This window comes from Lactuca sativa, chromosome 3 (assembly GCF_002870075.4).
Source record: "Lactuca sativa cultivar Salinas chromosome 3, Lsat_Salinas_v11, whole genome shotgun sequence".
NCBI classification, from domain to species: Eukaryota; Viridiplantae; Streptophyta; class Magnoliopsida; order Asterales; family Asteraceae; genus Lactuca; species Lactuca sativa.
In genome coordinates this window covers 124,335,527-124,912,242 of record NC_056625.2, presented here as the reverse complement: position 1 = coordinate 124,912,242, position 576,716 = coordinate 124,335,527, and the positions used below count along the sequence as shown (strand labels likewise).

Here is a 576,716-nt window from a genome sequence, read left to right as displayed (position 1 = left end):
GGAAGGAGAAGATGTGACTCTACACACTTATACTCTGATTTTCAAACAATTCTATTTTGGAACAAGTGAGTTTTCTTAACATGGATTTTATGAAAAAAGTATATTACCTTAACTAAAAATAAAAAAAATATTTTTGAAAATGGGACATTACAAAAAAGGAACCTAGGCCCGATGACTTTTCATTCAAACGCATCCAAACCAAATGGGAGCTAATGAAAAAGGGACATATTTAGTTTTGTCTAACACTTTGAAAGATCCGGTTCTATCACTGATGGATACAATTCTTCCTTCACCCATTAGTCTCAAAAGTCCCTTATTCACCCAACTTAGGTGATTATCGACCCATCAGCCTCACTAGTTGTATGTACAAAATTAATGCAAAATTCACTCTCTCCATTACACTTCATCATTGTAATGGAAGGATTGAATCTTGCAATAAAAAGTGCATTTGAAAAATGTCTAGTCTATGGAATGAAGTTGCCAATGAATGGACCATGATTGTCTCATTTATTCTATGCTAACGATGCGACCATCGTTGGTGAATGGGATCTGACTAGTATTAGGAACTTTTTAACAATATTGAAGTTTTTTCATATCGCCTCAGGTTTAAAAGTAAATTTGATGAAATATATGTTATTTGGTGTTGGCATCGCAACACTCGATTAATAGGATATTGCCATAATTCTAGGCCGTACAGTAGGAGCTTTCCCATTCACATATCTGTGTGTCCTGGTCGGTGCAAAAAAGGGTTTGAAAAAGATTGGAAACCAATATGAGAAAAATTTAGATCCAAATTATTGGTTTGGTAAGAGCCGTCACTCTCGTTTGTAGTTCGAATTACCTTAATCAAATCCTTCCTAAATAGCCTTCTACGTAATATATGTCACTTTTTAATGCTCCTTACGTAGTACTCAACTGTCTGGAAAATATCAAGCGTAATTTCCTTTAGGGAAGTTGTGAGTTGAAAAAGTGGATACATTGGAAATTGGTTAAAGATCACTACCTTAATTGATGACAGAGCTTTGGGAGTTTCGACCCTAAAGGAACAAAACATGGCGTTATTAATTAACTGGTAGTGGCGATTGATGAATAAAAAGGACAACCTTTGGAGAAATGTCATCACTTGCATACATAATCAAAATAAAAAACTCGTAACATACATTGTAAGAAAGAACTAAAACCTCATTGTAACATCCCAAAAATATTATGTAATTTTATTAAACCAACCAAATCATATAAACATTGTTCACAAATCCAAATAGAGTAAAGTGTATCTCTCAAACATCAAAGTAAATAAAAATGGATAACGTGGAAATAAACCCCAGGGGATTCAGTGCGATGAAGCGGGCCCTTCCATTTAGAACTAGAAGTACCTGAAAACTTTTAAAACATAAACCATAAGAACATAGTTTAGTGACTTCCCAAAAATACCACATATTATACATACATTTTCCATGGGCTACCTCCATGGCCTTTCCTTACAAAGTCGAAGGCCAAATCCTGGTCTTACATACAAGTGCCAAGGGATATCCCCATGGTATTTCGTATAATTGCCATGGGATACCCCCATGGTCTTTCATGCAATTGTCATGGGCTATCCATATGGGATTTCATGCAAGTAACATAAACACAGCTAACATCCTACAAAATATAGTGAGAAGACTCATTTCACAACATAGTTAACAAAAATGAGCTCCACACCCAAGGAGTGGATATTACACATCACATATCAAATCACATAAGGTAAACCCTTAGCCTACCTTCTAAAACTAGCATTTTACTAAAAGTCAACCCTGATCGAAAGTCAACATTAGTTGACCTCCACGTCATGTCCATCTCTTAGTTATGTTGTGGGAACTTCTCGAGAAAACAGTCGTATTTTCCAATTTAGCTAGATCGTGACATCCAAGTTGTCACGTTGTGGGAACGAGATGAAAACTGCTTATATACTTAAGCTCTTAATCATTTATATCCTTAACCGATACTTTCTATAAGGCTTATAAGGCTCAAAGGGTACATAAAAATCCAAACTTTATGTACATGCATGCCGCATGCATGTCCTTCCCCAAACTAGGTCAAAATATGAGAAAGGTGACCTAAAGTTCATATATGATTTCCAAAATTACAAAAAAAATCCTAGACCCAAAAGATATAATGTCCAAAGGACTATGGAGAGCCATAAAGTTGCAAACTTTATCTCTTTAACCATTCAAACTCCACTTATGATGCAAATAATGACACCAAACCTAGATCTTAGAAGAGAACCTCAAAAAGGTGAATGCTTGAGGACTTACAATGAGTCTACAAGATGCACACAACGATAGAGATGGATTGTTTTATGGATCAATGCACCAAACTCTTTTCTTATTCATTCAAGAACACCAAGACTTTCAAAATGATCTCCAAAAGCTTGAACGAGGCTAGGGTTTTGTCAAGAGTATATTTAGGAGATGATGTAGGATGAGGGTGGAGGAAACCCGATCCACCACTTCCTTTAAATAGGGCCTAAGGCCCATGCCCAGATGCCATATCGTGACAAATATACTGTCGCGTTGTGACCTCTAAATGAGATACATGTATCATGCGGTTGATTCCACGTCGTGCTGATACATTCACAATGTCATGGCCATCCAAAAATCAAAGACTACTTTAAAAATTCATACTTCAAATATCTGAATGTTACACTCATCTTCGTATGGTTTTTTTTACTGCGACATCAAGTAAGGAATGTATGGTAAATTGCATGAGGCGCCTTATTGATTCCAAAACAATTACATATAAAGGTCCGGGTGTTTGTTGGTCAAAGATGATCCATATGAAGGTTAGATGTTTTGTTTCGCATACTTCAATGGGCTGTATTCCAATGGTAGTTTCATTGGCTAGAAGAGGTGCTTGCAGTCCAAATCAATTCTGCTCACATTGTAATAAAACTTTGGAAATATCCAAACATCTCCTACTACAATGTGAGTTTTTCTGATCCATCGATAATTGGATTATCAATTGGTGTGGACTATCAGTCAGAAGATTCACGAATATCGTAGACTTTATTGACTTGGTGGATTTAGGGATTTATTGTAATAGAAAAAAGTTGATCACGAGCACTATTCTTTTTTGTCTTATTTGGAAAACTTGGTTGTCAAGATGCACACAACGATAGAGATGGATTGTTTTATGGATCAATGCACGAAACTCTTTTCTTATTCCTTCAAGAACACCAACACTTTCAAAATGATCTCCAAAAGCTTGAACGAGGCTAGGGTTTTGTCAAGAGTATATTTAGGAGATGATGTAGGATGAGGGTGGAGGAAACCCGATCCACCACTTCCTTTAAATAGGGCCTAAGGCCCATGCCCAGATGCCATATCGTGACAAATATACTGTCGCGTTGTGACCTCTAAATGAGATACATGTATCATGCGGTTGATTCCACGTCGTGCTGATACATTCACAATGTCATGGCCATCCAAAAATCAAAGACTACTTTAAAAATTCATACTTCAAATATCTGAATGTTACACTCATCTTCGTATGGTTTTTTTTACTGCGACATCAAGTAAGGAATGTATGGTAAATTGCATGAGGCGCCTTATTGATTCCAAAACAGTTACATATAAAGGTCCGGGTGTTTGTTGGTCAAAGATGATCCATATGAAGGTTAGATGTTTTGTTTCGCATACTTCAATGGGCTGTATTCCAATGGTAGTTTCATTGGCTAGAAGAGGTGCTTGCAGTCCAAATCAATTCTGCTCACATTGTAATAAAACTTTGGAAACATCCAAACATCTCCTACTACAATGTGAGTTTTTCTGATCCATCGATAATTGGATTATCAATTGGTGTGGACTATCAGTCAGAAGATTCACGAATATCGTAGACTTTATTGACTTGGCGGATTTAGGGATTTATTGTAATAGAAAAAAGTTGATCACGAGCACTATTCTTTTTTGTCTTATTTGGAAAACTTGGTTGTCAAGGAATGACAAATTCTTCAAGAGCATTCGCGTGAATCGAACAAAGTTAGGTGGATTTATCATTTCCATTTCTAACACTTAGTGAAACCATAGGATCCTTTAGCGTACGATAGTTGGACTCAGTGGAGTTCCTCTTCTTTCACACACATTTTTAGTTAATTTTTTCTTGTTCTTTCGTTTTATCATTTCCATATAATGTACTTTAGCCATGCTTTAGTTACTTTATAATGGTGGCCATTCTTTTTAATGATCTTTTCTGTTCTCAAAAAAAGGAATTTTCATCTTACTTTGGATCGAGCAATTAATATCTCAAGTATATTTAATGTGTAAGATGGTTTTTTTAATTATGTTACTTCCACAACAATAAAAAGTGGAATTAGCAGTGACAAAAGTCACTAGTAAAGGCTAGCAAAGTCATCGGCAAAGGCAATAGCGGCCACAAGTCGTTGGTAAAAAGTCGTCAGTATTGCTCTGTCGTTATTGCTCAAAATGCCGCCGATAAAGATGTTTGTCGCCGCTAATGCTCTTGTCACTAGTGAAATCCCATGTCGCCATTAATAAGGTTGTCGTCGGTAATTCCTTGTGTCGTAGGTAGTAGTTTCGTCGGTAATAATATTTTTCTTTTTGATGTTTTTTTCTTAAATCAACGATTTTAGGTGAAAAAACCGATACATAACGACATTAAATGCAGAAAAAAAATACATAATAACATCTGATTAGGTACCAAATAGTATTATAATTAATTTCATAGCAAAATAAACAACCAAAGTTTTATAATTCCAATAAGTACCAAAGTGTGACAACAAGTCTAACATACAAAACAACAAAGTAATTATTTTAGGGACCATCATCTTCATTCCCGTCATTATGTCCTTGATCTTTCCCTGATTGAAAAAAGGATACAGTTCCTCCCTACATGTTAGGTCATTGAGCATTACCAAAATATTTTCCAACTACATAATAAATAGCAACATAAATTAAATTATCAAATATAAATAAAAAATACCAAAGTCCATTGCTATTTCTTACACTTAAATAACCAAAAGTACATTGCTATTTCTTAGACTTAAATACAAGAAATACAAAAAGTACATTGCTATTTCTTGTACTTGCAACAAAAACAAAATTACCAAATTAACATGCATTTATTGATTCAAAAGTATATTTATATTTTTAAACTAGGGACAAAAAACCAAAGTGCATTGCAATTTCCTGTATTTAAAATACTTACAAAATTACAAACACAATTACAAAATCAACAAGCATTTATTGATCATTATATATGTTTTGCATCAGCACTACCGGTGGATCTAAAACCAATTGGTGTTAGAAAGGGCGCAACCTTACCTATATAGCATATTCAACACACTAGGACCAGTCATCCGATTGCGGCACTCTAGGGCATCGTGCGAGGACTTGTTCGATGTCATTTCTGACCCCGAATAACCCCCTCCCCCCCTTTCAGAAATTGCTCCCTGATAGAATCGAACCCTTGCCACTGGCTCTGATACCACTTGTTGAGCATCAGCGCTACCGGTGGATCTAAAACCATTTGGTGTGAGTAAGGGTGCAACCTTACCCATATAACGCATTTAGCCCTCCAGGACCAGGCATTCGATTGCGGCCGTCATGCGAGGACTTGGTCGATGCCATTTCTGACCCCCAACAATATATATACATGAGACTTTGAAATTAAATACCAACGTATATTGCTATTTCTTGCACTTAAATACAAGAAATACCAAAAGTATATTGGTATTTCTTGCACTTGGGACAAAAAAACAACTACCAAATCAACATGAATTTATCGATGCTAAATACATTTCTATTTTTACGCTATGGACAGAAAACTAAAGTACATTGCTATATATTGCACTTGGGACAAAAAACCAGTTACCGAACCTTTTTAGCAAATAATCACCACAAACCAAAATTACCAAATCAACACATTTTATTAAATTAAATAATTGTTTTAAATATGATGGTTATGATGAATGTAGTGTTGGTTGCGATGGTTGTGCAATAGGAGGGATTGCATAAGGTTTCTGGTTGATGCCACTGATATAGCCACACCGTTCACATAATACTTTCTCGAAAGTTGGTCTTTCTTCAACGGGTGTTAACCCTCTTCCACTTTATGTCCCTTGTGTTTGTTCTAAGAGCTCTTGCACTAATCGATTCTATGTTTTCCAAAAGTGATTATTAATTAAGTATAAATAAACACTTAATGATATGATAAAATTATAATGAAATACTTACGTAATGCTGCTCTACCTCGACACTAAGAAATACACCATTCCTATCGATATCTATATGAGCCTTGCGAAAAGTTTCCACTATCATCAAATTTTGTTTAACGTTAAAACTTAGATTATATTTTTAATAAATAATCACACAGACACACACACACACACACACACACATATATATATATATATCATACATTATCTTTTTATAGTAAGTACTGGTATACAAAATCAACCCCCCACGTTTCACAAACGTTTGCAATTCACATACCTTTTTGTTTCTTGTTGAAGCATCTCGATGTTCATCTGTTTGGAAATACTCAATTACTTTTCTCCAATTATCAACCTCCATATCATCTGAGGGTGGCTAATGCTCTTGGGATATCCTAATACCTTCGACTTTCAAAAAATATTCTTTTGGATCAGCTTTACACTCTCGATAACCTTTTAACAAAGCCACTTCAAAACCCTCTAACAACATAGCAACGTCTGGATCCCGGGACATCGGACCCAAATCAAACTTTGAGTTCAAAAACAAAAAAAAAATTAGTCAAGTAAAAGAATTATTATATAAACAATTTACCCCTAAATGATGTTTTACTATATCCTTCATTGTAAGGGAAACTTTTTCCCAACTTCTTTTATCAAAAGGTACCATCTGCCACATTATTTTTTCAATTTCTGTTGCAAACATGTAATTTCGCTCTCCTACGGGATCGTATGTAATATCCCTACCATAGTTCATGTTAATCGATTTGACCTTGTTTCTTAAGTACAAATATAATGTTTTTTGCTTTCCTCAGACTCTCTTATATTGCATAACTACAAATATAATGAAAAATTATTAGAAAAAATATTTTATAATAACTAAATAAAAATAGTAAATAAAAATTCATAATAAGACTAACCATTCTGCTCATGCTAACTAGCACCTCCACCGCCTGGGAGAGGTGGGTCCTCGGCTCCATCGTCCACATGTGCACGACCCATAACAGCAGTCATGGTGTACATAAACACGATCCATATCGATGCCAAAACCTGAAAAATTATAAGATATACATATACAATTTCTTCTACGAATACACATTACATAAAAGCCTACTTTATGTATTTTTTTACAATCCACATTGTTTCATATACAAATAATAGCATTCTCAATAATAGCATCCTACTTTATTTGTTTTTTTTTTTTCAATAATAACCTCTTACAATAATATGATTCTTAATAATAACATCCTACAAACACATACACATTACACAAACATAAAATCCACATTACATACAAACACACTCATATACTTTAAATATCATTATCAGTAATTGCATCCTACTTTATTTGATCTTTTCCACTATAACATTCCAATATACACATTACATACAATATACATTTCATACATACATACAATCCATATTTCATACAAAAAATATACATTATACACACACACAACACAAATACACATATACATACACAATACACACATATAATATTCCACATTCATGTTTTCAAAATACAAATACACATGATATATACATTCATATATATATATATATATATATATATATATATATATATATATATATATATATATATATATATATGTATCAAAATAGACACAAGTAGACAAATTTCTCAAATAATATCATAATTAAAGGAGAAAGGAATGTGTGGTGGCCGGAAAATCAACAAGGTGGTGTAGTGACGGAAAATCCATGTTTTTCTTTTTTTTTTGCACTTACGTCAACTACAAGGAGGAAATTGACATTACAAGTGAAAGTGAAAGAGAAATTAGTAAGGAGTGGCACCTTAGTCTCCATAATTGGACCTTAGTCAACGGAGAAGATACATCGTCGGTGATGGAAAAGTGTCACCGGTAAATAGGGATGGAACTAGTGGAAATCCTAAGTCGAACCGGTGGAAAGAAAGTGTCGCAGATCACCAAAAGAAGAAGTGGTGAGACAAAATCAAGAGAAAATGGAAGGAAATGAGGGAAGAAAGAAAGTTACAATGGTGTTTATCTGTGATGACTTTTACCAGCGACACCTATAACCAGCAACGCCCAAGCAATAACAACGACTTTTGATTATTAGGAGTGAAGCCTTGGAGGGAACTTTTTTGCGGTCCTTATTTTCGAGCATTAGCAGCGAAAAGTGTCGCCACTATTAATGTCGTCGATACTGCTATTTAGTGACATGTGTTTTCAACCGTTGGATGTAACGAACAATCCAAGATTAGTGTCATGAGATTAAAGTCACACAGATTGCTACCAAATACCTTTTGCGGCGACAACCACTATTACAAGTGACTTAAACTCATGTCGTAGGTAATAGTGGACGTCGTCGCTAATTGTTTCCCCGCCAATAATCGTTTTTCTTATAATGTTATTCTATCTCAATAAATATTAATACTATATAATAGTTAAAATTATTGAAAACCGTGATGAATCAAAATTAACAATTTTTATGTCGTTATATATATATATATATATATATATATATATATATATATATATATATATATATATATATATATATATATATATGCCTTCTATCCTAAAAAATTCTCAGTTGCCATGTGGCAATAGCTGAGCAGCTCCCTAACGAATTTTTTATGCATAAAAGTGAACCTCAAGTAATTCGAGGAAAACTAGATTCGAATTCAATGCAATCCGGTATGTGAAGATTTCTAAAGTCGGTCTTCTTCCAAGATTAATAGATTCCCAAGACATTTCGAAGTTAGTCTTTTTACGTGATAGAGTTTGTACAAGCATTAAATGCTCATTGTCGCTTTTATTGAGTGAACAGTTGGTAGGACAAAATCAAGTAAATCTTTTGTGTTAGATTTTGTTAGTTCGCAGTTTTATCTACTCCATAGAATATTCATTGTTTATAGTATGTCTCTCCTTTGCTATTTAATGAGATGATGTTTCATGAATTATAAGCAAGGAGTAGCAATATTCTCTTCACATCAATTACAAATTCTCTTGCAAGTCAAATCTCTTTCACCATCATTCTTCTTGTTCTGAAATTTTATTTACTTTGCTCATAATCATTTTAATCTACTTAAATATTTTGTTGAACACTTTTTTAATCTTCATACTTCAAGACAAGACTGGTTTACTAGACTTGGCTGGACCAATATATTAGCGGTAGACATTGATCTTATGTTAATTCAAGGTTTAAGTTTTCAAACCATGTCCACGCTCTGAATTTTACACTTTCAATTGTATAAGAGCTTAAGTGGTTTTCCTTTGAATCCATAAGAACAGATTATAGTTGATCCGAGATTACCTTGGTATCTCAATCATTTCTATGTTCAGGATAAAAGTTGTTCTATATACCGCTTCTGCTCCAATACTTTAACTTCAATGGCTACTTTTAATTATCAAACTTAAAAAATGTATTCAATGCAAATAGAAAATAGTATGGGTTTGCCTTCTCATGCCCCTTTGCTAGTTGTTGAATAGTATGATCACTGGAATGTTAGGATGGAAAGATTTTTACTTGGTAAGGAAAAAGATGAAGAAATATGGAGATCTTTGAAAGAAGGTCCTCATGTTCTAGTGAGAAAAATGTTATGAGATGTTGCTTCCACCCTAATGTGCCAAGAAGAACAACGTCCATAACCTCTTTGTGCTTTAGACATCGAAAAGTTTCATACATACCATATTGCATTTTCAGAAATGGTGTTTGGTGTTCCTCCGTCTCTCTTTGAGCAGATTGAGTTGTGCAAATCTTCAAAAGAGATTTGTGACACTCTTCAGGACTTGTACGAAAGGTCTGATAACATGCAAGATATGCGTCTGACTTTAGTTGTCAACAATTTCGATACCTTCACCACTACTCCAAGTGAATCTATAGCCTCGTCTTGAAATAGGTACAAAATTATTGTGAACATTATGACTACACATGGTATAGTCAGAACTTCTCTTGAGTATAATTTGAAGTTTATCAATAGTCTCGGAAAAGGATGGGTGAACATCAAGTAATGTCTTTAGAGTAACGGATATCTAAAGAATTTGAAGCTTTATCAACTTTTTGACAATGTACAATGCCACGAATCTGATGTTGCTCGAATATTAAGAGAAATGTCAGGAGGTCCTTTTGCATTGGTTAGTTGTGTTAACCTACTAATTCTGAACCCATCTATGTCAGATCCTTTTGGAACTATCCCACCTATTTCACCTGTTCAACAAACAATTCCTACCCCACCCACTCCACCTGTTTTGAACCATTCATTTGAAGAAAATTGTGATCTCGATCTAGTTGAGTCTGAACTAAGCTTTCAACAAGAATTCACACTATTGTCCATGAAGTATAGACATCCCTAGAATCCCATTCATAAACCTTATCATAATTGATTTCAAGAACCTCGTCAAAATAATCCTCAACAATTTCCCTAAGAAAATCGACCTACATACCGACCCAGTATTTCATGTCACTCCTCATAACCCCAAGAAATTCCAAAATCATGTAAACCCAAGATAGTTTGTTATAAATGTGGTCTTAGTAACCATTTTTCCATAGAATTTTTGGTTGAAACCTCTCATAAACCGAAGGTAAAAGATTCTTCATACTATGCTCGCAAAGCTCAAGAGCTGGTAGCAAGTGAGAAAGGTTTGGTTACCATTGTGTCAAGAAATGTTGATGGATACTGGTCTTCTGGAGATGAGGATGAAGTAAAATTTGGAAGGAACATGTGTCTTATTGCAAAAACATCGATCGAGTGTGATGAAGGCTAATGGTCTTCATGTTCAGATGAAGATGATGATGATGCTAAACCAAACTTTTGCCACATGGCTACTAATGATCCACCACAACAGAAGCATCATCCAGCAAGTAAGATCCATGATCACTGAATATATAGTTTTTATTTATTTGTTTCTGAGCCATATCTAACCAAGATCCAATCAAATATAATAGTCATTCATAAAGCCTATGAGTCTGGCATAGAAGTAAGTGAGAAGATGGATAGTGAATTCACTCGCTGTAGATTACACTTTGAATATCGCAAGCTTAAGATAAAATTACTAGAAAAAGAGCTTGTAATGTTAAACAATGAATATATCATTTTAAAAGACAAATGAGAAATCACTTTTCGTGAAAGGAATATCTTAGTTTCTAATTACAAATGTCTTAATGCCAAAATTGATGCATTGCATAACTAAATCGATATTCTTGAAGAAAACGAATGGATGACACATAATTTTCATCACCCATGGTCCAAAGGATCAGGTCTCAGAAGTGAGTTTCCGAAACATGATGTTCGTCCCTTCAAGGAGCTACAAAATCTAATGTTTATGGGAGACGTTCTAAACCATACTCATTCAGATACCCTATCTCACCATTGTCACCCCTTCCCGAGACTTCAAACCAGTTCCAATCTCTAGTTCCTGAGTTCCAACCTGTTAATGTTAAATGTCCAGATTCCATGCCTCATCCGCGTTTGATATCCTGGACATGAATTAGGCTTCGGATTCATTCCCTGACATTAGTTGTACTAGAGTTCAAATTCCGAACACTGAATAATGGTGTTGTTGAAGGAATAATTCTGAAGACAACTAGATATGAATCTGACGAATCCGACTTCGTTTGGGTATCATTTGATAGTGATGTAGATGAAGAAATTATGTGTGATGATTCATCTTACTATTCTATCTCTAACTCTGATGTGATTTCAAAATCAACTCTATTACCAATTAAGACTAAGTTCAACAATCCTTCATCTGGAAAAACTTTGAAGTCATCATCTGACTCTCGGAGGAAACCTTGGTTAACTAAGAAAGATATTCTTCACCCTAAGATCGAAGCTAAAAATTCCCTTAAGAAATTAACTAGGTCAAGGCAATATTCCATATTCGTTGAGAAATCCAAAAAGAATGCGCCTCGAACAGTTTGTCCAACCACTAGGAACCACAATACCTTTATACATGTTAAGTTTCTTAAGAGGCCATCTAATCCTCCTAGTTCGGGTGTTCAAAACAAATGTCAGTCCTAATCCAAAAAAGCTCACTGTTGAGACTCCTTCTGTGAAAACTGACACTCCTCAAATAGTTTCTTATGTGTTTATTGCTAAATCTGATGGCACGATTTTCAAACCAAAGCAATTTTCGAAGCCAAATGTGCCTTCAAAAGCAGTAAGCAAAGAATGGGTTGGTAAGAAAACTGTTTTTCAGAAATCCTCAAATGATTCAAAAAAATTGAGTGGAAACTGAAAAGGTTGAAAACACATCTGTAACATCTGTCAACACAATGATTCCTACAACATCTCAAGTAATTGTTGATATGAAAAAGTAGTATCTAAACAACCTTTGGTTGCATATGATTTTTGGTTAAATGAAAAGACCTTGTCATTCTGCTTCTTTCCCAAGTATCTCGGAACAAGCCCTCCGATATGCCTGTTGCTCAAAGTTCACAATCCAAGACCAAATCCCTTGGCATAGTCACTAAGTTTGACTCGGAGCCTAGACACTCCAAAACTCACTGATTTTGCAGGCACTCTGTGCTTCGGAACAAGATAGAATATGGTAAACTGATAGTGCTTGTTCCATGCACATGACTGGGTAGAAAGACTTTCTAGATGATCTTCAGCTCGCTCCTAACACTGTTTACGCAACATATGGCAACAACTAAAATTTCAAAATTCGTATTTATGGCATCCTGACCAATGGCAATCTCTATGTCTCCAATGTGGCGTATGTAGCTGATCTCAAACATAATTTGATTAGTGTAGCTCAACTCACGGATGCAAACCGAAGAGTTGAATTCTACGAAAAGCATAGCTATGTCATGACAGACGACCGAAAAGAATGTCTAATCAAATCAGATCACATAAAACACATGTATCAATTAGACGTCAACATGATCACCAGAAAGCCTTAACCTTGTCTTCTTTCAAAGGTTTTTCTTGATGTTAGCTAGTTATGGCATTGGATGCTCGATCATATCAACTTATGATACATGAATGATCTTGTTTCTGGTGAAATGGTTCAAGGTTTGTCACTCCGCAAATTCGAAAACGATCATCTCTATGCTGGATGTGAATGTGGGAAGCAATCCAAGATAGGTCATCTTGTAATCATTGAAAAGTCAATTTTGGAACCATTAGAACTTCTTCATATGCATCTTTGTAGACCCTCAAATGTAGAAAGTCTCCATCACAAAAAGTACATTCTTGTGATTGTTGATGACTACGCAGGGTTCATTTGGGTCTTCTTCCATAGGGTAAAATTTGAAACATCCTTGGAAATTATTAACTTCATCAAAGGAATTGAAGTTCATGTCAATCCTCCTGTTAGAAGAATCAGAAGTGACAGTGGCTCAGAATTCACCAATGTCACCATTGAGAAATTCCTCTCCAACAAAGGCATCGACCACAATTTCTCTGCTCCCTACATTCGTCAAAACAATGGTTTGGTTGAAAGAAGAAACCGCTCTCTTGTTGAAGCATCTCGATTAATGGTAAAATTTTCAAATCTTCCTCTCTATCTTTAAATTGAAGTTGTGTCCACTGCCTGCTTCACTCAAAACCAAAGCATCATTAATCTCCATCTCAACATGACATCGTATGAATCCATGAATGGTCGCAAGCCTAGTATCTCGTTCTTACATGTTTTTGGCTACAGATGCCTTATCAAAAACAATTGTGATCAACTCACCAAGTTTCCACCTAAAGCAAATGAAGCAATCTTTTTGGGATAGTCAGCCAAATCCAAAGCCTATAGAGTTTTGAATCGACAAAGTCGCGTCATTGATGAAAGCTTTGATGACAATTTTGATAGAAACTATGGTCCAACTTATGTTACAATTCACATCATGGAGTCTGATGCACCATCGCCAGGGTCTCCAAATTCTCAAATCATTTATGAAGTTGACTTCAAAAGTTTGTTCAAACCTTTAGAAACAACTATTGACTCATAATCTTGATCAAGACCATCCTCGTTAGTTGCAGCTCCAATTTCTCAAAATGTTTCTGGTCCAACACCTACCTTACCTCGAATCAAATGTTGGAGGATTTCAAGATGCAGTAGATCAATTCATTGAATTTGATCCCATTCCGAACAACAATGAAGATGATGATAATTCATTTGACTCTCCGAACGATGATGACATCAACATATCCTGTTCAAAAGTTCAAGGGGGCATCATCCTCAAATTCAAAATTTTTAGGGGAAGAAATACAATCCCATTATTGATATCGAATCATCTGCTATACAAGAACTTCCGAGATTATACATCTGGACAAAGGATCATCCTCCAAATTAAGTCAATGGAAATCTCAATGTTGGGTGTTCATACTCGTTCTGCTACCAACATCCAAAATGAGTGCCATTTCTCGTCATTCATTTCAGTGGTTGACCAACAATCCATAAAGGAAACTTTAGAACATGATGACTGGATGATATTAATAATAAGAAGAGTTAGCAGAATTTAACAGAAATGAAGTGTGGACTCTTGTCCCTCCTCCTCAGGATCACCTTATTGTTGGTACAAGATAGGTCTTTCGAAACAAGCTCGATGACACCGAAGTTATTATCATAAACAAAGCAATATTGGGGGTAAAAGGATTTACTAAGATCGAAGGACTCGATTATGACGAGACTTTAGCTCCTGTTGCTCATCTTGAAGTCATCCAAATCTTTCTCGCTTATGCAGCTCACAAAGGCTTTAAAGTTTACCAAATGGACGTTAAAATCACCTTTCTCAATGGTGAACTGGATACCGAATTGTATCTTCAACTGATCCCAGTATTTTTAAATATTTCATATCCAAACTATTGTTACAAACTTCAAACAGTTTTTTTAGCCACAAGAAATCTCCACAGGTGTGGTACGAGACTCTCACTAACTTTCTGAAGCATTCTGGTTTTCAAAGAGGAATTCTTGATCTTATCCTATTCCAAAGATCAAATGGAAACCATCTCATGTTAGTCCAAATTTATGTTAACGACATCATCTTTGAATCCATGAATTCAATGATAGTTGCTAATTTCACAAAGTTAATGGTTAGTCTATTGCAAATGAGCATGAATCGTGAATTAAGTTTCTTCCTCGGACTCCAATGTTGGGTTTTGAAACGAAATAAAAGTTTGTTTTTCACAAAAACTGGCAACGGAAGACTTTAAAAATAACAAGTTTATTTTTAGTTCATAACAAAACTGAACCATCATGGATCCATTTATAGAGGTTAGAATGAAATAAAAAACAACCATAGGATGTTTTAGAGATAACCTTTGAAGCCTTTGAACCCACATGGTTTTTGGGTGTTGATGAAGATAACAAAAGATCAAAGTGTATGATCTTCTCTAGAAGTATCCACCATCAAGAGTAAGGCACTTGGAATGCTAGTTCCTTCTTGTATTATTAAGTTTCTAAAGCATTTAAGTGCTTAACTCAATTAAGCATTAACGGGAACAACTCAGGAGAGCTTCTACACACTAAAGCAAAGCACCAAACTTCAAAGGTTTGGTGCTTCTTCATGCTCACAGTTTTTAGAGTGAAAAGAACAGAAGAAGAAGATAAAACTTGCACATTTCTGATACATAAGTAACTTTTATATAGTGCATGAGAGGTAATGCTTTACCATTAAAATAATATAAAGTAATGCTAGCCTTTAGAAGCATGGGAGACAAAAGGTGGAAGGTTGAAAAAGCAACCTCCCACAACATCATTATGTTTTGACGCCCATTCCTTTTAAAAAGTAAGATTCATTTATTGTTTGTAAACTCCAAGGTTATAAAATATAAACTTTGTCTTTAGGTAAAAGACAAAAGAATCTAACTAGTCCTAAATTTTATGCATGACTTATTAATTCATACCATATGAAATTATAAGTAATAATACTCTCTTATAATTATTATCTTCACAAAAAGAATAATTATTCCCTAATTAAAATACAAGAATCGATATTATTTATTAATAATCATATTAATAATAAATATACAAAATGTGCCAAGTTGATAAAGGTGTGACCCTATTGGATCATATATTATTAGCAATATCACTATGTAATGATTTTTAGGCATCTAGATCCAATAATCTCCCACTTGCACAAGATTCATTATAGATTGATATAGACAGTAGTTGACATCTAGCAACGAGCTACTGCCCTAAGAACATATGAAGGGTGTCTTTTCATCAACAACCAATTCTAGGAGCTCTAAGCTACAATTGTTACTAAAGGTGTTGTCACAACTAACCTTTTTGGCTTGGACATTTCATCCACAAGTAAGCAAGGACTATTGTGAGGCTTGTGCTAACACACCTTAGTGTTCAATATGAATTCCTAAGGATCCATATAGTGTTAGAATGCAAATCTCTCCAAGTATAGTGAATCTCTCCCAAATCTCTCCAAGAATACTGAATCTCTCCCAAAGCACTCCAAGAATAGTGAATCTCTTCAAAATCTCTCTAAGTATGCAAAATCTCTCCAAGAATAGTGAATCTCTCCCAAATCTCTCCAAGTTTGTGAAATATATCCCAAATCTCTCAAAGTATAGTGAATCTCTCCCAAGTCTCTCAAAGTATGTGAAATCTCTCCAAGTATGTGAAATCTCTCACAAATCTCTCTAAGTATGTGAAATCTCTCCAAGAATAGTAAATCTCTCCCAAATCTCTCCAAGTATAGTCAACCTCTCCCAAATTTCTCAAAGTATGCGAAATGTCTCCCAAATCTCTCCAAATATGTGAAATCTCTCCCAAATCTCTCCATGTACCTCAAATCTCCTTAAGTACCTTCCTCTGTCGAAAAACAACTGAAAACCAGAAGAGGAAGCCCCAAAAGGACCATATTGGTCCGGAACCCTCTTGCTCCTGAACCCCTTGGTCTGGAACCCTCTTAGTCCGGATACTTTCTAAGGAACCAAGAAGGCTTCGGATTTCAACCTGCTCCGTACAATCTCGGTTCGGACCTTCCTTATGCGCCACAGCTTCGCAATCCGGAAGCCTTGTCGCCTCGTACCGTTTGTGTCTTCGGAAGTATCTTGCTCCGGACTTTGCTTGCAGCTCCTGACCCGCTCCTGACTTCGGATTCCGAGAAAAGCCTTCCGGAAGTACCTGTTTGCATCAGAACCTCACTGATTTCTTCGGAAATTCTACTCCTTTGCTCCGAAAGTGGAAGAATGACTCTGGAATGAGGAGTTTGACTTCGGACCCTCGCAGGAACCAACCCCCACTCTGGATTTTCATTATTTTCGGACTTTTTCACCATTTAAGGCATTTTGACGCCAAAAATTACACGAAATTCATATTTTTCCAATCTTAAACCCCTTAGACCCCTATTTTATGCTAGAATTAATTATTTTAAGCATATTTTTCATAAAAATAAATGGTTGGGATTTAGGAAAACCTTATCCTAAATCAATAAAATGACAAAGTGATTGACTTTGTGATTTGATGAAATTCGTCATTTCCCATGCAAATCATAGTATTCCATGCTTTACCCACCAAATATCCATGCATGAAACACCAGATCCCCATGCATCAAAGGTTCCCTTCCTTTTCTTATACTCCAAAACCACAACAGTAAAGGAGTTTAGACTCCACTTTGTCTCTCACTCTTCCCATTTTCCCTCAAAACTCATCTTCAAGACAAGAATAATCATCTTGCTGGAAGGGAAAATATTCTCAATTTCTCCCTGAAATTGAAAGGTAAATTTCTCCACTCACCTAATATTTTATTATATTTCAAGATGAATCCATATTATTTTATTCATAATAATATGTGATGATCATCCTTAGGAAAACATCCCTCCCAGGGAAGTTCCTCATCTCAACAAGAGTTTAAGCTTGAGATCTTCACTCCATAACTCTAGACAACTCCCCAACTGACTCAAGGTGAGCTTCATACCCCACCTTTTTCAATGTTTTAATGTTTTTGGGGAGAGTACAAGTCAAATCTTGCCTAGATTCCTAAATCATTGCATATATACGTATGTTTGTATGTGTGTGTGAAATATTATTAAATTATTATTTAGTAATATACTCATGAACGAAGGATTTCTAATTTTCACAAGGAACAGAGGATACTTTGTACAAAAGAGCCTCCTAACTATAGGGTGTGTCTAACTTAACCCCTTTATCTATGCTTTCATGTCTAGAGCTAGAAGTTAGAATAAGGATATTGATTAGTGGACACCACTTCTAGTAATTTTCCAAAATGGAAACCTTGTGAACTATTTGCAAACTATCAAGGGTATTTTATAAATATTCGATATAAAAGTCTGCGTCAAGAAAATATACAAGTAGAGCCCATACGAAATAAATTTTTTGCATATCTTAAGCTACTGTCATAAAACCTCCAAGAACATAAGTAATGTTCTAGATGTCATAAAACAGAAAATGCGTTTCATTACCGGCAGTTATAAATTTATATAAATTATAACTTGACACTTTTTCTCTTGACTAAGATGACTCATTTCTCAATAAACAAAAAGGAACGAACACGAGCACCCAGTTAACAAGCACAATCAACGATATGGAATGAGAACGATAATTCTATTCATTGAGTAGAAATTTCATTATTTATCTAACAAATAATGGATCTCTAACGATTGCTTAAATGGTTGTTAATATTCGAGTCAGAAAAGTCTCAAAAGTACCTAAATATAAAAATATTAGTGTACGTCTAAGTCCTGTAAGGAATTATAGCCAGAGTCTCCTGGAGGGGAGAGCAGGAATTTGTGTAGAGATCTATAGAGGGTTGACACCCCGCACCTTCGCTGTTCGCTACAGCTAGACATGCAAGTCTAGGGTGACAAATGTCTTTTCCAAACCGAGGGCATTTAAGAAACGCCAAAACAGGCACTCCGTCAGATTAGTATGGTGATGGTCCGCATTTGTTGTGTTGACTGTCCTTCTTCATCATGTAGAATGTCCACAATAGCCATGTTGATTCTTTTGCCTACAAGTATAGAGTCGTAATACTGCTATTTTTACAAATTAAAAAGCGTAGGACTCTATGGAAAACATTTGTAAACAATTTTGATAACGATAAACTAGAACTTACGATTATTTTATAGCAGAAAATATAGGATTTTCTGGAGAAAACGATTTTTCTACGATTTCAATAACGATTAACTAGAACATACAATTATTTTATAGCAGAAAATATAGGATTTTCTGGAGAAAACGATTTTCTACGATTTCGAAAACGATAAACTAGAACACACACTGAATTTTTCTCGATAAGAGGAATAAGATTTTCAACCATATTTCCTCTTTGAAAATAAGGGATTTTGATTGAAATACTTGATTGTTACTATTAAAAGAACTATTCTCGGACACAACTCACTTTTACACTTCACACTACTTTTCAAAATCACTCCTTATAAGGATCTATATATCTTATCTTATAAATCTAACATTTTTCCTTTCACTACATTCATTTGAGACTCCTATGCATTTTTCCTTTCACCAAATTCATTTGAAACTCTCATGAGTTTTCAATTTCTTCCTAATAATAGTTATAAGTTGGCTAATAAGATTAAATAAATATTAAACATAAAGTTTAATCATATACAAACTAAATTTCAATATGAAAAGAATATCTTTACTTCTACTTATAAAGTTATGTTTGCAACTTTTAACATATTACACTTAATTTATTTGTTTTATTATATTGTTGGGTGTAAACCATTATCATTTTAAAGCTATAACTTTTGAACAATGTGTATAAAATACTTAAATTATAAATTTTAATATAATATTACAGGATCAACATAAATATAAATTTTAGTGTAACTTAAATAGCCCAAATAATATTTTGTAAATAGTTAAAAGTGATAAATTGTAGTGTCTTTCTAATAATAATTATAAGTTGATTAATAAGGTTAAATAAATATCAAACATAAAATGTAATCATAAATGAACTAAATTTCAATATTAAAATAACATGTTTACTTTACTTATAAATTTATGTTTTTAATTTTTAACAGATTATACTTAATTTATTAGATTAAGATGTTGTTATATGTAAACCATTATCAATTTAAAGATACAAATTTTGAACATTTTGGACAAAATACTTCAATTGTTAATTTAAATATAACATTACAATGTCAACTTAAATATAAATTTCAGTTCCACTTAAAAAACCGATTCAATATTTTGTGAACAGTTAAAAGTGATAAATTGTAGTGCTAAATGCAAAAACTGAATTATAATCTCAATTTAACTCAAAAATTTCCTAAATATATTTGTATAATCGTTAAAAGTTTTCAAATAAGTAGCTTAAAATAACTTACAATAACAATAGTTAAATGTAACTCTATATAAATGATTATATTGTTACCTTTAAAATCAAAAAATATTTTTTGATGTTTTAAATAATTATAATGATAGATTAAAACGTTAAACAAATAAATTTAAAAAAAATAATTAACAATGACAACAACTATAAATAACATTAAACCATATATTGTATTTAATTTATTCAAGAGTAACTTGCGGGTAGAAGTAATTCAAATGGTTGAGATTATGCAGTTATAATAGATGTATATATTATTGTATAATTCAAAATAATCAATATATTATATCAATTCAGTATACAAATTATTATATAAAATTTAATAGCAACATTATTGTTATACTAAAAAAAATATATATTTGTAAAGATTTCAACTATATAGGTGTTTCTGCGCAACGCGCGAACATTTGCCTAGTGAAAAAAAGTAATGACATGCACACATATATCCATGATTTTTAAGGCAAGACATCAAACGATTTCATAGAAAATATCTTATTTTCTGAAAGTACAATGAGAATGATTCTAAACAATTGTAAACGATTTTATACAAAAATGCTTAGGAACTCACTAACTTTTTAGTTGACGCTTTTCAAAACGAATTGTATTCTCAGGGATCTAGTAAGCAGGTAACAAGGGGTGCTGATGCAAGATCATTTAGCTGTAGTTTGGAGTTTTCTACTTATGTATCTTTTGTATAACTCGAAGAGAAAATAGAATATGTAAACTATGTAAGTTTGTTATCTCAATGTATGATGTTTGGGTTGCTCTGTTTAATTTATATTCAATTGTTGTGATACTGCACAATGAAGTCACCCGCCTCCGGACGTTTCCGCCGTTTGGTCCGGGGGTGTGACAGGTGTGGTATCAATTATTCCTTTGTCTCAAACATCATGTTTGACATTAGATATGGATCGCGATCAATCTCATTTAGTGTTCAAGTTTAAATAAGGCCTTAGATGTCATGTTGTAAACGAATAACAGGGAGAAATCCCATCGTGACTACATACGCCTATCAATGCAGTTAAGGTCATACTGAACGATGACCATTATGACTTCCTCTTACAAAACAATGTTGAACCATGTCTAAGCACAATAATCCCTACAATTCAAGTCCCAAATACTCATCTCAGGTCTAAGAATACAGAGATCATCTTGACTACATACGCCTATCAATGAAGTTCATGTCATACCCAATGATGGCCTTTATGACTGCCTCCTTACGAAACAACGTTGAACCATGTGTAAGCGCAACAATCCCTATACCTCAAGTCCCAAATATGTATCTCAGGTCTAAGATTAAAAGATACAACCTTGATCAAAACATCACTCTTGATTACGATCCATAAAGTGGTTTTGATGAGGGTCAAGTCCAATAGTTATTTTACCAATCAAGTATCTATGAAGTTGGTAGCGGCTCTTTGCCATTCTCATCTCCATGAGAATCCACCAATCCACTCATATTAGTCATACCTCATAGATGCTCCCACAACTATGAACGACTATGGACATTTAGAATAACCTAGTTATTCAAGGATTTAAACATGCTAATGTAGAACACAATAATTATTTAATGAAAGACTCATATCCAGTATATCATTCATACAATATATGTCTCTTTATTGTTCCAATATCAAAATACTAAATTTCAATCAAATATATCTACTTGTATCAACAAGGCCGTGTAGCACCAGCTTGACTTTCATGCTTTAGCTAATGAAGCATCTTTGTTAAGTAGATTTGTCAACCTTGATATGTATAAACTTTGCGAATACAATCATTTTATGTTTTATATATAACTTATGTATACAGAAAAACTATTGCGAATGAATTAGATGCTTGAATATAACTTAGATACCAATACTTGCGTAATGGGATTAATCATAGTTATAATGAACTATACACTAAGAATTTTTGTAAGTGGTTCTCCAAACCACGAGGTACTCTAACTATGATGTGTAACTATAATTAAAATCTACATGGAACCACTATCCATGTAACTATCTCTTCATTCATAATGACACGCCCGATTGTGACTGAGAGTCATCTGAATCAATTTGAAAATTTAGCACGTGTGTAACAACTTTAAACATAACTTTCTTTCAAATACTCTGTAGACTAGGAATATTTCTCTAGTTCTCGCAAGTACTTTGGAATATTCATATAAGTCACATAATGACTTGTTCTCGGATTATACAGGTATCATTCGTCGTGATCTAAGCGTACGAATTATTTGGCCTTTATGCATAATCATGACATATATGATTAATTCAATTGCATCAGCATACGAAATACAATCATATTATCTAGTTCAAAAACATTTGCACTAGGATTTTACTCAAAATAATGTCATGTTGTATTTGACAAGATGACTCTCTCAGAGTCCTTTATCTTAACCTCTTTAAGATCCTTGACAATTAATGCAATTTAGTTAATCCTTTAAGTTTTCATTATCTATCTATATTGATCCTTATTCCATGAATTAATATGTCGACTATATAACATTAGGAATGTTACTGCGCTCCTACTAGATTTGTAGATAAACACAAGAGTCGTCTAGATTCATAATTAAATCACACCATGTAATTATCTTATAATAAAGAAGATTCTTACTTTGAGATGTTAGCTTAAATCTAAAAAGATTTTTAATCATGTATGTTTTCTCCCTTGAAAACTCACTTACTCTTTAAAGTCAAACTATATACATGATAATCATGAATGAATGAATCTTTATGTGTTTTATTATTTTTTGATCAACTATTGAGCAGATTCAACAATAGTTGAGAACTTGCTAGTTCCAAACTATGATGCATTTAGCTTATGGATCTTTAGCTCTTAAATCTCCAAATCGCTCCCACTTAGAAAAACGACTTTCTAATCACTTGTCTTATGGAATGACAACTAGTGGTATTAGTAGAAACTTCATCCTAAACAATAATTTAGGTTATTCTACATAAATGTTGTTAGTAAATACTAGAATGGTTAAGATTATTGTCTAACAAGAGTGTTGGATCATAAGTGACCCCCTTGAACAACCAGCTACCGCAGTCTTCAAGCTACCGCAGTCAAGCAGTCTCTTCAATTATCACCATCCGAAGTCTTCAGAACCGTAGTCTCTATCTTATTTACATTACCTTGTCTTTATTGTAACACACTCTATTGTCCAGTATGCCTTACATGGCTACTCTTAGAGTTGTAAATCTGTTATCTTTTGAGTCTCTATAAATAGAGCTCATCCTCATGTATTGAAAATAATCATCTTTCGCATCCAATTCTAATACACTTCTCAAAAGTTCTCTTTCTATCTTACTTATTCTTACTCTCTTAATCGATCACAATCTCTCCTTGGAGCAAGTCCTCTATGACTTAATCACTAAGCTTGATCTCACTTATTAACTTGGTTTGAATGCACTCCTCGTTATGAATCAGCTTATGTGTATACTTGATATAACAATTGTTGTCATTTACATTTCTTTACTTTTCGCAACTAAGTCTCTAACTTCTAACTCTTAATATTATTGTTGAGCTTTTAGATCCTTCAAGATTAACTATTCCACTATATACTTGTTCTAACATTTGTTCAAGTGTGTCTCAAAGTTTTTCTCTCAATAATTGGTATCAGAGCCATAGTGGTTGCTTTTTGAAAATCGAAACTCTGATTTTTCAAAGAGCCTTCTATACCACTGAAGCTCATTTCTAAAACAAAAAAAAACAAACAAAAAAAAACTTCAAAACATGGCACAATCGTTATCTCTGAATGTTTCCAACAATGTTGGTGGTTCAAATCGAGCCCTAATACTGGTTGCAAATGAATATCATCACTGGTCACAAAGAATGGAAAGATACTTAAGAAGACTCGGTAGAGATGTAAGGCGATCCATAGAAGAAGGACCACATGTTCCAGTCCTTACACCAGTCCAAACTGACGGAGCTACAACCAGACTTGGAGGAGGTCAACCAGCCATGAGTCGTCCCACAAGGGATGATCTAGATAAAATGGAAAATGATGCTATTGCCTTTTATGAAATCTCATGTGGAGTTGCTCATGACAAATTTGATATTATCATAAATTGCAAATCAGCAAAAGAGATCTGGGATGTTCTCAAGAATCTGTGTGAAGGCTCAGAGGAAGCTCAAGACAAGAAGCTCACAACTGCACCCAACGAGTTCAACAACTTCAAAGCTTACACTGGCGAAAGCTTGGAAGACTCATTCAAAAGATTTAAGCTGATTGTCACCAAGTTATCCAATGCGGGCACCATCCGTAGTAACCATCAAACAAACCTTCGGTTCCATAATGGCTTGGGAAGACATTGGACTACGGCCAAAATGATATTCCAAGGTGATAGAAAGATTCATTCCTTATCACTCTACAAACTCTATGGGGAACTCCAAGCACATGAATCCACCGTACTCAAAGACTGTGTTGACTTCAGAGGACCTCTGGCCCTCATAGCACAAAACCCGCAAAAGCAAACTTACACTCCCTCGTATGATACTTCACCGCAGTCATACGAAGCTAATATGGAGTATGATGATGAAGAAGAATTTCAAAAGGCAATCGCTCTTGTCAGCAAACAATTCAATCGACTACTACCTGACTCCTTTCGCAAAAACCAACAATTCAATAAACCACCCTTCAATCGTAACTTCAACCCACAAACAAATCACTCACATTATCCTATAAATTCAAATTCACCACCGCAATCTCACAATACGCAACCTAAGGAAGCATCACAACCTACTCAAACCTCTGACTCTGGTACTCCCTCAGAAGACAAGACTGATGTTGTTGTTTGTCACAAATGCAACAAAGAGAATCACTTTGCAAGAGATGGTAAGGCCAATGTAGTTAAAGACAAAGCATTCTACCTTAGAATGGCTTAAGAGATGGAAGAAAAGGAGAAATGAAGGGCATATGTAGCCCATGTCAAGAGAGACCTTCAAGTTTGGTCATCCAGAGATGAATATGAATTTATCAGCAGTGTTAATGGCAAAGGGAAAATCTGCATGATGGCAACTGCGGATGATGATGGGTCTTCAAACATGAACAAAAATTACTGCTACATGGAAAAGGATGAAACTCTAAGCATCATTGAATAGGTAAAACTCATGATCCAGACTCTAAATTATAGCATGAAGGATTGTCAACCTTACATACCTAATCTTAATCACACATGTGCTGCCATCCTTATAGACTATAACAAAGCCTTAAATGAGAAGAACATTGTGTCCCAGGAGATGTTCCATATGAGAGGACGAATGGACAACAAAAGACTCAAAATGGCTATCTTAGAAAGAAATTTAGAGTTAGAAAAAGATGCAAGAATGTTGAGTGAAACCCAATTAGAGATAGCTTTGAATCAGAGAGATTTAGGTCAAACTGAAATTGTACATTTGAATCTTTTAATCGAAAAACTGTTCAATGAAAGTGAAGCTATTGAAAATTTGGTAAATAATGGAACCGTGGACAATACATACAATTGGGGTTGGTCCAATTGATATCCCACCGCAATGGATTCCTCACCCCGGTTTAACAAAGACAGACTTTATGTCTCTCCAGACCGTGAATTTCATTTCCCAGTCAATGAAAAGACTTTTCCCGAAGATATCAAAACTCACTTCGGTAGACTACACAACCTAAGCAATAATTGTGTCATTGAGGAAATTATGCATGAGGTTTCTGATCACACATGAGATCAAACTCCTATCAGTGGCACTACTTTCCCAAGTTCTCAAAATTCATCCGTAGTTTATGAAGAAATTGTCATTGAGGACACCGAAGTCTCTAGAGACTTTCCATCTCTGTCATTAAGGACACCGAAGTCCCACTAAAGTCCCAACTAAGACATACTTTATGGTAGTCAAGTCATACTCACCACAGTCTTCAAAAAAAAGTTCTACCACACTTCAAACAATTTTTCATGAATTAACCATAGAAAATTTCAAAGTAGGTCAATTTTCTCAAATCCCAGAATCCTCAAGTTTTGATGACTCAAGCCCACGTTTTCACAAAATTTCCAAAGATTCCAGGAAACCGCAGTTGAATAACAAAGATTGTGGTTCACCAAAATCCTTAACTAAAAAGGCTTTCAAAGAAGTACTTCGCTCCAGAGGCACAAATAGACAAATATTTTAAAAAAGCAAAACGCATGTTAGATCCCAAAAGTCCAAAAGTCCAGAAAAAATTGTTTTCTCTCATTACTTTTCAAAAAATCCTACCACCAAGAAAGCATCCAAAAAGGAATGTACCGTTTCAACAGTCATTCCTACGTCATCTGACACGAATAAAAAGGGTTCAAAGTCTCTTCAAAACGGTGTTTTTCAAATCTATTCCTCAGATGATCCGAAATGGAAAGGTATTTTACCCACTCCAACACTTTTGAAGTCACGTCAAACTTTTCACAAATGGAAGGGTATTTTACCAAATCTAACAAAAAGGACACAAAGATCTACACGTGCTAAACCGATTTCAAAACAAACCTTTCAGAAAAATGACAACACTCATGTCGGATCTTTTCAACCTTGGTCTAACCAAAAATCAAACAACTCTTCCTTTAGATCGCTAACCAAACGAAGTATCAGAACTAAAGACAAAATGTCAACCTGTGATTGTCAGTGTAGTTGCAAAAATCAGAAACCTCGTAACTTTACAAAAACACACTACACTCCAAAATTGCACAAACATCCAGGACTAGTTTTAAAAGTTGACACGAAACCAGTCCCTGCAACCTCGGTCCATGCATCACTCAGAAACTCACCTGTTGTCCCAGGCTCCAAACTAGTTTGGATGCCTAAACTAACTGTGTAATTCTCAGGATTTGTGCAAGGAGGAACAAGAAGATGAATGGTTACTTGATAGTGCCTGCTCCCTGCACATGACCAGAAGGTTAGAATACCTTCGGGATTTCAGGCCTATATGCAATGGTGGAAATGTTACTTTCGGCAACAATGCGAATGGAATCATCCGAGGTTATGGTGTACTCACTATGGGGAACTTCTCAATTCAAAAGGTTGCTTATGTAGAAAGCCTTAAACACAATCTCATCATTGTTGGCCAATTATGTAAGGCATGCCATCGAGTTGAGTTTGATGATCACTTCTATTACATTATGACAACTGATAAAAGGACCTGCTTAATCAAGTCACGATCCGAAGGTACCATGTATCCTCTGGATGTCTCTATCATCATTGGAAAACTGCAACTGTGTTTTCTCTCTAAAGCTGTATCCAAAGTTAGCTGCTTATGGCACCGCAAGCCCGCTCATCTCAACTTCAAGTATCTCAACACCTTGGTTACTGGAGAGCTAGTCAGAGGATTACCCATTCTCAAGTTCAACAATGACACTCTATGTCCTGCTTGTGCATGTGGTATGCAGTCCAAAGCAAGTCACCCCATGGTGATTGAATCTTCAATATCTGAACCACTTGACCTTCTACACATTGATCTCTATGTTCCATCAACCGTAGCCAGTCTTCATCATAAAAAGTACATACTGGTTATAGTTGATAACTTTCCTCGCTTGACTTGGGTATTCTTCGTTAGACTCAAATCCGAAACACCGCAGATTCTCATCAACTTCATCAAAGAGATAGAACTCCAGATCAAGCTGCCTGTAAGACGCATGCACAGTGATAGTGGAACCGAATTCTCTAACCATCCACTCAACAACTTCTTGGTTTCTAAAGGTATCACTTACAACTTCTCAGCTCCTTATACACCCCAAAACAATGGTGTAGTATAGAGAAGGAACCGCACTCTAGTTGAGGCAGCCAGATCCATGCTCAACTTCGCACACCTTCCTCTTTACTTTTGGGCTGAAGTCGTAGCAACTGCATGCTTTGTTCAAAACCGAAGCATCGTGTGCAAACGCCTCAATAAAACACCATCTGAGGGTCTCAACAACCGAATGTTCATTTCTTTCACATCTTTGGGTGTAGATGTTTTGTGATCAATAACAGAGATCAACATAACAAATTTGCACCAAAGTTCGATGAAGGCATTTTTCATGGCTATTCTATGAACAAGGTTGCTTACCGGGTTCTTATCAGACATACGAGGCTAATCATTGAGAGCTTCGATGTGAATTCGATGATTCTTACATCCGCAACACCTCCCCATCCAATGAAACTACTGCCATCATGGAAAGTGACATTCCTGTTTCTTCGGGTCCTCTAAACCTGGTTGAAATCAATTATGATGATCTTTTCGACCCTGTTGAAACTGCAAAACTATCCGATTTTCTAGTGTCACCAACTGCCCAATACTTTCATCTCTCCGTTTGAGGGGGAAAGATCTACTCGGGTCCTTCTCTATCCGAAGTAGCATCTCTCAATACTTTCACCTCTCCGGTTGAGGGGGAAAGCTCTACTCCGGATCAAGCAACAACCATCGAGGTTCCAGTATTTGATGATGCTCAAGCTCTTCTCCTCAGAAAATCACTACCATCAAACGTATCTTCCGATTCGGATGATGAAATCATAGAAACCATTGACACTCGAACCGATTCAAGAATCATCTCTCTCCCATCAGCAGTCTAGGGGGAACCTTCTCAGGTTCTAGAGGAACTCCCATCAGCAATCCAGGGGGATCCTCTCCAAGCTGCTCAAGAAAATCTTATTCTCGCTCCAACAAGCCAAGATAACTCGCCAGGATGTTCTCAAATCCAGGGGGAACTTCCATTCCCATCCGAAGAAACCTCTGATATTGAAGACATTCCTTCTACCGCAGCCGCTAACCATTTGATGCCTCGTCTACATGTATGGACGAAGGACCACCCACCAAGTCAAATCATTGGCAATCCATCCGCATGTATCCAGAATCGATCTGCCAAGGACTTATCTGACCATTGTCACTATGCATCATTCATGTCCGCAGTCGAATCTCGATTGATCAAAGAAGCATTATTGGAACCTGATTGGATTTCTGCAATGCAAGAAGAACTAGAAGAATTCGAAAGAAACAAAGTGTGCCAACTTGTTCCCATACAACAAGGCCTTACTATTGTTGGAAAAAGATGGGTGTTCAAGAAAAAGTTAGATGAATCTGGGGCGGTTATCAGAAATAAGGGAAGACTAGTTGCAAAAGGGTATAGTCAACTAGAAGGTGTTCACTACGACGAAACATATGCTCCAGTGGCAAGAATGGAAGCAATTCGAATCTTTTTAGAATATGGTGCCCATAAAAACATCAAGGTACACCAAATGGATGTTAAGAGTGCCTTTCTCAATGGGGAATTGAAAGAAGAGGTTTATTTACAACAACCTCCCGGTTTTGAAAATACTGAATTCCCTGACCACTGCTACAAGCTTCAAAAGGCAGTCTACGGTCTGAAGGAAGCTCCAAGAGCTTGGTACGAGACTGTTTCTGAATTTCTAGTCTCTTCAGGCTACAAAAAAGGAGTGATTGATACCACGTTGTTTAGAAAAGTAAGCGCTGACCACCTTATGCTTGTACAAATATATGTGGATGATATCATTTTTGGATCGACTAATCAAGGAATGGTGAATGATTTTGCCAAGTTCATGACAAAAAAATTTCAAATGAGCATGAATAGAGAGATTGACTTCTTTCTAGGTCTTCAAGTCAAACAAATTCACCAAGGGATATTCATTCATCAAGAGAAGTACACGACTGAACTTTTGAAGAAATACTCTATGGACGACTGCTCCTCGGCTAAGGTCGTTATGGCTTTCGAATATAAGATCTCTGTTGATCCTTCTGGAGAATCTGTGGATCACAACACCTATAGTGGTATCATTTGCTCTCTTTTGTACCTCACTGCAAGCCAACCGGACATTGTCTTTGCTACTAGTGTATGTACAAGGTATCAAGCTGACCCAAAAGTGTCAAACATGACCGCAGCCAAACAGATTCTCCGGTACCTTAAAGGAAGCAAATCTCTTTGTCTATGGTACCCTGCAGGCAATGATATAAGTCTGCAAGCTTTTATCGATGCGAATCATGCTGGATGCAAAATTGATCGAAAAAGTACATCTGGTGGATGTCAATTTTTGGGAGGTAGACTTGTCAGCTGGTCCTCAAGAAAACAAAGTTGTGTTTCTTTGTCTACCACAGAAGCAGAATATGTGGTTGCAGCCAATTGTTGTTCTCAAGTTCTATGGATGAAGACACAACTATTAGACTACGGATACCGAATGTTGCGGATACCAATCTACTGTGATTCTGAGAGTGCAATAGCGATTTCTCATAATTCTATTCAACACTCCAAGACAAAACATATTGAACTACGATATCATTTCATCAAAGACCATATTCGGAAAGGTAACAACGAACTCATTTTTGTACCTACTCATGAAGAGATTGCTGATGTCTTTACAAAAGCACTTGACTCGATCAAACTCAGTGCGTTCTTACATATGTTAGGAATGATGAATCTGGACCCTCTGTTCTTCTTGAATTTATAGGTACCACAAACCCTCTTTGTCACCATTGCGGTCCAAGCTGAAAGACATTTATAACAGATGATTTTGGTACATCCTATGTACCGCAGTCAATGTACTGCTACCATATATTATGTCTATCTTTCACGGGTCTTTCTTACTTGTTATTACTAACTTTTGTTCAAGTGCTCTTCTCAGTTTCTCCCACTACAGTCATCCACAATGACAAAGAAGCCATCCACAATGACGTGTTCATCCGCAGTTACATAAACTGTTTCTCAGACTGATCTTTCTTTTTCAAAAAAAATAGTGTGCAATTTAATGATCCTTCATTAAATAAAAAAATTCCTTTGAGAAACTGTCACATTCTTTTCTCCCAAAACCTTGTGTCAGACCTATTTTAGGTATAATAACAAAATAAAAGATTTTCCAAATCAAATCCTCTAATATGTCTTTTCCTATTACCCCAAACCATCACATCTGTTACAACTTCTACTTTATCCAACAAATTTTTCTCACCCCCTCCACACGTTCTTAAGACGTGATACAACATCTGACATTTCATTAAATACAGAGTGCTTTTCTGGTTAATCCCAATTTCAATCTTTATCCCTCTTTTTTCAATCTGTGTTTAAGTTTAGAGACGCTAATTTAATGATAAACCCAAACGTTTTTACCCAATTTCACTTAGGTCAAAAAGGAAAACGTTTCCCGCTCCAATAAACCACTATAAAACCCTTTTCTTCTCCACAAAGAAACGTTTATGCTCTCAAAATCCTTAATCCTTTTCTGTATTCTTCAAGCTCTTTCAAACTCAACAATGGTGAAATTCGGCACCTCAAAGAAACAATCCAAAGCTTCTGGATCAGTGAACCTAACTGGTTCAAACTCTCCCACCATTTCCTCTAGTAATTTCAGAGCAGTTTTCGAAGATCAACCCACTTACAATGCTCCCACAAAACTGATGATCAAGTTCTTGAAGAATCATCCTCTATTTGTACCATTCGATGCTTTTACAGACGTTGTTCCACTCTCTACTCTCTACAAATGTGTTTTCTCTACCTATCGCCCAATCGATAAACCCTAGGAAGTCCACCTAAATCTTATCAATGATTCTTTGGTCATTATGTGCAAAGAAAAATTTCTCAATGCCATCAATCTGCTAGTTCATCCCTCTATTATGTTCTTCACACCATCAATGGCGGACATCACCTCAGCACTGTATCAGATGGGCTATCAGAAGAAGATCAAAGGAATTGGTGAATTCAAGAAGAACCAATTGACTGCGGTCTGGTAGTTTGTATTCCATTTTCTCATCCGCAGTCTGTCCGGCAGAACCGGAGGCACGGATAACATGGGCCTAAAGCTTTTGGAACTAGTTTTGAGCATCTACACAGGCCATGATGTGAACTACGTTCATATCCTTTGGGATGACTTTCTGCAACACATTCCCAAAGAGAGCCCAAGGCAGAACCCATCTGAGCTTACTTTTGCTAGGTTCTGCTCTCTATGCATATCTGACTTGCATGCGGATGCAAAGATTGACATGGGTGCTGACATCAACTTCTTCGTCACCAAAGATCTAAAAAGGTACAACTCTTTCTTTGATCAAACTATTTTTGGTCCAATCCGCAGAAGCACATCACACAAACAACAAGGCAAGATCTGAACTTTTTACCTCATGAAGAAGCTCCAACCTTTGAAGTCCTCAGATCTACACTTGCCCACCAACTTCTAGCTTCCACAATGGCCTCCTCTTCTCTTTCACCACCTTGAAATGGCACTTTTAAGCTTAGAACACTCACACCCGAGCTAAAAATGAAGGGATTACTCTCTTAGGGTTTCTTTCTGTAAGATGGTGGCTGAGGGACAAGACCATCTCATTCCTTTTATAGTCCTCAAGTCATATTCGGGTTTTGAAACTGGACCGGTTACGCCCGGCGTAACCTTAGGTACACCCAGCGTACCCGGATGAATCCGCGTACAAAATAAGCGTGCGAGTACGCGCGGCGTACTCCTTAGTACGCCCAACGCACTCACAAGCCTAGCACTTATCACAAAGGGACCTAATATGACAACTTGGAAAAGAAGAAGGGTTAAATGGTTGAACCTGAATTTCGGGATGTTACATCCGAGTTCAAATGACTCACCTGCCACTGCTCAAAGAAAACGTGATTGGAGGGCAGCCAAGCTTGCTGGAGAAGTATGGAGCCTTTGTGGTTTCGACACGGTCACAGATGAGTCCCTGATAAACTCTTGGGTCAATCCACATAGAAGATTGCTCAATGATGACTACGTCCCACATCTTACCTATGCGGAACCCCCCCTCAGATGGTTACTGGGATGTCCCAATCTCACCAAATGCCAGATACTTCACTGTATTTGAGCAGTTCGACCGCAACCTTCCTGACGAAAAAAGACTGCTAATGAATTTTGAGAGACTTAGTCAATTCTTTGCTAAGCATTCCTCTCCCGTTGAACATATATGATCTAACGATAGACCATCTGCAGTAAAAAATACAAAATTTGGAAGTTTATGAAGGCTGAGTTCATCCAATACACTCTTACCAGGAGGGAACACAACTACATCCGCACCCTGGCTGATTTTCCATGTATGCACCCTGAAGAAGTCTTTCTCATCGCCAAGGTATTTTAGCACAAGTCTGAGAAGCATCCGAAGATGAAGATTGCACTTGATAGGGCCAGTATGTTCCTTAAGGAAACAGTCTGTCACTTCGCAAAGATCGACGTAGACATTCATCCCACCATTTCCAAGACTACTGATTTGCCACCACTGGACCCCACATTGATGCCTACCGAAGGCTTTGAAGAAAGATCTTTGGGTGCAACCAACTATCCTGAGCTTTGAGTCATTTTCAAGAGGAAGACTGATAATGTCAAATACTTCATTCCTATGACTACCATGCATCGTCTCACCAAAAAACAACTTGGGATCTGCCGGAACGCAGTTGAAAAATCCAAGCACACCACTGCAGAGGTCAGGTTCGAAATACTTAGAAGAATTAATTGGTTTGAGAACATCAGGAAGTTTTGGTGGATTTTAATCAAGTTTCTTAAACTTGACAGTTGTTCAAAGTTAAAGTGGTCACTTAGGGGGAAATTATTGAAGCAAAAAAGACCCTCTTGAGCAATCAGCTACCGAAGTCTCCAAGCCACCGCAGTCAAACAGTCTCTTCAATTATCACCATCCGAAGTCTTCAGAACCGTAGTCTCTATCTTATTTACATTACCTTGTCTTTATTGTAAAACACTCTATTGTCCAGTATGCCTTACATGGCTACTCTTAGAGTTGTAAATCTGTTATCTTTTGAGTCTCTATAAATAGAGCTCATCCTCATGTATTGAAAATAATCATCTATTGCATCCAATTCTAATACACTTCTCAAAAGTTCTCTTTCTATCTTACTTATTCTTACTCTCTTAATCGATCACAATCTCTCCTCGGAGCAAGTTCTCTGTGACTTAATCACTAAGCTTGATGTCACTTATTAACTTTTTTTGAATGCACTCGTCGTTATGAATCAGCTTATGTGTATACTTGATATAACAATTGTTGTCATTTACATTTCTTTACTTTTCGCAAGTAACTCTCTAATTTCTAACTCTTAATATTATTGTTGAGCTTTTAGATCCTTCGAGATTAACTATTCCAAAATATACTTGTTCTAATGTTTGTTCAAGTGTGTCTCAAAGTTTTTCTCTCAAAAATGAGCTGAATGACTCCATATCTTTTAGATAAGGATAAACCATTTCATCCTTAGTCTAATATAAGTATCTGATCGACTTTTTTGGTTGGAAATATATATATTCAATATATATTTGTTGTAGTGAGCATAATTCCAAAATTTTGTAAAGTAAATAGTTCTTTTAAAATATCATATAATAGACTACAAGGTCTATTTTATCCTCTTGAAAACTTATACTATCGACATTCAGCTAGTGGCTAGGTGATCCTGTGCCACAAGAAACATAGTAATGACAAGTGAGTGTTTTGTTGGAATGAGTTGTGAATCAATTCCACATCTTCTAAGTTGTTCTAAGAAAACTTGGTCTACAATAACTCATTTCTTTATTACAACGAAAGGTTAATGATGATCTCATTAAGTTGTATTTCAATCTTCACTATGAAACAATTTTATCAAATCAAAGGTTTCAACAATAACGAATAAAATTTGTTAGTGAAATTGAATAAACATCTATCACCAAATCTAGTTATGTATTGAAATGATTACCACGCCACTTATGTATAATTCTTTATCAAGCCCTTTTGTTCTTTAACCACTAATAAATAAGGAAACTTTTGAATCATCTTCCCATATAAATAGGATCCACATATATCAAATGAATCAAGCTCATTTTCCTTCAAAAATTCAATCCTTTTGAAGTTGGTATATGTATTTTTTATTTACATTGTCATGATGATTATGACATAGACAAGTTCCAATCAAATATCATTTATTTATATAGCTGTTATGATCAGAACTATTAATTTAATGAAAAATTATAGATTTACTTCATAAATAACATTCTGAGAAAATATTCTTTAACACATAATACATCTTTTTAGAACATAAATGTGAACATTTATTAAACGATAAGTAAATCTAGATTTGTTCATCAATTACCACTGTTACATGTCCATATAAGGATAGGTACAATACATTTTTTGTTTAAATAAAAGACTATAACATTACCTTGTCATATCTTCAACATAAAATACCATTTTTTGTAATCAGTTGATTATTTCTTCCAATCATCAACACATAATATCAATTATTAGTGTCACATGAAGTATTACATACTCAAGTGAATGATGGAAAAATAAATAGTTCTATCATATAGATGTATGAAGTCTTGTGCAAGTCAGACTTCTTTAGCTTGATGAGATTAGAGGAGCAATTCATATTTTAGTGTCTAGTTTCTTCCACAATAGAAACAATACTAATCATTCATTCCTTTCTTCATTTTTGGGTTTATGTTGTATTACCCTTAACTGAACTATAAGTCTATATGAGTGCACAATCTCTTAGAATTACTTTTATTCAATGCTTGAACAGACTTGAAGCTATTTCTAGTGTTCTGACTGAATATTTGCTTTACTTAATGAGACATCTGATATGTTTCATAATTATCCAAGACTTTCTGCAAGTCATGGTTAATTTCTTCAATATGATGTGACACACATCAACATCATCACAATAATACTTTCATCAAAGTATCATGATTAGACTAAATGGGTGTAGAGGTTATTCAGGTATGAGATCTTTCAGTATATATATATATATATATATATATATATATATATATATATATATATATATATATATATATATATATAATTTCTATTTATCTTAAAGTTAGAACCTCAAGATATTATACTAGTTACAAAAATTATAACCATCAAATGTTACTCTCTCTTGAAACTCAACAAGAGAGAGGTTTTGAAGGGCATAAAATTATTAACAGTTATCAATAGAATTTAACAAAGATTCATTTAGTATTTTCAATATTTAGTCTTTAAAAATTAATACCTTATATTGTTTCTTAAAACATTAATTTATTAAAGTTTAGGATCCAAGTAACAAAACAAGCAAATTGTTAGGTGACCTTTATCCCATAAACTTAATTAAACTCGGTAGGTAGCGATTACCAATTCCATACGATATGTAACTCCTAGATTATGGGATCCTAAACAACTATTGTTTAGCTTGGCATGTTTATCCCATCTATGCCTCAAAACTCTTATGTTTAGGCGACCTTTATCACATAAGAAATTGATCAAATCATCCATTTAAAAAACTTGTGAGTTCTATTCCACAAATTGTTAAGTGACTTTTTCCCATAAGCAAATAAAAAAAAAACACCTTGACTATTTTTGACAACTCATATGAATATGGTGACCCAAAAATCCATATGAATTTCACCAAAATCCCAAGTGAATTTTATATGGATTACATTAGATTTGAAGTTTTGTAAATAAGGGTTTATATACGTTTTAGAGTTTTAGTTTATAAAAACATGGTCTCATGAATATTGCATGCATTTAACAATTCATGTACCCTTTCGTAAAATTCATATCACTTGTCATGAGGTTCTTATGGTGCCAAATAAAATTTTATTTTATTCTGCATAACCGTGATCAATTATAAACTAAAATCTGTTATTTTAAAGTTTAGTTGTAGATCGGTTTTAAGAACCGATAATAGTCTTACTAAAACTTTATGTTATACTTAAGACTTGGAGTTTTGAATGAGTTATACAATCACTATTTTAAATCTCCTTTTAACAATAAAAAACTTATGACTCTATGAATTTATAGAAAAAATTCATTTTATTTTATAAACTCAATTTTATGCATCTTATGATAAAAGTCATATTTTGATAAACCAAAACTTCGGTAATGATACTTATGTTTTAAATCTCATTTAGCATGCATAAAACATAATATCAACATGTTGCGTGATGTTTAAAACAAAAATATCATATATTAAGTTTCGACGTAAAAAATAATCACTAATTTTATTATTTGTCGTTATAACGCTATAAACCAATTTTGGTCGTTTTAATAAAAACTCCTTATTTATTATAAAGACATGGAGTTTATATAAAGTTTAAACATCTTTTAAACCATTTCAAATATTTTAAAGTTGGGTGTTTCTAAGTTTCACAATAAAACTATTTTCAACAAACAATTAAGTTTTAACCCGTAAACCAGTAACCGGTAAAACGTTTGTATAAATATCCACTTATGAACATCTTATGTTATCTTTTAAATATTTTTTAATCAAACTCCAAGAGATATTATCTTATGAAAAAATGTTAATTGACATGTAAAAACTATTTTCATACATAAACATATCATACATTTAATATAAAATAAACATCACAAAAATGCATTATAATGTGTATAAAGTAAGCCATGTCTAGTAATATTTTTATGAGCCAACAAAAGAATTTTGAAGTCTTTCTTAAAGGACTTAAGAGACACTTCAAAGGTCTTCAAGGTGATCATTTCTTCATCTGGTCAAATTTAAAGTAAATACAACTAGTCTAACTAATTTATTACAACAAATAAAAAAAAAATGAAAAATTACATATTTATCTATTACATCTTATGAATAAATAAATGTCAACCGAACACAACACAAAGGTCCAAATGACTTGTTTATACAGAACAACATATCAAATATTATAACAAACAACAGTTTGTATTTTCTATGACAACTTTTATATAACCAAAATGCATGAAAAATGGTTATATATAAAAATAAACAATTTTAACCAAGAAGTTGCCAAAGAAAACAAATATGGATTTTTCTTAACCAAAAGAAATCCATGCTTGTTTTCCAAAAACCAAATATTATCAAACATAAAAAAGCATTCTAACATATAAAAGATGGCTCTAATACCACTGTTGGGTTTTGATATGAAATAAAATTTTATTTATCACAAAAACCGGCAACAGAAGACTTTAAAAATAACAAGTTTGCTTTTAGTTCATAACAAAACGGAACAACTGTGGATCCATTTATAGAGGTTAGAATGATATAAAAACAACCATAGGATGTTTTAGAGATAAACTTTGAAGCCTTTGAACCCACTTGGTTTTGGGGTGTTGATGAAGATAACAAAAGATCAAAGTGTATGATCTTCAGTACAGGTATCCACCATCAAGAGTAAGGCACTTGGAATGATAGTTCCTTCTTGTATTCTTAAGTTTCTAAAGCCTTTAAGTGCTTAACTCAATTAAGCACTAAAGGGAACAACTCAAGTGAGCTTCTAAACACCAAAGCAAAGCACCAAACTTCAAAGGTTTGGTGCTTCTTCATGCTCACGGTTTTTAGAGAGAAAAGAACGGAAGAAGAAGATAAAACTTGCAAATTTCTCATACATAAGACACTCTTATATAGTCCATAATAGGTAAGGCCTTACCATTAAAATAATATAAATAAATGGTAGCCTTTAGAAGCATGGCAAACAAAAGGTGGAAGGTTGAAAATGCAACATCCCACACCATCATTATGTTTTGGCCCATGCCTTTTAAGAAGTAAGAATCTATTAGTTTCTAATAAACTCCAAGTTTATAAAATATAGACTTTGTCTTTTGGTAAAAGACAAAAGAATCCAACTAGTCCAAAATTTTGTGCATGACTTATTAATTAATACCATATGAAATAATAACTAGCAATACTCTCTTATAATTATTATTTTCACAAAAACAATCATTATTCCCTAATTAAAATACAAGAATCAATATTATTTATTAATAATCATATTAATAATAAATATACAAAATGTGCCAACTTGATAAAGGTGTGACCCTATAGGATGATATATTATTAGCAATATCACTCCATAATGATTCTTAGGCATATAGACACAACATCCATTTCAAGAAAACAAACAAAGGAATCTTGATGCTTCGGGAGAAATACATTTTTGAACATTTGAAAAAGTATTCAACGGACACATGTGCGTCTGCAAAGGTTCCAATGGGTTTCAGACACAAGATCTTCTCGAACCCATCAGGTGTTGTTGTTGCTCAAAAGAAGTTTAAGGGAATGATTGGATCACTACTCTACCTTAATGGAAGTCGTTCAGACATCATGTTCTCTACATGCCTGCATGCCAGGTTTCCGGTCAAGCTGTAGATGTCTCATCTTTTGGCTGTCAAGAAAATATCCTGATATCTCAAAGGAATAGAGAACCTCGGAATTTGGTATCCGGTAAATGAATGTTTCCTTCTTCAGGCATACTCTGAATCAAACTATGGAGGTCTTCAACTGGATAGAAAAAGCACTTCAGGTGGCTATCAATTTTTGGGTGGAACAATGGTTAGCTTGTCATCTAAGAAACGAAACTATATTGCTCTCTCAACAGCCGAAGCAGAATACATTGCCACTACAAGCTGCACTTCACAAGTTCTTTGGATGAAATCTCAGCTTCTGGACTATATTTATCGATTTCAAAAAATTCCAATCTATTATGACTCTCAAAGTGCAATTGCGATTTCTCACAATCCAATTCAGCACTCTATGATCAAACGCATCAATATTCGGTACCATTTCATTAAACATCATGTTTTAAAAGGAAACATCAAACTTATTTTTGTTCCATCTGACGATGAAATTGCTAATGTATTTACCAGGGTATTAGACGAAACCAAATTTAATAGGTTTCTGAACAAAATCGGAATAATGATGTCTGATCCACAATTCTTCCAAGAGGCATGTACTCTCTGATGGAAACATCAAAAAGTGAAATAATTCTGAAGTAAAATTCATTTCGCCTCGGAATCATTTCCTCTCGGAAAATATAGTATCATTATAGGTGTCTTTTTTCTAACCTTTTCTTCTAGTTTTTAAGTTGTTTAGCTTTCCTTGCCTCTTGAAGCTTCTGACCAATATAGTTACGTTAGTGTTTTTGCACTCATCCCATCTCGGATTTTATGTCAAAATCAATTGTGTTATGAAGTTCATCTTGGAATTCAAATCTGAAATCATAATGTGTGTTTATCTCTTATCTTCATCCGAGCTCTGATACTTCAATTCTCGGAATCTAAATCTTTCGAAACTGGTCCTCTAAGATCTTCATGTATTTTTACCTCTAATATTCTATTTGAGACTGTACCATCTTGAACTCTATAATATGTACTAATGATGTTTCATATTCTTTCCAAAGTATCATATTACATCTCATCTCAGAATCAATTTAATCTAAGATCCTCAGCTATAAAAGAATTTCAAAGGTTTTCATTACAGTTTTTTTATCCGAAATGTTTTCTCATTTATATATTAACATTAATTATTCTTGATGATTATCCATTAATTCTCAATAAACATGCTTCGGCAGACATTCCTTTAAAATGCATGTCAGTTAGAACCGAAACGACTATTTTTTACTTTGAAACATACGGAAGTCCCATCTTTTGGATGTAACAGTGGCTAGGGTTTCCAATTTTAGCAATGTTTTAAATGCAACCAATTCCATGCTCGGGTGTCATCATTGCTCTTTTTCGACCAGACCCAAAATATTCAACCTATAAAAGGATTTTGAATCCTAATTGTTCCCACTTTTGACTTAACCTACCATCTTCTTAGAGCCTTTCCGTATACTCTGTTCTTGAAGCTATCATACGTTCATCAATGGCTTATTTGCAAAACGTTCCTGAAGTTTACAAACCTGCAACCAAGAAGAAATCTTCCACGGGTTTTGCATATTCATCATGTATTGAGTATATCCTTAGGGAAACAACGCAACTGTTCTCACAAGATCCCATGGAATATGATGAATCAATATGCATCATGATTGAGTTCATCTCTCATCATCCCATAGTAGTTCCATTCACCAAAATACCTAACCCAAAATTTTAATCTTCACATTCTTCATAAAGCTTTTGAGAGAATCAATATCGAGAAACACGTGCTTGAATTTAAGATTGTCGCTGATAAGATTGTTCCTCCACAAAAGAACACTTTTCCAGAACCCACATCTAAAGACTTTGAAACGTTTCTCAATGATATTATTGGGTACAATGGTGAATTCAAGGCTAAAGAGTTCAAGAATTATGTTGATCCTGGACTTTGCATTGTTCTGATGCACCTAATTCTTTGAGGATTATCCAATAATCATGGTGGTACCGACACCATGAGCATTGATTGTGTTAGTTCATAATTTTGTGGTTGGAGCTAGGCATTCATCTTGTATAGGTCTTGGTAGGGTCTTGGGGTTTGTTATGTTGGTTGTAGAATGTTAGCGTGTGTGTGCGGCCATACATGTGTGTGCGGCTGTACACATGTGTGCGGTTGTACACACGTGTGCGGCTGGTGGTCCTATAAATAGAGTGTGTCTGTGTCAGTTGTACAGAGACGTCAGTGACGTATGTGTGAGTTTTCCCAAGGTGTACCTGACATTTATATGATATAGATGTGTGCATGCTTGGATTAATTCTTCTTCTATTCCTTCTACACTCTGTTTGATGTTTGCCTTAATTGATCACTGATTTGGATCCATTAGATTTCGGACTTATAATTGGTATCAGAGCTAATTCAGTGTTAATTTTGAAGGAACTTTGAAGGTGTGCGGATGGAAATTTGAAGGTGTGCGGTTGGAGTTTGAAGGTGTGCGGTTAGAGTGTGTGGTTAGAGTGTGCAGTTGAGTGTGCGGCTGAGTGTGCGGTTGGAGTGTGCGGTTGAGTGTGGGATTGAAGTGTGCGGTTGAGTGTGCGGCTAAGTGTGCGGTTGAGTGTGCGGTTGGTGTGTTAGGTTGGGACCCAGGCTTGTAATGACCTGGGTCCCCAAATCTAAATAATCCCGCTCATTGTGCAGGAACAGCTGTGGAGGAATGTCGTCAAACCTTGGTACGCCGACAGTGGTTGTTCCAGGCACATTGACAGGAGACATCTCCCAACTGCACGTCATTCAGAATTTTAATGGGGGCTATGTTTCCTTTACGGGAGGAGATGGAGTGAAGATCACTCAAAAAGGAATAGTTGTAAATGGAGTGCTGAGTTTTGAGAACGTCATCTACGCTCCTGAGTTAAAGTATAGCATGTTGAGTGTCTCACAGATCAGCTTATAGACTACGGATAATGATATAATGTTAAGTTGTGAAGACCTCGATGTAATAGTGATTACAGAGTGTTCTATCGAGTTGTGCCTAATGTTTTTCTGATATAAAGATGTTCAAGCTCGATTTCTTTTCATCTTCTTATTCTATTGCTGCTTGATCATTGACAAAAGCAGTTAGTGGTGTTCTCAAAGTGACATCTCCAACTTTTGATCAGATGGTCGACACCTTTCAACCGATATGGATACAATTTCAAGGATTCCTCCCCTTCCATTTGCTATTCCAACTTTATTGCCATTTGATGAGTGATCAGATACTGACACAAACCTCCCAGCCTCTTGTGAAAATAAGATGACTTGATCAGAGGCAGGGAGGTCTTATCCAAGAACAAGTACTGCCAATCCAACAACCCTTCAAAGCTGCTACACCAACTCAACCGACCCTAAAAGGACCAAGTAATGTTAGATCTTCTTTTGAAGTCGGGAGTTCTTCTGCTCCTAGGGGTTCTTCTCCTCCACAACCTACGCATGATGTTGCCTCTTTGAGGCTTGCCAGGTTTCTTGCTCAAACATGATTCAGATCCTTTACCTTGTGGCAAATGAATATCAATAGGTGAAGGAAGTTCAGGAGGAGCAGGCCCATCTATCTCAGAGCTCAAGGAGGAGATCACTACTCTTAAACAGAAGATCATCGAGAAAGACGTTCTGATCGGAAACCTCGATATTTGAGTTTCCGATCTTGAAGAAGACCTGAGTCCATGCTAGCTCAAACCAAGGGGGAGATTGTTAGGTCATAATTTTGTGGCTTGAGCTAGGCATTCATCTTGTATAGGTCTTGGTAGGGTCTTGGGGTTTGTTATGTTGGTTGTAGTATGTTAGCGAGTGTGTGCGGCCATACACGCGTATGTGGCTGCACACTCTGTGTGCGGCTATACGCATGTGTGCGGCTGCACACTCTGTGTGCGGCCATACACGCATGTACAGCTGTACACACGTGTGCGGCTGGAGGTCCTATAAATAGAGTGTGTCTGTGTCAGTTGTACAGGGACGTCAGTGACGTATGTGTGTGTTTTCCCAAGGTGTTCCTGACATTTATATGATATAGATGTGTGCATGCTTGGATTAATTCTTCCTCTACTCCTTCTACACTCCATTTACAACTATTCCTTTTTGAGTGATCTTCCCTCCATCTCCTCCCGAGAAGGAAACATAGCCCCCATTAAAATTCTAAATGACGTGTAGTTGGGAGATGTCTCCTGTCAATGTGCCTGGAACAACCGCTGTCGACGTACCAAGATTTGACGACATTCCTCCACAGCTGTTCCTGCACAATGAGCGGGATTATTTAGATTTGGGGACCCAGGTCATTACAAGCCTGGGTCCCAACCGCACACACCAACCGCACACTCAACCGCACACTTAGCTGCACACTCAACCACACACTTCAATCACACACTCAACCACACACTCCAACCACACACTCAGCCGCACACTCAACCGCACACTTTAACCGCACACTCTCACCGCACACTCTAACCGCACACCTTCAAACTCCAACCGCACACCTTCAAATTTCCAACCACACACCTTCAAAGTTCCTTCAAAATTGACACTGAATTGGCTCTGATACCAATTGTAAGTCCCAAATCTAATGGATCCAAATCAGTGATCAATTAAGGCAAACATCAAACAGGGTGTAGAAGGAGTAGAACAAGAATTAATCCAAGCATGCAGACATCTATATCATATAAATGTCAGGTACACCTTGGGAAAACACACACATACGTCACTGACATCCTTGTACTCTGACACAGACACACTCTATTTATAGGACCAACAGCCGCACACGTGTGTACAACCGCACACGTGTGTACAACCGCACACGTGTGTACAACCGCACACGTGTGTACAGCCGCACACGCGTGTATGGCCGCACATACTCGCTAACATACTAAAACCAACATAACAAACCCCAAGACCCTACCAAGACCTATACAAGATGAATGCCTAGCTCAAACCACAAAATCATGACCTAAGAATCTCCCCCTTGGTTTGAGCTAGCATGGACTCAAGTCTTCTTCAAGATCGGAAACTCAAATATCGAGGTTTCCGATCAGAACGTCTTTCTCGATGATCTTCTGTTTAAGAGTAATGATCTCCTCCTTGAGCTCTGAGATAGATGGGCCTGCTCCCCCGAACTTCCTTCACCTATTAATATTCATCTTCCACGAGGTAAAGGATCTGAATCTTGTTTGAGCAAGAAACCTGGCAAGCCTCAAAGAGGCAACATCATGTGCAGGTTGTCGAAGCGAAGAAACCCCAGGAGCAGAAGAAATCCCGACTTCAAACAAAGATCTAAGATTACTTGGTCCTTTTAGGGTCGGTTGAGTTGGTGTAGCAGCTTTGGAGGGTTGTTGGATTGGTGGTACTTGTTCTTGGATAAGACCTCCCTGCCTCTGGTCAACTCATCTTATTTTCACAAGAGGCTGGGAGGTTTGTGTCAATATCTGATCACTCATCAAATGACAATAAAGTTGGAATAGTAAATGGAAGGGGAGGAATCCTTGAAATTGTATCGATATCGGTTTTAAGGTGTCGACCATCTGATCAAAAGTTGGAGACGTCACTTTGAGAACACCACTAACTCCTTTTGTCAATGATCAAGCAACAATAGAATAAGAAGATGAAAAGAAATCGAGCTTGCACACGTTTATATCAGAAAAATGTCAGGTACAACTCGATAGAAGACTCTGTAATCACTATTACATCGAGGTCTTCACAGCTTAACCTTATATCATTATCCGTAGTCATTAAGCTGATCTGTGAGACACTCAACAAGCTATACTTTAACTAAAGAGCGTAGATGACGTTGTCAAAACTCAGCACTCCATTTACAACTATTCCTTTTTGAGTGATCTTCCCTCCATCTCCTCCCGTGAAGGAAACATAGCCCCCATTAAATTCGGAATGACGTGTAGTTGGGAGATGTCTCCTGTCAATGTGCCTGGAACAACCGTTGCCGGCGTACCAAGGTTTGACGACATTCCTCCACAGCTGTTCCTGCACAATGAGCGGGATTATTTAGATTTGGGGACCCAGGTCATTACAAGCCTGGGTCCCAACCGCACACACCAACCACACACTCAACCGCATACTTAGCCGCACACTCAACCACACACTTCAATCGCACACTCAACCGCACACTCCAACCACACACTCAGCTGCACACTGAACCGCACACTCTAACCGCACACTCTCACCGGACACTCTAACCGCACACCTTCAAAATCCAACCGCACACCTTCAAATTTCCAACCGCACACCTTCAAAGTTCCTTCAAAATTGACACTGAATTGGCTCTGATACCAATTGTAGGTCCCAAATCTAATGGATCCAAATCAGTGATCAATTAAGGCAAACATCAAACAGAGTGTAGAAGGAGTAGAACAAGAATTAATCCAAGCATGCAGACATCTATATCATATAAATTCCAGATACACCTTGGGAAAATACACACATACGTGACTGACGTCCTTGTACAACTGACACAGACACACTCTATTTATAGGACCACCAGCCGTACACGTGTGTACAACTGCACACGTGTGTACAGCCGCACACGCGTGTATGGCCGCACATACTCGCTAACATACTAAAACCAACATAACAAACCCCAAGACCCTACCAAGACCTATATAAGATGAATGCCTAGCTCAAACCACAAAATTATGACCTAACAATCTCCCCCTTGGTTTGAGCTAGCATGGACTCAAGTCTTCTTCAAGATCGGAAACTCAAATATCGAGGTTTCCGATCAGAACGTCTTTCTCGATGATCTTCTGTTTAAGAGTAATGATCTCCTCCTTGAGCTCTGAGATAGATGGGCCTGCTCCCCCGAACTTCCTTCACCTATTAATATTCATCTTCCACGAGGTAAAGGATCTGAATCTTGTTTGAGCAAGAAACCTGGCAAGTCTCTAAGAGGCAACATCATGTGCAGGTTGTCGAAGAGAAGAACCCCCAGGAGCAGAAGAAATCCCGACTTCAAACAAAGATCTAAGATTACTTGGTCCTTTTAGGGTCGGTTGAGTTGGTGTAGCAGCTTTGGAGGGTTGTTGGATTGGTGGTACTTGTTCTAGGATAAGACCTCCCCGCCTCTGATCAACTAATCTTATTTTCACAAGAGGCTGGGAGATTTGTGTCAGTATCTGATCACTCATCAAATGACAATAAAGTTGGAATAGTAAATGGAAGGGGAGAAATCCTTGAAATTTTATCGATATCGGTTTTAAGGTGTCGACCATCTGATCAAAAGTTGGAGACGTCGCTTTGAGAACACCACTAACTCCTTTTGTCAATGATCAAGCAACAATAGAATAAGAAGATGAAAAGAAATCGAGTCTGCACACGTTTATATCAGAAAAACGTCAGGTACAACTTGATAGAACACTCTGTAATCACTATTACATCGAGGTCTTCACAGCTTAACCTTATATCATTATCCGTAGTCATTAAGCTGATCTGCGAGACACTCAACAAGCTATACTTTAACTCAGGAGCGTAGATGACGTTCTCAAAACTCAGCACTCCATTTACAACTATTCCTTTTTGAGTGATCTTCCCACCATCTCCTCCCGTGAAGGAAACATAGCCCCCATTAAAATTCTGAATGACGTGTAGTTGGGAGATGTCTCCTGTCAATGTGCCTGGAACAACCGCTGTCGACGTACCAAGGTTTGACGACATTCCTCCACAGTTGTTCCTGCACAATGAGCGGGATTATTTAGATTTGGGGACCCAGGTCATTACAAGCCTGGGTCCCAACCGCACACACCAACCGGACACTCAACCGCATACTTAGCCGCACACTCAACCACACACTTCAATCGCACACTCAACCGCACACTCCAACCACACACTCAGCCGCACACTCAACCGCACACTCTAACCGCACACTCTCACCGCACACTCTAACCGCACACCTTCAAACTCCAACCGCACACCTTCAAATTTCCAACCACACACCTTTAAAGTTCCTTCAAAATTGACACTGAATTGGCTCTGATACCAATTGTAGGTCCCAAATCTAATGGATCCAAATCAGTGATCAATTAAGGCAAACATCAAACAGAGTGTAGAAGGAGTAGAACAAGAATTAATCCAAGCATGCAGACATCTATATCATATAAATGCCAGGTACACCTTGGGAAAACACACACATACGTCACTGACGTCCCTGTACAACTGACACAGACACACTCTATTTATAGGACCACCAGCCGCACACGTGTGTACAACTGTACACGTGTGTACAGCCGCACATGCATGTATGGCCGCACACAAAGTGTGCAACCGCACACACGTGTATAGCCGCACACAGAGTATGCAGCCGCACACGCGTGTATGGCCGCACACACTCGCTAACATACTACAACCAACATAACAAACCCCAAGACCCTACCAAGACCTATATAAGATGAATGCCTAGCTCAAACCACAAAATTATGAACTAACAGATTGGTTGTACATCTTGTACAATATCTATTCCAGAAGAAGCAATGTAGTTGATTTTACCGAGGTATTGTGGTCGGACTTTCGGAAGTTTGCCATCAAGAGGAAGCTTAACGAGACCTCGAGTCCATGATTCTGGGCTCTGATGCTTCAACATCTGTATGATGAAATATTAGAATTCGTTCCTCTCAATTCTGATCTAAAAGAGGTATATTTTTCTTTTAATGTTATTAAAACTTATAGGTTTTCATTAAATTTTTTTTTTATCCGAAATGTTTTCTCATTTATATATTAACGGTAATTTGTGTTGATGATTATCCATTAATTATCAATAAACGTGCTTTGACAGACGTTCCTTTAAAGTGCATGTCAGTCAGAACTGAAAGTTCAGTTTTCTCCTTTGAAACAAACGGATGTCCCACCTTTTGTGTATAACAGTTGTTTGGGATGACGTTTTTGGCAATGCTTTAAATGCAACCCATTTCGTATTCAGGTGTCATCATTACTCTTTTTCGACCCGAACCAATATATCCAACCTATAAATGGATTTCGAATCCTAGTTGTTCCTACTTTTCACTTAAGCTATCGTCGTCTTAGATCGTTTATCTATAGTCTATTCTTCAAGTTATCATACATTCATCAATGACTTCTTCCCAAAACGTTCCTGAAGTTTCCAAACCATCAACCAAGAAGAAATCTTCCTAGGGTTTCGCATCTTCATCATCCATTGAGTGTATCCTTAGCGAAGCAACCGAACTATTGTCACTAGATCCCATGGATTATGATGAATCAATTTACATGATGATCGAGTTCATCTCTCATCATCCCATAGCAGTTCCACTCACCAAAATCCCCAACCCAAAATTTCCTCTTCGTATTCTTCATAAAGCTTTTGAGAGAATCAAGATTGAGAAAGACGTGCTTCAAGTTAAGATAGCCGACGACAAGATAGTTCCTCCACATAATAACACTTTTCTCAAAGCTATCAATATTCCTGAAAACCCCAAGGGTTTTCATGTTGGAGAACCCATGTCTAAAGAGTTTTAGATGATTCTTAATGAAATTGGGTACAATGGTGAATTCAAGGCTAAAGAGTTCAAGAATTCCGATGTTCCTTGACTTTGCATTGTTCTGATGCACCTAATTCTTTGAGGATTATCTGGCAATCATGGTGGTACTGACACTATGAACATAGACTGGTTGTACATCGTGTACATCATCTATTTCGGAAGAAGCAACGTAGTTGATTTGACGGAGGTACTGTGGCAGGACTTTTGAAAGACTGCCATCAATAGGAAGCCTGACGAGATCTCGAGTCCGAGATTATGGGTTCTGACGCTTTAACATATGTGTGATTAAATATTATAATCCATTCCTCTCAATTCCGATCTCAAAAGAGGTATATTTTTTTAAGGATATTAAAACTTATAGGTTACCAAACCAATCTGTTTTCGAACATGTTCATCGCTTGCTACAACATATTTTAGCACCTGTTCCATCCGACTAAATTTATCTCAAACACCATCTTGAGACTTCGTTTGGGTGTCACCCTCACAATCTACCCCAGTCTCGGATGAGCACCTTTCGGATGTGAACAAACCAGTTTCTACTGGTGGCCGAAAGAAGAAAATAGCCAAACAAAAGGCTTCACCCTCAAAAACTATAGCCAAAGAGAGAACCAAAGCCAGTGGATCCTCTCAATAGGAAACACATGTTGGCATTCGATCTGACTCTCGATCATAGCCTACCCCTCCTATCCACTCTTCCGAAGTACCCTTTAGAGTTTTAATAACACCCGCTCACACTTACGAGGAGTCAGCACATAATCTACCCCCATCTTCCCAAAACGAAGGTGTTGGTATCAAACATATTCCCTTGAAGCCCCTAAGACACACCCACAAGTCATTTTGGAAATCCCTCTCGGTTCTACACATGCACAGTCAGGAGCCCCTACCTCTAATTTTAAGCTTTCCAAAGCTGGAGTTGTCCCTCCTACTTTGAAAGCCCCAACTAGCTTGATACCTGGTTCAGGTAAAGGACAACCAAGTACTTCTTATAAAGATTGGTTTGATTTTGTATACATGGCTCATTCTCGTCATCTAGAGCTTAAAAGAGCTCAAGTGGAGTATACCCTTATTTCGATGCCTCACAGAGCTATTCAAAGCAATCTTCCATTCGCTTTTCCAACTGATGAAGAAACGGATAAAGAACTCTACTCTTCCGATGAAGCTCAACAAATTGCTAAAGGAGATTTTCCCGATCCCACAATTGTTTCGGATGGTCCCCTCTGGTGTTCACAAGAAAGGAAACTCCCAAGCCTGCCTCAGACGAAGAACATTCATATGATGTAACTTTTGATGATGACAACACATCTGTTGGTGCTCTGTCGATCCTCACATCTTTCAAGTCATTACAGAAGCCCTCCTCCTCGAAACTAGTATATGTTTTCGGCCTTTTCTCCTCCTACTCCACAAAAGAAGAATAAGTAAATGTTTATGCCAACACTCGAGGCAATCAAGGCAATGAAACTGAAACCAATCCAGTTGATAATCCCAAGCCTTCCGAACCGCATGATGACAATAATGGTGATAACCATGATAAAAAGTCTGAGACTTCTAACTTGGACACATGATTTTCGAATGAAAACATTGAATATCCTTTTTCCTTGTTAGAACTGCAAGACAACATTGTTGCTATTGTTTCCAAGATTGACTCACTCAAAATAATTGTTGCTCAACTTGACTCCAAGATCAATCAGAAGATTAACAGCCTCGACTCCAAGCTTGAACTCATTCTCAAATCTCTTTCTGAGATCAAAGATGTTTGCCCCTCCGAGCTCGATTAGGAAAATCCGACCATCTCATTTACCTATGATTCAAGCACACTTTGGAAGAAGTTGAATAGAAATACAACGACATCCTCGATCATCATTGGTGCTATCAATGAACCGATCAAACAAACTCATGTTCGTCATGAAAAGAAAATCCAAAGGCTAGAGAATGAGATTCAGAAAAAGGATGAGATGAATTTGATTATGCAACATGTCCTCATCATTCTGATCTGAGCATGCTAGAATATTGTTGTTGTTCCAAACACCAAGTTTGACGAAATGCTCATGATTTTGGGTTTGCTGTTTGACCAACTTAAGAGTCAAGCACCCACGACTAAGGAATACGATTCTCTCACAAAACAATTCAACACCAAATTCTAGAAGGTCTTTAAATGCTTGTAGCGTATTAGATCAGATCAAGTACTTGCATTGGATGTTGGGCCTTTCAACTCAAGAGGGGGAGAAGGAGCTAGTCAGAGAGAAAGAAGGATTCAATGGAAGCCTGTCTCGGAATTTCCACTCTAGGATGACTCATCCTAATAAGATATAATCGATGTTGAATCAATTGAACCTCTTGAGTCTAGTGATGAAGTAGAAAAAGATCTGATTGAAAATGTGAAGGTCCTTGTAACATCTCAAAAATCACAACAATTTAAAACATTCAAAAATAACCCATAGTCATAAAATGTTTACAAAATCATTGTTTCCAAATTTTTTATCCATATCATAGTATCCCAAAATCATAAAACTATAAATAGAGGATATGTAAGGTCACGCCCTTACCTTCCGACGATCATCAGAAGTACCTGCAACAACAAACTAAAACTGTAAGCCAAAGCTTAGTGAGTTCCCCCACAGTACCAACAGAGAAACAAATAGCATATATAGCAGCATGTCGGGTCGAATCAACCATCAGGTTGGAATACCCTAGGCCCATTCAATCTTCGGGTCCAGTCATCCTGGGGATAGAATACCCAGGATAGAATTCCAATATACAACGGGTCTAGTCATCCTCGGGATGATATACCCTCGGGCCCAATAAACCATCGGGTTGGAATGCCCCTAGTCCGTTGGCTCACAAACAAAGCAGTAAAGCCTCAACAACAACTCAAAATATGTATACACATACAAAATAGATAAACATATAATTAGGCAACCAACATACAGGAAGATCTACAGATCAGTACTGCATAGCAACACCCTAGAAACTTGGACACAAATTTAACATCACTACAGCATAGCAACATATGTTAAACTAGGATATCAATCCAATGGGTCGGCCTTGGTGCCTTCGACCCATAAGTAGAGTGAGGAAGACTCACCTCATAGTCTGAACAATAGTTGATGTGGTCTCGACTATGAATCTCAGCTCTTACTGTCACATATCCAACTAAATGACCACTTTTCAACCATAATCCGAAATACGCTTAAGTCAAACTTTGTCAAATCCTAGTCAAGGTCAAAGTCAAACAAAACCCAAAAGCCTCACAGCCAGGGGTCACGTTGTGGCCCCTCCAACAGTGAATTCGTGATCCGAAAAGTCCAAAATAGTCGAGGAACAGCATCCTCATGCCATGACACCCCAACCCTCACGTCGTAAAGACGCCCAAATCATAGGTTCTTTCAGCATCCTTTAAGGCAAGCAAATTTTTTTTGCATACAGTCTTATTCACTCCAGAACATCATTAAAATCATTGCTTTTGGACATGCATGTCCAATACATGTCCCAACATCAACTAGGGCACAAATAGGGAAATATGACATTAAATCTAATGCAAGAGTCATAAAAATCCACCAAACTACAGATCTAGCAACTATAACACTCAAGGAACCCTGGAGATCCTTAAAGTTGGAAACTTTATGGATTCCAATCATTACAACAACTTGAATATATAGAAATATGCACAAATACCAAGATCTAAGCTTAAGAACTCATAAAGTAAGGAACTTGGAACTCACAACAGGTCCAAAATGTGCCAAAATGGATGATTGTGAGGCTTGAATGTTGGAATGAAGAACTACATGCTCTTCCTTTTCTTCTTCTTAGCTAAAAAACACCACAAATGATCTTAAAGACCAACAATGGATGCTAGGTTTCAAAAGGCAAGGTAAGGAGGTGATGGAGGCTGAGGGTTGTCTAACCCTGACAATCACTTCCTTTAAATAGGGAGTGAAACCCTCAAAATGAGGGTTTTCCACATAGACAAATCTCACGTCATGAGCAATCCAATGCTCACGTCGTGAGCCTCAAAATGGCATGTGCGACCATTTAAGTCGTCGCGACGCGACAAGAAGTTCCACGTCATGAGAGGGGTCAGAATTGAAATTTTAAGTTTATCAAATAACAAAATGTGAACCTGAAATGAGCGTTACAATTATCCCCCATTTGGCAGCAAGTAACTCAGGATAATGCTCCCGCATCTCAGCCGCCGGCTCCCAGGTCCACTTGGAGACACTCCAATGCTGCCACTGAACATTTACCAAAGGTATCTCCTTGTTACAGAGGACTTCATATTTCTTTCCAAAAAATACATCGTTTCTTGATATAATTCAGTCGTTCATCGACTTGAACATCATCCAAAGGAACCACCGTCTCTTTGTCCATCACGCACTTTTGCAACTGAGAGACATGGAAAGTGTTGTGGATCTGACTAAGCTCACTCGACAAATCTGTCACACTCCCAAACCGAAACGGCGGAAACGTTCGAGGGCGGATGACTTCATGTGGTAACGTAACAAATGAATACATAGTAAAGAAAGCAATACAACCATCATATATATAATTGAAAGTTTACATTTGTCAAAAGTAACATGTTCAAAACCAATTAAAATATGATGTCAAAATACGAGATTTAACTGGCGCCGCAGCGTCCCTTCTTCAAAAGCATATTGATACCTGTAATTACTGAATCCCTAGGACATACAAGTAATTTTTGAAAGAGTAGATCAGCATTTAAGCTGGTGAGTTTCATAAGTATTAAATGACAATGTTTGTATGAAATGAAATGTTTTGTCCTTGTTTGTTTGTTTCTAGAAAATCCTATATTTTCTACTAGTATAAAAGTAGCCTTCTCTTAAGACCAATGTTTGTTTCTAAAAATGTATGTAAGTGTAAAATAACCAAAATGTTTGAAAACCTCATAAATCAATGTATTTTTAATACCCCATGTGAGTTTTATAACCATACTATTGACTCGGAATTCCTATACACAAAGTTCTTCAAGCGTTGGAATGTTATGACGTTTGTCACCCCAAATGGTGGATTGTAGTTAACAGTCAAGGCGCGGGTTGTCAAGCCCGTATAGATCTATATACAAACACCATGCTCCCCCTCTAAGGGATTCTGGTATATAATACAGGACTTGAAATGTGTACTCGAACGTACGTGAAGTTAATGTCTCACAAATCTTAGTATGAAAACAAATTTATGTGTTAAAATGTTCGTTTGTTCTTGTATATGAAAGTGACTTCTTGAAAATGGTGTTTCTAGTATGTAAAAGTTAGAAAAAATCTCGTAAAACTATACCTATTATAGCTTTCTAAAAGTGTGTCTCATTTGTTTTGAAATCCCTAGAAAATGAATCACTTGATGTGAAAGTATAGATTTTTATAGTATCTAAGATAGACATGTATACATATAATCTAAGCAAAATGTTTAGTTTATACATGCATTACAACAATTTATGTTTCAAAAGATAGAATGCTATTGTAATATATTTTATATACGAGAGTTCCCTATAAAGTTTATAAATCACATATGATTCTATTTAATAAAAGTGTATAATAAAACTTTATATATAACACCCGATAATAATTGTGTGTTTTACTTGTATTCCCCCCCCCCCCCCCTCCCCCCCTTGAAAGCATATAAAAGCATTTACAATATTTAAAAACGTTGATTAAGGGGTATGAACCCGCTTGAAAGTTTAAAGAAAACGAGATGGAAACCGGGCAGAATTTCGTCCCGGGAAAACGGATTTTCTCGGGATTCTCGGAAATCTCGGGAGTACAAACGATCTTCGGGACTTGAGCAAAATGACCAGGGCTTCGAGTTAGCATGGGTACGGAAAACGAGGCAAGAACGCAAAGGAAATGAGAGAAATGGAGGCCTTTCTTTGGAACCCTTGCATCCCTTTTATAGGGGCTTGAACCGCCTCCCTTTTATTTTCGAAGTTACTTTCATTATCACAAAAGTAGTTACAATAATTGACTTTTTAGGTCATTACATAGAGTTCAAATATCGGGTTGTCACATCATCCCCCCGTTAAAGGGAATTTCGTCCCGAAATTTAAAGTAGTAAGGATACTAGTGAATATGAAAAAGGTGAGGGTACTTTTGTTTCATCTGATCATCGCGTTCCCATGTGAATTCAGGTCCCCGCTTGGCGATCCAACGAACCTTCGCGATGGGTATGCGACTTTGTTTTTTTTGTTTAACCTCTCGGTCCATGATTTCTACCGGTTCTTCCACAAAGTTGAGGCTCTCGTTGATCTCGATCTCGTCGAGTGGAATAACAAGAGTCTCATCAGACAGACACTTTTTCAAGTTCGAGACATGGAAGGTTGGATGTACGTTACTAAGTTCACGCGGTAGGTTAAGTTTGTAAGCCACTGGGCCGATTCTAGCAAGAATCTCGAAAGGCCCTATGTATCTTGGATTTAGTTTCCCACACTTCCCAAAGCGTATTAAACCCTTCCATGGTGAGACCTTCAATAAAACGTGATCTCCTACCTGGAATTCCAAAGGTTTCCTCCTTTGGTCCGCGTAGCTTTTCTGCCGGTCTCTGGAGGCTTTCAACCGTTCACGAATTTGAACGATCTTCTCTGTCGTTTCCGATATGATTTCCGGACCGGTGAGAGAGCTTTCAGGAACTCGTCCTCTAGCTAACTAGGTATCGCCAACTTCAGTCCAGCACATAGGGGATCTACACTTTCGACCATAGAGGGCTTCAAACGGAGCAGCCTTTATGCTTGTATGATAACTATTGTTGTATGAAAATTTGACAAGGGGTAAATGGATATCCCATGCCTTTCCAAAGTCAATCACACATGCTCTCAGCATATCTTCCAAGGTTTGTATCGTTCTCTCACTTTGCCCGTCTGTTTGTGGATGGTAGGCTATACTCATGTCAAGCCTAGTCCCTAGGGAACTTTGTAGTGACTGCTAGAATCTTGAAGTGAATCTACTATCTTTATCGGAGATAATGGATATCGGAACACCATGCAGTCGCACTATTTCCCTTATGTAAGTTCTAGTAAGCTTTTCCATCTTGTCAGTCTCCTTGATTGGTAGGAAATGCGCGGATTTAGTCAATCTGTCGACGATGACCCATATGGTATCGAGTCCACCCGTCGTCTTGGGCAACTTGGTTATGAAGTCCATAGTAATCTGCTCCCATTTCCATTCTGGTATCTTCGGTTATTGTAGTAATCCTGACGGTTTTTGATACTCGACCTTAACCTTAGCGCAAGTAAGGCATTTACTTACGAAGGTAGCAATTTCTGCTTTCATGTTAGGCCACCAGTACAGTTTCTTAAGATCCAGATACATTTTATCTGAACTTGGGTGAACGGAATATCTCGTGTTGTGTGCTTCGGTCATGACTACGTCTCTGAAACCACCATGCTTCGGCGTCCAGATTCGGTCCATGAGATAATATGCCCCGCCACCCTTGATTTCTAGATTCTTTTCCATTCCTCTCAGGGATTCACTCACCACATTTTCAGGTTGCAAAGCTTCCAGCTGAGCCTCCTTAATTTGCATAGATAAGTGGGAATGGATAGTCATAGTCAGAGATTTGACTCTCCGTCTAGTGTATTCTTTTCGGCTTAAGGCGTCAGCTACCATGTTGGCCTTTCCAGGATGATAACGAATTTCACATTCGTAGTCATTGAGTAACTCGACCCATCGTCGTTGTCGCACGTGGAGTTCCTTCTGATAAAAAATGTGTTGAAGGCTCTTGTGATCGGTGAAGATAGTACTCTTTGTTCCGTATAAGTAGTGTCTCCAGATCTTCAGAGCGAATACCACTGCTCCTAACTCAAGATCGTGGGTCGTATAGTTCACTTCATGTGTCTTAAGTTGTCGGGAGGCATAAGAAATAACCTTCCCTCTCTACATAAGAGCACAACCAAGTCCTTGGTTTTATGCATCACAATACACTACGAAATCTTCTATCCCTTCGGGGAGGGATAGTATCGGTGCGGTGCACAAGTCCTGTTTCAGTGTTTGGAACACCTTTTCTTGTTTCGTTTCCCAGTCAAAGGACACACCTTTCTGGGTTAATGTAGTAAGAGGTTTCGCAATGCTAGAGAAGTTCTTTATGAATTTGTGATAGTAGCCGGCGAGACCTAGAAATTGACGAATCTCTGTACGTGTCTTTGGTGCCGACCAGTTCTCAATGGCCTTAATTTTGGAGGGGTCCACGTGTATCCCCTTCTCGCTAACAACGTGGCCCAAAAATTCGACTCTTCGAATCCAAAACTCGCATTTAGAGAACTTCGCATAGAGCTTCTCCGATCGCAATGTTTCTAAGACTTTTCGTAAGTGCTGACTATGCTCTTCCTTACTTCGGGAGTAGATGAGTATGTCGTCGATGAAGACGATGACAAACTGATATAAGTAGGGACGACAAACCCTATTCATTAGGTCCATAAATACTGCTGGTTTGTTGGTTAATCCAAACGGCATCACTACAAATTCGTAGTGTCCATAACGAGTTCGGAAGGCTGTCTTAAGAATATCCCCCTCTAGTACTCGTAATTGGTGATATCCGGATCGTAGATCTATCGTTGACAAGTAGTTTTCTCCTTGAAGTTGATCAAATAGGTCGTCAATACGGGGTAGAGGATAGCGATTTTTGACAGTAAGCTTGTTCAGTTCTCTGTAGTCGATGCACATGCAGAACGATCCGTCTTTCTTCTTTACAAACAGGACCGGTGCTCCCCAAGGTGAGAAGCTTGGTCTAATGAGTCCTTTTTGAAGGAGTTCGTTAAGCTGACTGGAAAGTTCTTGCATCTCTGCTGGTGCTAGGCGATAAGGCGACTTCGCTACTGGGGTAGCCCCTGGAACTAAGTCGATTCTAAACTCGACTTGGCGTTGTGGTGGTAATCCCGGTAGTTCTTATGGAAAGATATCGGGAAAGTCGCGTACTTCCGGAATGTTCTTGATGTCCTTCAGTTCCTGACTCGTATCGACAATGTGTGCTAGGAATGCTCGAAAATCCTTCCGTAAACACTTTCGAGCTTGGATGCACGAAATGATACGAAGGTGTGTACTTGATTTGTCGCCGTAAATAACTAATGTTTCGTTGTTAGGGAGATTAAGACGAACTGCTTTCTCAAAGCACAGGATGTTAGCTCGAAGAAGACTTAACCAATCCATGCCGACTATGATGTTGAAACTTTTAATTTGGACCGGCATGAGGTTGATTGGGAAAGAATGACCGTCTAAAGTTAACGTACAGTCCATGTATATGCAGTTAGTGTTTTCCGTTTTTCCATTGGCCATCTCTACAGTGAATGATTTTTCTAACTTGCTATGTTGATGTTTAAGTAAGTGAATTAAGTTTTGACTCACGAGGCTTCTCTCTGCTCCACTATCGAATAATATGCATGCATATGAATTATCAAGAAGGAACATACCAGCAACTACAGTCAGATCAGCTACGGCTTCATCGTGGCCTATAGCCAAAACTCGTCCTACCCCGCTGGTATTTGTTGCCTTTGGACAGTTTCTCTTGTAGTGGCCCACCTCGCCACAACCGTAACAAGTTTGGCCTACACCCGCGCTGGGAACTTGAGTGATCGGCTTTGTGGGATCCTTGCAGAAACGGACAGTGTGTCCCTTTCTGTTGTAGTTGGAACACTGCATTTCCCGACAAGGTCCATGATGGTGATAAGTGCATTTCGTGCACTTTGGAAGGTTACCCCAATAAGGCTTTGTTGGGTAGGGATTCGTAGGAACGGTAGTAGGTACAATGGCAGCATTCACTGAAACCAGTTGTTTCTTCGCGGGTTCTTGGGAAGACCCTCCCTTCCCTTTATTCCATACCCTCTTCTTGTTATTGTTGTTGTTGTTTCCCTTTTGTGGTTATGGTGTAGCAACCGTTGAGTTATGATGACCTTCGTAGTCAACAAGAGATTGTGCTAGTTCCTTGGCACTTTCAAAAGTGTCAGGTTTCGAAGCTAACATGCTTGACCTAATTTGAGGTGACAGTCCCCAAATGTATCTTTCTATTTTCTTGCTCTCAGGAGTATTCATATCTGGACAGAGGATTGCCAAATCGCAGAATCTGTTGGTATAAGTTGCGATATCGGTACCAACCATTCCAAGAGTCCAGAGTTTGTGCTCGAGTTTTTGAATCTCTCCTCGTGGACAGTATTCTCTCATCAGCATGGCTTTTAAGCTCTCCCAGCTTATGGAGTTTGCCACTATCAGGGTAAGTACCTTACCGTGGCCATTCCACCAAGCTAAAGCTCTGTCAATAAGGGTGAAGGTTGCAAACTTGACTTTGCTGTGCTCGAGACAGGAGCAGATTTTAAAGACTGATTCTGTCCTTTCGATCCACTGCCTCAATGCCATCACGCCACCAGTTCCATAAAACATCCGGGGTTTGGCATTAGTAAAGTCCTTGTAGGTTCATTCTCGGGGTTGCCCATGGCTCTCGCCATGGTTGGATAGGTGTGTGCCAGTTCCCGAGCCAGTAGTACTCGAGTTATTGATCTGTGACATGGCAGCTACTACCGCTGCGGTGACTGCTGCTTGGAACATGACAGCATCAAATCGATGAGGTGGAGGTGGTGGTATAGGTGCTTCCCCACCGTTCTTTCGCCTTGGGTTCCTACGCGGAGGCATCCTTCAACTATAGGTTGAAAAGATAAAGATAAGAATTCCATAGCATAGAAACTGTATGTGACTCATGAACTATATTGCTATAGCCCAACAACAGATGATAGTACGAGTCTCAAATAGAAGAATGAAAGTTATTTGTAAGACTGAAAATATGAAACAATCATTTTGATTTTCCATAACTTTTTAAGGATTGAATGAAATACTCCACGTATTAATAATAGTGCCACTTATATTAATATAATAGTTGCTACAATGATCACGAAAATTTGACCCCTATAAGGGTCTCCAGTTACAATGTTTAAGAAAAATTGAAAACTTTTAGCCGAGGTCCTAACTTATAACAAAATTTGAGATTTTGGCAAGCACTACTTGCGACGTAGGTTGCGCTTGGAGCATGACTCCGCATCCGATTGCTTCGATTCCATAAGACGCCTATCAAAAGCGGCTTGTTGTTCCCTCAATTCGGCTAGGACCGCAATCATTTGCGCTTGGAATGCCTCGGTTTGGACTTGGGCATTGTCCTGAATTTTGTCTAGCCTACGGATGTCAGAAGTATGAACCTGTAGTTCTATGTTGACATCCCGAATCCGGCTAGCTTGAACTCTGGATTGGTAGGACTGATTGGCTAGTTTGCCAACCATTACTAGTAGTGCCCGATCAGCCGAACCTCCGCCTCGGACATTGTAGAAGTCTCGACACATGTCGTAGGGAGGCCGTAGGTTGTGTTCTTGGCTCCAACAGTGGAGGTGAATTCCCCATATGGGAGTCGGTCATTGAAAGTTCCTGATGAAGACGGGAGGTTGTGCGGGAGGTGGATTGATTACTTCCGGCTCTGAGTTGGTACTGGAGTCATCGTCCAATTCTATAGGTTCTTCGTACTCCTCGGGATCATCTTCGATCCATCTCCCGTTGCCTTGGTTGGGATAGTAGGGGTCGCCGGGGTGGTGAAATCCAGCCATTTGACTGTACGAGAATAGGGTTATAAGAATTGAAATAAAGTTGGAACGTGTAAGAATTAAACATGTAAGTTAAACTAGTTTATGTAGAAAATACTCCTATAGTATTTAAATTCTTGGGTTTGATTCTTGTGATGTTTTGGTAAGTTTTAACTTGTTGCTTACTACGAGCAATCCTCGATATATCTTGGTCCAATCTCAGACAAATATAGTTGATCATGCTATATTTGTCCCAAATCCGATTACATATATCGAGTCTTAATCGTAGTGTCCAACTTGTCTAAATACTTCTTGTATAGTTATAATCATGAAAATAATTTGTTGTATGCATGTATTTGTACTTAAATGAACTAACAATTTAAGTTAAACGTAACGCTGCTTAAGCGTAAAAACAAAAGAAAAATGTTTTGTCAGAGAGTATTAGTCCCTTAAGCATTTATAGTTTGTATATCTTATGTGGTTCGATATATACTTAGTTCACTATAAACATTGCTCTAATACCAATCTGTCACACCCCCAAACCGGAACGGCGGAAACGTTCGGGGGCGGATGAATTCATGTGGTAACGTAACAAATGAATACATAATAAAGAAAGCAATACAACCATCATATATATAATTGAAAGTTTACATTTTTCAAAAGTTACATGTTCAAAACCAATTACAATGTGATGTCAAAATATGAGATTTAACTAGCGCCGCAACGTCCCTTCTTCAAAAGCATATTGATACCAATAATTACTGAATCCCTGGGACATACAAGTAATTTTTGCAAGAGTAGATCAACATTTAAGCTGGTGAGTTTCATAAGTATTAAATGACAATGTTTGTATGAAATGAAATATTTTGTCCTTGTTTGTTTGTTTCTAGAAAATCCTATATTTTCTACTAGTATAAAAGTAGCCTTCTCTTAAGACCAATGTTTCTTTCTAAAAATGTATGTAAGTGTAAAATAACCAAAATGTTTGAAAACCTTGTAAGTCAATGTATTTTTAATACCCCATGTGAGTTTTATAACCATACTATTGACTCGGAATGCCTATACACAACGTTCTTCAAGCGTTGGAATGTTATGACGTTTTTCACCCCAAATGGTGGACTGTAGCTAACAGTCAAGGAGCGGGTTGTCAAGCCCGTATAGATCTATACACAAACACCATGCTCCCCCTCCAAGGGATTCTGGTATATAATACAGGACTTGAAATGTGTACTCGAACGTAAGTGAAGTTAATGTCTCACGAATCTTACTATAAAAACAGATTTACGTGTTAAAATGTTCGTTTTTTCTTGTATATGAAAGTGACTTATTGAAAATGGTGTTTCTAGTATGTAAAAGTTAGAAAAATTCTCGTAAAACTATACCTATTATAGCTTTCTAAAAGTGTGTCTCATTTGTTTAGAAATCCCTAGAAAATGAATCACTTGATGTGAAAGTATAGATTTTTATAGTGTCTAAGATAGACACGTATACATATAATCTAAGCAAAATGTTTAGTTTATACATGCATTACAACAATTTATATTTCAAAAGATAGAATCTATTGTAATATATTTTATATACGAGAGTTCCTATAAAGTTTATAAATCACATATGATTCTATTTATAAAACTTTATATATAACACCCGATAATAATCATATGTTTTACTTGTATTCCCCCCCCCCCCCCCCCCCCTTGAAAGCATATAAAAGCATTTACAATATTTAAAAAGGTTGATTAAGGGGTATGAACTCGGGAAAACGGATTTTCTGGGGATTCTCGGAAATCTCGGGAGTACAAACGATCTTCGGGACTTGAGCAAAATGACCAGGGCTTCAGGTTAGTACGGGCACGGAAAACGAGCCAAGAACGCAAAGGAAATGAGAGAAATGGAGCCCTTTCTTCAGAACCCTCGCATCCCTTTTATAGGGGCTGGAACCGCCTCGGTATGCGGGGCGTACGCGTACGTCATGCATGACCGAGTCCTCGACTGCCTCAGACTTCGGATGGGACAAGGCTAGTTTCACATAGACTGGGACGTGGACGATCTGAGGCCTTGGTCTTGAGTACGCAGGGCGTACTTCGGCCCTATCTGCTGACTCCTCTTCGGATATTATCAAGAGTTTATAATTAAATTTATATTTAATTTAATTAATAAACTTCTAGAATTCATATCTTCTTCATACGAATTCCGTTTTCGATGGTCTTTATATCCACGCGTAGGTGAGACTACGTTCTACAACTTTCATTTAGATTCCGTCAGCAAATTTCGAAATTATTTTTATTATTTATTTTTAAAATGTCGTGTTTAAGGAATTTCTTTAGAAATTCATAACTTCTTTATCTGACGTCGGTTTTTGCCAGACTTTTTACCGCTGAAATACCATTGTCGAGACCTTCGATTCTCATTTAGGTCATTCCGGCCAAAAGTCGCTCGATCTCCGATTCGAGTTTTTAGCTGTCTGCTGCTAAGCCGAACTTGGAAAAATCATAACTTCAATATACGAAGTCGGATTTGGGCGTTCTTTTTACGTACGATCACGGTTTAATGACATCTAACATAGTAGGTAATTAAATAGAAACTTTTTGGACATTTTATTTTTGAAGTTAATTTGATTATCACAAAAGTAGTTACAATAATTGACTTTTTAGGTCATTACATAGAGTTGAAATATCGGGTTGTCACAAAATCCAACCGGTAAGCCACCGTGCCTAACCCGACAATCACATGGAAAGGTCCAATATACCGTGGACCCAATTTCCCCTTCATTTTGATGTGTATCACACCCTTCTAGGGAGAGACCTTCAGGAGCACCATATCGCCGACCTAAAACTCCAACTCCGGTCGGCATAGCACTTCTACCGACTATGAGCAGTATCCAGTCTTTTCCTGATCTGCTAAATAAGCTTTGTGATCAGAAGGACTACTTTGGTCCTTCCCATGACACTATGACCAACCTCTCTCCAACATACTAGGGTATGACATTTTCGACCATAAAAGAGTTCAAAAGGTGGGTCACCAATGCTGGAGTAATAAGTGTTGTTATAGGAGAACTCCGAAAGGGGTACGTAGGAATCCCAACTCCCACCGAAATCAATGACATAGGCCTGTAACATGTTGTTAGGGTCTATATGATCCGTTCAATCTGATTGTCGGTCTGCTGGTGATAAGTTGTGCTCAAATGTAGTCTCATGCCCAGTTCCTCGTTGAAATTTTGCCAGAATCGAGAAGTGACCTGAATATCTCGCTCTGAAACAATGGAAACCGGAACCCAATGATGAGAAAAAATCTCTCGGACCTAGACATCGGCCAATGTTTAGCATCAAAACCATTTTCCGTCTTCGGTAACTTGGTGATAAAATCCATATTGATAAGTTCCCACTTTCACATAGGAACCTAGAAAGGCTGAAGCTTCACATGTGGCCTATGATACTCGGCCATGACCATCCTATAGGTCAAGCACCTCTCGACATACCAGGCTATCTCCCTCTTCATAGACAGCCACCAATAACTCAATCTCAATTCCTGATACATTTTGGTGGCTCCTGGGTGTATAAAAAAGCGATACTTATGAGCCTTCTCTAGCACTATCTGTCTGATCCCATCAGAAACAAAAACCTAAAACCGACGGCATTGGGTCAAAAACCCCTGACTATCAGTGACAAAGTTGTCGATCTCGCCCCTAATGCTTTCCTGTTTCCAGTTCTCCTTCCGAACTCCCTCTTTCAAAGCCTCCCTAATAAAACATAAAAATAAGGAATCAATGGATATCCTCATACACAATTTCCCGACTAAATATCCAACCGACTTGGGGCTCAATGCATCTGCTAGCACATTCGTTTTACCTGGATGGTAAAGGATCTCACAGTCATAATCCTTGAATACGTCCAACCATATGTGTTGCCTCATGTTCAGGTTTGGATGAACCATAAGATATCTCAATCTTTCGTGATCCATGTAAATATTACATCGGACCCCATAAAGATAATGTATCCAAATCTTGAGGGTAATTACCATTGCCCCCAACGCCAGGTCATGAATAGGATATCACGTCTCATGTGGCTTCAACTGCCGCGAAGAATAAGCAATCACTCATGCTCTATACATAAGGACCACCTCCAAATTGGTGCTAGGAGCATCACATCATACCACAAAATCCTTGACTCCTTCCATAAGGGTTAATACCAGAGCCTCACATAACCTCCTCTAAAGAGTCTCAAATGTTGACTGTTGCTCAGGGACCCATAGGAAATCCACTCCCTTCCTCATCATACGAGTGGGGGCACTTCAATATTGAAGAAATCATGAATAAACCTATAATACTCTCCTGCTAAAACCAAAGAAACTCCTAATCTCTAAGGGAGATTTCGGAACCTCCCTCTACATCACGACCTCTATCTTGGCCGTGTCGACCAAAATCTCGTCCTGGTAAACAAGATGTCCCCTGAACTAGACCTCTCACAACAAAAGTTTAAACATTCACGAGCTTAGCATAAAACCGTTGCCGCCCAATTCATCAATGAATACTATAACAAATCGGTCGAGCATCGACCTGCAAACCCAATTCATCAAATCCATTAACACTGCAAGCGCATTGGTGAGCCCAAATGGCATCACAACGAAATCGTAATGCCCATAACGAGTCTGAAATGAGGTCTTCTCCAAGTCCTCCTCTCTCACTCTCACCTGATGATACCCATACCTTATATCGATCTTGGAGAACCAAGATAGAACCTGGAATTGATAAAAGAGGTCATCAATCTGTGGAAGGGGATAATGATTCTTCACCATTAACTTTTTCAACTCTCAATAATCAATCCTCATCCGGTGTGAACCACCCTTCTTCTTGACGAAAAGTATTGATGGTCCCCACGGTAAACTGCTTGGACTGATGAACTTGTTGCCTAACAGCTCCTAAAGCTGAGAGGACATCTCCTGCGTCTCAAGCGATTCCAAGTGGTACCGCGCCTAGGCAATTAGAGCCGCACCTAGCACTAGATTAATCAAAAACTCAACCTGCCTCTCGGTAGGAACACCGAGTAACTCCTAGGGGAAAACATTAGCAAAATCCTTGACAACTAGTATCTATGAAACTGAAGTATGCTCTCGAACCCGAGTATCAACCACATAAGCCAAATAACCCACACAACCGTGCTGGGTTCAAACTACTACCCGTTCATCTTCGTAATCGATCACGACACCAAACCTTCTCAACCAATCTATTCCAACTAGCAGGCACACATCCCCCATGGGGATAGGGATCAAATTAATCGGATAAGGAATCTCGAAAACCTCAAATACACAACCTTGATATATATTGGATGTCGAAACCCCGTGTTCGTTAGCAATAGAAATCCGCAACGGACACTCCAACTCAAAAAGAGGTATACCATAATCCCTACTGAAAGATCGTGATAGAAAAGACTGACTCGTGCCCGAGTCAGATAACACTAGAGCAAGCAAAGAGTTCACTAAGAACGTACCTACCATAAAAAAAATATAAACCTTCCATAAAATCATTGACCGAGCAATAAATAGAAACATACCAGTCACAACGTCAGTGATACTTTGGCCTCCTCAGTAGTAAGCTGAAAAGCGCAATCACGAGCTTGGGGGGCACCGCCCGGCCTAACTCCCATCAGTGATCCTTGGAATAGTTGGCGCTAGAACGTGTGTCGGTCTAGAAGCAAGTAAGGGGCATTGGGCCTTTATGTGGCCCACCTGATCATAGTGAGAACAAATCTTGATGTCCGATACCGGAGCATGTTGTCGGCATTCCCTCGCAATATGGTCATCCTTGCCACATTTCTCGCATCCCAAAGAAGATCGACAAGCTCCATCATGAACCTTGCCACACTTGCCACAAGTTCGGCCCCAATGACTCCTAGATCTACCATTAGTGGCCTTGTACCGCTTAGGTGCGTGCTGCAAATGTGTTGGGGCCTGCCTCTGCTCTTTCGCCTAGAGCCTCATCTCAATCCCATGCCGCCTAGGAGGCTCCTGCAAATCTACCAATGAACCATAGCACTGTGTGGACAAAAATTTACGGATGTCCGTCATTAGCATGCTCAAGTACCAGGTCATCTGAACTTGCTCCGAAGCAGCAAACTCAGGTAAAAACATAGCTTTCTCCGTAAAAATCTTGCTGATATCCGTCACTGACTCGATCTCCTACCTTAAATCTAAGTACTCTTGAGCCAGTCTCTCCCACTATACCAATGGAACATATCTCGAGCAAAACATATTAGAGAACTGCTCCCATGACACATCATCCTGCAGCTCTAGGGTGTAAGAACTAGAAACCAACCTCCACCAAGCCTTCGCTCCAGACCTTAGAATGTTCCAAGCGCAATTCACCTTCTGGTCAGCTAGGCAAGAGCATGTAAAGAAACCTCCCTCGACGTCAGACAACCACCTGATGGCTATGATCGGATCCTAAACTATGTCAAATAACGGGGGATTCGTATTATCGAAGTCCCGGTACTAGAACGCCCTCCCAACGCCAATCCCCGCAACAACAGATGCGGTGGCTGCACAACAGCAATCTCAGCAAGTGCAACATATCGATTACCAAAGAACTCTATCATAGCAGTCTTAATAGACCCAAACAATATCGGTATCTACCCTCAGATGATAGAAATGACCTCCTCCTTAATGATCTCCCTAACTCGGTCCTCAATCGACGTTGGCCTATCCTGTCCACCCGCTCCTGATCCTAATCCGGGTCCTATCTCAAATCGCCTCATAATTGCCATAGATAAAATAAACAACACAGATATCAGATAAACGCACACAATACCATAGGGACCAATTCTTAACTAAATCCCAGGAGTTGTGACTTCTCGGCTATGCGTATAGGTTATGTGCTGCCGGTAGTATGGGCCCATAATACCTTCCACACCTACCCATACTTGTCCCAGAACATGATCACAACAACCCTAACAATACCCACTAGAATACGCATACACCCTATCTTCACTTCCTAGAGGAAGGTGGAGATTACGGAACTGGTCAGATGGCCCCACACAACTCATCCATGAAACTTCCACAAACCTTGCAAAACTCGTGTATGCTAATCATACATATCAGTAGATCAAATAAAGAGTGTAATACTTGATTCTACCCTAAGCCCACAGCTATACAAGGAACGGGAATTAAGGCTAAACCAAACATTTTCAGGTTATCAAAACTTAGTTATGTACAATTTTGATGCATACACTAAGAACCTACAATAATGATGTCAATTTCATATAATGAAAACCCTAGGCCTAAATGAAATTGTTCAACAAATTATCTTTGGCCAAAATGAGCATCGACAAGAAAAAGGAAAAAAGATTGCTACTGAGCTAGATAGCCCAGTGATGACATTCAAAATGTCTAAGGGATGGTCTCTACAACAAATAGATCATGATTTAGAATAAAGCATCAGGATTCAAGCACTGAAAGACAATCCGAATCGGATGTTGAGCATATCTCCTCTTTTCCAAGGAGTTATTCACGATATTGATTTTGTGCCCAACATGCACTATGATCTTCCAACTCATGATGCTGACCATTCTGATCTTCCAATATCTCCTCATGTTAAATTCTACATCAAATACACTCCTCTTCATCCGAATGATGATCCTCAAACAATCATCAGGACGGAGCATGAGTGACTGAAAACCATCTACTCCGTTAACACACATCCACAAAAAGAAGTGTGGTATCGGAAGCGGATTACCAAGGTTGTTGGATTTAGTAACAAGGTTCAAAGCAAACTCAATCTCAACAGTATTCTATATAGATACTACATCTCTCGTAATAAAGAAGCAACCATCAGTATCACATATGTCGAATTTCCCTCAATCAACCCCAATGACATTCTCACCATTGCTACTCACCTTCGAGAACAGCAAACAAATCAGTCAAGCATCTGAGATAATTCTTTAGATTTCTTGACAAATATCTAGTTCTATCAAAGATCCTTCAGAAGTTCATCTCCAATGCTTTAAAAAATGATGCTCCTGAGCATGTGAAGAAGAAGTTCATCGAACGCCTGAAATGGTACTTGGACGTTCGAAGTTGGCTACAAAGTTCCTATCTCTTTGTGTTTGACGAAGCCCACTGAATTGATTGATGTATAAGTTCACTTAGGGGAGATTGTTGATGCATAAAAGTGAACCTCTAGCAACTCGAGGCAAACCAGATATGAATTCAATGCAATCCGAGATGTGAAGAGTTCCGAAGTCAGTCTTCTTCCAATATTAAGACATTTCCAAGACATTCTGAAGTTAGTCTTTTGATGTGATAGAGTATGTACAAGAATTAAATGCTCCTTGTCGCTTTTGTTGAGTGACCGGTTCAGAGGACAAAATTAAGTAAATCTTGTGTGTCAGATTTGGTTAGTTTGTTGTTTATCTAGTCCAAAGAATGTTCATCGTTTGTACTATGTATCTCTTTTACTATTTAAGGAGATGATGTTTCATGAATTTTAATCAAGAAGTAGCAATATTCTCTTCGCATCAACTACAAATTCTTTTGCAAGTCAAATCTCTTTCACCATCATTATTCTTGTTCTTAAATTGTCTTTAATTTGCTTATATTTATTTTTATCTACTTCAATATTTTGTTGAATACTTTGTTGATCTTCATACTTCAATACAAGACTGGTTTATTAGACTTGACTAGACCAACATATTAGCAGCATACATTGATCTTAAGTTAATTCAAGGTTTGAGTTTTCAAACCTTGTCAGCACACTGAATTTTTCACAATCAATTTACCCACTCAAAACATGAATGTGAATTATCGATTATGCTTTTTCATTTCACTCTCAGCCTCGCCTATTCCTTCTATTCCTGGAAATTCGCCTATGATTACCAACTTATTTGAATGTGACTCTTTAAAATTAGGATGTCGTCACTATAAATAGGAAAACAAATCTACTGTGACTTTAAATTGATTTCCCACCACTCCTTCTCTCTTACATCTCTCAAACTCTGATGTGTATTTGGGAAATCAAGTTCTAAATCCTACTTGGTTGGAGAAATGTATCAGTGTAATACATAATGCGTACAAGATTGTTCAGATCGGTCCAAGTATTCAAAGGCATGCTCTTTTACTTATTTATCTTCATATAGCACAACCTGGGTAGCCATGGTTCCTTCTCCAAACCCTACAAAGATCCTTTTCAATGATGACACTGCATTAAAATGGCTCTAAAAACAGATTCCGTCTTTATTCCTTCATCTTTCTATAATGCTTGTTTTCAAGGGTTCACTTTCATAAAATCTGCCATTTTTAGTCTCAGGTAACGTCTTTACGACCCAAACTAAAAGGACATGAAATTCATTATGAAATACATTTAATTTGATAATTTGAATGACCTTCTTAAAAGGGTATCATGCTTCTACCTTTAGGGGCAATTTCTCGATGAAACATCAATGAATATAGCACAAATCACATCATCCGTCATGTCAGTTCCTTCATTACACGGAGTACATCGTTTATGGGTGGTTAATTGTTGCATCATGCAGTACAACCCATCAGGTCCTCGTACATGTAAGTTTAGCAAATCTAAAGTTGATGAGAGAGTAAAATATTAAAAATTTTACTCTAATCTAATATTTTGAAATCTGGTTCCTCTATTTAAATTCGCAAAATCATTCCTAATCTATTAATTATCAAATTAAAAAATTTTATGCATTTAGTTAGTTGATCCTCTCTGGTTTCACAGTTTGTGGGTCTTCACAATATGGAAAAGTTAATTCTACTGTCATGGTATTACTGATTGCATTCAGGTGCCCAGGTTACTTAGTTTTGATGTGGCTAAAGAAAGAATCCAGAAGTTGTTCAACAATGTGAAAAAATTTGTATCTTCATATAACACAACATGGGTAGCCATACTTATTTATCATAATTTCTTCTTTCATAGAGTTATATGTTTTGAATATATTTCTTTTTATTGATGAAAGGTTCAATTTTCACTTTTTCCCCTTTTACAAACAACATGATTTTAGGTAAGATTTTTCTTTATGAACCTATATTTTTTGCTCTTTTATTTTTTTAAATCATTTCCTAATCTATCTAATCTCCTCCATCTCTTATTATACTATACATACTTGTTTTGGCTTCATATCCGCTCATATCAAGGCAAAAACAAATCAAATTCTAGTTTATGTTTATTTTTAACTTTAATGTTGGACAAAGTTTTTTTAGATGTTTTTCAGGAAACAAGTTAACTGATAAAATATGTCCTTGAGTTACCATCATTCTCTTATTAGGAAGAAGGAAATGCGAGCTCAAAAGAAGGCCTTTAATCAAAGTAAGGCCATCATATAGTTACACTTTCTACTTTATAGGGTTCTTTATCAAGTTTAGTAACCACTAATGATTATGTATGTTGATTTTTTTTTTATTTTTACATTAACGTATCTTTGATGTTGATTATTTTAACATCAATGGTTTGATTTTATGATTTTTAAATTAGCAAATTCCTAATGATTGGCTATAGTGAAATTGACAAATTTACCCTTGCATGTGTGATTTTTCAGTCAATTACTAAATAAATTGATAAAACACATTTTTTTTTTATCTATTTACAGTTTATATCATTTTATGTTATGCCCTCGGAAAATCCCTCCCAAGCATGTTTTGGGTGAGTTTAAAAAAATGGCAATAATTATCACTAGTACAAAAATGACCTACATACAAACCAAAAAAGTGTGACCATATGTGTATACTGACATTTTACTTTTTCACTGAAAGTGTAACGGAAGGTGACACCATCGTATGGTTATTATGGTCACTTTAAAATGTAGTGTCCGTATGATATGAAAACATGTGGCCGTATTATAAAAGTGTGGCAAATGTGTATGAAATTTTGTTCCTTAAATATCCAATATTGTAGTGTTAAACCATCAATAGACACATTTATATAGTAACTGTAGTACATGTATATCACCAACTTACGAAATTGATGATGTTTTAGTGTAGTTGTTTTCTTTTATATTGTCACACAGTTTAAATTTTATTAAGACTATTGTGTATCTTTTCTAAACATGTAATTACGGTGAGCATGACCATCTTTGCTAAATGGCCACATGTAATTAATTCCATAAGTGGTGAATTGCTAATAATTAGTGACAAAAAAACAATCGATTTTTGTGAATATAGCCTATCGTATAGAGACAAACAATTAAGTGAAATACAATCATAAGTATTATAAAGACACATATTTTGTTAAAATTAAGGACTATTCGGTATCGTATTAAGACTATTGGGTATATTTTAGATACATATAATTATGGTGAACATGACCATGTTCGGTAAATGGACACATATAATTAATTTGTAAGTGACGATTTGCTACTATTTAGTCACAACAACAATCAATTATGGTATTTATTTGCAACATAAATTGTTTTTCATGTTGTTATTGTTTAACTTAGTCACAAAAACTTTAGAATAAACATCATTTTAAAACAACTATAGACTCAGAATTCTTGTATATTATGGCTATTGTTAAACATTTAGCCACATGTTAGACAATGATGTAAAGTAACCATTGTATACTTTTGGAGACATTGAAAACCTATAAAACATGGCCAAATTTATATTAAAGCCAATTCTATCTAATCCTTACTATTACTTTTTCTACATTGTAGGCACATCAAAATAATTTAAATTAAAGTAACCAAACCCAACAATATGAAACAAAAGCAAAATTCATACTTTGATATTAGTAATAATTGAAATCCAAATCCATACGTTAAATTCCAAATTAAATACCAAAAAAAAAAGAAAATTGACCTAATTTCAAGAATTTAAATAATGGTAAAAAATGAAACACATCATAAACCAAAACCTAAACATAACTAGGCATTCATCTTATTTGTATTGCTCATTGTCTTCTTGATAAGGACAACCGATGATATGCATGTTGGTTTCCTTTTCTTTGAGTTTTGATGTTGATGTTCTTGATGTGATATAATTTTTGGTACCTATAACAACAATGAAACGAAAAAAAGAGTTCATGAAAAACTTAGTATACTACTTTGAAAAGAAAATAAAGTGCAATGCACAAACTAGTGAACATAATTAAACAAACCTTTGACTCGGTTTGCACAAGGTATTTTGGCCATGGAACAAAATATTTATATGCATCCTCAACTAATGTGAATTCTCCAGTTTTATGGGGTACAAATGTATGTTTTATTACAACTTCATCAACGGAAACTTTATAGCAATCATCTATCTTATAGAGGAACTCCATGAATGAATTGTCTTTCTGATGATAAGTGAACGGTACCACGAACAACGATGTTCCTTTTATATGGGTATGATAGACTACACTTGATTGGCTACAATGATCAGTAATATTATAATCAGAAAAAAAGATAGAAATGTATATTCAACATGTAAAAAAAAAAACATGGACATGGTGAAGGGGTTTATTTCGTGAAACTGTTGGTATGTCAGAATTGATAATGGCAGTCTTAGACTCAACAACTTTTCTGGTGGGTTTTTTATTTGCCTAATATAAAGATTTAAGACATATATGTTAAATTATATTTTAATATAAAAGACAAATTAAAAGTATTGAAAACTGTAAAGTTAGTATATACTACTGTTACAGATTTCATCGAAAACAATTGTGTATCGGGAGTTGTAGTTGCAGAGTTGGTTTGAACTTGTTTCTTATTGGGTTTTGCAATAACCAAAATAAGTTAAATTCCCAAGTGAAAAAACAGAAATTACTACCAAAAAAAAGTATATCAATGATGACCTTATAAGATGATAACATACTGGTGTTACAGGTTCTGATGGTTCCGTGGTTTTGAGACTAACAGTATTCGTTTCATTACTTTCAACAATCTTGTCACTTGAAATACCCTAGAAAATATAAAGAAAAAGGGAAATGTCTAAAATAAATGTAATTTACATGTAACATTAACAATAGATGTTGTTAATAAGATTACTTACAACTATATGAGACAGATTTGGAAAGTTAGCTCCTTTTGCATTAAGATGAGCCAAAACTAGCTTTAGTGTTTGATCTTGTTCATTAACCTTTGTAGACAAAGCCTTGAGTTCCACATCTTTTTTCTCAAACTCAAGTTTTCCATTATACAGTGCAACTTTAAGATCTTTAATTTCTTCCTTAGATGATCCTTTTCTACAGGGAACATTGAAATATCTGTTGTAAGTTACTCTTGTGCCGACACCCTTTAAAATCCGCCCTTTTCCTTGCCAAAAACTAAGGTCATGGCATCCGTGCCTGGTTCAACATTTACTTGTCCTTCTTTTATTTGCTTTTCTTGTTCCATATAGCACACAAAATATTAATATTTATTGTCCTAATAAAACTGATTAAAATCTTTACAATAATAGTAATAAAAATGTTTATTGAATTTACTAGTTTATCCGCCATGAGTTTAACATCTTCATCCTTAAATTCTCCTTTGCTTTCACGTCCTTTACACCACATAGTTGACCTTGGGGGCATTCCTTCCTTTGAAATCATTTTCTCTTCAATCTTGATAAAAAAAACTAAATTGTAAACAATATAAAGTAAAATTATATTAAGTACAATGCTATGAAGGTAATATAATAGGATCATATAGCTAAAAACAAAGCTTACCAACTTCCGCCTAAGAGTAGTATACCCCCCTCGTCCCATCCGATGAGGGTACTTTGACATCTTTCACGCTTTGATAGTCTTTTGTGACACAACCTGTCAAAAAAAAAAAGATTTGTCAATCACTTTTTGGTAATTTTATGAAAAATAAATGAAGAAGTTTTGGAAAAAAATTGTAACATTAAACTCTTCGGAGTACACATATCTTTTTCAGTAATTATTGCACGATATCGAACATGGATTTTCCAAGCTTTTTGGAATAGCCTAGATGTGGCTTGATGTAAGCTGCATACAATTTCCTTGTGAAGTTTCGTAGAAGGATACCAAGCCTATTCATCACAAATTGTTTTCCAATTTCATCAACTTCAAAAAAGCGCTAAAATGAAACAATAATGAATTTCTTAATATTTAATACATGATTTGTAAATAAAATATGAAATGCAGTTAAAAAAAGTGAAAAAATATTTACTGTAATCATTTCCCAAAGTTTGTCCTTCACTTCCGGTGTTACTTTCTTCCAGCAGAGAGCACTTAATCCCACCTGCTCGCGGACAAGATCTCCTAAATAACTAACAAACACTGCATTATTCTTCCCAGTAAACTTAACGAATTTATCAAACTTGACATGTTTTTTTCTACCTCCGGAATTGACATACTCGGTCTTCAAGTTGGCAATCAAGTCAGACCCCTCTTGCTAGTTGACCTTATAGGAACTGTGCTTTGGATTTCTTCTTCCGAATCTGAATGGAATGTCCTTATTTTCACCATCTTCTGTGTCCGATTCATAAACTTATTTTCCATCATATTGCTTATATTCCATATTATAGTCGGGCATATCCTCACGTTATTCCTTGTTCACTTCCATGATTCTTCTGTTGACATGAAACATATGAAATTAGTTTGATTATTTATATTTTTAATGAAAAGGTATGAGTAACTTATATTACATACAAAATTTCACATACAAAATTCATCGAATATTTGGTGTGCAAAGAGCATAGTAATATGAAGAATCAAAATTTTTTTGTTTTATGTATAATCCCCTAATCAATACAATTAATAACATTGACACCATACACAGAGAATATACTTACATTAGAAATGTGTGATGAATGTTGTCGAATGATGAACAAAATTATAATCCAACTGTGATATAACCTAGAGAAAAACCATACAATGGTTGAAAAAATCAAATTCTTTTAAATATTACAATGTTAGTACGTCCTAAATTGAGGGTTGTTACCAAATTTACCAAAATTTCCTTGATTTGATGGATTAATCTTTATAGTTTTGGCGGTGAGATAGATGAAGAATTCCCGCCTTGATTTGGAGCCCATAACAAAATGGAAAAAAATGTTTTCCTCCCATTATATTTGCTTAATTTTGATTGACAAATTCAAAAGTTTTCCAAGTTTTGATCTGATAGTGAACCCACACGATGAGAAGCATAAATCGTGGTTTGGAAATATGTTCAGCCTTTTGAAACATTATTACTAGTTATTTGATATTAATAGAAATGTTACATATTTGGTCCTTGTAAATTAACAATTTTACGTTAGGATACAACTATATGACTATTGGAACTAAAAAATATTTAACATTTAATTATGAACATACAATGGGAAAATTGTATAATAAAATGAAAATAAGAATAAGATCTAGTTAGCTTACTAATTTTTCATAATAATTTATACACCCTAAATATATATACAATTGACTTACCCAATTGTATTACACACGTACCTTACTAACATTTATTCTTCCGTGTAAATACTTTGTTATGAATTTTTATTTTATTTTATAATAAATAAGGAAAAAACACATACACATATTATAAACCCATTGTTGTCCTAAACCAATACCAACTCCCCTACCCGACATTGTAACGATCAACCCATAACACCAACCTAAATCCTGGAACCCATACACCTATTATAAACCCATTGTGGTCCTAAACCCGTACCAACACCCCTACCTAACATTGTAACGATCAACCCGTACCAACAACTGACCACCTGGAACCTATACACCTATTATAAACCCATTGTGGCCCTAAACCCAAACCAACACCCTAACTGACATTGAAGAGATCAATGCGTACCACCAACCAACCACCTGGAACCCATACACCTATTATCAACCCATTGTGCTCCTAAAACCGTACCAACACCCCTACCTGACATTGTGATGATCAACCCGTACCACCATTCGACCACTTGGAACCCATACACCTATTATAAACCAAATGTGGTCCTAAACCTGAATGAAAACCCTTACCTGACATTGTAACAATTAACCTGTACCACCAACCGACCACCTAGAATGTATACACTTATTATAAACCCATTGTGGTCCTAAACTTGTACCAACACCCTACCTGAAATGGTAATGATCATCCTGTACCACCAACCGACCACCTGGAACCCATACACCTATTATAAACCCTTTGTGGTCCTAAACCCATACCAACACCCCTACCTGACATTGTAACGAGCAACCCATACTACCAACCGACAAACTGGAACCCACACACCTATTATAAACCCAATATCGTCTAAACCCATACCAACACCCCTACCTGACATTGTAACGACCAACCCGTACCACCAACCGACCACCTGGAACCCATACACCTATTATAAACCCATTGTGGTCCTAAAACCATAGCAACACCCCTACGAAACATTGTGACGATCAACCCGTAGCACAAACCGACCACCTAGAACCCATAAACATGTTATAAACCCATTATGGTCTTAAACCCGCACCAACACCCCTATCTGACATTGTAACGATCAACCTGTACCACTAACCGACCACTTGTAACCCATACACCAATTATAAGCCTATTATAGTCCTATACCCGTACCAACAATCCCTACCAGACATTGTAATGATCAACCCGTACCACCATCGACCACCTGGAACCCATACACCTATTATAAACCCATTGTGGTCCCAAACCCATACCAACACCCCTACCTGACATTGTAACGATCAACCCGTATAACCAACCTACTACCTAGAACCCATACACCTATTATAACCCCATTATGGTCCTAAACCCATACCAACACCCCTACCTGACATTGTAAGGATCAACCGGTACCACCAACCGACAACTTGGAACCCATACACCTATTATAAACCCATTATAGTCCTAGACCCATACCAACAATCCCTACTAGGCATTGTAACGATCAACCCGTACCACCAACCGACCACTTGGAACCCATACACCTTTTATAAACCCATTGTGGTCCTAAACCCTTACCAACACCACTACCTAAGATTGTAACGATCAACCCGTACAACCAACCGACTACCTGGAACCCATACACCTATTATAAACCAATTGTGGTCCTAAACCCGTACCAGCACCCCTACTAGACATTGTAACGATCAACTCGTACCACCAACCGACCACCTGGAACCCATACACCGATTATAAACCCATTGTGGTCCTAAACCCGTACCAACACCCCTACCTGACATTGTAAAGATCAACCCGTAATTTTTTTACAAAATAAAAAAATATATTAATTAAAAATATGACATTGTCACAATCAACCCATACACCTATACTCATGCCACCACCCCTACCAGACATAGATATGATCAACCCGTACCACATGTAATTTTTTAATAAAAAAAATATTAATTAAAAATATGAATTCATATTTTTCTAATTAATTTATATATTAATATTTATCTATTATGGTAATAATAAAAAAATCAAGTATTGAATGTTATACTTAATTTATATTATGTTAATGTTAATATTATATTAATATGTAACACTAATATCATTAATCATTATACCCGTTGTCGTTCAACTTAAACCTCCCCTCTAGCGTGCATGTAATCGGAACTGATGTGATTATGCCTTGCGTCGATGTCTATTCATCTCTGATTGATCATCCATTTAAACCCTCTCCATATATGAAAATTCTTATACTTTCATTTTCATCAGCTTCCAACAATAACTTCGAATTGCTCATCCTCTGTGAAAAAAAACCGGCGAACAATGGCAACAAACATGAATGTCGATCCATGTGCAATGCCGAGGTATCAACTATGGACTGTCAGCAGTGAGCAACCAAAAAACCCACGGATTGTAGAGTATGGCAAAGGAAACAACAAAGACGTTCACCATTAGAGTTGTCCTTGGCGGATATTATACTGATTATCCAGGTAAAGCTTATGAAAAACAAAAGTTCACTTTATTACTTTTCTCAACATCAATTTGCTTGACATGGAATTGCTTGGTATTTTTTTCTAAAACTTTGGCTTATACAACTATGTGATACTAGTATCATATGCCAACTGAACAACATTGTGGTTTGTCAATGACTCTAATTTTGGATGATGATGCTTTGGGAAATTTCAAAGCAATGGTTAGGGCACATCAATATCGTGAGAATGAACATATGTATGTAGAACACAAGCCAGTATACGTGTTAACCAATTTCCCCCACTTCAAGATAAACTCACCAGCCAAAAGAGTTGAAAAGCTTATTCAGTTCTTTGTAACAGTACACCCAATGTCAATAGTTGATGATGGAATAACATACATCAAGCATATGCTAAACATGACCATTCCCAGAGGAAAGATGGAAGATGCAATCGATATGGCCAAGGAGAATGTTATTGCAAGGAAAAACTTAGAGTAGGCAACTGTTATCTCTTTTTTTTTATTAAGTTGGATATTTCATGGTTAAGACATATGTTAATTATGTTTTGTATATTGGATGGAATAGAACATCATAGTTTGTATGAACTTTGAAACTCATATTTATTTAATGATATATATGATGTGTTTATATATTTTATGTTAATGGTTCTAACTATATAAGGGGCAAAATTGGAATTAATGAAAAATTTTGAATTTTCCATTTTAATCTTTAATGTCAGAAAATTGTTATCATACATGTCATTTTCATTGTATATTGGGTGCAATAGAACATCATAGTTTGTAAGCACTTTGAAACGCATATTTTGTTTACTGATATATATGATGTTTTTATATATTTTATGTTAATGGTTCTAACTGTATAAGGGGTAAAATTGGAATTAAAGAAAAAAATTTGAATATTCCATTTTAATCTTCAAGGTCAGAAATTGTTATCATACATGTCACTTTCATTGTAGATATTTTGTAACTCTTTTTTGTTTAAAGTTAAAAAAAAAGCAATGTACTTTGAATATTATGTAGAAATTGGTTTTTAAGGCTAACTTTATGAGACTCTGTTATCAAATGAAGGGTACTATTGTAATTTCTTATAGAAGTTGTTAGATCTGTTTGTTGGAAACAGTTATTTATGAACCATTGTATATAGTTCCGATAGTTAATTGTAATGTAATAGATTCGAATATCATTTATCATCATCTTATCTAAAACTCTCTTCAAAGGTGAAAAATAGAAAAGTTCCAGGTCAGATTAATTTATGTTTGTGGTTAAGTTATATTAGTAAGTTTGTCCCATGTATGTTTTAAACATACGGAAGTTATGATAAAGCAGGGGCATATCCGTCAATTGTTCATATGGTGTATGAAATTGAAGTGCCTTATATGTTGAAATTACAGGGCATACCATTTTAGTAAACAATATTTTGTTTAGGTAATCATGCAACTTTTGAGAGATAATCTCACTCTTTGGGCTTCTGATTTTCCTTAGAATGGGTGTATTCCAAACCAGATTAATATGCTTTATACCCAATAAGAACATTATTAAATACGATGTATATGCTGTAAATTGATATACTTTTCGTATAAAAGCTCGTGAAGGTAAAGTTTACCAAAACAGTGGGGTTAGTGTCGTCGCAATTGACACACACATTAGTAAAGAAGTTGTAACATATGCCAAAAACACTTATTATGGTGTTTTAAAATAGATATGGGTACTAAATTATCATTTCAAACAATTTCTAATTTTCATGTGTGACTAGGTTGACAGTAGAAAACGGGTAAAAATGGATAAATTGGGGTACACACTAGTTGAACTAAAAAGATTAGTCCATAAAGGTGACCCCTTCATATTGGCCTCACAAGCACAACAAGTATTTTACGTTACAGACCCGCTCGATCAAAAAATGTCTATTGTCTTTAGCACGCCTCCCAAGAATTATAGAGATACATATGAGGATGTAGATGAAGAATTTAGTACTGTAGTTCCTCATAACGATAATATATCGCCACATGTAGACATACTTGACTTGCAGAAGGAAAATGATTATTTTCATACTGATTGTCATTGTATTCTTATACGTACGGTATGTGTTTCTTAATGTCATGAATTACATTTGTATTATTTTTCCTTCTTTTAACATATAATTATCTTTATTTTTGTTTGTAGAAGGGAAAGGCCAAACCTTGATCCTAGCGTTATGTGGAGAATAAGAAAATGACAAAAAATGATGATGTATTTTCCTTAATATCTTTTTACCATATTATACCATTAAACTTTTCTGGCGCAATATTATTATAACACAAAGTTAAATTTTCAGTTTTTTTACTGTAATGGTGGATGACATGTTATAACATAAGTTGTATATTATAGCAATGTACTTTCGTTATGCAATGTTAGACAAAGTTGTATTCTTTTCATTTATTTATCATACTTTTCTGTTAAAGAAAGTTGTATTCTTTTCAATTTTTAATGGTATATGATCTGGTGCGATTAAAATAATAGATGACAAAAAGGCCAATTTGGTCCTTTCTTATAGCTCTTACTCAATATAACTATATTGTTATTTGTTATTCTTTTTATTATTATTTTTCTTTTTTGGTTTTTTCAGAAATTGTTTCTGTTGAGGTAAGTTTACAACACTACCATTCAATTTTTTTCATTAATTTACACAACCCTTTAATTGCCAAAAAAGCAATGTACTTTATTAAAATGGCATGATTGACCTTTTTGTTCATTTGTTATTCTGCCAAATGATATCAAAGATAAAAATGGTCAAATTTATGAGTCTTCCAAAAAGTCTAAAATTGTTATTTTTTGTATAATAACTTAACCAGAAAACAATTTAAGTTTTATAGCAACAAATTTTCATTTTATGAAGACTATTCTTTAAACTTACGAACAGAATAGTACAACAAGAATGAACATTACATAATTATAGAAACATAATGAACGACCCCTAATTATACCGATAAGACATTATTGTTCTTTTATAACTATATTTACATATAGACACATATAATAGTTGTAATCATAACTAAATGCTACCTACACTCACAATATTAATTTCTTCTCAAAGCCAATTCATCATATTTTGACACACATAATAAAAAATACATGACCATAAACAACCAATACTATCTTGTTCTCTTTTCTTGCGTAAACTAAGTACAACTACTACTGACCCGCCCTTTGGACACACAAATATTTAGTGTGACCATATGTATCACCTTTTAGCTACTTTGTCTATTATGTGTTTAAAAACGCACCAGGTTATAGACACACATACAACTGCCTCATGTCACAATATGTTTATCTACTGTCTCATATAAAAAGTAGTATGATAATCTTAATCGATACCAGTAGCTGATTGTGACTTATGGGCTCAATGTTCGAGCGTGACTAATATTTGTCACATTTGGTATAATTAAGTGTGGTTAAAGTTTTGATTATTTATACAATGGCAGCACAAACTAAGTTAAATGTATCCAAAAAAAGTTTGTAAATCTTTTTAATGACCTTTGGCCACACTTTTAATAAAAAGTGTGACTGGCCGTTTTTAGGAAAGTGTGACCATAGGTCATTTTTTACTAGTGTATCATATTATAAATAAATGTTCTTTTTCAAATTTGGTCCTTATCTGAGGGTTTTCTAATGTTTATGTTTGATGGTTCATGTTAATTAACTAATGTTGGGACCAACATTGCAAAAAATCAGTTATACTCAAGGACTAAATAGTCATTTTACATAGAGAATGACCAATAACTGCAAAAAAACATTTGATAAAAATAAAATTTGCAATATAAAATTAAGTCTTTATGTAATTGTAGTATTTCACTTAGGGGATTCTTAGTTGAAATTATGAATCTAGAATAAGTCAGTTATTTATTTGTTTGATTGAAATTGGTGCTTACTATGATTAAATAATTTCATAATGGTTGTAGGTTTTTGGATTTGAAAATCAAGATGTACACAAGACATATGTTATTTTTAGTTAAGATAATTCATGTTGGGGAATGCCTAAGATTGGTGGCATTAGGCCAATTGAGAAGTCTTACTTTTGTTTATTGCTTGGATCTTTAGCCTCAAAAGTATATCGTTATTATTGGTGAGATCTTTAAACTTCATTGCTTGTAACGTTCCAAAATTAAGACCAAATATTTCAATTTTTAGAATAATAAAACCACCTTTCAAAACGTGTTCATAAAACCATAATAGAAGCAGAGTATAACATCAACATCAAAATACGTCATAGTCAAATCAAATGCGGAACAATATGGTGTGTGTAATGCGGTCACCCCGATTTGTTCACCTTTGATCCGGAAGTACCTGAAAAATAAATTGAAAACCGTAAGCACGAAGCATAGTGAGTTCCCCAAAACACCATATACCATACATATCTAACATACGATTGGGTCATTGCCCAACACATATCTGGCCCCGCCCGGCATCGAGCCCTGCTCGGAACAGAGTAGTTAATATCATGTGATGGGCCCTGCCTCATCATATCCATCAGGCCCCATCTGGTATATATATAAACATATAAGCACATGAAATAATCACTAAGACAAATAGCATACAATACATTCATCAGGACCCGCCCGACATACATATCAAATACAACACATGAAAGAGTCACGCATACAACTAGCATCCTATCTATGACGTCCAAACAATTTGAACTAAAAAATTTGATTTTTTATACTAAATAAAGCGTCAACCCAATCAATATCATAAAACAATAGTGAAAATGAGAGCGTGTCAAATAATATCCAAGTACATTAGAGTCATAGAAAAGGCGGAACAATATGGTGTGTGCAATGCAGTCATGCCCAGCTCTTCCCCTTCGAACAAGAAATACCTGAAACGTAAACCAAAAAACCATAAGCAAAAAGCTTAGTGAGTTCCCAGAAATACCACATACCATACATATCAAACACATAATGGGCACCGCCCAGCATCGGGCCCTGCTCGGAACAAATCTGTCAGTTATCAGGCCCCGCCTAGCATCGGGCCCTGCTCAGTATACATATAATATATAAACGTATAATCATATAAACACATGCAATAATCACAAAGATAAACATCATACAAGATTGTCTTCGGCTCCCGCCCGATATACATATTAGTATCATACATGCAAAAGTGACGCAGACAACTAGTATCCTAATGATAACAAACCATGAGTCGGAATTGGTTCCTTCGACCCGCTTAACATAGTGAGGAAACTCATTTCTAGTTGTTTAATCTCTCAAATAAATCTTCGTCTGCTGGTCCGGGAAATACCCACGCTAACATCATCAAATAATATCAGATTAATAATTAGATCTAGACCCATAATCAAGAATCTAAGTTACTTGTCCAATATTCGGGATAAAAGACCCTTTTCCCCTTTTCTTAATTGGCCCAAAGCCAAGGCCCAACTCATTTGCTCAAAAGGCCCAAATACCTGAATAGCATCCTAAGGTCCAATAAGGCCAAACATCCAAATTGGGCCCAAAAATCATCATCGACCTAATCCAAAGAAATACAGTCTATCCATGGCCCGAAGTCAGAAGACCAATGCCCCAACAAGAACCAAACCCTAAAAGCCCAAAATATGGCTCAAATTCAAGGAAGTCAACCCAAAAGTCAAACCGCTGAGTATGTTAGGTGTACTCAGACTTACACTTGGCGTACTCCTTCCAAGGCCAATATGTTGAGCGTATGAGCTGAATATGCCCTGCATACTCTGCGGACAGCTAACCGAACCCATTAAGCACTTATTCGATTAAGCCAACATGCCAAACTCTCAGTTCTGATTATAGAAGGTGAGTTAACACGTACAGTTAGCTACTTTACAGCCACGCATGAATTAATGGGACCAAACACTCAGAAAGATGCTTAAGAAGAATTTTAACACTTGGACCAATAACACTCATAAGTATTACATGTTTATGGACAAGGGACCTCAATCGAACTAAGATCTAACATCCTAAGTTGTTGGAGCAGCCTACACTCCCAAACAAAGGTTAAAGGACCCAATAATGCATAAACAAGGTCCTAAACTAGATCGAGCATAATGGATCATCAACTAGGGAACATTATATCTCAAATAGCTTACAAAGATGATGATGAGCCTCGATCTAAAAGCTCAAGCTACCCAAAGGCAATCTCCAAGAGTTCTTCTTCCTTTGAATCACCACAAACACCACCAAAAATCACTTCCAAGTTCCAAAAATCACAAAAGGCACTAGGGTTTCGTTCTGAGGGTTTAGAGGAGTGGATGATAACCAAAAGATACCACTAAGGCAACAGAATTTACCTAAATAGGGCACATAGCCTAAAAACTAGAGCTTGCCCGATCCTTGCATATGCCCTGCATGCCCCCATGTGCGCCCATGTATGTGGGTGAACCTGCGATCAATCAGAGAGCTACTACGCTAAGCGTACTCATAGAGTACGCCCCGTATCCTAACTAGGGACCAAATGTATTGAATTAAGCATTAGGGGCTAAAAAGGAGACATACCGGAACTCAAATGTTACAATTCTCCTCACCTGACTCAGACTTCGTCCTCGAAGTCCGCTGCCCTGAACAACTCTGGGTAGTGCTCCCTCATCTCGTCCTCCAGCTCCCGCATCCATTATGAACCCTAGAGGTGCTACCACTGAAATTTCACCAACTTAACAACCTTGTTCCTCAAGGTTTTCATTTTCCTGTCAAGAATCGCCACCGATCTCTCGATATAATTCAAGCGATCATCCACCTGAATATCCTCCAATAGAACCACCACAGAATCATTCACTAAACATTCCCGCAACTGAGAGACGTGAAACATTGTATGTATCTGACTAAGCTCCTCGGTAAGATCCAGACAATAAGAAACCCGGTCCACCCAGGCCAAAACCTTGAAAAGACGGATGTACCTGGGGCCCAACTTGCCCCTCTTCCTGAATCAGATGAAACCTTTCCAAGGTGACACCTTCAGGAGAACCATATCCCCAACCTAGAAGTCGAAATTTGATTGGCGCTTTTCAGCATAGCTCTTTTGCCGACTCTGAGATTTCTGGAGTCTACCCCAAACCTACTAAATCAACTCATTGGCCTTGAGTACCTCTTCGGTACTTCCCTTGAATCATTGATAGTCCTCGCCACAACATATCGGGGTCCTACATTTCCACCTATAAATCATTTCAAACGAACGTCAATTGATGTTGGCGTGATAACTGTTGTTATACAAAAACTCCGCAAACGAAGATAGATATCCCAACTCCCACCGAAATACAAAACACACGCCCGAAACATATGGTCGAAGGTCTGGATAGTTCGCTCTCTCTTGTCGTTAGTCTATGGGTGGAAGGTCGTGATGAAATGCATACGAGTACCCAACTTTTTGTGGAACCTCTTCCAAATTCTGGAAGTAAACCGATTGTCCCTACTTGAAACCACAGTAACCAGCACCCCATACCATGCCATCATCTCCCTAATGTATATCTTGGCCAACTTCTCTGTAACACCATAAATGTTCAAGAAAAATTCTCATTCAAAATCACATAATTCTCATAACATATTTCACAAAAATCTCATTTATTCAATTTACAAATCGAAAATCCATAATTGTTTGATTAATAATCAAGGATGCTCAAAATAAAACTCTTTCACTCATACGTACAATCAAGCCGGTGCCTTCCCGCGATCCTGAGAAAAACCTGAAACACATATCACATAACTCGGTAAGCACGATGCTTAGTGAGTTCCCCAAAATACCACATACACAAATAATAAGCCTCTCATAGCTATAACTCGGCATGTACCCTCCGGTCTCATAGCTCGGTTGGGACCCTCCGGTCCTGTCTCAATGGAACCCTCCAGTCCCACAAATCGGTTTGGACCCTCCATTTCTATCTAAGTAAAACACATAATATACCATATATATCACATAGACCAAATGCATAAAATGATGTAACACAAATAAGCACAAAAGACCCTCCGGCCACTCATAGATACCACTTATGGTATGTATAGTGAGAAAACTCACCTCGGAAGATGAACAACCCCTATAAACGTTGCTGTTGTACACCGGCCTCTATCTCTGAGCCAAACCCACAATTAACCAAATTAGGAACTAAGTCCAAACTCTCACTCATTAGGTCTAAAGGTAGTCCACTACCAACCCATCAATAATCTAGAAACCCATTGGGCCTACCAAGGCCCAATAATAAATGGGCTCTCCCGAGGCCCAAAACACACACACACATATATTATATATATACATACATACATACATATACATACATATATATATATATATATATATATATATATTCCTCTAGTCCAAAACTCTATTGCAACCAGCCCAAACTCCAAGCCCCACCCTCAAGACCGAAAATGAGACTTAGCCCAAAAGTCCACAGTGAGGTTACACGGGGCTTACCTTCCTTGTTACGCTCAGTGTACTCACAAATCCAGATTGGCCATTGGCGACACTTGGTCAATACGCTGGGCGTATTGGGATTACGCTCAGCGTACGACCCAACTTCACTCCTTCTACTCATTTGGTCTTAATCGGTTATGACATTGGCTCATATCATAGATTTGGACTCCCTAATAGCTCTTACTCTATAAAGTCAGTGACTTTAAGCCTTGGCATGGCTGATAAGGTCACAAACACACAAAACTCTCACTCTTTTATCACAAAATGATCATATATCATGCATGGCTTGATTCCGACGTCCAAGTCTTGATTTCTATGGCACTACACCACTAAATACACTCAAAAGGGGTTGATCAAATTCTCTGGAGCTCAATATATCATAAAGTCTCCAACTTTTTGGACAAAGCCCTAAAATATTGTACTAAGATGCACAAATCAAAAGACTGCGAAAGCATGAAGCTTTATACCTCTATATGAAGCTCCCAATATAGATATACTCAGATCCAAGGGCTTGGACTCTCACTCCTTCTTCTCCAAAGCTTCTTCTTCACTCCAAGAACACAAAGGCTCTCAAATGCACTCACAAGCTCCATGAACGAAGGCTTAGGGTTTAAGAGGGTTTGCAATCTGAGGATGGTGGCTACACCTCAACTAGGGTTTTTCATTCAGTGCCTAGTATGCCCAACGTACTAGGTGGATTCGGTAAAAAGTCATGCACATGTGTACGCTAAGCATACATACACGTACACCCAGCATACTCAGCTGCCACCTTTCTCAAATAAGGGACTTACCCTATGAAAACTTCAAACTTCCATAGCTTCCTTGATATAAGTATGATTCCAATGAACCTCACACCTACAGAAATATGTCGAGATGCCCTACGCTTCTAGCAACTTGACGCAAACCCGAGGCTTCCTCATGCCTGGGTTGCAGCCCACAAACCCTAATATTAGACGATCTGAAACAGGATGTTACAATTCGCCCCCACTTGAATTAGATTTCGCCCTCAAAATCGCTCCTTATCAACCCATTGATCGAACCCAAAAACCCTAGAAGCACCACCGAAAGGACCCCACATCATGCAACCATCTCTTCCAAAGACAGCTGAACCAAACAGGAACTCCCGACCCCAAGGAAGGACAGACCCTTCTACCGTTGCGGTACTCGATCTAACTCTCCACAACTTGGAAACTCGGTGTGTGTCTCTGCCAGACCACCCTCGCAAAATATTATCATGTTAATCGCTCATAGAATAACATACTCTAAGAACACTCTACCAAATATAATTCTCTAATTGATCCCGATCGCAACTCAAAAGGAACGAAAAGGTCATATCCCACTAAGGACCCACCGCCAGAACAACTATCAGAATTCTTCTGAAGGAATGATCCTCAAAAATCTGTCCTCGGAAAAGAAAGCGGTCAATCCATCTCGGAACGATCCTCTGACAACCATAATCATAAGCCCTAATTCATGTCAAATGTCCCTTGCGACGCTGAGCACTAGGGCAACTCCGACCCAATAGTTGCACCTCCAAAGGCTACCCACTGCACACCTAATAAAACGACTTACCGGCTTCATTCTCACAATATCTATCTCGGCTCATTATGAAACACAAGTCATGAAATTCGGTTTACCCCAAGGGAATACTACAACCCCATCTGAAGTCGTCTCACCTCCGACCTCTGTCGTCTACCACCTACTGGTTCCATGCGTCTCGCGGTTCTTACCATACCAACAAAAGTGACCCACTCTTGTCTGAGACATCAGTTGGAGATCATTACCCCTCAAAATGAAACCCATCTACGAATCTAAAACGTCATCTCGCCTACTCAATACACGAATTGTCCCAAAATCATCTCGAGAGTCAGATTCCACAACAGAATTAGAACCACTTATTTCCAATCTGATACTCAACCTGAACCTGCGATTCGTGAATTTATACACACACCATCTCTCCAATTCCTTCCGATTATGATAATCCCTCCTTAACCTGGGATACAACAATCCTCGACTGTCACGGATACCCCAGTCTCGCTCTTGGTCCGGCAACCAGGTTCCCGAAGACTCAAGTGGTAAGGCTACCCAAGCCTAAGAACTCCTCTACGTCATACTCCGACTAGTGAATACTAAGTCTCCCGACATAACATTATTCACTCTTATTGACTACTGAGTGCAAAGGTTCCCCCGTAGTCCTACGATACCCCCTCACTGACTCATGAATGCTATGGCTCTCCGCAGTATCACAACACTCTTTCGCTAACCAGTGAATACTATGGCTCCCCGCAGTACCACCACACTCTCTCGCTGACTAGTGAGTACTAAGGCTCCTCGCATTATCACAAAACTCTCTCGCTAAGCAATGGATATTACGGCTCCTCACAGTATCACGACACTCTCTCGCTGACTCATCGATGATACAGCTCCTCGTAGTCTTACAACACTCTCTCACTCACTGACTCACAATGGGCTCACCCCATGGTTTTCCTGATAATCCCAAGCGATTACTCCTAGTCGGATCCACTTACTCTCTTATCACCCCATAATCTCATCATCAAACCATCACTACACTGAGCTCACCAACTCATGCTCCGTAGCTCAACATAGATAGGCGCTTACACCCACCCAACTTATACACCACCATTCCTAATGTAAGTCCTCGTAGGCAAGGCACTAGTCTCAGCACAGATACACCCTTAGACAGTCCCACTCGAGCGACAATTAGCTGATGGGTTCCCACTGGAACAAAAATCATTCGGGTACCTCAGTACGCCATCACAACATCTCACGATATCTTGCCTCAACCACTATATTCCACTTATGCAACTCAAAACCTCGAAATATTCCCATATCACAAATTGAAACACGGAGGAATCGTCAATGACTGAAAACTCGTTGATGAAAATCTGAAGCACCACCCTCTAATGATCACCACCCATACGAAGTTACTCATACCGACTCTGAAATGGGTTGACAATTCAACTGTTGCCCCTCCTGGAGTATATATCACAATCTATACCTATACCTGCAAATCTCAACTATTGCACCCTGAACTAAGCGACCCAACCGCCTCAAACTTAACATTTGCAAACCAGAAAAATCCTTAGCCACAATAAATTCTCTGACCAATGGACACCTATCGTGGATTCACTCATCCTTCCTTAAGCACATACTCATACATCATCCTGCCTTGCACCTCGCCTCATCCACCATTAACCCAGGTCTCATGTGTCCATACCGCGGATCTCCATAACTAGTTCTCTAACCGCACTTGAATGGATCGCTGATCTTCTCAATAGAATACTCAGTTCTCCCCCACTAAGGGTTCGAACCATCACTAATTGACATACCAAAAATCTACTCCATTGAGTGTTTCACTAGGTATATCACACTTGGCTCTTGGAACGTACCACCTAATCTGTTTAATGATCTTCCCGATGGAACCAAACAACTCTAAATATCCTGAAAGTCAGACAAAAATCTCAAAATCCTCCCAACATGACTGCCTCTAGTCATCTTGAAGCCTCATACCGATATACCGTTGGATACCCCAATTGTTCCGAATTAGTCCTAGCTCTCGGTCCGGAAATAATGCACTATCACGCACTTTGTCTCTGACTCCTCGACCAGCCTACCATCGCGGGAATTATCATAAAAGCAAGAAACCTCACTCTCAGAGTCGATACACAATGTAGACAACGAGGGCCATCGCCTTGATATACTTCTCTTAATCACCTGGAATTGCTGCTAAAAGTACTTCTCCCTTAATAAGGCACCTCCTTGTTCTCTTTCATCAAATTCCCACAGATGACTCTCTTATAGTATATGAAATACCTCGCAGCAAACATACTGCCCAAATACTCTGGTGAAAAGGTTTCAACCCTATGCTACCCCACGGTGTTTACCTACAAACTCTAACCGCCACGAATCATGGTACTCGAACCATGTAATCACCTCTCAATCTGCTACGAATCATGGTACTCAAACCATGTTATCACCTCTCAATCTGCTATGCAGAACCTCTAGAATTCTCCATGTATCGAGTACCGGTCCTCTACTTTCTGTAGTACGGGTCCATACTACCTGCCACATCTACCCATACTTTCCACATGGATCGTCCCAGATTTCCTAAGTAGCTTCTCAACCTTATCGATCACCAATCCTGAAAAACCTTGTCGCTCCCAGTGAATGCTCTCCTCTATCAGCACACTCATCTAACTAAGGTCACTCCTAGGCTCTTCCTAGGTTCTCAGACCTCTCTGCCATCTGCTACTGAAGAACTCCTTATGATGCCAGCCATCTACCTCCTGAATATCGACATATTCACTTAGTAGCTGACTCCCATCATCAAGAGTTCCACAAAGCACGAAGCAAGCAGCATTCGGGCATCGAATAATCTCCACCAGCACGTAAAACCACTCTAGGCTACAACTCTATTTTCTCTACTCACACTCAAAAGGTATCAGTGAACTCAAGCAACCCTACCTCTCACAGGTATCTAACTACTCCCTCAGTAGGCTACACCAATGCTCATCTAGGTATCTCTCCTAGATTGATCCTCTTCTCAAAGCTCTCTCTAAAAGATTTATGTTGGATACTCTTACTGCGCACATAGTCAATGCAGATCACAGATAACAACAATTCCTAGGCTAAGGCATCACAAATCAGGCAACTCAAGCCCTAATATATGAAATACCTAGCCTATCTTCTAGCATGCATCACTAATATCTTAATAATAACTAATAACACAAATAAGTAAGAGTATTTTGGGAAATCACCGTTTCGGCTCAGGCTGATTGTACACACTGCTCCTTCTCATTTTCTCTTAGAAACTCTTGCTCATTTTAGAAAAATCTTTTCTTTTGAAATTTTTTCACAAATCCCCAGTTGACATACCCGAAGGTGCATCCGAATCCCTCAAACCAAGGCTATGATACCAACTTGTAACACCGTAAATTTTCAAACAAAATTTTCATTTAAAATGACATAATTCTCATAACACATTTCACAAAAATCTCATTTATTTAATTTACAAATCACAACTCCATAATTGTTTGATTAATAATCCAGGATCCTCAAAACATAACTCTTTTCACTGTTGTGTACAATCAATCCGGTGCCTTCCCGCGATCCTGAGAAAAACTTGAAAAATATATCACATAACACGATAAGCACGAAGCTTAATGAGTTCCCCAAAATACCACGTACACAAATAATAAGCCTCTCATGGCGATGACTCGACATGGACCCTCCGGTCTCATGCATATCGGTGTGGACCCTTTGGTCGTGTGTCTTAGTGAGGACCCTCCGGTCTCACAACTCGGTTTGGGCCCTCCGGTCCTGCTTAGTGGAACCCCCCAGTCCCAAAACTCGGTTTGGACCCTATGGTCTTGTCTCGGTAAAATGCATAATATAGCATATGTATCACACAGACAAAATTGATAATATGATGTAACTCCAATAAGCACACATGACCCTCCGGTCACTCATAGATACCACTCATGGTAAGTATAGTCACAAGACTCACGTTGGACGATAAATAACCCCTATAAATGCAGCTGCTGTGCACCGGCCTCCATCTCTGAGCCAAACACATAATTAACTCAATTAGGAACTTAGTCAAAACTCTCACTCATTAGGTCTAAAGGTAGTCCACTAACCAGCCCATCAATAATTTAAAACATATTGGGCCCACCAAGGCCCAAAAATAAATGGGCTCTCCTAAGGCCCAACACTCAAATCTATATATACTCAGACACACACACACACATATATATATATATATATACATATACATATATATATATATATGTATATATATATATATATATATATGTTCCTCTGGTCCAAAACTCTACTGCAACCAGCCCAAACTCTAGGCCCAAAATGAGACTTAGCCCAAAAGTCCATAGTGAGGTTACGCGGGGCATACCTCCCATGGTACACTCAGCGTACTCACGAATCCTGGTTAGCCATCGGTGATACTTGGTCAATATGCAGGGCATACTGGGATTACGCTCAGCGTACGACCCAGCTTCACTCTTTCTACTCATTTGGTCTTAATCAGTTAAGACCTTGGCTCATATCACATATCTAGACTCCCTAATAGCTCTTACTCCATAAAGTCAGTGACTTAAATCCTTGGCATGGCTGATAAGGTGACAAACACAAAAAACTCTCACTCTTTTATCACAAGATGCTCATATCTCATGCATAGCTAGATTCCAACATCCAAGTCTTGATTTTTATGACATTACACCACTAAATACACTCAAAGGAGGTTGATCAAAGTCTCTGGAGCTGAATGTCTCATAAAGTCTCCAACATTTGGGAAAAAATCCCTAAAATACTCTACTAAGATGCACAAATCAGAAGAGTGAGACAGCTTGAAGCTTTATACCTCTATATGAAGCTCACAATATAGATATGCTCAGATCCAAGGGTATGCACTCTCACTCCTTCTTCTCCAAAGCTTCTTCTTCACTCCAAGAACACACAAAAACACTCAAAGGCTATCAAATGCACTCACAAGCTCCATTAACAAAGGTTTAGGGTTTAAGAGGGTTTGCAATCTGAGGATGGTGGCCAGGAATGAGGCCATCTCATTCTTTATATAGGGACACCCCTCAACTAGGGATTTTCATTCAGTTCCTAGTACGCCCAGCGTACCCTCTGGTATGACCAGCGTACTAGGTGTCTCCACTTAAAAGCCACACACATGAGTTCGCTAAGCGTATACACACGTACTCCCAACATACTTAGTTGCCTCCTTTCTCAAATAAGGGACTTATCCTGCCAAAACATCAAACTTCCATAGCTTCCTCGATATAACTCCGATTCCAATGAAATTCATACCCATGTAAAGGTGTCGAGATGCCCTACGCTTCTAGCAACTTGTCGCAACCACGAGGCTTCCTCATGCCCGGGTTGCAGCCCACAAACCCTAATCTCAGGCGATCCGAAACAGGATATTACATTCTCCATAGAGATACATTCCTAAATAGGAGTAAAATACGCGCTCTTGATTAATTGATATACAATGTCCCAAATCAAATCCGATCCACATGCATTCCGAGGAAACTTCATAAATAAATCTATGGTAATCTCCTCCTATTTCCGACTAGGGATGTCTAATGGCTACATCTTGTCGTGAGGCCGCTGATGCTCGGCCTTGACTTTCATGCAAGTCAAGCACATCTCCACATACCAAGCTACATCCTGCTTCATGCAGGGCCACCATTAATCAGGACGAAGACCTTTATACTTCTTCATCGCCTCGGGATGAATAGAGAATCTCGATTTGTGCGCCACCTCCATCAAAACCTAATGCGCACCACTCCAATAAGGAACCCACACTCTTCGATGGAAATTCAATCACCATTGGCTATCATAATCGAAGGAAGCCACCTGCCTCACTATGTGCTCACTCTTTCGGGGCTCTTCCTTCATAGCCTCAACCTGAGACTCTCGAATCCGCTCCAAGAATGGAGTAACCACTGTCATCCTCAAACAAATATTCCTAATCGGAGCCACAACCACCTTGCAGTTGACAACATCGTCCAACACATTGGCATTCCCCAAATGGTAAAGAATCTCACAATCACAATGCTTCACCACATCCAACCATTGTTGCTGCCTCATGTTCATATTCAGTTGATCCATCAAATACCTTAGGTCGTGTGATCCGTGTAAATAGTACAGTGGACACAATAGAGGTAATGTCAGAAAATCTTGACGGCGAAAACCACTGCCCCCAGCTCTAAATCATGCCTCGAATAATTTGCCTCATGAGGCTTCAGCTTCGTCGATGCGTAATGATCACGCGACCCCTCTGCATCAGAACTGCACCCAAACCCGTGATTGATGTGGCACAATATACCACGAAATCCTTAACACTCTCTGCCATGGTCAAAATGGGCGCCTCATATTAGGGTCTCAAAAGCTACCTGCTGCTCAGTCCCGCAATGAAGAGTGACTGTCTTCTTTGTCAACCGAGTAGAGGAACCATTATCTTGGAGAAATCCTTAATGAACCTAAGATAGTAACTGGACAATCCAAGGAAAATCCAAATCTATAATAAAGACCTCGGAACCTCCCACCTCATCACGGTCTTGTTGGATTAATGTCTAAGTCCATAAATATATTTTGTATGTACTTGACCCGACCCGACATGGTCCATTTGGGTTGCACTTCGCCAACTCAATTTATGTGGAGAGTCTTTTGAGAAGAGTATATTTATGACTTTATATTAATATATTATAAGTTCTAATATATTAATATGGAATCATATTATTTAATTAGTATTGATCAAAAATTAATTTAGGATTAATTAAGTGATCAAAAGGAACTAATTAAATATGGACTCTTATATATATATATATATATATATATATATATATATATATATATATATATATATGTATATATATATGGAATGGGCCAAGTTCATTTAGGTTGGGCTAAGCTATCATGGATAGTCCATGGAGTTTTAACCCATGGATCCTATGAAATGAAAGGTAATGGGTATTAGGGTTTACATGGATGTAACCCTAATCCTCCATACTATATAAAGAGGCCTTTGGCACAAGAAATGGCACTAGTGTGTGAGGACATAAGAGTGGGCTAATTTTAGTGTGCATACATATTCTCTCAAGTTCTTCCAAGGTGTTTTGGTGATTTGTGATTCCACTTGAAGCTTCCACACTACTGGGGCTAAGCTCTTGAAGTTTAAAGACATCAAGCTACATCAAAAGGTATGTCATCTAACTTAAACTTTGTGGTATAGGTGCTTCATAATATGCTATTTAGGATGAAACCTTGTAATATTTAATATTTGCATGTATAATAGAGAAAAACATAGATCCAAGGTTTATAGGGTTACGTGTACACCATAGGAGTGTTAGAATGCTCAAAACCCAACAGTGGTATAAGAGCCATTGGTTGTTTTCTGTTATATTGATGCAAATGTTTTATTTTCAAAGTTGAAAAAAAAAGGGAAAAAACATGAAGTTTTTCAAATTTTAAGATAATTACTTGTTTTTGTGAAAAACTAATTATTTGTAAAATTTGAATCATTTGCTATATGAGTTGAATTAGGTCAAATTTAGTAAAAGATAAAAAAATATGATTATTTTATTAGTTTTAAAAGTTTGATCTAAAGAGTTCTTTTTTTGAAACCTACATTAGTTATGGATATGAAATGGTTTTTAAAAAAAATTGATTCAAAGTTTTTATGGAGTTACAAAATTCGGTGTTAACGTTTCAAAGAATTCCATAACTTATTCTTAAGTTATGGAACATGAAAATTTTCATCATTAAAAAAGCATTTAACTCCATAAGTTATGGATTACCAAAAGTTTTATGTTTCCTTGATTTATAAGTTGGTTTAGATTAATGAAAAAAAATTGTGTTTTAGTTGTTTTCAATCCTAATTAATCTAGAGGTAGTTCATAAAATGTGTTTTTGTAACTTGACCTCAAGTTACATAAAAGGTCACATTTATGAATCTTAAAACTCATAAAAGTGTCATAGGTTACATAAAAAATGAAGAGTCTTTTTTTATTAAATAGTATTATGACTCCATAACTTGTCCTCAAGTTATGGATGTCTAACAGTCACTTCTTTAAAAGTGTTATTAAATAATAAGAGATTACATAAAAAATGAAGAGTCTTCATTTTAATGAACCATTAAACTCATAAGTTATGAAATAAAAAGTTTTGAATAGTTTCAAAAAACTTGTCCTCAAGTTTTGGAATTTGTAATGTTTTCCCATGAATACTTTAATTCCAAGTTAAGCCCTTAGAATTTTAAAAGTTAAAATTCAACCCTTATACTTTATAATATTATAAGTTAATAATATACATATATATATATATATATATATATATATATATATATATATATATATGTATATGTATAAGAGCAAGTCGTCTTACCATTAGTAGAACTCATTCACGAAGCCGGTCTATAAGGGGGGTATAAGGTTACTGCCTATAAAATGGCAGTTTAATGGGTGTCCACTCTCACCCACCGTTTCGTTGACTGGTGGAGGGTCGTTAGCCGAATGGGTAGGACAAGGACTATAATTCTCCCTTCGATAAAAGTATTAATGATAAATATAAAGTAACTAAATGTTTTTTTATGATTCCCAATCTTAGTTACTTTAGGAAAATGTGAATAAGATGCTAATCCATGAAATTACACTTTGGACTTTGTTTAAGTCAGTTAGTGGAGCGTGTGTGGTTAACCGGCACACTAACTCGTATTTAACAAGGTAGGCAAAGGGTAACTTAATATTTATCATAATATCGATGGAGCGTGAGTGGTTAACCGGCACATCGATTGAGGGGTAAATAATAAGGGTACCAAGTATATTTGCATGGTTATTCACACCTTGTTTTGTGATCCTCGGCATCCCAGTCACAAAACCTGAAGGGCACACTCGAGATTGAAACATGTCATTGAAAAGTTCAATGAATCTCAAAAGCATCTAGGAGTTTCAAAACCAATTAAAAACTAATAATACATTTCGTTTATCTTGGTGGAAATTGGTTAATCGTCGTTCACCTACCTTCAAATATTTTATAGCTTGGATTACGACTTCCCTCTTCCAAGTTATAAAATAGTTTTTTGGGTCCTAGCCTTAATACTTCCTATTGGGTGTTATATTAGGGGCTTTAGATCAACTATCTTGAATATCTCCAAAAAGATGTCTAGTTCAGACATCTATGATCCTTCCAGATCTCTTGGAACTTCATTTCCTCCACCTCCTCCAATTATTCTCCCTAAACCACAAGTTCAAGGTCATTCAAGCCCTATTGACAAGGCAAGGTCTAGGTGTGATCTCATCTTGGAGATGCAGTCACATATTGATAGGCCAAGAGAGTTGGGTGTCAAAGTCTTGAGAAAGTTGGTGGTTCAATCACTTTCTAAGTCACATAGTGAGTTCCTTTGGGACTTCTATGAAACAGACTATGGCAAGACCCTTAATGATCTTATTTATTTGCTTGGTGCTGCTGAATCAGCAATGAAGGCTAGTAAAGCAAATTTGATTAGAAGATCGACTTCCCAAAACTTTATGGACATTGACAATGGTGACAATGGAAATCCAGAAAAAGCATTCTCTTCCCAATGGAAAGGGATTGGCCATAGTCAACTCGGTTGACCAAATGGTAAAGAGAAAAGCTTAGTCTGTTATAGTCCCATGTACCATTACCAAAGGGTCCATATGTTAAATTGCCAAAGGAAGGGGCATTGATTGCGAAGCTACCAAATTTACCTAAGGATGTTAAAGTCAGTAAGTTTGACTCTACTTCAGGTAAAGTCCATTGTCTAACTCTTTTAAGTTCCTATTTGGAGATTCTTATTACATAATGTGACTAAGTCACACGGTGATGTTATAAGAATCAAAGAAAAGTGAGAAAACTTAAAGGAAGTATATGTTGATTCTGATCGCGAAGATGGATTTCGATCACATCAGAATTTTTGAGTTGTTACTTAGGAGTTATGACACATTGCTTAGGAATAGATAACAACAAGGTTTTCAAATGGATTTTAAGGATGAGTTTTTCCGCAAAGTTTTTTAAAATAAAAGGAAATTTTTGATTTTATTTATTTTAAGTATCCTTACAATGGCATTTGTGAAAAATTATTCTTTATATGATTCCATTGCTAGTAATATAGGAAAATGGTTTTGATTCTTTCATTTGTAGTAGTGTCTAAATTTACCAAATAAGGAGAGTTTCTCATCACCCAAGTTTAAATTGGATCGAAACTTGAAATCATGCAAGTTGTATAGTATGATGAATGAGAACTTTCAAGCATTGAAAAATTAAGATTAATTACTTGTTCACATGGATGTGTGAGTCAAGTAAAGGACTAAGGGATCGGGTACACATTCTTGTGCACTGGCCAGAGTCCACCATAAAAGATCGATAAGACTATTTGTCATAATTTACTAAGGTTTAGTAAATATGGTTATACTTACAAGCTTAAGTATAGTTCTGAAACATTGGAAAAGATCCAATGTATGGCACAACGAATGAGAAGTATCAAATTAGGCAGAAGGATAAAAGTTTCTCGAATCTGCAAAGATGGGAGAGTACTTTAGTATCATGACATATGATCGTATTAATGATTAAGAGACCTTATCAAAATTAATCCTCTAAGTGCATTATGATAGTTAAGAAGAGGAGTTATGAATTGTTGAAGTGGTTAAATCAAGAAGATGATTCATACTTCATTCCAAAAACAATTCTTAGAGTCATACTCCAACATTGTAACTTGAGTGACGCATCTTAAAGAAGGTTTATTAACACTATTCAAATGTAAGAGTAAAAGGTTTTCTACTCTTGTACATTTGAAATTGGAAAGTTGTGATGTTTTGGATAAAACAGAGACCAACTTAGGCCAATTGTGTGAAGTGTTAGTCTTGAAAAAAAAAATCCGCACTATCTCTTGAATATTTGACAAGAGAGTCTTATATGTCAAGAGGACAGTGGGAGTCTTAAAGGTCTTCAAAGTCTTAAGAAATAATAGAAAGAAGAAAACCTGAAGTTCTTCACTAGCACACGACTTGAGGTTTATAACCTATTGTGTTGACATATTCTGTGCCCATTCCAGTTGAAGTTGGCTATACATTTTAAGTTATGCATGTTCTCAATTGTTTCCATAACTACTTCGAAGCAACGGCAGGCCCTTGTACTATCAGGTGGCAAGAATTTAAGATTGCACAAGTTCAGTCCATATGAATTTGGAATTGTCACTAATCTTGTCTTGTGATTATGGTTTTGACAAAAATACACATAAAATCTAAGGTTCCTAAGGTTTCTCTCTGATTCATGAAAATGATGGTGAAGAAACACTTCCAGCAAGTAGATTTTAAGTAGATAACAATCTTTTCATTCTCAAAGTCGTTAGTGGAGCTTGCGTGGTTAACCGGCACACTAACAATTGAGACTATGATTACGGCATACATTTTCATAGTTCTGAAATTGTTTAGACACAACTGTGATCTATCTAAGATAAGGTGTATGATTTTGATAAAGTCTTAACAAAGCAATCTAGTATCAGAAATCTAAACTATGGTAAGATTTTCAATAAAGTATTGACTTCTAGAGGTCCAGTTGTTTTGTGGATACATGTCAAAGCTAGTGGGAGCATAAGTGTTATGCTAATAATCATCATGTTAGTGGGAGCATGATAATTATGGTATGTATTGCAAGTTAGCAATGTTAATTATAGAAAACAAAAGTTTCAATTCGTGAGGTTGCAGGGGTTGGAAAAGTTGTTTTGCTATAATTAAGGGAGAGGAAATTATACTTCATGTCAATTCTAAAAAGCTTAGATTGCGTTTATAATCTTTCTAAATAGCTCATATTGAGATTTTAATCACCTTTAGTCAAGAATATAGACATATATATATATATATGAATTTCATGTTGGATTGGTTCAACTTAAGAAAATTCTATATATTGCATTCTCAAAATTCGATTATGATTACGACATCCCTTTTCATAGTCAAATTTTGAGAATATGGCAAACAAAAAATTATTATGGCAAACGATTGTTCTAGATCCATATATATATATATATATGTGTGTGTGTGTGTGTGTGTATATATATATATATATATATATATATATATGAATTTCATGTTGGATTGGTTCAACTTAAGAAAATTCTATATATTGCGTTCACAAAATTCGATTATGATTACGACATCCCTTTTCATAGTCAAATTTTGAGAATACGGCAAACAAAAAATTATTATGGCAAACGACTTGTCTAGATCCATGTCTTTATGTGAAACATCATGAATCATGTCCCATTTACTTTGGGTACAAGATTGATTACATGTGTTGTAATATTTATCCTTTCTGAATTTTCCAAGTGCCTTGGGGCATTAAGGAGGAAAATGTCAAGAATTGGATATGACTAAATTGATTAAACAATTGTCGAGGACAATCGAAGGTTTACCAAAGATTGGTTGCTCAAGGACAGTTGGAAGTATATTGTTAATATTGGAAGGACCATATTGACATAGTCTGAAAAGAGGCAATTCTTGTTCAGAAGTGGTAGTCAAATTGGGAATATAGAGTTGTCTTCATAGGTGGAAGCAATCTGTGTAAGGTTAAAGAAACTTAATGCAAGAAGCATGTTTAAAGCAATGCGATTTAAATTTGAGACATTGTTTCCATGGAATTCATCTCTATTGGAATACTCTATAACGATTCTCGCCAAGCCTTTGTGGCTTTGTGCATAATCATTACAAGAGGAACAGTGCATATAAGTTTAAAATCTAAATAGATTTTGATAAATGTTTGGAATTCTTACATTTACGACAAGGATTTGGAAGTGTGAAAAGAGAATCATTGAAATTATGTTCAATCGATCTACTTCACAAAGTAAGGATCATAGAGTGCATACTTGGTGTATGGCAAAGTTATTTCTTCGAAAAACATAGTGTACATGCTTGGAGCATGGGACAAATAGTGTTTTAAATTCAAGTATAATGTTGATAAAACCAAAACAATGAATAATGAGTAATCAGTATGGTGATAAATAAAAGTGGTCTATTTATATTCATAAGGTTTGATACCATATTTGATACATATATTCTTGTGTTTCACTTTGCATGTTTTGACTTCCATAATAACTAGGTTTTTCTTTCGGAATGACTAAGTTATTCAAACCATCCACAGTTGGTCATATGTTGAAAGTAGATATGAATCAATACTGTCATGGGTTGGCTTGTAGAGCTCCAAGTTGGTGGACAAAGTTGTGCTACAACACTCATGAGTGCTCATAATTTCTGAGTATTGGATTCAACCCGCGCTCATTTGAATCACTTCATTGATTTTATCACGAATGATCATGAGACGATAATATATTATATTCTTGAAACCTAGAGATATGAGTTGTTACTATGAGTTGGTTGTACATTGATTGCACGAAACTGCATTCGGTAACTCGATGTTACAAAACGTGCCTTTATGTATGATTCAACAAGTAGTAGAACAAGCCATATGAGTCGAAGTTTATCCATTCCTTTTAACGTCAGAATAAAAGCGATATCTGTGGGCCCCTCAATGATTTAATGATGACCCATGTGAGTGCTTGGCCAAGCCTGGGCTGATTTGAATTGTTCAATCAGTCAGTCGTCATGAATCGGAAATCGGGAAACCACAAATGGACAGAGAGAATCATTATAATCCGTGTCTCGGTTCATATGATATTTAGAATGGAGAAATATATGATGCCTTATGTAATGGACAAGTCATTAACAAAGGTCAGAGTACGACAGCGGCTTTAAGAGCTACGATTGCCAGTTAGGTTTTGAAGTCATACTCAATAATAGTTTTAGACTTATCCAAGTGGGAGACTGTTGGATTAATGTCTAAGTCCATAACTATATTTGGTATATACTTGACACGACCTGGCATGGTCCATTTGGGTTGCACTTCACCGACAAAATTTATATGGATAGTCTTTTGAGAATAGTATATTTATGATTTATATTAATATATTATAAGTTCTAATATATTAATATGGAATCATATTATTTAATTAGTATTGATCAAGAATTAATTTTGACTTAATTAAGTGATCAAAAGGAACTAATTAAATATGGACTCTTATATATATATATATATATATATATATATATATATATATATATATATATATATATATATGGAATGGGCCAAGTTCATTTAGGTTGGGCTAAGCTATCATGGATAGTCAATGGAGTTTTAACCCATGGATCCTATGAAATGAAAGGTTATGGGTATGAGGGTTTACATGGATGTAACCCTAATCCTCCATACTATATAAAGAGGACTTTGGCACAAGAAATGGCACTAGTGTGTGAGGACATAAGAGTGGGCCAATTTTAGTGTGCATACATATTCTCTCAAGTTCTTCCAAGGTATTTTGGTGATTTGTGATTCCAATTGAGGCTTCCACACTATTAGGGCTAAGCTCTTGAAGCTTAAAGACATCAAACTACATCAAAAGATATGTCATCTAACTAGAACTTTGTAGTATATGTGCTTCATAATATGATAGTTAGGATGAAACCTTGGAATATTTAATATTTGCATGTATAATAGAGAAAACATAGATCCAAGGTTTATAGGGTTGCATGTACACCATAGGAGTGTTAGAATGCTCAAAACCCAACAGGCCTCGACCTTTTCCGTATCGACCAGAATAACGTTCTGGTTGACAAGGTGCCCTAGAAACTACACATCGTGCAACTAGAACTCACACTTGGAGAACTTTGCATACAACCACTCCCTCCTCAGAGTCTCCAATACCTCCTTTAAATGCTCCTCATGCAGATCCCGAGTCATGGAGTATATCAGGATTTCATCAATGAATACAATCACAATCCGATCCAACATCGGGTTCATGAGGTCCATGAATACGGATGGAGCATTAGTGAGCCCAAAGAGCATCACCACGAACTCATAATGACCATAACAAATCTGGAAGGCCGTCTTCTACACATCCTCCTCTCTGACTCTCATCTGATGCTAACCTAAACGAAGATCAATTATGGAAATACAAGATGCACCCTGAAGCTGATCAAACATATCATCAATCCTTGGAAGTGGATAACGGTTCTTCACAGTTAGATTATTCAACAACTGGTAGTCATTACACATCCGATGAGACCCAACCTTCCTCTTCACAAATAGGATCGGTTCTCCAGTGGCAAACTGCTCAGTCGAATGAACTCGTTGTATAACAGCTCCTGCAGCTTTTTAGACAACTCCTACATCTTTGGAGGAGCTAACCGATACAGTGCTTTGGTTATTGGAGCCACACCAGGAACTAGGTTAATCCTATACTCCACCTTCCTCTCCGAAGGCACTCCAGGGAAATCCTACGGATACACATACGGGTACTCCTTACAACTGGCACATCATCCACAGGTGCGTTACTCTTTTCCCGGATATCCATAACATAGGCAACATATCTAGAACAACCCCGATGAAGATAATGTTTGGCCCTAGCTTCCAAACATAGAATCGACCCACGTAGTGCTCTCTCTCCCTGAACCACCAACTCTCCCCCATTTGGGCTCCGAATACGTACAAACTGATACTCATAATCAATCACCACCCCATTAGAGCTCAACCAGTCCATCCCGACAATAACCTTGTTTCCGTGTAAAGGAATTGGAACCAAATCAATCGGGTACTTCTCGCTGAACATCTCATGAACACAACCTTGATAAACCCTCGATACTCAGACACATCGATCATCTGCAATCTTGACCTCTAAGGGACAATGCAGTTTCCCTGGAGCTCTGGCAAACCTATTTCTAGGCACAAGAGATACAAAAGATCGGGTTGCCCCGAAATCCAAAAATACTAATGTGGAGTGAATGTTCACAAGGAACAATCCCGTCACCACATTAGGTGTTCTGCGAGCCTCCTCAACTGTCTATTAAAAAGCCCTGTTCTTCACCACAGGCGTATGCACCTTGCCTTCGCAGTTATCGGTAATCTGTAGAGTCGTTGGGTTTTACCATTGGTGCTACGGCTGCCAACTTGAATATTGGGCCTTCTTGTGGCCCCTATGATTGTAATGGAAGCAAATCAGATCAGATACTGGGGTGGTGGTGGTCGTAGGATTAATGTAAACCCTACTAATATGACCTGTCCGGCCGCACTTGAAGCAGCCAGAACCACCCACCCTGCACGCCCCATCGTGTTTCTTGCCACACTTGCCAGAGCGGCTCTGTCCCAACTAGCCTCTCGATCTAGAGTCAAATACCTTGGGCCTCTTTCTTGAACCCTTTTCAACCTAAGCCTTATATGGCTTCCTCTTCCTTTCCATCTCTAATCAATCTACCTCTCTCTGGCTCTCACAATCATATCCTCCAGTGTCTTGCAAATGGATGGGATCACGAACTACCACATATCGCTCGTCAACATCTCGTGGTATCTCTTATTCTCCATCTCCCCATCCGCCACATACTGTGGAACCAACAAAGTCCTCTCACAGAACATAGTGGTGATCTCAGCCACCGCCACATACTGCATAACCAACAAAGGTCCTGGAACTCCTTCGCCAACTATTGCACCTCAATCACCGGTGCAAACTTAGCTCTAAACCTCGACAAAAAATCATCCCATGTCATCGAATCAACTGCACGCATCACCCACGGAGCGCCCAACCTCCTCCCACCAATCTTGTGTTCAGTCTTTTAGAAGATAGGAAGCATGTCTGACCTTTTCCCCATCAAAATGACTACTAGTGTGCAAGGCATTAGCAACATCCTCTAATCAATGTTTGCTCGCTATTTGGTCCTTCTCCCGATAGTAATGTGGAGCTCCACATGCCCGGAACTCCCAAAATTTCAATGTTCGGTCTCCCATCAATGCAACCATATCAGACCGAAAAGCGCTCAAGCGCTCATCCAAAATCTACAAGATACTCTCCTTCACTGTACCAAAGATCAGAGGAGTCTGCTTGAGTATGTTGCGAGTAATCTCAAATGAAATGAACTCTCGGGTCTGATCATCCAACTTACCGGCTCTAAATCCTGAGCCTGAACCCTCACCAACACCAAAACCACTACCCAGTCTGCCTCGAAGAGTCACCATACTGAAAATAGACCATGAAAACCATCAAAACACATATAAATAATATCGAGGAGTCTCATACTCTACAAGTTTCCTAGTATCATCGCAGCTTTCCTTGGCTCGAGTATGGATCATGTGCTTCCAGTAGTACATTCCCATACCACCTTCCACATTAATCCATACTTTCCTCAAGGATCATATTGAATCCTGCAAGTCATTCCTTATCCATACATACAATCCTTAACAAGATAAGGCTCTCGTCACTAAATCTCTTCCTAGGTTTTCCTAGGGCAATCACCATACGACTCTTCGCCACTAGCTGCAGACGGAACTCCTACTACCACCCTCTAACTAGCTCATGAATACAATTACATATCACTGACACCAGATAATTATTCGAATGAAAGGTCTCAAAATACAACGGTTGGATTCAAACAAGAGCGGTGTAATAAATTTAAAACCTAACCTTCTAAACTTCTTTAGTCTCCATAATATGTAACTTAGAATATCCGCTTCCTAGTTACCCGAAGTTAGTGAGAACTCCTAGAAAGCACAAAGTAATTAGCATTCGAGCGTTGAGTAATCGGAATCAAGCATAACATAAACAAACCAACCTATCACTGACTGATTAGCACTAGCGTGCAACTCTACAAGCTCATATAGTAGGCATACAATGGCGTCTATCCTAGATCCTTAGCCCTAATCTAGCCTGCAATTCACATACTCACAAATCAAGCATATCATAAAGCACATATGGGTATTTCGGGAAAATTTACTTGAGCTCGGTCGATTGCATACACCACAACCCTTTCTTTCGTTAGAAAACTCTTTTTATAAAATATTCTTTTTATAAAACTCTACCAAATCCTCAGTTTGAGTTCAGACACACCCAGAAGCATGCCTGAATCCCTCAAACCAAGGCTCTAATAGCAACTTGCAACGTCCCAAAAATTAAGACCAAAAATTTCTATTTTTTATATTAAATAAACCATAAATGTAATCAATATCATAAAACCATAGTGAAAATCAGAGTGTGTCTAATAATATCCAAGTATTTCAGAGTCATAGAAAACGCAGAACAATATGGTATGTGTAATGCAGTCATCCCAAGCTCTTCCCATTGAAACCAGAAGTACCTGAAGCATAAATTGTAAACCCCAAGCACAAAGCTTAGTGAGTTACCCAAAACACCACATACCGTACATATCAAACATGTAATGGCCCTCATATCATCAGGCTCCGCCCAACATCGGGCCCTGCCCGACATCGAGCCCTGCTTGGAACATATCTGTTAGTCAGGCCCCACCTGGCATCAAGCCCCGCCCGGTCTAGATATAACATATAAAAATACAATCATATTAACACATGCAATAATCACAAAGATAAATAGAATACAAGATAGTCATCGGGCCCCGCCTGGTATACATATCAATATCACACATGTAAGAGTGACGCATACAATTAGCATCCTAATCACAATAAGCTAGGGGCCGACATTGGTGCCTTCGACCCACTAAACACAGTGAGGAAACTCACCTCTCAAATAAAGTCTGGAAAATCCCCGCTCTAACATCATCAAACAATATCCAATTAATAATTTGATTTCGACCCAAAATCAAGAATCTAAGTTACTTTCCCAATACCAAGTTAAAAGACAATTTTCTTCTTTTCTTACTTGGCCCAACCCATTTGCTCAAAAGGCCCAACTTCTTAAATGGCATCCAAATGTCCAATAAGTCCTAACTTCGAAATTGGACCCTAAAATCATCACGTACGTACTACCAAGAAAGTTCAGTGTCTATCCATGGCCCAAAGTTAGAAGTCCAATGCCAAACAATGCCCAAACCCTAAAAGCCCAAAATCGAGGAACTCAACCCAAAAGTCAAACAGCTGAGTACGTTGGGCATACTCAGACTTACGTTGGCGTACTACTTTCAGGACCAGTACATTGAGCGTACGAGCTAAGTACGCCCCGTATACTCTGCAGATAGCCAACCTGTCACACCCCAAAGCCATGAACGGCGAAAACGTTCTGGGGCAGAGGACGTCATGTATAGTATCACAACAATGAATAATAGTAAACCAGCAACAACATAATCCATTGCATTAATAATATAATTTCATACATGTGTGTTCTGTCAAGTTTTATAGACACCAAAATATACATATCAAAATAAAAGACAAGTCTTGAACGAACTCCATCTTCTCAAAAACCAGGTACCTGTACCTGTCTACTGGTGACCTGAGAATACAAGTTATTTTGAAAACGAGTATCAGCTTTAAATCTGGTGAGATCATAAGTATATTGGTGTCTGAGTTTGTATGAAAGCATTTGTAAAATGTTTGTAAGATGTTTTGTAAAATGTTTTGTAAGATGTTTTGTACTCTCCTAGAAAACCCTATGTTTTCTACTAATTGTAGCCTTCTACCAAGGCATCTAGTGTCTGTGTGTGTGTCTCTTGTAAGATTGTGTGTGTTTTCCCAATTCTGACTATCATTAACCAAAAATATAGTTTTTACATTACGGTGCATCGTGTGAATATTCACAAAGTGGATGTAATGGGAAAATATCAAAGTACCGTAGTATTTGTAATAAGTGACTACTGATGTACTAACTACCTTAAAAACAAAAGGCGTTTAAAGTAACATGTGATCGACATGTATCCTGCTACTGACTCTAGTAAAACAACAATGTAAGACGCTGTAAGAAATGACATTTGGCACCCGTAGACTTGCAAGTCTCACTGTAGCGAGCAACAAGGTGTAGGATAGTCAATCCAGTATAGATCTATACGCAAACTCATACGCTCCCCAATTAAGGAGATTTTGGATACAAAAACGGTCATGGCAGGAAGTGCCATGACCCGTTTAATGGTTCACATAACTGCATGAATGTACATGTAATGAATGTACTAACTGTAAAGTGTACTCTTTCTTTGTCTAGCCTCTATGTACTGTAATGTTCTGCGTGTGCTAGCTGTAATGTCTGATCTCTCTCTCTAGCAAGTATTGACTCATGAATGAACTGACTCATTGTATGATTCTTTGTTCCAGTAATAGTTTTAGTATCTTCCTAAACTACCCCTATGGTAGCTTACTAGTAATGTATGATCATGTTTGTGAAACCCTTGCTACCCAAAGGTATGGAACTGTTTGAAAGAACTTTTATGTCTATATATGTATACATATTATATAACTAATGGATAGACGACCTTCGGGCGGATAGCCGATGCCCTAAAGCCACATCCCAACGAGGAAAAGGAGATAAAGCGAGCTACTCTTCCTAAGCCCTTTACACATTACTTATATAAATATGCATACATAGGCATGCATTTGATAATAAGTATAAAACATTTTAAGTAAAAGTATTTGTCAAGTAAAAGAGTTTGTAAAACAGTTTGTAGCAAAACAGTTTGATAAACTGTTTGAACAGTAAGCAACCTACTGGTTTGGTAGTTATTAATAACATGTGATTTATATAATAACTACAAGTATTCAACTTGTATTCCCCCCCACCCCCATAAAAGCATTTAAAAACATTTAAACCATTGGTTAAGCGGTATGAACTCACCTGTAGTGAGTAGTACGGATAAACTGAAGATGTAGGATTGCTAAGTGTCAAGTGAAGTCTTGAACACACTCTATGATCCTAGTTAACATATAATATCACATATATGTATCCAATTAGTCTTTAAACAACTAATAAACAAAGTTAAGACCCCTTGTGACATGCTAAACACCTTATACAAGTGTTATAAGTCCCAAGGATTGCATCTAAGTGTTGTAGGGATAGGCTAGTGTGCTTGGGGCTCAAGGACAACTCCATTAGGAAGTTTACGGTTTTGTGGTCACCAACAAAAGAGTTTACGGTCGTAAACCCTTGAGTTTACGGCCGTAAGCTCATACACTTTTGACCATTTGTTGGTTTGAAGCCTTAAAAGTCCCTAAAAGCTTTTCTACTTGAAGTATGTGTCTATGGAAGGAACTAGGGCACCGTTTCACTCCTATTTGGAGTTTACAGTTCCTAAACCATTTTCCTTTGAGTTTAATATCGTAAACTCATAAGGTTTATGGTATTTTGGGGGATTTTCAAGTCCTTAGCTCATCGAGGAATGGATCAATCTTAGTTTCTAAGGTATAGGAAGGGACTAAGCACACTTTGGCACCTTTACTTGGTGTTTATGGTTCAAGAACTTCTTGAACCGTGAACACCTTGTTCTTGGGACTATTTCTTGATGTAAAGATGTAGAAAAAGCTTTATAAGACTCTAGGATAGAGGTAATTACTATATTGAAGCTTGAAATGAGCTAAAAGTCCAAGAACCCTAGTGTGTGTTCTTGGTGTTGTTGGTGTAAATAGAAGAATCAACCTTTTGGAATGATTTCACGGTTAGAAGAGTGTTAAAACACTAGATTAAGCCATATAATCTCTTAAGAAAGCTACAATCACTTACTAGTTTGAAGATCTTGAAAATCTTTTGGATGATACTTGAGAGAGAAATGGGTTTGGATCTTGAGTTTTTGGAAAAAGTGTAAATCATGACAAATTCTCATATATATACTACCAAATTTAGGGTTTTTTACTGAAAATATTTTATTCAGGCAGTAAACTCTAATTTCTTAGAGTTTTGGAACAACAGTGTTGCACAATAACCCTTGTGCATCCTCTCTCCTGATATCTCTAAAGTGTGAATCCAGAAATACTCAAACTTATTCTAAAAAGTCTAAAAATTAACAATAACTGTTCTGACTTCTATTGACTTGATATGTTTGTACAGAATAGAAATTTCGGGTTGTCATATCATCCCCTACTTAGAAGGAATTTCGTCCCGAAATTAGAATTTAAGCAAATAAGTAGTTACACATAACTAAGTAAAAAGACGAGGATATTTCAGTTTCATATGATCCTCCCGCTCCCAAGTGAAATGCGGTCATCGCTTGGCGTTCCAGCGAACCTTCACTATTGGGTTACGGCTTTGTTTCGTTTGCTTGACCTGTCGGTCCATGATCTCCACTGGTTCCTCCACGAAGTTGAGGCTTTCGTTGATCTCGATCTCGTCGAGTGGAATAACAAGAGTCTCATCGGACAGATACTTTTTCAATTGTTGGGTCAAAATATGGTTTATACTTTACTTTTCTAGGCAGTTGTATTTTTCTGTAATATTTATGAATTTATGGTCTAGTTTACGGCTGAGTTTACGGTCGTAAACACCTTACGGCTGTAAACTCATTTATGGCCCATGTGTTATCAGGCCCATATTCCAAGTATAAATAGAGGTGTTAGGGTGAGGAGTAGAGATTGATGAACCCTAAGGAGTTTACGGCCAGAGAGAAGAGAGTTTACGGCCAGAGAGCATTTTGTGTGAATCTTTTGTATTTGGAAATTTAATTAATATCAATTCATACGAAGATTCATATTATTCTTCTTCTCCTTCTCTTCTATTTGATCTGACATCATCCCTTTGATTGGGATTCCGCACCATCAAACGGATCTGATTGATACACAGGCAAATTAGGGACTTACAATTGGTATCAGAGCCACGTTGTATCAGTCAATTTTGTTAGATTTGGGGCATTATTTGATCTTATTTTTGAAATATTTTTGCGTTTTTGGATAGATCTGTGAAAAATAAGGCGGGTTTATTCTTCGTGTTTTTCATAAAAAATGGTTTTTGATCGAGTTTTGGAGCAAAAATGGGCAAAAAACTGTGTTTTTAGTCGTAACCAGCGAGGGGGTGGCGGCGGCAGCTAGGGTTTCCGAGGAGCTTATGGCCGGAATCGGAGTATACGGTCCGGAGCTTGTGGCCCGAGGTTCACGGCCCAAGGTTTGCGGCTCGGAGTTTGCGGCCTCGGCCTCGGTGATTGACGACCTCACACCTCGGTCCTCGGTTCGCAGCCAGAAGGAGTCCTCGCAAGCAGCAGCCTTGCTTCGCATTTAAAAAAATAGGACACAATTTTGAGGGTGCCGGGTTACGAACCCGCGACCTCCAGGTTATAAGTTTGCGCCTTATCCAACTCGGCTAACAGATTCCTTGTGTCTTCCCTTCGAAATTTAAACTATAAACCGTCTTTTTCGCTTCAAGTTTCTCATTTTTTACACTTTCAGCCCAAAATTCAATTCCTTTTAATTCTAAATTTTTTTTCTTTTTTTTTCATCCAAAATAATAAAAATAATAATAATAAAAAAATAAATATTAATTAATTTAAAATTAATAAATAAAATTATATTTTAATTTTTTTAATTTTTTTTCTTTTATTTTTTTAACTTTTGACCTTAAATTTTGACTTTGACTTCCAAGTTTGATCTTTGACTTTAAACTTTGACTTTATCGTTTAACTTTTAAGTTTGACTTTTCAAGTTTGACTTTTGAGTTTAACTTTTTAAATTTGACTTTTGAGTTTGACTTTTTAAATTTGACTTTTAAGTTTGACTTTTGAGTTTATCTTTTTAAATTTGACATTTAAGGTTGACTTTTGAGGTTTATAATCAAAGGGTTTGACTTTTAAGTTTGATTTTGGTTTTTAGTTGTGCTTTTTAATTGATTTTAAGGTCTACGAAGGAGTTGAAAACATGAAAGAGAGTCGTCAGGATATGTTAAGACAAAATTTCAACATGTTCGATTATATCCCTGGAGAAACCCTCGAAACTCAGTTGCAGCGATTTACTACACTTACTACTGAGATGAATATAGTTGGGATCTTCTTGACTAAGTCCGAGATAAACAAAAAGCTGCTAAATTCACTTCCGAAATCATGGGATATGAACGTGGCTATCATCAAGAAGACAAAAGATCTCAATCATCTTAGTTTTGCTGATGTAATTGAAGAACTTGATGCTCTGAAGTGTGGAAATACAATGAGTTCTGTAAACCTTCCGGTCAATTAAGTTTCATGTTCTCAATCATGTGCAGTTTCATGTACACTATCTAGTGAAGATATGATTAAATTTCTTCGGGAACAAATTGATTTATTAAAAAGAGAAGTTGAGGACCTGAGATATGAGGGATATCAACTCAGGAAACGATAGAAACCCCTGAAGGCTGAGTTAGAAGCAAAAACCAAGGACTTTAGGAAACTTTAGGAAGAGTATAGCAACAAGTGTGAAAATTATGATTACGTTAAGATACAACTTGTTGCTATAACTGAAGAACTTGACGCTTTAAAAATTAAGTGTGGAAAAACTGATGTCAGTTTCAAAAATTATACTACGTCAAGTCAGACAGTCGAGTCCTTATATGAAACCCAATTAAAATTCAAACAAAATGAAAACAAGGGTCTAGGGTATGATAGTGTACCTCCTCCTTATAATCATAACTACACATCCGTACCTATGACACAGGACGAAACTGACAGGGAGCCACGTCTTCGATATGGCAAACGAGCTGGATTTGTGTCAGGAGGAGTTATTAATGTTGAAGATACTAATGTTGCTACTTCATGTGCAGGTAAAGTAGCAGAAGTTGAGAACAAGGAGAACACTACTGAACAAACCAATGACTCCTTGAACTCAGATTCTGTTGCTTCGAATTTTGTTACTCCTAACAAACCTGCCGTTGAGAAATACAGGCCTCCAATTCCAGCGCAACAGAGTGCATCTGGGAACAATAGGAGACAAGGCAAGGACACGCCACCAGGGGCAGGAAGAAAAAAATTCACAGTGAAGAAAAAGACATGTTTTCACTATGGAACACCTGGTCACATTGCCCAAAATTGTCCAAATCGCGCATATGTTCCTTACTATGCACAAGGCTGGCAGAACGCGCCAAGAGGGAGATACTGTTGGGTTTTGAGCATTCTAACACTCCTAAGTGTACATGCAACCCTAAATACCTTGAATCTATGTTTTCTCTATTATACATGCAAATAAGAACTTCCAAGGTATTATCCTAATCTAGCATACAAAAACAATGAATGTAACAAGATAGAATACATACCTCTTGATGTAGAAAGTCTTCATGAAGCTTGAGTGCCTAGTGCCCCAAGTGTGACACCTCAAATGGAATCACAATCATCAAAACACTTAGAATAGCTTGAGAGAATTCTACACTTCATGAAATCGGCTAGCCCTCTCTAGAATAATACTAGTCGCCGATTTTGCCAAGAATAATATCTTTATATAGTGTTACAATTAGGGTAAACTCTTAATTGTCATGGCTTTCCATTTCCTTGGATCCATGGGTTCAAATACACCATGGAGCATCCATGGACCATCCTATGGGTTTTAGCCCAACTTGATTATCCATGGAGCATTAGCCCACTATACAAGTATGGATGATTTACACAATCAACCCATATATTTAATTAGTCTTCTTTTGATCACTTAATTAATCCTAGATTAATTCTTGATCAATACTAATTAAATAATCTTATTATTCTTATTATTAACATACTAGAACTTATAATATATTAATAACCATAAGTGTCTTATTTCTCTCATTTAGTCTATCCAAGTGCATGATGGTATGCAACCCAAATGGACCATGCCGGGTCGGGTCAAGTCTTACCAATTATAGTTATGGACTTAGACATTAATCCAACAGATACTTCAAAAGAAACCCCTCAAGATCACGATCATACATTGACGACTGGAATGCCAAGAAGGCCAAGAATGTAACTCCCAAGGCCAAGAATTCAACTCCCAAGGTCAAGAATCAAACTACAAAGGACAAGAATCAGAATCCCAAGGGCAATAAGATACTGTCGGCCAAGAAGTCCAATCCAAGAGATGCTCCCGTGAAGCCAAAATCAAAGTCATCTCAACAGCCAACATCAAGTTCAAAAGCAAGTATTGAGCCACCCATCAGATCGAAAAAGAAATGGGTAAAACCCAACTACAAATGGGTTCCAAAGGCTCAATCTCCCAAATCTTCTAACGATTCTAATATTTCTATATCTTCTGTTTGTGATAAACAGGATATGTCATGGGAGAGAGTACCATGCAAAGATGACAAAGGTCGACCCAGTTTCAAAATGGATTGGGTTCCAAAGACCAACTGATCCCGCTCTGTGTCGGAGCAGCTATGGAGGCATATCATCAGACTTCGGTTTGTTGGTAGTGGTTGTTCCTGGCACTTGATATGAGACATCTCTCAACTGTACAACACTCAAAACATTGTTTGGGAGAATGTGTCCTTTGTGGGAAGGGAAGAAAAGAAGTGATCACTCACGGGGTTAGTGTTTAATGACATGAAGAATTTTCGGATCTGTTCTGAGATTATGTGTGATGTTCTCAAACCTTCTGGATGCCAATTCAATCGGTGACTTACGGTTTGCGTTTTCTTCTCTATACTCCTGAGTTTTTCTTCAGTTGATTCGCTTTAAAGACTAATTTTTGTTTTAGGATAGTTTAAATTTGCGCATTTACTTTCGTTTCTCTCCTATGCACAAATTTAGGGGGAGAAATAAAAACAAAACAAAAATTAGAAAATTTAATTAAAAAAAATCCAAAAACATTAGAAAATCAGAAATATATATATATATATATATATATATATATATATATATATATATATATATGGTGTAAATGGAATCTGCTTGAGGGAGATGTTTTCGGAAGTGATATTATCATGTGATAACAGGCAACTTGAGTTTGCGTAACGTACCCGAAGTTGAAGGGTCTATGCTCTGGTTTGATGTGTCGGTAGGCACGAAAGATTCTAAGTGGACTTGACTAGGCAGAGTTGATCTTAGGAAATTTATAGACTTGAAAATTTTTGACCTAGTTAAATACATCCAGCCTTACAATACGACGCTCGGATAGGTTGAGTAGGGAGATATATATGGGAATCTACTCGTCACATTAATTAAACCCGTACTTGGAACCGTGGTTTAACTCTTCCTCGATGTGCGGATTCTGTCCATAATTCTAGTTGGATGGGGCGACAGGTAAATTCCGATAAATTAGGTCTGTAGAATATCATTTTCTTTCTTTCCGTCTGTTAGTCATATGTTGTCTCCTTTGCGTGACTTCCAATCCGACTTGGTACACAACATATGCAACTCTATCTCTCTGCGTGTTATATATGTGAAGTACTTCTTATCTGTTAGCCATATGTTGTCTCCTTTGCGTGACTTCTAATCCGACCTGGTACACAACATATGCAACCTTCTTCTTCTCAACCCCTCTTAAGTAATAAGTAATAAAATTATGAATCTATCCTCTCTCTGAATGGTTTTCTGCTCACCCGGTGTAAGGAGTATTCTGGAAGTTCTTGATGGCTGGGGCATATCAAGAAGCGGGAAACACGTTCTAGTACACATAAAATTGAACACATACAGATTGTCTGTAGATCTCGCTGCTCAATTTAGGTGGACAACAATATCCCTGGTTGTCGTCCGCTGAATGGTCCTTAAGATATAGTATCTAAGGAATTAGGATCAGATATAATTACTAGGAACTTAAGTTCACCTTGTCTTGTAACAAATAGTATGTCCTAAATTTGTCACAATTTTTCGTGTTTAAGTGGACAACAATACCGACGATCGACCAGACAAAGATGTGAATATGAAAGGTACCGACAAGTGGATAAAGGTTGTCTAAAAACTTTGATCCCAAATCACTCTTAAAGTTAGATATCAATTTTATTTTTGTTAAATTTATTCATAGTTTCTTCTAATTTAAATATTAGAGGAGAGTTAAAAATTAAAAATAATAAAAAAAAATCAGAAAAATTCAAAAATCAAAGAACAATCAGAAAAATTAAAAAATCCAAAAACAGTGTTATTTATGTTTTATTTCTTGTTTAGAAAAATCAAAAATACAAAAATATTTTTCTTTCTATTTTAATTTGTGTGCTAAGTTTTCTTTTAGTTTTGTTTTGTCTTGAAAAGTGATTTCAGGTGAAGATGAAACTCATGGAGTTTGTGTTGAAGATTTATGAGCCAAAGCTTCGTCCGTGAGCATCGAAGAATTCGCATTCGAAGGAGCAAGAAATGAAGATTATTCTTTCAACATTCAACCTTTCAACCCTAGAAGCAAGGTTAAGCTGAAATTGAAGATTATGTGACGGATTGCATTGAAGCCTCCTCAATCAGTCTGTTGCTATCTTTGTACCTGCTGAAGTGATCTAGAAGTTCAGTTCTCTCTGCTGTTCTTTCTGAAGATTCTCAAACTGAAAGCACTAATTTTCAAGAATCAGTACAAGAAGCCTCCTCACCCAATGGGCGTTCAATGTTAAATTCTGCAGAAAACCTCAAGTGCTCAAGATGAAGTCATTCATTGAAGATTCATCAAGTTCATCTTGAAGTCATGAAGAATTTGAAGATTAATGCTGAAGCCAAGTTCTCAATGAAGATTAACAAGAAAAGCCAGCTACTTTTTAGGGGTTGCTTGTTGGGTCATTTAAGAAAATAAAGCTATAAACCAATGGGGAGATTGTTGGGTCAAAATATGGTTTATACTTTACTTTTCTAGGCAGTTGTATTTTTTTGTAATATTTATGAATTTATGGTCTAGTTTACGGCCGAGTTTACGGTCGTAAACACCGTACGGCCGTAAACTCATTTACGGCCCATGTGTTATCAGGCCCGTATTCCAAGTATAAATAGAGGTGTTAGGGTGAGGAGTAGAGATTGATGAACCCTAAGGAGTTTACGGCCAGAGAGAAGAGAGTTTACGGCCAGAGAGCATTTTGTGTGAATCTTTCGTATCTAGAACTTTAATTCATATCAATTCATACGAAGATTCATATTATTCTTATTCTCCTTCTCTTCTATTTGATCTAACATCATCCGTTTTATTGAGATTTCGCACCATCAAACGGATCTGATTGATACACAGGCAAATTAGGGACTTACATCAACTTCGATACGTGGAAGGTAGAATGTACGTTACTGAGTTCGCGCGGTAAGTTAAGTTTGTAAGCTACAGGGCCGATTCTTGCGAGAATCTCGAAAGGCCCAATGTACCTTAGATTTAGCTTTCCATGCTTTCCGAAGCGTGTCAAGCCCTTCCAGGGTGTGACCTTCAATAGAACATGGTCACCCACCTTGAATTCCAACGGTTTCCTACGTTTATCAGCGTAGCTTTTCTGTCGGTCTCTGGAGGCTTTCAATCATTCACGGATCTGAACGATCTTCTCCGGCGTTTCCCGTATAATCTCCGTACCTGTGAGAGGGCTTTCAGGAACTCGTCCTTTAGCTAACTGGGTATCACCCACCTCGGCCCAACACAGAGGGGATTTGCACTTTCGGCCATAGAGGGCCTCGAATGGAGCAGCCTTTATGCTCGTGTGATAACTGTTGTTGTAGGAAAATTCGACAAGGGGTAAATGAGTATCCCATGCTTTCCCAAATTCGATCACACAGGCTCGCAACATATCTTCCAAGGTTTGGATAGTTCTCTCACTTTGCCCGTCGGTCTGTGGATGGTAGGCTGTACTCATGTCCAGCCTAGTTCCTAAGGAACTTTGTAACGACTGCCAAAACCTCGAAGTGAATCTACTATCTCAGTCTGAGATAATGGATAAGGGAACACCATGTAGCCGTATAATCTCCCTAATGTAAGTTGTTGTAAGCTTCTCCATCTTGTCTGTTTCTTTGATCAGCAGGAAGTGTGCAGACTTGGTCAATCTGTCGACGATGACCCATATGGTATCAAGTCCACCCGTTGTCTTGGGTAACTTGGTTATGAAATCCATAGTAATCCGCTCCCACTTCCATTCTGGTATCTCAGACTGTTGCAATAGACCAGAGGGTTTCTGGTATTCGACCTTGACCCTTGCGCAAGTAAGGCATTTACTTACGAAGGTAGCAATCTCTGCTTTCATGTTAGGCCACCAGTATAACTTTTTAAGATCCAGATACATCTTATCTGATCCTGGGTGCACGGAATAACGAGTGTTGTGCGCCTCATTCATGAACAAGTCTCTAAAACCACCGAGTTTCGGTGTCCAGATCCGGTCCATGAAATAATAAGCTCCACCACCCTTAACCTCCAAGTTCTTATCCATCCCTCTCAGGGATTCACACGCCACATTTTCAGGCTTCAAAGCGTCGAGCTGAGCTGCCTTAATTTGTGTGGACAAGTGTGAATGGATAGTCATAATCAATGATTTGACTCTACGACCAGAATATTCCTTCCGACTTAGGGCGTCCGCTACTACATTGGCTTTACCCGGATGATAACGAATTTCGCATTCGTAATCGCTGAGTAGCTCGACCCACCGTCGTTGTCTCATGTTGAGCTCCTTCTGGTCGAATATGTTTTGTAAGCTTTTGTGGTCCGTAAAGATAGTGCTTTTCGTTCCGTACAAGTAATGTCTCCAAATCTTCAGAGAAAACACAACTTCCCCCAGTTCAAGATTGTGGGTCGTGTAATTGACCTCATGTGTCTTTAGCTGTCTCGAGGCATAGGCGATGACCTTACCTCGCTGCATCAGAACACATCCGAGTCCTTGATTCGACGCATCGCAATAGACAACGAAGTCTTCTATTCCTTCGGGAAGGGATAGTATTGGTGCGGTGCACAAGGCTCGTTTGAGCGTTTGAAACGCTCTTTCCTGCTTCTCTTCCCAGTCAAAGGCCATGCCCTTCTGGGTCAGTGTTGTAATAGGTTTCGCAATGCGGGAGAAGTTCTGAATGAACCTGTGATAGTAGCCAGCGAGGCCTAGAAATTAACGAATTTATGTAGGCGTCTTTTGTGCTGACCAGTACTCAATGGCCTTGATTTTGGAAGGGTCCACGTGTATACCCTCTTCGCTAACCACGTGCCCTAAGAATTAGACTCGTCGAATCCAAAATTCACATTTCGAGAACTTCGCATAGGGCTTCTCCGAACGTAATGTTTCGAGGACTAGACGCAAATGTTGACTATGCTCCTCCTTACTTCGAGAGTAGATAAGTATGTCATCGATGAAGACGATGACGAACTGATCCAAGTAAGGACGACAAACCCTATTCATTAAGTCCATGAATACAGCGGGGGCGTTTGTTAATCCAAACGGCATCACTACAAATTCGCAGTGCCCATAACGAGTCTGGAAGGCTGTCTTTGGAACATACTCCCCTAGCACTCGTTGTTGGTGATATCCGGATCTCAAGTCGATTTTTGAAAAGAAGTTCGCCCCTTGAAGTTGGTCAAATAAATCGTCAATACGAGGCAACGGATAACTATTTTTCACGGTCAGCTTGTTGAGCTCCCTGTAGTCGATGCACATACGAAACGATCCGTCTTTCTTCTTGACGAACAAGACTGGAGCTCCCCAGGGTAAGAATGTTGGTCTTATAAAGCCCTTGCTGAGCAGTTCGTTAAATTGACCGGACAATTCTTACATCTCTGCAGGTGCTAGACGATAGGGCGATTTGGCTACTAGGGTAGCCCCTGGAACTAAGTCAATTTGGAACTCGACTTGACGTTGCGGAGGTAATCCTGGGAATTCTTCTGGAAAGATGTCGGGAAAGTCGCGTACTACTAGAATGTTCTGAATGTCCTTCGTTTCTTGGCTCACATCGACCACATGAGCAAGGAATGCACGACATTCCTTTCGCAAGAATTTCTGAGCATGAATGCTCGAAATGATACGAAGGTTCGTGCTGGGTTTGTCGCCATAAACTACTAAGGTTTCGCCTGACAGCAGATTAAGGCGAACAGCCTTTTCGTAACACATGATATCGCCACGATGAAGACTCAACCAATCCATGCCGATAATGACGTCGAAAATTTTAATGGAGACCGGAATGAGATCGATCGAAAATGAATGGTTATATAAAGTTAGGGTACACCCTATGAATATACTGATAGTGCTCTCTGTCTTTCCATTAGCCATTTCTACAGTGAACGGTTCATTAAGTGCTCGTGATTTCCACTTAAGCAATTGAGCAAATTTTTGGTTCACGAAACTCCTCTCCGCTCCACTATCAAATAGAATACATGCATAAGAGTTATTAAGGAGGAATGTACCAATGACCACTATGGGGTTGGCAACCGCTTCCTCATGGCCTATGGCCAGAACTCTTGGCGCTCCACCGGCAAACCCTGCCTTCGGGCAGTTTCTTTTGAAGTGGCCTACCTCGCCACATCCATAGCGAGTTTGGCCCACTCCAGCACTGGGGGCTTGGTTGATTGGCTTTGTCAGAGCTTTACAGAAATGGGCAGTGTGCCCCTTCCTGTTGCAGTTCAGACACTGCATCTCCCGACAGGCGTCGACGTGATGGAAGTTGCATTTGTTGCACTTAGGCAAACTTCCAGCGTACTGCTTTACCGGAGCAGCAGCGGCAGGTGCTATCGCAGCATGTACTGCCATGACCTACTGCTTTTTGGTAGCCTTAGCTTTCTTCTTGTCATCCTAAAACTTTCGCTTGCAATCAAAGGTTCTTGCAGATTCTGAGATGGTCAGGGTAGTTATTGCGGCCGGTGTAACATCCCGGAATAGCAAGAGTAATGTTGAAGGGCTAAAAGAGTAAATGGGAAAGATAGACTCGGCGAGTCCATGGGTGGACTCGGCGAGTAGAGTCGCGACTTGGTCGCGTGTTAAGTGGCCGACTCGGCAAGTCAGTGTATTGGACTCGGCGAGTAGGCGCTGAATGGAGAAAACCCTAAATCCGGAAATTAAGCCCTATATAAGGAACATTATGTTTCCTCCCTAGCCTCCTTATCACCCCTTGAGTCCCAGAAACCCTAATTTCATGGAGAAACCCCATTGTTGAGTGAATTGGAGCTTGGAGAGGTGGTTGTTCAAGAGATCTTGAAGAAGAAGAGGCTTGGAGCAAGGGGCTTTGCTTGGATTCGATTTCCATTGTAGTTGGGGCGTTCTTTTGAGGTAATATCTCGTCCTTGGGCTGTTACTCTTATGGATTCATCATTTTAGGGTTTGTGGGGAGTTTATCTTTTGGTGTTTTGGATTTTAGAGGTTAGATCTGAGGTTTCTACCTCAGATCTGGAATGGAGAAAGGTTGGAATGCCTGAAAGTCCCTGTGTTTGAGTGTGTAGTAAAGCTATCATATCCCAAACCTTAGCCCTAATGTGAAAAATGCATAGATCTCTTTGGATTCACGTAAAGTTTGCCACTTTACGTGATGGATGGGTTGTAGGAGGTTAGATCTATGTTTTGGATCAATTGCATGGCATGGAATGCTTTTGTATGGATTCAGACCGGTGGTACTCGGCGAGTCACATGGGTAGACTCGACGAGTTGCTTGAAGATGAGCTGGAACTCGATAAGTTGGAAGAACAAATCGGCGAGTTGGATGAAGATGGCCTGGAACTCGGTGAGTTGTATGAACAACTCGGCGAGTAGGTTGAAGATAGCCTTAGACTCGGCGAGTCTGCTCTTGGACTCGGCGAGTCTTGTCGAAGAGTCCCAATATTTTCTGGTTGAGTCGAGAATCGGCGAGTCAAGGGATGACTCGGTAAGTTGTGGGCGAGTGGACTCAGAGTTGTTGGACTCGACGAGTCTCGGGGTGACTCGGCAAGTTAGGTCGCGGATTGAGGGAAGTTCTGAGTATGGGGACTCGGCGAGTCATCGGGTTGACTCGGCGAATAGAGTCAGTCAGGGGTTGACTTTGACCTTGTCCAAAGGTTGACCAGTTGTCTTTCAGGTGTATTTTGGTAATTAAGGGTATTCATTGAGTTGAGTGTGTTGGTGTTCAGTGGAGGAGTTCGTGTCGGAGCTTAGAGCAGCGGGATCTTATCCTTTCAGCCGGCAGTTTCGAGGTGAGTTATCCTCACTATATCAACAGGGTCTATGGCACCAAGGCCAGCCCTTATCGGATTGAGATCCGAGTAGTTGTTGTTATGTTGTTGATGTGATATGTTTGCATCCTGAGAGCTAGGATGGTATATGTTAGAGACCTGATTGAGATCGGTATCCTGAGAGATAGGGAGATGTTGTGCTAGTGACCTGTTAGGTCGGTATCCTGGTTAGGATGATGATATGTTATGTGATCTGTTTGATCTGCTTGTTGACTGTGAATTGCTATATGATTGTATGTATATGTGCACATGGTTTTTTGGACTGCATTTGGGTTGAGGCGGGTCTTGCTTTGTGCTGTAGGCCAAGATACCCAGGGCGGACCGGTTGTTCCGAAGGCCCAGCGAGCGGTCCGGATAGGCTGTAGGCCCCAAGAGGGCGGACCAGACGTGCTGAGGCTCGGAGAGTGGACCAAGCAGACTGAAGTCCCGGTGTGGGCGGACCAGTCATACTGTAGACTCAGAGAGTGGACCAGGTGGATTAAAGGCCCGGTGCAGACGGACCAATCACACTGCAGACTCGATGTATGAGGAGAGTGGACCAGGTGGCTTGAAGGCCCGGTGCATGCGGACTAATCACACTGTAGACTCTAGGTTGATGGCTAGACTCAGAGGGTGGACCAAGTGGACTGTAAGCCGGTGCGGCGGACCAGTCACATAGTAGACCCGAAGTGCATGGCTGTTCTGTGATCAGATATGTTGTGGCATGTTATGCATGTATCATGTATGTGGTTGGTATTTTGGGGATATCTCACTAAGCTTTCGGGTTTACAGTTGTGGTTTTATGTTTTTCAGGTTCTTCAGGAGACCATGGCAAGGCGAAGGCGTGATCGTACCGCTCCTCATGATTTTGTAGTAATATGATTCTGGGAATACGTTAAATGTTTTGTATTGAAAACCTTTTTGTAAAGATTTAATGGAATCGAGCTGTTTTTGAAAAATTTAAAATTGGTTGTATTTTTTGGTCGTTACAGCCGGGGTACGAACCCCATGGTCTATGAGCCGCTATGCCAATCGTTTGGCACTATCAAATGTAGTGGGGTGTGATGCCAAAACATTTCCCTGGTATGGTGGCACCAACCTCCATATGTATCTCTCGATTTTCTTTCCCTCTGAAGGAATCATGTTGGGACAGAGGGCCACCAGCTCACAGAATTTGACAGTGTAGGCGACTACGTTGGAGCCCTTCATGGTTAGGCTCCACAGTTCTTCCTCCAGTTTCTGGATCTCGCCCCTCGGGGAGTGCTCCTCAATCATGAGGTCTTTCAAAGTTTCCCAGCCCATAGCATTAGCCACTATAAGAGATAGTGACTTAACATGGCTGTTCCACCATGTTAGGGCTTTCGTTTCGAAGGTGAAAGCAGCGAAATTCACCTTTCTCTCCTCGGGACAAGAGCAGATTTCGAAAACTGATTCAGTTTTCTCAAACCATTACGAGAGGGAAATGACTCTGCCAGTCCCCTTGAAGGACAATGGCTTGCAGTTGGTGAAGTCCTTGTAGGAGCACTCTTTCAAGCGCACAGGGATTTCACCATGAGTAGACAGGACAGGGGTTCCTCCTCTAGTGGAACCAGATGAATGATATTGAGCCATGGTTGTAGCCACAGTTGTAGGTACAGTAGCATTTAAGGCTGTCGTGTCGAACTGAGGAGTAGGTGGTTGAGGAGGTGATATCGGTTTTTCATTATTAGGGTTTCTCCTTGGATTTCTGCGAGGCGGCATCTTTGATCTATAAGTTTATGAAGATCAAAACATTGATAAGCATTTAATGGAAGAACTGATGAAAATGACTCATGGACTAACTCTTCATAGCCCAACAATACGATTGAATGTAGATGTAGAAATAATAGATGATCACATTTGGATAATAACTCCCATAAGATTAGGTACCTATCAATATTACTGGAATTACAGATGTAACAAGTTCGGGAATAACGGCCAACAGAAGGAGGCCTTACATCAACCAAAATGGGAAAATTTTGACAGAATTACAACCTAACCAAGACCTAACAGGCCTATGATTTACAAAGATAGGGAATTAGACCAGAGTTTTACATAACTAGGTTATATCCAAAAGAGAGAGGTTGATGAGAATCTATGGGCGACGAGAACTACCAGAGTGAGTTCTTGATCCCGACAGGAGACGTTCTATGTCCCTCATGCACCTATCAGCTCTTGCTTGCTGAGCTCGAAATTCTCTGACTTCAGTTCGGGTTTCAGTGAGTTCCCTCCGAAGAGCTGCATTGTGAACCAGAGCCATTTCGTGAGCAGACTAGCTGGCGAATGCGGACAGTGCTAACGCTAGAGTTGACGTCAATCTCCAAGACTCCATTGATAGTTGATTGACCCAGTATCGTGTTCTGAGAAGTCCTACGAACCATGATGGGTAGGACCCTGTCAGCAGAACCTCCCTCAGTGAGGTTGTAGAAACTTCTGTCTCCATTGTAGGGAAAGGGTTGACCCTGTTCCTGGCTCCATGTATTCAAGTTTGCGGCCCACAGGGCTGTGGGTCCTTGAAATGTTGGACGAGGGTTTGGGTTTTGATCAGCTAGAAGCAGGTTGTTGACTTCTGGCTCTAAGTCAGAACCATTAGAAAGGCCTTCAGCTTCATGATCATCCAAAGGGATTGGGTGATCATCTTCTGGTTCTTCTTCCAGTCATCTTGCATTGCCGTGGTCGGGATAGTACGGGTCTCCGGGAAGGTGGAATCCAGCCATTAAATTTACATGAGAAGAGAGGTATAAGAATCTAGCACATAGGTAACTTATAGTAATACAAAATACTCCTATAGTATTTTAAGTTTAGGTTCTATTGTTCTCATTGTGGTATTGTGGGTAAGTTTTTAGACTTGTTGCAACCTCACAACCACACTTAGGCACATGCCAGTCAACCCTTGGATAATATAGTTGATCAGGCTATATCTTCCCAGTTTTGACTATATGTCTCTAAGTCTACTTGTGCTACCCAACAATCGTAATACTTTTGTACTGTCATAGTGACACTGATTTTAGTATGAATGCAGGCACGTATACTTAATTAAATATTTTAATATTGAAAGTATAAACTCGTGGTCAGAGTATTTTAATCCCATTGTATTTATAGTTAGTATATCTTTTAGGGGTTGATATACTCAATTCACTATAAACAATGTTGTGATACCAATCTATCACACCCCAAAACCATGAACGGCGGAAACGTTCTGGGGCGGAGGACGTCATGTACAGTATCACAATAATGAATAATAGTAAACAAGCAACAACATCATCCATTGCATTAATAAAATAATTTCATACATGTGTGTTCTGTCAAGTTCTATAGACACCAAAATATACATATTAAAATAAAAGACGAGTCTTGAATGAACTCCATCTTCTCAAAACCTGGCACCTGTACCTGTCTACTGGTGGCCTGAGAATACAAGTTATTTTGAAAGCGAGTATCAGCTTTAAAGCTGGTGAGATCATAAGTATATTAGTGTCTGAGTTTATATGAAAGCATTTGTAAAATGTTTGTAAGATGTTTTGTAAAATGTTTTGTAAGATGTTTTGTACTCTCCTAGAAAACCCTATGTTTTCTACTAATTGTAGCCTTCTACCAACGCATCTAGTGTCTGTGTGTGTGTCCCTGGTAAGAGTGTGTGTTTTCCCATTTCTGATTATCATTAACCAAAAATATAGTTTTTACATTATCGTGCACCGTGTGAATATTCACGAAGTGAATGTAATGGGAAAATATCATAGTACCATAGTATTTGTAATAAGTGACTACTGTTGTACTAACTACCTTAAAAACAAAAGGCGTTTAAAGTAACATGTGATCGACCTGTATCCTGCTACTGACTCTAGCAAAACGACGATGTAAGACGCCGTAAGAAATGACATTTGTCACCTGTAGACTTGCAAGTCACACTGTAGCGAGCAGCAAGGTGTAGGATAGTCAATCTAGTATAGATCTATACGCAAACTCATACGCTCCCCAATTAAGGAGATTCTAGAAAAAAACGGTCATGGCAGGAAGGGCCATGACCCGTTTAATGGTTCACATAACTGCATGAATGCACATTTAATGAATGTGCTAATTGTAAAGTGTACTATTTCTCTGTCTAGCCTGTATGTACTGTAATGTTCTGCGTGTGCTAGTTGTAATGTGTTTTCTCTCTTTATCTAGCATGTATACTAATGTACGGTGTGTACTAGCTGGAATGTGTGTTCTCTCTCTATCTAACATGTATAGTAATGTACTATGTACTAGCTGTAATGTGTGCTCTCTCTATCTAGCAAGTATTGACTCATGAATGAACTGACTCATTGTATGATTCTTTGTTCTATTAATAGTTTTAGTATCTTCCTAAACTACCCCTATGGTAGCTTACTAGTAATGTATGATCATGTTTGTGAAACCCTTCCTACCCAAAGGTATGGAACTGGTTGAAAGAACTTTTATGTTTATATATATATATATATATATATATATATATATATATATATATATATATATATGTACATAATATATAACTAATGGATAGACAACCTTCGGACGGATAGCCGATGCCCTAAAGCCACATCCCAACGAGGAAAAGGAGATAAAGTGAGCTAGTCTTCTTAATCCCTCTACATATTACTTATATAACTATACATACATAGGAATGCATATGATAATAAGTATAAAAGAGTTTAAGTAAAGTATTTGATAAGTAAAAAAGTTTGTAAAAACAGTTTGAATAGTAAGCAAACTACTGGTTTGGTAGTTATTCATCACATGTGATTGATATAATAACTATAAGTATTCAACTTGTATTCCCCCCCCCCCATAAAAGAATTTAAAACATTTAAACCATTGATTAAGGGGTATGAACTCACCTGTAGTGAGTGGTACGGATGAACTGAAGATGTAGGATTGCTAGGTGTCAAGTGAAGTCTTGAACACACTCTATGATCCTAGTTAACATATAATGTCACATATATGTATCCAATTAGTCTTTAAACAACTAATAAACAAAGTTAAGACACCCTAGGACATGCGAAACACCTTATACAAGATAAGTCCCAAGGATTGCATCTAAGTGTTGTAGGGAAAGGCTAGTGTGCTTGGGGTTCAAGGAAAACTCCATTATGGAGTTTACGGTTTTGTGGTCACAAACAAAAGAGTTTACGGTCGTAAACCCTTGAGTTTACAGCCATAAGCTCATACACTTTTGACCATTTGTTGTTTAAAGCCTTAAAAGTCCTTAGAAGCTTTTCTACTTGAAGTGTGTGTTTATGAAAGGAACTAGGGCACCATTTCACTCCTAATTGGAGTTTACGGTTCCTAAACCATTTCCTTTGAGCTTACTACCGTAAACTCATAAGGTTTATGGTATTTTGGGGGTTTTTAAGTCCTTAGCTCATCAAGGAATGGATCCATGTTCGTTACTAAGGCATCTAAGAACACTTTGGCACCTTTACTTGGTGTTTACGATTCAAGAACTTCTTGAACCATGAACACCTTGTTATTGGTGTTCTTGGGACTATTTCTTGATGTAAAGATGTATAACAAGCTTTATAAGACTCTAGGATAAAGTTACTTACTATATTGAATCTTGAAATGAGCTAAAAGTCCAAGAACACTAGTGTGTGTTCTTGGTGAAAAAGGAAGAATCAACCTTTTGGAATGATTTCACAGCTAGAAGAGTGTTAAACCACTAGATTAAGCCATATAATCACTTAAGAAAGCTAGAATCACTTACTAGTTTGAAGATCTTGAAAATCTTTTGGATGATACTTGAGAGAGAAATGGGTTTGGATCTTGAGTTTTTGGAAAAAGTGGAAATAATAACAAGTTCCCATATATATACTCCCAAATTTAGGGTTTTTGGCAGAAAATATTTTATTCAGGAAATACACTCTAATTTGTTAGAATTTTGGAATAACAGTGTTGCACAATAACCCTAGTGCATCCTCTCTCCTGATATCTCTAAAGTGTGAATCCTAAAATACTCAAACTTATTCTAAAAAGTCTGAAAATTAACAACAACTGTTCTGACTTCTATTGACATGATATGTTTGTACAGAATAGAAATTTCGGGTTGTCACATGATTTCTCCTTTCGACGATATCATTTTGTTGCGGTGTGTATGGTGACGAAAAATTATGAGATATGCCCACGTCTGTCAAAAATGAATCTAGAATTCGATTTTTGAACTCAGCTCCGTTGTCTCTCTTTATCATAAGAACTTTCCTTTTCAAACTCAATTCGATGTTTTTGAAAAAATCAATCATCACTTGATCAATTTCAGGCTTCTGTTGAGGAAAGAAAACACAAGTAAACTTGGAAAAATCATCAACTATAACTAATATGAACTTCTACTTATTGAGAGTCTCAATAGTCAAAGTTCCACATAACTCAATGTGAAGAAGATCCAAAGGGTCGACGATTTTTGAAACAATGATGATTGGATGACCTTGACGATGTTGTTTTCCCTATTCACATGCAGCACACAAAGAATCATTATCAAAATTTAAAATAGGTAAACCACGAACAAGATAATCAAGAACAAGTTTTTTTAGAGTTATGAAGTTAAGGTGACAATGACGTCAATGCCACAACCAGCCGAGATCAGAGGATGCTTTCGATAACAAACATATTGAGGGTACACCCACAATTGGTTTCATGTGAAGAGTGAACATGTGTCCCTTTCCTTTCGACTTCAATAGAACCTCATTCGTTTCCTTATTGTAGCTAATACTTCCTTTCTCACCAAAGAGAATCTAATTTCCAGTGACAACAACTAGTTGTGAAACACTAATCAAATAGTGCTTTTGGCCTTCAACATAGGCAAGTCGATTCACAATGAATTTCCCGTTTGTTACTTTTCCAAAACCTTTGACTTTACACTTGTTGTTGTTTCCAAACTTTACAACTCCAACATTGTCAAATTTTCGAAAATCATGCAACTTCTCCTTCCTTCTAGTCGTGTGATGTGAGCATCGACTATCGATATACCAATTTTTGTCATATTTCTTGTCACATAGAACCTGCATTCAGTTAGAAGAATTTAGGTTCCCAAGTCCTTTTGGGGTCCTTGGACATTATTTGGGAACACGTTATGAAACGAAGAACCTAAGACCCAAATACGAACTTTCGATTTTAAACTGTCAATTAAGTCGATTTCATTAGCTCTAGGCATAGAAATGCAATCATCCAATGAGGAGGGTTCAACATTGAATTTCACTTTCTCATCGTTTTTGAGAATTCTCAATGTTCTTCGTTGGAATTTCATTCCATTTTAGCACTACGGGAGTCGATTTTTGAGACGAAGTACTTCTACTCATCGAATCTTTCAAATACCTCTCATAGGCAGATTTAACTTACTCTTGAGAATACTTTCCTGATTGATATTATTTTCCTTTTCCCTCAAGCCAGTGACTAATGTTCTTAACATCACTTCTTCCCTTTGAGAACGATGCTTTCATCTTTTCTTTCAAATCAAGATTTAAAAAATGTGGATTTTTAGATTTGAACGGTTCACTTTTCTTTCCTTTAACGTCCAAATTTTCAAATTCTCTTTTTGGAAATGACCTTTTTGGTCAACTTTGATATTGATTTTTAAAACCAACACGAATTTGTTGAAAACCTTTTCTATTTTGATCAAAACTTCTTTGTGCATTATTTGGACCAAAATTCATTTATCCATGATTTTGAACAAAATTTCCATTTCCATAAAGTTGACCAAAAAGTCATTTGATCATGGTTTCGAACAAACCTCTTTTGTCCAATATTTTGACCATTTTTTTTTGAAAACCATTTGATGGAAATTGACTTTGGACATAGTTTTGACTGGTTTGAAAACCACTTTGTTTTCTAGATTGTTTTTTTTGGAAGCTCTTTGCATTATGTGAAAACTTTTTGACTGATTCAAGAGATTTTTGTTGAAAAACCTTTTTATTATGAAAAGCTTAAACATTTATCCAATAGGCTTTAATTTGAGCTTTTGATTTTGAAATTCCGTACTTAGAAGCCAAATTTTCTACATTTTTTTTTAAAGTTTGTGTTTTCACCTTTTGATGTTTTAAATCATTAGCTGAAGAGTCAAAACCTTTTTCTTTTTTTATCATTAACAACAGATTTTTTAGTTTTCACGGCGCACAAACGTTTTGGTTATTGTTGTTGAAAATTTTTCGAGTCTTCGTTCAAACCATTTTCAACTGTGTTTTGGTTCGAATAAAATCCTTCTTTTGTCACATCCTCGTTGTCTTCTTCTACAAGCTTTTGCAATTCAGGTTTTACTTTATCAGTATTTCCTTAGGTAACAAAGATTTGATTTGGAAACACAACATTATTTGTATCTTTGAGCCTAGGATAAATTACTATGTTTTATTAAACATAATGTTTTCCTTTGTCTTTCAACACTTTCGTGTACTGCTTTGATTATTCAAAGACTTGTTCGAAAACAACTCTAGGAATAGTTTTCTTCTTCGAAACATCATCCTCATCACTCACATATTCCTTAACCACAACATGATCATGAGGATCATATACTTTGGATGTTGAAGGTTGATCACTATTTCCTTTCGACATTGAATCAATACATTTTTTTTCTTTTCCTTTAGCCAATGAGTTAACATTAATAATAGACAATCATGAGCAATTGACACACTCTCAGGCTCAGTTTCTCTTATATTTTCAGAATCATCTTTGATATCAGTAAGATTTTGTTGAGAACTATGTGTCGAGTTTTAATTCATGTTCAAAATCTTGACTTGTTTATTTTTAGTTAAGGTCTCATTCATAATATGCACAAGATCATCAGCATTCAAATGTTCATTAATATTTACAATCCCATACGAGTATGCTTCATTCGGAACTTTATCATAATTTGCTATCTTACATTCATAGTCATAAGTATTTTAGTCTATTTGTTCTCTTTTGAAAGCAAGAAAGGAAGTTCTTTACGATGTTGTTCACTATAAATTTTATCAGAGTGATGAAGTTTTGTCATTTTAGCATACAATCTTCTAGCATAATTACAATAAATGTTGCGCTATTTAACAAGCATAATGTTATTTATATGAATAGAATCCATATCAATCAACAAATTTGTTATTCTTAAGTCTAAGGATTCTATTACACCGTTATTTTCTTTTAACTTATTATTAGTGTCATAGTAAAGGGGCTTGGACTTTTGTGCTTCGCTACTCATGGAGATTAACATGTCATTAAGATAAGCACATGTATTATTAAATTCAGTTAAAACATCATTATAAGAAGACGAATGAATTTTAAATGACTTAAGAAGATCATGTACCTTAGCAGTCATCTGTGATTTTGTCGAGTCAGTCGACACAAAATATCAATCTGTAATATGTTCATAAGTCATCTCATCCAAAGAAACTTTCTCCTTCTCATCTTCCTCCAGTTGGAAGGTTTAGGGTCAAAAGGATGTTTCAGTTATGATGGTAGGAAGAGACCCTTGTGATTGTGTTTCAGAATGGTTCTTCCTGTGCTGAGGTCAGGCAAGTTATGAGGCTTTGGAATTATAGAATTAGTGTTTTGGATCGACAATTATGGGTTAAGTGATTTTTTCAGCACGAGAAGATTTTGTTCGAACATTGGTTCTCAGGAGGTTGGCAAAGAGTGATTTCAAGGATGAAATCTAATTTAAGTCGGGGAGAGTTGTAACGTCGTGTTCCGAATCGTTTCCTATGTAGGGGTGGTGACCCAAAGACTGAGTATCATCAGGCTTAGGGCCTTTGAGGAAAAGAGATTTAGAGCCATTTAAGTGTGGGTAATGTAATTTGGATGATCTAGGAGTTCAGTCTGCGTTTTGGCGCCAAGGTGTAGTTCGGGACAGTATTAGTTTGGAATTTTATAAATTTCGGACTTTTGTTAGGAAACATTGAATGCGAGGATAAGTTGATAAAAGTGTAGAGCTTCTCACTACCTTTCTATGGATATAAATAACGTTAAAGTCGTGGTTAGAATGAATAAGTTATGCCTATTTGAAGTTTGGTCGGTTTTGGGTTATGATGAGTACGTTGGGCATAAAGTGGTGAGTATGATGGGAGTACTGAGGCACCCTGAGTAAGCTGGGCGTACGTAATCAGTGCCTAAACTGTATTTTCATGGTTTAAGCCCTATTTAAACTCCTTAACTCCCCTAAACCCACTCCATTGTCAGCCTCCACCCCTCCAACAACCCTTCCATGAAACGCTAACCCTAGATGAGCCTTGTATGCTAAAAGATGGTGTTTTTGAGTGCTTTGGAGTATGCATGGTGCACCTTGGAGAAGCAGGAACTTCCTGGAGAAATGTTGGTTGCATTGGAGCTTATAAATTTGGACATTGTGCATCTTGATCTATCTTCTAGAGGTATAAAGTTTGAATCTTGATGATGCATTTGTTAGACCTAACCAATTTTGGATGTTATGAGCTTTTTCTCCTTTTAATGCATAAAGTTTAGATCTTGAATATTTGAGACCTTGTTATGGATAAAGTTGGAAACTTTATCCATGTAAGCATCATTTTGATTCAGATCTGAAAGTTGGAGACTTATACTTAATTGATTAAGTTGAAAAAGATGAACTTTTGGGCCCCTTTGAGACTTTAAGACTAGATCTTGTTTGTTGTGACCATTCTAATGGATAAAGTTGGAAACTTTATCCATTATAAAGCTATTATGAACTATAAAAATGTGATCTTGGCCCTTCCATCTTTTCATGCAAGAGTTGTGATGTCTTATTGGGTTAAGAACTTAGGCTATTGGACATTAAGCACTTTATGGCCATGCAAAGACATAAAGTTGAAAACTTTATGACTTAGGACATCATTTTGGTCTTGGATCTGAGTTTTTGATGTAAGAAATTAATGGAATAATCTCTTAATGGAGTTTTGGGACTAGTGGTATGTTGTGTGTACACGGTCAGCGCCCCACTATTGGTCAACATCAGAGTACGCTGAACGTACTCTCTTGGTATGTAGGACATACTCCATTGGGAAGAAATATTTACTTTTGGACTTTGACCGTTGACTTTTACTTTGACGAAGTTTGACCTAAGGGTATTTTGGGTTATCGGGTTAATTATTGATTAAGCTTGTATTTATTGTTAGTTTGCGCGAGGTTATCCGGTTCGATGGTCCGAGCAATTATTTGAGTATCTGTGGATTGAGGTGAGTCATCCTCATTGTACTTACGAGTCGAAGGTATCAAGGCCGACCCGTTGAATTAGATCTCCTGATATATGATAGTATGATGCTATCCTTAATGATCTTTAGATCTACCTGATTGTCTGCTGACTGATTATATGTTTATCTGTGTATATGCACATATTTTGTTGCTGGTTGAGGCTTTACTGCTTTGTGCTTAAGCCAACAGACCGAGGGTATTCCAACCTAATAGTTGACTGGGACCCAGTTATGTATATATTGACAATCCAATCTAGTGTATTCCATCCCGAGGCTGACTAGACCCTATGATTGACTGGGCTTGGGGTATTACATCCTGATGGTTGATTGGACCTGACATAATTGTTATGGTATATGGTGAGACTAGACTACTTTGTGCGCCAGTCAACACGTCGGGGGTATTCCAACCCGATGGTTGATTGGAACCGACATGTTTGGTGTTCCAACCCGATAGTTGATTGAACCAAACATGCTTATGATACGAGGGTATTCCATCCCAATGATGACTGGGCCCGTCATAGACATGCCTGGTATTCTAGCCTGATACTGACTGGGCCATACATGAATATTTTTGCATGTGATTTGTTTGTTATGTGTATGTGGTCATACTTTATGGGAACTCACTAAGCTTTGTGTTTTATGTTTCAGGTGCTTTAGATGGTTGCGGCAAGATGAAGGCGTGACTATACACATCCTTGATTTTACAACTAATTGGATCTTGGGAGACTCTGATTTTAAATCATGTTTTGGGAACAATGGTTTTGTAAACACTTTTATTAATTAGTGGATTGTTTTGAAAGATTTAAATTTATTGAAAATTTTGGAATGTTACAAAATTTTTTAAAATAAAAACAAATTATTATACACACTCACCTTACTCATATAAATTGTCAAATTATAGACTATATATACAAATTATTTCATAATCGAATTTAAGGATAAGTATAAAATTGTTTTTAAAAAGATAAGAAATATTATTGATTAGATGTTTGATAGATGAAACCATTGGTTAATTTTTTTTTCTTCTTTTTTTAAGATTTAAGAATGTTGTTTTTTTAAGTTTTATTCAAATAAATCTCTCTCGCTCTCTCTTTTTCTATTTATTATTATTTTTATTTAATTAAAATATTTATCTTTGTTTTTATGTTTTATAAAATATTTTAATTATTTTGATGTTTTGTTCGAATATATTATTTAATATATTTTTTATGTGTAGTTCAAATAAATTTAAAGTCTTTCTTTTACGTTCTATTCGCTTATTTTTCTAGGCTTTGTTTAAATATTTTTCTTTATTTTGTTAGGTTTTATTCAAATATATTTTTTTAAATATATTTTTTAATGTTGTTTGATTACTTTTTTTTGTTTCTTTTTATATATCAATCGCTGCCATCCTGACCAAATAAATAGTAAATTACCGTTGTGTTTAAATAAATAGTAAATCCATTTTTTGGAAGTATTGCTAGAATTATTATTTTTATTTTGTTTTAATATATTTTTAAATTGTTTTGGATAGAATAAAAAAATACTGAATTTTTTTCTAGAAAAAGAAGAAACTTATCCTAACCAAAGAAATAGTTATAAACTTTTTCAAAAAATGGGATGAAGATTTTTGAAAAAAATCTAAATATCTTGATTTGTAAAACTTGTTATTGTGTATGCAGCTTTAAAAACTAATCAAATGCAAATAGGTGGAAGCTACAATACCGCACACCAAATAATAAAACTTAAGTAGCATACCTAAAACTACATGACCTGAATTGGATTTCTCATCCACTCTACGCATGCCTTACTAACTCATGTACGTCTAAAGCATATCCAAAAAAAAAAAAAAAAAAAAACGTTAAACATGTCTCACCTTGTTCCAGATTTTCAACTATGAAAATGAATTGGAATTTTGATCCCATTGTCATAAATCTCTACTCAATACACACCAAACATAATACTACACTACCATTAATCATACTTTTATGTCACATCTTGTGCAACAAGTGACACCCTCGAGCAAAAGGTCAAAGTTTCAAAGTAAGATCGGGTGTAGCCGACGAACAACCAGCATCATTGATACGCTGGAAGCTATCATACCAAAACGGTTTAGCTTCATCCACCTCCATGTTTACGGGGATCCCAAGATAGCTGCGGTCAAAGATTTCTCGACCTCTATTGGCTTGAACCCCTTGATGTAATGCGACATGTTGTTCAATACCCAACGTCTGAGATGAAGATCCATGAAGAGGTAAAGATGATCCATGAAGAGGCAGACATGCAAGGCTTGCATATCTTTCCGATAACATTTTCAACGTCATGGCTCTCTTTTGGATCCTCCTCTCTTGTTTGTGTGCGTTCTGATGCCCTACCAATGCCTGCGAGCTGTAGAACTTGCGCCTACAGTAATTGCACGAGAAAAGCTGTACTGCGGTGTTGGTGAAGCCGAGGGTTAGGTCGAGTGTCATGGGTGGCTCAATACGAAGTGTGGGATTAGTGATTAGGCGTGAACAAGGGGTGGTGATTTCGGATTCTACTTCAGCTTCGAATAGGTTGTTTGGAGGTTCCATATCTTATCAATGATTTTCTGACGACGATCTTAATCCTGCATGCAAAAGCAAATTGGATAATTAATAGGATGTTAACATCATTTTGGAAGTCGTGTAGGATAATCAATGGCAACTTATTGTTCTTCCATGTATGTCCAATATAAAAAACAACAATAAATATATGCAATAGGCACGTTTGTACGATGTCTGATCAGAGATAGGCATTTTCACCAAAAGATTTAATATTAGGGTAAATATTAAGAAATTTACTTGTCATTTGCTTAAATGGGTAAAAGATGTCAAAGTTCGATTTGTTTTTTTTTTTTTTACCTTTTTTGGAATCGTAAATGAAAAATTATGGATTTCTTGACATATCCCATGCATAACTTGTACTTGCTCACGTGATTGAAACCTAAAGCTACGACCTTCTACTTGCTTATGTGATAGAAGCGTATGATAAACTACAAGTGCCAAGTTCAACACAAAACTTAGGCCTATATTTTCAACGTACTTCATCAAACACCATGCATGAAAAATCATTAGAAGTTTCATAAAGAGAAAGGAGTCAACCCAATTCACAATCCTTCAGGACTTCCATCAAATATATGTTTACCATTATTTCTAAAAGACTTGTCTATGTGAAACGCTGACTTCTCCATGATCTATATGTAATATATAACCGGAAACTCTTAGAGAGATCTAAAACCAAGCATTCTAAATCCTCGATTTTCTGAAGCACAAGTAGTAACAAGTAACAAGTATCAAAATCAAAATCAAATAAAGAAATACATATTTAATTTAAAACACAACACAGTCAATAAAGCAAGGGGATGAGAAAAGGGGTTGCACACCTCTGGTAGAGCGGTGTAGCACTATAGCTCGATTATCTTCCTAACTGCTATAGCTCAATATGATTGTTAGATTGAAAAAGACTGGTGGTTATTTTCTAGGTTTTGCGAAATATAGCGAAGAGAGGCATATAATATCGAAGGAATTACTGTTTAGGAGAGAGAGAGAGAGAGAGAGAGAGAGAGAGAGAGAGAGAGAGAGAGAGAGATCATATCAGGGAAGTGAAAGTGAAAGAACATCAAATTTTATTTGTTTGGTACTACTCTTTTTGTATTTCAGGTGGAAGCGCACGATGATCCCCAAATATTCGAATTCATATTTACGCTTCATATTTTTACTTGTTTTTTTGTTGGCATTCCAATTTTTGGTTTATACATTCTATTTAATTTTTAAAATTTTTTTATTGGTTGAATTTATATTGCTTTTTGAAAAACTAATTATAAATAATTTATTATAGGTTAACTTTTAAAAAAACTGTTTATAAGATGTCTAAGGGGTGTCAATTTAGCAACACCTTTTTTTTATTTACTTATTTATTTGTTTTTTTTCCTTTTTGAACAAGGATAACTTAACACAATTCCTGCTCGTTTTGATATCGCTTAAGGGCGTATTCGGCACAGAATATTTGAGAGCGTTTAAGAGCTTTTAGATTCTACCGTTTGACAAAATGTTTCATTTTGAACAGAAAGTTTCGTTCGGCACTACAAGCTTCTAGCGTTTAGTTTAAATAAAACACTCCAAATTCAAATGTTACTTCATTTAGCGTTCAACAAAACGCTACAAGCTAGAAGCTACCCGCTACTCACTATAAGTCACCGCTACCAGTTAATTTTGCCGAAAACGCCCTCAATATTATACTTTTGATAAAATTCATTTAGTTGTAGATTACATTTTTAAGTTTTATTCTTACAAAAAAATAGATCATAGAATTTATTTAATTGTATCATTCAAAATTTCTTTTTAGAGAAGATGACAAAAAGAGTCAATATCCTAAGGACACTAAATAGCAAAAAAAAAAATAGTCTTTTGCCAAAGCTAGCCAACAAAATAGTAGGTGATTAAGAGATAGTCCAAATCAAACTTCGTCAACACCTTCCTTGCAAACCCATATATCTTGGTTATTCTCTTCTGAGACCATACTTCCTTTTGAGGACATGCGTTCAAAGAGTAGAAAGTCTTCAGACGTTCTCTTTCAGTTATGAGGATCATCTTCTAGGTGGAGAGGGGAGAATTTGATATAAAACTTGTTGTATAGAGAGATGGGAAGATCAAGTTAGTCTCTATCCTAAGTTCGGAGGTCATAACACATGAATGGTACTATGTCCAAGTCATGGATTATTTTTCTTTACAGAGTGGGGGGAAGACCTAGCATTGGATTGGGGATGTCTTAGAGCTTGAATTAGGATGCTCTCTTCAAGTGCTTGAGCGGTATATTCCTGAGACCAACCATTAGGCTTCTTGGTGGTCTGTTCGGAGCATTGAAATTCAGAGATAGGCTTTTTTTCCCTTGTCTTGTTTCTTGTTGAGAACCAAGATGATATGCTGCATGTTTTCATCGACGGTGAATTCATGAGGAGAGGAATCAGGGGATCTTCAAGAATGTTATTAGGTTTCCAAAGTGGAGAAACTTCATCGATTGGAGAAATTTTAGGCGAGGGAACTGGAGGGAACATCGATTGAGTGGTTCAGAAAGCTTCAATTGTGAGCTCATTCTTTGCCTTAGCCATTTCACGGCTTAGTTTTAGAACATCAGCTAAGCATGATGGCCATGATACAGCAGACCATATCATTTGCTCTTCCTCAGAAAGAATTTTTGCTGGAAACTTCCTTAGAGCTTGAATTCCTATCACTGCATTGGCGAAATATTTGTCATCTTCAGCATCATCATCATCAGATAGAGTACTTGTGAAAACAATCTAAACATATTCATCATCAGACTCATCTCCGAGTTTAAATTCCGAGGAAGGCTTCCAAGAAATAGAATGATCATTGTTGCTTGGGCCTTTTCCTCCTCTTGCATCGGATGGTTGGGCAACTGAGGCAAGCAAAGCAGAGTGCTAAAATTTTGAGATACGATTAAACACCTTCTGAAAGATGGTGTTCATCTGCAAGGTAAGGGTGTCATATGCTTCAGCAGTCCAAGCCGGAGCTTTAGATGGTTAAATAAAGATGCAAGAATAGACAACATTTCATCGAACTTGTTGTTTAGAATGTCCATAATATTTCAGCAGGCTTGGAGGAGTTTGATGAGAACTTGTTGCGTGATGCGGTTCATCTCATCTTTCTTCTTAATCTCCTACTCCATCCTTTGAGTTTGTTTCTCATGCCTATCATGCGTCTGTTTGATCAGCTCATTGGTGGCGTTGATCATATCATCCTGAACTTTTAACATGGTGGTGATGGTATCCAGATAATGATCAAGACTTGAATTATACTTCCGCTCAAACTCCTCAATGGTGTGCTTGAGACGAAGGGGGGCGAGTTGATCCAACTATTCCTAGTAAATACATACATAACAAAATCTTGTGGACCTTTGTCATTTACAGACATTCATAATCAATAACTCTACCTAAGGTTTGACATATCGCAACATATATAGACTTTACACCTTCCATGGGATAAATCATGGTCTTTACTTTAACAAGTACCAAGGAACACATCATGGTTTTCCATAGAATTGCTAGGGGCCAGATCCTGGTCTTCCATACATATGCTAGGGGCCAGCTCATGGTCGTTCAAACATTTTTAAGGGTCACATCTTGGTCTTCCATGCAAGCATCACAAGGACAACTAGCATCGTACATAGTATAGTGAGAAGACTCACCTCACAAATGTAGTTGGCAGCTAACAAGCTCACATAAACGAACATCTGGTGCTACACTCCTCCTATTGAACCACACAAGGTAACACCTTATTCTACCCTCTAAAACTGACAAACTGACTACAAGTCAACCATGTCAAAAAGTCAATGGTCAACAAAAGTCAAAGGTCAACCAAGTCAACAACCCACCACGACATGGAGACCTCTTGTCCATGTTGTAGGCATGACAGGACAAAATAGTTGATAAGTAGGACATCACCACATCATGGACCCTCTTTGGCTATGTCATGGGTATGTCCAAACAAAACAATCACTAGGCTCTCCACCATGTCGTGGTTATCCTTTGGCTACATGTAGTTATCGGAAGAAGCCATTTTTTTCTTAATAAGGACTTAATCCATTAAGTCATTTGCTTCAACTTTCCAGAAGGCTTCCTTTCCCTTAACTGAACCAGAAAAGTCCTTACTTTATGGACATGCATGTTGAATGCATGTCTTTCCCAAAGTATGTAAAAATAGGGTAAGAAACGGAGTCAAAACTCTATGCATTACACCAATCAACATGAAACTCTAGATTTGGAACATATGGTGACCAAGGGATCTCAACAAGTCATAAATTTGCCAACTTTACGAACCATTTATGCCAATATATCATGAAGGAAAATAAGCTTAAAAGTCAAGATCTATAAGAATGAATCATAAAGGTGAGAATTTAGAGACTCGCACAAATCCAGAAGATGCGCCAGGAGATGGAGACAAGATGCTAGTTGATCCTTTGCTCAACAAAGCCCACCTTCAACTTTCGTATGGCCAAAATGCCAACAAAGAGCTCAAAAGACAATAGGATAGGCTAGGGTTCGAGATAGGAGGGTGGGGGCTGATGGGAAATGACCTAACCCTAGAGATAAGGCCTTTAAATATAGAGGAAACCCTAAAAATTATGGGCTTGGGCTGCAACACTCACCACTTCATGGCATCCTGCCTGCCAGGTCATGGCACTCACCAGGAATACGTGAATTATAAATGCCATGTCACGTCATGGTCATCCATGCAACACGTTGTGGCATAGGGTTCTTTTAACAAAACCCATCTTTGATCGTAAAAAGTCTTTAGTTGATCTAAGGTGGAAAATGGGGGTTACAACTCTACGCCACTTAAGTTAGATTTCATCCTCGAAATCTGTCCTCACAAGTTACTCTTAACTCCTTTTGAACCCCTTGTGGATTCTTCCGAGTCCACTCCCTAATTACACAAGCTGATGTCACCCTAAATGCTAGAATTTGCAGCTATAAACACAAGGACTTCCAAAACTAGTTCCACATGCCAACCCCAAGGGGAAATCCCCAAAGGTTGAAAACATGTTCACTGCAGCACTTAAATAATGCTCTATACGGTCACTTTCTTGAAACCCAAAATTCGATTCAATCCTTAGCAGGAAAAAACGCGACTTAACGAAGAATCGAATACCAACACATCACGATTAAGCGACATCGACAAGAGTTAACTTCGTCATCCATAACTTGAAGACTCAAGGATGATGTTTGTCTTCCAGGAAGGCAAGGTCACCTTCATACATCAACAATGCCGACAAAAAAACTCATAGATCCGACCAAATCAAGACCTACCCGACCTTACGCCGTTCCATTGATAACTGAAGAATAGAATTCAATACCAACTGATGAAGTTAAAAATCTCACACACAGTCACACAATGAAACTCTAACCAAAAGCCTGGACAACAAAGGCTACATAACCTATACATCAACACGACTCTAACACCCCTTAAGTCGAAGTAAGGGAAAACTAACAAACCAACAACTGAACAATGACAGTTATGTTTCAACCCAAGTGAAGGCTACATGCCACATTATATTCTTACACCACTCCCGACATAACTCAACCAACGACTTGATTCACTCATGTGAATGTTGTGGTCCTCCAATAGTCTTACAATACTTCTGGCCTTTTTCAGCCATGTGAATGCTTTGGTCCTCCCATAGTCATAAAACACTTCCGGAATTTCCATGGGCTCCCACATAGTCTTCTGAACAAACCTACATGGATAGCAAGAAAAACTGACTGAATATGGACCCCAAATCTACTAGACCCATCGGGTATTTAGGTCGTGCTTGAAACCCAAAGCCTTAATCAAACAAGAATAAGCAGAGAGACCCTCACACAACCCTCAACCTGAACATAAAAACTAACCCAATTACATTGCTATCGATGCTTCACGTCTTCGTATGAAATAATCCTGACTCCTCAACATCTTCTTCCCTAATCACGACTGGCTGTTGAACATCATTCCTTGCATGAGCATCAATTCCTGTTAGTGACTTGAACCTTCTATCCTTTATCCTTGAATAAAAATTTTTGGGTGACATGCACACATGGAAATACTTTTATCTGGAAACGGGATTCTTCCTCACTTGGAATTGGCTAAACTCCAATGACTCCAAAACCAATCTAATTTATGGCCAACCCAAAACTATACCACTTGATTCCTACCAAGCACACCTGACATACAAAATCAAAAGAGAATATGAATCCTTTAAAGAAAATCCAAGAATTTCATCCTATGTCTACAACCCCTCAACAACAAGCAATCCAGTCATAAATAAGCATTCATTACGTAACTATAGTGACTGAAACAATACCATCCAACAGTTCATCAAAGATTATAATTCAAGCAACGAGAACATAAGAAGAAAAGATATCGATGACATCAACAATGCAACACTGGAACGAATGAGAGAACTGTTAACTCAAACTACAGCCCTTGGGACTCCAACTATCCCATGTCGTCCATCTAGTTACAATGCTCCCCATGTGAGCACACAATGCTTCACTGGTCGACTGTGTTCCTCCTTCATCATATCCTTACCCAAAAGGGTGAAATACATTTGGATCCCATAAATTGACGAACCTTAATGATTAACAGGACCTTCTCCTGACAACTGAAAAAGTTTCCAATCATTAAATAAAATTGAACAGATCCTACCAATGCACAACTTTCCTAACTCACAGTGAGATTTAAAAAACGCCCCAAGTGTTGCCAAAACATTAATCGGATCGTCCTTGAATACAAATGACATTCCAAACTGAACTCTGTGTAGACCCGATGTTGTTCTTGAACAATGTCACTGCAACATCCGAAATTCACTATTCAGGACAATCGCTAACCCGAACCTGCTAGAGGAATGGATCCCATGACCAAACACCCCGGGGTACACACACCCATAAACCAATATAGAATCCTTACAAAATTTTGGTGAAAGTTTGACGCAACAACTCAATTTCAACTTTTACAAATCAACACCTTCGAACAACCTCAGTTGTCGCCGACGAACGCAATAACCAACGATCACAAAATGGCTGATAAATTAAACCCAATGCTTCTAGACATTACTGAGCTAAGCCCACACGAAGATACACATACCGACCTCTGAATTTGATTGGCATATCAACAACTACCCATCCTTGACCATTAGATAGCAATCCATACTGCAAGCTAACCAATCTTTGTATATCCGATACACGACCTATGTTGTTCAAGTGACTCATAACATAATCTTCAAAGTCTTCAAAATGGACTACTGGCAACAACGACATCTCCATCCAACAACTTCTGATGTGAGGACAACATATACGTCCCTGAAAGAATGAACCTGACGGAAACTAAGTCTGCTCGTGATCTAACCAGCCTTAATTATTTGTGACCATGAAGGTTTATGACAAATCCTTGAGAATGCGACGAGAAACTTCCCAACTATGATCAATTTGATGTTACCTAACCTTATGTTTCTTATACCACAAAAAAAACTCGAAGAAAAAAATCTAACATACCTGCACTACATATCCTTCGGGCCCATTGAACTGACACCATAAAATTGAACTGGCTGGTGATCCTCCAAGCAGGATTCCCACTTCTACTGCACTTAGGGTTCAAACCATCATTGACTGACGTCTTCCATACTAGAGCCTCACACCGACTCAACTAAATACATACCAACCATGACTCTCAGAATACGACGTAACATGTGATGATTCTTTCGGATAATGACCATAAACTCATAAAGAAATCCTAAAACTCAAATGGAAACCTTAGATTCTCTTCCCAACATCATTGCCTCAATCTTAGTGAAATCGATCATAATACTATTGGATTAATGAGGCACTTACGAACCGAACTTCGTGCAACCAAAAATTTCATTATAGGAATTTATCTACAATCTTATCCTCCTTTGAAGCTTCAAGAATCCCTTACAGATTCTTAAATAATAGCTCCGAAAAACTCAACATATCAATAGAACTCACCTTTATGAAGTAGAAACATCTTGATCCTCATCGGATACGCCTAATTTTCTCTAAATTATGCCACATTTCCGACTCACAACATGGTCTTCACCTAGTCCGCTGAACCAAAAGAAAAGTCGAGTCTTGAACATTCCAATGTAGAAAGACGTAAACGATTCACCAAGAAGCGAACGATACCCCATTACGGCAGAAAATGATGTGGAGAACATGCTTCCATTGTTATATCTATCAACTAACACGCATTTATTCCCTTCCTCCCTCAAATGTGGGAGGCTGGAAGAACATAACCCTCTCATAGAGAATGACTTCCCAATCCATCGATTGACCACCCACTCCTAGGATGCAATCCTCGGTCGATCATCATATCCGCCTCCTATATGAGTCCTACGACTCAAACTGGCACCACTTGAACAAGGTCTTCGTCACCTTACGATCAACTAACTCGTACAAATATGTACCCTTCCGATACTAACATTTTATGGTCATTAAGGCTAGAAATAATACCATGCTCATCTTCATCCATGACAACCATAACCAAATGACTAAAAAAAACAGAAACACTACAACGAATCATGATACCAAACCATGCTATATACCCTCAAATAACTCCTTACAATTCCTATGATTTCCCTCGATTCGACCATGGATCATATGCTTCTAGTAATATGGTACCAATACTACCTTCAACACATATTCGTACTTTCCTCAAGAGTCATCTTGGATCCTCTAAGTCACTTCCCTTCGACCATTCTTATAGATCCTTGCGCCAAGCAACGTACTAAGGCACTTCCTAGGCTCTCCTGGGATTCCACATTGCATATAAGCATGTTCTAACATTGTTCCTAATCCGCTAGGAACCCTACTTCAGCTTGCTCTCAGCTGAAAAAGAAACTTCAACCAATGTTAATTAACTATCTTACAAATATGATATGACTGATAGATTCTATATTTAATACAAAATGATAAAAAAAATCAGTTAACAAGAATGATATGGAATGAAATGAGCTCAATCTCCAATAACAAAGTACAACATAGAGTTCACAATTTAGAACTATTCTATGAGTGCTAGATGGTTACAAAAAGATCGATGCCAAGGAAAGAGTATAGCGCGCTATTTATAGACAAACTAAGCTAAGAATCCAAAGATGGAAAGGCCCATTTTGGAATCAGAATATGTACACAAAAATATTGAACACAACCATTTGACACAACAAATATAGACCTAACAATCTCCCCCTTTGTGTTAAATCGGAAGGAGGTCTTCACGTTAGTATTTGTACCTCAAAGATCCTTGGCATAATCTCCAGAAGAGAGCCTCGAACTGAAAAATACCAACGTATCATATCTGCAACACATTTGCTTGGTGAGCTTCAGCAGAGGACAAGATTGTTTTAAGAGCCAATAATGCGTATAGGTGTTTGTCCCTTAAAAAGAACATGTAGTTCTGAACCACTTCACCTCCCTTATCTTATAAACAATGCTCCAATTCTCCTTCCAAATGATTCATGCCTTCAAGTGATGGATGTTCATTGGTTGTTCTTCTGGCTTCAGAATAGGCCTCTTCTTTAGAACATATGCGATCTCAACATCCATATTCACAATTTCAAGAATATGAAACTCGATCATCCACTTCAAGAGTTCAATAATAGGCTAATACTTCTGAGCATCCTTCGCCACAATGTAGAATAGAGATAACCAATCGTAGTGGTTCATGAATGGCCATTCAACCAATGTGAACTCATGAAGTACATGATTGGCACATCGAAATCCTTTAAACTGGATATTCAAGAAGTCTTCAGTCTGAATTGGCAATCCAACCTTCAATGCCATTATTCTCTTTAAGCTCCATGGATCATACTTTGGTTTCACACATTTCAAGTAAAACGAAAAGAGCTTTCCGTTTATTGCACTACCAGAGATCATGGATTTCACAATCTTTTCGAAGCACCGAAAGAGAAAATCCCTTGGAGTGATGGGAAAATCGAACTGACATTCCACATTGTTAGTTAAGTTAAAAGGGATTGTTGGCTCCAGCCTGTAGATATTCGGATCATCTATGGCTTCTTTCTGTATGCGCTCATGAGACTAAGCTGGAAACAAAGATATCTGAGTTTCAAGGACAAGTTTCGCATTCGTTGCTTCAGATTCTTCTACTTTGAATATGTTCTGAACAACATTGAGTCAAGCTCTTTGTCTCTTTTCTCTCTTTTTACTCGTTTCGAATTATTCAAGTTCGCATCTTCATCAATTTCTTCTTTCAAAATACCTTTGCCTTTGTCTTTTTCGTTACCTAAACCAGAAGCTTCATTATCCTTCCGATCAGTTTCCTTCTTGTTCTTTTCTTCCTCGTCTCCCCCTTGTTTCGCAGAATCCCTACTTCTCGAAACACCCTGTATCTGATTCAGCATGGCAAATACATGTTGAATCTTTTCAAAGAGGTTTTGTCTAAAAGAGACAGTTAACGAGGAATCACAAGTTTCAATGATTCGCATCAAGAGGTGGTTGATTTTAGAAATACACCCTTTGACTAAAGATCTCTCTTCTTCAAGTGTGGAAATGTGTTGGGTAGCATTCTTCAGTTTCACATTGAGAACCTTGGTTTTCTAAGTTTTCTCAACCAATTCGTCCATGATCTTATTTTCAATGGCTAATTCATCTTATAGCTTTTCAAGCTTTGTGATGATGGTTGTATGCAGTTCAACATTGTCAACCTTGATGTTTGCATGTATCTTTTATAGAGCTTCTTTTTCGGCTTTCAACGATGAAAGAAATCCTTTTATCACCTTGTTCATGTTACTCGTGTTTTTTTCAGAAGAGATTCGAAAATCATTCATGAATTCTTTCACCTCTTGATGTAGTTTATCGACATTTCCGACCGCTTCAGACATCCTCTTTTCACAATCATGGATGGCCTTGGATGATTCTTCAATGACTTTCGCATTTGTGGAGGTGAGCATCTCAACAGTTTCCTTGTGAGTGGTGAGCAGATTCTCCTACTTTGTTGAAAAGAATGCGTTTGAATGATCTAGGATCGAGACAAGCTTCTCATTCAAATTCTTGAACTGGCCCTTTGTCATTGGAGCATCATCTTTATCACTGTTGATATTGATAGTGAATGGGTTGAATACAAAATCAATAAACATTTCTTGATCGTCTCTGGAAAAAATCTCTTGATCCTCGTTGATAGGAGGAGTAGTTGATGTGTGTTCTTTGGAAGTCACACAGATATTGACATTTTCCCCCGCATCAGATGCGTTGACATGAATTCTTGAAGTTTGTATCTCCTCCGAAACGGAATTGAATATAAGGACTTCCATTGGAGTTGAGATAGTTGATATTGTAGGTATCGTGAATTCGGTAAAGCTTTGTGATGAAAGAGGAACTGAAAGTGTGGGTAGTGAGGTTTGAACAGAGGTTGTTGGTGGTGCAATTGTAGGTAAGGGTGGAATGGACGTGATTGGAATTGTGGTTGGGATGGTTGATGTTGAGGTTTCGGAAGATGTAGTGTTAAATGGAGGGGGTGGAGCTAGAAGGATGATATTCAGAAACGGTTCTTAGATAATGGAGTCAAAATTATCTAAAGTGGGAACAAATGAGGAAGGAGGAGATGATACCTTCATGCTTTGTTTCGAATGACACTTCCTTCTTTATCCATTGTATTTTTGAACACCTACATCATACCAACAACCGAAGCATTTTCTAGAATGGGAACCGATCTCCATAATTTATTCCTTGCAAACTTATTTAGCTCCTCTTACATCGCCTGAACCCAATCTGCAAGATTAAGTGTAACGTTAACAGTTTTAGGTTCAATTTTAGAAACAAAAGAATTATACTTGCAAAATCCTAATTTTGAAAATAAAGCCTTTTGTTTCGTTTTTTGCAATGCGTGTGTGAGAGCCCCTGAGAAAGTGTCTCCCATCACTTGGGATTTCGGATGATCTTTGGTCCACTTTGTTAATCGAAGGAAATTTTGATCGTAAATAGGATCAATTTAAACAACAACTTCCTCAAATTCCAATTGAGCATCCGAGTCGTTAGGTTCATGATTCTCCCTCTGGACATTTGCACTCGGTTCAACAGTTGTAGTAGAACTCTCCCCCTCGAATGTAGCATAATTATGAGTGATGGAAAGAGATGGAGGATCAGTTGACTCTGAAATCACTTGACCGTTCGAAGTTTCAATGTCTTTAGCAATATCATTAATTATCTTGAGTAATTCATCTTCCTGATTGTCTTTGGCTTCTGACTCTGAAGTGATTTCCTTTTCAGGTTCATTAAACAAACACAGAAAATCTTCATACAGATTCATGAAAGGAACAATTTTTGATTTTGTTGATGGAAAGATCTCATCCGATTGATAATTGCTCTTCTGATATTTCTTAACGTAGTTATCATCGAAAGTGACATAGTAGTTGTAAAGTCCGCAGATTCGGGCTGATCAATTTAGAGAAAATGAGCATCAAAAATGACTTTTTGATAGAAGATTATTTAGAATAAATAATCTTAACCAATTTATAGTATATGTCACAAAGGTTCCGTACATATAAAGAACGCCGAAATCCGAGTTATAATGAAGAAGTTATGACCTGTCGAACTTTTACGGCAAAACCAGCACGACACCAGGAATCGTAAAATGTGAATTTTTGATCAACTTCTTTTTAGACTTAGATATCTAACTGAAAGATGTAGTATACATTAAACCAAGAGCGTGCATGAAAAGAACTCCCAAATCTGACTTCGTATGAAGAAGTTATGATTTTTCTAACAATCTGACGAAACAGAGTCCGTATGTAGAAGTTATGAATTTTACACGGTCATTTAACAATGTAATTTTCTCATACTGTTAAATTTGAAATCGGTTGAGAATTAGCCAACAGAGTCAAAAGGAGAGTTGTAGATCTTGTCAATACCTACGTGTGGATATAAAGAACGCCTAAAATGGAGCTCGTATGCGAATGTTATGGGGTTTAGAATTCGGCAGGGTGCTGCTGCGAATGGGGTGACGTGGCGCAATCTGAGCTATTGCTTTCTCCCCAAGTCTTGCCACCAGAAGGTGACATCTGGCACCCAACTTGACGAGCTGAGCTGTTTTTCAGCCTATATATACCATGCAAGAGTGCCTTCATTCTTCACACCAAAAGGCACTTCTCTCTCACTCTAACTTCTCTATAAACCTCCCAAAACCCCCTTAAAGACCTAATAGCCTCAAGGCACTAGAGGAAAGTCCTGGAGCGCCCGATTGCTCCGAGAAGAAGAGCTTTTCGTCTCTGAAACTCTGCTTCAACTTATAATATCATTATTATGAACCTATAAATAAAGTTTATCAGTGGTTCAAAGTCGTTATACTAATTGAACTACTTACGGGAGAGGTTTCTAGAAAGGTCACGTTGGGTTTGGTTGTTGGATTTTAGAAAAGCTATATGTCGAAATGGTCCTTCCTCCAAACTGTCCTGTCTGGCTGATCCTTACTTGATAGATCATGAAGTAGACTCTGAGTTAATGATGAATCTAAACTAATAATTAGTCGCAATAAATATTACACTAAAATCTAGTGGTAATAATACTACGTTTCATCGAAGGATATCATATTGTTAAGAAGCGAGGCGCTGCTCGAATTTTGAGTCGTCACTTTCACAAGCGAGTCCATATTTACCTTCATCTTACACATAGATATGAAGTATTTTATATAAATTACGTGCTATGTATGTATATTATCTGAATACTTGATGTCTATACTATATGAATGATTTCATACATGTTATAAATGATTTAAACTGTATATGTGTTTTATATCTACGAATATGTTGGGTAAAACATGAGTAGATAAATGAGGAGGGATAAAAGAGGATATAAGTCAACACTGGTGACTATGGACTTAGTGTCTATTGTATAAACCCTGGTGACTATGGACTAAGTTCCACTTGCATAAACCCTGGCGACTATGAACTTAGCACCTGTTGTACAAACCCTGGCGATTATGGACTTAGTGCAACTTGCATAAACCCTGGCGACTATGAACTTAGTGCCTGTTGTATAAACCCAGGCGACTATGGACTTGGTGTCTGTTGTATAAACCCTGGCGACTATGGAGTTAGTGCCTAATGTATAAACTCCGACGACGATGGACTTCGTGCCTATTCTTTAGGATACTCGTTAGGAATGAATGAACAAGGAATACCAAATTCTTAGGGTAGATCCTTAAGAGTAAAGAAGATAATGGGAACGGGTAATTGGGTTAACTATTTGATGATTAAACATAATAATTATATTATTGTTGGCTGAAAACCCTCTGTACTCACGAGGTTTCCCATCCTGACCCACTCAATTCATTTGTATCACAGGTGTTGATATGAAGTTACATTACACTGAAAGATTAAGGAGATATAAATCACTAGTGATAATGAATGTAAATTCTGTTTATGCTTATGTTTATGTATTGATGATGACATCCCAATGTTTTAAAATGAATAAAATACATTTCTTTGGAAATGCTTTGATAGTGTATTTATCATGTTTTTTTTGGGAACAAATTCCGCAACACTTTTCTTTAAAAGGTTACTCTGATTTTCAAAATAAAGCATAAACAAATCGGTCTTTTCTGGTCGTGAAAATGGGGATGTCACTGTTGGTATCAGAGCATTAGTTTAAGCGAACTAGGAATTTGTAGGATTTCTAGACATACACTTAAAATACTAACCAATGATCGTAAGGAATGTATCTACTATATTTTAGGTAGTGCATCTGGACTGACACAAGTACTAGCTTACTTTAGGATTAGATGCCTAAATTGCTTTTCTAAACGTTTAATTAGGGTATTAGAAATGTCATGTAACTTTTCGAAAGATAAGAAGATTTATACATCTATCATAAATAAAGCTTTCCTATCTTAATACTCGTCACTGTACACCAAACGTCTGATTTGGTGTATAGATCGACATGGCGAGAACCCAAAGTGGAATCGGAAATGTTAATGCTAATAGCAATCGGCAACCTCAACCCCAAGTGATTCAGTAAGTATCAATAGTAGCAGCTGCACCTGAGCCAATCATGATGGTCAGAGTACAAGCGATGATCCAGATGATGTTGGATCATCAAATGGAGGAGACAAGACGATTATTGCTACAAAATAGGGATGAACCTACAATGCATGTTGATCAGCCCGAACTGAATGATGGGAAGTCTGAAGAAGGGAACTACAGTAGGACTGTTGGTCAAGTTGAACCACCAGTGGTTAGAAGGAATAACCAAGACAGAGGAAATGACAGATGAGGATGCAAGTACAAGGAATTCATGGCATCCAAATCACCATGTCTTTCTAGAAGCCCAACACCGGTGGAAGTTATGGACTAGATCTCCGAGATGGAGACAATGTTTAAGAGTTGCGAATGTAGCAACAGACAGAAGACCGCTCTCGCGGTTCCTCTATTAAAGTCTGGAGTACTGAGCTAGCGGAAGCTACTAGATAATACGATGCCCAAGGGAGAAGCAAGCAAGATGTCTTGGGAAGATTTCTTGGTGCAAATAAAAATGTAGCACTGCTCTGAGCAGGATCTTCTGGAGATCAACAACAAATTCTAGAATCTGAAGAAGGAAAGGATGAGTGTCACCGAGTATGCTGCAAGTTTTACGGAGAAGATGAAGCTTGTTCCTTACCTAGTTACAACTGAATTCTCCAAGGTCAACATGTTTTCCCATGGATTACCAACGGACGTTGATCCAATGGTCAAGCAAGCAACCACTTTAAAAGCCACCATCTGGGCAACCAGGATTGTTGAGACCCAGATTAGTGAAAATGGACTGGAAAGAGCTGAAGTTGGCGAGAAAAGGAAGTCTGAAGGATCTTCAAAGTCAAACAAAGAAAGAAAATTTTCAAATTTTGAAGGATGAGGCGGAGGAGGAAGAGGAGGAGATGAAGCCAAGTGGTGCGAGAAGTTTAAAAAGAAACACTTCAGGAAATGTAGCAAGGAGGTGACTTGCTATAAATTTGGAAAGATAGGGAATTACACCAGCAAGTGTGCATCCAACAAGAAGGTGTGATACGGATGTAACAAAGAAGGGCATATTTCTAGAGACTGCCGAAAGAAAAATGAGGCAGTAAGGCCAAACACACCACCAAGGCCAAGGGCATTACACATGATCCTCGACGAAGTAGAAAACAACGCGAGGAATCGAGGATGAGGACTTTATATCCAAAGCTCGAGTTATGCAGTAGCCATATGGATAGTATCGTATGGTGTAGCCTATTAGAGGCATAGTCTAGGGTGCACTTGAACACCTAAGTAATCGTTTCAAGGGATAATATAAAACCTTCGTTTTGTTATCTGGTGTGTGAAGTTGTTATGTGATTTTCTTTTATGGTAACATGGAAAACTGTGAGACAATACTTGGGAGGAGTACGAGTAGGTGTGACTGGTAGTAGAGGCCTATACTACCGGAAGCACTAGACCCGTGCTTGGATTAGGGAAAGTCACAAGGTTACCAAGAAGTAAGTAATTGATTTCGTTTTCTTCGTGTATGTCCTTACCATTGTTTTGTTAATGAATAAGAAGATGATTGTTATTCCAACCGTAGTGGTCTTGTGAAATTGAGTCCGACTAATATAAGTATGTTACATGGTTCATAGAACCAAGTTCGATGTAGCATCTAACTTAAACTAGACAGTTGAAGTGAAAGATAATCTAAACGATCAATAGAAGTATCACGATCGTTGTAAGACCTTGTAGCTAGAAGTGATACATGCTAGAATGTGATTATATCACATTAGAGCATGAAGGAAGTTGTTTTCAAGTATGGAATTTGACTCTAAAAGACCTGAGTCTAAGCGTTGCATCATATGATGAGAGGTCATTAGAACATGACCCATCGATCTATTATGGAAGAAAAGAACTTATCTTAAGCTTTTTAAGAAGAAGAAGGTGTCTCCAATAATTATCGATATTGTGACTTAAAAGTCACGATTAAAATTCCAACATGAGATAGAGAGCGGGTGCAAGACCGAGCATCGTATGTAATAAGAAGTCCAAGAGATAGATATTCATTAGAAGGAACATAGAAGTTACGATCATTACCTAGGATGAAGAGATAACATATGGAGTCATTATACAAGCCATATTTAGTTGATGATTTCGGGACGTAATCATTCTAAGTGGGAGATAATTGTAACGCCCACAGATTCGGGCTAGTCAATTAAGAGACAATGAGCATCAAAAATGACTTTTTGATAGAATATTATTTAGAATAAATAATCTTAACGAATTTATATTATATGTCACAAAGGTTCCGTACATATAAAGAATGCTGAAATCCGAGTTATAACGAAGAAGTTATGACCTTTCAAAGTTTTACGGCAAAACCGCCACAATACCGGGAATCATAAAAAGTGAATTTCTGATAAACTACTTTTCAGCCTTAGATATGTAAATGAAACATGTATTATACGTTAAACAAAGAGTGTGCATAAAAAGAATGCCCAAATCTTACTTCGTATGAGGAAGTTATGATTTTTCTATGATTTGGCATAGCAATGCACAACCTGGAATTCGAATTTTAGATCGATCGATTTTTGGCCAACGCAACCTAAATGATAATTGAATATATCATTAATAGGATCTAAACTATAAAAATATAGACAAAAACGGAGTCCGTATTTAGAAGTTGTGAATTTTACACGGTCATTTAACAGTGTAATCTTCTCATGCTGTTAAAATTAAAATCAGAGGAGAATTAGCCAACAGAGTCAAAACTAGAGTTGTAGATCTTGTCAATACCTATGTGTGGATATAAAGAACGTCGAAAACGGAGCTCATATGCAAAAGTTACGGCGTTTAGAAGTCGGCAGGGTGTTGCTGCGAAGAGGGTGACGTGGCGCGATCTAAGCCATTGCTTTCTCCCCAAGTCTTGCAACCAGATGGTGACATGGGGCACCTAACTCGACAAGTTGGAGACCTAACTCGACAAGTTGAGCTGTTTTTCAGCCTATAAATACCATGTGAGAGTGCCTTCATTCTTCTCACCAAAAACCACTTCCCTCTCACTCTAACTTCTCTTTAAACCTCCCAAAACACCCCTAAAGCCCTAATAGCCTCAAGGCACTAGATGAAAGCCCTGGAGTGCCCGACAGCTTCGAGAGAAGAGCTTTTCAGCTCTGAAACTCTGCTTCAGCGAAGTCCGATTTTGCGAATAATGCGCTATAAGTGAGATATGCTTACCCTACTTCAAATATAGCTTATAATATCATTATTATGAACCCATAAATAAAATTTATCAGTGGTTTAAAGTCATTATACTGATTGAACTACTTACAGGAGGGATTCTAGACTGGTCACGTTGGGTTTGGTTGTTGGATTTTAGAAAAGCTATATGCCGAAATGGTCCTGCCTCCAAACTGTCCTGCCTGGCTGATCCTTACTTGATAGATCATGAAGTAGACTATGAGTTAATGATGAATCTAGACTAATAATTAGTCGCAATAAATATTACACTAAATCTAGTGGTAATAATACTACGTTTCATCAAAGGATATCATATTGTTAAGAAGCGAAGCGCTGCTCGAGTTTCGATTCGTCACTTTCACAAGTAAGTGCATACTTACTTTCATCATACACATAGATATCAAGTATTTTATATAAATTACGTGCTATGTGTGCATATTATTTGAATACTTTCTGTCTATACCATATGAATGACTTCATACATGTTATAAATGATTTAAATTGTATATGTGTTTTGTATCTACAAATATGTTGGGTAAAACATGGGTAGATAAATGAGAAGGGATAAAAGAGGATATGAGTAAACATTGGTGACTATGGACTTAGTGCCTTTTGTATAAACCCTGGCAACTATGGACTAAGTGTGACTTGCATAAACCCTGGCGACTATAGACTTAGTGCCTGTTGTATAAACCCTGGCGACTATGGACTTAGTGCCACTTGCATAAACCCTGGCGACTATGGACTTAGTGCCTGTTGTATAAACCCCGACGACTATGGACTTAGTGTCTGTTGTATAAACCACGACGACTATGGAGTTAGTGCATGTTGCATAAACCCTGGCGAAGATGGACTTCGTGCCTATTCCTTGGGATACTCCTTAGGAATGAATGAACGTGGAATAGCGGATTCTTAGGGTAGATCCTTAAAAGTAAAGAAGATAATGGGAACGAGTAATTGGGTTAACTGTTTGATGAATAAACATAATAATTATATTATTTTGGGTTGAAAACTCTATGTACTCACGAGGTTTCCCAACCTGACCCACTCAATTCATTTGTATCACAGGTGTTGATATGTAGTTACATTACACTAAGAGATTAAGGAGATATAAATCACTAGTGATAATAAATGTAAGTTCTGTTTATGCTTATGTTTCTGTATTGATGACGACACCCCGATGTTTTAAAATGAATAAAATACATTTCTTTGGAAATGCTTTGATAACGTATTTATCATGTTTTTTTTTTCTGGGAACAAATTCCGCAACACTTTACTTTAAAAGGTTACTCTGATTTTCAAAATATAGCATAAAGAAATCGGTCTTTTCTGGCCGTGAAAATGGGGATGTCACAATAGCTTTTTTCAATTCTCTTGGATCTTTTTTAGAACATGTTATGCCTTTAATGTCAAAGAATATCCCAGAAAGATACCTTTTTCTGCTTTTTCATCAAATTTGGTCTGGTGTTCCTTGGAATTGAATATAAATCACCTAGATCCGAACACATGAAATAATTTCACATTAGGTTTCCGAATGTTCAAAATCTCATATGGAGTAATCAGATAACATTTGTTCATGTAAGAGTGGTTTTGCGTGAAACATGTCGCTATGAAATCTGCCCATAAATACAACGGTAGATTCGCAAACGAGAGCATTTTTCTTGCAGCTTCACAGAGAGAACAATTTCGTCTTTCAACTACACCATTCTGCTGTGGAGTGTAAGGTGAATAGAAGTTGTGTGAAATTCCTTTGTTCGGCAAAAACTCTTCCAATGCGTGATTTTTTAATTCCAAACCATTTTTGCTTCTTATATTTCGAATAGGCTTTCGTAACTGCAACTCCACCTTTTTGATAAAATCGATCAACTTCTGATTAGCTTCTAATTTATGTTTAAGAAAGAATACCCAGGAAAATCATGAAAAATCATCAACAATAACCAAAATATGTTTGTTACCGCCTATGCTTTCGATTGCCGATGGACCACAAAGATCAATGTGCATTAACTCAAGTGGTTTGATGATCTTTGTATTCATGATGGATGAATGACTCTTTCGGGTTTGTTTTCCAAGCTCATAGGCAGCACAAAGGTGTTCTTTCTCGAATTTCAAAAGTGGAAGACCCCGAGCAAGGTCACTAAGCACGAGCTTGTTGAGAAAGACTTTTGTTTTATAACTAAATATCGTCTGAAGATGCTTTCTTGAGAAGACAAATAGAAGATTTGCATTGAATCAGATTGAGGTAAAGAGGGCACATTTCTCATTTTCTTTTCGATTTTTGAAGATCAACTTTTGTTTTCTTCTCGATGATTTCTGAACCTTCATTGTCAAAGGTAACTTTAAGCCTTGTACCAAAGGAAACTTTAATCCCTGTACCTACAACCAGTTGTGAAACAATGATCAAATTATGTTGTAAACCCTTAACATATGCTACCTTTCGGATTGTGAATTCGTTGTTGGTTATTATTTCATGACCCTTTATTTCACCAACTGCGTTATTTATGTAGTTTACTTTTCCACCGTCTTTTAATGTCTGGAACTTTCTTAATTATGATTTCCTTCCAGTCATGTGACACGAACAACCGCTATTGATGAGATTAAAACTTAATCTTAAAGATCGATTAGATCTCAAACAGGTAATTAATGATTAAACAGCAAGAACACGAAAATAAAGAACAAGTCAAGAATGAATCAAACGTGTCGAATGATTATAAAATAACCCTCAGAAGAGCTCGATCAAGAACATCAACTGTAGAGGGTTGGAGGTTTACAAGAACGATCAAAGAAATCTGTAATGCTATCGTAATCGTTATTCTCTAGATCGATAACCTAATATGCATGCAAGCATATACTTATATAATTAACCTAGCAAGCTCACGGTTTGGACAGGCCCAAAACCGGAGAACAAAATAAATGGACTAACAACCGAGCCCAATGACGCAATCTTCAAACGAATCTTCAACCCAACAATCTCCCCCTTTGCGTCAATTGTAGCGAGATCTTCACTTGTTACTTGGGCCAGCAGCGGAGGCAGGTACCTTCTTCTTCACAGTATTAAATAGACGCGTGATGAGAGCAAGTATAGTCTGTCTAAACCTGATGTACCATTGGATCATGTCGTTGAAGTACTTGACATCATCCGCTGCATTCTCTTTACACCTTCGGATGATCGATAACACATGCTCTAGACAAGCAGTGGTGTAAAGATGTTTGTCAGCTAAAGCAAAGAGACATTTCTGTCCTTCTGCTCTAGTGAACATGACCGAATTGCGTCTCGGGTCGATCTTGCCCATTTGCATTTGATTGAGATCACTGGCCGATCCCACAGGAGCTATCTTCGGTTTCTTCTTGAAGACTGTGGCAACCTCCTGATCCATTAGGGAAACCTCCATGATGTAACAGACTAACATCCTTTTGAGATGGTCTATAATAGGACCATATTCTGCTTCGTCAGTCAAAAGGATATTATGCAAGACAATCCAATCATGAGGGTTTAAGTTCGGTAGATCTGCCAGGGATATAAGATGTTCAGTTCTTGCAGACCCTCGAATCACCTTGAACCGAACGTTGATGAATCTTCCTTCGGTGTAAGGCTTTAAGACCCGAATGTTCACTATCTTCTGGCTCTGATACCACTTGATAGGATTAAAACCCTAATTGAGATTTGATGAACAAGATGCGGAAAATAAGAACAAACACAAATAATGAAGATTAGGTCGAATGATCACTCGATTTATTCAAATATGAGGAATAAATTACACTATCAGCATAGACTAAAGAATCTAACACTACATAAGAAACCTCACGTGGCGGCTACATTTTGCCTCACACTCTTAACCCTAATTATGAATAATACATGACTATTTATAGGGAAAAGACAAGTCTTGGGCTTTTAACCTAGAATTCATCAAAGGGGCCCATTGCCATCATCCATGGAGTGCTTTGAAACCCTACAATCTCCCCCTCAAAGTATGGAATGGATGACAATGCTTTAACTTCCAAAACAAGCATCTAGCAAATAAAAAGATCTGCAACAAGGAATATATGAAGCAATCCACGAATCTTGATTCTTCAATAGTCTTCAAACACGGGCTCTAGGATATACAAATCAAGCACTGAAGTAATGTCTTTAAACTTCATTTTCGAATGTAATCCCAAAGAATCTTCATGAAAACCAAACCCGCCATAAAAACCCATTTCAGAACAAAGAAACTGAATCACTTCTTGTCTTTGAAGAGCTCCCCCTCCAAGTCACAACGATCTTCAAATAAGCTAATGATATAAGCCATCAAAAAATATCATGTAACAACCCAAACTTTAAGATTCGTAACGCCACTTGACCGAGAAAATAAAAGAATTCAGAGATATAACAAGTCCTTAGCAGAGCTCGATGAAAAACTTCCGCTGTAAAGGATACTTCTCTGTAAAAGCTTTAGCAGAGCTCGATGAAGAACTTCTGTTGTAAAAGCTACCTTCATAATTCTACCACAAGCTTTATCAAAAATCTTCAACTTTGAAAAGTCACAAATCTAATTTCGAATGGCCATACCAAATTCTCCCCCGATTTATAATAAAAAACATGATTATAAAGCCTTCAAATGGTCATGAGAATGATCTTGAATGGATAAAAATTTACTAAGCTCCCCCGTGACAAAATGATATTAACGATGAAGTATAAAATCTGAAAAAGTCGTGAAAAGTTGACGTTATCACGAAAAACGACTTTCCAAACCGCCAAGACTTGATGGAATCCATAATTTTCTGTTCACAAAAAATATGTGCGTTAAAGAATTCAAAACTGTTCACTAGCCCTCAAATTTGTAAACTTTTTCGAAAAATGGGCTGAAATTGTCACTTTCCAGAAACTCAGGGGCTGGAATTGTAATCGTGCACCAATAAACCCCTTTATTTGTAACAAAATCTGGAATTGGTCCAAAACTGCCAAGGCATGAAACGCATAGGGACCAAAGGAGTCAATTCGCCGAAGATTCAGGGAACATAAATGTAACATGTTTATCTTCTTCCCCAATTCTTTGACTGCATAAACGAACATGACTGGAGTGGAGAAATAATCACAACGAACATCGTTAACAAAGCGAACGTGCAATCTGAGCTCAAGTGACCGAACCTAAGTTCGTTTCAAGACCGCCATTTATTCACCTGAAGCGAACACAACCGAACGTTCGGTTCCATTCGTTTCCAATTGAGACATTCGCTTCCAGGTCCGTTCCAAGCTTCATCAGGAGAATCACCTTTCGCTTTCGGTCCTTCCTTCTTTCTTCCAAGTGCTTTCGTTCCAAGGGCTGACAAACGAACCCAATCATAGGTTCGCTTCCGATCGCAGATAAGGATTTCACACCGATCTTGACTTTTCTGTTGACCAATGTTCGTCCCATTTTAGATTGATTCGTTTGCAGTTCATGAAACACCCATATCACAGTCCATTTCGTTCGTTTTTCGTTTCTAGCACAAACACGCGAACACTAAATCATTCCAGGTTCGTTCGTGGTTCACCTCCAATAGTCAATTTTGACTTTTTGCCTTGACTGGTGTTCTTCCAATTGAGTTCCAATTCCAATTTCATTCGTTCCCAGTGAGATTCGATTTCAATCGTTCCCAATATCACTCTTCAAATTCCCAGTGAGATCAAACATTACAGTTTTTTCCAATAAAACCACAACCCAGTTATGTTCATCCGATCTTTATCTATTCATCACTGGTATTCAAAATTGCCAAACACCCAATCGCTTTAAAGAAATCGTCAAAGCACATAGGATCAAGGATTCACAAAAATTGGTTCCCAAAAAAAACCGATTGAAACAAGTAGGTTATTTAACCACAGAATCGTACAAGAAACACCAAGATCGATCAAAGATTGATTACAAAATGAACACGCTGTAACACAGAGAATTAAGTCGATTGAAATAGCTAGTAATCGAAACTGTGAAAAACCCAAACATAATTTTGGATCGATTAAATTACAGGAACACATAATCGACATAAGATTAAACGAACAAGGGATGAACGCTTGCGGATCAGACAAATGAACAGTGAAAGGGATCCATGGGCTTATAGTATGAGACAAATGAACAGTACAGTGATGATGGGCTCGTGACAATTACGACATCGGATGAATACATAAAAAAAATTGGGCTAAATCGATCGAATAGATCCAGATTAACAGTAGATGAACAATGAACAACATAAATCTCCATGAACAGTAGATCGAACAAAAATCTTGATTCCATGCAGCCAAAACACCAAAAATCTTCAAAATCTTGTGTAGAAAATCATCAAATCAAGAACCGATACTTCAAAAATCAATAGATTTTCAAAGACCCGCTCTGATACCACTTGATAGGATTAAAACCCTAATTGAGATTTGATGAACAAGATGCGGAAAATAAGAACAAACACAAATAATAAAGATTAGGTCGAATGATCACTCGATTTATTCAAATATGAGGAATAAATTACACTATCAGCATAGACTAAAGAATCTAACACTACATAAGAAACCTCACGTGGCGGCTACATTTTTCCTCACACTCTTAACCCTAATTATGAATAATACATGACTATTTATAGGGAAAAGACAAGTCTTGGGCTTTTAACCTAGAATTCATCAAAGGGGCCCATTACCATCATCCATGGAGTGCTTTGAAACCCTACAGCTATCTATGTACCATTCCGAATCGTACTGTTTGTCACGCATCACCTGCAAAATGAATGAGATTTAGGAACCCAAACCAAGTTAGCACCTTGTGAGAATTTTTTTATTGGATAAACTTTTGTTTTATCTATCCAAAAGGATTTTTTGATCAAATTCATGTTTGCTCCTTTCTCCATTTTGTAAACCTTCATTTTGTTATCACAAATATTTATTTCAACAAACTTTGTTCCTTTATTATTAATGTGCTTTTTGTAATGCAAAAACATCTTTTACATAAAATCATTTTTTCCTTTCTCATTTTTGATTCATACTCTTCAAGAGTAATTTCCGGTGTGGAAACAACTTTCTTATTGACATAAACATCTTTTGCTTTAGCAACCTGTTTTGAGATTTGAGTTTTTGGAGAACCACATAATTTTGGGTTGTCAATTTGAGACAAATTATTATTCTGATTTGGAGATCTTGGTGAATAAACGGAACTTTGATTAGAATTCATTATTTTCTTCCAATATTGTTTTCTTTTGGCTAAGTTCTTTTTAATCGAGCAATCATCTGCCTTTTTCTTTCAATGATTTCCTTAATTGATTTTTTATATCGAGCATTCATTTGCCTTTTCTTTCAGTGATTTCCTCAATTGATTTCAGAATAGGTGCTTTCGGTTTTGCTTTTCTTTGAGGTAAATTATGCTTTTCAAATGAAGACTCACTTGATACATCTTTTGTACCGCTTGGTCCTGCCATATCATAACCATTACTTATACGATTCAGAGGTTCTGAATCGTATTTGCCTTTAGATTTCAAAGATGTCATTTCCAGAAGACCTTTCGTTTCATCTGCATTGTCAATTGGCTTTGATCAAAAGTGATCTTCACAACCTTTTGCATTATCAGAAGCAACAATGGACGTTAATTTGGAAGTGTCATTTTTGTCTAGTCCTGATTTTACAAAAACTTGATTAGGGGTTTTCTGAATTCTTGGGAAAATAGTTGCTTTCATTTTAAAAACTTTTGAACCTGGATTTTCAACAATTTGAACAAATTCAACTGAATCATCTAAAATTAAACATTTCTCTAGTTCATCAATTTCTTTCACAAAAGCAGAACAATCAATTTCATCTTCTACATGAATTTCACTTATTTCACTTTTATCAAATTCAGAAACATTCTTAGAAATGAGATTATTATCTAAACTCATTTTTTTGCACAATGAATTATACTTCTGTGAAGTTTTCATCAAGATTTCATTTTTATATTCTTATTTAAGATAGTTTTCAACATGTTTTTTGTAACGCCCTCAAATCCGGACTAGTCAAATTAGAGGTAATAGGGGTCGAAAACGACTTTTTGACAAAAGATTATTTAGAATAAATAATCTTAACCAATTTTTAGAATATGTCAAAAGGTTTCCGTACATATAAAGAACGTCGAAATCCGAGTTATAACGAAGAAGTTATGACCCGTCGAAGTTTCGCGACGAAACCGGCACGATACCGGGAAGTGTAAAAAGTGAATTTACGATAGAGCGAGATTTAGCCTTAGCAATCTAAATGAAAGTTGTAGAATAGGCTAAACTAAGAACACCGATAAAAAGAACGCCCAACTCTGACTTCATATGAAGAAGTTATGATTTTTCGAAGTTTCGGATTAGCAGTGTACAACCCGAAATTCGAATATTAGATCGAGCGGTTTTTAGCCGACACAACCTAAACAAGAATCGAAGATCTCAAAAAGAGTAGCGTAACGAGAAAAAGATGGGCGAAAACGGACGTCGGATGAAGAAGTTATGAGGATTTAACGGACCAATCCTGTCCCGGCCTGTTAAGAATATAAAATTTAAAATTGAGTCAAAATTAGCCATTGAAGTCTAAACGAAAGTTGTAGAGTACTTTCCCACCTTCGCGTGGATATAAAGAACGTCGAAAACGGAGCTCGTATGTGAAAGTTACGAATTTTTAAAGTTGAAGCATGAAATTGTGAAGTCTTTTGCAAATCCGATGACGTGGCTTAATCTTGACCATCGCTTGCTGATCACGGCTCGCTTCGGATGGCCGACACATGGTCCTCGCATACGCCCCGCATCCGAAGTCCGTACGCCCCGCGTACCCTCTCCTTATCTGTCCGATGTACGAAGCCAGCTGTATCCGACCTGGAAGCCTTATCCGAGCCATTACGCCCAGCGTAGGTCCGAGGTACGCCCAGGCTACCGAGGCCTCGTACGCTATATAAAGGGCCGAAGGCAGCGTCATTTTTCACAACAAATTCCATTCTCTCTCTAGTTTCTTTCCCTCTCTATAACCCCAAACCACCCCTAAACCCTAGATAAACCCCTAGCACCCTAAGGAAGCCCCAAGGCTCCCGAAGTCCCGAGAAAAAGGAGTCTTTCAGTTTCGAAATGTTGCTCCAATTAAGTTCCAGTTTTCGATAAAATTTGCTGTAAGTGTGGTACGCTTACGCAATTTTTAATATAACTTTTAAATAATTATAGGAATGTTATTAGGTCCTTAAAATAATTATGTGGGCTATTATTATGAGTTATATTGAGGGTTATTAACGCTTATATAATAATAATAATAATAATAATAGCAGACTAATTAATTTGTCGCGGTTATCGTTAGAACAAACCCTAGTGGTATTGGTACTAGGTTTTATCGAAGGAAATTGTTTTGAGAGTATCGAAGCACTGTCCGAGTACTGAGTCATCACCTTTCAGGTGAGTGCATGGTCCCCTTCAACTTACACATAGATATGAAGTATTTACTACGTACTATGTGTGCATATTGTCTGTTTACTTGCTGTCTATGTTCGGTGAACGATTTTATACATGTTTTAAATGATTTAAACTATATATGTATTTTATATCTACGAAAATGTTGGGTGTAATACATGGGTAGATGTAATAGATAAAATATGAGTTGGATGATGAGTTGAGAGGTGAAATAGACCGTAAGGTGAGGGTGAGAGGTGGACGATGTGAGAAGCCTTTTTTCCCAAATGATGGCCCCGTCATTCAGTAGAGTATGGATGACAACCACAGACTATTATAGATAGTACAGTGGAACACTAGCAGGCTCGCAACCTGTAGGTATTGTGAACGACGTGTTCAGTGGTGTACTCTAAAAACCCATTGATATGTATTGCGAGTGGACTCTCGAAAACGATACTATCAATAAAACCCGGCAGAAGCGCCTAAAGGGCTCTACCGGCGGAAGCGCCTAATAGAGAACCTCATAACCCCGGCAGATGCGCCAAAAGGACTATTTCGGCAGATGCGCCCCATTGAGAATGTCACAATTTTGGTAGTTGCGCCCTAGTGACAGAACTAGTAGATTGTGCTTGACAGATGTGTCATTTACAACAATGGAATTCATACCTATTCCTTAGGATGCTCCTTTGGAATGAATGAACAAGAAATAGTTGATTCTTAGGGTAGATCCTTAAGAATAAAGAAGATAATGGGGATGGGTAATTGGGTTAACTGTTTGATGATTAAACATAATAATTATATTATTGTGGGTTAAAAACCCTATGTACTCACCAGGTTTCCCAACCTGACTCACTCAGTTTATTTATATCACAAGTGACGATATGAAGTGACATTACACTGAGAGATTTAAAGAGATGTAGATCGCTAGTGTAAATAATTGTAAGTTCTGTTTATGCTTATGTTTTTGTATTAACGATGACATCCCAAACGTTTTAAAATGAAATAAATAAGCTTCTTCGAAAATGTTTTAATAACGTATTTATCATGTTTTTTTGGGAACAAATTCCGCAACATTTTTATTAAAATAAGTACTCTGATTTTTATAAAGCATAAACAAAATCGGTCTTTTCTGGCCGTGAAAATGGGGATGTCACATTTTTGTTTTCTTTGGACTTAATGAATTCTTCAATTTTCTCAAGTCCAATTTTATATGAATCAGAAACATCATCTCTTGAAGAAACAATAGATTCACATTTATAGCAATCTGCGTCAATTTCATCTTCTTTTAACTCAAGGAAAGGTAAAATCATTTTATGCCAACTATTACCAACTTCACAATTCAAATGCAGTTCAGAAATTTTAAGATACAGACATTTAGCAATTAGAAAAAATATGTTTCTTTATTTCAAAATCACTTGACTATCTCTCTTAAGTAAAATTACATCGTCTCTCAATCTATTCAGCTCTACTTCCAATGCTTCTACTTTTATGCTCATCTCCTCATTTTTAAAGGTTACCCTGCTGAGATTATCATTCAGATTAGAATTACTTGTATGAGTTCTTTTTAAGCTATCGCTAAAATCAGAAATCATATAATGTAAATCATTCAGTTCAGAATCATAAAGAGATACAAGAATATTAAGAGATTTAAGAATGGAATGTACCTTATCCACAAGTCGTTCACACTCACTAACGTGCTCCTTCATTGACTTTGTGGTAAAGCAGCTAGTCGTAGCTTTTCCTCCATCCATTGCATAACCCTTCGCTTCTGAATTCACATTCTTCACCATCAGACACCTTCCAACAAATCCACTCTCTTCCAATTTCACCACCAAACAATCTCCATGAGTTAACTTTCTCACTTCATCATCTTCAAAATTTGTTGACCAGACCTCTACCTTGCCATCATCGTTGTCTTCCTGAACCATCAGCACCAGTTTGCATTTGCTATTGCCTGCTTTTAGATTTCCTCAAACTTCTAAACATAGTACGATTCGTCCTTCACCTTCTCCTTCTTATCATTCTGCTTCTCAACATGCACTCCTTCACAAAGTGATTCTTACCATGACAGTAATTGCAATTGTATCCAGAGTCACCCAACAATTTTTTCTCATTCTTCTCTTCATCATTCTGAAAGCTCTTGTAATTTTCTTCTCTCGGCTTCTCATAGCTAGAGTTACCTGGCTTATATTTGTTTCTGAACCGAGAGAAATTCTTTTTGAAGAACTTCTTTATATTTGACACCATTAACACCTTGTCTTCTTTTGTGAGATCATTATCCGAGATGTCAGACTCGTAATCGTCAACAATAGACCTCATCTGCTTATCGCCTTTCGTAAGTAATGCCAATGAACCAACACTTGAAACCAGCTTTGTTTCCTTCGTAACCTCTTCTTCATGAGATTTCAGAATCCCAACCAGTTTCACCAAAAAATAATTTTTGAATTGTTCATGGGCTTTCACAGTTGCGACAATTAACTTCCATTTAGATCTGAGACCATTCAAAAAAGTAACCTTCTCTTCAATGACTTTTCTCTGAAGGTTATACTTCAGCATCTTGCTCAACAGATGATTGAAAAGATTGATTGTCTGTTCGAGATTCTCTTCAGGCATTTTCTATGAATGACCCAAATTCTGACAGGAGTGTAATCTCCAAGGAATGTTCCAAGTCGTCAGCACCAGAGTACAACTCCTTCAGTCTGTCCCAAATCCCTTTAGTAGTATCATACGAATTCACAAGACGAAAAGTGTCTGGAGAAAGAGCAAATCTGATGATTCATATAGCCTTCAGATTGCACATTAAGTTGTCATTTGGGATTTTTTTGTCATCATCAACAATTACATCATACTAAGCTTGAGTTTTAACTTCTTCTCTATTTCCGAAATACTTGTACGTCTCAACAGTCACGGCATGCCAGATGCTAGATATGTGAGTTTCAATCCCAAGTATGTAATCCCCAAAGTGAAGAGCCCATATTTCATAATCTTCTGGGAAACGGATTGGAATCCTTGTAGTTGATTTGATACTACTGGGAAGATTGAATGAGAATGAATGAAGGTTGTCTCTCAACATTTTGAGAGATTTTAGTCAAAAACTAAATATAGAGCCAGATACGTAAACAAAAATCAAGTTCAAGAAAATAGCCAGATCTATGATCTACAATCGTTTTGCAAAGAAATGAGTGCAAATTGTGGAAATGATTGAGATAACACAAAAACAAATCTGAGAAAACATTGAAAAACCCTTTTTTGCTCGACAGAAGAATAGAAATTGATTACACTATCTTGTGCTCCGATACCAATTGATAAGACCGATAGATTCTATATTCAATACAAAATGCTAAAACAAATCAGTTAACAAGAATGATATGGAATGAAATGAACTCAATCTCTAATAATAAAGCACAAAGAATAGTTTGCAATTCAGAATTATTCTACGAGTGTTGGATGGTTACAAAAAGATCGATGCCAGGGAAAGAGTACATTGCGCTTTTTATAGACAAACTAAGCTAATAATCCAAAGATGGACATGCCCATTTCGGAATCGGAATATGTACAAAAAAAATTCCGAACACAACTATTTGACACAACAAATATAGACTTAACTGAATATAATTACATGAAACAAAGATTAAACAATCTTTGGACTGAAAGATCCTGCCCTATAATAGTTGGTCTCAAACAAGAAATGTGCAATAGAGCCAACTCAAACATTCTAAAACCATTTAATGTTTGTGGCATGTAACCTAATGTATTTGCTTAATAATTAATTAACATCAATATAGGCCTTACATAGCACAAAGCAAGCACCAAATACAACTGGAAATAAAGGCATCATAAAGATCAGACATTTCTCTCATGCAACTTTTGAATATCCTTAGCCTACGTACTATCATGCATATCTAACAGTTCACATATCAGGAATAAAAAGGCATCTTTCATAAGCAGGCATTCTAGCATGCATCCTTGAGCAAATCCTTATTCTAACTTCTAGCATGCATATCAAATAATAACACATATAACACAACCACAAGTATGGGTTTTTTGAGAATCACTTACCTGAGTTCCACTGATGGCATGCATCGCACCCACTTTTTATGGTAAAAACCCTTTTAGAAAAAAAAATCTTTAAAAAAATCTTATCAATTCCTTAGTGTGAGTTTTGACACACTTGAGAGTGTGCCCAAATCCCTCAAACTAAGGTTGTGATTCCAACTTATAACATACCAAAAATTACAAGTAAAAATTTCATTTTTCAAACAACCGAGACCATTCATTCATTTGTTAAAAAGATAATCAAAGTGTAAAGTATCCCCGAACATCAGAGTAAAATCATAAAATATTCAGTGCATAATAGAACTTTGGCGGATGGGGTGTGATCATGTCGAGCCCCTCCCTTCAGAACCAGAAGTACCTAAAACAATAAACATAAACCGTAAGCACAAAGCTGAGTGAGTTCCCCAAAATACCACATAACATACATAAAATGGGTCTATTTCAACCCCAGGTGAATTCTATGAGCCAAACCATATTCTGAAAATATCTCGCTACCATGAGCCAAATCATATTATAAAAATCACCTCCTACCATGGGCCAAAACATGGTCTTTATTTTTATAAGTACCAAGGGCCACATTCTAGTCTTCCATATAATTTCCAAGAGCCAGATCCTGGTTTTCATACATATGTCAGGGGCTACATCCTTGTCTTCCACACATGCATCACAAAGACAAATAGCATCGTACATAGTATAGTGAGAAGTCGCATCTCACAAACACAGTTGCTAGTTAACAAGCTCACATAGATGAACAAAGGATGGTACACTCCTCCTAATGTACCACACAAGGTAAACCCTTAATCTACCTTCTAAAACCAACAATTTGACTACAAGTCTACCAAGTCAAAAAGTCAACGGTCAACAAAAGTCAAAGGTCAACCAAGTCAACAACCACGATGACATGGAGACCTCTTAGCCATATCGTGGGCATGATAGGAAAAAATAGATGATAAGTTGGACAACGCCACATCATAGACCCTTATTTTCTACATCATGGGTATGTCCAAACAAAACAATCGCGAAATCGAACTTCACCACATCATGGTCATCCTTTGCCCACTTCGTGGCTATTGGAAGAAGCCATTTTTCTCATTAAGGACTTAATCCATTAATTCCTTTGCTCCAACTTTCCAAAAGGCTTCCTTGCCCTCACGTGAACCATAAAAATCCTTACATTATGGACATACATGTCCAATGCATGTCTTTCCTAAACTAGGTCGAAATAGGATAAGAAATGCAGTCCAAACTCCATGCATTGCACTAGACAACATGAAATTCTAGATCTGGAACATATGATGAGCAAGAGACTTCAAGAATTGATAAAGTTGCCACTTATATCTAAACCAACCATTTATACCAACATATAATGAAGGAAAATGAGCACAAAATTTTAGATCTACAAGAATGAATCATAAAGGTGAGAACTTGGAGACTCGCACAAGTCCAGAAGATGCACCAAGAAATCGTGACAAGATGCTAGCTAATCCTTTGCTCAACAAAGACCTCATTCAACCTTCAAATGACCAAAATCCCAACAAAGAACTCAAAAGACAAGAGGTGAGGCTAGGGTTTCTAGAGACGAGGTTGGGGGCTGATGGGAAATAACCTAACCCCACCTGGGCTTGGGCTGTAGTAGTCACCACATCGTGACATCCTTCTTGTCACGCCATTTCCTCACCAGGAACACACGAATCATAAAAAAACATGCGACGTCGTGGTCAGCAATGCACCACGTCGTGGCATAGGTTTTCTCTCCAAAAAAACCCATCTTTGATCCCAATAAGTGGGGAGGGGAAACTTTAGTTAGATAAGATAGTATTTTGCGTGGTTATGATATTGTTGAACCTAACTGTGTATTGCTTTGTTGAAAGCCACTGTGAGAATTGTAATAGTTTATTAGAATAATGATATATTAAGTTATTTAAATTAATTTTTATATAGATGACTTGGTTACTCACTAAGCTCGTTGTAGCTTACCTTTTTCTTGTTGTGTGCCTTTCGGGTTCTTGTAGACTTGGAAGAAAGACGTATGTTAGTAGAGCTCGGCTCAGATCATCGTATTGGTGTTATATATGATTCTTTTGATAACTTCTTGGACTGATTTATTAATGCGAACATACACTGGATTTATTATGAGTTATGATTCAAAACAAAACTTTTTGGGTGTATTATATATTAAAAGTCGGGTGTTACAATATATATATATATATATATATATATATATATATATATATATATATATATATATATATATATATATATATATATATATATATATATATATGTTCAGGTTTATTTGAGACCATGATAATTTTGTGAAACCGTGAAACCAAATCTAAAAATAATTTTAAAATGCAAAATAAAAGGAAAAATCTAAATATTCGTGTTTTAATTATTATTTTCGGAACTTTATTTACCTAAAACAAAAAAAAAATTACCGTTTTTTTTTAAATACGCGAAATATTCTAATAGAATATTACACTGTACATTTCTAATATGATTTTTAGAATGTTTAGAATATTCTACTAAAATATATAAAAAATGTATTTTTTTGTATTTATTTTTATTTTTTTTGGTAGTTTTTTTTGTAAAAAATTTATAAAATATTCTACTAAAATATATAAAATACGTTTTTACTACAATACTATACATATTAAATTCAAACAAGAATAATAGTATACAAATGGTGTTCTCACGTTCTCACAATAAATACTGTTTTCAAATAAACTTAATTATATATATATATATATATAGAGAGAGAGAGAGAGAGAGAGAGAGAGAGAGAGAGAGTTTGGATTTTAACTTTTTTTTCGTACACTAGAGTTATGAATACAGTAATAATTTTAAATTGTAACATGAAGACCATTGTACATTACAGCCAAATCTCACTGGGTTCTTCATTGACTAGAGATTTCAAATCCTTTTGGGAGTGGGATGGTTTTTATGACTTATGATGCATTATTACCACGTCATACATAATTGTACGCTTACTTTTTTCTACAAACGTAAAAAGAGATTCTTTTACGTTAAAAGTCACTTAATTTCTATAATTTTCTCTAAACAATAAGTACTGGTTCAATTGTTAAATATTTGACATCTTCGGTATGGGAATTTTGATAATTTATGAATATTTCTATCTTTTATCAGTTTACAAAAAATGTGTTTGTTAGTAGGAAATTTTAATTTTAATTTTAAACAAAAATCTTATAATTAAAAAACATCAATTACTTTTTGGGTATTCATACGGAGGCTTTTACTGTTTCTAATATTTCTACACATAATATTTACAAGCCACCAATTAATATATATATATATATATATATATATATATATATATATATATATATATATATATATATATATATATATATATATATATATATATATATATATATATATATATATAGGGAAGAGTTATATGGAAAATAAACAATTAGGGCAACACATGTTGGAACCAATGAAAGCATGACAACACATCACTTTGAAATAACTACATAAATAACTTCCATAGTAGATTGCTTATGAATAAAGAAATTGACACGTGTCACTTGATCATTGGTTCTAGCATATGTTGCCCTAATTGTTTATTTTTCATTGAACCTACTTTTATATATATATATATATATATATATATATATATATATATATATATATATTTAATTTAAGAGAACTAAATAGAATATTACTGAATAAAAAGTTACATACATAAACACAAAATCAAAAATAAAAAGCCTAATTAAAAAGAAAATTACAAAAATAACCATTTTCCTAATCCCTTTATAGAAATTAGTAAAAAAAAAAACAGAAGATTACAAATATAATCATTAAAATCGCAAAACGATTAGGTTATGCGATTTTGCATTCTCATTTGTGAGAGTATAAATACGTTAATCTTTTTATAGCACTCATATTTCTTGATTTTTGTTGGAAAAAAATCGTTCAAATGGAACTATGTTATAGAAATGTGATGATAATATGATTTCTATTAAAAAAAACCAATTTATGATGCATCTTTATGTTGTACATTTGTAGTTGTGAGGTTGCATATTCGGTTTTCATAAGTTATATTTGTAGCCAAGTGATTTTGATAAAAGTATTATGTAAATATGTTATACAATTGTGATATAAATATGATTTGTCTTATAAAATTGATTTTTGATGCATCTTTAGGTTGTATCTTTTTATTATACATTAACAATTTTTTTCGTTTGGAAAAGTCTCTCCGAGAGACTTTTCCCTAATAAAAATCAAGAAAATTAAGTGCTCTAAAAAGTTAAGGTATTTATACCATGATAAAGCTAAAATCGCAGATGAACTTCCACGTTCACAGATGGACATGTCCATCAGCGAACGTACAACTCCCCACTGAACGAGCATGTTTTAACAACTTGTATGTTTGTAGATCGGAATGCAGAATCACAGATGACCCTAATACATATGCAATTTTAGTGGCTATTTTTGTAATCTTAGGTTGTTTTGGTTATTTTCTACAAAAAGATTATGAAAAATGGCTATTTTTGTAACTTTCGTTAAAATAAATTACTAATTAATATCCGAAGATTTTCTTTTTTAACAAAGATTTTTTTGTGACTTATCATCGTCTTCATTAACCGAAAAAACTTTACAAAACCATTTGATAATTTTTTCATATTTTTTATGGACTCACAATATCAATCTTAAAAATATATGATGAAAATTTTAAATAATTTATCAAAAATATTCAGCTTGATTGGATGTCAAAATATGATCATTGGAAAACTTCTAGCTAATAGATTGGCGGAGGTCATTGATTCGGTGGTTATCTTGGAGCAGTCTACTTTCATAAAGGGTAGACAAATTTTAGATGGGTTTTTCCTTCTCAATGAGGTTTTGGTTTTTAAAGTGGATTTTGAAAAATCCTATGATTCTATTTCGTGGGACTATCTCATTGAAATTATGCAGTATATGGGCTTCGACCCTAAGCAGTTTGGGTGGATTCTAGAAATGTTAAGTTCTGCTAGAGCTTCGGTTTTGGTTTACGGGTTACCTACGCAAGAATTTTAGATTCAGAAAGGGTTGAGGCATGGTGATCCTCTTTCTCCTTTTCTTTTTATGTTAAAAAGGAGGGTCTTCATGTGGCTTTGGAAAGGGAACAAATGGCCAATGTTTTTATAGGAATCTCTATTGTAGACATTGTGAATTTCACACTTGTTTTATGCTGACGATGCAATTGTTTCGTTGCCTTGGAGTTTGGACAATGCTAGACATATTATTCGTATCTTCCGATGTTTTTTTATGGCTTTAGGTCTTAAAATTAATTTGCAAAAAAAGAAATTAATTAGAGTTGGGGTTAGAGTTGTAAACGAACTGTTCGTAAACCGTTCGGCAGAAAGTTCGTCTATGTTCGTTTATTTAATAAATGAATGAACATGAACATGAACACAAATTCTCATTTGTTTAGTTAAACGAACGAACATGAACAATTTTCGCGTTTGTTCAATTATGTTTGTGAACGTTCATTTATTATTGTATTATATGTCCTTTTATGTTCATATATCTTCACTTATGTTTATTTATTTATTTATTTTTATCTTTCTTCATTTATGCTCATTTGTTTATGTTTGTTTAGCATGATCACGAACATAAATGAATGAACATGAACAATGTAATTTATTAAACGAACGAACATGAACAAGAAAATTCGTTTGTTTATCCGTTCGTATATCAGATTCCATATTTTAATGATCATTTCATGTGGGGTGGAGTAAGGTTTAATTGATAATTGGTTTTTGTATTTCTGCCTTCTCAATTCGGTTTTGGCATCACAATCAAGAGCACTTAATTAGGTTATTTATTGTGTTTGTAGTAAAATAATTGTTTTAAATTCTACAATCTCTCTCTCTCTCTCTCTCTCTTTCTTGCTTTATGTAGAAATTTACTAATAATTATTTTTTTTAAACATACATGGATGATTTGGATAATTGGTGAAGGTGATGAAAGAATTGATAATGTTGATGAACTTCTTAAAAGCTTCCTTGAGACTTTCCCCGAAGAACCTGCATAGTTAAGCTTTTTCTCAAAAAGCCAACCAATGGACCACAACAATGATTCGGGTAGTAAGGTTGAATACAATTTTTTGTTTTTGCTTTTTTTATTTATAATTTTGTCTTTTTAGATTTTACACTTTTAAAGGTTGTTTTGAATAATACAATTGTCTTGTTCTCTTACTCACTATATATGGGTTTTAGGTAACATTGTAACACAAACAAATAAATAATTTTTGATTTGGAATTTTCTGAAATAAACCTCAATTTATAATATACATAGCATGATTGTCCCCCCAACTTCCCTTGTTTGCAAATTAGACCTTCTTTTTATGTATTGTATTTCTAAAATTATACAATACTTCCAATGGCGTACACACACTGTAATAATAAATAAATAAATAATTACAAAACATGACATCTATAGCAAGGACATGACTTGATTAAAAAATAAAAATACCTTGTTAGAATCTGAAATCATATATAACTGTGATTCAAACTTGTTATCATAGATCCGGTTGTTAAGAAAAGGTATTTGTGGTTTCACATCAGCTCCTTCTTCCAACTTGAACTTATAAGTCAAAGTCAACACAAGTATATGTTTCCCATTGGGTTATCTATCTCTATTTGCTAAAAGAGCACTCATTTTTGCATCAACAGGCCGATAAGGAATCCTAATCTTGTTTAGCTTTGCGATCGAAGTAAGTTTCTCAGATGATAACAGAGTTGGTCGGGAATGAAAACTAATTCTCAAACTAATTTTCAACTAGGGCTATTATACCTTTCTCGGTACGACTAGAATCTAAAATTGTTGATGCTTTTTATTTTTATTTTCAACTCATAAGTATATATTTATTTGCTGATTTTTCAAACACAATGTATGATGAAAAACAAGGCATTCAACTTTATTTCCTCTTTAACAACCAAGTCGCCTGATGTGAAAGCTTCTATGGACATATTCATCAGCAGAATATTGATAGCTTACCAGTTACTTTCCGATACAAAGGCATACAAGATTGATCACTCATAACTTATTCAAATATGCACAAGTCCCTTCAGGTAAAAATGTTCATTTATGTCAATATTTATGAAGAATATTTATGTGTGTTTGACCTTATATGTTGGATTTGGGGAACAGAGAGGCTTCCAAATATGAAGAAAGCTCCTACTTAAGGATACTTTTGGAAAACAGAGATGCTTGGTTACGTCCTTGGATTCCTTGATGGTATACACTTGTTACATATCAAATTGAGGGGGCGGTTGGTTTGTGGGACTTTGTTGGATATATCAAGAATTGGAATTCAATTCCGAATAAATTATGTGTTTGGTTGTAAATAAATAAGGATTTGAATTCAATTGTGAACTATAATTACTTATCCATATCTCTCATGGAATATTCTTATCTTTTTAAGTTCTTTGTCACAATAATCAATATCTTGATCCGACATGTGTTGGTCGTTTGGTCAATTATGGGATCACCGCACTGAAGGCACTAAGCCAAAATATGTCATTTGGGAAGGCATTACATCAAAGACCTAGTTTTCTTTTAAAGGAAATTTGGAATTTAGTTACTTCACTTGTTTATATATATTGTTTTCTGAAAATGGTATACAGGGAAACAATATGAAGGTTGAGCTTTTAAAGGAAATTTGGAATTCAGTTACTACACTTGCATCTGTCTCCCCAAAGCTGCCTCTTGCTTATCCAGCTAGGTAACAGTTTGACTTTCTTCATAATTATGATGCTGAAGTGGTAAATAAACAGTGGTTTTTAACTTTTTATTTATTTTTGTGTAAAGATTGCCCAGAACAATGCTTGATGTAGCTAGAAAAATGCTAACAGAAGCTAGTCGAAACACTGTGGTTGCTACAGTTGAAAAAGAAGTTGGATGGTTACTTCTCTCATGCTTCTTGTCTTCCATGCCAAAGGAGGTATAGTTTTTATTCTTCTTCAATGGAATTATAATAATTCTTGATTCTGAAAACTGAAAACTGTTGCATGAGTTGTACAGGAGATGGAAGACCAGGTGTTTGATATTCTTTCGTTATGGGCTGATGTCTTTAGTGGTCGTGGCCAAGAGCATCAAGCAGATTCATCTGAGGATCTGTCTTCTAAAATAAGGTTAGCACACTTTTCATCTGTTATGCCCTTTTTGTTGGTAAAATTACCCATCAACCCTTTTGGATCAGCTTGGAACCCACGTCCACCGCTTGCCTCAGTCATGTGTTTCTCAACCGTGAAATTTAATTTTTCATTATATTCTTATTGTATATTGGTTGATCAGGTGAAATAATAACTTATTTCATGCATATTTTTTAATGCCATTAAAGTTAAATTGTAGGGATAAATGCAAATCACAGCAACAATTGTTTTTGATCAAGAGTTGGGATTGATATTGAAGCTAAGAGACATGATGATTGGTAGGATTTTCGTGTTTTTATCAAGAGTTAGGATTCATATTGAAGCTAAGAGACATGAAGGGTTTCAGAGCTTCTTTAGACAACTTAATGATGAGTTACTGAAATAAGAAGGTGCCCCTTTATAGCAATGTAGTATTAGGTTACATAGTTAAGGAAAACATCTTAATAACAATGTACAATAATATCCCTTTAATATCAATGTATTACAATTTTTTGACATGATGTTATTGGATGAAATTGATTGTTTTGGTATATATATATATATATATATATATATATATATATATATATATATATATATATATATATATTCTATATTTTTGTATTATGCATAAAAGGGTATCATAAAATCACTTCATATATGCATATTGTAAATGGTTGTTGAACTTTATGACACGCAAATGCGTGTCATCTTCATTTATGACAGGGGCTATAATGATACGCAATGCGTGTCCTAAACGCGCATCGTAAGGTTACGACACGCAAATGCTTGTCGTCTTCCTTTATGACAAGGACTTCATTGATACACATTGCGTGTCGTAAATGAGCGTCGTAAATATGTGTCGTAATTGCGTGTCGTAAATACGCATCGTCTATAGACGACGCGCAAAAGCGTATCGTCTGTCGTTATCACAGGGCCTTCCTTTACACGCATTTGTGCGTCGTCTAAGCGTTTTACGAGACGGATTGCGCGTCGTAAAAGGCTGTTTTTCAAGTAGTGACATATGCTCTTGTGCCACTAACTATAATACAAGAAACTACATGGGTCAAGCTTGGGAGCCTTGTTGGAACTTTAAAGTGAATCTCTAGTAATCTCTAACCTTTCATGTTCCAAATTCAGTCTTAGTTCCGAAGTAGAATATGGTCTAGAATCTTGTCTGTGGTCAGAAGTGAAGTTTTTGTCAGGAATAGAGAGTATGCTTGAGAGAAGATGTTCCGGAATGAAGAATAAGTTTGAACCTGTCTATCCGTCTATGCGTTAATTATTCTTGTCGTTTTTCTTGATGTAACAATTCATAGGACTTAGTTTATTTTGTCAAAATTGATAATCAGAGTGTCAGAAGTAACTCTTTTGTTTAGTCTTATGTATATGTTTGAGTTTGTATGATATACTCCTTTCTCATATTTAAGGAGTGTTTAATGTCAAGAATGAACGACAAATTATTCGTCCAACGATAACTATATTAGAATTTACTTCACTTGCATCTTTCTTTGAAATCGAACTCTTTCAAACGTTCTACTTATTCATTTATTGTCTTTACTTTGATTATTCTCATTACTCCATACTTAACACTTGAAGTACTTTGTTGATTCTCATCTTCAGTCTTGCCTGGTCTTTCTAGACTTGACTGGAACAGTTAATCAGAAGCAGACTTTGATCTCAAGAATTACCTCAAGGTTTATGTTTTTGAGCCTTATCCCCGCACAATCAAATACTTGTTCTCACAATTGGTATCAGAGCTTGAGTGGTTGTCCTTTGAATCCATAAGATCAGACTGTAGTTGATTCGAGATTACCTTGGTATTTCGATCATTTCTGTGTTCAGGATAAAAGTTTTTCTATATACCACTTTTGCTCAAGATATCTTATCTTCAATGGATGATTCTAATTCTCAACAAATGTATTCAATACAAATAGAAAATAGTGTGGGTTGCCCTACTGGTTCCCAATTGCTACTTGTTGAAGAGTATGATCACTGGAAAGTCATAATTGAAAGATTTTTACTTGTAAAAGAAAAAGGTGAAGCTATGTAGAGATCCGTTAAAGAAGGTCCTCATGTTCCAGTTCAAACCATTGATGTTGCTGCAGATCTCATGGGATAGGATCGATGATCAATGTCAAGCACCTCTCACTATTGATAATATCAAAAAGCTACATGCAGATCAAGTTTCCTTTTCCAAAATGGTGTTTGGTGTTCCACCCTCTCTCTTTGAGCGCATTAAACTGTGGAAATCTTCTAAAGAGGTTTGGGACACACTTCAAGACTTGTTCAAAGGATCAGAGAACATGAAGGATAAGCGCCTAATCTCCATTGTCAACGAGTTCGACACCTTCACTACATATCCTGGTGAAACAGTTGCCTCCGCCTCAAAAAGATATCGACTCGTCGTCAACAACGTGACAGTTCATGGGATAGTCCGAACCCCACTTGAATGCAATCTCAAGCTCATTAACAGCCTCGGAAAGGGATGGAGAAATATGAAGTCATGTCTTCAGAGTAATGGATCTCTGAAAAATCTGAAGCTCTACCAACTGTTCGATGAGCTTCCAGGTCAAGAATCAAATGTTGCAAAAACCCTACCTGAACTCACTGGAGGTCTTCTAGCCCTAATCAGTTCCTATGATCCACAAACTCCAAACCTAACCGTATCGGACCCTTTCATTGTTGTTGTTCCGTATATCCCTCCTGTTCAACCCTCACCTCCAATCATACCTGCTCCCACAAACACCAACTATCAATCAATGGGTGATCTTAACCCTGAAGAAATGGACTTTGAACTTCGTTTCCAACAAGAGTTTTCTTTACTTTCCATAAGATAGAATCTTCCTTTTAACAAACCTTATAACAACCGTTTCCAGGCTCCTCACCTGTTGGGTACAAAGTTATCCATGTATGACTTTGTAAATGGTTTGACTTTTGTAGACCCACTTGCATGTGGTAAAGTAGCCTTGTGACATGAGAGATAGAGATAGATAGATAGATAGATAGATAGATAGAGAGAGATAGAAAGAGAGAGAGAGAGAGAGAGAGAGAGAGAGAGAGAGAGAGAGAGAAAGAGAGAGAGAGAGACATGTAAAGACCTCAATATTATTGGATTTAGTGTCTAAGCCCATAAATATAATTGGTATGTACTTGACCCGAGAGTAGCATGGTCCATTTGGGTTGAATGGCACCAGATGTAAAGTCCAAAATCGGATCTACCAATGATCAAAGACAAATAGCAACCACACAATACGAAATAATAGGCAAAGAAAGAACAAACCAAGCTTGCATACGCTTTATAGCCTTAAAACGTCGGATACAACTTGGTGGAACTGGAAAATACGAAAGGCATCAATAACCTAAAACATCTGACACAACACCCTAATTATAGTCCTGATGACCGTGAGCAGTTTACGGCCGTAAGGAGTTTACGGCCGTAAACATAAGTACAACCGCAAACTATTACAAAATTGTTTTTCATACACAACCCTTATCACTAGCTACTATACCTAGACCAAACCATTTTACAGGGCCTTTCAATCTCCCCCTTGGTTTGGACTAGCTCGAGGCCATCCCCTTGTTAACAATCATAACGTCCATTTGTCCCATGGCTCCATTCCACATACGCTTACTTAAAATCTCAGCCACCATCGTCGTGTACACTTTAGCACCTTCTTCATATATATCTTCAACAACCTTAATCTGAAAGTTGTTCAGATAGTGAATATCCCATTTCCTGAACTGTAACAAGTCTCTGAAATCATAGAGCCTAATGCACCCGTTCTTAAGCTTAATGACGGCGCCAGAAGTAGTTTCATCAAAAACCCAGCACTCCAATGAACTAAGAGACCCATCTGAATAGCCTTGAAGCACCGGAAACTGCTTGACTTGTTTCGTTGCAGGCCACATTACTACCTGTAATGGCTTGTCGGTGGATGGTTCCAAAACATATGTATGTTCAAATACAATAGATTCTGCTGTTGGCATAGACGGAAACCCCTTTTTCACTTGATCTTCAAGGAAGTGCTTGAATTGAGTAACTTGTGGATCATTCATTAAATTGATGAAGGGAGCTCGAGACAGCTCTGTCAAATCAATCCTCGTGAATGAGCTAAAGTCATGACTATTCTTGTACAAATCAGAATTACCGCTCTTGCAAATGACTATCCACATCATAAGAGGGTCATGCAATCCCCAAGAAGCAACTCCCGATCTGTCTCCAAACATATCTCGAAACCGAACCACTTCAAGATCAGTAACTGTGATTAACGGTTCACCCTGAGAAGCATTCAGATTAGTATTCCTCTTGAACAACAACTGACCTTTCTTCACTTCTTCTTCTTGACCACGACGAATGATTTCTGCAATATGAGGAGCCATAGGAGGTTCTTCAACACTACGATCAGTAATACCAAAAGACCGACCTACTGGTAGGTCAACCGGGAAAGCTTGTACGTGAAGATTAATCCTTTGTTCGTCAACAGACGTTTGATATTTGTCTCCAAGGTCTACTTCATGTTTCTTCTTCAGTTCAAAGTAGCTTGAAGTTAGCAGATTGAAATGATCTAGCAAGTCGGAAATCTGCTTAGACTTCAGCTTTTTATCATTCTTGAGTTCGGCCACTTGTACTCCAAGATTAGATTTATCTAATTGCAACTTAGAAACTTGAATACTAAGATTGGCATTCTCAGCACGAAGTTCCGCTACCTGAATATCTAGCTCAATATTCTTCTGGCTTAGAACTGAAATCTCCTTTTGCAAACCAGAAAGAGTAAGATTGCCATCCCTAGCACCACCTTCTTCAATGGAAACACCTTTTCCTCGAGGGTCTGGCGACAGAAGTTGTTCTTCAGCCATCTGCAACGCTAACCTTTCGGAAGCAACATCCCGATTATACCTTGGAACTGGGAAACCAGGCGGTGCAGAGGGACCACATATAGCAAATGCTGAACTCGAACTTGTTAAAAACATCTTGGTGGTTGTGAGTCTAGTGGTAGCAGTAGTGCAATTAGCTCAGATTGCCTCACGTCTAGTCTTTGTCTCTTAGACTGAGGTTGGTCAGAATCTGGGGTAAATACACTAATAAATGGTTCAGATGTAGGAGAAGTGGATATCGGAGGGGAACATCCTATAACCATCTCCATGGGAACTGAAGCAGACACCATTTGTTATGATGTTGGAGTTTGAGTTTCTAACGTTTCACTTGACTTCCTGGTCTCGGTTGTTGGCAAAACAACGTCATCGACATTGTTGAAAATCGTGTCAAGGTTTTCATGCGACACAACATTTGCACTGCTAGCTAGGGAAGCCGCAATGTCATCACGATCAAAACCTGTTAAAACAAGATCATTGAATGAATCATTTCTTTCTTCACGGACATGCATTTCCACATCATCTTGACCTTGGCTCAACTCTTTTTCAAGTTCTGCAGCGAATTGAGCGTCAAGAGTTGGTGAATTATCCCTTTCAGTTCCTTCATACTCTGATACATCAATAACTATGTTGTTTGGAGTCGATTTTTCTATAGATGCCTGCTCTGACGAGGTTTGTTCAGACAAATCGTATGACTCTGTCGGTTCATCAAACTCTATAAACTTTCCAAACTTCTCTAGGGGATACAGTCCTTGAAAGTTAACCTTGGCTTTACGATTTTGTTTGATGAGTCCCACCGTGTGGGGACCCAAGGACTTCATATCAAGAGTCTTGCCCTCCTTCCTTACATCAGGAAACTGAATGTTGATGAATGCTTGGATAAAAGGAGGATACAACAGAAAAGTATCTCGGGTAGAGGCTCTGATGTTAATAACAAATTCATCCAAGATGAACTTCGAGAAGTTGAATCTTATGCCAGCAGCAAGGGATACCAATGCACCAGTTGTGCGCTGTGAAATCTCATCGGCTCCAGACCTTCTGCCCAAAATGCAGCTAACAAAAACATGCGCTAAGAACCTCCAGTATGGATATAGCAACTTCTTCAGTGTCGGCGGAAAAGTTCCCTCGTAGCTCATTCTACGTAGAATCCATTGAGCGTCTTCAATTCCGATTTCAGTTGGGAAATTGGGTTGATCGTCAATAAGCAGCGCCTCGCGAATGAAACCTTCATCAATCACAATCTCCCGTCCCTGAACTTTGGCTTTCACAGTAAAGTTGCCATCATCATCCATGTTCGACTGAGCGGTCGCGCAAAACTCCCGAATCAAATTTTGATACACCACCAGATTGACTGTGATCGCGGATGCTAAACATCATTCCCGCAACCGATGAATCATCGAGCGCATATCAGAGTGAATTGCTGAAGGGTCTGCAAGCACCATTGCAAGGTTGTGCATGTCTGCAAATTTCAAATTTTCCATTTTCTGCACTCAAACACGAACTGTCAGAAAAAAAACTTTACAATAAAATTTTATTTTGACCCAAAAATTATTTTAATTAAAAATTTTCAAAACAAAATTTTATTAAAGAAATTTAATTTAAATATGATTTTACGGCCGAAATAATCAATAAATCTCGAATTTTAAAAAAATAAAAATCTGGCAGTAAACTAAGTTCTTTGGCCGTAAACTCAAAGTTTACGGCCTAAGAGTCTTTTCACAAGCTTATCATATCGAAATACCCTAATTATTTAATCAGTTTTCAGAGCAGTTAATGAAATGTTCTTGGGCCATAACCACGGAGTTTACGGTCGATGAACACCTAATCGAAAAAGCCACGAAAAACATATCTAAACGATGAGTTGATGTATAACACATAGATATCTGCAAATGTAGGGATTAGTAGCATCAAAATAAATTCAAAACAAATCCAAACAACAGCCAAACGGAGTTTACGGTCGGAGCTTACGGCCGTAAGCTCCGTCGAACCTTTTTTCGTGATTTTCGACAAAATGGCTCGGTGAAAATTAAAACAAAACACATATTTGTGATCTAGAAGTGATTACCTTCGTGATGGTGTAAGTGGTTTTCCGAAAATCAAAGAAATTTTTTTGAGCCTTTTGAGAGGGTTTAAGAGGTTTTTGCGGCCGAAATCTCGTGAATGAGAAGATTTCGGCAGTGAACTCCTTTTTACCCTCTTTCACCCTCACTTACCCTCTTACCTGATAACTACCCAGTATTTTTCAACTTCCAACAATAAAAAATTTCTTTTAAAAAAGCTTTGAGGATTAATTTTAAAATAACTTCGAAAAAAAAGAATAAAAATGAAAACTAAGAAAACAAAATTTAATTGCTAGAAAAATAAAACGAAATAAAAATTAAAACTAAAACAGTAAAAAAATAATAAAAATAAAATTAAAAATAACATTTTTAAAAATTAAAAAAATAAAATTGAGATAAAAAAGTTTAACAAAAAATAATTTTACACAACAAAACTTAACCACTATAACTTTTGTGATGATTGGATCAAAGTTGTTGGACGGCCTTATTCCACTTGTCGGTACCCTTATCTTCACATCTTCGTTTGACCGATTGCCAGTATTGTGGTCCACTTAAACACGAAAGATTTGTGACAGATTTGGACATTTTACCAATGACATAATTCAGGCATATATCTAATTGTAAATTTCTGTAATTATGATAACTCCTAAATCTTAAATAAATTCACCTTATGACCATTCAACTAACTACAACCAGGGATATTGTTATCCACCTAAATCGAGCAGCGAGATCTACAGACAATCTGTATGAGTTTAATTTTAATTGTACTGGAACGTGTTTCCCGCTTCCTGATATGCCCCAGCCATCAAGAACTTCCAGAGTACTCCTTACACCGGGTGAGCAGACAACCATTCAGAGAGAGAAGAGATTCAGAATTCTATTGCTAACTACTTCAGAGGGGTTGAGAAGAAGAAGGTTGCATATGTTGTATACCAGGTCGGATTAGAGGTCGCGCAAAGGAGACATCATATGGCTAACAAATAAGAAGTATTTCACACACACACACACACACACATATATATAGCCTGCAGAGAAATAGAGTTGCATATGTTGTGTACCAGGTCGGATTAGAAGTCGCGCAAAGGAGACAACATATGGCTAACAGACGGAAAGAAAGAAAATGATATTCTACAGACCTAATTTATCGGAATTTACCAGTCACCCCATCCAACCGGAATTAAGGATAGAATCTGCACATCGAGGAAAAGTTAAGCCACGGTTCCAATTACGGGTTCAATTAATGTGACTAGTAAGATTCTCATGTATATCTCCAGGCTCAACCTATCCGAGCGTCGTGACATCAGGTTAAACGGATCTAAATAGGTCAAAGTTTGTCAAGTCCTTAAATTCATTAGGTTCAACTTTCCTAGTCAAGTGCATTTAAAATCTTTCGTGCCTACCAGCACATCGAGTATAGAGCCTAGACGATTCAACTTAGGTACGTTACGCCGATTCAGGTTGCCCTTTATCACTTGTTAATTTCATTTCCCATCACAATACCTACAACCGAAGAAATGACACCATTTTTGGATTTTTATTTTCTGATATTTTTGTTGTTTTCGAATAATTATATTTCTCCCCCTAAATTTGTGCATGGGTGAGAATACGAAATAAAAATTAAAGAAAATTAAAAAATGCGCAAATTTAAACTAACCTAAAACAAGAAATCAAAATGAAAATAAATAAAAGGTAAAAATAGAATAAGATAAAATAAGAAAAAAAAAATAAAAGACATACTCTAAAAAAAACTTAATCCTCAAAACGTATCATTTTCAGAAATCCCACAAGCACATCGAAGTGAGCTTTGTTAAAAGGCTTTGTGAACAAATCTGCCACGTTATTATCAGTGTGGACCTGTTCTAGCTGGATTAAAGATCGTTCATAACAGTCTCTGATAAAGTGAATTTTAATGTCGATGTGCTTGGTTTTAGAGTGTTGGACTGGGTTTTTAGCAATTTGACTTGCCGCTTCATTATCACAATAGATAGGGGTTTCAAAGTAATTCAAACCGTAGTCCAACAGCTGATGTTGGATCCAGATAACTTGAGAGCAGCAAGCTGATGCAGCAACATATTCTGCCTCTGCTGTTGAAGTCAATACAGTGTGCTGCTTCTTGCATTGCCACGAAACTAATCTGTCACTTAGGTACTGACATCCTCCTGAGGTTGATTTCCTGTCAAGCTCACAGCCTCCATAGTTACTGTCAGTAAAAGCATAAAGATTAAATTCAGAATTCTTCGGATACCAAAGACCCAATTTAGGGCTTCCTTTGATATACCGAAAAATTCTTTTGACAGCAATAAGATGAGAAAGTTTAGGATTAGCCTGATAGCGTGCGCATTGACAAAATGCAAACATGATGTCGGATCGACTTGCAGTAAGATACATCAGCGATCCGATCATCGATCGATATAGAGTTTGATCTACGGACTCGCCTTCAGGACCTGGAGTCAGAAGAGGTCGTTCAGCCATCGGTGTTGACGCATGTTTAGCATCATGAAACGCGAACTTCTCAAGAGTATCCTCCACATACTTGGCTTGATGTAGCAGGATTCCAGTTGAATTCTGTTTAACCTGAAGTCCCAAAAACATTGTCATTTCTCCCAAAGAACTCATTTCGAATCGTTTCTTCATTACACCTTCGAACTCCTTGCAAAGCTGTTGACTGGTTGATCCAAAGATGATGTCGTCGACGTATATCTGTACGAGAATTTGATACTTGTCGACGTGCTTGATGAACAAGGTTTGATCGATAGTGTCGCGAGAGTAACCATGTTCGAGCAAATGCTTTGTTAGAGTTGCATACCATGCTCTAGGAGCCTGATGCAGCCCATATAAAGCCTTGTCCAGCTTGTAGACATGATTAGGATACTTTGAGTCAACAAACACTGGGGGTTGATAAACGTAGATTTCTTCCTTCACCTTGCCATACAAGAAGGCAGTCTTGACATCCATTTGAAAGATGGTAAAGTTCATATAAGAAGCATACGCTAGGAAGAGACGAATAGCCTCCAGGCGAGCCACTGGAGCATAAACTCCAGTGTAGTCAAGACCGTCAACTTTTCGAAACCCACGAACTACCGATCGAGCTTTGTTTCGCACAATAACCCCTGAATCATCTTGTTTGTTGCGATAGACCCATCGTGTGTCAAGAGACTTCTTGCCCTTCGGTAACTCAACTAACTTCCAAACACCGAGTTTTTCAAATTGGTGCAATTCTTCATGCATTGCATCCACCCAGCTAGGTTCGTTTAGAGCCATTTCTACATTCTTGGGCTCAATTTGAGAAATAAAGCAAGAGTACAGACACGTATTCACGTCTCCACTCTGACTTCTAGTTTTAACACCATCATCTAGCTGGCCAATGACGTTTTCGATCGGATGATCCCGTTGAACCCTAGAAGGTATTTCTTGGCTGATATTATTGAGAGAAATAGGTAGAGTGTGAATGTCGAGACCTCCTTCATTTGTTGGTTGAGTAGCACCAGATGGTTCTGCGAAATACTCATCTGCAATAAAATCAGGAAAGAGTAATTCCATAAAGGTTGAAGAGACAGCAGAAGCATCATTTGGAACGAACTCTTTCTCTATATATATGTGAGGTGTCGTTTCAACATCAGAAGAATCAGTATGGACTGATAGAGGATTATCATGTTCCAAGAACGGCCCCCCTTGAGAAGTAGCAGAGGACTTTCCCGAAGATGTTGCAGAAGACTCCCCCTCAATTGCAGCAGAAGGCTCCCCCTCAGATGCAACAGAAGACTCCCCCTCAGATGCAGTAGAAGATCCTCCCTTGTGCAAGTTAGAGGACTCTCCATCAAGTAAAGCTTTAGATTTTCCTTTTGATGAAGCAGAGGATTTAGATACAGGCTTGTACACAACTTCTTCGTCTTCATCTTCAGAGATACTCTTCCAGTGCGAATCAGTTCTAGACATATCACTTGAATACACGTTTAAGGATTTGAAAAGTGATGTGTAATCAAACAACCAGTCCGGTCCCACTCTAGCATCTATCTCATTCTCTTCCAACCAACGAACGTCATAAGATTCCACAATCTGTTTGGTTTTCTTATTGTAGACTCTATAGGCAGTGCGAGCAGCATACCCCACAAAGTAGCAGTCATCGGCCTAGGCATTAAATTTCGGGTTGGCATCTAAGTGAAGGAGAGTGCAAGGACATCCAAATACACGGAAATGACTGACTGATGGCTTGTGTCCATAGTTGATTTCATACGGAGTTTTCATCTGAGCTTTGTTGATAAGTACTCGATTCTGAACGTAACAAACAGTGTTTATCGCCTCAGCCCAGAAGAAAACTGGCAGCTTTGAATCACACATCATTGTTCTTGCAACGTCTTTTAGCGTTCTGTTCCGCCTTTCAGCAACACCATTTTGCTGAGGTGTATGAGCCGAACTAAATTGACGCAAAATACCCTTTTCCGTGCAGAAATAATCGAGAACGGAATTCTTAAACTCTGTTCCGTTATCGGTATGAAGAGCCTTCACCTGATTGTTGGTCTGGTTCTCAACTAATACTATGAACTTCTTGATCAATTCAGAGACGCCAACTTTGTTGGATAGAAAGAAGACCCACATAAATCGAGAGAAGTCATCAATCACAACCAGACAGTAAGGGCTTCTGTTTATGCTTAAAACATTTACTGGACCAAACATATCCATGTGAAGTAATTGAAGAACCTGTCTAATTGAATTGACCTGTTTTGGCAAGTGCGGCTTGTTATGATGCTTTCCTTGAGCACACGACACACATTTCTCGAACGTAATGAAGTCCTTGACGGGCAGCCCACGGACCATCTCATTCTTCGCAAGACGATTTAGGTTCTTGGTGTTAGCATGACCTAATCTTCGGTGCCACAGCATGGCAGTTTGCTCAGAGCTCTTGGAGAAAAGACACGTAACTTGTTCTGGAAGATTGTTATTCATGTCAATGATATAGGCGTTCCCATCCCGTTTTGATTTTATGAGAATCCATTCTTCTCGGATGACAAAGTCTGGCTTTAGAATCATGCATTCCTTGTTAGTGAAATGCGTAGAATAGCCCTTGTCACAGATCTGAGAAACGCTTAACAGACTATGTTTCAACTCGGGAGCAAAATTGACGTTTTCGAAACTTACAACTCCATTTGTGACGGTTCCTCTTTGAGTGATTTTACCACCATCTCCACCCGCAAAAGTGATATACCCCCCATTAAATGATTGAATGTTGTGCAGTTGGGCGATATCTCCCGTCATATGCCGGGAACAACCGTTGTCGACAAACCAGGGTCCTACGACATTTCCCCGTAATTTTCCTGCAAGATGTGCGGGTTTAATTAGATTTGGGCACCCAAGTCATGATCTTCCTGGGTGATCTTGATGCCTTTTCAGATTTATCATATTTAAAATTTTCTGAGGACACAAATGATGTATTGGGAGCAGGTTTGGGCAACCAATTATAATTAGGTTTTCTAAGTGTCCCAGTTGATTTAGTCATTGAGTATTTGACAGTCTGCTCAAAATATGTGTGACTTCTACTAGAGTTGGTTGAAGACCCACTGCTGCTTCGTGACGAGCTTGACCTTGGCTTGGCTTTGCTCGTTTTCGGCAGACTGCCTAGGACAGGGTGATTAAAAACTTTTTTATGTCGTTGAAAAACAGCCCGTTTTCTATTTTGTTCATCTGCCCAATCATCATTTCGAGAACGACTTCCAGAGGGTTTTCTATTTAAAGACCTTCCTCTGAACTCGTTCTCCCCTCTTGGAAGACTATATCTCACAAACATACGATTTAAACAATTTCTAGCAATATGACCACTAGTGCCACAATTAAAACAAATCTGCTTGTTATTTTTAGAACTTGTACTGCATTGATCAGATTTGTTTTCCCTATCTGCACCCTTGTTTTTCAACACAAGAACAAGCAACGTTATTAGGTTGAGAGGCAAGTGAGGGTGCGTTAGATGGGGAGGGTTGTGAAACTAGTGGTGTTTCAACATCTTTATCGCAAACATTAAAATTTTCAACCACAAAGTTCAAACCAGACTTTTTCAAAACATTCAAACTAGTGTCAGAAGTCATAAAAACACCATCACAAAAAACATTGTCTTTAGAAATATTAGAAAACGTATTGTCTTTATTAAAAACTAAAGCTTCAGGTTTAGACTCAATTTTATTATCAGAAACACATCCTTCAACTTCGTGCTTTGACTGCTTCAAGGATTGATCTGCAGGAGAAGTAGAAATGTTAGTACTTTCGACATTAATAAATCCTCCCGAAATAAAACCGGAGGGCTTGCCATAAACCATACATGATTCATTTGCAATCTCTTCTTTGGACAAAGGCTTGGACACGTATGAATGATTGAAAGAAGGGGGTACACGGTTATACCCTAGACCTTTCGATTGATTCCTTTTAAACTGCATGTTTTGGTCTATCATGTTTGCACCCACCTCACTTGAGAAATCATATTTTCTAACATCAAGTTTGGCGGTTTCAAACTTTCTTTTCAAAGATTCAACTTCAGCCACTAGCTCAGCATTTTGTTTGACTACATAATCATAGTTTTCACATTTCTTACTATAGTCTTCCTGGAGTCTCCTAAAGCCCTTAATTTTTTATTCCAGTTGAGCTTTAAGTGGTTTTTGTCCTTTTCGAAGTTGATACCCTTCATATCTAAGCTCTTCTATGTCTCTTATTAATTTTTCATTAAGTTCACGAAGAATCCTAAGATTTTCTACTTCATTGCCTAATATCTCAATTTTGTCATGTAGAGTTTTTACATAATCTATACAAGTGTTAGAGCATGATGGGAGACTTACCTTGGACGAATTAGGTTCATGAGAAGAGGATACCATCAAAGCAAACTGTAGCTCCATCACACAATCTTCTGCTGCTACAATCCCTACTGGAGCATCATCCTTTACCTGTGCCAGATGAGAATTTTCTGGTCCAGATAAGTTGAGAGCTTGTATTTGATCATCCTAGTCGAAAGATTGAACAACCATAGCCTTTTCATTGTTTGCTTGACCACTGCTTCGGCTGTTCCCAACTGCAACCATCGTTCTGTCATTATTAACTCTTCTATCGGGATGTGGGCAATCACGAGCAAAATACAATGGCTCGTGGCAATTGAAGAACCGAAGTTTTCCCTTGTTGAATCCAACCTTCTTATCAGCGCTCATTCCCCAATTATTCTTCCCTGTCTTTTTGGCAAACTGTTTTGCCCTAAATACTGCCATGGCAATTTGCCATGTGATGTCCATTTCCTCAACGTCCTCCGGATGGATTTGACCAATATCTGCAAAAGACAATTGAGGTGGAAGCTCCCCAGCTACAAGTGCATTCTAGCAATTAACTATTGGAATAGTGTCTATGGCTGCAACTATATTAGGCAGGTATTTGACCCGATTGTGCATGGTCCTTTTGGGTTGCCTTCACCATAGCAACTTGATAGGATGATTTATTATGAGAGAGTAAATATTATTAATATATTATGAGAATAATATAAGGAATAATAATATTGTTATTTGATTAATATAAGTCATAAATTAATTAGTATTAATTTTGTGACTTAAATAGATTAATTAAATAAGAGGGTATAAACTGTCAATTGTTTGATAGTTACACTTTAGACTTTAAATCCTTAAGGGATAGGGATTGGACGGATTCTAGAACTTGGGATAGCTCAAAATCGTCCAAGGCTTATCTAAGGAAAGGATTTGGATTGCTTTAAGGAATGATTATCCAACTAGGGTTTAAGGTGAAACCCTTAAGTAGTCTATAAGTATAAATAGACCCCATGGCTAAGGGAAATCGGCATCTCTTCTCAAGTAAGAAAACCCTGGCCGAATTTCTTCCCTCTCCTCTCTCTCAAATCTTCCTCCTTACTAGTTGGTGTTTGTAAGCCATTAGAGGAGTGACAATTGTGACTCTAGAGCTCCAAGACAACAAGATCAAAACAAGAGATTCAAAGGTAAACTTCTAGATCTGATTTTGTATTGTTTTATACCTAATTAGTCATTAGAAGTCTTGGATTCAAAGCATGTTTAATTAGAAAGCCTAGATCTAAGCATTAGGGTTTTGCATGCGCACATAGGAAAGTTCTTATGGCTAAAACCCATCAGTGGTATCAGAGCCCAGATTGGTTTCTATTAAATTGTTGCTTATTTGTTTGAAACTTGTGTGCAAAATTCGAATTTTGTGTTTCTGTGTCATTAACTCGACGAGTCCCATTGTGGACTCGACGAGTTGGCCTAACTCGACGAGTCCAATTGGGAACTCGACGAGTTCGAGCGTCAGGAAGGGCCAGATTCGGGATTTTTTCATATTTATCTTATGGAAACTTGCCTTTAACATATTAGATCAACCTTAATCCGATTTTATGATATATATGACTATAATCTTGATCTAATTAAAGATATTTATCAACTAATAAAATATTTAATCCCCTTATATGATAATTAATTAATTATTTTGATTAATTTGGTAATTATCTTGCAAGAAATAATTAAATAAATCAAATATGGATAAATATGGAATTAATTGTTAATTAAAACTATTTGTTATTTGATCCTCCATGTTTTAAATGTTTAAAACTTGTCCTCAAGTTTTGAAATTTATGTTTTGTGATTAAAAGTTTTAATTTAGATAATTTAAAATTTCAAACCCTAGATTTTTAAAAGTTTAAAATACAACCCTATACTAATATAATATTACGAGATTAATATATATATATATATATATATATATATATATATATATATATATATATATATATATATATATATATATATATATATATATATATAAGGTGGGTATAAGGTTGTGGCCTATAAAATGATGCTTAATGGGTGTACACTCACACCCACCGCTTGCTTGATCGGTGGAGGGTAGTAAGCCGAACGGGTAGGATAGGGCAACCTCATCCTCTCATTAAAAGTATAATATGAAATACAAAGTAACTACACATTTTTTAAAATTCCCCAATCTTAGTTACTTTAGGAAAAGTGAATTGATGCAATCCCATGAAATTACACTTTGCACCCTTGCTAAGAAGTTAGTGGAGCATGTGTGGTTTACCAGCACACTAATTGGTTCTAAGCAAATGTGGCAAAGGGTGATTCATTTTTTATCATAGTTCGATGGAGCGTGTGTGGTTTACCGGCACATCGAATAGGTGATCGTTACAATGAAGGCACCATGTAAATTTGCATGGTAATTCACACCCGCTTTGTGATCCTCGGTATCCCAGTCACAAACAAGAGGGGCATATCGAGATTTAAACATTCCATTGAATAGTTTCAATGAATCTCATCCGAACCAAGGAATTCTCAATACATTTAGGACTTAAAGTTATGTTTTTATGGTGGAGAATTAGTGAATCGTCATTCACTTACCTTCATATTATTTGCATGTTAGATTACGGCATCCCTTTTCTAATATGTAAATACTGTTGTTGGATCCTAGCCCTAATTTTTCTAAATGGGTGATAATTAGGATTCATATTCTAATCTATCTTTGTCCTTTCTATTTGTAGATGTCGAACGCAAACAACGCTGCTGCTAGTTCTTTCACATTGATGAGCCTTTGTCAAAAGGTCACTTTCGATGGGACGAACTTTAGCGAATGGATAAGATACATTCGCACCATTGCTCGCTATGAGGATAAGGAGTATGTCCTCGATGAGAAGCTCGAGAAGATCAACCCTGAAATCACTACTCCGGCTGAAATGACCGCTTTTGAAACTCATGAGCGCGATGCAATGAAGGTACATTGCATCATGATAACCACCATGAACTCCGAATTCCAAAAGTCCTATGAGGACATGTACCCGTACGAGATGCATCAAGACTTATTGGAGAGATACCACCAAAACGTGAGGCAAGAGCGTTATCAGATTTTCACTAACATGATTTCTGCTAAGATGGGTCATGGAGAGTCTCTTACCGTGCACCTGCAAAAGATGCAAAGGTATGTCGACTATCTTCGCAAGTTAAATGTTGACTTTGGTGAAGACTTGGCGATCGACATGGGGATTCACTCGTTGCCTCCGAGCTACAATCAATTTAGGATGACTTACCACATGAACAAATAGGAGGTCACCCTAAGAAAACTCCAAGGTCTCTTGAGGGTCGCTGGGAGCAACTTCAAGGACAAGTCTATTGCACCAACTCCCAATCCGCCCGCTGCTCCTGTCTTGGCTATTGGACAAGGAAAGGGAAAGAATAGGAAGGCTTCATCTAAGAACTATCGTAAGGTTAAAGCCCGAGATGGTGCCTCTTCTAGTGGGACCAAAGTTGATCCTGCTAAGCCCTGCCCTAACACAAACGAGGCAGAGTGCCACCACTGCCACAAGATAGGACATTGGAATAGAAGCTGCCCAAAGTACCTGTAAGCCATCAAGGAAGGAAAGATCAAGCTGTCTTTCGCAGGTATATACACAATTAAATCTAACAATTCTAATCATGCTATTTCTTGGGTTCTTGATACCGGTTGTGGTTACCACATTTGCTCTAATGTGCAGGGACTAAGAAGAAGTAGGGATGTGGAGCAAGGAAGGATCAATCTAATCATGGGGAACAGAAGATTGTCGCCTGTGACCAAGATTGGAGTGTATTCTTTAGTGCTTAGGAATAGTTTATGTTTAGATTTGAATAATTGTTGCTATTCGCCAGAAATGGCTAGAAACATCATTTCATTTCATGGTTTGTTTAGACAAGGTTTTAGATTTTCTTTTAATAATGAGAATGGTTCTATTTTAGCTTATCTAAATGGTGTTTTTTATTTTGAAGTTATACCATGTAATGGAATATATGAAACTGTTATGATTGTTGATAACTTAGGAAATGATGTTTTGAACATAGAATCTTCCAATAGTATGGATAGAGCATCCTTGTGGCATTGTCGTCTTGGACATGTCAACAAGAAGCGCATAGCCCAACTCCAAAAGGATGGAGTGTTGGAGTCATTCGACCTTAGGGAAGATGACACATGCGAGTCTTGTTTACTTGGAAAGATGACTAAGTCACCCTTCACGAGTACGTGTGAAAGGGGTGAGGGTCTATTGGACCTAATACATACCAATGTATGTGGACCGTTTAGATCAACCACGAAGGATGGGAACCGCTTCTACGTGACTTTTACCGATGACTATAGTAGATATGGGTATATCTATTTGATCAAGCAAAAGTCAGAAACTTTTGAAAAGTTCAAAGAGTTCAAGAATGAAGTGGAGAATCAATTGGGCAGGAAAATCAAGATGCTTCAATCCGATCGAGGAGGAGAGTACCTAAGTCTGGAATTCCACGATTATCTCAAGGAGTGTGGAATAGTTTCATAATTGACGCCTCCTAGGACACCACAATTGAATGGTGTGGCAGAAAGGCGTAATCGAACCTTATTGGATATGGTTCGCTCTATGATGAGTCGTGCTTCACTACCTATCTCTTTTTGGGGGTATGCCTTAGAGACTGCCGCCCATATCCTTAACCGAGTCCCTACTAAGAAGGTTACCAAAACACCTCACGAGATGTGGACAGGGAAAGCTCCCTCGTTAGCACATATCAAGGTTTGGGGTTTCGAGGCTTTCGTAAGACGAGATACTCACGACAAGCTTGAACCTCGTAGTGAGCGATGTATTTTCATCGGCTACCCGCAGAAATCCTTTGGATATCTCTTCTATAGACCAAAGGATAATGTTGTCTTTGTCGCGAGGAGAGGGGTTTTCCGGGAGCGAGAAATCATAAGCCAAGGAGACAGTGGGAGGCAAATCGAGCTTCAAGAAATTCAAGAGTCGATAAATGAAGGAACCTCTACCGTTGGCACTCAACCCGAGGAGGAAACTCCGGTTGAACCGATTGACGAGTCCTTACCTCTTAGACATTCCGATAGAGTTAGAGTTCAACCTCAGTTTTATGGTTTTCATATTACTACCGAAGGGGACACGTATATTAGTGATAGTATACTAATAAACCTTGATGAACCTAATAGCTATAAGGAAGCCATGGCAGGCCCGGAGTCTGCGAAATGGAAAGAGGCAATGGATAGCGAGATCCAATCCATGTATGATAACCAAGTTTGGAATTTGGTTGATAATGTGCCCGGACGTAAGACCGTTGGGTGCAAATGGATCTTCAAGAAGAAGACCAACATGGATGGAAACGTACACACATATAAAGCGCGATTGGTCGCGAAGGGCTTTACTCAAACTCCCGGAGTTGACTATGATGAGACCTTCTCACCAGTTGCGAAGATAAAATCTATTAGAGTGATGCTAGCGATTGCCGCATTTCATGATTATGAGATTTGGCAAATGGATGTCAAGACCGCTTTCCTTAATGGGAAGTTGGCTGAGGATGTTTACATGGCTCAGCCAGATGGGTTTGTGGATCCGAAGCATCCGAATAGAGTGTGTAAGCTTGAGAAGTCCACTTATGGACTTAAGCAAGCGTCTCATAGATGGAATCTTTGCTTCGATGAGAAAGTCAAAGAGTTTGGATTTGTACGAAGCGAAGATGAATCGTGTGTATATGTCAAAGCCAATGCGAGTATAGTAAGCTTCCTCGTTCTATATGTCGATGACATATTGCTCATAGGAAACGACGTCCCGACTCTGCAGGAAGTTAAGTCCTGGATCGGGAAGTGCTTCGCTATGAAGGACCTCGGAGAGGCTTCTTACATTTTGGGAATAAGGATAGTAAGAGAGAGAAGTAAGAGGCTAATAGGAATTAGTCAGAACACTTACTTAGAGAAGGTACTAAAACGTTTTAGTATGGAAAACTCGAAGAAGGGAGAATTACCAATACAAAGTAATGCCAAGTTGAGTAAGACTCAAAGTCCGAGTACCGAAGCTGAAATAGCATAAATGAGCCGATTACCATACGTTTCCGCAGTTGGCTCAATCATGTACGCTATGACTTGTACTCGCCCAGATGTAGCCTTTGCTTTGAGCATGGTTAGTAGATATCAAGGGAACCCTGGTAGAGCCCATTGGAGTGCGGTGAAGAATATCCTTAAGTACCTTCGGAGGAAGAAGTAATGGTTCTTAGTCCTTGGAGGGAGTGATGACTTGAAGGTGCGAGGGTATAGTGACGCCGGTTTTCAGACCGATAGGGACAACTACCGTTCGCAGTCGGGCTGGGTCTTTACTCTGAATGGAGGAGCAGTGACTTGGAAAAGATCCAAGCAGGAAACCGAAGCTGATTCAACGTGCAAATTAGAGTACATTGCAGCGAGCGAAGCGTCGAAGGAGGCAATATGGCTGAAGAACTTCATCGGTGATCTTGGAGTTGTACTCGCCATAAAGGAGCCCATTGAGATTTTCTGTGATAATGAAGGAGCGGTTGCCTGGACCAAGGAACCGAGAGATTATGGTAGATCACGACACATCGACAGAAAATACCACTTTATTAGACATCGTGTAGAAGAAGGACAACTCGTAGTGAAGAGGATATCATCAGAAGATAACCCAGCAGATCAGCTTACGAAGGGACTGAGTAAGGTTAAGCACTTGCAGCATGCTAGGAGTATTGGGCTGAAGGATGATATTAGCATAGATTAGATAGATAGTATTAGAAACGTGTAATAGATAAATGTAATTAACATTTGATGATTAAATAAATGAGTTTTATTTATGAGTAATGTTATTGTCTTATGTTAATTGTTTAACTATTGTTTCATTTTGCATGTTTTGACTTCCAGAATAATTGAATTTATTAATAATAATCGAATTATTCAAATTGTCCACAATCGTTCATATGTTGGCAGTAGATATGAATGAAGATTGTCGTGAATTGGTGTGTAGATTGTCTAAATTGTATTAGACATGGCAAAAGATTGCTACGGCGTTCATGAGTGCTTATGAACTGGTTTTGAGCATTGGAACAAACCCGTGCTTGCTGAATCACCTTATGGAATATGATATAAAAGGGTGATCACAAGACGATAATATCATATAGTCTTAAAACCTAGATATATGGTTTGTTATTTGTTAATTGATTGTACATTGATAATGCGAAAACGCATCAGTAACTCGGTGTTATAAAACGCATTGTTGTGTATAGTTGATTAATGAATAAGTAAATGCATATAAGTCAAAGTTTATCTGTAACTTTTATCCTAAGTAGGTAAAAGCGATATCTCGGCCGCTCGATGATTTGATTTGACTTATGTGTCGGGCCCGGTCAAAAGTGAATTGATGTGTTCGATTAAGTTCTATGTCAAATAAATCAGAGATCGAGAAACCTAAATGCTAGACTAATCATTCCATAGAATTGTCAGCATGATATCTAACAGAGGACTGTACGATCCCTTATCTAAAGGACAAGATTGATTAGATCAGAGTTTGACAGCGTCTTTGAGAGCTATGATTGCAAATCGAATTGTACTTGTGCATATAGTTACTAGACTTATCCAAGTGGGAGACTGTTGGAATACTGTCTAAGGCTGCAACTATATTAGGCAAGTATTTGACCCGATTGTGCATGGTCCTTTTGGGTTGCCTTCACCATAGCAACTTGATAGGATGATTTATTATTAGAGAGTAAATATTATTAATATATTATGAGAATAATATAAGTAATAATAATATTGTTATTTGATTAATATAAGTCATAAATTAATTAGTATTAATTTGGTGACTTAAAGAGATTAATTAAATAAGAGGGTATAAACTGTCAATTGTTTGATAGTTACACTTTAGACTGTAAATCCTTAAGGGATGGGGATTGGACGGATTTTAGAGCTTGGGATAGCTCAAAATCGACCAAGGCTTATCTAAGGAAAGCATTTGCATTACTTTAAGGAAAGATTATCCAACTAGGGTTTAAGGTGAAACCCTTAAGGAGTCTACAAGTATAAATTGACCCCATGGCTAAGGGAAATCGCCATCTCTTCTCAAGTAAGAAAACCCTGGCCAAATTTCTTCCCTCTCCTGTTTCTCAAATAATCCTCCTTGCTAGTTGGTGTTTGTAAGCCACTAGAGGAGTGACAATTGTGACTCTAGAGCTCCAAGACAACAAGATCAAAACAAGAGATTCAAAGTTAAACTTCTAGATCTGATTTTGTATTGTTTTATACCTAATTAGTCATTAGAAGTCTTGGATTCAAAGCATGTTTAATTAGAAAGCCTAGATCCAAGCATTAGGGTTTTGCATGCGCACATAGGAAAGTTCTTATAGCTAAAACCCATCATTAACTAGCCCTGCTGCAAAGACAAGGTTTTCATCACCCTCCTTTCCATTTGAAGAAGAGGCCACATTTGAAGGTGGAGCGGTTTGAGTAGACAGAAATGATTGACTTTGTGGGTAGGGCGTGACTGGTGCAGAGGAAGATAAACTTGCATAGGAGTAGGAGAGAGAAGAAAAAGCATTTTTAGTTGAAATGCCAAGGTTGGCAGGTGAGTAGGAGTTCACATGATTGATCTCTCGCTGCTTTTCATCAATATCACATGCTTTGATGACAGCCATCACTTCAGCTAAAAAGAGACGATTGAGATCCTTAGTCTTCTTAATCACAGCTACATTCATGTCCCCAGATTTTGGGAGAGCATTTAGTAGCTTCTTATTAATTTCCGACTTTGTATAGAAGATCCCTGCCACAGTCATCTCCGTGTTAAGAGTTGTGAATCATTGTAGCTGAGCCTCAAGAGTCTCTCCAGCCACATAGTTAAACATGTTAAACCGTTGCCTCAACATATCTTGGCGACTCTCTCGCATGTCTTCATTTCCCTCATACACCTCAATAAGGGCTTCCCACAGAGCCTTAGCAGAAGTATACTCTCTGAACCCTTGAGCAATATTTGGAGATAGGGCCATAGTCAAAATGGCCAATGCCTTTTCTTGTTCTTCTACACTCTCAAAATCTTCATCAGTGTTGTTTTCGATTTTCTTGTCAACCACCTGCCCCCCCAACTATAGTGGTGATTCTGACTAGATCCTTTATGACACATTTCCAAATCTTGAAGTCCTTCATCTTTATATATTTCTCAATGCTATATTTCCACTCAGGGAAACCATCAGCGGACATAAGCCTTGGAATGCGCGTGGTTGTACCTATCATAGCATCGAGTTCTTGATATTGGTTGTGATTTTGTGATTTCATTTTTATTTAAATTAAAATTAATTAATTATTAAATAAAAATAAAAATGAAATTAATAAAATTTAATTTGCTTCTAAAAAAAATAATTTTTAGAAAAACGTTTACTGCCAATAGTCAACTCCCGACAATCAATAATTAACTTCCAAAAATTTGTTTACTGTCGAGCAAAACTCAGTTTACTGTCGAAAAATGATTGCGGCCGTAAACTCCTTGTTTATGGTCGTGAACTCGGCAATTTTCTGAACAAAATTTTCAACGGTAAATAATCAGAAATGGATTTACGGCCAATTGTTTACTGTCAAAAATTTACTGCCAAAAATTTATTGTCAAAAATATATTTTATATATTATTTTTTATTTTAATGATTTAATTGATTAACCATGATCTTTAATATTAGCAGTCTTAAATCAAAACTCGATTCACTGGTAAAGAGCTCTATTTGCGGTGAAGGAGCTTGAGGAGCTTGCGGCCGTGAACTCGATGTTTACGGCCGTAAGCTTGGACCGAAAGCTTCTTAAAACTCAGATTTCGACTGGAACAAAAAACCCTTTTTCGCTGTGAAGAACGATAAGCACAAATACGCAACTGTAAGATGCCTTTGACGCTGTTCCCGCTCTGATACCAATTGTAAAGTCCAAAATCGGATCTACCAATGATCAAAGACAAATAGCAACCACACAATACGAAATTATAAGCAAAGAAAGAACAAACCAAGCTTGCATACACTTTATAGCCTTAAAACGTCAGATACAACTTGGTGGAACTGCAAAATACGAAAGGCATCAACAACCTAAAACATCTGACACAACACCCTATTTATAGTCCTTATGACCGTGAGCAGTTTACGGCCGTAAGGAGTTTACGGCCGTAAACTCAAGTACAACCGCAAACTATTACAAAATTGTTTTTCATACACAACCCCTATCACTAGCTAGTATACCTAGACCAAACCATTTTACAGGGCCTTTCACCAAAACAATCTGAAGGATAGACTTTTGAGAAGAGGATATTTATGATTTATGAATATATTATAAATTCTAATATGTTAATATGAAATCATATTATTAGATTAGTATTGATGAAGAATTAGATTGGAATTAACTTTATGATCAAAAGAGACTAATTAAATATAAGGGGTGATTTGTTAAATCATTCATTCTTATAAAGTGGGCTAATGATCCATAGTTCTTCATGTTGGGCTAAGCCTATGTGATGACACATGGATACTCCATGGACGTTTTAACCCATGGAGCATGAGGGATATGGAAGGTCATTAGGGATGCAAGCCGCTTCTATGTGACATTTACTGATAGTTATAGAAGATATGGCTATGTCTACTTAATCAAGTCACCCTTCACTGGTACTTGTGAAAGGGGGTGAAGGTTTGTTGGATTTCATACACACTGATGTGTGTGGGCTCTTCAGAACTGCCACACAGGATGCAAGCCGCTTCTATGTGACTTTTACTGATAATTACAGTAGATATGGCTATGTCTACTTAATCAAGCAAAAGTCAGAAACCTTTGAGAAATTCAAAGAGTTTAAATAAGAAGTGGAGAATCAGATGGGTAGGAAGATAAAGATGCTCTGATCTGATCGGGGTGGTGAATATCTTATTATCGAGTTCCTTGACTATCTTATGGAATGTCGAATTGTTTCATAGTTGACACGAACTAGGACACCACAACTTAATGGTGTGGCCGAGTGGCGCAATCGAACTTTGTTGCACATGGTTCGTTCCATGATGAGTCGAACTTCGTTACCTATCACATTATGGGGGTATGCTAGAGAGACTTCCGCCCATATCCTTAATCTAGTCCCAACTAAGAAGGTTGCCAAAACACCTCATGAGATTTTGACAGGGAAGGTTCCCTTGTTTTCACACATCAAGGTTTGGGGTCGTGAGGCTCTCGTGAGACGCGAGACTCACGATAAGCTCGAACCTTGAAGTGAGCGGTGTATTTTCATCGGCTACCCACATAAATCCTTTGGTTGTCTCTTCTATAGACCGAGTGACAATGTTGTCTTCGTGGTGAGGAGATGAGTCTTTTGCGAGAGAGAGAGAGAGAGAGAGAGAGAGAGAGAGAGAGAGCTCATAGGCCAAGGAGACAGTAGGAGGAAAATTGACCTTGAAGAGCTTCAAGAGTTAAGCAGTAAAGGAACCTCAAACACTAGCGATCAACCTGAGGAGGAAACTCCTGTTGAGCCGATTGACGAGTCTGTACCTTTCAGGCGTTCTAGTAGAGTTAGTGTTCCACCTGTGTTGTATGATTTCCATATAACATTTGAGGGTGATACATTTATCAGTAGTAGCACACTGATAAATTTGGATGAACCTAGCAACTACAAGGAAGCCATGGCAGGCCCCGAGTCTGCTAAATAGAATGAGGCGATGGACAACGAGATTCATTCCATGTAAGAAAATCAACTTTGGAACTTGGTTGATAATGTACCGGGTCGTAAGACAGTCGGGTGCAAATGGATCTTCTAGAAGAAGACCAATATGGATGGAAATGTACACACTTACAAGGCGCGATTGGTTGCGAAGGGCTTTACTCAAACTCTAGGAGTTGACTATGATGAGACCTTCTCACTAGTAGTGAAGACTAAGTCTATTAGGGTTATACTTGATGGGTTTTCTACAAACAATCCTATGTGTGCATGCAACCCTAGAATTGGATCTATGTTTTCACTATTAGATATACAACATTATGAACACATAAAGAAACCCTAATATGGCCTAGTATTTTTGAAATACACATAGAAGATTAGATCACATACCTCTTGTTGTTATATTGCAATAACAACTCAAATCTTCAAACCCTAAGCCTTGAAAGCAAGTACCACAAGTGTAGTACCTCTAATGACTTACAAACACCAAGAGCAAATGGAGAAACAAGAGAGAGAGGGGGGAGGTATGGAATCGGCCCTAAGAACCCTTTAGGAAGGCATGGACGAATTCATGTGTCAAAAGGGTGTTTATATAGGTGTAGAGATTAGGGTTTTAGTCCTTATCCTTATATAGTTGCTTGCCCACCAAGTAACAATAAGATAAGCCTTGAAAACCCTTTATCCTTTATCCTTTGGATGATTTCAAGGATATCTTATCCCTTGAATTGGTCCAACCTATATCTAGGATAACCATTACCCTATTTTGTAACTATCACATAATTACAATTCAGCCCCTCTAGTTTAATTAATTACACTTGATCACTAAATTAATTCTTAATTAATTATTGACCAATATTAATTAAACAAATATGATTTCTCCTTTAATATATTATTCTTATAACATATTAATAAATCATAATAACCTCTTTCTCTATTATTTCTCCAGTCAAGTTGCTCTCGTGAAGGCAACCCAAAAGGACCATGCACAATCGGGTCAAGTACCTACCAAATACGATTACGGGCTTAGACACTAATCCAACAATCTCCCACTTGGATAAGTCTAGTATCCACAAGTGCAAGTACAACTTGATTAGCAATCGTAGCTCTCAAAGACGCTGTCGAACTCTGATCTTATCAGTAACCTGTCCTTTAGATAAGGGATCGTATATTCCTCCATTCTAGATATCGTATAGACGTGAGAAATGAATTGAAATCATTCTCTCAATCTATGTTTTTTTTCTTGACTTCCGATTTACGACGACTGACTAATTGAACAAATCAAATTAGCCCTAGCCCGGCCGAGCATTTATGTTTGTCATCACAAAATCATCGAGGGGCCCACAGATATCGCTTTTATCAAACTTTGGGTAAAAGGAACGAATAAACTTCGAGTCAATTCTTGCTTGCATTCACTCACCAAATAACACACAACAATAAGTTTTATAACACCAAGTTACTGGTGTGTTTACATATTATTAATGTGCAACCGATTCGCCAGATACAACTCACACATCTCGGTTTCAAGAATACAAGATATTATCATCTCACCAATCGCTCGTGACAAAATTCATGAAGCAATCTAGGTGAGCGTGGGTTTAATCAAATGCTCAAAATCATATTCATAAGCACTCATGAACGTTGCAGCAAACCTTTGCTATGTCTAATACATTTTAGACAATCTACAAACCAATTCATGACAATCTTCAATCATACCTACTTCCAACGTGTGACCGACTGTGGACCGTTTGAATAATTCGATTATTCTTAATAAACTCAATTATTCTGGAAGTCAAAACATGCAAAGAGAAGCACAATTATAATACTTAATCTTATATGACCCCAAACTTGTGAGTATAAATAAAACACCTTTATTTAACCACCATATTGATTACTCATTATCCATTATTTAATGTTTTAGATAATCAACTTTATAACTCGAATCATAACCACAATTGTCCCATGCTCCAAGCATGCACACTTTGGTTTCCAATGGTCCATATTTTGTGAAATAGATCAATTGAAACTTTTCAAATGCAACTCATTTCACAATCCCCAATCCTTATAATTAGTGTAAGAATACCAAATTCTTGCCATCTTTTAGAATATGTCAAATTCTAATACTTTATGCAATGATCCTCTTGTGAAGTCACAACACAAAAATCACAAAGACTCGACCAACGAAATCACAAGGTACTCTATCAAAATTGTTACAGAACAATTTTATAGATGTGATGTCTCTCACTCAAAGTACATTCCTTTGAACATCCTTTTGCATAAAATTTTCTAATCTAGACATAAATTCTTAATTTCCAACTCCCAATTATGGAAACATTTCCATATTTACCATATGACAACTCATTCTTAATAGAATCATAGATGTGATGTCTCTCACTCAAAGTACATTCCTTTGAACATCCTTTTGCATAAAATTTTCTAATCTAGACATAAATTCTTAATTTCGAACTCCCAATTATGGAAACATTTCCATATTTACCATATGACCACTCATTCTTAATAGAATCTTATCTATTCATAATAATAATGTCGATATGGTCCATTCAATACCATACTTCCAACTACTCACAAGTGACCAATCCTCAACGAACTTTAGATCGTCCTTTGATAGTTGTTTAATTATCTTATTCAAAAACGATTCTTGTCCTTTTTCCTTCTTAATGCGCTAGTCATTTGGAAAATTTTAGAATGGTCAAATATTATAGCATATGCAATTATTCCTATACCCGAAGTGTATGGGACATGATGCATAATGTCTTACATAAAGATATGATACTCTATCAATCTTCTGCCATAATATTTTTTGTGTCACGTTCTCACTATTCGAACTATGAAGAGGAATACCTTAATCATAATCGAAATTTGAGAACACACTATGTATTCTTGACTAAATTTATTAACATTCCACAATCTAAGCCTTTAGATTTGAAATGAAGCATAATATTCTCTCCCTTAATTATAGCAAAACAACTTTTCAACCCTTACAACTTTGAAAAGTATAACTCTTGTTTTCTATAATTAATATTGCTAACTAGCAATACTTACCATAATAATCATGCTCCCACTTACATGATGATTATTTCTTTACCAACATAACACTTATGCTCCCACTAGCTTCGACATGTATTCAGAAATCAGCTGAACTTCTAGAAAACAATTTCTTAAGTTCATATTTCTAATACTAGATGCTTTGATAAGACTTTATCTAAGCTTCTCAAACTCATACACTTTCCCTTGGACAGCTCATATGTATATGTCTAAACGGTTCTAGGACTCATATCAATAAGTCTAAAATGTTCAGACCCATTTACCATTTCCCACAATTCGAACTATGAAGAGGTATGTCGTAATCATAGTTGAATTTGAGAAACCCAAATCACATAATGCTATCTTCAAAATCTCTCTTAGTGAAAGCGTTTCCTCACAATCCTTTTCATGAATGAGAGAAACCGTATGACACTTAGATTTTGTGGTGTATACATTCCCATCCATGTGAATTCGTCATAACCATAATCACAAGATAATGTTAGTGACAAATTCAAACTTCTTATGGATAGAACTTGTTCTTCTTAGTTTCTTGCCATCAAGGGTCCCACAATTACTTCCAAGTTATTGAACATCCCACCCCTTCATTTCAATGTACTTTCCATTGAACAAGGTGCCTTGCCCCTATACAACCCATTGAGAACTCATAGAACTCACATGCATAATTAACTCAATTGGAATGACACATAAACAAAATTAGTGTCAACACGATAGGTTGTAAACCTCAAGTCGTGTGCTAGGGATGATTGATAAGGTTTATTCTTGATTTGTTCTTGAAACCTTTCAAGACCATTAAGACTCCCACTAACTCCTTGACATATAAGATTCTCTTGTCAAGAAACATTTCTTGACAAACAAATTTCAAGAGTTAGTGTAGCTTTTATCTAGACAAACACTTCACATAATTGGTCCTAGTTGGTCTTCGTCTTATGCAAGACATCACAACTTACCAATTTCAAATGTGCAAGAGTAAGAAAATCCTTTTTCCAAATTCCACATTTGATGAATGTTATAAACCTTCTTAAGACTTGTCACTCACTTCACAATCTTGGAGTATAACTCTAAGACTTGATGTTGGAACGAAGTATGATTGACTTCTTGATTTAACCATTTCCACAATTCTCGATTCCTCTTTTTAGACATACGAATTGTACTAAGACTCACTTAGAGGATCAATTGAGATAAGGTTCTTAATCATTAAGACATATCATAAAACATAACAAAATGTACTCTCCCTTCTTCTTAGAATAGATAAACTTTTATCTTTCTGCCTACTTGATTCTTCTTATTCGTTTTGCTATTGATTGAAACTCTTTCAATCAACTTAGAATTATACTCAATCTTATAGGTATAACCATATTCACTAAACTTTAGAAAATCATGACGAATATTTTTGTCACTCTTGTGGTAGACTTGATCAACGTACGACATAGTGTATTTGATCTCCCAGTCCTTCAATTGACACTTTATCAAGGAATTAGTCCAAATTTCCCAAATGTGAAAGTTTCCATTCATAATATCATACTTGTTATACGATTCCAAGTTCCTATCCACTTGAAACTTGGGTGATGAGAAACTCTCCCTATTTGGTAAACTCTAGACACTTCCATAAATAATCTAATTAAGAATCAAATCCATTTTGCTAATAATAGAAGTACATAAACATCAATTTTTCATATATGCCATTATAAGGATAAACAAATAAGATAAAACCAAAATTTATTTTTTTTCATAAAAGCAGCGGAAAACATGTCCTTACAATGTAAAATTCAACTGAAAAACTATGTAATCAAATACTCCTAACAAATCTATCATAACTTCCTAAGCTCAAAATCTGATCTTCGAATCCATGCGATCGTAATCCATTTTTTCGTGATCAGACTCATCATGCTCTTCCATCAAACTTCCTCTCTTTTCTCTAATTCTACAAAACATTCAAATGTAATCTTACACATTATGTATAAAGAATAGGAATTTAATGGGGTTAGATAGTGGACTTTATACCTGAAGTAGAGCCATACTTCTTGACTCTCCCATCTCTTAGACTCTTCAGGTCCTTTGGGCAGCTTCGTATCCATTGCCCCTTCTCTTGGCAGCAGAAACAGGTGGGTTCTTCTAGAGTGTCCACGGAAGCATGGTTGGTTGAATTATCAGACAAATATGCTCTATTACGTCTCCACATCATTTCTAATTCAGCAGCAATAAGCATGTAAGTTAAGTCAATCAGGGTTGCGTCAAGATCCATCATATAATACTCTCTTATGAACTTATCATATGATTTAGGTAGTGACTGAAGAACCCAGTCCATAGCCAAATTATTGGGGAAAGACGCACCCAACATAATCAACCTATCAATGTGTGATTTCATCCCTTGGACGTGAGCACACACGGGTTTACCATCTTCATGTTCCATTGCCAATAGGGTTTTTGTGATCTTGAACCTTTCAAATCTTCGTTCTTGTGGGTCAGGGAGAACAACGGGAGGAGGAGGAGGAAGTGAAATCAAGCTAGTCCACATTGATCCTTCACTTTGGAACAAGCTTTCACTTTCGACATGAATACCTTTTCCTTGGGATTCGGGAAGACCACGGTTAGAATCAGACATCTACAAAACGGGAGAAATTTCAAGTTAGTTGATTGAATCCTTAATGAAACACCCAAATGAGACATTAAGGCTAGGATCCACAACATTATTTACACATTAGAAGAGGGATGCCGTAATCCAACATGCAAATAATTCGGAGGTAAGTGAATGACGAGTCACTAATTCTTCACCATGAAAAACATAAAGGCTTAAGTTTTAAATGTATTAAGAATTCCTAGATTTCCTTTGAGATTCATTGAACTTTTCAATGGCATGTTTAAATCTCGATATGCCCCTCCCGTTTGTGACTGGGATGCCGAGGATCACAAAGTGGGTGTGAATAACCATGCAAATGTGCATGGTGCCCTCATTGTTACAGTCGCCTATTTGATGTGCCGATAAACCACACACGCTCCATCGAACTATGACAAACATTGAGTCACCCTTTGCCACCTTTGCTTAGAACCAATTAGTGTGCGGTTAGCCACACACGCTCCACTAACTTCTTAGAAAGGGTGCAAAGTGCAATTTCATGGGATTGCATCAATTTCACTTTTTGCTTAAAGTAACTAGGATTGGGAATTTGCAAAAGTGTTTAGATACTTTACATAGATTCATTATACTTATTAATGAAGAAAGGATTGCCCTATCCTACCCGTTCGGCTAACGACCCTCCACCAATCAAGGAAGCGGTGGGTAAGAGTGGATACCCATTAAATGGCCATTTTATAGGCCATAACCTTATACCCCCCTTATAGATCGGCTTTGTGAATGAGGCCTACTAACGGTAAGACTAGCATTTTAGTTATACATACATAATATTAGACTTTTAATGTTATACATAGTATAAGGGTGTATTTTACACTTTTAAAATACCAGGTGGTTTAACTTTTATAAATTACACTTAAAATATAAAACTTATCTGGATTTATTAACTCTCCTTTAATCATATACTTAATTAATTTAATAAAACCATCAGGGTGTAATTTGAACTTTTTCAAAATTAGGGTTTTAGAATTTAACATTTTTCAAAATTAAACTTTTAATCAACCAATTTAAATTCCAAAACTTGAGGGCAAGTTTTGAAACTTTTCAAAACAATTAGGTTTTAATCTCACTTTAAAATTTTCGAAATTTAAGACTATTTAAATTAAAATTTAAAATATTAAAACTCTTGATTTAATAATTATCTTGAATTAAACTATTAATTTAAATTATTAAATCATAATGGATTATCTAAATCATGAAGGATAATTACCAATTAAAAAATTAATTTATCCTAATCCTTTTAATCCCTCTAAATTTAGAAAATCATGGGATAGGATAATTCAAAGTCTTTAATTACCATATATAACCATTAAAGGATAATTACAAGATATAGGATAATCTAAATCCCTAAAACTTAGGATCTTATCTTGGGGAGGAGGCAAATCTCGAAAATCCTAGGGTTTGCAAACCCTAGATTTCGAAATCTTGAACCAAAGGAAAGGATTTAAAAAACCCTTTCATAAATTTCACAAATTTAGGGTTTAGAAACCCTAATCACGAAATTCTTGCCTCCTAGGGTTTATTGGCTATAAACTCTAATAGGTCAAGTTCATATAATTGTATAATACTAATTGAAAATAAGTTGACCAAAGTCTCTGATACCACTGATGGGTTTTGTACAAACAATCCTATGTGTGCATGCAACCCTAGAATTGGATCTATGTTTTCACTATTAGATACACAACATTATGAAAACATAAAGAAACCCTAATATGCTCTAGTATTTTCGAAATACACATAGAAGATTAGATCACATACCTCTTGTTGTTATATTGCAATAACAACTCAAATCTTCAAACCCTAAGTCTTGAAAGCAAGTACCACACGTGTAGTAGCTCTAATGGCTCACAAAAAACAAGATCAAATGGAGAGACAAGAGAGAGAGAGAGAGAGAGAGAGAGAGAAAGAGGGAGGAGGTATGAAATAGGCCCTTAGAACCCTATAGGAAGGCATGGACGAATTCATGTGTCAAAAAGGGTGTTTATATAGGTGTAGAGATTAGGGTTTCTGTCCTTATCCTTATCTAGTTGCTTGCCCACCAAGTAACAATAAGATAAGCCTTGAAAACCCTTTATCCTTTATCCTTTGGACGATTTCAAGGATATCTTATCCCTTGAATTGGTCCAACCTATATCTAGGATAACCATTACCCTATTTTGTAACTATCACATAATTACAATTCAGCCCCTCTAGTTTACTTAATTACACTTGATCACTAAATTAATTTTTAATTAATTATTGAACAATATTAATTAAACAAATATGATTTCTCCTTTAATATATTATTCTTATAACATATTAATAAATCAAAATAACCTCTTTCTCTATTTTTCTCCAGTCAAGTTGCTCTCGTGAAGGCAACCCAAAAGGACCATGCACAATCGGGTCAAGTACCTACCAAATACGATTACACTAATCCAACAATACTAGCCGTAGTTGCATTTCATGATTATGAAATATGGAAAATAGATGTCAAAATCGCTCCCCTTAATGGAAAGTTGGCTGAGGATGTTTACATGAGTCAGCCAGAGGGTTTTGTCAATGTAAAGTACCCTAATAGAGTGTGTAAGCTTGAGAAATCCATTTATGGATTAAAACAAGCATATCGCAGATGGAATCTTTGTTTTGATGAGAAAGTCAAAGAGTTTGGATTTTCGCGTAGTGAGGATGAGTCCTGTGTATATGTCAAGGCTAGTGGGAGCATAGTTAGCTTCCTAGTGTTGTATGTGGATGGAATACTTCTCATAGGAAATGACATCCCAACCTTTCAGGAGGTTATGTCCTGGCTTGGGAAGTGTTTCACTATGAAGGACCTCGAAGAAGCTTCCTATATTCTGGGATAAGGATATTGAGAGACAGGAGTAAGAGACAAATTGGACTTAATCAAAGTACTTACTTAGAGAAGGTGTTGAAGAGTATCAACATGATGGATTCGAATAAATGTGACTTACCGATCCAGAGCAATGCCAAACTGAGTAAAACTCAGAGTCCGAGTACAAAGGCTAAGATAGTTGAGATGAGTCGAATACCATACGCTTCCGCAGTTAGATCGATCATGTATGCTATGACTTGTAATCGTCTTGATGTGGCCTTTGGTTTGAGCATGGTCAGCAAATATCAAAGGAATCCTTGCAAGGCTCACTGGACTGTGGTAAAGAACATTCTCAAGTACCTGCGGAGGACTAAGGACTTGGTCCTTACACTCAGCAGGAGTGATGACTTGAGAGTGGTGGGGTATAGTGATGCTAGATTTCATACTGACAAAGATAATTTCCGCTCTCAGTCGGGCTGGATCTTTACCCAGAATGGAGGAGAAATAACTTGGAAAAGTTCTAAGCAGGAGATAGCAGCTGATTCAACATGTGAATCAGAGTACATAGCAGCAAGCGAGGCGGCGAAAGAGGCAATTTGGCTTAAGAACTTCATCGGAGACCTTGGAGTTATACCAACTATAAAGGAGCGTATGGAGATTTTCTGTGATAGCGAGAGTGCAGTTGCCTTAGCCAAGGAACCAAGGGATCATGGCAGATCCAGACACATCGACAGAATATATCACTTCATAAGACATCGGATAGAAGAACGACTCCTCATAGTAAAGAGGATATCGTCAGAGGAGAACCCAACAGATCCCCTCACGAAGTGACTGAGTAGTGTTAAGAATTTACCACATGTGACGCGCATCTGGCTAAAGGATGGTATTAGTTTTAATGATTAGATAGTTTTGAAACTTGTAATAGTTTAAATGTAATTGACATTTGATGATTAATTAATTTTTTTTATTTATAATTAATGTTACTATGCTGTGTCAAACATTTACTATTGTTTCACTTTGCATGTTTTGGCTTCCAGAATAATTATATTATTCAAACTATCCACAGTCGATCATACTTTGTAAGTAGGTATTGAGGCAAGACTGTCATGAATTTAGCTTGAGATTGTCTGAATTGTATTAGACATAGCAAAGTTTGCTACAACATTCATGAGTGCTCATAAGCTCTAAGTATTGGATTAAACCCACACTCACTTGTATCACTTCATGGAATTTATCTTGAATGATCGTGAAATGATAATATCATATAAGTCTTCAAACCAAGAGTTATGAGTTCTTGACTATGAGTTGGTTGTACATTTATAGTACGAAAACGCTTCAGTAACTTGATGCTATAAAACGTGTTGTTGTGTACAATTTAACGAGTAGTTAGTAAAAGCATATGAGTCGAAGTTTATCTATTCCTTTTAGTCCTTGGAGGATTAAAAGCGATATCTTGGTCCCCTCAATGATTTTGTTCTCACTTATGTGTCGGGCCCGGTCCGAACTAAATTGATGTGTTCGATTAAGTTCTATGTCAAACAAATCGGAAATCAGGAAACAAATTGTTGGACAATAAGTATGACGTTGTTCCATGTGTTTGTCTGGTTCATATCTTGAGAACAGAGGATTATATGATCACTTATCTAAAATGGTGCTTCTAAGTTCGACAAAGGCTTTTAAGAGCTATGATTGCTAGTCGTATCATGAAGTCATACTTGCAACTATAGTTATTAGACTTATCCAAGTGGGACACTATTGGATAATGTGTCTAAGTCCATAACTATACTTGGTATGTAGTTGACGCGAGACTAGCATGGTCCATTTGGGTTTGCATGGCATCGGAACAATCTGAAGGATGGACATTTGAGAAAAGCTTATTTGTGATTTATTAATATATTAAAAGTTCTAATATATTAATATGAAATCATATTATTTAATTAGTATTGATAAAAAATTAATTTGGAATTAATTTTGTGATCAAAAGAGACTAATTAAATATATGGGGATTGATTGTGTAAATCATTGATTCTTAGATTGTAGGCTAATGATCCATAATTCTTTAGGTTAGGCTAAACCAATGTGACAACTCATGGATAATCCATGGAGGTTTAAACCCATGCAACCTAACGAATATGGAAGGTCATGAACATTAGGGTTTACATGGTGTAACCCTAGTTTTGCCAAACTATATAAGAAGACCCTAATCCCCTAAAATTGCCACCTAAGTAGTCTTTAGAAGAGCTATAGTCGAATTTGATGCAAGACATTCTCTCTCAATTACTCCATTGTTGGTGGAGTTGTGTGAAGAATTTGAGGCATCACATTCGAGGTGCTAGGCTCTTAAAGGTCCAAGGAATCAAGTTACAAGAAAAGGTATGTCATCTAACTAGTTTTTGTTATACAACTACCCATGTTTTGTATGCTAGTTAGGGTAATGCTTTGGAAAACTAAATTGCATGTATAATTAGAGAAAACATAGATCCAAAGAATTTAGGGTTGTATGTGCACCTTAAGGTTGTTAGGATGCTCAAAGCCCATCAAGTTTGAACATGGTATATTTTAGTTTCGGGGCATGGGTACCCTCAATTGTTTGTTTATTCATAGCAGGCTCGAGTTGTGCAAATGTTCTTGGTTATTTGAAGTTTGTATGTTCGGGCAGAGTTGTTTAGTTTTCAAGTGTGGTTTTGGATTTGCGCAGAATCAAATTTTGACATGTCGCTTCGATAGGGTTGGTATATGGCTTGACTCGACCTGGGTTTTGACAACATTTCTGAACAATTTTGGAAGTTTTATGGAGTTGAGTTATGTATTGGTAAGATCTGTTTAGTTTCGTTTAAGGTGTAGGATCTTTGTTTCGGCCATTCATGAGGATGTTTCTATTAGCGGTTGAAGTTCTTCATTTCGGTTAAAGATCTACAGGTATTACACCATCTGGGTAAGGTTGCAGGGAAGAATGAATGCATTAGATCTTGTGTTGGTTATGTGTTTCCCTTGGGGATGTATGTAGGCTGAGTATGATAGCATGGGAAAACTTGGCTCGGGTTATTGGCATGGTTCTTATTTTGTTTATAGCTCTTGGATTAGATTAAGAGTGCAACTTCCCATCTCATTCTCTGTTTGTGTGCGACCATGTTCTCGTTTGGTGTTGCGTCGGTAGAAACATGTGTTGTGAAAGAAATTATGTGTTACAGAAAGGTAACACTCGAGTTGTATTAAGAGGGAGGTTTATTAGGTTCCTACGAGTTAGTGGGTTGATGGTTAAGTATATTTTGGCCCTATGGTGTTGGTCGTGAGTCTTTCGGACAACGATGAAATAAAGGGAAGATCGGTGTGATACCATAAGCTTATCATCCGAGTGGGTAGATTTTGTCACGATGTATCGTGAACCAATGGTTGCATGACTCATATGGGAGGTACCTAATAGTCATTTGATTGAGATTCTTAGGTCTCGGATCATTAGTCTTATTTGCATGGTTGGATGTCATTGTGTTTTTTCCAGAGTCGGGAGACTCAGTGACCAGTTGGTCTGGATCATGTAGTCAGTAAAAGTTTGTTTTTTTTGATGTATTAGTTATGCATCGAAAGTCGCTTGATGAATGTTTTCAATGGTGGAACCCATTTTTTTGTGGATTTTTTATTATGAGTTTGGTTACCAGTGTTAGGTATTGGTTCTGAAATCTCGAGTCACGAAGTTTGTTCTGGATATGTCGAGTGATTTTTCCGGTGGATGTACACCTGAGCTGAAGACTTGTCAGTGAATCAAGTGTGTATTTAAGGTTTTTGGGCACAACTTCTAGATTTGGGTGTAGTTGAAATTCACGATCAACATGTTTTGAGTATTCCTTCTACATGATTGTTGGTGTTCCTAGTCGGGGACTAGGGGTAGGTACGACGATGGATGATCATCAGTCTTAGCGTATGGTTTTTGAAGCTTCGACTGATGGGTCTCGGTTTTGGGATTTTGTTGATGGAGTTAGTTGTAGTTTCATTATTTTAGAAGTTTCCCTGAGTTGTGTGGTTTTCCTCTGGGAGTTGGATTTCCAATTGGGGAGAGAAATAAGTTGTTGCAGTTGAGTATTTTCAAGCTATTGGGTTGTTTGTTGGCATTTGCGGGTTACCGAGTGGTCTTTTGAGTTTTTTTATAAGCCGACTTGATTTCAAAGTGGTTAGTGGAAATTTATGGAATATGTTGGCGTTGCTTTTAGATATCGTAGCAACCATAGATTTCTAGGATGAAATCCAATTTAATTTGGGGAGAGTTGTAGTACCTTGTTTCAAGAAGTTTCTTATCTCGTGATTGTAAACAAGAAATGGATCAAGTATAGGCCTTGTACTTCAAGGGAATGTGGTTTAGACCTTATTGGATTATGATAAAGTTGGATAAGCGGTTAGAGCCTTCGTTTTGTGCTTGGAAGAAAAAGGGTAAAATTGGAAAAGTAATATCATGGGGCTCATCAATACCTTTTGGTGAACATAAAGATAGCCGAAAATGGAGTTGGAACGAAGAAGTTATGTTTGTTTGAAGTTGAGGTGGGTTTGGGTGAAAGTCATGGCCACAACTTGAGCATCAAAAACCACTGTGTGGGGATCAGTCAAGCCTAATCCCATGATATTTTTTTTAAGGTTTTCAACGTATTTAAGCTTAATCTTATGCATTTTTCGACATTTTATTAGCCTCAATCATCTCTAAAACCTCTTGGGAGAAACCCTAGCCTCCACCTTCAAGATTTGAGCTTCTCCTCTCTACTCTCTCCTTGCTTGGATGCTTTTTATGTTATGTTGATGAAATAAGATCAAGAAGGTTATTTTAGTTGCAAGGAATGATGCTTCAAGTTTGGATTCATCAAAGGCACTACATTTCTGGACCATTGCGCGTATAAAGTTCCAATCTTGCTATGTAGTTATTTACATCTTATCATTTGGGGTTTTTGTTACTTTTGGTCCATTTTATGGGTGATCTTGGAGTTGAGTGGACTCCAACATCTTTTGATTAGTTTAGAATGCTTTATGGACCTCATGGACTAGGAAAATTATGATATTTGCCTTCTTTTTTATTCATGCAAGTTATCATGCTCCTTTACGTCATTTTGGTGTATTAAAGTCTAGATCTTGTTTGTTTGGACCATCCAAATGGATAATGTTGAAAACTTTAACCATTATGAACCTATTAGGAACCAGGTCTAATGTTGTGAGTTTTCATCTTTATGGTTTAAGCACTTATGGAAGAAAGCTTTTCATATTGAAGGCCACAACGTGGCCATAGGTTACCACGACGTGGCTATAGAGGATTTATCATTTGTTTTGTCATTTTTGGGCCACGTCATGGTCATGGATGGCCACGACCTGGCAGTTAAATTTTGTCCGTTGAGTTTTTGACTAGTTTGACTTTTGGTCAAACTTAGGTAGAGTTGAATATTTTACTAAGGTTTGGTCTCATCTTGGTTTTAGGAAGCTTAGGTTGGCAGTGTTTTTTTTTGCTGATGTAGCTATTGAGCTTTTACTGAGTTGTTCAGGTGAGTTTTCGTCACTATACTCGTGGGGCGAAGACACTAATGCCAGCCCACTATGTTATGTTATCTATCCTTGTGTCTAGGATGTTGCTATGTTGAAGTGCTCTCCTAGATTGATAGATATGTATGATTACCTGTTTTTACTGATTATATGTTTATTTGTTACATATGTAAACATAGTTTGGTTAGTTTAAGGCATTACTTCTCTGTGCGGAAGCCAACAAACTTGGGTGCAATCCAGACATACGTTGTAGTTCAAAAAGGATAGCCAGAGTTTTGATGTGGACTCGGGAGCAAGCCGAACATAAGCTGAGGGCCGGATAGGCACGCCAAACTTATGTTGTAGGATTGGGAGCAATCTATAAATGAGCTTTGGGCCAAGTGGGCAAACCGGACTCATGTCGTGGGATCAGGGGTATTCCGGTGCGATGACTGTGGACTCAATACGCTTGTTGTTATATGTTGTGTGGTGGTATTTTGAGGGAAATCACTAAGTTTTGGCTTACAATTTGATTTTATGGTTTCAAGAGCCAATTTGCTTGATTCTAAACTCGTGCCTATTCCTCTAGCAACAGATGAGTACTTGCATGCTCCCACTACTGCTCCTTTTTTATTAATTAAACGTATTCTTGAATACGTTACAGGGACCGTTTCGTTTGGTCTCTTTTTTCGTCATCCACAGACCAATAATATTCTAGGTTACTCCGATGCCGATTGGGCCTGTTTTCTTGAAACTAGACGCTCTACTTATGGTTACTCTGTCTTTCTTGGTGGCAATCTTGTTTCTTGGAGTGCAAAAAAGCAACCCACAGTTTCTAGATCTAGTTGTGAGTCTGAATATCGAGCTATGACGAACACAGCTGCTGAGATTGTTTGGATAACTCATCATTAACATGTACTTCATGCACTACCTCCTGATCGTCCTACGTTGCTTTGTAACAATAAAAGTGCATTGTTTACGACTCAAACCCCTGTTTCTCACAAACATGCTAAACATATTGAACTTGATTATCATTTTCTTCGAGAACTTGCCACTTCTGGAAAACTATCTAGTAAGTGTATTCCTACCAAACTTTAGGTGGCCGATATCTTCACCAAGAGTCTACCGCGTCCTCAGTTTGAACTTTTTCGCGTTATGCTTTGTATTGGTCCACCACCCTTTCGCTTGAAGAGGGGATATTAAATAATGATACCAACAACTTAGTTTTATATATTCAAATGTATTATTGTATTTATCTCTCCATTAGTTATACGAGATATAGTTGTTTCATTTTAATATAAATATATACAATACACACGATTATTGGTGTGGTTTGTGAAATATTAGTCTTATACTATGGACCGCTCTTCCATCAACTAGGTCAGAATTAAAAAAAAAAATGTTCAAAATATCAACAAATATTCAATACCACATAAAGTGTGTATTTTTTACTGATTTGTAATTCTTTTAATTTTAATTTTTAATTGATATTTTAATATTTGAATTTAGTTCTGAAGAGTTGTAATTTGTGAATATTATAACATGATGTGAATTTTAATATTTAATAAAGTCTAATGAAAAAGATTTCAGTATGAAAAAAAAGTACCATTTCATTCCGCTTTTGTTTTTTATTTACCATGAAAAACATTTGATAGCTTTGAAGCAGTTACATCAATGTGATATAATCTTGCATGACTTATTCAGACTATGGAGCCACGATTTCCAACTACGACTCTCTGCCTGCGCATGAGCGATCGTATCAGTCCTACTTTTGGCTATTGGTAGATTAGTCGTCATCTTCTTGGACAACACAAAGTTCCTCTCACCACATAACCCTATTATTTCATTTGAACTCAGTGCTACAATGAAAAACAATAAACCTTTTAGTTATGAAATAACAAAGAAAAATCAATCAAGTTTCACAAACTAATCCATAAACCAAAAGATCTGAAATGGGTACGTGAACAATTGAATAAATGGTAGCAGCATCTCATATGGGTATGAATAAAAACATATGTAAAAGCATGTGTGCTACCATCTGATGTTGCGTTTGATGTATAGAGTAAGAAATTCTTGAAATCAGATCCAAGAACTGGAAGCCTTCCACCACGAGCATACAGTTTAAGAGATGAATCGATAACAGTTGAAACTGTGTCATCTTGGTTCACCAACAACCTCAATGGCCCTGGACTCCCTAGCACATTAACAGTAATCAATAGTCGGTTTTTCTTCCTACCCTCGTTGTCTTTTTTCTTTTGTTTTCCTGATAATATATTTCTCTTCGAAATCTTGCTCATCATCATGGTCGTTTCCTCTTTCCTTAATTCATACCAAATGGAACAACTTTGAAGTTTATCTTGCTTATTATCGCCATATAAATAGCGATAAAATGGAGTTTGATGTTCCTGGATCATGACCAATTTAGGAGTGAATAGCTAGATAAGAATATAAAGTCGTACCAAATGTAGACTAGAAGGGACGATCGAAAACAAGAACGTGAAAAGGGAAACCAGTCATACAAAACTAATACTTCTCAGATTGGATTTTTGTGTTAATCGAGTATAGATAGTAAAACTTCGACGTGTACATCTTACAAATATTTCTATTTCGAACACTCGAATATTTACGACATATTTTAATATATATATAATTTTTTTTAAAGGTATAACTGAATGTCGTAATTATTAGAAAGACCATCTACTTTTGACAATGAAATGTATTCTTGTTCGAAAGCAATATGAAGAATATGGATTTGGTTGTTTCAATGGCTATAACCTTCCACGAAAAAAGATTGATTTGATTCGTCTCAATATTGGCTTAAATTTGAAATTGCTTTACAAAGATTAAGACGATTTATTCTTTTGCAATGCGCCTTTTGGTTCGGTCCATTGATACTTTGAGAATAACAAGAAAACAAACGATGATTACGGACCTCAAGATGTTTGATACATCATGTGAACTCTTACACGTCTTTTCTAATTGCATTGGTCTTTTCTTTTTTCTTTTGACGTGTGATATCTCAAAGTACAAGTTGGAAGGAAGCCGTTTAACTTGATCAAAAACAAAATCAAATCAAATATTTAACAGCTAAACACCCATCTTCCGTTTTGTATTATACACAGAAAAATATAATTTAGCATGTTGAATTGTTAAAGATATCTTATCTCTATAAAGACTCTTTTGAATAGTAAATCAATAACCCCAAATATATATCTTACATGATATTAAAGCGGTTATCTTACACCTCATTCACTTAACACATCAGTATCTATATATGCTCATCTAACGGCTGTTGTTGGGAAAAATGTTAGTATATGTTATATCGATGGTAAAGTACTGTCATATATGTTTTTATATATATTGGAGTTCTCTATCTCTTAGTAAAGTCTCTTTTCAAGGATAAATCAATGTTACTACATATATCTTAAACTAATTGTACTGCCACCTAACTTTTTAACAACTCATAACATTATTACAGAAAGTTTTGTCTGAAACACAACACAAAGTGTTTCTTACTCATTGCTAAAAAAGGAACAATATATAGTTTTTCCCATATCTAATATGTCATAAATGAACATAATAAACATGAGAAATTAAGTCATAATTTTAAATGAAAAGGAATATAGATAGAAAGGAAAAGTAGGAAGATATTTATTTCATCAAAAAATATCATTAACATGTATACATAATGGGGATGATCTCATAAGATATACAATTCAAATGATTAAAGTGATCATAAACAATGCTGTCAAAAATATGGAAAAGATGGTGTAATGCTGCAAAAAGTTAAATGAACTTAGAAAGTCCCGAATGAGGATTGTTAAAGTAGAGAACAATAAGAAAACATAGCATAATCATTTTGGGTGTTGTAAAATGTGCCATTAGAACTAAAGTTAGGGTTAATGTGTCAATAAAGCTATAGTGTAGGCACCGTTAGTGTAAATAGGTTAAATGGTACATGAGAGTGTTTTAGAGCATCTCTAATCCACCTCAAAATCTAATCCACCTCAAAAGCTATTTTTTTTCTTTATTTTTTCTCTTGTTATTCTCTAACCCTATCTCACTTTTTCTTTCATTATTTTCCAATCCTATCTCATTTTTTTCCCCCACTTATGAAAATATGAACAACATTACCCCAAAATATGGAATAATACTATTCATTTCTCTACAAATTGGAATGAAGTTTCAGTTGTCGGTTTTAGTCATTCTTTTCATATAATTACACATTTTTAGTTTTTTTTTTATTTACTAATTATATTAGCTAATTATAAATGTAAAGTTTATTTTCTATATATTGAATTCATTTAAAAATTTAAATATATATCAAAATTTTGGAAAACGATAACGTATTTTATAAAAACTTATAAATATAAAGTTTACTTTTTATGTATTCGAATTCATGTATAATAGTGATTTATAAGTATGTTATAAATATATTATAATTTATTTAAAAAATAGATTATATATTTGTTAAAATCTAATTAATATAATGAATGTGTTTGACAAATTATGTATGTTGCAAAATGGAGTACACTAGGAATATTCTTTTATGATAAAAAATAGGCTAAAAAATAAAGTATGGTTGGAGATAAAAGACTATTTAGTCCATTTTGTCCTCCATTTTAGGGAAATAAATGGAGATCAGTTGTAGATGGTCTTAGTTCTTTGTTCTTGCTCCATGTATCTTTAAATTTAATCACAAACATACACATTTAAGAACATTTTCTTCTTTAGATCATTCTTTGTTAATTTCAGCTACATTTTCTTACTAATTATTGGGTTAATGTTTTCAGAAATGCAAAACAAGTGGTATTGAAGCTAGAGAGAAGTTCTTTAGATCCACTATGGGTTTTAATTGATCGGGGTAATTGTCTATATATATTTTTTTATAATGGGGTCGATTGAAAGACGGTGGAGATTCATTGTATGATGATTCATTTTAATCTTCACCAAGGTTTCTTGATCAGTAAAAGTAAAAGAAAAACAAAAACAACATCCATAATAAATGGTGTGTTTCCTAGAAAATATTGCGAATCCAAATCATTAGAGGCAAGTCTAATTTGAGATTATGATTATTAGAATGACTTAGTGTGCGATTTTGTTATTCATTTTCAGGGTCCCTCTATAAAGATTTTTGTGTTAGAGGTGGATCTCAAAGTAAGTAGACAAAGTTTCTGATTAAAGTTCTCCAAGAGGAACACTGGTGCTCTTAGGGTTCAAGAATAAGGGTTTGATTACCATTCCAAAGGGATTGAATAAGGGGTGTGAAGTTTCAATTTGTTGGTGATCCGTTTGATTTTCACTTGGTTTTTTCAATCAAGGAAGTTCTACTTTGGTTAATTTATTACGCAACAGTTTTCTTGGATTAATAAAATAGTGAATTAGAGTCGATTGTGTGTTGGTCAATCGAGGGTTCACAAGGTGTGATTGGTGAAGAAAGAGGCGTGAAAGAATGAATCCACTAGGTCTAATGTCTTATTATGATGTTCTTGTCTGATTTTTTGCTTTCGGGTGGATCATCTGTTCGACTATCTATGTGATCCCTGATAACATATGACTTTATGTATTGAATGAAAGACCAGAATTTTGCCCCTATCAGTTGCATGAAAGACCATGGGAGGATCATGATACTTGTATGAAAGACCAGGATTTAGACCCTAGTAATTGTATGAAAGATCATGGGAGGACCATTTTAGTGAGACCATAGGAGAACCATGAAAACATATGTAAGACTGTGGGAGGGTAACAATATTCACATGTTTTGTACCGATATATTTTTACTATATATGTTGATAGGTCGGCATTAGAGCCAAAGACTTCATGCAACTTCATTGTATGTATGGTGGACTATATGGTGTACTGGGGAACTCGCTAAGCTTTATGTTTATAGTTGTGGATTAAACATATTGGAGGGTGTTAGTAGAAGAGCTCGAAAAGACTATACGCACGAATATAAGATATTCATTTATGCGGTTTTGTAAATTTAGCTCTGATAATGTAAGGTTTTCGATCAGTCAAATATTATTAAATGGTTTTTGAAACATAGGTTTAAATGTTAATATATTTAAAAAATGAAAAAATATCTTTGTAATTTTTGGGACGTTACAAGTTGGTATCAGAGCCTTGGTATGAGGGATCCGGACGTGTCTTGTGGTGTGTTTGAACTCAAAATGAGGACTCAAAGATTTTTTAAATAAATTTTTGAATTTTATTCAAGAAAATCAGTTCCAAAAAGGTTTTATATTGATTGGAGGATGTGATGCATACAATCAACCGGACCTTAGGAAGTAACTAATTCCTAATATATCGATATAACTTTGCATTTGTGCTACAAGTTGTTATACATGATCGAATGTAGGTAATTAATCTGCTCAGGAACGTATGCTATAATTGTTTGTTGGGTCGCTCAACTTTGTAGATTTGATGATGCAAAATATAAACATTATATTTATAGTTAGTTAGTTAATTTGAAGATATGTTTGATGGAATTTCATATGTCGTAGAATGAAGAGCATCCCCTGGTGACTAAAAGACCATGAAGACTCTATTCGCACCAAAGGCATGACGATACCATCTACTAAAGACTGATCAGTATGTCCAGACGCTTATGGTTTTACACTGATGGTTACATTGATCAGGTGATACGTTGAGCACTCATATAATGATGGCACTGTCTGCTAAAGTTGAAGTTGAATCTATAGCTGAATTTGATCAGCATGTTGCCCTGACGCTGATGTTGATGCCCTGATCAACATATGATGTTTTGGTGTTGATATCTGAATCTAGAGATGATCTGATTCGATACATTCCTTATATACTAAATTAGTTTATACATATATTAGATACAATCCCTTGATTGAAGGAATTCACTAGATTAGATTAGTATATATTTATATATTAGGGTAAAATCCTAATTAGTGTCTTTGTGATGGCTTGGTGTCAGTTGTCTTTGTGAGTTGTTCTCTTGGTTAGAACAACCTCTTTCTTGGTGAAATATATCTTGGTGATATTTTTGTGTTCTTTATTGTTCTTTCTTGTTTATAATTGATCTACGAATCAACAAAGGGTTTGGGACCAATAAGTGGTTTCAAAGAAGGCTAGAACATTCGTTCTAGGATATGTTAAAGATTCAAAATTTCATTCTTTATTCATTAACTCAAAAATCATAAGTAGAAGAAGAAGATATATTATATAATCATCCAAATATGAAGAATACATCAGACATTTAGAAGAAAGAATATGGTAAGTTTTCTTATCTTAGGTATTATTTAACCGCCTCATGTATGTGTGGTCCTTATAATGTTTCTCGGACGAGAGAAATATTATTAAGTGGAAGGATCAACAAATATACAAATGTTGTTGATGATGAAGAACAAAATAGTTGTTTGAAAAATAAAAGGATAATTGATGCATGTCATTTGTCATGTTTCCCTGAAATGATGTATGATCCAAACATACCCTTATCTGTTTTCTTCATGGTTGAACTTGATATGAAATACAAAGTCATCAATTAGAACCCATAAGATATAGAAGTGTTAAATAAGAAATTGGTTTAAAGGGACAAGGAGATATCTGATTTGAGTGAGAAAATAAAAGAAAAGGATCTTTAGAAGAAAAGTTCTTCATCCTTTAATGTTCAAGAGGAAGGAATACTAGATGAAAAGTCGTTTTCAAGAAAACCTAGTTATCACCCTTATAAACACCACATCAAATCTAGCTCTACCAAGGGTCATGCTGCTAAGCCTGATGCTGCTAACTCAGCTTACCCTGACAAGTTTTTTTGCATTGAAAAATCGATTCACATTGATAAGTTTTTTCATGCTGACAACGCATTTGGCACTGTCCAGACTCATGGTTCGGCTCCAACACCGAACATCAGATGATCTTATGCTGGTAAGATTTTTGATATATGTCGTTTTTTCAAATAATTATTTTACATCGCCAACCACAAAATGAAAAAGATGTTAAGTCACACAAAGCCAAAGAAGGTGTGGGTTCCAAAGAAACCTCCTCTAGAACCAAAGAAGATAAAGCAAGTTTGGATTCCCATGAATACATCTCTTGTACCTAAAACAAAACTAGTCAATTAAGTTAGAAAGAAATATTGGAATCAAAAGTCTTCGGGAAAGCATAGAGCTCTGAAACCTGAAACTGGTTTACTGACTTTAGATCGGAAGTCTTCAAAAGAAGTGAGGTATGTTCAAAAAGCCAATCTCAAGTAGGTTCCTAAGGTTGGTTGTTGTTTTTTATGTATGTGAGAGAGTCTAGATTTAAAAAAAAAGTTATTTGTTATCTCTCTCACTGAAGAAAAGTTTGAACGGTTGTTTCCATTATCTACATGTTTATGCTTAAAAAAATTTGTGTAGAGTTTTTGTTCGCTTTTTCTTTTACGATGCTAGCATAAGATACATTTTCTGCAAATGGAATTGGTGTTTCACATCTTTGCTTCTCGATCAAAGCCTTCAGGAGTGTAAAAGTTTGGTTTCTTAGAATGAGTATGGTCATGAGATTATAGACGATGAATAAAAGTGGATGTAAGATCTTTCTTCGTTAAAGTTGGCGCTTTTAGAAATTTTTTGTTGACAAGAAAAGACAAGAGTTGTAGCCATGTAAATATAGAAAAACTGCAATTTAACTTTATTTCTTTTGTGTCAATTTTTTTTGGTTTATATATTGTATGAATATATGCTTGCGATGTCTTTTTTAAGGAACAATCTTTGTAGTTGTCAAGTGGCTAGAGTCAAAGAAAATACATAAAAAAGGGTCAAGAGTATGATGAATGGTCTTTCCTTAAAAAGGAAATAATCACAGCATGTTATTGGAAGAATATGGTGGTGTCGATCTCAAGGGTGTTTTTGTCCATTATGTGTTAATACGTGAAATAAGGAAATGAATCAGACTTAATTTCTCATTATTGTGTAATCTGAATATGTACAAAGAGCTAACTACTAACCAATTAACTACGTGTCTAACAACCGTATAACAACCATTCTAATATTTACAATGGTAATCCTCCAACTATTCTATATTTGCATATAAGCCCCAATATTCTCCCTCAAGATGACAATGGATAATATATATTCTACAATGAAATCTTGGACATGAAAGGAGCTAACTTGGTAGTTGGTAATGGTTTAGTAAACAAATCCGCAAACTGGAAATTTTTAGAAATTAGCATCAATCGTATAAATTTTTCAACCACTTTATCCCATACAAAATGAAGATGGATTTCGATGTGCTTCGTGCTTTCATGAAATGTTGGGTTATTAGCTATCTTAATAGCTGAATCGTTGTCACAAAATAATAAAGCAGCATAATCATGATTGATTCCAAAATCTTTAAGTAATCATTTTAAGCAGATCAATTCACTTGTGGTTGATGCCATCGCTCGGTATTCTGCTTCTACAGAAGATCGAGATATAATTGGATGCTTTTTGGATTTCCACAATATTAATGAATCACCAAGGAATACTCAATATCCAGTCACTGATTGAAGAGCATCCATGCACTTGCGCGAATCTGAGTCATAAAAGGCTCGTAAATCCATTGTTGACTTTGACGATAAAATGACCAAGAGTTTGCTTCAAGTATCTAACTCGGTGACACGCTGCATTGTAATGTGGAACTCTTAGAGAAGAAACATATTGTGACAAGTTTTGAATTGCAAAAGAAATATATGGATGTGTGATGTTCAAATAAAAGAGCCTACCTATCACCCTTTTATATCGAGAAGTTTCATCATACACATTACCCATGTTACCATGCAAGTTCACTCTTGGATACATGGGAGTGTTAGTAGGTTTAGATACTAACAATCCCAAGTATTTAACATGCTGTAGCATGTAATTCCTTTGAGATACGAAGATGCTATCTTTAGATCTTGCAACTTAAAGACATAGAAAATAACCCAATTTTGCTAAGTCTTTGAGCTTAAATTTGTCACGGAGCTTATGTTTGATTGAGTCAATCTCCTTTTCAGATGATCTAGTAATCAATATGACGTCAAGATATACAAGTAATGCCACATAATCAAGCTCATTACCTTTAAAGAATAACGAATAATCTTATTTGGATTGTGTAAATCCACTTTGTATCATAAAATTACAAAATTTATGAAACCATTGCCTTGAAGCTTGTCATAAACCATAAATGGATTTGTGTAATTTGCAAACTAATTTCTTGTTGGAACTATCTCCCCCCTGAATTTTATGTCCAGATGGCAAATCTATGTAAACCTCTTCCATTAAATCTACATTTAGAAAAGCGTTATTAACATCTAATTGAACCAAGTTCCATGTACTCTGTAGCAGCAAATGCATGTAATGTTTTCACTGTAACGAGCTTTGCCACAGGGGTATAAGTATCAAAAAACTGAACACATTCTAGTTGGATAAAACCCTTGCCAACTAATCTCACTTTTTGTCGTACAATATTGCATAAAGCTTATTACAACTCATAACCTTATTACATAAGGCTTTGTCTGGAACACAACACAAAGTGCTTCTTAATCATTGCCGAATAAAGGAACAATAGTTTTTCTCATATCTAATATGTCGTAAATGAACATAATAATCATGAGAAATTAAGTCATAATTTTAAATGAATAGAAATATAGATAAAAAGCAAAAGTAGGAAGATATTTATTTCATCAAAAAATATCATTAACATGGATACATAATGGGGATGTTCTCATAAGGTATACAATTCAAATGATTAAAGTGATCATAAACAATGATGTCAAAAATATAGAAAAGATGGTGTGATCCTGCAAAAAGTTAAATGAACTTAGAAAGTCCCGAATGACGATTCTTAAAAGTAGAGAAACAATAGCAAAACATAGCATAACCATTAGGGTGTAGTAAAATGTGGCATTGGAACGAAAGTTAGGGTTAACGTGTCAATAAAGCTATAGTGTAGGCGCCGTTAGTGTAAATAGGTTAAATGCTATTAGTGTAAATAGGTTAAATGGTACATGAGAGTTTTTTAATTCTAGTTTTAGAGCGTCTCATATCCATCTTAAAAGCTATTTTTTCTTTTCATTTTTTCTCTTTTTATTCTACAACCCTATGTCATTTTTTCTCTTATTATTCTCCAACTCTATCTCATTTTTTTTCCTCAATTAATGGAAATATGAATAATAGTACCCCAAATATGGAGTAAAACTATTCATTTCTCTTTAAATCGGAATGAAGTTTCAGTTGTCAGTTTTAGTCATTCTTTTCATATAATTATACATTTCTAGTTTAGTTTTATTTACTAATTATATTAGCTAATCATAACAGTAAAGTGTATTTTCTATGTATCGAATTTATTAGAAAATTTAAATATATATCAAAATTTTGGAAAATGGTAACGTATTTTATAAAAGCTTATAAATATCAAGTTTATTTTTTATGTATCGAATTCATGTATAATGGTTATTTATAAGTATATTATACACATAATACAAATTATTTAATATTATTGTAATGAAAAAACAAATTATACATTTTTTAAAATCTAATTACTATAATGAGTGTGTTTGACAAATTATGTATGTTGCAAAATGGAATACATTAGGAATATTTTTTGGGATGAAAAACAGGCTTAAAAATAAAGTATGGTTGGGGATAAAACACTATTTAGTCCATTTTGTTCTCCATTTTTAAGGGAATAAATGGATCAGTTGGAGATGGTCTTAGTTCTTTGTTCTTGTTCTCTATATCTTTAAATTTAACCACACACATACACGTTTAAGAACATTTTCTTCTTTAGATCATTTTTTGTTAATTTTATCTACATTTTCTTCCTAATTATTTGGTTAATGTTTTCACAAATGCAAAACAAGCGGTATTGAAGATAGAGAGTTCTTTAAATCCACTATAGGTTTTAATTGATTGAGGTTATTGGCTATTTTTTTGTTTTCTAATGTGATCGGTTGAAAGATAGTGGAGATTCAACGTATGATGATCCATTTTAATCTTCACCGTGGTTTCTTGATCAGTAAAAACAAAAGGAAAATAAAAACAACATCCATAATATATGGTGTGTTTCCTAGAAAAAATTAGGAATCCAATTCATGAAAAGCAAGTCTAATTTGAGATTTTGATTATTAGAATGACTTAGTGTGTGATTTTGTGATTCATTTTTAGGGTCCCTCTATAAAGATTTTTGTGTTAGAGGTGGATTTCAAAGTAAGTAGACAAACTGTTTGATTAAAGTTCTCAAAGAGGTCCACTCGTGTTCTTAAGGTTCAAGAATAAGGGTTTGACTACAATTTCAAAGGGATTAAATAAGGGGTATGAAGTTTCAATTGGATGGTGATCCATTTGATTTTCACTTGGGTTTTTCAATCAACGAAGTTCTACTCTGGTTAATTTATTGAGCAACAGTTTTCTTGGATTAATCAAATAGTGAATTAGAGTTGATTGTGTATTGGTCAATCGAGGGTTAACAAGGTGTGATTGGTCAAGAAAGAGGTGTGAAAGAACGCATCTACTAGGTCTAATGTGTTATTGTGATGTTCTTGTCCGATTCTTCGCTTTTGGGTGGATCATATGTTCGACTATCTATCTGATTTGTGATAACATATGACTTTATGCATTGTATGAAAGACCAGGATTTTGCCCCTATCAATTACATGAAAGACCATGGGAGGATCATTACACTTGTATGAAAGACCAGGATTTAGACCCTAGTAATTGTATGAAAGACCATGGGAGGACCATGATAGTGAGACCATGGGAGAACCATGGAAAAGATATGTAAGATTGGCGGAGGACCAAAATATTCACACGTTTTATACCGATATATACTTAGTATGTATGTTGATAGATTGACATTAGAGCCAAAGACTTCATACGGATTCATTGTATTTATGGTGGAATATGTGGTGTATTGCAGAATTCGCTAAGCTTTATTTTCACAGTTGTGGATTAAACATTTTGGAGCGCGTTCGTGGAATAGCTCGACTAGACTGTACGCATAAATCAAAGATATACATTCATGCGGTTTTGTAAATTTAGATCTGATAATGTATGGTTTCTGATCAATCAAATGTTATTCAATTGTTTTTGAAACAAAGCTTTAAATGTTAATCTATTTTAAAAATGAACAAAAAAATCTCTTTGTAATTTTTGGGACTTTACAAGTTGGTATCAGCACATTGGTTTGAGGGATCCAGGCGTGTCTTGCGGTGTGTTTGAACTCAAAATGAGGGCTCAAAGATTTTACAAATAGGTTTTTGTAAAATAATTATTTTTATTCAATAAAATCATTTCTAAAAAGTTTTTATATTGATTGGAGGATGCGGTACGTAAAGTCGGCTAATCCTTAGGAAGTAACTAATCCCTAATATACTGATATAACTTTGCATTTGTGTTATAAGTTGTTATACATGATCGAATGTAAGTAATGGATCCACACAGGAACGCATTCTATAATTGTTTGCTGGGTCGCTCAACTGTATAGATTTGATGATGCATAATATATACACTATAGTTATAGTTAGTTAATCTAAAGATATGCTTATGGAAGTTCATATGTCAAAGAATGAAGAGCATCCCCTGATGACTAAAAGACCTTGAAGACTATCAATACAAAAGGCACGACGAGACCATCTACTGAATATTGATCAATATGTCCAGACATTGATGGTTACAATGATCAGGTGATACATTGAACACTCATACAATGATGTTACTATCTGCTAAAGTTGAAGTTGAATTTATAGCTGATGTTGAAGCTGATCTCATTGACGTTGATGCTAAAGTTTAATCTGATCAGCATGTTACCCTGATGTTGACGTTGATGCCCTGATCAGCGTCTGATGTGTTGGTGTTGATATCTAAATCTAGAGATGATCTGATTTGATATTTTGCTTATAAACTAAATTAGTTTATACGTATATTAGATAGAATCCGTTGATTTAAGGAATTCACTAGATTACATTAGTATATATTCATATATTAGGGTAAAATCCTAACTAGTTTCTTTGTGATGGCTTGGTGCTATTTGTCTTTGTGAGCTGTTCTCTTGCTTAGAACAACCTCTTTCTTGGTGAAATACATCTTTGTGGTATTTTTGTGTTCTTCATTATTCTTTCTTGTTTATATTTGATCTATAAATCAACAAATGGTTTGGGGCCAATAAGTAGTATCAAAGTAGGCTAGAACATTCGTTCTAGGATATGTTGAAGATTCAGTCGTTCATTCTTTATTCATTAACTCAAAAATCAGAAGTATAAGAAGAAGAAGAAGAAGAAGAAGAAGAAGAAGAAGATATGTTATATAACCATCCAAATATGAAGAATATATCAGACATTCAGAAGAAAGAATATGGTAATTAAGTTTTCTTATCTTTGGTACTATCTAACTGCTTCATGTATGTGTTGGGTTTTGAGCATTCTAACACTTCTATGGTGTACATGCAACCCTAAATACTTTGGATCTATGTTTTCTCTATTATACATGCAAATATCAATTTTTCAAGGTATTATCCTAACTAGCATATTATTAAGTACAAGTAATATAAAATCTAGTAGAATGACATACCTCTTTGCTGGTGCTTGACTCCATGGAGCTCAAGAGCCGAGTGCCTCAAGTGTGACACCTCAAATGGTTCACACAACACCATGAACACTTGGAGTAACCTTGAGAATAAGGATACTTAGGTTCTCTCTTGGAAATTGGCCTTGCCCTCAATTATATGCACTTGTGCAATTTCATGAACCATAGACCTCTTTATATAGTGTGGCGGATTAGGGTTACACTCATGCAAACACTAATACCCAAGACCTTTCATTTCCATAGGATCCATAGGTTAAACACTCCATGGCTATCCATGAAAGCTTAGCCCAACCTAAATGAACTCGGCCCACCATATATATAAAAGAGTCCATATTTCATTAGTTCCTTTTGATCACTAAATTAATTCTAAATTAATTCTTGACCAATACTAATTAAATAATAGGATTTCATACTAATATATTAGAACTTATAATATATTAATATAAATTACTAGTATCCTTTATCTTATTTTGTCTATCCAATTGTTCTGATGTCATGCAACCCAAATGGACCATGCCAAGTTAGATCGAATACATACCAATAATAATTTGGTCTTAGACATCGAATCCAATAGTCTCCCACTTGGATAAGTCTAAAACTATTATTGCGTATGATTCCAAAACCCGACTAGCAATCGTAGCTCTTAAAAGCTGTTATCGAACTCTGAACAAATCAATGACGCATCCATTAGATAAGGGATCATATATTCCTCCATTCTAGATATCATATGGACTGAGACATGGATTGTAATCATTCTTTCTGTCCATCTGTTGTTTCCCGATTCCGATTTATGACGACCGACTAATTGACCAAATTAAATCAGTCCAGGCTTGGCCAAACACTTTGGGGTGTCATCACTAAATCATCGAGGGGCCCACAGATATTGCTTTTGTCCATTTAAGGGTAAAAGGAATGGATAAACTTCGACTCATATGGCTTGTTCTATTACTTGTTGAATCATGCACAAAGGCACATTTTATAAAATCGACTTACCAATGCGTTTTCGTGCAATCAATGTATAACCAACTCATAGTAACAACTCATATCTATAGGTTTGAAGAATATAGGATATTATCAACTCATGGTCACTCGTGATAAAATCCATGAAGTGATTCAATAAGCATGGGTTGAATCTAATACTCAGAACTTATGAGCACTCATGAGTGTTGTAGCACCACTTTGTCCAGCATGTTAGACCTCTACAAGCCAACCCACGGCCGTCTTGATTCATATCTACTTCCAACATATGATCGACTGTGGATGGTTTGAATAACTTAGTCATTCAAGAAGAACGACCTAGTTATTCTGGAAGTCAAAACATGCAAAGTGAAACACAAGAATAGTTGAATCCAATATGGTCTCAGAACTTATGAATATAAATAAAATATCTTTTATTTTTCACCGTATTGATTACCCATCATTCATTGCATACTATTTCAAACTATCAACTTTATACTTGAATTTAAACAATAGTTGTCCCATGCTCCAAGCATGTACACTATGTTTTTCTAAACACTAGTCATGCCATACACCAAGTATGTATACTAAGTTTATCTATGATCTTTACTTTATGGAATAGATCGATTGAACATAATTCCAATTATTCTCATTTCACCTCCCAATTCCTTACTGCAAATGCAAGAATTCCAAATTCCTGCCATTTACCTAAATCTGTTAGATTCTAAACTAATATGCATTGGTCCTCTTGTAATGATTATGCCCAAAGTCACAAAGACTTGCAACATACATTACAGAGTATTCCAATGGAGACCAACTCCATGGAACCGAAGTCTCATATTCAAAGTTCATAGCCTTTGAACATTCTTCTTACATTAAGTTTCCTAATCTTACACAGATTTAATGAATAACTTCCACCCATGGGAACATTTCTATATTCCCCTTTTACTATTACTCATGAACAAGAGTTGCCTATTTTCAGAATATGTCAATATGATCCTTCCAAAATTAACACTATACTTCCAACTGTCCCTGAGCAACCAATCTTTGGTAAACCTTAGATTTTCCTCAACAATTGCTTAATCATTTTAGTCATATCCAATTCTAGACGTTTCCCCTGTTAATGCCCTGAGCATTTGGAAAATTTAGAAAGGATGAATATTATAGCACATGCAATCGATCCTATATCTGAAACACATGGGACACGATTCATGATGTCTCACATAAAGACATGATAGTAGACCAATCTTTTTTCTATAATATTTCTATTTCTATTTTCCATGTTCTCATAATTCAGATTATGAAAAGGGATGCCGTAATCATAATCAAATTTTAGATCGCAAATAATGTACCCATGTACATAATTTCCTTATGTTGAGCCATTCCAACATAAAATTCATATATATATATATATATATATATATATATATATATATATATATATATATATATATATATATATATATATATATATATATATATATATATCCTTGACTAAAGATGATGAAAACATCAATCTAAGCTTTTAGACTTGAAATGAAGTATAATTTCCTCTCCCTTAATTATATCAAAACAACTTTTCCCAATTGAACTTTTTTTTTCCACAATTAACATTACTAACTTGCAACACTGGTTATAATTATCATGCTCCCACTCACATGATGGTTATTAGCATAACACTTATGCTCCCACTAGCCTTGACATTTTCTCAGAAATCTGTTGGACTTCTAGAAATTGATACTTTATTGACTTTCTTACTAAAGTTTAGATTTCTAATACAAGATGCTTTGATTCAACTTTATCAAAATCATACACCTTTCCTTAGATAACTCACATGTGTGTTTAAACAATTTTTAGAACTATGAAAAGGGATGTCATAATCATAGTATCAATTGTTTAGACATTTTCCATTCCTCACAAGTCCATGTTAGTGTGCCAGTTAACCACACACGCTCCACTAACGACTTTGAGAATGCAAATATCACAACAATTATCTACTTAAAATCTTCTTAGTGAAAGCGTTTCCTCATCATCGTCTTCATGAATTGGAGAGAAACCTTGTGATACTTAGATTTTATGGTGTATGTTTTTCTATCCATGTGAATTTGTCAAAACCATTAATTGCAAGACAAGGATAATGACAAATCCAAACTTATATGTACTGAACTCAATCTTAATTTCTTGCCACCTGGCAACACAAGGGCCTACCATTGCTTCCAAGTTGTTATGCAACCAATTTAGAACTCTCAGAACTCATATGCAAAGCCAACTTTAACTAAAATGGGAATAGAAATATGTCCACACGATAGGTTATAAACCCAACGTCGTGTGCTAGTGTCAAACTATAGGTTTTTATTCTTGATTAGATCTTGAAATCCTTTCCAGATCTTTAAGACTCCCACTATCCTCTTGACATATAGGACTCACTTGTAAAATATTCAAGAGACGGTGCAGATTCTTTATCAAGACAAACACTTCACACAGTTGGCCTTAGTTGGTCTTTGTTTTATCCAAAACATCACAACTTACCAATTTCAAATGTACAAGAGTAGGATACCTTTGCTCTTACATTTGACTAGTGTTAAGAAACCTTCCTTTAAAATATGTCACTCAAATTACAATCTTGGAGTATGACTCTAAGATTTGTTTCTAAACGAGGATGACACATCTTCTTGATTTAACCATTTCAACATTTCTTGATTCCTCTTCCTAGCCATAGGAATGCACTAAGATTTTCTTAGAGAACCAATTGTGATATGGTTTCTTAATCATTGAGATGATCGTAAAAACTTGATACTAAAGTACTCTCCCATCTTTTTAGATTTGAGAAACTTTTATCTTTCTGTCTAATTTGATTCTTCTCATTCGTTCTACTATACATCGAAACCTTTCCAATGTTTCAGAATTATACTTAAACAAGTAAGTATAACCATATTTACTAAAATTTAGTAAATCATGACGAATAGTCTTATAGATCTTTTGTGGTGGACTTGATCAGTGCACAAGAATGTGTACTCGATCCCTTAGTCATTCACTTGACTCACATACACATGTGAACAAGGAATTAGTCTTAATTTGCCAAAGATGAAAATTCTCATTCATCATACTATACAACTTGCATGATTCCAAGTTTCTATCCAACTGAAAATTAGGTGAGAATCTTTCCTTGTTTGGTAAATTTAGATACTAGCACAAATGAAAGAATCAAATTCATATTTCCACTCTTGCTATTAATGGAATCATAACAACAATTTTCCACAACTGCCATTGTAAGGATATTTTAAAATAAATAAAATAAAAATTTTCCTTTTATTTTAAAACTTTGCGGAAAACTTATCCTTTATAGTGCAAAAGCATATGAAAAACTTGTTGTTATCTATTCCTAAGCAATATATCATAACTCCTAAGAAACAGCTCAAAATTCTAATCACAGAACCATACGATCGAAATCCATCTTTGCGATCAGAATCATCATATACTTCCTTTAAGTTTCTTCACTTTTCTTTGATTCTTAAAACATCAACATGTGACCCAGTCACATCATGTAATAAGAATCTCAGAATAGAAACTTAACAAAGTTAGATAGTGGACTTTACCTGAAGCAGAGTCAAACTTCTTGACTTGATCAACCTTATTATCTTTCAGGTAAATAGGCAGCTTCGCAATTAATGCCCCTTCCGTTGTCAAGAGAAACATATGGACTCATTGTGAATGGTACATGGTACTATTGCAGACTTAGCCTTTCTCTTTACCATTTTTTCAACCTAGTTGACTATGGTCAAACCCTTTCTTTGGGATGACAAGGCTTTTCTAGATATCCAATGTTACCATTGTCAATGTCCATCGGGAAGTTGATCTCCTATTCAATTTGCTTTACTAGTCCTTAAATCATTGCTGACCAAGCAAATAGATAAGATCATTAAGGGTCGTGTCATAGTCTGTTTCATAGTAGTTCCAAAGGAACTCACTATGTGACTTAGAAAGTGATTGAACATCCAATCTTGTTAAGACTTTGACACCCAACTCTCCCGACTTTTCAATATGTGACTTCATCTCCAAGATGCGGTCATACAAAGACCTTTCTTGCCAATAGGGCTTGAGTGACCTTGAACTTGTGTGTTAGGGTGAATAATTAGAGGAGGTGGTGGAAGTGAAGTTTCAAGAGATTTAGACATCTTTTGGGAGATATTCAAGATAGTTGATCTAAAGTCCTTTAATATAACACCTAATATGAAATATTAAAGCTAGGACCCAACACAATATTTTATAACTTGGAAGAGGGATGCCATAATCCATGCTATAAAATATTTGAAGGTAGGCGAATGACGATTCACCAATTTCCACCATGCAAACGAAATAATTTAATTAGGTTTTACTTGGATTTGAAACTCCTAGATCTTTTGAGATTCATTGAATTGTTCAATGGCATGTTTCAATCTCAAGTGTGCCATTCAGGTTTTGTGACTGGGATGCCGAGGATCACAAAACAAGGTATGATTAATAACCATGCAAATATACTTGGTATCCTTAATAATTTACCCATCAATCGATGTGCCAGTTAACCACACGTGCTCCATCGATACTATGATAAACATTAAGTTACCCTTTTCCTACCTTGTTAAGTCTAGGTTAGTGTGCCGGTTAACTACACGCGCTCGACTAACAGCTAAAGCCAAGTGCAAAGTGTAATTTCATGGGTTAGCACCTTATTCACATTTTTCCTAAAGTAACTTAGATTGAGAATTATAAAAATCATTTAGTTACTTTATATTTATCATTAATACTTTTAATGAAGGGAGAATTCTAGTTCTTGTCCTACCCGTTCGACTAGCGACCCTCCACCAGTCAAGGAAGCGGTGGGTAAGAGTGGACACCCATTAAACTGTCATTTTATAGGCAATAACCTTATACCTCCCTTATAGACCGGCTTTGTGAATGAGGCCTACTAACGGTAAGACCGACTTTTAACTTATACATATAATATATTAAACTTTTAATATTATAATAATATAAGGGTGTATTTTAGACATTTAAAATACTTGGTCTTTTAATCTATTAATTAAACTAGACTTTTAATTTAATTCAATTTAAACCATATATTTATGGATTTAATAATACTCTTTTAATTAAACACTTTAATTAACTATTAATAATGTCCATAAGAGTTAATTTGAACTATTCAACAAAACATCATAGTTCCAATTATTAAATTCAAAATTAAAACCATTTAATTAATTGTTTAAGTTATGAGCCCAAGAGTTTTAAAATTCAAATTTTTTTTCCATAATTTTTTTTCAACTTCCAAAACTTGAGGAAAAATTTTGTAACTTTTGAAAAGTTTTAGATTTCATAACTTATGGAGTTAAATGCTTGTTTTATGATGAAACTTTTCATGTTCCACAACTTAAGAACAAGTTATGGAATTCTTTAAAACATTAACACCAAGTTTTGTAACTCCATAAAAAACTTTGAATAATTTTTTTTTAAAACTTTCATATCCATTACTTATGGAGGTTTAAAAAAAACTCTTTAGATCAAACTTATAAAACTAATAAAATAATCATATCATTTTATCTTTTACTAAATTTGACCAAATCAAATCCTATAGCAAATGATTCAAATTTTACAAATAATTAGTTTTTCACAAAAACAAGTAATTATCTTAAAATTTGACAAACGTCATGTTTTCCTTTTTTTTCAACTTTGAAAATAAAACATTTGCATCAATATAACAGAAAACAACCCATGACTCTGATACCATTGTTGGGTTTTGAGCATTCTAACACTCCTATAGTGTACATGCAGCCCTAAATACTTTGGATCTATGTTTCTCTATTATACATGCGAATATCAATTTTCCAAGGTATTATCCTTACTAGCATATTATGAAGTACAAGTAATATAAAATCTAGTATAATGGCATACCTCTTTGTTGGTGCTTGATTCAATGGAGCTCAAGAGCTTAGTGCCTCAAGTGTGACACCTCAAGTGGTTCACACAACACCATTAACACTTGGAATAACCTTGAGAATAAGGATACTTAGGTGCTCTCTTGGAAACCGGCCTTGTTCTTAATTATATGCACTTGTGCCATTTAATGAACCATAGACCTCTTTATATAGTGTGGAGGATTATGGTTACAGTCATGTAAACCCTAATACCCATGACCTTTCATGTCCATAGGATCCATGGGTTAAACACTCTGTGGACTATCCATGAAAGCTTAGCCCAACCTATATGAACTTGGCCCACCATATATATAAAAGAGTCCATATTTCATTAGTTCCTTTTGATCACTAAATTAATTCTAAATTAATTCTTGATCAATACTAATTAAATAATAGGATTTCATATTAATATATTAGAACTTATAATATATTAATATAAATCAGAAGTATCCTTTTTCTCATTTTGTCTATCTAATTGCTCCGACGCCATGCAACCCAAATGGACCATGCTAAGTCAGGTCGAATACATACCAATAATAATTTGGGTTGAGACATCGAATCCAACAGTATGTGTGGTCCTCATAATGTTTCTCGGATGAGAGAGCTATTCCTAAGTGGTAGGATCAGCAAATATACGAATGTTGTTGATGATGAAGAGCAAAAGAATTGTTTGAAAAATAAATGGATAATTGATGGAAATCCTTTGTCATGTTTCCTTAAATTAATGTATGATCCAAATGTACACTTATTTGTTTTCTTCATGGCTGAAATTGAACTAAAATACAAAGTCATCAATTAGGACCCATAAGATATTGAAGTGTTAAATAAGAAACTGGTTTAAACGGGAAAAGGAGATATTAGATTTGACGGAGAAAATAAAAGAAAAGGATGTTTAGAAGAAAAGTTCTTCATCCTTTAATGTTCAAAAGGAAGGAATACCTGATGAAAAGACATTTTGAAGAAAACCTAGTTATCACCCTTATAAACACCACATCGACTCTACCTCTACCAAGGCTCACACTGATAAGCCTCATGATTAGAACACCCAATTCCTTGTATGTATTTAATTTAAATTTTTATTCACTTTTGTATAAACACTCGACGAGTTGGAGGCCCCAAATTCGTCGAGTAGGAATGGAATTGGACGTGGGTTGTAAAGTCTACACGACGAGTTGAGAGCCTCAACTCAACAAGTAGGACTGGCAGAATGAAACCCTAACTTCCACAGTTTTGCACCTAATTTAAACACCTTAACCTTCATAGGCTGGCCTCATTTACAGCCTCCAAGTCCTAAACCGTAAATATCAAAACCGTAATGCATTGTGTGAGTTTGTGAGCCATCCTTGAGAAAGTTTAGTGTGTTTGAAACTTGTAGAAGAAAAACAAGCTTGAGGACTCAAGAAGGAAGTCTGAAGATCCAGAAACTTCACCTCATCCTTGTCACTTTTTGGAAAGCAAGTCTCAAACTTGCCAAATGATTGTTTAGATCTCTTTCTTAACACTTTTATTAGGTTTTTGGTCCAACTATCTTGATCCTTGGGAAATGGACGTCCCAAGTGAATACTTTTTTAGATCTAGAGTATTAAAGGGCTTTCATGACATAAAGGTTCAAACTTTATGGCCATAGGAGCTCTATACAACCTTTAGTCTACCATTTTGTCCTTTTAAGCTCCAAAGGGCCATGCAAGAATAGAAAGTTGAAGGCTTCACATGTTCATTTAGTCTCTAAGGTCCAAATCTCTATTTGTACACCTTATCTTGAAGTAATGATGGCTTTTGGATCAAGATCTAGATCTTTTAGAGTTAAGGTTTGAGGTATACATCCTGGGGAAGGATATTAACGGGTAAAGATGGAAACTTTACCCTTCTAAGGAAATTTCTAGTCTATATCTAAAGTATGGAGCTTAGATATGAAGATAAGTGACTTAATCCGTTAAGAAAGCTAAACAGACTGAAGAAGTTGATGAGTTCATATAGGAACTCGATGAGTTGGGTCGAAGTGTCCCAATTTTGTTGATATGACGAACTCGATGTGTTGGATCACGATTTTAGGGTTTTCTGGTTTATGGAACTCGACAAATTAATGGACCAAGTTGGTGAGTTGAGCCAACCCTGAATGTTGACTCTGACTAGAATGTTGACTTTGACTTTGACCTTGTCCAAAGTTGACCCTTGAGGGGGTATCACTATGAAAGCGTAGTTAAAGGAAACCTTATATATGTAGGAGTTTCAGTGAGGTTGATTCCAGAGCCGAGGATAGTTCAACTACTCTACAACATTGGTGTGAGTTACCTTCCAGTAAAAGTGGGCCAAAGGCACCAATATCGGCCCACTAGTACTTGATTATAGTTTAGATGATTATCGTTGTAATAATTATCTGGTATGTCAATATCTGTTATGCATTATGTGGTAATATGCTATGATATTATGTGATAGTGATAGGAGGAGTGGATTAGATCCCGTAACCGGTTGAGCTAGACCGGAGGGTAGGTCGGGCACCCAGATATGTCTGACAATATGTCCATGCCATGTATTATGTGGTAGTGGTAGGGATGAAATAGTCCATGTAGCTCGTTGAGATAAACTGGAGGGTAGTTCGGGCACTCAGATATGCCTGGCAGGGTAGGTCGAGCACCTAGACATGCTTGGCAGGATAGGTCGAGCACCCAGATATGCTTGACATGGTAGGTCGGGCACCCATATATACCTGAGAGGGTAGGCCGCCCACTAGGATATGCCTGGAAGTATGTGCTTATGTGGTATGATAGGGGAACTCACGAAGCTTTGTGCTTACGTTTTTCATTTTTGGTTTCCGATACTTTCTCTTCGAAGGGAAAGGAGTCGGCATGATCGCAACGCATCACATTACATTTTCCACACCAGAGATCTTTGGGAGTTTTACTTTGATGTTCTTTTATCATGATATGTTTTGATTATCGATACATTGGTTTTGATATGAGTGATACTATGATTGTTTTCAGAGAATAGTTTTATAATTATTAAATTAAAAGTGAAGTTTTTGGTCTTGAATTTTGGGATGTTACAAGTTGGTATCAGAGCCTTGGTTTGAGGGATTCGGACACACCTTCGGCGGGTGTTTGGACTCAAATCAAGGGTTTGGAAATTTTTTACAAGAAAAACAATTTTTAAAAATATAAATTAAGGGTTTTGAGATAGAACAAGGAGTGTGATGCATGCAATCAGTCGAGCTCAGGTAAGTTTTCCCCAAGATACCCATATATGTTTGTTGTAATATATGATATGATTATGAGAATTTCATGCTAGATTAGGGTTAAGGATCTAGGAAGGATGCCTTGTATGACTACTATATGTGTATGAGAACTGAATGCTAGATTAGGGCTAAGGAACTTGGAAGATGACTTATGTGCCTACTGTATATGTTTATTGGACTGCATGATAGTACTAACTAGTCAATGATATGATAGCCTGGTTAGGATATGTCACACCCCAAAACCAAGAATGGCGGAAACGTTCTGGGGCGGAGGACATCATGTAAAGTATCACAACACATTATAACAGTAAATAAGCAAACAACATCATCCATCACATTAAATATATAATTTTAATACAAGTGTTCCGTATAGTTATAGACACCAAAAAGTAAATCAAAATAATAAGATGAGTCTTGAATGCGCTCCATCTTCTCAAAAGCTGGCCTCGGTACCTGTCTATTGACGACCTGAGAATACAAGTTATTTTGAAAGAGTTTATCAGCATTAAGCTGGTGAGTTCATAAGTATTTTAGCGTCGGTGTTTGTATCAAAATGTTTGAACATAGTTTTAAACATGAGTTTGTAAACATTGGTGATAAAAGTATGTAAATGTTTGTACGTGTTTGTAAAAGTTTGAATCTCTCAGAAAAACCTATATTTTCTATTAATAGTAGCCTTCTACCAAGGCGTAGCTGTTTTGTATGCTCGTGTATTGTAAAAAGTGTATAATTTTCGCAAGTGTAACTATCATTTACAAAATATAGTTTGTACATTAATGTTTAAGTGAAATAATCACTAAATATATGTAAAGGGTAAATTATTGTAGTACTATAGTGTTGTATTATAGGAACTACTGCTGTACTAACTACCTTAAACTGGATTTATATTAAGGTATCGTGTGATTAATTGTACCATACTATCGACTAGGTAACAACGACAAAAGTTAGGTCATAAAAAGAAATGACGTTTGGCACCCGCAGACCTGCAGGTCCGACTGTAGCAAGCAGCAAGGTGTAGGATAGTCAATCCAGTATAGATCTATATGCAAACTCACGCTATCCCTCCAAGAGAGTTCTGGCTACAACTCGGGCCATGACATTTAAGGCATGCTCCGATACAGTGGATCACAATTTTGTCAATGTATATCTATATATGTAATGTATTGTTACTCGTTCTAGTATCATTGTATATGTTCTCTTTCTAGTATAGTTGTATATGTTCTTTCTCTAGTATAGTTGTATATGTTCTTCTTCTAGTATAGTTTTATATGTTCTTCTTCTAGTATAGTTTTATATGTTCTTCTTCTAGTATAGTTGTATATGTTCTCATAGTAATAAGTACTGACTCATGAATGAACTGACTCATTGATCTAGCAATAGTATAAGTATGATCCTGTGATACCCCGATGGTAGCTTACTAATGATGTAACTAGTACGCATGAATATGAAAGCACTTTTATGTCTATATATGTACACATGATATATAATTAATACTGAAACGACCCTCAGACGGCTACCCGATATCCCACCAGACCACATCCAAATCGAGGAAAAGGAAACAGGGCGGACTACCTTCCTAAGCCTTTTAAACATTTCTTATATAACTATACATATACGGGCATGCAATTTATAATAAGTGTAACAAATTTTAAGTAAAAGTATTTGAATAGTAAAAGAGTTTGTAAAGCAGTCTGAAGAAAAATAGTTTGATAAATAGTTTGAACGGTAATAAAATCATTGGTTTTCTAGTTATTAATCACATGTGATTGATATAATAACTATATGTATTCAAATTGTATTCCCCCCCCCCCCCCATAAAAGCATTTAAAACATTTAAAAGTATTTAAAAGGTTAATTAAAGGGGTATGAACTCACTTGTGGTGAGTGGATTGGATTGAAGTGTCGGGTACGGTGCTAGGTGACAAATGAAGACTTGTACACACGCACGATCCTAGTTATCATATAATGAACATATATATAACTAATTAGCCAAATTATAACTAATATAATAAATTGGGACACTCTAGAACAAGAAAATACTTTGTTTCAAGTGTTAAAGATCACAAGGATTGCATCCATGTGTTAGTAGGGTAAAGCTAGGGTGTTTGGGGTTCAAGGGTAAACTCCTTTGGAGTTTACGGTTTTGATGGTCATGACTCAAATAGTTTACGGCAGTAAACTCTAGAGTTTACGGTCGTAAACTCTAGTCCTAATGACTAGGTGTTGTTTGGTGGTTTAGCAAGCCTTTTGAAGCAATTCAACTAAGTGGTTTGGCATTTGGAATGGACTAGGGCAACAAAACACCCCCTTTGAGGAGTTTACACCCTCATGGCATTTTCCTTTGGGTTTACTACCGTAAACCCTTATGGAGAAAGGTATTGACATGATTTCAAGTCCTTAACACAACAAGGTAATTATCTAAACTAGTGTTTAAGCCTAAGGAAGGAAAATAACCCATTTAGACACACTTTAGGGTGTTTACGGTTTTGGGAGATCCCCAAACCGTCAACACCTAATATTGTTGGATTTTGGTGTTTTCAAGGCTTAGAAACATCAAAGGAAGGTTTAAATATATCAAGGAAGGCTTGTACATCAAACTAGGGCTTAGATAAGGACTTAGGCACACTTTGGTGCCCTTTATGGTGTTTACGGCCCAAGCATCTCCTTGGACCGTGAACACCTATATCCTTGTGTTCTTGACATATTTTCTTGATGTTTAATTATAATACTAGCTCAATAACACTCAAGGATGGAATTACTTACTATAATGAAGCTTTATTTGAGCTAAAAGGCCAAGAACACTTAGTGTGTGTTCTTGGTGTTTTGGAAAATCTAGACAAAATACATAAATGAATGGATGAATAGATGCACAAACACTAGATTAAGATTAAGTGTTTTACTAACTTGAAATGGTTAGAACACTTACAACTTTGAAGATTTGGAATTAAATCTAGGATGATACTTGAGAGAGTTTTTGGAGTTTACTCTTTTGACATTTGGGGAGTAAACACAAATGACTAACTTTTTGTGGAGTAAACTCATACATAGGTATGAGTTCACGGTTTTGGGTGATTTCTGAACCCAAAACTTAAAAGTTTGGTCGGGTGTTTCTAATACGCGAAGTGTTTGTGGTTTTTAAAATTCAAAACCCGAGACGGCACTTTCTATCACCCGTTCGTTTAAAAATAATATTAAAATAATCAAACGAACTTTATATTTCTTAAAAACAAGAAATAATGACATTAACTTATGATACGAAGTGGTTGACTTTTAGGGTTTGACCGAATGGAAATTTCGAGTTGTCACATCATCCCCCTATTAAAGGGAATTTCGTCCCGAAATTAAAGTCTAAACAAATAAAGTAGTTACAAATAACTAAGCAAATAGATGAGGGTATTTCAGTTTCATCTGATCCTCACGCTCCCAAGTGAATTCTGGTCCTCGCTTGGCGTTCCAGCGGACCTTCACAATCGGGATACAGCTTTGCTTCGTCTGCTTGACTTCTCGGCCCATGATTTCTACTGGTTCTTCCACGAAGTTGAGGCTCTCGTTGATCTGTATCTCGTCGAGTGGGATTACAAGAGTCTCGTCGGACAAACACTTTTTCAAGTTAAATATGTGGAATGTAGAATGCACGCTACGAAGTTCGTCGGGTAGATTGAGTTTGTAAGCTACAGGGCCGATTCTTGCGCGAATCTCGAAGGGTCCTATATATCTCGGATTAAGCTTTCCACGCTTACCGAAGCATATCAATCCCTTCCAGGGTGAGACTTTAAGAAGGACTCGGTTTCCCACCTGGAATTCCAAAGGTTTCCTTCGCTTATCCGCGTAGCTCTTTTGTCGGTCTCTAGAGGCTTTCAATCGTTCACGGATCTGAACGATTTTCTCTATCGTTTCCCGAATGATCTCCGGACCTGTGAGAGTACTGTCAGAAACTTGCCCCTAGCTAATTGGGTATCACCCACTTCAGCCCAGCACAGAGGGGATCTGCACTTTCGGCTGTAGAGGGCTTCAAATGGAGCAGCCTTGTTGCTCGTGTGATAACTGTTATAGTAGGAAAACTCGACAAGGGGCAAATGAGTATCCCATGCCTTTCGAAAGTCAATCACACAGGCTCTCAACATATCTTCCAGTGTTTGGATGGTCCTCTCACTCTGTCCGTCTGTCTGTGGATGGTAGGTTGGGCTCATGTCCAGCCTTGTTCCCAAGGAATGTTGTAGCGATTGCCAGAATCTTGAGGTGAACCTACTATCTCTATTGGAGATAATGGATATAGGTACACCATGTAGTCGTACAATTTCCCTAATGTATGTTCTCGTAAGCTTCTCTATTTTTTCAGTTTCTTTGATCGGCAGGAAGTGTGCAGACTTGGTCAATCTATCGACGATAACCCATATGATATCAAGTCCACCCGTTGTCTTGGGCAACTTGGTTATGAAATCCATAGTGATCCGCTCCCACTTCCATTCTGGAATCTCTGGTTGTTGTAATAAACTGGAGGGCTTCTCGACCTTAACCTTTGTGCAAGTAAGGCATTTACTTACGAAGGTAGCAATCTCTGCTTTGATATTAGGCCACCAGTATAACTTTTTGAGATCCAGATACATCTTATCTGAACCTGGGTGGATAGAATACCGAGAGTTGTGCACCTCGGTCATCACCAAGTCTCGGAAGCCACCGTGTTTCGGTGTCCAGATCCGATTCATGAAATATAAGGCTCCGCCACCCTTGGCTTCTAAGTTTTTATCCATTCCTCTAAGGGATTCTAACGTTACGTTTTCAGGTTTCATGGCTTCAAGTTGGGCCGCCTGAATTTGCTTAGACAAGTTTGAATGGATAGTCATTGTCAACGACTTGACTCTTCGACCAGAATATTCCTTCCAACTTAGGGCGTCAGCTACTATATTGGCTTTACCCGGATGATAACGAATTTCGCATTTGTAGTCACTGAGTAGCTCGACCCACCGTCGTTGTCTCATGTTGAGCTCTTTCTGATCGAATATGTGTTGTAAAATCTTGTGGTCGGTAAAGATAGTACTTTTCGTTCCGTATAAGTAATGTCTCCAGATCTTCAGAGCAAACACAACTGCTCCTAGTTCAAGATCGTGGGTCGTGTAGTTAACTTCGTGTGTCTTCAACTGTCTCAAGGTGTAGGCGATGACGTTACCTCGCTGCATCAGAACACACTCGAGCCCTTGATTCGATGCATCGCAATAAACTACAAAGACTTCTATCCCTTCGGGGAGGGATAGTATTGGTGCGGTGCACAAGGGTCGCTTGAGCGTTTGGAACGCTCTTTCATGTTTCTCTTCCCAGTCGAAGGCCACGCCTTTCTGGGTCAGTGTTGTAAGAGGTTTCGCTATTCGGGAGAAGTTCTGTATGAACCTGCGGTAGTAGCCAGTGAGACCTAGAAATTGACGAATTTCTGTAGGCATCTTCGGTGCTGACCAGTTCTCAATGGCCTTAATTTTGGATGGGTCCACGTGGATTCCTTCTTCGCTTACCACGTGTCCTAAGAATTCGACTCTTCGGATCCAAAATTCACATTTAGAGAACTTCGCATAGAGTTTCTTTGTTCACAAAGTTCCTAGAACTTGTCGCAGATGATCGCCATGCTCTTTCTTACTTCGGGAGTAGATGAAGATGTCATCGATGAAGACAATGACGAACTGATCCAAGTAAGGTCGACATACTCTATTCATCATATCCATGAAAACTGCTGGCGCATTGGTCAATCCGAATGGCATCACCACGAACTCGTAGTGTCCGTAACGAGTTCGGAAGGCTGTCTTCGGAACATCCTCCTCTAGCACTCGTAACTGGTGATATCCGGTTCTTAGATCAATTTTGGAGAAGTATTTCGCCCCTTGCAATTGGTCAAATAAATCGTCTATGCGAGGCTGAGGGTAACGATTTTTGACCGTCAATTTGTTGAGTTCTCTGTAGTCGATGCACATACGGAATCATTCGTCTTTCTTCTTAACGAACAGGACTGGCGCTCCCCAAGGCGAGAAACTTGGTCTTATAAAGCCCTTGCTGAGCAGTTCGTTAAGTTGACCAGATAGTTCCTGCATCTCTGTTGGTGCTAATCGGTAGGGCGAGTTGGCTACTGGGGTAGCTCCTGGGACTAAGTTGATTCTGAACTCGACCTCTCGTTGTGAAGGTAATCCTGGTAGTTCTTCTGGGAAGATGTCGGGAAAGTCGCTCACTACTGGAATGTTCTTTAGTTCATTCGTTTCGAGGCTTGTATCGACAATGTGAGCAAGGAATGTGTGGTATTCTTTACGTAGATACTTCTGTTCTTGAATACTTGATATAATACGAAGACTCGCACCGGGTTTGTCGCCGTAGACGATAAGAGTTTCGTTAGACGGGAGGTTTAGACGGACTGCTTTCTCGTAGCACATGATGTCGACGCGATGAAGACTTAACCAATCCATGCCGATGATAACATCGAAACTTTTAATCGAGACCGGCATAAGGTCGATTGGGAATGAATGGTTAACCAGAGTTAGGGTACAACCTAAGTATATGCTATTCATGCTTTTAGTTTTTCCATTAGCCATTTCTACTGTGAATTGATCTTTATGTGTGTGAGGTTGTTGTTTAAGCATGCGAGCAAATTTATTGTTCACGAAGCTTCGCTCCGCTCCACTATCGAACAGAATGCATGCATAGGAGTTATCAAGGAGGAACATACCAGTCACCACCGTCGGGTCAGCAACTGCTTCCCCATGGCCTATTGCTAGTACCCTCCCAGCTTTGCCAACATTCTTCGCTTTAGGGCAGTCCCTCTTATAATGGCCTGCTTCACCACATCCATAACAGGTCGGGCTCGCGCCGGAGCTGGGGACTTGGGTGATTGGCCTCGCTAGGAATTTACAGAAATGGACTGTGTGTCCTTTCCTGTTGCAGTTAGAGCACTGCATTTCACGGCAGGGGCCGTTGTGGTGGAAGTTGCATTTGCCGCACTTAGGCAAATTTCTAGCATACTGCCCCATCGGAGCAGTAGCAGCAGCAGGGGTTATTGCGGCATGCACTGCCACAACTTGCTGCTTTTTGGTAGCTCGCTGTTTCTTCTTCTCATGGCAGAACTTCCTCTTAGTGTCAGCGGGTTTGGAGGGTTCCGAGATGGCTAAGGTTGTTGTTGCTGCTGGGGCTTTGACTCCATGGTCAATGAGTCGCTGTGCCAGTCGCTTGGCACTGTCGAATGTAGCAGGGTTTGATGATAGGACATTACCCTGATACGGAGGTACTAGCCCCCATATGTACCTCTCGATCTTTTTCCCTTCAGTGGGAACCATATTGGTGCAGAGGGCCACCAGTTCGCTAAACCTAGTGGTATATGAGACTACATCGGAGCCCTTCATGGTTAGGCTCCACAGCTCCTGCTCCAATTTCTGGATTTCGCCCCTCGAGCAGTATTCCTCTATCATGAGGTCCTTCATGTTTTCCCAACCCATGTCATTCGCCACCACGAGAGTTAGTACTTTAACGTGGTCGTTCCACCACGTCAGAGCTTTTCCTTCGAAGGTGCATGCGGCATATTTAACTTTTCTCGCAGTAGGGCATGAACAAATTTCGAAGACTGTTTCAGTCTTCTCGAACCATTGCGAGAGGGAAATGACTCCGCTGGTTCCATAGAAGGACTTCGACTTGCAGTTGGTGAAGTCCTCGTAAGAGCACTCTCTCGAGCGCACAGGGATTTCAACAGGGATTGAGTCAACAGAGATTCCACCTCTGCTGGCATCAGAAGAGTGATACTGAGCCATGGTAGTTGCCACTGCTGCAGCCACAACAGCATTCGGGGATGCAGTATCAATGACCGGAGGAGGAGGAGCTGGTGGAGGTGCAGGGTTATTCCTGGGAGATTTGCGAGGAGGTATCTTTCAGCTATAAGTTTATAAAGATAAACAAAATGGTAAGAATCAATTGTAAGCGATGTGAGAGTGACACATGGACTAACTAACCATAGCCCAATAGTTGAATGAGTGTTTGAGATCACAACAAAGAGGAATAGTAGGAAAACACCAGCGTACAGATTTTTCCATAAATTAGGTAGTTGTCAATAATACTGGTATTACTGATGTAATAAGTTCAGGGAAAATCGACCTAACAGTAGGTCTTACATCATACCATACGGAAAAGCTTGATAGTTCTTAGATTCCTAGTTAGAGTACTGAAAGTTAGGAATATTTTACAGACAAGTGCTACTTAGAGCACATATATTAAAGGCTATTCCTTAACCAAAAGACGAAGATGTACTAGGCATCTTCTAACGGCGATGGGAATTCCTCGGGCGAACCCTGAGGTCTGCCACTTGACGAACCACCTCTTGAAGGTGTCGCTCATGAGCCCTCTGACGGGCTCGAAGTTCCATGACTTCGGCTCGGGAGGCAGCCATCTGTTGTTGCAGGGTTTCATTGGTTCTCCTGGTCCGTTCCATGTATTCTTCAAGATGGCGGATGCGGACTATGTTGACACCAGATTTGGCATCAATCTCCATGACCCGGTCGATGGCTGCTCGACTTTGCTCAACATTACGAGCTATTATGCGGATAATGACGGGCAGAGCTCGATTCGCAGAGCCACCTTCGCTAACTTTGTAAAAGCTTCGGTCCCCAAAGTAAGGTAAGGGATGACCCTGTTCGTCACTCCAGCGATTCAAGTTGGTTGCCCATAAGGGAGTGAGACCTAGGAAAACTGGTCAAGGGTTGTTGTTTGGGGCTTGACCTACTGGCGGTAGGTTGTTGACTTTAGGCTCAGATTCAGATCCATCAGAAAAGCCTTCTGCGAGGTGATCATCCAAAGGGATTGGATGCTCATCTTTGGTCTCTTCTTCGATCCACCCAACATTGCCTTCATTTGGAAAGTACGGGTCGCCATGATGGAATCCAGCCATTTATATCTACGCGAGAAGAGAGGTATAAGAATCTAGTATCTGAGTAGCTTGTAGTAGCACAAAATACCCATATAATATTTTAATTTTAGGTTCTACTGATCTCCTTGTGGTGTTGTTGGTAAGTTTTTAGACTTGTTAACATATCACAACCATTCTAGGGCATATGCTAATCACTCCTTGCACCAGCATAGTTGATCAGGCTATGCCATTCCCAGGACTGACCATACATCCCCGAGCTTACCTGTGATATTTAACAATCGTAATACTTTTGTTCTTGTCATTGTGACACTGATTTTAGTATGAATGCAGACTACTATACTTAATTAAATATTTTAATATTTAAAGTATAGACTCTTGGTCAGAGTGTTTTAATCCCAAATGGGTTTATAGTTAGTATATCTTTTATGGGTTGATATACTCAATTCACTATAAACAATGCTCTGATACCAATCTGTCACACCCCCAAACCAAGAACGGCGGAAACGTTCTGGGGCGGAGGACATCATGTAAAGTATCACAACACGGTATAACAGTAAATAAGCAAACAACATCATTCATTGCATTAAATATATAATTTTAATACAAGTGTTACATACAGTTATAGACACCAAAAAGTAAATCAAAATAATAAGATGAGTCTTGAATGCGCTCCATCTTCTCAAAAGCTGGCCTTGGTACCTGTCTATTGACGACCTGAGAATACAAGTTATTTTGAAAGAGTTTATCAGCATGAAGAAGATGAGTTCATAAGTATTTTAGTGTCGGTGTTTGTATCAAAATGTTTGAACATAGTTTTAAACATGAGTTTGTAAACATTGGTGATAAATGTTTGTAAATGTTTGTACGTGTTTGTAAAAGTTTGAATCTCTCAGAAAAACCTATATTTTCTATTAATAGTAGCCTTCTACCAAGGCGTAGATGTTTTGTATGCTCGTGTATTGTAAAAAGTGTATAATTTTCCCAAGTGTAACTATCATTTACAAAATATAGTTTGTACATTAATGTTTAAGTGAAATAATCACTAAATATATGTAAAGGGTAACTTATTGTAGTACTGTAGTGTTGTATTATAGGAACTACTGCTGTACCAACTACCTTAAACCGGATTTATATTAAGGTATCATGTGATTAATTGTATCATACTATCGACTAGGTAACTGTAGGTCCGACTATAGCTAGTAGCAAGGTGTAGGATAGTTAATCCAATATAAATCTATACGCAAACTCAGGCTCTCCCTCCAAGACAATTCTGGCTACAACTCGGGCCATGACATTTAAGGCATGCTCCGATATAGTGGATCACAATTTTATTAATGTATATTTGTATATGTAATGTATTGTTACTCGTTCTAGTATCGTTGTATATGTTCTCTTTCTAGTATAGTTGTATATGTTCTTTCTCTAGTATAGTTGTATATGTTCTTCTTCTAGTATAGTTGTATATGTTCTTCTTCTAGTATAGTTGTATATGTTCTCATAGTAATAAGTAATGACTCATGAATGAACTGACTCATTGATCTAGCAATAGTATAAGTATGATCCTGTGTTACCCCGATGGTAGCTTACTAATGATGTAACTAGTATGCATGAATATGGAAGCACTTTTATGTCTATATATGTACACATGATATATAATTAATATTGAAACGACCTTCAGACGGCTACCCGATATCCCACCAGACCACATCCAAATCGACGAAAAGGAAACAGGGCGGACGACCTTCCTAAGCCTTTTAAACATTTCTTATATAACTATACATATACGGGCATGCAATTTATAATAAGTGTAACAAAGTTTAAGTAAAAGTATTTGAATAGTAAAAGAGTTTGTAAAGCAGCTTGAAGTAAAAAAGTTTGATAAACAGTTTGAACGGTAATAAAATCATTGGTTTTGTAGTTATTAATCACATGTGATTGATGTAATAACTATAAGTATTCAACTTGTATTCCCCCCATAATAGCATTTAAAACATTTAAAAGTATTTCAAAGTTAATTAAAGGGGTATGAACTCACTTGTGGTGAGTGGATTGGATTGAAGTGTCGGGTACGGTGCTAGGTGACAAATGAAGACTTGTACACACGCACGAGCCTAGTTATCATATAATGAATATATATATATATATATATATATATATATATATATATATATATATATATATATATATATATATATATACATATATATATAACTAATTAGCCAAATTATAACTAATATAATAAATTGGGACACTCTAGAACATGAAAATACTTTGTTTCAGGTGTTAAAGATCACAAGGATTGCATCCAAGTGTTAGTAGGGTAAAGCTAGGGTGTTTGGGGTTCAAGGGTAAACTCCTTTGGAGTTTACGGTTTTGATGGTCGTAAACTCTAGTCCTAATGACTAGGTGTTGTTTGGTGGTTTAGCAAGCATTTTGAAGCAATTCAACTAAGTGGTTTGGCCTTTGGAATGGACTAGGGCAACAAAACACCCCTTTTGAGGAGTTTACGGCCTCATGGCATTTTCCTTTGGGTTTACTACCGTAAACCCTTATGGATAAAGGTATTGACATGATTTCAAGTCCTTAACACAACAAGGTAATTATCTAAACTAGTGTTTAAGCCTAAGGAAGGAAAATAACCCATTTAGACACACTTTAGGGTGTTTACGGTTTTGGGAGATCCCCAAATCGTAAACACCTAATAATGTTGGATTTTGGTGTTTTTTAAGGCTTAGACACATCAAAGGAAGGTTTAATATATCAAGGAAGGCTTGTACATCAAACTAGGGCTTAGATAAGGACTTAGGCACACTTTGGTGCCCTTTATGGTGTTTACGGCCCAAGCATCTCCTTCGACCGTGAACACCTATATCCTTGTGTTCTTGACATATTTTCTTGATGTTTAATTGTAATACTAGCTCAATAACACTCAAGGATGGAAGTACTTACTATAATGAAGCTTGATTTGAGCTAAAAGGCCAAGAACACTTAGTGTGTGTTCTTGGTGTTCTTGGTGTTTTGGAAAATCTAGACAAAATACATAAATGAATGGATGAATAGATGCACAAACACTAGATTAAGTGTTTTACTAACTTGAAATGGTTAGAACACTTACAACTTTGAAGATTTGGAATTAAATCTAGGATGATACTTGAGAGAGTTTTTGGAGTTTACTCTTTTGACATTTGGGGAGTAAACACAAATGACTAACTTTTTCGGGAGTAAACTCATACATAGGTATGAGTTCACGGTTTTGGGTGATTTCTCAACCCAAAACTTAAAAGTTTGGTTGGGTGTTTCTAATACGCGAAGTGTTTGCGGTTTTTAAAATTCAAAACCCGAGACGTCACTTTCTATCACCCGTTCGTTTAAAAATAATATTAAAATATTCAAACGAACTTTATATTTCTTAAAAACAAGAAATAATGACATTAACTTATGATACGAAGTGGTTGACTTTTAGGGTTTGACCGAATGGAAATTTCGAGTTGTCACAAGATATGCTTGGTTTTGGTTACTGAATGCCCGAATGTTGCTTGCTTTGTGCTTTTAGGAGTCCAAGCTATCTTTAATTAACTTGTAAACGAATACGGTAAGTCACATATTACAAGGACTAAATAATTTCAGATGGTTTGGTCCAGCCCTATTTTGTAGCTCTTGTTTGAGTCTAACCATTATAGGGTAGGACCTCTCATTCGAAGAATTATCTGGTCTTAGTAATATGTAACGGTAGTCGCGAGCTAGTTAGGAAAGATAACAGTGACTTCATATGTAGCTAAAGGCGGGGAGTGGGTTGGAGATTACCCTTGGGTAAGCCTAGGATGATATTAGTACAACAACCAGTAGTAGTGACAGGGACTTGGTGTAGTCAAGGCAATTCTTGAGGAAAGTACAGATAGATGTGGAACGTAGTATTGGCCCGTACTACTGAAAGAAGAGGATCCGTACTCGAATCAAGGAGAGCTGAGATTAATGCAGGGAACTTATAGTGGGTATGAGGTCTCTCGATATTATGTATGACTCTGATGATTGTGTTGTTTGTTTCAGAATGGTGATGACATGTCACGGAGTAGGAGGTTCAGGGTTTGGGTCAGATTCAGGTACTGGTTCCGAGCCAGTTGATGACAGATTGCGCAAGTAGGGTATCATTGAGCTGATGGAGGATCAACTTAGGGCATTGAGGAGTAACATTGCACTTGGCCAGTCAGGGACTCGCACAATCCCTATCAAGGATTTTAGGGATGCGGGGCACCAAACTTAAGCGGAGTGAAGGACCCCATTATGGTGAGACAATGGATCGCGGACATTGATTCTGCACAGGTGAAGAGCATCTACCCTAAGGGGTCATTTGTGACACGTTGGGAGCCCCAACCATTGAGGCGATGTCCTGGTCGAACTTTGTGACCATATTCCAGGCCGAGTTCGCAACACTGTGGAGATTCAGTAGCTAGCCAGAGAGTTCTTGGATATTAAACATACTATTGATTCGGTGGTGGAGATCGCTGCCAAGTTCAGGGAGAGGGCCTTACTAGTAGCTCAGTATGTATGGGATGAGGATATGAAGAAAACCCGGTACGATGACATGTTGAGAGCTGACATTCGGATGTATGTCAACTACTCGGCATGCCCGAATTTGGATGACATGATAGCGAGGGTGAGAGAGAGGGAAATTAATGTAAAGCACATCAGGAAGAGGAAGGTTGAGATTGGCCAGACGACTGGGCTTTTTAGGAGGAAACCCAAGGGATTCTACTTGAGGTCGAAGGGCCAGCAGGGCCGGAGCCGCTGTGGGAAATGCGTCACGTCACACGAGGGAGTTTGTAGAGCTGCGGGATCAGGCTAATACAAGTACGGAAAGACTGGGCACTTTATCAAGGATTGCACAACCCCTATCCCCAACATTTAAACATCAAACCTACTTTGCTATCATTACAATCAGAGGGGCCATAAAAAGGCCAACTGCCCGAGATTGACATTAGGAGCGCCAGTGGCAGCGCCAGCTCCAGCAACCCTCCAGATTACGGATGGCCGAAAGGGCAAGACAGATGCTCCAATGATGAGGAGTTGAACCTTCCAGCTGACTGTCGAGTAGGCGCATGCCATACCGGATGTGGTGACGGGTACGTTTCTTCTCCCTAACTTTTATTACATGTGATCTTTCATATTTATATTCTATGTGTTTTGTTTAGGATCGTTCCATGTTAACGACATCCCAATACATGTGTTATTTGACTCCGGGGCTACCCGATCATTCGAATCTCGTGCACTCAACAAGAGGTTTGTTTAGACTTCAGGCATGTTGGATTGTCCTTTAGAGGTTGATATTGCAGACGACCGATCCGTCTGGGCATCAGAGGATTACGGAGATTGTGTCTAAAGGATGTATGACGAGCATTACCTCGTGGATTTGATTCCCATCCCTTTGTGTGGGAACCCGATCATCATAGGAATGGATTGGATGAGCCCTAATGGGGAGGTGACCGATTGTGAGTAGCAGTTGGCTCGTGTCTAGACCCCAAGTGGGGGAGACTTGGTGATTCAGGGCGAGAGGCCGCAACACGGGTCAACTTTATGTTTAGCAACGAGGGCTAGGCACTACCTTCATCATGGTTGCCGAGGTTAAGTAGCCTATGTCATGGATACCTGGGTTGGGGGTAAGTTGACCGTGAGCGATGTGCCAATTATGAAGGAGTATCCGGATGTGTTCCCAGAGGAATTGTCTGGGATACCTCCAGAGAGACAAGTGGAGTTTTAGATTGACCTAGTTCTGGGTACGGCTCTGATAGCCAAGGCACCATATCAGTTGGATCTTCCCGAGATGCAAGAGTTTTTACATAACTGTAGGAGCTGTTAGACAAAGGATTTATTAGACCGAGCAGTTTGCCTTGGGGAGCCCCGAGCTTGTTTGTGAAGACGAAGGACGTGTCACATCGGATGTGTATAGACTATCGGGAGCTGAATAAGGTAACGGTGAAGAACCTTTACCCACTCCCGAGGATTAACGATCTCTTCGACCTGCATCAGGGAGCATCTTGGTTTTCTAAAATCTATTTGCATTCAGGCAATCACCAGATGAGAGTCAAAGATTAGGATGTACAGAAGACTGCTTTTTGGACTCTCTTCGGTCATTACAAGTTCGTGGTGATGCCTTTTAGGCTCACCAATGCTCCTGTTGCATTCATGTACCTCATGGACCGCATATGCGTACTGATGTTGGATTGGTATTTGATAGTCTTCATTGATGATAACTTGGTTTACTCGAAGACACAAGGAGCAGCATGAGGAGCACTTGCGAGAGGTGTTGGATACCATGAACATGGAGAACGTGTACGCCAAGTTCTCCAAGTGCGAGTTCTGGTTGTGTGAGGTGCAGTTTATGGGGAATTTTTTCAACCAGAACGGTATTCTGGTCGACTCGACCAAGGTAGAGGCCACGATGAGATGGGAGGTTCCGAAGTCTCCGTCTGAGATTAAGAGTTTTCTCGGTCTAGCAGGCTATTATCAAAGATTCATTCAGGATTTCTCCAAGATAACGGTACCCCTAACATGGCTGACGAAGAAGGTTGTTGTCTTTCACTAGGGGGCATGAGCAGCAGGCAGTGTCCGAGACTTTGATGTTGAGGTTGTGTGAGGCGTCGATCTTATCCCTACTAGAGGGCGTTGAAGATTTTGTAGTGTACTGTCATGCGTCCATCTCGGGTTTGGGTGTAGTGTTGATACAGAGGGGGCATGTCATCACCTACGCCTCAAGGCACTTGAAGCCTCACGAGGCGAATTACCCGATGCACGATCTAGAGTTAGGGGCGGTTGTTTTCATTCTCAATATTAGGCGACACTACCTCTATGGGGTCTGTTGTATAATTTACACGGACCACAAGAGCCTGAGGTATCTGATGGACCATCCAATTTTGAAAATGAGACAACAAAGATGGTTGGAGGTGGTGAAGGATTATGACGGTGAGATCCTCTACCACGCGGGCACGGCCAACGTTGTGGTTGATGCACTTTGCCGCAAGGCATTCACAACCTCGATCAAAGATACCTGCCTGAGGATGACAATAGTGACTACACTTTTGGAGCATATCTGGGAGGCCCAATTGGAGGCTATGAAGGAGGAACACCGGAAGAGTGAGGGTATCATGGGTTAGATTTCCTCCTTCGACAATGATACCCATGGGCTGTTGACACTCCATCGCAAAGTGTGGGTTCCATACACGGTCGATGTGCGCCAGATCCTGATGGAGGAGGCGCATAAGTCCAGATTTCCATCCATCCAGGGGCGACGAATATGTATAGAGATCTTCGTCCTGATTACCGGTGGCCTTGCATGAAGCGGGATGTAGCTTGGTACGTTGAGAGCTGCTTGACCTATAGGAAGGTCAAGGCTGAGCACCAGACACCTCATGGCAAGACGCTACCGTTGGATATCCCTGTGTGGAAGTTGAGGGATATTATTATGTATTTTATCACGAAGCTTCCCAGGACCGCACAGGGAGTGCATTCTCTTTGGGTCATCGTGGATCGATTGACCAAGAGTGCTTATTTCCTTCCGATCCAACAGAGCATTTCGGCCGAGAAGCTGGCTGACATGTACATCTGTGAGGTAGTAGCTCTACACGAGGTACCAGTTTCCGTGATTTTTGATTGAGATGTATGGTTCAATTCCAGATTCTGGAAGAAATTTCATGACGAGTTGGGTACTCGTGTGCACTATAGCACGACTTCTCACCTGCAGACTAATGCTCAAAGCGAACAGACCATCCAGACTTTGGAGGATATGTTGTGGGCGTGTGTTTTAGATTTTGGTGGTAGCTTGGATACCTACCTTCATTTGGCATAATTTTCCAACAATAATAGCTACCACGCCAACATCGACCATCCTCCATTCGATATGCTTTATGGGAGGAAGTGCAGTACCTTGATATGCTTGGGTGAGGTTGGGCAGAGGGTCATGAGGAGTATAGAAGTGGTACTCAAGAAGACGAAGAAGATCCAACAGGGTCGGAGTAAACTCTAGACGGCCCAAAGTCGGCAGAAGAGCTACGCCGACAGACGTCAATCATACAAGGAGTTTCAGGTAGGAGAATTGGGCCTTCTGAAGGTGTAACCTTGGAAAGGTATCGTCCGGTTCTGGAAACGGTTCAAGTTAGGCCCCAGATACATTGGACCATTTAGGGTATTGGCATTAGTGGGCTGGGTTGCGTATCAACTGGATCTGCCAGCCGAGCTTAGTTAGATCCACAACACCTTTTATGTCTCCTAGCTGGGGGAGGGCTTAGTATATGACTCTATAGTGGTTCCTTTAGAGGATATTTAGGTGGATGACAGCTTGAACTACATCAAGAGACCAGTAGCCATCCTCGTCAGGAATACGAATGATCTGAGACAGGAATACGAAGGATCTGAGGAACAAGAGGGTAGAGTGGGAGAAAGTGTAGTGGCAGCACTACAAGGGATCGGAATAGACATGGGAGTCGGAGGATGAAACGAGGGAGCATTACCCAAAGCTATTTACAGATGCAATAGACTTTCAGGATGAAGTACGAAATAAGTGGGGGAGATTTCTAACGCCCCGTTCCTGGTATGTATTTAATTCAAAGATTTATTCACTTTTGTATAGAAACTCGACGAGTTGGAAGCCCCAAACTCGTTGAATAGGAATGGAATTGGACGCGGTTCGTAAAGTCTACTCGACAAGTTGAGAGCCTTAACTAGACGAGTAGGACTGGCAGAATGAAACCCTAATTTTTAGGGTTTTGCACCCTATTTAAACACCTTAACCTTCATAGGCTGACCTCATTTACAACCTCCAAGTCCCAAACCCTAATCCATTATGTGAGTTTTTGGGCCATCCTTGAGAGATTTTTGTGTGTTTGAAGCTTCTGGAAGAAGAAGAAGCTTGAGGACTCAAGAAGGAAGTTTGTAGATCTAGAAACCTCACCTCATCGTCGTCACTTTTTGGTAAGCAAGTCTCAAACTTCCAAATGATTGTTTAGATCTCTTTCTTAACACTTTTATTGGGTTTTTGGTCCAAATATCTTGATCCTTAGGAAATGGATGTCCCAAGTGAATACGCTTTTAGATCTATAGTATTGAAGGGATTTCATGACATAAATGTCCAAACTTTATGGGCATAGAAGCCCCATGTAACCTTTAGTCTACCATTTTCGCCGTTTAAGCTCCAACGGCCATGCATGAAGTGAAAGTTGAAGGCTTTACATGTGCATCTAGTCTCTAAGGTCCAGATTTTGATTTGTACACCTTATTTTTAAGTATTGATGGCTTTTGGATCAAGATCTAGATCTTTTAGAGTTAGGGTTTGAGGTAAATATCTTGGGGAAGGGTATTAACAAGTAAAGTTAGATACTTTAACCTTCTAATTACATTTACAGTCTATATCTGAAGTATGGAGCTTAGATTTGAAGATTAGTGACTTAATCCATTAAGAAAGCTTAACAGGCCAAAAAACTCGAGGAGTTCATTTAGGAACTCGACGAGTTGGGTTGAAGTGTCCCGATTATGTTGATAAGAGGAACTTGACGATTTGTGAAAGAACTCGAGGAGTTGGATCACGATTTCAGGGTTTTCTGATTTATGGAACTCGACGAGTTGATGGGCCAACTCGGCGAGTTAAGTCAACCTAGAATGTTGACTATGACCAGAATGTTGACTTTGACTTTGACCTTGACCAAAGTTAAGCCGTTAGGGGTATGAGTACGAAAGGGTATTTAAAGGATATCTTATATGTGTAGGAGTTTGAGTGAGGTTGATTTCACAGCCGATGACAATTCAGCTACTCTACAACATTGAGGTGAGTTACCTCCAGTAGAAGTGGGTCGAAGGCACCAACGTCAGCCCACTAGTACTTGATTATATTTGAGATGATTGTCTTTGTCATAATTGCCTGGTATGCCACTATCTGTTATGCTTTATGTGCTAGTGTCCTATGATATTATGTGATAGTGGCAGGAGGGGTGGATTAGACCCCGTTACCGGTTGAGCTAGACTGGAGGGTAGGTCGGGCACCCAGATATGCCTGACAGTATGTTTATGCTATGTACTATGTGGTAGTGGTAGGGGTGAAATAGTCCCCATAGCCGGTTGAGATAAACCGGAGGGTAGGTCGGACACCCAGATATGCCTGGTAGGGAGGGTCGAGCACCCATGTATGCTTGGCAGGGTAGGTCGAGCCCCTATATATGCTTGACAGGGTAGGTCGGGCACCCAGATATGCCTGACAGGGTAGGCCGGGCACCAAGATATGCCTGACAGTATGTGATTATGTTTTATGATGGGGGAACTTACTAAGTTTTGTGCTTATGGTTTTTTAGTTTTGGTTTAAGGTGTTTCCTGTTCGAAGGGAAAGGAGTCACCATGATCGCAGCGCATCACACTACATTTTCCACACCAGAGATCTTTGGGAGTTTTACTCTGATGTTGTTTTATCATGATATGTTTTGATTATGGATACATTGGTTTTGATATGAGTGATACTATGATGGTTTTCAGACAATGGTTTTATAATTATTAAATTAAATATGAAATTTTTGGTCTTGAATTTTGGGATGTTAAAATGCTGGTAAGTCAGCTTGCCTTGTCAAGGTTTTTCGCATTGAAAAATCAATTCACATTGATAAGTTTGTTCAAGCTGACAACACTTTTGGCACTGTCAAGGCTCATGCTCTGGCTCCAACTCCGAACATCAGAAGATCGCATGTTGGTAAGCTTTTTGATGTGTGTCCTTTTTTCAAATAAATATTTTACATGGCCAAACACAAAATCAAAAAGATGTTGAGTCACACAAACCCAAAGAAGGTGTGGGTTCCAAAAAAAAACGTCCTCTAGAACCAAGAAGATGAAGCAAGTTTGGATTCCCAAGAATACATCTCTTGTACCTGAAACAAACCTAGTCAATGAAGTTAGAAAGAAATATTGAAATCAAAAGTCTTCGGGAAAGCAGAGAGTTTTGAAACCTTAAACTAGTTGTTTGACTTTAGATTAGAAATCTTCAAAAGAAGTGAGGTATGTTGAAAAACCCAATCTCAATTTGGTTCCTAAGGTTGGTTGTTAATTTTTGTGTATGTGAGAGAGTCTAGACTTAAAAAAAAAAAGTTATTTGTTCTCTCTCTCACTGAAGAAAGTTTGAACGGTTGTTTCCATTATGTAGATGTTTGTGCTTAAAAAAATTTGTGACTTTGTGTTCAATTTTCTTTTAAGATGCTAGCATAAGAAACATTTTCTGCAAATGGAGTTGGTATTTCACATCTTTGGGTCTCTTTTGATCAAAGCCTTCAGAAGTGTAAAACTTTGGTCTCTTAGAATGAGTATGGTCATGAGATTATAGCCGTTGAATAAAAGTGGAGGTATGATCTTTCTTCTCTTAAGTTGATGCTTTTAGAGATCTGTTGTTGACAAGAACAGACAAAAGTTGCAGCTATGTAAAGCTTGAAAAATTGCAAGTTAACTTATTTTCTTTAGTATCAGTTATTATTATTATTTTTTTTTGGTTTATATATTGTATAAATATATGCTTGTGATGTGTTTTTGTAAGGAACAGTCTTTGTAGTTAAGTGGCTAGAGTCAAAGAAAATAAACAAAAAAGGGACAAGAGTATGATGAATGGTCTTTGCTAACAAACGTAATAATCGCAGCATGGTATTGGAAGAATATGGTGTTGTCGATCTAAAGGGTATTTTTGTCCAATATGTGTACTGACATCTAAAGCCACAACATCATGTGGAGCATAGAAAATAAAGTATTGCAAATTGGTGGTCAAAATAATGTTAATGTTACATGTCTATAGGAAAGATGAATTGTGATCTATAAATTAAAGTGAGAAATGCTTCTAGGGTAGCTTGGTCAAAATACTTTTAGAAAAAGGTTGTTCGTGGCTGGTCACGTGAAGCTCTTATACAAAAATGAGGGTTCTTTGGGTATTTTAATGGAGAGCTTCTTTGAGACTTATCTACTTTTTACTCCATTTCTTCATCAGGTGTATTTTTCTTATACCGAGAATCTAAAAAGGATATGGGTATTATAGTCCAATAAGAAAAGGATGAATGTTTTGTTTGATCTATCTTCTCCAGCAACACGCATGTGAACTTTTGGTTTGTTTGGTAGAATTACAATTACTTCCAAAAGGAAGGATTTGTTCTTCAAAAAATATCCATTGAAGTCAACACTCCAGCTTGAGGGGTCTCACTAGGATCCATGCATACTGATTCAAGAACATTAAAAAGTTGACATGCCTCATTTTGCATTTATCATACGTTCTTGGTAGTTAAGCATAAGGAGGACGTGAAATTTTTGTAGGAAAAGCTGGATTTGTACTCGATAGCAACTCCATTAATAACCTGTTCTTTAAGGTCATGTATGTCTACTCATGTTACAAAGAAACAAGGTGACAAGTCCATTTTTTTAAGGTAAAGCTCGTCTTGTGTTTATTTGTTAGGGTTGTTATTGTCATTTGGTACAAACACAAAGAAGACTGACGCAGATGGTCATTCGCTTTCACGTTGGTCATTACAAGTTTCTACACGAGTTAGGGAAAAAAGTTCAACATGAACTGATCAAAATCTGAAATTATGTAAAGCACTGTCATTTTTTGGATGTTCATGATTTGTCAAGAATGACGACGATAGTTTTATCAAGGGAAAATCAGTGTATGTTTTTTTGTAATAATATGGTAGTTTTGAGAATTGTCTGTAGAAATAGGGCAGTTATTATTTTTTATTTTTATTTTTTTTATATGTAGAAATGGGTCTTTTTTCTTAAGGCCCCACCGATTCAGTCGGTTTCTTAATTTTAGAATTCAAATATATTGAACGTTACATTTGAAGTCCTCTGACTTATATTATTAATTTTTTGTTAGCTTTTATTAATAAAAACTTTAGATTTTACTCCTATTATTAAAAATATATAATTAAATTCTAATTAATATTTTAAATAACTTATACCATTAATATAAAACTCATAAATATCTATGAATAAATTTCAGTATTTAATATATTGCATTTATTTGATCGATTTGTATTTTAATTAATAAATATATGAATATTATTGTTATTATATATTATATATTGATTACTTTATTTAAAAATATGTTCGTGTATTATTTTTAGGAAATTTCATTTTTAAATAAATCTAATCAACACCTTCAAATAAAACATCAATATTGAATATATTACATTGTTACGAAATTACAAAAGCATTTAAATGTGACATTACATTACTAAATAAACATTAAATAACAATACAAATTAAGCACACATTTAAACATAAATTAATAAAAGTACATACTTCACATGGCATTGTATCTTGGTTGAGAATTTGAACAATTTCTTCGATTATGACCAGGTTGGTGGCATAGTCCACATTTACGAGGTTCTTCGGGGTGGCGAATGTCCATCTCATTACGAAAACGGTTTGAACGTCTTCGACCTTGATGAACAGAGAGTTCGAGTAATCTGCTTGAATCTTCCAATCTGACTCTAACCAATAATCAACATGAGAAAGCGGTACAAAAGCAAAATTATACTGATGATTATATGTCGTCGTAGTGTACACATTATTCACAATAGAAATAGGGTTATCCCCTCTATACCGAAAAACTGAAAGAGCATGAGAACACGAGAATCTTTCCATTTGCCATTTTCCACATGGGCATGTTTGTTGAAAATAATGGACAGTATGTGTATTTCCTCCGGTGCCATTTATCTGTAACTTTGTAACAATTTTGTAGACGCCTTCATTGTAATCAAACTCGGTTAAATTATGGCTTTATGCACGGGTGTCCCGGGTACAAAATAGACGCCACATACGTGATGGTAGAGGTGTATTGCAATTCATTGTAACATTACTATGCTTTCTAAAAAGTTGCACGGTTCTGTTGAATGTAAGGTCAATACACGCCCTAATCGGTAAATATGTTGCTCCCCGCAACGCATTGTTCATACTCTTAGAGATATTTGTTGTCAAGATACCCTATCTACGATTTTCATCATATAAAAGACACCACTGACTTTTATTGATTTGTTTTAAATACTGCTAAGCTTCAGGTTTGAGTTTTTTGACTTCTCTCATATTTGTAACAAACTTCCTTTTAGATCTGTGTGGTGCTCCCAATATTCCAACATAATTTTTTAAGACTAAAGCTCTTGTACCTTTTCATGAAATTACTTCTATTGTGTCGAAGACAGAATCGATGGTATGCTAATGGCTCTTTCCATTCTTGTAGATTTTCCATTGCATGGATTATTCCTTGGTGGCTATCCGAAATCACACATAATTGTCTATCTTGAGCAACAAAATGTCTGAGTTGGTAAAAGAACCAATACCAACTGTGTGACGACTCTTCATCGACAATAGCATATGCAATAGGTAATAGTTATTGTTAGCATCTTTTGTAACAGCAACAAGCAATTTCCCCTTATATGAACCCTTCAAATGACAACCATCAACAGAAATAACAGGCCGACATAGACGAGATGCATCAATAGCATGTCCAAAAGCCCAAAAAACATACTTGAATGTTGCAACATTTGAGGAATCATTTGGTTTATTAAACCACTTCACAACTGTATCAGGATTCGAAGCTTGCAAAGTTGCAATGTACTTAGGCAACTCGTCAAAATTACTCTCCCATGTTCCATAAATAGTCTCTATGGCTTTTCTCCTTCCATTCCATGCCTTCCAGTAAGAAACATCAACGTTCAGAAGGTTTTTAATATCTGATTGTATATGTTTCACTGGATAAGCAACATCTTTTTCAATTGAATGTAAGATGTATGAGGAAACACTTAAAGAGTTTAAACTTCTATTATTATTTCCAATACATGATCCAAAGCAATTGTGAGCGTCCACCAAACGTGTAATCTTCCACATTTGATGACTTTTCTTCTATATTGCACGAGTATACCATGCATAACGTGGTGTGTAGTTCATAGTAGTTGTCTTCTAGAGTCTTACACTTTGCTACCCATAAGTTACTTTTACTTTCGTACACTTTAAACTCTCTATTATGATTGATCGACCAAAGTGTTACTGCTTTCTTGACTTGTAGCTTACTTTCAAATTGCATTCCTAACCTTATTTTGTTTTCTGATTCCTTCCAAACATCTATATGAATGTTGTCTTCTAAATCGGCTATGTCATCGTCGCCTACATCTCCAACATCGTCCATAAAGCTCATAACCTGAGTTTGACAAACATCATCATTTGAATCTTCCCCAAAATTACTGAATAACTCAGTACTAGTATCTTCACTATATTGTGAGTTGGCTTCATCAAATCCAAAGTCATTTTCTGCTTCAAATCTAACATCATTAGGTAAAGGAAATGCTACATCCGATGTATTAGGCTCCGACACTTCAAAATTACGTAGAAGATCTACATAACTGGTTATAGTAGGAGGCATTACTTGTTCTTGAGCAATTTTTTCTACTACGATAATAACTTGGGCATAGTAATTTTCATTATTCTCAGCTAAATAATACATCACGTCTAGACTTAAGTCACTTATGATTCGTGAAATATAAGATTTTCCACTAAACTCGTAGCATAGTGAGATATTCAACTTATATGTTGTTTTTTCGACTCCAATGTGTGCATAAACTAAATCCTTAAATTCTTCATACAGTTTATGCCTAACAACATTTGAAGTGGTCAAAGTTGAATGATCTCCCTTTACGAAACCATTTTCATATAAAATGTTACCACCCCAGTACAAGTTAATCATAAACGAACGATCTAGACCCATACTAATAAATACACCAGAATATAACAACACCAATAAATCAAAAGATAAAAGACGTACCTTAAATGAAGGAATGATAAAGAAATGAAGAAGAGAGGAATTCTATATATTGAAATGGATGAAAAAATTATGATGATAGACGAGGAATTTATTACAAAAAATGAATTGATTAGACAATTCAGTCATTTGTTTTCTGTGAGATTTCATGAATAGTGACAACAATTTTTAACCGGCTTTTGCAGGTACGCTATCATTAATATATATTTTGGAGTTTTTAAAAAATAACAAAAATATAAAATAACAACAATATTTATATATTTGTTAATTATAAACAAATCGGTCAAATAAATGCAATATATTAAATATTGAAATTTATTCATAGGTATTTATGAGTTTTATATTAATGGTATAAGTTATTCAAAATATTAATTAGAATTTAATTATATATTTTTAATAAAAGGAGTAAAAACAAAAGCTTTTGTTAATAATAGCTAACAAAAAATTAATGATTTAAGTTAGAGGACTAAAATTGTAACATTCAATGTTTGTTAGAATTCTAAAATAAAAATAGCGACGTGAATCGGTGGGCCACAAGAAAAAAATCCCATTTCTACAAAGAAAAAAAAACACTGCCCTATTTTTACCAACCTTTCTGAAAACTACCCTATTATTACAAAAAGCTCGTCTATGTTCTCTAATTGCAATAGCAACATTCATGGTTCTCTGCATGTACAGTAGTGACGCAGGAAGTGGAGAAGAAGGGTATTTTGGTTTTGTGTGTAGGTGTCTAGGATTTTCGATTCAAAAGAAAAGTAATATAAATACTAAAAGAAATAGCTGCGTCTTCACGGCGTACTCCAATTCAGCTTTAGGATAAGAAAAATTGTTAAGACAACCATGAGGGTTCCATTTTCTTTATAAAAAAAATTCATTTAACAAAAAAATAAATAATAATAATTTCTTTTTGTTTTAGTATATTAATAATTATAATTTCATTTTTCAAACTTTAAAAAAAATTAGTTTCGTTTTTCATTAAAAAAATAAATAAATCATGTTTTAGGTGTTAGTTAATTTTATTTTAAGTTATCATTTTATTATATTTACTTTTGGTTCCTTTAAATTTTGTCACTTATATTAATTTTGTTTGTATTATTTTGTCACTTATATTATTTTTGTTTGGATTAGTTAATTTTCTCTTTAGTTAATTTAAAAATAATAATAATAATAAATTAATATTTTTTCTTAAGTTTCTTTTATTTAGGTTTTCTAATTTTTTTTAAAGATAAAAAAAAAACAAAAAGAGTGCTTTGAAGTATTTGTGCAGGTTTTCCCAAGAAAAGTTTTAAGTGTATTTTATATCTGCTTGATAGAAATATATGGGGGATAGTTTTCATGTTGTGTTTGGTGTTCAAATTAGTTATGAATATTAGAACTTATTTACCTCCTAATGCTCCAAAAAATTATGTATTTATTGTGTGTTCAAAGCTCTTTGATTTCAGACACTTATTTGAAGTTAAATGAAAGATAGCATGGATGTTGATCATGTAATGTTTTTAGATGGTTTCAAATAGGTCTTGGCGACGGTCTAATTAATGTGTCAATGCACATTTGGTTCATAATTTGCAAATTCATTTGCGCCATTTTTAGTCAAACCGACCAGAAATATCATGATTATGATCATACATTGTGTTTACAAAGTGTCTCAAACAATGAATCACAAGCGTAGGGGAGAAATCAAGTTTGACAAAGGTATTCAAGCTCAAAATTTGGTAAGTTGGTCATAATAAACTTTGAAGTTGATTGATTTTTCGACATGTCCTTTACACAAGCTCTAAAAGGTATGGTTATTCATTCTAAATATTATTGTACCTTTCATGATTTGACGGGGGCATTTCCTAAGCCAATTATGTAACTATTGACAAATCATTGTCCCTAGACAAAGGTATTCAAGCTGAAAATCAGGCTACTTGATGTCTTCTTAAAAAAATCTACAAATCAAAAAAAAAATTAAATGTAAAAAAAAAAAGGCATTACCTATTGATGATGTCAAAAAAGGGGAGAAAGTCAGGTTCCGCTACATTGTTACTTAATCAATTATTGAAAAGCAAACACTCTTTAAGGAAGAAGGTTATACATCTAAGGGTAATCAAAGCTCAAATTTTATTTATCCAAGGCGGAGCTAAATCTAAGGGGGAGCAGACATGGACAAACAATAAAGTTATGATTGATAGAGTATATAGTAAATAATGTGAATTAGGTGACAAGAACAATTATCAAAATAGTGTCGAATGCTTTGATTATAATAACCCTAGAATAGTTCAATAAGAACTTCTCTATAAGAGCTATATAGGGTGACAAAACGTTAACCCTAATTTATACATGGATGCAACACATATATATATATATATATATATATATATATATATATATATATATATATATATATATATATATATATATATATATATATATATATATAGGCTAGACAATAAGCATAAATACGAGATGGACAAGCCTATCTCGGAATAATTAAACCTATACCAAACATATTTAACACAATACTAATATACTTAACAATCTCCTCATTTGTGTCAAATAAAGAAGGAGATTCTTCACTGTTGTTTCTTCTGAACTTTGAACAATCTCAGCATCAAATTTAGAAGTGTATTTCTAATGACAAGGTACCACTTGATCGTATCAGAGAAGCATTTCTGATCAGCAACGGTGTTGGCTTTGCAAGCTACAATAAATCGCATGATAGAGTTCAGAACAACAGTAAAGGACAAATGTTTGTCTAGCAAGAAAAACATACTCTTCTGAACCTTTTGATCATCCTTTCGTTGGTACACCACACTCTAATTATCTTTCTGAATTTTACCCAAGTTAAGCTTGTGTTGATCCTTCGGTTCCTCTTCGGGCTTCCGAACCGTCCTTTTCTTTAGAACGGATGCTATTTTTACATCCGTCTTCGCAATCTCATGAATGTAACAAACAAGCATCCTCTTCAAATGAGAAACGATTGGCTCGTACTTTTGTTCATCTTTTGACAAGGATAGGAACAAAGAAATCCAATTGTATGGATTCATGCAAGACAGATCAACAAGAGTGAATTCATCTTCGGTACAAATTGCTCCTCGGAATCCTTTGAACCTGACGTTTATGAAGCTTTCAGTCTGAATAAGAGCATAAACCTTTACATCAACAATCTTCTGTAGACTCTATGTTTGGAATTGAGGCGTTCCATACTTAAGACAGAAAGAAAAGAGCTTATGATTAACATCATGATCATTAAGTGGAGCTCTCTCAATCATCCCAAAGCATCGGAACATAAAAGCCCTAGGAGTGATCGGAAAGTCAAATTGAGAGTCCATAGTATTATTCAGATCGAAAGATATTGAAGGCTCCAACCAATGAACACTTGGATCATAAACAGCTCCACGTTGTATTCTTTCCATTGTCCAATGTGTAAAGAGAGACTTGTGAGGTTTAAGTGTGACTTTAGCAGCTTTAACTTCATCCTCCTTTTCTTCTAAATCCTTTTGAAGACGCAAAAGACTATCAAGGTCTTGGTCATGTTTCTTTCTGAATAGCTTTTCACCTTCAGACAGTTTTGCGTCTTCTTCATCATCATTAAAAACGTTTTCTTTACCTTTTAATCCAGAAGCTTCATTACCCTTATGATCAATCTTCGGTTTTTGTTTGTGATATTCATTAGTCGCTTGCTTTGGTTGGGATTCCTCTTTCTTGGTTTCATATTTGTCTTCTTTGTCTCCCCCTTGTTTCGGAAGAGCATCTCTACCCAAAACACCTTCTAACTGATTTATCATTGCAAAGACGGGTTTGAGTTTTTCCAGAAAGGTGTTGTCGAACAAAGACTGTAAGCATGGATTCACAAGACTCCATTAGCCGATGCATATATTGGTTAATCTCAGAAACGCAGCTTGTAAACATTGTTTTCTTAGATTCCAAATTATGAAGTCGCTTGTTGGTGTAGAGCAGATTTACCGAAAGAAATTTGTCTTTCTCAGTCTTTTCAGCCAGTTTATCCATAATTTTATTCTCTGCAACAAGGTCTTTCTAAAGTTGCTCAATCTTAGATACAACTGAGGCATTGAGCTCGGTGTTATCACCCTTGATTTTGGATCGAACACGAGAAATTGTGTCATTCTCAACTTGTATAGTGGAGCCAAGACATGCAATAACCTTATTGACAGCTTAAGTGTTTTCATCTGAAGAATGTCTGAAGTCATCCATGAATATTGTTACTTTAGCATGTAGTATTTCGACTTTTGCGGTCATTTCAGAAAAGGTTTTCTCTGAAGCATGATTTGCCTTGATCGAATCTTTAAGGACTTTTGTATTAGACTTAGTGAGCATCTCAACCGTTGTTCGATAAGACTTTAGTACAAACTCATAATTAGATGAAGATATAGATGACTCTAAAATAGAATCCAACTTTTCATTGAGCTGTTTAACTTTCCCTTTAGTCATCGGAGCTTCATCATCATCACTTATTTGATTGACGGTAAAAAGGCTAAAACCAAAATCTTGAAGTCATCACGGAATAGTGAAGTTGTAGAAGTTCCTTGATCCAGAGTGACACCCATGTTGACATTAGCCCCCGTATCGGATACGTTGACATGAATGTCAAGAGTGTGTACCTCATCCGAAACGAAATTTGGAAGAGTGACTTCAAGTGTACTTGTGACTGTGGTTGTTGTTGGGGTGGATGAATCTATAAAGATGGGAGTGGAGAATGGAACAGAGATCCGAGGAAGTGAAACTCGAATAGAAATCTTCAGTGGTAGAGGAGAAATGGTGATCGGAATCATAGTAGTTATCAGAGACGATGTAGGATAGTTCATCTTAACGAAATCAGAGAACCGAATAGAAGAAGGAGGTTTAGTGGATACCTTCGGAATTGGTGCGGTTGTAGGTGGTTCTGAAATTGCATATGTATCATCTACCTCTTCGTTCTAAGCTGTATTCTATTGAATATCTATGTGAGTTCTAGAATCTGAAGCCTCCTAAACAACTAGAGACGGAGATCTCGGTTTATGAGCTTGCTTCTTGGGCTTCTTCTTTGTGTTTTGATAACATTAGAAGGACCAGCTTTTCACTTTCAGTTTGCACCCCTCGTCAGTTTGATGGCCTGCTCGATCACCTTTCCCAAGTCATACGACATAAGGCGAGCACCAGAAGGAGGTAACTTCTGATATTCATTTACTATAAAATTGTATGCAGGCACCTTTGCCAGCAGCTCCTCCAGAATCGATCCAACGAAAGTAAACTTGCTAGGGTCAGACATCATAAATGTCGACGTCTAAAGAATCGGAATGGCAACAACAACAAAATCATCCATTACAGGAACCTTGAAGTCTACTAGGGCTATTTTGACGACGATCGACCAAAAACAAACATAGGAGTTCTCGGTGTTGCAAGTAGTAGAGGTTGTGCTCTGAATGATTTGTGTACATAGGAAAGAACCATAGTCCAAATTGAGTCCATGGTAGAGGCCATAGATAATGGTATAACATAGCTTACTAGCACCGTCATAGCTTGCAACATGTTTGTAAAAGTCTTGAACAACAACGTGAATAGACCGTTCCACATCGGAGGAATATCAGGCTTCATGGACTTGCACAACAATGAGATATGCCCGATATAACCCATCTAGTAAAACATGTCAATAAGGTTGGTGGTGGAAATCGATTATGGATCCACAAGGCCTTCAGATGAATCAAAGCCTAACATGGTGCAGAAATGGCTTTGTTGATCGAGGTTCTGTTGGTGGCAACCTCAAAGGTTATGAGACCATCAGCCTGAATGTAGGTGGCAGAGGAATAGGCCTTAGAAAGATCGACCTGTGGAACAAATTCTACCATGGTAATAGCTTGAGCAAGTGGCGATAACCTCAAACATTTAATCATCAGTCTTAGGGTTTCAATGTATCGAGTGGAGTCAAGATCAAGAATGAGATTTTGATCAGGCTTCAAGTTCAGCATGATAACAGAAGTTGATTGATCAACAAAAGATGTAGTCTCAGATGATCCAACCATGGTAGCAACAAAGATGATGATGAACAGTAAGTAGAGAGAGAAAGGAGTTTATGCCTTGAGAGATATTTACTTTATGGTGTGAGAGAAAATCAATCGTCAAAATCTATTTTATATGTCATGAGTGGTGAGAGAAAACCATTGTTTGACGTTCCTATATCCTGTAAAAGTAGCATGAGATTGTGTAACAACTAATCATATGTAAGACCCGTTGTAACAGACACACGTCTTGTCAGGCATTTGAAAAGTTGCACCAGATTTTAATCCTTATCTACAAGGAACCTCCATTTCAGTTTTGACTCATTCAAAATAAAATGTCAATCCACCACAACTTGTTCTTTGAATAACAAAAATCAATTGGAATTAGAACCATACTTGGAAAAACCATGAAGATTTTTATGCAAGAGTGTGCCAAAGAAAAAGAAATAAAGCAAAATGAAATTTCTTGGATTCTATGATGTCAAATAAATTGACCATAAATTCATATGGATCTCGGGCAATGATCTCTTCCTCCGGAGTCAAGAGAGACTCGGAAGTGCTTGTGTGGCATCCCATTGAATTAGATCATCTATTTATTAAGAAATCATGAAAGGCTTTTTTTAAGAAGGTTGCAAGGGTGACTTAATCTTCAACCAAATTCTGAAACATTACATAAGTCCGAAAATCTGGAAGAAGTACTTGTTTGACCAGTGTAGCCATAAGAACAGGTATGCTTTAGATATTCTTTAAGTGACTGGATAGATGGAAATCTTGAGAAAGAAATTAGGATCTTTTGAGAAGAAACGTATGTCTTAGGTCGAGAACATTTCATTAAGATCACTCCAAAAGAAAAATGAGATTTCACACAATAGTGGTATACACCAAAAAGGTTATACGCATCAATTCCTTGGTGAAAATTTCTAGAACGTATGATTGTTCATTGTCAATTCAAAAACGTGTTCCGGATTTTGGTTCTCATTCGAAATCATGGTGATAACGATTTCAAGATCATTATGAGTGCAAAGTTGAGTGCAAAGTTTGAGAGATAAATAGGAGGTTGGTTCTAAAGGAGAAAGTGTACCTCTGCGATAAATTAGTGACAAAGCTGTCAACTTTTAACTCAATGTAAGAAGAGTAAGGTAGTTAAATGATGTATGTCAATTATCAACCTGATTAGGAAGAAACAATCATAATGAAAGTTTCATTAAGGCTTCTAACATAAAGTCTCAGAGGCTTGGGTCAACATGCAACATCATGTTTCTAGGGACACTTAGCTAGCACATAGATTTAGAATTATACCTGCTCCATCGTTCTAAATTGTGGTAAGAACAATATGTACCTCAGTCATGAATGTATTCTGAAAATAATAAACAAAAAATAAAAAAAAAATATTTTTGTAATATCTAGATTTGTTGAAAAAGATAAAACAAAAATAAAGAAAATATTTTTTTGATTTTTTAATTTTCTAAAAAAAAGATAAAACAGAAATAAATAAAATATTTTTATTATTTTTAAATTTTTTGAAAAAGGTAAAACAGAAAATAAAGAAAAATATTAGAGAAAATAAATTCAGAAGCACAAATGAATAGTAACTTCTGAACCATTCCGAAGCTCGGAATCAATCGGAAGAAACTTAATATATAGAAGGATACAGATCATTCTGAAAACCTTGATCAACATTAGATTCCGAACAGTTCCGAAACTCGTAACCAATCAGAATTTAAAAATGAATTTTGAATCATTCCAAAGCTCGGAACCATTTGGAATGTGAACAGTAATTTCTGATTACGAAGGGGATTTCATAACATATGCCGCTTCAATCATGCCTACCCCTTGTAAAATCCAATTGAGCATAGTTTCAGGTAGGGCCTCTGTGAAGATATCTGCCAGTTGATCTGAGGATTGAACAAATTGGAGTTCAACATAATCTTTTATAAAGTGATATCTTAGTGCTATATGTTTGATCTTTGAGTGTTGCACTGGATTATGACAGATTATGATTGAGCTTTTTGAATCAGAATATAGTGTAATCCTCTTCATCTTGATTCCATAATCTCTTAGATGGTTATGAATCCATACAACTTGGGAGGTGCACGACACATTTGCAATGTATTCGGCTTCTGTAGTCGATAGTGGGACACAAGTCTGTTTCTTAGATTGACAACTAACAAGTTTGCCATCCAGAAACTAACATCCCCTAGATGTGCTTTTGCGATCGAAACCATAGCCACCTAGATCAGCATCAAAATATGATTGCACAAAAAATCTGGAGTTAGAAGGATACCAAATTCCGAGAGAGGTTGTTCTCTTGAGATACCAGAACATGTTTCTCAAAAAAACCATATGTGGTTCACGGGGATTCGCCTGAAACCAGGCACAATAACAAACAGCAAACATAATATACGGATGACTCAATGTTAGATACATTAAATACCCAATCATTTGTTGATATAGAGTGATATCTACTACTGGCTTGTCCAAGGAAAAAGTAAGCTTCATATCGAAGGCCATTGGAACCTTGACCTTTTAATCACTCACCATACCGACTTTCACGAGCAAGGTCTTTGTGTAGGTTTCTTGGTTGATGAATACACCCTCTAAACTCTGTCTAATGTTTAAACCAAGGAAAAAGTTAAATAGGACCCACTGAACTCATTTCAAATTTTATTTCCATCAGTTTTCAGAATTTAGTTGTTAATTTAGGATTAGTGGATCCGAAAATGATGTCATCAACATAAATTTGAACGATCATTAAATGGTCACCATCTTGCTTACAAAAGAAGGTTAGGTCAACCGAACCATCTTTAAATATTTATTGTTTTAGAAATTGAGTAGGGGTTTCATACCATGCACGATGTGCTTATTTTAGACCATACACAACCTTGTCCAAAACATAACAATGATTTGGTTATTTCTCATTAACAAAACCAGGTGGTTGTTCCACGTAGCCCGTTTCCTCGAGTTTGTAGTTCAGAAACACACACTTCACATCCACTTGATAGACTTTACAGTTTTGTGAGCGACATATGCAAGAAAAATCCGAATAGATTCAAGTCTTAATACTGGTGCGAACGTTTCTTCGTAGTCTATACCTTCCTCATGTTAGTATCCTTTCACAACCAATCGTGCCTTGTTGCGAATCACGTTTCCTTCCATATCCAATTTGTTCCGAAACACCCATTTCATTCTGACCACAGACGCATCCTTTGGAGTTGGAACTAATCTCCAAAATTTATTTCTCTCAAATTCATTGAGTTCTTCCTGCATAGCTTGCATCCAATCAACACAATCAAGAGCAATCTTAATAGTTTTAGGATTAATTTTAGAAATGAACGAATTGAACATGCAAAATTCCATTTTTGATAATAATGCAATTTGATTTGCTTTTTGCTGTGCCCTTATGAGAACGACTGTAGATGAGTCTCCAATTACTTGAGATCTTCGATGATCTTTAGTCCATTTTGTCATTGGAGGGTAGTTTAGATCATAGATTGGATCCAATTCAGCATTTACGACTTCAAATTCCGATTACACATCGAAGTCAATATTTTTATTCTCCCCCTGGAAGTTTGCATGTGATGCTTCATTCAGAATCGGATTCTCCCGCTGGAATGTAGTATCGAAATTGGAGTTCCCCCTAGAATTGAGCACCAGAAAGGATCATTTGAGATTCTTTTGGAATTGCTGACTCCTGAGAGGTTTCGATGTTCTTAGCAGCATCATCGACCATCTTCTTTAACTCATCCCTTTGATTTTCCTTAGCATTGATTCAGAGGAGATAGCTTTTTCACGCTCATCAAACATATTCAAAATTCCTCATATAGACTTGAAAAAGGAATTATCATGGGATTCGTTGAAGAAAAGATCTCCTCAGATTACCAATATTCTTTTTGAAACTTCTTCATATAGTTATCATCAAATGTGACATCGTAGGTTTCTTCAATCATTTTAGATTTCTTATTCAGAACCCTATATGCTTTCGAAGTTAACAAATAACCTAGAAAAATGCCCTCATCAACATTTACAGCGAATCTATTCCTTTGTTCTTTAGAATTAGATATGAAGCACCTAGAACCAAACACATGAAAGAATTTAACATTAGTTTTTTTTTAGTTAAGAATCTATTAAGGTGTAATTAAGAATCTTTTGTTGATGAATGAACGGTTCTGCATGAAACAAGCAACTGCAATAGCGTCAGCCCAGAAGTAAAGACGAAGGTTTGCAAAAGATAACATCGTTCTTACAGCTTCGCAAAGAGAGCAGTTTCGTCTTTCAACAACACCGTTCTATTTTGGAGTGTAAAGAGTAAAAAAGTTGTGAGCTATTCCTTTGTCAGTTAAGAATTCCTCAAACGCTTGGTTTTTGAATTCAGAACCGTTGTCACTGCGAATTTTCCAAATGGGCTTTTATAATTGAAGCTCTATCTGTTTTACGAAATCTTTCAGCTTCAGAGTGGCATCTGATTTTTGTCTAAGAAAGAAGACCCAGGTGAATCCTGAAAAATCATCGACAACAACTAAAATATATTTATTACCACCAATGCTTTCGATGGTATATTGACCATACAGATGAATATGCATTAATTCTAGTGGCTCAATAATCTTAGTGTTGATGATGCTTGAGTGACTCTTCCTACTCTGATTTCTAAGCTCACAGACAGCACATAGATGTTCCTTGTCAAACTTTAGAAGGGATAAACCATGCACAAGATCACCCAGTACGAGTTTGTTGATATCCTTGAAATTCAAATGGGAGAGCCTTCGGTACCATAGCCAACTATCATCCGAAGATGCTTTCGTAAGAAGGAAAAAGGACAACTTGCTTTTGATAGGTTTCAAATGCAGATGATACATTTCTCCCTTTCTTTTAGACTTTAGAAGCACTGCTTTATATTTCTTTCTCTATAGTTTCTGAACCCTCGTCATCAAACGACACTTTCAGCCTAAGACCTACAACCAATTGTGAAACACTTATTAGATTATGTTGCATGCCTTCTACATAAGCTACATTCCGAATGGAGAATTCACCATTAGTGATCATTACATAGACTATTATTTCTCTAGTAGCATTGTTTCCAAATTTTAATCGACCGCCATCCTTTAACGATCTAAATTCCCTTAGTTCTTCTCTCCTTCCAGTCATGTGAAATGAATATCCGATGTCGATGTAGCATTCTGAATCATATTGTTCGTCACACAAAACTTACAAAACTGAGAGAGATTTAAGAGCCCAAACCATCTTGGGTCCTTGTGAGGATTTTTTTAGAACTGGAAAAATCTTAGTCTTATGAACCCAAAAGGATCTTTTTATTAAAACACAATTCTTCTCATTTATTATTTTGAAAACTTCCATTTTATCATCACAAAGATTAATTTCAACTTCGTTAACTTTTTGTTGAATAAATTCTTTGTGTTTCTTAGCCATCTTTTTTCGCAAATGCTTTTTCAATTTTGCTTCATATTCCTCAAGAGAAATCTTTGGTTCTGAAACATTGTTACTTTTTGCCTTAACATCTTTTGATGTGTTGACAGGTTTTGAAAACTGAGTTTTTGGAGGACAATTGGATTTTGGCTTTTCAATAGGTTTTGAAAACTATGGTTTTGAAAAGATTTTGATTTTGGTTTTTGAATTAGAGAAGAATTCGTATTTTGAGTTGAAGATCTTTCTGAATTCATAGAATCTTGATTGGAATTCTTATTTTTCCAAAAACTCTTTCTTTCGTGTAAGTTCCTCTTATATCTAACTTTCATTTGTCTTTTCTTAGCAATAAGCTCTTCAGTTGACTTATGAATGTTAAACTTAGGTTTCTCTTTTCTAATTGGCGTTTCATGTTGTTCAGAAGAAGTTTCACCAGGAACATCCTTCGTGCCACTTGGCCCTACCAGATCTTAACAAAGGTCTACACGATTCAGTGGTTCCGAAACATACTTCCCTTTTTTTCCAGGAGGTCATTTCAGAAATAACTTTTTTTATGCCAACGTTCTCTATTGGCCCAAAATATAATTATTCATCACAACCATCAACATTATCATTATTAACAAGGGACGTTAGTTCTTAAGTATCCTTTTTGTCCAATCTGGTTTTCACAAAAACTTGATTCGGAACTATTTGTACTTTCGGAAAGACTGTGGCTTATTCATTCAAAACTTTAGAGCCTTTACTTTCAAAATATGAACAAATTCGATTGAATTTTCAGGAATCAAATTTTTCTTAGGATCATCAACTTTTTCAACAAAAGAAGAACAATCTATTTCTTCTTCTACAGAAATTTCACTCATATTTCTTTCATTAAATTCAGAAACGTTTTCGGTATGAAAAGTAATTTCTGAATTTAATTTATTACATAACGAGTAAAATTTTTGCATATTATTAGATTTGATTTGTTCTTTATCCTTATCATTTAACATTTGTTTCAACATATTTTTCTTTTCTTTGTATTGAATGTATTCTTTTATTTTCTCAAGTCCAATTCTATATGAATCAGAAACATCATGAGATGAAACTATGGATTCGCACTTATAACATTCTGCATCGATTTCATCCTCTTTTAATTCAAGAAAGGGAAAAATCATTTTTGCAATTGGTTTCGTATTTCACAATCAATATGCAATTGAGTAATGTTGAAATATAAACGCCTAGCACTTAAACAAAATATGTTCCTTTGTTTTACAAAAGCAAAATTGTCTCTCTTATGATAAATGATGTCATCTCTTGATCTATTGAGATCTACTTCCAAATTTTTTATCCTTAACCTCCTCTCTTCACTTTTAAAGTTTACCCTGCTGAGTTGATCATTTAAATTAGCATTACAAAGACGAGTTGTTTTAAACTTTCACTAAAATTAGAAACAATATATTTTAAATCGTCTAGTTCTGAATCATAACGAGACATAGATTTAAGTATACAGTGTACCTTATCAATGACCTTATCACATTCTTACTCCTATTCTGAAACTGTCTTTGTTGTAAAACAACTTCCTAAATTTTGACCACCGTCTATTGCGTATCCTCTCTATTTACAAACGTCGTTCTGAACAATCAAACATCTACCTTCATACTTCTGCTCTTCTGACTTCACCACGAAGCAACCACCATGTGTGGGTTTCCTAACCTCATCATCTTCAAAGTCAGTCGACCACGCCTCAACTCTTCCATCTTCATCACTTCCTTCTTGCACGATCAACACCAACTTTGCACTCTTCTTCGTGAGTTCCTCTATCTTCTAAAGATAGTATGCTTCATCCTTCTCAAATTCTTTCTTTTCATTCATCCTCCTCAGCATACATTCTTGGCAAAGTGATTCTTTCCATGACAATAATTGCATTCATAGCCAGAATCACCTAGAAGCTTTTTCTCATTTTTCTCTTCATCTGTTTGGGAGTTTTTGAAACTCTCACCTCTAGTCTTTTCGGAACTGGAATTACCACCCTGCTTATATTTGTTCGTGAAATAAGAGAAGTTTTTCTTAAATAAAATCTTAGGGTTGGAAACCAACAGTGCCTTGTCTTTAGTTGAGATTTCACTGTCTGAGAGATCAGATTTCGAATCGTCTTCAGCTACCTTCTTTCCCTTCGGAACCAATGTTAGGGATCCTATGCTTCAAACAATCTTTACCTCCTTCGTAACTTCATCTTCACCGGATCTCAGAATTCCCATAAGTTGTGCCAAAGAGAAGTTCTTAAATTGCTCATGTGCCTTCACCGTGGACACAATAGCTTTCCACTCGGACCCTCATTCCATTCATGAATGTGAATTTTAGCTAAATAACTTCACTCCTGAGATTGCATTTAAGCATCCTGCTCAACAAATTATTGAATTGATTGAATGTCTGATCTAGTTTTTCATCAGACTTTTGTGCAAACGCTCCAAAATCTGATAAGAGCAGTTTTTGCTGAGAATGTTCCTAATCAGCATCACTCGAATATAGTTCATTGAGCCTATCCCATATCTCCTTAGCAGTAGTACATGAACTCATAAGGCGGAAAGTATCCGGAGGAAGAGCAAACCTTATGATTTTCATCGACTTTATGTTGAACATAAGTTTATCTTTTTCATCTTATGGAGTGTTTTTATATTCCAGAATGAGTGCATTGTAGTCGGATAACGTCTTGATTAGTCTTCTTGTGCATGTGTGTGAGAATGTCTCTTGAGTCATTGCCTGCCATATTGTAGCACCATGTTCTTCAATACCAAGAACATAGTCTTCAAACTGCAACATCCAGACTTCATAATCTTGAGGAATGAGTATCGGAATCCTTGTTGTAGACCAATACTACTAGAGAGATTGAAAGAAAGAGTATGAGGATCTTCGTTTTGCAGGATGTCAAGAATTCACTAAAACGGATATAGAATCAGATGTGTAATACGTGAATCGAGATCTATGGAAAAAACTAGAGATATAGATATGGAGCCTACAACCGCTTGAATCAATTGAGATACCAACAACAGATCCAAGAAAAACAATAAACCCTAATAAAAACTCGATAGAAGAATAGCGAATTAATTACACTATCTCCTGCACTGATACCAGTTGTAGAAACAATACAGTTATGATCGAGAGATTCTATAGTAAATAATGTGAATTAAACAACAAGAACAATGATCAAAATAGCGTTGGATGCTTTGATTATAATAACGCTAGAAGAGTTCAATAAGAGCTTCTCTGTAAGAGCTATGTAGGGTGACAAAACGTTAACCCAAATTAATACATGCATGAAATATATATAGGCTAGACGATAAGCATAAATACGAGAATGGACAGGCCCATCTCGGAATAATTAAACATATACAAAACATATTTGCCACAATACTAATAAGCTTTACAAGACATCGACATTCTACTTCAGATGTAGTTATTCATTCGTTATTTAATTCTTTATTAGTTTGGTTTTGACATCATCAAATAGGGGAGATTGTTTTGTCACGTAATTTTATAGATTTGATGATGAAAAATATATACACTATAGTTATAGTTAGTTAATCTAAAGATATGTTGATGGAAGTTCATATATCAAAGACTAAAGAATACTAATCATGTGATATGCTCAAAACTCATACACTGATGGTACTATCTGCTGAAGCTAAAGCAGACTCTGAAGTTGAAGTTGAAGCTGATCTTGTGGACTCGTATGATGAAGTTGAAGCCATTTTTCATGTTGCGTTAACCCTGATATTGATGCCCAAATCAGCGTCTGATGTGTTGGTGTTGATATCCAAATCTAAAGAAGATCTAATTTGATACATTCCTTATATACCATATTAGTTTATATGTGGATTTGATATAATCCCTTGATTAAAGGGATTCATTAGATTAGATGAGTGTATATTCTTATATTTGGGTAAAACCCTAATTAGTGTCTTTGTGTTGGCTTGCTGCCATTTGTCTTTGTGACTTGTTCTCTTGGTTAGAACAACCCCTTTTTGGTGAAAGATATCTTTATGATACTTCTGTGTTCTTCATTGTTCTTTTTTGTTTATATTTGATAAATGAATCAACAAAGGGTTTGGGACCAACATTACCTTATTTGTATAGATGTTGCATATACATGTTTTGTGTATTGTTGTATGTGCTGTGAAATATTTAGCAGACTCTAATATAGAGGCATTTTTGGTTTATAGATTTTGTGAGAAAGGAAGGATCCTAGCAAGAGAGTTTGGGAAGTGTAGCATTACGCATATGACTAGACATATACATGCATGTAAGGATTTTAGTGTAGTGATTTGAAGTAACTTGCAAGTCTTGGAATTGTCCTTGGAGTAGGTATGGATAGGTGTGAAAGATAGTATGAGCCCATACTACTAGAAGCACATTATCCATACTTAGGTCAGGGGCTGTTTTAGGAATACTAAGGACCTTGTAGTTGGGTATGCATAGTGTCGGTTCACGCTGTGCATTGATTTTGATGTGTTCTTGTTGTCTTTCTAATTTAGGATGGTAACCTTTTGTGTTGGGGATTCAGATCTGAGTAAGAGGGATGTTGGTGAGTTCATTGTATCTGAGTATTAGTGGTTCATGAGAGAGGTTTACCCCAATATTGTTAGCACAACCAGGGATGAGTTGATTTAATAATTAGATGAGCGCCTTAGGATTATGCTAGCTGAGTTCAAGGCCAAGTGGTTGCGGGATCGTGGAGTCAACTTTAGGGAGTTCGACATTTGCAATGGTCAACATTTCATGAGAAGGAGGGAGCATATCATCAGTATGCCCTGGATTGTCGATGTGGAGAGTGCTTTTTGCGCCAGTTTTTGTACGACTAAGGTCAAGATCAGGTTCGCAACATGTCTTATGCGCAATGGAGCTAAGGATTAGTGGTGCAAGGTCATTGAGAGTATCAAACCAAGAGCAATTAATTTTATGACATGGGATGATATTTTCACCATATTCAAGAGAGAATTTGTGCCTATGGTTGAGGTTCAGTGGTTAGCTAGGGAGTATTTGGTTCTTGAGCAGACTATAGCGACAATGGTTGTGATCACCGCTAAATTTAGAGAAAGTGTGTTATTTTGCCCTCAGTATGCGGCGACAAAGGATGATGAGGATGATTTGTTATCAATATATGTTGAGGGCAGAGATTCAAGAGTTCGTGAGTATTACTGACCAATGGACCCTTTCTAGTTTAATGGTGGTAGCCAAGTTCAGAGAGATAGATTTGAAGACTAAGCAATGGAAGAAGAAGTAGGATCAGGCTCACACGTCAGTGTCAACATCCAAGAAGGCTCGGGTGGCTGACATTCAGTCATAGAATCGAGAAACTCATAGATTCTATGGGAGGTGTAGTCAGAGTCATCTGTGTGCTAGCTTCAACATGTTTTAGATGTTGTTAGGAAGGTCACTTCAAGCGGGACTATAGTAATCAAAGTAACAAAAAACCATTGCATTAATATTAAAGTGTTTACATGTATTATTTCACAAAAGACTTACTCCAAAAGTAAATGACAAAACAGAGACATGAAGCTACTATGCTCCATCTTCTGAATCCCTGAGCGTGTACATGTCTACTAGTTTCCTGAGAATACAAGTTATTTTGAATGAGTAGATCAGCATTTAAGTTGGTGAGTTCATAAGTATTTTGTAATAAAAAGTATACTCCAAATTCTTTATAAACGTTCGCTTGTTCTTCCAGAAAATCCTATATTTTCTGATATAATAACAAGATAAGTAAAAATGACTCTACAATTCCTTCTATGAGTACTTAATGAATGTAAGTTATATATAATCCAGATGAAACAGAGGATCGATTGTGTTAATCTGCCCTAAGCCCACAACCAAACAAGGAACAGGAAATGAGGCAGAAGTAACACATTCCATTATTTTTTAGATCCTCAATGCATATAACCCTGACGTATTCACTAGGTGCTTACAAAGTTAACTGTAATAGTTCTTTTGGATTTGATGAAAATATTCCTTAAGAAAATCATATATTTTATGTAGTAAAATGGTAACCAAAATAGTTCCTTCTGTAAGCACTTAGTTTATACTAGCTATATATAATCTAATATCGAACGGACAGTTAAATGTGTGAATCTGCCCTAAGCCCACAACCAAACAAGGAATAGGAAGTAAGGCGGAAGCAACACATTCCACTGCCTACCAGATATTATTCATATATACCTCTGATGTATAAACTAAGGAATTGTAGAATTAACCATTTTAAGGTCCTTTATGTTATAATAGTTTAATAATATGAATTAAACCTTTTATAGATAAGTTTCTAGTTTCACTAACGTAATTGTGAAACATTGATTTCATTAATAAATGTTATTGTTTTCAGAAAGTTCTATCGAAAATTGTTTGTCTTAATAGAATGATGTTTACGATAGAAAATCCTATATTTTCTATAAAAATGACCGGTTGTCTATTTTATTCCAAGATTGAAAAGTACAAGTATACTCAATATACTTACTTCAGTGATATCTAGTGTTGTTGATATGTTAAGCTGAATAAAGACTTGGTTGTTCTAGATACATGATGCGATGATACTACCCTCCTAGGATTACCTAATACATACGAGTTTCATATAACCGAGATCGAACAGACAGTTGAATGGGTGAATCTGCGCTAAGTCCACAACCAAACAAGGAACAAGAAGTAAGGCAGAAAGCACACATTCCACTGTCTATCAGACTTCTGTTTTATCTAACCCAAAAGTACACATTGGGTAATCATATAGTTTGTATCCTTTGAGATTGTTCATAAAAATTATATTACTACGTAAATGTATTGTTGTTATCTATTGTGAGTTTTACGGCCATACAAATTTGACTAGTGAAAAACACGATGTATTGTAGACGTGGAAGAATATGACATTTGTCACCTGCAGACCTGTCGGTCAAACTGTAGCTAACAACAATGTGCGGGATTGTAAATCCTGTATAGATCCATACACAAATTCACGCTCTCCCACCAGTAGAATTTGGATGTAAGGGTAGACTTCTATGGGCACTTATGCTAGTACTCGAAGACGTGTCCCACAAGCTAAATTTATAACTTTACAAGTAATAATGCAGAAAACCCTTTTTATAATTAATAGATAAGTTTATAAAAAGATCCATTTGTTCCTTAAACTAAACTAATTAAAGTTTATAAGCTCATTTCCATGTTCTATTCAAAGTTTCATGTTCTAAATACAGTTCATTGGTACAAAGACATATTAAGCAATTTATATTTTAAAACACAACATTTCTTGTGTTATACTTGTACTCTCCCCCAAAAACATTTAAAAATTTGGAAAAAGAGATAGGGGTATGATCTCACCTTATGTTGTGATTCAATTGAAGATTCGATATAGGATGATAGGTTCCACGAACGAAGTCCCGAGATACAAATAAGTCCAAAATAGCATATTAAGATGCATATATGCATGAAATTAATGAATATAACTACAAAGGTGATTAGGAAACAACCTAGGAAGAAAGAATAACTGACCAAATGAGTGTTAGAAGAAAGTTAGGAGGCTGAAAGGGAGTTCACGGCCAGGCTTGATGGTTCATGGACCAAGAACACATGGTGTTCTTGAGTTCACGGCCTAATCTGGGTGTTCACGGCCCAATGCAAGGAAGAACATTTGAAGATCTTGATGATTGGTGAGTGTTTGAAGGTCCTCAGTCGTATACGAAGAAGATGCCAAAAAGGAAAAGTAGTGTTTAAGGGAAGAAGAGGGTGTTCTTGAGGATGATACTTGAGAGAGAGAATGGAAGAGATCATGGCTAGAAGAAGAATAATGAAAGGAAATGAAGTGAACTCACACACACACACACACACACACACACACACACATATATATATATATATATATATATATATATATATATATATATATATATATATATATATATATATGCAAGGGTTCACGGTCTGAAGGGTTCACAGCCATGAACCTCCTACATGGCTCGAAGGCTGATCCCAGCCGAAGCCTGATCACAACCTCGTTCACGGTCCGAAGTCCTTGGTTCTTTTCATGGCTGCGAAGCTTTATGGTGAATGCGAGGGTTCTCGATTCCTATGGCTGTTCTCTCAAAACTAATAACACACTAGATACAAGGCTTTTTACTTATAGTCCAAAATCTATCTAATATAAGATAACGGAAGGAATAAGTTTGACCAAACTTGACTTCTATAAGAATAAAATTTTTGGGTTGTGACATCATCCCCACGTTAGATGGAATTTCGTCCTGAAATTAGCTTCTTAGCAATAATCTTGGGGTCGTGCTCCTCTGAATGGTAGAATACCCACTAGTTGACCTGGGCAACTTTGCCCTGAAGTTCATGCTAGAATTCATACCTGGTCCATCTGTCTTCACCTTGTGTATACAAGTCATATATAATTAAGATTAGTAAGACAGTCGAATGTGCGACTCTGCCCCAGATCCACAACCCGACAAGGAACATGAAATAGGGCACAAGCTCACATTCTCAGTCCACAAAATCTTAATTATATACTACTCTCGCGTATACACTTCGTAGTGATAGATTCATCGTATTCTTCCTTAGCCTCTTCGCTTGAACTTGACTTGTTGGACGAGTGGTAGTTCTGGAAGGTTTGATGAGTATGCATCGAAGAGGTTTCGGAGGGCAAGGTACTACTCACATGAGTACTATGGGGTCGAGAATATGAGGGAGGCGATTCTGAGGTCTAAGTTAGGTTGTCGTTACCAGTGACGAGGGTTTCGTTAATCGGTTGGTTACGACGAAAAGTTTTCAGAGCACATGAAATTGGTATGGTGAGGACCATGGAAACCTATGAAGAATGAAAATGTTGGAACTCCTTATAGAGACAAATGTTATGCCGATTTGAAAGAAACGTTTATTATACGATGGTGTATCCCGAGTGTGCTCGACAGTGTATTTTGTGTAGGCTTCCCAGTGCTTACTCGATATAACCACTGCCACAAAACATACTGAAATAAGTGAGTACTAGCAGTGAAGGTGCTTTGATAACTAGTAACAATACTTTATATTATGATCCTTCTTGGTACCTCTATGATCGCTTGGCATATACAAGTTATGTATAATTAAGATGAATAAGACAGTCGACTAAGTGACTCTGCCCAAAATGCACAACCAGACAAGGAACATAAAATGACGCGGAATCACTCACTCTAAGCCTGCAAAATCTTAGTTATACATAACCCTGATGTACATACTATGCCATCATTGCTCATCTGTACGGATCTTTAGTGCTCTTATGAATGTTGTGACTTTCTCGGACGAGTGAGTTATTTATAACTACTTTTAAATTTTTTCCCCAAGTTTTAGTATTAATATAAATTTAATTTTTAAAGTAATTTTTATTTAGAAAACGTACCGTTGTTCGCTGGTGGTTCCAGGGCAGTCTCTCCTGCGGTGGTCATCAGTATTTTCCCTTCCCCGCCCGAGTTTTTCGCTATTAAGCAGTCCATCTTGTAGTGCCCAGTCTCACCACAACCATAACATGCCTGGTTTACTTCTACTCCAGGGACTTGGGAAATTGGTTGTGTTGGTGCCCTACAAAAACGAGTAGTGTGCCCCTTCTTGCGGTTACACTTACCACACTTCCAGAGAGTTCCAGCATATCGACTGACCGGTGCTGGAATGGTAGGTGTTGTTGTGGTGTGCATAGTAACCACTTGTTGCTCCTACGGGGGTTCATGTGTTGTTCGCTCCTTCCTCTTATTCCCCGAGTTTCGTTTATAGTCCCCTCCCTTTGATGGCTCCGGAATGAGGACCACCACGCCATGGCAGACTCCATGGTTAATAAGTCGTTAGGCCAGGAGTTTGGCATTATCGAAGGTAGTTGGGTTAGAATACAGTACATCACCTTGAATCAGGGGAGATAACCCCCAGATGTACTTTTCTATATTCTTACTCTCCGGGGTAACCATCTCAGAGCCTAGTGCTTCTAGATCGCTAAACCTGTCAGTTTAGGCTACTATCACACCCCAAACAAAGGATGGCAGAAACTTTCGGGGGAGGCGGACCTCATGTATAGTATGATAACAACGAGTATAATAGTGACCAAAGCAATTACAACCACCATTAATATAATTAAGAAAGTTACATCTTAGTACGTATGAGTTTACATGTTTCATAATCAATTACATTATGGTGACAAAATGAATGTTACATCTTAGTACTATAAACAATGCTCTGTTACCAATCTGTCACACCCCCAAACCAAGGATGGCGGAAACGTCCGGGGGTAGCGGACTGCGTGTATAGTGCCATAAGAACGAGTATAATAGTCACCAAAGAAATTACAAGCACCATAAATATAATTGAGAAAGTTACATCATAGTATGAGTTTACATGTTTCAAAATCAATTACATTATGGTGACAAAATGAAATGTTTAACGTGTTAGCGTCCCATCCTCAAAAGCTGTCGGTTTCCTGTTTCACTGATTTCTAAGAATACAAGTAGTTTCGAAAATGTGTCAACAATTAAGTTGGTGAGTTCATAATCTTTTGGATGTAGAGTTTGAAAACCTTTGTTTGTAAATGTAATGTATACTCAAGAAAAATCCAATATTTTCCTTATAAAATGTTATGTAGTCTTAAATCCCAAGACCGAATGTATGTGTGTGTTTCGTACTTGTAACGTGTTTGCAGTTTTGAAATAGATAAAACCCCCTTTTTAAAATAGAAATTCCCGTAAACTATATGCAGTTTTAAAGTCGCTATAACCATACTATGATAGTGTAGACCTACTGCGATGTTCTTCAGGCATCGAAATTGTTATGACATTTGTCACCCGGAGACCTACAGGTCCCACTGTAGCTAACATCAAGGTGTGGGGTGTCAATCCCAATATAGATCTATATACAATTATCACGCTCTCCCTACAAGAGACTCTCGTTATAACTTACAAGAATTTTAACCCGTACTCTAAGAGTACAATGAAGAGATGTCTCACAATTGACATCAACTAGTTTACTTGTGGTTTTATTGTAAAACCTTTTCTGTGGTGGAAGTAAATCCCCTTTTGTGTAGTATGTTTGTAATGTAAACTCTGAAAGTTTGGAAAATGTGTCTAGTTTGTTCATAATTTTTATTATGATTTTTAGAAGTATGTAGCTTGTGTGAAAATGTTCATATTCATAGACTGATTCGAATTTGTTTCTAGAATGATAGGTAGTTTTGTAAAAATTGCCATAAATTGTAGAAAAATCGTATGGAGATGTGCAAGTAGTCATTAGAAAGGAATACACCTGAAAAACTTTCATATTAAACAATTTTGAAAGATATTAAGTTAAAGATGGTGAAAACATTCTATGAATTGAACTCAATTTTTCTGTGAAAAGCTGAAGTATAAGTTTGAGTTATGTTTAGGTAATTTAACTTGTATTACCCCCTAAAACTAGAAGAAAACATGAAAATGTTGGGGGTATGAACTCACCTTGAGTAATTCCTTGAGATGGATGTTGAAGAGAAGAGGTTTTGAAGTCAAGAACACTTGGAGAAAGCTTGAGGATTTGAAGATCCTAAGGACAAATATGTCGATATTTGTGTAAGACATCTATGATTCGAGTGAAGGTGTGTAGAATGTTCAAGTGGATGATGAAGACACTTACCAAAAGTGGATGAAAAGATTGATACTACCCCCATGATATCTTGAGTTTTGAGAGAGAGGAAATGAGGGAGAGAGAGAGAGGGAGAGAGTGATATGTTTGCTTTTTAGTGAAAGAGTGAAGTTTTAGAGGGAAGGGTAATGTTTGTCTACGATTTGGTTAGGGTATCATATGCAGTGTTGGAAGGTACAAAAAGGACAGTGATTTGATATGGTAAGGTGTGAATAGTGACTGGAGGTTGTCATAGAGTGGGTATGGGGGATGACTTGTTGTCGTAGTTTTATGGGGAAAGTCAAAAGTACTTTCTTGTACTTGCAATTTATCCTAATCAATATTATGGATTATATCTTAGAAATCTCCAAGATATGCATAAATTATGATGTTATGGGGTTGAAAATGATAAAATATGGATTTGGGAGAAAATCTCACGTTAAAATCATGAAAAAGGGCCTAAAACGTAAAAGGGGTCGAAAACGGGGAAGAAAGAAGCAATTCGGCGAAAATCCGAGATCAGAGGCAAGAGTTCGGTTGGTGCGAGGTTCGATCCATGAGAACCGAGGGTAGGCTCGGTTTGAGAAATCTCACAGGCGAAGCTTGTGGAGTGGGAACCGAAAGCAGGTAGGACCGAGGTGAGTGGAATCAAGCCGAAATGAACCGAAAGTATTGGAGTCGAACCGAAGCTGTTGGAGCCGAACTGCGCTCTCAGACCAAGGGTAAGTCTGATCCGAAGGTGACTTCGGTACTCAAGGGCTGTTTCGGTCTTATGGGGCTTCGGTTCTAGGAGCAGCTTCGGTTCTTAAGGGTTTGGTTCCTAAGGGTTCGGTTCTAGGGCAGGTTCGGCCATATATGGTTGTTTTTCAAGAAATCTTCCCGTTTCGAGCGGTTTTAGACTAAGTTAAGGATCTGGAAGCCCCAATTGATTATTAAAAATTGAAAGAGTTTTTGAGAGAGATTTTGGAGAGAGATAGAGAGATAGAGCGAGACTTTGTTTGTGGCCTTTTTTAGTAGTTTTGCCTCTTAATGCAAGGTTCGTAAACCCCATTAAGTATCATTATGAGTGTTATACGCCCCCGAAGGGTATGTAATAATGTTTTATCAATTAGTTCCATCACTTACCCTGATTACGGTTTAGATTTTCTGAATACGTGAAAACTCTAAGTGATACTTTGCATTAGGATGGTGTGTTGTACAATAGTAAACACAATGTAAAACCTAATATACAAGGGTCAATTGAGTTGACCGGGTTGACTTGTTGACTTTATTTGACTTTGACTTAACCATAAATTGACGGTTTTCACAGCTACTATATCCGAGCCAACCATGGTATGATCCCATAGCTCTTGCTCCAACTTTTGAATTTCGCCTCTTGGGCAATATTCTTCTCTCATCATCTCTTCCAGGTTCTCCCAACCCATCGAGTTTAACACTAATAGGGTTAGTGTCTTAACATGTCCATTACACCATGTTAGGGCTCTGGCAGAGAAAATGGTGGTAGCAAACTTCGCTTTGCTCCCTTTTGGGCACATACAGATTTCGAAAATTGAATTTGTTTTCTCGAACCACTGCATGAGAGTAATGACTCCCCCATTTCCGTTAAAGGACTTCGGTTGGCAGTTCATGACGTCCTTGTACGAACACTGACGTAGGTATCCGTGGGTAACTCCAGGGTTAGTTAGGTGGGTACTGCTACCAGATCCTCTGGTACCACTTGCGCGGATTTGAATTATAGCAGTCGTTGCTGCAGCTGCTACTGCTGCTTGGAAAGCAACATGATCGTGTGATGGGGGTGGGTTATGTGTTGTCTTATTCACTATGCGCCTTGCAGGTCTACCACGAGGCATCTTTTTCTAAAATGAATACAAGATGAAACGGTGATAAGTCTATAGCAGTGTTTATAAGTCGAATGTTGATTGACTAAGTTATCCTAGTTCTGAGTGTATCCGGTTCTGACTTTCATAACGTTCTGAAAAACAATTCATAATGGGAGTCTATATAAAATATACTTTATGAATCAGTAACGACTACTCTTGAATGAATTTCTATGAATTTGAATAACTAACACAAGTTATTCACGAAAGATGAAGTAATCCTAAGACATAGTGTGAGTAGTGTATTCACTAGCCCACTAAGTCATTTTAGGTTATTAGTTATTGGTGTGACACATAAGGCGTTTGGTTTCTTTGGTTGACCCCTCCTTGGAAAATTCCTTGTGAATCTATTATTGTTCCTCCTTGACTCATCTACTGACTACTATGATGGAGTGGTTACATCTATCTAGGTTTGTCGTGCGATAATAGGAGTGTCTAAAGAATCTATGAGATTAAGGGAAACATTTTGGGGGTGATCCTTATCGGGGCATCCTATAATTGCGCAGTGTATATAAGTTGTATATAATTTAAGATTAGATAGACCTTCGAATAAGTGACCTTACTCTAAAACCACAACCAAACAAGGAACAGGAAGTAGAGAATAGATCACAAATTCTAAGTCTATAAAATCTTAATTATATAAAACCTTGGGAGTATACACTCCCGAATTATAGACCTACCAATAAGGTTCTTTTTAATTTTTCACATATGCTACTTATAGTCCCTAAAATATTCATATAGTATTTTAATTGTATGAACTTGGTAACTTTTAAACTTGCTATTATCTTATAGTATCATAAAACACTCCTATGGTATTTTAACTTTATTTTCTGTTCTAGAAGTCCTTTGTGTATAGACTTAGGTAACTTTTAAGTAAATTGCAACACCAAATCACTCCCAAACACATGTTGGTCATATCCCAAATAAATATAGTTGATCAGGCTATATTGATCCCATATATGATTACATAACAGTCCATGTTTGACCATAGTGTCCACCCTTTAAATACTTTTATTTTATTCTTCCTATGATACTTGTTCTAGTATATATATATATATATATATATATATATATATATATATATATATATATATATATATATAGGTATGTATACTTTTATCAAAATATTGTTATATTTTAAAAATAAACTTTTAGTCACAACACTTCAGCCCCATTGTATTTATAGTTGTATATCTTTTATAGGTTGATTTACTTAGTTCACTATAAACAATGCTTTGATACCAATCTGTCACACCCCCAAACCGGAATGGCGGAAACGTTCGGGGGCGGAGGATCATGCTCAGTATCACAACACATGCATCATATTAATCAAAGTAACAAAAAACCATTGCATTAATATTAAAGTGTCTACATGTATTCGATTCAAAAAAGATTTACTCCAAGAGTAAATGACAAAACAAAGACATGAAGCTACTATGCTCCAACTTTTGAATCCTTGAGCGTGTACCTGTCTACTAGTTTCCTAAAAATACAAGTTATTTTGAAAGAGTAGATCAGCATTTAAACTGGTGAGTTCGTATGTATTTTTGTTATAAAAAGTATACTCTAAGTTTTTTAGAAAAGTTCGACTGCTCCTCCAGAAAATCCTATATTTTTTGATATAATAACATGATAAGTAAAAATGACTCTACAATTCCTTCTATGAGTACTTAATGAATACAAGTTATATATAATCCAGATCAAACAAACAATCAATTGTGTGAATCTGACCTAAGCCCACAACCAAACAAGGAACAAGAAATGATGCGGAAGTCACACATTTCATTGTTTGTTAGATCCTCATTGGATATAACCCTGACGTATTCACTAGGTGCTTATGGAGTTCACTGTAACAGTTCTTTTATGTTTGATGAAAATATTCCTTAAGAAAATCATATATTTTCTTTAGTAAAATGGTAACCACAATAGTTCCTTCTATAATCACTTAGTTTATACTAGCTATATATAATCTAATATCGAACGGACAGTTAAATGTGTGAAACTACCCTATGCCCACAACCAAACAAGGAACAGGAAGTAAGGCGGAAGCCACACATTCCACTGCCTATCAGAAATTATTCATATACACCTCTGATGTTTAAACTAGGGAATTATAGAATTAACCATTTAAGGTCCTTTATGTTATACTAGTTTAATAATACGAATTAAACCTTTTGTAGATAAGTTTCTAGTTTCACTAACTCAATTGTGAAACCTTGAGTTCATTAATAAATGTTATTGTTTTCATAAAGTTCTGTCGAAAACTGTTTGTCTTAAAATAATGATGTTTACCATAATGTTTACCATAGAAAGTCCTATATTTTCTATAAAACTAACTGGTTGTCTATGTTATTCCAAGATTGAAAAGCACAAGTATACTCAATATACTTACATCAATGATATCTAGTTTTGTTGATATGTTAAACTGAATAAAGACTTGGTTGTTCTGGATACCTGATGTGACGATACTACCTTCATATAATTACCTAATACGTACGAGTTCCATATAACCGAGCTCGAATAGACAGTTGAATGTGTGAATCTGCCCTAAGCCCACAACCAAACAAGGAATAGTAAGTAAGGTGGAAAGCACACATTCCACTGTCTATCGGACTTCAGTTTTATCTAACTCAAAAGTATACATTGGGTAATCACATAGTTAGTATCCTTTGAGATTGTTCATGAAAAGTATATTACTACGTATATATAGCTAGCTTTGTTATCTATTGTGAGTTTTACAACCATACTAATTTGACTAGTGTAAAATACAATGCATTGTAGACGTAGAAGAATATGACATTTGTCACCCGCAGACCTGCTGGTCCCACTGTACCTAACAACATGGTGCGGGATTGTCAGACCCGTATAGATCTATACACAAATTCACGCACTCCCTCCAGGAGACTCTGGTCATAAGGGTAGACTTCTACTGGTACTTATGTGAGTACTCGAAGACGTGTCTCACAAGCTAGATTTACGACTTTACAAGTAATAATGCGGAAAACCCTTTTTATAATTAACAGATACGTTTATAAAAAGATCCTTTTGTTCCTTAAACTAAACTTATTATAGTTTATAAGCTCATTTCCATGTTCTATTCAAAGTTTCATGTTCTAAATACAGTTCATTGGTACAAATACATAATAAGCAATTTATATTTTAAAACACAACATTTCTTGTGTTATACTTTTACTCTCCCCCAAAAACATTTAAAAAGTTGGAAAGAGACTTAGGGGTATGAACTGACCATATATGGTGATTCAATTGAAGATTCGATATAGGATGATAGGTTCCACGAACGAAGTCCATAGACACAAATGAGTCCTAAATAGCATATGATGCATATAGGCATGAAATTAGTGAATATAACTATAAAGGTGATTAGGAAACAACCTAGGAATTAAGAATAACTCACCAAATGAGTGTTAGAAGCAAGCCAGGAGCCTGAGAGGGAGTTCACAACCAGGCTTGATGGTTCACGGCCAAAGAACACTTGGTGTTATAGAGTTCACGACCCAATGAAAGGAAGAACACTTGAAGATCTTGATGATTGGCGAGTGTTTGAAGGTCCTAAGTAGTATACTAAGAACATGCCAAAAAAGGAAAAGGATTGTTTAAGGGAAGAAGTGGGTGTTCTTGAGGATGATACTTCAGAGAGAGAGAGAGAGAATGGAAGAGATCACGGCTAGAAAAAGAATAATGAAAGAAAATGAAGTGAGCTCATATATATATATATATATATATATATATATATATATATATATATATATATATATATATATATATATATGCGAGGGTTCATGGTTCGAAGGGTTCATGACCGTGAACCTTGTACACGGCTCGAAGGCTGATCACGGCCGAAGGTTGATCACGGCCTCATTCACGGTCCAAAGTCATTGGTTCTTTTCACTGTTGCGAAGCTTTATAGTCAATGCGAAGGTTCTTGATTCCTAAGGCTTTTTTGTCCAAACTAATAACACACTAGATACAAGGCTTATTTACTTATACTCCAAAAATCTATCTAATATAAGATAATGGATGGAATAAGTTTGACGAAAGTTGACTTTTATAAGAATACAATTTTTGTTTTGTGACATTAGACAACTTGAGTCCCAAGAGCCAGAGTTCGAGTTAGCATTTTCTTCAGTTCGGTTGGATGCAACAAATACTGGTTTCTTCAGTTTATTATTTATGGTTTTGTTGTTTTAGTTGTAAGCTTTGATGAACTATTGAATGGTATTTATATTTTTGAATCTGCATCTGTTTGGGCTGATTATTTTAGTGTGGATTATTGGTTCTTTTGAATATTGTTGGAATTTATTGGAACTCATGGCTTCTGTTTGAAGGATTCAAATTCTTTTATATATTTGGAACCAAGCGGTAAAATTTATTGAACTGTCTCGAAGTTTTAAATTATCTCGAAGTTGTCAGAATCTAGCCATTTCCAAATAGGAGAGAACCGCTTTTTTAGATTGAAAGATTTGTGAGTGCAGGTCACCCTGGAATGTTGTATGTATGGAATGGAGGATAGTAGGTTGTTTTCAGGAATGAAGGTTATGAAACAAATATTGATCGACAATCAGTCGCGTCCAAGGAAGCGGATTCTAAATATTCAATGTTTCTTCGTCTGAATACTTGAAGAATTGATAGAGGCACAATATTGAGTTAGAGATTACGCTTAGGTCCAGGGTTACGTGAGGGCCTCTCTGCCTGTTCTTATATGATGAAGGATTTGGTGTTTAAAGCATGACCCGATTACCGGATGGGGTCTAGTAAACTAGGGTCCATCTCTTGTCAGTTTTTGCTTCTTATCTATCTGGTTTGTATAAAAAACCATGGGGGAGCTCAAGGAAACTGCAGGAGTGATTTAAGACTATGAATTGGGTCGTAGCATTCAGTTGGGTTGAAATAGACCCGATAGCTGAAATAGCCCATTGTAAGAGTCATGTAAGACTATAATTTGGCATGTAGCATTCACTTTGGTTGAAATAGACTCGATATCTGAAATATGCCATAATAGGAGTGATGAAAGACTATGATTTGGCCAGTAACATTCACTTGTGTTGTAATAGATGCGGTGGCAAAATTATGTCGTTGCAAGAGTGATGTAAGACGACGATTTGGCCCGTAGCATTCACTTGCGTTGAAATACACCCGATGGCTGAAATAGGCCATTGATAGAGTGATGTAAGACTATGATTTGGCCCATAGCATTCACTTTGGTTGAAATAGATATGTTGTATGAAATTGGTCATTGTATGGGTGATTGTAAGACTATAGAAGGACCATAGCACTCAACTAGGTGGAAATATACCCGCCATTGTGAGTTCAGTCGTTCCTCTTTTTAGACTTAAGGGTTATTAGAGTCATGGTGATGTGTAGGCTTGGTTAGCCTTTGTCTGTTGGAATTTTGTTTGGATTTTAATTGTATGTCCATGTGTGAGGTTGTTGGATTTAGCAGTCAGTAGTTAATTCGATTCTTCAATTATTCGTAGGACGCCATACCATAGGATAGGTCTTCGTTAGATTAGATCTATGTGTTTTGTCAGCATGGTTCATGTATGAGGGTGATCTTATCTTCCTAGAAGTAAAACAAGATCTTGGAGTCTTCAATTTATAGACGAGGAAGTCAACTTCATTGGCTCACGTATTTCTTCATTGGGTCACGTATTGATGTTCGTACAAGATTTTGATGTGTTGATGTTCGTTTCTTCATTGGGTCACGTATTTCTTAGTAATGACTGAATCAGATTTGGCTGTGAAGGAAGTGTTCATACAAAGAATTGCTCAAGTGTTGCAGAAGACATGATTTTGACCTTTGGGAGTTTTTGCTCTAGTCTGGCGTATTTTCCTGGTTTCAGAAATCCTTGAGTTTGTAGCTACGTCTTCTGGCATATAGAGTGGCATCAACTTGTGCAATGTAATGTCCAGATTTCCAAAATAATTGTTTTCATTTTTAAAATAGAAAAAACACTCATTTTTATTGAAGTCAGATTTAAGTCAAACCACTTGTTCATAAGCTATAATTCAAAAATCAGAGTCATAAGGAAGACAATGTGTAACCCCAAATCATAAAAACTTCTAATGTGTATGTACAGTCCCGCCTTCGCAATCTAATAAGTACCATAAAAAGCATTAATCCACAACTATAACCACAATGCTTAGTGAGTTCCCCAAAACATCACATACAACATAACACAGATAAACAACCGATGGTTATCTGCAACCCTGGGGACTATCAACAACCCCAATGGGATTAAAGCACACCATGTGGGTTATCAGCAACCCTGGGGACTACCAGCCATCACAAGGGACTAAAAGCACGCACTGGAGCTATCAACATCTCAATAACACATAACAACAATCAACAAATTAGACCTAGCGGGTTAGCATGCACACACTATGGCATAAGTAATACAGTGAGAAGACTCACCTCAACAAAAGGCTAAAATCCAATACTCATAGTTCCACAGAATCTGCTACACAAAGCTCCTAAAGCACACACAAGATAAACCTTAACATATAGCTTAACACCCTTAAAGTTTGACCAAAAGTCAAACCGGTTAAAATTTAATGGTTATCCATCAGTTGAGCTACACTTAGTGTAGCATACTACTCTACGCTCAACATAGAGGACTCTCCTACACTCAACATATAAGAAGTTATGCTTAACGTAGCCCCAGAAATACAAAGACTTTATTAAACTCTTAATACAAAAAGCTAACTCCTCAAACTTTCAGATATGGACTTGTATAATGTCTTAGTGGATACAGTTTCCATCTTTACCCACTAAAACACTCATATCAAGCAAGATCTAAATATTATACACAACAATGGTCAAAATGCTAAAATAACTTGCATGGCATAATGAACAAGCACCAAAGGGAAACTTTCCAGGTCCAACAAGAACCAAGAGTGTTCTATATAGCTCAATAGGTGCTAGAGTTCAAGGGCCATAAAGGTGAGAAAAATTCTCAGTAACATGATCAAAGAATCCAATGAGCATGTTCAAATCTTTTACTTACAATGGTCCATAAATCAGCCAATATTATCGGATCTATACATGAACGATTATTCCATGCACTTTACAAACATCTTGTTCTTCAAGATTTAACCACCAAATAAAGAAAAGCAAGGATCCAAGGAAGTTAGAGCCTTTAAATATGGCTCAAAACATTAGGATTAGGGTTTGCCCTTGCAGAGGCAACGCTCATCGTTGCTTAACCTACGCTTAGTGTAAGTTACTGATGATCAATATTCTTCATCTACACTCAACGTATGAGGCTTTCTTACTATTAGCGTAGGGCAACATTCCCAAATTCCATTTAAACTTCAAATAGTCATAATTTCTTCGTTTCAACTACATTTTAGGTGACCTATATATCGACATGAATGTATTGACAAGCACCATAATCATATCTAATTGTTTTTGAATGAAAGCATAGCTAACTAAATTCATTAATTTAAGCAAGAAGTCTGAAATATCGCTTTTCCCATTTTACCATTTGGCTCCAAAGCACAATTCAAGGCTTAAATCATTTAACCAACATCATAAACATTCAATATGGTCTAATCTATATACTTTTGAAGCCATAAAATCTTTGCATTATCGACTTATGGTCTAAAATACATAAATAAGAAACATCCTGCAAATGGATGTTACAACTCTCCCCCACTTAAACTGGATTCTGTCCTTGAAATCTGAATCAGTTAGAATATCTAAAGCCAACACCAACAACTTTCACAAGCTCCCTCTAACCACTTAGAATTCAAGGCATCCAAAAAGAAACTCATGAGACCACTCAGATCTCGCAACTGCCAACAAATAACCCAGAAAGTTGGATTCACTGAACTGCAAAACCTATCTCTCTCCTTAACTATAAGACCTAAATCAACGAAAACCATTAAAACCCGGAAACTCTCAAAATTGGAGCTACAAACCATCTCTAACAATAAGCTTCCAAAAATCGAAGACCCCTTAGTCTAAACTAAAGAAATCATACCCTAAGACTGGTGATCATCATTTCATCATACCTACCCCCTAGTCCCTGACCAGGACCACCACCAAACCATGTAGAATGAACAACCAAAAATCCTGATCGCAAATTTCAACCAATCTCTCATATGGAATTTATGCCCAAAAGCCCTCAAATACACACTTTCCTTCTTGACAAGTATCACTGACCCACCACTCTCCCGAGCGAAACCATGATCAAAATAGAATCTCATATGGCTTCCAAGCTTCCAAAATATCTCAAGTGCACAACCAACTACCAAGTCATCCCAGATAATTGCAATGAAATGCATCACTGGTAAGTTAACTCGTACAAGAACTTTCTTACAAAATGAACACAAATCCACAAGGAAGAACCCCAATAATGAACTGCTAATATACAACCATGATTTTTCCAACAGTTCAATATCATACAATTGCCCGACTCAACCTGTTGGTCGTTGTGCCACTGGCGAGAACACTATATTGCTCAAACACCCGACTAAGACTCACAACCAACACACGAACACACAAGTATCAATTACACATATTTTGGCACCACTCGTATAAGTGAAATCCATGATGGCTCACGAAACATCATGATTCCATCCAACCATTTGGATGAGAAGCTTATGGTTCCACATCATTCTTTCCATCACCTAACAAGAGGTATGAAGACTCTCGAACAACACACACCCACCACCATCATCTTACTGACCTGCAGGGACCCTGTCAACATTCTACTTAACACTTGCAAAAACCAAAAGACCCATACTATTCTGCTTCAAGATAGACAGTTGACCGGTTGATCCAAATTGAAAACACAACATTTCATACTCCCTGGAGAAACAACTCTCCTCAACCCGAATGTGTTCCTTGTGTAAAATAACCCTACCCAAAGAATGACGTACCAGCCAATATAGTGAAATAATGAGCCTTAACCGTAATAGACACATTCTTCTATCAACCAAAAAAAGACCACACACCGTAATGAAGCCGAGCATACCCCGCCAATGCATTAATGGACCAATAAAACTTTCAAATATGGAGCACAATTAAAAAATTATCCATAAAATGTTACCAAAACCTAGATCGAATCAACACCAATATCAACCTAGTGAAAACAACTTGCCAAAATTAAACTTTGTGTAACAACGATTATACCTGAAAAATTCAACAGTGTTGCTCTAATATCCGAACATCAAATAACCATGGACAACTATTGACTCAAACCAGCTAGGAATAACAATTATACCACTAAGCAATATAGAAAACACCTACGCAGAAACCATGATATAGACTATACAAAACTTGACAAAGGATTGACACCTCAATTGCACATTTAGATGATACCGCTTGAAGCCTTTGAATATTCTCAACTGCTTATGAGTAACAAAGTAACAAATGATAAGAATTAGATAGAAAACTAAACCCGTTGATCCCACCAATATTTAACAAAACCTACGCAAAAATAATCTTACCAAAATCTAAAGCTTATCAACAATTTCCCTTTCTCAAATAAGGTAACTAACTCACTATGGAAATGTCTCCATTATAATAATGGTCTTCCTCATTCTTATGGAAATGGTTTTCCTCAGTCTTTTGGAGATGATATTCCACTTTCAAGCCAATGTGAAAGTGTATTCCCTTCCTTAGGAAATTGTGGAACTAGACATCGTCTCTCTTCAACTCTTCTACCTCCGGCTCCTGTGACTCTCCCAACGTCATGAGTTGAAAGATATGAAACAACTCAAGCCCTTTTGGCATGTAAACAGGAAGATTTGTATGCCATTGATTTGGTTCTTTTCTTGCTTTCTAATTTGTATGCTCTTTTCGTTGAGAAGTTTCATTTGAGGACTCTCGATGTGACCCTAATAGATATGACCCAAATGTTCGTAGTTATTGAGGCAGAAATGCTTAAGAACACATCTAAAGCAAAGACTTATAGGGTCTAATTCCAAGGTTTCCATGGACATTGTCAATGGTGACATTGGTGATCCAGAAAAGATTTCCCTTCCCAGTGGAAAGGTGTCGTCTATGGTCAAACCATTGTGTGATTTGGTTAAGAGAGAGGCTTTTTCTAGGATCGTTCAACATTTTAAACCTAAAGATTCCATTTGTTTCTACCGCCAATCTAAGGGACATTGATTGCGAAGTTGCCCAATGTACCTGAAGGTTCTTAGAGATGGTAAAATCAATTCGTATGACTTTACTTTAGGTACATCCATTATCTAACTCCACTTCTTTGCAAGTTTCTATTCATAGATTCTTACTACATAATCTGATGATCACATTTTGATGGTATTGCAGGATCTAAAAGGAAAAGGAAGCTTAAGTGAAATGAGTTAAATCCAATCATGGGAAATAAAATTTGGTCACATGGCTTAATGGTCAGAATTTCGGGCTACTACTAGGGAGTTAGGATAATTTAATAGATTGTTATTACTCTTCAGAGATCTCTATGAATATAGTTTTTCATTCTATGAATTGTAAGGACTAGTTCCAATTTTCTTTTTAGCAATAAAATGAAGATTTGGTTTACATAGTTTTCTTATCTTATTTCTTGCAATAACGTCAATGAAGGTGTTGGTTATGCTTCTAATAATAACAATATTAATTGTGGATTCGATTCTTATCATATCACTTATGGTAATATCATAATTAACCAATTGAAAGGAAATCTCATTACCAACTAGATGGATACTTGGAATTGTACAATTCAAATTGTATTATATATTAGATTCTTGTTCATTACCAAATTATGACTCGAGTCATTGTTCACATGTTTATGTAAGGCAAGTGAAGGACTAGTGGATCTAGTACATGTTGATACATACTCTTCAAATCCACTACAAGGGACGATAACTCTATTCTTCATGACTTATTGATGTTTCAATAAATATGGTTTTATTTATAACATTAAACAGAATTCTAATACTTTTGAAAAGTTCAAAGAGTAGCCTAACGAATAGAAGAATCTATCAAGCAGAAAGATAAAAGATTCTCCAATCTGAAAAGAAAGGAGAATGCTTTAGTACCATGTTTAATGATTGTGTTAGTAATTGTGGAATGTATTACAATAAATCCTCAAAGAACATCTTAGTGCAATTGTATGACTAAGAAGAGGAATATAATATAGTTATAAATGGACCGATCATAAGATGATATAATTTGTTCCCAATCAAATTTTTAGAGCCATGCTCTAGTAACAATGAACCATATCTTGAAACTAATTTGAAAAACTAAGAAGGATAACAACACTTGGTAAAATGTGGAGTAACAATGTTTTCTTACTCTAGCATATTTGGAATTGAAGTTGTGATGTTTTCATTGATCGAGAAACAAAAGATAAACTGTGAACTATTCTATGAAGTGATTTCTTGTCGTAAATATGCATGAACTTTTGAATATTTGTTTTAGCTTGTAAAGGAATGTTTCTTGAGAGAAAAAAATCATATGCCAAGAAGTCAGTAGGAGTCGTATTGACCTTAAGAGTTTCAAGAGTCAACCGACAATGATCCTTTTAATTATCCCTAGCACACGACCTGAGGTTGATAATATGTTGTTTTTATTGACACATTCTAATTTTTGTGCACCTCCAGTTGATTTGGAAATCCCTATGAGTTTTATGTTTTTCATTTAACAACAAAAGTTTAAGCATGTTCGTCAGTGAAAGTACATTGATCAATATGGGTGAGTTGCTAACAACATGGAAGCACTGGTGAGCTTTTTACCTGTCATAAGGCAAGAAATTTAGATTAAGTGAAGCTTTGTAACATCCCGAAATCCAGGTAAAGCTATTATACCCTTCCATTTTGTTAAGTTGTCAAAAGTGGTCCCTTGAAAGAGTTCTTGTAGCAAATGAGTACGCTGGGCGTACTAGGGAGTACGCTGCGCGTACTCATGCGCTTAATTTGGACGCGAACTCACCTGGGTATGCTGGGCGTACCTAGGGTTACGCTGGGCGTAATGGGTCCAGACGCAAACTCTAATAGTTGACTTGTGCACTATATAATGGAGGCTAAGGCTCATTTCTCAGCCTCCATACCAGTGAGTGAAATCCTAAGAGAGCCTCCCATTGTCCCTAGCTTGAGAGTGAGTGTTATGGAGCTAGAAGTGCCTTGGTGTGTTAGTGAAGGAGAAAGAGAGGAGCTTGTGGGGTCTAGAGCTTGAAGTGCAAGTTTGGATCTGAGATCTACAGAGGAAGGAGCTGCATTTGGAGGTATAAAGTTCAAAACTTTGCTCTTCATTTTGGTTTGATGTTGCATGGGCCATTTTAAGGTTAAAAGTCCCAAAGGTGGAGACTTTATGAGTGTAATGTGCTCCATGAACCTAGATCTATCCCTTTTTAGTGGTATTTTTGTTATAGATCCATAAAGTTTCCATCTTGGTCATGGATATGAGGTCATGCTTGAGTATTGAGCTTTATAGTGCTAGGAAGTGGAGTATTATGGGTGTTAGTGACTTGTCTAGCCATGCAAAGGCTTAAAGCCACCGACTTTATGGATTAAGAGGGTTATAAATGGCCAGATCTAGAAGTTGGACATGGTTCTTAACTGATTAAGACCCCAAAATGCTTAGAGTCTGAAACTGGGAGTTACGCGGGGCGTAATCCCGGTATGCGCGGTGTAAGGGGTCGTGCACCCCATTTTCTGAGAAGGTACCGGGTACACCCAGAGTACATGTTTGGTACGTGCAGCGTAACCTGGGAAGTTGACTTTTGTTGAATTTTAGGGTTTGGTCAACTTTAGGGTCTTTGAGCCATGAGACGGGTAAAATGGTCTTTTACCCTTCTGAGAGTACTAAGAGAGGGAATAGACTAGCCTTAAGGGATTTATTGATTTAGAGTGTTTATTTCATATGATTAGGCGGATGCTAGATCGGATTTTACAGAGTTCGAGATTTTACCGAGTTACCCGAGGTGAGTCTTCTCACTATACTTTACCTAGAGTGGTAATTAGAGTTATGTGATAGAGTATTTTGTATGTTTTTGCATGATGTGATTTCTTTGTGATTTATGCCATGTATATACCAGAGTTTTCAGAGTTTAGACCGGAAGGTCCCACTGAGACACATTCACCAGAGGGTCAAACAGAGTTATAGCCTCGAGTGGCTAATATGTGTTGTGTATAGTATTTTGGGGAACTCACTAAGAAATTATGCTTAGAGTGTTGTGTTATGTGTTTCAGGTACTAGTGAGGATCGCGGGAAGGCGCCAGTTTGATCAGTACACACTCGAGGAGCTTTTACATATTTTGATCTTGGGATTGATGTTATGAATTGATTATGTGACACAATGATGTTTTATGACAATTATGAATGAAAAGCTATTTTTGTAAATATAAAAAAAATTATTTGAAAATTTGGGTGTTACAAGCTCAGTGCATGAAGGAGAACTAAATGTGATTTTGGTTTGTCCTAAACCTTTTTTTATGATTGTATGTTAAAAAAACAAAGTTCTACATGGATTGGAACATATGCACCTTTGAATCTAGGTAACAAAAAGTTTTGCTCTAGTTCATGAAAATGATTATGAGGAAACACTTTTGTTGATTGATTTTAAGGATCTAATAAGGATTAATATGAATATTGGTTGTGTAATTGCATTCTCAAAATTCACAATATGATTACGTCATTCCTATTCATATTTTGAATTGTGAGGAATGGCGAGGAATTGTTTAAACTTTTAGAAGATATGTTTATCACATCTTTAAAGAGGTTGAACACATACACTATCTAGATAAAGTGCGTAAGCTTAAAAAGCCTAAATAGAGGCTTGACGAAGCATCACGAAATAGGAATTTGCACTTCCATGATAAAGTCAAAAGGTATTGATTTCTAGAAGTCCAATTTACTTCTGAGTACCTGTCAAAGATAGTGGGAGCATCATTGTTATGTTTGGTATTGTATATTAACAATACTATCGATAAGGAACAATGTCTCTAATGTACAGGATGCAACTTTTAGGAACTGTTACGCTATAGGGGACATAACGGAGATGGCACTCATAGTTCGTTATGTATGTATAAGTTTAGATCGTATAGTTTAATAGAACTTAGTCAAAGGCACATATAAGTAGCATGTTGAAATGCTCCCACATTAGAGATTCTATATATAGAAATATTATAGCAAGAAATTGAATAAATATTACACCATTGTAATATTGAATCGAGTCTCATATGTTTTGGATATAGGATCGATTACATGTGGTATAATATTTATTTATTCTAACTTTTCAAATGCTATGAGCATTGTGAGAAAGAATACTAGAATTTTAAATGACTAGACTTAATAAACAAACTGTCAAGAACATTCTAAGGTTTACTGAAAATTGGTTGCTTGTGGGTAATTGAAAGTATGGTATTGTTTTGGAAGAACCATAGTGACACATTTTGGATCGAGATGATTCTTGGTCAGAATTGATGGTCATATAGGAATATGGAAATGATTTCATAATCGGAGATGGGTATATGGAAATGTCTCCATAATAAGAGTTGGCTAGAAAATATACATGTGAGTTGAAACTTTAATGTAAGAAAGGTGTTCAAGGAGTGTACCTTGAATTTAAGACCTCATTACCATGGAATTGTTTATGGTAAGAAAGTTCCAGTGGAATATTCTGTAATATCAGGGGCTCGATCTTTGAGACTTTAGAATGTCAATATCAGAAGAGATCATTGCATTTAATCTTGGAATTCCACCACATCTTTGATGGAGATAAGAATTTAGTGTCGTGAATTGAGCATCATTGGGCTAATGTCTAATCAATCCATTCATAAAGGAAGGACCACCGAGAAGCATAGTATGCATGTTCAAGATACGGCATGACTGATCTTATCTAATTTAAGTGGTTCTTTGATTACTTGAAACATTATAAATGAATAAATTCATAATTGTGATGATGATAAAATAATAGAGATTTATTTATGATCAATGGGTATGACGTCGTAGTTAATTAATTTATTATTGTGTTTCACTTTGCATTTTTATTTCCCTGATTAATTTAAATATTATTCAAAATTCCACAATCGTTCATACTTTTGGAAGTAAGTAGTGAATTAACGCTGTCATGAATTGGTTGTAGATTGTCGTTTGAGGTTAAGAAATTGCAATTGGTATTGCTTCAATATTCATGAGTACTTTGAAAATAGAGATTTTAAGTATTAGATAAACACATGATTAAAGATTACTTCATGGATCTTGTCACAAGTAATTCTAATACGATAATATCTTCTATTCATAAAGTAGAGATATTTAGTTCATTGTTAACAGATTAGTTATGCGTTGGTTTACTCAAATACATTGTCACACCCCTAGCTGAGCCATCGAAACATGTCGGGCTGTGCGACTAAGTTCATGGATCACAGACAAATTGAATATATAGCACAAGTACAACAATAAACAAAATATCATTCATGTTCCATCTTGATATTTGAATACAAGGTTTTTACGAAATTATAATAATAATACATGAATTGCCTTAATCGATAGGCATACGATACAACAAGTAAACTAGGTCACCTATAATCCAATCCGCGTTGAATGTCTGTTTAAAGATTTCCTGAGAATACATGTAGTTTTGAGGGTCAACACAAGGTTGATGAGAATTACAGGTTTTCTCCTAACCACAATAATACTTTTAAAAAGTCCAAAAAGTATTATCTTTGTATGAAAAATAATAGTTGAAAGAGTGTTTGCAATGAGTCTTTAAAAGCCCAAAATGTGTTTCGGTATAAGTAAATACATACTTTAAACTGTGTTTGTAATAAATCCTTGAAAGCAAAAATGTATCTTTTGTATAAGTAAATCCATACTTAAGAATAGTTTTGAAAGCAACGAAGCCCATGGTTGTTGTGTGTGAGAGAGAAAGATATTCTAATTAATGTTTTTAGTAAGTCCTGTAACCGAGACACCTAACTAAATGTACCCCCATAAAATGCTTCCTTGGATGTTGTACTAACAACGGTAGACACCTATCACTAGCTTCGATTGATCGGTCGAGGGTTGTATCTATCGACCGCGGGTAGGGATGTCAACCCCGTACAGATTTATACATATGTATCTCGCTCCGAAGATTAACGTTTTTAGTAGTCATGGTATTCTAAGTATTTAAACTCAACTAACGAATAATGTCTCACTAAAAATCCCTTAACTAAAAAGTTTGTGAATAACTCATAGCCCTAACTTAATTGTGATTAAGTCACTTGGCATAATGAATATCATTATATAAGGTTTATAAAAGCTAGGTATGTTTGGCATATATGTAAAAGTGTAACGTGCTCGCTTTTATAAAAATGAATGTTTCAAATGTATAAACGTGGTGTACTTAAACATATAAATAAACATGTATAGTAATAGCTTGAATCATTGAAATACTACAAAATTTTATAACGTGGTTGTTATAATATACAATGTCACATAAAAGTCATCTAATTTTGTATAGTGTTGTATTTGTTGTATGAACTGGTTATTTCATGTTAAAATAATCATAACATGTATACGAGATATTTACACTAGTTTATTTATAAAAATATGGTAAATTGTTAAATAATAGTGGTTTTATAAACTACGTTTATTGTATTTTCGCATAAAAAAGAAATTGATTTGTATAAACAAATTATTTACGCACATGTATTTCTCTTCCCCCCCCCCCCCCCCCCCCCCCCGGATATAATTAAAATATTAAAAAGGGGCCGTAAACACTCACCATTCAAGGGTGAGTTTTAATCATTCGAATTCGGTTTATTTGAGAATGTTGACGTGAGAAACCATAGCTCTATAATTCTTGAACTTCGAAATACTTTCGGGACCATTTTGTAACAAATTTACTCTATAGGAGTTGTTTTGAAATTTTTGCTAAACTATAGGGGCTGTTTGGTAATTTAATTAACCGAAGTGGGACTGATTTTGTAAAGAAATCTCCATGGGCGGGGATGTTGTGAATAAATGACATCAATATTTGGGGATTGAGACTGATCTTGTAAGTATTTGTCAAATGAGGGCAGATTTGATAAATTTAAATGAAAGTTTGATTTACGCTCTTGACTTTTGACAATCTCCGATCGACGGGAAGAAAGGAGGGAGGAAAGGGGAAGCTCTTTATGTGGTTCCTGTCTGTTCGAAGATGGGAATACTCGAAATTAGAAACACAAGGTGCTTGACTGGTTCGAGAGAAAGAACTTGAAGGTGATGAGTGGTGATTTGTTGGTGGTTTGATTTTTTGGATGTTTGTTGTTTGATAGGGAATCGATGGATGTTTGATCGATAGATTTAGGTGGGTGTTTGGTTGGATTATATTACAGGGAAGGAACGGAAACTCAAACTTGTTGTTCTTCTTGCTTGCAGTTACCCGAGAATCAAGAACACGAGTGTGCTTCCTGGGAATGAAGATGCAAAACGGGATTCATTTTTTTTTTTTGATTGGGTATAAGGTCTTGTGTATAGCTTTTGTTTTGGTTTGATTGTTGGTTTTTGATTGAGGGTTCTAATGGTTGAAAAAGAATGCATGTAACCTGTTCATGATCAATTCGATGTGCAGGAAACAAGGAAGAAGCAGAGTGAAGGCGTGATCTCGTGTTCATATGACAGCTCATATTCTCTTTGTTTGATTGTATAATTGTTAATAAATGGTTTGCATGTAAACTTAGATATATTGAAACTTAGATATAATTGTAAATAAATGGTTGATCTTTTGACTTATAATTTATTTATTTGTATTTATTTATTTATTTATTTGCATTTTGTAGATTAAATAGATGCATTTGTGTATGAATTTATATAATGTACTAGATTACAACCTGTGGGAACCATGCGTGAAAAAAAATATAAAAATTTATTACATTTTGTTATAATATCGTGTGTATTACTGGTTCTATAAATTAAAAAGAAAATTAAATAAAAAATGAGTCACATAAAAATTTCTAATTTGATATTTTTGAATTCAATCTTACTAAACGAAGAGAAACAAAATGTATTCTATCAATCGAACAACTCATTTTCCTTCGATTAAACCAACCTTTATTTTCATAAAGATCCTTTCCATATTTAGTGATTTGTGGTTAATAACTTCCTGGTGGTTTTGGTTATCTTTTAGGTCTCATACAACGGAGTCAAAAATTAGTGAGTCAAGATTAAACCGAAATACATGGGTAATATTATTCTCTTATAAAAAACTATAATTTTACGAAAAAGCAATTCAAAAAGCTTAACTTATGGTTAAATATTCTTAGAACCAAAGCTTGAATGAAAGAAATTCATAGTATCACATGTAATGCTTCCTTTTAGTCTCACATCAAATTGACATCTTATGCTAAATAAGTAGGATACTGTTAGAGTTAACTTTTCGCCATGCCCACAAAAATCCAACATTAATGGTAGATAGTTTTCCCATTGAAATTATTTTGTCATCTTTGGGTAAAAAAAATCTATTTATTATATATTCTTATTACCTGATAATAAATAGGTGATAAAAATACAAATATAAAACATTGAAAAATAGCAATGACAATAATTTGGCAAGAGAACAATGCTATCATAATTCCACTCTCTTATGTAATGCATTCATGAGTTCAAAGAGCAGTTAAAGAAGAAAATATATATATATATATATATATATATATATATATATATATATATATATATATATATATATATATATATATATATATATATATATATATAAAATTTATTTCTAAGGTTAAAATCTAAATAGCAAAAAGACAACTATTACGACTGTGAGATCGTTGATATTAAAATGTTTTTCTTTATTCTTTTGTTTACTCTTATTATTACTATTTGTTCATCTAAATCTTCAAATTTATTCTATTTTTGAAACGTTTTATATAGAAACAAATATGATGGTGGGGACCAATTTGCAGACTTGAAATTTGCATTTAACGCTTCAAGTTTAAGAAAAATAAAAAAATAAAAATTGAATTATAGAAAAATAAAAATAAATTATTCAGATTTAAATCATACAAACTAATAAAAAAATTGATTGGATCCAAACATATTATCCCGCATTCAAATAGAAACATGAGTTTTAGTTTGAACTCTCAAACTCTCCACAAACAATTTAGAAAACAAAGTTAAATTTCAACGACAATTCTTATTAGGAAAAAGGTATATGAAACAAAAAAAAATATTCATTGCATCTAGCCCAATTTTATTAGGAAATAGAATGATACATTCGTAACAATATTAGTAAACTGTCTTTTGGGTTGAATTTCAGCGGAGTCTTAGACCTGTTATTTTATTTCTAGGAAGTTCGGACACATTCTGCATACTGCATCGAGAGGTAAATTAAGCAAAGAATAACAACTTTAACCATTTTCTAGTATTTTGAATGTTAATTAACCTTTTGATCTAATATGAAGTTATACAATGATCTAGATCAGTAAAAAAGAAGCAAGAGTTATTAGGATATAAATACAATCAAAACTTAAGATTTAGATATGTACAATGGAATAGTTAAGACACAAACATTAGGGTAGAGTCAAAATCTCCACAAAGAACTGCATGAGCATTATCCCAAAGATTTAATGTAGCATTAACTATTTCAGTCTTTCAAGAAGAACCCTAACCTATTGGTGAATTTATTTTTTTGATATTTGAGTATCTGGCATTAAGAAAATAAGTTATGTTTTAACACCACTACACCACTACAACAAACTGGAACTAAACCTTTCCTCGATCTTCTATTTTTAAAAAACTATGCTCAAAGCTTATTGAAAATCTAGTAACTAAAACCAACTCGACCAAAGTTAACATCAATGCCAACAGATGAAACCCAAAACATAATACCAGTTTTTATAAGCAATTAAATGAAACTAGTTAACTCTAATAATAAATTAAACATTTTGTAAAGTTAAAATTACAGCAACAAATAAAAAAAAAATTCAGAAAAAAAATCGAAGAACTTACTAGCAAATAATAATCATCGTGGGGTGAGTTTACGGATAAACCATTTCCAATCACAGTTCAATCGTTATTGGTCAAAGAGCTGAAATTCTAATCACATAAAAGCTATGATGTATCCTTATCAACTGAAGAAATCTTGTTAATTAATAGTTATTAGAGGCAGAATCGAAGGTTTCAATTTGATGAGGAATTTGAGAATTTTAAAATTTGAACTAATATCTAGTTTCAAAAATTTAGGCGACGTGATTTTGGGAATAAATCATCAAATTACTGTACCGCGACTTTAAATTAAAACAGGGGCACTTTTGGTATTTCAGTTTGTGTGAAAGGGGATTAAGAAATTGACACGTAGGACATAAAGGATTCTTTTATGCATACATGTATTTATGTTTTCATATATAAGATAATTATATAATATACATTTCAAACAAGTATATATGTAGTGTTGTTACCATATTGGTATTGTATACATATATACATTGCGCTTATTTTATGTTTATTTACCACACATGATGTATATTTTATAAAAACTATAACCTAAAAATATGTTTCCTTACATACAAATATATGCATGAATTTTAGAAATGTTGTGTCAACCGGATTAGATTTATATATTATATCGTTGAGCTTTAAAAACGTATCTCGTTTTGCGTGTCCAATTCTCGACGTTGGAAAATTTTTCTGATAGTACCGACCGATAGATTTTAATTCTAGGATGCTAAAAACCTGAACGGATAAATTTTTCGAATTGTAGAACTCTGGGTATTTGCGTTTAAAGTTTCGTGATTAATAAATCTGAAAACGTCTAATTTTTCAACTATTATAAATATTTTTACTAACAATATTTAAACTATGAAATTAAATATTAGGCTATAGCCTGAATTCAAAAATGCTTTCAGAATTTCCATTGGACGTAAGCAAGTCCCTCAATGGATAAAAACAGTTTTAGCCGTTTTATGACAATCAGTATTAGACTGGTTTCAGATTCTTAAAACGGTCGTATCTTTTTCATACAAACTTTGTTTTGGACATTTTTTTTATATTTTTGGAAACAGTGAAACATGTACTATGAGGATAGAGTGTTTGTATTGTTCAAAACTGTTTAATACAACATTTCAGTTTTTGAGTTGCATTTCTATGGTTGCAGTTTCAGTTGTTTGATTGGTTTGTCAATTTACATATTTAGAAGTAAATTACCATCCGATGTCTTATAATAGTTGAAATATTTCATTTATCATACATTCGATGCACTAAAACTCAAGGAGTCAATATACCAAGAGACTTATTGTAAACTTGACCGTTCATAGAATTTGAACTAAATTCTGGGATGTCACACGCATCTCGTAACTGGATATTAGAAAGGGTAATTCCATGTGTGAATTGTATCACTATGTAGTCAATGAAATTTTTTCATTTTGCCTAATAGGAAAAGTGATATCATTGAGCCCTTAGATGATTTGATGTTGACAATATATAGTGCTGGACCCAGCCAGGACTAAATGATGTGTTCAATTTGAAGTCCAATCTAGTCTTTACAAACCGGGAAATCGGGAAACAAAATTTTGGACAATGAGATTGATTATGATCCATGTCTCATGTTCGTACGATATCTTGAAAAACAAATGAATATTTGATCACTTAGCTTAAGGCCAATAACTTATTTGAATCAAAGTTTAATAATGGCTTTGCAAAACAGTCTTAGTTGTTTATTTAAAAGTCTATACTTGCAATTGTAGTTACAGACTTATCCAAGTGGGAGACTGTTGGATTAAGGTGTCTAAGCCAATAACTAAATTGGTATATTCTTGAATTAGAAGTAAATCCTTTTTGGGTTGTCCTCAAAACTAGTAACTAATTAGAATGATAATTCGAGATAAAGATTAATTTGTTAGTTTATTATACGAATAATAAACTAATTTAAAATTCAAATCTATGATTTATTAATATATTATATGATTAATACATTAATTGAAAATAATAATGATTAATTGATTAATTAGAATTAATTTGGATTTAATTCTAGGATAAATTGAAATTAATAATTCAAAGGACTCTTTGGTTTCCATGGGAGTTTCCTTAAGTAAGTGTAAATAGAACCCCATGGGTGCCTATTTTGACACTTATACTTGTTGTCATAGAGCCGAATTTATTCTCAAGTCTCCTCTTTCCTCAATTTTTCTTGCTACTAGGGTTTTGGGTACAAGTTATTAGAGGTATCCATCCCTTTGGTGCTACCTTTCCAAGATCTTGAAGAAGGATTCTATTTTGATTATTTACAATAATAATCAAAAGGTATGTAACCCTAATTTTATATATGATCTTCAATTTCATAACCTATCTGCTAGGGTTTTCTTGATATTGCTAGTTAGTTGCTATCAAATACAAAACATAGATCCTTTCTAGGTTGCATGTGAACTTAAGGGTTTAAGTGTTTTTGTGCCACATGTAATTTTTTTATAACCTAAAAGACACATCACTCGCATCTTGTGCTAATCATGTTTCCTATAACCGATGCAAAACTCGATTAGATCAATGCTCTTCTATCAAGATGCCTGGCGCTTCTTAAAGGAACTCCTAACTATAAAAAGTTCTTTACCCATCAGCTTCTTGCTGTAAGGACAACAAATGCATCTTTGATGACATAACCTAACGAAAACGTGCTCTGCACCCACGATCTGACCAACCCTTAAATTCTTGGTGACCATAGAGAATTATGACAGATCCTTGAGAAACGTAACGGGAAGCTTCTTAATAATGAACACTTCGATGCTATCCCACTTCATTATCTTATACAACAATAAATCCGAACCAAAATCTAGCATACCTAAATCGTAGATTCCTCTAACCCATTGTGTTGAAACCGTAAAAATCACACAGGATGATGATCCTCCATGGAGAACTCCTAGTTCTCCCCAACTCAGGGGTCCAACCATCATCGACGAACATGTTCAACATCAAAGCCTCAAACTGGCTCAAATAGATACATGGCAACCTTGACCTTCAATATGCATAACTTAACGAAGGATGATCCTTCGAAAAACAATAAGAAAATCAATAGAAAACTCTAAACCTCATATGGAGACCTCAAAACCTCCGGAAACATGATCGCCTTAAACTTAGTGAAAACGACCAGATCACCACTTTATTGTTGGGCACCTTATGAACTAAACTTACGCACAAAAAAAATTGCATTTGGAGAATTAATCCACAGCCTCATCCTTTTTTGACACTTCGAGAAGCCCTTGCATATACTCAAATAGTAGCTTTGACAAATCCAAAAAAATCTACAAAACTCTCCTACCCAAAGCAGGAACATCTTGATGCCTCCTTGGATAAACTCGATCTCCTCAAATCAGCATCACGTATTCCACTTGCGACATAGCCTTCACCTTGGCCGTCTAACAAAAAAATCGAGTCTCGAATATTCCCTTGCTACAAAATAGAGATGATTTACTGCAAATAAACTTTATCCTCTTACATTATAATCGAGGAGAACACCATCTCTTGTGACTGACTCACATCCGATCTCTTATCCATTCAGCACGGTAGACTGGAAAACACAAATCTGTTGTAGAAAATGACATCCCTAGCCATCGGCTGACCACTCAGACTCAGGCTGAAATCCTCAAGCCGATCATCACAGTATCTTCCTCCCTGAGTCTCGCGACTCAAACTGACACTACCTTGAGAAAGGGCCTCGAGACCTTAGAATCAATATACTCACACGTTTGCACCGTTCAGACCCAAACAACCACAACCACTAAGGTACAAAAAATCATCCAGCTTATCCTCATAATAAACAAGCATAACTGACAGGATGATAAAGTTGGGAACACATTGCAATGAATCATTGTGGATACCATGTTATCTACCACCAACCAGGTCCTTAGAAACATTTTTGAATCTTCCTGATCCTCGTATGGCTCATGTGTTTTTAGTAGTACGACCCCATACTACCTTCCACACCTACCTTAAGTGTCTTAAGAACTGTTTAAAATTTGAAATTCATTATACATGTCCACTACTAATCGCAGATACTTGTTTCCCACAAGAATACACTATTGGTCTCCCTAGACTCTCCCTCTAGGATTCTTCCCACATGTATGCATGAACTAGAACAACTTAACACTTTGGTTAGGTCACTAAGAACTCCGCTACTGCTAGGTGTACCAATACACCCATATGAATCAAAATATACCATAAATTCCTAGATTCTCACCTTAAAGATATGATAAAAATTCAGTAAACGTAGACTAGAAGAGTCCAAGTGTTGAAAATACTAAAATAGAGTTTCAGAATCGTCAAGTGGCAAGTAATGCAAAAAATAAATAGTTGTGAATCACCAAATTAATAATAAAAACATTTTTTGTATGTTCAAGTTCAATTATTCAAAGGTGTCTCATATTCATAAAAATTTAGTTACAATTTTTTGAATGTAAAACTCACTAAAACTCTCAAGTGGCTCTCTTAGAACTAGACTAAGCAACAATTGTGCAGAATGAGCAGGAATGAGCAGAATGATCAGAATTAATCAAGGAAGAGTAACTTTATAATGGATCCCAAGGGGCCTATTTATAGGCTTTGGAAAAACCCATGACATGGCTTGACCAATCAGGTGTTGACACATTTTCCTACTTAACAGAGAATGGATGACATATTCCAATTTCGTTAGTATTCTGTTAGGGCTCCATGCAAGTTGTGAGCCTTCATACTTCTTGAGCCTTTTTGATCAATATTGAAAATATGATAAGCAACATGAGCATCATGTTGCTCAATTGGCTTCTGAGAAGTCATAAACCTCTAGAATTTCCATTGATCAAGTTGAGTTGTTTCTTGAATGATGGACTATGCTTTGAACATGAAGATGTACAACTGCTTGTTCAAGATGGACCATGGACAAAATTCATCTGCCTTTGAACATTTGGACATTCCTCCATTATACTTGATTAGTCATATGCAACCTTGTTGAGCCATCAATAAGATAATGTTGATCTATTGACTTGATTTGATCCATTAAGCATTCATGTTTATCTATCAACATCTTGATGCTCCACATATGATATAGATGTGCAATCTAAGATCGTGATGATCCATATTGCTTTCTTTAATTGCTTTATGTCAACTACAAGTGTTCCATGTTCAGTTGCAAGTGCTCCATGTTCAACTTCAAGTGCTACATGTCAACAACAAGTGTGCCATGTTCAACTCCAAGTGCTCCAAAATCTAATTCTTCAAACACTTGTTCAATCTTCAGGATCTTTCCAACCTAAATTATTCTGATAATGTTTGTTAGAGAGATATAAAGAAAATGACTCAACTTATTTCAAGTGACAATCACATACAAATATTTTCCAACAATTCCCCTTATGTGATGGTTACTGAAATAAGGAGTGAGAAATAAACACTAATAACATGCAAGATGAAATTTAACAAAAAGATGAATTACAAGCAGAAAAAAGAAAACATCAACCACTGTCGAAAACGTAAAAACCAAGGAAGTTCTTCAATGATCTTCACTCTCAGCGAATTATCTTGATCTCCTGTTCTATTCAATAAACTAATGATGCCTTTAATGAATTCAAAGGAGAATAGATGTTTTTGAGAGATTCTCATAAATCTCAGTCGACCTTTTGACGAGAGTACAACTCCTCTGTGTGGTTTCTTTAATATATTCCTAGGTGACTCATTTTCCATATGTAGATCCAAATCTGGTTCCTCAGCTTCCTTTTCTCCTACCTTGGTTGTGACATCCCCAATTTCATGGCCAGAAAAGACCGATTTGTTTATGCTTTATTTTAAAATCAGAGTATTCTTTTGAAGACTAATATTGCAGAATTTGTTCCCAGAAAAACATGATAAATATATTATCAAATCATTTATGAAGACATGTACTTTATTTGTATTAAAAGATTGGGATGTCATTGTTAATATCGAAACATAAGCATAAACATACCTTATATTTACACTAACAATTTACATATCCTTTAATATCTTAGTGTAATGTATCTTCGCATCGATACCTATGATACAAATAAGTTGAGTGAGTTAGGTTGGGAAACCTGGTGAGTACACAACGATTTCACTCCCACAATGTTATATATATATATATATATATATATATATATATATATATATATATATATTAAACTCATAAGATACAATTTTACCTCATTTAAACAATTTTACTCTACCCCGTCGATCCTCACAGCGACATAATCCATGCCCCTGGATCTAATATTAACAACTTTACCTAATCCATACTCTCGGATTAGGTATGTCTTAATCCACACTCTCGAAGCAATGAAAAATGACTATGTCCCCTTGGATTAATGATAAATAACTACGTCGTCCCATACTCTTAGACTAAGCACGAATGACTATGTCTAATCCATGCTCTAGGATAAATGACAACTGACTATATCTAATGCATGCTCTTGGATTAATGATAAATAACTACGTCGTCCCATACTCTTGGACTAAGCATGAATGACTATGTTTAATCCATGCTCTAGGATAAATGACAAATTTTAAAGTTCGACCCTCCATGTATGTTTCACCCGTACTTATAAGGAGATACTACCTGATATTCATCCCAATTAATTTAGGTTTATTATGTATCCTATATCATCATGTATTTTCAGATATGCTCTTAACACGTATTTCAGGAAATAACAAATATTTCATACACAAACTTATATTTACTACTTTAATCAATACTTGTATTAAAATCAGGTTCATGAAAGGGACTATGCACTCAATTATTAAAGTGATGACTCCAAACTCGGGCAGCGCTTCTCTTCTAACATTTTTGTTTTACTTCGACAAAACGTAGTATCATTACCACTAGATTTTAGTCTAATATTTGTTGCGACTAATTATTAGTCTAGATTTACGAGCGATATTGTTTTATATGTGTTAAATTATACTTTTCAACTACTATGTACAGTTAGGGGCCAGACATGAAAAACAGGAGGGCAGGACCATTTTGGCATAAAAGTTGTTCTGAAATTAAACAACCCTATGCGGCCCCTCAAACCAGATTCCCCGAACCGCGAGTAGTTAAAAGATATTATAATAACACTTTATATTTTATAATACTTAGCTCATATATTGTTTATAGGTTCATAGTAACGATAATGAACTTAAACATAATATATACTTAAAGCACGGTAAGCATAACTCTACTTATTGGTGGTTTAACAAGAAATCAAACTTTCTGTGGGGAAAACTTCGTCACTGAATCTTTTTAAAAAGTTTATTGTAGCGCTTCAGCACTCACGTTACTATACTAAAACCATAGAAATAGAAGTCAAATCATGAGGGATCGAAATGCTCTGGGATAAGAAGAGAAAGCCTCTTGATTTAAGAGAATGCTGTAAGAAATATGAGAGCCTAGAGCATCTTATTATAGTAATTGAATTTTTAAAAACTACCCTCTATAGTTACTTAATGACCTTATAGTTATTTAATCGACTAAACACCCCTTTTTACTACTATTTTAAATTCATTTAACGATATTTGTACTAAACTAATGTCGGAAGTACTCAATACACGACTTATAACGACCGCATCGTCGATAACTTTCTAATGATATATACATATGTATATATATGTATACGCATATATGATTTATACTTTATTTTAATACATAAATATGATAATATAAATTATAACTCATTCATACGAACTCAGTTTTTTACGTTCTTTATATCAACGCATAGCTATCGAGGAGATCTACAACTTTCATTTAGACACTGTCGGCTAATTTTCACTTTATTTTTCGTCCATATTTTATAAAATTAAATGATTTTGCTAAAATCATAACTCTCTCGTACGAACTCCGTTTTTGACATTCTTTTTTCTCAAAATGCTTATTTTAAAGAGTACTATGATTTTTTTGGTGGTTTTACCTAAAAGTCAACCATTCTCTTCGTAGTTTTTTATGCCATACATTCGTTGTGCGCGGCTGAGTTTTATATCTGATAAAAATCATATCTAATTCATACGGAGTCGTATTTCTATGAAATTTATATTTTCGGGATCGGGTAGAGGTGTAGTTTCTAAATATATAATAATATATATGATTTGGCGCACTTATTTTTACGATTTACGTACGATTCAGCTGATTTTTCCTAATTTATTATGTTATAATAATCATGAAACACATAATATTCATATAATTCTTACGTTAAATAGGTTACAACTGTTGACCATAATTGTTACTTTGGTTAAGATTATTCATCCTAAATAATCTTATATAAAAAAATTATTTTAATGCTTATTATATCTTAATTGACTAGCCCGAATATCTTGGATTAGGTGTTTAATAACATAACGATAATTGGTATATACTTTAATTGATAGTAGCGCAGTCTTTTTGTGTTACCTTCAAATATGACAATTGAATATGATGACTGTTAGATAGAGAAGAATGATTTATTATTTTATTACTTAGTTAATAAATTAATTAGAAATCAAAATAAATGATTTATTAATGTATTATGGAAATAATATATTAATTAAAAATCATATTGTTTAATTAATATTTAATTAGAAATTAATTTGGAATTAATTTTGGGGTTAAAGGAATAAATTAAAACTATAGAGACTAAAGGTGATAGTGTTCAATAGTTGAGCATTGGACAATTCTAGAACCTCCCTAATGAGGGGGAATGAAATCTAGATGCTCCTAGGGTTTCCTTGGGCTCTTAGGGTGCCTTTGAGGCCTTAGGGTGGACGGTAAGGGATTAAGGTTATCTTGGATACACATGCCTTATCCAATATCTTCCTAACACCTATATAAACCTTCATTATGGTTAAATTTCGTCCATGACTCCTCCAATGTGACAACCCGATATTTCGAGACAATGTAATGTAAAACCAATCAAATTTAGGTCAAAATATAACTTTCCTAAAATCTTATTTGGGCTAATTAAAGTAGTAGGAACCGTATCAAGGTTTTCGTACATATAAAGAACCCTAAAATCTGACTTCGGATGTGAAAGTTATGAATTTTAGAAATAATTCCTTAATCACGTCATTTTAATAAATAAATAATAAAAATTATTTCGGAATTTGCCAACGGAATCTAAACGAAAGTTGTAGATCATGGTCTCACCTTCGCGTGGATATAAAGAATGTCAAAAACGGAGTTCGTATGAGGGAGATATGAATTTTAGAAGTTTAATTAAAATAAATATAAATTTAATTGTAAATTCCTGGTATTATCCGAAGGGGAGTCATCGGATAGGTCCGAAGTACGCCCTGCGTACCTTCGTACGCCCCGCGTACTGAGATCAAGGGCTTCGGATCGTCCACGTCGTCAATATCCGAGGAATCCGACCCGTCCGAAGCTCCGACCCGTCCGACCCGCTGTCCCGTCCGACCCGCCGTCCCATCCGACCCGCGTACCCAGCAACCCGTCCCATCCGAACCGAGGCAGTCGAGGCTTCGGTCACGCATGACGTACGCGTACGCGCTGCGTACGAGCGTACGCCCCGCGTACGGAGGCGGTTCAGCCTTCCTATAAATAGGATGCGAGGCTTTCCGAAAAAGTTGCTCAATTCTCTCATTTCTCTCTCGATCTTGCCTCGTTTTTCGTGCCCGTTATAACCCGAAGCTCTGGTCTTTTTGCTCAAGTCCCGAGGGTCGATTTTACTCCCGAGATTCCCGAGAATCCCGAGGAAAATCCGTTTCCCGAGACGAAACTCTGCCCGGTTTTCCATCTCGCTATCTTCAAGCTTTCATGTGAGTTCATACCCCTTAAATAATGTTTTGAACTACTTTTAAATGCTTTATGGGGGGGGGGGATACAAGTAGAATCATGCTACTTATTATGTCAATTGCATGTGATTAGTAAGTAGGAGTATATTACTTATTACATCAATCACATGTGATTAATATACAACATTCAAAAGATTTGGCTACTCATTAGCCGTTTTACCAAACAGTTTCCTTCAAATGATTTTTATAAACATTTTATATGTTTTAAACTCCTTATTACACTGTACCTCTTACTCTGTTTATCATATTTCAAACTTATTTACAACTGTGTTTCAAACAAATGTTCCTTATACTTATATTGTTTATCAAACTTATGCCTTCAAAATTGTTTTATAGATTGACATCAAGTCGATCTTTCCTTAAACTAATATTTATGTTTCAAATGTTTTACCAAACTTATTTATGCTTTTATATTATGAATTGCATGCCTCTATATGTATAGTATTATATAAGGAATGTTTAAAAGACTTAGGAAGGCTATCCACCCTATTTCCTTTTCGCGCCTTGAGATGTGGTCTGGTGGGATATTGGATACTCGTCCGAAGGTCGTTTAAATATTAGTTATATATCATGTGTACATATAAAGTCATAAAAGGTTCTTCCAGTTCATCCTATGCCCTTGGGTAGCAAGGGTATACATCCACGTCCATACATACCACTTAGATTACTAGTAAGCTACCATATGGGTAGTTCAGGAAGATACCAGAATCATTACTAGAATGCGATATCATACAATGAGTCAGTTCATTCATGAGTCAATACTTTCTAAAACATTACTATACATTACATGTACAAACTATACTAGGACGAGAACATATACATCTATACTAGAACGTTTATATTACTACACTTGCTAGATAGAGAGAACATACATTACAGCTAGCACACGTAGAACCTTACCGTACTCTACTATAATATTTACATTACTATACTTATAGGAGTACTTGTGCATAGATACATCAGTAGGAGTCCTATTACATTTTTTTTTATGTATCGACTCCGTTTTTAAATCCGTGTTCTTACCTTTTCCTTGTGATAAGATCACATAATCGACGAGATAGAATAGATTATTATCCTTGTAAAAGAGGATGCGAGTTGGGGGATTGACCATTCCTAGAATCTCTGTTAGCTACAGAGGTAAAAGTACATCTACGGATGTCAAAGGTTGGTACCTTTTCAGGTGCACGATGAGGGATTGACTATTCCTATACCCGGCTGTTAGCAACAGAGGTAAAGAGTACGTCTACGGATGGCTTAAAGTTAACGTTTACAGTACCAAAGGGTATGATTCAAGTTAGTTATATTATTACCTATATTTGTGACTCATTCACATAACCATTGAGGTAAAAATTATATTTAGGTATCCTTGTATCAAAGGATCAAATTTCTTATAATGATAATAATAGTAACACAAATAGGTCTTGGTAGAAGACTACAAAGAGCACAGTTAAGTCTTGGTAGAAGACTCCTTTTGTTACTAATAGGAATCATAGGGATTCTAGGGTTTTTCAAACGTTTACAGCTGATCTACAAACATTTTCATACTTTTATGAGCTTTCTTTCAAAACAATGTCAAGTCTTAAAAATCATAAGTTTTACAAATTAAGACACATTAATACTTATGATCTCACCAGCTTTATAGCTGATACTCGCTTTCAAAATTACTTGTATCCTCAGGTCATCATAGACAGGTACCGATGCAAGGAAAACGGAAGATGGAGCTTATTCAAGACTTATCTTTCATTTTGATTTATGCTTTAGTGTTTATCAAGATTTGTCAGAATACAATTGTATAATAATTATTTTATTAATGCAATGGATGATGTTGTTGCTTGTTTACTACTTTACATTGTTGTTGATATTATACATGACGTCCTCCGCCCCAGAACGTTTCCGCCGTTCTCGGTTTTGGGGTGTGACAGATTGGTATCAGAGCATTGTTTATAGTGAATTAAGTATATCAACCCATAAAAGATATACTAACTATAAATACATAAGGGATTAAAAATACTCTGACCAAGAGTTCATACTTTAAATAGTAAAATATTTAAGTAAGTATACGTGCTGCATTCATACTAAAATCAGTGTCACTAGGACAGTACAAAAGAATTACGATTTTTGGGCAACACAAGTGGGCTTAGAGACATATGGTCAAAACTGGGAAGATATAGCCTGATCGCCTATATTATCCGAGGGTTGACTAGCATGTGCCTAAGTTTAAGTGTGTGGTTGCAACAATGCTAAAATCTTACCAACCCTACCACAATGAGAACAATAGAACATAACATAAAAATTTAAAATACTATAGGAGTATTTGGTGTTACTATAAGTACTTTATACTTGAGAATTAAAACGGGATCTTCATTATTAAGTTGATAGTTGCTAAGTGGATACACTGAGGCTATATGTAATTAGGATGTCATAGACTTAGAATCAGTGGTAATTTTGCCTTACCCCTATTCTGTGTGAATTTGGAAATAAGGTCACTTATTCGAAGGTCTATCCTGTTTAGATTACACATAGCTGGTATGCACTTCACAATTAGCGATGTAACTAATGAAGGTTTTCTACATAATTATCTAGATAGTTCGTCTAATAATTATCCTCTTACCCTAAATTCTCGCATAAAAATCATAGCTGGACTCCATTCCCTTGACAACCAGTACCTTCCGAATGAAGTCATAGCTGGTTGGTTTGGAGAAGAACCAGGGAATGATCATCCTATCCCCTTGGATGATCACCGTAATGAAGACTTTTCGTACGATGCTAACCCCGAGTAGCTCCCGTTTCAAATTCCTAACCCTCTTCCGGCTTTTCATGGCCTGACCCTGAGTAAGTGGAATGCTTGGAAACATGGAGCCAAGAACAAGATCAACCCATGCCATTTTTTGGCAACCGAAACTTTTACGACTTGAGCAATGAGGGCTTAGCAGATATAGTCTTGCCAATCTTGGTCCGCAGAGAGGCCATAAATGAGATTCAAGGCAGGACAGCCCTACATCAGATTTCAGAAGAAGTCGCCTATGCTAGAATGCATACCCTCCACACCCTTCTTCTAGAGGATGCTCACAAGAGATCAGAAAGAAACCATGAGAACCTGCTGCAAACACTAGCTGAAAACCCGAGCCAAAGTCATAGAGCTCCAAGTGCGCCAGAGGGTGTACTAGAGACACCTACTTGACATGGAACGTCAATTGGTTGAACTAAGAATTCACCAGAGGAATTACCGTCGCCAGTAGTAGACGCTTTACTTTATTTCCCTTATAAAAAGAGGAATCGTATTTTCTGTCTATGCCTGATGTGGCATTTTCTATGAAATTATCTGGTACCGTAAGTACTTTAGTTAGGTCTTTATGCTGTCAGGAACTATCTCTTGTGGATATGATGTAAGACCTTTACAAGGTCATTTTCCTGAACCTTTACGCCGTAAATATCCAAGATATTGACAGCCGGCTAACTTTTGTGTCATTTCCTTCATTCAAGTACTCTTATCATACTCTCATTGGAGTCTATCTGAAACCTGCTTTAGTTAAGTCATTGGACCATAGCAAGTTAGATACGGAGACATTTCCAAGTCTCTTTCAGTGGTTGGATTTTGTTATTCACAAATCCACGATACCTCAACTGGTACAACAAACGTCTTGAGAACATTCTACGAACTTACCTCTATTCATTACTAGGACTGCATCATAGGGATGTAGGTCAAACCTTCGCGAACATACTTTCATTCTGTACTAGGACTGCATCATAGAGATATAGGTCAAACTTTCGAGAACATCGTTGTACTCTTTACATGAACGATCGAAGTACGTCTAGGTTCAACCATACTCACTCACAAATTTATTTTCCTTTCCGTATAACAGAATCATGTCGCCGAAGAAAAACGATCAACCCATCTACCAAACACCAACTCTGCAGATTGATGCAGCTACCTTTCAAGCTGCAGTCTCGACTGTCGTGTCAGCTGTTCTGACCCTCCTTAACGCTAACAACGCGAATGTTAGCGGGATCGTTAACAATAATTCCAATCCAAGTAACAGTCAAGTACCTCAACAAGAAACAAACTACCACGACACCCCGAGTTCCAAGACGAAGAGTAACAAACGGAAATTTTGGGATAGAAAGAAAGACAAATCGCGTAAAGGGACGAATAAGAAACAACCACGGGTAACGACCTTCACAACTACGACATCTATACCTCCTACTACCATCCCTTCGGAAACACCAGTTGTCCCAAGCTCAACCCGACAATATGCTGGAAATCTCCCAAATTGCATAAAATGTAATTATCACCACCTTGGACCGTGTCGGGGGAAGCAGTGCTCAAACTGCAACAAAAAGAGGCACACCAAACGATACCGCAAGAGCCTATCAGGACCGACCAATAACTCACCCAACGCCGAGGGAAACCAGACTTGTCATCACTGTGGTGAGTTTGGTCACTATAAAAGAGAATGCCCGAAAAAGGAAAGCACCCGTGTTCCCATAACTCCTACCCTACACTTCACTTCCTCCACTGATGTGTGTACTAGCCAGTCATGCCACCAATGCGGTGAGTTAGGGCACTTCAAGAAGGATTGCCCGATAACGCAGAACCCTGGCACAGACGGGAAGATTCCCAGGATCACAGCTGCAGGAGAGCCTGCTCAGGAACCACGTTAATGTATTTAAGGCGTTTCGTTGTAACAGACTTATAAACTATCTAGAACTAGTGCAACTAGAGTCTTACCTTTTGCGAGATCCTGTCTGTATAGGAATGCTCGTGCTGCGTATACTTGTCTTTTGTAGTATATCTTATTCGCAGCGATAGTCTAGTGGTAAATCTAAAGTACTGTAACTCTGTTCATGGTTGCACAGTTGTGTTTTGCCTGTAATCGTCTATGTTTAATTCTAATGTCTTTAAAGTTTCTGTATGATTCCGACATTATCATACAATCAGATTCAATTTGATCGACGCGAAAACAACTTCATACGTACATCCCTATCTTCTAGATCACTTTTCCAATGAAGCCGTCTTATCTGAACGCCGAAGTGCTCATTCCAGGATTACCTCTTAGATAGTTTCCTTCCAAAGAAATCCTCGATGTACCACTCGTGCAGTACGTCAATTTCAATCTAGGAAAAATTCATACGGATGATCTATCACTGAGGAAGGTATACATAAGAGTGTTATATAATCAAGGTTCTACAGGTTTAGAATTAATGATTTCGCCTTAACTCTTTTCCTCCTTGGGATGTGAGGGTAAGGAAGAATCAGTTATTCGACTACCTTTTCAATCTTAATTATATACGCCTCGTATACACGAAATGGTGATCGTGAGGCCCTGTATGAATTCTCAAATGGACTTCAGGACAGAGACACTGCCTAAGTATACGAGTAATCACATCGTCATGTGAATAGACTTAGAACCCAGTATGACTCCCGAAAACAGATCATCCTATAGTTTAAACACCCACGGAGATACAAGAACAGCACGAGCAACTTGGCGAACCACACAGAAATAGAATTAGAAGACTAGGTTTCTCACCCTAGAGAACCCCGGTCAGATTCTTCCAGAGGTCGATGGATCGCATCGTAGGTACCTCGGTTATCGAGGAATCCGTCAAGATTTTCATAGAAATCGTTATCTCTACCTCTCAAAAAAAAAAAAAAAATGGTTGAGCAAACGTAAGGAAAGAATCTACTTCCAGGAATGGATCTGGAATCCGAATATCACCAGTTCGAGTGTTAGGGGAGGATGTCCGGAAGACTATCTCCTGAACCCGATACGGACACTTCGAGTTCGTAGTGATACCTTTCGGATAGGACCAATACGCCCATGGTTTTCATGAGTTCAATGAAGGGTTACGTCTTTCTTACTTGGATCAATTCGTCATTACCCCATGAAATGACTTACTTATCTACCCTCGTAGTAAGAGGAAGCCCATGGTAACATTCCTACAGAGAAACTTTTAGCAAAGTTCTCTAGGCACGAGTTTTGAAATTGAAGAGTAAAATTTCTAGGACACACTGATAGTAATGTGTGAAATTTTGGGTACTCTTTCAATTTGACAAAACCGTTGAGCATTATCGACACCAGAGACGCCGACAGTTTTTCACCAGATTCTAGGTCTTACCGACCCACCGCATTAGTTCATTCGGAACTCCTCGCAAGCTACAGAAACTCGTACGAATTTGACCCAGCAAGGGGTGGCCTTTGACTGGGAAGTTATGTAAGAAAAGGAACCTTTGAGATTCCAAGTGAGTGACCAAGTTCTTTAGGATAACTCACTTTGGGAATGGCTTAATACGCTTCGTAAAGCGTGGAAATCTAAATCCAAGTTAGACAGGACCTCCGAGATTCTTATCAGAATCGGTCCTGTGCCTCTCACAAGCAAGACCTACTCCGCGAACTCAGTAACGTACTTTCTACTCTTCGCATCTCGATCGTGAAACCATACCTTTCTGTAAGGACTCTTGCAAGTCCACTCGTCGAGATCCTCGCCTTCGTATTAGAACCATAGTGACCCTCGACCGAGAGGTCAAGCGGACAAAGAAACGCCATCGCCAGTTAGTGAAGGTTCGTTGGAATGCCAACCGAGAACCCGTTATCATTTAGGTGCGTTAGAACCAATCGATTAGGAAGTTTCCTCCTCACGACTCGGTTATTCGTGCATACTTCCTTGCTTAAATTCTAATTTCGGGACGAAATTCCCTTTAACGGGGGGATGATGTGACAACCCGATATTTCGAGACAATGTAATGTAAAACCAATCAAATTTAGGTCAAAATATAACTTTCCTAAAATCTTATTTGGGCTAATTAAAGTAGTAGGAACCGTATCAAGGTTTTCGTACATATAAAGAACCCTAAAATCTGACTTCGGATGTGAAAGTTATGAATTTTAGAAATAATTCCTTAATCACGTCATTTTAATAAATAAATAATAAAAATTATTTCGGAATTTGCCAACGGAATCTAAACGAAAGTTGTAGATCATGGTCTCACCTTCGCGTGGATATAAAGAATGTCAAAAACGGAGTTCGTATGAGGGAGATATGAATTTTAGAAGTTTAATTAAAATAAATATAAATTTAATTGTAAATTCCTGGTATTATCCGAAGGGGAGTCATCGGATAGGTCCGAAGTACGCCCTGCGTACCTTCGTACGCCCCGCGTACTGAGATCAAGGGCTTCGGATCGTCCACGTCGTCAATATCCGAGGAATCCGACCCGTCCGAAGCTCCGACCCGTCCGACCCGCTGTCCCGTCCGACCCGCCGTCCCATCCGACCCGCGTACCCAGCAACCCGTCCCATCCGAACCGAGGCAGTCGAGGCTTCGGTCACGCATGACGTACGCGTACGCGCTGCGTACGAGCGTACGCCCCGCGTACGGAGGCGGTTCAGCCTTCCTATAAATAGGATGCGAGGCTTTCCGAAAAAGTTGCTCAATTCTCTCATTTCTCTCTCGATCTTGCCTCGTTTTTCGTGCCCGTTATAACCCGAAGCTCTGGTCTTTTTGCTCAAGTCCCGAGGGTCGATTTTACTCCCGAGATTCCCGAGAATCCCGAGGAAAATCCGTTTCCCGAGACGAAACTCTGCCCGGTTTTCCATCTCGCTATCTTCAAGCTTTCATGTGAGTTCATACCCCTTAAATAATGTTTTGAACTACTTTTAAATGCTTTATGGGGGGGGGGGATACAAGTAGAATCATGCTACTTATTATGTCAATTGCATGTGATTAGTAAGTAGGAGTATATTACTTATTACATCAATCACATGTGATTAATATACAACATTCAAAAGATTTGGCTACTCATTAGCCGTTTTACCAAACAGTTTCCTTCAAATGATTTTTATAAACATTTTATATGTTTTAAACTCCTTATTACACTGTACCTCTTACTCTGTTTATCATATTTCAAACTTATTTACAACTGTGTTTCAAACAAATGTTCCTTATACTTATATTGTTTATCAAACTTATGCCTTCAAAATTGTTTTATAGATTGACATCAAGTCGATCTTTCCTTAAACTAATATTTATGTTTCAAATGTTTTACCAAACTTATTTATGCTTTTATATTATGAATTGCATGCCTCTATATGTATAGTATTATATAAGGAATGTTTAAAAGACTTAGGAAGGCTATCCACCCTATTTCCTTTTCGCGCCTTGAGATGTGGTCTGGTGGGATATTGGATACTCGTCCGAAGGTCGTTTAAATATTAGTTATATATCATGTGTACATATAAAGTCATAAAAGGTTCTTCCAGTTCATCCTATGCCCTTGGGTAGCAAGGGTATACATCCACGTCCATACATACCACTTAGATTACTAGTAAGCTACCATATGGGTAGTTCAGGAAGATACCAGAATCATTACTAGAATGCGATATCATACAATGAGTCAGTTCATTCATGAGTCAATACTTTCTAAAACATTACTATACATTACATGTACAAACTATACTAGGACGAGAACATATACATCTATACTAGAACGTTTATATTACTACACTTGCTAGATAGAGAGAACATACATTACAGCTAGCACACGTAGAACCTTACCGTACTCTACTATAATATTTACATTACTATACTTATAGGAGTACTTGTGCATAGATACATCAGTAGGAGTCCTATTACATTTTTTTTTATGTATCGACTCCGTTTTTAAATCTGTGTTCTTACCTTTTCCTTGTGATAAGATCACATAATCGACGAGATAGAATAGATTATTATCCTTGTAAAAGAGGATGCGAGTTGGGGGATTGACCATTCCTAGAATCTCTGTTAGCTACAGAGGTAAAAGTACATCTACGGATGTCAAAGGTTGGTACCTTTTCAGGTGCACGATGAGGGATTGACTATTCCTATACCCGGCTGTTAGCAACAGAGGTAAAGAGTACGTCTACGGATGGCTTAAAGTTAACGTTTACAGTACCAAAGGGTATGATTCAAGTTAGTTATATTATTACCTATATTTGTGACTCATTCACATAACCATTGAGGTAAAAATTATATTTAGGTATCCTTGTATCAAAGGATCAAATTTCTTATAATGATAATAATAGTAACACAAATAGGTCTTGGTAGAAGACTACAAAGAGCACAGTTAAGTCTTGGTAGAAGACTCCTTTTGTTACTAATAGGAATCATATGGATTCTAGGGTTTTTCAAACGTTTACAGCTGATCTACAAACATTTTCATACTTTTATGAGCTTTCTTTCAAAACAATGTCAAGTCTTAAAAATCATAAGTTTTACAAATTAAGACACATTAATACTTATGATCTCACCAGCTTTATAGCTGATACTCGCTTTCAAAATTACTTGTATCCTCAGGTCATCATAGACAGGTACCGATGCAAGGAAAACGGAAGATGGAGCTTATTCAAGACTTATCTTTCATTTTGATTTATGCTTTAGTGTTTATCAAGATTTGTCAGAATACAATTGTATAATAATTATTTTATTAATGCAATGGATGATGTTGTTGCTTGTTTACTACTTTACATTGTTGTTGATATTATACATGACGTCCTCCGCCCCAGAACGTTTCCGCCGTTCTCGGTTTTGGGGTGTGACATCCAAGAGCCTAAGGACTGAAAATTTTCTTCCATTACTCTCTCTATAGTATTCCTTGGTTGCTTGAGTTTGTTTGTGAACCATTAGAGGCGCGAAACTTATGGCGCTTGCTACCAATGGTCTTGAAGCAAGGATTCAAGATTGTTTAGAATAACAATCTTAAAGGTATGTTTCATTACCCTTTATTATGTGAATTTTGATTATACACTTGAGATCTAGGGTTTATGCTTTGTTGTTCATAATTGTATGTTAAATTAGAGCAAACGTAGATAGTTCTATTGATCACATCGATTATCTTTTATTTCTATATTCTGGCTTAAGTCAAATGCTACATTGAACTTGGTTCTCTGAACCATGTAAAATACATATCTTACTCAGACTCATTATGATATAACCATTAGCGTTGGAATAACAATCATCTTCTTGATCATTACCGAATGGATGCTTACGGCATACATGAACAAAACAGAATCAATTACTAGCGCCTTGGTAACCTTGTGAATTTCCCTAATCCAAGTGTGAGTCATGTGCTTCCGGTAATATAGGCCTCTACTACCTTTCACACCTAATCATACTTGTCCCAAATATTGTCTCGCAGTCCCCAAGTTCTTATTTTTCTAAAATAAGAAAACGGTTTAACACATATGAATGTGTTCAAATAATGATAAAAATTTCCCTAAACTCTACTAGGACTTTTTCCGTGCGTATCTTCAATCATCATTTCTACTTCAACTCGATTGGTAGTGGAAATCCAGACCATGGGATAACTTTATGGGTTATACCAAAAATTCTTTCTTTTTGTCAATCGAAAGTGTACTTCTCTCATACTAGACTTATTATCTATTTAGACATATTCTAATGGCAAGATACTTCTCTTATGATATCTTCCGATAAGTATCATTCACTATTGTAAGCCTTCTCCTTTCCTCCATTTACTCAATTCGCTACGAGTCTTAACGATGACATTATATTCACGGAAGCAAGTGTTTAGTTTATCGGGGCGAGAATATATAGAGAGAAGGTTTAGGAGTGCAATCCTCCTTATTACTCCAAAAGTTACATGCCAGTTCTAATACTGTAATTAAACGTTTAGAAATCTGAACACATAAAATTTCCAGATCCGGTTGGCAACAGACCATAGATCCTATCAAATAATGACATCATAAAACATCATAAATCATTTAGCACATATTTAGGCATCTTTCCTAAAATAAGATAGTGCTCGTGTCTATTTAGGCATACTTCCTAAATATAGAAGACACTTATCTCACAATGATCGCTTAGCATTTCTAAGTTTAATTCTAGAAATCTCTTACAAATTCCTAGTTCGCTTAAACTAATGCTCTGATACCAACTGTGACATCCCCAATTTCATGGACAGAAAAGACCGATTTGTTAAGTTTAAGCTTTATTTTAAAATCAGAGTATTCTTTTGAAGAATAATATTGCGGAATTAATTCCTAGAAAAACGTGATAAATATATTATCAAATCATTTCCCAGAAAAACATGATAATATTGCGGAAGCTTTTTATTAAAAGATTAGGATGTCATCTTCAATACCCAAACATAAGCATAAACAGACCTTTCATTCATTTATACTAATGATTTACATATCCATTAATCACTTAGTGTAATGTATTTTCGCATCGATATATGTGATACAAATAAGTCGAGCATGTTAGGTTGGGAAACCTAGTGATTACATAGGGATTTCAATCCTACAATGTTCTATCATACATACATATATATATATATATATATATATATATATATATATATATATATATATATATATATATATATATATATATATATTTCAGAACTCGTAATATACAATTTCACCTCATGTAATCAATTTTACCCCACCCTGTCGATCCTCACAATGACAAGATCCATACTCCCAGATCTAAAATTAACAGCTTTACCTAGTCCATTCTCTTGGATCATGTATGTCTTAATCCATGTTCTTGGATCAATGATAAATTACTATGTCCATTCCATACTCTTGGACTAGGGACAAATGACTGTCTAATCCATGCTTTTGGGTTGATGACAAATAACTACATCCTCGGATACTCTCGGGCTAAGGATAAATGATTATGTCTAATTCATGCTCTCGGATCAATTAAAATTTTTAATGTTCGACCCTCCATGTATATCTCACCTGTACTAATAAATAGGTACTACCCGATATGCATCCCAATTAATTTAGGTTTATTATGTATGCTAAGTCATCATGTATTATCATATATGCTCGAAACACATATTTCAGGCAATGAAAAATATTTCACACACAAACATATATTTAATAGTTGTATTAAAAATATGTTCATGAAACGGACTATGCATTCACTTGTTAAAGTGTTGACTCCAAACTCGGGTAGTGCTTTGCTTCTAACAATTTTATTCTCCTTCGACACAACCTAGTATCATTACCACTATATTTTAGTTTAATATTTATTGCGACGAATTATTAGTCTAGATTTACGAGCAATATTATTTTATATGGGATAAATTATATTTTTCAACTACTATGTACAGACAACGGCCAGATATAAAACATCGGGGGGCAGGACCATTTTGGCATAAAAACTGTTTTGAAATCGAACAACCCTATGCTGCCCTTCAAACCAAATTCCCCGTACCGCGAGTAGTTAGAAGATACGCATCGGGTCCCAAAGGTCACATATTGACTCCACTCCTAAACTATAAGTTATTCCATATATAACTACAGTCAACATGCAGAAATTAAACATATAAACTTGGAACTTGACTCACTTTTTTTTAACTAAGAAACATTTTATTAGGTATAGATATTCACAAAGAAAAACTTTTTATGTCCCTCAAACTACACAAGTTCGCGTTTTTGTCTCATGAGTTCGATAGGACAGGGTAGCTAAAAATATACTATAACACATTGGCTTACCTAAGCCTTAGAGCTCGCGTATAATTATCACACATAACATTAGTACTTGATGTATGTTATAACTCTAAGTAAAGTATAACAACGAAACTTCTTAATGGTCACTAAAGTTTTGGATTAGTGTCTAAGTCCATAATTATAATTGATATGCATGTGACTCGATTAGCCATGGTCCATTTGGGTTGCATGGCATCGGAACAATTGGATAGACAAAATGTGAAAAAAGGATACTAGTGATTTATATTAATATATTATAAGTTCTAATATATTAATATGAAATCATATTATTTAATCAGTATTGATCAAGAATTAATTTAGTGATCAAAAGAAACTAATTAAATATGGACTCTTATATACATGGTGGGCCAAGTTCATTTAGGTTGGGATAAGCTTGGATGGATAGTCCATGGAGTGTTTAACCCATGGATCCTATGGAAATGAAAGGTCATGGGTATTAGGTTTTACATGAATGTAACCCTAATCCTCCAGACTAGGCACTAGTGTATAGTACACAAGAGGGCAAAACCGATTTTGGTGCAAGTATCCTAATTCTCAAGTTATTCCAAGGGTTCTTGGTGTTGTGTGAACCATTTGGGGTGGAACACTTGAGGCACTAGGCTCTTAAAGGTTCAAGACTTCAAGCTCCATCAAAAGGTATGTCATTCTACTAGATTCTTGTAGTGTAGTTGCTTCATATTATGCTAGTTAGGATGAAACCTTGGAATATTGAATATTTGCATGTATAATAGAGAAAACATAGATCCAAGGTTTATAGGGATGCATGTACACCATAGGAGTGTTAGAATGCTCAAAACCCATCATAAAGTACCAATATTACTTGTGTACTGAAGCAAACTGAAGAACCACAAAATTTAGTATGTTGAAAAATCATCAAAGTGTGGAGTAGCTAACCTTCTTCTTTTGCATAGTTGTGATAACAAATTGCATTTTTCTAACAAAAGTAAAAATAAAGTCTTCTTAGTATTTTTCTTTTGTTTAAATTAAAGACAAAAGACAGAAAATAAAATATTTTTGTAGTTTTCTCTTATGTAAAGTAAAAAATAAAAGCAAAATCTTTTTGCAATTTTCCTTTTGTGTAAAATGAATCAATTTCTTTTGGAGTTTTCTTAAAAAAATTGTTGAAAAAAAATTCAAATGCTTAAAGAATCTGGATTAAGCATGCCAAGTCGTCCTAGAAAGTGTAAGAACTTGGATTCATCAATAGCTTTTGTGAGCATGTCTGCGGTCTCTTCATTTGTAGGAACAAAATGAAGCTTAATATGATCATTCTGAATATTATCTTTTAGGAAGTGATACATGATATCAATGTGCTTGGTCATTGAGTGGTTGATTAGATTGTGAGAGATTGCAATTGCACTCTTAGATTCACAATAGATTAGGATCTGTTGCATTTTGAATCCATATTATCTCAGTTGTGTTCGCATCCAGAGCACTTGAGAACAACAACTGGCGGCAACTATGTATTTAGCTTCAGTAGTAGAGGCTGAAACACAAGTTTGCTTCTTTGAAGTCCAACTAAAAAATTTGCATCCTAAGAATTGACAACTACCGTAAGTGCTCTTTTTGTCGATCTTGCATCCTCCATAATCTGAGTCAATAAAGACTTGGAGATAGAAGTTGCCTTTAGTAGGATAGAATAGACCGAACGAAGTAGTTCATTTTAGATATTTGAAAATTCTTTTGACTGCCATCAGGTGTGATTCCTTTGGATTGCCTTGGAAGTGTGCACACAGACATGTTGTAAACATGATGTCTGGTCCACTTGCCATAAGCTACAGTAATAAGCCAATCATTCCTCTATAGTGCTTCTGATCTACAGATTTCCCATCAAGGTCTAAATCAAGCTTTTAGGATGTAGACATTGGTGTGTTTGCAGTTGATGCGTTCTCCATGGAGTGTCTCTTCAACAGGTTTTTGAAATACTACTCTGGACCAATAAAGATTCCCTTAGGAGATTGACGAACTTGTAGATCTAGGAAGTAGTTGAGCTCACCCATCTTACTTATTCTAAATTTGATTTTCATCAACTCTGCAAACTCATCACTAAGTTCGTTGTTGGTTGAACCGAATATAATGTCGTTGACTTAGAGTTGAAGAAAGATTAGATGGTTATTGTGGATTTACCTAAATAGAGTAGGATCGATAGAACCTCTTTGAAATTTGGAGTCTTCCAAGAATTTGAATTGTGTACCATACCATGGTCATAGAGCTTGCTTCAATGATTGGGGAACTTTGGACCTTCCAATCTAGGAGGTTGTTGAACACATACATCCCTACCAATTTCTCCATTTAAGAATGCACATTTCATATCCATTTTGTAACACCCATAAAATCATGCCATTTTTAAACTTTTAAAAACATTTCAAATACTAAAAGTTATTACAAAAAGGTTTCCACGTAGTTTCATATCAGAGTATCCCAGAAATCGAAATTAATATATGAGGGAGTGTACGGTCACGCCTTTGCCTTCCCGCGGTCATCCGCTGTACCCGAAACAATAATCAACAAGTGTAAGCTCGAAGCCTTAGCGAGTTACCCCCAAAATACCAACCTCATACAACCCTAAACATATCGTATAACAAACACAGAACAACCATGCATCTCGAGTCTACAACGTGACTGGTCCGCCCGCATCGGGACTTCAGTCTATCTGGCCCATTTTCTGAGCCTCGACATGTATGGACCGCCCTCTCGGGACCTTCCGCCTATCCGGACGGCTCCCTGAGCCTTCGGACAAACTATGTGCCCTCCTGGGCATAGAGTCTATCCGGTCCACCCTAGGTATGTTGGCCTACAGCACGAAGTAGGACCCGCCTCAACGCAACCCCCATACGAATCAAACAATCATGTGCACATAAATATCATGCGGTAGCATGTATATAACAAATAATCATACCGATCAAATAGATCACTAACACAACAACCATCCTATAACTAGGATACCGACTTAACCGGTCACTAGCATAATACCATCCTTACTACCAGGATGCAGATCTAGCAGATCAATAAACATATCAAGCAAATACCTGAATACAAATCCGATAAAGGCTCGACCTTAGTGCCTTAGACCCTGTTGATATAGTGAGGATAACTCACTTCGCAATGTTGGTCTAAACTAAAGTATCGACTCCGAAATGCTGTCTCACTGAAAATCCCTTACTATCCAAAATAACGAATGTTGAGTCAACACATGGGCTATCAATCCTGACTAAGGTTCCATATAGTCCATTTTGTTTTTCCTCTAATTTGGGCTAAGGCCTAATACTAAAAAAAACCCAACACTAGGTAGGCTCTCCAAGCCCACTAATGGCCCAATTTGGAAAATTGGGCCTAATCCCCCTAATGGGCCTTACCCTAAGCCCAAACATATTCTTGGCCCACATTATCTGACTTCTGGTGGCCCACTAAGGCCCAAAGAACCAAAATCCCCTGCATGGCCATAACCGAGGCCCAAAACTCACATGGCCCCTATTTTGTGAGTACGCTGACCGTACTGCTATGTACGTTGGGCGTACTAGCTAAATGGTGAGTACGTTAGGCGTAACGGCATGTATGCTCAGCGTACTCCCCTGTTAAGTCACTTTCCCATTAAGTTCTTAGTACTCCAAACCAGAAGCTACAATCACAGATCCAAATCCTTTTTAACGTCTTAATCCATAAAGTCTCTCAATTGGTGACTTTGCTTGACCCTAATAATCCTAAACTCCAAAATAAAATTCCATTGTCATTGAAATGATCTTAACTCATGCATGAATCCAATAAGACATTAAAGATGGCAACTTTCTGCCTTAGGGACTCATTTTGAACTGAGAGTGGCAACTCTAAGTCCAAAAATCAGATTTGAACCATAAAATTGTATACTTGGGACCAAAATGACTTCAAAACCATACTACACTAGATCTAAGCATTCTTGAGGAAAGTTATGAACTTTATACCTCCAAAGAGTCTCAAATGATGATGTTATTCCAGATCTATGAGCTCAAACTTCCCAAGTCCTTCCTTGCTGATTTCTTCTTTCCTCTTCCACACTTAAAAATCACCAAAATGGGGTTCTCAAGATTAAAATCACACATGAATGAAGGGATGAGACGTTCTAGGGTTTTTCTGAGGTTGGGGAGGCTGATAAGGGGCTAGGGTTCAAGTCCTCATGTTCTTTATATATTGTTTGACCTTAAAATTAGGGTTTAGTGTCACTGAGCGTACGCTGGGCATACGCCTCCAACACCTGTGACCATTTAACCTTCTACATTGGGGGTACCTTAGCTTACGTTGGACGTATTCAACCAGCTGCCAAGTTTTCCTTGCATGGTCCTTTCTTGCCACTTCCTTCTAACCAAGGGCCAAAAATGACATAATTAAAATGTGAGCGATGAATTTGAAGCTACTTGAAAAATAGGATGTTACAACTCTCCCCCACAAAAATTCGATTTTGTCCTCAAAATCAATCCTTACCATCTCCAGCAACCTAACAACCTGAGTGGCACCTCCACAACCTTGACATCCGATGTCTTCCGAAGGAGACTAAACCCCATGGAAATATTTTCATTCCAGAGAAGACGAATCCATAAACCCATGCGGCACACAACCCTACTCCACCTAAAGCTTGCAACCTGGAAACTCGAATTCGGTCTGGCTCCCTGACAGACCACTCATACTAACCATCACTAGAACTCTTCTCATTACTACTAACGAGCTATTGAGCCCTGGGATCATGAGTTTCCTACCCAAAAATAGAACCATGGATCATATTTTGCTGAACACCTATGCCTACGACTTACCGTCGGCCCACACCAGGTATCTTGGACTACTGCGTAGAGCAGGACCGCGTCAGCCCGATCAAGCACAACATGCCACCTAATAAACCATCAGAACAAGATGTCCACATAATACCGAAGATAATCTACCATGTCGCTCCTTGTCGTCCACCACATCCATGGAATACCGTCCCACAAGTGATTACCACCGATAATATACCTACCACTAACGGCCAACCGACACGACACTCATACCTTGATCACATCACCCTTTAGGATGGAATACCAATATGCCATGTCCAATTGATCATAGGCTTCGGTCATCCTCGAGATGGAATTCCTTAGATTGGAATGCCAACATGTCGAATCAATTAAACCATCGGGTTGAAATTCTAAAGGTTTGTTGGCCTACTGCCACAACCCTACTGCTCCTCTTGATCCTTCGTGCCTACGACTTTCAGTCGGCCCGCACCGGGTACCTTGCCCTATTGTATAGAGTACGACCGCCTTGACCCTACCCACATATAATGTGTCACCATAAACGATCAGGAGAAAGATCTAACCTGGTTACTAGAACCTGAATGATAAGACATTCTAATCCCAATCCTTCCTAAAGTTGATGAATACCTATTCGAATCTACTCCCAGTCCCCAACTGGAATATTACCCGATCCAAGAAGCTTAATCATCTGAGACACTCCGAACTAACGAGAAAACCAAGATGCTCGATAATCCATCTAATCTCTAATAATAACTTCCGATCTAACGAAAAATACACTGGAGTCTTCAGCCTACTCCATCAGCATGTTCAATACTTGGGGACATACCTACGATGACTATAGCATAGCAACATACTTAATACCCACACATAGATCTACAAACACTTACAGAGTCTTCAGCATGAATGGACCGCCTCACCAGGCCTTCAACATATCTGGACAACTCTCAGAACCTTCAACATGTCTGGACCGCCTCTCTAGGTCTTTAGCTTATCCGGACCATTCTCCGAGCCTTCGGCCTAACTGGTACGCCTCACCAGCCTTCAGTCTATCCGGACCACTCAAAACTGTTAAGCATCTCCCTGGACCACCCCTCCTAGTGATCTCTACCATGCAAAGTGTTCTCACCCTCTAGGGGTTCCGAACTCCTAATCCATTATGTGGACTCTAACCCTGGCCTTACCCTAGGCCACATATCGATCACGCACCATCTCGGAAAACCATGGTTTGTTCCCTGACCCGTATATCTACGACATACGCTAAGTAACCTGCACACTCGTGTTGAATGCACTATCGAATCCTGGCAGCTAACAGAACCCTCAATGGATGATGCTCCATCTGAGAAACCCCAATTCTCCCACACTCGAACACTAAGTACTACCTCCTGGCAACAAAACCAGAACACAACTAAACCGTCTACAACCCCTCCATACTAAACTCCTCTGACCCTCCTATGTTCTAGTGTCTCATTCAAAAAGTGGTGGAAAAATTCACAATATAATTATAAACATTAAGATAAGTGATGGAAACATACCCGCAGTCGCATCCGGCGCTGTCCTTACCTCCTCTGTCGTAAGTTGGAAGGCACGTCCCTGAGCCCTCGGAGGCTCTGCTCTACCCTGACCCACAACAATAGTCCTTAATGTAGCAAACAATTGACAGTTTGCCTTCATGTGACCAACCTGATGGCAGTGATAACAAATCCTCACGTCCTGAACCTAGGCCAACTGGAGACAATCCCTCTCATAGTGCCCCTCCTTTCCGCACTTGCGGCACGCACCACCAGACTTACAAACTCCGGTATGACCTTTCTCGCACTTCTCAAAAGTGCGGCCGCTCTGACCTCCAACCCTAGAATCAGCCATCTTGGACCGCTTTGGCGCCGGCTGCGACTGCACCGACGCCTGCCTCTGCTCTCGCAACTTTAACTTAATCTCCAGGTCCTGCCGCCTAGCGGCCTCCTATAAATCATGTAACGTATCACATCGCTCAGTAGAAACGAACTGTCTAATTTCAGTCTTGAGCATGCTCAGATATCGTGTCATATGAGCCTACTCGGAAGCAAACTCCGGGCAAAACATTTCCCTCTCAGTGAATATACGGGTGATCTCCATCACCGACTCCGTATCCTGCTTCAACTCCAAGAACTCCTGATCTAGCCACTCATGCTCGACCCGTGGAATTTAGCGGGACCGAAAAATCTCCCTAAACTGATCCCAAGAAACTGCAGCTCTTCGCTCATCCGAATAATACTCTGTCATCAACCTCCACCACTTCTTCGCCCCAGACCTCAACATGTTCAGGGCACACCTGACCTTTTTGTCAGTCGGCCAGGAACATGTGAAAAAGCACCCCTCAATGTCCGATAGCCACCTCATGGCTATGATAGGGTCCTAAATCCCATTGATATTCGGGGGTTTCGTGTTGTCGAAGTCCTGGTACTGGAATCCCCAGCTAGCTCCTCCCCATGCCGATGTTACAACTGATGAAGTTGCTGTGGTAGCTGTCTCAGCTAGGGCTGCGTATCTGTCATCAAAATACTCCATAGTAGTGGTCTTGATAGACCCAAACAGCTCCAGAATCTGACTTTGGACAATCTCGACCACCTTTTCGCGGATGATCTCCCTGACTCGATCCTCTATCAATGTTGGTGCGTCCTGACTGATGACCTGGGGTGCTGTCGGGGCACCCTGATCGTCCTGTCCTAAACCTGATCCGGATCCCGTCATGAAACACTCGTAACCACCATAATGAAAATATAACAAGAAGATATCAGACGATCCGCATAAACGACGGGGAACCTAACCCCAACCACACCCTAGGGGTTGTGACTTCCTTGCTACGCGTATCAGTCATGTGCTTTCAGTAGTAAAGGCCCATACTACCTTCCACACCTACCCAGATATGTCACAAGGCCCATACTCCTATAGGAATGCTAAATATCTCTTGACTGGCCTCCCGGCCTCGCACAACCCACCCATCCACCAACTGGCACACGACCCTCCATTGGTTCCAATTAACTTTTGTATGAATACAATCACATACCGCATGGCTTAAACAATCTTGGACTAAAAGATTTAATCCCAAAACAGTTCGGCTCATACGAGAGCTGCATTGCAGGACCAAATTCCTTACCCTAAGACCATTTAACCCATGTAGCATGTAACTTGGAGTATTCACCCAATAGTTAATTTACATGCGAAAGAGTCATACAACAATGAATGAGGTACTCAGCATAAGATAAGGCATCCAAGATCAGGCAATTTTGTCACACGATTCCTGAGGATCCTTATCTTATCACTAGCATGTTGTTCTAACATCTCACATAATCAAACAAATGCATGGTATTTTAGGGTCTACTGGCTTCGGCTAATCGTACACTTTTATCCTCCTTTTCTTATTTTGAAAACCATTTAAAATAATTTTGAAAATATTTTCCTTAGTTTAAGACTGGATTCACATGCGTGTGCCTCCAATTCACTCAAACCAAGGCTCTGATACCAACTTGTAACACCCATAAAATCATGCCAATTTTAAACTTTTAAAAACATTTCCAATACTAAAAGTTATTACAAAAGGTTTCCAAATAGCTTCATATCAGAGTATCAAAGAAATCCAAATCATAATATGACGGAGTGTACGGTCACGCCTTCACCTTGCCGCGGTCATCCGCTGTACCTGAAACAATAATCGATAAATGTAAGCTCGAAGGCTTAGCGAGTTACCCCCAAAATACCAACCTCATACGACCATAAACATATCATATAACCAACACAGAAGAACCATGTGTCTCGAGTCTAGAGTGTGACTGGTTTGCCCGCACTGGGCCTTCAGTCCACCTGGTCCACTCTCTGAGTCTATAGTATGACTGGACCGCCCGTACTGGGCCTTCAGTCTATCTGGTCCACTCTTTGAGCCTCGGCACATATGGACTCCCCTCTCGGGGCCTTCAGCCTATCTGGACCGCTCGTCAGGCTTTCAGCCTGACTATGTGTCCTCCTGGGCCTGCAGTCTATCCGGTCCACCCTAGGTATGTTGGCCTACAACACGAAGCAGCACCCGCCTCAACTCTACCCCATACAAATCAAACAATCATGTTCACATAAATATCATACGCAAGCATGTATATAATAGATAACCATACCGATCAAACAGATCACTAACACAACAACCATCCTATAAATAGGATACCAACCTAACCGGTCACTAACATAATACCATCCTTACTACCAGGATGCAGATCTACCAGATCAATAAACATATCAAGCAAATACCCAAATACAAATCCGATAAAGGGTTGGCCTTGGTGCCTTAGACCCTCTTGATATAGTGAGGATAACTCACCTCGCAATGTCGGTCTAAACTGAAGTATTGACTCCCTAAATGCTGTCTCGCTGAAAACCCCTTACTATCCAAAATAACGAATGCTGAGCCAACACATGGGCTATCAATCCTGACTAAGGGTCCATATAGTCCATTTTGTTTTTCCTCTAATTTGGGCTAAGGCCTAATACTAAAACAAAACCCAACACTAGGTAGGCTTTCCAAGCCCACTAATGGCCCAATTTGCAAAATTAGGCCCAATCTCCCAAATGGGCCTTACCCTAAGCCCAAACATCTTCTTGGCCCACATTATCTGACTTCTGATGGCCCAATAAGGCCCAAAGAACCAAAATCCCCTGCATGGCCCTAACCGAGGCCCAAAACTCACAAGGCCCATATTTTCTGAGTACGCTGGCCGTACTCCTATGTACGTTAGGCGTACTATCTAAATGGTGAGTACATTAGGTGTACCTACATGTACGCTCAACGTACTCCCCTGTTAAGTCACTTTCCCATTAAGTGCTTAATACTCCAAACCAGAAGCTACAATCACAGATCCAAGTCCTTTTCAATTTCTTCATCCGTAAAGTCACTGAATTGGTGACTTTGCATGACCTTAATAAGCTCAAACTCCAAAATAGCATTCCATTATCATAGAAATGATCTTAACTCATGCATGAATCCAATAAGACATTCATGATGGCAACTTTCTACCTTAAGGACTCATTTTGAACTTAGAGTGGCAAATCTAAGTCCAGAAATAGGGTTTGAACCATATAGTTCTCTACTTGGGACCAAAATGACTTCAAAACCATACTACACCAGATCTAAGCATTCTTGAGGAAAGTTATGAACTTTATACCTCCAAAGAGTCTTAAATGATGATGATATTCCATATCTATTAGCTTAAACTTCCCTAGTCGTTCCTTGCCAATTTCTTCTTTCCTCTTCCAAACTTAAAAATCACCAAGATGGGCTTTTCAAGATTAAAATCACACAAGAATGAAAGGATGAGATGTTCTAGGGTTTTTCTAAGGTTGGGGAGGATGATAAAGGGCTAGGGTTAAAGTCCTCATGTTCTTAATATTGTGCTTGACGCTAAAATTAGGGTTTATTATCACTGAGTGTACGCTGGGCGTACGCCTCCAACACCCGCGACCAATAACCTTCTACATTGGGCGTACCCCAGCTCACGCTAGGCGTAGTCACCCAGCTGCCACCTTTGCCATGCATGGTCCTTTCATGCCACTTCCTTCCAACCAAGGGCCAAAAATGTCATAACTAAAATTCGAGGGATGAATTTGAAGCTACTTGAAAAATGGGATGTTACACATTTGGTAAACCTGAAAGTTCTTGGGAGCAGTAAATGCCAAGAAAATCCTAATGACTTCTATTCATCCAACAAGTGCAAAGGTTTCATAATAGTATATGCCTTCTTGTTGCTAGTAGCCTTTAACAACCAGTCTGGCTTTGTTCCTGTAAACCCATCTTGAACCAACAACCAATACACCTTCTCGTGTTGGTACTATGTCCCATACATTTTTGCGTTCAAATTTAGCTAACTTTTTGTGCATTCCTTTTACCCAGTCTGCATCTTGTAGAGCCTATTTGATTCCTTTAGGCTCTATCATGGATAGAAAGCTTGTGTATAAGCATTCATTCTTGGTTGTTGAACTAGTCACTATTCCTGAATCCAGATCACCTTTGATTTGTTCGGCCAAATGATCCATTGCCCATTTTGTGAGACGAGTTTCCTTAAGGATTTGAGGGGTGCAAACTATCTCATATTGTTCTTTTGGACGATGTGGGTAGTCAGAGGTGAATGTTCATTCGAAAAGATCATCTTGAAAGTGTTTGGAACTACCTAAAATAGGTGGTTCCCCCTTAATTGTTGCATCCTTGAATTCAACAGATGGAGTGGAAGTGAAGGAATTTGAAGGACTGGAACCTGTCGAGTGGGGTTCCCCATGAAACCATGGACTGGATGGTTGGGATGATCGAAAAGTACTTTTAATAATGGAACCATTCAAAGGTGGTTCCCCTCAAACAATGCAGTGACTGGTGTTAGGACTGATCCAGATTGATGATGGGAGGTTGGGGTAGAAGGTTTAGAAGATTCTAAAGGACATTTAGGAATATAATCATTCGATGATGGTTCCCCCTCAAACTGAGCTTTGGTTGAACTGGAGTCGTTTGATGGTTGACGAGTTCGATAGACATCAGTAGAAGCTGTGTTTTTTATCTTTTCTGATTCTAGGGTAGAGGGTTGAGTTAAAAAGAGGAATTCAAAATCTACTTCAATAGCATGGACTGAAGTAGAAGCATTAGCAGTTGATGGCTGTTCATTTTATCAAAAGGTACTACCATTTGAGGACCAAAGTGGTTTGGATCCAAAACCCTCACATAACTTTCATCAAATGTGACATCACTGCTTTCCTCTATCACCCTGGTTCGCTTGTTCAGGACTCTATAGGCTGCAGTATGAAGGCAATATCTTAGAAAGTTACCTTCAGCAGCCGTGGGTGCAAATTTGCCTAGTTAATCTCTTTTGTTCTTGATATAGCAACGACGACCAAAGACTTGAAAGACTTTGAAGTTAGGCTTCCTCTTGTTCATTGCTTCATAAGGAGTGACTTCAAGTATGTTGTTGATCATGGATCTTATTCATTGCTTCATATGGAGTGACTTCAACTGTAGTGGTTGAAACACATGTTTGCTTCTTTGAAGTTCAACTAACCAATCTGCTTCCTAAGAATTGAAAGTTACTAGAAGTGTTGTTTCAGTCGATCTTGCATCCTCCATATTCTGAGTCAGTAAAGGCTTGGAGATAGAAGTCGCCTTTAGTAGGATAGAATAGACTCAGTAAAGCAGTTGCTGTCAGATATTTGAAAGTTCTTTTGACTGACATGAGGTGTGATTCCTTTGGATTGACTTGATAGCGTGCACACAGACATGTTGAAGACATGATGCCTGGTCGACTGGATATAAGGTACAATAATGAGCAGATCATTCCTCTGTAGTACTTATGATGTATAGATTTTCCATCAAGGTCTGAATCAAGCTTGTAGGATGTACACATTGGTGTGTTAGCAGTTGATGCGTTCTCTATTGGGTAACTCTTCAACGGGTTTTTGATATACTTCTCTCGACCAATAAAGATTCCCTTAGGAGATTGACGAACTTGGAGACCTAGGAAGTAATTGAGCTCACCCATCATACTCATTCTAAATTTGTTTTTCAATAACTTAGCAAACTTATCACTAAGGTCTTTGTTGGTTGAACCGAATATGATGTCGTCAACGTAGATTTGCACAACGATTAGATGGTTATTGTGGATTTACCTAAATAGAGTTGGATCGATAGAACCTATTTAAAATTTGGAGTCTTATAAGAATTTTGACAATGTTCCATCCCATGCTCTTAGAACTTGCTGATGCGTTTTAGGCATAAGAACAATCCTATGTGCTCATATAAACCTTAACGCTTGGATCTAGGTTTCTCTATTGTACATGATTTGAATCCAAGACTAATAAACTTAGTTCTAACATATCATAAACTGAATTAAGGTTTATAGAATTACCTTTGATTGTTATATAGCAATAACAATCAATTCCTTGCTTGGATTGGCTTCAAAAGCTTAGTGCCTCAAGTGCTGCACCTCTAATGGAGTCACAAACACCTTATGCAACTTGGATGAAGAGGAGAAGAAAGAAGGCTGCCCAAAAACGACTAGAAACCCTAGAGAATCAGTTGTCCACGTTTTTGGGGCCTAAGAGGTCCTTTATATACTTGTGTGGGCTGCTAGGGTTTCAGTCAAAACCCTAATGGACAGCTTAAACTCTAAGCAGCCCATGGAACCTTCTGGATAAGGCCATGGACAAAAATATGATGGGCTTCCATCATAATTTCGTTCAACCCTTATTCCTTTAGCATTCCTTAGCCCAATAACTAAATTATCCAATAATTGCAGTCCAGTCCCCTAAATTTAATTAATCTCTTTTAGCCACAAAATTAATTCTCAATTAATTCTTGACTAATATTAATTAATCAATATGATTTCTCCTTTAATATATTATTCTCATAATATATTAATAAATCATATTTAAACCTCTCTCTCCTTAATTCATCCTACATATTGCTATGGTGAAGGCAACCCAAAAGGACCATGCTCATAATCGGGTCAAGTACATACCAAAATAGTTATGGACTTAGACATTAATCCAACAGTCTCCCACTTGGATAAGTCTAATAACTATTTTCCGTATGACTTCAGAACCTGATCAGCAATCGTAGGTTTCAAAAGCCGCTGTCAACTCTGATCTTATCAGATAGCATGTCATCTAGATAAGGGATTATATATTCATCCATTCTCAAGATATCGTATAGACAAAAGACATGAATTTCAATCATTCTCTCTATATTGTTTCCCGACCTCCGATTTATGACGACAGACAATAGACTACAATTGAACACATCAACTTAGTCCCAGCTTGGCCAAGCGCTTAGGTGTCATCACTAAATCATCGAGAGCCCCAAAGATATCGTTTTTATCCCACTTTGGGTAAAAGGAATGGATAAACTTCGACTCACATGCTTGCTTGCATTCACTGATCGAATCACAGACAACAATAAGTTTTATAACACCAAGTTACTGGTGCGTTTACTTATCATCAATGTGCAACCGACCAACAAATAACAACTCACACGTCTCGGTTTTAAGAATATATAATATTATCTTCTCACTAATCACTCGTGATAAAACCATGAAGTGATCCAAGTGAGCGTAGGTTTAATCCAATACTCTAATCTTATCAAAGCACTCATGAACTCTACAGCAAACTTGTGCCATGTCTAAACACTTCAGACAATCTACAGACAGATTCATGACAGTCTTCCTTCATACTTACTTCCAACGTATGACCGACTGTGGATATTTAAATAAACTAGTTATTCGGGAAGTCAAAACATGCAAACTGAAACATAACAATAATACTTAATCCTATATGGCCCCAAACTTGTGAGAGTAAGTAAAACACTTCTATTTATCCACCATATTGATTACTCAGTATTTATCATTTAATGTTTCGGATAATCAACTCATTACCTGAATTACAACAACAATTGTCCCATGCTCTAAGCATGCACACTTTGTTTCCTATGGTCCATGCTTTGTGAAATAGATCAATTGAAAACTTTTCAATGATTCTCATTTCACAATTCCTTAATACCCATTGTAAGAACACAAGGTTCTTGCCACTACTAGAATATGCTAGATTCTAACATTTTACGCAACGATCCTTTCGTAAAGTCATAGCACAAAAGTCACCAAGACTTGGCTAATGAAATTACAAAGTACTTTCTTAGAAATTGTTACAAGACAATTCCATAGACGTGAAGTCTAAGATTCAAAGTACATTCCTTTGAACATCCTTCTTGCATAAAAGTTCCTAATCTAGACATAGATTCTCAATATCCAACTCCCAATATGGAAACATTTCCACATTTTCCATATGACAATTTATCTACTCATAATAATGTCGATATGGTCCATCCAATGCCATACTCCCAACTACTCACAAACAACCAATCCTCAACGAACTTTGGATCGTCCTTTGATAGTTGTTTAAATATTTTAGTCAAAAACAATTCTAGTCCTCTTTCCCTCTTAATGCGCTAGACATTTGGAAAATTTTAGAATGGTAAATGTTATAGCATTTGCAATCGATCCTATACCCGAAGCGTATGGGACACGATGCATAATATCTTACATAAAGATATGATACTTTATTAATCTTCTGCCATAATATTTTATGTGTCACATTCTCACAATTCGAACTATGAAGAGGGATGCCGTAATCATAATCGAAATTTGAGAACACACTATGTATCCTTTGACTAAATTTATTAAAATTTCTCAATCTAAGCTTTAGATTTTGAAACGAAGTATAATATTCTCTCCCTTAATTATAGCAAAACAACTTTTCAACCTATGCAACTTTGCAAATTGAATCTTTGTTTTTCTATAATCAATATTGCTAACTTGCAATACTCGCCATAAAATCATAACACTTATGCTCCCACTATCATGATGATTGTTATCGTATAAGCATAACACTTATGCTCCCACTAGCTTTGACATGTATTCAGAAAACAAATGAACTTCCAGAAAAACAATGCCTATTGAATTTCTGAAATTCATATTTTTAATACCAGATGCTTCGATAAGTCTTTATCTAAACTTCTTAAACTTATACACCTTTGCCTTAGATAGCTCATATGTGTGCTTAAACAATTTAGAACTTATGTTACTAAGTTCCAAATGTTCAAACTAATTGCCAAATCTCACAATTCGAATTATGGAAAGGGATGCCGTAACCATAATCGAATTTGAGAATACAAATTTTCACAATTGCTATCTTCTTAAGATCTCTCTTAGTGAAAGCATTTCCTCACAGTTATTTTCATGAAGGAGGGAATCTTATGACACTTAGATTTTATGGTGTATGAGTTCCTATCCATGTGAATTTGCCAAAACCAAAGTTTGTGACAAAACCAAACTCATATGGATTGAGTCTTTCTTAATCTTGATTTCTTGCCTTATGGTAACACATGTGCCCACCATGTCTTCCAAGTAGTTTAGTAACTTGTCCTTACATATCAATGTACTTTCCATCGACTAAGGCTCTAGTATGCATTCAAATGAGAACTCATAGAACTCACATACACAATTAACTCAATTGGAATGGCATAGAAACAAAATAATGTCAGCATGATAGGTTGAAAACCTCAAGTCGTGTGCTAGTGATGATCGATAAGGTTTATTCTTGATTTTTTTCGAAACCTTTTCAAAAACATTAAAACTCCCACTGACTCCTTGACATATTAGATTATCTTATCAAGAAATATTTCTTGATAAACAAATATTCAAGATTTAGTGTAGCATTTATCAAGAAAAAACACTACACAAATTTGGTCTTAGTCGGTCTTTGTCTTATCCAAGTCATCACAACTTACCAATTTCTAATGTGCAAGAATAAGAAAACTTTTCCAAATTCCACATTTGTTAAGTGTTATAAACCTACTAAAGACTTTTTCACTCAATGTCACAATCTTGACTTTAAGACTTGATATTGGAACGAAGTATGATTGACTTCTTGATTTAACCATTTCTACAATTCTCGATTCCTCTTCTTAGACATGCAATTGCACTAAGACTCACTTAGAGGATCAATTGAGACATGCTTCTTAATCATTAAGACTTATCATAAAACACAATAAAAGGCACTCTCCCTTCTTCTTAGAATAGAGAAACTTTTATCTTTCTGCCTACTTGATTCTTCTTTATTCGTTCTACTATTCATTGAAACTCTTTCAATCAACTTAGAATTACACTTAATCTTATAAGTATAATCATATTTACTAAACTTTAGTAAATCATGACGAATATCTTTGTCACTCTTGTGGTGGACTTGATCAACGCATAACCTAGTGTACTTGATCTCCTAGTCCTTCAATTTACACTTTGTCAAAGAATTAGTCTATGTTTCCCGAATGTGAAAGTTTTTCATTCATCATACAATACACATTGCATGATTCCAAGTTTCTGTCCAATTGAAACTTGGGCGATGAGAAACTCTCCCTGTTTGATAAACTTTTGACATTTCCACAAATAACATAATTAAGAATCAAATCCATTGTTGTTAATAATATAAATATTGAAACATCAATTCTTTCATACATGCCATTGCAAGGATAAATAAATAAGATAAAGTCAAAATTCATTTTATTGCGAAAAAAATTTGTCCTTACAATGCAATTAAATTGAAAAACTATGTTATTACTGTTGGGTTTTGAGCAATCTAACACTTCCTAAGTGTGCATGCAACCCTAATAAACCTTGGATCTATGTTTGTCTAAATACATGCAAAATAATAATTTTCCAAGGTTTATAACCTATCTAACATGGCATGGGGAACATTTCAACATAAAAGAGTTAGAAGAGATTACATACCTTTGTTGTGTTGGGTTCTTAGGAGTTTGAGGGCCAAGCACCAATAGTGTGAATGCCTCAAATGGAATCACAAACACCACAAACTCTTGGAAAACTTTGTGAGAGTATATACACCTTGTATAAATCGGCCACACACATGCACACACACACTAGAACACTAGCTTTTCCTTTTAGGCTATCTTAGGCTATCTTTCATGCTCCATAAGCATGTTTATATAGTATGCATGGTTAGGGTGAAACCCTAATAACCCATGTCTTTTCCTTTTCCAAGGATCCATGGGTTAAAAGCTCCATGGATCATCCATGGACTTCCACATAAGCCTAGCCCATTAACAAATGAGTATTAGCCCACACTATATAAAACAAATAGCCCATAATTTAATTAGTATTCCTTTTAATCTCTAAATTAATCCATAATTAATTTAAGACTAAAACTAATTAAATAACGTAACTTCATATTAATATATTATAACTCATAATATATTAATAAACATATGTGTATAACTCTCATAAAATTATCCATAATAGTTTGGATGAGATGCAACCCAAATGGACCATGCCGGTCGGGTCAAGTATATACCAAATAAGTTATGGACTTAGACACCTTATCCAACAGACTCCCACTTGGATAAGTCTAATAACTATATTTGCCTATTACTTCAGGAACCAACCAACAATCGTAGCTCTCGAAAACTCCCTCGAACAATGAAGACTCTGTCGAACTATGAAGCGCCATTTTAGATAAGTGATCACATAATCCTCTGTTCTCATGATATCAGCCGGACAAACACATGGAACTATGTCTTGCTTATTGTCTAGCAGTTGTTTCTCGATTATCCGATTTGTTTGACGAAGAACTTCACTGAACACATCGGTTTAGTTCTGACCAGGCCTGGTATATGGGTCAACACAAAATCATCGAGGGGCCCGGATATCGCTTCTATTTCTAGAAGGAACAGATAAACTTCGACTGATATGCTTGTTCTACTACTTATTGAATTGTACACAAAGGCACGTTTTATAACATCAAGTTACTGATGCGTTTACGTGCAATCAATGCACAACCAACTCATAGGTAACAACTCATATCTCTAGGTTTAAAGATTTATATGATGTTATCGTCTCACGATCACTCGAGATAAATTCCATGAAGTGATACAAGTGAGCGTGGGTTTATACCAATACTCATAACTTATGAGTACTCATGAATGTTGCAGCAACCATTGCCATGCCTAAACACCTTTAAGGCATCTACAAACCCAATTCATGACAATCTTGATTCATACCTACTTCCGACGTATGATCGATTGTGGAGGTTTGAACAAATTAATTATTCTGGAAGTCAAAACATGCAAAACTGAAACAATAGTAAATAATTGACAATGATAGTAACACTTTACTCATAAATAAATCAAAAATTTTATTCATCATCAAACGTCGATTACATTTTACAAGTTTCAGGAAAACTATCTAATCTGTAAAACTAATATCGTCCCTCAGCCCGATGCGTCTCGCATGTTGAAAATGCTTAACCCTCGTCAGTCCCTTCGTAAGGGGATCTGCAGGATTCTCATCCGACGATATCCTCCTTGTCACAAGGAGTCCTTCTTCAATCTTGTGTCTTATGAAGTGATATTTTCTGTCAATGTGTCGAGATCTGCCATGATCTCTTGGTTCCTTGGCTAAGGTAACCGCAGCATTGTTGTCACAGAAAATCTCTATAGGTTCCTTAATAGTTGGTACAACTCCAAGGTCTCCGATGAAGTTCTTTAGCCATATCGCCTCCTTCGCTGCTTCACTCGCTGCTATATACTCTGATTCACAAGTCGAATCAGCCACCGTCTCCTGCTTGGAACTCTTCCAAGAAATTGCCCCTCCATTTAAGGTAAAGATCCAGCCCGACTGAGAGCGGAAATTATCCCTATCAGTCTGAAAACCAGCATCACTATACCCTAATATTCTCAAGTCATCACTGCCACCAAGGGTAAGGACCCAATCCTTAGTCCTCCGCAGGTACTTGAGAATGTTCTTTACCGCGGTCCAATGAGCCTTGCCAGGGTTCCCCTGATACCTGCTGACCATGCTCAAAGCAAATGCCACATCAGGACGGGTACAAGTCATAGCATACATGATCGAGCCAACTGCGGAAGCATATGGTAATTGGCTCATCTCAGCTATCTCAGCCTCTGTACTCGGACTCTGAGTTTTACTCAGTTTGGTATTGCTTTGGATCGGTAAATCTCCTTTCTTGGAATTCTCCATGTTGAACCTTTTCAACACCTTATCCAAGTAGATACTCTGACTAAGTCCAATTAGTCTTCTACTCCTTTCTCTTAATATCCTTATCCCTAGGATATAGGTAGCCTCCCCTAGGTCCTTCATAACAAAGCACTTCCCAAGCCAGGACTTAACCTCCTGCAAGGTTGGGATGTCATTTCCTATGAGTAGTATGTCATCCACATACAGTACCAAGAAGCTAACTGTACTCCCACTAGCTCTGACATACACGCAAGACTCATCTTCGCTTCTCAAGAAGCCAAACTCTTTTACCTTCTCATCAAAACAAAGATTCCAGCTACGAGATGCTTGTTTTAATCCATAAATGGATTTCTTAAGCTTGCATACTCTATTAGGGTACTCTGCATTGACAAAACCCTCTGGCTGATTCATGTACACATCCTCAGCCAACTTTCCATTAAGGAAAGCGGTTTTGACATCCATTTGCCATATTTCATAATCATGAAATGCTGCAATGGCTAACATAACCCTAATAGACTTAATCTTGGCCACCGGCGAGAAGGTTTCATCATAATCAATACCTTGAGTTTGAGTAAAACCCTTCGCAACCAGTCGAGCCTTATAAGTATGCACTTTTCCTTCCATGTCGGTCTTTTTCTTGAAGATCCATTTGCACCCGACTGTTTTACGGCCTGGTACATTGTCAACCAAGTTCCAAACTTGATTGTCATACATGGACTGTATCTCGCTGTCCATAGCCTCCTTCCATTTAGCAGACTCCGGGCCTGCCATGGCTTCCTTAACACTGCTAGGTTCATCCAAATTTACTAGTGTACTATCACTAATAAACGTATCACCTTCCGTAGTAATATGAAAACCATAATAAAACGAAGGTGTGTTCCTAACCCGTGTGGAACGTCTCGGAGGTACAGACTCGTCAGCTGGATCAACAGGAGTTTCTTCCTCAGGTTGATTGCTAGTGTCTGAGGTTCCTTCACCAATTGATTCTTGAATTTCTTCAAGATCAATCTGCCTCCCACTGTCTCCTTGGCTTATAAATTCTTTCTCGCGAAAGATCCCTCTTCGTGCTACAAAGACCACATTCTCACTGGGTCTGTAGAAAAGGTAACCGAAGGATTTCTGTGGGTAGCCGATGAAAATACACCTTTCACTTCGGGGTTCAAGCTTATCATGAGTTTCACGCCTCACGAAGGCTTCGCAACCCCAAATTTTGATGTGGTCCAAATTGGGAACCTTCCCAGTCCACATTTCATGAGGTGTTTTGGTAACCTTCTTTGTAGGGACTAGATTAAGGATATGGGCGGCAGTCTCTAAGGCATACCCCCAAAAAGAGATTGGTAACGAAACTCGACTCATCATAGAGCGAACCATGTCCAACAAGGTACGATTACGCCTCTCAGCTACACCATTCAGCTGTGGTGTCCTGGGAGGAGTCAATTGTGAGACAATCCCACACTCCTTAAGATAGTCAAGGAACTCGGTACTAAGATACTCACCACCTCGATCGGATCGAAGCATCTTAATGTTCCTGCCCAATTGATTTTCTACTTCCTGTTTGAATTCCTTAAACCTTTCAAAGGTTTCGGACTTGTGTTTGATCAAGTAGACATACCCATATCTACTATAATCATCAATAAAAGTCACATAATACCGATTAGCGTCCCTTGTGGCGGTTTTGAATGGCCCACATACATCAGTATGTATTAGGTCCAACAAACCTTCACCCCTCTCACAAGTTCCAGTGAAGGGTGATTTTGTCATTTTTCCAAGTAGACAAGATTCACAACTATCATCTGATTTGAGGTCAAATGATTCCAAGACTCCACTCTTTTGGAGTTGGTCTATGCGTTTCTTGTTTACATGTCCAAGACGACAATGCCACAATGATGCTTTATCTAGGCTAGTAGAAGAATCAATATACAACACATTATTTCCTAAGTTGTCTACAATCGACACAGTTTCATACACGCCATCACAAGGTAATGCTTTAAAATAAAACACATTATTAAAGAAAGCATTAATACCACCACATTCATTATCAAACGAAAAGGTAAAACCTTGTTTGTACAAAGCATGAAACGAAATAATATTCCTCGCCATTTCAGACGAGTATACACATTTATTCAAATCTAATTTTAACCCATTATTAAGCAACAAAGTATAAACTCCAATCTTAGAAACAGGTGAAGCCTTCCTATTCCCCATGATTAAGTTTATCTTCCCGTGCTCCACATCCTCACTTCTTCTTAGGCCCTGCAAATCAGAACATATGTGAATACCACATCCTGTATCAAGCACCCAAGAGTTAGAATATGTTGAGTAATTAGACAATATAGTGTAAATACCTGCATAGGTGGGTTTCACTTTCCCATCCTTTAGATCCCGCAAGTACTTAGGGCAGTTTCGCTTCCAGTGTGCCTTTTCATGGCAATAAAAGCATTCAGCATCCTTTGGAATGGCAGAAGGAGTGACAGAACCGTTCTTAGTCTTGGATGAGGAGCCTTCAAGAGACTTTCCCTTGGTACCCTTCGAAGGGTGCTTCCTCTTTTTCCCTTTGCCTTGCCCAATAGCTAAAACAGGGGTAGAAGTTGGAGTAGGAGTAGTAGAGGTAACAACCGCTTTACCCTTAAGACCGGTTTCAGCGGTCTTCAAGAGTCCTTGAAGCTTGCTGAGGGTAACTTCCTCCTTGTTCATATGATATGTCATTCGAAAATGATCATAACAAGAAGGCAAGGAGTGCAAAACGATGTCAATTGCTAACTCCTCGGGGATGTTAACATTCAGCTTCAGCAAACGGTCCACATACCTTTGCATCTTTTGCATGTGGCCCGTGACGGATTCACCGTCCTTCATGCGGGTAGTTATTATGGAGGAGATTATTTCATACCGCTCCTGACGAGCACTCTGATGGTACCTTTCCATCAAGTCTTGGTGCATCTCAAAAGGGTAGAAATCTTCATATGACTTTTGGAGCTCGGCTGTCATCGTGGCCATCATGATACATGCCACCTTAGTAGCATCTCTCTCATGAGTCCTGAATTCAGCGATCTCCTCAGGAGTAGCAGTAGACTCATCAAGTTCTTTTAACTCCTTATCGAGAACATATTCCTTGTCCTCGTAACGAGTAACCATCCTGATGTTCCTAATCCAATCCATGAAGTTGGAACCATCAAAGATGACCCTCCCACAAAGATTCATGAGAGAGAAAGAACCAGTTGGGTTAGAGCCTGAAGCATTAGTGTTGGAAGACATCTGAAAGAAGAAAGTAAGTTTAGATTAGATATTTAGGATCCTTAATAAGACACCCAAATGTAATATTAAGGCTAGGATCCAATCACAATATATTACACTTAGAAGAGGGATGCCGTAATCTAAGTAATAATATATTTGAAAGGTAGGCGAATGACGATTCACCAATTTCCACCATGAAAACGAAATGATTAATTAGGTTTAATTGGATTTGAAATTCCTAGATTCTTTTGAGATTCATTGAACTTTTCAATGGCATGTTTCAATCTCGATTGTGCCCTTCAAGTTTTGTGACTGGGATGCCGAGGATCACAAAACAAGGTGTGAATAACCATGCTAACTCACTTGGTACTCCTAATATTATCACCTAATCAATGTGCCGGTTAACCACACACGCTCCATTGATCTATGACAACATTAAGTTACCCTTCGTGATCCTTACTAGTCTAATTAGTGTGCCGGTTAACCACACACGCTCCACTAACGACTTGGTAAGGTACAAAGTGTGAATCCCATGGATTAGCACCATGTTCACATTTTCCTAAAATAACTAAGATTGGGAATTAAAAGAGTTTAGTTATTTTATAATATTCATTATACTTTTAATGAGGATTTAAAGTCGTTGTTCTACCCGTTCGGCTAACGACCCTCCACCGATCAAGCAAGCGGTGGGTGAGAGTATACACCCATTAAGTTGCCATTTTATAGGCAACAACCTTATACCCACCTTATAGACCGGCTTCGTGAATGAGGCCTACTAACGGTAAAACGACTTATTCTTATACATATATATAATAATTAACCATTAATGTTATAAATAGTATAAGGGTTGAATTTTAACTATTAAAACTCTAAGGTTTGGAATTAAAGTTTATTAAAGTGTGTGAAACTTTACAAATTCCAAAACTTGAGGACAAGTTTTGTAACTTTGCAAAACTCTTCATTTCATAACTTATGAATTAAAGGTTCATAAAAATGAAGACTCTTCATTTTCATGTAACTTATGTGTTTTAAGTGTGTGTTAAAAGAAAGTGACCTTTGGTAATCCATAACTTGAGGACAAATTATGGACTCCATTAAAACAAATAAATGATTAAGAATTAATTCTAAACAATTCAGCAAATAATTCCTATCATTTTCTAAATTCATAAGAACATGAACATGATCATCAAAAATTCAAGAATTATATGAACACACAAAATCATGGATTTTTGATATATGCTATTGTAAATGGATTAGAACAACCATTACACCAACTAAAATAAGTTTTATAACACCAAAACAATTTAGGGTAATGTTTCCAGTCCATTTCCAGTAGCAAAAGTCGAGATTCTGCATTCTTTCGATCCTACTCGCCGAGTGCACGAACGGACTCGTCGAGTAGGTTGAAGTTTGCCTTGGACTCGGCGAGTCCCCCCAATGGACTCGGCGAGTCTAGCATGCAGACAGCAACGATTTCGACTTTTTTTCACTATTTTGCATCAAGTATCAAACAAGCAAGCCTAGGCTCTGATACCACTGTTGGGTTTTGAGCAATCTAACACTTCCTAAGTGTGCATGCAACCCTAATAAACCTTGGATGTATGTTTGTCTAAATACATGCAAAATAATAATTTTCCAAGGTTTATAACCTATCTAACATGGCATGGGGAACATTTCAACATAAAAGAGTTAGAAGAGATTACATACCTTTGTTGTGTTGGGTTCTTAGGAGTTTGAGGGCCAAGCACCAATAGTGTGAATGCCTCAAATGGAATCACAAACACCACAAACTCTTGGAAAACTTTGTGAGAGTATATACACCTTGTATAAATCGGCCACACACATGCACACACACACTAGAACACTAGCTTTTCCTTTTAGGCTATCTTAGGCTATCTTTCATGCTCCATAAGCATGTTTATATAGTATGCATGGTTAGGGTGAAACCCTAATAACCCATGTCTTTTCCTTTTCCAAGGATCCATGGGTTAAAAGCTCCATGGATCATCCATGGACTTCCACATAAGCCTAGCCCATTAACAAATGAGTATTAGCCCACACTATATAAAACAAATAGCCCATAATTTAATTAGTATTCCTTTTAATCTCTAAATTAATCCATAATTAATTTAAGACTAAAACTAATTAAATAACGTAACTTCATATTAATATATTATAACTCATAATATATTAATAAACATATGTGTATAACTCTCATAAAATTATCCATAATAGTTTGGATGAGATGCAACCCAAATGGACCATGCCGGTCGGGTCAAGTATATACCAAATAAGTTATGGACTTAGACACCTTATCCAACAATTACATATTTCTTAACAATATATTCTAACTCCAAGTAGTAGCTCAAGAATCCATTCTTCAAGTAATGCGATCGAAATCCATTTCTTCACGATTAGATTCAGCTCACTTCTTCCCTTAAGCTTCCTCTCTTTTCTTCGATCCTACAAAACATCAAAATGTAATCTTATCACATCATGTATTAAGAATCTAGAATAGGAACTCAAAAGAGTTAGATAATGGATTTTACCTGAAGTAGAGCCATACGTCTTGACTCTCCCATCTCTTAGATCTCTCAGGTAGTTAGGCAGCTTCATCTCCAATGCCCCTTCTCTTGGCAATAAAAGCAAATGGACTCCTTTGGCACAGCACATCGGACAATCACAGACTTAGTTCTTTCTGCACTTCCAATGTTGCCAGTGTCCATTGAAGTTTGGGAGTTTGATTCACCAGACAAATTTGCTTGACCAGCATGTCAAATCATTGCTGATTCAGCAGCTAAACAAATAGGTGAGATTAATGAGGGTCACGTCGTGATCCATCATATAGTATTCTCTAACGAACTCACTGTATGATTCAGGAAGTGACTGAACAACCCAGTCAGCAGCCAACTCGCTTGAAATCTCGACACACAACATGCTTAACCTATCAATGTGTGGCTTCATCTCTAAGACGTGTGCACACACAGGTTTCCCATCTTCGTGTTTAGTTGCCAAAAGGTCTTGAGTGAGCTTGAACTTTTCAAGCCTTTGAGCTTGTGGGTTAGGGAGAACAATTGGAGGAGGTGGAGGAAGTGAAGCATGAATCTCACTTCCTTGATCGTATCTTGGAACGTCATTTTCATTTGGAAAGCATGTTCCAAAGGATTTGGGAAGACCATTGTTGTCAGAACTAGACATCTACAAAACGCGAGAAAGTTCAAGTTAAGTTGATTAGAATTCTTGATGCAACACCTAAATGAAACATCAAGCTAGGATCCAACACAATACTCTACAACCTAGAAGAGGGATGCCGTAGTCTAGTTGCAGAATATTTGAACGTAGGTAAATGACGATTTACCAATTTCCATCATGAAAAACGAAAAGGAAGATTAAGTTTTAAATGAATTGAAACTCCTAGATTTTTTGAGATTCATTGAACTTTTCAATGGCGTGTTTAATCTCGATTATGCCCTACTATTTGTGACTGGGATGCCGAGGATCACAAATAAGGTGTGAATAACCATATGAATCACGTGGTGCACCCAATGCTACAATCAACTAATCAATGTGTCGGTTAGCCACACACGCTCCATTGATCTATGACAAACATCGAGTCACCCTTCGATACCAATGTCATCCCCAAATTAGTGTGCCGGTTAACCACACACGCTCCACTAACGTTTGACAAGGGTACGAAGTGTAATTCCATGGGTTAGCATACAATTTCACATTTTGCCTAAAGTAACTATGATTTGGGAATTTGAAAAAGCATTTAGGTACTTTGTACTTCATTATACTTATAATGGAAGGTTTCTGTCCTATCCTACCCGTTCTGCTAACGACCCTCCACTAGTCAAGAGTGCGGTGGGTAAGAGTGGATACCCATTGAATCGTCATTTTATAGGCAATTTCCTTAAACACCCCTTGTAGACCAGCTTCACGAATGAGGCCTACTAACGGTAATACTGAATGTTTACTCATACATATATAATATTAGACTTTTAACGTTATATATAGTATAGAGTGTATTTTACACTTTTAAAATACTAGGTGGTTTAACTTAGTAAATTATACTTTTAATTTAATTAAATGTAAACCAAAACTTTATGGATTTATTAAATCACTTTTAATTATACACTTTAATTAATTAATAAAACCATAAGGGTGTAATTTGAACTTTTTCAAATTACAAGGGTTTTAGAATTTAACATTTCAAAATTAAACTTTTAATGAACTTTTAAATTCCAAAACTTGATGGCGAGTTTTGAAACATTTCAAAACATTAGGGATCAAATAATTCAAATTAAACAATTAACTTCATAATTATCTATATTTGACCTAATCTTATTTTAGTCATTAGATAATTACCAAATAACTTTAAATAATCCATATTTATCACAGAAACAACCAATATTTAAAAGATTTGAAATTATCTATTGTTTTGGCAAGCATAATCATTTAATTAAGATAAAATTCAGATTTTAACTTCATAAAACAATTTAAGCATTAAATCCAAGTCAAAACAGCAGCTAAATCCCGAAATACCCTCTGTCTGGCGCACAAACTCGCTGAGTCAGACCTAAACTCGCCGAGTAGGGCCAACTCGCCGAGTTGTGTCAGGCAGAGGCAAAAAAACTCGATTTTTAGCATAGAAAACAGTTAAGCATCACATACAACAGAAACCAATCATGGCTCTGATACCACTGATGGGTTTTACGCATAAGAACAATCCTATGGGCTCATACAAACCCTAATGCTTGGATCTTGGTTTCTCTATTGTACATGCTTTGAATCCAAGACTAATAAACTTAGTTCTAACATATCATAAACTGAATTAAGGTTTATAGAATTACCTTTGGTTGTTATATAGTAATAACAATCAATTCCTTGCTTGGATTGGCTTCAAAAGCTTAGTGCCTCAAGTGCTGCACCTCTAATGGAGTCACAAACACCTTATGCAACTTGGATGAAGAGGAGAAGAAAGAAGTCTGCCCAAAAACGACTGGAAACCCTAGAGAATCAGTTGTCCACCGTTTTGGGGCCTAAGGGGTCCTTTATATACTTGTGTGGGCTGCTAGGGTTTCAGTCAAAACCCTAATGGACAGCTTAAACTCTAAGCAGCCCATGGAACCTTCTGGATAAGGCCATGGACGAAAATATGATGGGCTTCCATCAAAATTTCGTTCACCCCTTATTCCTTTAGCATTCCTTAGCCCAATAACTCAATTATCCAATAATTGCAGTCCAGTCCCCTAAATTTAATTAATCTCTTTTAGCCACAAAATTAATTCTTAATTAATTCTTGACTAATATTGATTAAACAATATGATTTCTCCTTTAATATATATTCTCATAATATATTAATAAATCATATTTAAACCTCTCTCTCCTTTATTCGTCCTACATATTGCTATGGTGAAGGCAACCCAAAAGGACCATGCTCATAATCGGGTCAAGTACATACCAAAATAGTTATGGACTTAGACATTAATCCAACACTTGCTTCAATCCATTGACCACATTTTGAGGATTTTAGCAATTCTTGAGGAAGTTTGGATCTTCGAATCGAGGAGGTTGTTGAACATAGACATCCCTATCAATTTCGCGATTTAAGAATGCACACTGCACATCCATTTGGTAAACCTTAAAGTTGTTGCGTGCAACAAATGCCAAGAAAATCCTAATGGCTTCTATTCTTGCAACATGTGCAAAGGTTTCATCATATTCTATAGATACTTGTTGCGAGTAGCCTTTGACAACCAGTTTGGATTTGTTCCTAATGATGACTCCATCTTCATCAATTTTATTCTTGTAAACCCATCTTGAACTAATAACGAATACATCTTATCGTGTTGGAACTAAGTCCCACACATTGTTGAGTTCAAATTCACCTAGCTTTTCTTTAATTGCTTTTACCCAATCTGCATCTTGTAGAGCCTCTTTGATTCCTTTAGGCTCTATCATGGATAGGAAGCTTATGTATAATCATTCATTGTTGGATGTTGAACTACTAACTATTCCCGATTCTAGATCACCTATGATTTGTTCGGCCAGATGATCCTTTGTCGATTTTGTGACACGAATTTCCTTAAGGATTTGAGGGGTGAAAACTATCTCATACTGTTCTTTTGTAAGAGGTGGGTAGTCAGAGGTGCATGTTTATTTAGCAACACCGTCTTGAAAGAGTATGGAACTACCTAAAAAGTTGGTCCCCACTTAACTATTACATGCTTGAATTTAACAGATGGAGTGGAAGTGAAGGAACTTGAAGGACTGGAACCAGTCGAGTGGTGTTCCCCTTGAAACCATGGACTAGATGGTTAGGATGATTGTAAAGTACCTTTATGAATGAAACCATCCAAAGGTGGTTCCCCCTTTAATGATGCGGTGACTAGTGTTACGACTGGTCCGGATTGATGATGGGAGGTTGAAATAGAAGGTTCGGAAGATTCTAAAGGACTTTCAGGAATAGAAACAATTGAGGATGGTTCCCCCTCAACCTAAGCTTTGGTTGAACTGGAGTCTTTGATGGTTGATGAGGTTGAGAGACATCAGGAGAAGCCGTTTTAGTGAGCTTTTCAGATTCTATGGCAGAGGGTTGAGTTGGAAAGAGGAATTCAAAATCTACTTCAATAGCATGGACTAGAGTAGAAGCATTAGCAGTTGATGGCTGGTTTATTTCATCCAAAGGTACTACCATTTGAGGGCCAAAATGGTTTGGATCTAGATACCTCGCATAACTTTCATCAAATGTGACATCACTTTTTTCCTCTATCACCCTGTTTCGCTTGTTTAGAACTCTATAACTGCAGTATGAATGAAATACCCAAAAAAGATACCTTCATCAGCCTTGGGTGCGAATTTGCCTAGTTGATCCCTGTTGTTCTTTATGTAGCAACGACAACCAATTATGTGAAAGAATTTGATGTTGGGCTTCCAGTTGTTCATTTCTTTATAAGGAGTGACTTCAAGCCTGTTGTTGATCAAGGATCTGTTTTGAGTGAAACTGGTGGCTGCAGTGGCTTCAGCGCACAAGTATTATGGAAGGTTTGCGAAGATCAACATGATTGAGTTGCATAGCATAGTGTTTATTTCTTCCTTTCAATTACACCATTCTGTTGAGGATTGTAAGCTGCAGAAAAGTTGTGCTCGATGCCTTTGGATACAAGAAATCTATCTAAGGTATAGTACTTGATTTCGCCACCATTTTCACTTCTTAGCCTTCTAAGTTGCTTTCCTACCCGAAATTCTATGTAGAGAATGAAGTTAACTAGCTTATTTATGGTTTCATATTCGTTTCGCAGAGAGTACACCCAAGTTAACTTGGTATGATCATCAACAAACACAAGAATGTACTTCTTACCACTTAAGCTAGGAACTGTAGTGGGACCACACAGATCGATATGTATAAGCTAAATAAGTGTAGATACACTGTGTTCTTTTATACTTTTGTGAGGAGATTTTGCAAAATTTCCTTGTTCACAGGTAGCACAAAGTATATAATTGTCAAGTTTTAATGATGGTTGTCCTCTCACAAGATCCTTTCCAAAGAATTTATTGATGTAACAAAAGTTGAGGTGAGAGAGTCTTCTATGCCACAACTAACTGATTTCAGAAGCAACTTTGGAAAGAAGATAGATATCTAGGGTTCCCATAATTAGATAAATATTAAGCGCATACATGTTCCCATTTCGTGGGGGAATTATCATGGATGTGCTTGTTGGTATCCATAATCAAATAATTGGTTTTAGTGAGCAAAACCTCATGATCATTGTCACACAATTGTACAACACTTATAAGATTTGTTTAAGACCATCTATACATGGTACATTCTTAACTATAAAGTTCCTATTTGATATGTTTCCATGTCCTATAACTTCTCCCTTCATGTTTTTTACGAAAGTAACATACTGGCCTAGCGTCATGATTTTGAAACCTCAGAGGTATCCTTTTGTCTCTGGTCATGTACCTGGAGCATCCACTATCAATGTACCATGTCTCGTCGTGTAGTACCCCAACACAAAAAGCCTCCATTTAGATAGAAGGTTTAGGTACCCATGTTTTTTTGGGCCCTTGAGTGTTAGCTTTCTTCAGACTTTTTGGAATTATGACAGTCTTTTCTTGTTTTACATCAACCTCTTTGTGTTTTGCTTGGTTTTTAGAGACCTTGTTTTTGGCTATCTTAGTGGTCTTCTTTTGAGGGTTGGTATGTGGGAAATATGGAGAGTTGGTGAACTAAGTAGGAATTCCTAAAGAAGGAAATCGATACTTCACAGACATTCCAAATTGATCAAAAATGGGAAACTGGGTATTCCCCCGAACTGATTGATCATTGGAAACCTAGAGTTTCCCCTAAACATGTGGTTCCCTCCTATGACTGGAGTAAACCCACAATATGGACCAAGAATAGAAATCATAGGGTAATTACTATTCATATACATGAATGGATTGGTTTGAACAGGTCGTGGTCTCATCATTTCAAACAAAGCGGGAAGATTGTTAGGTCTAAAACTCTTCTGATAGTTGATTCCAGTTTGGTTTGGAAATCTATAATTTGAGAAACCATGATTTGAAAGAGACATTATTTGAGTCCTTGAAGTTTTGGGAGGACTTATATGTCTGGTCTAGCCTTGGCTTGGTTTAGCCTTTGGTAGTCTCTTGGTCATTCTATCCTTGTCATTATTTGTTTTCTTAAACATTTTGGGTTTTGAAGGATGGACTACAATTGGACCTTGTTCTTTAGAGACATCAGCTTTCTCTTTTCCCGTATCTTTAAAGTGTTTTTTTTGGCTTTACAATTGTTTCTGATAGTTTTGGACTAGGTGAAATGATTTTTATTGGAATAAAAGGTATCTTGAGTATCTCAACACCAATTTTCTCATTACTCATAGTCTTTACAGTTTCATCCTTGCTGAGACTGACACATTAATAGATGGAATTGTTTCTTGACTCAGGAATTCAATGGGTTCAGGCTTGGAATATCCTATTGTCTCATATGATTTAGGTTGTTTATCACTAGATTTTGATTCATGGATATTTTTTTTAGAAGTGGTTCCTTTTGAATTGAAATTTTCCATGGTGTGACATTCAAGAGAAAATTCTATTGGAAAGTCACACTTATTGTCCAAGTCCGAAAGATCATGGGATGATGTGACTTCTAATGGGATGCTTGATAATTGATGGGTCTAATTAATGGTTTGGTCTAGGCTTTCAATGTAATAGGTTCTTTTGAGTCAATACACAGGTTTTGGTAGTTTGTGTGTAGTTTACGGCCAGCTCAGAGTTTACGGGCGTAAGCCTATTTACGGCCGTAAACCCAAGGGCGGCCCAGGTCCACTATATATAAAGGTGTGCTAGGTCTATTGTTAGTTGTTGATGCCACAGAGTTCACAACTGCTATCACCACAAGTTGTACCAGACGATATTCCTAATAGAAAGCGTGTGCAAGCTTGTTATCATTCTTATTTCTACTTGTTCTTTATTGTTATTGATTGTGTTTGTCATTTGATCACTGGTAAGATCCGTTTCAGGACCTTACAGTTGGTATGAGAGCTAAACCAGTGTCAAGGCATCCTACAATCGAATTTTTGACCGTGTTCTTCTTTGTTTACGACTGAAGTTGGTGTTTGCTGCGAAGGGGTTTCAAGCTTAATTCAAAAACTGCATTTTTCTCAAGTTTTTGGGAGATTATGGCCATAGCTTACGGCCATAAACTTAGATTACGACCGCAAACACAAATCAGTTCTTGAACCGTAAACTTGGTTCTTGGGCCGTGATTAAGGATTTTTCAACAACCAGAAACTTGGATTCTTAGACCGCAAACACCTTTACGACCGTAAAATCCGGACCGTGAATAGAGTTTACAGCCGCAAACTCTCTTTTGACCGTGAACATAGTTTACGGCCACAGACTCTCTTTTGACTGTGCACATAGTTTACGACCACAAACTCTCCTTTAACTGTGAACTTGTGTCTGACCGGAAACTTAATTTATTTTGTTAAATCATTTAGTTTATATTTAATATTAATTTAATGTTAATGGATTCACAAAGTCAAACACACCACCACGAGCTGGATTCTGTAATGGGCACAACCACTCGAATTCCATGACTATTGTATGCTGAAGGTTTCCCTGAATGGAAGTACAGGATTGAGAAGTACATCAAGATGAAGGACTTTATCACGTTTGAGAAGTGTGTGTAATGTGCCCAAGGTAAGCATCACGATAACCACACCTGCCAAAATAGGTCAACTCAATTAGTCAGGTGCTTCAATTGCTACATATGGATCTGTTTGGACTAGTAAATGTTCTCAGCATCAACAAAAATTCATATTGTCTGGTTGTGATTGATGATTTCTCTCATTTTACGTTGGTTTTCTTTCTATCCAACAAAGTGGAGTTGCTGATCTAATTAAGAAATTCATTGTATTGATTGAGAACCTAACTAACAACCGGGTGAAGGCCCTTCGTACCGACAACGGAACAGAGTTCAAGAATTCTATACTCAATCATTTTTGTGCAGAAAAGGGTATCATGCGTCAATACAACTCCGCTCACACACCTCAACAAAATTGTGTTGCTGAGAAGAGAAACATAACTTTAAATGACGTTGCAAGGACGATGTTGTGTGACCCCAAACTACCAGTTTTCTTTTGGGCCGAGGCGATAAACACTGCTTGCCACGTTCAGAATCGCGTGTTGATCAACAAAGCTCAGATGAAGACTTCGTATGAGATTCTATATGGTCACAAGCCTTCAGTCAGTCATTTCCATGTATTTGGCTGCCCTTGCACCCTTCTTCACTTAGAGACCAACCCGAAGTTTAATGCTAAAGCCGATGATTGTTACTTCATAGGGTATGCTGCTCGCACCACTTATAGGGTCTATAATAAGAAGACAAAGCAGGTTATAGAATCTTATGACGTGTGCTAGTTGGAAGAAAATGAGATGGATGCTCGAGTAGGTCCGGATTGGTTGTTTGATTACACATCTCTGTTCAAATCCATAAATGTGTTTTCGGGTAGCTCATCTGGATCTATCTTTGCTTCGAAGAATGTTTCAGAAGACGAAGACGAAGAAGTTGTCTACATACCTCCAACGGTATCCTCTTCACAGCCTGAGGGGGAGTCCTCTCCTTCGCCTGAGGGGGAGTACTCTGCTTCGCCTGAGGGAGAGTCCTCAGATTCGCGTGAGGGGGAGTCATCTGTACATCATGATACTCCAAAATCTCCAGTTCAAAATGATACTCCTGATGCTGAAACTACACCACTCACTCCTATAGAAAGAGAGTTCATGTCAAAAGATGCTTCCGCTGTTACTTCAACCTTTATGGAGCTACTCTTTCCTGAAGATATTTCAAATGAGTTTGTGGCAGAGTCGTCTGGCGCGGCTCAATCAGCAAATGAAGGAGGTGTCAACATTCACAATCTTCCTATCTCGCTTAATGATATAGCCAAGAAATACCCTCAAGGATTCAACATGATCATCCGATCGACAACATCATTGGTCAGCTGGGCGACGCCGTTAAAACCAGAAGTCATAGTGGAGATGTTAATACTTGTCTTTACTTTTGCTTTATCTCTCAAATAGAGCCCAAGAATGTTGAAATGGCTCTCAATGAGCCCAGCTGGGTAGATACAATGCTTGAAGAATTACATCGATTTGAAAAACTCGGGGTTTGGAAGTTGGTAGAGTTTCCAAAGGGCAAAAAGTCTCTTGACACACGATGGGTCTATCGAAACAGGCAGGATGATTCAAGGGTTATAGTGCGAAATAAATCTAGATTTGTGGTTTGCGGGTTTCGTCAAGTCGAGGGTCTTGATTACACTGAAGTTTATGCTCCAGTGGCTCGCTTGGAGGCTATTCGTATCTTCCTTGCATATGCCTCATACATGAAATTCACCATTTACCAAATGGATGTCAAAACTGCCTTCTTGTATGGCAAGGTGAAGGAAGAAATCTACGTTGATCAGCCCCCTGGGTTTGTTGACTCGAAGTTTCCTAATCATGTCTACAAGTTAGACAAGGAATTGTATGGGTTACATCAAGCTCCGTGAGAGTGGTATGTGACTTTAATAAAGCTCTTGCTCGAGCATGGATACTCTCGTGGCACTGTCGATCAAACTTTGTTTATCAAGCATGTCGGTCGTGATCAGATTCTGGTTCAAATCTATATCGACGACATTACCTTTGGGTAGACCAGTCCGCAGCTTTGCAAGGAATTCGAAGGTGTTATGAAAAAAAGGTTCGAAATGAGTTCATTGGGGGAAATGACCATGGTTTTGGGGCTTCAGTTCAAACAAAATTCAACCGGAATCCTGCTACATCAAGCCAAGTATGTGGAGGATATTCTTTAGAAGTTCGGGTTTCACGACGCTAAATCTGCATTGACGCCAATGGCTGAAAGACCTCTTCTGACTCCAGATCCTGATGATGAATCCATACATCAGACACACTACAGATCGATGATCGGATCATTGATGTATCTTACTGCAAGCCGACCTGATATCATGTTTGCAGTTTGTCAATGCGCACGTTATCAGGCTAATCCTAAACTTTCACATCTTATTTATGTCAAAAGAATTTTTCGGTGTATCATAGGTAGCCCAAAATTGGGTCATTGGTATCCGAAGAATTCTGAATTTGATTTATATTCTTTTGCTGACAGTAATTATGGAGGCTGTGAGCCTGACAGGAAATCTACTTCAGGAGGGTGTCAATATCTTGGTGATAGACTTGTGTCATGGCAGTGCAAGAAGCAACACACTGTCTCAACCTCAACAACGGAGGTAGAATACGTTGCTGCATCTGCCTGTTTTTCTCAAGTTATCTAGATCCAACATCAGCTATTGGACTACGGTTTGAATTACTTAGAAACCCCCCATTTACTGTGATAATGAGGCCGCAATTCAAATTCCCAAAATCCAATCCAACATTCTAAAACCAAGCACATTGATATTAAGTTTTTATGTTTTAATTTTTTCTTAATTCTTCTAAACTTTTAAATTTATTTTTGTTTCTATAGGTAGGTTAGTTTAAGTTTGCGCATTTTATTTTCTTTAATTTTTATTCTCACCCATGCACAAATTTAGGGGGAGAAATAATCAAAAATCCAAAAACAATAAAATTTTCAAAAACCCAAAAACAATAGAAATTTCAAAAATCCAAAAAACAATAAAAAATCTAGAAAATAAAAAATATTGCTGATAGTTTTTTTTGCAGGTGTTGTGACGGGAAATGATATTAGCAAGTGATAACGGGCAACCTGAATCTGCGTAACATACCTGAATTGAATTGTCTACGCTCTATGCTCGATGCGCTGGTAGGCACGAAATATTTTAAATGGACTTGACTAGGGAGAGCTGAACTTAAGGAATTCAAGGACTTGAGAAACATTGACCTAGTTAGATCTGTTTAGCCTGACATTACGACGCTCGGATAGGTTGAGCAGGGAGATATACACGGAAATCTACTGGTCTCACTAAAGAACCCGTATCTAGAAATGTGGATTCACTTTTCCTTTATGTGCGGATTCTATCCATAATTCCGATTTTAATGTGGTGACTAGGGAATTCCGATAAACTAAGTCTATAGAAGGTTATTTTCTTGCTTTCTGTCTGTTAGTCATATGTTGCCTCCTCTGCGTGATCGAGAGATCCAACGTGGACTGTGACATATGTAATTCTATCTCTCTGCATCTTCTCTCTATGCAATTCTTTCTATCTGTTAGCCATATACTGTCTCCTCTGCGTGACTCATAATCCGACCTGGTACACAGTATATGCATCATTCTCTTCTAAATCCCTCTAAAACTTCAGTTAGTCATATCTTTCATCCTCTACATGATTGGAAGAGATCTGACCTGGATGTATAACATATGCACTCTAAATCTATTTTCTCTCTTAATAATTGTCTGCTCACCCGGTGTAAGGAGTATTCTGGAATTCCTTGATGGCTGGAGCATATCAGGAAGTGGGAAACACGTTTTAGTACAATGAAAATTTGAACACATACAGATTGTCTATAGATCTCGCTGCTCAATTTTGGTGGACAACAATATCCCTGGTTGTCGACAGCTAAATGGTCCCTAGGAAATTTATTTAAGAATAAGGGCTAAAAATGTCATGTTATTGGTAAATTGTCCAAAATTATGTTACAAATGTTTCGTGCTTAAGTAGACCACAATACTGACGATCGATCAAACGAAGACGTGAAAATAAGGGTACCGACAAGTGGAATAGGGTTGTCAAACAAACTTGATCCCAGCGTCACATATTTATTGTCAGTAATTAAATTTTTTAAGTTGTATATTTTATTTGATGTTATTTTTATTTATTTTTATTTTTATTTTTATTTTTTAATTTAATTTTTATTTTTATTTAATTAACTGTTAAAATTTAACGATTATTTTTAATTTTAAATTTTGCAAATTAATTTTATTTTATATTTTTATTTTTAATTTTAATCCTCAAAAAGATTAGTTTTTAAATTTTTTGAAAAACTTGGTCTGTGTCTTACACTGTGTCGCCATCAGGTAAAAGGTTCTTGGGTATTTAAGGAGTTTACGGCCAGAATCATCCTCCCTTTTTGATTTCCAGCCGCAAACACCTCTCCTCTCTCTCTCTCCTCGATTTTTTTTTTGTTTTTTAGCGAAATTGCTCCGACAGCTTCAAAGGTAACATGATTTCGACAGTGAATATGTGTTTCTTTCAGTGATTAACCGTTTTTTGAGCCTGAAATCGACGAAAAAGAGTGTGTTGGAGTTTACGGCCCAAGATTACGGCCGTAAGGAGCTTACGACTATAAACTCAGTTTGTGGCCACAGGCTTGTGGTCACAAGTTTGCAGCCGTAAACTCCTGTTGACCGTAAACCAGTCGTTGACCGTAAACTCCCCACTAACCATGAAATTTAATTTTTTTTAATAATTCACTATTGGGCTCAAAATTAAATTATTTAAAACATTATTTCATCAAGTTTCTCTCTTATCTTACTTGGTGTGTTTTAGTGTAGATAAAATGGCAGCTGTAAAATTTGTAGATATGCACAACCTAGCTATGGTTCTCGTTGATCCTCCGTTGGCCCATGGGGACTTCAAATCGATGATTCACGGATTACGAGAATGCTGTCTGGCCTCTGCCATCGCTATGAACACGGTTGTCTACTAGAAAATCATTTGGGAATTATGGCAGACTGCCAAAATAACAAGGGACGACGATGGAGCTGTGACTGTGAATGTGATCGTTCAGGGATGCAAGATTGTTATCGATGAGACCTTTGTGAGAGAGACCCTGCTGATCAACGACCTTCCGAGCTTTCCCACGGAGATTGGTATTGAAGATGCTCAGAGGATATTAAGGAAGATGATGTACATAGGTGATTTTCCACCAACAATGAAGAAACTTCTACCGCCTTATTGGAGATTTCTAGCCCACGTGTTCGTGAGCTGCATCTCCGGCAGAAGGTCTGGTGAAGATGCGATATCCCTGAGAAACACTGGTGCTATTCTTTCTCTCGCTACTGGGATCGACTTCAACTTTTCTAGGTTCATCCTGGATGAGTTTGCGGTCAACATTAATGCCACCGCTCGGGATACCTTCTTAATATACCCGCGGTTCATTCATCTCTTCATAAATAAACAATTTCCTGACTTGGTGAAGGATGGAGAAACTCTCGATATGAAGTCCTTGGGTCCACACACCATTGGGCTCATTAAACAGAATCACAAGGGGAAGGTGATCTTTTAAGGGTTGTATCCTTTGGTTAAGTTCGGACGATTTGCTGAACCGAATGAAGCCACTGAGTCACATGGATCTTCAGATATGATATCATCAGAGCACACTTCGTCAGAAAAGGTGATCTCAGAAGGATATGTGATCACTGTGTCGGATCAAGAAGGAGAAGAGACTGTTGCTCCTGCTGTGTCAGTTGTAGAGGATCATGACCCACAAACTTTCAAAGTTGATGGAGATTACAATGAAGGGTCTTCTAATAATACAACTGAGCCTACTCAATTTGAAGATCTTGATCTCACAGGCTTCGATAGAGATGAGATTCCAACTAATTTTGGAACTAATGTTGATTTTCTATCAAACGTCAACCTCAACTCGTTGCTAGATAATCTCAGTGACGTTGCTCACACGGCAACGAAGAGTAGGGATACAGAAGACGCTTTCAAATCAACCCCCATTACTATAGAACAAGTGGTTGTTTCTTCAATTCCAATTGTGATAGTATCAGGGATTCCTCCCCTTGATGTTGCCTCACCTACATCTGAACCACTTCAGGGTGATTTCTCAATAGACCAGACTTCGCAACCTCCGTCCAAAAGAAGACGACGAGATCCTAGATTCGGGCATTTGGATTCTAGTTTGTCTCAGGGCTTGCCATTTACTCCAACTACCACTCCTGCTATTGTAACTACAAAACATTTTCATGAAGGCCCTAGCACATTCCTTAAAGTCGGTGGTTCCTCTGTTCCACCAGGATTCTCTCCTCCAAGAACTGATCTCGATGCAACCTCCGTGCATTTGGCCTTGCATCTTGCTCAGGAACTAGCTGCTGCACCTTCTTGCTTAGGATGACTCCGTGATTGATGAACTTCAGAAAAGGGTGAATGTGCTGGATCAGAAAAATATTGAGCTTAACATTTGAGTTGAAGATCTGTTGAATGAAAATACAAACTTGAAGATTCAAGTTTCTGATCTTCAAGAAGATAAGGCAATAAAGTCCAGGCAAATCTCTAAGCTCCAAGATCATTTCAATCTTCTGACCTCCAGCTTCTTTAATCTCAAGAAGAAGCTTGAAGAAGACTTTGGTGATAAGTATAAGACATCCGCAAATGAGCATAGAATTGATCTTCACTCTCAGGCTCATCCTATTGCTGTGCCAACTGCTCAGACTTCTCGAGTTGTGAATCGTTTTGAAGAAGAGCTTGCTCATGCTCCACATGTTGCAGAGATTATTCGAGATAAACATGACAAAGCCGCCAAGGAGGGAGAACTTTTGTTCAAGAGGAGTTCCGACAAGAATGCACCAGGAAATTAATCCACAATCATTATTACGGATCTCGAAGCCGTAAGGTTTAAAGACACTTATGGTGATCGGTCAGGAATCGTATCTTTGGGTTTTCATGATCCCCTGAAAATGTGGATTGTTCGCAGAAAGTGCGGCAATAAGGAGCTCTATAAAGATTGTCATGATTTTAATTCTTTGACTAGGGTGGATCTTTCAGAGCTATCTCAATCTCCATTTTCAAACCCGATGGATAATCAACACGCAACTAACTTCAAGCACTTTCTAGAAGATCAAGTAAAGAAGGGTTTTCCAGCTATGAACACTGCTGAAACTGTAATAATGGATCATCCTAATGTCATTAATCCCAAAACTGGTAATCCACTCCAGGTGGTGATGTGGCCTGCTACAAATAAGGTGAAACAAATTCTCGTGTGTCAAGATTACCCGGATGGATCCTTAAGCTCTATACTCTACAGGGTATTTCATGAAACCACAACATCTGCTGTCATCAAACTAAAGGAGGGGTGCATATGTTTGTATGATAGAAGGGATTTGTTCCAGTTTAAAAAATGGGACATTCATCATTTGAGCCATTTTCAGATTAAGGTTGCTGAGGAGATATTTGAGTCTGCCACGAAAGAATACACCACTATGGTTGCTGAGATTATAAACAAGCGGATGTGGAATGGAGCTATGGGGCTAGATGATGTGATGATCGTGGACAAAGATTGACTTCAAGCTAGTACCAAACCAAGGGGGAGATTGAAGGTTCTAATTAATGGTTTGGTCTAGGCTTTCAATGTAATAGGTTCTTTTGATTCAATACACAGGTTTTGGTAGTTTGTGTGTAGTTTACGGCTAGCTCAGAGTTTACGGTCGTAAGCCTGTTTACGGCTGTAAACCCAAGGCTGGACCAAGTCCAGTATATATAGAGGTGTGCTAGGTCTTTTGTTAGTTGTTGATGACACAGAGTACACGACTGCTATCACCACAAGCTGTACTAGACGTTATTCCTAATAGAAAGCGTGTACAAGCCTGTTATCGTTCTTGTTTCTAATTGTTCTTTATTGTTATTTATTATGTTTTTCATTTTATCACTGGTAAGATCCGTTTCAGGACCTTACAAAAATGAAGTGGCAATTACATCAGGTGAAAAGACTTGGATAACATGGTGACCATTCTAGTTCAGTACTAAGACCCCCCGATTTCCTTGTTCGTTTCATCATAACCAAGACCATATCTGATCCATGATGGTTTTGGTCCCTTGAGAATGGCATGTGAGTTCTGTTCAACAAGGGTTTTGGATGCCTTATAACTGTTGATTTTTGTGTTGAATTGGGTGTACATCTCACAATTGTCTTTTGAAATGATGTCATGTGGATTCAATATAATTTTATATTGTTCAACTGACTTATGATGTGCCTAAGTTTTGATTGCAAGGTCATTTTCTAACTTAGTCATATTCATATCAATTCTTAAAGTCTGAACTGAGTGTCGGTCAGTTCAACTTTGTAGTAACTGACATGATATTCAGCATTAGTGACATATTCTTTGATTATTTAAGAAATATGGTCAATGTCATCAAGAAAAGGCTCAATAGTTCAATGATTATCTCGAAGCATAAAATGTACCTTCTCAACTACATGTTGATGAAGAGGAGAAGGCTCTTTGTCATTATCAGCCATGTAGCAGAAGTAGTTTTTGTAGGCTTCTGTTTCTTCTGCTTGATCCACTTCATCATCTGTTTCATAGACTTCCACATTTGGAGTTTCCATGACAATGAAAGCTTTGTCGTTTGACTACTTCTTGATGTGCTCTACCTTTTGAAGGTAGTATACTTCATATATGACCTTCTTGGTCGTCATTTTGCAATCCTAGGTAAAATGATTTTCACCTTGACAATTGTGGCACCTGATCACTTAATTATTATCATAGGACTTCGACTTGTTATCTTGAACCCTTGTGTTCGTCCTCAAAGAGCTGTAACTTTCAAAATTTGAATTCTTAGAGTTGAAGCTTTGTTGACAGTTACTTCCTGCATGGAAGTTTCCAGAGCTCTGATGATAGTGTTGGGGTTGTTGATAACTTTGTGCCCTGAAGTTCCCAAATGGATTGTTCACAAACTTCTTGAAGTTTGGATTTAACCTTGTCAAGAGTGCCAAGCAATCTCCATACTAATTTTCCTCATTGATTTAAGGATATTCAGTTGTGGTTCCAATGAAAGCTTAATGATTTTCCATGTACCCATTTGCTATATGAAGAGATCTTTGAGTTGGCATGTAGGTATTCTAATTGTACTATTGAGCGATACTTGAAATTTAATAAGGGTACGCTCCATATCCTTGGTTGGCAAATTGATTAGCAAAGTGCTCTAAGATTGGATTATGATGTGCAATCAAGTTTTGAGGATGATTTTCCATAGCCTCTGAATTACCCAAGGAAACTCCTTCATTATCAAAGGAAGTTACTTGAGCTATCTTGTTGACTTTTGGCTCATGTTGTTGCAATTCAGCATACAGATCAAACAAAGACATGGTGTCTAAATTGGTTGTAGTTTGCAATATGATCATGTGCACTGTATCCCATTTGGGAGATACACTGTTCAAGAATTTCAGTTTCAAATTCTCTTCGATCTTTCACCTTTGAGCTTCTTCACCCCATGGACAACAATGTTGTACCTAGAATATGCATCAAAGAGAGATTCATGAGGTAACATCTTGAAGTTTTCCATATCTTTTAATGCGACTTTCTTCCTGTTTGCAAGAATTTTTTTAGTTCCCTCAAATTGTTTCTTGAGTGCATTCCGAAAGTTGAAGGGTGAACTCATATCTTCATCAGGAAGTTTCTCATAGATGTCATGAGGAATTCCAGATAGGAGCTCTTGCATTGCCTTAGCCTCAAAATTCTTGATTTTCCTATCACAAAGTTGACCAACAATTGCATGAGATCCAGAAATAACTTTAGAGGTTTTAGGAGAGACATCAACTTCAGAAACTTTGGTATCTTTCATAAATTCTAGAGTATGTTTCTCGGTGTAGATGAAGGTCCAGATGTCAGATTCGTGACCTTCCAGGTAGTACTTGAAGCGATCTGCCCATGAAGTGTATTCACTAGGCAAAAGGGTGGGTGCACGATTTCCTACTCCAAGATTGTTTGCAACTAAAACTGAGTAGAGAAGATTTTGGTTTTGATTCACACTTGCCATTGAGAACAAGTGATGCTAGTTTAAAACTTGAGAGAAAACAAATATTTTTGTAACATGTTTTTCTAAGTCTGAAAGTCAAGCACTCAAGCTCTGAAAGTCTGAAACCAATTGAAGAAATGAGAAAAATTCAATAAACCTAGACTAGAAGAGTCCACGTTTTGAAAATACTGAAACACAGTTTCAGATTTGTCAATTGGCAAGTAATGCAGAAAATAAAGAGTTGTTAATCACCAAATTAATAATAAATTTTTTTTATATGTTCAAGATCAAAGATTGAAAGGTGTCTCATATTCATAAAGATTAAGTTAAATGTGTTTGTATGTAAAACACACAAGAACTCTCAAGTGGCTCTCTGAGAACTAGTCTAAGCAGCAATTATGCAGAACGAGAAGAAAGGAGTAGAATGATCATAATTAAGCAAGGAAGAGAAACTTTATAATGGATCCTAAGGGACCTATTTATAGGCTTTGGAAACTCCCATAACCTTGCTTGACCAATCAGCTGTTGACACGTCATCAAGACGTAGTCAGTAGTTGACTCCTTTGGCCTACTTAACGAAGAATGGATGGAATATTCCAATTCAATTAGTATTATGTTAGGGTTCCATCAAAGTTATGAGTCCTCATATTTCCTGAGACTTGTTGATCAACACGGAAGATATGATGAGCAACATGATCATCACGTATCTCAATTGTCCTCTGAGATGTCGTCAACTTCCAGAAGTGCCAATGATCAAGTTGAGTTGTTTCTTGAATGTTGGAACTTGTCATGAAATTGAAGATGTACAACTGCTTGTTCAGGATGGACCATAGATGAAATTCATGTGCATTTGAAGATTTGGACGTGCCTCCATTGTACATGACAGTGTTCTAAAAGGCGCGCCATGGCGTGAGGCGTGGCTCCGCCGTTACGAAAAGCCTCATAACATTGCTGTTAGGCGTGGTGCGTAGCAAGGCGTGATATTGCGCGCCATGGCGCGTTATGGCGTGTTATGGTGCACATTTTTTTGTTTGAGACACGGTTTTTTACTCTTTGTTATGTCTTTTCTAATCGGTGATACAGGTATTGTGCTTTTCATTAAATTTTTGTTACTAGTTATTGATCTAACACTTATAAAAAGTACTTATATTTAATATAAATTTATATTTATGTGGTACTATAATTTTAAATTAATACAAAATCGCCGCCTTACATCACGCCTTGAAAAACGCCATGGCTCGTTAAGCTTGAGGCTTGACCTTGCCGCCACGCCATGCCTTACGCCATTTAGAACCTTGGTACATGGTGAGTCATATGCAACCTCGTTGAGCCATCAATGTGATCATGTTGATCCATTGAATTGAGTTGAGCCACCATGCATTCATGTTGATTTGTCACCGTATTGATGCTCAACATATGATCCAGATGTGCCATCTGAGATCATGATGATCCAAATCTCTTTCTTCATGTGCTTCAAGTCAACTGCAAGTGTTCCATTTTTAACGACAAGTGGTGCATGTTCAATTGCAACTAGTCCATGTCAACAAGTGCTCCATGTTCAACTACAAGTGCTCCAACATCTGATTCATTAAACACTTGTTGAATCTTCGAGATCTTTCCAACCTGAAACATTCTGATAATGTATGTAGAGTGATATATACAAAAGACTCAACTTATTTCAAGTGATAATCACATACAAATATTTTCCAACACACCATATTTTTCCTTATATGTAAATGCCCACACTAGCACATTCTAGCGCTCTTCCTAGATTACTAGGAATTCCTCCCCATCATGCTATATGTTGCAGAATTAACCTCTAACAATGTTAACTATCTTATGAATAGAATTAAATTAACAAGGATTAAACTATCCTTCGACTGAAATATGCACTACATCGATGGGTCTCAAACAAGAGCTTCACAATAGGGTCAAATCAAACATTCTAAAACTGTTTAATCTTATGTCAACAGCATAACGTATTCGATTAATAGTTAACAAACATCAATATAGGTATCACATAACACAAAGCAAGCAACATTCAAGTAGAAAAGCAAACATGAAATAAGGTCGGGAAATCCTAACACACAGCTACTGCATATCCATAGTATACACACAATCCTGCATCTGTACCAGCTCACGTAACATACACACACAAAGGAATCTATCTTCGCAGGCACTTTAGCATGCAACCTTGAGTAAATCATTAGCCTAACTTATAGAATGCACATCATACAATAGCATATAAAGCAATTATTGATATGTTGGGATCCCACAAGTGTTCTTCCATATCCCTCAAACGTGGGCTCTGATACCAACTTGTAACATCCCAATTTCCATTATAATCCTTTTTTCTTTTTTTTTTAAAAAAATAAAATAAACACTCCTTTTTTTTAAATTCACATTCAAGTCAAACCACTTATTCATAAACCATATTTAAAAAATCAGAGTTAAATGGAAGACAATGCGGCACCCCAAATCATTAAAACTATTGATGTGTGTTGTTAACAACGTGTCGCAACGCCTACTAGAAAAATAATAAATATAAAAATATTCCTCAAATGCACCAAGGAGTAGTATAGGAAAGAAGGTTGAATCCATAGGGACATGTCCTAAAGTCTATTCCTCTCTTGCATAAGGCACTCACAAGATTAAAAGAAATTAAAATGGGGGAATTTACTGACCGATTAAAACTAATTTTGATAGAAATATATAAAAAATACAATTTAAATACTATAATAGAACTCAGAACATAAAATCAATTTCAGTTTCGCGGTGACACTGTTAATCATACCAATAATCTTCAACATGATACTTGAGTTGTGTCCTATTTAAACTGGTATTGAAAATCATTAATAAGGTCTAACAATTTTCTTTTACTAAAACGGTTAATCAAAACAAGCTCTTTGAATTAAACTTTATGTTTTACTAAATTAACCAAATACACTCTTAATTAATTTAGAAAAGTAACATTAAGCACAGTGTAAAAATTCCCAGTAAAGTCCAATACTTTTGACAAGCTCGGAAGCGTAAAGATGAGTTTAGTCAGTTTATATTAGAGTTAACCCTAACACAGAATTAATCTTATATTTTCTGCTTTTTCTGATTAATAAAGACCATTATAGATCTAAATGAATCAGATAATTGAAATTATTTATTAACAATTAAGGTGGTCAACAAAAACTTAATCAAAATCAAACGTACAATTAAGCATAAAACTGATCAAACTAAACAGTGAACACAATAAAAATCATGTCAAATGATTACTTGGACAAAAAGTCGAGTTGGTTGCGAAACTAAAATATAAGGTTTTTAGCCTAAAATGGCTAAAACTTAGTTACAAGAAGTAAAAACAAACCCTAATTGATCAATATCACTAATCAAAAATAAAACTAGAATCGTGATCTTCGGATTTGTGTTTTGCACTCAAAAACCTCTAAACCTCTAATTTGTACAATATGAAAAATTTGAGTTATAAATTCGATTGAATTTCTTTTGCCACGATTGAATTTTTGCTCGAATTTCAAGTTTTTGATTTTCTCAAATTTTCTGACTTCGAAGACCTAATTCGATCGAATTTTTCTGCTTTCTTTATTTTTGACTGAAAATGAAATGCTAGATCCTCAAGACGTTAATTCGATCAAATTTATTAAATTTTGACTAAAACTTCAATTTTTCCTCGATTAAAGTATCTTCCATGCATTCCATGGCATCCTCCACTACTTATATTCTCCAATTTAGCTCCAAAGCTCCATCAAATGAATCCTTAATGTATCGTATTCACAATCGTTGCTAATTTGCCCAGAAAATCATAACAAAAGTGAGTAGTATAGACACTCTAAAAACATAATGAGAAACACACAATCCTTAACAAGAAAGCGAATTTGTTTCCATTTTATAAGAAAAAAGTGACAAAAACATGCGAATAGATGCATATAATGCATCCAACAAACGTCCTCAAGCTTAGACCATACTTGTCCTCTAGTAATGAATTGATAAGAATTAGAAACAGATGTAAGGGAGAAAGGTATTGAGGGAATAAATTAGACGAAACTAAAAACTTAAAAGAAAAACGTAACTAGCAAGATCAACAGAAATGTAAAATAAAGAAAAAATATGCATGAAAAAAAATAAATTAAACTGTGAAACGGAAAAGTAAAAGAAAAAACCTTAATTAAAAAAACTTTCTCTCTTTTTTTATACGATTAGACTCCACACCGAGGGAGCTCTAAAGGAATCACTACCTCAATGAACATCCTGCTCCCTTTTATGTATCACATATTCCCAAAGTGAGGAAGACCCAAAATGGTGTAACACAATAGTCCAACGTTAGTTTTATTTAAACTTTATATGTTAAGTAGCCTTGCAACTAAAAATAACACAGTTCATAATCTCATATCCTTAAGAATAGAAAATCAAAAACCAGAATCGACGCATCCTTAAGAATTTGTCACGTAAAATCAGTTGTCGATGTAGAAGTGTGCTACGCCTGTAGGGCCCGCTACTATGGTTTCATTTTTTCAAGAGTTACAAATATCATATCAGTTCTTCTTTCTCCTGAATTGACTTTAAGATGACTTATGATTTTATTGAATTTGAATTTTTATCTTTGTCTTTAGCATGAGTTCTTCAATCATCTTTTGAATTTCATAGGATTTCCTCGATTATGTGCTTGAAAGTTTGACTTGGGTACTGGATATAATAATTCTACCCTTCCTTTCATGTTGACTATGTGGATATGTTATTAGGATACTCTGTTACCGGGAGGGTTACATATGTCAACAAATAGGTTCGGGTTTTGTGTGTTCAGACTTGTCGATAAAGGTACTTTTTAAATATTCAAAAGAAAATCACTGCAAAGTTGTTATTAGCGCCCACAAAGTATTTCAATATGCCATTTTTTTATTTTCTAAATTTAGGGTCTTAGATTATGGTGTTTTGGGTCCCCTGGTTATGGAAACTAATTCTACACTTCCAATAACGATCAAGTCATTTGAACTTTCATTTTCCATCTTCGCAGAGCTATCGAATGTAAAGAGTATCATCATCTCGTTTTTTCTTTTTTTGAATAAAAAACATAAATCTTTTTGGATTTTTTTTTATAATGGAAATGCAAACGTGTAGAAAATAAGACAATAATTTTTTTTTTAAACTAAAGGAAACTCACAGAAAATATTTTTGGGTTTTTCATATAAAGAAATGGAAACGTTGAACATAAAGGAAAACTCTTTTTGTATTTTTAAAGTTTTTTGATTTTTTTTGTTGTTGTTGTTGTTCTTATTATTATTATTATTATTATTATTATTATTATTATTATTTCGTAAAAAAAACTAATGCAAAAGAAAATAAAAAATTTGTACAAAAAGATAAAATCCTCTCCTAAACTTAAAATAAAGCATTGTCCTCAATGCTTAGGAAGGAACCGGAAACGTCAACTGAGTAGGCGGAGGTGGGAGACGACGGAACAACTCCTACCGGAAAGAGTTGAATGAAGTATGAAAATTCCAGAAATTGGTGTTCATGTGGCCAATTTTGGTGCGGATATCTGAAATATTCTGGCGGATGCTAGAAATATCATCGTGCATGCCAGTATTATCTTGTCGGATCTTCAGATAGTATTGGTAAGTCATAGTAAAGGTAGGGTCAAAATGAGGTGGTAGGGGTTGATGGAGGCCATCCTGAAATTTGGCCTTGAAGTCAGCGTACATAGGGTCAGGCTGCAAAAATTTTTCATCATTAATGGTGTGAAGACGATCATCCTGCTGATAGTTGGGATGAATAGTAGATGACAAGGAGGCGTCGGGATGTTAGGAAGACGAAGGGCGGAGATGGCACTGTGACAACCCGAAATTTCCATTCTGAACAAACCATATCAAGCCAATAGAAGTTAGAACAGTTACAGTGGAATTCCAGACTTTGGGTATAAGTTTGACAGTTTTTCAGGATTAGCACTTAAGGAGATATCAGGAGAGTGGATGCACTAAGGTTTTTTGCAACACTATTATTCCAATACTCTATGATATTAGAGTTCATTCCGGGAATAAAATATTTTTCTGCCAAAAATCCCAGGACTATATATAGAAATATGAACCAAAATAATTCATTAGTTACATTTCCAATTAGAGAAAAGCTAAAATTCTCTCTCACGCATCTTCGGGTTTTTATCCGAAATTATGAGTATTTCGATCTAGTTGTATTATATAGCTTAGATTATGTTTTATAACTTCAAAATCAAATCAAAACCCCAAGATTTGGGAGTTTACCGCCCAAGAACACTTGGGGAGTAAACTCCATTTTAAGGGCCAAAAGTGTCCCAATGTCCCTCAAAGCCTTGGAACTCAAACAAGAAGCCACCATTGCATGTTTAGGACACCAAAACAATTAAGAATCCAGGGTGAAAGTGAGTTCACGGCCAAGTAAGTTCTTGGGCCGTGAACTCCATTTTCAAGTGCCAAAAAGCCTTAAAAACCCTCCTTAAGCTAAGAGACTAATTTGGGCATGTACCTAAATGAGTTTAGGACTAGCTAAACACATAGAACACCAAGACTAAGGTGTTCACGACCCAAAAGGTTTAGGGACGTGAACTCCATAAAATGGTGCCAAATGGTGCCATAAACTCTTCTAAAGCCAAGTACAAAAGCCTAGTTTAGTTCCTAGTTAATTTAGGGACTTGAAAACACCATAAACATCCTCCCAAGGGAGATTACGGCCGTAATCTCTAGGGGAATATGGTCCCAGGGCCGTAAACTCCTAAAAGGAGTTATATTATGCCCTAAACTCTTCCACAGACCAAGCCATTAAGTAGAAATGCTTCTTAGGGCCTTATAGAGCATCAAACATCAAATGGACACATATGTATGAGTTCACGGCCGTAAACTCATGAGTTTATGACCGTAAACTCATTTAGTAGTGTCATTAGGGTCGTGAACTCCCTTATGGAGTTTTCCTTGAGCCCTACACACAATAGTGTTGGATTAATGTCTAAGTCCATAACTATAATTGGTAAGACTTGACCCGACCCGGCATGGTCCATTTGGGTTGCATACCATCATACACTTGGATAGACTATAATGAGAGAAATAAGACACTTATGGTTATTAATATATTATAAGTTCTAGTATATTAATAATAAGAATAATAAGATTGTTTAATTAGTATTGATCAAGAATTAATCTAGGATTAATTAAGTGATCAAAAGAAGACTAATTAAATATATGGGTTGATTGTGTAAATCATCCATACTTATATAGTGGGCTAATGCTCCATGGATAATCAAGTTGGGCTAAAACCCATAGGATGGTCCATGGGTGCTCCATGGTGTATTTGAACCCATGGATCCAAGGAAATGGAAAGTCATGACAATTAAGGATTTACCCTAATTGTAACACTATATAATGATCTTATTCTTGACAAAAATCGGCCACTAGAGAGTGTAACAAAGGGCTAGCCGATTTCATGAAGTGTAGGACTCTCTCAAGTTATTCTAAGAGTTTTGATGATTGTGATTCCATTTGAGGCTTCCACACTATTGGGGCTAGGCACTCAAGCTTCATGAAGACTTTCTACATCAAAGAGGTATGTATTCTATCTTGTTATATTCATGTTTTGTATGATAGATTAGGATGATACCTTGGATATTCTTATTTGCATGTATAATAGAGAAAACATAGATCCAAGGTATTTAGGGTTGCATGTGCACTTAGGAGTGTTAGAATGCTCAAAACCCAACAGTGGTATCAGAGCCTAGGCTTGTTTTCTTGTTATACCTGCAATAGAAGCTGAAAAAACGAATCTGGTGCTGTCTGGCCATCAGACTCGGCGAGTCCATCAGGAGACTCGACGAGTCCATGCCTAAAAAGTGATGAATTCAATCCAACTCGCCGAGTTATGTTCATGCACTCGACGAGTTGGACCCCAGACAGCATATTTTCGAGGTTTTTGGCTAGAAATGGACTAGGAACATTACCCTACGTTGTTTTTGAACTTATAAACTTGTTTTTAATGTGGTAATGTTCATGCTAATCCATTTTCAAAGATAATTGTCAATAGATTCATGTTTTGTATTAGTTTAAGGTTTAGACTAATTACATGAAGAAGTTTGATATGAATTATCTTGTTCTTATGAGTTGCTTAGATTAATAGAAAAGTTAATTGAAATAGTTGTTTTCAATCCATTTTAATCTAAGAGTTGAGTACAAAATGTGTTTGTGTAACTTGTCCTCAAGTTACATGAAGAGTCACATTAAAGACTCATAAAACTCATAAAAGTTGGTAATGGTTACAAAATGAAGAGTCTTGTGTCATTGAATTTTTTTTTTATGACTCCATAACTTGTCCTCAAGTTATGGAAATTCAAGAGTCACTTCATTAATAAATAAATAAATAAATAAAGTGTAACCTTAATTAATTCCATAAGTTATAAAAATAAAGAAAAGATTAATTCTTTTATTAGTTTAAAGTCTTCCATAAGTTATGGAACTTGAAGAGTTTTTGGGATTAAAACTACTTTAAACACATAAGTTATGGAATTAATTAGTTTTGAATAGTTTCAAAACTTGCCCTCAAGTTTTGGAATTTGAAAAGTTTTCACTTATGAATACTTTAATTCCAGGTTAGCCCTTAGAATTTTAAAAAAAGTTAAAATTCAACACTTATACTATTTATAACATTAATGGTTAATTATTATATATATGTATAAGAACAAGTCGTTTTACCGTTAGTAGGCCTCATTCACGAAGCCGGTCTATAAGGTGGGTATAAGGTTGTTGCCTATAAAATGGCGACTTAATGGGTGTCTACTCTCACCCACCGCTTGCTTGACTGGTGGAGGGTCGTTAGCCGAACGGGTAGGACAATGACTTTAAATTCTCCCTTCATTAAAAGTATTAATGATAAATACTAAAGTAACTAAAATCTTAATAATTCCCAATCTTAGTTACTTTAGGAAAAATGTGAATTTGGTGCTAACCCATGGAATTCACACTTTGTACCTTACCAAGTCGTTGGTGGAGCGTGTGTGGTTAACCGGCACACTAACTTGGACTAGTAAGGACCACGAAGGGTGACTTAATGTTTGTCATAGATCAATGGAGCGTGTGTGGTTAACCGGCACATTGATTAGGTGATAATATTAAGGATACCAAGTGAATTGGTATGGTTATTCACACCTTGTTTTGTGATCCTCGGCATCCCAGTCACAAAATTTGAGAGGGCACACTCGAGATTGAAACATGCCATTGAAAAAGTTCAATGAATCTCAAAAGATCTAGGAATTTCAAATCCAATTAAAACCTAATAAATTATTTCGTTTTTCATGGTGGAAATTGGTGAATCGTCATTCGCCTACCTTCAAATATTTTATAGCTTGGATTACGGCATCCCTCTTCTAAGTTATAAAATAGTTTGTTGGGTCCTAGCCTTAATATTTCATATTGGGTGTCATATTAAGGACTTTAAATCAACTATCTTGAATATCTCCCAAAACATGTCTGGTTTAGACATTTATGATCTTCCCAAATCTCTTGAAGATGATGTTCCTCAACATCATGCTTCACTTCCTTTATCTCCTCCAATTATTCTCCCTCACCCACAAGTTCTTGAAAAGTTTAAAGTCACTCAAGCCCTATTGGCAAGTTAAGGTCTTGGTGTGGTCACATCTTGGAGATGTAGTCACATATTGACAAGACGGGAGAGTTGGGTGTCAAAGTCTCGTGAAAGTTGGATGTTCAATCACTTTCTTAGTAACATAGCGGGTCACTTTGGGACTACTATGAGACAGACTATGACACGAGCCTTAATGATCTTATCTATTTGTTTTGTGCTGTGGAATCAGCAATGATTTGGAACACTAGTAAAGCAAATTTTGTTAGAAGATCAACTTCCCAAACCTTAAATGGACATTGGCAATGGTAGCATTGGATATCTAGAAAAGCATTTCTCTTCCCAATGGAAAGGGATCGGCCATAGTCAACTCGGTTGACCAAATGGTAAAGAGAAAGGCTAAGTCTGAAATAGTCTCATGTGCCATTATCAAAGGGTCTCCATATGTTTATATTGCCAAAGAAAGGGGCATTGGTTGCGAAGCTGCCCTATTTACCTGAAAGGTCATAAGGTTGATCAAGTCAAGAGGTTTGACTCGACTTCGGGTAAAATACACTGTATAACTCTGTTAAGTTCCTATTCGGAGATTCTTATTACATAATGTGAATGGGTCACATGCTGATGTCTTTTAAGAATCAAAGAAAAGATAGGAAGCTTAAAGTAAGTATATGCTGATTCTGATTGCGAAGATGGGTTTCGATCGCATGGTTCGGTAATCAGAATTTTGAGCTGTTGCTTAAGAGTTATAATATATTGCTTGTGAATAGATAACAACAAGGTTTTCATGTGGATTGTAAGGATGAGTTTTTCCGCAAAGTTTTAAAATAAAAGAAAAAAAGGTTTTAATTTTATTTATTTTAAAAATATCCTTACAATGGCATCGGTGGAAAATTGTTGCTTATATGTTTCCAGTAATAGCAATATTGGAAAGTGGATTTGATTCTTTCATTTGTGGTAGTGTCTGAATTTACCAAATGAAGAAAGTTTTTTTCATCACCCAAGTTTCAATTGGACAGAAACTTGGAATCATACAAGTTGTATTGTATGATGAATGAGAATTTTCATCTTTGAAAAATTAAGACTAATTCTTTGATCACATGTATATGTGAGTCAATTGAAGGACTAAGGAATTAGGTACACTGGGTGTGCGCTGGTCAAGGTCCACCACAAAGATTGATTTGTCATGATTTACTAAAGATTAGTAAATATGATTATACTTATAAGGTTAAGTATAATTTTGTAACATTGGAAAACGAATAAGAAGAATCAAATTAGGCAGAAAGATAAAAGTTTCTCAAATCTGAAAGGACGGGAGAGTACTTTAGTATCAGCTTTGTGATCATCTTAATGATTAAGAAACCATATCAAAATTTGTTCTCTAAGAAAGTCTTAGTGCATTCTTATGACTAAGAAGAAGGGATCTTGAAATTGTTGAAATGGTTAAATCAAGAAGATGAATCATACTTCGTTCCAATACAAGTCTTGGAGTCATACTCCAAGATTGTAATTTGAGTGACATGTCTTAAAGAAGGTTTAAAACACTTATCAAATGTAAGAGTAAAATGTTTTCTACTCTTGTACATTTGAGATTGGTAAGTTGTGATGTCTTGGATGAGACAAAGACCAACTAAGACCAATTGTGTGAAGTGTTAGTCTTGATAAGAATCCGCACTATCCCTTGAATATTTGTTTTATCAAGGAATGGTTCTTGACTAGAAAAACTTATATGTCAAGAGGACAGTGGGAGCCTTAAAGATCCTGAAAGAGTTTCAAGATTTAATCAAGAGTAAAACCTGTAATTTATCACTAGCACACGACTTAAGGTTTTCAACCTATCGTGTTGACATAATTCTTATTTCTGTACCTACTTCAAATAAGTTGAATTTACATGTGAGTTGTCAGAGTTCAACTTGGAAGCATTGGTGGGCCTTGTGTTACCAAGGTGACAAGAAACTAAGATTGAATAAGTTTAATCCATGTAGGGCTGAATTTGTCACTAACCTTATCTTGTGATTATGGTTTTGACAAATTCGCATGGATAGGAACTCATACACTATTAAATCTAATTGTCATAAGGTTTCTCTCCGATTCATAAAAATGATGGTGAGGAAATGCTTTCACTAAATAGATTTTAAGTAGATATCAATTGTGTCATTTGCATTTTCAAAAGTCATTAGTGGAGCGCGTGTGGTTAACCGGCACACTAACATGGACTTGTGAGAAATGGCAAATGCCTAAGCAATTGAGACTATGATTACGGCATCCCTTTTCATAGTTCTGAAAATTGTTTAGACACACATGTGAGCTATCTAAGAAAGGGTGTATGAGTCTAAATTTCAGAAGTCCAACAGATTTCTGGAAATGTGTCAGAGCTAGTGGGAGCATAAGTGTTATGCTGATAATCATCATGTTAGTGGGAGCATGACTATTATGATTAGTATTGCAAGCTAGCAATGTTAATTATAGAAAACAAAGTTTCAATCCGTGAAGCTGCAGGGGTTGAAAAGTTGTTTTGCTATAATTAAGGGAGAGGAAATTATACTTCATGTCAATTCTAAAGCTTAGATTGAGATTTTAATCATCTTTAGTCAAGAATATATGTGAATTTTGTGTTGGAATGGTTCAACTTGAAGAAATTCTATATATATTGCATTTTCAAAATTCGATTATGATTACGACATCCCTCTTCATAGTTAAATTTTGAAAACATGGCAAATAAAAAATATTGTAGCAAAAGACTGGTCTAGTGTCATGTCTTTATGTCAAACATCATGAATGGTATCCCATATGCTTCGGATATAGGATCGATTTCATGTGCTATAATATTCATCCTTTCTAAATTTTCCAAATGCTTAAGGCATTTAGAAGGGAAAAGTCTAGAACTGGATATGACTAAAGTGATTAAGCAATTGTCGAGGACAATCTGAGGTTCGCCAAAGATTGGTTGCTCAGGGACATTTGGAAGTCTAGTGTTAATTTTGGTAGGACCATATCGACATTTTCTGAAAAGAGGTAACTCTTGTTCGGAAGTGATAGTCAAATAGGACTATGGAAATGTCTCCATAGGTGGAAGTGATTCAATCTATGTAAGATTAGGAAACTTAATGCAAAAAGGATGTTCCCAAGGAGCTGATCTCCTTTGGAATGCTCTGTAATGGTTGTTGTCAAGTCTTTCTGACTTTGTGCATAATCATTACAAGAGGATCAATGCATATAAGTTTAGAATCTAACAGATTTCAGTAAATGACATAAATTTGGAATTCTTGCATTTACAATAAGGATTTGGGATTGTGAAATGAGTATCATTGGAATCATGTTCAATTGATCTACATCACAATGTAAGGATCATAGACAAACATAGTGTGCATACTTGGGGTATGGCATAACTATTGTTTAGAAAAACAAAGTGTACATGCTAGGAGCATGGGACGACTGTTGTTTTTATTCAAGTCTTAAGTTGATTATTTGAAACATTGAATAATGTGTAATCAATATGGTGATAAATAAAAAGTGGTTTTATTTATATTCAAAAGGGTTCTGAGACCATATTAGATTCGATTATTATTGTATTTCACTTTGCATGTTTTGACTTCCAAAATAGCTAGGTTATTCTTTCCGGATGACTAAGTTATTTAAACACTCCACAGTCGTTCATATGTTGGAAGTAGGTATGAATCAAGACTGTCATGAATCGGGTTTGTAGATGGCTAAATGAGTTTAGTCATGGCAATGGTTGCTACAACATTCATGAGTACTCATAAGTTATGAGTATTGGAATAAACCCACGCTCACTTGTATCACTTCATGGAATTTATCTCGAGTGATCGTGAGACGATAATATCATATAAATCTTCAAACCTAGAGATATGAGTTGTTACCTATGAGTTGGTTGTGCATTGATTGCACGTAAACGCATCAGTAACTTGATGTTATAAAACGTGCCTTTGTGTACAATTCAACAAGTAGTAGAACAAGCATATGAGTCGAAGTTTATCTGTTCCTTCTAGAAATAGAAGCGATATCTGGGCCCCTCGATGATTTTGTTGTGACCTATGTACCGGCCGGTCAGAACTGAATTGATGTGTTCGATTAAGTTCTTTGTCAAACAAATCGAAAATCGGGAAACAAACTGCTGGACAATAAGTACGACGTTGTTCCATGTATTTGTCCGGCTGATATCATGAGAACAGAGGATTATATGATCCCTTATCTAAAATGGACAAGTCATTGACAAGATCAGAGTTCATCTACAAGGTCAGAGTTCGACAGAAGCTTTTGAGAGCTACGATTGTCGGTTGGTTCCTGAAGTCATACGCAATAATAGTTTTAGACTTATCCAAGTGGGAGACTGTTGGATTAATGTCTAAGTCCATAACTATAATTGGTAAGACTTGACCCGACCCGGCATGGTCCATTTGGGTTGCATACCATCATACACTTGGATAGACTATAATGAGAGAAATAAGACACTTATGGTTATTAATATATTATAAGTTCTAGTATATTAATAATAAGAATAATAAGATTGTTTAATTAGTATTGATCAAGAATTAATCTAGGATTAATTAAGTGATCAAAAGAAGACTAATTAAATATATGGGTTGATTGTGTAAATCATCCATACTTATATAGTGGGCTAATGCTCCATGGATAATCAAGTTGGGCTAAAACCCATAGGATGGTCCATGGGTGCTCCATGGTGTATTTGAACCCATGGATCCAAGGAAATGGAAAGTCATGACAATTAAGGATTTACCCTAATTGTAACACTATATAATGATCTTATTCTTGACAAAAATCGGCCACTAGAGAGTGTAACAAAGGGCTAGCCGATTTCATGAAGTGTAGGACTCTCTCAAGTTATTCTAAGAGTTTTGATGATTGTGATTCCATTTGAGGCTTCCACACTATTGGGGCTAGGCACTCAAGCTTCATGAAGACTTTCTACATCAAAGAGGTATGTATTCTATCTTGTTATATTCATGTTTTGTATGATAGATTAGGATGATACCTTGGATATTCTTATTTGCATGTATAATAGAGAAAACATAGATCCAAGGTATTTAGGGTTGCATGTGCACTTAGGAGTGTTAGAATGCTCAAAACCCAACAAATAGCTTCCCCTATAAGCACTTAGATGCAATCCTAGAGGCTAATAACACTTGATAATGGTGTTTAGCATGTCCTAGGGTGTCTTGACTTGTTTATTAGTTGTTTATAGAATAATTTGTTACATATATGTGAAATTATATGTTAAATAGAATCATAGAGTGTGTTTAAGACTTCACTTGACACCTAGCGGTCCTACCACTTCAGTTCATCCGTATCACCCACAACAGGTGAGTTCATACCCCTTAATCAAAGTTTTAACTATTTTTAAATGTTTTATGGGAGGGATACAAGTAGAATCATGCTACTTATTATATCAATAACATGTGATTAATAAGTAGCATTCAAATGATTTACTACTCATTAGTCGTTTTACCAAACAGTTTCCTTCAAATGATTTTCATAAACACTTTATATGTTTAAAACTCCTTATTAAACTGTACACTTTACTCTTTATGTTCCATTTCAAATTCATTTATAACTATGTTTCAAACAAATGTTTATTTATACTTAAACTGTTTTATCAAACCCATGCGTTCAAACCGTTTTATAGATTGACATCAAGTCGATCTTTTCTTAGAAAATATTTATGTTCAAAGGTTTTACAAAACTTATTTTATGTTTTTATATTATAAAATGCATGCCTCTATATGTATGGTTATATAAGTAATGTTTAAAAGACTTAGGAAGGCTATCCACCTTGTTTCCTTTTCCTCGATTTGGATGTGGTCTAATAGGATATCGGGTACCCGTCCGAAGGTCGTTTAAATATTAGTTATATGTCATGTGTACATATATAGTCATAAAAGGTCTTTCCAGTTCATCCAATGCCCTTGGATATCAAGGGTATACATCCATGTTCATACATACCAGTTATATTACTAGTAAGCTACCATATGGGTAGTTTAGAAAGATACTAGAACTATTACTAGAACACGATATCATACAATGAGTCAGTTCATTCATGAGTCAATACTTGCTAGATAGAGAGAACATACATTACAGCTAGAACATTACAGTACATTACTATACAATTACATAATTACGTTTACATAGAGATTTTTTTATAAGCATGCCTATATTTGTATAGTTATATAAGTAATGTTTAAAAGACTTAGCAAGGCTATCCACCTTGTTTCCTTTTCCTCGATTTGGATGTGGTCTGATAGGATATCGGGTACCGTCTGAAGGTCGTTTAAACATGAGTTATATATCATGTATACATATATGGACATAATAGTTCCTTTCAGTCAGTTCAGTACCTTTGGGTAGCAAAGGCATACGTTCATATACATTACATTACTATGAGTACATATACAACTATACTAGAGGAAGAACATATACAACTATACTAGAAAGAGAACATATACAACGATACTAGAACGAGTAGCAATACATTACATATACATAAATACGTTGACAAAATTGTGATCCTGTATCGGAGCATGACTTAAATGTCATGGCCCGAGTTGTAGCCAGAGTCTCTTGGAGGGAGAGCGTGAGTTTGCGTATAGATCTATACTAGATTGACTACCCTACACCTTGTTGCTAGCTACAGTCGGACCTGCAGGTCTGCGGGTGCCAAACGTCTTTTGTTTTTACGACCATACATATGTCGTTGTTACAAGTCAATAGTATGGTGCAATTAATCACATGATACCTTAATATAAATCCGGTTTAAGGTAGTAAGTATGGCAGTAGTTCCTATAATACAACACTACAGTACTACATTAATTTTCCCTTTACATATATTTAGTGATCTTTTCACTTAAACATTAAATGTAAAAACTATATTTTGTTAATGATAGTTACAATTAGGAAAATTACACACTTTTACAAGAAAAGGACATTTAGAACAGTTAAGTCTTGGTAGAAGACTACATTCAGAACAATTAGGTCTAGGGTTTTTCAAACGTTTACAGTTGTTTTACAAACATTTTTACACTTACCGTTCATATACATTTTCCATACTTACAGTTCATATACATTTTGAATACTTACAGTTCATATACAAACATTTTCTTACATACAAATTAAGACACTAAAATACTTATGATCTCACCAGCTTCAAAGCTGATACTCGCTTTCAAAATTACTTGTATTCTCAAGTCATCATAGACAGGTACAAATGCAAGGTTTAGAGAAGATGGAGCTCGTTCAAGACCCATCTTTCTTTTTGATTTATGCTTTAGTGTCTATTATAATTTGACATAACACATTTGTATAATAATTATATTATCAATGTGATGGATGATTTTGTTGCTTGTTTACTACTTTACATTGTTGTGATACTGTACACGAAGTCCTCTGCCCCGGAACGTTTCCACCGTTCTTGGTTTTGGGGTGTGACACGCACGACTATAGAAAAGATGGTACATGAATACCAAAAATATTCAATAAGGGCAGCCAATTCGTGGAACTTATAGGATCTGAAAGAGCATTAATGGAAGAATCTAAAATATGTAGATATTTCTCATGCCCATGAAACCAGACGTGACCTCATGGGGTTTGACGACCTATAAATATTGACTCTAGAGTCTGAACAATTTTTTGATTTTTCTGATTAGTGCCCCCTATAAACTGAAACTGCTCAAGTATGTGATCTGAAAGACTAATGGCAATAAGAATCACTAAGTCACACATACAATCTTTCCCTTTCGAGCTCAAGATATTTTAATGAGTTTATGGACTATTAGAAAACAAATATGAGGGAGAACTTCCTAGTTTATCATGCAACAAAGTATTTCTAGCTCGACAACACCAACTTTAGTGGTTTCATATTGAGGAAATATGATATTGTAGATCAATCGGAAAGTTAGCTTCAGAACATGATGAAGGATATTGGACACTGAGGATGAAGAAGGTTTATAATATTCCAGTCCTGAAATAGATTTCCAGAAACTATATATGTCGAAGTTAAGGGGTCAGAGATTACATGTCAGGGGGACCATAAGTCTTGTTAGTAGGCACATCAACCATGGTGCAAACATGGTTGATATGCACATGGTATGTGGCACCTGAGCAACATAAGGCAAATTTACCATCAAGATTGAGATCAGATAGATTCATGAGAAACTACTGAGTTAGAAGCATAGATGTAGGATAATTAATCCCCTAAATTCCCTCCTAGCTAACAGTGGCAAAGATGGCATGTACCTGCTCATAAATATTGTTGAGAGAAAAAACTTTAAGACACACTTGAACAAAATGGTTAGAACAAGTATATAGCGGAATAGTTACTCTCGAAGGATCTGTTAGCTCAACAATAATACTTAATAGTTAGTGGTTAGTGAGTTAGATGCGGAAAGTAAAGTAACGTAAATGACAGCAATTGTTATATCAAGAATACACGTAAGTTGATTCATAACTTGGAATACATTCAAACTAATGTTAGTAAGTGAGATCAAACTTAGTGAAGAAGTCATAATGACTTGCTCCGAAGAGAGATTATGATCGGATATGATAGTAAGACGTGAGAGAGGAAAAGAGAGAATTTTGAGATAAGTAGTAAAGATACTTTAAGATGCGTATTTGATTCAGAATAAGTGAGCTCTATTTATAGAGACACAAACATTACAAATGTTAACTTCTAGAAGTAGCCATTCAAGGCATACTGGAAAATAGAAAGAGTAAAGAAAAGACAAAATAGACTAAGTATAAAAGCTTGCTTTCTTCTGACTTCGGATGACTGCGGTAGAGGCTTTCATTACGGTAGTGAGTTGGTTGTGGTTCCAGGAAAGTTCAAGAGGGTCGCTTTCAGTGTTCTAACATTTTCCCCTAAGTGACCTCTTTAACTTTTATCACTTATCAAGACGGAGATGCTTGACTAGGATCCACCAAAACTTCCTGACACTTTCTAACCAAGTGATCCTCCTTAGAATTTCAAATTTCACTTCCGGAGTGGTATATTTTGACTTTTCAACTGCGGTCCGATAGATGTCAAGCTGCTTCTTTGTTAGACGATGAATAGTAGAGGTAGGGATGAAATATTTGACATTATCGTTTTTTCTTTTGAAGATGACACCGAGTTCATGGAAGTTGGATGAACCTAAGGGTCTTTCTTCAAAGCCTTTGGAGGGCATCAGTGTTGGATCAAGTGGAGGTAATTCATGCTTCTTCGCAATGATGGGATAGATATCTACATCGATTTTAGCAAAATCGCATACAGTATCCATCAAAAAACTGTTATCTCTATCAAGTGCAATTTGTATCTTTGGATACTTCTCTGCCTTGCCCTGGAACACTCTTGCAATGAGAAAAATTTCATTCGGATTCATGCAAGGAAAATCTGCTTGGTTCCGGACATAATCTTGTTCCCTTCGGGTCAGAGTGTACAGGAAAAACTCCGCCTTCATAAATTTTCTGGCTCTGTAGTTCACCACTGCGGATGGTCGATCGTTTGACCAAATGTGCTCAAAGGGAGAGGCATGTTTTGCATAGAATTGAGAAAGTCTCTCCAATTCCATAGGCAATCGTTTGACATGTGGAAGGATTTGACCAGATGGCTCAAACACAGTGAAGTATTTGGCATTAGGTGAGATGGGGATATCCCAGTAACCATCAGTAAGAGGCTCAGCATATGTAAGATGAGGAACGTAGTCTTCATCTAGCAGTCTTCGGTGGGGATTAACCCAAGAATTGATAAGAGTTTCATCCATGACTGTGTCAAATCCGCATAGCCTCCAGATCTCTTCACCAAGTTTGGCTGCTCTCTAGTCTTTCTTCCTTTGGGCGGTGGTGGGAGAATCTGTTGAGCTTGGAGATGACATATGTTCCTTAAGATGTTTGAAGTGTGGAGGAGTTTCAAGTTTCTCTGGAATGTGAGGTGCAGAGTGAGATGATGGTTGCGGTGAGGGAACTTTGCCAGTGATGATGGGGGGAGTTTGATGTGGTGAAATTGATTGCTGAGATTGATGATCGTGATCTGATTGATGAGATTGATGGGCTTGATCTTTTTCACTTCCCCCTCTTGAGGAAGTCCAAACCGGGGCTTCCTCAAGCCATTTCCGAAGGCCATCAATTTTGGAGAAGGCCTCCTGAAATTGAGCCTTGACTGCGTCTGTGAGTTGTTGATTGATTGGAGAGGAGGATTTGAACAGCAGGCGATGGATCTCCTTAGTGAGTTGAAGTATTTCAGGGCCTTGAAAGTTGGTTGTTAAGGAACGTTTAAGGCGGTTGATGGTAGAGTGAAGAACCGAGATGGTAGACTCATAAGTTGTATGAGTTTCATCGATTATCTTTTGAGACTGAGAGGCTTGATCTTTGATAGCGGTTTGAAGATCATTTTTGATCACAATGACTTCGTAGATAAGGCGTTTGGTGGCTTCCATGAAGTCTTTGTGGTCTGCTTTGCGATTGTTGTCGAGGGACCAGATTCCCATTTCGACTTCTAAGGATATGCGTTGCGCAGCTAGTCGTTCTCTTGCTTCTAGTCTTTCAACCCTTTCTATTAGTGATTGTGGTCCAGGAACATCCTCGGGTTGCGGTTGTTGGCTTCACCGCAACTAGGATTTGATTGAATTTTGCCTGGAGAGATAGAAATTCTTTTCTTGTGACTGCATTCTTCTTCTTTTTCTTGGGCTTTGAGGTGGAGTGGTGAGAACCACTTGATTCTTCACCTTCATCGAACATCATTAGATCATCGTCAGAAGGAGAGGGTTTGTTTACCTATTGTACCTCATCATCATCAAGACCAAAAGTAGGAGCTGAGCTGATTGCGATCTCAGGACCTTCGTCTTGTGACGTTTCAAGAACCGTAGTGGGAGGAACTTGGGAGGTATGTTGGGCTGCAGTTGCTGCTTGAGCTTTAAGGAGTGAATCTTCCATCTGAGACATCCAGTCTTGAATACAAAGAATCCCTGATACAATATAAGCATTATTGATGGCATCAGCCCAATGCTTAGCAACCATTTGAATTTCTCGTTCCTTCTGTTGTTGCTATTTGATTTGTTGATCCTTTCGGGCTTGGAATGCCCTACGAAAAGCATCATATTTCTTGATTTTGACATCAGTAGTTGGTTGATACCGACTCTAGGAATCACTTGAATCGTCGCCGTCAATTCTTTGAGTTCGCACCAAGGTGTCCCTTGGGTTCACGGATCCTTGCATATGTGTGCTCACCATGCCTAAACCACCTGTAAATGATGGAAGCATAGTAGGATTTCCGGAGCTTCCTTGGTCTCCGTGACCCGTGGTCACGTTTGGCCTCGGCTCCATTCTGGTATGAGCAAAAGAAGTGCCCTGCGGATGGTCAGGTGTTTGAAGTGTTTGGGATATGTTCCAGAGGATGGATTCTAACTCCTGGGGAGAAAAGAAATGCAGTCAGGAAGCCCTGGAGACCTTAGGGAAATGTCCAGATTTATCTGCTTGAGATATAACTGGGGGATTGTCTCCACGTTCAGATGATGATGAAACAAGCTCACATGATGAGCTTGAGTGGTATTCGATGGTGGTATTGAATGGAGCTGCAGCAATCCCAAGGACTACCTTAGCCTGTGGAGAGGCTGAAGTATCAGTCCGGTCATGCATTTGGATAGAGGTATTGGTGGTTTTTCTTTTCTTTAGGATTGATATTGGTTTTGTATCTTCCTCAGAATCACTGCTCGATACAGTGGTGGGTTTGGTTTTGCATTTCTTGGTGGGTGCGGTTGGTTTTGGAGCATCCTTTTGTGGTGTTTTTTGTTTCTTTTTGGATGCTAACTTCTTTCTTCTTTGAGAAAGATTGGATAGAGTAGTGGCAGAGGGGACTGTGGTACCCTCAGGGATAATGGTTGCGGATGGAAGAGGCGGGGTAGAAGGGTATGGAGCAATACCCTCCGTAGCCTCAATATGGACTTAGACATCAGCAGTCTTAGGACCAAGAGTAGAGAGAATATGGGTGGGAAGCCTGCGGATTGGTCCAAAAAGAGTTTGATCGGATGAAGGATTGTACCTTTTGAGATATTTTGTAGCAAAAAGATTGGTGTCGTTGCCCATGGGGATGTCCGCATCGGCATGAAGATCCAGGATGCACAGTGACCAGAACCTAGCAAAGGTGAGTTATGTTAGGTTTTACTTGCGGTGTTCCTTAGGGATCTATTCAAGGAATTCATCCCATAGGATTTGCCCGTAATTCACATCATGCCTTGTGAATATGCTCCAAACCAATTCAAGGAGCTTAAGCCCCATATTATCGGTTCCTCCGGTTCTGCCGGATAGACTTCGGATGATGAAGTGGCACACATATTGCCACACTGCGGGTAGTTGATTTTTCTTGAAATCTCCGATACCCTTAATTCTTTTCTGGTATCCCATTTGGTACAGAGAAGCAGTGATATCCGCCATTGATGGAGAAAAGAACTTGATCGACGGATGAACCAGGAGATTGATGGACCTTAGAAACTTCTCCTTGGTCAGAATGACCAATGCGTCATTCACAAGATGGAGATGCACTTCTTGAGGGTTTTGAAGTTGTCGATATGTCAACACTGTACATTTGAACAAAGTGGAAATTGGTACGGTTTCTATAAATGCATCAAAAGGCCCAAACAGAGGGTGATTCTTGAGGAACTTGATCATGAGCTTGATGGGAGCATTGTAAGAAGGATGATCTTCAAATACATCTCCGAAATTACTGGAGGCGATTGATGGAGAGTCTGAACCTGTCGGATTTGCAGAACCTAAAGCCTTAAATTGCTTCTTGGATGCACCGGATTTCACCATTGCGAGGAAAAAGTTCTTGAGAGTTATGGAGGTTTTAGAAAGTTGAGAGAGACAATCGATATTCAGGAAGCGTAAAGGATTAATGGGGGAAGAAGATAGCTTTATAAAGGGGGGTGAAAATTTTTTACCCTAGGTAAAAGGTAAGGTGATGATAAAACGACGATTAGGTTTTTTTGGGGGGAATCGATGTATTGTGGATTGAATCTCAGCCACAGATGTTAAAAACTAGTTGGAAAAGATTTTGGGAGATTTCCAAAAAGGGTTTGCATTTAATGTAAAGACGGACGCATGTTTATACGTCAGGTAATCGTGGGGGTGATGGGAGAGGAAGTGGTAACAGATGGGACGTGTTTGGGAGAGGAAAGGACAAATTAAGGATGAGTTGGATGGAAATATGCTCTTTTTGTCATCATCCCTAAAATAGGTCTGATAAAAAGTTTTTTTTTTTTTTTCTAAAGAGAAGATGACAATTTCGATGAGAATGTTCTATTTTATTTAATGAAGGATCATTAAATAGCACACAAAGTTTTTTTTATTTATGGGTTGAAAACAGCAGTTGAGAAATTATCACGGATGAAAATGTCATTGCGGCTGAAGATGTCATAACTGAGAGGAAAACACTTTGAACAAAAATTAGTAACAACAGACCATTAAGACCCCTGAGAGATACGAATGACATATGGTTGCAGTACCTAGACTGCGGTACCGAAACCATCTATCATATGTAATTCTCAGTTAGAACCGCAACGGAGACCAAGGATGGTCTGCAGTAGCTAACAATTTAAAAAGAATTGCGGGTTTGGATTCATCACTCCCAACATTTGTAGGAATAGATTGAGTTTTGTAGAGTCAAGTGCTTTTGTAAAAACATCAGCAATCTCTTCATGAGTAGGAACAAAGATGAGTTTAATATTACCTTTCAGAATATGACATTTGATGAAATGATACCGTAACTCAATATGTTTTGTCTTGGAGTACTGAATAGGATTATGAGAGATCGATATGGCACTTTCAGAGTCATAGTAAATTGGTATCCACAACATTTTGTACCCATAGTCTAGTAATTGTGTCTTCATCCAAAGGACTTGGGAACAGCAGCTGGTTGCGGCCACGTATTCTGCTTCTACGGTAGATAAAGCTACACAACTTTGTTTTTTCGAGGACCAGCTGACAAGTCTTCCTCCTAAAAATTGGCGACCACCATATGTACATTTTCGATCAAGTTTGCGTCCAACATGATCTGCATCAGTAAATGCTTGAAGACTGAATTCATTGCCTGCGGGGTACCATAGACCCAGAGATTTGCTTCCTTTTAGGTACCGAAGAATTTGTTTGGCTGCGGTCACGTGTGACACTTTTGGATCAGCCTGGTACCTTTCACACACACCGGTTGCGAAGACAATGTCAGGTCTACTTGCAGTGAGGTACATCAACGAACCAATGATACCTCTATAAGTCTTGTGATCCGTAGATTCACCAGAGGGATCAGCAAAGATCTTATATCCGAAGGCCATTGGGACCTTAGCAGAAGAACAGTTGTCCATAGAGTATTTCTTCAGAAGTTCAGTGGTGTATTTCTCTTGATGAATGAATATTCCTTGCTGAATTTGTTTGACTTGGAGACCTAGAAAGAAGTTAATCTCTCTATTCATGCTCATTTGAAATTTGTTTGTCATGAGCTTAGCAAATTCATCCACCATTCCTTGATCAGATGACCCAAAGATGATATCATCCACATATATTTATACAAGCATAAGGTGAGACCCGTTTGCTTTTCTAAATATTATGGGATCAATCACTCCTCTTTTGTATCCTGAAGAGACTAAGAATTCAGAAAGAGTTTCATACCAAGCTCTAGGGGCTTGTTTTAGACTGTAGACAGCTTTCTGAAGTTTGTAGCAGTGATCAGGGAATTCGATACTTTCACATCAGGGAGGTTGTTGAAGATAAACCTCTTCTTTTAATTCCCCATTGAGAAAATCACTCTTAACGTCCATTTGGTGCACTTTGATGTTTTTGTGAGAGGCATATGCTAAGAATTTTCTGATTGCTTCCATTCTAGCTACCGGAGTGTATGTCTCATCGTAATCAACACCTTCCAGTTGGCTATACCCTTTAGCAACTAGCCTTGCCTTATTTCTGATGACTGCACTAGACTCATCTAGCTTGTTCTTGAAAACCCATCTTGTACCAACAATGGTATGACCTTGTGGGATGGGAACAAGTTGCCACACTTTGTTTCTTTCAAATTCTTCCAATTCTTCTTGCATTGCAGAAATCCAATCTGGTTCCAATAAGGCTTCTTTGATAGATCGAGGCTCGACTGCGGACATAAATGCTGCATAGTGAAAATGATCAGATAAATCTTTGGCAGATCGAGTTTGTATACATGCGGACGGATTGCCAATAATTTGACCTGGTGGGTGATCCTTCGTCTATACATGTAGGCAAGGCATCAGATGATCAGCAGCTACGGTAGAGTGAATGTTTTCAATATTAGAGGTTGCTTCGGATGGGGAAGGAAGTTCCCCCTGGATTTGAGAACACCCTGCTGAGTCATCCTGACTAGTTGGAGTGAGAGAGACATTTTCTTTGATAGGTTCCCCCTGGATTGTTGAAGGGAGTTTATCAGGAACCTGATAGGGTTCCCTTTGGACTGCGGATGGGAGACTGACAATTCTTGGGTCGGTTTGAGTATCAATATTTTTATGAGTTCATCATTCGAATCAGAAAATACATTTGATGGAAATGCTTCTCTGCGGCCAGGAACTTGAAAAACATCAAATAATGGAACCTCGATGGTTGTGGCTAGATCTGGAGTAAAGCTTTCCCCCTCAACCGGAGATGTGGAAGTATTGAGAGATACTGCTTCGGATGGAGATGGTCCAGAGATGTCAGCATGTTGTTGTTGAGCTGTGGGAGACACAAGAACTTCTGATAGTTTTTCCGTTTCAACAGGTTCAAAGAGATCATCATAATTGACTTCTACTAGATTTAAAGGGCCAGAAGATGCAGGAATGTCACATTCCAAGATTGCGGTGGTTTCAGTGGATGAAGGGGCATCGCGGATGTGAGAATCATCGAATTTCACATCGAAGCTTTCAATGATCAGCCTTGTACATCTGATAAGCACTCGATAAGCAACCTTGTTAGTGGAATAACCAAGGAAGATGCCTTCATCAGACTTAGGTGCAAATTTATTAAGCTGGTCTCTGTTGTTGATCACGAAACATCTAAACCCAAAGATATGAAAGAAACGAACATTCGGCTAGTGGTTGTTAAGACCTTCGTATGGTGTTTTGTTGAGATGTTTTCACACAATACTTCGGTTTTGGACAAAGCATGCAGTTGCTACAGCTTCAACCCAGAAGTAGAGAGGAAGATGTGCGAAGTTAAGCATGGATCTGGCTGCTTCTACTAATGTGTGATTTCTTCGTTCGACGACACCATTTTGTTGCGGAGTGTAGGGTGCTGAGAAGTTGTGAGAAATACCCTTGGACACCAAGAAACTGTTGAGAAGATGATTAGTGAACTCAGTTCCATTATCACTGTGGATGCGTCTGACTGGAAGCTTGATCTAAAGTTCTATTTCTTTGATGAAGTTTATGAGAATCTGCGGTGTTTCTGATTTGAGTTTGAGAAAGAAGAGCCATGTGAAGCGAGTGAAATCATCAACAACAACCAGTATGTATTTCTTGTGATGTAGATTGGCTACTGTTGAAGGACCGCAGAGATCCATGTGTAATAATTCCAAAGGTTTTGAAATAGACGAATCCATTATCAGAGGGTGACTTGCTTTGACTTGTTTTCCACATTCACAAGATGGACAGAGGGTATCGTTGCTGAATTTGAGAATAGGGAGACCGCGGACAAGTTCTCCAGTGACAAGATTGTTGATGTATCTGAAGTTGAGATGAGCTAACTTGCGATGCCATAGCCAGCTAACCTCGAAAACAGCTTTAGAAAGAAAACATAGCTGTGATTTACCAATGATGAGAGAAATATCCAGAGGATACATTGTGCCTTCTTAGCGAAACTTAATTAAGAAAGTGCTTTGGTCACCCGTCATTATGTAACAGAATTGATCATCAAATTCCACTCGATGGCCTGCTTTACATAGTTGGCCAACACTGATGAGATTGTGTTTAAGACTTTCTACATAAGCAACCTTCTGAATGGAAAAGTTCCCTGTGGTGAGAACATCGTAGCCTCATATGACGCCATTTGCATTTCTTCCAAAGGTGACATTTCCACCATTGCATATAGGCCTGAAATCCCGAAGGTATCCTAACCTTTCGGTCATGTGCAAGGCGCAGGCACAGTCGATCAACCATTCTTCTTCTTGATCCTCCTTGCACAATGTCTACAAAAGTTAAGTGGTTAATTTGGGCACCCAAGTGAGTTTGGAGCCCGAGGTCACATATGATGTGTTAATCGATGCATGATGCGAGGTGGTAGGGGCAGGTTTTAAGTCAACTTTCAAACCTAGTCCTGGTGTTTGAAGATCTTCGGAGTTTTGTGAGATTGTGAGTCATCATTAGGATTGACCCTGAAATCCTAGGTGTTGGAAATTCTTTGAATTCTTTTACATTGACATTGACAAGAGAACTTTTTGTCATTTTTTCTGACATTTGACCTGTTCTGAGTTTTTGAAGAAAAAGTATGTTTTTGTCCATTCCGAGGATTGTCAGATTTGACCTTTTTGTTTGCGTGTTTTGAAAAGGTGTTTTGTGCAGGTTTGGCAGGTGTGAAAGCACGTGCTGAGCTTTTGTGATGTGATTTCTTAAACGTTTGAGATAACCTTTTAGGTGAAGGAGTTGGCAAAATTCCTTTCCATTGACCAAATTTAAAGTTTTCAAATGGTAATTCATCCGAACTTGAGAAGTTGGGACTTTGAGAACATTGACCAAATTTAAAGTTTTCAAATAGTAATTCATGATTAATTGGATCAATGGTCATAGAACTCTTGACTTCGATCAGTGGATTAATGCTTTGGACTACCGCAGAGTACGTCTTGGTGAATACTTCTTTGGGACAATTGATACTAGGTAATGAGACACATTGCGGTATGTGACTGTAGTCAGAGACACTGCGGTCAGACTGTAAGGATGGGAAGTCTAAAGAGACTTCAGGACTTTCAATAACAATTTCCTCATCAACTATGGATATTGTCTAAGAATCTGAGTTGTTGACATGAGTAGAAGATTCAGGGAGAATTTCTTCTATAACACAATTATTACTCAGATCATGAAGTTTTCCAAAGTGGGCTTGACTATCCTCAGGAAATGTTTTGTTGTTGACTGGAAATAAGAAATTGCGGTCTAGTGCGACATAGGGACGTTCCAGTGTGAACCGAGGTGATGAGTCCTTTGCAGTTGGGTAACCATTGGACCAGCCCCAGTTCAAAGTGTTATCAACATTCCCATTATTAACAAGATTTTCAATGGCCTCAGTTTCATTAAACTACTTTTCTATTAAATGATTTAGACATATAATTTCATTTTGTGCTAGATCTCTTTGATTTAAGGCTATTTCTAATTGAGTTTCACTAAGCATTCTAGCATCCTTTTCTAACATTAAATCCTTCTCTAACATTGCCATTTGAGTCTCTTATTGTCCAAACGTCCTCTAACATGGAACATCTCCTGCCAAGCGAATTTCTTCTCATCTAGGGCTTTATTGTAGTCTGTAAGGACGGCAGCACAAGTGTCATTGAGTGTGTCTATGAAAGGTTGACAATCATGCATGCTGTAATTTAAAGTTTGAATCATTAGTTTTACCTGTTGCACAATGCGGAGAGTTCCATCTTTAGCCGTATAGCAATGGTTCCTTTTTAGATTGGTTGAGCCATCTTCATCAGCAGTTGCTACCATACAAATCTTGCCTTTCCCTTTGCTAAGAACTTCTTCATCTTCATCTCCTGATGACCACACTTGATGATTCCTTTTCATTTGAGCAACGTAGGCCTTTCCTTTTTCTTTATCTTTCAGTTCTTTAGCCATTCGAAGATAGAAGGCTCTATCTTTTACTACATTTGCCTTGCAATCTTTGGAAAAATGGTTTTCCTTATTGCATTTGTGACATATGATGACATCACTCTTGTCTTCTACAGAGGTACTGGAGTCAGTTGATTGGGACTATGGTGGTACTTCTATTGACAGAGTCTGCTGAGAGTGCGGTGGAGGGAGAGGGTTTTTAGTGGAATGGAAGTGATTGTTCTGAAAGTTACGGTTGAAAGGTGGTCGATTGAATTGTTGGTTTTTGCAAAATGAAGGTGGTAAGCGATTGAATTTTTGACTGATAAGAGCAATGGCATTCTGAAACTCTTCTTCGTCGTCATATTCTGAGTCAGCTTCATATGACTGTGGTGGAGAGTCATATGAGGTGGAATAGGTTCGAGTGTGAGGTGATTGGGCTACTAATGCGAGTGGTCCTCCGAAGTCTGAGCAGTCCTTGAGTATAGTGGACTCTTGAGCTTGCAATTCTCCATAAAGCTTATAGAGAGATAAGGAGTGAATCTTCCTGTCACCTAGTAAAATCATTTTGGCTGTTGTCCAGTTTCTTCCTATGCCAGTAAGAGACTACATATTTGTTTCATGATTGCTGCGGATGGTACCCGGATTGGACAGTTTTGTGACAATTAAGTTGAACCTTTTAAATGAGTCTTCCAAACTTTCACCGGAGTGCGCTTTGAAATTATCGAATTCATTGAGTGCTGTGGTGAGCTTCTTGTCTTGAGCCTGCTTTGAACCTTGATACAAGTATTTGAGAACATCCCAAATCTCCTTTGTTGATTTGCAATTTTTGATGATGTCAAAATTGTCAGGAGCAACTCCACAATGAGATTTCATAAAAGGCAATAGCATCACTTTCCATTTTGTCTAGATCATCTTTTATGGGACGATTCAAAGCTGGTTGACCTCCTCCAAGTCTTGCTGTGGCTCCATCAGTTTGAACAGGGGTAAGGACTAGAACATGGGGTCCTTCTTCTACATATCTCCAGACATCTCTACCATGTCGTCTGAGATATCTTTCCATCCTTTGAGACAAGTGGTGATACTCATTTGCAACCAGTATTGCGGATCGATTGGAACCACCAACACTGTTGGAAACGTTCAGTGATAATGATTGTGCCATTTGAAAATTTTTGTTTAGAAATGTGGTTTAGTGGTATAGAGGGCTCTTTCAAAAATCAGAGTTCTGATTTTCGAAAAGCAACCACTCTGGTTCTGATACCAATTGTTGAGAGAAAAAACTTTGAGACACACTTGAACAAAATGGTTAGAACAAGTATATAGCAGAATAGTTAGTCTCGAAGTATCTATTAGCTCAACAATAATATTTAATAGTTAGAGGTTAGTGAGTTAGATGCGGAAAGTAAAGTAATGTAAAAGACAAAAATTGTTATATCAAGAATACACATAAGTTGATTCATAACTTGGAATACACTCAAACCAATCTTAGTAAGTCAGATCAAACTTAGTGAAGAAGTCACAATGACTTGCTCGGAAGAGAGATTATGATCAGATATGATAGTAAGACGTGAGAGAGGAAAAGAGAGAATTTTGAGATGAGTAGTAAAGATACTTGAAGATGCGTATTTGATTAAGAATAAGTGAGCTCTATTTATAGAGACACAAACATTACAAATGATAACTTCTAGATGTAGCCATGCAAGGCATACTGGAAAATAGAAAGCGTAAAGAAAAGACAAAATAGACTATGTATCAAAGCCTGCTTTCTTCTGACTTCGGATGACTGTGGTAGAGGCTTTCATTGCGGTAGCGAGTTGGCTGTGGTTCCAAGAAAGTTCAAGAGGGTCGCTTTCAGTGTTCTAACAAATATGAAGCTCGCTGAGAACAGCAGAAGTGAGGGAAAAATTATGGATAGAGATTTCCCTTGTGCTAAGAACCATGTACTGCATTCCTGCTACTTTAGAACCCAAGTCAAAAACTCGCCCTTGACAACAACATTAATGTTCTGGTTTTGGGGATGGGGGTTTCCTTGGCGATTGGTGCGGGGAGTCATTGTTCAATCAAGCTTGGGATGGTCTGATGCAAATATTTTTTTCAGTTAAGAAAGAAAAATTAGCTAAACTAATATATTAATATTCCAGAGCAGATACACAACCCCACATAGATATTTGACAAAAAGATAAGGAGTTTGAGTTTCAGAACAAATATTCCAGAACGTGTGTTTGTAAATTTTGCGCGCCCGAATTTTTTTTTGATTCTTTTAATTCTGCTTTGATGACCCTCTTTTGTTGGTAATGTAAAACAAGCGCTCAAAAGCTCGAGTCCTAATCCGTTCTAAAGAAATATATATTTGGAAAAGAAGTTCAAAATTTTGAAAAATAGAGTTACGAAAATATGAACATTTCAACCCTTCCGATGTTTTTAGAGGCTTAGAAGTGTAGAGAAAATAAAAGAAAACGATTGATACCTTCCGTGTTTAATCCCGACAAAAAATGAGAATTTTTTTGAATTTTCGAATTTCAGAGAGAAAGAGAGAGATTTCTGGAGGTGGGAGTTAGAAAATGAGGCCAAGACTCAAACTGATACTAGTTCCCAAAAATTTAACCGAAAATTCGATCAAACTTCTATACTGTAGCGGTCAAAAAAAAACTTCCATTTATTTCCGAACAAAAAGCTCGATGCATTAATTCGATCAAATCTTTTGACAAATTCGATCGAATGTTTTTTACAAAGTTCCCTTTTTCAATTTTTTCAACTTACAAAACCCAAATAAGAATTGTTTAAAAAAATCGATCGAATTTTTTCAGAAAAATTATTTTACTTTTTTTCGATTTAAAAAAAATGACAGAAACCTTTTTGCTCCCTTGCTTTGAAAAACACGAGTCCTTTTAAAAAATACCTAATAAGCATATAAAAGAAAACAAACGAAAAGGTAAACAAAAGTTGCAAAAAATGAAATAAGAACATCAAACACTCGAGTTGCCTCCCGGTAAGCTGTCCATTTTTACTGTCGTTGGCTCGACGTTGTTACTTGGTTCATTCATTTGCGTTAACTTGGGACCTAAACTAGATCCACTTCTTCGTTCGTGACTTGGAAACCTTCATAAAAAGGTTTGAGCCAGTGACCATAAACCTTGAAAATTTTACTTGTTTGTTCACTTTTAATATGTGTAGCACCATGATCAAACATGTAAGTAACAACAAAAGGTTCCATCCAACGAGACCCTAATTTAATGGAAATAAGTTTAAAATGAGATTGATACAAAAGTACCTTTTGACCGGTAGTAAATACTTTTTGCGATATCATCTTGTCATGAAAAACCTTCATTTTTTTCCTTATAAATAACTTCATTCTCATAAGCATCGTTCCAAATTTCTTCTAGCTCTTGAATATCCAACCTCCTTTTCGATCTAGCTGCATCCATGCTCATATTAAGTTTCTTGAAAACCCAGTACGCTCGGTTTTCTAACTCCAAAAGAAGTCGACATGGCATCCCAAACGCGATTCAATAGGGCGACATTCCAATTGAAGTTTTATATGCTGTCTTCTGAGCCCATAATGCATCATCCAACCGAATAATCCAATCTTTCTTAATTGGGTTGATCATTTTTTTCAAGGATACCCTTAATCTGTCAATTAGAAGCTTCAGCGTGCCCATTTGTTATGGGTGATAAGAAGTCGACACCCGATGAGTAACACCATATTTCTTCAGAACAGCCTCGAGGGTGCATTTGTAGAAATGCATGGCCCGGTCATTGATGATGGCCTTTGGTCTTCAGAACCAAGCAAAAATATTGGTTCTAACGAAACCAACCACAACCTTCACATCATTTATCTGAGTAGCTTTGGCGTGAACCCATTTTAACTCATAATCTAGTGCAAGCTAGATGTATACAAACCCGAAGGATGTTGGAAACGGACCCATGAAGTATATGCCCCAAAACATAAAAATTTTCATATATCAAGATCGGAGTGAGTAGCATCTTATTCCAACAAGTTAAATTTCCTATCATTTGCAACCAGTCACAAGTTTTGTAAAACAGGAACGAATCATGCTAAATATGGGGCCAATAAAGAACATTGTCCAAAACTTTGTGTATGGTTCATGTTGGAGCACACATCTTCTAATAACATGATCAACATAGTGTTTCCATACATATGGATCATCCCATACATATCTTTTAGCCTCCTTCTTTATTTTATCTTTCTGAGCTCAAGTGAGATCTGATGGCAGTTCTCAAGAGACCAAACAATTCCATATATCACCAGACCATGGAGGATTATGAACAGTGAAAAGATGCTTGTCAGGAAAGGTTTCACGGATCAGTGTCAGGTCTTCAGGTTGTATCAGCCAGCTTAGATGATCAACTACAAGATTTTCTTTCTCACTTTTGTCTCTGATCTTTATGCGAATTCCTATAATAGCAAACTCCATATGATCAGTCTTGGCACTAAATATTTGTTAGCGATAAGATACTGAATGGATGCATGGTAAGAAAAAATTATGACTTTCATCCATAGCATGTACTATCTGAATTTCTCCTACGCAAAAACAATTGACAACAACTCTTTTTCTGTATTGGAATAATTTTCTTGCACGCTGTCCAAGGTATTTAAAGCGTAATAAATAACATGGGGGAATTGATCTTTCCTTTGCCCAACATATATCCAATAGCAGAATTTGTCAAGTCATAAATAATCACGAAAGGCAAACTCCGATCTGGTGACTGACTAATGAGGGCAGAGGTGAGTAAATTTTTTAGCAAGTCAAGAGTTTTTCTACACTCTTCATTAAAATCAAACTCTGTATCTTTTTGTAGTAGATGAAATAATGGGAACTGTCTTTAAGAAGTCTTTAATAAACCTCTAGAAAACAACCTGCATGGCCAAGAAAAAAACACACTTCCCAAACACTGTTCGGGTAGGGTAAGCTTTTGATAATATCTATTTTAGCCTTGTCTATTTCTAAACCTCTTTTGACACAATAGGACATAAAATAAGACATTGGTTACCATAAAGTGATATTTTCAAAATTTAGGACCAGGTCAGTTTCAATGCATCTTTGAAGAATTTTGATGAGGTTTATAAGACAAGTGTGAAAGGAATCTCCATAGATTGTAAAATCATCCATGAAGACTTCTATGTTACTTTTTACATACTCAGAAAAAATACATACCATACACCTTTGGGAGGTGGAGGGTGCGTTGGAGAGTCCAAAAGGTATCCATTTGTAAGAAAAAGTTCCAAATGGGTAGGTGAAGTTTGTCTTCTTCTAATCTTCTAGAGAAACTGGAATTTGGTGAAAGCCTGAGAATCTGTCCACACAGCAGTAATATGACTTCCCAGCAAATCTTTCCAGCATCTAATTAGTGAACGGAAGTGGAAACTGGTATTTCCAAGTTGCAGCATTTAACCTCCTGTAGTCGATGCAAGCGTGTGATATTTTCGGGTACCAGCGTTTAACTTCTTGTTGTCGATGTAGACGCGCCATCCATTCTTCACTCGTGTTAGCAGTAATTCTACTTCTATATTTTCCACAACTATCACTCTATCTTTCTTTGGAATGAATTGAAATGGACTGACACATTTGGTGTCAGATATCGGGTATATTATTCCAGCATCGAAGAGTTTCATAATCTCCTTCTTTACCACTAATGGGCTCAATCTTCGTTGGGCTTCCCTTGATGGCTTAAAATCTTATTCCATTAGTATTTTGTGTATGCATAAAGATGGGTTGAGTACTTTTATGTGGACTATGGTCCATCAAATCACATTCTTATACTGCATCAAAATCCCAATCAGTTGAGATTCCTTGTATTAAGAAAGCTTGTTGGATATAATGAATGGTAGTGTTTCTTTTTCTCCAAGAAACATGTGTTTCAGATGTTCTGGTAGAGTCTTCTGCTCCAAGATGGTTGTCTGCACTACAAAAGGAAAAAGTTTGGAGTTAGAATCAGGTAACTTCAAAATCTGATTGCCATACCTGATTTTCTTTTTCTGGTCAATGTGACCTTCCATTTCTTTCACTTTCTCGTCTATAACATATCTTTCATTTAAAACATAGGCTATGTTAACAGACAATTTTTTTGGAGGGCTAAAGCTAGTGAGTTTTTGTTAGTAATCTCAAAGTGTTAAGCAATAAATGGTTTGATTACGTAAATAAAATTAAGAGTTGAAACATCATCTGGATAATGCATGGCATCATAAAAATTGAACTTCATAATTTCACCATCGAAATCCATGGAGAAGGTACCATCATAAACATCTATTTTAGTTCTTGCAGATTTTAAAAAAGGTCTCCCCAAAAGACTACGACTAGAATTTAGTGATTCGTCAACTCCCATATATAAGACGTAAAAATCGGCTAGGAATATCAGCTCAGTCACTTGAACCAGAACGTCCTCTAACACACCTTTGGTGTGTACTCGTGAACGATCAGCCAGCTGAGTGATGATACATGTTCTTTTTTATGGCCTTACCCAGATGGTTTTAAAAAGTGAATATGCCAAAACAATTATTGATGCCCCTAAGTCCAGCATGGCAGGTGACACTGAAATATTCCCCAACTTGCAAGGAACAATGAATACTCTTGGGTCCTTTCACATTGGGGGTCACCTTTTTTGCAAAATAGCTGAAACATTTTTGCTGACCTTAACTGTTTCGTTACCATCTAATTTTATTTTTGAAGTACATTGTTCTTTTAGAAAATTCACATATCGAGGGCAGTTGTTTTGTAGCATCAAGTATTAGGATATTTACCTCAACTTATCTGAAGAAGTCCATAATATCTCTATCCTCCTTCTCTTATTATGTATTTTTCAGTCTTCAGGGAAAAAGTGGAGGAGTATTTTTTACCTCAGCTTCAGCAGACTTTTTCCTTTTTCTGCACCTCTTCAGTCACCTCAGATTCTTGCTCAACTACGATCTCTTCTTCCTTATCTACTTGTTGATCTGGGCCCTTGTAGTTCCTACCACTTTTGAGAGTCACATCACAAACGTTGTGCTTTGGGTTTTTCTCAGTCTAAGATGAGAATTTTCCTTGTGTTTGTGCTTCCAGTTTGCACATAGAGTTTGCAAGTTGTGATAGCTGCTGCGTCAGATTTTTGATACTAGTCTTGGTCTCATTCTGAAATGCTTGGGTACTGGTAGAAAGGATTTTAACAATGTCTTCTAGAGACATGTTGGAGCTACTAGCTTGTTGTTGAAAAGGTGTTTGTTGAAAATTTATTTGATACTAATTTTACTAAAAAGGTTGTTTTAAGCCAGGTGGAAGTTAGTACTAATTTCTCTGTTAAAAATCTGTTGGGGTCTTGGTTGGAAGTTGTTTTAGAAGCCTCCCCAAGATTGGTTATTGCGCGGATGATCAAATTGTTTTTGATGTTCTTGATAACCTCCCATGGCATGTACTGCTTTAGTATCTTCGTGCAATATTGGGCACATGTCTTTTGGATGTCCAGTCTTTTTCCATATCCCACAAGTTCTGATCTTTGGTTCAACAACTTTTTCTTTTGTATGTAAAAGAACAACTTTTGTTAATTTTGGAATCTAGGACTCAATGTGGGCGAGAGTGATCTCCTCACTCCTCGCGTCAGATATGGGTACCATTCTTCTTCATTTGCTGAGTGTTTTGATTCGATTAACAGCTTCTCTATAATGCTCGGATCTCAGTCGATGTCATATCTAAAAGCGAACCACCATTCTAAGCGTTGATCAGTCACTTTTCCATTGGAGTCAGGCCTTTATAGAAACATTGATATAATTGACAGTCACTAATCCCATATTGTGGGCACCGGACCAACAACTTCTTGAAATGCTCCTAATAAGTATGAAGGGATTCTATTTTTCCTTGCTTTATGGAAAGGATTTATCTATGGAGGTTGGATACTTTGTCTTCTATAAAATATTTTTCCAGAAAGAGCTTAGCTAACTCGTTCCATGTAGTGATTGATCCAGAAGGGAGATCATACAACCAATCTTTTCTTGGACGGAAAAGGGGAATGCCCTGAACTTGATCTGGTCTTTGGTTATAACATGTAGCTGATGGGATTTTAGCCATAAGAACTTTCCTATGTGCGCATGCAAAACCCTAATGCTCGGATCTAGGCTTTCTAATAAACATGCTTTGAATCCAAGACTTCTAATAACTAATTAGGCTAAATAACAACATTGAAATAGATCTAGAACCATACCTTTGAGTTCCTTGTTGATCTTGAGGTCTTGGAGCTTCTAGAGTCACAAATGTCACCCCTCTAATGGCTTACAAACACCAATAGCAAGGAGGATGATTTAGGAGAGAGGAGAGGGGAGGAATTCGACCAGAGGTTCCTTACTTTAGGCTTAGTCACGAATTCCATCAGCCATGGGGTCTATTTATACTTGTAGACTCCTTAAGGATTACAGATAAGTCCTTATCAGATAATCTTCTCTTAAGGCTATCCAAATCCATTCCTAGATAACTCTAATGGACGATTTTATCTATCCTAATCCTCTTAGAATCCGTCCATAGTATATCCAAATGGATTTACAGTCTAAAGTTTAACTATCAAACAATTGACAGTTTATACCCCTTTATTTAATTAATCTCTTTAAGTCACCAAATTAATTCTAATTAATTCTATGACTTATATTAATCAAATAACAATATATTATTCATTATATTATTCCCATAATATATTAATAATATTTACTCTCTCTTATTAAATCATCCTATCGAGTTGCTATGGTGAAGGCAACCCAAAAGGACCATGCACAACCGGATATAGTTACAGCCTTAGACACTATTCCAACAGTCTCCCACTTGGATAAGTCTAGTAACTATACAAGTACAATTCGGTTTGCAATCGTAGCTCTCAAAGACGCTGTCAAACTCTGATCTAATCAATCTTGTCCTTTAGATAAGGGATCGTACAGTCCTCTGTTAGATATCATGCTGACAATCCTATGGAATGGTTAGTCAAGCATTTAGGTTTCTCGATCTCTGATTTATTTGACATAGAACTTAATCGAACACATCAATTTAGTTCTGATCGGGCCCGGCACATAAGTCAAATCAAATCATCGAGCAGCCGAGATATCGCTTTTACCTTCTTAGATAAAAGTTACAGATAAACTTCGACTTATATGCATTTACTTATTCATTAACCAACTATACACAACAATGCGTTTTATAACACCGAGTTACTGATGCGTTTTCGCATTATCAATGTACAACCAATTAATAAATAACAAACCATATATCTAGGTTTTAAGACTATATGATATTATCGTCTTGCGATCACCCTTTTATATCTTATTCCATAAGGTGATTCCAGCAAGCGCGGGTTTGTTCCAATGCTCAAAACTAGTTCATAAGCACTCATGAACGTTGCAACAACCCTTTGCTATGTCTAACACCATTTAGACAATCTACACACCAATTCATGACAATCTTCATTCATATCTACTTCCAACATATGAACGATTGTGGACAATTTGAACAATTCTATTATTCCTAATAATTTCAATTATTCTGGAAGTCAAAACATGCAAAGTGAAACAATAGTTAAACAATTAATATAAGATAGTAACATTACTTATAAATAAAACTCCTTTATTTAGTCATCAAATGTTAATTACATTTATCTATTACACGTTTCTAATACTATCTAATCTATGCTAATATCATCCTTCAGCCCAATACTCCTAGCATGCTGTAAGTGCTTAACCCTACTCAGTCCCTTCGTAAGCGGATCTGCTGGGTTATCTTCTGATGATATCCTCTTCACTACGAGTTGTCCTTCTTCTACACAATGTCTGATGAAGTGATATTTTCTGTCAATATGTCTTGATCTACCATGATCCCTCGGTTCCTTGGTTAAGGCAACCGCACCTTCGTTATCACAGAAAATCTCCATGGGCTCCTTTATGGCAGGTACGACTCCAAGATCACCGATGAAGTTCTTTAGCCATATCGCCTCCTTCGACGCTTCGCTCGCTGCAATGTACTCTGATTCGCACGTTGAATCAGCTACAGTTTCCTGCTTGGAACTCTTCCATGTCACTGCTCCTCCATTTAGGGTAAAGACCCAGCCCGACTGCGAACGGTAGTTGTCCCTGTCAGTCGGAAAACTGGCGTCACTATAACCTCGCACCTTCAAGTCATCATTCCCTCCGAGGACTAAGAACTATTCCTTCGTCCTGTGAAGGTACTTAAGCATATTCTTCACCGCAATCCAATGTGCTTTGCCAGGATTCCCTTGATATCTGCTAATCATGCTCAAAGCGAAGGCTACATCAGGGCGAGTACAAGTTATAGCGTACATGATTGAGCCAACTGCGGAAGCGTATGGTACTCGGCTCATTTCTTCTATCTCAGCTTCGGTACTCGGACTTTGAGTCTTACTCAACTTGGCATTAGTTTGTATTGGTAATTCTCCCTTCTTTGAGTTTTCCATACTAAAACGTTTTAGTACCTTCTCCAAGTAAGTGTTCTGACTAAGTCCAATTAGTCTCTTACTTCTTTCTCTCACTATCCTTATTCCCAAAATGTAAGAAGCCTCTCCGAGGTCCTTCATAGCGAAGCACTTCTAGAGCCAGGACTTAACTTCCTGTAGAGTCGGGATGTCGTTTCCTATGAGTAATATGTCATCGACATATAGAACGAGAAAGCGTACTATACTCCCACTGGCTTTGACATATACACAAGACTCGTCTTCGCTTCGTACAAATCCAAACTCTTTGACTTTCTCATCGAAGCAAAGATTCCATCTGCGAGATGCTTGCTTAAGTCCATAAATGGATTTCTCAAGCTTACACACTCTATTAGGATGCTTCGGATCCACAAACCCCTCGGGCTGAGCCATGTAAACATCCTCAGCCAACTTCCCATTAAGGAAAGCGGTCTTGACATCCATTTGCCAAATCTCATAATCATGAAATGCGGCAATAGCTAGCATCACTCTAATAGATTTAATCTTCGCAACTGGTGAGCAGGTCTCATCATAGTCAACTCCAGGAGTTTGAGTAAAGCCCTTCGCAACCAATCGCACTTTATATGTGTGTACGTTTCCATCCACGTCGGTCTTCTTCTTGAAGATCCATTTGCACCCAACGGTCTTATGTCCGGGCACATAATCAACCAAATTCCAAACTTGGTTATCATACATGGATTGGATCTCGCTATCCATTGCCTGTTGCCATTTCGAAGACTCCGGGCCTGCCATGGCTTCCTTATAGCTATTAGGTTCATCAAGATTTATTAGTGTACCATCACTAATATACGTGTCCCCTTCGGTAGTAATATGAAGACCATAAAACTGGGGTAGAACTCTAACTCTATCGGAACGTCTAAGAGGTAAGGATTCGTCAATCGGTTCAACCGGAGTTTCCTCCTCGGGTTGAGTGCCAGCGGTAGAGGTTCCTTCATCTATCGACTCTTGAATCTCTTCAAGCTCGATTTGCCTCCCATTGTCTCCTTGGCTTATGAGTTCTCGCTCTCGGAAAACTCCTCTCCTTGCAACGAAGACCACATTGTCCTTCGGTCTATAGAAGAGATATCCAAAGGATGTATGCGGGTAGCCGATGAAAATACATCGCTCACTTCGAGGTTCAAGCTTGTCGTGAGTATCTCGTCTTACGGAAACCTCGCAACCCCAAACCTTGATATGTGCCAACGAGGGAGCTTTCCCTGTCCACATCTCGTGAGGTGTTTTGGCAACCTTCTTAGTAGGGACTCGGTTAAGGATATGGGCGGCAGTCTCTAAGGCATACCCCCAAAAAGAAATAGGTAGTGAAGCACGACTCATCATTGAGCGAATCATATCCAATAAGGTTCGATTATGCCTTTCTACCACACCATTCAACTGCGGTGTCCTAGGAGGCGTCAGTTGCGAAACTATTCCACACTCCTTGAGATAATCGTGGAATTCAAGACTTAGGTACTCTCCTCCTCGATCGGATCGAAGCATCTTGATTTTCCTGCCCAATTGATTCTCCACTTCATTCTTGAACTCTTTGGACTTTTCAAAGGTTTCTAACTTTTGCTTGATTAAGTAGATATACCCATATCTACTATAGTCATCGGTAAAAATCACGTAGAAGCGGTTCCCATCCTTCGTGGTTGATCTAAATGGTCCACATACATCGGTATGTATTAGGTCCAATAGACCCTCGCCCATTTCACATGTACTCGTGAATGGTGACTTAGTCATCTTTCCAAGTAAACAAGATTCGCATGTGTCATCTTCCCTAAGGTCGAATGACTCCAACACTCCATCCTTTTGGAGTTGGGCTATGCGTTTCTTGTTGACATGTCCAAGACGACAATGCCACAAGGATGCTTTATCCATACTAGTGGAAGAATCAATATTCAAAACATCATTTCCTAAGTTATCAACAATCATAACGGTTTCATATATTCCATTACATGGTATAACTTCAAAGTAAAAGACACCATTTAGATAAGCCAAAATAGAACCATTCTCATTATTAAAAGAAAATCTAAATCCTTGTCTATACAAGCCATGAAATGAAATGATGTTTCTAGCCATTTCTGGCGAATAGCAACAATTGTTCAAATCTAAAACCAAAATATTCCTAAGCACTAAAGAATACACTCCAATCTTGGTCACAGGCGACGATCTTCTGTTCCCCATGATTAGATTTATCCTTCCTTGCTCCACATCCCTACTTCTTCTTAGTCCCTGCACATTAGAACAAATGTGGTAACCACAACCGGTATCAAGGACCTAAGAAATAGCATGATTAGAATCGTTAGATTTGATTGTGTATATACCTGCGAAAGATGGCTTGATCTTTCCTTCTTTGATTGCTTGCAGGTACTCTGGGCAACTTCTCTTCCAATGTCCTATCTTGTGGCAGTGGTGGCACTCTGCCTCCTTCGGGTTAGGACAGGGCTTAGCGGGATCAACTTTGGTCCCACTAGAAGAGGCACCATCTCGGGCTTTCGCCTTGCGATAGTTCTTCGATGAAGCTTTCCTCTTCTTTCCCTTTCCTTGACCAATAGCCAAGACAGGAGCAGCAGGTGGATTGGGAGTAGGTGCAACAGACTTGTCCTTGAAGTTGCTCTCAGCGACTCTCAAGAGACCTTGGAGTTTGCTTAGGGTGACCTCCTCTGTGTTCATGTGGTAGGTCATCCTAAATTGGTTGTACATCGGAGGCAAAGAGTGAAGCACCATGTCGATCGCCAAGTCTTCCCCGAAGTCAACATTTAACTTGCGAAGCCGGTCGACATACCTTTGCATCTTTTGCAAGTGCACAGTAAGAGATTCTCCATGACCCATCTTCGCGGAAATCATGTTAGTGAAAATCTCATACCGCTCTTGTCTCGCGTTTTGGTGGTACCTCTCCAAAAAGTCTTGGTGCATCTCGTACGGGTACATGTCCTCGTAGGACTTTTGGAATTCGGAGTACATGGTAGCGATCATGATGCAATGTACCTTCGTTGCATCTCGCTCATGAGTTTCAAAGGCGGTGATTTCGGCTGGAGTAGCGATTTCGGTGTTGATTTTCTCGAGCTTCTCATCAAGGACATACTCCTTGTCCTCATAGCAAGCAATGGTGCGAATGTATCTTATCCATTCGCTAAAGTTCGTTCCATCGAAGGTGACCTTTTGGCAAAGGCTCATCAACGTGAAAGAACTAGCAGCAGCGTTGTTAGTGTTCGACATCTATAATTAGAAAAGGAAAAAGATAGATTAGAATATTAATCCCTAATTATCACCCAATTAGAAAAATTAGGGCTAGGATCCAACAATGACATTTACATATTAGAAAAGGGATGTCGTAATCTAACATGCAAATACATTGAAGGTAAGTGAATGACGATTCACTAATTCTCCATCACAAAAACCTAAACTATTAGTCCTAAGTGTTTTTGAGAATTCCTAGGTTCGGATGAGATTCATTGAAACTATTCAATGGCATGTTTAAATCTCGATATGCCCCTCTTGTTTGTGACTGGGATACCGAGGATCACAAAGCGGGTGTGAATAACCATGCAAATTCACATGGTGCCTTCATTGTAACGATCACCTATTCGATGTGCCTGTAAACCACACACGCTCCATCGAACTATGATATACAATGAATCACCCTTTGCCACCTTCGCTTAGAACCAATTAGTGTGCCGGTAAACCACACACACTCCACTAACTTCTTAGCAAGGTGCAAAGTGTAATTTCATGGGATTGCATCAATTCACTTTTCCTAAAGTAACTAAGATTGGGAATTTTAAAATATGTGTAGTTACTTTATATTTCTTATTATACTTTTAATGAGAGGATGAGGTTGCCATATCCTACCTGTTCGGCTAACGACCCTCCACCAATCAAGCAAGCGGTGGGTGTGAGTGTACACCCATTAAGTGCCATTTTATAGGCCGCAACCTTATACCCACCTTATAGATTGGCTTCGTGAATGAGGCCTACTAACGGTAAGACTAGCATTTAGTTATACATATATATATATATATATATATATATATATATATATATATATATATATATATATATATATATTATACTAGTAATATCATATTAGTATAGGGGTGTATTTTAAACCTTTTAAAATCTAGGGTTTTTGAAATTTAAGTTGTCTAAATTAAAACTTTTAATCACAAATATAAATTTCAAAACTTGAGGGCAAGTTTTAAACATTTAAAACATGGAGGATCAAATAACAAATAATTCCAATTAACAATTAATATCCTAATTATCTATATTTGATTTATTCAAGATTTCTTTTAAGATAATTACCAAAATAATCAAAATAATTAATTAATTATCATATAAGGAAATTAAATATTTAATTAGTTGATAATTACCTTTAACTAGATCAAGATAACATTTATATATATATATCAGAAAAACGAATTAATATTGATCTAATTAGTTTATGGAAAGTTTAGATAAGATAAACACAAAGAAATCCCGAATCTGGCCATTCCTGACTCCTACACTCGCCGAGTGCACAAAGGGACTCGCCGAGTCAGTGACTCAGAAACCTAAAAATCGAATTTTGTAGGTTTGTTTCAGTTAATCAAGCAACAATTTACAGAAAACCAAGCTAGGCTCTGATACCACTGATGGGATTTTAGCCATAAGAACTTTCCTATGTGCGCATGCAAAACCCTAATGCTCGGATCTAGGCTTTCTAATAAACATGCTTTGAATCCAAGACTTCTAATAACTAACTAGGCTAAATAACAACATTGAAATAGATCTAGAACCATACCTTTGAGTGCCTTGTTGATCTTGAGGTCTTGGAGCTTCTAGAGTCACAAATGTCACTCCTCTAATGGCTTACAAACACCAATAGCAAGGAGGATGATTTAGGAGAGAGGAGAGGGGAGGAATTCGACCAGAGGTTCCTTACTTTAGGCTTAGTCACGAATTCCATCAGCCATGGGGTCTATTTATACTTGTAGACTCCTTAAGGATTACAGATAAGTCCTTATCAGATAATCTTCTCTTAAGGCTATCCAAATCCATTCCTAGATAACTCTAATGGACGATTTTAGCTATCCTAATCCTCTTAGAATCCGTCCATAGTATATCCAAATGGATTTACAGTCTAAAGTTTAACTATAAAACAATTGACAGTTTATACCCCTTTATTTAATTAATCTCTTTAAGTCACCAAATTAATTCTAATTAATTCTATGACTTATATTAATCAAATAACAATATATTATTCATTATATTGTTCCCATAATATATTAATAATATTTACTCTCTCTTATTAAATCATCCTATCAAGTTGCTATGGTGAAGGCAACCCAAAAGGACCATGCACAACCGGATATAGTTACAGCCTTAGACACTATTCCAACAGTAGCTTCATCCCAGAACATACTACGTTAAACTCCATGAGAAAATTGTGCAGATCATTGTTCTCAAGGCCTCCAAAAGTCCGAAACAGATTAATCAAACCAGACTTTATCTTAAAGTTCTAAGCTTCGAGGAAAGTGATATACAAAGGTTGTTTTCTAACGTCTTGTGTCACCCACTATCAAAGAGTCTTTTCATAATCGTCTCCATTTTCACTTATAGTTGGTTATGTTTTAGGATCTAAATCATAAGGTTAAGGTGTTTCATGTTTAATGGAAGATGTGGTCGAGTAATTTTTAAATGGACTACAAGAAGGTGAGGATCGAGGTGCTTTGGGAAAAGATGAGAAGGTTGTTTTAGGCTCGTTCCATAAGGGAGGTCCTTGTGGATATGTTTTCTCTGAAGCCTGAGAAGATATTGATGCGAAGAAACCCTTTAAATTTTTCGGCTGAAGTGCTTCTTTTTTGACTTTTCTTACTGTCTTCTCTATCTCCGCATCAAACTGTAGTGGAGTACCTATACGTGTAGAATCTTGACATAAAACGATAAGTGTTTGTTGTGTTCCCGACAATGGCGCCAATTTGTTAACAACATGTCGTAATGTCAAACAAACAAATAATATAAATAAAATTATTGCTCTAATGCATCAAGGGGTAGTATGGGATAGCAACGTCGAATCTTCGGGGAGACGTGCTAAGCTCTATGCATCTCTAGCATAAGGAACTTCCTAGATTAACAAAAATTAAAATGGGAGGAAATTGTAGACCGATTAAAACTAATTTTGACAGAAATATATAACAGAAAACCATAATTTAAATACTACAATAAAATTCATAAGGTATAAACAATTACAATTTTGCGACGAATCTGCTAATCATACAAATAATCTTCAACACGATATTTGAGTTGTGTACTGTTTAAACTGGTACTAAAATAATGAATAAACTCTAACAATTTTCTTTTACTAAAATGTTTATCCAAAACAAGCTCTTTGATTTAAACATAACATTTTACTAAATTAACCAAATACGCTTTTAATTAATTTAGAAAAGTAACATTAAGCACAGTGTAAAAATTCCAAGTAAAATCCAATACTTCTCACAAGCTCGGAAGTGTAAAGACTTGTTTGATTAGTGTATATTAGAGTTAACCCTAACACATAATTAATCTAATATTTTTTACTTTTGTTGATTAACAAAGACAATTACAGATCAAAATGAATCAGATAACTTGAATCATTTTTATTAACAATTAAGGTGGTCGAGAAAAACTGAATCAAAATGAATTGTTCAATTAAACATAAAACTGATCAAACTAAACAGTGAACACTGTCAAAAATCACGCATAATGATTACTTGCACAAAAAGTCGAGCTATTTGTGAAACTGAAATCTAAGGTTTTTAGCTTGACATGGATAAAAATGAATTACAAGAAGTAAAAACGAAACCCAATTGATGAATCTTACTAAATGAAAAAAACTCGAATCATGATCTTAAGATTTGTGTTTAGCGCTCAAAGACCTCTGAAAATCAGCTCTTAGTCGTCCGGAATCACGAATAGTCGAAAGTTAGGGTTGTAAGAATGTTAAGGAGGCTAATTTATATGATTTGAAAAATTCGAGTTATAAATTCGATCGAATTTCTTTCGCGACGATCAAATTTTTTTCGCCACAATTGAATTTTATCTCGAATTTCAAGTTTTTAATTTTTCTCGAATTTCTAACTTCGAAGATATATTTCGATCGAATTTTTTGGGAAATTCGATCAAATTTTTCTGCTTTCTGTTTTTTTTATCAATTGAAAATGAACCGGTAGATCGTCGAAACATTAATTCGATCAAATTTTTCAATAGTTAGATCGAATGCATTGAATTCACTACTAGAAAAACAGCCTTTTACGACGCTGATTGCGCGCCGTAAAAGTCTCAGACGACGCGCAAATGCGCGTCAAGGAAGGCCCTGTCATAAAGAGAGATGACGCTCATTTACGACGCTCATTTATGACGCCCAATTACGATGTGCGTTTACAACACGCAATGCTTATCAAGGAAGGCCATGTCATAAAGGAAGATGACACGCATTCGCATGTTGTAACCTTACGACGCGCGTGTTAATGACATGCAATGCGTATCAAGAAAGCCCCTGTCAAGAAAGGCCATGTCATAAATGAAGATGAGACACATTTTTGCGTATCATAATTTTAAATGTTTAAAAAAAATTATTTATAGATTTACTAATTTTCAAATTAAATAATACATTAAAAATATCATAATACAAAATAAAATACCATAAATAACAAAGATAAATCATTTCACTAATATGTCAAATACAAATAATTATTCCAATAGTGAGTAAATGTTATAAAAAATGAACTCATTTATATACAATTGCATTATCTAGCTTACTATGTGCCAACAACTCTCTGTGTGTTTACTTTTGCTTGAGTCTCATTTCCTCCAAAGCTTCTAGTCATGCCAAAATATGATATCTTAAATTTATCAAGTCCTTGGCGTGAAGTCTTAGATAGAAGCTTAACTACAATCTCCAATCCTTCTAGCAGACCCTAAAGATCATTAACTCGTAGTTTCTGTTGCCCATCAAAATGATCGTTTTACCCTTACATTCTCAAACAAACAATTTTAAAGTGGAGAAAAAAGAAAGGTGATTACCTTGTGGTGGTTTGTATATACAACTGTGGATTTACATTTCCTGAAGGATCTTTATCACTTGATGATGTATCAAAGAAAACAGTCAAATAAGTGTCTTTATCAAGTCCACATAGCTTCCATGATGTGGTGTTCCATTGACCTATCACTGTGTTTGCAACAACAGGTCCTTTCTGCAACATAAATAGCCAAAAAAAATTATATACAAATTGGTAAAGATTAATGAACAATTTAGTAAATGACTAAATTGCCACCTTATCCAAAGATGTGCAAGGTCCTATGATTCCCTGAATCTTGATATCCTTTGAACATGTAATTTTAAGTGTGCCACTGAAAGTAATATAATCACAATTCACAAATTCATTATACATTTATAGTTATACATCAAATAATATGATGATGAATGGTACTATATTCATCTTATGTACTCACTTACGAGCAAGACCAAGAGACTCTTCTCCTTTCTCAAAAACATGTTTGAATGAATCTTTGAAAATCGAATGACCAAAAGTTTTAGCTAAAACAACAAGTCCACCAGTTCTTTCAATAATCACCTTCATTTTTGCAACTACAACCTAAGAATATAAAAAAGATTCAGTTAAGAACATAATGATGGAATGAATAGCAGAGTTAAGAGAATGAATGTTGACCTGGTCAAGGGTAGAAGCAAAAAAGATCCAAAACATAACCATGGCTGACCATTTGCTTTGCAAGTTCTTCTTAAAATTGAACTACTTTTCTAAAATACAGTGCTGCATCTTTATCCATATCTTTATGTGAATGAACAAGATCTGAAAGATCTTCGGAGATAATCTGAAAGAAGATTGAAGGGAGATGGAGGTTTGGTTTAATGGGAAGTAGAAATGATTCAATAGAAAAATCGATATCAAAATGGCTTACTGAACTAGGGCTTCTATGCAGGGACCTCCGATATCCATGCATTGTCTCAGCAACATCTGCAGACACAAACTTCTCGTGTTCTGCTAACTCACCTCCTACCTTTATGACAATATTATAGTATTGGTCCCGGCCCGACCAGTTCCATGGGGTTCTGGTTCCGGTTCCGACCGGTTCCCCGGTTCCTTTGCTCATCCGTATTTGTGCTGAATCCCCATTACCCATCCCGCCTTCTTGCTCCATATTCTTCTGCCAAATCAGCCAAAGTCAAATTAAGAAAAAAAATCTTTCGTCAGGAAGAACAACAGATGAAAGCACATACTGTGGCCATGTTTCCATTCCCACTAGACGTCCCACCAGCAACACCATTGACAGCTGTCGTTTCACCTTCCTTCTTGTTTTTTCATAGAGATTCTCTAGATGAAAATCTTGTTCTAAAAGAATTGTCACTGCAACATCCTGGAAAGTAGTGGAGTTTGTAAAGTTTTAAATGAAAAGACCAAAATACCCTCGTTACATATATAATAATAAAAGGAAAAAGGTGTATTACTTACAGAGCCATTCCAATCAGCACAATGAACAATACCAATAGAACCTGAAAATAAAGATTAAAAACCTTTTGTAGGTCCGGTTCTTTAGAGGTTGAAGCTTTGTGCAGTGAAAACTGAAACAATATAGGGTTCTTTAAAAGATTAAAAACCTTTTATAGGGTTCTTTAAAGATTGAGGCTATGTACTGGCCTGCATATAATAAACAAGATGCGACATTAAAAAATTGATGATTAATAATTGCAGATATTGGGACAACAGATTTCATACAAAATCAGCCACGAGTTTCTCGAAGTTGAAAATCGCATTATTTTATCATTTTTAATTGAATCCAACGCTAGACCTCCCCTCTTTCTTCTTCTTCCATGTTTGTACAGTGCTACTGCAACAAAAAATCAAAACTATATTAAAAAAAATTAATTGCAAGCTAAATATTGAAGAAAAAAAACTCAGTGCCAGTTAGTTTTCTTGGCAGCTGAAACTTGCAAGGGCATAATGGTAATTTTCTACCCCAATTAGAAGTGATTGTAAAAAACAAAACTCTCAATGCCAGTTAGTTTGAAACTTGCAAGGGAAAAATGGTAATCTTTTTTGCAATTGGGGCTCACCAGTGCAAATGTTGGTCTCGCTGCCTAGTCTGTGAATCGACTTCTCCCCTTCACAATTCTGTAAATCCTTAAATTTGAACCTTAGTACAGGTTCTTGCCTCCTTTAAACTATAAAGAGTCAAACCCCCTGAATTTCCAAATATGAAAGCGAATTGCTTAATAAATAAATAAACCAGTATCACATAATCAAACTAAAGTGACCTTGATTAAAGTCAAAATAGATTAAAGTCAAATGTCAAAGTGAATTGATTAAAGTCAAAATACATGCAAAATCGACATTGAGATCGATTTTGAGAGGCTAAATAAAATTGGAATGCAAAAGATGAGAATTAGAGTGAAGATAAAGTTATACGATGTGAAAAGGAAGAAGAATCGCACCTAAACCAAAGTAAACCTTAAATTTCTGGGTAATAAAGCCAGAAACAGGTGGCGGTAGAGGATTCGGAGAAGCAACGGTGCACAGCAGGAGGTGGCGGCAAAGAGAAAAGGAATAAGAGTAGTAAGAGTGATTCAACATAGGCACTCCAAACTAAACAGGAGGTGGCGTTCCATACTAATGAGTGCAAAGCTAGAAGCAACCGATGGCAAAGCTAGGTGCAGAACCACGGTGAAGTTATAGATAAGGGGAGGTGAAGGTGATAACGTCAGTATACATTAAGAATCGGTCCCACATACTTCTTATTGGAGGAGGAAGCAGCTCATCTCCAGGAGCGCCATCTCCAGCGCAAATCAACCCACACCCTTCTTAGTGGAATCCTTTGTCTTAGAGAATAGAGATGAAGGAGGGTAGGAAGCGAGATCTAGGGTTCGAGTGTGAGAGAGAACCGTTATTGCATCGCCGATGATCAGATTTCATTAGACGCACTCCAAACTCAACCTAAATTCGGATCCTTCGAAGGCACCAGTGGGAGGTACACGTTTTCCCTAGATCCTGAACTCCCACCGGATTTGTTCCCAGACTTCATGCTCTTCCATGGGTCGACTTTCTTCCCTTTGCCACTCTGATTACACAAACGTACCTGCGAGAGTCGGTCCTCAAAAATTTTAGTCTCGAGTGATTCGGAGGTGGGACCACCAGTAGAGGAAGAATCATCGAGCGTTTCTTTCGTTTTGAAGGAGAAGGTTAGGGGCAGCGGTGCGTGGGATCTGAGTGGGGATAGAGGGATTGGTGTTTCGATCTTGAACTGGTATCTTGAGATGGCAAAAGTGTGTGCTTAGGTTTCTAGATGCACTCCAAACTCTTAAAGCTTATCGGGTTCGATGTTGGTGGTGGCAGCTTAGGGCTTAGAGAGAGAGAGAGAGAGAGAGAGAGAGAGAGAGAGAGAGAGAGAGAGAGAAAGAGTACAAAGGTAAAGGAAGACGAGCCGATTCAAAAGGATGTGTTGATTCAAAAGGATTATTAGGGTTCTATTGTAGGATTCTAGTGTGGATTGAGTTTTTAAGGCTCAATGGCGGTGGCAGTGGCGATGGCTTAGGGTTTACAGAGAGAAGGAAGGAGTGAATGAAAAGGGAGATACTGAGGAGAGAGGGTAGAAGCGGGGTTCTTCAAAATTTTAGAATTTCAGACGATTTCATTTCCCCCTTTAAAAACGCGCGTTTAGGAAAAAAAATATAAAGCGACACATTTAGAGGATGCACACTTTATGAAAGGCGCCCTCCGCATTTCTTTTTTTTTTCTTTTCTTACACTAATTTTAGGGCACGCACAAATGGGTGTCCACTATCCTTCAAATTTTGCAAAATTGACATCATTTTTTAGGGCACACACCAATGCGCGTCCTCTATCAACGAGTGTCATTGTTTGCGCGTCATGAAAGGTCTATTTTCTAGTAGTGATTCTGACCGAACCATCAATTTTTCCTCAATTAAAGAAGCTTCCTAGCATTCCTCCACATACTCTACTAGTTCTGAGCTCCAATTTAGCTCCAAAGCTCCATCAAATGCATCCTAAATGTGTTGTATTATCAATCCTTGCTAATTTTCCTTGAAAAATCATAACAAAAGTGAGTAGTATAGGCATTCTGCAAGCATAATGAGAAACACACAATCGATAATAAAACAAGGGATATAGTTCTCATTTTATAAGAAAATAGTGACCAACACATTCGAATAAATGCATATAAAGTGCATCTAACATGTGTGTACATTCCTGCCATCTCACTCTGATAACTACCAGAAAAACATTTAATACACAACTATAAATAAACAATTATAGGTTATTTGCAACATAAATAAACAACTATAGGATATTAGCAACCATGTGGACTATCAACAACACAATGGGCTAACAACATGCCTTGTAGATTATCCACAATAGGAATGGGCTAACAACATGCCCTGGAGATATCAACTACTCAGTAACACATAACAAGAATCAGCAAATAAGACTTAGTTGGTCGCATGCACACGTTATCACATAAGTAATATAGTAAGAAGACTCACCTGCATGAAGAGCAGAAATCCACTACTTAAAGTCGTACGTAATTAGATACACGACTCTCTTAAACTACACACAAGCTAAACCTCTGACTATAGCTTAACACCCTTCAATGTTTGACAATAAGTCAAAACGGTCAAAAGTCAATGGTCAACCCTCAGTTGATCTATGATTAGCATAGCTTAATTCTCTACGCTCTGCGTAGAGGACTCTTCTATACTCAGCATCCAAGATGTTATGCTTAGCATAGCCCAAAAAATCCAAAAACTTTATTAAGCTCTTAATACAAAAATACAATCCCTGAACATTCAGATATGGACCTTTATAATGTCTTAATGGATAAGGTTTCAACTTTACCATTTAAGACACTCCCATCAAACAAGATCTAAACTTTCTACATTAAAATTGTCAAAAATGCAAACACAACTTGGATGGCTTATTGAACAAACACCAAAGCACAATTTTCCAAGTCCAACAAGTCCCAATAGTGTTCCATATGGCTCAAAAGGTGCTGGAGTTCTCAAAACTCCCAACACAAAAGTTGAAGGGACCACAAGGTGACAAAAATGCCTCATAACAAGATTTAAGAAACCAATGAGAAAACTAGAGCTTTTTTACTTACAATGCACCAGAAATGAGATATCCTTGTTGGATCCACACTTGAACCCTCCTTCTAAGCACTGTACAAACATCTTTTTCTTCAAGATTCACCCACCAAATGAAGAATTTAAGCTCACAAAAGATGCCATGGTTCCAAAACAAGTAAGATGAGGCTATGATTTCTCAAGGAACGATATTAGGTGATGGAGGCTTGTCATGGGAAGGGTCCCAAGAAGTTAGAGCCTTTATGTATGGCTTAAAACCTTAGGCTTATGTCTTTTGTCTGCAAAGGCTATGCTCAACGTAACCTAACCTACGCTCAACTTAGGTCATTAGTTTCATGATCAATATTCTTTAACTACAGTCAACGTAAGGGGCTTTCCTACTCAGAACGTATGGCAAAATTCCTGAATTCCATTTCAACTTCAAACATTCATAACTTCTTCATTTCAACTTCGTTTTCGGTGAAATTTATATCCCCGCGAAAGTATTGAAAATCCCCATTATTCTATTGAATTATTTTTTTTACTTAAAACATAGTGAACTAAATTCATTATTTCAAGAGAGAAGTCCAAAATATCACTTTTTCCTCTTTTACCCTTTGGATCCAAAGCACAATTCGAGGCTTAAATCATTTAACGAACGTCATTAACATTCAATAATGTCAAAACTTTATTACTTTCAGGCCACAAGACCTTTTCATGATCGAATTAGAGTCCTAAATCCAGAAATAAGAAACATACTAAAATTGGGTGTTACATGTAAGTAGGGGGTGGACTTAGAAAAACTTACAATGTGTTTGAAGGGTTTTTAAGAATGATTTTTAAGGTTAGATTCAAAACAAAAATTAAGTGGTAAACATTTGTAACATCTGTATTCCAGAATGGATTAGTTGGTGACTTGAAGGAGTCAAAAGTATGGTTTTTTAGGAAAACCATTTACCACGATGTGGAATGGCTTGTTTTCTATGTGTATCCTGATGAACACCATGACAAGAATGAAGTGTTCCATAATTTTGTGTTTGTAGTATCCCAAGCCCATTATTTTTGGGATTTCTCCCATACTTAAGCATGTTAATTAATGGATAGGTCTTCTCTATCACCCTCCATCACCTTATTTCCAAAACCAAGCCTCTATGCATGCTTGAGAGCTTGTTTTCTTGATTGAAGAGCTTTTTCTTTCATATTGGTGAAGCTTGAGGAAGGAGTAATTTGATATAGGTATGAGGATGCAAGAAACTAGCTTGGATCCATCACCGACTTATGATATTTGAGTTATTGATGGCATAAATTTCATACCTTGGCCTTTATCTTCTTGTCTAAAGTTTTAGATCATTTTAGATGATTTTGTTCCATTCAATGGATGGTCTTGGAGTTTGAGGAACTATAAAGACTGTCTAGCATCTCAAATGGTCATTAGGTTTCTAAAAATAAGAAAAGAGCTATGTTTGGGACTATCTTGTGTTCTTGAGCAAATTTAGGACTTAGGGTTGTAGATCTTTCTTTTGGTTGTGGCCCTAATGGATAAAGTTAGAAACTTTATCCATTAAGTCAATGATAAAGATTAGATCTAAATTTTAGAACTTTAATTTGTAAGGATTAAGCTCTTAATTACGAATTCTAGAATATGCCAGTGACCACGCACTTTTGACGAACTTGACCTTGGGTCAAAAATGGAGAATTTGGGTTTTTGTTTAAGGATTTCTTCTGTGTTTGGTGATAGTCGGTTCGCGGTTCTAGTCAGTGCACGGAGTGGTAATGTTACGGTGCTTTTTTGGTTCTTCGGTTCATGTGAGTTTCTCATTATTCCATGTATCCCATTGTTTATCCTTTGCAAGGTAAGATAGAGGTATTGTTAGATTAAAAGAATGCTAGTTGGAAAGGAAAAATTCTAAGTATACATGTGCAGTGTATGACACTTGATGTGTTGTTATGTTAGACTGGTAGGGTCTTTCCTGTTAATCGTCTGATATTGTTTGAAGTTATGTTTTGTTAGGGTAGCTGAGTGAGGCTAGTTATCGAGATTATATATGATTCAATAACGAAGGACTTAATTGTGAAGTGGTCAATGGAAGGGTAACTGTCGAAGGCAAGATTTTGGGATTATGTATGATTGACTAGCAAAGGACTTAATTGAGAAGTGGTCGGTGGCATGGTAACTATAGAAGGATAGTTGTCAAAGCTATGTAATATGCTATGTGTTTATGTTACATGATAGAAGGTTTGTATCGATTGAATACACTTCAAGTGTACATAACAAAGAACAAACTAACTAAGACAAATAAAGAATAGAAAAAGTAAAGAACATGAATTAATCACAAATATGTCTTCCACTAAGAAAGAGGTTGTTCTCAAAAAGAGAACCAATGTCACAAAGACGGTCACAAATACGTTAACATTTGGGTTTCACCCTAATGTTGAATATATACTAAACTATACTAGTATATCCCTTTAATCAAGGGATTGTATCTAATCTATAATAAGAACTGATCCTTGTCATTGAGATATTGGATCTGATATATATTCTACAAATATCAATATAACTACTTAATATACAAAGATTATATAAGATCACTATCTAGTCGCTGACGATGATAAGGTCTTGAGGCGCTGACGCTAATGCTGATGTTGGTGATGGCGCTAATGGTCAATGTGTATGGTGTTTGACTACTAAGATCATACGGTGTGACCTTAAAATACCCCATTATCTGATGATGTCAAAACTAATCTTCTTCAGAGGAGTCATCAAAAGAACCATTGTAGAATTTGTCAGCTTCTTTAAAGATTTTAGGCTTTACCCACATTAAATCATCAATTTGAAGATCTTCCGATCTTTTGCTAACCTAAAGAGAAATCAACACACAATATTCTCTTTCTAGTTCTACATGGCAAACTCCCTCCATGCAGTGGGAAGACAGTTAGTGCATTGAAAACACATGTTGTTTTTGATGGGTTATGATCATTCTAATACCCCTAAGTGTACATGCAATCCTAGAAAACCATGGATATATGTTTGTCTAAAATACATACAAAATATGATTTCCAAGGTTCATAATCCTATCTAGCATACATGGGGAACTTTTAATCTAAAAGAAGGCTTGAATTACATACCTTGTAGTTGATTTGATTCCTTGAAAACCTTGAGAGCCTAGCACCCCAAGTGTGATGCCTCAAATGCTTCACACAACACCAAATGCTTTGGAATGACTTTGAGAGAACACAAACACTTGTAAAAATTGGCCTAGCCCTCTTGTAACTTAGTTTAGTCACTTTTGGTGGAGAACATGTTACTTATATAGTGTGTCACATCTAGGGTTACACCATGTAAACCCTAATGTGACATGACTCTTCATTTCCATGACCCCTGGGTTCGTAACTCCCATGGAGCATCCTATGGGTTTAACCCAACTTGATAATCCATGGAGCCTTTTAGCCCACTATACAAGTTATGGACGATTTATATAATCAAGCCATATATTTAGGCATCTTTTGATCACTTAATTAATTCCAAATTAATTCTTGATGAATACTAATTAAATAATATTATTAACATATTAGAACTTATAATATATTAATAAATCATAAGAGTTATTTCTCTCATTTAGTCTATCCAAATGTATCATGCCATGCAACCCAACTGGACCATTCCTGGTCGCGTCAACTACATACCAGAAATAGTTATGGACTTAGACACCTTATCCAATAGTCTCCCACTTGGATAAGTCTAATAACTATAACTGCAAGTATGACTTAAGGAACTGATAAGCAATCGTAGCTCTTTCAAGGTATCTCGGAACTGAGAAGATGATGATGTGCCATTTAAGATAAGTGATCATATAATCCTCTATTCTAGATATCAGTCGGAAAAATACATGGAACAATGTCTTACTTATTGTCCAACAATTTGTTTCCCGATTTCCGATTTGTTTGACATAGAACTAAATTGAACACATCAATTTGGTTCTGACCGGGCCCGGTACATAGGTCAAAACAAAATCATCGAGGGGCCCAGATATCGCTTCTAATCCAAGAAGGAACAGATAAACTTCAAATCATATGCTTATTCTACTACTTGTTGAATCACACACAAAAGTACGTTTTATAACATCGAGTTACCTATGTGATTTCGTACGATCAATGCATAACCAACTCATAGGCAACATTTCATATCTCTAGGCTTGAAGACATATATGATGTTACCATCTCACGATCACTCGAGATAAATTCAATGAAGTGATACCAGTGAGTGTGGGTTTAGTCCAATGCTCAGAACTTATGAGCACTCGTGAGTGTTGTAGCCATGTCCACCAACTTAGACCTCTGCAACCATCTCATGACAGTCTTGATTCATACCTACTTCCAACATATGACCGACTGTAGAGATTCAAATAATATGATATACCAAACATAATTATTCAAGAAGTCAAAACGTGCAAAAGAAATATAGTAAACGATTGACAAGAGGTAGCAACACTTTACTCATAAATAAACACAACATTTATTCATCATCAAATATCAATTACACTTTACAAATTTCAAAATTATCTAACTACTAAAACTAATATCATCCTTAAGCCCTATGCTCCGATCAAGTTGGAGATGCTTAACCCGAGTCAGTGCCTTCGTGAGGGGATCTGCTGGGTTCTCATCCGATGATACCCACTTTTCCACGAGGAGTCCTTCTTCTATTCGATGTCTGATGAAAAGGTGTTTTTTGTCGATGTGTTTGGATCTCCCTTGATCCCTTGGTTCCTTGGCTAAGGTGTCACACCCCAAAATCGAGAACGACGGAATACGTTCTGGGTTGCAGGACGTCATGTACAGTATCATAACAATTGCATAATAGTAAAAACAAGTGATAACAACCATTGCATTAATATAGTAATTGTAAATACAAGCATGTTCTATATAGTTTAATAGACACCAAAAGTATAAACAAAATAAAAGATGAGTCTTGTATATGCTCCATCTTCTCAAAAGCTGCATCAGTACCTGTCTATTTTTGACCTGAGAATACAAGTTATTTTGAAAACGAGTATCAGCATAAAGCTGGTGAGTTCATAAGAATTTAGTGTTGTTGTTTGTATAAAAGTGTTTACAATCATGTAATGTAAAAGCTGTGATTAATGTTTGAAAATAGTAAAATCCCTATAAAATCCTATATTTTCCGGATTTGCATATTTGTAAGTTTCAATCCTTTGAGTGTGTAAAAGTTTTCCCATTGAGACTGTCAATCATGAAAATATGGGTATAGATTTCATTTATGTAAAGTAGATGAGGAAACATAATATATAATTTCAGCAGTTTTACTGCCAGCTGGATACAGTAGTGTTGCAAACATAAGTTTGGTAATATATGTATATATATTCGGCAAGTTAGTTTTTAGCCTATCATTCTTAGTGTGTTAATTTGGGTATGAATGTGACTTCTCATGTAACCAGTCCGAATGATAATAGAGTGTCTGATGACCTTCCCGGTCATACGTAATGTAGCTATGTTTCGTCACCCCTAGGCCTAATCGGCTCGGACTGTAATTATCAGTCGGGATGTAATAGAGTCTGTCCTGTATAGATCTATACATGTAGTGGTTGCTTTCCCTCTGGGAAGCTCTGGTTTCATGGTGTTTGCACAGTAGGGTGCCGTATAGAGGAACAGTGTGTCACATTCTGCATTAGTGTACTCTCTAGTACTATAGTATAACGAACTTTTTAGTATAATATATAGAGTGTTCTCTTTAAAATGTATTAACTCGTAATAGTAGTAATTATAGTGGGCATCGTAGTGATAGGGATAACGAGTAGTAGTCTTAACTATACCTATTATAGTTAAATAGAGTGTGGGATTGCATGCCTTTGATTTACAAAGGTATTGAATTAAGTAAAGACTTTCATATCTAACACAAATATATAAGATATATAACTAAGAATTCAACGACAGTCGGACAGATAACAGTATACCCTAAGACCACAATCAAACAAGAATAGGAAGTAAGGCGAGCTATCAGTCCTAAGTCCTTCAAGTCTTACTTATATAAATATATTGGTGTAGATATAGTTTTAAAAGAAAAGAGGTTTAAAGATAATTTGAAAATATTTTAATAACAGTTTAACATAAAGTGCGTTTGATAGTTATTTAAAACAGTTTTGTTGAGAAGCGGTTAAAAGTACAGAAAATCCTTTTTGTATTCAACTTGTATTCCCCCTCCATAAAAACATTTAAAAACATTTGAAAGGTTAATTAAGGGGTATGAACTCACCTATAGCGAGTGGATCAGATTGAAATCTCAGTTGAGTGTTTGGTGTCAAGTGAAGACTTTAACACACTTTATGACCCTTGTAACATATGAAGACATATGTTTACATATAATTAGTGATAAAAACACTAATTTAACACGTATAGACATTCTAATGCGAAGAAAAACGCTTTGGTCAAGTGCTAGGTGGCTATTGGGTTGAAAGGAAAGAGTGTAAGGCCTCACTATCGAGTTTACTCCTTAATTACCCACCTTAGGTGAGTTTGCGGTTGAGGGATCAATTCCCCCATGAATTTACGGCGATAAACTCATGGGAGGAGCATATTTTAGTCCTTAAGGGTCTCTTACATCACTAGGAAGGGTTCTAAGGTTAAATCCATGGCTTGAGAAGTGATTAGGGTCTAAAAGGGGTACTCCCTTGGAGTTTGCGGTCCTTGGACCACTCCTTGGGAGTTTACGGTCGTGAACTCTATGGTTTACGGCCGTAATCCCTTGGACACCTCTTATCCTTCGTTTTTGTGGTCCTAAGCTCACTCCTACAAGTTTCTAAGTTACGGTCCAAGGCTAAATAAGGGGTTTAGGGCTCATTTTGCAACATTTGACGGAGTTTACGGCCTAAGAATGTTCTTGGGCCGTAAACCCTCATTCAAGCCTCCAACCTTGATAGTTAAGATCCAAGACACTTCAAGGTTAAGTTATAAGCTAGTCTCTAAGCCTAAGGAAGGGATTTGGGGCATTTTTTGGCACCCTTTAGGGGTTTACGGCCTGAGAGGGTTCTTGGGTTGTAAACTCCTTGTTCTTGACATTATTGGATGATTTTAATGCTATATTGACATGAACTGAGCTTTAGAACAATCTAGGGTAAGAGAACATAGAGTTTGGGGGCGAAAACTTGCGGATTTTTGGAAGAATCGGGCCTTGAAGAGAGAGGATAGAGAGAGAGAGAGAGTGACTAGAGTGGTAAAAGTTCAAGTTGATGACCACTCAACCCTTATATAGGGTTTGAGTTTGTCGCCAGGTGGGAATCTACCCAATACCGACGTTAAATGGAGTTTAAAATTTTACCCGATTAAATGGCGTAACCCGGCTTAGTCGTAAACTAAAATTTTTCTCAATTAAATTTAAGGGTGCTACATTTGTTTTTATTTCGTTTCAACATGTATGAAATAAAATAAAAACATTAATTTATTTACCTAACCCAAATGTTTTAATGAAAATAATAATAACAATTATTTTATTAGCGGAAATGGGTTACAGTGACTGAATAATTTTCAGGTTGTCAGATCATCCCCCTGTTAGAGGAAATTTCGTCCCTAAATTTAGAATTCAAGTAGCTAAGCTATTACAATACAACTAAGCAAAGAGATGAGGATATTTGAGTTTCATTTGACCCTCGCGCTCCCAAGTGAACTCCGGTCCTCACTTGGCGTTCCAGCGAACCATCACAATTGGGATGCGACTTTGTTTCGTTCATTTGACCTCTTGGTGTATGATCTCCACAGGTTCCTCTACGAAGTTGAGGCTCTCATTGATCGTGATCTCATCTAGTGGAATTACGAGACTCTCATCTGAAAGGCACTTCTTCAAGTTCGAGACGTGGAAAGTAGGGTGTATGTTACTGAGTTCCTGGGGTAGGTTAAGTTTGTAAGCTACAGGTCCAATTCTAGCGAGAATCTCGAAAGGCACTATGTACCTTGGATTCAGATTTCCATGCTTTCCAAAGCGTATTGTGCCCTTCCAAGGTGAGACCTTCAAAAGCACTCGGGCTCCCACCTGGAATTCCAAAGGTTTTCTTCGTTTGTCTGCGTACCTTTTCTGTCAATCTCTAACGGCTTTTGATTGTTCGCGAATCTATACAATATTCTCGGTAGTTTCTCGAATAATTTCCAGACCCGTGAGGGGACTGTCAGGAACTCGTCCTTTAGCTAACTGAGTGTCACCCACCTCAGCTCAACACAGAGGGGATCTGCACTATTGGTTGTAGAGGGCTTCAAATGGAGCTGCTTTGATGCTCGTCTGATAGCTGTTGTTGTAGGAAAACTCGACAAAAGGTAAGTGGTATCCCATGCCTTGCCAAAGTCGATCACACAGGCTCGCAGCATATCTTCCAGGGTTTGGATAGTCCTCTCACTTTGTCCGTCGGTCTACGGATGGTAGGCTGTACTCATGTCCAGCCCCATCCCTAATGCACTTTGCAGTGATTGCCAAAATCTCGAAGTAAACCTACTATCTCCATCGGAGATGATAGATATAGGAACACCATGTAGCCGTACGATTTCATTAATGTATGTTCTTGTGAGTTTCTCCATCTTGTCTGTCTCCTTGATGGGCAGAAAGTATGCAGACTTGGTCAATCTGTCGACGATGACCCATATGGTATCAAGCCCACCTATTGCCTTAGGTAGCTTGGTTATGAAATCCATAGTGATCCACTCCCACATCCATTTAGGTATCTCCGATTGCTGTAGTAGACCTGAAGGCTTCTGATATTCGGCGTTAACCTTTGCGCAAGTAAAGCATTTACTCACGAAGGTAGAAATCTCTGCTTTCATGTTAGGCTACCAATATGACTTCTTGAGGTCCAGATACGTCTTATCTGAACCTGGGTGAACGGAATATCGGATGTTGTGTGCTTCTTTCATGACCAAGTCTCTAAAGCCACTGTGTCGCGGTGTCCAGATTCGGTCTAGGAGATATAAGGCTCCGTCACCCTTGACTTCCAAGTTCTTATCCATTCCTCGCAGAGATTCTCCTACCATATTTTCATGCTTCAACGCTTCGAGCTGAGCTTCCTTAATCTGTGCGGAGACATGCAAATGGATAATCATTGTTAATGGCTTGACTCTTCGACCAGAATGTTCTCTCCGGCTTAGGGTGTCTGCTACTACATTGGCTTTACCCGGATGATAACGAATTTCACATTCGTAATCATTGAGTAGCTCGACCCACCGTCGTTGTCTCATATCGAGCTCCTTCTGGTTGAATATGTGTTGTATACTTTTGTGGTCGGTGTACACTGTGCTCTTCGTACCATACAGGTAGTGTCTCCAGATCTTTAGGGCGAACACAACTGCTCCTAATTCGAGGTCGTGTGTGGTGTAGTTGACCTCGTGTGTCTTCAGCTATCTTGAGGCGTAGGCGATGACCTTACCTCGTTGCATCAGAACACAACCGAACCCCTGATTTGATGCATCACAATATACCACGAAATCTTCTGTCCCTTCGGGGAGGGATAGTATTGGTGTGTTGCATAAGGATCGTTTCAGGGTTTGGCATGACTTCTCCTATTTCTCTCGCCAATCAAATGTCACGCCTTTTTGGGTCAATGTGGTAAGGGGTTTCACGATCCAAGAGAAGTTCTGAATGAATCTGCGGTAGTAGCCAGCGAGGCCTAGAAATTGACGAATTTCTGTAGGCATCTTCGGTGCTAACCAGTTCTCGATAGCTTTAATCTTGGATGGGTCCACATGGATTCCTTCCTCGCTAACCACGTGTCCTAAGAAATCGACTCTTCGGATCCAGAATTCGCACTTAGAGAACTTCGCATATAACTTCTACGATCACAGGGTTTCTAGGACTCATCATAGATGATTGCTATGCTCCTCCTTACTCTGAGAGTAGACAAGTATGTCATCAATAAAGATGATGACGAACTGATCCAAGTAGGTATGGCATACCCTATTCATTAAATCCATGAATACCGCGGATGCGTTGGTCAGTCCGAAGGGCATCACTACGAACTCGTAGGGTCTATAACAAGTTCGGAAAGCTGTTTTCAGGACATCCTTCTCGAGCACTCATAATTCATGATACCCGGACCTTAGATCAATCTTGGAGAAGTAACTTGCTCCTTGCAGTTGGTTGAGTAGGTCGTCTATACGGGGAAGAGGGTAGTGATCTTTGACCGTGAGTTTGTTGAGTTCCCTATAATCGATGCACATACGGAAAGACTCGTCTTTCTTCTTTACGAACAAGATCGGGGCTCCCCAAGGTGAGAAGCTTGGCCTTATGAAGCCCTTATTGAGCATCTCGTTAAGTTGACCGGATAGCTCTTGCATCTCAGCAGGTGCTAGACGATAGGGCGATTTAGCTACGGGGGTAGCTCCTGGGATTAGGTCGACTCTGAACTCAACCTGACGTTTGCAAGGTAAACCTGGTAGCTCCTCTGGAAAGACGTCGGGGAAGTCGCATACGACGGGGAAGTCTTTTAGATCTTTTGTTTTCTGGCTCGTGTCGACAACATGTGCAAGGCATACACGATATTCCTTACGTAAGTACTTATGGGCTTGAATACTCGAGATGATGTGAAGGCTTATACTGGGTTTGTCTCCGTAGATTAACAGGGTTTCGTTATTCGGTAGATTTAGACGGTTGCTTTGTCAAAGCATAGGATATCAGCATGATGGAGACTCAACCAGTCCATGCCCACAATGACCTCGAAATTCTTGATCAATACTGGTATGAGGTCGATTGGGAATGAATGATCATCTAGCGTGAGGGTGCAACCTATGTAGATTTCTTTAGAGCTCTTTGTCTTTCCGTTAGACATTTCTACGACGAAGGTTTCTTTTAGTGGTTGTGGGGATTGCTTAAGTAAGTATTTAAAGTTTTGGTTTATGAAGCTTCTTTCTGCTCCACTATCGAATAAGACACAAGCATAAGAGTTGTCGAGAAGGAACATACCCGTGACTACTGTGGGGTCTACTACTGCTTCATTATGGCCAATAGCATGTAGTCTCCCTGTTACTCCTGCATTCCCAGCTTTTGGGAAGTTTTTCTTGAAATTCCTTTCCTCGCCACAGCCATAACAGGCCTGGCTTACTCCCGAGCCGGAGACCTAAAAAATGGGTTTGGGTTAAGATCTGCAAAACCGGACTGTATGGCTCTTTCGGTCGCAGTTGTTGCAGTGCAATTCACGACAAGTGCCGTTATGATGGAAGGGGCACTTGAGGCACTTGCGTAGGTTTCCAGCATAGGATTTGGCTGGCACAGGGGTAGCAGGAGTGGTGGCACAATGGACGGCCACCATCTGTTGGTTTTTGGAAGAGGATTGAGTTTTCTTGCCCTTTTTCTGGTCCCAACGCTTCCTCTTGTTGTCCGTTGATTTGGGTGGTGCAGTGGTAATCGACGTGGTTGTTGATGGGGTGGAGGGAGTTTCATGATCAATCAACCTTTGGGCCAATTCCTTGGCCCTGTCAGAGGTCGTAGGGCGTGATGCTAACACGTTCCCTCGATACGGGGGCACTAAACCCTAGACATATCGTTCTATCTTCTTGCTTTCAGTACGGATCATGTTAGGACACATAGCTACCAGGTCGCAGAACCTGGCAGTATAAGCTATTATATCGGTCCCCTTTATCTTGAGGTTCCAAAGTTCTTCTTCGAGTTTCTAAACGTCGCCCCTGGGGCAGTACTCCCTCATCAATAGGTCCTTCAGTGTGTCCCAGCCCATGGCATTGGCTATTACCAAGGAGAGTGATTTGACATGTCCATTCCAACATCTCAAGGCCCTTTCGGTCAAAGTGGCAGCAACGAACTTTATTTTTCTTTCTTCGGGGCATGAACACATTTCAAAGACAACTTCAGTCCTTTCGATCCATTGGGCAAAAGCAAGGATTCCTCCGGTCCCATTGAAAAATGTCGGTTTGTAGTTCATGAAATCCTTATAAGTACACCCCTGCGCACGTGAGGGAATTTCGCCATGTCTGGAGTTGATGCCCATTCCAGCTCCACTGGCATCACCAGAATTCATCTGAGCCATAGCGGCTGTTACAGCTGTAGTTACAACTGATTGAAGCATCACAGGATCGAACTGTGGAGGAGGTGGTATTGGAGGTGGAGTTTGAGTTGCTGGTCTGCCTCTATTCAGACGCTTGCGGGGAGGCATCCTTTACTGGAAATTTATAAAGATGAAGATAATAGTAAGAATCAATTGTAAATAACTTGTGAGAGTTTCACAGACCAAATTGACATAGTTCAATTATCAGATAAAATCATAGCAACAGAGTAGGAAAACACAAACTACAGACTTTCTCACAAAGTAGATAACTGTTAATACTAATGGTATTAATGATGTAAAATGAATTCGGGAAAAACGACCTAACAGTAGGTCTTACATCAAACCATAAGGGAAAATGTTGGCAGTCTAGAGTCCTAATTATAGTACTTTTAGAGTTAGGAATGTTTACAGACAAGTGCTCTACCAAGCATAGAAAGAGAAAAGGCTCTTCCTTAAACAAAAGGGAAAGATAAGTAGATATCTTCTACTGGCGATAGGTACTCATTAGGCGAACCATAAGATCAGCCAGTTGGCGTACAACTTCCTGAAGATGTCTTTCCTGAACCCTCTGACGTGATCGGAGTTCCCTAACTTCGACTCGGGATGCAGCTAGTTGTTGCTGTAGAGTCTCATTGGTCCTCTTAGTCCTATTCATGGCTTCTTCCAGTTGGCAGATATGGACAGTGTTATGGTTGGAGTTGGCATCAAATTCTACGACTCTGCCAATGGCTACTTGACCTTGCTCAGTGTTCCTGGCAATCCTACGGACCATGATGGGCAAGACTCGATCCGCTGCACCTCCCTCACTTATGTTGTAGAAACTTCGGTCTCTGTTGAAACGTAAAGGCAGACCCTGCTCATCGCTCTATCGTTTCAAGGTTATTGCCCACATGTGAGTAGGACCTCGAAATGTTGGATGGGGGTTAGGGTTTGGAGCTACTGGGGGCAGGTTGTTGACTTCTGGTTCGGAGTCATAGCTATCCGAAAAGCCTTCAGCATGGTGACCATCAAAAGGGATCGGGTGATCATCTTTTGGCTCCTCATCGAGCCATCCTCCATTGCCTTGGTTCGGATAATACAGATCGTCGGGAAGGCGGAAGCCAGCCATGCTATCTATACGAGAATGGGGAAAGAAAGGTTAATAGACGTACTAATCTAAGATACTTATAAGATGATCGTTACTAGCCGACTCAATACTTGCATAGTGCATACCAATTACATGTAACCAAAGCAGGATAGATCTTCGAATAAGCGACCCTAACTCTATGTCCACAATCAAACAAGAACAGGAAATGAAGAAAAGGTCACAGATTCTAAGTCTATAGCGCCCTAGTCACATGTAACCGTGGTGTATCCACTTAGCAACTATTTCCCTACTATAACGACCCTTTTTAGTTATCACATATGTATTTAATAGGATGCAAAATATGTTGAATTAATGTCTAAGTCCATAACTATAATTGGTAAGACTTGACCCGACCCGGCATGGTCCATTTGGGTTGCATGGCATCATGCAATTGGATAGACTATAATGAGAGAAATAAGACACTTATGGTTATTAATATATTATAAGTTCTAGTATATTAATAATAAGAATAATAAGATTATTTAATTAGTATTGATCAAGAATTAATCTAGGATTAATTAAGTGATCCAAAGAAGACTAATTAAATATATGGGTTGATTGTGTAAATCATCCATACTTGTATAGTGGGCTAATGCTCCATGGATAATCAAGTTGGGCTAAAACCCATAGGATGCTCCATGGATGCTCCATGGTGTATTTGTACCCATGGATCATGGAAATGAAAGGCCATGTCAATTAGGGTTTACATGGTGTAACCCTAACTATATAAGCATCATATTATTGACCAAAATCTGCCACTAAAGTGAGTAATGAAGGGCTAGCCGATTTCATGAGTTGTAGATTTCTCTCAAATTATTCCATGTGTATTTGGTGTTGTGTGAACCATTTGAGGTGTCACACTTGGGGCACTAGGCACTCAAGCTTCATGAAGACTTTCTACATCAAAGAGGTATGTATTCTATCTTGTTACACTCATTGTTTTGTATGCTAGATTAGGATAATACCTTGGAAGTTCTTATTTGCATGTATAATAGAGAAAACATAGATCCAAGGTATTTAGGGTTGCATGTACACTTAGGAGTGTTAGAATGCTCAAAACCCAACAGTGGTATCAGAGCCTAGGCTTGTTTTCTTGTTATACTTGCAAAACTGCTTAAAAAAATTGAAATTGTTGCTGCCTGATCATCAGACTCAGTGAGTCCATCGGGAGACTCGGCGAGTCCATGCCTAAAAAGTGATCAAATCGATCCAACTCGCCGAGTTGGTTCATGCACTCGACAAGTTGGACCCCCAGACAGCATAAATTCGACTTTTTTGGCTGGAATTGGACTAGGAACATTACCCTAAGTTGTTTTTGAACTTATAAACTTGTTTTTGATGTGGTAATGTTCATGCTAATCCAATTTCAAAGATAATTGTCAATAGATTCATGTTTTGTATTAATTTAAGGTTTAGACTAATTACATGAAAAAAGTTTGATTTGAATTGTCTTGTTCTTATAAGTTGCTTAGATTAATAGAAAAGTTGAGTGAAATAGTTGTTTTCATTCCAAATTAATCTAAGAGTTGATTCTAAAATGTGTTTTTGTAACTTGTCCTCAAGTTACATGAAAAGTCACATTTAAGTTTCATAAAACTCATAAAAGTTGGCAATGGTTACAAAAGATGAAGAGTCTTGTCCTTAAGTTATGGAGGTTAAAGAGTCACTTCATTAATAAATAAATAAATAAAGTGTAACCTTAATTAATTCCATAAGTTATAAAATACAGAAAAGTAATTCTTTTATTAGTTTAAAGTCTTCCATAACTTGTCCTCAAGTTATGGAACTTGAAGAGTTTTTGGATTAAAACTACTTTAAACACATAAATCATGGAATTAATTAGTTTTGAATAGTTTCAAAACATGCCCTCAAGTTTTGGAATTTGTAAAGTTTTCTCTTATGAATACTTTAATTCCAAGTTAGCCCTTAGAATTTTAAAGAGTTAAAATTCAACCCTTATACTTTATAATATATATATATATATATATATGTATAAGAGTAAAGTCAGTCTTACCGCTAGTACGCCTCATTCACGAAGCCGGTCTATAAGGTGGGTATAAGGTTGTTGCCTATAAAATGGCAACTTAATGGGTGTCCACTCTCACCCACCGCTTGCTTGACTGGTGGAGGGTCGTTAGCCGAACGGGTTTGACAGGACTAGAATTCTCCCTTCATTAAAAGTATTAATGATAAATACTAAGTAATTAAACTCTTATTAATACCCAATCTTAGTTACTTAGGAAAATGTGAATAAGGTGCTAATCCATGAAATTACACTTTGCACTTTGTTTAAGTCGGTTAGTGGAGCGTGTGTGGTTAACCGGCACACTAACTCGTATTTAACAAGATAGGTAAAGGGTAACTTAATGTTTATCATAGTATCGATGGAGCGTGTGTGGTTAACCGGCACATCAATTGAGGGGTGAACACTTAAGGGTGCCAAGTAATTTGCATGGTTACTTCACACCTTGTTTTGTGATCCTCGGCATCCCAGTCACAAAACCTGAAGGGCACAATCGAGATTGATACATGCCGTTGAACAGTTCAATGAATCTCAAAAGATCTAGGAGTTTCAAAACCAATTAAAACCTAATAATACATTTCGTTTATCTTGGTGGAAATTGGTGAATCGTCATTCACCTACCTTCAAATATTTTATAGCTTGGATTACGGCATACCTCTTCTAAGTTATAAAATAGTTTGTTGGGTCGTAGCCTTAATATTTCATATTGGGTGTCATATTAAGGACTTTAAAATCAACTATCTTGAATATCTCCCATAAACATGTCTGGTTTAGACATTTATGATTTTCCCAAATCTCTTGAAACAAGCTTTCCTAATGAAGATGATGTCCCATGGATATCATACTTCTTCACCTCTTTAAATTATTCTCCCCGACCCACAAGTTCTTGAAAAGTTTAAGGTCACTCAAGCCCTATTGGCAAGGAAAGGTCTAGGTGTGATCACATCTTGGAGATGTAGTCACATATTGACAAGCCGGGAGAGTTGTGTGTCAAAGTCTTGAGAAAGTTGGTGGTTCAATCACTTTCTAAGTCACATAGTGAGTTCCTTTGAGACACCTATGAAACAGACTATGACAAGACCCTTAATGATCTTATCTATTTGTTAAGATCAACTTCCTTAAAACTTGATGGACATTGACAATAGTGACACAGGAAATCCATAAAAGCATTCTCTTTCCAATGGAAAGGGATCGGCCATAGTCAACTCGGTTGACCAAATGGTAAAGAGAAAAGCTAAGTCTGTGATAGTCCCGTGTACCATTATCAAAGGGTCCATATGTTTATATTGCCAAAGAAAGGGGCATTGGTTGCGAAGCTGCCAAATTTACCTAAGGAAGTTAAAGTCAATAAGTTTGACTCTACTTCAGGTAAAGTCCACTATCTAACTCTGCTAAGTTTCGATTCTGAGATTCCTGATACATGATGTGACTGGGTCACATGGTGATGTTTTAAGAATCAAAGAAAGGTGAAAAAACTTAAAGAAAGAATATGTTGAATCTGATGGCGTAGATGGATTTCTATCGCATAGTTTGAAGATCGGATTCTTGAGCTACTTCTTAGGAGTTATGAGATACTACTTAGGAATAGATAACAACAAGTTTTCATATGGATTGTAAGGATAAGTTTTTCCGCAAAGTTTTAAAATAAAAGAAAATTTTTGATTTGATTTATTTTAAAATATCCTTACAATGGCATTTGAGGAAAAATTGTTGCTTATATGATTCCATCAATAACAAAAGTGGAAATATGAAATTGATTCTTTCATTTGTGGTAATCTCTAAATTTACCAAATAAGGAAAGATTCTCATCACCTAAGTTTCATTTGGACCGAAACTTGGAATCATGCATGTTGTATAGCATGATGAATGAGAACTTTCAAGTATTGGAAAAATTAAGACTAATTACTCGGTCACATGGATGTGTGAGTCAAGTAAAAGAATAAGGGATCGAGTACACATTCTTGTGCACTGGTCAAGTCCACCACAAAAGATTGATAAGACTATTTGTCATAGTTTACTAAAGCTCAGTAAATATGATTATACTTACAAGCTTAAGTGTAACTCTGAGACATTGGAAAAAGGTTCCAATGTAAGGCAGAGCGAATAAGAAGAATCAAATTAGGCAGAAGGATAAAAGTTTCTCAAATCTGAAAAGATGGGAGAGTACTTTAGTATCAGCTTTTATGATCATTTTAATGATTTAGAGACCTAATCACAATTCATCCTCTAAGTGCATTCTGATAGCTAAGAAGAGGAGCTATGAATTGGTGAAGTGGCTAAATCAAGAAGATGAGTCATACTTCGTTCCAATACAAGACTTAGAGTCATACTCCAAGATTGTAACTTGAGTGACATGTCTTAAAGAAGGTTTAAAACACTTGTCAAATGTGAGAGTAAAAGATTTCTACTCTTGTACATTTGAAATTGGTAGGTTGTGATGTTTTGGATAAAACAAAGACCAACTTAGGTCAATTTTGTGAAGTGTTTGTCTTGATTAGAATCCACACTATCTATTGAATAACTGACAAGAAAGTCTTATATGTCAAGAGGACAGTGGGAGTCTTAAAGGCCTTGAAAGTTTCAAGAACTAATCAAGAATAAAACCTGAAGTTCTTCACTAGCACACGACTTGAGGTTTATAACTTATCGTGTTGACATATTCTGTGCCTATTCCAGTTAAAGTTGGCTTCGCATATGAGTTCTTAGAGTTCTCAATTTGTTGCACAACAACTTGGAAGCAATGGCAGGCCCTTGAGCTGCCAGGTGGCAAGAAATTAAGATTGAGTTCAGTCCATATGAGTTTGGATTTGTCATTATCCTTGCCTTGTGACTATGGTTTTGACCACTCACATGGATAAGAACACATACACCATTAAATCTAAGTGTCATAAGATTTCTCTCCGATTCATGAAAATGATAGTGAGGAAACACTTTCACTAAGTAGATTTTAGCTAGATAGCAATTGTGATACTTGCATTCTCAAAGTCGTTAGTGGAGCGTTTGTGGTTTACCGACACACTAACCTGGACTTGTGAGAAGTGGCAAAATTGTCTAACCGTTATGATTACGGCATCCCTCTTCATAATTGTTTAGACACACAAGTGTGCTATCTAAGGGAAGGTGTATGATTTTGATAAAGTTTTATCAAAACAATCTAGTATCAGAAATCTAAACTTTGGTAAGAAAATCAGCTGATTTCTAAGTACATTTCAAAGCTAGTGGGAGCATAAGTGTTATGCGAGTAATCATCATGTTAGTGGGAGCATGATAATTATGATAAAGGTTGCAAGCTAGCAATGTTAATTATAGAAAACAAAGTTTCAACTAGGAAAGAGTTGTTTTGCTATAATTAAGGGAGAGGAAATTATACTTCATCTCAAATCTATAAGCTTAGATCGTGAGGTTTTAATCATTTAGTCAAGGATATATATGAATTTCATGTTGGAATGGCTCAACATTAGGAAATTCTGTATATGGGTCCATTATTTCCGTTCTAAAATTCTATTATGACTACGGCATCCCTTTTCATAATCTGAATTATGAGAACTTGGCAAATTGAAATGGAAATGTTATAGCAAAAGACTGGTTTAGTCTTTATGTGAGACATCATGAATCGATTCCCATATGCTTCAGATATAGGATTGATTACATGTGCTATATTCATCCTTTCTAAAATTTTCCAAATGCTTGGGGCATTAAGAAGGGAAAAGGTTTAGAACTGGATATGACTAAAGGATTAAACAATTGTCGAGGAAAATCTAAGGTTTACCAAAGATTGGTTACTCAAGGACAGTTGGAAGTATAGTGACAATTCTGGAAGGACCATATTGACATAGTCTGTAAGGAGGCAACTCTTGTTAAGTAGTGATAAGTCAAAATGGAATCTGGAAATGTTTCAAAGTTAGAAATTATTCAATCTGTGTAAGATTAGGAAACTTAATGCAAGAAGGATGTTTCTAAGGAGCTGATCTCCTTTGGAATGCTCTGTAATGATTGTTGTCAAGTCTTTCTGACTTTGTGCATAATTATTACAAGAGGATCAATGCATATAAGTTTAGAATCTAACAGATTTCAATAAATGGCATGAATTTGGAATTCTTGCATTTGCAGTAAGGATTTGGGAGTGTGAAAAGAGGATCATTGGAGTTCTGTTCAATTGATCTAGTTCACAAAGTAAAGATCATAGACAAACATAGTATGCATACTTGGTGTATGGCATGACTAGTGTTTAGAAAACATAGTGTACATGCTTGGAGCATGGGACAACTATTGTTTTAAATTCAAGAATAAAGTTGATAGCTGAAACAATATACAATGAATAAGGTGTAATCATATGGTGATAAATAAAAGGTGTTTTATTTATGTTCATAGGTTTTGATACCATATTGGATTTAATTATTATTGTGTTTCATTTTGAATGTTTTGACTTCCAGAATAAACTAGGTTATTCTTCCGGAATGACGAAGTTATTCAAACCATCCACAGTCGGTCATATATTGGAAGTAGATATGAATTAAGACTGTCATGGTTTGTCTTGTAGAGGTCTAAGGTGTTGGACAAAGGGCTACAACACTCATGAGTGCTCATAAGTTCTGAGTATTGGATTCAACCCGCGCTCATTGGAATCACTTCATGGATTTTATCACGAGTGATCATTAGATGATAATATCTTATATTCTTCAAACCTAGAGATATGAGTTGTTACTATGAGTTGGTTGTACATTGATTGCACGAAAACGCATTTGGTAACTCGGTGCTATAAAACGTGCCTTTGTGTATGATTCAACAAGTAGTAGAACAAGCAATATGAGTCGAAGTTTATCCATTCCTTTTACCTTCAGGATAAAAGCGATATCTGTGGGCCCCTCGATGATTTTATGATGACAAATGGAAGTGCTCGGCCGGGCCAGGACTGATTTGATTTGTTCAATTAGTCAGTCGTCATAAATCGGAAAACGGGAAACAACAAATGGATAGAGAGAATGATTATAATCCATGTCTCAGTCCATATGATATCTAGAATGGAGGAATATATGATCCCTTATCTAATGGACAAGTCATTGACAAAGGTCAGAGTTCATCGACAAGGTCAGAGTTCGACAGAAGCTTTTGAGAGCTACGATTTCCAGTTGGTTCCTGAAGTCATACGCAATAATAGTTTTAGACTTATCCAAGTGGGAGACTGTTGGATTAATGTCTAAGTCCATAACTATAATTGGTAAGACTTGACCCGACCCGGCATGGTCCATTTGGGTTGCAAGGCATCATGCAATTGGATAGACTATAATGAGAGAAATAAGACACTTATGGTTATTAATATATTATAAGTTCTAGTATATTAATAATAAGAATAATAAGATTATTTAATTAGTATTGATCAAGAATTAATCTAGGATTAATTAAGTGATTAAAAGAAGACTAATTAAATATATGGGTTGATTGTGTAAATCATCCATACTTGTATAGTAGGCTAATGCTCCATGGATAATCAAGTTGGGCTAAAACCCATAGGATGGTCCATGGATGCTCCATGGTGTATTTGTACCCATGGATCATGGAAATGAAAGGCCATGTCAATTAGGGTTTACATGGTGTAACCCTAACTATATAAGCATCATATTATTCACCAAAAGCTGCCACTAAAGTGAGTAATGAAGGGCTAGCCGATTTCATGAGTTGTAGATTTCTCTCAAGTTATTCCACGTGTATTTGGTGTTGTGTCAACCATTTGAGGTGTCACACTTGGGGCACTAGGCACTCAAGCTTCATGAAGACTTTCTACATCAAAGAGGTATGTATTCTATCTTGTTACACTCATTGTTCTGTATGCTAGATTAGGATAATACCTTGGAAGTTCTTATTTGCATGTATAATAGAGAAAACATAGATCCAAGGTATTTAGGGTTTCATGTACACTTAGGAGTGTTAGAATGCTCAAAACCCAACAGAATACTCCTATAGTATTCTTCTTGTGGTAGTGTGGGTAAGTTTTTAGACTTGTTGCAACGCCACAATCAATCTTAGGCACATGCTAGTCACTCCTAGGAAAATGTAGTTGATCAGGCTAAATCCACCCAGATGTGACTATACGTCTCTAAGCCTAATCATGCTGCTCAACAATCTTAATACTTTTGTTCTATTCTATAATGATACTGACCCTTTGTATTTATGGATGTATAGATACATATATTTAGCTAAATATTTTAATTTTTAAAAGTATATATTCTTTGTCAGAGTGTTTTAGTCCCGAAGTGTTTATAGTTCGTATATCTTTTATGGGTTGAAATACTTGATTCACTATAAACAATGCTCTGATACCAATCTTTCACACCCCAAAACTGAGAACGGCGGAATACGTTCTGGGGTGGAGGACGTCATGTACAATATCATAACAATTTCATAATAGTATAAACAAGTGACAACAACCATTGCATTAATATAGTAATTGTAAATACAAGCGTGTTCTGTACAGTTTGATAGACACCAAAACTATAAACAAAATAAAAGATGAGTCTTGTATATGCTCCATCTTCTCAAAAGCTGCATCAGTACCTGTCTATTTTGTGTCTTGTAATCACTATACTCAAGTAAAATGTTGAACCAAAAACTTAAGAGCATGTGTGATGCTTATTATATGACATCAAAAACTTCAATAAAATACATCATACAAGTAATACAAATAGTCAACAAGCAATTGGAAACCCTAGAAGTTCTTGTTTAGGTCCATTTTGGACTAGGACTTCCTTATTGGACCCAAAGGGGCCAATAAGCTTCCAATTTGACTATCATGGGTTTAGAACCTTTTAATGGGCTCTAATTGGACCCACATTCATTTATTTCAACATTTTGGGCCATATTGGGCCTAGAATGAAATAAATTAAACATGATGAACCATAATTAACCTAAACTAGCCTAACAAAGTGTAAAAATCATATTATAATTTTTTTTGGGGCCAAAAATTATCCAACTTAACTCCTATATGGGCTTAGGGGCAATAAAGCACAAAACTCCTTTCTTCCTTCCAAATTCTCGGCCCAAAGCCCAAACCCAAGAAGAAAGGAGTTGACTTAATACATGCCACCTAATTTATGCCCACCATACTTCCATGCATGGACCAACATGCATCTAGAAATGTCAACTCAACCCTTTCTCTTCTCTCCTTCTTGATTCTCGGCCGATTCCAACACACACACACACACACACTTTCATCACTTTTCACATATCAAACACTCTCAAAAACACCTTCACTTCTCTTCTCAAAATTTCGAAGAATCAAGGGCATTCAAAGAGATTTTCCACAAAAATCACCATCCAAGGTAAGGTTATACTTAATTCTATGATCTAGGTTCCTTGATCTATCTAAAATCTCTTCTTAACTCTCATGAAATCATAAACTTGTGTCTTAGAACCCCTCAAACTCGAGATCTTCAAGAAAAGGGTGCTAAGGCCAAAAATCACTTCATTTCTTCCATCTTTTCTCCAAAAACCGAAACCACACCCTAAGGTGAGCTTCATACTCCCTATTTTTCTGTTTTATAAGTTTTTTTTTTTTTGGGGGGGGGGGATACAAGTGAAAGTGTAGATCTATATGTATATGTATGCCTTGTATGATTTCTATGCTCATATGTGTGTTTTTGTGTGATTATGATGTTGGATCTAGCCATAAACCCCTAAAAATCGAGATATACTTTATGTTAAATGATACTAGCATAAATTATATTACTACATACAAAGTATTCCAAGAATAATAGCTAAGTGGCTTAATAACATCTTCTTTGGGCTAAAAACTCATTTTTGGACACAAAATGTTAAAAATATAAAGTTAAAGGGGCCAAAATGACATATTACGAATTCTGATGGGTGAGATGAGTCAAAACAGTTTCAATAATGTATTTTCTGGAAATATACTCTTTTGGAGGATTAAAAATATAAATGTCAAGCTTAATGGGCTAAAAATGACATTTTCGGCCCAATAGGGCCCAATATGCGAAAATTTCCAATTTGAGGGGCTGAAACTGTGTTTTTCTGTAAAACAGTGGACTACTAGTGTTCTAAGTCCTTTTCAAAGGTTAAAAATGCTTTTCATAATTAAAAAGGACCAAAGTTGCAAAAAATTTCCAATTTGGGCCAAAAGTGTAAAAATTGTGAAAAAGAGAGGTTACAGCCGAAAAAATTGTATTTTGAGGGACTAAAACTATTTTCAATTAAAAATGTGCTGAAAAATATCAATTTCAGTAAGTTTTGATGTTAAAATGCCAGGAAAAATGGTTTAAGGACTAAACCGGAAATTAATTTATTCAGAGGGTTGAAAAAGTAAATTTACAAAATAAAGAGGGGTTGTAAACAGAAAATTTTCATTGTTAATTCAATACATCCGTTGTGATCAAATACTGACACTGCGACTACCGACGAATTACAATACACAACAACACCAAAAATCGTTATCAAACGAATTGATTCGGTCTCGAATCAATAACAAATCCGAAACTACTAACACGATGACAACCCGATTCATACATGGAAAATTTGGGAATTCAATACACACGTGAGAGTGCACCGACGTCGATACACCATCTTTGGGCTCAAAAGTGTAAAATCTTGTTTGTTGGGCCTAGCTAGCCCAATGACGTGATCTTTAGGCCCGAAGACATCAACCTTACGAGTTGTTGAGTCTTACCTGATCCAACACAGCGTAAAAGGACTTTCATTGGCTTTTATACTATTGGTCCCCAAGGGTCCTTTGGTACTGCTAGTAAAGTCGGGAATTCAAATGCGAGTCGGGCCGAGGGCCCTTCGCACTCACTTTATCCCCAACCGACTAATGGAGTTATTGAGGTCTTCGTGCCCTCTTTCTCTTCGGAAGTGGGACTACAAGAAGTCAGGGCGGTTGGATTACGTGAATAGTAGGGACGACGCCTACGGGATCGTTAGTATAGTTGTAAACTGGTCGTTTGTGTAACACGTGTTTATAGCAATTCACCACGCACAATAATCCAACGTCGCCTGGAATCAATGACTTCACATACCGCGATGGTACAACAACTACATGAAAATCAAAGTGATAGGAAGACATCGGGTTTTCCTAGGGCATTTCACTGCATACAGTTTCTAAATGTACACCAAGTTTAATGAACACTTTTTTACAGTTATAGAAACAAGCAAGCATACTTATGGATCTTCACAAACTTTTTCATAAACTCTTTTCAGAAAATATCGGATTTTCTGGTAGTTTTCAAAACAATGCAAAACATTGCTTTTCAAACACCGCTTATGAACTCACCAACATTTCATATGTTGACGTTTTTCAAAATACTTGTATTCTCAAGTAAGAAGTAAACCGAGGGGAAAATGTATTCAGTGATGGCCTGCAGTTTGTTTATCTATGATTGAACAATTTATTTTTGGGAATGTAATGTTAAAACAAGGTACTCAGTGTAAACTCTACCAGTTGTACTATCTCAATGCATGGTGATGAATGATGTTATGTTTCATATATATTCAATGTTATGGTATTCAATTAAGTCACGACAGCCCTCGGACGTTTCCGCCGTCTGGTTCGGGGGTGTGACAGGTTGGTATCAGAGCTTTGTTTATAGTGAACTAGCATATCTAGCCACACATTGATATGCAACTATAAACCAAAAAGAGGGACTAACATAACTCTGAACAAAACAAGTAAATAAAACACCCTTGCTTGCATTAGGAATAGGAACATAACGCCGAACCAAACATGATAATACTAGTATCCCGGTTAATTCCGGACTGTTCTTAGTAGTATCAAGGGGTGGATGTAGCCTGATCAACTACATTCCCTCCAAGGTATAACTAATGCATGTCCCGATGAAATCGTGATATCTAGGGAACCTAAAACTATACCCCTATATCACCAAAAAGAGAACGCCTGTTTAGCTTAAGCAATAGTTGTGGCACCTTAGGAATAATGTTAGCGCATTTACACACTCTCGCAGACAACATGGCTGGTTTTCATCATCCCGGAGATCCCTACTTCCCTAACCAGGGAAACAACGGATGGCTAGAGGAGGAGGAGCCTGAGGAAGAACCTGAGGAAGAGCCTGAGGAAGACCCCGAAGAGGAACCTAACGGGGAACCGGAGGCAGGAGTCGAGGGCAAGCCTGCCGAATCAGAGGAAGATGAAGGAAGCTTCGAGGAGGAAACTGATGGAGCAGACAGTAGGGACAGCGACCCCCGTACGACATGTCACGCGAGTTCTTTGACCTGAGAGACGGAGGACCGGCTGATCGAGCCCTTCCAGTCATGGTGAGACGGTTACGGAACACGGGCGACCTTGCCCAGGACACTGCTGATCATGTACGCCAGTTGTGGACTACGGTCGAGCGTGCGGAACAGGAGACGCGTGACGTCCTTCGGGAGTTTCACATGAGGCAGGTAAGGTGGGAGTCTTGACTTCAGGACGCAGAACGATTGGTGGCTCGTCTTCAGGGAGCATCCACATCCTCGGCACCACCTCCGGACCCAGCTCATCGCGGTTAGGGATAGACTTATCTTAGTAGGTTATTAGGAACTATGCTATGTACCCCGACTCTATGTTTAAGTGACTACACTACTCATAGAGCCGTTATGCTGTCGAACTAGTGTCACTCATGTATGCTCTTACGAGCAAAATTTTCTTGTATCAAATGCGGATAATATTAGTAAACTTTTACGTGCCTTGTTATGATATTACAAATTGCTATGTGTTGAGAAATTATGATTGTATGTTCAATGGTAGTAGTATTTAAGTTCGTACCCCGCACCTAGTCAATAGGGTCACAACCTCACGGAAACCACGTACACTCAACATCTTTCCGTTTCATGACATAAAGATGCCTCTCTGACCTACTCGCGGAAACCCAGGACCAACACCACCCAAAGTTGACTCAGCCGCGTTCCAAGCAGCTGTATCTGCTGCGGTCACTGCAGCAATGGCGCAAATTCATCAAGGGAACAATGGAGGAGTCAATGGGCAAGGGGCCGGGAGTTCGAACAACGGAATGAATCAAGGACCCACCAAAACGTGTACCTACAAGGACTTCACCAACGCCAAACCACGGACTTTTAACGGCACTGGAGGAGTGATTACTCTGAAGTGATGGATCGAGAAGGTGGAATCGATATTCGAGATATGCGATTGTCCTGAGCAGATGAAAGTGAAGTTCGCGGCCTGCACTTTTGTCGATCAAGCGCTCACCTGGTGGAACGGACATGTGGAAGCCATGACACTCCCTGTAGCCAACTCTATGCCGTGGGCGGAGATGAAAGAAATGTTAATGGCTGAATACTGCCCACGAGGTGAGATACAGAAGATGGAGCAAGAGCTATGGAACCTCACTGTGCAGAATGCAAATATTGATGCCTACATATCGAGATTTAGTGAACTATCTTTGTTGTGCCCGGGTATGATCACCTCGGAAGGAAAGAAGATTGAGCGATTCATCTGGGGACTAACATCACCAATTCAAGGAAATGTGATAGCTGCAAACCCCAAAACATTTGACAGTGCAAAAAGATTGGCAAAGAAGCTGTATGACCATAACAACAAGAAGGGCGAGAAGCCAGTGGAGGTTGAGAGAAAGAAGGAAGGTGATCGCAAGAAGGGGAAGAACAATAAGAGGAAGGGGCGTCAGGGCCCCGAGACCTCTAAAAAGCAGCAGACAGTGGCGGTTAACGCTGTCACCACACCGGTCCCAGCCACACCACATGATCCAACCTCAGCTGCATCAAATGCTCCCAGACCTTATTCCGCTAATCTTCCCAAGTGCAATAAGTGTGGTCTCCATCACAATGGAGAATGCAAGGAGTTTCAGTGCACCAATTGCAATCGAAGGGGACACACGGCAAGGTACTGCAGGACTTACCCTCCCCAGAACCAAAATTAGGGAAACAACAACAACAACCATCGCAACAACAACAACATCATCACCGGCGGTAGCAATGCAGGACCTAGCCACACGTGCTATGGGTGTGGAAGGACTGGGTATTTCCGCCGAGACTGCCCTAACAACAACAATTCAGGGAATGGAAGAACAGGAAGGATGCTGACCATGGGTCAGGGAGAGGCGATTCAGGACCCCTCTGTTGTTACCGGTATGTTTCCCCTAAACCACACTTATGCATGCATCTTATTTGACACCAGAGCGGAGCGAAGTTTCGTAAGCGATAAGTTTAAACATTCATTAAAACAACAGCTCCAAAAGCTAAATGAAACCTTTACAGTGGAAATGGCCAATGGGAAAACCGAATCCACTAGGGAAATCTACATCGGATGCACCCTAACCCTTAATCAACACGTCTTTCGAATAGACCTAATGCCAGTATCAATTAGGAGTTTCGATGTGATCATCGGCATGGACTGGCTAAGCCCCCACCATGCTGAAATTATGTGTCACGAGAAGGCCGTTCGTCTTCGCCTCCCAAATCACGAAACCCTAGTAATTTACGGAGACAAACTTAGCATGAACCTTCGCCTCATCTCGTGCATCACGGCACAAAAGCACCTACGAAAGAAGGATTCGGCATTTCTGGCTCACATAGTGGATAAAACCAAGGAAGAGACTAACATTCAAGATATTCCGGTAGCGTGTGAATTTACAGACGTATTTCCTGAAGATCTTCTGGGAGTACCCCCAGAGAGACAAGTTGAGTTTCGAATCGACCTCATTCCAGGAGCAACTCCTCTCGCTAAATCACCCTATCGGCTAGCTCCTGCTGAAATGAAGGAATTGTCCAGCCAACTCAGTGAACTTCTGGACAAGGGATTTATCCAAACTAGTTACTCGTCATGGGGAGCTCCAGTTCTCTTTGTCAAAAAGAATGATGGATCTTTTAGGATGTGCATCGATACAGAGAGTTAAATAAACTCCCTGTCAAGAATCGCTACCCACTCCCACGAATCGATGATCTATTCGACTAGCTCCAAGGAGCTAGTTATTTTTCTAAAATAGATCTACGGTCCGGATACCACCAACTCAAAGTCCGGGAAAAGGATATTCCAAAAACCGCTTTCCGAACCCGCTACGGACATTATGAATTTGTCGTAATGCCCTTCGGTTTAACAAATGCACCTGCTGCGTTTATGGATCTGATGAACCGGATCTGTCGACCATTCCTAGACAACTTTGTCATTGTCTTCATTGATGACATTCTCGTTTATTCCCGGAGCGAAGAAGAGCATGGCCAACATCTCCGACAAATCCTAGAAACGCTGCGATCGGAGAAGCTATACGCAAAACTCTCCAAGTGTGAGTTTTGGCTCCGGAGTGTGAACTTCCTAGGTCATGTAGTTAGCCAAGATGGAATTCATGTGGATCCCTCTAAAGTCAAAGCTATTGAAGAATGGGCCATCCCGACAACGCCCACAGAAATTCGTCAATTCTTGGGTCTAGTAGGCTACTATAGGAGATTCATTCAAAACTTCTCTAAGATCGCCAAGCCACTTACCTCGCTTACGCAAAAGGGCGTACCATTCAAATGGACAGACAAACAAGAGATTGTGTTTCGAACCTTAAAGCAAGCTCTCTATAGCGCCCCTGTACTATCTCTACCTGAAGGAACGAAAGATTTTGTAGTCTACTGCGACGCGTCAAATCAGGGCTTAGGTTGCGTTCTCATGCAACGTGGGAGAGTCATAGCCTACGCATCCCGCCAACTATAGACGAACGAAGTAAACTATATGACCCATGACCTAGAATTGGGAGCTGTAGTCTTTGCCCTAAAGATTTGGAGGCATTATCTTTACGGTACGAAGTGCACCGTCTTCACGGATCACAAGAGTCTCCAACACATCTTGAACTAGAAGGAGTTGAACATGAGGCAACGAAGATGGGTTGAATTGCTAAACGATTATGAGTGTGAGATCAAGTACCACCCAGGCAAGGCCAACGTGGTAGCTGACGCATTAAGTCGGAAGGAGTACTCTAATCGTCGTATGAAAACTCTCTCAATAACCATTCAATCTCACCTGGCCACTCAAATTGCAGTAGTCCAGTCAGAGGCCATGAAGACGGAAAATAGAGCAAGCGAAGCACTGCGCGGAATGGAGAAGAACCTAGAGGCAAAGGAGAATGGAGTATACTTTTTCATGAACCGTATTTGGGTCCCTAAACTCGGAGGGTTTAGAGAAGTTGTTATGAAGGAAGCCCGCAAGACACGATACTCCATTCATCCCGGTTCAGACAAGATGTATTTGGATATTAAACAACACTATTGGTGGCCTAACATGAAGGCGAAAATTGCGACCTATGTTAGTAAGTGCCTTATGTGCGCCAAGGTAAAGGTGGAGTACCAGAAACCCTCAGGATTATTACAGCAACCGGAAATCCCTGAGTGGAAATGGGAGGGGATTTCTATAGATTTCGTGACCAAGCTACCCAAGACGTCGGACGGACTGGACACCATATGGGTAATAGTCGACTGACTGACGAAATCTGCCCATTTCCTACCTATAAAGGAATCCTACAAGATGGAAAGATTGACACATTTGTACATTCGAGAGATCGTAAGACTCCACGGAGTACCAGCGTCTATTATCTCGGATAGGGACAGTAGATTCACTTCGCGTTTTTGGCAATCTCTCCATAAGGCATTAGGAACTCATCTTGACATGAGCAGCGCGTATCATCCACAAACGGACGGTCAAAGTGAACGAACCATTCAAACGCTTGAAGACATGCTTCGCGCATGTGTGATAGACTTTGGGAAGTCATGGGATACCCATTTACCTTTAGTCAAATTCTCGTATAACAACAGTTATCATTCAAGCATTAAGGTCGCTCCTTTCGAAGCACTGTACGGGCGTAAGTGTAGAACACTGTTATGTCGGGCTGAAGTAGGTGACACCCAGCTAGCAAAAGTACCCTCACCTATTCTAGCATTCTCAAATCTAGCTTTCAAAAAGAATTTCGGGAAGAAATTCCCTCTAACTGGGGGATGATGTCACAACTAGAAATTATGTGTCTTGTAATCACTATACTCAAGTAAAATGTTGAACCAGAAACTTAAGAGCATGTGTTATGCTTATTATATGACATCAAAAACTTCAATCAAATACATCCTACAAGTACTACAAATAGTCAACAAGCAATTGGAAACCCTAGAAGTTCTTGTTTAGGTCCATTTTGGACTAGGACTTCCTTATTGGTCCCAAAGGGGCCAATAAGCTTCCAATTTGACTATCATGGGTTTAGAACCTTTTAATGGGCTCTAATTGGACCCACATTCATTTATTTCAACATTTTGGGCCATATTGGGCCTAGAATGAAATAAATTAAACATGATGAACCATAATTAACCTAAACTAGCCCAACAAAGTGTAAAAATCATATTATAATTTTTTTTGGGGCCAAAAATTATCCAACTTAACTCCTATATGTGCTTAGGGGAAATAAAGCCCAAAAAATCCTTTCTTCCTTCCAAATTCTCGGCCCAAAGCCCAAACCCAAGAAGAAAGGAGTTGACTTAATACATGCCACCTCATTTATGTCCACCATACTTCCATGCATGGACCAACATGCATCTAGAAATGTCAACTCAACCCTTTCTCTTCTCTCCTTCTTGATTCTCGGCCGATTCCAACACACACACACACACACACACTTTCATCACTTTTCACATATCAAACACTCTCAAAAACACCTTCACTTCTCTTCTCAAAATTTCAAAGAATCAAGGGCATTCAAGGAGATTTTCCTCAAAAATCACCATCCAAGGTAAGGTTATACTTAATTCTATGATCTAGGTTCCTTGATCTATCTAAAATCTCTTCTTAACTCTCATGAAATCATAAACTTGTGTCTTAGAACCCCTCAAACTCGAGATCTTCAAGAAAAGGGTGCTAAGGCCAAAAATCACTTCATTTCTTCCATCTTTTGTCCAAAAACCGAAACCACACCCTAAGGTGAGCTTCGTACTCCCAATTTTTATGTTTTATAAGTTTTGTGGGGGGGGGGGGGAATACAAGTGAAAGTGTAGATCCATATGTATATGTATGCCTTGTATGATTTCTATGCTCATATGTGTGTTTTTGTGTGATTATGATGTTGGATCTAGCCATAAACCCCTAAAAATCGAGATATACTTTATGTTAAATGATACTAGCATAAATTATATTACTACATACAAAGTATTCCTAGAAAAATAGCTAAGTGGCTTAATAACATCTTCTTTGGGCTAAAAACTCATTTTTGGACACAAAATGTTAAAAATATAAAGTTAAAGGGGCCAAAATGACATATTACGAATTCTTATGGGTGAGATGAGTCAAAACAGTTTCAATAATGTATTTTCTGGAAATATACTCTTTTGGAGGATTAAAAATATAAATGTCAAGCTTAATGGGCTAAAAATGACATTTTCGGCCCAATAGGGCCCAATATGCGAAATTTTCCAATTTGAGGGGCTGAAACTGTGTTTTTCTGTAAAACAGTGGACTACTAGTGTTCTAAGTCCTTTTCAAAGGTTAAAAATGCTTTTCATAATTAAAAAGGACCAAAGTTGCAAAATTTTTCCAATTTGGGCCAAAAGTGTAAAAATTGCGAAAAAGAGAGGTTACAGCCGAAAAATGTGCTGAAAAATATCAATTTCAGTAAGTTTTGATGTTAAAATGCCAAGAAAAATGGTTTAAGGACTAAACCGGAAATTAATTTATTCAAAGGGTTGAAAAAGTAAATTTACAAAATAAAGAGGGGTTGTAAACAGAAAATTTTCATTGTTAATTCAATACATCCGTTGTGATCAAATACTGACACTGCGACTACCGACGAATTACAATACACAACAACACCAAAAATCGTTATCAAACGAATTGATTCGGTCTCGAATCAATAACAAATCCGAAACTACTAACACGACGACAACCCGATTCATACATGGAAAATTTGGGAATTCAATACACATGTGAGAGTGCACCGACGTCGATACACCATCTTTGGGCTCAAAAGTGTAAAATCTTGTTTGTTGGGCCTAGCTAGCCCAATGACGTGATCTTTAGGCCCGAAGACATCAACCTTACGAGTTGTTGGGTCTTACATGATCCAACACAGCGTAAAAGGACTTTCAATGGCTTTTATACTATTGGTCCCCAAGGGTCCTTTGGTACTGCTAGTAAAGTCGGGAATTCAAATGCGAGTCGGGCCGAGGGCCCTTCGCACTCACTTTATCCCCAACCGACTAATGGAGTTATTGAGGTCTTCGTGCCCTCTTTTTCTTCGGAAGTGGGACTACAAGAAGTCAGGGCGGTTGGATTACGTGAATAGTACGGACGACGCCTACGGGATCGTTAGTATAGTTGTAAACTGGTCGTTTGTGTAACACGTGTTTATAGCAATTCACCACGCGCAATAATCCAACGTCGCCTGGAATCAATGACTTCACATACCGCGATGGTACAACAACTACATGAAAATCAAAGTGATAGGAAGACATCGGGTTTTCCTAGGGCATTTCAATGCATACAGTTTCTAAATGTACACCAAGTTTAATGAACACTTTTTTACAGTTATAGAAACAAACAAGCATACTTATGGATCTTCACAAACTTTTTCATAAACTCTTTTCAGAAAATATCGGATTTTCTGGTAGTTTTCAAAACAATGCAAAACATTGCTTTTCAAACACCGCTTATGAACTCACCAACATTTCATATGTTGACGTTTTTCAAAATACTTGTATTCTCAGGTAACAAGTAAACCGAGGGGAAAATGTATTCAGTGATGGCCTACAGTTTGTTTATCTATGATTGAACAATTTATTTTTGGGAATGTAATGCTAAAACAACGTACTCAGTGTAAACTCTACCAGTTGTACTATCTCAATGCATGGTGATGAATGATGTTATGTTTCATATATATTCAATGTTATGGTATTCAATTAAGTCACAACAGCCCTCGGACGTTTCCGTCATCTGGTTCGGGGGTGTGACACTATTTTTGACCTGAGAATACAAGTTATTTTGAAAACGAGTATCAGCATAAAGCTGGTGAGTTCATAAGAATTTAGTCTCTTTGTTTGGATAAAAGTGTTTACAATCACATAATGTAAAAGCTGTGATTAATGTTTGAAAATAGTAAAATCCCTAGAAAGTCCTATATTTTCCGGATTTGCATATTTCTAAGTTTGAATCCTTTGAGTGTGTAAAAGTTTTCCCATTGAGACTGTCAATCATGAAAATATGGGTATAGATTTCATTTATGTAAAGTAGATGAGGAAAGATAATACCTTATTTCAGTAGTTTTACTGCCGGCTGGATATAGTAGTGTTGCAAACTTAAGCTTGGTAATATATGTATATATATTCACTTTGGGAAGTTAGTTTTTAGCCTTTCATTCTTAGTGTGTTAATTTGGGTATGAATGTGATTTCTCATGTAACCAATCTGAATGATAATAGAGTGTCCGATGACTTTCCTGGTCATACGTAGTATAGCTATGTTTCGTCACCCCTAGGCCTAGTCGGCTCGGACTGTAGTTAGCAGTCGGGATGTAATATAGTCTGTCCTATATAGATCTATACATGTAGTGGTTGCTTTCCCTCCGGAAAGCTCTGGTTACATGGTGTTTGGACAGTAGGGTGCCATATAGAGGAACAGTGTGTCACATTCTGGATTAGTGTATTCTCTTGTACTATAGTATAATGAACTTTTTAGTATAATGTATAGAGTGTTCTCTTTAACATGTATTAGCTCGTAATAGTAGTAATTATAGTGAGCATCGTAGTGATAGGGATAATGAACAGTAGTCTTAACTATACCTATTATAGTTAAATAGAGTGTGGGAGTGCATGCCTTTGATTTACAAAGTTATTGAATTAAGTGAAGACTTTCATATCTAACACACACACACACACACACACATATATATATATATATATATATATATATATATGATATATAACTAAGAATTCAACGACAGTCGGACAGATAATAGTATACCCTAAGACCACAATCAAACAAGCACATGAAGTAAGGCGAGCTATCAGTCCTATGTCCTTCAAGTCTTACTTATATAAATATATTGGTGTAGATATAGTTTTAAAAGAAAATAGGTTTAAAGATAATTTGAAAATAGTTTAATAACAGTTTAACATAAAATGCGTTTGATAGTTACTTAAAATAGTTTTGTTGACAAGCAGTTAAAAGTAAAGAAAATCATTTTTGTTAGCAAGTTATAATTCACATGTGATTGATACTATAACTTCTTGTATTCAACTTGTATTCCCCCTCCATAAACATATTTAAAAACATTTGAAAGGTTAATTAAGGGGTATGAACTCACCTGTAGCTAGTGGATCGGATGGAAATCTTGGTTGAGTGTTTGGTGTCAAGTGAAGACTTTAACACACTTTATGACCCTAGTAACATATGAAGACATATGTTTACATATAATTAGTGATTAAAACACCAATTTAACACGTATAGACATTCTAATGCGAAGAAAAACGCTTTGGTCAAGTGCTAGGAGGCTATTGGGTTGAAAGGAAAGAGTTTAAGGCCTCATTATGGAGTTTACTCCTTAATTACCCACCTTAGGCGAGTTTGCGGTTGAGGGACCAGTTCCCCAATGAATTTACGGCCGTAAACTCATGGGAGGATTGTATTTGAGTGCTTAAGGGTCTGTTACATCACTAGGAAGGGTTCTAAGGTTAAATCCATGGCTTGAGAAGTGATTAGGGTCTAAAAGGGGTAGTCCATTGGAGTTTGCGGTCCTTGGACCACTCCTTGGGAGTTTATAGTCGTAAACTCTATGGTTTACGACCGTAAACCCTTGGACACATCTTATCCTTCGTTTTTCTGGTCCTAAGCTCAATCCTACAAGTTTCTAAGTTAATGTCTAAGGCTAAATAAGGGGTTTAGGGCTCATTTTGCAACATTTGACGGAGTTTACGGCCTAAGAATGTTCTTGGTTCGTAAACCCTTATTCAAGCCTCCAAAATTGATGTTTAAGGTCCAAGACACTTCAAGGTTAAGTTCTAAGCTAGTCTCTAAGCCTAAGAAAGGGATTTGGGGCATTTTTTGGCACCCTTTTAGGGGTTTACGGCCTAAGAGGGTTCTTGGGCCGTAAACTCCTTGTTCTTGACATTCTTGGATGATTTTAATGCTATATTGACATGAAATGAGCTTTAGAACAATCTAGGGTAAGAGAACTTACAGTTTGGGGGCGAAACTTGCTGATTTTTGGAAGAATCGGGCCTTGAAGAGAGAGGGTAGAGAGAGAGTGACTATTGTGGTAAAAGTTCTAGTTGATGACCACTCAACCCTTATATAGGGTTTGAGTTTATGGCCAGGTGGGAAGCTACCCAATACCAACGTTAAATGGATTCTAAAATTTTACCCGTTAAAATGGTCGTAACCCGACTTAGTCGTAAACTAAAATTTTTCTCAATTAAATTCGAGGGTGCTACATATGTTTTTATTTCGTTTCAACATGTATGAAATAAAATAAAAACATTAATTTATTTGCCTATCCCAAATGTTTTAATGAAAATAATAATAACAATTATTTTATTAGCGGAAATGGGTTACAGTGACGGAATAAATTTCAGGTTGTCACATAAGGCAATTGCACTTTCACTATCACAGAAAATTTCCGTTGGCTCCTTTATAGCTGGTACAACTCCAAGGTCTCCGATGAAGTTCTTCAGCCATATCGCCTCCTTTGCTGCCTCGCTTGCTGCTATATACTCTGATTTGCAAGTTGAATCAGCCACTCTCTCTTGCTTGGAACTCTTCCAAGTAATTGCTCCTCCGTTTAAGAAAAGACCCAACCTGACTGACAGAGGAAATTATCCATTTCAGTCGGAAAGCAATTATCACTATACCCTACAACTCTCAAGTCATCACTCCCACCGAGGGTCAGGACCCAATCTTTAGTCCTCCGCAGGTACTTGAGGATATTCTTTACTGTAATCTAGTGAGCCTTGCCAGGGGACCCTGATATCTGCTGACCATGCTCAAGTCAAAGGTTGCATCAGGATGAGTACAAGTCATAGCAAACATGATCGAGCCTACTACAAAAGCATAAGGTACTCGACTGATGCTATCTTAGCCTCAGTACTCGGGCTCTGAGTTTTACTCAGTCTGGAATTACACTAGATGGGTAACTCTCCTTTCTTGGAGTCCTGCATGCTGAACCCCTTTAGCACCTTATCCAAGTAGGGACTCTGACTAAGTCCAATTAGTCTTCTACTCCGGTCTCTCAGAATCCTTATCTCCAGAATATAGGTAGCTCCTCCTAGGTCTTTCATAGAGAAACACTTCCCAAGCGAGACTTCACTTCCTACAAGGTTGGGATGTCATTTCCTATGAGTAGTATGTCTTCCACATACAGTACCAAAAAGCTAACTATACTCCCACTAGCCTTGAAATACACACAAGATTCATCTTCACTCCTTGAAAAGCGAAATTCTTTTACTTTCTCATCAAAGTAAACATTCCATCTCCGAGGTGCCTGTTTCAATCCATAAATGGATTTCTCGAGCTTACACACTCTATTAGGTTATTTTGTACTAAAAAAACCATCTAGCTGACTCATGTAAACATATTCAGCCAAACTTCCATTAAGGAAGGCGGTTTTGACATCCATTTGTGATATTTCATAATCATGAAATGCAGTGCTGGCTAACAGAAACCTAATGGACTTAATCTTTGCTACTGGTGAAAAGGTCTCATCATAATCAACTCCCGGAGTTTGAGAAAATACCTTTTGCAACCAGTCGCACTTTATATGTGTGTACATTATCATCCATGTCGGTCTTCTTCTTGAAGATCCACTTGCACCCAACTGTCTTATGACCTGGTACATTGTGAACCAAGTTCCAAACATGATTGTCATACATGGACTGTATCTCCTTGTCCATTGCCTCTTTCCATTTGGCAGACTCGGGGCCTGCCATGGCTTCCGCATAACTGTTAGGTTCAACAAGAGTTAGCAATGTCTCATCACTGATAAGTGTCTCACCTTCCGTAGTAATATGGAAACCAAAATAATGCTTAGGTGCATTCTTAAGCCTTCTGGAATGCCTCAGAGGTACAGACTTGTCAATTGGCTCAACAGGAGTTTCCTCCTCAGGTTGAGTGTGAGGGTTTGGAGTTCGTTCACCACTTGACTCTTGAATTTCTTCAAGGTCAATTTGCCTCCAACAGTTTCCTTGGCTTAGGAACTCACTCTCTCTCTCTCTCTCTCTCTCTCTCTGTGTCTCTCTCAAAAGACGCTCCTCCTTGCTACAAAGACCATATTGTCACTAGTTCTATAGAAGAGGTAACTAAAGGATTTCTGTGGGTAGTCGATTAAAACACACCTCGCACTTCGAGGTTCGAGCTTATCATGAGTCTCGCGTCTCACGAAAGCCTTGCAGCCCTAAATCTTGATGTGGTCTAGTTTAGGAACATCACCAGTCCACATCTCATGAGGAGTTTTGGCAACATTCTTTGTAGGGACCAGAATAAGATTGGTAGCAAAGCTCGTCTCATCATGGAACGAACCATTTCCAACAAGGTTCGATTGCGCCTCTCAGCCACACCATTAAGCTGTGGTGTCCTGGGAAGTGTCAATTTTGAGATAATCCCACATTCCTTAAGATAATCGAGGAACTCTGTACTAAGATACTCACCACCACGATCGGATCAAAGCATTTTTATGTTCCTGCCCAACTGATTCTCAACTTCCTGTTTAAACTGTTTAACTTTTCAAAAAACTCTGACTTATGCTTGATTAAATAGACATATCCATATCTACTATAATCATCAGTAACAGTCAAATAATAACGATTAGCATCCCTTGTCGAAGATTTGAAGGGTCCACACACATCCGTGTGCACTAGATCCAACAAACCTTCACCCCTAGCACAAGAACCAGTGAAGGGTGACTTTGTCATTTTTCCAAGTAAGCATGATTCACAACTATCATCTGACTTTCGGTCAAATGACTCCAAGAATCCATCCTTTTGGAGTTGGCCTATGCATTTATTGCTCACATGTCCAAGACGACAATGCCATAATGATGCTTTATCCAAGTTATAATTATCAGAAGAATCAATACACAACACATTATTTCCTAGATTATCTACAACAGATACAGCTTCATACACACCATCACAAGGTAATGCTTTAAAGTAAAGAACATTATTAAAGAAAGCATTTATTCCACCATTTTCATTATCAAAAGAAAAGGTAAACCCTTCTTTGTACAAAGCATGAAAGGAAATAATATGTCTTGCCATTTCTGGCGAATAACAACATTTATTCAAATCTAAAGTAAACCCATTACTTAGCAACAAAAAATAAACTCCAATCTTGGTGACAAGTGAAGCTTTCCAATTCGCCATGATCAAGTTTGTCTTTCCATGTTCCACATTCTCACTTCTTCTTAGTCCTTACAAATCAGAACATATATGAACACCACAACCTGTGTTAATGACCCAAGTATTAGAATAGGGTGAGTTATTAGATAGAATAGTTTAAATACCTGCATGGTTGGGTTTAACTTTCCCATCCTTCACATCTTGATGGTACTTTGGACAGTTCCGCTTCCAATGCGACTTTTCATGGAAATAGAAGCATTCAGCCTCTTTTGGGTCATAAGGAGTGATGAAACCTTTCTTGGTTCTACTTGAAGAAGAGCCATCAAGGGTCCTAGCCTTGGTACCCTTCGAAGATCAATTCCTCTTCTTCCCTCTACCTTTCTCGATTGCCAAGATAGGGGTGGAGTTTGGAGTAGGAGTAGGAGTGTTAACAATCGACTTACCTTTAAGACCTGTTTCTGCTGTCTTTAAGAGTCCTTGAAGTTTACCGAGTGTCACTTCTACCTTATTCATGTGGTATGTCATGCGGAATTGATCATAGCACAAGGGTAAGGAGTGTAAAATGATATCTATTGCAAGCTCCTCATGGAAGTTCACATTAAGCTTCAGCAAACGGTCCACATACCTTTGAATTTTCTGCATATGGCCTGTGACAGATTCTCCATCCTTCATCCTAGTTGTTATCATGGAGGATATTATTTCATACTGCTCTTGACGAGCACTCTGATGGTATCTTTCCATCAAATCTTGGTGCTTCTCAAAAGGGTAGTAGTCCTCATAGGACTTCTTGAGTTCAGCTGTCATGGTGGCCATCATGAAGCATGCCACTTTGGTGGCATCTCTTTCATGAGTCCGGAAGTCAGCGATCTCCTGGGGAGTAGCAGTGGACTCATCGATCTCCTTTAGCTCCTTGTCTAGGACATATTCCTTGTCCTCATAACGAGTCACCATCCTGATGTTCCGGATCCAATCCATAAAGTTGGAACCATCGAAGTTGACAACTTGACCAAAGCAGTGTTATTACAAGACATCTGAAAAGAAGAGAACAAGTTTAGTTTAGATATAAAGAAAGTCCTTAACAAAACACCCAAATATTATATTAAGGCTAGGATCCAATCACAATATATCATAACTTATAAGAGGTATGCCGTAATCTAAGCTATAACATATTTGAAAGGCAAGTGAATGACGATTCACCAATTACCACCATGAAAAACGAAATATAAATATTAGGTTTTTAATTGGTTCTTAGAAATTCCTAGATTTTTTTGAGATTCAATGAACTTTTCAAAGGCATGTTTCAATCTCTAGTGTGCCTTCCAAGTTTTGTGACTGGGATACCGACGATTACAAAAAGAGGTGTGAAGTAACCATGCAAATCACTTGGTACCCTTAAAGTTTATCACTCAATGAATGTGTTGTTTAACCACACGCGCTCCACCGATACTATGATAATCTTTAAGTCACCTTTTACCTACCTTGTTAAGGCCAAGTTAGTGTGTCGGTTAACCACACACGCTCCATCAATGACTTAAACAAAGTGTGAAGTGTAATTTCATGGATTAGCACCTTATTCACATTTTCCTAAAGTAACTATGATTGGGAATTTAATAAAACATGTAGTTACTTTATCATATTCATCATACTTTTAATGAGAATTTATAAGTCCTTGTCCTACCCGTTCGGCTAAAGACCCTCCACCGATCAAGGAAGTGGTGGGTGAGAGTGGACACCCATTAAGTTGCCATTTTATAGGCAGCAACCTTATACCCCCCTTATAGATCGGCTTCGTGAATGAGGCCTACTAATGGCAAGATGACTTGCTCTTATACATACATACATACATACATACATACATACATACATACATATATATATATATATATATATATATATATATATATATATATATATAAACTTATAATATTATAAAGTATAAGGGTTGATTTTTAACTTTTAAAAATCTAGGAGTTGGAACTAAAGTTTATTAAGTGACTTTACATGTTCCAAAACTTGAGGGCATGTTTTGTAATATTACAAAACTTTTCACATTCATAACTTATGAGCTATTAAAATGAAGAGTCTTCATTTTATAACTTATGTGCTCTTTTAATGGTTTTTAAAACAAATAGACTTTTGGTTATCCATAAGTTGAGGACAAGTTATGGACTCCATTAAAAGACATAAATATCATGAATTAAGCATTTAAACAAGTAATTCCTATGATCTATCAGAAACACATAAGAACATGAATATTTATATCAAAGTTTCCAGAACATATGAGCACATATAATCATGAAAATTTGATATTAGCCATTGTAAATGGATTAGAACAACCATTACACCATCTAAAACAAGTTTTACAACACCTAAACAGTTTAAGGTAATGTTTCTAGTCCATTTCCAGCAGCAAAAATCGAAATTATGCACTCTACCTGGCCAAATCGTCCAGTGCACGAACTGACTCGCCGAGTTGGTTGCATTTTCACTTGGACTCTTCGAGTCGTACCCATGGACTCGTCGAGTCCCCTGTGCAGGCAGCTCAAATATCGATTTTTTCAGTATTTTGTAGCAAGTATTAACAAACAAGCCTAGGCTCTGATACCACTGATGGGTTATAAGCATTCTAACACCTCTAAGTGTACATGCAACCCTAGAAAACCTTGGATCTATGTTTGTCTAAAATACATGCAAAATATGATTTCCAAGGTTCATAATCCTATCTAGCATACATGGGGAACTTTTAATCTAAAAGATGGCTAGAATTACATACCTTGTAGTTGATTTGATTCCTTGAAAATCTTGAGATCCTAGCACCCCAAGTGTGATGCCTCAAACGCTTCACACACATCAAATGCTTTGGAATGACTTTGAGGGAATGCAAACACTTGTAAAAATCGTCCTAGCCCTCTTGTAACTTAGTGTAGTCGATTTTGGTGGAGAACATGTTACTTATATAGTGTGTCACATCTAGGGTTACACCATGTAAACCCTAATGTGACATGAATCTTCATTTCCATGACCTATGGGCTTGTAAATCCCATGGAGCATTCTATATGTTTAACCCGACTTGACAATCCATGGAGCCTTTTAGCGCACTATACAAGTAATGGATTATTTACATAATCAACCAATATATTTAATTAGTTATCTTTTGATCACTTAGTTAATTCCAAATTAATTCTTGATCAATACTAATTAAATAATACTATTAATATATTAGAACTTAAAATATATTAATAAACCACAAGTACTATTTCTCTCATTTAGTTTATCCAAATTCATGATGCCATGCAACCCAAATAGACCATGTCGGGTCGGGTCAAGTACATACCAGAAATACTTATGGACTTAGACACCTTATCCAGCAGTTTTGGTTATCAACATAGAAAATACGATATTTTGGTTCTAAAATGAACATGTGTTGAACCGGTTAAACACCCACTGATATTGTGTTGTTGGTGTAGCGAGTTCCATACGAAAGAATAAACGTAGTATAACTACACATTTTGGGGGTGCCTGTTCTTCTTGAAGTGGATGTTTTAGATGGACCAGTTGTTGGCACAAGATTTAGCTTTAGGCACATACAACAACATACTTCTATGGACAATGATTTATCAATTCTTATATACTTTGCTTATGAAATGCCACCATCAAATCATTTAAAATGTTACAAGACAAAATAATAAATAATATAAGAATATAAACAAAAGAGTTAATCACATAAGGAAATATTCTAAAAGCGATATTTATGTAACTTTTTCAGAAATAAGATAAAGACTCAATTAATCAAATCTTTTGAATTGAAGGGCCATAAATGAACTTCTTTTTCCGAGAAATTTGTCCTCAACATTGTCAACAAAAGAATGAGCAAAGAAGATCAAATATATCGAACTAAAACAAAATGTATAGAACCAAAGAGAGAAAATGCCTTTAATCTTTGAAGTATTGTAGATTGATTCCAAGCTTGATGTTCACAAAGAACAAGAGTAGAATAGAAACTAGTCTTTTTAACCAACGACTTAAAAGGATTCAATCTTTGTAACCTCTGATTTATTAGAGTCACCAAGAGAAAAATCGAAGGTTCCATTCGTTCTGATCCGTAATAGAAGCGATAACGAGCGCTTACTTGTTGAAGAGCTATCTTCCAATCTCATTTAAGTCCTTTGCCACGCCTCCCTCATCATCGTATCACCCAGAGACAAAACCTAATTGAGTTATCTTCCATTGGGACAGTGTGTAAGGCTAGGAGTGTGTGTTTTGGTGTATTCCTTGAAGAGAAATGAAAAGTAAAGGGCTTGGAAGAAGACGGAGTCTTTAGATCCAGCATCCACTCAGTTGTAGCAGTTATTTGAAGGTAAAAAGCTATTACGCTGATCACTTTTTTGTTAGATCTCTCCATTAGAGAGTTTATAGCCATTTCTAGCTTCAGCTCGGGACACCTCTGAAGCTATGACCTCAGCTCGGGACACTACTAGGCCCTTTAAGCCTAAGGACTCAAGCTTTATCAAGCTTTAGCCAATCTTCATGCCTTAAACCCCTTGTTGAGCCTTGTTTTGGCAATGTTAGCCCCTAAATGCCGTGCATGGACGTAAAGCTTGCAGCTTGATGTGGTATCTCAGCCCTAGAAGGCTAGATATAGAGTTTGGGGCCTTAGTCTCACTTAAAAGCATGAAGATTAAGAGAAAGGGCTAAAGGAACTCGACGAGTTGGTTAGCTAACTAGAAGAGTTCGTTAGGGTTTTCCCCGATATTCTGGACATGGTACAAACTCGACGAGTTGGTGAGACAACCCAGCGAGTTGACTCGATTTTTCCCAATTTTTTTAGAATAGAAGGAAATCGATTAGTCGCATAGATGCACTCGGTGAGTTGAGTCAACATGGACTGCAGACTTGAGTGTTGACTTCCGTTGACTTTTTTTAGGGTTTGGTCAAGTTGTGAACTTTTGAGACCATGGAGGGGTAAAATGGTCTTTCACCCTTTCTGAGATTTAGTAAAGGAGTTAGCTTAACACCTTTGGTGTTTTTAATATAAATTGTTAATTAGAGATGATTGTGATATATGTAGGCGAAGTCCAGACCGAATGTTGAGTGCGAGACATTCTTGCTTTACTTATGAAGTGATTCGTCTCACTATATTTACCTTAGTGGGAATCATTGTGCGATTGGAGTGTCTTATTTGTGATATCAACTGAAGGGTCTTATGTGCTTATATTGCTTTACGTTTATATTATTTTGTGCATTTATTGAGATAGGACCAGAGGGTCCAAACCGAGTCATGAGAATGGAGGGTCTTCAAAGACACATAGAATTGGAGGGTCCAACCCGAGCCGTGAGACCGGAGGGTCTTCACTGGCATACACAACTGGAGGGTCCTTATCGAGATATAGGCATGAGAGGCTAATTATTTGTGTGTGGTATTTTGGGGTACTCACTAAGCTTTGTGCTTACAGTATTGTGTGAAATGTATTTCAGGTACATCTCAGGATCGGGGGAAGGTACCGGCTTGGTAGTCCACACTAGCTAGTTGATTTGTTTTTTGAGGATTCTAGGATATTTGACAAAAACTTTTATGTCTTGTGGTTGAAACAATTGATAAATTGAGTATGAGAAATGCTAAGCTCTGTTTTGTGTGGATTTAAAAATGAAAATTTTATTTGAAAATTTAGAGTGTTACAACCCTGATCAGAGTCATCTAATTCGCTGATAAAATTCATTGCCTCCTTCCACGAAACCAAAGCAATATACATTTCTTTGATTGACTTCCTCATGATTTTTTTACGAAGAGCTTTGGTCTCTTTGTAATTTCTTAGATTTCCAAACAGGAATTTGAGATCCATAAGATTAATCTTCTTACTGTTTTTAAGAACATCAACATGATGTTCCCAACTTTTTCCAAGGGAATCTAGAAACTTCATAACCAAGTAAGAAGATTGGTTCACAATTCCTATCATGCGCATACCATTTACCAAAAAGCTAAACCTGTTAGAGGTTTAGGTAAGAGATTCATCTTGTTGACCAAAGAAATGCTCGTATCTTCAATTGAAATTGTTGATGCTTATGGCTTGAGCTTCTACAGTCCTTTCATAAGGCATTGTCAGTATGTCCATCATATCTTTAACAGATTCTGCAGTTCTGAACTAAATGGTACACACGGTAGATAAGGGAGTTTCCTATGGCTTCCCTAGCTTTCACATCCAAACTAATAAGTTTCTTGTCATGATCTTCATAACTATTCTCTGTATTTTCCTTCAACGGGCCAACGAGAGACTTGTTAACCATAGCTTAATACATAGGAACGTGTCGACAATTCTCAAAAATCTTAAGCATCTCATAGTCCATGGTTTCGAAAATAACCATAGCCTTAGTTTTCCATATTTTGAAGTTGTGCGCATCGAAAGGAGGAATCTGGTTGAGAACAAAAGATTTTGGATTATAGGAGGTCGACATGATAAATTGAGTGTATCAAAACCCGCTCTGAAACCAAATGAATGTTTGTATCATTCAGATGCACTTCAAGTATAATTAAAAACGAACAAACTAACTAAGCCAAATAAAGAGCATAAAAAGTAAAGAGCACGAATTAATTAGAAAGATGTCTTTCACCACGAAAGTGGTCGTTCTCACCAAGAGAACGAATGTCACAAAGATGGTCACTAAGACGTTAACATTAGGGTTTCACTCTAACGTTGATTATATACTAAACTATACTAGTATATCCCTTCAATCAAGGGATTTTATCTAATCTGTAATACGAATTGATCCTTAACACCGAGATATCAGACCTGCTATATATTCTATACGTATCAATATAACTGCCTAATATACAAAGATTACATAAGATCACTATCTAGACGTTCACGTTAATAAGGTCTTGAGGTGCTGGCGGTAATGCTGATGTTGGAGTTGGCGCTAACGATCAGTATGTAAGGTGTTTGACTCTTCAGGTGATAAGATGTGACCTTATAATGATTATGTGGTAATGATAGTATTGGTTTGATGTACTTTAGGTTGGATAGCTTGAGAACTCTTAGTATAATGCCTTATTGTTATGTTCTTATTTGATTCTACACTTTCTAGTGGATAATCTTTTCAACCGTCTATCTAATTTATGACTCCATATGACTTTATGTAATGTACGAAACACCAGGATTTGGCCCCTAGCAATTAAATGAAAGATCATGGGAGGACCATGTTAGTAAGACCATGGGAGGAACTTGGCAATCGTAAGTAAGACTGTGGGAGGACCACAAAATTCACACATTCTATACCAATATATATGTTGTATGTATGTTGATAGGTCGGCAATATCGCAAAGGACTTTATTTGGATGCATTATATGTATGGTGGAATATATGGCATACTGGGGAACTCACTAAGCTCTATGCTTACGGTGATAGATTAAACATTTTGCGAGTCATTCGTGAGAAGAGTCCGACGGAACTGTACACAAGCATTAAGGATATTTTCTTCCGCGGTTTTGTAAATTTAACTCTGATAATGTATTGTTCCTGTAACATCCTGATTCGGATGGTCCATGATTAGGGTTCGTGGGCCACGAGCCGGGCATGAGGAAGTCTCGGGTTGTGGCGAGTTTCTGGAATCGTAAAGCATCTCATCACCTTTCCGTAGGTATGAGGATCTTTGGAATCGGAGTTATATCAAAGAAGCTATGGAAGTTTGAAGATTTGGCAAGATGAGTCCCTAGAATGGAGAAGTGTGGCAGCGAAGTACGTTGGGCGTATGTATGCGTACGCTTAGTGTACAAACGTGTGTGTTTCTTAAGCAATAGCCACCTAGTACGCTAGGCGTATTAGGCATAGAAGGAAACCCTAATTAAGTGAAGTGACCCTATAAAAAGAAAGAGATGGTCTCATTTGTGGCCACCTTCCTTAGTTATTAAACCCTCTCAAACCCTAATATCCGTTCTTGAAGCTTGTGGTGGCCATGATGAGCTTGTTTGTGTTATTGTAGACTTTTAAGAGTTAAGAAGGAGCATGGAAGGGATTGAAGTTGAAGAGCAGGGAGTGGATCTGAGCTTTCTTGGGACTAGAGCACCATTTGAAGGTATAAATCTCCAAGCTTTCCCTCTCTTTTTGTTTTGTGCATATTAGGGTCCATTTTAGGGTTACTGGTCCCAAGCTTGAGGCTTTATGAATTGATGCACTCTAGAGCTTAATAACCTATCCTTTTAAGTGTTTCTAGTGGTGGAGAACCATAAAAATAAGGTCTTGATCGTGTGAATCTACCCATGCATGAGTTATGGGCATTTTGGGTTAAGAAAGTAAGAGTTTTTTTGTGTTGTGACCTTATCGGACACGTAAAGGCTTAAAGTCGATAACTTTATAGAGTATGAGATGTTAAGAAGTCCAGATCCAAGAGATGAGTTAAGGTCTTTACGGGTTAAGACCCAGAAATTGACTTAAGCAAAACTGAGAGTACACCAAGCGTAATCCTAGTACGCCCCGCGTACTTGGGTAAGGTCCCCGATCAGAATTGTGCATACTTGAGCACGTTGACCGTACCAACGGAGGTACGCCCCGTGTAACCCCTCTGTGGGCTTTTGGGCTAAGTGATGTTTTGGGCCATGAGTGTTGGGCCTGGAGTTTAGGCTTCGTGCATAGAGTCTTGGACCAACGAAGTATATATATATATATATATATATATATATATATATATATATATATATATATATATATATATATATATATATATAAATATATATATATATATATATATATATATATATATATATATATATATATATGAGCTTTGGGGCCCTTGGTTTGGGCTTGCCTTTTTGGTTGGCAATTGGGTCGTGTGAGGACCCATTTCTTATTGGGCTTTGATGGGCCCAAAGGGCTTAGGGTATTAATGGGATGTTAAGTGGTCTATCTTTAGACCCAATGAGTGAGAGGTTGGACTTAGCTCCTAATTGAGATTTATTGTGGGTTTGGCACAGAGTTATAGTCCGGTACGTAGCAGCAGTGATTATAGGAGTTGTTCTTCATCCGACGTTAGTCTTCTCACTATACTTTACCTAGAGTCGTAATTAGAGTTATTTGATAGAGCATTTTGTATGTTATTTATATCATGTGATACACTGCATTATTTCTATGTGATTTATCTTGTGTATGTTCCAGAGTTTACAGAGTTAGAACCGGAAGGTTCATAGAGTTAGCACCAGAGGGTCCACAGAGTTAGGACCAGAGGGTCCATAGAGTTATAGCCTCAAGTGGCTAATATGTGTTATATGTCGTATTTTGGGGAACTCACTACGCTTCGTGCCTACTGTGTTATGTGTTATGTGTCTCAGGTTTTCTTATTTGGATCGCGGGACGACACTAGCTTGATTGTACACACCAGAGAAAGAGTTAAGAGGATTCTGGATTATCATTTTATTAACCATGGAGCTATGTTTTTGTAATTTAATAATGATTTTTTGTGAAATATGTAATAAGAATTATAAATTTTCAAAAGAAAAATTGTTTTGAAATTTACGGTGTTACAAGTTGGTATCAGAGCCTTGGTTTGAGGGATTTGGATGCACCTTCAGGTATATATGGACTTAAACTAAGGAATGGAGGAAAATTTTCAAAATAAATGATTTTTCTAAAAATGATCAAGAGTTTCCAATAGAAAATGAGAAAGAGCAGTGTGTACAATCAGCTAAAGCCTGAACGGTGATTTCCCAAAATACCCTTACCTTATGTTTTATGAGATATTATGCATGCTAGAGATAGGCTAGGTATTTCATATATTAGGACTAGAGTGGCCTGATTTGTGATGCCTTAGCCTAGGAGTTGTTGTTATCTGTGATGCGCTTTTGAGTATGTGTTGAGTAAGAGTATCCAGCGGGAATCCTTGTAAAGAGGGATTTGAGTAGAGGAGTAATCTAGGAGAGATACCTTGATGAGCATTGGTGGAACTTACCGAGAGAGTAGCTAGATACCGTGGGAGGTAGAGTCGTAGAGTTCGGTGATATCTTTTGAGTATGAGTAGAGCTAGTGGAGTTATCACCTAGAGCGGGTTATATGTGGTTATTCGACGCCCGAATGTTGCTTGCTTCGTGCTTTGTGGAACTCCCAATGATAGGAGTCAGCTACCAAGTGAATGTGACGATATTCAGGGGGTAGATGACGTGCATCATAAGGAGTTTCTCAGCAGCTGATGGCGGAGAAATGTGAGAACCTAGGAAGAGCCAAGGAAGTGGCCTTAGTCAGGTGAGTACGCTGACAGAGTAGAGCATTTTGCTGGGGAGCAAGCATGCGTGTTGAGATTGGTGAAGAGGGGGTTGAGCAGCTACTTAGGGGATCTAGAGTGGTCCGTGTAGAGAGTATCGGTAGATGTGGTAGGTAGTATGGGCCCGTACTACTAAAAGCAAAGGACCCATACTCGATGCAGGGAGTATCCTAGAGGTTCTAAGTGGCAGATCGAGAGGTGATGTCCTGGTTCGAGTACCATGATTAGTAGCAGATCGAGAGGTGACGCCATGGTTCCAGTACCATGATTAGTAGCAGATCGAGAGTTGATGTCATGGTTCGAGTACCATGATTAGTAGCAGATCGAGGGGTGATGTCATGGTTCGAGTACCATGAATAGTAGAAGATCGAAAGGTGATGTCATGGTTCGAGTACCATGATTAGTAGCAGATCGAGAGGTGATGTTATGGTTTGAGTACCATGATTAGTAGCAGATCGAGGGGTGGTGGCATGCTTCGAGTACCATGATTGGAAGCAGATCAAGAGGTGAAGCCATGCTTCGAGTACCATGATTGGTGGCAGATTGACAGGAAACATCGTGGTTCGAGTACCATGATATCTGGCGGTTAGTGCTTTTGGTTTTTACCGATTATTCCGCAGTGATTATCTAGACGAAGGTCGGATGTGAAAGAGTATTGGTCCAGAAGGCCAGGATGAACGAGTTTTAGTGGAGCATCCCTTGATAGGGAAATCGGGTTAGCTCCGAGGGATTGTTGGTGATATGCCAGAAGAGTCGCAAGACTCAGAATTGAGCAGGGACGGTGCGTTATGGAAGAGTACAGTCTAAACTGGGCAGTCGGCCGATAGTAGAGACGTCACCTTTGTGACCCGAGTAGTGTTATCTTCATTCCTAAGGGATACGTATGAGGTGTTGACATTTCGGTTTCTGAGTTGGAAGTGAGCCTTGTGGGATCGCACTGATGGTGATCTTCAATCAGAGTATCTGGCACTAGGTCTGCCGCGAGGGAATGATATAGCTTGAGCAGGTTGTCATTGGGGACTGCGACGGTCAAGGACCAAGATACACCCTATTGGAGTATAGTAGCGCATGTGATAGCTACAACGTTGGACGATCAGGAGGAGTATATCAGGAGGGTGACTCTTATTGTCTTCGATATGTATAGAGAGTGGAAATGTGGTTTATGCTCTTATGATAAGGGACGTGTCGGAGCGTGGGACGAGGAATCGAGGATGAGGAGTATGATAGTTAATTATTTCCAAATTAGGAGTCAGGGTTAATACTGGACACTTGGAAGGTCCAGTGAGGGTATGATTTGAGATTCTGAATGACTAGAGGCGGTCATGATGGTAAGTTCTGAGGATTTGCTATGAGATTTGGGTATTTGGAGTTGTTCGATCTCTGCCGAGGAGATCATCGAGCATTGCGTAGCACCTTGCGAGATTGGGTGCGATGTTGCTGGTGGAGACAGTCCGAGGGATAGAGTCTTAGTGCACCAATCAGTGATGGTTTGAACCCTTAGTGGGGGAGGACCGGGTCTTTTGGTTGAGAGGATCAGAGAACTGTCCAAGAATGGTTAGGGATCTGGATAGAGAGGCCTGCGGTGCGGATTTATGGGACCAGGGTTATTGTTGGTCAAGGAGAGTTTGACAACCCAGAATTTCTATTTTGTACAAACAATATCAAGTCAATAGATGTTAGAACAGTTGCAGTGAATTTTCAGACTTTTGGTATAAGTTTGAGTATTTCAAGAATTACACTTAAAGAGATATCAGGAGAGAGGATGCACTAGAGTTTTGTGCAACTCTATTATTCCAAAACTTCATGATATTAGAGCTCACTGCCTGAATAAAATATTTTTTGCCAAAAACCTCAGGGGTATATATATGATTCTTAGCCATATTTATTCATTTGTTCCATTTCCAACTAGAGAAAAGCCAAATTCTCTCTCACGGATCTTCGGCCTTTCGTCCCAAAACGTGAGTACTTCTATCTAGGTGTATTATAGAGCTTATTATGTGTCTAATAACCTAGAAATCATATGAAAACAACAAGATCAAAGAGTTTACGGCCCAAGAACATCTTGGACCGTAAACCCTTCTTTAAGGGCCAAATGAGTGCCCTAGTCCCTTCCTTACCTTGTGAAACTAGCCTAGACTCGTACCCTAATGTGTGTAGGGCTTGAAAACACCAAAAACACCATACCCATGAGAGATTACAGTTGTCATCTCTGAGGGATTTGGTTCTAGGGCCGTGAACTCCTCAAAGGAGTTGAAAGGTGTCCTAATCTCTTCCAAGGACTAAACCATCAAGTAGAAATGCTTCTAAAGAACATGTAAGGCTTCAAAACATCAAATGAACAAGGCCTTAAGAGATTATGGCCATAAACTCATGGGTTTACAACCGTAAATTCCTTGTATGATGGTTCTTGGAGAGTAAACTCAAGAATGGGGTCCTTTGTAACCCTAAACCCACTAGCCTTGTCCTACAACAACTTAGATGCAATCCTTAGGGATTATAGCACTTATATAAGGTGTTTAGCATGTTATAGGATGTCTTAACATTTTTAATTAGTAGTTTAAGACTAATTGGGTACATATATGTGTGATTATATGTTAACTAGGATCTTTGGGTGTGTACAAGTTTTCACTTGACACTTAGAAATCCTACATCGTACAGTTCATCCAAACCACCCTATAAAGGTGAGTTCATACCCCTTAATCAATGTTTTTAAATGATTTTAAATGCTTTAATGGGGGGATACAAGTAGAAAACAACATGTTAATGAATCAATCACATGTGATTTATAACTGTGTTTTCATCCAGCTGATTTCACATACTTCAAAATGTGATGCATGAAATGTTTTTATATCTTAAAAATACTTTGTTATCAAATGTATTACTTTTGAAATGGTTATTAAAATGACATCAAGTCATTGTTATTTATTGTTCAAAACTCTTAAATTTCATACAAAACCATTTTCATCTTCTTGATGAAAACTATATCTATACACTTATGTTCTTATATATGTATTGATATGATAGCTTTCATCCTTCATTCAGTTCCCACACTCTTGGGTAGCAAGGGTGTATAAACCTTCTTGGAAAATCAATTACCTTCCAATTAACTATGATAGGGATAGTTAGGAGATACAAAACATTATTCCTATTACGAGGAATTACACCAGAGTCAGTTCATTCATGAGTCTATACTATACATTACGTGCTACATGAATACGCCTACATCGATATGCTTAAATGAATACATTTACATAGATACATTTACATGTATACACTTACATGGATACTTGTACCTAGATTCTATATGATGAGTTACTAGTACATACCATACATGTAAACTTGTTCTGCCCATCCTGGTGGTAAAGGATAACTATACGGGACTAACCATTCCGGCACCTACCTGTTAGCAACAGAGGTAATGAACATCTACGGATGCCTACGGTTGATACTTATATTAGGGGTACCTTTACGGGACTAACCATTCCTTAAACCTGTTGCTAGCTATAGAGGAAAATGAACAATCTACGGATGTTCAAGGTTATACATTTCGGCAGTCGCGATGTCGAGTTGATCCTAATACAAAAGGATAACACTTACATGGCTATATTTTTCCTATTACTTTATTTAGTGATATATTCACATAAACGATGAGGTAGAATAGCTACTGTTAGTAGTAGTCATACAGAGGAAAAACTATCTTGTTATAGCAAAACATACAGGTCTTGGTAGAAGATTACTTTCAAACATTCGGGTCTTGGTAGAAGGCTACCCTTATACTAGTAGGAAATATGGTATTTTCTAGGGTTTTCATACCTATATCAAATGTTTCATTCAAATATTTACATGGCATTCATAACAGCTTTCCAAAACATGACAATGACACTTAAATACTTATGAATTCACCAACTTTATGCTGATAATCTCTTTCAAAATAACTTGTATTCTCAGGTCACCAGTAGACAGGTACGATGGCCAGGTTTTGCGAAGACGAAGCACAGACAAGACTCGTCTTTTATTTTGATTACATATTTTGGTGTTTTATTACAATGAAAGAACACTCATGTATTAAAACTTTACTTTTAATGCAATGGATGATGTTGTTGCTTGTTTACTACTTTACACTGTTATGATACTTCACATGACGTCCTCCACCCTGGAACGTTTCCGCCGTTCTTGGTTTTGGGGTATGACAGATTGATATCAGAGCATTGTTTATAGTGAGTATAGTATATCAACCCTTAAAAAGATATACTAACTATAAATACATTGGGATTAAAACACTTTGTCTAAGAGTTTATACTTTTAAATACTAAAATATTTAAGTAAGTATACGTGCCTGCATTCATACTAAAATCGGTGTCACAACGACAAGAGCAAAAGTATTATGATTGTTGAATATCACAAGTAAGCCTGGGGATTTATGGTCATTCTTAGGAGTGGCATAGCCTGATCAACTATGCTGGTCCAAGGAGTGATTAGCATATGCCTAAGAATGGTTGTGATGTGGCAACAAGTCTAAAAACTTACCAACACAACCATAAAGAAATACCATAGGGGTATTTAATCTTACTGTAATTATCTTAGTTAGTTCGTCTATCTAGTTATTTCTTATATCCCTTTTCTCGTTAGATTTTAATGGATGGATTTCACCATGGCGACCCGTACTTCCCAAACCAAGGCAAAGTTGGATGGCTAGAGGAAGAACCAGAAGATGATCACCCAATCCCTTTGGATGATCACCATGCTGAGGGTTTTTCTGATGGTTCTGACTCAGAGCCAGAAGTCAACAACCTACCGCCGGTAGGTCAAGCCCCTAACAACAACCCTCACCCAACATTTCCAGGACCCACACCCTTGTGGGCAACCAACCTGAACCGCTGGAGCGACGAGCAGGGTCAAACCTTACCTTACTTTGGGGACCGAAGCTTTTATAACCTCAGCGAAGGTGGCTCTGCTGATCGAGCTCTGCCCGTCATGGTTCACAGAATAGCTCGTCATGCTGAGCAGTGTCGAGCAACCATCAATCGAGTCATGGAAATTGATGCCAACTCTGGTGTTAACACAGTCCGCATTCGCCAACTAGAGTCTACTCATGAAAGGAATCTGGTCCGCAATGCAGCTCTGCAGAAAGAACTCACTCTAGCAGTTCCCGTTGCCAATAGAATCTCATCGACTCATCTTTTGGATATAACCTAGTTTATGTAAAAACTTTGGTCTAATTTCCTATCCTTGTAAATCATAGACCCGTTAGGTCTTGATGTATTCATAGTTATGTCAAAATTTTCCTATCTCGGTTGATGTAAGGCCTACTTCTAGGCCACTTTTCCCAAACTTGTTACATCTGTAATCCCAGTATTATTGACAGATATCTAATCATATGGAAATTATTATCCAAATGCTTTCATCGTCATTTAAATCATACTATTCATTGTGATGTTGGACTATGGAGAGTTAGTCCATGAGTCACTCTCATTATTCATTTATTCTTATCTATGTCGTCATCTGTTTAAACGTTTAGTTAAAAGATGCCGTCACACAGGAATCCCAGGCGTAACCCAAGTAACGAAATGCCAATACCACCACCTCCTCAACCTCCTCCACCACCTCAACCTCCTCAACCACCTTCTCCTTTCGATTCCACTATGTTCCAGGCAGCCTTCACAGCAGCCATAGTAGCTGTTGTGTCAGCCATCAATGCTCCTGTCCCTAGTGCATCGGGAATAGGAGCACTTCCCTCCAACCACGGCGAAAGCCATGGACATCCTCGGGAATGCACCTACAAGGATTTCACGAATGCCAAACCCCGAAACTTCAATGGAACTGGTGGGGTTATGGTCCTAAGGCAATGGATTGAAAAGACGGAAGCGGTCTTTGAAATCTACGCCTGCCCGGAGGGCAAGAAGGTCAAGTTTGCCACTTGTACCTTCTCTGACAGGGCACTAACGTGGTGGAATGGCCATGTTAAGTCTCTGACTATAGTGGTGGCAAATTCCATCAGCTGGGAAAACTTGAAAGCCATGTTGATGAGAGAGTACTGTCCTCGAGGGGAATTACAAAAACTCGAACAGGAACTCTAGGGTCTACAAATGGTTGCATCCAACATATCAACCTATATGAATAGATTCTGTGATCTAGAAATTCTATGCCCTGATTGATGGGTTTTGAGCATTCTAACACTTCCTAAGTGTACATGCGACCCTAATAACCTTGGATCTATGTTTGTCTAATTATCATGCAAAGTTGAATTTCCAAGGTTATATTCCTATCTAGCATACATGGGGAACAATTTTAACTTGAATGAAAGATATAACAACTTACCTTGTTGTTGCTTATGTTCCTAGAAACCTTGTGAGCCTAGCACCCCAAGTGTGATGCCTCAAATGCTTCACACAACACCAAATGCTCTTGGAAAGACTTTTGAGAGAATACACACTTCTTAAAATCGGCCAAGCCCTCTAGTTTCTTATGTGTAACCGATTTTGTGGAGAATGGGATTCTTATATAGTGTTGACACATCTAGGGTTACACCATGTAAACCCTAATGTGTCATGACTCTTCATTTCCATGACCCATGGGTTTGTAACTCCCATGGAGCATCCATGGAGCATCCTATGGGTGGAACCCAACTTGATAATCCATGGATCCTCTTAGCCCACTATACAAGATATGAATGATTTACATAATCAACCCATATATTTAATTAGTTATCCTTTGATCACTTAATTAATTATAAATTAATTGTTGATCAAACTAATCAAATAATATTATTAATATATTAGAACTTATAATATATTAGTAATCTCCAAGTGTTATTACTCTCATTTAGTCTATCCAATTGCATGGTGCCATGCAACCCAAATGGACCATGCCGGGTCGGGTCAAGTACTGACCCGAAATAGTTATGGACTTAGACACCTTATCCAACAGTCTCCCACTTGGATAAGTCTAATAACTATAACTCCAGTACTTCAGGAACCGACCGGAAATCGTAGCTCTTTCAAAGTCTCTCGGAACTGAGAAGATGATGGTATGCCATTTAAGATAAGGGATCATATAATCCTCCGTTCTAGATATCAGCCAGACAAATACATAGAACAATGTCTTACTTATTGTCCAGCAGTTTGTTTCTCGATTTCCGATTTGTTTGACAGAGAACTTAATTGAACACATCAACTTAGTTCTGACCGGGCCCGGTACATAGGTCAAAACAAAATCATCGAGGGGCCCAGATATCAGCTTCTAATCCAAGAAGGAACAGATAAACTTCGACTCATATGTTTGTTCTACCACTCATTGAATTACACACAAAAGCACGTTTTATAACATCGAGTTACCAATGCGTTTTCGTACAATCAATGCATAACCAACTTGTAAGTAACAAATCATATCTCTAGGTTTGAAGACTTATATGATATTATCGTCTCATGATCACTCGAGATAGAATTCCATGAAGTGATTCCAGTAAGCGTGGGTTGAGTCCAATGCTCAGAGCTTATGAGCACTCATGATTGTTGTAGCCTTGTCCAACACCTTAGACCTTTGCAACCAATCATGACAGTCTTGATTCATACCTACTTTCGACATATGACCGACTGTGAAGGTTTGAATAATATGTTATACCAAACAAAATTATTTTGGAAGTCAAAACATGCAAAAGAAATATAGTAAACGGTCGACAAGAGATAGCAACACTTTACTCATAAATAAAACACCTTTTATTCATCATCTAATGTCAATTACACTTTACAAATTTCTTGGTTATCTAACTACTAAATCTCATATCATCCTTCAGCCCTATGCTCCGAGCATGCTGGAGATGCTTAACCCGAGTCAGTCCCTTTGTGAGCGGATCTGCTGGGTTCTCATCCGATGATACCCTCTTTTCCACGAGGAGTCCTTCTTCTATTCAATGTCTGATAAAATGGTATTTTTTGTCGATGTGTCTGGATCTCCCGTGATCCCTTGGTTCCTTGGCTAAGGCAACAGCACTTTCACTGTCATAGAAAATTTCCATAGGCTCTTTAATAGCTGGTACAACTCCAAGGTCTCCAATGAAGTTCTTCAGCCATATCGCCTCCTTTGCCGCCTCGCTAGCTGCAATATACTCTGATTCACAAGTTGAATCAGCCACTGTCTCTTGCTTGGAACTTTTCCATGAAATTGCTCCTCCATTTAGGGTAAAGACCCAGCCCGACTGAGAGCGGAAATTATCCCTATCAGTCTGGAAGCTAGCATCACTATACCCTACAACTCTCAGGTCATCACTCCCACCGAGGGTGAGGACCCAGTCCTTAGTCCTCTGTAGGTACTTGAGGATATTCTTTACCGCAGTCCAATGTGCCTTGCCAGGATTCGCCTGATACCTGCTAACCATGCTCAGGGCAAAGGCTACATCAGGTCGAGTACACGTCATAGCATACATGATCGATCCTACAGCCGAAGCATAAGGTATTCGACTTATTTCTGCTATCTCAGCCTCAGTGCTAGGGCTTTGTGTCTTACTCAATCTGCTGTTACTCTGGATGGGTAACTCTCCTTTCTTGGAGTCCTGCATGTTGAATCTCTTCAGCACCTTATCCAAGTAGCTACTCTAACTAAGTCCAATTAGTCTTTTACTCCGATCTCTCAAGATCCTTATCCCTAGAATATAGGTAGCTTCTCCTAGGTCCTTCATAGAGAAACACTTCCTGATGGGATTAAAACAACTTTTAATCTAAGAAGATCGATTAGATCTTGAACAAGTATATGAATTTAAAACAGTAAAAACGCAATAATAAGAACGAACAGCTTGAATCAAACGTGTCAAATGATTAAATAAAATCCTTAGAAGAGCTCGATTAAGAACATCAACTGTAAAGGATTGGAAGATTACAAGAACGATTACTGGAAAATATTGTACTCTTAATCAATCGCTATATCGATAATCTCTAGAATCTTAACCTAATATGCATGCAAGCATTAACTTAAATACAATACATAAAAGGCTCTCGGTTGGACAGGCCCAAACCGGAGAATAAAAGGCTAATCTAACGAGCCCAAAAGACGCAACATCAAAACTCTTTTCAGCCCAAAAATCTCCCCCTTTGCGTCAATTTGGAGCGAGACCTTCACTTCCTACTTGGGCCGGCGGCTGAAGCTGGTACCTTCTTCTTCACGGTACTAAACAGACACTTGGTTATGGAAAGGATGGTCTGTCTAAACCGGATGTACCAATTGATCATATCATCGAAGTACTTGATATCATCAGCCGAATTGTCTTTACACTGCTTGATGATGAATAAGATGTGCTCCAAGCAAGTTGTAGTGTAAAGATGTTTGTCAGCTAAAGCGAAGAGACATTTCTGTCCTTCGGCTCTAGTGAACATCATAGAGTTTCGCCTCGAATCTATCTTACCCATTTACATTTGATTCAGAAAGTCAAGCCTGTGGCCGATCCCACAGGCTTGACTTTCGGTTTCTTCTTAAAAACTGTGGCAACCTCCTGATCCATTAGGGCCACCTCCATGATATAGCATGCCAGCATCCTTTTGACATGGTCTAAGATGGGACCATATTCGGCTTCGTTTGTCAGCAGGATATTGTACAAGACTATCCAATCATGAGGGTTCAGATTGGGCAGATCCGCCAGAGAGATCATGTGAGCAGTTCTTGCAGATCCTCGGATAAGCTTGAACTTGACGTTTGTGAATCTCCCCACGGCAAAAGGCTTCATCACCCGAACATTGACAATCTTCTGGGCGCTCCATGTAAGGTACTGAGGGCGAGCGGCCTACAGGTAGAAGTCAATGAGCTCCCTGTCAAGCTCATCGTTCGGATGCGGGACTTCAGAAATATTAGAGAAGGCGTGGAAGATGAACGCCTTTCGAGTTCGCGGCATATCAAACTGTGAATCAATAGTGTTGTTGCAGTCGAAAGATATCACCGGCTCGAGCCACAGAATGCTTGGAGTCTCTATGGCCTCTTTTATCAAACGATCCCTGGTCCAGGCAGGGAAGAGCAACTTTCTGCTCTCAAGGAGATCGTGGGCTTCTTTTTGCTTTCGTTCGGCTTCTTCAGCCTCACGCGCCACACGACTGGCATCACCTTCAGCATTGCGACTGTTCTTTCTTTTTAACATGTCCGCAATGGTCTCCTTGTCTTCATCTTCATCTTCATCTCCATCCTCTGCTATGTGTTTGCCCTTGTTCTTCACACCCGAACCCGAGGCATGACCAGTTGGGGGTGGTTCGGTTGTGTGAGTAGCTTTGGAGGACGGAGGTGGTTTCGATCCTTTCGTCTCTTCTCCCCCTTGTTTCGGAATGGACACGAAACTGGGTAGACCTTCAATTTTGCTTAAGAGGTCCATGGCCGGAGATAGCTTTTCAGCGAGGGTGCGCCTCACCGAATGATTAAGGATGGGGTCGTGTGCCTCAAGGATGTTTGAAAGAGCTGCGTGGACATCCGAAACACACGTCTTTATGACCTCCCTCTCGGATCGAAGAGCTTCCAATTGTTGTTCGGAGTTGGAAAGCTGGGTGATCTTGACCTTTAGGGCAGTTGTTTTACTCGCCAGAGAGTTCTCTGCCGCAAGATCCTCTTGTAGTTTTGCCAGACGGGCATTTTGTCGGAGGGTAGCGAACGAAGTCAACTCCGTCGAGACAAACTTGGCCAATTGCTTAACAATCGGTTCTAGAGTTGTCTTTGTGGCATTGGCGCTTTCCTGCAGAGACTGCAGCAGGACAGAAGCGTCATTGAATAGTTTATCGACTTTTTCGGTCGCAGCCTCACAGGCTCGGGTGGAGGCGTCTATTGCAGCAGTTGCTGAGGCCACTGAGTCATGTTGAGCCCTGGAGAAGGCATCAACTATCTTCTGAAGGGCAGCTTCAGATAAGGATGACTGCTGGTTGGAAGAGGAGTCGAGAAGTTGATCAACCTTCTCGGTAAGGTCGCGGAGATGCTTCTTTGTCACTGGAGCATCATCCTCCTCATCACTTTGAACTTGAAACGGACTATAGTAGACCGAATCAAAGTTCATGTGATCACCACCAAGGTATTGATCATCGCCATCGGAGGCATCTTCTGGAGATTGAGGTGGTGGTGAAGCTGGGGGTGTTGTGGGTTTGGTTGGTTCAGGTTGAGTGGGTGGGGGGTTAGTTTCGGGTGGTGGTGGTGTATGAGTGTCGGTTTGTTGAGGTTCGGTTACGGGAGGGGTTTCGGTTATAGGTGGTGTTTCGGTTGATGTGGTGAATATGGGTGGAGGGATAGGAAATGAGGTTGGTGGTATAGTAGGGTTTATGGTGGGAATGGAAATAGGTATTGTGGGTGGAGGGGAAGGAACTGGGGATTGGTGAAGTTCCATCTCCAGGGTTGGGGACCGAGGGGGTGTGTTGCCTCGTTGAGGAGATTCGTCTCCTTGTGATCCCTTAGAGTCCGAACTCCCACCTTCGGATTCGCTTGAAGAGGAGGGTATGACGAGCTTTCGCTTCGGTTGGGTCTTCCTCCTTTTCGGTTGTGGGGATGAAGCAGGTTTCTGTTGTTTACGCTTCTTTGGAGAAGGTCCCTTTGGAGCTTTGGACACTTGCTTTCCCTTGTCACCCTTTTTGCCCTTGGTCACCGATTTGTCGGCATCATGAACCGATCGCAGCATGTCCGGTGTCAGTTCCCTCGGACCAGTTTGGCGAAACTCCTTGATCGTTCTGATCAATCTGCTATCTGCTGGCACATCAGCATACATCGACTCCGGGATAGAGCCAATGAAGGAGAATTTCGATGCATCGGATACGATGATCTTCTTGGTATGAAAGGTACCAATAGAAGACATCGGTGCACCATCGGCTGTGGGAACGTTAAACTTGTCCATGGCCCATCTTGTGATCAAGATCCAGAACCGGGCCAGCGACACCTCGGAGTGTCGGGAAGAAGAAGAGAGGCTCTGAATCAGTTGTTGCCAAAGGACAAACCCGTAGTCCAGATTGATCCCGTTGTACACCCCATACATAATCGACAGGAAAAGACGACTGGCTCCGTCCGATCCTGAGCTCCTTTCTGACAGTCCCTTGAAGAGAACTGTAAATAACCCATTCCACTGGGGCGGTAGGCAGGACTTCTTGAACCTGGCGACGAAGGTAAGAACTTCCGTGTAGCCCATGTTGTAGAACATGTTGTAGAGCATACCAACCGGAATCGTCTCCGGGTGAACACGCGATGGGTCAGCAGCAAACCCAAGCATGGTGCAGAAGCGGGGTCGAGAAATCGACGTCTTGTGTTCCACCACTTCGAAAAAGACCCTGTCGACGGCCTTGTCGTAGTAAGCCGTTGCGTAGACCTGAGATAAGGCCACCATTGGCACCGTTTCAATCCGTGACAGTTCAGGAGCAAGCTGGGAGTATTTGAGACATTCGATGACCGGCGACATATAAGAATCATACGCCAGTGGGTTGAGATCAATCACGAGGCATTGCTGAGGACGGATTGGAAGAATCTGAGAAGTAGCATGGACGGAAGAGGATTCAGCCATTGTTGCAGGTTTGGAGAAGAAGATAACCGGGAGAGAGTTTGGAAGTATTTTTGCTTTGGAAATTATCGGGCAGTAAAGAGGTAAAAGGTGGTGTGGATGGGTTTTTATAGTAGGTGATAGGAGAGAGAAAAATCGTTTCAAATCTCTTATGGAAATACGAAACGGGTTTTTGGAGTGACTGATTGGTGACAATTGGGACGTGCGATGATCACGTAGGAGAGAGAGTGTCAGATTCCTAGGATCACGCCGCCCAATAAGCGCCGGTTCAGAGAAAGAAATCGTTTCCATTTCCACACGCGCCTGTAACATCAGAGATCTGACGCTTCGACATTGCACACGCGTCCTTAAGTGTCAGAAAAAGCGCGGCCGTTTCAAATTCACGCGCCCTCCTTTTTACCGTCGTTTGAATTTCTATCCATTTAACTCCCGCCGAGTCAGCAACTTTTTGTCTTTTCCCCTTTTTAATCAGCTGTATTCAATTTAGGACCCACATGGCTGATTTTTGGCCTCAACTTCATTAGTAACGCTTCAGTAATAATCCAGCCTGTAAAGTAATTAGTAACGGAATTTTGGAAAATCTAGGATTTTCGTGCAAAGAGTGTAAAAGAAAAAAGAAATAAAGCAACTCTTTTTAGGATAATCTATGATGTCCATAAGGACACGAAACTGATGATCCCGGGCACGAATCTCTTCCTTCAAGGTCCAGAAGAACCTCAAAGTGTTAATGTGGAATCCCGTTGAATTACGATCAAACATTTATTAAGAAATGTTGAAAGGCTTCTTTTAATTAGGCTAATTAATGGTGGTTTCGCTTTGATTCAACAATGCAATTCTTGATATAAGAACGAATGTGAACAAAGTACTTGTGAGACTAGTGTCGTCTGTTGAACAAGTAGGTTTGAGTTGATTTTGTAGTGGCTTGGATTAATATGAAATCTCAGATAAAAATTTAAAACTGGATCCCTTGGGAAGAAATGTCATGGTGTGTAACAATTTCATTGGAACCACGCAAAAAGAAAAGAAATTAAGATTTCATGAAGGTACATTCGTCAATTCATTGGTGAAAACTTGATCAAGTTAATTGGTCACCGTCAATTCGTTGGTGTTGAATTTTGGGTTTCACTCAGCTCGTAGTGGCACGAAACTAAGATCATAAACACAGATGTTGTGTAACCATAAACCTCAGTGGTAGTTTCTGAGAGTCTCAAGGGTTACAGTGAGGAAACGAATGTTATGGAGAAATATAATGGGGATGGTGAAAGAAGACATAGTACCTCTGCTGCGAACAAAAGGACCAAGCAGGAAACTCTTATTTCATGTGAGAAGAGAGTGAGGTAGCTCACGATTAGAATAAATGTGTTAGCCTTATTGATAAGACAAGGTTTGTGTATACCAGGTCATGAAGGCTATTATTCAAAATCTTATGAGGCTTGGGACACATACAGCAGCATGCTTCTAGGGACACTTAAGTAAGTCATCAAATATAATCCCATAAACAAATAAAAAGATTGAAAGAGAAAAAAAATACGATTTAAAAAAAACTTTGGAAAAATTGAAAAACCGAACCCGAACGTTCGGTTGGTTTCGGTTGGAAAAAGTTGAAAAACCGAACCCGAACCTTCGGTTGGTTTCGGTTCTGGGAAATTTTGAAAAACCGAACCCGAACCTTCGGTTGGTTTCGGTTCTTGAAAATTTTGAAAAACCGAACCCGAACCTTCTGTTGGTTTCGGTTCTTGAAAATTTTGAAAAACCGAACCCGAACCTTCTGGAGGTTTCGGTTTTGGAAAATTTTTAAGAAACCAAGGAGTTTAGATATGCAATATGAAAAAAACTTTTTACACAAAGAAAAACAAATTTTGCACAAGAAATATACAACACAGAAAAACTACCTTTGAAGTAATGAGCGAGTGAGATGGTTGAACCGAACCCGAACGTTCGGTTGGTTTCGCTTCTTACGTTTGAGATTGAGAGGTAGTGTGAGGTACTGACTCTGATTCCATCATTCCTAGCCCTTGCAATATTTTATTGAACGATGCTTCTGAAGGGCTTTGGTAAAGACGTCAGCCAGTTGATCAGTGGTTCTTATGAAGTGAACTTCGACATTTCCATCTTCCACATGATCTTTGATGAAGTGATACCTCAGTGCTATGTGTTTGGTTTTAGAGTGTTGCACTGGGTTATGACAGATCCTAATTGCACTTTCAGAGTCACAATATAGTGGGATCTTCTTCATATTGAGTCCATAGTCTCGAAGTTGACTCTGGATCCAAATCACTTGTGATGTGCAGGATGCAGCGGCAATGTATTCCGCTTCAGCAGTGGACAGCGACACACATGTTTGTTTCTTGGATTGCCAGTTGACCAACTTCCCATCAAGAAATTGACAGCCACCAGTTGTGCTTTTGCGGTCGAGTCCACATCCTCCAAGGTCAGCATCAGAATAGGCTTGAACGAAGAAGCCTAAATTGGATGGATACCATAGACCTAAGGAGGCGGTTCGCTTGAGATAGCGTAGGATGTTCTTCACTGCCAGCATGTGAGGTTCGCGTGGGTTAGCCTGAAATCGAGCACAATAACACACAGAAAACATGATATCAGGCCTGCTAGCAGTTAGATACATCAATGAGCCTATCATTTGACGATAGAGCGTGATGTCGACAGCCGGTTTGTCTAGAGAAGGGGTAAGCTTGGTGCCGAATGCCATTGGGACTTTGACTTTTGAGTCTCCCATCATGCCAAACTTTGCTAGCAGAGTCTTTGTGTAAGCTTCCTGATTGATAAAGATGCCTTCGGGTCCCTGTCTTATATTAAAACCAAGGAAAAAATTAATAGGACCCATTGAGCTCATTTCAATCTTAGTCTCCATCAACTTTCTGAATTCAGCTGTTAAGCTGGGATTCGTAGAGCCAAAGATGATGTCATCGACATAAATTTGAACTATCATAAGGTGGTTACCTTCCTTTTTGCGAAAGAAGGTTGGGTCAACCGAACCTTGTTTGAATTTGGACATCTTTAAAAATTTTGTAAGCGTTTCATACCAGGCTCTCGGAGCTTGTTTGAGGCCGTACACAGCTTTATCCAGAATATAGCAATGATTTGGATACTTTTCGTTCACGAACCCAGGAGGTTGCTCCACATACATAGTTTCTTCAAGTTCTCCATTGAGAAATGCACACTTGACGTCCATTTGGAAGACCTCAAAGTTTTTGTGAGCAGCATAGGTCAGAAATATTCTAACTGATTCTAGTCTAGCTACTGGAGCGAACGTCTCTTCGTAATCTATCCCTTCCTCCTGACAGTATCCCTTGACAACCAGACGAGCCTTGTTCCTTATGACATTACCTTCCTTGTCCATTTTTTTTCTAAAAACCCATTTAAGACCAACAACCGAAGCATCTGGAGGAGTTGGAATGAGGCGCCAGACTTTGTTCCTTTCAAACTCGTTCAGTTCGTCTTGCATTGCTTGAACCCAATCAGAGTGATCGAGGGCAGTGTTCACTGTCTTCGGTTCAACTTTTGATACGAATGAGTTAAACATACAAAACTCTACCTTTGAGAATAAGGATGTATGTTTTGCCTTCAGTTGAGATCGGGTCAAGACCTTATCAGATACATCACCAACTACTTGAGAGATAGGATGATCTCTGGTCCATTTGGTAAGAGGAGGGTAATTCGGGTCGAAGGTTGGATCTAGTTCAGTATTGATCATCTCTTCAGGCTCAGATTGGCTATCGTCATCAAGCGTCATATCATCATGCTCCCCCTCAAATAATGAGTCTTCAGAAACATGAGGGTCAGGGATTTCTTGCGGTGCTGGACTTTCAGGCATTGAAGCACCTTCGTATGGAGGGGCATCTTCGGTTGGAGAGGCACCTTCGGTTGGTGAAGGACCTTCGGTTGAAGTAGTAGAGCTTGGCTCCCCATGGACTTGTGAGCTTGGCTCCCCCTCGACATGTGAGCTTGGCTCCCCCTCGACAGAAACAGTGTTGGTTGGAGATTCATCAGTGAGCGATTCTCCTTCATGCATTCTTTTCGCAGCATCTTCGACAATTTGTTTCATATGATCAATTTTGTTGTCAGCTGCACCTGCTTCTGAGAGAGAAGCATTTTCCGGTTCATCAAAGAGTTCCAGAAATTGCTCGTACAAATTGGCGATTGAGACTGTGACTTGGCCAGTTTGAGGAAATATTTCCCCGGCAGTGTCATCTATGGCCTGTAGCTTCTTGATGTAGTTATCGTCGAAGGTCACATAGTATGTCTCTTCAATCCTTCTTGATCGTTTGTTTAGGACCCTATACGCCTTGGATGTGAGTGAGTAACCCAGAAAGATTCCCTCGTCAGCTTTGACATCAAACTTGTTGCGGTGTTCTTTAGAGTTAAAGATGAAACACCTTGAGCCAAACACATGGAAAAATTTCACATTGGGCTTTCTGTTGTTTAATATCTCATATGGTGTGAGCGTGAATCGCTTGTTGAGATAGGACCTGTTTTGTGTATAACAAGCAGCAGAAATAGCGTCAGCCCAAAAATAAAGAGGTAAGGAAGCGAAACTTAACATAGTTCGGGCAGCTTCACACAGAGATCGGTTTCGTCTTTCGACTATCCCGTTCTGCTGTGGTGTGTAGGGAGCTGAGAAATTATGACTAATTCCCTTTTCTAAAAGAAAATCTTCAAACTCCCTGTTCTTGAATTCGAGACCATTGTCGCTCCTAATGTTTCGAACGACCTTCTTGAGCTGGACTTCAATTTGCTTGATAAACACTTTTAGCTTTTGAGTCGCTTCAGATTTGAGTTTAAGAAAGAACACCCATGTAAATCGAGAGAAGTCATCAACGATAACAAGAATGTACTTGCTACCACCGATGCTTTCAATAGATGAAGGACCACACAAATCGATATGAAGCAATTCGAGTGGTTCAACAACTTTTGTATTAATTACGGATGGGTGACTTTGACGACTCTGCTTTCCCATTTCGCATGCAGCACATAAATGCTCTCTGTCAAACTTGAGCAATGGAAGACCCCTAACGTGACCTCCAGTGACAAGTCGGTTGATATCTTTGAAATTGAGATGAGAGAGTCTTCTGTGCCACAACCAGCTTTCGTCGAATTGAGCCTTTGATAGCAGACATATGGCTGGGTTTCCTTTGATAGGTTTCATGTTCAGAGGACACTTTTCACCCTTTCGCTCTGACTTCAGAATCACTTTCTTTGTCTTTTTCTCTATGATTTCAGAACCTTCATCATCGAATGAAACTTTGAGACCTGTACCTCCGACAAGCTGAGATACACTGATGAGGTTGTGTTGAAGTCCTTCCACATAGGCCACCTTCCTTATGGTAAAATCACCATTCGTTATCATCCCATATCCCTTTATGGTGCCGAAAGAGTTATTTCCAAACTTAACGTTGCCACCATTTGCAAGAGATCTGTATTCCCTGTGCTCCTCTTTCCTCCCTGTCATGTGACGCGAGCAGCCACTGTCGATGTACCATTCTTCGTCAAACTGCTCGTCACTTATAACCTGCAAAAATTAAGCAGATTTAGGAACCCAAAGTTTCTTGGGTCCACGTGAGCTTTTCATGGGAACAGGAATAGTAAGAGAGATGTCAACTAGATATGTTCGTTTTATTAGAGTTGTTTCATCTTTCTTTTTAATGGTAAAGACTTTTATTTTATTGACATTAGGGATGTTCGTTTTGGACTCAGGTTTGGATTCATCGACCTTCTGCTTTCCCTTCTGTTCAGCAGATGGATGAGGTTTTTGAGAACCAACGGAATTAGCGTTAGAGCAAGATGGAGATGAATGGTTGGAAGTAGAAGAACGAGAAGAATTAGGAAGAGAAGATTTGGATTTGGATGGAGATGTCTTCCTTGCTGATGACTCTAGGTGACCCTTTTGTTTTTGATCGTTGGTGGGGTTAACCTTTGAGTCTTGTTCTTTGTTTATTTCGGAGCCGAACCTCTGTGTTCGGTTGGAGTTGTTCTTGGAACCGAACCTTTGGTTTCGGTCGAAGTCCTTTTCAGAACCGAACCTTGGCTTTCGGTTGGTGTTTTCTTGTGAACCGAACCTTAGCTTTCGGTTGGTATTTTCTTGTGAACCGAACCTTGGCTTTCGGTTGGTATCTTCTTGCGAACCGAACCTTGGCTTTTGGTTAGTGGAACTTTCAGGCTTTCGTACAGGATTGTTTTCATACTTCAGATTCTTGTCCTTGTGTGTATAGTATGCGTTCTGGGAGTGCCAGAATTGTTTCCTTTCAGAAAGATTTTTCCTGTATCTTTGGTTCCTCTCTATCTTCTTATCCCTCATCTGCTTAGGTTGATGATGAACGTTCGCTCTTGTTTTTGCTGTCACTTTGACTGATTCCTTTTGAACTTCAGGAGTTTTTCTTTGAGCAGAGGGAACAAATGGAATATCTGAAGAAGATTCAGTTTGCCCTGAGGAAGTGGAAGGAGTATCTGATGAAGTTTCGCTTCGAGCTGTAGGTGTTGAAGGAATGTCTTCTTTTGCTAAACGATCATCCTCTTGAGGAATTTCTTTGGTACCACTGGTGCTTGGTTCACTGAAATTATCGGGCTTGTTCAAGGGTTCAGCTATGTATCTCCCTTTTCTCATCCAAGAGGTTCTTTTAGACAGGCCGACGGTTTCGTTTCCATTATCAATAGGAGCTTCCCAGAAATACTCATCACAGCCATCAGCATTGTCTTCGTTAACAATAGCTGTGAGTTCAGCTGTTTGATGTTCGGTTACTCCAGTCACCTTGTATACTTGATTTGGAGTGGTCCTGACCTTTTGATACACAACAGCTTTTTCTACTAATTTCGGGGACTTTTGTTGGGACAATCTAGCGAATTCCACAGAGTTTTCAGAAATAAGATTTTTGTGGTTTTCAGTTTCGCTTTTAACAAATTCTGAGCAGTCAACCGTATCCTCCACAGAAATTTCACTCATGTTTTCGTCCTCGTTAAGCTCAGATGCATTTTCAACATCGATTTTGTTTTCTGAGCTTACGTTGGCGTTTAGAGAGTCAAATTTTTGCATGGTTTCGGTTCTCAGTTTAAGTCGGTCATTTTCGTCCAAAAGGTTTTTGAGCATGTCCTTGTGGTCTTTGGACTTAATGAAGGACTCAATTTTGTCCAGTCCATACATATAGGTCGGATTGACATCATCAGACGATATCACACTCTCACAATTGTAGGCTTCGGCATCGATTTCATCCTCCTTAAATTCTAGAAAGGGCAAAATCATGCGATGGATCTTTTGTCCTATCTCACAATCCAAGTGAAGTTGAGTAATATTGGAATATAAACGTTTAGCTATTAAACAAAAAACATTTCGTTGTTTTAGCAATTTCAAATTGTCTCTCTGCAAATAAATGTTTTCGTCTTTAACTTTAATTAATTCCGACTCTTTTAACTCAATCCAAATTCGCCGCTCCTCACTCTTCGACGCCGCCCTGCTTAATTGATCAGTCAGGTTAGAATTGGTGACTCGAGTTTGAGTTAGGCTACTATCTAAATGAGAAATTCCTGTATTAATATTTTTTACTTCTTTCTCGTAAGAGGATGGTGGTACTTTAGATGAAATAAAAGCAGATTGTACCATCTTTATCAGTTCATCGAGTTCATTGAACTGCTGGCTGAGTGGTTTGGCCGTAAAGCACATATCCTCCTGCACCTTCAGTCCATTGCTTCCTCCATCGGTGTTGTATCCCCTCATTTGAGACACTTCAGACACCATGAAGCATTTTCCACCACTGCTTTCCTCCTTAGCCACATATGCCTTTCCATGAGTAGGCTTCCTCACTTTTTCGTCTTCTGAGTCAGTAGACCAAACTTCAGTGCTACCGAACTCATCGTCATTGACCGAACCCTGCACAATAAGAGCATTAATAGAAGGGTTAGCAGTAGACTTCTTCTTTCTCAACTCATCCAATCTCTTCTGCAGCACAGCTTCCTCATCATTTCCATTGTCCTTTTCAGCCATCTTCTTAAGAACACAGTCCTTAGCGTAGTGGTTCTTGCCACCACAATAGAAACAGCTTACTCCGGAATCGCCATCTGCTTTCGGTTCCTTTTTGGGCTCCTCAGCTTTCGGTTCATTGTTTGCTTTTTCTGAGCTGTAACTCCCCTGCCAGTTTCGGTTTTTGTTGCTGGGGAATCTCTTCTTTATGAACCTCTTAGGATTGGATACCATCATGGCATAATCCTCAGTTGAGAGGTCATATTCTTCCAAGTTGAGCTCTTCATCCTCCACCACAGCTTTACTTTTAGATAGGAGGGCCAACGAACCAAGACTGGAGACAACATTCTTCTCTTGAACCACAATCTTCTCTTGGGACTTTAGAATACCCACCAGTTTCGCCAAAGAATATGATTTAAACTGTTCATGGGCTTTGACTGTGGAAACAACTGCTCTCCATTCAGATCGCAGTCCGTTCAAGAAAGTAACCTTTTGTTCGATGAGCTTCCTTACAATGTCGTGTTTGATCATCTTGCTGAGAAGATGATTGAAGCGATCAAACGTCTGGGTCACAGTTTCTTCGGCCCCTTGCCTGAATTCACCAAATTCAGATAGAAGCAAGGTTTGGATGGAATGTTCAAGATCTTCGTCTGTGGAATACAGTTCGCGAAGTCTATCCCACACTTCCTTCGCCGTAGTGCATGAGCTGACCAGCCTGAATGTGTCGGACTGAAGGGCGAATCTGATCAACCTAAGTGCCTTAATATTGCACTGGAGTTTGTCTTTTTCATCTTGCGCGATATTCGTCACGTCCTTGTGCAGATCATTGTACTCTTTTTGCGTCTTAATGATTCTGGACGTCGTAGAATGAGAAAACGGTCCACTGATGATGGCTTCCCATATGAGATAACCATTGTCCTCCGATCCAATCACATAATCTTCGAAATGATGTGCCCATACTTCATAGTCATGGGTGTACAAGATTGGAATCTTTGTCGTTGAACCGATGCTGTTGGAAATATTAATAGGGTTTGATTGCGTTGCGTCCATAATGATCGTAAAAACCTGTTCAAAGATCAGACTTGTAATAAAGCAGATTAGGGCAAAACAATAAATACTAAGATACGTCAATTAAGATGACGGCTCAATAAATATCGATGATTGCGGAAAACCCTAATGGAAATCTTTTTCACAGAAAAGATGTGTATCGATTACACAGCCTCCTGCTCTGATACCAATTGATGGGATTAAAACAACTTTTAATCTAAGAAGATCGATTAGATCTTGAACAAGTATATGAATTTAAAACAGTAAAAACGCAATAATAAGAACAAACAGCTTGAATCAAACGTGTCGAATGATTAAATAAAATCCTTAGAAGAGCTCGATTAAGAACATCAACTGTAAAGGATTGGAAGATTACAAGAACGATTACTGGAAAATATTGTACTCGTAATCAATCGCTATATCGATAATCTCTAGAATCTTAACCTAATATGCATGCAAGCATTAACTTAGATACAATACATAAAAGGCTCTCGGTTGGACAGGCCCAAACCGGAGAATAAAAGGCTAATCTAACGAGCCCAAAAGACGCAACATCAAAACTCTTTTCAGCCCAACACTTCCCAAGCCAGGACTTAACTTCCTGCAGAGTTGGGATGTCATTTCCTATGAGTAGTATGTCATCCACATACAACACCAAAAAACTAACTATACTCCCACTAGCCTTGACATACACGCAAGACTCATCTTCACTCCTAGAAAAGCCAAATTCCTTGACCTTTTCATCAAAGCAAAGATTCCATCTGCGAGGTGCTTGCTTCAATCCATAAATGGATTTCTCAAGCTTACACACTTTATTAGGGTACTCGTTTCTGACAAAACCATCTGGCTGACTCATGTAAACATCTTCAGCCAACTTTCCATTAAGGAAAGCGGTTTTGACATCCATTTACCATATTTCATAGTCATGAAATGCAGCTATGGCTAATAGAACCCGAATAGACTTAATTTTGGCTACTGAGAAAAGGTCTCATCATAGTCCACTCCAGGAATTTGAGAGAAACCCTTTGCAACCAGTCTAGCCTTATAAGTGTGTACTTTACCATCCATGTCGGTCTTCTTCTTGAAGACCCATTTGCACCCTACTGTCTTACGACCTGGTACATTCTCAACCAAGTTCCAAACATGATTATCATACATGGACTATATTTCACTGTCCATTGCCTCTTTCCACTTGGCTGACTCAGGGCCTGCCATGGCTTCCGCGTAACTGCTAGGTTCATCCAGACCTATCAGTGTCCCATCACTGATAAGTGTATCCCCTTCTGCAGTAATATGGAATCCATAGTAATGATCAGGAGCATTTCTAACCCTTGTGGACCGCCTCAGAGGTACAGACTTGTCAATTGGCTCAACAGGAGTTTCCTCCTCAAGTTGAGTGCTAGGGTTTGAAGTTCCTTCACCACTTGACTCTTGAATTTCTTCAAGATCAACTTGCCTCCCACTGTTTCCTTGGCTTATGAACTCTCTCTCTCTCTAAAGAAAGCCCTCCTAGCTACAAAGACCACATTTTCACTAGGTCTGTAGAAGAGGTAACCAAAGGATTGCTGTGGGTAGCCGATGAAAATACACCTCTCGCTACAGGGTTCGAGCTTATCATGAGTCTGGCGTCTCACGAAAGCCTCGCATCCCCAAATCTTGATGTGGTCTAGTTTGGGTACTTTACCAGTCCACATCTCGTGAGGAGTTTTGGCAACTTTCTTTGTAGGGACTAGATTAAGGATATGGGCGGCAGTCTCTAAGGCATACCCCCAGAATGAGATTGGTAGCGAAGCTCGACTCATCATGGAATGAACCTTATCCAACCAGGTTCGTTTACGCCTCTCAGCCACACCATTCAACTGTGGTGTCCTGGGAGGTGTCAATTGTGAGACTATCCCACATTCCCTTAGATAGTCAAGGACCTCTGAACTAAGATACTCACCACCACGATCGGATCGAAGCATCTTAATGTTCCTGCCCAATTGATTCTCAACTTCCTGTTTAAATTCCTTAAACCTTTAGAAAGTCTCTGACTTATGCTTGATCAAGTAGACATATCCATATCTACTGTAATAATCAGTAAAAGTCAAATAATAACGATTAGCATCCCTTGTGGCATGTTTGAATGGTCCACACACATCCGTGTGTACAAGGTCCAACAAACCTTCACCCCTCTCACACGAGCCTGTGAAGGCTAACTTTGTCATTTTTCCAAGTAAGCATGATTCGCAACTATCATCTGACTTTAGGTCAAATGACTCCAAGACTCCATCCTTTTGGAGTTGGCCTATGCGTTTCTTGCTTATATGTCCAAGACGACAATGCCATAATGATGCTTTATCCAAGTTATTATTTTTAATAGAATCAATACACAAAACATTATTTCCTAAGTTATCTATAACAGATACAGCTTCATACACACCATCACAAGGTAATGCTTTAAAATAAAGAACATTATTAAAGAAAGCATCAATAGAACCAACTTCATTATTAAACGAAAAGGTAAACCCTTGTTTGTACAAAGCATGAAAGGAAATAATATTTCTTGCCATTCCTGGAAAATAACAACATTTATTCAAATCTAAATTAAACCCACTACTTCGCGATAAAGTATAAACTCCAATCTTGGTAAAAAGTAAAGCTTTCCTATTCCCCATGATTAAGTTTATTCTTCCTTGCTCCACATTCTCACTTCTTCTTAGTCCCTGCAAATCACAACAAATATGAATACCACAACTGGTATCAAGGACCCAAGATTTAGAATGGGGTGAGTTATTAGAAATGATAGTGTAAATACCTGAATGGTTGGGTTTAACTTTCCCATCCTTCACATCTTGCTGGTATTTTGGGCAGTTCCGCTTCCAATGTGATTTTTCATGGCAATAGAAGCATTCAGCCTCTTTTGGGTCAGAAGGAGTGATGAAACCTTTCTTGGTTCCACTTGAAGAAGAGCCATCAAGGGTCCGAGCCTTGGTACCCTTCGAAGAGATCTTTCTTTTCTTCCCTCGACTTTTCCCGATTGCCAAAACCGGAGTAGAATTTGGAGTAGGAGTGTTAACAACCGACTTCCCCTGAAGACCTGTTTCTGCGGTCTTGAGAAGTTCCTGAAGTTTGCTGAGTGTGACCTCTTCCTTATTCATGTGATATGTCATGCGGAATTGATCATAGCACGATGGTAAGGAGTGCAAAATAATATCTATTTCAAGCTTCTCAGGGAAGTTCACATTAAGCTTCAGCAAACGATCCACATACCTTTGCATTTTCTGCATGTGGCTCGTGACGGATTCCCCGTCCTTCATCATGGCTGTTATCATGGAGCAAATGATTTCATACCTCTGTTGTCGTGCACTTTGATGGTATCTTTCCATCAAAACCTGGTGCATTTCATAAGGGTAGAAATCCTCATAAGACTTTTGGAATTCCGCTGTCATCGTGGCCATCATGATGCATGCCACTTTCGTAGCATCCCTTTCATGTGCCTGAAAGTCAGCGATCTCGTGAGGAGTTGCAATAGTCTCATCAATCTCCTTAAGCTCCTTGTCAAGGACATATCCTTTGTCCTCGTAGCGGGTAATCATCCTGATGTTTCTGATCCACTCATTGAAGTTGGATCCATCAAAAGTGACTTTCCCACACAAGTTCATAAGGGTAAAGGAGCTATTAAGGTTAGAGCCAAAAGCAACATTGTTTGAAGACATCTGAAAGAAATGGACAAGATTAGTTTAGATATTAGGAGAGTCCTTAATAAAACACCCAAATGTAATATTAAGGCTAGGATCCAATCACAATATATTATAACTTAGAAGAGGTATGCTGTAATCCAAGCTATAACATATTTGAAAGGTAGGTGAATCACGATTCACCAATTTCCACCACGAAAACCGAAATATTAGACATTAGGTTTTGATTGGTTCTTAGAAATTCCTAGATTCTTTGAGATTCAATGAACTTTTCAAAGGCATGTTTCAATCTCGAGTGTGCCCTCCAAGTTTTGTGACTAGGATACCAAGGATCACAAAACGAGGTGTGAAGTAACCATGAAAATCACTTGGTACCCTTAAAGTTTATCACTCAATCGATGTGCCGGTAAACCACACACGCTCCACCAATACTATAATAAACCTTAAGTCACCCTTTACCTACCTTGTTCAGTCCAAGTTAGTGTGCCGGTTAACCACACACGCTCAACCAACGACTTACACAAAGTGTAAAGTGTAATTTCATGGATTAGCACCTTATTCACATTTTTCCTAAAGTAACTAAGATTGGGAATTTAATAAAACATTTAGTTACTTTATAATATTCATCATACTTTTAATGAGAATTTATAAGTCCTTGTCTTACCCGTTCGGCTAACGACCCTCCAACGGTCAAGCAAGCGGTGGGTGAAAGTGGACACCCATTAAGTTTCCATTTCATAGGCAACAACCTTATACCTACCTTATAGACCGGTTTCGTGAATGAGGCGTACTAGCGGTAAGACGACTTTGTTCTTATACATTTATATATAATTATTAAATCATAATAATATAAGTATAAGGGTTGAATTTTAACTTTTAAAATTCTAAGGGTTGGAACTAAAGTTTTTAACATGACTTTACTTGTTCCAAAACTTGAGGGAAAGTTTTGTAAACTTTCAAAACTTTTCACTTCTTGTAACTTATGAGTTTAATAGAGTAATAAAATGAAGACTCTTCATTTTTTCTAACTCTTGTGTTCTTTTAATGGTTTTTTAATCCAAGTGACTTTTGGTTTTCCATAACTTGAGGACAAGTTATGGATACCATTAAAACACATTATGATCAAGAATTAAACTACCACATAGGTTACAAATAATTCCTATGATCATCTAAACATCATAAGATCAAGAACATGAACATAAGCACTTTCATGAATCAAAAATACACTTAAAACTTTGTAATTTTGATAACTAGTTGTTGTAAATGAATTAGCAAGACATTACACCATCTAAAACAAGTTTTCAAGTACCAAAACAGTTTAGGGTAATGTTTCTAATCCATTTCCAGCAACTAAAGTCGAAAATCTGCACTCTGTCGACCCTACTCGCCGAGTGCATTAAGCTACTCGACGAGTAGGTTGAAGATACAAGTGAACTCGACGAGTCCCCCCATGGACTCGACGAGTCCAGCAGTCAGACATCAAGTTTTTCGACTTTCTTCAACTTTTTAGCACAAATAACAAACAAACAAACCAAGCTCTAATACCACTGATGGGTTTTGAGCATTCTAACACTTCCTAAGTGTACATGCAACCCTAATAACCTTGGATCTATGTTTGTCTAATTATCATGCAAAGTTGAATTTCCAAGGTTATATTCCTATCTAGCATACATGGGAAACAATTTTAACTTGAATGAAAGATAGAATAACTTACCTTGTTGTTGCTTATGTTCCTAGAAACCTTGTGAGCCTAGCACCCCAAGTGTGATGCCTCAAATGCTTCACACAACACCAAATGCTCTTGGAAAGACTTCTGAGAGAATACACACTTCTTAAAATCGGCCAAGCCCTCTAGTTTCTTATGTGTAACCGATTTTGTGGAGAATGGGATTCTTATATAGTGTTGACACATCTAGGGTTACACCATGTAAACCCTAATGTGTCATGACTCTTCATTTCCATGACCCATGGGTTTGTAACTCCCATGGAGCATCCTATGGGTGGAACCCAACTTGATAATCCATGGAGCCTCTTAGCCCACTATACAAGATATGAATGATTTACATAATCAACCCATATATTTAATTAGTTATCCTTTGATCACTTAATTAATTATAAATTAATTGTTGATCAAACTAATAAAATAATATTATTAATATATTAGAACTTATAATATATTAATAATCTCCAAGTGTTATTACTCTCATTTAGTCTATCCAATTGCATGGTGCCATGCCACCCAAATGGACCATGCTGGGTCGGGTCAAGTACTGACCCGAAATAGTTATGGACTTAGACACCTTATCCAACACTGATATGGTTGCTCTTGAGAGCAAGAAGATAGAGAGATACATCTGGGGACTGTCGCCCCAGATCCAGTCAAGTGTGTTAGCATCCAAGCCTGTCACTTTTGACAGCGCCAAGGAGCTGGCACAATCTCTCATAGATCACGGGAAACACCAGAACCCAACAATCCCTACACCCCAGCCACAAAAGGGAGACAACAACGACAACAAGAAGAAGGGGTGGAACTAGAGGAAAAGAGGAGCTTCGCAAGAGTCCTCAAAGAGACAACAACTTGTGGCAATCAGTGCTGCCACAGTAATCCCTGTTGTCCCTGCAAAACCCTTACCAGCAAAAACTTATGCTGGAAATCTTCCGAGGTGCACAAAATGCAACTTCCATCACCATGGACCTTGCAAAGAAATGCACTGCTCAAACTGCAACAGGAAAGTGCATACAACCCGTTTCTGCAAGACTCCAGTAGGGCCGACCGCCCAAGTTCCTAACGCCGGTGTGGGCCAAGCTTGCTACGGTTGTGGCGAGGTGGGCCACTACAAGAGGAACTACCCTAAGGCAGGGATGGCTGGCGGAGTAGGAAGAGTTATGTCCATGGGCCACGAGGAAGCAGTAGCTGATCCTACGATAGTTACTGGTACGTTTCTCCTCAATAACTCATACACTTGCATACTTTTCGACAGTGGAGCAGAGAAAAGTTTCGTAAGTTAGAAATTTGCACACCTACTTAGACAAAAACCATGTGCATTAGATAAATCATTCACGGTAGAAATGGCAAACGGGAAAACGGAAAGTATACTTTCAAGATAGACCTCATGGCGGTCCCAGTTAAATGTTTCGACGTTATTATCGGCATGGATTGGTTGAGTCTTTTCGCGCCGACATCATGTGCTTTGAGAAAGCAGTCCGTCTTAACCTTCCTAACAACGAAACCTTAGTTATCTATGGCGACAAACCTAGTACGAACCTTCACATCATTTCATGCATCCAAGCTCAGAAGTGCTTGCGAAAGGAATATAATGCATTCCTCGCTCACATCGTCGATACGAGTTAAGAAGCAAAAGACATTCAAAACATCCCCGAAGTACGCGACTTTCTCGACATCTTTCCAGAAGAACTTCCCAGATTACCACCACAATGCCAAGTAGAGTTCAGAATCGACTTAGTGCCAGGGGCTACTCCCGTAGCCAAATCTCCTTACCGTCTAACACCTGCCGAGATGCAGGAACTTTCTAGTCAGCTTAACAAACTTCTCAAGAAGGGATTCATTAGGCGAAGCTTCTCACCATGGGGAGCACCAGTCTTGTTCGTCAACAAGAAAGATGGATCGTTTCGTATGTGCATTGACTACAGGGAACCCAACAAGCTTACCATTAAAAATCTTTATCCCTTGCCCTGTACAGACGATTTATTTGATCAACTTCAAGGAGCCAACTACTTCTCGAAGATAGATCTGCGATCCGGATATCACCAACTACGAGTGTTAGAGGAGGATGTTCCTAAGACAGCCTTCCGAACTCGTTATGGACACTACGAGTTTGTAGTAATGCCATTCGAATTGACTAACATGCCCGTAGTGTTCATGGATCTGATGAATAGGGTGTGTCGTCCTTACTTGGATCAGTTCGTCATCATCTTCATCGATGACATACTCATCTACTCTCGAAGTAAGGAAGAACATAGTCAACATCTCCGCAAAGTCTTAGAAACATTACGATCGGAGAAGCTCTATGCGAAGTTCTCTAAGTGCGAATTTTGGATCCAGCGAGTCGAATTCTTGGGCCACGTTATCAGCGAAGAGGGAATACGTGTTGACCCTTCCAAAATCAAGGCCATTGAGAACTGGTCAGTACCGAAGACACCTAAAAAAATTCGTCAATTTCTAGGTCTCGCTGGCTACTATCGCAGGTTCATTCAGAACTTCTACCGCATAGTGAAACCTCTTACGACATTGACCCAGAAGTGCATGGCCTTTGACTGGGAAGAGAAACAAGAAAGAACATTCCAAACGCTCAAGTGAGCCTTGTGCACCGCATTGATACTATCCCTCACCGAAGGGATAGAAGACTTCGTTGTCTATTGCGATGCGTCAAATCAAGGACTCGGATGTGTTCTGATGTAGCGAGGTAAGGTCATCGCCTATGCCTCGAGACAGCTAAAGACACATGAGGTTAACTACACCACCCACGATCTTGAACTAGGAGCAGTTGTGTTTGCTCTGAAGATATGGAGACACTACCTGTATGGTACAAAAAGCACGATCTTTACCGACCACAAAAGTCTACAACATATTTTCGACCAGAACGAGCTCAACATGAGACAACGACGGTGGGTCGAGCTACTGAGTGATTACGAATGCGAAGTTCGTTATCATCCGGGTAAAGCCAACGTAGTAGCTGACGCCCTAAGTCGGAAGGAGTACTTTGGTCGTAGAGTCAAAACCTTGACTCTAACTATCCATTCACACTTGTCCACGCACATTAAGGAGGCTCAGCTGGACGCTTTTGTAGGGTTTCAAAGCACTCCATGGATGATGCCAATGGGCTCCTTGATGAAGTGTAGGTTAAACGCCCAAGACTTGTCTTTTCCCTATAAATAGTCATGTATTGTTCATAATTAGGGGCAAGAGTGAGGCAAAATGTAGCCGCCACATGAGGTTTCTTATGTAGTGTTAGATTCTTTAGTCTATGCTGAAAGTGTAATTTATTCCTCTTGTTTGAATAAATCGAGTGATCATTCGACCTAATCTTCATATTTGTGTTTGTTCTTATTTTCCGCATCTTGTTCATCAAATCTCAATTAGGGTTTTAATCCCAACAGCTTTGAAACCTGAAAATGTGGCAGGTGAATCCCTGAGAGGGATGGATAAGAACTTGGAAGTCAAGGGTGGCGGAGCCTTATACCTCATGGATCGGATCTGGACACCGAAACACGGTGGCTTCAAAGACTTGGTCATGACTGAAGCTCACAACACTCGTTATTCCGTCCACCCAGGTTCAGATAAGATGTATCGGGATCTTAAAAAGTTATACGGGTGGCCTAACATGAAAGCATATATTGCTACCTTCATAAGTAAATGCCTTACCTGCGCGAAGGTGAAGGTCGAATACCAAAAACCCTCCGGTCTTCTGCAGCAACCGGAGATACCAGAATAGAAGTGGGAGCGGATCACTATGGACTTCATAACCAAGTTGCCCAAGACAACGGGTAGACTTGATACCATATGGGTCATCGTCGACAGATTGACCAAGTCTGCACACTTCCTACCCATCAAAGAAACTGACAAAATGGAGAAACTTATGAGAACCTACAATAGGGAGATTGTACGACTGCACGATGTTCCCATATCAATTATCTCAGATAGAGATAGTAGATTCACTTCTAGGTTCTGGCAGTCGCTACAAAGTTCCTTAGGAACTAGGTTGGACATGAGTACAGCCTACCATCCACAGACCAATGAACAAAGTGAGAGAACTATCCAAACCTTAGAAGATATGTTGCGAGCTTGTGTGATTGACTTTGGGAATGCTTGGGATACTCATTTACCCCTTGTCAAATTTTCCTACAACAACAGTTATCACACAAGCATAAAGGCAGCTCCTTTCGAAGCCCTCTATGGCCGAAAGTGTAGATCCCCTCTGTGTTGGGCTGAGGTGGGTAATACCCAGTTAGCTAAGGGACGAGTTCCTGAAAGCACTCTCACGGGTCCGGAGATCATTCGGGAAACGACAGAGAAGATCATTCAAATTCGTGAACGATTGAAAGCCTATAGAGACCGACAGAAAAGCTACGCTGACAAGCGAAGGAAACCGTTGGAATTCCAAGTGGGCGACCATGTTCTACTGAAGGTCTCACCCGAGAAGGGCTTGATATGCTTCGGAAAGTGTGGGAAGCTCAATCCAAGATACATAGGGCCTTTCGAGATTCTTGCCCGAATCGGCCCAGTAGCTTACAAACTCAATCTACCGCGCGAACTCAGTAACATACATTCTACTTTCCACGTCTCGAATTTGAAAAAGTGTCTGTCTGACAAGAGGTCAAGATCAATGAGAGCCTCAACTTCATGGAGGAACCAGTAGAGATCATGGACCGAGAGGTCAAGCAAACGAAACAAAGCCGTATCCGTATAGTGAAGGTTCGCTGGAACGCCAAGCGAGGACCTGAACTCAGTTAGGAATGAGACGATCAGATGAAGCTGAAATATCCTCATCTTTTTGCTTAGTTATTTGTAACTACTTATTTGCTTAAATTCTAATTTCGGGATGAAATTCCTTCTAAGGAGAGGATCATGTGACAACCCAAAATTTCTATTTTATACAAACAATATCAAGTCAATAGAAGTTAGAACAGTTGCAGTAAATTTTCAGACTTTCGGTATAAGTTTGAGTACTTCAGGATTTACACTTAAAGAGATATCAAGAGAGAGGATGCACTAGGGTTTTGTGCAACTCTTTTATTCCAAAACTTCATGATATTAGAGCTCACTGCCTGAATAAAATATTTTCTACCAAAAACCCCAGGGGTATATATATGATTCTTAGCCATATTTATTCATTTGTTCCATTTCCAACTAGAGAAAAGCCAAATTCTCTCTCACGGATCTTTGGCCTTTCATCCCAAAACGTGATTACTTCTATCTAGGTGTATTATAGATCTTATTATGTGTCTAATAACCTGGAAATCATATGAAAACAACAAGATCAAAGAGTTTACGGCCCAAAAACATCTTGGACCGTAAACCCTTCTTTAAGGGCCAAATGAGCGCCCTAGTCCCTTCCTTACCTTGTGAAACTAGCCTAGACTCATAGCCTAATGTGTGTAGGTCTTGAAAACACCAAAACCACCATACCTATGAGAGATTACGGTTGTAATCTCTAACGGATTTGGTTCTAGGGCCGTGAACTCCTCAAAGGAGTTGAAAGGTGCCCTAATCTCTTCCAAGGACTAAACCATCAAGTAGAAATGCTTCTAGGGAACATGTAAAGCTTCAAAACATCAAATGAACAAGGGCTTAAGAGATTACGGCCATAAACTCAAGCGTTTATGACCGTAAACTCCTTGTGTGATGGTTCTTGGAGAGTAAACTCAAGAATGGGGTCCTTTGTAACCCTAAACCCACTAGCCTTGTCCTACAACAACTTAGATGCAATCCTTAGGGATTATAACACTTATATAAGGTGTTTAGCATGTTCTAGGATGTCTTAACATTTTCAATTAGTAGTTTAAGACTAATTCGGTACATCTATGTGTGATTATATGTTAACTAGGATCTTTGGGTGTGTACAAGTTTTCACTTGACACCTAGCAATCCTACATCGTACAGTTCATCCAAACCACCTTATACAGGTGAGTTCATACCCCTTAATCAATGTTTTTAAATGATTTTAAATGCTTCAATGGGGGGGGGGAGGAATACAAGTAGAAAACAACATGTTAATGAATCAATCACATGTGATTTATAACTGTGTTTTCATCCAGCTGATTTCACATACTTCAAAATGTGATGCATGAAATGTTTTTATATCTTAAAAATACTTTGTTATCAAATTTATTACTTTTGAAATGGTTATTAAAATGACATCAAGTCATTGTTATTTATTGTTCAAAACTCTTAAATGTCTTACAAAACCATTTTCATCTTCTTGATCAAAACTATATCTATACACTTATGTTCTTATATATGTATTGATATGATAGCTTTCATCCTGCATTCAATTCCCACACTCTTGGGTATCAAGGGTGTATAAACCTTCTTGGACAATCAATTACCTTCCAATTAACTATTATAGGGATAGTTAGGAGATAAAAAACATTATTCCTATTACAAGGAATTACACCAGAGTCAGTTCATTCATGAGTCTATACTATACATTACATGCTACATGAATACGTCTACATCGATATGCTTACATGAATACATTTACATAGATACATTTACTTGTATACACTTACATGGATACTTGTACCGAGATTCTATATGATGATTTACTAGTACATACCATACATGTAAACTTGTTCCGCCCATCCTGGTGCTAAAGGATAACTATACGGGACTAACCATTCTGGCACCTACCTGTTAGCAACAGAGGTAATGAACATCTACGGATGCCTACGATTGATACTTATATTAGGGGTACCTTTACGGGACTAACCATTCCTTAAACCTGCTGGCAGCTACAGAGGAAAATGAACAATCTACGAATGTTCAAGGTTATACATTTCAGCAGTCGCGATGTCGAGTTGATCCTAATACAAAAGGATAGCGCTTACATGGCTATATTTTTCCTATTACTTTATTTTGTGATATATTCACATAAACGATGAGGTAGAGTAGTTACTGTTAGTAGTAGTCATACAGAGGAAAAACTATCTTGTTATAGCAAAACATACAGGTCTTGGTAGAAGATTACTTTCAAACATTCGGGTGTTGGTAGAAGGCTACCCTTATACTAGTAGGAAATATGGGATTTTCTAGGGTTTTCATACTTATATCAAATATTTCATGCAAAGATTTACATGGCATTCATAACAGCTTTCCAAAACAAGACAATGATACTTAAATACTTATGAATTCACCAGCTTTATGCTGATACTCTCTTTCAAAATAACTTGTATTCTCAGGTCACCAGTAGACAGGTACGATGGCCAGGTTTTGATTTTGGTTCTGGATTTGGGAGTTCCCGATTTTGGGAAGGTCAAAAAGGGGTTATCTTAGCGGCAGAGGGTTCGATTTTGGTTCTGGATTTGGGAGTTCCTATTTGGACTCAGGTATCCATGGAAAGATAGTGGTGGGATATGAGGTCCTTCTTATTGGTGCCTCTTGGGTTTGGTTTCAATCTAAGTGTTGATAAGAAGCGATTTCAAGGGCGAAATCTGATTAAGTGGGGGAGAATTGTAACATCCTGATTCGGATGATCCATGATTAGGGTTCGTGGGCCACGAGCCAGGCATGAGGAAGTCTCGGGTTGTGGCGAGTTTCTGGAATCGTAAAGCATCTCATCACCTTTCCGTAGGTATGAGGATCTTTGGAATCGGAGTTATATCAAAGAACCTATGGAAGTTTGAAGATTTCTCAAGAAGAGTCCCTAAAGTGGAGAAGTGTGGCAGCGAAGTACGCTGGGCGTACGTATCCGTACGCTTAATGTACAGACGTGTGTGTTTCTTAAGCAAGAGCCACCTAGTACGTTGGGCGTACCAGGGGGTATGCTGGGCGTACTAGGCACAGAAGGAAACCCTAATTAAGTGAAGTGTCCCTATAAAAAGAAAGAGATGGTCTCATTTATGTCCACCTTCCTCAGTTATTAAACCCTCCCAAACACTAATATCTATTGTTGAAGCTTGTGGTGGCCATGATGAGCTTGTTTGTGTTCTTGTGGACTTTTAAGAGTTAAGAAGGAGCATGGAAGGGAGTGAAGTTGAAGATCAGATTGTGGATCTGAGCTTTCTTGGGGCTAGAGCACCATTTGAAGGTATAAAGCTCCAAGCTTTCCATCTCTTTTTGTTTTGTGCATATTAGGGTCCATATTAGGGTTTTTGGTCCCAAGCTTGAGGCTTTATGAGTTGATGCACTCCATAGATTAATAACCTATCCTTTTAAGTGTTTCTAGTGGTGGAGAACCATAAAAATAAGGTCTTGATCGTGTGAATCTACCCATGCATGAGTTATTAGCGTTTTGGGTTAAGAAAGTAAGATTTTTTATGTGTTGTGACCTTATCATCCATGCAAAGGCTTAAAGTCGATAACTTTAAGGAGTAGGAGATGTTAGGAAGTCCAGATCCAAGAGATGAGTTAAGGTCTTAATGGGTTAAGACCCAGAAATTGATTTAATCAAAACTGAGAGTACGCCCAACATAATCCTAGTACGCCCTGCGTACTAGGCTGAGGTCCCCGATTAGAATTGTACATACTTGAGTACACTGAGCGTACCAAAGGAGGTACGCCTCGTGTAACCCCTCTGTGGGCTTTTGGGCTAAGTGATGTTTTGGGCCTTCAGTGTTGGGCCTGGAGTTTGGGCTTCGTGCATAGAGTCTTGGACCAACGGAGTACATATATATATATATATATATATATATATATATATATATATATATATATATATATATATATATATATATATATATATATATGAGCTTTGGGGCCCTTGGTTTGGAATTGCCTTTTTGGTTGGGAATTGGGCCATGTGAGGACCCATTTATTATTGGGCTTTGATGGGCCCAAAGGGCTTAGGGTATTAACGGGTTGTTAGGTGGTCTATTTTTAGACCCAATGAGTGAGAGGTTGGACTTAGCTCCTAATTGAGATTTATTGTGAGTTTGGCACAGTGTTAGAGTCCGGTACGTAGCAGCAGTGATTATAGGAGCTGTTCTTCATCCGAGGTGAGTCTTCTCATTATACTTTACCTAGAGTGGTAATTAGAGTTATGTGAAAAAGCATTTTCTATGTTATTTATATGATGTAATACACTGCATTATTTCTTTGTGATTTATGTTGTGTATGTTCCAGAGTTTATAGAGTTAGGACCGGAGGGTCCACAGAGTTAGGACCAGAGGGTCCACATAGTTATAGCCTCGAGTGGCTAATATGTGTTATATGTGGTATTTTGGGGAACTCACTAAGATTCGCGCTTACCGTGTTATGTGTTATGTGTTTCAGGTTTTCTTATTTTGATCGCGGGACGGCACCGGCTTGATTGTACACACCAGAGAAAGAGTTAAGAGGATCCTGGATTATCATTTTATTAACCATGGAGCTATGTTTTTGTGATTTAATAATGATGTTTTGTGAAATATGTACTGAGAATTATAAATTTTCAAAAGAAAAATTGTTTTGAAATTTACGGTGTTACAGTTCCCAATCCATCAAATATTATTTAATGGTTTTTGAAACAAATGTTTAATTGGTTAATCTATTTTAAAAATGAAACAATAATGTCTTTGTAATTTTTGGGACGTTACAATATTAGAGTTATTGCCATAAAAGCCCTCATATTTACAAGAAATGTGTCGTTATGTCCTAAGTCCAAATTTGTGTTCATTTATGCCTCACATTTAACTAAGTTTTGTCATTTTGAGTTTTTTACTAGGTTGTGAAGAGCAAGAATAGTAAGTGAATGACTATGATGTTATTGGTGGGGGCTACTAGTTTTTTGTGGTGAAGATGATGTTGTTGGTGGTAAAAGGGTGATAGAGGTGATGTGTAAATATGATGTCTTTTATGGAAATGGTGACTCACTACGATGGTGTAAAACCTAATAAAAGGTTAAAATGAAAAAATGACAGATATAAAGTTTTAATGAACTTAAAAAACCGACTTTTGTTGATTTACAGTAAGAAGTGTGTTTCTTGGCCACATAGTATGTATAATGGAGCTCTATTTAGGAATAACAACCTCTGACAAGCCTTTATTTTATGAAGTATCGTTCGATTGTGAACAAAATCCACTTAAGTTATATAGGATATAAATGATATCTTTATAGTTATTGTAATGATATTTATTAATGAGAATCACAAAAACTTCCAAAAATGATATATATAAATTATCATTACCGTGTTTTTTTTATAAAAAAAATATCTTTATTTTGAGCTTTTCAATAAATAAATATAAGTTTCATTCAATTAATTTTAGTATATATAAACAAGAAAATCTTGACATAATTTCTTAAACTTTAACTTTATTAATGAAAAAGTGTCCACAATTTTTTTTTGTACAGTTTAACTCTTAAATACAATACGAACCCGTTACAATGGTTGTTTTGCAAGTGTTATGAGTTTCAATGTTTAAACAAAAAAAAATAGAGGTAATGTTTTTTGTAAATAGAGCCAATAAATAAATAAATAAATATATATATATATATATATATATATATATATATATATATATATATATATATATATATATATATATATATATATATATATATATATATATATATACTTCAGAGTTTCCAAATTAAAAAATGAAAACTAACTCTATATTCTAAAAAAATAAAACCATATAATAGAGACTATTCAAATTAAAATAAATAAATAAATAAATAAAATGAAAACCAAACACACAAATAACACTAACTTCATGGACCATTCGTGTAATTTACTAGTGATTTTATTTGTTTTGGTATTACTTGATGTTATATCAAAATTTTATATATCTAATAAATGTTTCAGAGTATATATTTCAATGTAGATATTTCAAAGAAAATCAGATATTTCATATAAAAATTACATCTCAAAGCTGTTTTTAAAGATTTTTTAATTTATTTACGTTTAATCCATTGCTCAAATGCGCATATGTTCTCAAAACCTTAAATGATGTTGATAATCCGAAAAATTAACATGTTAGCGTTTTAACGTGATGAAAGAACTATTTAAATCAAAAGTTTGAATTCCAAATTAGGAGTCAGCTATTTTGTTAAATAGAAAATTTTAAATCCAAAGTTTTGAATTCCAAATTATGTACTTAAAAATCATGTTGCTTTTGTGAATATCGTTAGAAAAAGGACTTTGTATCTCAAATAAACTTTGGACATGATGTAAATTAGTGATGGTCCATCACGAGATGTGGCCCGACGTTGTACCACTTTCCTTATAAATCCAAAATAAAAACTGCTAACCATAGACGAATTCACAGAGTAGGGGCAACAAAATTTGCTTTGTTACGGATATGTATATGGCACACAAACTTACTTCGTGTAAGCTTCACAAACACATGCATACCTAAAGAGCTAAGTTATTGTTCCTACTAGATGGGTTTGATATATTATGTAAAAAAATCAAGGGTAAATGACACAAAAAAACATTATTTTTACACACAAATTTGATTATGACATCGTGTTTTTTTTTTGTCAATTTTGACACTGTGTTTTCAAATTTATTACAATTCTGACCACTTGACCGGTTAACCAGGTTATATGCTGATTTGACATGATTATGTGTCAGTTTTGATGGGGTGACATATTGACATTATATGCCGACGTGTCAAAATTGATTTTTTTTTTCCACAAAAAACACTATCTTTTCATATTTTTTCGATTTTGAAACTATGTTTAATTTTTTATTTCAATTTTTACACTATGTTTTTTTTTGTTCCAATTGAACATCATTTATCAAATTTGTTCAATTTTGTCTATTTTCCATTTGAAACCGTATAAATATATCTTTTTTATTAAATTTAAAATCGTATAAACATATTTTTTTCGTTTAAAAACCACATTTTTATTTAAATACAAGGTGTTTTTTTCCTTACATTCAAAACATTAGTTATATCATGAGAATCAAACTAACCATAAGCTTCTAATAAGATGTAAAAATTTGATGGGTTGCAAACTTGATATCCGAGTTTTGATCGACTACACACTTCCAAACCTCCAAACACATTTTAAAGTTGCATATTTAGTATAAAATACAATTTTTATACAACTAATACATATTTATACATAAAAATATGGTTTGAGTGTGAAAAAAAAACATATTTATATGGTTTAAATTTATTAAAAAAATATTTATACATTTTAAAATGTGTTTGGAGATTTGGAGGCGTGTACTCGATCAAAACTCAGATATCATGTTTGCAATCCATCAAATTTTTACATCTTATTAGAAGCTTATGGTTAGTTTGATTCTTATGATATAACTAATGCTTTGAATGTAAGAAAAAAAAACACCTTGTATTTAAATAAAAAAGTGGTTTTTAAACGAAAAAAATATGTTTATACGGTTTAGAATTAATAAAAATAAATATATTTATACGGTTTCAAATCGAAAATTGTCAACATTGAACAAAATTAGAAAAAATGATGTTCGATTTAGAACAAAAAAACATAGTGTCAAAGTTAAAAGAAAAAATTAAACTTAGTGTCAAAATCGAAAAAAAAAATGAAAATTTAGTGTTTTTTGTGAGAAATTTTTTTTAATTTTGACACGTAAGCATATCATGTCACCATGCCACGTCATCAAAACTGACTTGTCATCATGCCACGTCAGCATGTAGCCTGGTTAACCGGTCAACTTGTCAGAATTGTAACAAATTGGAAAACACATTGTGAAAATTGACACAAAAAAAAAAACACGGTGTCAAAATCGAATTTATGTGTAAAAATAGTGTTTTTTGTGTCATTTACCCAAAAATCAACATTAATCTAATCGAAGTTTTTGGAATTCTGTTCCCTAAGAAGAATCTATATATGAGTTCCGTATTTTTATAGAATTCTTCGTATTAAGTTTTGGTATGATGTGTATATTGTTGATATTTGGTGTTATCAACATATTTTAGTTTAATTATAATTATTATCAAGATTGACTAGCATATTTTAGTTTAATTATAATTATTATCGAGACAGAATGACTTTAATTACTATCTGAGATAGAAGGTGTGGGATGTGTGCTCGGAACGTTGAATATTGAGTCGAGTATACGGTGGTCTGTTGCAGAGCTCCTGGCAGGGTTCCAAAGGGCAGCACCCAAGCAGGGTCTAGGAGCAACGCCCCTTACGAGGTTTAAGGAATAGAGTCGGGATATATATTTCTAGAGAAAATACCGGTTATGACATTATGATGATGTAAGTGTCGGTTGTGTCCTATAACCACCATTCTAACTACTACTTTAGCGCCAATATGGAAGACAATTACCTTCTAAATCCCATCTTCCTTGTATAAAAGGAACATGGATGTTCCAAGCAAAAGTTAAAAAATTTTAAACTTTAAAATCGATTATCTTGCATTTCATTTCTCTCTCAAAACACCAAAACAAAAGTATTAGCATATCATATCATACCATATCATATCATATCATCATATTATACTATAAAAGAAACATTTTATATATCACCATATTTATTTTTGTTAGGTTTATTAATGTTGTGTCAAATATGTCTTGTATAGATTTATTTATTTCGAGATGGGCCTATCCATTTTTGTTTTGGTCTTTCTAGTCTTAGCCTATATATAGTGCATGCATGTAAAATTAGGGTTAATGCTTTTTACGCTTTAGCAACCCTAACAGCCGTTTGTACGCTCTTACAGAGAAGTTCTTCTGAACTCTTCTAGAATTGTTTAATCAAAGCATTCAACACACGTTTGATCTTCATTGTTCTTCACTTTAATTCACTCCATTATTATAGAATCTTTCGATCTAATTTATTGTTCCTAAAATTGGTATCAGAGCAGGATATAGTGTAATTAATCGCTACTTCTCTATCGAGTTCTCTTAGGGTTTTACGTGTTTCTTGGATATATTCTAGATCTAGATCTTTGGTGTTTACCCTAAACTCGATTATCAATTCACACATCTGATTCTATATCCGTTTTTTTGATGTAACATCCAGATTTTCAAGTATATCATACTAAGAGTAAATTCTGAGAATTATGGGGCGACTCTACGAGTTGTGAGTCCAACTTATCGAGTAGAGTCGAGTATCCACATGGGTTTAATAAACGGACTCGACGAGTCAGTTTGCGGACTCGCCGAGTAGGTGCTGGGTAGTGAAACCCTAAATCCCCGGGTTTGGGACCTATATAAAGAAACTTATAGCCTCATTTGCAGCTCATGAGTTGCCCAACTTCACTGAGAGAAACCCTAGTCGCTTTTTTGAGCTAAAAGAGAGAATGTTGAGCTTATATTGAGTAATTTGGTACATCTTTGGAGAAGAAGAGATGGAATTCAAGCAAGGAATGAGAAGAGGCTTTTGGATATGTTGGCTGGCATCTAAGAGCTTCTGTAAAATTTGAAAAGTTCATACCTTTATCATTCTTGTGGATAAATCTCTTGATTTTTGGAAGCTTAGGATTTATGAAACCTTTATTTGGGGTTTTGAGCTTGCAGAGTTGTCTTGAGGTTTAGACCTCAGATTTGGACCTTGTGAGGTCCCCAAAGTCCAAAGGTCCCAAATTTATTCACCCATATGAAGGTTATTGTGCTTAACACATTGTGAGATCATGTTTTGGTATGTTGGAACAAAAACTACCACGCATGAACGTAACCATTGAAGCTTTATGTGACAATGGGGACTTGGGATACTAGATCTAGTGTTTTGAGTAGTAGAGCTTCTTTGAATCATCTGAATAAGAAATCAAATTGAAGGAAATTGACGAGTCTATGAGCTGACTCGACGAGTTGGCTAGGGTATTTCCACATTGGGTCTGGATATGTGTGACTCGGCGAGTAGGTGCTGGGTAGTGAAACCCTAAATCCTCGGGTTTGAGGCCTATATAAAGAAACTTATAGCATCATTTTCGGCTCATGAGTTGCCCAACTTCACTGAGAGAAACCCTAGTCGCCTTTTTGAGCTAAAAGAATGAATGTTGAGCTTATATTGAGTATTTTGGTACATCTTTGGAGTAGAACGAGATGGAATTCAAGCAAGGAATGAGAAGAGGCTTTTAGATATGTTGCTTGGCATCTAAGAGCTTTTGTAAAAGGTGAAAAGTTCATACCTTCATCATTCTTGTGGATAGTTCTCTTGATTTTTGGAAGGTTGGGTTTATGCCACCTTTATTTGGGGATTTGAGCTTGCAGAGTTGTCTTGAGGTTTAGAACTCAAATTTGGACCTTGTGAGGTCCCTAGAGTCCAAAGGTCCCAACTTTATTCACCCATATGAAGGATATTGTGCTTAACACATTGTGAGATCATGTTTTCATATGTTGGAGCAAAACCTACCATGCATGAACGTAAACATTGAAGCTTTATGTGACAATGGGGACTTGGGATACTAGATCTAGTCTTTGGAGTAGTAGGCCTACTTTGAATCATCTGAATGGGAAATCAGATTGAAGGGACTCGCCGAGTCTATTAGCTGACTCAACGAGTCGGCTAGGGTATCTCCCCATTGGGTCTGGATATGTGTGAGTCGGCGAGCAGGTGCTGGGTAGTAAAACCCAAAATCCCCGGGTTTAGGGCCTATATAATGAAACTTATAGCCTCATTTGCGGCTCATGAGTTGCCCAACTTCACTAAGAGAAATCCTATTCATTTTTTTGAGCTAAAAGAGAGAATGTTAAGCTTATATTGAGTATTTTGGTACATCTTTGGAGAGGAAGAGATGGAATTCAAGCAAGGAACGAGAAGAGGCTTTTAGATATGTTGGTTGGCATCTAGGAGCTTCTGTAAAAGGTGAAAAGTTCATACCTTTATCATTCTTGTGGATAAATCTCTTGATTTTTGGAAGGTTAGGATTTATGCCACCTTTATTTGGGTTTTTGAGCTTGCAGAGTTGTCTTGAGGTTTAGACCTTAGATTTGGACCTTGTGAGGTTCCTAGAGTCCAAAGGTCCCAAATTTGTTCACCCATATGAAGGATATTGTGCTTAACACATTGTGAGATCATGTTTTGGTATGTTGGAACAAAAACTACCATGCATGAACGTAAACATTGAAGCTTTATGTGACAATGGGGAATTGGGATACTAGATATAGTGTTTTGTAGAGATTCTTTGAATCATCTGAATGAGAAATCAGATTGAAGGGACTTGACGAGTCTATGAGCTGACTCGCCGAGTCGGCTAGGGTATTTCCAAATTGGGTCTGGATATGTGTGACTCAGCGAGTAGGTGTTGGGTAGTGAAACCCTAAATCCCCGGGTTTGGGGCCTATATAAAGAAACTTATAGCATCATTTGCGGCTCATGAGTTGCCCAACTTCACTAAGAGAAACCCTAGTCGCCTTTTTGAGCTAAAAGAGAGAATGTTGAGCTTATATTGAGTATTTTGGTACATCTTTGGAGTGGAACGAGATGGAATTCAAGCAAGGAACGAGAAGAGGCTTTTAGATATGTTTCTTGGCATCTAAGAGATTCTATAAAAGGTGAAAAGTTCATACCTTCATCATTCTTGTGGATAGATCTCTTGATTTTTGGAAGGTTATGGTTTATGCCACCTTTATTTGGGGTTTTGAGCTTGCAGAGTTGTCTTGAGGTTTAGACCTCAGATTTGGATCTTGTAAGGTCCCTAGAGTCCAAAGGCCCCAACTTTATTCACCCATATGAAGGATATTGTGCTTAACACATTGTGAGATCATGTTTTCGTATGTTGGAGCAAAAACTACCATGCATGAACGTAAACATTGAAGCTTTATGTGACAATGGGGACTTGGGATACTAGATCTAGTGTTTGGAGTAGTAGAGCTGCTTTGAATCATCTGAATGAGAAATCATATTGAAGGGAGTTGACGAGTCTATGAGCTGACTCGACGAGTCGGCTAGGGTATTTCCACATTGGGTCTGGATATGTGTGACTCGGCGAGTAGGTGCTGGGTAGTGAAACCCTAAATCCCAGGGTTTGAGGCCTATATAAAGAAACTTATAGCATCATTTTCGGATCATGAGTTGCCCAACTTCACTGAGAGAAACCCTAGTCGCCTTTTTGAGCTAAAAGAGAGAATGTTGAGCTTATATTGAGTATTTTGGTACATCTTTGGAGTAGAACGAGATGGAATTCAAGCAAGGAACGAGAAGAGGCTTTTAGATATGTTGCTTGGCATCTAAGAGCTTTTGTAAAAGGTGAAAAGTTCCTACCTTCATCATTCTTGTGGATAGTTCTCTTGATTTTTGGAAGGTTGGGTTTATGCCACCTTTATTTGGGGATTTGAGCTTGTAGAGTTGTCTTGAGGTTTAGAACTCAAATTTGGACCTTGTGAGGTCCCTAGAGTCCAAAGGTCCCAACTTTATTCACCCATATGAAGGATATTGTGCTTAACACATTGTGAGATCATGTTTTCATATGTTGGAGCAAAACCTACCATGCATGAACGTAAACATTGAAGCTTTATGTGACAATGGGGACTTGGGATACTAGATCTAGTCTTTGGAGTAGTAGACCTACTTTGAATCAACTGAATGGGAAATCAGATTGAAGGGACTCGCCGAGTCTATTAGCTGACTCGACGAGTCGGCTAGGGTATTTCCCCATTGGGTCTGGATATGTGTGAGTCGGCGAGCAGGTGCTGGGTAGTGAAACCCAAAATCCCCGGGTTTAGGGCCTATATAATGAAACTTATAGCCTCATTTGCGGCTCATGAGTTGCCCAACTTCACTAATAGAAATCCTATTCAGTTTTTTGAGCTAAAAAAGAGAATGTTAAGCTTATATTGAGTATTTTGGTACATCTTTGGAGAGGAAGAGATGGAATTCAAGCAAGGAACGAGAAGAGGCTTTTAGGTACGTTGGTTGGCATCTAGGAGCTTCTGTAAAAGGTGAAAAGTTCATACCTTTATCATTCTTGTGGATAAATCTCTTGATTTTTGGAAGGTTAGGATTTATGCCACCTTTATTTGGGGTTTTGAGCTTGCAGAGTTGTCTTGAGGTTTAGACCTTAGATTTGGACCTTGTGAGGTTCCTAGAGTCCAAAGGTCCCAAATTTGTTCACCCATATGAAGGATATTGTGCTTAACACATTGTGAGATCATGTTTTGGTATGTTGGAACAAAAACTACCATGCATGAACGTAAACATTGAAGCTTTATGTGACAATGGGGAATTGGGATACTAGATGTAGTGTTTTGTAGAGATTCTTTGAATCATCTGAATGAGAAATCAGATTGAAGGGACTTGACGAGTCTATGAGCTGACTCGCCGAGTCGGCTAGGGTATTTCCAAATTGGGTCTGGATATGTGTGACTCAGCGAGTAGGTGTTGGGTAGTGAAACCCTAATTCCCCGGGTTTGGGGCCTATATAAAGAAACTTATAGCATCATTTGCGGCTCATGAGTTGCCCAACTTCACTGAGAGAAACCCTAGTCGCCTTTTTGAGCTAAAAGAGAGAATGTTGAGCTTATATTGAGTATTTTGGTACATCTTTGGAGTGGAACGAGATGGAATTCAAGCAAGGAACAAGAAGAGGCTTTTAGATATGTTTCTTGGCATCTAAGAGATTCTATAAAAGGTGAAAAGTTCATACCTTCATCATTCTTGTGGATAGATCTCTTGATTTTTGGAAGGTTATGGTTTATGCCACCTTTATTTGGGGTTTTGAGCTTGCAGAGTTGTCTTGAGGTTTAGACCTCAGATTTGGATCTTGTAAGGTCCCTAGAGTCCAAAGGCCCCAACTTTATTCACCCATATGTAGGATATTGTGCTTAACACATTGTGAGATCATGTTTTCGTATGTTGGAGCAAAAACTACCATGCATGAACGTAAACATTGAAGCTTTATGTGACAATGGGGACTTGGGATACTAGATCTAGTGTTTGGAGTAGTAGAGCTGCTTTGAATCATCTGAATGAGAAATCATATTGAAGGGAGTTGACGAGTCTATGAGCTGACTCGACGAGTCGGCTAGGGTATTTCCACATTGGGTCTGGATATGTGTGACTCGGCGAGTAGGTGCTGGGTAGTGAAACCCTAAATCCCCGGGTTTGAGGCCTATATAAAGAAACTTATAGCATCATTTTCGGCTCATGAGTTGCCCAACTTCACTGAGAGAAACCCTAGTCGCCTTTTTGAGCTAAAAGAGAGAATGTTGAGCTTATATTGAGTATTTTGGTACATCTTTGGAGTAGAACGAGATGGAATTCAAGCAAGGAACGAGAAGAGGCTTTTAGATATGTTGCTTGGCATCTAAGAGCTTTTGTAAAAGGTGAAAAGTTCCTACCTTCATCATTCTTGTGGATAGTTCTCTTGATTTTTGGAAGGTTGGGTTTATGCCACCTTTATTTGGGGATTTGAGCTTGTAGAGTTGTCTTGAGGTTTAGAACTCAAATTTGGACCTTGTGAGGTCCCTAGAGTCCAAAGGTCCCAACTTTATTCACCCATATGAAGGATATTGTGCTTAACACATTGTGAGATCATGTTTTCATATGTTGGAGCAAAACCTACCATGCATGAACGTAAACATTGAAGCTTTATGTGACAATGGGGACTTGGGATACTAGATCAAGTCTTTGGAGTAGTAGAGCTGCTTTGAATCATCTAAATGAGAAATCATATTGAAGGGAGTTGACGAGTCTATGAGCTGACTCGACGAGTCGGCTAGGGTATTTTCACATTGGGTCTGGATATGTGTGACTCGGCGAGTAGGTGCTGGTTAGTGAAACCCTAAATCCCCGGGTTTGGGACCTATATAAAGAAACTTATAGCCTCATTTGCAGCTCATGAGTTGCCCAACTTCACTGAGAGAAACCCTAGTCGCTTTTTTGAGCTAAAAGAGAGAATGTTGAGCTTATATTGAGTAATTTGGTACATCTTTGGAGAAGAAGAGATGGAATTCAAGCAAGGAACGAGAAGAGGCTTTTGGATATGTTGGCTGGCATCTAAGAGCTTCTGTAAAATTTGAAAAGTTCATACCTTTATCATTCTTGTGGATAAATCTCTTGATTTTTGGAAGGTTAGAATTTATGCCACCTTTATTTGGGGTTTTGAGCTTGCAGAGTTGTCTTGAGGTTTAGACCTCAGATTTGGACCTTGTGAGGTCCCTAGAGTTCAAAGGTCCCAAATTTATTCACCCATATGAAGGATATTGTGCTTAACACATTGTGAGATCATGTTTTGGTATGTTGGAACAAAAACTACCATGCATGAACGTAAACATTGAAGCTTTATGTGACAATAGGGACTTGGGATACTAGATCTAGTGTTTGGAGTAGTAGAGCTTCTTTGAAGCATCTGAATGAGAAATCATTTTGAAGGGACTTGACGAGTCTATGAGCTAACTCGACGAGTTGGCTAGGGTATTTCCCCATTGGTTCTGGATATGTGTGACTCGGCGAGTAGGTGCTGGGTAGTGAAACCCTAAATCCTCGGGTTTGGGGCTTATATAAAGAAACTTATAGCCTCATTTGCGGGTCATGAGTTTCCCAACTACACTGAGAGAAACCCTAGTCGCCTTTTTGAGCTAAAAGAGAGAATGTTGAGCTTATATTGACTATTTTGGTACATCTTTGGAGTGGAACGAGATGGAATTCAAGAAAGGAATGAGAAGAGGCTTTTAGATATGTTGCTTGACATCTAAGAGCTTTTGTAAAAGGTGAAAAGTTCATACCTTTATCATTCTTGTGGATAAATCTCTTGATTTTTGGAAGGTTAGGATTTATGCCACCTTTATTTGGGGTTTTGAGCTTGCAGAGTTGTCTTGAGGTTTAGACCTTAGATTTGGACCTTGTGAGGTTCCAAGAGTCCAAAGGTCCCAAATTTGTTCACCCATATGAAGGATATTGTGCTTAACACATTGTGAGATCATGTTTTGGTATGTTGGAGCAAACCCTACCATGCATGAACGTAAAAATTGAAGCTTTATGTGACAATGGGGACTTGGGATACTAGATCTAGTGTTTGCAGTAGTAGAGCTGCTTTGAATCATCTGAATGAGAAATCAAATTGAAGGAAATTGACGAGTCTATGAGCTGACTCGACGAGTCGACTAGGGTATTTCCACATTGGGTCTGGATATGTGTCACTCGGCGAGTAGGTGCTGGGTAGTGAAACCCTAAATCCCCGGGTGTGAGGCCTATATAAAGAAACTTATAGCATCATTTTCGGCTCATGAGTTGCCCAACTTCACTGAGAGAAACCATAGTCGCCTTTTTGAGCTAAAAGAGAGAATGTTGAGCTTGTATTGAGTATTTTGGTACATCTTTGGAGTGGAACGAGATGGAATTCAAGCAAGGAACGAGAAGACGCTTTTAGATATGTTGCTTGGCATCTAAGAGCTTTTGTAAAAGGTGAAAAGTTCATACCTTCATCATTCTTGTAGATAGTTCTCTTGATTTTTGGAAGGTTATGGTTTATGCCACCTTTATTTGGGGTTTTGAGCTTGCATAGTTGTCTTGAGGTTTAGACCTCATATTTGGACCTTGTGAGGTCCCTAGAGTCCAAATGTCCCAACTTTATTCACCCATATGAAGGATATTGTGCTTAACACATTGTGAGATCATGTTTTCATATGTTGGAGAAAACCTGCCATGCATGAACGTAAACATTGAAGCTTTAGGTGACAATGGGGACTTGGGATACTAGATCTACTGTTTGGAGTAGTAGAGATGCTTTGAATCATCTGAATGAGAAATCAGATTGAAGGGACTTGACGAGTCTATGAGCTAACTCGACAAGTCGGCTAGGGTATTTCCCCATTGGTTCTGGATATGTGTGACTCGGCGAGTAGGTGCTGGGTAGTGAAACCCTAAATCCTCGGGTTTGGGGCCTATATAAAGAAACTTATAGCCTCATTTGCGGCTCATGAGTTTTCCAACTTCACTGAGAGCAACCCTAGTCGCCTTTTTGAGCTAAAAGAGAGAATGTTGAGCTTATATTGAGTATTTTGGTACGTCTTTGGAGTGGAACGAGATGGAATTCAAGAAAGGAATGAGAAGAGGCTTTTAGATATGTTGCTTGACATCTAAGAGCTTTTGTAAAAGATGAAAAGTTCATACCTTCATCATTCTTGTGGATAGTTCTCTTGATTTTTTGAAGGTTGGGTTTATGCCACCTTTATTTGGGGTTTTGAGCTTGCAGAGTTGTCTTGAGGTTTAGACCTCAGATTTGGACCTTGTGAGGTCCCTAGTGTCCAAAGGTCCCAACTTTATTCACCCATATGAAGGATATTGTGCTTAACACATTGTGAGATCATGTTTTCATATGTTGGAGCAAAACCTACCATGCATGAACATAAACATTGAAGCTTTATGTGACAATGGGGATTTTGGATACTAGATCTAGTGTTTGCAGTAGTAGAGGTGCTTTTAATCATCTGAATGAGAAATCAAATTGAAGGAAATTGACGAGTCTATGAGCTGACTCGACGAGTCGGCTACGGTATTTCCACATTGGGTCTGGATATGTGTCACTCGACGAGTAGTTGCTGGGTAGTGAAACCCTAAATCCCCGGGTTTGAGGCCTATATAAAGAAACTTATAGCATCATTTGCGGCTCATGAGTTGCCCAACTTCACTGAGAGAAACCCTAGTCGCCATTTTGAGCTAAAAGAGAGAATGTTGAGCTTATATTGAGTATTTTGGTACATCTTTGGAGTGGAAAGTTCATACCTTTATAATTCTTGTCGATAAATCTCTTGATTTTTGGAAGGTTAGGATTTATGCCACCTTTATTTGGGGTTTTGAGCTTGCAGAGTTGTCTTGAGGTTTAGACCACAGATTGGGACCTTGTGAGGTTCCTAGAGTCCAAAGGTCCCAAATTTGTTCACCCATATGAAGGATATTGTGCTTAACACATTGTGAGATCATGTTTTGGTATGTTGGAACAAAAATGCCATGCATGAATGTAAACATTGAAGCTTTATGTGACAATGGGGACTTGGGATACTAGATCTAGTGTTTGGAGTAGTAGAGCTTCTTTGAATCATCTGAATGAGAAATCAGATTGATGGGACTTGACGAGTCTACGAGCTGACTCGCCGAGTCGGCTAGGATATTTCCACATTGGGTCTGGTTATGTGTGACTCGGCGAGTATGTGTTGGGTAGTGAAACCCTAAATCCCCGGGTTTGGGGCCTATATAAAGAAACTTATAGCATCATTTGCGGCTCATGAGTTGCCCAACTTCACTGAGAGAAACCCTAGTTGATTTTTTGAGCTAAAAGAGAGAATGTTGAGCTTATATTGAGTATTTTGGTACATCTTTGGAGGGGAAGAGATGGAATCCAAGCAAGGAACGAGAAGAGGCTTTTAGATATGTTTCTTGGCATCTAAGAGATTCTATAAAAGGTTAAAAGTTCATACCTTCATCATTCTTGTGGATAGATCTCTTGATTTTTGGAAGGTTATGGTTTTTGCCACCTTTATTTGGGGTTTTGAGCTTGCAGAGTTGTCTTGAGGTTTAGACCTCAGATTTGGACCTTGTGAGGTCCCTAGAGTTCAAAGGTCCCAAATTTATTCACCTATATGAAGGATATTGTGCTTAACACATTGTGAGATCATGTTTTGGTATGTTGGAACAAAAACTACCATGCATGAACGTAAACATTGAAGCTTTATGTGACAATAGGGACTTGGGATACTAGATCTAGTGTTTGGAGTAGTAGAGCTTCTTTGAAGCATCTGAATGAGAAATCAGTTTGAAGGGACTTGACGAGTCTATGAGCTAACTCGACGAGTCGGCTAGGGTATTTCCCTATTGGTTCTGGATATGTGTGACTCGGCGAGTAGGTGATGGGTAGTGAAACCCTAAATCCTCGGGTTTGGGGCCTATATAAAGAAACTTATAGCCTCATTTGCGGGTCATGAGTTTCCCAACTTCACTGAGAGAAACCCTAGTCGCCTTTTTGAGCTAAAAGAGAGAATGTTGAGCTTATATTGAGTATTTTGGTACATCTTTGGAGTGGAACGAGATGGAATTCAAGAAAGGAATGAGAAGAGGCTTTTAGATATGTTGCTTGACATCTAAGAGCTTTTGTAAAAGGTGAAAAGTTCATACCTTTATCATTCTTGTGGATAAATCTCTTGATTTTTGGAAGGTTAGGATTTATGCCACCTTTATTTGGGGTTTTGAGCTTGCAGAGTTGTCTTGAGGATTAGACCTTAGATTTGGACCTTGTGAGGTTCCTAGAGTCCAAAGTTCCCAAATTTGTTCACCCATATGAAGGATATTGTGCTTAACACATTGTGAGATCATGTTTTGGTATGTTGGAGCAAAACCTACCATGCATGAACGTAAACATTGAAGCTTTATGTGACAATGGGGACTTGGGATACTAGATCTAGTGTTTGCAGTAGTAGAGCTGCTTTGAATCATCTGAATGAGAAATCAAATTGAAGGAAATTGACGAGTCTATGAGCTGACTCGACGAGTCGGCTAGGGTATTTCCACATTGGGTCTGGATATGTGTCACTCGGCGAGTAGGTGCTGGGTAGTGAAACCCTAAATCCCCGGGTTTGAGGCCTATATAAAGAAACTTATAGCATCATTTTCGGCTCATGAGTTGCCCAACTTCACTGAGAGAAACCATAGTCGCCTTTTTGAGCTAAAAGAGAGAATGTTGAGCTTATATTGAGTATTTTGGTACATCTTTGGAGTGGAACGAGATGGAATTCAAGCAAGGAACGAGAAGAGGCTTTTAGATATGTTGCTTGGCATCTAAGAGCTTTTGTAAAAGGTGAAAAGTTCATACCTTCATCATTCTTGTAGATAGTTCTCTTGATTTTTGGAAGGTTATGGTTTATGCCACCTTTATTTGGGGTTTTGAGCTTGCATAGTTGTCTTGAGGTTTAGACCTCAGATTTGGACCTTGTGAGGTCCCTAGAGTCCAAAGGTCCCAACTTTATTCACCCATATGAAGGATATTGTGCTTAACACATTGTGAGATCATGTTTTCATATGTTGGAGAAAACCTGCCATGCATGAACGTAAACATTGAAGCTTTATGTGACAATGGGGACTTGGGATACTAGATCTACTGTTTGGAGTAGTAGAGCTGCTTTGAATCATCTGAATGAGAAATCAGATTGAAGGGACTTGACGAGTCTATGAGCTAACTCGACAAGTCGGCTAGGGTATTTCCCCATTGGTTCTGGATATGTGTGACTCGGCGAGTAGGTGCTGGGTAGTGAAACCCTAAATGCTCGGGTTTGGGGCCTATATAAAGAAACTTATAGCCTCATTTGCGGCTCATGAGTTTCCCAACTTCACTGAGAGCAACCCTAGTCGCCTTTTTGAGCTAAAAGAGAGAATGTTGAGCTTATATTGAGTATTTTGGTACGTCTTTGGAGTGGAACGAGATGGAATTCAAGAAAGGAATGAGAAGAGGCTTTTAGATATGTTGCTTGACATCTAAGAGCTTTTGTAAAAGATGAAAAGTTCATACCTTCATCATTCTTGTGGATAGTTCTCTTGATTTTTGGAAGGTTGGGTTTATGCCACCTTTATTTGGGGTTTTGAGCTTGCAAAGTTGTCTTGAGGTTTAGACCTCAGATTTGGACCTTGTGAGGTCCCTAGAGTCCAAAGGTCCCAACTTTATTCACCCATATGAAGGATATTGTGCTTAACACATTGTGAGATCATGTTTTCATATGTTGGAGCAAAACCTACCATGCATGAACATAAACATTGAAGCTTTATGTGACAATGGGGATTTGGGATACTAGATCTAGTGTTTGCAGTAGTAGAGGTGCTTTGAATCATCTGAATGAGAAATCAAATTGAAGGAAATTGATGAGTCTATGAGCTGACTCGACGAGTCGGCTAGGATATTTCCGCATTGGGTCTGGATATGTGTGACTCGGCGAGTAGGTGCTGGGTAGTGAAACCCTAAATCCCCGGGTTTGAGGCCTATATAAAGAAACTTATTGCATCATTTGCGGCTCATGAGTTGCCCAACTTCACTGAGAGAAACCCTAGTCGCCATTTTGAGCTAAAAGAGAGAATGTTGAGCTTATATTGAGTATTTTGGTACATCTTTGGAGTGGAAAGTTCATACCTTTATAATTCTTGTCGATAAATCTCTTGATTTTTGGAAGGTTAGGATTTATGCCACCTTTATTTGGGGTTTTGAGCTTGCAGAGTTGTCTTGAGGTTTAGACCTCAGATTGGGACCTTGTGAGGTTCCTAGAGTCCAAAGGTCCCAAATTTGTTCACCCATATGAAGGATATTGTGCTTAACACATTGTGAGATCATGTTTTGGTATGTTGGAACAAAAATACCATGCATGAATGTAAACATTGAAGCTTTATGTGACAATGGGGACTTCGGATACTAGATCTAGTGTTTGGAGTAGTAGAGCTTCTTTGAATCATCTGAATGAGAAATCAGATTGATGGGACTTGACGAGTCTACGAGCTGACTCGCCGAGTCGGCTAGGGTATTTCCACATTGGGTCTGGTTATGTGTGACTCGGCGAGTATGTGTTGGGTAGTGAAACCCTAAATCCCCGGGTTTGTGGCCTATATAAAGAAACTTATAGCATCATTTGCGGCTCATGAGTTGCCCAACTTCACTGAGAGAAACCCTAGTTGATTTTTTGAGCTAAAAGAGAGAATGTTGAGCTTATATTGAGTACTTTGGTACATCTTTGGAGGGGAAGAGATGGAATCCACGCAAGGAACGAGAAGAGGCTTTTAGATATGTTTCTTGGCATCTAAGAGATTCTATAAAAGGTTAAAAGTTCATACCTTCATCATTCTTGTGGATAGATCTCTTGATTTTTGGAAGGTTATGGTTTATGCCACCTTTATATGGGGTTTTGAGCTTGCAGAGTTGTCTTGAGGTTTAGACCTCAGATTTGGACCTTGTGAGGTCCCTAGAGTTCAAAGGTCCCAAATTTGTTCACCCATATGAAGGATATTGTGCTTAACACATTGTGAGATCATGTTTTGGTTTGTTGGAACAAAAACTACCATGCATGAACGTAAACATTGAAGCTTTATGTGACAATAGGGACTTGGGATACTAGATCTAGTGTTTGGAGTAGTAGAGCTTCTTTGAAGCATCTGAATGAGAAATCAGTTTGAAGGGACTTGACGAGTCTATGAGCTAACTCGACGAGTCGGCTAGGGTATTTCCCTATTGGTTCTGGATATGTGTGACTCGGCGAGTAGGTGCTGGGTAGTGAAACCCTAAATCCTCGGGTTTGGGGCCTATATAAAGAAACGTATAGCCTCATTTGCGGGTCATGAGTTTCCCAACTTCACTGAGAGAAACCCTAGTCGCCTTTTTGAGCTAAAAGAGAGAATGTTGAGCTTATATTGACTATTTTGGTACATCTTTGGAGTGGAACGAGATGGAATTCAAGAAAGGAATGAGAAGAGGCTTTTAGATATGTTGCTTGACATCTAAGAGCTTTTGTAAAAGGTGAAAAGTTCATACATTTATCATTCTTGTGGATAAATCTCTTGATTTTTGGAAGGTTAGGATTTATGCCACCTTTATTTGGGGTTTTGAGCTTGCAGAGTTGTCTTGAGGTTTAGACCTTAGATTTGGACCTTGTGAGGTTCCTAGAGTCCAAAGGTCCCAAATTTGTTCACCCATATGAAGGATATTGTGCTTAACACATTGTGAGATCATGTTTTGGTATGTTGGAGCAAAACCTACCATGCATGAACGTAAACATTGAAGCTTTATGTGACAATGGGGACTTGGGATACTAGATCTAGTGTTTGCAGTAGTAGAGCTGCTTTGAATCATCTGAATGAGAAATCAAATTGAAGGAAATTGACAAGTCTATGAGCTGACTCGACGAGTCGGCTAGGGTATTTCCACATTGGGTCTGGATATATGTCACTCGACGAGTAGCTGCTAGGTAGTGAAACCCTAAATCCCCGGGTTTGAGGCCTATATAAAGAAACTTATAGCATCATTTTCAGCTCATGAGTTGCCCTACTTCACTGAGAGAAACCATAGTCGCCTTTTTGAGCTAAAAGAGAGAATGTTGAGCTTATATTGAGTATTTTGGTACATCTTTGGAGTGGAACGAGATGGAATTCAAGCAAGGAACGAGAAGAGGCTTTTAGATATGTTGTTTGGCATCTAAGAGCTTTTGTAAAAGGTGAAAAGTTCATACCTTCATCATTCTTGTAGATAGTTCTCTTGATTTTTGGAAGGTTATGGTTTATGCCACCTTTATTTGGGGTTTTGAGCTTGCATAGTTGTCTTGAGGTTTAGACCTCAGATTTGGACCTTGTGAGGTCCCTAGAGTCCAAAGGTCCCAACTTTATTCACCCATATGAAGGATATTGTGCTTAACACATTGTGAGATCATGTTTTGGTATGTTGGAGCAAAACCTGCCACGCATGAACGTAAACATTGAAGCTTTATGTGACAATGGGGACTTGGGATACTAGATCTACTGTTTGGAGTAGTAGAGCTGCTTTGAATCATCTGAATGAGAAATCATATTGAAGGGAGTTGACGAGTCTATGAGCTGACTCGACGAGTCGGCTAGGGTATTTCCACATTGGGTCTGGATATGTGTGACTCGGCGAGTAGGTGTTGGGTAGTGAAACCCTAAATCCCCGGGTTTGAGGCCTATATAAAGAAACTTATAGCATCATTTTCGGCTCATGAGTTGCCCAACTTCACTGAGAGAAACCCTAGACGCCTTTTTGAGCTAAAAGAGAGAATGTTGAGCTTATATTGAGTATTTTGGTACATCTTTGGAGTAGAACGAGATGGAATTCAAGCAAGGAACGAGAAGAGGCTTTTAGATATGTTGCTTGGCATCTAAGAGCTTTTGTAAAAGATGAAAAGTTCATACCTTCATCATTCTTGTGGATAGTTCTCTTGATTTTTGGAAGGTTGGGTTTATGCCACCTTTATTTGGGGTTTTGAGCTTGCAGAGTTGTCTTGAGGTTTAGACCTCAGATTTGGACCTTGTGAGGTCCCTAGAGTCCAAAGGTCCCAACTTTATTCACCCATATGAAGGATATTGTGCTTAACACATTGTGAGATCATGTTTTCATATGTTGGAGCAAAACCTACCATGCATGAACATAAACATTGAAGCTTTATGTGACAATGGGGATTTGGGATACTAGATCTAGTGTTTGCAGTAGTAGAGTTGCTTTGAATCATCTGAATGAGAAATCAAATTGAAGGAAATTGACGAGTCTATGAGCTAACTCGACGAGTCGGCTAGGGTATTTCCACATTGGGTCTGGATATGTGTCACTCGGCGAGTAGGTGCTGGGTAGTGAAACCCAAAATCCCTGGGTTTGAGGCCTATATAAAGAAACTTATAGCATCATTTGCGGCTCATGAGTTGCCCAACTTCACTGAGAGAAACCCTAGTCGCCATTTTGAGCTAAAAGAGAGAATGTTGAGCTTATATTGAGTATTTTGGTACATCTTTGGAGTGGAAAGTTCATACCTTTATAATTCTTGTCGATAAATCTCTTGATTTTTGGAAGGTTAGGATTTATGCCACCTTTATTTGGGGTTTTGAGCTTGCAGAGTTGTCTTGAGGTTTAGACCTCAGATTTGGACCTTGTGAGGTTCCTATAGTCCAAAGGTCCCAAATTTGTTCACCCATATGAACGATATTGTGCTTAACACATTGTGAGATCATGTTTTGGTATGTTGGAACAAAAATACCATGCATGAATGTAAACATTGAAGCTTTATGTGACAATGGGGACTTGGGATACTAGATCTAGTGTTTGGAGTAGTAGAGCTTCTTTGAATCATCTGAATGAGAAATCAGATTGATGGGACTTGACGAGTCTACGAGCTGACTCGCCGAGTCGGCTAGGGTATTTCCATATTGGGTCTGGTTATGTGTGACTCGGCGAGTATGTGTTGGGTAGTGAAACCCTAAATCCCCGGGTTTGGGGCCTATATAAAGAAACTTATAGCATCATTTGCGGCTCATGAGTTGCCCAACTTCACTGAGATAAACACTAGTTGATTTTTTGAGCTAAAAGAGAGAATGTTGAGCTTATATTGAGTATTTTGGTACATCTTTGGAGGGGAAGAGATGGAATCCAAGCAAGGAACGAGAAGAGGCTTTTAGATATGTTTCTTGGCATCTAAGAGATTCTATAAAAGGTTAAAAGTTCATACCTTCATCATTCTTGTGGATAGATCTCTTGATTTTTGGAAGGTTATGGTTTATGCCACCTTTATTTGGGGTTTTGAGCTTGCAGAGTTGTCTTGAGGTTTAGACCTCAGATTTGGACCTTGTAAGGTCCCTAGAGTCCAAAGGTCCCAACTTTATTCACCCATATGAAGGATATTGTGCTTAACACATTGTGAGATCATGTTGTTGTATGTTCGAGCAAAAACTACCATGCATGAACGTAAAGATTGAAGCTTTATGTGACAATCGGGACTTGAGATAGTAGATCTAGTGTTTGGAGTAGTAGAGCTGCTTTGAATCATCTGAATGAGAAATCAGATTGAAGGTCCCAAATTTGTTCACCCGTATGAAGGATATTGTGGTTAACACATTGTGAGATCATGTTTTGGTATGTTGGAACAAAAACTACCATGCATGAACGTAAACATTGAAGCTTTATGTGACAATGGGGACTTAGGATACTAGATCTAGTGTTTTGTAGAGCTTCTTTGAATCATCTGAATGAGAAATCAGATTGAAGGGACTTGACGAGTCTATGAGCTGACTCGCCGAGTCGGCTAGGGTATTTCCACATTGGGTCTGGATATGTATGACTCGGCGAGTAGGTGTTGGATAGTGAAACCCTAAATCCCCGGGTTTGGGGCCTATATAAAGAAACTTATAGCATCATTTGCGGCTCATGAGTTGCCCAACATCACTGAGAGAAACCCTAGTTGATTTTTTGAGCTAAAAGAGAGAATGTTGAGCTTATATTGAGTATTTTGGTACATCTTTGGAGGGGAAGAGATGGAATCCAAGCAAGGAACGAGAAGAGGCTTTTAGATATGTTTCTTGGCATCTAAGAGATTCTATAAAAGGTTAAAAGTTCATACCTTCATCATTCTTGTGGATAGATCTCTTGATTTTTGGAAGGTTATGGTTTATGCCACCTTTATTTGGGGTTTTGAGCTTGCAGAGTTGTCTTGAGGTTTAGACCTCAGATTTGGACCTTGTAAGGTCCCTAGAGTCCAAAGGTCCCAACTTTATTCACCCATATGAAGGATATTGTGCTTAACACATTGTGAGATCATGTTGTTGTATGTTCGAGCAAAAACTACCATGCATGAACGTAAAGATTGAAGCTTTATGTGACAATGGGGACTTGAGATAGTAGATCTAGTGTTTGGAGTAGTAGAGCTGCTTTGAATCATCTGAATGAGAAATCAGATTGAAGGTCCCAAATTTGTTCACCCGTATGAAGGATATTGTGGTTAACACATTGTGAGATCATGTTTTGGTATGTTGGAACAAAAACTACCATGCATGAACGTAAACATTGAAGCTTTATGTGACAATGGGGACTTAGGATACTAGATCTAGTGTTTTGTAGAGCTTCTTTGAATCATCTGAATGAGAAATCAGATTGAAGGGACTTGACGAGTCTATGAGCTGACTCGCCGAGTCGGCTAGGGTATTTCCACATTGGGTCTGGATATGTATGACTCGGCGAGTAGGTGTTGGATAGTGAAACCCTAAATCCCCGGGTTTGGGGCCTATATAAAGAAACTTATAGCATCATTTGCGGCTCATGAGTTGCCCAACTTCACTGAGAGAAACCCTAGTCGCCTTTTTGAGCTAAAAGAGAGAATGTTGAGCTTATATTGAGTATTTTGGTACATCTTTGGAGTGGAACGAGATGGAATTCAAGCAAGGAACAAGAAGAGGCTTTTAGATATGTTTCTTGGCATCTAAGAGATTCTATAAAAGGTGAAAAGTTCATACCTTCATCATTCTTGTGGATAGATCTCTTGATTTTTGGAAGGTTATGGTTTATGCCACCTTTATTTGGGGTTTTGAGCTTGCAGAGTTGTCTTGAGGTTTAGACCTCAGATTTGGATCTTGTAAGGTCCCTAGAGTCCAAAGGCCCCAACTTTATTCACCCATATGAAGGATATTGTGCTTAACACATTGTGAGATCATGTTTTCGTATGTTGGAGCAAAAACTACCATGCATGAACGTAAACATTGAAGCTTTATGTGACAATGGGGACTTGGGATACTAGATCTAGTGTTTGGAGTAGTAGAGCTGCTTTGAATCATCTGAATGAGAAATCATATTGAAGGGAGTTGACGAGTCTATGAGCTGACTCGACGAGTCGGCTAGGGTATTTCCACATTGGGTCTGGATATGTGTGACTCGGCGAGTAGGTGCTGGGTAGTGAAACCCTAAATCCCCGGGTTTGAGGCCTATATAAAGAAACTTATAGCATCATTTTCGGCTCATGAGTTGCCCAACTTCACTGAGAGAAACCCTAGTCGCCTTTTTGAGCTAAAAGAGAGAATGTTGAGCTTATATTGAGTATTTTGGTACATCTTTGGAGTAGAACGAGATGGAATTCAAGCAAGGAACGAGAAGAGGCTTTTAGATATGTTGCTTGGCATCTAAGAGCTTTTGTAAAAGGTGAAAAGTTCCTACCTTCATCATTCTTGTGGATAGTTCTCTTGATTTTTGGAAGGTTGGGTTTATGCCACCTTTATTTGGGGATTTGAGCTTGTAGAGTTGTCTTGAGGTTTAGAACTCAAATTTGGACCTTGTGAGGTCCCTAGAGTCCAAAGGTCCCAACTTTATTCACCCATATGAAGGATATTGTGCTTAACACATTGTGAGATCATGTTTTGGTATGTTGGAGCAAAACCTGCCACGCATGAACGTAAACATTGAAGCTTTATGTGACAATGGGGACTTGGGATACTAGATCTACTGTTTGGAGTAGTAGAGCTGCTTTGAATCATCTGAATGAGAAATCATATTGAAGGGAGTTGACGAGTCTATGAGCTGACTCGACGAGTCGGCTAGGGTATTTCCACATTGGGTCTGGATATGTGTGACTCGGCGAGTAGGTGCTGGTTAGTGAAACCCTAAATCCCCGGGTTTGGGACCTATATAAAGAAACTTATAGCCTCATTTGCAGCTCATGAGTTGCCCAACTTCACTGAGAGAAACCCTAGTCGCTTTTTTGAGCTAAAAGAGAGAATGTTGAGCTTATATTGAGTAATTTGGTACATCTTTGGAGAAGAAGAGATGGAATTCAAGCAAGGAACGAGAAGAGGCTTTTGGATATGTTGGCTGGCATCTAAGAGCTTCTGTAAAATTTGAAAAGTTCATACCTTTATCATTCTTGTGGATAAATCTCTTGATTTTTGGAAGGTTAGAATTTATGCCACCTTTATTTGGGGTTTTGAGCTTGCAGAGTTGTCTTGAGGTTTAGACCTCAGATTTGGACCTTGTGAGGTCCCTAGAGTTCAAAGGTCCCAAATTTATTCACCCATATGAAGGATATTGTGCTTAACACATTGTGAGATCATGTTTTGGTATGTTGGAACAAAAACTACCATGCATGAACGTAAACATTGAAGCTTTATGTGGCAATAGGGACTTGGGATACTAGATCTAGTGTTTGGAGTAGTAGAGCTTCTTTGAAGCATCTGAATGAGAAATCATTTTGAAGGGACTTGACGAGTCTATGAGCTAACTCGACGAGTCGGCTAGGGTATTTCCCCATTGGTTCTGGATATGTGTGACTCGGCGAGTAGGTGCTGGGTAGTGAAACCCTAAATCCTCGGGTTTGGGGCTTATATAAAGAAACTTATAGCCTCATTTGCGGGTCATGAGTTTCCCAACTACACTGAGAGAAACCCTAGTCGCCTTTTTGAGCTAAAAGAGAGAATGTTGAGCTTATATTGACTATTTTGGTACATCTTTGGAGTGGAACGAGATGGAATTCAAGAAAGGAATGAGAAGAGGCTTTTAGATATGTTGCTTGACATCTAAGAGCTTTTGTAAAAGGTGAAAAGTTCATACCTTTATCATTCTTGTGGATAAATCTCTTGATTTTTGGAAGGTTAGGATTTATGCCACCTTTATTTCGGGTTTTGAGCTTGCAGAGTTGTCTTGAGGTTTAGACCTTAGATTTGGACCTTGTGAGGTTCCAAGAGTCCAAAGGTCCCAAATTTGTTCACCCATATGAAGGATATTGTGCTTAACACATTGTGAGATCATGTTTTGGTATGTTGGAGCAAACCCTACCATGCATGAACGTAAACATTGAAGCTTTATGTGACAATGGGGACTTGGGATACTAGATCTAGTGTTTGCAGTAGTAGAGCTGCTTTGAATCATCTGAATGAGAAATCAAATTGAAGGAAATTGACGAGTCTATGAGCTGACTCGACGAGTCGGCTAGGGTATTTCCACATTGGGTCTGGATATGTGTGACTCGGCGAGTAGGTGCTGGGTAGTGAAACCCTAAATCCCCGGGTTTGAGGCCTATATAAAGAAACTTATTGCATCATTTGCGGCTCATGAGTTGCCCAACTTCACTGAGAGAAACCCTAGTCGCCATTTTGAGCTAAAAGAGAGAATGTTGAGCTTATATTGAGTATTTTGGTACATCTTTGGAGTGGAAAGTTCATACCTTTATAATTCTTGTCGATAAATCTCTTGATTTTTGGAAGGTTAGGATTTATGCCACCTTTATTTGGGGTTTTGAGCTTGCAGAGTTGTCTTGAGGTTTAGACCTCAGATTGGGACCTTGTGAGGTTCCTAGAGTCCAAAGGTCCCAAATTTGTTCACCCATATGAAGGATATTGTGCTTAACACATTGTGAGATCATGTTTTGGTATGTTGGAACAAAAATACCATGCATGAATGTAAACATTGAAGCTTTATGTGACAATGGGGACTTCGGATACTAGATCTAGTGTTTGGAGTAGTAGAGCTTCTTTGAATCATCTGAATGAGAAATCAGATTGATGGGACTTGACGAGTCTACGAGCTGACTCGCCGAGTCGGCTAGGGTATTTCCACATTGGGTCTGGTTATGTGTGACTCGGCGAGTATGTGTTGGGTAGTGAAACCCTAAATCCCCGGGTTTGGGGCCTATATAAAGAAACTTATAGCATCATTTGCGGCTCATGAGTTGCCCAACTTCACTGAGAGAAACCCTAGTTGATTTTTTGAGCTAAAAGAGAGAATGTTGAGCTTATATTGAGTATTTTGGTACATCTTTGGAGGGGAAGAGATGGAATCCAAGCAAGGAACGAGAAGAGGCTTTTAGATATGTTTCTTGGCATCTAAGAGATTCTATAAAAGGTTAAAAGTTCATACCTTCATCATTCTTGTGGATAGATCTCTTGATTTTTGGAAGGTTATGGTTTATGCCACCTTTATTTGGGGTTTTGAGCTTGCAGAGTTGTCTTGAGGTTTAGACCTCAGATTTGGACCTTGTGAGGTCCCTAGAGTTCAAAGGTCCCAAATTTGTTCACCCATATGAAGGATATTGTGCTTAACACATTGTGAGATCATGTTTTGGTTTGTTGGAACAAAAACTACCATGCATGAACGTAAACATTGAAGCTTTATGTGACAATAGGGACTTGGGATACTAGATCTAGTGTTTGGAGTAGTAGAGCTTCTTTGAAGCATCTGAATGAGAAATCAGTTTGAAGGGACTTGACGAGTCTATGAGCTAACTCGACGAGTCGGCTAGGGTATTTCCCTATTGGTTCTGGATATGTGTGACTCGGCGAGTAGGTGCTGGGTAGTGAAACCCTAAATCCTCGGGTTTGGGGCCTATATAAAGAAACGTATAGCCTCATTTGCGGGTCATGAGTTTCCCAACTTCACTGAGAGAAACCCTAGTCGCCTTTTTGAGCTAAAAGAGAGAATGTTGAGCTTATATTGAGTATTTTGGTACATCTTTGGAGTGGAACGAGATGGAATTCAAGAAAGGAATGAGAAGAGGCTTTTAGATATGTTGCATGACATCTAAGAGCTTTTGTAAAAGGTGAAAAGTTCATACATTTATCATTCTTGTGGATAAATCTCTTGATTTTTGGAAGGTTAGGATTTATGCCACCTTTATTTGGGGTTTTGAGCTTGCAGAGTTGTCTTGAGGTTTAGACCTTAGATTTGGACCTTGTGAGGTTCCTAGAGTCCAAAGGTCCCAAATTTGTTCACCCATATGAAGGATATTGTGCTTAACACATTGTGAGATCATGTTTTGGTATGTTGGAGCAAAACCTACCATGCATGAACGTAAACATTGAAGCTTTATGTGACAATGGGGACTTGGGATACTAGATCTAGTGTTTGCAGTAGTAGAGCTGCTTTGAATCATCTGAATGAGAAATCAAATTGAAGGAAATTGACGAGTCTATGAGCTGACTCGACGAGTCGGCTAGGGTATTTCCACATTGGGTCTGGATATATGTCACTCGACGAGTAGGTGCTAGGTAGTGAAACCCTAAATCCCCGGGTTTGAGGCCTATATAAAGAAACTTATAGCATCATTTTCAGCTCATGAGTTGCCCAACTTCACTGAGAGAAACCATAGTCGCCTTTTTGAGCTAAAAGAGAGAATGTTGAGCTTATATTGAGTATTTTGGTACATCTTTGGAGTGGAACGAGATGGAATTCAAGCAAGGAACGAGAAGAGGCTTTTAGATATGTTGTTTGGCATCTAAGAGCTTTTGTAAAAGGTGAAAAGTTCATACCTTCATCATTCTTGTAGATAGTTCTCTTGATTTTTGGAAGGTTATGGTTTATGCCACCTTTATTTGGGGTTTTGAGCTTGCATAGTTGTCTTGAGGTTTAGACCTCAGATTTGGACCTTGTGAGGTCCCTAGAGTCCAAAGGTCCCAACTTTATTCACCCATATGAAGGATATTGTGCTTAACACATTGTGAGATCATGTTTTGGTATGTTGGAGCAAAACCTGCCACGCATGAACGTAAACATTGAAGCTTTATGTGACAATGGGGACTTGGGATACTAGATCTACTGTTTGGAGTAGTAGAGCTGCTTTGAATCATCTGAATGAGAAATCATATTGAAGGGAGTTGACGAGTCTATGAGCTGACTCGACGAGTCGGCTAGGGTATTTCCACATTGGGTCTGGATATGTGTGACTCGGCGAGTAGGTGCTGGGTAGTGAAACCCTAAATCCCCGGGTTTGAGGCCTATATAAAGAAACTTATAGCATCATTTTCGGCTCATGAGTTGCCCAACTTCACTGAGAGAAACCCTAGTCGCCTTTTTGAGCTAAAAGAGAGAATGTTGAGCTTATATTGAGTATTTTGGTACATCTTTGGGGTAGAACGAGATGGAATTCAAGCAAGGAACGAGAAGAGGCTTTTAGATATGTTGCTTGGCATCTAAGAGCTTTTGTAAAAGATGAAAAGTTCATACCTTCATCATTCTTGTGGATAGTTCTCTTGATTTTTGGAAGGTTGGGTTTATGCCACCTTTATTTGGGGTTTTGAGCTTGCAGAGTTGTCTTGAGGTTTAGACCTCAGATTTGGACCTTGTGAGGTCCCTAGAGTCCAAAGGTCCCAACTTTATTCACCCATATGAAGGATATTGTGCTTAACACATTGTGAGATCATGTTTTCATATGTTGGAGCAAAACCTACCATGCATGAACATAAACATTGAAGCTTTATGTGACAATGGGGATTTGGGATACTAGATCTAGTGTTTGCAGTAGTAGAGGTGCTTTGAATCATCTGAATGAGAAATCAAATTGAAGGAAATTGACGAGTCTATGAGCTAACTCGACGAGTCGGCTAGGGTATTTCCACATTGGGTCTGGATATGTGTCACTCGGCGAGTAGGTGCTGGGTAGTGAAACCCAAAATCCCTGGGTTTGAGGCCTATATAAAGAAACTTATAGCATCATTTGCGGCTCATGAGTTGCCCAACTTCACTGAGAGAAACCCTAGTCGCTATTTTGAGCTAAAAGAGAGAATGTTGAGCTTATATTGAGTATTTTGGTACATCTTTGGAGTGGAAAGTTCATACCTTTATAATTCTTGTCGATAAATCTCTTGATTTTTGGAAGGTTAGGATTTATGCCACCTTTATTTGGGGTTTTGAGCTTGCAGAGTTGTCTTGAGGTTTAGACCTCAGATTTGGACCTTGTGAGGTTCCTATAGTCCAAAGGTCCCAAATTTGTTCACCCATATGAAGGATATTGTGCTTAACACATTGTGAGATCATGTTTTGGTATGTTGGAACAAAAATACCATGCATGAATGTAAACATTGAAGCTTTATGTGACAATGGGGACTTGGGATACTAGATCTAGTGTTTGGAGTAGTAGAGCTTCTTTGAATCATCTGAATGAGAAATCAGATTGATGGGACTTGACGAGTCTACGAGCTGACTCGCCGAGTCGGCTAGGGTATTTCCATATTGGGTCTGGTTATGTGTGACTCGGCGAGTATGTGTTGGGTAGTGAAACCCTAAATCCCCGGGTTTGGGGCCTATATAAAGAAACTTATAGCATCATTTGCGGCTCATGAGTTGCCCAACTTCACTGAGATAAACACTAGTTGATTTTTTGAGCTAAAAGAGAGAATGTTGAGCTTATATTGAGTATTTTGGTACATCTTTGGAGGGGAAGAGATGGAATCCAAGCAAGGAACGAGAAGAGGCTTTTAGATATGTTTCTTGGCATCTAAGAGATTCTATAAAAGGTTAAAAGTTCATACCTTCATCATTCTTGTGGATAGATCTCTTGATTTTTGGAAGGTTATGGTTTATGCCACCTTTATTTGGGGTTTTGAGCTTGCAGAGTTGTCTTGAGGTTTAGACCTCAGATTTGGACCTTGTAAGGTCCCTAGAGTCCAAAGGTCCCAACTTTATTCACCCATATGAAGGATATTGTGCTTAACACATTGTGAGATCATGTTGTTGTATGTTCGAGCAAAAACTACCATGCATGAACGTAAAGATTGAAGCTTTATGTGACAATCGGGACTTGAGATAGTAGATCTAGTGTTTGGAGTAGTAGAGCTGCTTTGAATCATCTGAATGAGAAATCAGATTGAAGGTCCCAAATTTGTTCACCCGTATGAAGGATATTGTGGTTAACACATTGTGAGATCATGTTTTGGTATGTTGGAACAAAAACTACCATGCATGAACGTAAACATTGAAGCTTTATGTGACAATGGGGACTTAGGATACTAGATCTAGTGTTTTGTAGAGCTTCTTTGAATCATCTGAATGAGAAATCAGATTGAAGGGACTTGACGAGTCTATGAGCTGACTCGCCGAGTCGGCTAGGGTATTTCCACATTGGGTCTGGATATGTATGACTCGGCGAGTAGGTGTTGGATAGTGAAACCCTAAATCCCCGGGTTTGGGGCCTATATAAAGAAACTTATAGCATCATTTGCGGCTCATGAGTTGCCCAACATCACTGAGAGAAACCCTAGTTGATTTTTTGAGCTAAAAGAGAGAATGTTGAGCTTATATTGAGTATTTTGGTACATCTTTGGAGGGGAAGAGATGGAATCCAAGCAAGGAACGAGAAGAGGCTTTTAGATATGTTTCTTGGCATCTAAGAGATTCTATAAAAGGTTAAAAGTTCATACCTTCATCATTCTTGTGGATAGATCTCTTGATTTTTGGAAGGTTATGGTTTATGCCACCTTTATTTGGGGTTTTGAGCTTGCAGAGTTGTCTTGAGGTTTAGACCTCAGATTTGGACCTTGTAAGGTCCCTAGAGTCCAAAGGTCCCAACTTTATTCACCCATATGAAGGATATTGTGCTTAACACATTGTGAGATCATGTTGTTGTATGTTCGAGCAAAAACTACCATGCATGAACGTAAAGATTGAAGCTTTATGTGACAATGGGGACTTGAGATAGTAGATCTAGTGTTTGGAGTAGTAGAGCTGCTTTGAATCATCTGAATGAGAAATCAGATTGAAGGTCCCAAATTTGTTCACCCGTATGAAGGATATTGTGGTTAACACATTGTGAGATCATGTTTTGGTATGTTGGAACAAAAACTACCATGCATGAACGTAAACATTGAAGCTTTATGTGACAATGGGGACTTAGGATACTAGATCTAGTGTTTTGTAGAGCTTCTTTGAATCATCTGAATGAGAAATCAGATTGAAGGGACTTGACGAGTCTATGAGCTGACTCGCCGAGTCGGCTAGGGTATTTCCACATTGGGTCTGGATATGTATGACTCGGCGAGTAGGTGTTGGATAGTGAAACCCTAAATCCCCGGGTTTGGGGCCTATATAAAGAAACTTATAGCATCATTTGCGGCTCATGAGTTGCCCAACATCACTGAGAGAAACCCTAGTTGATTTTTTGAGCTAAAACAGAGAATGTTGAGCTTATATTGAGTATTTTGGTACATATTTGGAGAGGAAGATATGCAATTCAAGCAAGGAATGAGAATAGGCTTTTAGATATGTTGGTTGGAACCTAAGAGCTTCTGTAAAAGGTGAAAATTTCATACCTTTATCATTCTTGTGGATAAATCTCTTGATTTTTGGAAGGTTAGAATTTATGCCACCTTTATTTGGGGTTTTGAGCTTGCAGAGTTGTCTTAAGGTTTAGACCTCAGATTTGGAGCTTGTAAGGTCCCTAGAGTCCAAAGGTCCCAACTTTATTCACCCATATGAAGGATATTGTGCTTAACACATTGTGAGATCATGTTGTTGTATGTTCGAGCAAAAACTACCATGCATGAACGTAAAGATTGAAGCTTTATGTGACAATGGGGACTTGAGATAGTAGATCTAGTGTTTGGAGTAGTAGAGCTGCTTTGAATCATCTGAATGAGAAATCAGATTGAAGGTCCCAAATTTGTTCACCCGTATGAAGGATATTGTGGTTAACACATTGTGAGATCATGTTTTGGTATGTTGGAACAAAAACTACCATGCATGAACGTAAACATTGAAGCTTTATGTGACAATGGGGACTTAGGATACTAGATCTAGTGTTTTGTAGAGCTTCTTTGAATCATCTGAATGAGAAATCAGATTGAAGGGACTTGACGAGTCTATGAGCTGACTCGCCGAGTCGGCTAGGGTATTTCCACATTGGGTCTGGATATGTATGACTCGGCGAGTAGGTGTTGGATAGTGAAACCCTAAATCCCCGGGTTTGGGGCCTATATAAAGAAACTTATAGCATCATTTGCGGCTCATGAGTTGCCCAACATCACTGAGAGAAACCCTAGTTGATTTTTTGAGCTAAAACAGAGAATGTTGAGCTTATATTGAGTATTTTGGTACATATTTGGAGAGGAAGATATGCAATTCAAGCAAGGAATGAGAATAGGCTTTTAGATATATTGGTTGGAACCTAAGAGCTTCTGTAAAAGGTGAAAATTTCATACCTTTATCATTCTTGTGGATAAATCTCTTGATTTTTGGAAGGTTAGAATTTATGCCACCTTTATTTGGGGTTTTGAGCTTGCAGAGTTGTCTTGAGGTTTAGACCTCAGATTTGGACCTTGTGAGGTCCCTAGAGTTCAAAGGTCCCAAATTTATTCACCCATATGAAGGATATTGTGCTTAACACATTGTGAGATCATGTTTTAGTATGTTGGAACAAAAACTACCATGCATGAACGTAAACATTGAAGCTTTATGTGACAATGGGGACTTGGGATACTAGATCTAGTCTTTGGAGTAGTAGAGCTTCTTTGAATCATCTGAATGAGAAATCAGTTTGAAGGGACTTGACGAGTCTGTGAGCTGACTCGACGAGTCGGCTAGGGTATTTCCCCATTGGTTCTGGATATGTGTGACTGGGCGAATAGGTGTTGGGTAGTGAAACCCTAAATCCCCGGGATTGAGGCCTATATAAAGAAACTTATAGCATCATTTTCGGCTCATGAGTTGCCCAACTTCACTGAGAGAAACCCTAGTCGCCTTTTTGAGCTAAACGAGAGAATGTTGAGCTTATATTGAGTATTTTGGTACATCTTTGGAGTAGAACGAGATGGAATTCAAGTAAGGAACGAGAAGAGGCTTTTAGATATGTTGCTTGGCATCTAAGAGCTTTTGTAAAAGGTGAAAAGTTCATACCTTCATCATTCTTGTGGATAGTTCTCTTGATTTTTGGAAGGTTGGGTTTATGCCACCTTTATTTGGGGTTTTGAGCTTGCAGAGTTGTCTTGAGGTTTAGACCTCAGATTTGGACCTTATGAGGTCCCTAGAGTCCAAAGGTCCCAACTTTATTCACCCATATGAAGGATATTGTGCTTAACACATTGTGAGATCATGTTTTCATATGTTGGAGCAAAACCTACCATGCATGAACGTAAACATTGAAGCTTTATGTGACAATGGGGACTTGGGATACTAGATCTAGTGTTTGGAGTAGTAGAGCTGCTTTGAATCATCTGAATGAGAAATCAGATTGAAGGGACTCGCCGAGTCTATGAGCTGACTCGACGAGTCGGCTAGGGTATTTCCTCATTGGGTCTGGATATGTGTGAGTCGGCGAGTAGGTGCTGGGTAGTGAAACCCTAAATCCACGGGTTTGGGGTCTATATAATGAAACTTATAGCATCATTTGCGGCTCATGAGTTTCCCAACTTCACTGAGAGAAACCCTAGTCGCCTTTTTGAGCTAAAAAAGAGAATGTTGAGCTTATATTGAGTATTTTGGTACGTCTTTGGAGTGGAACGAGATGGAATTCAAGAAAGGAACGAGAAGCGGCTTTTAGACATGTTGATTGGCATCTAAGAGCTTTTGTAAAAGGTGAAAAGTTCATACCTTCATCATTCTTGTGGATAGTTCTCTTGATTTTTGGAAGGTTGGGTTTATGCCACCTTTATTTGGGGTTTTGAGCTTGCAGAGTTGTCTTGAGGTTTAGACCTCAGATTTGGACCTTGTGAGGTCCCTAGAGTCCAAAGGTCCCAACTTTATTCACCCATATGAAGGATATTGTGCTTAACACATTGTGAGATCATGTTTTCATATGTTGGAGCAAAACCTACCATGCATGAACGTAAACATTGAAGCTTTATGTGACAATGGGGACTTGGGATACTAGATCAAGTCTTTGGAGTAGTAGAGCTTCTTTGAATCATCTGAATGAGAAATCAGTTTGAAGGGACTTGACGAGTCTATGAGCTCACTCGACGAGTCGGCTAGGGTATTTCCCCATTGGTTCTGGATATGTGTGACTCGGCGAATAGGTGTTGGGTAGTGAAACCCTAAATCCTCGGGTTTGGGGCCTATATAAAGAAACTTATAGCCTCATTTGAGGCTCATGAGTTTCCCAACTTCACTGAGAGAAACCCTAGTCGCCTTTTTGAGCTAAAAAAGAGAATGTTGAGCTTATATTGAGTATTTTGGTACGTCTTTGGAGTGGAACGAGATGGAATTCAAGAAAGGAACGAGAAGCGGCTTTTAGATATGTTGATTGGCATCTAAGAGCTTTTGTAAAAGGAGAAAAGTTCATACCTTCATAATTCTTGTGGATAGTTCTCTTGATTTTTGGAAGGTTGGGTTTATGCCACCTTTATTTGGGGTTTTGAGCTTGCAGAGTTTTCTTGAGGTTTAGACCTCAGATTTGGACCTTGTGAGGTCCCTAGAGTCCAAAGGTCCCAACTTTATTCACCCATATGAAGGATATTGTGCTTAACACATTGTGAGATCATGTTTTCATATGTTGGAGCAAAACCTACCATGCATGAACGAAAACATTCAAGATTTATGTGACAATGGGGACTTGGGATACGAGATCTAGCGTTTGGAGTAGTAGATCTGCTTTGAATCATCTAAATGAGAAATCAGATTGAAGGGACCCGCCGAGTCTATGAGCTGACTCGACGAGTCGGCTATGGTATTTCCCCATTGGGTCTGGATATGTGTGAGTCGGCGAGTAGGTGCTGGGTAGTGAAACCCTAAATCCCTGGGTTTGGGGCCTATATAATGAAACTTATAGCCTCATTTGCTGCTCATGAGTTGCCCAACTTCACTAAGAGAAACCCTAGTCACTTTTTTGAGCTAAAAGAGAGAATGTTGAGCTTATATTGAGTATTTTGGTACATCTTTGGAGAGGAAGAGATGCAATTCAAGCAAGGAATGAGAATAGGCTTTTAGATATGTTGGTTGGAACCTAAGAGCTTCTGTAAAAGGTGAAAATTTCATACCTTTATCATTCTTGTGGATAAATGTCTTGATTTTTGGAAGGTTAGAATTTATGCCACCTTTATTTGGGGTTTTGAGCTTGCAGAGTTGTCTTGAGGTTTAGACCTCAGATTTGGACCTTGTGAGGTCCCTAGAGTTCAAAGATCCCAAATTTATTCACCCATATGAAGGATATTGTGCTTAACACATTGTGAGATCATGTTTTGGTATGTTGGAACAAAAACTACCATGCATGAACGTAAACATTGAAGCTTTATGTGACAATGGGGACTTGGGATACTAGATCTAGTCTTTGGAGTAGTAGAGCTTCTTTGAATCATCTGAATGAGAAATCAGTTTGAAGGGACTTGACGAGTCTATGAGCTGACTCGACGAGTCGGCTAGGGTATTTCCCCATTGGTTCTGGATATGTGTGACTCAGCGAATAGGTGCTCGGTAGTGAAACCCTAAATCCTCGGGTTTGGGGCCTATATAAAGAAACTTTTAGCCTCATTTGCGGCTCATGAGTTTCCCAACTTCACTGAGAGAAACCCTAGTCGACTTTTTGAGCTAAAAAAGAGAATGTTGAGCTTATATTGAGTATTTTGGTACGTATTTGGAGTGGAACGAGATGGAATTCAAGAAAGGAACGAGAAGCGGCTTTTAGATATGTTGATTGGCATCTAAGAGCTTTTGTAAAAGGTGAAAAGTTCATACCTTCATCATTCTTGTGGATAGTTCTCTTGATTTTTGGAAGGTTGGGTTTATGCCACCTTTATTTGGGGTTTTGAGCTTGCAGAGTTGTCTTGAGGTTTAGACCTCAGATTTGGACCTTGTGAGGTCCCTAGAGTCCAAAGGTATCAACTTTATTCACCCATATGAAGGATATTGTGCTTAACACATTGTGAGATCATGTTTTCATATGTTGGAGCAAAACCTACCATGCATGAACGTAAACATTGAAGCTTTATGTGACAATGGGGACTTGGGATACTAGATCTAGTGTTTGGAGTAGTAGAGCTGCTTTGACTCATCTGAATGAGAAATCAGATTGAAGGGACTCGCCGAGTCTATGAGCTGACTCGACGAGTCGGCTAGGGTATTTCCTCATTGGGTCTGGATATGTGTGAGTCGGCGAGTAGGTGCTGGGTAGTGAAACCCTAAATCCACGGGTTTGGGGTCTATATAATGAAACTTATAGCATCATTTGCGGCTCATGAGTTTCCCAACTTCACTGAGAGAAACCCTAGTCGCCTTTTTGAGCTAAAAAAGAGAATGTTGAGCTTATATTGAGTATTTTGGTACGTCTTTGGAGTGGAACGAGATGGAATTCAAGAAAGGAACGAGAAGCGGCTTTTAGACATGTTGATTGGCATCTAAGAGCTTTTGTAAAAGGTGAAAAGTTCATACCTTCATCATTCTTGTGGATAGTTCTCTTGATTTTTGGAAGGTTGGGTTTATGCCACCTTTATTTGGGGTTTTGAGCTTGCAGAGTTGTCTTGAGGTTTAGACCTCAGATTTGGACCTTGTGAGGTCCCTAGAGTCCAAAGGTCCCAACTTTATTCACCCATATGAAGGATATTGTGCTTAACACATTGTGAGATCATGTTTTCATATGTTGGAGCAAAACCTACCATGCATGAACGTAAACATTGAAGCTTTATGTGACAATGGGGACTTGGGATACTAGATCAAGTCTTTGGAGTAGTAGAGCTTCTTTGAATCATCTGAATGAGAAATCAGTTTGAAAGGACTTGACGAGTCTATGAGCTGACTCGACGAGTCGGCTAGGGTATTTCCCCATTGGTTCTGGATATGTGTGACTCGGCGAATAGGTGTTGGATAGTGAAACCCTAAATCCTCGGGTTTGGGGTCAATATAATGAAACTTATAGCATCATTTGCAGCTCATGAGTTGTCCAACTTCACTGAGAGAAACCATAGTCGCCTTTTTGAGCTAAAAGAGAGAATGTTGAGCTTATATTGAGTATTTTGGTACATCTTTGGAGTGGAACGAGATGGAATTCAAGCAAGGAACGAGAAGAGGCTTTTAGATATGTTGCTTGGCATCTAAGAGCTTTTGTAAAAGGTGAAAAGTTCATACCTTCATCATTCTTGTGGATAGTTCTCTTGATTTTTGGAAGGTTGGGTTTATGCCACCTTTATTTGGGCTTTTGAGCTTGCAGAGTTGTCTTCAGGTTTAGACCTCAGATTTGGACCTTGTGAGGTCCCTAGAGTCCAAAGGTCCCAACTTTATTCACCCATATGAAGGAAATTGTGCTTAACACATTGTGAGATCGTGTTTTCATATGTTGGAGCAAAACCTACCATGCATGAACATAAACATTCAAGATTTATGTGACAATGGGGACTCGGGATACGAGATCTAGTGTTTAGAGTAGTAGATCTGCTTTGATTCATCTACATGAGAAATCAGATTGAAGGGACTCGCCGAGTCTATGAGCTGACTCGACGAGTCGGCTATGGTATTTCCCCTTTGGGTCTGGATATGTGTGAGTCGGCGAGTAGGTGCTGGGTAGTGAAACCCTAAATCCCCGGGTTTGGGGCCAATATAACGAAACTTATAGCCTCATTTGCGGGTCATGAGTTGCCCAACTTCACTAAGAGAAACCCTAGTCACTTTTTTGAGCTAAAAGAGAGAATGTTGAGCTTATATTGAGTATTTTGGTACATCTTTGGAGAGGAAGAGATGCAATTCAAGCAAGGAATGAGAATAGGCTTTTAGATATGTTGGTTGGAACCTAAGAGCTTCTGTAAAAGGTGAAAATTTCATACCTTTATCATTCTTGTGGATAAATCTCTTGATTTTTGGAAGGTTAGAATTTATGCCACCTTTATTTGGGGTTTTGAGCTTGCAGAGTTGTCCTGAGGTTTAGACCTCAGATTTGGACCTTGTGAGGTCCCTAGAGTTCAAAGATCCCAAATTTATTCACCCATATGAAGGATATTGTGCTTAACACATTGTGAGATCATGTTTTGGTATGTTGGAACAAAAACTACCATGCATGAACGTAAACATTGAAGCTTTATGTGACAATGGGGACTTGGGATACTAGATCTTGTCTTTGGAGTAGTAGAGCTTCTTTGAATCAACTGAATGAGAAATCAGTTTGAAGGAACTTGACGAGTCTATGAGCTGACTCCACGAGTCGGCTAGGGTATTTCCCCATTGGTTCTGCATATGTGTGACTCGGCGAATAGGTGCTGGGCAGTGAAACCCTAAATCCTCGGGTTTGGGGCCTATATAAAGAAACTTATAGCCTCATTTGCGGCTCATGAGTTTCCCAACTTCACTGCGAGAAACCCTAGTCGCCTTTTTGAGCTAAAAAAGAGAATGTTGAGCTTATATTGAGTATTTTGGTACGTCTTTGGAGTGGAACGAGATGGAATTCAAGAAAGGAACGAGAAGCGGCTTTTAGATATGTTGATTGGCATCTTAGAGCTTTTGTAAAAGGTGAAAAGTTCATACCTTCATCATTCTTGTGGATAGTTCTCTTGATTTTTGGAAGGTTGGGTTTATGCCACCTTTATTTGGGGTTTTGAGCTTGCAGAGTTGTCTTGAGGTTTAGACCTCAGATTTGGACCTTGTGAGGTCCCTAGAGTCCAAAGGTCCCAACTTTATTCACCCATATGAAGGATATTGTGCTTAACACATTGTGAGATCATGTTTTCATATGTTGGAGCAAAACCTACCATGCATGAACGAAAACATTCAAGATTTATGTGACAATGGGGACTTGGGATACGAGATCTAGCGTTTGGAGTAGTAGATCTGCTTTGAATCATCTAAATGAGAAATCAGATTGAAGGGACCCGCCGAGTCTATGAGCTGACTCGACGAGTCGGCTATGGTATTTCCCCATTGGGTCTGGATATGTGTGAGTCGGCGAGTAGGTGCTGGGTAGTGAAACCCTAAATCCCTGGGTTTGGGGCCTATATAATGAAACTTATAGCCTCATTTGCTGCTCATGAGTTGCCCAACTTCACTAAGAGAAACCCTAGTCACTTTTTTGAGCTAAAAGAGAGAATGTTGAGCTTATATTGAGTATTTTGGTACATCTTTGGAGAGGAAGAGATGCAATTCAAGCAAGGAATGAGAATAGGCTTTTAGATATGTTGGTTGGAACCTAAGAGCTTCTGTAAAAGGTGAAAATTTCATACCTTTATCATTCTTGTGGATAAATGTCTTGATTTTTGGAAGGTTAGAATTTATGCCACCTTTATTTGGGGTTTTGAGCTTGCAGAGTTGTCTTGAGGTTTAGACCTCAGATTTGGACCTTGTGAGGTCCCTAGAGTTCAAAGATCCCAAATTTATTCACCCATATGAAGGATATTGTGCTTAACACATTGTGAGATCATGTTTTGGTATGTTGGAACAAAAACTACCATGCATGAACGTAAACATTGAAGCTTTATGTGACAATGGGGACTTGGGATACTAGATCTAGTCTTTGGAGTAGTAGAGCTTCTTTGAATCATCTGAATGAGAAATCAGTTTGAAGGGACTTGACGAGTCTATGAGCTGACTCGACGAGTCGGCTAGGGTATTTCCCCATTGGTTCTGGATATGTGTGACTCAGCGAATAGGTGCTCGGTAGTGAAACCCTAAATCCTCGGGTTTGGGGCCTATATAAAGAAACTTTTAGCCTCATTTGCGGCTCATGAGTTTCCCAACTTCACTGAGAGAAACCCTAGTCGACTTTTTGAGCTAAAAAAGAGAATGTTGAGCTTATATTGAGTATTTTGGTACGTATTTGGAGTGGAACGAGATGGAATTCAAGAAAGGAACGAGAAGCGGCTTTTAGATATGTTGATTGGCATCTAAGAGCTTTTGTAAAAGGTGAAAAGTTCATACCTTCATCATTCTTGTGGATAGTTCTCTTGATTTTTGGAAGGTTGGGTTTATGCCACCTTTATTTGGGGTTTTGAGCTTGCAGAGTTGTCTTGAGGTTTAGACCTCAGATTTGGACCTTGTGAGGTCCCTAGAGTCCAAAGGTATCAACTTTATTCACCCATATGAAGGATATTGTGCTTAACACATTGTGAGATCATGTTTTCATATGTTGGAGCAAAACCTACCATGCATGAACGTAAACATTGAAGCTTTATGTGACAATGGGGACTTGGGATACTAGATCTAGTGTTTGGAGTAGTAGAGCTGCTTTGACTCATCTGAATGAGAAATCAGATTGAAGGGACTCGCCGAGTCTATGAGCTGACTCGACGAGTCGGCTAGGGTATTTCCTCATTGGGTCTGGATATGTGTGAGTCGGCGAGTAGGTGCTGGGTAGTGAAACCCTAAATCCACGGGTTTGGGGTCTATATAATGAAACTTATAGCATCATTTGCGGCTCATGAGTTTCCCAACTTCACTGAGAGAAACCCTAGTCGCCTTTTTGAGCTAAAAAAGAGAATGTTGAGCTTATATTGAGTATTTTGGTACGTCTTTGGAGTGGAACGAGATGGAATTCAAGAAAGGAACGAGAAGCGGCTTTTAGACATGTTGATTGGCATCTAAGAGCTTTTGTAAAAGGTGAAAAGTTCATACCTTCATCATTCTTGTGGATAGTTCTCTTGATTTTTGGAAGGTTGGGTTTATGCCACCTTTATTTGGGGTTTTGAGCTTGCAGAGTTGTCTTGAGGTTTAGACCTCAGATTTGGACCTTGTGAGGTCCCTAGAGTCCAAAGGTCCCAACTTTATTCACCCATATGAAGGATATTGTGCTTAACACATTGTGAGATCATGTTTTCATATGTTGGAGCAAAACCTACCATGCATGAACGTAAACATTGAAGCTTTATGTGACAATGGGGACTTGGGATACTAGATCAAGTCTTTGGAGTAGTAGAGCTTCTTTGAATCATCTGAATGAGAAATCAGTTTGAAAGGACTTGACGAGTCTATGAGCTGACTCGACGAGTCGGCTAGGGTATTTCCCCATTGGTTCTGGATATGTGTGACTCGGCGAATAGGTGTTGGATAGTGAAACCCTAAATCCTCGGGTTTGGGGTCAATATAATGAAACTTATAGCATCATTTGCAGCTCATGAGTTGTCCAACTTCACTGAGAGAAACCATAGTCGCCTTTTTGAGCTAAAAGAGAGAATGTTGAGCTTATATTGAGTATTTTGGTACATCTTTGGAGTGGAACGAGATGGAATTCAAGCAAGGAACGAGAAGAGGCTTTTAGATATGTTGCTTGGCATCTAAGAGCTTTTGTAAAAGGTGAAAAGTTCATACCTTCATCATTCTTGTGGATAGTTCTCTTGATTTTTGGAAGGTTGGGTTTATGCCACCTTTATTTGGGCTTTTGAGCTTGCAGAGTTGTCTTCAGGTTTAGACCTCAGATTTGGACCTTGTGAGGTCCCTAGAGTCCAAAGGTCCCAACTTTATTCACCCATATGAAGGAAATTGTGCTTAACACATTGTGAGATCGTGTTTTCATATGTTGGAGCAAAACCTACCATGCATGAACATAAACATTCAAGATTTATGTGACAATGGGGACTCGGGATACGAGATCTAGTGTTTAGAGTAGTAGATCTGCTTTGATTCATCTACATGAGAAATCAGATTGAAGGGACTCGCCGAGTCTATGAGCTGACTCGACGAGTCGGCTATGGTATTTCCCCTTTGGGTCTGGATATGTGTGAGTCGGCGAGTAGGTGCTGGGTAGTGAAACCCTAAATCCCCGGGTTTGGGGCCAATATAACGAAACTTATAGCCTCATTTGCGGGTCATGAGTTGCCCAACTTCACTAAGAGAAACCCTAGTCACTTTTTTGAGCTAAAAGAGAGAATGTTGAGCTTATATTGAGTATTTTGGTACATCTTTGGAGAGGAAGAGATGCAATTCAAGCAAGGAATGAGAATAGGCTTTTAGATATGTTGGTTGGAACCTAAGAGCTTCTGTAAAAGGTGAAAATTTCATACCTTTATCATTCTTGTGGATAAATCTCTTGATTTTTGGAAGGTTAGAATTTATGCCACCTTTATTTGGGGTTTTGAGCTTGCAGAGTTGTCCTGAGGTTTAGACCTCAGATTTGGACCTTGTGAGGTCCCTAGAGTTCAAAGATCCCAAATTTATTCACCCATATGAAGGATATTGTGCTTAACACATTGTGAGATCATGTTTTGGTATGTTGGAACAAAAACTACCATGCATGAACGTAAACATTGAAGCTTTATGTGACAATGGGGACTTGGGATACTAGATCTTGTCTTTGGAGTAGTAGAGCTTCTTTGAATCAACTGAATGAGAAATCAGTTTGAAGGAACTTGACGAGTCTATGAGCTGACTCCACGAGTCGGCTAGGGTATTTCCCCATTGGTTCTGCATATGTGTGACTCGGCGAATAGGTGCTGGGCAGTGAAACCCTAAATCCTCGGGTTTGGGGCCTATATAAAGAAACTTATAGCCTCATTTGCGGCTCATGAGTTTCCCAACTTCACTGCGAGAAACCCTAGTCGCCTTTTTGAGCTAAAAAAGAGAATGTTGAGCTTATATTGAGTATTTTGGTACGTCTTTGGAGTGGAACGAGATGGAATTCAAGAAAGGAACGAGAAGCGGCTTTTAGATATGTTGATTGGCATCTTAGAGCTTTTGTAAAAGGTGAAAAGTTCATACCTTCATCATTCTTGTGGATAGTTCTCTTAATTTTTGGAAGGTTGGGTTTATGCCACCTTTATTTGGGGTTTTGAGCTTGCAGAGTTGTCTTGAGGTTTAGACCTCAGATTTGGACTTTGTGAGGTCCCTAGAGTCCAAAGGTCCCAACTTTATTCACCCATATGAAGGATATTGTGCTTAACACATTGTGAGATCATGTTTTCATATGTTGGAGCAAAACCTACCATGCATGAACGTAAACATTCAAGATTTATGTGACAATGGGGACTTGGGATACTAGATCTAGTGGTTGGAGTAGTAGAGCTGCTTTGAATCATCTGAATGAGAAATCAGATTGAAGGGACTCACCGAGTCTATGTGCTGACTTGACGAGTTGGCTAGGGTATTTCCTCATTGGGTCTGGATATGTGTGAGTCGGCGAGTAGGTGCTGGGTAGTGAAACCCTAAATCCACGGGTTTGGGGTCAATATAATGAAACTTATAGCATCATTTGCAGCTCATGAGTTGCCCAACTTCACTGAGAGAAACCATAGTCGCCTTTTTGAGCTAAAAGAGAGAATGTTGAGCTTATATTGAGTATTTTGGTACATCTTTGGAGTGGAACGAGATGGAATTCAAGCATGGAACGAGAAGAGGCTTTTAGATATGTTGCTTGGCATCAAAGAGCTTTTGTAAAACGTGAAAAGTTCATACCTTCATCATTCTTGTAGATAGTTCTCTTGATTTTTGGAAGGTTGGGTTTATGCCACCTTTATTTGGGATTTTGAGCTTGCATAGTTGTCTTGAGGTTTAGACCTCAGATTTGGACCTTGTGAGGTCCCTAGAGTTCAAAGATCCCAAATTTATTCACCCATATGAAGGATATTGTGCTTAACACATTGTGAGATCATGTTTTGGTATGTTGGAACAAAAACTACCATGCATGAACGTAAACATTGAAGCTTTATGTGACAATGGGGACTTGGGATACTAGATCTAGTCTTTGGAGTAGTAGAGCTTCTTTGAATCATCTGAATGAGAAATCAGTTTGAAGGGACTTGACGAGTCTATGAGCTGACTCCACGAGTCGGCTAGGGTATTTCCCCATTGGTTCGGGATATGTGTGACTCGGCGAATAGGTGCTGGGTAGTGAAACCCTAAATCCTCGGGTTTGGGGCCTATATAAAGAAACTTATAGCCTCATTTGCGGCTCATGAGTTTCCCAACTTCACTGAGAGAAACCCTAGTCGCCTTTTTGAGCTAAAAAAGAGAATGTTGAGCTTATATTGAGTATTTTGGTACGTCTTTGGAGTGGAACGAGATGGAATTCAAGAAAGGAACGAGAAGCGGCTTTTAGATATGTTGATTGGCATCTAAGAGCTTTTGTAAAAGGTGAAAAGTTCATACCTTCATCATTCTTGTGGATAGTTCTCTTAATTTTTGGAAGGTTGGGTTTATGCCACCTTTATTTGGGGTTTTGAGCTTGCAGAGTTGTCTTGAGGTTTAGACCTCAGATTTGGACTTTGTGAGGTCCCTACAGTCCAAAGGTCCCAACTTTATTCACCCATATGAAGGATATTGTGCTTAACACATTGTGAGATCATGTTTTCATATGTTGGAGCAAAACCTACCATGCATGAACGTAAACATTCAAGATTTATGTGACAATGGGGACTTGGGATACTAGATCTAGTGGTTGGAGTAGTAGAGCTGCTTTGAATCATCTGAATGAGAAATCAGATTGAAGGGACTCGCCGAGTCTATGAGCTGAGTCGACGAGTCGGCTATGGTATTTCCCCATTGGGTCTGGATATGTGTGACTCTGCGAGTAGGTATTGGGTAATGAAACCGTAAATCCCAGGGTTTGAGGCCAATATAAAGAAACTTATAGCATCATTTGCGGCTCATAAGTTGCCCAACTTCACTGAGAGAAACCCTAGTCGCCTTTTTGAGCTAAAAGAGAGAATTTTGAGCTTATATTGAGTATTATGGAACATCTTTGGAGTGGAACAAGATGGAATTCAAGCAAGGAACGAGAAGAGGCTCTTAGATATGTTGATTGGCATCTAAGAGCTTTTGTAAAAGGTGAAAAGTTCATACCTTCATCATTCTTGTGGATAGTTCTCTTGATTTTTGGAAGGTTGGGTTTATGCCACCTTTATTTGGGGTTTTGAGCTTGCAGAGTTGTCTTGAGGTTTAGACCTCAGATGTGGACCTTGTGAGGTCCCTAGAGTCCAAAGGTCCCTACTTTATTCACCCATATGAAGGAAGTTGTGCTTAACACATTGTGAGATCATGTTTTCATATGTTGGAGCAAAACCTACCATGCATGAACGTAAACATTCAAGATTTATGTGACAATGGGGACTCGGGATACGAGTTCTAGTGTTTAGAGTAGTAGATCTGCTTTGATTCATCTAAATGAGAAATCAGATTGAAGGGACTCGCCGAGTCTATGAGCTGACTCGACGAGTCGGCTATGGTATTTCCCCATTGGGTCTGGATATGTGTGAGTCGGCGAGTAGGTGCTGGGTAGTGAAACCCTAAATCCCCGGGTTTGGGGCCTAAATAACGAAACTTATAGCCTCATTTGCTGCTCATTAGTTGCCCAACTTCACTAAGAGAAACCCTAGTCACTTTTTTGAGCTAAAAGAGAGAATGTTGAGCTTATATTGAGTATTTTGGTACATCTTTGGAGAGGAAGAGATGCAATTCAAGCAAGGAATGAGAATAGGCTTTTAGATATGTTGGTTGGAACCTAAGAGCTTCTGTAAAAGGTGAAAATTTCATACCTTTATCATTCTTGTGGATAAATCTCTTGATTTTTGGAAGGTTAGAATTTATGCCACCTTTATTTGGGGTTTTGAGCTTGCAGAGTTGTCTTGAGGTTTAGACCTCAGATTTGGACCTTGTGAGGTCCCTAGAGTTCAAACATCCCAAATTTATTCACCCATATGAAGGATATTGTGCTTAACACATTGTGAGATCATGTTTTGGTATGTTGGAACAAAAACTACCATGCATGAACGTAAACATTGAAGCTTTATGTGACAATGGGGACTTGGGATACTAGATCTAGTCTTCGGAGTAGTAGAGCTTCTTTGAATCATCTAAATGAGAAATCAGTTTGAAGGGACTTGACGAGTCTATGAGCTGACTCCACGAGTCGGCTAGGGTATTTCCCTATTGGTTCTGGATATGTGTGACTCGGCGAATAGGTGCTGGGTAGTGAAACCCTAAATCCTCGGGTTTGGGGCCTATATAAAGAAACTTATAGCCTCATTTGCGGCTTATGAGTTTCCCAACTTCACTGAGAGAAACCCTAGTCGCCTTTTTGAGCTAAGAGAATGTTGAGCTTATATTGAGTATTTTGGTACATCTTTGGAGTGGAACGAGATGGAATTCAAGAAAGGAACGAGAAGCGGCTTTTAGATATGTTGATTGGCATCTAAGAGCTTTTGTAAAAGGTGAAATGTTCATACCTTCATCATTCTTGTGGATAGTTCTCTTGATTTTTGGAAGGTTGGGTTTATGCCACCTTTATTTGGGGTTTTGAGCTTGCAGAGTTGTCTTGAGGTTTAGACCTCAGATTTGGACCTTGTGAGGTCCCTAGAGTCCAAAGGTCCCAACTTTATTCACCCATATGAAGGAAATTGTGCTTAACACATTGTGAGATCATGTTTTCATATGTTGGAACAAAAACTACCATGCATGAACGTAAACATTGAAGCTTTATGTGACAATGGGGACTTGGGATACTAGATCTAGTCTTTAGAGTAGTAGAGCTTCTTTGAATCATCTGTATTAGAAATCAGTTTGAAGGGACTTGACGAGTCTATGAGCTGACTCCACGAGTCGGCTAGGGTATTTCCCTATTGTTTCTGGATATGTGTGACTCGGCGAATAGGTGCTGGGTAGTGAAACCCTAAATCCTCGGGTTTGGGGCCTATATAAAGAAACTTATAGCCTCATTTGTGGCTCATGAGTTTCCCAACTTCACTGAGAGAAACCCTAGTCGCCTTTTTGAGCTAAAAAAGAGAATGTTGAGCTTATATTGAGTATTTTGGTACGTCTTTGGAGTGGAACGAGATGGAATTCAAGAAAGGAACGAGAAGCGGCTTTTAGATATGTTGATTGGCATCTAAGAGCTTTTGTAAAAGGTGAAAAGTTCATACCTTCATCATTCTTGTGGATAGTTCTCTTGATTTTTGGAAGGTTGGGTTTATGCCACCTTTATTTGGGGTTTTGAGCTTGCAAAGTTGTCTTGAGGTTTAGACCTCAGATTTGGACCTTGTGAGGTCCCTAGAGTCCAAAGGTCCCAACTTTATTCACCCATATGAAGGAAATTGTGCTTAACACATTGTGAGATCATGTTTTCATATGTTGGAGCAAAACCTACCATGCATGAACGTAAACATTCAAGTTTTATGTGACAATGGGGACTCGGGATACGAGATCTAGTGTTTAGAGTAGTAGATCTGTTTGATTCATCTAAATGAGAAATCAGATTGAAGGGACTCGCCGAGTCTATGAGCTGACTCGACGAGTCGGCTATGGTATTTCCCCATTGGGTCTGGATATGTGTGAGTCGGCGAGTAGGTGCTGGGTAGTGAAACCTTAAATCCCCGGGTTTGGGGCCAATATAACGAAACTTATAGCCTCATTTGCTGCTCATGAGTTGCCCAACTTCACTAAGAGAAACCCTAGTCACTTTTTTGAGCTAAAAGAGAGAATGTTGAGCTTATATTGAGTATTTTGGTACATATTTGGAGAGGAAGAGATGCAATTCAAGCAAGGAATGAGAATAGGCTTTTAGATATGTTGGTTGGAACCTAAGAGCTTCTGTAAAACGTGAAAATTTCATACCTTTATCATTCTTGTGGATAAATCTCTTGATTTTTGGAAGGTTAGAATTGATGCCACCTTTATTTGGGGTTTTGAGCTTGCAGAGTTGTCCTGAGGTTTAGACCTCAGATTTGGACCTTGTGAGGTCCCTAGAGTTCAAAGATCCCAAATTTATTCACCCATATGAAGGATATTGTGCTTAACACATTGTGAGATCATGTTTTGGTATGTTGGAACAAAAACTACCATGCATGAACGTAAACATTGAAGCTTTATTTGACAATGGGGACTTGGGATACTAGATCTAGTCTTTGGAGTAGTAGAGCTTCTTTGAATCATCTGAATGAGAAATCAGTTTGAAGGGACTTGACGAGTCTATGAGCTGACTCCACGAGTCGGCTAGGGTATTTCCCCATTGGTTCTGGATATGTGTGACTCGACGAATAGGTGCTGGGTAGTGAAACCCTAAATCCTCGGGTTTGGGGCCTATATAAAGAAACTTATAGCCTCATTTGCGGCTCATGAGTTTCCCAACTTCACTGAGAAAAACCCTAGTCGCCTTTTTGAGCTAAAAAAGAGAATGTTGAGCTTATATTGAGTATTTTGGTACGTCTTTGGAGTGGAACGAGATGGAATTCAAGAAAGGAACGAGAAGCGGCTTTTAGATATGTTGATTGGCATCTAAGAGCTTTTATAAAAGGTGAAAAGTTCATACCTTCATCATTCTTGTGGATAGTTCTCTTAATTTTTGGAAGGTTGGGTTTATGCCACCTTTATTTGGGGTTTTGAGCTTGCAGAGTTGTCTTGAGGTTTAGACCTCAGATTTGGACTTTGTGAGGTCCCTAGAGTCCAAAGGTCCCAACTTTATTCACCCATATGAAGAATATTGTGCTTAACACATTGTGAGATCATGTTTTCATATGTTGGAGCAAAACCTACCATGCATGAACGTAAACATTCAAGATTTATGTGACAATGGGGACTTGGGATACTAGATCTAGTGGTTGGAGTAGTAGAGCTGCTTTGAATCATCTGAATGAGAAATCAGATTGAAGGGACTCGCCGAGTCTATGTGCTGACTCGACGAGTCGGCTAGGGTATTTCCTCATTGGGTCTGGATATGTGTGAGTCGGCGAGTAGGTGCTGGGTAGTGAAACCCTAAATCCACGGGTTTGGGGTCAATATAATGAAAATTATAGCATCATTTGCAGCTCATGAGTTGCCCAACTTCACTGAGAGAAACCATAGTCGCCTTTTTGAGCTAAAAGAGAGAATGTTGAGCTTATATTGAGTATTTTGGTACATCTTTGGAGTGGAACGAGATGGAATTCAAGCATGGAACGAGAAGAGGCTTTTAGATATGTTGCTTGGCATCTAAGAGCTTTTGTAAAAGGTGAAAAGTTCATACCTTCATCATTCTTGTAGATAGTTCTCTTGATTTTTGGAAGGTTGGGTTTATGCCACCTTTATTTGGGATTTTGAGCTTCCATAGTTGTCTTGAGGTTTAGACCTCAGATTTGGACCTTGTGAGGTCCCTAGAGTCCAAAGGTCCCAACTTTATTCACCCATATGAAGGATATTGTGTTAACACATTGTGAGATCATGTTTTCATATGTTGGAGCAAAACCTACCATGCATGAACGTAAACATTGAAGCTTTATGTGACAATGGGGACTTGGGATACTAGATCTAGTGTTTGGAGTAGTAGAGCTGGTTTGAATCATCTGAATGAGAAATCAAATTGAAGGAAATTGACGAGTCTATGAGCTGACTCGACGAGTCGGCTAGTGTATTTCCACATTTGGTCTGGATATGTGTGACTCTGCGAGTAGGTATTGGGTACTGAAACCGTAAATCCCAGGGTTTGAGGCCTATATAAAGAAACTTATAGCATCATTTGCGGCTCATGAGTTGCCCAACTTCACTGAGAGAAACCCTAGTCGCCTTTTTGAGCTAAAAGAGAGAATGTTGAGCTTATATTGAGTATTATGGTACATCTTTGGAGTGGAACAAGATGGAATTCAAGCAAGGAACGAGAAGAGGCTTTTAGATATGTTGCTTGGCATCTAAGAGCTTTTGTAAAAGGTGAAAAGTTCATACCTTCATCATTCTTGTGGATAGTTCTCTTGATTTTTGGAAGGTTGGGTTTATGCCACCTTTATTTGGGGTTTTTAGCTTGCAGAGTTGTCTTGAGGTTTAGACCTCAGATTTGGACCTTGTGAGGTCCCTAGAGTCCAAAGGTCGCAACTTTATTCACCCATATGAAGGAAATTGTGCTTAACACATTGTGAGATCATGTTTTCATATGTTGGAGCAAAACCTAGCATGCATGAGCGTAAACATTCAAGATTTATGTGACAATGGGGTCTCGGGATACGAGATCTAGTGTTTAGAGTAGTAGATCTGCTTTGATTCATCTAAATGAGAAATCAGATTGAAGGGACTCGCCGAGTCTATGAGCTGACTCCACGAGTCGGCTAGGGTATTTCCCTATTGGTTCTGGATATGTGTGACTCGGCGAATAGGTGCTGGGTAGTGAAACCCTAAATCCTCGGGTTTGGGGCGTATATAACGAAACTTATAGCCTCATTTGCGGCTCATGAGTTTCCCAACTTCACTGAGAGAAACCCTAGTCGCCTTTTTGAGCTAAAAAAGAGAATGTTGAGCTTATATTGAGTATTTTGGTACGTCTTTGGAGTGGAACGAGATGGAATTCAAGAAAGGAACGAGAAGCGGCTTTTAGATATGTTGATTGGCATCTAAGAGCTTTTGTAAAAGGTGAAAAGTTCATACCTTCATCATTCTTGTGGATAGTTCTCTTGATTTTTCGAAGGTTGGGTTTATGCCACCTTTATTTGGGGTTTTGAGCTTGCAGAGTTGTCCTGAGGTTTAGACCTCAGATTTGGACCTTGTGAGGTCCCTAAAGTTCAAAGATCCCAAATTTATTCACCCATATGAAGGATATTGTGCTTAACACATTGTGAGATCATGTTTTCATATGTTGGAGCAAAACCTACCATGCATGAACGTAAACATTCAAGATTTATGTGACAATGGGGACTTGGGATACTAGATCTAGTGGTTAGAGTAGTAGAGCTGCTTTGAATCATCTGAATGAGAAATCAGATTGAAGGGACTCGCCGAGTCTATGTGCTGACTCGACGAGTCGGCTAGGGTATTTCCTCATTGGGTCTGGATATGTGTGAGTCGGCGAGTAGGTGCTGGGTAGTGAAACCCTAAATCCACGGGTTTGGGGTCAATATAATGAAACTTATAGCATCATTTGCAGCTCATGAGTTGCCCAACTTCACTGAGAGAAACCATAGTCGCCTTTTTGAGCTAAAAGAGAGAATGTTGAGCTTATATTGAGTATTTTGGTACATCTTTGGAGTGGAACGAGATGGAATTCAAGCAAGGAATGAGAAGAGGCTTTTAGATATGTTGCTTGGCATCTAAGAGCTTTTGTAAAAGGTGAAAAGTTCATACCTTCATCATTCTTTTAGATAGTTCTCTTGATTTTTGGAAGGTTGGGTTTATGCCACCTTTATTTGGGATTTTGAGCTTGCATAGTTGTCTTGAGGTTTAGACCTCAGATTTGGACCTTGTGAGGTCCCTAGAGTCCAAAGGTCCCAACTTTATTCACCCATATGAAGGATATTGTGCTTAACACATTGTGAGATCATGTTTTCATATGTTGGAGCAAAACCTACCATGCATGAACGTAAACATTGAAGCTTTATGTGACAATGGGGACTTGGGATACTAGATCTAGTGTTTGGAGTAGTAGAGCTGCTTTGAATCATCTGAATGAGAAATCAAATTGAACGAAATTGATGAGTCTATGGGTTGACTCGACGAGTCGGCTAGGGTATTTCCACATTTGGTCTGGATATGTGTGATCTGCGAGTAGGTATTGGGTACTGAAACCCTAAATCCCAGGGTTTGAGGCCTATATAAAGAAACTTATAGCATCATTTGCGACTCATGAGTTGCCCAACTTCACTGAGAGAAACCCTAGTCGCGTTTTTCAGCTAAAAGAGAGAATGTTGAGCTTATATTGAGTATTATGGTACATCTTTGGAGTGGAACAAGATGGAATTCAAGCAAGGAACGAGAAGAGGCTTTTAGATATGTTGCTTGGCATCTAAGAGCTTTTGTAAAAGGTGAAAAGTTCATACCTTCATCATTCTTGTGGATAGTTCTCTTGATTTTTGGAAGGTTGGGTTTATGCCACCTTTATTTGGGGTTTTTAGCTTGCAGAGTTGTCTTGAGGTTTAGACCTCAGATTTGGACCTTGTGAGGTCCCTAGAGTCCAAAGGTCGCAACTTTAGTCACCCATATGAAGGAAATTGTGCTTAACACATTGTGAGATCATGTTTTCATATGTTGGAGCAAAACCTAGCATGCATGAGCGTAAACATTCAAGATTTATGTGACAATGGGGTCTCGGGATACGAGATCTAGTGTTTAGAGTAGTAGATCTGCTTTGATTCATCTAAATGAGAAATCAGATTGAAGGGACTCGCCGAGTCTATGAGCTGACTCCACGAGTCGGCTAGGGTATTTCCCTATTGGTTCTGGATATGTGTGACTCGGCGAATAGGTGCTGGGTAGTGAAACCCTAAATCCTCGGGTTTGGGGCGTATATAACGAAACTTATAGCCTCATTTGCGGCTCATGAGTTTCCCAACTTCACTGAGAGAAACCCTAGTCGCCTTTTTGAGCTAAAAAAGAGAATGTTGAGCTTATATTGAGTATTTTGGTACGTCTTTGGAGTGGAACGAGATGGAATTCAAGAAAGGAACGAGAAGCGGCTTTTAGATATGTTGATTGGCATCTAAGAGCTTTTGTAAAAGGTGAAAAGTTCATACCTTCATCATTCTTGTGGATAGTTCTCTTGATTTTTCGAAGGTTGGGTTTATGCCACCTTTATTTGGGGTTTTGAGCTTGCAGAGTTGTCCTGAGGTTTAGACCTCAGATTTGGACCTTGTGAGGTCCCTAAAGTTCAAAGATCCCAAATTTATTCACCCATATGAAGGATATTGTGCTTAACACATTGTGAGATCATGTTTTCATATGTTGGAGCAAAACCTACCATGCATGAACGTAAACATTCAAGATTTATGTGACAATGGGGACTTGGGATACTAGATCTAGTGGTTAGAGTAGTAGAGCTGCTTTGAATCATCTGAATGAGAAATCAGATTGAAGGGACTCGCCGAGTCTATGTGCTGACTCGACGAGTCGGCTAGGGTATTTCCTCATTGGGTCTGGATATGTGTGAGTCGGCGAGTAGGTGCTGGGTAGTGAAACCCTAAATCCACGGGTTTGGGGTCAATATAATGAAACTTATAGCATCATTTGCAGCTCATGAGTTGCCCAACTTCACTGAGAGAAACCATAGTCGCCTTTTTGAGCTAAAAGAGAGAATGTTGAGCTTATATTGAGTATTTTGGTACATCTTTGGAGTGGAACGAGATGGAATTCAAGCAAGGAATGAGAAGAGGCTTTTAGATATGTTGCTTGGCATCTAAGAGCTTTTGTAAAAGGTGAAAAGTTCATACCTTCATCATTCTTTTAGATAGTTCTCTTGATTTTTGGAAGGTTGGGTTTATGCCACCTTTATTTGGGATTTTGAGCTTGCATAGTTGTCTTGAGGTTTAGACCTCAGATTTGGACCTTGTGAGGTCCCTAGAGTCCAAAGGTCCCAACTTTATTCACCCATATGAAGGATATTGTGCTTAACACATTGTGAGATCATGTTTTCATATGTTGGAGCAAAACCTACCATGCATGAACGTAAACATTGAAGCTTTATGTGACAATGGGGACTTGGGATACTAGATCTAGTGTTTGGAGTAGTAGAGCTGCTTTGAATCATCTGAATGAGAAATCAAATTGAACGAAATTGATGAGTCTATGGGTTGACTCGACGAGTCGGCTAGGGTATTTCCACATTTGGTCTGGATATGTGTGATCTGCGAGTAGGTATTGGGTACTGAAACCCTAAATCCCAGGGTTTGAGGCCTATATAAAGAAACTTATAGCATCATTTGCGACTCATGAGTTGCCCAACTTCACTGAGAGAAACCCTAGTCGCGTTTTTCAGCTAAAAGAGAGAATGTTGAGCTTATATTGAGTATTATGGTACATCTTTGGAGTGGAACAAGATGGAATTCAAGCAAGGAACGAGAAGAGGCTTTTAGATATGTTGCTTGGCATCTAAGAGCTTTTGTAAAAGGTGAAAAGTTCATACCTTCATCATTCTTGTGGATAGTTCTCTTGATTTTTGGAAGGTTGGGTTTATGCCACCTTTATTTGGGGTTTTGAGCTTGTAGAGTTGTCTTGAGGTTTAGACCTCAGATTTGGACCTTGTGAGGTCCCTAGAGTCCAAAGGTCCCAACTTTATTCACCCATATGAAGGAAATTGTGCTTAACACATTGTGAGATCGTGTTTTCATATGTTGGAGCAAAACCTACCATGCATGAACGTAAACATTCAAGATTTATGTGACAATGGGGACTTGGGATACGAGATCTAGTGTTTAGAGTAGTAGATCTGCTTTGATTCATCTAAATGAGAAATCAGATTGAAGGGACTCGCCGAGTCTATGAGCTGACTCGACGAGTCGGCTATGGTATTTCCCCATTGGGTCTGGATATGTGTGAGTCGGCGAGTAGGTGCTGGGTAGTGAAACCCTAAATCCCCGGGTTTGGGGCCTATATAATGAAACTTATAGCCTCATTTGCTGCTCATTAGTTGCCCAACTTCACTAAGAGAAACCCTAGTCACTTTTTTGAGCTAAAAGAGAGAATGTTGAGCTTATATTGAGTATTTTGGTACATCTTTGGAGAGGAAGAGATGCAATTCAAGCAAGGAATGAGAATAGGCTTTTAGATATGTTGGTTGGAACCTAAGAGCTTATGTAAAAGGTGAAAATTTCATACCTTTATCATTCTTGTGGATAAATCTCTTGATTTTTGGAAGGTTAGAATTTATGCCACCTTTATTTGGGGTTTTGAGCTTGCAGAGTTGTCCTGAGGTTTAGACCTCAGATTTGGACCTTGTGAGGTCCCTAGAGTTCAAAGATCCCAAATTTATTCACCCATATGAAGGATATTGTGCTTAACACATTGTGAAATCATGTTTTGGTATGTTGGAACAAAAACTACCATGCATGAACGTAAACATTGAAGCTTTATGTGACAATGGGGACTTGGGATACTAGATCTAGTCTTTGGAGTAGTAGAGCTTCTTTGAGTCATCTGAATGAGAAATTAGTTTGAAGGGACTTGACGAGTCTATGAGCTGACTCCACGAGTCGTCTAGGGTATTTCCCCATTGGTTCTGGATATGTGTGACTCGGCGAATAGGTGCTGGGTAGTGAAACCCTAAATCCTCGAGTTTGCGGCTCATGAGTTTCCCAACTTCACTGAGAGAAACCCTAGTCGCCTTTTTGAGCTAAAAAAGAGAATGTTGAGCTTATATTGAGTATTTTGGTACGTCTTTGGAGTGGAACGAGATGGAATTCAAGAAAGGAACGAAAAGCGGCTTTTAGATATGTTGATTGGCATCTAAGAGCTTTTGTAAAAGGTGAAAAGTTCATACCTTCATCATTCTTGTGGATAGTTCTCTTGATTTTTGGAAGGTTGGGTTTATGCCACCTTTATTTGGGGTTTTGAGCTTGCAGAGTTGTCTTGAGGTTTAGACCTCAAATTTGGACCTTGTGAGGTCCCTAGAGTCCAAAGGTCCCAACTTTATTCACCCATATGAAGGATATTGTGCTTAACACATTGTGAGATCATGTTTTCATATGTTGGAGCAAAACCTACCATGCATGAACGTAAACATTCAAGATTTATGTGACAATGGGGACTTGGGATACTAGATCTAGTGTTTGGAGTAGTAGAGCTGCTTTGAATCATCTGAATGAGAAATCAGATTGAAGGGACTCGCCGAGTCTATGTGCTGACTCGACGAGTCGGCTAGGGTATTTCCTCATTGGGTCTGGATATGTGTGAGTCGGCGAGTAGGTGCTGGGTAGTGAAACCCTAAATCCACGGGTTTGGGGTCTAAATAATGAAACTTATAGCATCATTTGCAGCACATGAGATGCCCAACTTCACTGAGAGAAACCCTAGTCGCCTTTTTGAGCTAAAAGAGAGAATGTTGAGCGTATATTGAGTATTTTGGTACATCTTTGTAGAGGAAGATAAGCAATTCAAGCAAGGAATGAGAATAGGAATTTAGATATGTTGGTTGGCACCTAAGAGCTTCTGTAAAAGGTGAAAATTTCATACCTTTATCATTCTTGTGGATGAATCTCTTGATTTTTGGTAGGTTAGAATTTATGCCACCTTTATTTGGGGTTTTGAGCTTGCAGAGTTGTCTTGAGGTTTAGACCTCAGATTTGGACCTTGTGAGCTTCCTAGAGTCCAAAGGTCCCAAATTTGTTCACCCATATGAAGGATATTATGCTTAACACATTGTGAGATTATGTTTTGGTATGTTGGAACAAAAACTACCGTACATGAACGTAAACATTGAAGCTTTGTGTGACAAAGAAGACTTGGGATACTAGATCTAGTGTTTTGTAGAGCTTCCTTGAATCATCTGAATGAGAAATCAGATTGACGGGACTTGACGAGTCTATGAGCTGACTCGCCGAGTCGGCTAGGGTATTTCCACATTGGGTCTGGATATGTGTGACTCGACAAGTAGGTGTTGGGTAGTGAAACCTTAAATCCCCGGGTTTGGGGCCTATATAAAGAAACTTATAGCATCATTTGCGGCTCATGAGTTGCCCAACTTCACTGAGAGATACCCTAGTTGATTTTTTGAGCTAAAAGAGAGAATGTTGAGCTTATATTGAGAATTTTGGTACATCTTTGGAGAGGAAGAGATGCAATTCAAGCAAGGAATGAGAATAGGCTTTTAGATATGTTGGTTGGCACCTAAGAGCTTCTGTAAAAGGTGAAAATTTCATACCTTTATCTTTCTTGTGGATAAATCTCTTGATTTTTGGCAGGTTAGAATTTATGCCACCTTTATTTGGGGTTTTGAGCTTGTAGAGTTGTCTTGAGGTTTAGACCTCATATTTGGACCTTGTGAGGTCCCTAGAGTTCAAAGATCCTAAATTTATTCACCCATATGATGGATATTGTGCTTAACACATTGTGAGATCATGTTTTGGTATGTTGGAACAAAAACTACCATGCATGAACGTAATTTACGTGACAATGGGGACTTGGGATACTAGATTTAGTGTTTGGAGTAGTAGAGCTTCTTTGAATCATCTGAATGAGATATCAGTTTGAAGGGACTTGACGAGTCTATGAGCTGACTCGACGAGTCGGCTAGGGTATTTCCCCATTGGGTCTGGATATGTGTGACTCGGCGAGTAGGTGCTCGGTACTGAAACCCTAAATCCTCGGGTATGGGGCCTATATAAAGACACTTATAGCCTCATTTGCGGCTCATGAGTTTCCCAACTTCACTGAGAGAAACCCTAGTCGCCTTTTTGAGCTAAAAGAGAGAATGTTGAGCTTATATTGAGTATTTTGGTACATCTTTGGAGTGAACGAGATGGAATTCAAGAAAGGAACGAGAAGATGCTTTTAGATATGTTGCTTGGCATCTAAGAGCTTTTGTAAACGGTGAAAAGTTCATACCTTCATCATTCTTGTGGATAGTTCTCTTGATTTTTGGAAGGTTGGGTTTATGCCACCTTTATTTGGGGTTTTGAGCTTGCAGAGTTGTCTTGAGGTTTAGACCACAAATTTGGACCTTGTGAGGTCCCTAGAGTCCAAAGGTCCCAACTTTATTCACCCGTATGAAGGATATTGTGCTTAACACATTGTGAGATCATGTTTTCATATGTTGGAGCAAAACCTACCATGCATGAACGTAAACATTGAAGCTTTATGTGACAATGGGGACTTGGGATACTAGATATAGTGTTTGGAGTAGTAGAGCTACTTTGAATCATCTGAATGAGAAATCAAATTGAAGGAAATTGACGAGTCTATGAGCTGACTCGACGAGTCGGCTAGTGTATTTCCACATTGGTTCTGGATATGTGTGACTCGACGAGTAGGTGTTGGGTAGTGAAACCCTAAATCCCCGGCTTTGAGGCCTATATAAAGAAACTTATAGCATCATTTGCGGCTCATGAGTTGCCCAACATCACTGAGAGAAACCCTAGTCGCCTTTTTGAGCTAAAAGAGAGAATGTTGAGCGTATATTGAGTATTTTGGTACATCTTTGGAGTGGAACGAGATGGAATTCAAGCACGGAACTAGAAGAGGCTTTTAGATATGTTGCTTGGCATCTAAGAGCTTTTGTAAAAGGTCAAAAGTTCATACCTTCATCATTCTTGTGGATAGTTCTCTTGATTTTTGGAAGGTTGGGTTTATGCCACCTTTATTTGGGGTTTTGAGCTTGCAGAGTTGTCTTGAGGTTTAGACCACAGATTTGGACCTTGTGAGGTCCCTAGAGTCCAAAGGTCCCAACTTTATTCACCTATATGAAGGATATTGTGCTTAACACATTGTGAGATCATGTTTTCATATGTTGGAGTAAAACCTACCATGCATTAACGTAAACATTGAAGCTTTATGTGACAAAGGGGACTTGGGATACTAGATCTAGTGTTTTGTAGAGCTTCTTTGAATCATCTGAATGAGAAATCAGATTGACGGGACTTGACGAGTCTATGAGCTGACTCGCCGAGTCGGCTAGGGTATTTCCACATTGGGTCTGGATATGTGTGACTCGGCAAGTAGGTGTTGGGTAGTGAAACCTTAAATCCCCGGGTTTGTGGCCTATATAAAGAAACTTATAGCATCATTTGCGGCTCATGAGTTGCCCAACTTCACTGAGAGATACCCTAGTTGATTTTTTGAGCTAAAAGAGAGAATGTTGAGCTTATATTGAGTATTTTGGTACATCTTTGGAGAGGAAGAGATGCAATTCAAGCAAGGAATGAGAATAGGCTTTTAGATAGGTTGGTTGGCACCTAAGAGCTTCTATAAAAGGTGAAAATTTCATACCTTTATCTTTCTTGTGGATAAATCTCTTGATTTTTGGCAGGTTAGAATTTATGCCACCTTTATTTGGGGTTTTGAGCTTGCAGAGTTGTCTTGAGGTTTAGACCTTATATTTGGACCTTGTGAGGTCCCTAGAGTTCAAAGATCCGAAATTTATTCACCCATATGATGGATATTGTGCTTAACACATTGTGAGATCATGTTTTGGTATGTTGGAACAAAAACTACCATGCATGAACGTAAACATTGAAGCTTTATGTGACAATGGGGACTTGGGATACTAGATCTAGTGTTTGGAGTAGTAGAGCTTCTTTGAATCATCTGAATGAGATATCAGTTTGAAGGGACTTGATGAGTCTATGAGCTGACTCGACGAGTCGGCTAGGGTATTTCCCCATTGGGTCTGGATATGTGTGACTCGGCGAGTAGGTACTGGGTACTGAAACCCTAAATCCTCGGGTATGGGGCCTATATAAAGACACTTATAGCCTCATTTGCGGCTCATGAGTTTCCCAACTTCACTAAGAGAAACCCTAGTCGCCTTTTTGAGCTAAAAGAGAGAATGTTGAGCTTATATTGAGTATTTTGGTACATCTTTGGAGGGAACGAGATGGAATTCAAGAAAGGAACGAGAAGATGCTTTTAGATATGTTGCTTGGCATCTAAGAGCTTTTGTAAAAGGTGAAAAGTTCATACCTTCATCATTCTTGTGGATAGTTCTCTTGAGTTTTGGAAGGTTGGGTTTATGCCACCTTTATTTGGGGTTTTGAGCCTGCAGAGTTGTCTTGAGGTTTAGACCACAGATTTGGACCTTGTGAGGTCCCTAGAGTCCAAAGGTCCCAACTTTATTCACCCATATGAAGGATATTGTGCTTAACACATTGTGAGATCATGTTTTCATATGTTGGGGCAAAACCTACCATGCATGAACGTAAACATTGAAGCTTTATGTGACAATGGGGACTTGGGATACTAGATATATTGTTTGGAGTAGTAGAGCTACTTTGAATCATCTGAGTGAGAAATCAAATTCAAGGAAATTGATTGTCTATGAGCTGACTCGACGAGTCGGCTAGGGTATTTCCACATTGGGTCTGGATATGTGTGACTCGGCGAGTAGGTGCTGGGTAGTGAAACCCTAAATCCCCGGCTTTGAGGCCTATATAAAGAAACTTATAGCATCATTTGCGGCTCATGAGTTGCCCAACATCACTGAGAGAAACCCTAGTCGCCTTTTTGAGCTAAAAGAGAGAATGTTGAGCGTATATTGAGTATTTTGGTACATTTTTGGAGTGGAACGAGATGGAATTCAAGCAAGGAACGAGAAGAGGCTCTAAGATATGTTGCTTGGCATCTAAGAGCATTTGTAAAAGGTGAAAAGTTCATACCTTCATCATTCTTGTAGATAGTTCTCTTGATTTTTGGAAGGTTGGGTTTATGCCACCTTTATTTGGGGTTTTGAGCTTGCATAGTTGTCTTGAGGTTTAGACCTCAGATTTGGACCTTGTGAGGTCCCTAGAGTCCAAGGGTCCCAACTTTATTCACCCATATGAAGGATATTGTGCTTAACACATTGTGAGATCATGTTTTCATATGTTGGAGCAAAACCTACCATGCATGAACGTAAACATTGAAGCTTTATGTGACAATGGGGACTTGGGATACTAGATCTAGTGTTTGGAGTAGTAGAGCTGCTTTGAATCATCTGAATGAGAAATCAAATTGAAGGAAATTGACGAGTCTATGAGCTGACTCGACGAGTTGGCTAGGGTATTTCCACATTTGGTCTGGATATGTGTGACTCGGCGAGTAGGTATTGGGTACTGAAACCCTAAATCCCCGGGTTTGAGGCCTATATAAAGAAACTTATAGCATCATTTGCGGCTCATGAGTTGCCCAACTTTACTGAGAGAAACCCTAGTCTCCTTTTTGAGCTAAAAGAGAGAATGTTGAGCTTATATTGAGTATTTTGGTACATCTTTGGAGTGGAACGAGATGGAATTCAAGGAAGGAACGAGAAGAGGCTTTTAGATATGTTGCTTGGCATCTAAGAGCTTTTGCAAAAGGTGAAAAGTTCATACCTTCATCATTCTTGTGGATACTTCTCTTGATTTATGGAAGGTTGGGTTTATGCCACCTTTATTTGGGGTTTTGAGCTTGCAGAGTTGTCTTGAGGTTTAGACCTCAGATTTGGACCTTGTGAGGTCCCTAGAGTCCAAAGGTCCCAACTTTATTCACCCATATGAAGGATATTGTGCTTAACACATTGTGAGATCATGTTATCATATGTTGGAGCAAAACCTACCATGCATGAACGTAAACATTCAAGATTTATGTGACAATGGGGACTTGGGATACGAGATCTAGTGTTTGGAGTAGTAGATCTGCATTGAATCATCTAAATGAGAAATCAGATTGAAGGGACTCGCCGAGTCTATGAGCTGACTCGACGAGTCGGCTAGGGTATTTCCCCATTGGGTCTGGATATGTGTGAGTCGGCGAGTAGGTGATGGGTAGTGATACCCTAAATCCCCGGGTTTGGGGCCTATATAATGAAACTTATAGCCTCATTTCCTGCTCATGAGTTGCCCAACTTCACTAAGAGAAAACCCAGTCACTTTTTTGAGCTAAAAGAGAGAATGTTGAGTTTATATTGAGTATTTTGGTACATCTTTGGAGAGGAAGAGATGGAATTCTAGCAAGGAACGAGAAGAGGCTTTTAGATATGTTGGTTGGCATCTAAGAGCTTCTGTAAAAGGTGAAAATTTCATACCTTTATCATTCGTGTGGATAAATCTCTTGATTTTTGGAAGTTTAGGATTTATGCCACCTTTATTTGGGGTTTTGAGCTTGCACAGTTGTCTTGAGGTTTAGACCTCAGATTTGGACCTTGTGAGGTTCCTAGAGTCCAAAGGTCCCAAATTTGTTCACCCATATGAAGAATATTATGCTTAACACATTGTGAGATTATGTTTTGGTATGTTGGATCAAAAACTACCATACATGAATGTAAACATTGAAGCTTTATGTGACAAAGAAGACTTGGGATACTACATTTAGTGTTTTGTAGAGCTTCTTTGAATCATCTGAATGAGAAATCAGATTGATGGGACTTGACGAGTCTATGAGCTGACTCGCCGAGTCGGCTAGGGTATTTCCACATTGGGTCTGGATATGTGTGACTCGGCGAGTAGGTGTTGGGTAGTGAAACCTTAAATCCCCGGGTTTGGGGCCTATATAAAGAAACTTATAGCATCATTTGCGGCTCATGAGTTGCCCAACTTCACTGAGAGATACCCTAGTTGATTTTTTGAGCTAAAAGAGAGAATGTTGAGCTTATATTGAGTATTTTGGTACATCTTTGGAGAGGAAGATATGCAATTCAAGCAAGGAATGAGAATAGGCTTTTAGATATGTTGGTTGGCACCTAAGAGCTTCTGTAAAAGGTGAAAATTTCATACCTTTATCATTCTTGTGGATAAATCTCTTGATTTTTGGCAGGTTAGAATTTATGCCACCTTTATTTGGGGTTTTGAGCTTGCAGAGTTGTCTTGAGGTTTAGACCTCAGATTTGGACCTTGTGAGGTCCCTAGAGTTCAAAGATCCCAAATTTATTCACCCATATGAAGGATATTGTGCTTAACACATTGTGAGATCATGTTTTGGTATGTTGGAACAAAAACTACCATGCATGAACGTAAACATTGAAGCTTTATGTGACAATGGGGACTTGGGATACTAGATCTAGTGTTTGGAGTAGTAGAGCTGCTTTGAATCATCTGAATGAGAAATCAAATTGAAGGAAATTGACGAGTCTATGAGCTGACTCGACGAGTCGGCTAGGGTATTTCCACATTTGGTCTGGATATGTGTGACTCGGCGAGTAGGTATTAGGTACTGAAACCCTAAATCCCCGGGTTTGAGGCCTATATAAAGAAACTTATAGCCTCATTTGCGGCTCATGAGTTGCCCAACTTCACTGAGAGAAACCCTAGTCGCCTTTTTGACCTAAAAGAGAGAATGTTCAGCTTATATTGAGTATTTTGGTACATCTTTGGAGTGAACGAGATGGAATTCAAGAAAGGAACAAGAAGATGCTTTTAGATATGTTGCTTGGCATCTAAGAGCTTTTGTAAAAGGTGAAAAGTTCATACCTTCATCATTCTTGTAGATATTTCTCTTGATTTTTGGAAGGTTGGGTTTATGCCACCTTTATTTGGGGTTTTGAGCTTGCAGAGTTGTCTTGAGGTTTAGACCTCAGATTTGGACCTTGTGAGGTCCCTAGAGTCCAAAGCTCCCAACTTTATTCACCCATATGAAGGATATTGTGCTTAACACATTGTGAGATCATGTTATCATATGTTGGAGCAAAACCTACCATGCATGAACGTAAACATTCAAGATTTATGTGACAATGGGGACTTGGGATACGAGATCTAGTGTTTGGAGTAGTAGATCTGCTCTGAATCATCTAAATGAGAAATCAGATTGAAGGGACTCGACGAGTCTATGAGCTGACTCGACGAGTCGGCTAGGGTATTTCCCCATTGGGTCTGGATATGTGTGAGTCGGCGAGTAGGTGCTGGGTAGTGAAACCCTAAATCCCCGGGTTTGGGGCCTATATAATGAAACTTATAGCCTCATTTGCTGCTCATGAGTTGCCCAACTTCACTAAGAGAAAACCCAGTCACTTTTTTGAGCTAAAAGAGAGAATGTTGAGCTTATATTGAGTATTTTGGTACATCTTTGGAGAGGAAGATATGCAATTCAAGCAAGGAATGAGAATAGGCTTTTAGATATGTTGGTTGGCACCTAAGAGCTTCTGTAAAAGGTGAAAATTTCATACCTTTATCATTCTTGTGGATAAATCTCTTGATTTTTGGCAGGTTAGAATTTATGCCACCTTTATTTGGGGTTTTGAGCTTGCAGAGTTGTCTTGAGGTTTAGACCTCAGATTTGGACCTTGTGAGGTCCCTAGAGTTCAAAGATCCCAAATTTATTCACCCATATGAAGGATATTGTGCTTAACACATTGTGAGATCATGTTTTGGTATGTTGGAACAAAAACTACCATGCATGAACGTAAACATTGAAGCTTTATGTGACAATGGGGACTTGGGATACTAGATCTAGTGTTTGGAGTAGTAGAGCTGCTTTGAATCATCTGAATGAGAAATCAAATTGAAGGAAATTGACGAGTCTATGAGCTGACTCGACGAGTCGGCTAGGGTATTTCCACATTTGGTCTGGATATGTGTGACTCGGCGAGTAGGTATTAGGTACTGAAACCCTAAATCCCCGGGTTTGAGGCCCATATAAAGAAACTTATAGCCTCATTTGCGGCTCATGAGTTGCCCAACTTCACTGAGAGAAACCCTAGTCGCCTTTTTGAGCTAAAAGAGAGAATGTTCAGCTTATATTGAGTATTTTGGTACATCTTTGGAGTGAACGAGATGGAATTCAAGAAAGGAACGAGAAGATGCTTTTAGATATGTTGCTTGGCATCTAAGAGCTTTTGTAAAAGGTGAAAAGTTCATACCTTCATCATTCTTGTAGATATTTCTCTTGATTTTTGGAAGGTTGGGTTTATGCCACCTTTATTTGGGGTTTTGAGCTTGCAGAGTTGTCTTGAGGTTTAGACCTCAGATTTGGACCTTGTGAGGTCCCTAGAGTCCAAAGCTCCCAACTTTATTCACCCATATGAAGGATATTGTGCTTAACACATTGTGAGATCATGTTATCATATGTTGGAGCAAAACCTACCATGCATGAACGTAAACATTCAAGATTTATGTGACAATGGGGACTTGGGATACGAGATCTAGTGTTTGGAGTAGTAGATCTGCTTTGAATCATTTAAATGAGAAATCAGATTGAAGGGACTCGCCGAGTCTATGAGCTGACTCGACGAGTCGGCTAGGGTATTTCCCCATTGGGTCTGGATATGTGTGAGTCGGCGAGTAGGTGATGGGTAGTGAAACCCTAAATCCCCGGGTTTGGGGCCTATATAATGAAACTTATAGCCTCATTTGCTGCTCATGAGTTGCCCAACTTCACTAAGAGAAAACCCAGTCACTTTTTTGAGCTAAAAGAGAGAATGTTGAGTTTATATTGAGTATTTTGGTACATCTTTGGAGAGGAAGAGATGGAATTCTAGCAAGGAACGAGAAGAGGCTTTTAGATATGTTGGTTGGCATCTAAGAGCTTCTGTAAAAGGTGAAAATTTCATACCTTTATCATTCGTGTGGATAAATCTCTTGATTTTTGGAAGTTTAGGATTTATGCCACCTTTATTTGGGGTTTTGAGCTTGCACAGTTGTCTTGAGGTTTAGACCTCATATTTGGACCTTGTGAGGTTCCTAGAGTCCAAAGGTCCCAAATTTGTTCACCCATATGAAGGATATTATGCTTAACACATTGTGAGATTATGTTTTGGTATGTTGGAACAAAAACTACCATACATGAATGTAAACATTGAAGCTTTATGTGACAAAGAAGACTTGGGATACTAGATTTAGTGTTTTGTAGAGCTTCTTTGAATCATCTGAATTAGAAATCAGATTGATGGGACTTGACGAGTCTATGAGCTGACTCGCCGAGTCGGCTAGGGTATTTCCACATTGGGTCTGGATATGTGTGACTCGGCGAGTAGGTGTTGGGTAGTGAAACCTTAAATCCCCGGGTTTGGGGCCTATATAAAGAAACTTATAGCATCATTTGCGGCTCATGAGTTGCCCAACTTCACTGAGAGATACCCTCGTTGATTTTTTGAGCTAAAAGAGAGAATGTTGAGCTTATATTGAGTATTTTGGTACATCTTTGGAGAGGAAGATATGCAATTCAAGCAAGGAATGAGAATAGGCTTTTAGATATGTTGGTTGGCACCTAAGAGCTTCTGTAAAAGGTGAAAATTTCATACCTTTATCATTCTTGTGGATAAATCTCTTGATTTTTGGCAGGTTAGAATTTATGCCACCTTTATTTGGGGTTTTGAGCTTGCAGAGTTGTCTTGAGGTTTAGACCTCAGATTTGGACCTTGTGAGGTCCCAAGAGTTCACAGATCCCAAATTTATTCACCCATATGAAGGATATTGTGCTTAACACATTGTGAGATCATGTTTTGGTATGTTGGAACAAAAACAACCATGCATGAACGTAAACATTGAAGCTTTATGTGACAATGGGGACTTGGGATACTAGATCTAGTGTTTGGAGTAGTAGAGCTTCTTTGAATCATCTGAATGATAAATCAGTTTGAAGGGACTTGACAAGTCTATGAGCTGACTCGACGAGTCGGCTAGGGTATTTCCCCATTGGGTCTGGATATGTGTGACTCGGCGAGTAGGTGCTGGGTACTGAAACCCTAAATCCTCGGGTTTGGGGCCTATATAAAGAAACTTATAGCCTCATTTGCGGCT

At 37.7% G+C, this 576,716-nt stretch overlaps 2 protein-coding genes across 3 annotated transcripts; both read right to left on the bottom strand.

The window, feature by feature from the left end:
* Positions 1-135,141: 135,141 nt before the first annotated feature.
* LOC111902712 (zinc finger protein 4) lies at positions 135,142-136,136 on the bottom strand. The gene has a single exon (XM_023898524.3). It carries the CDS (start codon positions 135,793-135,795, stop codon positions 135,253-135,255), a length of 543 nt encoding a protein of 180 aa, XP_023754292.1. The 5' UTR covers positions 135,796-136,136; the 3' UTR covers positions 135,142-135,252.
* An 80,417-nt stretch (positions 136,137-216,553) lies between these two features.
* Positions 216,554-217,558, bottom strand: LOC111902711 (uncharacterized). Of its 2 annotated transcripts, XM_042900525.1 has the most exons (3): positions 217,481-217,558; positions 216,997-217,366; positions 216,554-216,820 (listed from the first exon to the last, which is right to left on the bottom strand). In XM_042900525.1, exons 2-3 carry the CDS (start codon positions 217,262-217,264, stop codon positions 216,633-216,635), a joined length of 456 nt encoding a protein of 151 aa, XP_042756459.1. In that variant the 5' UTR covers positions 217,265-217,366; positions 217,481-217,558; the 3' UTR covers positions 216,554-216,632. The 2 variants fall into 2 exon arrangements, with proteins under 2 accessions (XP_042756459.1, XP_023754291.1); XM_023898523.2 differs by having other exon boundaries at positions 216,997-217,558.
* Positions 217,559-576,716: the final 359,158 nt, after the last annotated feature.

Excerpts from the sequence above, each read along its gene's own strand:
- LOC111902712 (XM_023898524.3), bottom strand. The coding sequence starts at position 135,795 with ATGGAACCTCCAAACAACCTATTCGAAGCTGAAGTAGAATCCGAAATC.
- LOC111902711 (XM_023898523.2), bottom strand. The coding sequence starts at position 217,375 with ATGATCCAGGAACATCAAACTCCATTTTATCGCTATTTATATGGCGAT. Across the intron at positions 216,821-216,996 it reads ATCAAACGCAACATCAGATG|CACTGAGTTCAAATGAAATA; the intron begins GTAGCACACATG and ends TTTTCATTGTAG.